The sequence below is a fragment of the Penicillium canescens genome (genome assembly GCF_028828765.1).
Source record: "Penicillium canescens strain IBT 15451 chromosome Unknown utg000006l_segment0_segment0, whole genome shotgun sequence".
In the NCBI taxonomy this organism is placed as follows: domain Eukaryota; kingdom Fungi; phylum Ascomycota; class Eurotiomycetes; order Eurotiales; family Aspergillaceae; genus Penicillium; species Penicillium canescens.
This window is the reverse complement of record NW_026703968.1, coordinates 3210362-3635422: the sequence shown is the minus strand read 5'-3', so window position 1 is coordinate 3635422 and position 425061 is coordinate 3210362. Positions and strand designations below refer to the sequence as shown.

At 48.4% G+C, this 425061-nt stretch overlaps 134 protein-coding genes across 134 annotated transcripts, besides 8 other annotated features; 76 read left to right on the top strand and 58 right to left on the bottom strand.

Annotated features, from left to right (window-relative positions):
- Nucleotides 1–355: 355 nt before the first annotated feature.
- On the top strand, nt 356–804 carry N7446_010202 (ABC-2 type transporter; the record flags this gene model as incomplete). Its single annotated transcript, XM_058518946.1, has 2 exons — nt 356–417; nt 543–804. The coding sequence occupies 2 exons, from the start codon at nt 356–358 to the stop codon at nt 802–804; spliced, it is 324 nt and encodes a 107-aa protein (XP_058369734.1).
- Nucleotides 805–1205: 401 nt separating this feature from the next.
- N7446_010201 (Zn(II)2Cys6 transcription factor) lies at nt 1206–3799 on the bottom strand (the record flags this gene model as incomplete). The annotated part of the gene is made up of 8 exons (XM_058518945.1): nt 1206–1355; nt 1430–1886; nt 1934–2658; nt 2721–3004; nt 3061–3270; nt 3340–3527; nt 3579–3682; nt 3737–3799. The coding sequence occupies 8 exons, from the start codon at nt 3797–3799 to the stop codon at nt 1206–1208; spliced, it is 2181 nt and encodes a 726-aa protein (XP_058369733.1).
- A 1731-nt stretch (nt 3800–5530) lies between these two features.
- Nucleotides 5531–7287, bottom strand: N7446_010200 (uncharacterized protein; the record flags this gene model as incomplete). Its single annotated transcript, XM_058518944.1, has 2 exons — nt 5531–5814; nt 6057–7287. The coding sequence occupies 2 exons, from the start codon at nt 7285–7287 to the stop codon at nt 5531–5533; spliced, it is 1515 nt and encodes a 504-aa protein (XP_058369732.1).
- A 1077-nt stretch (nt 7288–8364) lies between these two features.
- Nucleotides 8365–8954, bottom strand: N7446_010199 (uncharacterized protein; the record flags this gene model as incomplete). The annotated part of the gene is made up of 2 exons (XM_058518943.1): nt 8365–8646; nt 8682–8954. 2 exons carry the CDS (start codon nt 8952–8954, stop codon nt 8365–8367), a joined length of 555 nt encoding a protein of 184 aa, XP_058369731.1.
- A 2522-nt stretch (nt 8955–11476) lies between these two features.
- On the top strand, nt 11477–11825 carry N7446_010198 (uncharacterized protein; the record flags this gene model as incomplete). Its single annotated transcript, XM_058518942.1, has 3 exons — nt 11477–11510; nt 11552–11726; nt 11774–11825. The coding sequence occupies 3 exons, from the start codon at nt 11477–11479 to the stop codon at nt 11823–11825; spliced, it is 261 nt and encodes an 86-aa protein (XP_058369730.1).
- Nucleotides 11826–15318: 3493 nt separating this feature from the next.
- On the top strand, nt 15319–19609 carry N7446_010197 (uncharacterized protein; the record flags this gene model as incomplete). Its single annotated transcript, XM_058518941.1, has 3 exons — nt 15319–15627; nt 15679–18009; nt 18062–19609. The coding sequence occupies 3 exons, from the start codon at nt 15319–15321 to the stop codon at nt 19607–19609; spliced, it is 4188 nt and encodes a 1395-aa protein (XP_058369729.1).
- An 860-nt stretch (nt 19610–20469) lies between these two features.
- N7446_010196 (uncharacterized protein) lies at nt 20470–21942 on the top strand (the record flags this gene model as incomplete). Its single annotated transcript, XM_058518940.1, has 1 exon — nt 20470–21942. The coding sequence occupies one exon, from the start codon at nt 20470–20472 to the stop codon at nt 21940–21942; it is 1473 nt and encodes a 490-aa protein (XP_058369728.1).
- Nucleotides 21943–22251: 309 nt separating this feature from the next.
- Nucleotides 22252–22294: a sequence feature (Protein overlapping with rRNA (N7446_010195, KAJ6054183.1) was converted to a misc_feature.).
- Nucleotides 22295–22325: 31 nt separating this feature from the next.
- Nucleotides 22326–22606: a sequence feature (Protein overlapping with rRNA (N7446_010195, KAJ6054183.1) was converted to a misc_feature.).
- A 219-nt stretch (nt 22607–22825) lies between these two features.
- On the bottom strand, nt 22826–24741 carry N7446_010194 (cytochrome P450; the record flags this gene model as incomplete). Its single annotated transcript, XM_058518938.1, has 7 exons — nt 22826–23210; nt 23264–23535; nt 23581–23825; nt 23879–24030; nt 24090–24281; nt 24337–24469; nt 24546–24741. 7 exons carry the CDS (start codon nt 24739–24741, stop codon nt 22826–22828), a joined length of 1575 nt encoding a protein of 524 aa, XP_058369726.1.
- Nucleotides 24742–28593: 3852 nt separating this feature from the next.
- N7446_010193 (carboxylesterase/lipase family protein) lies at nt 28594–30540 on the top strand (the record flags this gene model as incomplete). Its single annotated transcript, XM_058518937.1, has 6 exons — nt 28594–28856; nt 28918–29209; nt 29273–29464; nt 29515–29719; nt 29782–30390; nt 30443–30540. The coding sequence occupies 6 exons, from the start codon at nt 28594–28596 to the stop codon at nt 30538–30540; spliced, it is 1659 nt and encodes a 552-aa protein (XP_058369725.1).
- Nucleotides 30541–33334: 2794 nt separating this feature from the next.
- N7446_010192 (uncharacterized protein) lies at nt 33335–34661 on the bottom strand (the record flags this gene model as incomplete). The annotated part of the gene is made up of 2 exons (XM_058518936.1): nt 33335–34314; nt 34367–34661. The coding sequence occupies 2 exons, from the start codon at nt 34659–34661 to the stop codon at nt 33335–33337; spliced, it is 1275 nt and encodes a 424-aa protein (XP_058369724.1).
- Nucleotides 34662–35821: 1160 nt separating this feature from the next.
- N7446_010191 (purple acid phosphatase family protein) lies at nt 35822–37380 on the top strand (the record flags this gene model as incomplete). Its single annotated transcript, XM_058518935.1, has 2 exons — nt 35822–35957; nt 36023–37380. 2 exons carry the CDS (start codon nt 35822–35824, stop codon nt 37378–37380), a joined length of 1494 nt encoding a protein of 497 aa, XP_058369723.1.
- A 193-nt stretch (nt 37381–37573) lies between these two features.
- On the bottom strand, nt 37574–38848 carry N7446_010190 (uncharacterized protein; the record flags this gene model as incomplete). Its single annotated transcript, XM_058518934.1, has 1 exon — nt 37574–38848. The coding sequence occupies one exon, from the start codon at nt 38846–38848 to the stop codon at nt 37574–37576; it is 1275 nt and encodes a 424-aa protein (XP_058369722.1).
- A 467-nt stretch (nt 38849–39315) lies between these two features.
- Nucleotides 39316–40916, bottom strand: N7446_010189 (dienelactone hydrolase; the record flags this gene model as incomplete). Its single annotated transcript, XM_058518933.1, has 3 exons — nt 39316–40124; nt 40174–40611; nt 40667–40916. The coding sequence occupies 3 exons, from the start codon at nt 40914–40916 to the stop codon at nt 39316–39318; spliced, it is 1497 nt and encodes a 498-aa protein (XP_058369721.1).
- A 2732-nt stretch (nt 40917–43648) lies between these two features.
- On the top strand, nt 43649–45559 carry N7446_010188 (putative MFS transporter; the record flags this gene model as incomplete). Its single annotated transcript, XM_058518932.1, has 4 exons — nt 43649–43841; nt 43890–44052; nt 44114–45175; nt 45241–45559. The coding sequence occupies 4 exons, from the start codon at nt 43649–43651 to the stop codon at nt 45557–45559; spliced, it is 1737 nt and encodes a 578-aa protein (XP_058369720.1).
- Nucleotides 45560–46964: 1405 nt separating this feature from the next.
- On the top strand, nt 46965–48765 carry N7446_010187 (putative phthalate transporter; the record flags this gene model as incomplete). Its single annotated transcript, XM_058518931.1, has 8 exons — nt 46965–47185; nt 47240–47279; nt 47329–47457; nt 47504–47621; nt 47669–47814; nt 47863–48080; nt 48127–48588; nt 48642–48765. 8 exons carry the CDS (start codon nt 46965–46967, stop codon nt 48763–48765), a joined length of 1458 nt encoding a protein of 485 aa, XP_058369719.1.
- Nucleotides 48766–49172: 407 nt separating this feature from the next.
- N7446_010186 (glycine decarboxylase subunit P) lies at nt 49173–52337 on the top strand (the record flags this gene model as incomplete). The annotated part of the gene is made up of 1 exon (XM_058518930.1): nt 49173–52337. One exon carries the CDS (start codon nt 49173–49175, stop codon nt 52335–52337), a length of 3165 nt encoding a protein of 1054 aa, XP_058369718.1.
- A 708-nt stretch (nt 52338–53045) lies between these two features.
- Nucleotides 53046–54961, top strand: N7446_010185 (uncharacterized protein). Its single transcript, XM_058518929.1, has 2 exons — nt 53046–53574; nt 53624–54961. The coding sequence occupies exons 1-2, from the start codon at nt 53250–53252 to the stop codon at nt 54949–54951; spliced, it is 1653 nt and encodes a 550-aa protein (XP_058369717.1). The 5' UTR covers nt 53046–53249; the 3' UTR covers nt 54952–54961.
- A 212-nt stretch (nt 54962–55173) lies between these two features.
- On the bottom strand, nt 55174–57334 carry rglA (putative rhamnogalacturonase B; the record flags this gene model as incomplete). Its single annotated transcript, XM_058518928.1, has 12 exons — nt 55174–55203; nt 55267–55323; nt 55375–55515; nt 55572–55818; nt 55875–56096; nt 56150–56361; nt 56411–56462; nt 56510–56585; nt 56636–56705; nt 56758–56879; nt 56930–57031; nt 57079–57334. 12 exons carry the CDS (start codon nt 57332–57334, stop codon nt 55174–55176), a joined length of 1587 nt encoding a protein of 528 aa, XP_058369716.1.
- A 1166-nt stretch (nt 57335–58500) lies between these two features.
- Nucleotides 58501–58926, bottom strand: N7446_010183 (ester cyclase; the record flags this gene model as incomplete). Its single annotated transcript, XM_058518927.1, has 1 exon — nt 58501–58926. One exon carries the CDS (start codon nt 58924–58926, stop codon nt 58501–58503), a length of 426 nt encoding a protein of 141 aa, XP_058369715.1.
- A 3190-nt stretch (nt 58927–62116) lies between these two features.
- N7446_010182 (alpha/beta hydrolase) lies at nt 62117–63125 on the top strand (the record flags this gene model as incomplete). The annotated part of the gene is made up of 2 exons (XM_058518926.1): nt 62117–62155; nt 62208–63125. 2 exons carry the CDS (start codon nt 62117–62119, stop codon nt 63123–63125), a joined length of 957 nt encoding a protein of 318 aa, XP_058369714.1.
- A 173-nt stretch (nt 63126–63298) lies between these two features.
- Nucleotides 63299–64272, bottom strand: N7446_010181 (SDR family NAD(P)-dependent oxidoreductase; the record flags this gene model as incomplete). The annotated part of the gene is made up of 4 exons (XM_058518925.1): nt 63299–63492; nt 63544–63645; nt 63705–63934; nt 63989–64272. 4 exons carry the CDS (start codon nt 64270–64272, stop codon nt 63299–63301), a joined length of 810 nt encoding a protein of 269 aa, XP_058369713.1.
- A 2022-nt stretch (nt 64273–66294) lies between these two features.
- Nucleotides 66295–68100, top strand: N7446_010180 (putative serine peptidase, family S28; the record flags this gene model as incomplete). Its single annotated transcript, XM_058518924.1, has 3 exons — nt 66295–66504; nt 66587–66801; nt 66852–68100. 3 exons carry the CDS (start codon nt 66295–66297, stop codon nt 68098–68100), a joined length of 1674 nt encoding a protein of 557 aa, XP_058369712.1.
- A 271-nt stretch (nt 68101–68371) lies between these two features.
- N7446_010179 (cytochrome P450) lies at nt 68372–70135 on the top strand (the record flags this gene model as incomplete). The annotated part of the gene is made up of 4 exons (XM_058518923.1): nt 68372–68821; nt 68889–69555; nt 69614–69880; nt 69963–70135. The coding sequence occupies 4 exons, from the start codon at nt 68372–68374 to the stop codon at nt 70133–70135; spliced, it is 1557 nt and encodes a 518-aa protein (XP_058369711.1).
- Nucleotides 70136–70325: 190 nt separating this feature from the next.
- Nucleotides 70326–71348, bottom strand: N7446_010178 (uncharacterized protein; the record flags this gene model as incomplete). The annotated part of the gene is made up of 1 exon (XM_058518922.1): nt 70326–71348. The coding sequence occupies one exon, from the start codon at nt 71346–71348 to the stop codon at nt 70326–70328; it is 1023 nt and encodes a 340-aa protein (XP_058369710.1).
- Nucleotides 71349–72128: 780 nt separating this feature from the next.
- N7446_010177 (oxidoreductase, short-chain dehydrogenase/reductase family) lies at nt 72129–73080 on the top strand (the record flags this gene model as incomplete). Its single annotated transcript, XM_058518921.1, has 4 exons — nt 72129–72346; nt 72400–72600; nt 72661–72812; nt 72869–73080. The coding sequence occupies 4 exons, from the start codon at nt 72129–72131 to the stop codon at nt 73078–73080; spliced, it is 783 nt and encodes a 260-aa protein (XP_058369709.1).
- Nucleotides 73081–74445: 1365 nt separating this feature from the next.
- Nucleotides 74446–74943, top strand: N7446_010176 (uncharacterized protein; the record flags this gene model as incomplete). Its single annotated transcript, XM_058518920.1, has 1 exon — nt 74446–74943. One exon carries the CDS (start codon nt 74446–74448, stop codon nt 74941–74943), a length of 498 nt encoding a protein of 165 aa, XP_058369708.1.
- Nucleotides 74944–75058: 115 nt separating this feature from the next.
- Nucleotides 75059–75842, top strand: N7446_010175 (uncharacterized protein; the record flags this gene model as incomplete). Its single annotated transcript, XM_058518919.1, has 3 exons — nt 75059–75445; nt 75496–75651; nt 75735–75842. The coding sequence occupies 3 exons, from the start codon at nt 75059–75061 to the stop codon at nt 75840–75842; spliced, it is 651 nt and encodes a 216-aa protein (XP_058369707.1).
- Nucleotides 75843–76305: 463 nt separating this feature from the next.
- N7446_010174 (uncharacterized protein) lies at nt 76306–77019 on the bottom strand (the record flags this gene model as incomplete). Its single annotated transcript, XM_058518918.1, has 1 exon — nt 76306–77019. One exon carries the CDS (start codon nt 77017–77019, stop codon nt 76306–76308), a length of 714 nt encoding a protein of 237 aa, XP_058369706.1.
- Nucleotides 77020–79050: 2031 nt separating this feature from the next.
- On the bottom strand, nt 79051–79889 carry N7446_010173 (glycoside hydrolase family 12 protein; the record flags this gene model as incomplete). Its single annotated transcript, XM_058518917.1, has 3 exons — nt 79051–79130; nt 79196–79416; nt 79474–79889. The coding sequence occupies 3 exons, from the start codon at nt 79887–79889 to the stop codon at nt 79051–79053; spliced, it is 717 nt and encodes a 238-aa protein (XP_058369705.1).
- Nucleotides 79890–82967: 3078 nt separating this feature from the next.
- On the bottom strand, nt 82968–84465 carry N7446_010172 (endo-1,4-beta-xylanase; the record flags this gene model as incomplete). The annotated part of the gene is made up of 9 exons (XM_058518916.1): nt 82968–83057; nt 83119–83184; nt 83247–83335; nt 83489–83577; nt 83631–83776; nt 83832–83953; nt 84015–84063; nt 84113–84153; nt 84210–84465. 9 exons carry the CDS (start codon nt 84463–84465, stop codon nt 82968–82970), a joined length of 948 nt encoding a protein of 315 aa, XP_058369704.1.
- A 1258-nt stretch (nt 84466–85723) lies between these two features.
- Nucleotides 85724–86707, top strand: N7446_010171 (uncharacterized protein; the record flags this gene model as incomplete). The annotated part of the gene is made up of 1 exon (XM_058518915.1): nt 85724–86707. One exon carries the CDS (start codon nt 85724–85726, stop codon nt 86705–86707), a length of 984 nt encoding a protein of 327 aa, XP_058369703.1.
- A 2767-nt stretch (nt 86708–89474) lies between these two features.
- On the top strand, nt 89475–92242 carry N7446_010170 (ankyrin repeat domain-containing protein; the record flags this gene model as incomplete). Its single annotated transcript, XM_058518914.1, has 5 exons — nt 89475–89809; nt 89902–90332; nt 90398–90463; nt 90527–91282; nt 91341–92242. The coding sequence occupies 5 exons, from the start codon at nt 89475–89477 to the stop codon at nt 92240–92242; spliced, it is 2490 nt and encodes an 829-aa protein (XP_058369702.1).
- A 1434-nt stretch (nt 92243–93676) lies between these two features.
- Nucleotides 93677–95590, top strand: N7446_010169 (glycoside hydrolase family 32 protein; the record flags this gene model as incomplete). The annotated part of the gene is made up of 2 exons (XM_058518913.1): nt 93677–95415; nt 95468–95590. Coding segments are annotated over 2 exons (1857 nt in total), but the record flags the coding sequence as incomplete, so codon positions are not given.
- A 361-nt stretch (nt 95591–95951) lies between these two features.
- N7446_010168 (uncharacterized protein) lies at nt 95952–97435 on the bottom strand (the record flags this gene model as incomplete). The annotated part of the gene is made up of 4 exons (XM_058518912.1): nt 95952–96105; nt 96156–96253; nt 96308–97084; nt 97148–97435. 4 exons carry the CDS (start codon nt 97433–97435, stop codon nt 95952–95954), a joined length of 1317 nt encoding a protein of 438 aa, XP_058369700.1.
- Nucleotides 97436–97802: 367 nt separating this feature from the next.
- Nucleotides 97803–99994, top strand: N7446_010167 (uncharacterized protein; the record flags this gene model as incomplete). Its single annotated transcript, XM_058518911.1, has 2 exons — nt 97803–98866; nt 98917–99994. 2 exons carry the CDS (start codon nt 97803–97805, stop codon nt 99992–99994), a joined length of 2142 nt encoding a protein of 713 aa, XP_058369699.1.
- Nucleotides 99995–100325: 331 nt separating this feature from the next.
- On the top strand, nt 100326–101357 carry N7446_010166 (uncharacterized protein; the record flags this gene model as incomplete). The annotated part of the gene is made up of 1 exon (XM_058518910.1): nt 100326–101357. One exon carries the CDS (start codon nt 100326–100328, stop codon nt 101355–101357), a length of 1032 nt encoding a protein of 343 aa, XP_058369698.1.
- A 693-nt stretch (nt 101358–102050) lies between these two features.
- Nucleotides 102051–104131, bottom strand: N7446_010165 (uncharacterized protein; the record flags this gene model as incomplete). The annotated part of the gene is given in 7 exon segments (XM_058518909.1): nt 102051–102734; nt 102753–102843; nt 102898–103017; nt 103057–103178; nt 103206–103479; nt 103545–103777; nt 103877–104131. 7 exon segments carry the CDS (start codon nt 104129–104131, stop codon nt 102051–102053), a joined length of 1779 nt encoding a protein of 592 aa, XP_058369697.1.
- Nucleotides 104132–105858: 1727 nt separating this feature from the next.
- N7446_010164 (uncharacterized protein) lies at nt 105859–107114 on the top strand (the record flags this gene model as incomplete). The annotated part of the gene is made up of 4 exons (XM_058518908.1): nt 105859–106010; nt 106089–106174; nt 106225–106562; nt 106743–107114. The coding sequence occupies 4 exons, from the start codon at nt 105859–105861 to the stop codon at nt 107112–107114; spliced, it is 948 nt and encodes a 315-aa protein (XP_058369696.1).
- A 1229-nt stretch (nt 107115–108343) lies between these two features.
- On the top strand, nt 108344–109864 carry N7446_010163 (MFS transporter; the record flags this gene model as incomplete). The annotated part of the gene is made up of 1 exon (XM_058518907.1): nt 108344–109864. The coding sequence occupies one exon, from the start codon at nt 108344–108346 to the stop codon at nt 109862–109864; it is 1521 nt and encodes a 506-aa protein (XP_058369695.1).
- Nucleotides 109865–112077: 2213 nt separating this feature from the next.
- Nucleotides 112078–112461, top strand: N7446_010162 (uncharacterized protein; the record flags this gene model as incomplete). Its single annotated transcript, XM_058518906.1, has 1 exon — nt 112078–112461. The coding sequence occupies one exon, from the start codon at nt 112078–112080 to the stop codon at nt 112459–112461; it is 384 nt and encodes a 127-aa protein (XP_058369694.1).
- Nucleotides 112462–112961: 500 nt separating this feature from the next.
- N7446_010161 (cupin domain-containing protein) lies at nt 112962–113507 on the top strand (the record flags this gene model as incomplete). Its single annotated transcript, XM_058518905.1, has 1 exon — nt 112962–113507. The coding sequence occupies one exon, from the start codon at nt 112962–112964 to the stop codon at nt 113505–113507; it is 546 nt and encodes a 181-aa protein (XP_058369693.1).
- A 154-nt stretch (nt 113508–113661) lies between these two features.
- Nucleotides 113662–113708: a sequence feature (Protein overlapping with rRNA (N7446_010160, KAJ6054148.1) was converted to a misc_feature.).
- Nucleotides 113709–113838: 130 nt separating this feature from the next.
- Nucleotides 113839–113977: a sequence feature (Protein overlapping with rRNA (N7446_010160, KAJ6054148.1) was converted to a misc_feature.).
- A 276-nt stretch (nt 113978–114253) lies between these two features.
- Nucleotides 114254–116413, top strand: N7446_010159 (Zn(II)2Cys6 transcription factor; the record flags this gene model as incomplete). Its single annotated transcript, XM_058518903.1, has 6 exons — nt 114254–114501; nt 114553–114999; nt 115076–115314; nt 115362–115496; nt 115541–115631; nt 115681–116413. The coding sequence occupies 6 exons, from the start codon at nt 114254–114256 to the stop codon at nt 116411–116413; spliced, it is 1893 nt and encodes a 630-aa protein (XP_058369691.1).
- A 90-nt stretch (nt 116414–116503) lies between these two features.
- N7446_010158 (cytochrome P450) lies at nt 116504–118240 on the bottom strand (the record flags this gene model as incomplete). The annotated part of the gene is made up of 2 exons (XM_058518902.1): nt 116504–118044; nt 118111–118240. 2 exons carry the CDS (start codon nt 118238–118240, stop codon nt 116504–116506), a joined length of 1671 nt encoding a protein of 556 aa, XP_058369690.1.
- A 327-nt stretch (nt 118241–118567) lies between these two features.
- Nucleotides 118568–120045, top strand: N7446_010157 (uncharacterized protein; the record flags this gene model as incomplete). Its single annotated transcript, XM_058518901.1, has 2 exons — nt 118568–118643; nt 118691–120045. 2 exons carry the CDS (start codon nt 118568–118570, stop codon nt 120043–120045), a joined length of 1431 nt encoding a protein of 476 aa, XP_058369689.1.
- A 750-nt stretch (nt 120046–120795) lies between these two features.
- Nucleotides 120796–122621, top strand: N7446_010156 (uncharacterized protein; the record flags this gene model as incomplete). The annotated part of the gene is made up of 3 exons (XM_058518900.1): nt 120796–121343; nt 121431–121705; nt 121744–122621. The coding sequence occupies 3 exons, from the start codon at nt 120796–120798 to the stop codon at nt 122619–122621; spliced, it is 1701 nt and encodes a 566-aa protein (XP_058369688.1).
- Nucleotides 122622–122971: 350 nt separating this feature from the next.
- Nucleotides 122972–123598, bottom strand: N7446_010155 (NmrA-like family protein; the record flags this gene model as incomplete). Its single annotated transcript, XM_058518899.1, is given in 3 exon segments — nt 122972–123241; nt 123259–123490; nt 123501–123598. The coding sequence occupies 3 exon segments, from the start codon at nt 123596–123598 to the stop codon at nt 122972–122974; spliced, it is 600 nt and encodes a 199-aa protein (XP_058369687.1).
- Nucleotides 123599–124580: 982 nt separating this feature from the next.
- Nucleotides 124581–124669: a sequence feature (Protein overlapping with rRNA (N7446_010154, KAJ6054142.1) was converted to a misc_feature.).
- A 77-nt stretch (nt 124670–124746) lies between these two features.
- Nucleotides 124747–124984: a sequence feature (Protein overlapping with rRNA (N7446_010154, KAJ6054142.1) was converted to a misc_feature.).
- Nucleotides 124985–125425: 441 nt separating this feature from the next.
- N7446_010153 (cupin domain-containing protein) lies at nt 125426–125977 on the top strand (the record flags this gene model as incomplete). Its single annotated transcript, XM_058518897.1, has 1 exon — nt 125426–125977. One exon carries the CDS (start codon nt 125426–125428, stop codon nt 125975–125977), a length of 552 nt encoding a protein of 183 aa, XP_058369685.1.
- Nucleotides 125978–126669: 692 nt separating this feature from the next.
- On the top strand, nt 126670–128332 carry N7446_010152 (putative aromatic-L-amino-acid decarboxylase; the record flags this gene model as incomplete). The annotated part of the gene is made up of 3 exons (XM_058518896.1): nt 126670–126718; nt 126776–127706; nt 127768–128332. The coding sequence occupies 3 exons, from the start codon at nt 126670–126672 to the stop codon at nt 128330–128332; spliced, it is 1545 nt and encodes a 514-aa protein (XP_058369684.1).
- Nucleotides 128333–128647: 315 nt separating this feature from the next.
- On the top strand, nt 128648–129788 carry N7446_010151 (SDR family oxidoreductase; the record flags this gene model as incomplete). The annotated part of the gene is made up of 3 exons (XM_058518895.1): nt 128648–128667; nt 128715–128952; nt 129024–129788. 3 exons carry the CDS (start codon nt 128648–128650, stop codon nt 129786–129788), a joined length of 1023 nt encoding a protein of 340 aa, XP_058369683.1.
- Nucleotides 129789–130608: 820 nt separating this feature from the next.
- On the top strand, nt 130609–131761 carry N7446_010150 (uncharacterized protein; the record flags this gene model as incomplete). Its single annotated transcript, XM_058518894.1, has 2 exons — nt 130609–131066; nt 131119–131761. The coding sequence occupies 2 exons, from the start codon at nt 130609–130611 to the stop codon at nt 131759–131761; spliced, it is 1101 nt and encodes a 366-aa protein (XP_058369682.1).
- A 440-nt stretch (nt 131762–132201) lies between these two features.
- Nucleotides 132202–132803, top strand: N7446_010149 (GNAT family N-acetyltransferase; the record flags this gene model as incomplete). The annotated part of the gene is made up of 2 exons (XM_058518893.1): nt 132202–132487; nt 132592–132803. 2 exons carry the CDS (start codon nt 132202–132204, stop codon nt 132801–132803), a joined length of 498 nt encoding a protein of 165 aa, XP_058369681.1.
- Nucleotides 132804–133613: 810 nt separating this feature from the next.
- Nucleotides 133614–136798, top strand: cat1 (catalase catB; the record flags this gene model as incomplete). Its single annotated transcript, XM_058518892.1, has 5 exons — nt 133614–134680; nt 134742–134967; nt 135022–135437; nt 135489–135653; nt 135704–136798. The coding sequence occupies exons 1-5, from the start codon at nt 134384–134386 to the stop codon at nt 136796–136798; spliced, it is 2199 nt and encodes a 732-aa protein (XP_058369680.1). The 5' UTR covers nt 133614–134383.
- Nucleotides 136799–137346: 548 nt separating this feature from the next.
- Nucleotides 137347–138372, bottom strand: N7446_010147 (uncharacterized protein; the record flags this gene model as incomplete). Its single annotated transcript, XM_058518891.1, has 1 exon — nt 137347–138372. One exon carries the CDS (start codon nt 138370–138372, stop codon nt 137347–137349), a length of 1026 nt encoding a protein of 341 aa, XP_058369679.1.
- Nucleotides 138373–140709: 2337 nt separating this feature from the next.
- On the bottom strand, nt 140710–144526 carry treA (alpha,alpha-trehalase treA; the record flags this gene model as incomplete). The annotated part of the gene is made up of 4 exons (XM_058518890.1): nt 144116–144526; nt 142334–144055; nt 141995–142282; nt 140710–141933 (listed from the first exon to the last, which is right to left on the bottom strand). Exons 1-4 carry the CDS (start codon nt 144125–144127, stop codon nt 140710–140712), a joined length of 3246 nt encoding a protein of 1081 aa, XP_058369678.1. The 5' UTR covers nt 144128–144526.
- Nucleotides 144527–145674: 1148 nt separating this feature from the next.
- N7446_010145 (non-structural maintenance of chromosomes element 1 family protein) lies at nt 145675–146791 on the bottom strand (the record flags this gene model as incomplete). The annotated part of the gene is made up of 3 exons (XM_058518889.1): nt 145675–145935; nt 145989–146608; nt 146677–146791. The coding sequence occupies 3 exons, from the start codon at nt 146789–146791 to the stop codon at nt 145675–145677; spliced, it is 996 nt and encodes a 331-aa protein (XP_058369677.1).
- Nucleotides 146792–147358: 567 nt separating this feature from the next.
- N7446_010144 (zinc finger CCCH domain-containing RNA-binding protein) lies at nt 147359–148058 on the bottom strand (the record flags this gene model as incomplete). The annotated part of the gene is made up of 2 exons (XM_058518888.1): nt 147359–147687; nt 147758–148058. The coding sequence occupies 2 exons, from the start codon at nt 148056–148058 to the stop codon at nt 147359–147361; spliced, it is 630 nt and encodes a 209-aa protein (XP_058369676.1).
- A 542-nt stretch (nt 148059–148600) lies between these two features.
- N7446_010143 (NAD(P)/FAD-dependent oxidoreductase) lies at nt 148601–150537 on the bottom strand. Its single transcript, XM_058518887.1, has 2 exons — nt 149627–150537; nt 148601–149572 (listed from the first exon to the last, which is right to left on the bottom strand). Exons 1-2 carry the CDS (start codon nt 150085–150087, stop codon nt 148723–148725), a joined length of 1311 nt encoding a protein of 436 aa, XP_058369675.1. The 5' UTR covers nt 150088–150537; the 3' UTR covers nt 148601–148722.
- A 67-nt stretch (nt 150538–150604) lies between these two features.
- N7446_010142 (SDR family oxidoreductase) lies at nt 150605–152131 on the top strand. Its single transcript, XM_058518886.1, has 5 exons — nt 150605–150661; nt 150892–150942; nt 150996–151309; nt 151368–151738; nt 151788–152131. Exons 2-5 carry the CDS (start codon nt 150903–150905, stop codon nt 151822–151824), a joined length of 762 nt encoding a protein of 253 aa, XP_058369674.1. The 5' UTR covers nt 150605–150661; nt 150892–150902; the 3' UTR covers nt 151825–152131.
- Nucleotides 152132–152585: 454 nt separating this feature from the next.
- On the top strand, nt 152586–153612 carry nctB (negative cofactor 2 transcription regulator complex subunit NCB2). Its single transcript, XM_058518885.1, has 4 exons — nt 152586–152721; nt 152783–152809; nt 152961–153220; nt 153294–153612. Exons 1-4 carry the CDS (start codon nt 152700–152702, stop codon nt 153411–153413), a joined length of 429 nt encoding a protein of 142 aa, XP_058369673.1. The 5' UTR covers nt 152586–152699; the 3' UTR covers nt 153414–153612.
- A 476-nt stretch (nt 153613–154088) lies between these two features.
- On the top strand, nt 154089–156269 carry N7446_010140 (uncharacterized protein; the record flags this gene model as incomplete). Its single annotated transcript, XM_058518884.1, has 4 exons — nt 154089–154211; nt 154272–155001; nt 155061–155645; nt 155704–156269. 4 exons carry the CDS (start codon nt 154089–154091, stop codon nt 156267–156269), a joined length of 2004 nt encoding a protein of 667 aa, XP_058369672.1.
- A 421-nt stretch (nt 156270–156690) lies between these two features.
- N7446_010139 (putative C2H2 finger domain protein (Kin17)) lies at nt 156691–158005 on the top strand. Its single transcript, XM_058518883.1, has 3 exons — nt 156691–156883; nt 156935–157149; nt 157209–158005. The coding sequence occupies exons 1-3, from the start codon at nt 156790–156792 to the stop codon at nt 157878–157880; spliced, it is 981 nt and encodes a 326-aa protein (XP_058369671.1). The 5' UTR covers nt 156691–156789; the 3' UTR covers nt 157881–158005.
- Nucleotides 158006–159548: 1543 nt separating this feature from the next.
- N7446_010138 (cytochrome P450) lies at nt 159549–161394 on the top strand (the record flags this gene model as incomplete). The annotated part of the gene is made up of 6 exons (XM_058518882.1): nt 159549–159711; nt 159774–159915; nt 159999–160360; nt 160427–161043; nt 161097–161173; nt 161219–161394. Exons 1-6 carry the CDS (start codon nt 159589–159591, stop codon nt 161392–161394), a joined length of 1497 nt encoding a protein of 498 aa, XP_058369670.1. The 5' UTR covers nt 159549–159588.
- Nucleotides 161395–161630: 236 nt separating this feature from the next.
- N7446_010137 (putative extracellular soluble lytic transglycosylase) lies at nt 161631–162431 on the bottom strand (the record flags this gene model as incomplete). The annotated part of the gene is made up of 2 exons (XM_058518881.1): nt 161631–162237; nt 162289–162431. The coding sequence occupies 2 exons, from the start codon at nt 162429–162431 to the stop codon at nt 161631–161633; spliced, it is 750 nt and encodes a 249-aa protein (XP_058369669.1).
- A 1703-nt stretch (nt 162432–164134) lies between these two features.
- Nucleotides 164135–164969, bottom strand: N7446_010136 (uncharacterized protein; the record flags this gene model as incomplete). Its single annotated transcript, XM_058518880.1, has 3 exons — nt 164135–164339; nt 164397–164582; nt 164644–164969. 3 exons carry the CDS (start codon nt 164967–164969, stop codon nt 164135–164137), a joined length of 717 nt encoding a protein of 238 aa, XP_058369668.1.
- A 713-nt stretch (nt 164970–165682) lies between these two features.
- On the top strand, nt 165683–167451 carry N7446_010135 (putative carboxylesterase; the record flags this gene model as incomplete). Its single annotated transcript, XM_058518879.1, has 3 exons — nt 165683–165943; nt 166017–166361; nt 166426–167451. 3 exons carry the CDS (start codon nt 165683–165685, stop codon nt 167449–167451), a joined length of 1632 nt encoding a protein of 543 aa, XP_058369667.1.
- Nucleotides 167452–168261: 810 nt separating this feature from the next.
- On the top strand, nt 168262–170063 carry N7446_010134 (MDR family MFS transporter; the record flags this gene model as incomplete). The annotated part of the gene is made up of 3 exons (XM_058518878.1): nt 168262–168932; nt 168986–169400; nt 169464–170063. The coding sequence occupies 3 exons, from the start codon at nt 168262–168264 to the stop codon at nt 170061–170063; spliced, it is 1686 nt and encodes a 561-aa protein (XP_058369666.1).
- A 1193-nt stretch (nt 170064–171256) lies between these two features.
- Nucleotides 171257–172952, top strand: N7446_010133 (uncharacterized protein; the record flags this gene model as incomplete). Its single annotated transcript, XM_058518877.1, has 2 exons — nt 171257–171492; nt 171587–172952. 2 exons carry the CDS (start codon nt 171257–171259, stop codon nt 172950–172952), a joined length of 1602 nt encoding a protein of 533 aa, XP_058369665.1.
- A 291-nt stretch (nt 172953–173243) lies between these two features.
- N7446_010132 (uncharacterized protein) lies at nt 173244–175223 on the top strand (the record flags this gene model as incomplete). The annotated part of the gene is made up of 6 exons (XM_058518876.1): nt 173244–173337; nt 173396–173582; nt 173657–173771; nt 173844–174092; nt 174150–174398; nt 174459–175223. The coding sequence occupies 6 exons, from the start codon at nt 173244–173246 to the stop codon at nt 175221–175223; spliced, it is 1659 nt and encodes a 552-aa protein (XP_058369664.1).
- A 419-nt stretch (nt 175224–175642) lies between these two features.
- Nucleotides 175643–178830, top strand: N7446_010131 (uncharacterized protein; the record flags this gene model as incomplete). The annotated part of the gene is made up of 3 exons (XM_058518875.1): nt 175643–176000; nt 176060–177241; nt 177305–178830. 3 exons carry the CDS (start codon nt 175643–175645, stop codon nt 178828–178830), a joined length of 3066 nt encoding a protein of 1021 aa, XP_058369663.1.
- A 1633-nt stretch (nt 178831–180463) lies between these two features.
- Nucleotides 180464–182279, top strand: N7446_010130 (DUF3176 domain-containing protein; the record flags this gene model as incomplete). Its single annotated transcript, XM_058518874.1, has 2 exons — nt 180464–180906; nt 180959–182279. 2 exons carry the CDS (start codon nt 180464–180466, stop codon nt 182277–182279), a joined length of 1764 nt encoding a protein of 587 aa, XP_058369662.1.
- An 872-nt stretch (nt 182280–183151) lies between these two features.
- Nucleotides 183152–184192, bottom strand: N7446_010129 (GFA family protein; the record flags this gene model as incomplete). Its single annotated transcript, XM_058518873.1, has 1 exon — nt 183152–184192. One exon carries the CDS (start codon nt 184190–184192, stop codon nt 183152–183154), a length of 1041 nt encoding a protein of 346 aa, XP_058369661.1.
- A 349-nt stretch (nt 184193–184541) lies between these two features.
- N7446_010128 (SEC14 family lipid-binding protein) lies at nt 184542–185774 on the top strand (the record flags this gene model as incomplete). Its single annotated transcript, XM_058518872.1, has 4 exons — nt 184542–184702; nt 184756–184897; nt 184955–185344; nt 185406–185774. The coding sequence occupies 4 exons, from the start codon at nt 184542–184544 to the stop codon at nt 185772–185774; spliced, it is 1062 nt and encodes a 353-aa protein (XP_058369660.1).
- Nucleotides 185775–188803: 3029 nt separating this feature from the next.
- On the top strand, nt 188804–189276 carry N7446_010127 (putative MBL2-like secreted peptide). Its single transcript, XM_058518871.1, has 3 exons — nt 188804–189077; nt 189125–189201; nt 189247–189276. Exons 1-3 carry the CDS (start codon nt 188815–188817, stop codon nt 189267–189269), a joined length of 363 nt encoding a protein of 120 aa, XP_058369659.1. The 5' UTR covers nt 188804–188814; the 3' UTR covers nt 189270–189276.
- Nucleotides 189277–190357: 1081 nt separating this feature from the next.
- On the bottom strand, nt 190358–194636 carry N7446_010126 (uncharacterized protein; the record flags this gene model as incomplete). The annotated part of the gene is made up of 5 exons (XM_058518870.1): nt 190358–192586; nt 192692–192790; nt 192841–192944; nt 193004–193458; nt 193513–194636. The coding sequence occupies 5 exons, from the start codon at nt 194634–194636 to the stop codon at nt 190358–190360; spliced, it is 4011 nt and encodes a 1336-aa protein (XP_058369658.1).
- Nucleotides 194637–194803: 167 nt separating this feature from the next.
- On the top strand, nt 194804–196498 carry N7446_010125 (uncharacterized protein; the record flags this gene model as incomplete). Its single annotated transcript, XM_058518869.1, has 1 exon — nt 194804–196498. The coding sequence occupies one exon, from the start codon at nt 194804–194806 to the stop codon at nt 196496–196498; it is 1695 nt and encodes a 564-aa protein (XP_058369657.1).
- A 723-nt stretch (nt 196499–197221) lies between these two features.
- On the top strand, nt 197222–197511 carry N7446_010124 (uncharacterized protein; the record flags this gene model as incomplete). The annotated part of the gene is made up of 2 exons (XM_058518868.1): nt 197222–197272; nt 197296–197511. 2 exons carry the CDS (start codon nt 197222–197224, stop codon nt 197509–197511), a joined length of 267 nt encoding a protein of 88 aa, XP_058369656.1.
- A 3848-nt stretch (nt 197512–201359) lies between these two features.
- Nucleotides 201360–201566, bottom strand: N7446_010123 (uncharacterized protein; the record flags this gene model as incomplete). The annotated part of the gene is made up of 1 exon (XM_058518867.1): nt 201360–201566. One exon carries the CDS (start codon nt 201564–201566, stop codon nt 201360–201362), a length of 207 nt encoding a protein of 68 aa, XP_058369655.1.
- Nucleotides 201567–202957: 1391 nt separating this feature from the next.
- On the top strand, nt 202958–204066 carry N7446_010122 (S1/P1 nuclease; the record flags this gene model as incomplete). Its single annotated transcript, XM_058518866.1, has 3 exons — nt 202958–203088; nt 203167–203313; nt 203340–204066. 3 exons carry the CDS (start codon nt 202958–202960, stop codon nt 204064–204066), a joined length of 1005 nt encoding a protein of 334 aa, XP_058369654.1.
- Nucleotides 204067–204308: 242 nt separating this feature from the next.
- N7446_010121 (uncharacterized protein) lies at nt 204309–204515 on the top strand (the record flags this gene model as incomplete). The annotated part of the gene is made up of 1 exon (XM_058518865.1): nt 204309–204515. The coding sequence occupies one exon, from the start codon at nt 204309–204311 to the stop codon at nt 204513–204515; it is 207 nt and encodes a 68-aa protein (XP_058369653.1).
- Nucleotides 204516–204944: 429 nt separating this feature from the next.
- N7446_010120 (uncharacterized protein) lies at nt 204945–205124 on the top strand (the record flags this gene model as incomplete). Its single annotated transcript, XM_058518864.1, has 1 exon — nt 204945–205124. One exon carries the CDS (start codon nt 204945–204947, stop codon nt 205122–205124), a length of 180 nt encoding a protein of 59 aa, XP_058369652.1.
- A 9-nt stretch (nt 205125–205133) lies between these two features.
- Nucleotides 205134–206879, bottom strand: N7446_010119 (fungal specific transcription factor domain-containing protein; the record flags this gene model as incomplete). The annotated part of the gene is made up of 2 exons (XM_058518863.1): nt 205134–205369; nt 205439–206879. 2 exons carry the CDS (start codon nt 206877–206879, stop codon nt 205134–205136), a joined length of 1677 nt encoding a protein of 558 aa, XP_058369651.1.
- Nucleotides 206880–208469: 1590 nt separating this feature from the next.
- On the bottom strand, nt 208470–209747 carry N7446_010118 (NAD(P)-dependent alcohol dehydrogenase; the record flags this gene model as incomplete). Its single annotated transcript, XM_058518862.1, has 2 exons — nt 208470–209651; nt 209724–209747. The coding sequence occupies 2 exons, from the start codon at nt 209745–209747 to the stop codon at nt 208470–208472; spliced, it is 1206 nt and encodes a 401-aa protein (XP_058369650.1).
- Nucleotides 209748–210676: 929 nt separating this feature from the next.
- On the top strand, nt 210677–212477 carry N7446_010117 (sugar porter family MFS transporter; the record flags this gene model as incomplete). Its single annotated transcript, XM_058518861.1, has 4 exons — nt 210677–210893; nt 210940–211637; nt 211708–211948; nt 212014–212477. 4 exons carry the CDS (start codon nt 210677–210679, stop codon nt 212475–212477), a joined length of 1620 nt encoding a protein of 539 aa, XP_058369649.1.
- A 1559-nt stretch (nt 212478–214036) lies between these two features.
- On the bottom strand, nt 214037–215934 carry N7446_010116 (uncharacterized protein; the record flags this gene model as incomplete). The annotated part of the gene is made up of 5 exons (XM_058518860.1): nt 214037–214883; nt 214936–215025; nt 215089–215214; nt 215269–215372; nt 215440–215934. The coding sequence occupies 5 exons, from the start codon at nt 215932–215934 to the stop codon at nt 214037–214039; spliced, it is 1662 nt and encodes a 553-aa protein (XP_058369648.1).
- A 976-nt stretch (nt 215935–216910) lies between these two features.
- On the bottom strand, nt 216911–218347 carry N7446_010115 (uncharacterized protein; the record flags this gene model as incomplete). Its single annotated transcript, XM_058518859.1, has 1 exon — nt 216911–218347. One exon carries the CDS (start codon nt 218345–218347, stop codon nt 216911–216913), a length of 1437 nt encoding a protein of 478 aa, XP_058369647.1.
- Nucleotides 218348–219529: 1182 nt separating this feature from the next.
- N7446_010114 (uncharacterized protein) lies at nt 219530–224082 on the bottom strand (the record flags this gene model as incomplete). Its single annotated transcript, XM_058518858.1, has 5 exons — nt 219530–220843; nt 220899–222110; nt 222181–222863; nt 222922–223997; nt 224054–224082. 5 exons carry the CDS (start codon nt 224080–224082, stop codon nt 219530–219532), a joined length of 4314 nt encoding a protein of 1437 aa, XP_058369646.1.
- A 3845-nt stretch (nt 224083–227927) lies between these two features.
- Nucleotides 227928–229468, top strand: N7446_010113 (uncharacterized protein). The gene is made up of 2 exons (XM_058518857.1): nt 227928–228073; nt 228127–229468. Exons 1-2 carry the CDS (start codon nt 227965–227967, stop codon nt 229386–229388), a joined length of 1371 nt encoding a protein of 456 aa, XP_058369645.1. The 5' UTR covers nt 227928–227964; the 3' UTR covers nt 229389–229468.
- A 440-nt stretch (nt 229469–229908) lies between these two features.
- On the bottom strand, nt 229909–230670 carry N7446_010112 (putative allergen; the record flags this gene model as incomplete). The annotated part of the gene is made up of 1 exon (XM_058518856.1): nt 229909–230670. One exon carries the CDS (start codon nt 230668–230670, stop codon nt 229909–229911), a length of 762 nt encoding a protein of 253 aa, XP_058369644.1.
- Nucleotides 230671–235281: 4611 nt separating this feature from the next.
- Nucleotides 235282–236665, bottom strand: N7446_010111 (uncharacterized protein; the record flags this gene model as incomplete). Its single annotated transcript, XM_058518855.1, has 5 exons — nt 235282–235719; nt 235784–235992; nt 236049–236188; nt 236249–236475; nt 236531–236665. The coding sequence occupies 5 exons, from the start codon at nt 236663–236665 to the stop codon at nt 235282–235284; spliced, it is 1149 nt and encodes a 382-aa protein (XP_058369643.1).
- A 619-nt stretch (nt 236666–237284) lies between these two features.
- On the top strand, nt 237285–239215 carry N7446_010110 (GMC family oxidoreductase; the record flags this gene model as incomplete). Its single annotated transcript, XM_058518854.1, has 3 exons — nt 237285–237315; nt 237474–238190; nt 238266–239215. 3 exons carry the CDS (start codon nt 237285–237287, stop codon nt 239213–239215), a joined length of 1698 nt encoding a protein of 565 aa, XP_058369642.1.
- Nucleotides 239216–239777: 562 nt separating this feature from the next.
- On the top strand, nt 239778–240629 carry N7446_010109 (uncharacterized protein; the record flags this gene model as incomplete). Its single annotated transcript, XM_079040920.1, has 3 exons — nt 239778–240176; nt 240258–240332; nt 240537–240629. The coding sequence occupies 3 exons, from the start codon at nt 239778–239780 to the stop codon at nt 240627–240629; spliced, it is 567 nt and encodes a 188-aa protein (XP_078897046.1).
- Nucleotides 240630–241224: 595 nt separating this feature from the next.
- N7446_010108 (uncharacterized protein) lies at nt 241225–241742 on the bottom strand (the record flags this gene model as incomplete). Its single annotated transcript, XM_058518853.1, has 3 exons — nt 241225–241351; nt 241427–241649; nt 241721–241742. 3 exons carry the CDS (start codon nt 241740–241742, stop codon nt 241225–241227), a joined length of 372 nt encoding a protein of 123 aa, XP_058369641.1.
- A 67-nt stretch (nt 241743–241809) lies between these two features.
- Nucleotides 241810–242724, bottom strand: N7446_010107 (uncharacterized protein; the record flags this gene model as incomplete). Its single annotated transcript, XM_058518852.1, has 4 exons — nt 241810–242036; nt 242093–242207; nt 242279–242372; nt 242612–242724. 4 exons carry the CDS (start codon nt 242722–242724, stop codon nt 241810–241812), a joined length of 549 nt encoding a protein of 182 aa, XP_058369640.1.
- A 2167-nt stretch (nt 242725–244891) lies between these two features.
- On the top strand, nt 244892–245623 carry N7446_010106 (uncharacterized protein; the record flags this gene model as incomplete). Its single annotated transcript, XM_058518851.1, has 1 exon — nt 244892–245623. One exon carries the CDS (start codon nt 244892–244894, stop codon nt 245621–245623), a length of 732 nt encoding a protein of 243 aa, XP_058369639.1.
- A 495-nt stretch (nt 245624–246118) lies between these two features.
- On the bottom strand, nt 246119–247564 carry N7446_010105 (uncharacterized protein; the record flags this gene model as incomplete). Its single annotated transcript, XM_058518850.1, has 1 exon — nt 246119–247564. The coding sequence occupies one exon, from the start codon at nt 247562–247564 to the stop codon at nt 246119–246121; it is 1446 nt and encodes a 481-aa protein (XP_058369638.1).
- Nucleotides 247565–248173: 609 nt separating this feature from the next.
- Nucleotides 248174–249645, bottom strand: N7446_010104 (putative cytochrome b5 reductase; the record flags this gene model as incomplete). Its single annotated transcript, XM_058518849.1, has 2 exons — nt 248174–249468; nt 249516–249645. The coding sequence occupies 2 exons, from the start codon at nt 249643–249645 to the stop codon at nt 248174–248176; spliced, it is 1425 nt and encodes a 474-aa protein (XP_058369637.1).
- Nucleotides 249646–250162: 517 nt separating this feature from the next.
- On the top strand, nt 250163–251920 carry N7446_010103 (cytochrome P450; the record flags this gene model as incomplete). Its single annotated transcript, XM_058518848.1, has 3 exons — nt 250163–250295; nt 250344–251180; nt 251232–251920. 3 exons carry the CDS (start codon nt 250163–250165, stop codon nt 251918–251920), a joined length of 1659 nt encoding a protein of 552 aa, XP_058369636.1.
- Nucleotides 251921–252272: 352 nt separating this feature from the next.
- On the top strand, nt 252273–253789 carry N7446_010102 (putative MFS transporter; the record flags this gene model as incomplete). The annotated part of the gene is made up of 4 exons (XM_058518847.1): nt 252273–252643; nt 252705–253166; nt 253213–253354; nt 253406–253789. 4 exons carry the CDS (start codon nt 252273–252275, stop codon nt 253787–253789), a joined length of 1359 nt encoding a protein of 452 aa, XP_058369635.1.
- A 381-nt stretch (nt 253790–254170) lies between these two features.
- Nucleotides 254171–255382, top strand: N7446_010101 (uncharacterized protein; the record flags this gene model as incomplete). Its single annotated transcript, XM_058518846.1, has 1 exon — nt 254171–255382. The coding sequence occupies one exon, from the start codon at nt 254171–254173 to the stop codon at nt 255380–255382; it is 1212 nt and encodes a 403-aa protein (XP_058369634.1).
- Nucleotides 255383–255543: 161 nt separating this feature from the next.
- Nucleotides 255544–257533, bottom strand: N7446_010100 (uncharacterized protein; the record flags this gene model as incomplete). The annotated part of the gene is made up of 9 exons (XM_058518845.1): nt 255544–255661; nt 255716–256233; nt 256285–256414; nt 256462–256592; nt 256648–256733; nt 256780–256873; nt 256929–257103; nt 257163–257318; nt 257367–257533. Coding segments are annotated over 9 exons (1575 nt in total), but the record flags the coding sequence as incomplete, so codon positions are not given.
- A 327-nt stretch (nt 257534–257860) lies between these two features.
- On the top strand, nt 257861–258802 carry N7446_010099 (uncharacterized protein; the record flags this gene model as incomplete). The annotated part of the gene is made up of 2 exons (XM_058518844.1): nt 257861–258058; nt 258113–258802. The coding sequence occupies 2 exons, from the start codon at nt 257861–257863 to the stop codon at nt 258800–258802; spliced, it is 888 nt and encodes a 295-aa protein (XP_058369632.1).
- Nucleotides 258803–258956: 154 nt separating this feature from the next.
- Nucleotides 258957–261035, bottom strand: N7446_010098 (3-oxoacid CoA-transferase; the record flags this gene model as incomplete). The annotated part of the gene is made up of 9 exons (XM_058518843.1): nt 258957–259091; nt 259141–259362; nt 259413–259530; nt 259582–259613; nt 259664–259743; nt 259793–260091; nt 260146–260332; nt 260398–260682; nt 260750–261035. 9 exons carry the CDS (start codon nt 261033–261035, stop codon nt 258957–258959), a joined length of 1644 nt encoding a protein of 547 aa, XP_058369631.1.
- A 330-nt stretch (nt 261036–261365) lies between these two features.
- On the bottom strand, nt 261366–261719 carry N7446_010097 (uncharacterized protein; the record flags this gene model as incomplete). Its single annotated transcript, XM_058518842.1, has 1 exon — nt 261366–261719. The coding sequence occupies one exon, from the start codon at nt 261717–261719 to the stop codon at nt 261366–261368; it is 354 nt and encodes a 117-aa protein (XP_058369630.1).
- Nucleotides 261720–262241: 522 nt separating this feature from the next.
- N7446_010096 (Zn(II)2Cys6 transcription factor) lies at nt 262242–264903 on the bottom strand (the record flags this gene model as incomplete). Its single annotated transcript, XM_058518841.1, has 7 exons — nt 262242–263027; nt 263076–263149; nt 263199–263275; nt 263327–263465; nt 263523–264047; nt 264120–264629; nt 264707–264903. 7 exons carry the CDS (start codon nt 264901–264903, stop codon nt 262282–262284), a joined length of 2268 nt encoding a protein of 755 aa, XP_058369629.1. The 3' UTR covers nt 262242–262281.
- A 528-nt stretch (nt 264904–265431) lies between these two features.
- N7446_010095 (uncharacterized protein) lies at nt 265432–266715 on the bottom strand (the record flags this gene model as incomplete). The annotated part of the gene is made up of 1 exon (XM_058518840.1): nt 265432–266715. One exon carries the CDS (start codon nt 266713–266715, stop codon nt 265432–265434), a length of 1284 nt encoding a protein of 427 aa, XP_058369628.1.
- A 1137-nt stretch (nt 266716–267852) lies between these two features.
- On the bottom strand, nt 267853–268755 carry N7446_010094 (thioesterase family protein; the record flags this gene model as incomplete). Its single annotated transcript, XM_058518839.1, has 1 exon — nt 267853–268755. One exon carries the CDS (start codon nt 268753–268755, stop codon nt 267853–267855), a length of 903 nt encoding a protein of 300 aa, XP_058369627.1.
- A 1293-nt stretch (nt 268756–270048) lies between these two features.
- On the bottom strand, nt 270049–270495 carry N7446_010093 (uncharacterized protein; the record flags this gene model as incomplete). The annotated part of the gene is made up of 1 exon (XM_058518838.1): nt 270049–270495. One exon carries the CDS (start codon nt 270493–270495, stop codon nt 270049–270051), a length of 447 nt encoding a protein of 148 aa, XP_058369626.1.
- A 1121-nt stretch (nt 270496–271616) lies between these two features.
- N7446_010092 (uncharacterized protein) lies at nt 271617–272974 on the bottom strand (the record flags this gene model as incomplete). Its single annotated transcript, XM_058518837.1, has 3 exons — nt 271617–272022; nt 272080–272663; nt 272723–272974. The coding sequence occupies 3 exons, from the start codon at nt 272972–272974 to the stop codon at nt 271617–271619; spliced, it is 1242 nt and encodes a 413-aa protein (XP_058369625.1).
- Nucleotides 272975–273265: 291 nt separating this feature from the next.
- N7446_010091 (acyl-CoA thioesterase) lies at nt 273266–274196 on the top strand (the record flags this gene model as incomplete). The annotated part of the gene is made up of 2 exons (XM_058518836.1): nt 273266–273310; nt 273387–274196. 2 exons carry the CDS (start codon nt 273266–273268, stop codon nt 274194–274196), a joined length of 855 nt encoding a protein of 284 aa, XP_058369624.1.
- Nucleotides 274197–275020: 824 nt separating this feature from the next.
- N7446_010090 (uncharacterized protein) lies at nt 275021–276572 on the top strand (the record flags this gene model as incomplete). Its single annotated transcript, XM_058518835.1, has 3 exons — nt 275021–275152; nt 275212–276196; nt 276250–276572. The coding sequence occupies 3 exons, from the start codon at nt 275021–275023 to the stop codon at nt 276354–276356; spliced, it is 1224 nt and encodes a 407-aa protein (XP_058369623.1). The 3' UTR covers nt 276357–276572.
- A 1539-nt stretch (nt 276573–278111) lies between these two features.
- Nucleotides 278112–278828, top strand: N7446_010089 (uncharacterized protein; the record flags this gene model as incomplete). The annotated part of the gene is made up of 1 exon (XM_058518834.1): nt 278112–278828. The coding sequence occupies one exon, from the start codon at nt 278112–278114 to the stop codon at nt 278826–278828; it is 717 nt and encodes a 238-aa protein (XP_058369622.1).
- A 1409-nt stretch (nt 278829–280237) lies between these two features.
- On the bottom strand, nt 280238–280911 carry N7446_010088 (uncharacterized protein; the record flags this gene model as incomplete). Its single annotated transcript, XM_058518833.1, has 2 exons — nt 280238–280244; nt 280307–280911. The coding sequence occupies 2 exons, from the start codon at nt 280909–280911 to the stop codon at nt 280238–280240; spliced, it is 612 nt and encodes a 203-aa protein (XP_058369621.1).
- A 1664-nt stretch (nt 280912–282575) lies between these two features.
- Nucleotides 282576–286341, top strand: N7446_010087 (DUF3659 domain-containing protein; the record flags this gene model as incomplete). The annotated part of the gene is made up of 3 exons (XM_058518832.1): nt 282576–283040; nt 283061–285622; nt 285673–286341. 3 exons carry the CDS (start codon nt 282576–282578, stop codon nt 286177–286179), a joined length of 3534 nt encoding a protein of 1177 aa, XP_058369620.1. The 3' UTR covers nt 286180–286341.
- A 2059-nt stretch (nt 286342–288400) lies between these two features.
- Nucleotides 288401–289823, top strand: N7446_010086 (uncharacterized protein; the record flags this gene model as incomplete). Its single annotated transcript, XM_058518831.1, has 4 exons — nt 288401–288454; nt 288567–288707; nt 288779–289680; nt 289790–289823. 4 exons carry the CDS (start codon nt 288401–288403, stop codon nt 289821–289823), a joined length of 1131 nt encoding a protein of 376 aa, XP_058369619.1.
- A 2155-nt stretch (nt 289824–291978) lies between these two features.
- On the top strand, nt 291979–293350 carry N7446_010085 (sterol desaturase family protein; the record flags this gene model as incomplete). The annotated part of the gene is made up of 5 exons (XM_058518830.1): nt 291979–292028; nt 292162–292206; nt 292304–292544; nt 292625–292710; nt 292792–293350. 5 exons carry the CDS (start codon nt 291979–291981, stop codon nt 293348–293350), a joined length of 981 nt encoding a protein of 326 aa, XP_058369618.1.
- Nucleotides 293351–295582: 2232 nt separating this feature from the next.
- N7446_010084 (uncharacterized protein) lies at nt 295583–297258 on the top strand (the record flags this gene model as incomplete). Its single annotated transcript, XM_058518829.1, has 2 exons — nt 295583–296171; nt 296228–297258. The coding sequence occupies 2 exons, from the start codon at nt 295583–295585 to the stop codon at nt 297256–297258; spliced, it is 1620 nt and encodes a 539-aa protein (XP_058369617.1).
- Nucleotides 297259–298308: 1050 nt separating this feature from the next.
- Nucleotides 298309–299722, top strand: N7446_010083 (uncharacterized protein; the record flags this gene model as incomplete). Its single annotated transcript, XM_058518828.1, has 8 exons — nt 298309–298335; nt 298408–298573; nt 298636–298703; nt 298748–298967; nt 299023–299073; nt 299123–299146; nt 299195–299302; nt 299355–299722. 8 exons carry the CDS (start codon nt 298309–298311, stop codon nt 299720–299722), a joined length of 1032 nt encoding a protein of 343 aa, XP_058369616.1.
- Nucleotides 299723–300674: 952 nt separating this feature from the next.
- N7446_010082 (uncharacterized protein) lies at nt 300675–301406 on the bottom strand (the record flags this gene model as incomplete). The annotated part of the gene is made up of 1 exon (XM_058518827.1): nt 300675–301406. The coding sequence occupies one exon, from the start codon at nt 301404–301406 to the stop codon at nt 300675–300677; it is 732 nt and encodes a 243-aa protein (XP_058369615.1).
- A 1817-nt stretch (nt 301407–303223) lies between these two features.
- N7446_010081 (uncharacterized protein) lies at nt 303224–303774 on the top strand (the record flags this gene model as incomplete). The annotated part of the gene is made up of 3 exons (XM_058518826.1): nt 303224–303280; nt 303578–303640; nt 303691–303774. Coding segments are annotated over 3 exons (204 nt in total), but the record flags the coding sequence as incomplete, so codon positions are not given.
- Nucleotides 303775–306025: 2251 nt separating this feature from the next.
- On the top strand, nt 306026–307808 carry N7446_010080 (DUF4246 domain-containing protein; the record flags this gene model as incomplete). Its single annotated transcript, XM_058518825.1, has 3 exons — nt 306026–306217; nt 306271–307176; nt 307227–307808. 3 exons carry the CDS (start codon nt 306026–306028, stop codon nt 307806–307808), a joined length of 1680 nt encoding a protein of 559 aa, XP_058369613.1.
- A 176-nt stretch (nt 307809–307984) lies between these two features.
- Nucleotides 307985–310448, bottom strand: N7446_010079 (LysM peptidoglycan-binding domain-containing protein; the record flags this gene model as incomplete). Its single annotated transcript, XM_058518824.1, has 8 exons — nt 307985–308118; nt 308186–308420; nt 308475–308539; nt 308601–309059; nt 309113–309229; nt 309285–309763; nt 309823–310026; nt 310081–310448. The coding sequence occupies 8 exons, from the start codon at nt 310446–310448 to the stop codon at nt 307985–307987; spliced, it is 2061 nt and encodes a 686-aa protein (XP_058369612.1).
- Nucleotides 310449–311867: 1419 nt separating this feature from the next.
- On the top strand, nt 311868–318130 carry N7446_010078 (uncharacterized protein; the record flags this gene model as incomplete). The annotated part of the gene is made up of 17 exons (XM_058518823.1): nt 311868–312217; nt 312411–313028; nt 313082–313280; nt 313332–313893; nt 313952–314131; nt 314182–314354; nt 314414–314476; nt 314527–315223; nt 315274–316095; nt 316162–316785; nt 316847–316872; nt 316937–317272; nt 317332–317373; nt 317432–317559; nt 317614–317679; nt 317741–317774; nt 317828–318130. Coding segments are annotated over 17 exons (5223 nt in total), but the record flags the coding sequence as incomplete, so codon positions are not given.
- A 1615-nt stretch (nt 318131–319745) lies between these two features.
- Nucleotides 319746–319834: a sequence feature (Protein overlapping with rRNA (N7446_010077, KAJ6054065.1) was converted to a misc_feature.).
- Nucleotides 319835–319846: 12 nt separating this feature from the next.
- Nucleotides 319847–319940: a sequence feature (Protein overlapping with rRNA (N7446_010077, KAJ6054065.1) was converted to a misc_feature.).
- Nucleotides 319941–320278: 338 nt separating this feature from the next.
- N7446_010076 (putative SNF7 family protein Fti1/Did2) lies at nt 320279–321058 on the bottom strand (the record flags this gene model as incomplete). The annotated part of the gene is made up of 2 exons (XM_058518821.1): nt 320279–320869; nt 321014–321058. 2 exons carry the CDS (start codon nt 321056–321058, stop codon nt 320279–320281), a joined length of 636 nt encoding a protein of 211 aa, XP_058369609.1.
- Nucleotides 321059–321411: 353 nt separating this feature from the next.
- Nucleotides 321412–322948, bottom strand: hacA (transcription factor HAC1; the record flags this gene model as incomplete). The annotated part of the gene is made up of 2 exons (XM_058518820.1): nt 322505–322948; nt 321412–322453 (listed from the first exon to the last, which is right to left on the bottom strand). Exons 1-2 carry the CDS (start codon nt 322705–322707, stop codon nt 321412–321414), a joined length of 1245 nt encoding a protein of 414 aa, XP_058369608.1. The 5' UTR covers nt 322708–322948.
- An 829-nt stretch (nt 322949–323777) lies between these two features.
- On the bottom strand, nt 323778–325831 carry N7446_010074 (snoRNA-binding rRNA-processing protein ENP1; the record flags this gene model as incomplete). Its single annotated transcript, XM_058518819.1, has 3 exons — nt 323778–325034; nt 325082–325332; nt 325385–325831. Coding segments are annotated over 3 exons (1566 nt in total), but the record flags the coding sequence as incomplete, so codon positions are not given.
- A 566-nt stretch (nt 325832–326397) lies between these two features.
- On the top strand, nt 326398–328247 carry N7446_010073 (SPRY domain-containing protein; the record flags this gene model as incomplete). Its single annotated transcript, XM_058518818.1, is given in 2 exon segments — nt 326398–328011; nt 328029–328247. 2 exon segments carry the CDS (start codon nt 326398–326400, stop codon nt 328245–328247), a joined length of 1833 nt encoding a protein of 610 aa, XP_058369606.1.
- A 316-nt stretch (nt 328248–328563) lies between these two features.
- On the bottom strand, nt 328564–330254 carry N7446_010072 (glutamyl-tRNA(Gln) amidotransferase subunit HER2; the record flags this gene model as incomplete). Its single annotated transcript, XM_058518817.1, has 4 exons — nt 328564–329450; nt 329508–329683; nt 329738–330062; nt 330119–330254. The coding sequence occupies 4 exons, from the start codon at nt 330252–330254 to the stop codon at nt 328564–328566; spliced, it is 1524 nt and encodes a 507-aa protein (XP_058369605.1).
- An 18834-nt stretch (nt 330255–349088) lies between these two features.
- N7446_010071 (uncharacterized protein) lies at nt 349089–350262 on the bottom strand (the record flags this gene model as incomplete). The annotated part of the gene is made up of 2 exons (XM_058518816.1): nt 349089–349639; nt 349701–350262. The coding sequence occupies 2 exons, from the start codon at nt 350260–350262 to the stop codon at nt 349089–349091; spliced, it is 1113 nt and encodes a 370-aa protein (XP_058369604.1).
- A 34127-nt stretch (nt 350263–384389) lies between these two features.
- Nucleotides 384390–384623, bottom strand: N7446_010070 (uncharacterized protein; the record flags this gene model as incomplete). Its single annotated transcript, XM_058518815.1, has 1 exon — nt 384390–384623. One exon carries the CDS (start codon nt 384621–384623, stop codon nt 384390–384392), a length of 234 nt encoding a protein of 77 aa, XP_058369603.1.
- A 1057-nt stretch (nt 384624–385680) lies between these two features.
- Nucleotides 385681–387078, top strand: N7446_010069 (uncharacterized protein; the record flags this gene model as incomplete). Its single annotated transcript, XM_058518814.1, has 2 exons — nt 385681–386353; nt 386408–387078. The coding sequence occupies 2 exons, from the start codon at nt 385681–385683 to the stop codon at nt 387076–387078; spliced, it is 1344 nt and encodes a 447-aa protein (XP_058369602.1).
- A 1990-nt stretch (nt 387079–389068) lies between these two features.
- N7446_010068 (ankyrin repeat domain-containing protein) lies at nt 389069–390142 on the bottom strand (the record flags this gene model as incomplete). The annotated part of the gene is made up of 1 exon (XM_058518813.1): nt 389069–390142. One exon carries the CDS (start codon nt 390140–390142, stop codon nt 389069–389071), a length of 1074 nt encoding a protein of 357 aa, XP_058369601.1.
- A 16147-nt stretch (nt 390143–406289) lies between these two features.
- Nucleotides 406290–407310, top strand: N7446_010067 (uncharacterized protein; the record flags this gene model as incomplete). Its single annotated transcript, XM_058518812.1, has 6 exons — nt 406290–406504; nt 406566–406782; nt 406841–406902; nt 406953–407061; nt 407119–407248; nt 407297–407310. 6 exons carry the CDS (start codon nt 406290–406292, stop codon nt 407308–407310), a joined length of 747 nt encoding a protein of 248 aa, XP_058369600.1.
- A 2339-nt stretch (nt 407311–409649) lies between these two features.
- Nucleotides 409650–409934, bottom strand: N7446_010066 (uncharacterized protein; the record flags this gene model as incomplete). The annotated part of the gene is made up of 2 exons (XM_058518811.1): nt 409650–409751; nt 409800–409934. The coding sequence occupies 2 exons, from the start codon at nt 409932–409934 to the stop codon at nt 409650–409652; spliced, it is 237 nt and encodes a 78-aa protein (XP_058369599.1).
- Nucleotides 409935–422547: 12613 nt separating this feature from the next.
- On the top strand, nt 422548–422884 carry N7446_010065 (uncharacterized protein; the record flags this gene model as incomplete). Its single annotated transcript, XM_058518810.1, is given in 2 exon segments — nt 422548–422571; nt 422588–422884. 2 exon segments carry the CDS (start codon nt 422548–422550, stop codon nt 422882–422884), a joined length of 321 nt encoding a protein of 106 aa, XP_058369598.1.
- Between the last annotated feature and the right edge of the window lie 2177 nt (nt 422885–425061).

Sequence of the window (425061 nt, the reverse complement as noted above, 5' to 3'; positions counted from 1 at the left end):
GCCCTTCCGTCCCCGAAGGTGGATTGTTCAATGTTCCCCCTCCTCTGAATAAGCCTATTCGTCGACGACAGGAACTGAAGGATCAGTAGGGGATGGCTGCAATGACTAGATTGTGTACTGACTGCCGGCCTATGGCCCCTGGGTGAATTATCTCCCTTGTTCCTCGTTCTAATTTCAAACGACTTATATCACACTCCGTCCATTTAATTTCCTTTCTCCTTTCCACACCCTATCCTTGTTACATTTCTACTCAGTTTTCTTTTGTTCTTTCCTTCCTCAAACCGGTGAAGCATAAGTAAAACCTCCTCACAGCCGATAACCTGCCACATCGAAGGTCTGTTGGACAACAACAACCATGAAACCGAATTACGAGGGCTCACTCCGATTCGAGGGTCTGAAACAGCGTATGGAGCCATGGTTGGTTATGATAATACTGATCACCGCTTGGTGAACCATCAGACAAAACGTATGTCTATATCGCGAGAGGACGAAGAGACACCCTTGTGAGATTGGCGAGTCAAATTTCTCAAAAGATTTCTAAGGGAGCAGTTTTTTGAGATTGGCAAAGACGATGCAGCTCTAAACCCCGCCAGCGAAGAGTTTGATCTCGAGAAGTGGCTCCGCCATACGATCATGGGCGCGAAGAGTGAAGGCATTCGCTTGAAAAGTTCTGGCGTCATCTTCAAAGACCTACATGTCACCGGTAGTGACTCAGCACTGATGTTGCAAGAGACTGTTGGCGATCTTTTGATGGCGCCACTCAGGATCGGCGAACTGTTTTTCATCAAACCGACCCTTGTCTGATCACTAGGTCGATAAATACTTTCCCACCTAACCGCCAGACGGACCTTAAAGTTCCCAGCAGCTGTGCGTAGGTCTTCTCGTCGACTTCAAAACATCTCACGCACGTGGCTTTCAGACGCAAGACTGCATAGGAGTCCACGTGTGATGAAGGCCATGCTGATGATATTGCATGCTAGGAGCCTGAAAAGACATGGTCAGTCTAATATTTCCAGCCTTGGAGTGGTCAATGAAATCCAACCGATAGATTACATTATATAGCAAAGCAGTGAGTAGATGACAGAAGTTACCAATGAGGGGAGGTGATTATGAATGGAATGATTAACAAATTTTGGTCAAACTCTCTAAAAGGATTTGCAAATAATATCTCGATCTATAAATAAGTACAACATAACAAAAGACTCCTAATCATACAAGACGTAGCTATCCCAAGCGGTATGCTGTTCATTTTCGACGGATCCTACTCCCTCAAGAGTCCCGACAATTTCCGGTGCATCTCGAGGAAAAGAAGAATCGGCATTGACAGCCGAGTTGAGAAATGGGGATGGAGATGGCTGGTAGGTCAGGTGTCAATACAAGTCTGGAATACATGAAGAATGATACTACTCCCTTCACAATGAGGACTTACATTCTGAGAAGGTAGGAAGAGATAGTCAAATATGCTCCCAGCTGCGTTGACGGTAGATGATACCCCGTGGTTGGGATCCTGCGGAATGGCTGATGATGGGCCTGCAGGCATAGTTTGGGGCGTTGGAGCCAATAATGGCTGCTCATTCTCTGCAGGTGCGTATGGAATGTGCTGACTGAAAGATTCAGGTAGTGCGCTGCTAGATAAATTTTGCTTTTGCTGTTGTTGATCTTCTTGTTTGTGGTGGACAATTGGCTCCGCAATGCTGAGCATCAATTCCGCAAGAGCCCGTAATGTGTCTCCATGAGGAAAGACCGCACCAGTAAATGACCTTTGGAGCGTGATTGCAAACAGCCGCAGGTACGAAATGTCGACCTCTACCTCAGGTTGTGTTGGATTCTTTACCACGTTGGCGAAAATCATCAATGAGGCCGCAAGGACATAATAGATGGTAGACCTGGATCGATGAGCGTGCGAAGGTAGAGCGTGAGGCATTACACTTACCAGGAGGGTGACGGTAGCATGTAAAATGAGCAATTTCCGTATCTTAGAAGGTGAACAGTTGTCCTTGAGGCCGAGAGACAAACCAAGGCGCTCAATTCTGCTTGATCAACACCGCCAGTAGAGTGCTCTTTCAGCTCTTGCTCGAGTTCGGGATCCAAGTCCAGAAACGCTGAAAAACGGTGAATTGTGGCAACGGTATAGTAGTAAGTCATGTGTAGCATCAAGACTGACTGAATATTGAAACGGTGAGAGGGGTTGTTCACATCCACTTGGGCTTCTGGTTGAAATTCCGACGGCAAAGATTCCTTCCATGCATCCAAGTAATCCTCCAATTCTCCAAAGAGAAGCAACCGCTGTCTAGCAGGTCTTGTTCGGAAACGAGCAGAATACAGCCACTTGCATACTTTGTTCTGAATCATAGCTAGGTCAACGAAGACCCGGAAGAATGCCAAATCCTGTACATCTGACTTGGCTGCATCGGATGACGGTGGATCGATTGAGATCTCGTCGTCATCTACCAATGACGGGTGGCCGAACCGAATACATATTCCTTTGTCCATTATGTAGAGAATCCAGAAGATATTTGCTCTCGACGCATTTTCTTCAGCGGAGAAATGTTTTCCTGTTAGCTTGCGATGGAAGCCCTTGTCCAAAGCGAGTCGGATGGCCATTGATAGGAGCATTGAAGAAGCTTGGAATGATAGATTTGAGTCCGCGATGATCATCTAAATGCTGGCAACGTTAATGAACTGAAGTGCGAGACCATCGTAGGGGAGGTTGCGCGAACCATTGCAATAAGAGCCTGGATGGACATTGCATCCGGATTTCTGAAGATCAAGTCCGGCAAAACGCTCATGGCATTCTGAAAATAGCCCCACGCCCGCGTACACTCCTCAGATATCGGTGAGTGTTCGTTGCTTCGACAGTTGAATCCAAGGCACAAAACCAAATTAAAACTTGCATACCATGAGGTAGTTGTTGGCGGAGTATTGGAGTACTGTCGTGCAAGAAATTGAAGAAATGTGGCCCTGTCATAAAGAGGTAATGCCCTGTTGAATATTCCAAAGTAATCTATACGCTTTTTATTTTAGCAAATGCTTCACATGTGCAGGGTTTGGTAGACGGACTATTCACATATATAGTAGCAATTTCCTTTGATGGGAGGTCTTGACGATTCTGGCTTTTCTCAACCAGGGCGAAGTCACTGAAGGAGAAATCGGAAGACGAGCGAAAGCGGCCGAAAAGAGTCATTATCCTCTCCATGTTGTATGCTCCTATCAACTCTGGGAGCCATTGAAGAGTTTCTGGTGTCATTATCGACAAGGCAGAAGACGAACCTGTGGATCAATTTGTCAGCCTATAGACGCGACAGTCTCCGAAACTCGAATCTAGTTAATAGAATGTACCTATGAAGTCAGTCTCGCCATCACTACTCACAATGTGGGTGGACCTTTCGTGGCTAAGACTCGCTTGCTCTTCAATCAGAGCGTTGAATGACCGTCCTGTAAGTGGCATCTCCTTCCCCAAGGGGAGGCACTTCAGCGCCTTTTCCATCTGTGCAATACGTTCCTCCATAGACTGCACATATTGGGATCTATTTAAAGTAAGCACAATGTAATTTCTGATCCTAAGAAGGTTGACTAACTTTGGTATGGCTTTACCCCTAGTCTTGATGACGGCAGGGACACATCTCAAGTTCCGCTTTTCGCAAGGGGTACACGGGGCGTCGCCTTTGCGATTGCACCGAGACTAATGAAGGTAAGTTCATCTTTGGAACATGGAATACACGAAGTGAATACGCACTTTCAGTTTCTTACATCTTTCATACGCACCGGGGTGACGCGTGATATAACTTGAAGGTTCCATTGCAAATGTGGACGCAGTTTACCAAACCGCCTTTCCTGGTGTGGTTCCATAAGATATCAAGAGATCATTTCTTGAATCTCCTGTTTTGTGGGCCAGATTTAAGACCTCGAAGAATAACATTAGTTATACGTTGTCATTACTGTGGACTCGGGTCTCCAGGAATTGATGACGTAATACATAAGCGGCGACCCGGTCAATCGGATATCTGAACATCCATAAGGCAACGTAGCCAGGTTTGGATATTTCCTTATAGGGATACAATTGCAGGACCACTTTTTAATCGGGTCTCTATGCTTGCAGATATATTGGGCACTATATGATCTATACTTTACCTATCCAGCCCTCACAAATGGCTACAATATTCCCCTAAACTCACCCAGGGATACCTACTCGACTACTAGCCGGCTCGCCGCGTATAAGCTACACGCCGGGGATATATGATACAAAGCCATCTGGATTGTATCCGTAAGCTACAAACTTAATCGATGTACAGGTAGCGCGAGAACGAGTTATCTAAGTTCCCTTTACGGTCAAACATAATGTGACAACCTCGGGAAGACATAAATCGGAGTTCATTTTGCCTGATATCACCATGCGCAAAAAGAAGTAAAGTAATGCCCTGCCAATCAACCTTATGGAATTTTTTCTTTAGGTTTCCTCCTCGCAGGATCCATCATACATAATTACGTTCTTTATACTATAGTAATGCCATTGTGTAATTCACTGTAATGAACAAGAGGGATCTTTAAACGAATCGCGCTCTGCCAACCATGGAACTCAGTATTTAACCTAACATCTCACGGTATTCATGAGATAGTTTTTGAAAGAATATCAAAGCTACGTACAAAATCATAAATTACGAAAGCCATGGGCTTTAGGTAGAGACACGATTGGAGACTAGCATTCATATACCTTTTACGGTGAGATAGATTTCCATATATATATATCGGTGGCAACATTAGATCGTTCAATTTTTTTGGCCTAAAGGGCGAAATATACTACTGTTGGGAATTGGCATCAGAACCATTCAGTTCTCATCACAACTTATCAGCAATGAACCGTGATGTATGCCAGGGCTGTGTGATGTGGGGTCATCATGGAAATAAGGAATTTAACTCATAGCCCTTAGGGGTAATAGCCTCTAGTTTTCGTTGGTGTTCCAGTCTGCTTTGCATAACAGATGCGGAGCCAGTGATCCCAGAGACAACGACTGGTTCCGAGGCATGACTGTTTGATTCTTGGTTAATTCTATAGATGCCAAATGCGGAGACATATATCAAGAGATCAGGGCAAGCCTGGTCGATCATGCGCGGATTATATGGATAAGAGTGTCCATGGGTTCTTGGCAGCCATTCCGGTTGCGCAAAGATGCTCACTGACTTTGCAATTTAGTCGGTCGAGGTCTACTATTTTATTGGTGTGGGTGGGTGTAAATTTTGCAAAGACCATGGTACTGGGTTGTTGGCAGACCAGCCTAGTAGCAACCCAAGCGATGCAAAACCATCGTCGGTTCGTATTGGTAGTCGTCAAGTATTTTCCAGAGCCGAGGAGAGAACAGGGCTAGAGCCCACACCGATTTGATGATATATTTGATAAGAGCAACGAGTACTCTCTCCTTTGAAGTGTAGCTTTGGGAACTGAGTGAGTTATTAAGTCCAAACCTATTGCACGCATTGTTTCACTAAGAGAAATATGGAAGATTTCCAGACAGCTGCCAACCACTCATGCTGTTCAATCCTTCTTATCCATATAAGGCAGACATGCTTCATAAATCTCCTTATAACCAGGGTACTTGGAAATCCTGTGGAACCCACTCTCATGAACCACCCTCGCAGATTGGAGTGACCCAGCAATAAAGAAGCCAGTGTAGGTCGGCTGGGCACCCAGCACAAATGGTCCGTCGGCCTTGTGTGACTGCATCAACTCGCCCACGGCGCGCATACCGTCGGCTAGCGCATTCCAGCTCTGCTCCTCCTCGGCAAGCCTCTGGTCCTCAAGCCTGTGCCCGAGGAGGGCTGAGCCCTGAGACAGCTATGCTGTGCCAATAACCATGAAATGAATAACCATGAAATGAAGAGGCGGTATCCTTATTCGTGCGAAGCCCTAATTGGTATTGACAAAACTTATTCCAAGAAGATTCGCCTATTGAACTTCGACCGAAAGCTAAAATCCATCGGTATATAGTCATTAAGCCAGCCCCACAGATAAGCTGCATAAACGGAAATGGCCCAATCTGGAATCTTCGCTGGCAATTGACCATGGCCTAAATGGATTGCCATGTTATCAACGAAGAGTTCTGACAGTTTATCACCCTCCAGAAGTTTTGATGCCGCAATGGCTGCCAGCTTGTTTCTCACGTCTGCGAGAGGGAGCCTATATGCATCGAAAACCATATTCATTGCCTTGAAATACTGGCGGCAGGGGCTGTTGGAGGCTGAAAAGAAGCTGGTCTTGATGTCTCCCATTTGAGAAAGTGCCATCGCCTGCTGCTCAATAGTATCCCAACCAGGGAGCGGTTTCAGTCTCATGTCACACATGCGCTCCTGGAGGACAGTCACGGTCTCTAGGCGTGAACCAACAAACGGAGCAATAAATGGCTTGAATGCCTCGGCGAAGTGAGTTGGCAAAACAGGGAGTAAACCCCATGGCTGCAAGGCGGCCAATGCATGAGCAACTAGCACTGTCTGATGAATCTTCTCCATGCCTAAAGAAAAGTCTGGATTGACTCTTTCCATTGTCTCCCGTTCGTATTCGATGTCTACCGTCGTTTCAATCGAGTACTCCAGTATGTCAGCACCTGAGATGGATAATAATTGCTCCAGAGTATATTTGATCTGATCGAGTTGAGCAGCAGAAGGCCAAGCCATCCAAGCGCAGAAGCCAGCGGGGCCATCACTTTCAGCTGATGTTGCCGCAGGGATGATGATGCGACGGCCCCCACGCTTTGGCGTTCGCAGTATACCCAATGAATAATCAATGCATCTTTGAACTGGCAGTTTGTTCACGTAGCGTTCAAGGTCCTCGGTAATATGTCTGCAGCCATCATGAGGATCAAAACGTCCAAGTTGTGAGAATGGTCCTCTTTCAACGAGATCCATAGTGCCAAGAAATCCAGTAGAGGAAGTCAAACCGGAGATAGAGAACTCGGATATCCGAAATCCACATATAATGAGCAGTGCCGTAAATTCATTCCTGGTGAAGCCGTAACTGACCCTCCCACCTTCAAATACCATGTCAGCAAGTCGAGGAGCTTCACCAGGGCCGAGGCTACCACTGACAGCAGGAAATATCCGTGCCTCAGGGCCGCCATAATCGATCATGTCTAGCGGGTTGATGCCGGCGTGTGCAAAGAGGTTGCTCCAACCACTGGTTCCGCCACCTTTCCTATAGTCCCAAGTCATTGAGATGGTCACGTCCTCTCGGTATGCTCTTTGAAGCCACCCTTGAAAACACGGAGCGACACCTTCCACCAAGCCATGCTGGGGCATGTTTCTCGTTGGAATGAGGATTGCCCAGTTCCCAGCAGATCTATCCATCAGAATCTTCCTCGACCTGACTAGGCTAATCGCGAGAGCTCGTAATTGAGAAACTATAGCGATTAAGCCGACTCCGGCGAATAAGGTTCCTAGCCATGTCCCAGCCACGGCTGCAATATTAATGTTATCGCTCAAGAGGAGAGGTGTCATGGCGATTTTCACGGCTGTTTCTACTTCCATACATCAGCCTTCTTGGTCCGACAAAGGAGTATGATAAGACCCATACGAGTAGAAAATCAACTGCGTCAGTGTCAAACGTGCGATGTTGGAGTTTGAGGTGCGAGAAAACATAATGCCGAGAGACTGGCAGGATAAGCCCAACGATAAATATAGTGTACATAGCCCCGCCCGCCGCACAGTAAGGTGATGGTACCCGCCTTTACGTCGACGTAAGAATGCAAGCCACCCATTTATTTGGTACACATGTTCCTGCATCTACCAGGTTGACTTCGTAAACACCGGTGTGGTTGACTGTTCAACATCCGCGTTAAGAGGCTGTGCACTTGTAAAGAACTGGGGAAGACCGAAATCAACACCTATTGGGGGGACATTACTGTAACATTTCGTCCACAAAACGTGCCTTTAAGCTTAGATGCTGATAAACGTTCATTTTACCCCTCGTTCGTATTGCGATAGTGGGGGCTGTGTAGAACACGGAGAACAGGTGAGTGGAAATGCTGAGTGATATGACCCTATCCGCATTTTAGACAATTCATGTTGGCAAATAAGAGAATTTTTAAAGTTTTGATGATCTCATTTTATGAATGGTCCATGTTGATGGTGTGGTGGTCTATCTAAATCTAAGTAAAAAGTCTGCGTGTGACCAGAAAGCGTGCGTTAGGTGATAGATAACGTTCGCCAGGTGATCGAGTACGGTAACATAAAAGTAGATAATCCTCTCCGGTACTACGCCTATTCCAACAGCTTCATTCCTTATATTGTTTTCTTCTCTCCTCTCCAAAGCACGAAATTGGGAATTCTCATCAAGCCGATCGAGTATCCTCCCTCCCTCGAGATCACCTGATCTTGTCAAGTATGATAGAGCCCCCAGTTAACATTGTCGTTTCCTGCATCTCCCTGGCATGCCATGTTGCCCGAAGCACCCACTAAGCCACCTGACGCAAACATCTGAATTGACGAAGTGATAAGATCCACAATATCCTGAGCGCCGACGTTGAAGTCAACATCACCAGTTCCAGTTGTTCCCGTCACCCCAAAGGCACAAGTTCCATACTGGACTAGTTGATGCTGGTCACCAACCGTGCATTCGACCTCCCACGAGCCCTGGGTGCCAGCAATATTTGTCACAATCTGCTGGCAATCAGTAACAAGTAGGGAAGCGTCACTAGTTGCGTGGTAAATGTCGAGGTTCCGCAGTCATTCGGGCTAGGCACTAAGATGCAGGGATAATTGGGCTCCGAGGTAGTGCTGCTATCGTCCGACGCAGTTTCGGCCATCTCTGGGGTACACACTGGGATATTGATAAAGCCAGGAGTAGTGTAGTCCCCATCAAACAACTCATCAACGGTTTGTTGGATGCTAGGGTCCGCTAAGCTGCCACCGTTGGCATTGTCATTGGCTTGATAGCTGCGAATAGCTCCATAAATTTCATTAGTCATGATTGTCAAAAGCGACAGTACAACTTACCCTTAAATAAGCGATTGTATAGTGGCACCTCCCATGCCGAACCCCCAGTTAACGCCGAAAGTCCAGGCGCGGTTATCAACACAAGAAATACCAGCGCAGTGAACCAGTTATCCTATAATAGTGTATAGAAGCCAGCTGAAAGTTGCTACCGCCCACACTGGTCCTCCCAATTGACCTTCTATGCTCCCTATACTCTTAGCTGGGCAGCTCACTCCCGGATAGGGTAAGCTACAAACTGAAGTCGTAAGAGCTAGTGAAATGCTTGACGCGCCTGTCGCATTTAACTGTGCCGCACAAGGGTTTGGACGAGACGTAGGCGACATGGGCACAACGACCGCGCAAGTAGTCACAGAATCCAACCCCTCCACAGTATCCGCACTCCCCATAGATACTTTTTCAATCCCTGTAACGTTAAAGGTGAAGCTCTCTGCACTAGCACAGACATCATCCGCCGTAGCAGAAACGAGATCAGTCGCTTGCGCGCCGTTCTCGGTTGTGAAGATAATATCGTTCGTTTGGTAGTACCCAAGTTTGGAGGAGTTGTTGATTGGGAACTGAGAGCAGTTGATGGAGGAGATGGCCTAGCGGAATAACCAGGTACCTTCTATGGTAGTAAGGTTGTAAAGACTGCCGTGCTGGTAAAATGAACCAGAAGTAGATGCCACGAAATATGACTCGGGTATGACTCCATTCTGGGTGACGTTGCCGCCTTTTAGTTGGTAGAGGAACCATTGCAGAGATAGACCGAGCGGTGTAGCGACTAAAGGGTTTGGGATAGCGAAAACCATGGGCATGAGGACTGTGGGTGCGTAGGTGTCGTTTCTGGGAAAAAGAAGGTCGACTTCTGCGACCAATGGAAAGGTTTGTGCAGAGGACCAGCCTATAGAAAGGATTAGGAGCCATACTGCAATGTTGTAGGGAAACATTTGACCAAGAGTGAAAAAGAGCGTTTCTGGCGTAGCAAGAATGGCAGGAGCAGTAGGTGAGCAAAAGTGACGATGATAAAGAGGCTTGTAATCGACCCGGCCTCCAAGTCCAGTGAATAATGCACATTCACTGTATTATGATGTACAGAGGAGAGGGAGATATTCTTGGTTGACTGGGCGAAGTTGAATCTCAGCGAGAGGGTTTAGGGGTAGTTGTGTTTACCTTGGCTAGTTACCTATAGCCGTGCCCACGTAAGCGCCTCATTGCACCTAGGAACCTTTGGGGAGTTGCCGATAACTATGCAGCGTAGTTATTCGCTGGGGCAAATAACATCGGCACAGTAAGAAGTAATACATTAGCGTGGTCCGCCTAGATGGGATTTACTAAGTTCCCCACCCTTATCGGCTCATAATTAAAATTCCGGCACGGGCCCACGCACCGTCAGTGCTTGTTTTCTTGAAAGCTTCCTCTGCATTGGGTAGTAGACAGACTGCGTGTCTCGTTCTACCCAGGGGTCTAACCGCAGCGACGGCGCACCCGTGTCCTTTTTTGGTTGAATTAGCCGGCGCGTCGGCTTGAAAGAATTGACACCTCACAGCTTTAGGGTTCGCAATTAGATCTGGTTGAAGGTTTTTCCGACGAGACCTACCTCATCTCCCTTAGCGCGAGTCCGTCCCAGGGAAATACATTAGTCAGAGTACAGTCACGTACTTTCATGTAACTCCCACTCTGCCATAAATGATGAAGTGAAGCAAGCATACAGTGCATGTCTCTACTTCTCGAGAATGCGGTTACTTATTCTAGAGTATATCAAGGCCCCCATTTACCAGTATTACGTTGAATTACCGACCGCTCAAAAAGCCCGACAAGATTCCAAACGAGCGAGGCACTAAGCTGTATCTTCATTCCTGTTAGACAAGAGGCCAGCAATTTAAAGTTTTCTGGCTTCTAGCAGCTACTATCTAGAGAGCTTGAAATCTGAAACATCCCCAGTTATTGATAGGTAAGTGGGGTATGGACGCGTATTATGTAGGATTAGCTAGTGTCTTGAAGAGCGGTCTGCACTAAAGTATTTAGTCAAAAGCTTGGTGTAACCCTATTCCTATATTTTAGATTGCGCACAGAGCAGGTGGGTGTTTTTCGACGATTTTTAAATTACCTTCCCCACTGTGCCCGGGAGAGTCTGAAGGTCAATAATCGTATGTTTCCAATCATAAAGAGGAACAGGACTGTGCGATTACTGCCGGGATTACTATTATAATTAAACTTCCAGAACCAGGGAAAGAGCCCGAAAGGGTGAGCCAGAGGGTCCGTTAGCACTGCAGCGGCGATCTGGTTGGTCGAAAAAAGTCCTTGAACTAATTAGGCAAAATCCAGCGAGCAAATACGGGGAAATAAGGGAATTGTCTCGATGCTAAAAGGACTAAAAGCTGCTAAGACTAGTCCAGTCAGTTTCCCTGCAGATGAGTATCAGTCGGGGAACGTGTAAATATTGGATGCTATACCTGATAACACCAACGAATCGACACGTGGATTGGATAATTCAAGCGATGATCCGCAACTACTTATGAACTTTGAGAAGTTGAATATAGATGATAGCCGTCATAAAAAAAAACAGAAAGCTATGAAAATCGTTAACCAGGCGGCATAGGAGGATCTCGATTCTTCATTTTTCGAGTTGGTCCCACCCGAGCCCCATTTTATGTCTTTCGAAGAACGAATGCGTATAGCACCCAGGGCTTCAAGAATCTGTCAAAGTACGAGAATCGGATTTCCAAACTTAAACACGACGCCCAAAATGGGGAACAACTTTGGCAGTATACAAAAAAAAAAAAAAAAAAAAAAAAAATATCGTCGGGATTAGAGGCATCGCCATTAAGGAAACGGAGAACAGTATCAACAGTCCACAGATATAGATTAAGGCCTAATGAAGAATATCCTAGAAGAGCACCAGGACTTGCTAGTTGAAGAGTATAAGTAGACCCCGAGGTCGGATGTGATTCGGTTAATAGGCCGGAAAGTGGTTAGCATTGTAATCCACGTAGCCTAGGATATATAGGAGACTCTACACCTTAAGGCGATCAAAAGTGAGGGTAAACAGGTTAGCCGCTCACCTTCGCCATTTCTATGGAGGAAGAGAAAATCAAGCGAGAAAGATCGCGCACACCGGATCGATACGAATCAACCTCGGCCCTATGGAAGCCTATTTCATCGATCCCAAAGAGCCGATCCAGTATCTCAGGAAGCAGCACGGCAAAATGTATCAAACAAGAGCAAGGGGAGGACCCCCATTCCTCCATTGAGAACGCTCCTGCATCCAACGTCACCGAAAATGAAAATAGCGGGGGCAGCCAAAACAGGAACCAGCCAGCTGAGAAACCAGACATCTGAAAAATGTTCTCGTTCAATAGACAGTGAAAGTAGCGGTAGAGCAAAGTGACTTGGATTCAGTTAATGTAAATGAACAGCGTGATGAAAGTGTATAGGTTATATAGCAACATGAACAAGTGCATTCGTCTAGTAATCATTAACTCGCGAACTAATCAATTTATCCAGGCGCCCAGCGTAGGAAACTTAACAAGCTTCTTTTCCTCGTACTTGCCCCTTTTGCATTTTTGTTGGCCTGCCTTCTCTCATACCTCGCATAATTAAATTTGCATCTGTGTCTCTCACACCACCTTTCCCCCATATCTCCACATGTCTACAGAGCAAAGACAGGGTTGGTGCAGTTTATTTCCACTCTGACAAAGGGTACGTGTACTCCCACGGAGCGGCCATAAATCAAATATTTGCCGAAGTCATTATAACGACAGAAATCCACATGTTGGCTGGTTGGCTGTAGCTTTTAAACAAAGCTTTATAGCTTTAGTCGACCGGGGTCCTCTTCGACTGGCATTCCTTCAGTGCGGCGGATGCTTCCTAGTCTTTCACCGCATTTCCGTTAAAGCTGTCGCGGACAACTTAAGACAATAATCTCAGGCTTCATTGCCAGACCCTACAAGAATTCTTCTAAGAGCCTAGTGGAGCCTTCATTAAGAAGCTGGACATTGTCTTAATCAGCAGCCAAGATTGAAATCCCAGTCTAGGGCGTCTTAAAGTCCCACCCCATATCGGTCAACATATACAATGCACCCATCTATACCCCTCTCAGGTCCTAAGGACTACATCCAAGGTGATCGCGATTGTCACCTAGGATGATTATAAGATTCGCACAAAGGCCGAATTCTTCCAAAACCAAAGCGGCGGGGCTTTCAAGGCCCACCTATCGCAGAGTTTTGGGGATCGGACAGCCCACATTGTCAAATTCAAGTCTAATAGAACACAATTCATGACACGTGTACACTTCCCAGTGCGAGAAGAATAACGCAGGACTTTCCCTAGCAGCTCTAATTGTAGGGTAGGTATCAATTTCAAATGGCTTGATGTCAGAGAAGTGGGTTTCTCGCAGGAGATATTCTCGATCATCAATCCCACAGCCCACAAGAAGTCCCAGCCACTCAGATATAAATCCTTCATATATGATTTGCATTGAGGAGCACGCCACAAGACTCTAAAGTAGTGTTTGCGGGCGCGAGTCTCTTCACGACGCATTCTATGCTGCTCACTGCTCACTGTAGTATTCCATCTTTTTACCAAGACCGATAGTGCTAACCCCAGGTAGAAGTCACATGGCAGGGTGGTAATTTGCGGGCCCGTGAATGCTAGCCAATTCAGAATGTCAAATATCTTGACATCAGGGAACACTCCGTGGATTTCAAAAAGTCCGTCGATATCCTCCTCTGCATATTCAACTCTAAAGCAGACCATCTTGAAAATTCGAAAAAAGAAGCTGTCAATTTGATGCTGCGAGATCCAGGGCATAATCAGCCGGCTGACGAATGAGCATTTTCCTATCAGGGAGGGTGTTGGCTCTCTATACACTTTATCATAGGACTCCTATAGTGACAGCCGAAAACAGATTCCCCTCTGGACACACCCAGCTTGTTTCTCGGCTCGTACCCGGAACAGCGTTATACCTAAATGAGCTAAGTGGTGAAAAAGTATGAACTATATGTACATTGCTACCACGATGCCGCTCCATGCCATTTTCTCGCAAAGTGGTGTCTATACCCTTTGACTTTAGAATTAAAATCATCCGCGGTAACTTACACAAATAACGAGCCACTTAATAGATCGAAGCAACAAACAGTACTTATATCGTGCTGTCACTGGCCATGATTGAAAATAGATTTGTGAACCAAAAAAGTATAGAAAAATGGCGCTACCTATACCGCATTCATATAGAAGCAAGCATAAAACCGGTATGTTCCCCCGAACGGCATCTTTCCTCGTATTCTAAAATATAGTAGCACTCCACTTCGAACTTGCTTCTTTATCCACGCGCACTCTCTCTAACATACACACTTCTTTAACGATATATTTATATCCTCTTTGATGATTTATCGGCCCTTCTGATACCCCCACGAACCAAAAAGCCCCTCGAAGACACGGCGCTCGCTTAACCTTTTCTACATTCACTGCGTACTGGACGCATCTTTCACTTCAGAGCGGCTCGCCTATAGATAGGCTCAAATCCACCTTTTTCCTTTCCTTCTCCTCCCTCGATCCCGTCAGGGCGAAGAGGAGATGTGGAGGACGAGGAGGAGGCCATCGGCGACCCGTAAGGAGTCCAACCAACGCTAAATTCACTTTACGCAACTTTAACTTATACCTGGATAAAAGTGCGGTACCCTCAATAAGAAGCGGTAGGTACCTACGGAGCTACCTATGTATCCGCACGGAGTATTCCGCACTCCATCGGAAGGAAAGCTTGACCTTTATTGACCCGGCATCGACCCAAATCTGAGTCGCCCTAATGTGGGTCGCAGTAGGTCCAAACAGTGGAGTAGCGGATCGAAACTAATGAAACTAACGAGTCCACGTCGGGTATGAACGGTGGATACTCTTCAGCTGAAATGTGGCACTTGGAGATTTGCTGGTGGGGTAATGACGTGAAGGGCAGATTCGCACGAGTTCGTCGACAACCGTTCATATCCAGAGATTGTGCCCCAGATCTGTCGCTTCAATAAGCGTAATCTCGGTGAGAATATCATGAATAGAAACAGTGACTTTATTCTGTTGTTCCGTTCTTCCACTCTTGTGTCGGAGGCTGGGAGGCCTCTGCGAACGAACACCGGGATAAGGCCCACTACGCTAGTATATGACAGATTGGATTGGATCCTGCCGTGCCGATCAACGGGCTGGTAAACAAACCAGTCGACAAAGCTAAATCGGCTCTGCTCGGTTGGACTTTTTTCTCCCCCTTTTCCACTCCTCTTCCCCACCCCTGGGATTTTACCAAGCGCTGTATGCTTGGATTCGCTGTCCTACAAGATGGCAACGGGAGTCACCACAATGCAAGTGGCTACAATGCAGGGAGCCATGGCGGAGCCATCACCCAATCAGGCTCCTGAAGGACCAGATGACATGTGGACTGAGAGGCTTGCCAGGGAGTGGAAGGATATGGAAAGGCGAGTGCAAACGCTGGCAGAATTGTCTCGTGGAACAAAATACGAGGAGAACCTACAGCCTGGCAATGTGATCCAGAATCTAGAAAGAGTGCAGGCGAAATCCAAGCAGAAAGCGAACTCGACCTGGGGCAAGATCAGAGAGAGCCTGAACGACACTCTCACTGTCATCGGCAAGGTTGGAGGGATGGCAGCTGATGCCGCGTCACAGGTAGGTTGCTGCATTGGGCCGAAAAAGAGTACGTGACTGAACCAAAAGCAGGTCTTTGGTCCTGCTGGGCAATGCTACAACGCCATCAACTTTGTCATCTCTGCGTGGAAGGGCTACATAGAGGCCTTCGAAGTACTGAATGGGCTCCTTGAGGATTGTGCCGAGTTCCTCAATCGTCTACCCTCGTACTCGCAAGGAGGCATGGATGCCAATTTATGCAGAGTGACTAGTAAAACGCTCGGGATCTTTGTAGATATCTGCGGTCGGGCCTTGAAGCTTAAAACCTCTCGCAGTTCGAAGATCGTGATGTTCGCGAAGATCGCCTTTCTTGACAAGGGTGATTTCTCCGATCTCAGGGCCGATATGGACAAAAACACCCAACGAGAAATGCTGAGTGGCATCGCCGGGGCATATAAACATTCTCGAATCGCGGCGGAGGGAATCACGGCAACAACGGCCTTCTTCGCTGATAGCAAAGCGGAAAGACTAGAGAAGGAACAAGAGCAACGCGACAGTCAAGCGCTCATGAATGCCCTGTCCTTCGAGAAGACCCCAGGGACCTGGAATTTCGTGACACAGGAACCGATCGAAACCTGGAAAACAATCAACAACAAGATCCATAATCGTCGTGTGGCAGGGACTGGCGACTGGCTGCTCAAGGATGACCTGTTCAAAGCCTGGGTCAAATCTGGAAAAGAGCCCCTTCTCGCGTTCGTGGGTGAAGAAGGCGCGGGAAAGAGCCATTTGATCTCCGCCGCCATCAGCCATCTCCGAACTCGCGGTGCCTTGCCAGTTTCCAGCAAGGACGGGAAATCCAGACGTCTGGTTGCCTTCCACTATATCGACAACGCAAAACCTAACGCCAGGTTCTACGATCTGGGAAAGTCGATTATCTGGCAGTTTACCGCAAGCGATGCCTCCTATAAACAATCTGTCGCTGCTACCTGTCGCAATTCTTACATCGAGCCAAAGGATGTATTGCACCAGCTACTACTGGACAATGACGAGGACTTGGAGAAGATCGATGCGGTATTTTTTATCGTGATCCACAACCTTGGTGATAAGCGCTCCATTGTCGACGAGACGTTTATGAAATTCCTAGGCGAGTTGCGTTCCAAGAGCTCGGCAGTCCGTGTCCTATTTAGCACCACGGAGAGCACCATGGAGAAGCTCAAGATGTACGGTATTTCTTGTCCCACAATCGTTATCAGCGAAAAGAATGAGTCCGACAGACGAAAGTACATCGCCCATCGCATGGACCGGATGCGCGTGCTCTCCAATACTAGAGAACAGAAAGTTACTGATGTCCGAAAAATGATTCAAGACAGTCTTTGCGAGAAGATCAAGGATAGCTACCACCGGATCAATATGGATCTCGACAGGCTCGACCCTCTAGAAACCGAGGAAGAAATCCGCGAGAGCCTGCATGGTGCGGGCAGAACCTTGGCACAGCATGTTCAGGATGAGATCAAAAACCTAAATATGACCCGGACATCCAAAGAATTGGCCGAGATCAACGAGATCATCCTTTGGCTTGACTTCGCCAAGGAGCGAATGTCACCAGAGATCATGACAGCTGTGCTGCATGTCAAGAACAAGGGTGCTTCCCTGCGTCCGCTCCAGGATCGGCTTAAGGACAAGTTCCGTCTGTTCGAAATCAACGATGATGGATTCGTCGACTTTCGAGCTACAGATATGTCGGTCAGGATCCAGGAGCGCCGCGATGTTGCCCAGGGTCAGCAAAAGAGTATTCAGGCCGTGAGCAAGAACGAGGTTGATATTGTCAATCACTTTCTCAGAACCGTGTGTCCATCGGATTTGCTTGATAAACTCGAATTGACCAAGCATTTCGAGAAGAAACTGGAAACCGGACAAGAACAGATCTGTCGGGAAGACAGACTCACAGGCAATTTCTTGATTGCTAAGGCATGTGTTGCTGTGTTGGCCCATGATGATCCCAGGCTGTCAGTATTGCGAGAATATGCAGCTGCTCATCTGGTGCATCATATGCTCGAAACGAGACGAGAATTGATCTCCCCGGACTCGCTTGCTACATTTGGATTCAATCTGGCAAAAATATTTCATGATCCAAAGGTCATTGACAATCTTTTATGGGTTAGCACGCCCTATCCAGCCCTGCCACCATTGCTTTGCAACGACAAATTTTTAGAGGAGATTTATAGCTGGACGAAGGAGCCCACCGTTGCTTCGAAGATTGACGCAGAGAGACCAACTCATTGGTGGAAGGTCGATGACAGCAACGATCCCAAAACACTAATTGAGCCTTCCATTCGCCAGATGGCGGTGCAATGTTTCCTGCGGGAATCACGAGCAGAAGTTTCGGTCACTGCATTCAACACTATCCAGGTCTTCTGTCAACAAGTAAGTTTTCTAACGGTTCCTTGCTACCTAAGCTAATCATTTTCCTCGTCAGATGGGAAAGTGTCCCGATGCCGTTGCAGAGTTGAGGCAAGCATCTTCAAGTGAAGTCGAAAAGTGGTGTCAGGTTGCACTTGGAAAACCACTGGATACGTTATGGCATACCCAGATGGCCATGATACTCAGAAACCACGGTGCAATTTCCGATGCGAGAGAAAGATGCCACCAGGCCCTCAAACTTTCTCCGAACAACTGGCGAGCCTCACTTCTCCTGGCCAAACTGGTCGAATCTCGAAAGGAAGCAATCCGTGTTTTGGAAAAGCTCACTAAGCGCTTTGAAGAAAACGAGAAGCTTCGAGAGAAGTATGTGGAGGCCTTCGCCGATATTGCCTACAACCTCGGACATCGATACTGGGATCAGAACATGTTTGACGAGGCAATCGAATCGTATACCAAATCGATTGAACGAGATCCTTCCGCCTACGAGCACACATTCTTGATCATATCGAGATACAGCGAGACAGAAAAATGGGATAAAATCTGGGAGCTCCTCGATAAAATGTCTGAACTTGACGATGCTCACCTCACACTCATGGTCTTAGCGATGTCGAAGAATCGGGAATTCCATACATTCCACACAATCCTTCTGCGGGCCATGCTCGAGACCGATAAACTCGAAATCTCGATCCTTGAGATGAGATATGGGAATGCGATACGCATTGCCAAGGATCAGGAGGACTACACGGCTTCGTTTTACCTTCAACACTTCTACGCAAACGCGCTTTCTGCACTTTGGCCCGCCCCCATGACAAAAGTGAGGGACGTGTTAGAAGATGCCGTGAAGGACCTTACACATACCAATTTGGATCTCCCTCGCGCTTTTTTCCTGGTAGGATATAGGCTGGGAGCAATTTACCTCCGCGAGGCCAAGAAGGCAAGGGCAGACAAAGGGCCAGACGCTGCAGAAAAGGCGCTAAAGAAGCTTGGGGACATTGTACCCGAGGCACTCATGGAAAGCCAAATGCGTCTCCCTCTGAGCCTCTTTGCTGCCAGGTACCACAAAATCAACCAAGATGACGAGTCCGCACGAGCTTCGGCTCACAATACGTTGAGAGTAGCCATTGAGCTTCTGTCTGACAAAGATTCCAGCAACGACCTATTGGCCTACCAAAAGATCCTCTATGCCGCCATTCCATTCCAGGATGAAAGGAATGTTAATGCCGCCCTGGCGATGATGAAACTGGAGACTCCCTTTATGATGACCTGCTCCTGCGGTTGCGGGCACACATGGGACACCCCTGAGAATATGTGGTTCTGCATGGACTGCATCCGAGTCGTCTTGAGATCTTGTTGCAAGGACAGAATCAAGGACAAGAAATTGCCCAATTCCGTTTGCCACGAGTCACACATACACTTCGAAGTTGGGCCGTGGAATGCGGAGAAGATGAGTCAGGTAAAGGAAGGTCACGTACCGTACAAAGGTACAGTCATCACCATGGAGGAGTGGAGGAAGAAAATCATTGCTAAGTATGAATTGGGCAAATCAATAATGGACAAGTATGAAGCTGGCAAATCCGGGGTGCGAAATGCTCTTCGCCACTAATTTTGGTGGAGCAACAGCGCCATGTAATGATGCCAAGTTGCACCCACTCTCGCTGAAGCTTGATGGTACATTTACTTGTGACGTTTTTGGACTTGTTTCGGTCATTTTATATTTTATTCCTATGTCTTGCTGTAGTATTGGAAACAGATTCCCCTATATATACTCACGAAGTGTTTTAATTCAATTATATAAAGAATAAGCTAATTTATACATATTACCACAAAATATAAGAAAGGATTATATTTACGGGAGAAAATAGATTACCGAATTATATATAGAAAGGATAGTATCAACATATATACATCACTCTATATATCTGTAGAGAATCATATAAAATAGCTATTTTGTTACGAAGTCTCCAAGAAGCATGTAGCATGTTCAAAATCCCTCGCAATCATGCATAGACCTCTCGCAATCACAGAGGATCGATCTTCTATGGTGTCGACACGTCAGCATTAGTTCACCGCAACGCTATCCTTCATGTTAAATAGCCGCTTCTAGGAGGACCCAGAAGTTCTCCAAGAATCAGTTTCTGTATTCCTCCACCGATGAATCCGGGGCTAATGGTAAGCTCGGGTAAGCTCTGTATGTATCCAGTTTACGTCGCTGCAGGTGCCTGTCACTAGCCCCTGTATGGCTCGACACCAGGTGCGTCAGCCGACTCGGCCCTCACGCTTGGTCTTCGCGGTCATCACACTATCCCAAAATGATAGTTAGTCGTTCTCTCGGAGACGACGCATCTCCATCCGCAAGCGATCGGGGCATTTTGGCCCCCAAAGGGCGAGATTAGACGCGGTGCTTAGAGCAATTAATTATTTGTCGCAAGCATCTTCGTTCCCGCGTTCCCTGTTTCAATCGCCATGACCAACGAGAGGTCCATCCTGCATCGATCACCCAGCAATTACCCTCGCCTCAACATGCCGTGGACAACAGCCGAGCACGCGCGGAACACCTTCACCCGGCCCCTTGGCCCCAACGAGGTGTTCATCAAGCTGGTCAGTGATCCCGGCCACCCGCTCGGTCGTGAACACTGGGCGATTAACTACACGGCCACCATCAGTCCTCGCGGGGCATTCGCGGCCTTGTCGGGTTCGCCCGACCTTCTATCAACCCTCATCCGCTACAGTTGGTTGCATCTGCGCTTCCAGCACCCCAGTCTGGCTGCGCATCCGGACTCCTCCAACTCTAACGTTATCTACACGGTTCCTGACTCTGCCGATGCTCTTAGCGAATGGGCCTCGCAGACCTTTACCGTGGAGGCCGATGCCCGGTTCGCCAACGAGGTGATTCCCACCATTGCACCAGCTGCCGACGCCCGGCTGTACTATGTCCCCCAATCGAGTGAGCTGCTCCTGCACACCGCACACTGGCGCATGGACGGGGTCGGCGGCCTGCTCCTCCTCGGCCAGCTGGTGGACCTGATAGTCTCGCACGCGGACACCCTCCTCTCGGGGAAGCTGCTAGACCCGTTCGATTCCTTTCATTGGGGATCGGAGGTCGCACGGCTGGCGCCGCCTGTCGAAGAGGCCGGTAACATGCCCCTCACCGCGACCGACGAGCAGAAGGCTGTCGCCCACTGGGCAGTCGGTACCTTTGCCCTGGCGGCGGGCGCCCTCGGAGTGCCCTATACTGGCGATGCCTCGACCGTGCCCTCCGGCACGCGGGCTGCCGAGCTCACGTTCTCGCCCGCTACCACGTCCGCCGCCGTGTCCGCCGCAAAAGCACGCGGCGTCGGGATCACGGCCGCCGTGCATGCTAGTCTGGCCGCGGTCAACTTCCGGCATGCGATCGCCGAGCACCAGGGCCGCCACTACACCAGCACCATCAAACAGTCGCTGCGGCCGTATCTGCCCGAACCGTACTCGACCCCCGCGGCGGCAGCCGGGCTATACACGTCTGGCTGGTTGGTGCGGGTCGACGCCTCCGGAACGTGGGTGCAGAATGCCCGCATGTATCAGGCGGAGTATCAGAAGGGCATCAGCAAGGAGTATCTCCAGGCGCACCGGGAGTATGCGTCCACTTTGGTCGAGGTAATTAAGAACCTGCCAACCCCGACAGAGCCGCCCAGCGATATCGATATCAGCAGCATGGGGATCATGGAGAAATATCTAGAGCGCGAATATGGAACCCCAGAGCGCGGGTTTGGCATCACGCATGCCGGGGTGGGCGTGGAAATGCTTTCGCGCCAAGGAGTGGTTTTTGTGTGGACGTTCCGTGATCAGTTGACACTGCGGCTGGTGTATAACGAGGCTTTCCACACTCCAAGACAGATGACGGAGTTTTTACGCGACATTCAGGCGGACCTGTTGAAGCAATTGCAGGTGGCGGAGTAGGGGACTGTTAGATTCAAATAGCCTTGAGAATATAAGTATAGGGCTTGCACTAGTCCTTTGCGTTAATCGGTAAACTGTCAAGCATTGCGCTTACGAATACTGCATGAAACCATGTCTATAGATGATCCGAAGGCTTCGGAAATACAGTAGGCCTGGAACCAGGAAATGTAATTAAAATTGCCTTATAAATAGCAGGAAATAAGTGTAATGGAACACAGAGTCATTGATATCTCGAGTTGGACGGATACATAAACTGACAGCCTCACCAATACAAAGCCACGATCGAGTCGGCCGAGTGCTGGGAAAGATCTAACGGGTATGTTTTTGTGCATATTGTTGAACTTCGGGGCATCTGGAGATATATAGCTAGGATGGTATCATACGAAATGCGCTGAAATGCATATCTGGCACCTGCCTCGGCTTTCCACCGCACATAAGCCCCACACTGTACAAAGTAGCGAGGTCTGATCAATAAGGCCTTCGTAGTTATAGTCCCCTTCAATGCAATTACAAGTACATACGACCATAGGGTGTGGAGAACAGGGCTTCCCGTCCGCTCAGCCGTACTTAAGCCACACGCCGGTAAGTTAGTAGTTAGGTGGGTGACCACTAGCGAATCCTTACTGTTGTATGTTTTTTTATTCTTTTGCTTAAATAGATACATAGAGTAGCCACAGTTTAATACAATCACACTATGCCTTCTCTCATAGTTAAGGCTTGCGTAGGGGTGGTAAATGTTGTCTCAGTTTAACATCACACTACAAAGCTTGGGATGCGGTCTTGTCACAGAGATGAAATCATGACACGCCATAATAGTATGCCTGCTTTGAAACAAAGACCCTTTCCCTCTACCAAGAAGATCGTTATAGCAGTAGCCTATTCATCAATACGCAACTTTCTGTAAATCAGCCGCACCACTCTCCTCCCAAGGATGATCCTGCTCAACAGAGAGAATGAGAGCCTCAAGTTCCGGGGTGCGAGGTTTAATCTCACACTGGAAAGGGGAAGGATGGCTGATAACGCCAGGATCGAAGTGCGGTGTTGTGACTTCCACACCACCCTGAATAGGCTTGCTAATATCGAATACTGCAAGAGATTGGGCCACGCTCAGGAAAACTGTTTTATCGGCCAAAAATCGACCAGGACAAACACGACGTCCGAACCCAAAGGCAATGACTTTGGGGTCTGGTGCGGGACATTCGCCGAGGAAGCGCTCGGGCTGGAATTCCGTGGGGTCCGGATAGACATTGGGATCGTGCATCATAGCCCTTTTTGTCATTAATTAGACTTCGGCACAAACTGGGGGTGGTGGGTATCTTACCAGATGTTGGGTAGAATGATAGACCCCTTCGGGATAAAGTAATTGTCGTAGTTGTCATCGACGGTCGACATATGCGGAAGGCCCATCGGGGCGACAGGGTGCCAGCGGAGAACTTCCTTTACCACAGCGTTAATATAAGGGAGGTTGATGCGATCTGCCATATTTGGAAGACGATTGGGTCCGACCACACGCTCAATTTCCTCTTGGGCTTTACGCTGGACATCCGGGAACAACGCCATGGCGAGGAAGAAGCAGTTGATAGAAGAAACGGTCTGAATCTGTTAACAATATTCAGTAAAGGACTGCAGATAACGTACTGTGTCTGCGCCACCAGTATAGAGCGAGGCTGATGTCCATTTCGCGACCAGTTCTTTCTCCGACCCTGGTTCAGGATAACCGGTTTTGAGCATGTCACCAAGGTAAGATGGCGTGTATTTTCCCTTTTCGATCTGTTGCTTCACAAATTCATAGGGTCTGTCGGCAATACCAACAAGATGCTCCCTCCAAAGCTTGGCGGTCCGCTTGAAACCAGCTCCCGGGAACCAGCTGGGAACATATTTCACTGCTTCAGTTAGCAACACGAGCTATGGGCAGTAATGATTGATGATGACATACATGCAGGAATTACATCCACAAGCCAGGCACCAGGCACCGTAGCTTGGCCAAACTCATCCATGGCCTCATTGGTGATATGGACTAAGTGGTCTCGGCCAAACGGCTCGACTCTGTAGCCATAGGCAATATTAAGAATCACGGCTCCTGCCTGACTGTCGATCGATGTTAGCTATGTCGCCGTATCAACAATTCGACCCCGAGGGGGACACACGTCTGTACATGCTGCAAAAGACCTCTAGGGTCTTTAAGCACGCGAAATAGAAACCGACGGGTTTCCACTTCCTGTAGAGGGATGTACTGCGCGACTGCCGACTCCGAGCCAAAGCTAGGCTGAATTGCTTTGCGATAGGCGCGGAATCGATCGGTGTACCCTTGAAATGCAAGTCCGTCTTCCCATCCCACCCTAACGAAGAATTGAATTAACATTGTTGCCTCATTTTCTGTGGTTCAAGTCTCACATTTCGGAGGCAAAGGCCATTCTAGGACGCGACGAATAAATCGAGGATCGTTTTGTCAGCAAGTCTAGTGCGATTTTCGAGTCGCTTACAATCACTATGGTTTGCCCCAATACTGTGATCGAGCTGATAGGGCCTACAAATATGTCATCAGTGATCTGCGGTCAGTGTGACCACGGCAATATCGTTGTTCTCTACATTGAGATTCATACCATACGTGAATTTGTGCTTCAGCCAGTGTACCCAGTCCTGTTTGCCACTGGGTGGGAGATCCTTTATGTTGCCCACGATGGGCGTCGGCGCGGGCCCAGGGGGCAGCTGCCGATGATGCTTCCTACGCCTTGAGTCAAGAGCTGCATAGATGGCAGCTAATCCGAGCGTTAAACTCAGCAACAAGATCAAGGCCATCATGAAAGGTGATGGAAATCAGTAAATCGCCTTCTGGGAGGAGCCGAATTTAAATATGTGGGAACAGTTTAGACCGTCTTTTCACTAGGGATTCCCAATTGCTAGTCACGTTATTTTAGTTTGCTTCAGACTATAGCATTTGTTTCGATTGGCAGATTTTTCCGAATTCGCACAGATGTCACGCTAACAAATTCTAGATGGAGCCCGACAGGCATAAATCTCGGCTCTGTTTTTGGCAGCGAATGGGGCTGGATTGCGGGCTAGCGGCCTACAACAGACCCGCTAGTGACACGGGATAGACATGGCACCCTATCAATACAGTCGGAACAGGGTGTCCTCCATCTACATCTCCACACACTTCAGGCTAGAGTATATGCATGCCTCAGAAGAGACCCTTGTAAGCCCCATTCTAGCCGCATTTTCATATTTGCTCTTATTCGAAATCTATCGCTCACAAGGTCTTTGACCCACTTCAGACTCTTGGGCCTTAATTACACTGCAACGCTACGCTCACGATAGGAATGATCGCCATTCCTTGAAGCTAGAACCTTAGCAAGGTAGAATGTCCGTTCCTATGGCAAGTGAGCGCTAGTGACGTGACTTGGAATTTTCTCTCCCTGATTACTACCTGGTCTATAGCACGTTCATCCGTCACAATCGGAGTCGCGCAGCCGTAAAGCAGCTCTTAGCTTAGATTTATCTGGGCGACATCAACCCAATCATTGGCCGACAAAGTGACACTCTTCTGAGTTGCTAGATGGGTGATAAATAAATCCTTCTGATATACAGATACTAGTCAAAAATATCTTCTCACTGCCCCACTACAATTTGACCCGGCAACTAACCCACCTTTCTATTTTTCTTCCTACACCTCTCCTACAATGGAAATAAGTTCAAAACGTCGTAAAACGGCTGAACTATCTACTGGGCAAAGGTTAGCTATTGTATTTGGCCATAAGAACGGCATTTCGTAGTCAAAGCTAGGTAATGATTTCGAATATAGCCGTCGGACGATCTACAATACGTTGAAACGCTTCGAGGAGTACCAATTATTTGAAAGCCTTCCCCGAACCGGCCTTCCTCCTATACTAAGCTCTCGAGCTTCTACTTACCTCTATTTATAAGCGCGCCGACACCCCTTTTAGACCTATAAATAGCTTAGTGCTACGACACCCGCTCATCCGTCGTTTTAAAGCAATACGGTCTCGGAAAACGGCGTTTAAAAAGGAAGATACTAATTAAGCCCTCTCTTGCAAGGAAACGGCTAAGATTTGCGCGAAAATAGCGGCGTGAAAGCTTCTAATCGTGGATCTTCTCGGACGAGTGTTTGGTGCAGCGAACTTCGAACTTTAGACTATAATAGTGCTTCCGTACGGACTCCGCGGGCCTTAGCCGCGATCTTATGAATGCGAAAGTACACGTTAAAGATATTTCGTAAATGGTTTAGGTCGGAGTCTAGCTAGGTGGTCGGATAGAATTAATTATCATAGAATAGGACGAAGACTCGCATTTAGGAAGGGGTTACACTTCAAAATCGTATATCGAAGCACTCGAAAAAGGTCTAATGTCAATCTACACCCCTGATTTAGTATTTTAGCAAGATAACGCAAAGATTTATCTAGCGGTGGCGACGTAAGAATGGTTTGAAAGGCACGGAGTATACGTCGAGGATTGGCCCGCGCACTTACCTGATTTAAACCTAATTGAACTGGTCTAGCGTTAGTTAAAATTGAAGCTTTTTGCAATATTTCTAGAGCTTATTGGTTAAGGAATAAAGGAGATAGACTAGCTTTATTTTAAAAAAATGCCTAGTAGAAGCTTAGAAGGCATTAGATCAAGCAAAGATAGATGCGCTGATATTAAGTATAGGAAGACGTTTGAAAGCAGTACGGAAGGCCAAGGGGTATTATACAAAATATTAAGCGAAATTTTTATTGTGCTATTATTAAGCAACCTCAATTTTTAATTATAACTTTATAGACAATAAAATAGTGGTGCGATATACAGTGTAAGTGATATACATATTTGGAGAGGGGACCCGAAAAAGTGGAGTGGGAAGATATTTTTGAACGGGTATGTATATTCTACGAAGAGTCGTTCTATGTGATTAGTTTTGATACAAAATTGTGTACATACGACCACAGGGTGTGGAGAACAGGGCTTCCCGTCCGCTCAGCCGTACTTAAGCTAGTGTGCATATATTAATTGAGGCTGCAGGCAACTTGAACTAATTCTTAATGAAGAGAAATAACATGGGCGGGAACCCCGCTTTTAACTTACGCATCACGTGCGTATCGGTGCCAAGTCGTGGGATGCACGTGATGAATATCAATCCGTTTCGTGATGCCAGAAGTGGAATAACCTCAAGTTCTGATGTGCCGTAACACAAGCTAAATGATCGTTAATTGATACTGACTCCTAATAATTTGCTTAGCTACTGTTAGCTAAAGAGATTAAAGGTACAACGAAGACGGTCTATCTAATAGTCTAATTCTAAACGAGGACTTAGTAGGATTTATATATCGACCTATTGCTTGAAAGCTTATGGCTATGCTATTTTCTAATGACTCCGCTCATCTCTCCGCCAAAGGCTATTCTTAACTGGCGACTACAGTCACCAGGTAGTAGCGTTAAATTTCCATCCGGGATACCCAACCCTAGCCTCCCATTGGTACTTAGTCCAAGCTTCGGTCGAACCCCCATTTTTCCATGGTGTTTTTGCTGGATCGGATGATGGTGTGATTGGTTTGGTTCCGGGCGATTAACTCCCATTCATCGTGGTATCCAAGACAGGTTATGTGGGCGCGAATGCATTGACCACATTGGGGAACCTGCTTATCGCACTATATGTTAGAGCAAATGTCGTCAGTATGGCAAGGAAAGACCCACATGTCGCTTCACGCCACGGCAATTCTCGCAACTTCTGGATGTTCTTGCGCGAGGTGCATTGAGTTTTGGCATATTGATGCATCCGTTGACAATGTGATCAAAGCTAAAGACGAGACCACAAAGAGCAATGGCCTGGTAATTGAAGGCAGTCGCTTCAGGAAGGGGCTGAGGCGAGCTGAAGACAGCTGGATTCACCTCGGGCCCTCGGAAGCAAGCTACTTGCTAATGCAGACGGCTTCTTTGAATGGGTTTTTCCACACGAAGTAGCGTCCACGCTCTTAGCGGCCCAGGGGCGGCCGCCATTGGGGCTGAAGTGAAGGAATTAATGGCCCCCAAACTGTCGCGCGCCGAAGCTGCGTGATGACGACGAAGAAGAGACTAAGAAGAGAAGATCTGCAGATCGGTACTAGAAAGGGTATCACCGAAGGAGGCTGAGCTGGTTGGCTCCAGCTCATTTAGGGCTGAAATTTTGAGGACGGTTATTGGCTGCTACATTCATCCATGCTAGTCTGCTTTGAGTATCTTAGATGCAGAACCAATCAGCACGCGTATTTGAACAAGTCAAAATTATCACAAAGCTTCATTGCGGTGAAGACGTGTTTGGGGCTAAGGTACAGTGTGCATTTTGAGATGTCGATCTATACCCGATTTGTTTTAGAGTCAGGGGCAAGCTACGGGGAAGGCTGTGAAGGCTAGTCCCTCTTTGGTAACTACGATGTACAGCCAATGAAAAGAGGGCCCTGATCTCAATAAAACAAGAAGAACAGTCGGGGCTAAAAAGTGTATATTGTCTAAATTTGTATAAGGCTCAATGCGATATGAGGAGCTGAGGCTTCGCAACACCGAAATCTTTCTTATAAAAGGGCAGAGTACGAGCTCGACAGATGCTCCTTTCTTCATCATGACTTGACTCTTCAAATATTAGCGAAGATGAAGTTGTTTCTTCCAACTTCTCTGTCGGCGATGGTAGCCACCGCTCTAGCTTCGCCTTCGGTCACCATTGACGCTGGCACTATCTCGGGTGGAAAGTGCAGTGGTGGACAAGGTTCGGTCTACTACAAGGGCATTCCGTTTGCCGAACCTCCCGTCAGGGACTTGCGATTCGAACCTCCCAAGGCTTACAGCAAGAAATACTCCAACGGGGTACTTAATGCAACTGTGCCGGCTCCATCCTGTATTCAATTTGGAACTGCAACTGTGCCATCCGGAGCCAGATCCGAAAACTGGTAAGTCGCACTTGTGACCTGACAAATGACTATTATTGTTAATGCATTTGCATTCCTTTAGCCTCTACTTGGACATTTGGGCTCCATCAAGCGCGACCAAAGACTCCAAGCTTCCTGTCAAGGTTTGGGTCTTTGGCGGATCCGACACAGAAGGCGGCATTGAATATCCTCTGTATGACGGCTGTAACTTGGCCGAGAAAGACACGATTGTGGTGTCACTGAACTACCGACTCGGGCCCCTCGGTTTCTTGGCACTGGATAGTGCCGGATACCACGGTAATCAAGGAATACAAGATCTTATTCTTGGATTCGAATGGATTCAGAAAAGCATCTCTGCCTTTGGCGGCGACCCTGTACGTGGTTTCGCTTCAACTTCCTTCCCGGAGTTCTGGACTAATGATGGTTTGGCAATGCAGAAAAAAGTCCTCGCTTTCGGACAATCAGCTGGTGCCACAGATGTGTACACCCTTGCGACTCTTGTTGAGGCACCAATTCTCTTCAAGAGCGCTATCATTGAATCGATCGCTCTACCTCAATTGACAAACAAATCGATTGCTCAAAAGCTCGGTGTGTCGTTTGCGAAGAAGCTTCAATGCGGTCCCAAGGACGTAAGTGGATAATTGTTCGTTGCATATATACTGGGCTAACCTTGCTTTAGAAATCATGTCTCCAGTCCAAATCCCCGGCCGACCTTCAGAAGGCATTTTATTCCGATTCATATATGAATTCAGGGATCGGGGGACTTGATGGAATTGGTAGTTCTAATAGCCAGACGCCTGAATTCTGGCCAATTGTGGATGGCACACTCGTCAAAGAGAATCCTCTGCATCGCGGTGCACAAGTCCCGACAGTCTTCGGATTCAGTATGTATACTCTTTCATTCTGTCGGATAATAGACTCAAGGCTAACACGTCAAATTTTAAAGACCAACAGGAGGGCACTTTGAGCACCATCGGGAAGTATTCGTCCGCAAAGCTCATTGCGAACCTCACGGCGGCTGATTACAAGGCTTTTCTCCGAGGAAACTGGGGCCCTGTAGCTCCAATGATCGAGAAATATTACCCTCTAACTGCGTTTGAATCTGCTGTCAAGAAACTCGGATTGACAGCTGGATCAGGTGTCTTTGAGGCTATTGCCCGGGTCCTCACAGACGCACATTTCAAATGTCCGACATATCAGAGTGCGCTGAGTACTGCGCGCAACGGTAATCCGGCATGGGCCTATGAGTTCACTCACAATTCCACCTGTGTGTGGCTGGATACGCTTGTTCCCATTGCAGACGATCTGTCCTTCCTTGGTGCTGCTCATACTGCCGAAATCCCATTTGTATTCAGCAACTTGAATTTCAGCTACCCTGAAGACAACTACACCTGCAGTAGCTCGCAAGGTGAGCGGCAATTGAGCAATGAGATAATCAGCTTGTGGACTGCGATGGCGGAGAGTGGCAAACCATCCACCGAGGCTATTCAATGGCCGCAATTCAAGATCACATCAACGGGGTCGAATACCCCAGGAATGATCTTTGGTAATTCAAGTACGCCTGGCCAAATTGACTTCTCCATCTGCAAGTTATGGGCTCAGGTCAGCGCCATACTGGATGGAGGAAACACCACGGCCACAGCAACTTCATCTCCCAGCAGCAGTGGAAAGCCTACAGCTTCGTCGACCACTACGGCTTCACTGACGAATTCTTTGTCGTTCAATGGTGGAGTCACAATTTCGCCTGCACTTGGAGGTTCGACCTTCCTGAGTGCTGTTTTGATAGGAGCTACTATCCTGTTTTGAAAAAAATTAGGTATTGTAGTGGTGGAACCCATGACAGTAGCGTATTAGTGGCCTGAGGTATCACAAATGCCTTAGGAACCATGCATGCAATCTTCTCCTTTGAGGGCAGCATCCTACCATCATCAATATGACTACAGTTTTTCCACCAGATTCTTCATTCATGATATAGCTTCAAGATCAGTACTTCAGTCGCTTCCTGAGACTACTCTCTATGCCTACGGTGGGCATGGGAGTGGTTGGTTGTCTTCTCTCTATTGATATCGACCCGTCTGCCATATCAGACTGCCATCGAGCCATCCCCATTTCAGTATGAACGAGTTGTTCATACCTAAGACGGATTGAGGATGGAAGGAATTTCAGTTCGTGATTAAACTCATGGTAGACGCTAGGCTTCTCAAATATTACATGATAGAGGGTTCCTAGAACTATATTTCAAAGGGTCAGGCTGGCGCCACCGACTAGAAAATCCTGCAGCACCCAAAAGGTATTCCGGCCCATCAGGGGGAGGGTGTTGGTTCGAACCCAACACCCCGTCCTATCTTAGGCATTGGTGGAGATAATCGATCGGACTTTTTGATATTTTAATCCGAAGCCTAGATGCTCACTTGAGGAGCAATTCGATTTGGATCATTTGCATTGGAACGAACCACTGGCGTTCGCACTCTCCTTCACTGCTTTACTGCGCCCTCTGGATATTGGTTAAGACCAAACTAAATCTATCCTCCGGATCCGAAGGGCCAGTTCAACCCTCTCTCAGAAAAACAAGGGGGGTCCAACCTTGGCCTTCTCGCCTTTCATTAGGTGATTGTATGTTGATGCCAAGGGACCGAGTGATTCAGATGCATTAGGAGACCCAATCATGTTTATTGTAGTTCAACTGAGAAGGTCAGTGCACCGGTCGGGTGACGGAGGGTGAGAATCACCCGCTCTCACCCAGCTTCTCACCCTGTCTATAGAGCACTCACCCTTCTCACCCCTGGTCGCGCGACTGTAAAGAGGCTCTCACCCTAAACTCACATAGGAAGCACCCACTCGATTATTCTCCGCACATAAGCCACACGCCGGTAAATTAGTAGTTAGGTGGGTGACCACTAGCGAATCCTTACTGTTGTATGTTTTTTTCGTTTAAATTTTTTTTTTTAATTTTTTTTTTTTGGCTGTCTCGTTGCCAGTTAGCTTGGTATTTATTTCTTGCTCAATTATCCAGCGCAACGACTTAGCGCAATTCATTGTACCTATTCCTCTACATACATTCAGGAGAACTTCCGATTAGTGATTGCCGCCGCATCCTTAGTTTATGTTTAAAGTAGATAGTATTCTTGGCATTAGAGGGCTTGCCTGGCTGTACACGCAGACATCCGGGGAACTTTATTGAAGTTTTCAGGCATAGTATACCAGGTTTGTCGGTGATGGAAGGAACTACGCTGGTCTCCCAGTGGGGCGGTATGAACTGTCTCAGTACATTAAACACTACAGTAGGGGCTGAAACGAACCACGCTGATCGTGTGCATTCTGGGGCGATGATTGTGATGATCCTCGGGGTGTGATTCAACGGTGCATTTTCTGTGACGACCCGAGAAACAACAATCGTCTCACCATTAGAACCTTGTACTATATCTTGTTAGGTTCAAGTATTTGTCCCATTGTCCAATTTTCTCCAAAAACAAAGTTTAGTTGCCAATGCCACTAGACTTGAAACCCTAACACAGGCAATGTCTAGGCTGAGAGAACTTGGTAGTCCACTTCACTAGCATATCTTTCTCCAGAAAGCTTCAATTGAGAATTCATACAAAAAGGGCTCTTAGCTCTTGTAGGTAAAACTCAAGTAGATCGTGAAGTGGCGATTGGCTAGCAAATTACTCAGAGTCCACCTTCTCCTTAATTATCCCCTGACAGCACCACCTAAAAATAAGCATCTCGCACAGAACTCAATTTATTCACGAACGGTTCGGCGTTCGGGATATTCGGCCACGGGCACTAAAGCACCCCGACCCCAATATGGGTCCACTACACGAAGTTTCTAGATAATTATGACAAAAGCCTCATTTTTGGGTTCATTCAATCAATCAATTTTCTCTTGTTCATCTAATCAAAACAGCCCTGGGTGTCAGTCTCCAGAACTTGGTATCTGGTGGGTTTGAACGAACAGTTCAGAGAGTTCATAGAGTGGCTGGAAGTTGTATAAGATGCAAAGTCGAACCTCACCTAACTTCTGTGACTTTGACACTAGTTACATTCAACCTTGATATCTGAATTGATGGTCGTCACTCACCATATTCTCGATGAGACTCGCAATAGAGCGAGCTCAATTATAAGGCATCTGAAACGATCCATTCCAGAAACCTTGAAAATGAGCTCGTTGACCCCAACTTGTGGTACTCTGAAACGGGAACCACAAGACACGGGCAGAGCTGTAGTTTCACCAACAATGCATGTCAATTACTTCTGCGATTTCAAGCATCGGTTTAGTCACGAGCACAACCGCATGTACCAAAATAGAATCAATGAACCGCCCGCTTCATGCCTCGAGAGAACTATAAGAGAGGGCATGTTCCAGCACCCATCAGTCCTAATCAACAACATACTTCTTCCTTTCTCTTCAGTTGACTGGATCAGCTTGGATTTCACTCACTCTTCTTTTTCATTCTTCCTCCAAAGTTGAACCCAACACTCTATATTTCTTTATCCTTCCTTCACTGTTCCGGCAACATGAAGAATACCGCGATTCTGTTCCTCGCGGGCACTGCTCTCGCAGCACCATTCAACAAGACCCTCGAAACCCGCGAGCCCTGCCTCTGGCTCGACTCTGCCTCTAGTGGTAACGGCGGTGGAAGTGGCTCTGCCAGCGGCTCGGGCAGCGGACTTGCCTCTTTCCTCCCCGGCTTCTTGGGTGGTGGCTCTGCTTCCGCTAGCGGCTCCTCTGATTCTTCTGCCGATTCTTCTGCCGATTCTTCTGCCGATTCTTCCGCTGAAGCCTCCGGTAATGCGTCGGGATCTGGCTCTGCTAGCCTAGGGGGTTCTGGCAGTGGCTCCGGTGGTGCTTCTGCAACCGGTGGTCTTGGGCTTGGGCTTGGCGGCTCTGGCTTCACTGGTCTCGGCGGTTCTGGTTCAGCTGACCTTGGCGCTTCTGGAAGTGGCTCCGGTGGTGCTTCTGCAACTGGTGGTTTTGGCACTAGCTCATCTGGTGGCGCTGGCCTTGGGGGCTCCGGTTCCGCTGATCTCGGTGGATCTGGTGGTTCCTCTGGTGCTGCTGGCCTCGGTGGCTCTGGTAGTGCTTCTGGTGAGGCCTCTGGCACTGGATCTCTTGGTGCCGGTGCTTCTGGCGCTGCTGGACTGGGCGGCTCTGATAGCGCTGATCTTGACGCATCTGGCACTACCTCGGGTGGTGCTTCCGGCACGGGATCTCTGGACGCTGGTGTTTCTGGCTCCGCTGGCCTTGGTGCCTCCGGCGATGCCTCTGGATCTGCATCTATCGGCGGTGATGCAACGGGTGAAGCTTCTGGGACCGGTTCCACCGGCGCGAGTCCCACTGGCACCGATTCTTCCGACTCGGGTTCTTCTGGGGCTGGTGTTTCTGGCAGCGGCTCCGCTGGTGCTAGCAGTTCCGGATCTGGTTCGTCTGGCACAGGCGTCTCTGGCGGCGTAGGCGCCGGCTCCGGCACCGGTACTTCTCCTCAGGAAACTAGCTGGAGCACCAGCGTCAGCTTCGCTCTCCCCGGCCCCACTGGTATCTCTGGCGGCGCAAGTGGCTCTCTTAGCGGCTCTGCGTCTGCCCAGGCTTCGGCTGAAGCTCAAGCATCTGCCAATGCTTCCGCCAATGCTTCTGCCAATGCCTCTGCCAACGCCGACGCCTCTGCTGATGCCTCCGGCAATGTCAGCGCGTCCGCCGATGCTTCCGCCGACGCCACTGCGTAAGGCAAAAATGATATGTCTGACATTGCCTGGTCCCTGAATTAGCCCTTCAATGGTAGCTGCTCTCTCGGGAATCTCTGGCATGTTTGAATTGTGGTGGAACAACATTTTTGTATGATGTTGACTGGGTGTGAATTGTTATTAGAATATTCCTGTGCGGCTTTTGCACACTTACGCTCCTTTATTATGCGAGAACAGTACTATCAGATTAGTTCTGGGTATATTAATCAATCATCTCCTTACCCTGACTTTTGGACCATTCTTTTTAGTCAATAATTTTCCTTCTAGCTTTTGGTAGAAATTCATATCAAATATCGTAGCAGAAGTTTTAAGGCAACCTTCTAGCTATTGCAAAGAAACGTCAGTCGTGGAAAATATAGTGATATCCCTCGGTCAAGAGGCAGCGGATAACTTACTTTTTAACGTGGCCACCATGTTTAGGATCGCGACTATTCAAGCATTACAAATTTTATATACGATTTGAAAAGAGACTAAATATGATGGAACTGATTTGTAGAAGTTATTGTAGCGTTCAAGGGCCTGTTTACGGGTATTGTTTGCCCTGGTTTCGGTCATGTGTATACGCCAAAGCCGCTCTTACCGGTGCTTAAGCGATAGTGAAGATTAGGAGCCAAAACTGTGTGATGGCTCTTGTATAGCAGCATGTTAGAACCAAAAGTATAATGGACGCGAAAGGCGCAGAAACATTAACCTCGGTTAGCACTCAAACGCCCCTCTATAGTTCAGCACTAGTGTCGCAAAATAGAAAAACCAGCAACGGTCTGATCCGTGCGGGAGAATCCGACGTTCATTTCGCGTGAACAATCTCAAGCGAACGAAACGAGCATTCCAAGACTGAAGAGCAATTAATAATTCCCATGGAAACCAACCGGTCCCTCCACGTGCGCACTAAACCACGGCCAGTAAATAACTTCCGATGTCTCACCCGGCCGAAAGCTTGACGATCTCCGGGTCTAGTTTATTATGTTCGGACATTAAATCTACATTGTGCTAAGCGGCCCTTGTGCCTGACGAATGTGGTGGGGCCAGGTGACTTAATTATGCAAAAGATCTGCATGTTCAGCTCCGTGGGTGGCATTCCGGGTGTGATTGGTTGTTAGTACTTCTCGACCCAGTTGTAGTATACTACAGTGCATAGTGCTTTTAATACTTGCAATGAAGAAGTAAAATATATATAGACGTGATCGTCCTGTCTAATGCGTAGAATGGCATTCAGGTCTTGTCGATCGTTCTAATTTTCGGTCGTCATGGTTGGTGTCGCGACACTCATCAAGTCTCTGCCCCTTGTGGCAGGCAGTGCCTTTGCTAGTGTCACTTATCCTGGTCTTCCAAAGGACTTGACTACTCCTCATCAGCAGCGCCTGGCCGTGTACGGACCTAACGGTACGACCCTGTCAATTTTTAATCTAGTGACTGGGCTTTACGACACATGTCTAACATATTGATAGCTGTATCCGTGGGCTGGAACACGTACAAGCAGTTGAACCAGACCTGCGTACAATATGGTCTGTCAGCAGACAACCTCAACACAAAAGCCTGCTCATCCTCATCAACAACCTATGCGACATCGCGAACATGGTCCAACGTCGCAATCATAACTGGCCTGACCCCAGCAACAACCTACTACTATAAAATCGAGTCCACAAACTCAACAGTAGGCCACTTCCTGAGCCCGCGCTCCCCAGGCGACAAAACACCCTTCAGCATGGATGTAGTAATCGACCTAGGTGTCTACGGCAAAGATGGCTTCACAACATCCAGCAAGAAAAAAGACACAATCCCAGTCATCGAACCAGAACTAAACCACACAACAATCGGCAGCCTCGCCAACACAGTCGATAAGTACGAACTAGTAATCCACCCAGGCGACTTCGCCTATGCCGACGACTGGTATCTGAAATTCGCGAACCTCTTCGACGGAAAAGAAGCCTACGAATCAATCCTCGAACAATTCTACGATCAACTCGCCCCAATCGCAGGCCGCAAACTGTACATGGCCAGTCCTGGAAACCACGAAGCAGACTGCAGCGAAATCCCCTACATCAACGGCCTCTGCCCAGAAGGTCAGAAGAACTTTACCGATTTCATGCACCGTTTCGATAGTACCATGCCGCAGTCTTTCATTTCGTCTTCTTCAGATACCACTGCCCAGGCACAGGCGAAGACCGCCCGGTCCCTGTCCAATCCGCCGTTCTGGTATTCGTTCGAATATGGCATGGCGCACGTCATTATGATCAACACCGAAACAGACTTCCCCAATGCCCCCGATGGCCAAGATGGCTCTGCAAAGCTAAATGGCGGGCCGTTCGGCAAAGAGCACCAACAAATCGAGTTCTTGACCGCTGATCTGGCGAGTGTTGACCGATCTGTCACACCATGGGTCATCGTCGCTGGTCATAGACCCTGGTACTCAACCGGGTCATCCAGCGGGTGTGATTCATGCCAAGAAGCGTTCGAGGGATTGTTCTACAAGTACGGTGTTGACCTCGGTGTTTTCGGGCATGTGCACAACTCGCAACGGTTTTTGCCTGTTGTTAATGGGACGGCTGATGCCAATGGGATGGATGATCCCAAGGCGCCGATGTACATTGTGGCTGGGGGTGCCGGTAATATTGAGGGTTTGAGTTCTGTTGGGAACAAGCCTAGTTATACGGCTTTTGCTTATGCTGATGATTATAGCTATGGGGCTATTAAGTTTGTCGATGAGCAGCATTTGGAGGTTGAGTTTATCAAGTCTTCCACTGGGGAGGTTTTGGATACTAGTACACTGTATAAGAAGCATGCCACGCGGTTTGTAAGGCAATAAGGGTGATTGTTTGAGACGGATGAGATAGTTCAATTTGTTCATATTGATCTGATGAAAGAAGTCGGTCGAGAGCAACATGCGCTCATTGATGATGAGTATATAAGGCACTGAATACACAAAAGTCGATTAACTGTTTTCTCCGAACAACCTCAGATGACTTGTAATGAATGCAAAGGTTGAGACAAGCTCATATTCACTTTTTCTCAACAGGATGCTTTTGCAAACTCTCATACCATTGGATCGTAGACCCAATCATAAAGGCCCACGAGCCCCAGAAAGTAGCAAGCGTTGCCTGGTATTCGACCTTAGAGTGCATACTCCCTGGCCCAAGTGCACCGCACAGAGTAAAGCCAATGCCACCAATGAAATTCCAAACACCGATATGCCACCCCAAAACATGCCATGCGGGTCTGTACCACTTGGATTGAGTCTCAAGAGTGAACAATAATCCACTCAGAACGAACCCTAAACCACCCACAATCTGAGGGACCCAGTATACACCATCAGCAAGGCCTTGACTCATGTGATCATAGATACCAGGAAGACCAGTAAACCCAGCAATCCAGAAGATAGTTGCAGCAAGGAATTGAACCAAAGATGCCAGAAATCCCAGTTCACGGAAGTAATGCGAGCGCAATTCTGAAACGGACGGCATCCATCGAAATGATCTCCCATCAGGCGATGAAGTAAAATAACCAGGACGATTCGACAAAGACTCATGATCACTGGCAGAAGGATGGGAACGATTCACGGAAAGCAGCGACTTCCGATTCGCATGGTGATGCCTACATTCCCGCATACTCGGCGTGACCTTGGTAGATGCAGGCGTGTGTAAATGAGTCCCATCCTCCTGAGATTTCGTCTTCGACAAAACAGACTCAAGCGCCCAACCAAAACATCCTGTCTGATTTGCATTGATAGCTTCCAACAATAGCAACACACTTCCAATCTCGAAAACAGTTGCACCGATAAATCCTGACACGCCACCCCCTGTTAGCGTTTCACCCGGGAAAGCAGCCTGTGGGACTTCGAGTGGTAGCCAGACGAAGAAGGCGTTGATAATCCAGATCATGGAGCCAATCGTGAATGCGATCGCTACCAGATACGACACGTCCCAGTAGGGTACGCATGTCAGCATGCGAAGAATGCCTTTTGCTATGGCGTGAGTGCTACGTGTTAGTGGGGGAACCGTGTACCCGGTTTCCTGGGGAGTTGCCTTGGTATCGACGCGCAACGCATGCCGGCCTTTTCTGTTATCGCGCGATCGCCAGAGATGCTCGATGGGTGGTTGAGGTTGGACTTCTCCAGGTGCTGCGTGTTTGGCATGAAGTTGCTGGGTTAGAGTGTAATGTGCCCAGGTGGGGTTCAAGAAATGCAATGGACCTGAGATGCGGGATCTTCTTAATTCTAGGCCACTTTGGTCTTGTAGTGGCTCTCGGCCTGTTTGGAAGTGGGAATGTCGGACCATTTGGTGGCCGAGGCCGTGATGGCACCGTGGATGTTACACGTTCTTGGATATATGAGGAGAGATGTTCGGATGCATAGGGGAGAATGTTCGAGGGATATCGCAATGTCGTGCTATCTTCTATGGGTAAGAACGGCTGGCGTTGCATGACGTCGTGAGATAGCGTGGGGTTTAAAGCGGCGGCACTTGCTTCCCAAAGTGGTAGTCTACTATCACGCATAACATCAACTCAATTGCTGCAACATCTGCTCAAACATATATGTCACATTCATCACCATGTCCATACTGGTGGAAATCAACAACGCTAAGAAGAAGAGTCCAACAGGTACAACATCACTCATGATTAGGACGCAATCGCCTAAAAACAAGAGCTTCCAACTGAAATTATCCATATGAATCACAGACTCCTCAGACAGAGGTACCTTCGCGACAATTTCATAATAAGGATCACGACAAAACGTCGTAAACCTTCATGTCTGCTTCGCACCATTTTCCTCATCCTCCCCGCCATCTTCAACAGTAGCAGCCCGATCCCGATCCCCGGCCTCGGACTTCGCCTTTGCACTCGACTCAGTCTCAGTTTCAGCACCATCATCCTCCTCGGGCATCTTAGTAGCAGGTTGCTGCACCGACTTGCCCTTGTTACCAGTTCGATCAGGCAAAGTTTGCTCAGCCTCGCTCTTCATCTCAGCTCCAGACTCCTCAGCAATCTGCGAAGCACGGGAACTGTGATGACGACGCGCCCGAGCATGAGCACGGCGAATCATCTTGTTATGATAGTCCTCCTGCTCAACTTCATTGTCTTCATGGAGAATGCGACGAGCAGCTTCACGGCCGACAACGGGAAGCCGGTCGACACCTTGAGCAGAGCTTGGTAGAAGCTTAGGGTCCAGAAGACCAACTTGAACGAGGACACTCGCTTGGTCCCAGTAGACATGCTCGGAATAGAGACGGCCAGCGCGGATGCTGACGATACTCACGAGGATGATCTCCACGCGCTTGTTTGTTGCCGGGACGCCGGGGAGCATCCATGGGACGTCCTGTGTGTGTTCGAAGCTCACGTACAGTTCGTCCACGATGCGGTCTGGGCCAGTCGTTCGGGAGAGTAGGCGGAGGCGCATTGATGGGGGTAGTTTGCCGATGAAGTAATGATCGTAGAAATGGCGGAGGGCTTTCTTGCCGATTCCACCTGTAATTGTTGGCGCGTAGGTTACAGCGGGGGTTTTGTGCTGCACATAGCCGTCCATTGTATTTTTGACGTTGGACGAGAAGAACTTGGCTGGATATTTGTTAGCATATCTATCCGACAGGTGAGGATCCCTTCTTACCCTCCACATGCTCCTCCCAGCGCCTTTCAAAATCAGGATCCCGCGAGTAGCCCTTTCGCAGCGTTTTCAACGTCCGCGTGAAAGCCAGATCCGCCGATAGATGGTCATATTCCTCGAGATCAGTCTCCGCAAAGCCCGGCTGTGCATTGTCGTACGTGAAACTGGGGTATCCCAGATCCAGTCGCTCTCCAGTTCCGATACCAGGGTTAAGAGGCCGTGTTTGACGGCGCTTCTTCCCCTGCAGACCAAGTGCGACGGGTTGAACAATCACATCTACAGTTTCGCCAGCCAAATGCACGAGAACCTGGAGCTGCGTACTGAATCGGGAACGTGTGTCGGGGATGACACTGGGATAGTATGCGACGAGGGCACAGAGCCGACTCGAGTTGGTAGGCTTGAGGTAGTAGTCGAGACAGTAGTTCGCGGCATCGCCGTATGCTATAAATCGGGTTAATTTGATTCTAAATTTCCATGTTTTGTAATTGTCGCATACCGACTACACCGTAGTTCTCGCCCACACCGAGTCCATCCTTCACAGACTGCAGTTTGGCACCGTATTCCTTTCCTCCGCCATTATATGGGATATAGAGCACGTCGAATCCTTCGTCTTGCCAGTTCTTGATGATCTCCATGTCGAAGTTTTCGGTTTCGGCTGTGATGCATAGTCGCGCATTGTTATTTCCGTTGTTATAAAGGAATCCTCCGCTTCCCAGTCCCGGGGCGCTGATTGAAACGGTGGCCATGCTTGTATATAGTGTCGGTGTCGCCTTCTAAGGTTGTTGTATGTTACGCAAGCGCTGTAAATATGGTAAAAGTGAGTCCGCGAAGACGATTTACAGAATGACAGGGCGGATTAAAGGAAGTGAAGAGGCAGGTCTCTCAACCATGGCAGTTGACACTTAACGGCTCTACGTCATTGGCGTCGCAACGTCATCGGCCCATGGTTATATTAATGTCACGTGAGCCAGGTACAGGGATATATTAGGCTATCTCACAATTTAAGAGCACACTTGAGGAAGAATATCATGAGTTATGACTGATTTTATACATAACTACTCTTTTTAGGCATTCATAGCCCCATCTATTCCTAGCTTCACTGTGTTGCGATAGACATCTATATGCAGATGTACTATGTACCTGTCGTGCCATGTTTTTTTTGTAACCGTACCACGGATCCACAGAGGCTAATTTCCCTACTGAAAAGACTCATATCAGAACGGACGGATTCAGTTACTGCCAATTTTAGAAGATATGAAGATAAAGTGCAGTGTGCAGAGTAACCCGTTTCCACTCGGCAATTTACGTGAAACTACATAGGACCAGCTCAACCTAGGTCCCGAACCTGGGCACTATCCCATTTGTGCCTAGAATCTTGAGGAATTACCGCTTGAATTACTCGGAGAGAGTTGAGAGTATACTCCTCGTTTCGAGGGCTAATTCATATATCCTGATACTCTATCCGTGATATCGGCAATTAACTGGGCTAAGACGGCCATTCCCTATATTCATTGACAGATTGTAGCTTCCACTTTGTCACGGAAACCCTATCGAATTTTGGTGCCAATGGCGCATTGGGAAAGTTACCACCCGCTCGTGTGAATGTCACTTCGAGAGATGCATGGTCGGGAAATGGGGAGCCATTAATCAAAGGATAGGTGAAGGGACCAGCGAGACTTTCCGTTGCAAAGGGGATAATAGAGAGAAACTTGGACCTAATGATGCTGGGAGTAAGTATGAAAATCTGGAAGCTCTGCATCGTCGAGTCTAGACTTGGGATGTTCTAGGTTGGGATTCAAGAATACGCTCTTGGTTCGGTGGAGGCGGAGACTTGCATGCTGGTCAAAGAGCAGAACAAACACAATTCTCAGAACTCTCCGACCAGTGGTGGGTGCGATTCGGAGCATTCTTTCCTTGTGCAGGGTTGATTATCTGTATGCATTTCTGGAGCAGAGGTTGAGATAGGCGGACTTTATAACGGATTTTGTGGCTTTCGTGGTCCTTAACTTCACCAGTGCTGGACCCCTTGTTCCTCGCCATCCAATTAAGATGTTCACCGAGACAGGTACAGTGACATTCGACATACTCGTACGGTCCCCCGGACATGAGTGGTCTGGCTTTCCTCAATTTGGTGATGGCACTCTATGCTCCGTGGTATTTTAACTCTGGGACCATCGACAATATGTTCGACTATTAGGGCGTCTAGGTCCGAAGCCTGCTGCCCCGAGTCCCATCTTCTGGGTGGTGGCTGGGTGGTGGCATTGGTAGCGTCTCCCTCGCCGTCGGACTATTCTGGTTTGCATGGGCCAGCAGACCAGATATTCATTGGGCGTGGAGCATCGCGGCTGGAGTTCTCTTTAGATTTGGAGTTGCGCTGATCACCATCGGATCAACAAACCATCTAGTTGACTCCTATAATGCTCCTATACTGCTTTTACTGCCACGGCTCTGACGGTGTGTATCTGTGCTCGGGCCGTTTGCGGTGCTCTGGCACTGTTGCTTGTGTGAAGAGCCTTTGAGAAGTTGGGCGTTCAATGGGCATTCATGATTCCCACAGGCTTGGTCCTTCTTTGTGCGCGTTTCCTTTAGGTTTCTACTGTCCTGGAAGACGTATTCGATCAACGTTCAAGCCGGCACAAGTTTTTGACACGATTAAGTCTCGGCTAGAGCATTCTCCGACAGAGACCACCCGGTTGTTAGACTAGAATGAGGTGCAACCTGAATTGCGAATAGTATAGAAGTCAATAGAGGTTCACATTTAACAGCACTACGTCATCAGCGCACTGACGTCATCGTATCCATGGTTACAATGTCACGTGCGTTAGGTACATAGTTGACATATTGTAACAGGCTATTACATTGTTTCAGCCAGACTATCATTGGTAAATAGTTTCATGTAGTATAGTCCTTTTTAGGCTCTCATAACTTTATCTGTTCCTATACTACCTGCACTGGATAACAATAGACACCTGTATATTGATATACAGCAGCCTATTGTACCATGCTTTTTTTCGTAGTCAAATATAAAACCACAGAGGTTAATTCCCTAAAAGGGGCAATTACTTGTGTAACCTTGTAAAACATAAAGGTAAAGTGGGATATTCAGAGAATTCTCGGGTCTCTGAAATTTAATAAAAACGGTCCTAGACGTGGCAACAAAGCTATGCTAGTCCACACCCTAGCGGGAGCTTCGGTTGGTTCCAAGGAAAAATTAGCAAGGTCACGTGTTATATAGCTCCGATCTGCAGAACATCCCAGAAATTGCGAAATCACGAATCCAGACACAATCAAATATATCTACCTTCACATGCACATGTATCGGGAATTGGATTTATATCGGGCATAAATCCAATTCCCGAGATAACACTGCATAAAACCCTGCCACAAGAAATACACTAGAGCGAAAGAGAGAAAAGGTCTCCACGATAAGACCGCTTCCCCTCCACAACCCACTCGAGCTCATCGTTCAACACGAACAATGTCGCTGGTGCAACACGTCTCCGTCATCGATGGTGTCGATCGCGAATTAGAACCAGACGTAGCAGAAGACTTTGCCCCCATCCGCCGAAAAATCAGCTACGATGTTCTGCAGCCACCAACAGAGGCCATCCCGGTCGCAGAGCTGCGCCCTGGAACACCAGCGTACAAGCATTCACCCGCGAAGAGAATAGGTACGAGTCAATTAATACACAGCGAATATACCTGCTAACAAACCCCAGCGCAGGTTGTGGTGACAGTGCTCGCGTGCTGGCTCGCGTCGGGTATCGTGTTTGGGTTCGCGGCTCTGAAACCAGTCCTCGTCGAGGAGGGCGTTTATCACGAGCGCTGTACACCAGCCGAAATAGACGAAGGTCTTGAACTGTGTTCTCAGCAAGATCTTAGGTAACGTCATCCTCATACCCGCCGTGACAAGGTTATTGTTGTTGTCGCTAACCAATACCAGACTAAACCTCTTTTTCACTATTGCTTCCATCACCGCCAATGTATCAGCCTTGCCAGTTGGAACAATCCTGGATCGCTGTGGCTCCCGGCTATGCTGGGTAGTTGGATCCATATTGCTCGCCGTCGGCGGCGCCATCATGGGCTTCGCGTTCCACATCCCCAGCTTTGATGGGTACATCCCGGGAAATTTCTTCCTCGCACTGGCTGGAACATTCATCTTCGTGCCATCCTTCCAAATCGCAAATGCATTCCCTAAATACGCGGGGACGATTGTCGCATTGGTGACGGGTGCATTTGACGCGTCGGCTGCCGTCTTCCTCTTTTACCGACTCAGCTACGAGGCTTCGGCGAGAAGATTCACTCCAGACAAATTCTTCCTAGGCTATCTCATCGTGCCGCTCTGCATTCTTATCGCGGTGGTGACAGTAATGCCCGCGAAGGATTACGTCTCAACATTGCAATTAGAAAACAGAATCGAAAAGGCGGAAGATGCCACACGTGACATCCACGACTCAGACGACGAGATCGAGAGTACAGCCGAGCTTACCAAGCTCCGACGAAAGCGCGCAGAACAGCGCAAGAAGAAGATCCGCCAGATTAACGCCATCCTGGGTGATAAAGACGAGCGTCAACTGCGCGCCGACCGGGAAGAAAATCGTCAACAGGTTTCTTCGGTCTGGGGTGTTCTGCACGGTCTGCCGGCGCACAAGCAGATGGCCACGCCGTGGTTCATTCTCATTACATTGATGACGGTTCTACAGATGATCCGCATGAATTACTTCATTGCGACTATCCGCTCGCAATATGAATATATGCTCGGGTCGATTGTTGAAGCGGATAGAATTGGAAGCTTCTTTGATATTGCATTGCCGGTTGGTGGTGTTCTTTTCACGCCTGCTATTGGCTTTTTGCTCGACCGTCTTAGCGTGCCAGCAATGCTGAGCCTCATTGTTCTTTTCACTACTGTCATTGGAGTGTTGAATTCCATTCCGGCTGTTTGGGCTGGGTACATGACAGTTATATTGTTTGTGTTACTACGACCACTTTATTACTCTGCTATGTCGTGCGTGTTCCCCGTCCTCCCTCCTCCTCCTTATACCATCCGAGTTATAACTAACAATGATCTAGCGATTATACAACCAAAGTCTTCGGCTTCGCCACATTCGGTCGTGTCTACGGTGCCATCATCTGTCTATCAGGACTATCGAATTTCTCCCAGTACGGCCTAGATGCGTTGACGCATCGCAACTTTGACGGAAATCCAATTCCAATCAATGCTTCCTTGGCAGTTGCGGGGTTTATCGTGGGCATGGCACTCGTAATATTTGTTCTCGTGGCTGCGAGGCAGCTAAGAGAGAAGGACCAGGCGGATGACGAGGAACGGGAGAGACTTCTCTTGTCCTTGGAAGAGGAGGATGAATACGAGAGTGATGAGGAGCATCGGTGATAGATGATAGATCGGGTTGGATCTAGGATTCTAAGATGGGAGACCGAGGTTCATTCGGCATTTAGCTTAAGTGCCGGCATGCCAATGTTGTTCTTTTAATCTACTGTGGCTTTAATATTTAATTGTACGTACTACCAAGACGAAAAGAGAGCGGAATAGTCACATGCCTGAGATAATCCATCGGAACTGGTGATTTTTTTAAGTTTACCCCGGATTTCGTGTATAGGGGTGGAACTATTGGTGCTCTAACAAAGAAAGCTTCCAACCTCGACAACAGCGCTTAAACGGATCGTAGCGTGGAATGGATGGGATGCAGGGATTATCGTGGATAAAGGGATACATGCATGATGAGCCCATGACCTGCATGCTGAGAATATATCCGACGGCCAAGACCAGGGTAGGTAGTGCCACGCTTTGTACGCTCTAAGGCTGCCAATGAAGAATCTGTAAGAGATAACGGATTATACTTTCGGTATTCCCGATCAGACTTCGAACCGGACGTATCAGAATGAAAAATGCCGATGCTAAAAGTTCCTGTTTTCGTATAGAAGTCATAGCTTGAGCTGAGTCTTGGCTTACTCTGGACCTCGTCACAGTCGATGAAAGAACAGAAAATCAACACAACTCAAGTCCACCATGTAGAGGCAAGAGTAAGATCTAGGAAACAAATACGACGCGAATATCCAGATCCATGTAATGCACAACGAATAACCTCTGCACTGCCAATATCCAAGTCCAAACAAACCCATTATAAGCCCTAACCCACGCAACCCTAGCCAGTGTCAGTGGCAAAACAAAAGCACCCAAATAGCAACACCCCTCCACCCCCTAACCAGCAGCCCAATAACAAAAACGAGGGGATGACCACCCGCCAAGATCCCGCCAAGTAACCCGTCCCCGCATCCCAACCCTCACACCCCCGGATTAACACCAAAGCAGCCATCAAACGTAGCACTAGCTCACATCTGACTCGTCGAGCTGGTAAGAAGCGGAGAATAAGCCCCCTCCTTTGTTTCGGGCAATATTGCTGCATTACGCGCAGACTTTACTGCTAACTTCCCCCTACTAGGCCCCTACTGCATTATATTGTCTTGTCCCGAGGCCCCGTGTCGGCTATTGCATTCTCCTTCCGGCTTTGGGAATTTGGGCGTTGGCTGGGCGGGAGAGATGGGGGTTGTTTGGCGAGTTGTCTTTGTGACTGGGTGGATTTAGGTTGGTCTTTTGTGGAGATCTGGGGTATGGTGAACTTTGTGGATTTCGTGGATTCTTGGGATGGGTTGTAGATAAGATGTGGGTTTGGCCTGCTTTGTTGTTGCTTTTTTCTTTACTACATTTTCATTATTACACATTACATCTGCAGCTCTGATCAGAAGGAATTGGATTAATTGACTTGAATCCTCTTATTATGGGAAACATGGCTCCCATCGACGAGAAACCTCCTACGGTCGATAACATTGAGGATATCGCGGGCAGGAGTCCGCCCAGTGAAGATGATGAGGAGTTCACGCCGGAGGAGCAGAAGAAGATTATTCGGCGGGTTGATTTGAGGCTGGTTACTATGACTGGGTTGGCGTATTGTATTTCGCTTATGGACCGGACTAACCTGAGCATGGCTGCTGTTGCCGGGTAGGACTTTTCATGACGAATGATGTTGCTGGTCAATGGTTGACACTTTAACAGATTGAAAGAGGAATTGAGTTTGCATATTGGACAGCGATATGTATGTTCATTCATATGGTTGCTCGTTTGGAAATGCTAATTGTTGCTAGTCCATTATCGTTTTGATGTTTTTCGTGCCTTATATTCTCTTCCAGCCACCTATGACTGTTATCATTCGCAAGTTGGGCCCGACGATGTTCTTGTCGTCGATTATTATTTGCTGGGCAGCGATTATGATAGTATGTCTTCTGTTCTCGATATATTTGTTCTTGCTGACTAGTATAGGGAATGGGATTCGTCAAGGACTGGGGCCAGTTAGTCGTCACACGTGTGCTCTTGGGTATATTAGAAGCAGGCTATTTCCCCGGCTGTGTCTACCTGCTGTCTTGCTGGTATACTCGATGTAAGACGCCCACGAAAGATTCCGGAACGATAGCTGACCACCTGAAGATGACGTCCAGAAGCGATTTTCCGTTTTCTATCTGATTGGATGTGTTGCCTCAGCGCTGGCAGGAATCCTCGCCTTCGGTCTGATGCAGTTGAACGGAACGCACGGTCTGACAGGCTGGCGTTGGATCTTCATTCTCGAAGGAGTGGTGCGTACTATGTTGTAGCGATTGAATGCACTATACTGACAGAACCAGATTACGGGCTTCATCGGCATCCTATGCTTCTTCTTCCTCGTCGACTTCCCGGACCGCGCACACAAGTCCTGGCGTTTCCTCAACGAGCGAGAATGCCAATTCATCATCCGCCGCATCAACAATGACCGAAACGACGGCAATCTCGAAGCCTTCTCCATGAAAAAGTTCCTGAAGCCCGCACTGGACATCAAGATCTGGGGTTTCGCAATGATCTTCTTGTGCGTACAATTCCACCCCCACATGAACCGCCTAACAATAAATTAGTTGCCTCACAACCGTGACATACGCAATCGCCTACTTCCTCCCGATCATCCTCCGCCTAGGAATGGGCTACGGGGTAGGCGAATCGCAATGCCTCGTCGCACCACCCTACGGCTTCGCAGGAATCGTCATGTACGGCACAGCTTGGGTCGGCGATAAATACCGCATGCGCGGACCGATCCTGATCTTCAACGCTCTACTCGCCATTATTGGATTGCCGATGATGGGATTCGCTAAGAGTGATGCCACTCGGTATGCGGGTGTTTTCCTCACTGTCGCCGGTGCCAATGCCAATATCCCCGCTTGTATGGCGTACCAGGCAAACAATGTGCGTGGACAATGGACTCGTGCTTTCTCCAGTGCTACCCTTGTTGGATTTGGTGGTCTCGGGGGTATCGTGAGTAGTTTGGTTTTCCGTGAACAGGATGCGCCCGGTTATCGGCCCGGAATGTATGCCGCTATCGCGTATGTCTCTCTTTCTTCCCGCCTGAGACTGGATACTGATGCTGTTTCTGCAGGTGTAACATTCTTATCATTATTCTGGTCATTGTGTTGAGTCTGTGGTTCAAACGCTGTAATAAGCAGGCCGACCGGGGAGAGCGGGAAATCGAAGGCGATGCTGAGTTCCGGTATACTATTTGAGTCATATAGTCGAGATAGCAATGTCAATCGGGTCATCCAGTATCCATTCAAATTCATGATAGTCGGAAGTTTGACCGGAGCTTCCCCTCGGTGGGTATATAGCCCACCTTTGATCAGTTTCCCGGCGGGAAACTCGGAGCTCACCTCCGCAAGTTGGTGGAGAAATGGTGGAGTCGAGGGGCGACGGGAGAAGTTGGCGGTTGTCATTGGTTAGATAAGCAGACGTTATCAGTGGGCTCCGTTTCCCGACAGTTGCCCGTCGGCAAGGGTAAGCCTCCGTGATAAGTATTAATTTTTGGTTCTTTACTTCTTTACTTCTTTGCTTCTTTTCTTCTTCTCTATCTCTCTATCCTCTCTCTATCCCTCTGCAATTGGATGTGTTGAGTGCCTACCCTACTATCACAAGTATGGCGGCATCACTCTTTGCCCTTCGCGGCGCCCGCCAGCTTGCGCTGCGATCGCGTGTTCGCGTCCCCTCCATTGCTAGAGCTTCAATCTCACCATTGAACCTGCAGAGACGGGGTGTGCATAGCTCGCAGCCTCGTGGCGTCTATAACAGCACCCTCGCCGATCATGGTGACCCCCATCCCCAAGATATCTTCCAGCCTCTCGATACCTTCCCCCGCCGACACATTGGTCCCTCCCCAGATGCCGCCGGGCAGATGCTGGCAGTGCTCGACCCCCCAGTGGCATCTTTGGATGAGTTCGTGAAGCAGGTCCTGCCCGAGGACATTCTCTCAAAGAAGAACCTCCACCTCACCGAGCCCAATGCCGATATCAATCTATACCGCTCCAGCGTGCAGGGTGGCCTCGGTGAAACCGACATGCTCAAGCTACTGAACAAGTACCGGGAACAGATCGATGTCTCCGGCAAGACCTACATTGGAACCGGCTACTACCCCACGATTGTGCCCCCCGTCATTCAGCGCAATGTACTCGAGAACCCCGCCTGGTACACCAGCTACACACCTTACCAGCCCGAGATCAGTCAGGGTCGCCTGGAGTCTTTGTTGAACTTCCAGACCCTCACCGCTGACTTGACCGGTCTGCCCTTCGCGAATGCCTCCGTTTTGGACGAGGCCACCGCCGCCGCCGAGGCCATGACCATGTCCTTCGCCACTATGCCCGCTTCCAAGCAGAAGAAGGCCGACAAGTCTTTCGTTGTCTCCCATCTCTGCCATCCCCAGACTATTGCCGTTATGCAGTCCCGCGCCGAGGGATTCGGAATCAACCTCGTGGTTGGTGATATCCTGGCCAACGACTTCCAACTCGTCAAGGACCAGAAGGACCACCTAATTGGTGTCCTTGCTCAGTACCCCGATACCGAGGGTGGTATCTACGACTTCCAGTCCCTGGGTGACTCTGTCCACGGCCAGGGTGGCACTTTCAGTGTGGCCACTGACCTGCTTGCTTTGACTGTGCTCAAGGCTCCTGGTGAGTTCGGTGCTGATATTGCCTTTGGTAGTGCCCAGCGTCTGGGTGTTCCCATGGGTTTCGGTGGCCCTCACGCTGCATTCTTTGCTTGTGCCGATAAGTATAAGCGTAAGGTTCCTGGTCGTGTTGTTGGTGTGTCCAAGGACCGTCTTGGTAACCGGGCTCTGCGTCTGGCTCTTCAGACTCGCGAGCAGCACATTCGTCGCGAGAAGGCTACTAGCAACATTTGCACTGCTCAAGCTTTGCTTGCTAACATGACTGCCATGTATGCTATCTACCACGGCCCTGTCGGTCTCAAGTCTATCGCCCAGCGTATCATGTCCATGACTACTCTTCTCCGCGAGAAGCTTGTCGGTCTCGGCTACAATGTTCCTCTCCGCACCAATAGCGATGGTGGTGCTGTCTTTGACACTCTCGCCATTGAATTGCCAAGTGCTGCTGAGGCTGATGCCATCATGGCTGAGGCTAAGGCTAGATCCGTGTTCCTCCGCCGCTTGGGTGGTAACAGGGTTGGTCTCTCGCTGGATGAGACTGTTGGCCGTGATGAGGTCAAGGGCATCTTAGATGTCTTTGCCGCTCACAAGTCTGTTGGTCCCGTCGAGGTTGATGGCCACCTTGGTGTCACTCCCATCCCTGCTAACCTGGAGCGTACCTCCGCCTACATGACCCACCCTGTTTTCAACACCCACCACTCTGAGACTGAGATGCTCCGATACATCCACCACCTCGAGTCCAAGGATCTCTCTCTGGCCCACTCCATGATTCCCCTTGGATCTTGCACCATGAAGCTCAACGCTACCACTGAAATGCTCCCCATCTCCTGGCCCGAGTTCTCGCAGATCCACCCCTTCATGCCCGCTGACAAGGCCAAGGGCTACACCAACATGATCGATGATCTCGAGCAGCAGCTCGCCGATATCACTGGCATGGCTGAGGTTACTGTGCAGCCCAACTCTGGTGCCCAGGGTGAGTTCGCCGGTCTCCGTGTGATCAAGAAGTACTTCGAGGGCAAGGGTGATGCCAAGCGCAACCTGTGCTTGATCCCTGTCTCTGCTCACGGTACCAACCCTGCCAGTGCCGCCATGGCTGGTATGCGCGTTGTCACTGTCAAATGTGACACCAAGACCGGTAACCTCGACCTCGAGGACTTGAAGGCCAAGTGCGAGAAGCACAAGGATGAGCTTGCCGCGTTCATGATCACCTATCCCAGCACCTTCGGTGTGTTCGAGCCTGGTGCCAAGGAGGCTTGCCGTCTGGTTCACCAGCACGGTGGTCAGGTCTACATGGACGGTGCCAACATGAACGCCCAGATCGGTCTCTGCTCTCCTGGTGAGATTGGTGCCGACGTGTGCCACTTGAACTTGCACAAGACCTTCTGTATCCCCCACGGTGGCGGTGGTCCGGGTGTCGGCCCTATCGGTGTGGCCAAGCACCTGGCTCCCTACCTGCCATCCCACCCTACTAGCGAGTACCTGCAGTCAAAGCGTGGCGACACCTCGTCTCCACCCATCAGTGCCGCCCCCTGGGGCAGCGCCAGCATCCTCCCTATCACCTTCAACTACATCAACATGATGGGCGACCGCGGCCTGACCCACGCAACCAAGATCACCCTGCTCAACGCAAACTACATCCTCTCCCGCCTCAAGCCCCACTACCCGATCCTGTACACCAACGATCACGGTCGCTGCGCCCACGAGTTCATCCTCGATGTGCGCGGCTTCAAGGAGACCTGTGGCATCGAAGCCATCGACATCGCCAAGCGTCTCCAGGACTACGGCTTCCATGCCCCAACCATGTCCTGGCCCGTCTCCAACACCCTGATGATCGAGCCCACCGAGTCCGAGAGCAAGGCCGAGCTCGACCGCTTCTGCGACGCCCTGATCTCCATCCGTCAGGAAATTGCCCAGGTCGAAGCTGGCGAGCAGCCCCGCGAGGGTAACGTGCTCAAGCTGTCCCCTCACACCCAGCGTGATCTCCTCACCACTGCGTGGGAGCGTCCCTACACCCGTGAGAAGGCCGCCTACCCGGTCCCGTACCTGCTCGAGAAGAAGTTCTGGCCCACCGTCACTCGTGTCGATGACGCCTTCGGTGACCAGAACCTGTTCTGCACTTGCGGTCCTGTCGAGGACAGCGAATAGACCAAGATCTAGAGGATGATCTATGATACCCATGTTGCATTGGTTGCTTTTGCTTTTTCGTTTTTATAGGGATCCGTCCCGCTCTTCTTGTGTATACATTCAACATTTCTTTTAGCTACGATGATGACGTTCAAAAAGACTACATTTCGGCTTGCATCGATTCAACATGATCGTCCAGCGGGCATAATACAATATATCCAATTCATTATAACCCGCCTCCTTACTCCGTAACATAATATCCTCTAGTTGTACCCTGTAAAGAGCCGAGGTCGGCACAACCCGGCAGAACCTGACTCCCCTTATCAGCTTATCAGCTTATCAGTGCCCCTCATACCATACCATACCATCCCTCCAAAGTTACACAACCATTCCAACTCCTATATTCCGATAATACAGTAATAGATCATACCCCATCGGAGAAAGCCGATCCCCGCCCCCCAATCGACCCAACATTCCCTTTTGACGCGGCTGAACCTGTCAACTCAGCCGCCTGTCTGAGAAGTCAACTACGGGAGATCCCTGCGGAGATAGAACATTCGCATCTAGAAGGAATAACCTTGATACATGCTCGCAGACTTGGCTTTTGGGGGCTGTCGGGTATTTGGACTACATCGGTAGGTTGTTGCGAGATGAGATATATTTGTGAAACGTATATTTATACTCGTTTACCTCTTGTTCTTGGGGGTTCGTGACTCTCTTCCTTGGTCTTTGGTTTTGACTTTGGACCTTGACTTGTGAGGCTTTGCATTGTGGAGACTGATCTGCGCTTTCCTTGAGTTAGACTACATTGTCTTCTGGTTCATACTGCTAGATTTGGATATACCGTTGTGCGGATATATTTGTCTTGTTTTGATTTTCATATACACTGCATCTGCATCTACATCTGCATCTGCATCGCATTTGTGTATCGACATGGGTTCCACGACAAATGCCTTTTTCGGTCTCACCGTCTACCGCGGCACGTTCATTCAATTGTCCCGTTTGCCTGATACCGGTGCTGTCAAGGCTAAGCCTGAACTTGTTCGCAACCAGGGTGCGTTATGGGTTTCTGTTGCGGATGGTCGCATCAAGGGTTGGGACTGGCAGGCCCATGACGATGCGCGGTTTGCGGAGTTGATGACTCGCAATGGATGGGTTGATATTGACGTCGACGTCGATGGCCAAGGGTCGAAGACGAAAGTGAAAATTGTCACTGCAAGCGAAGAGAATAATGAATTCTTCTTCCCCGGGTTCATTGGTATTTATATTCCAGTCTCCATCAAGGACAGCATAACTAACAAAACCAGACACACACATCCACGCCCCTCAATACCCAAATGCCGGCCTTTTCGGCTCCTCAACTCTACTGGGCTGGCTAGAAACATATACATTCCCAGTGGAGTCAGGTTTCGGCAACCAACCAGACCCAAAAACTGGCTGTCAACAGCAGACCAAAGCCGGAGAAACCCCACTGGCAGCCCAAACAATCTACGACCAAGTAATCTCCCGTACCCTCTCCCACGGGACAACCTGCGCCAGTTACTTCGCAACAATCCACATCCCAGCAACAAACGCCCTAGCAACCCTCTGCAAAAAGCACGGGCAGCGAGCCTTCATAGGCCGAGTCTGCATGGACAACCCAGATTTCTGCCCAAAATACTACCGCGACTTCTCAGCCGAGGACTCTCTGACCGCAACGAAAGCAACAATCGCCCACATCCAATCCATCGACCCAACAGGCTCCCTCATAAATCCAATCCTAACCCCCCGCTTCGCCCCTTCCTGCACACGGCCCGCCCTCGAATCCCTAGGTGCCCTCGCAGCTTCTTACTCCCCACCCCTCCATATCCAGACCCACATCGCGGAAAACACAAACGAAGTCACACTTGTCAACGACCTCTTCCCCGAAGCGGGGAGTTATGCTGCTGTTTATGATAGATACAATCTGCTCACGCCGCGCACGATCCTCGCGCATGCAGTGCATCTATCGAAAGACGAGAAGGCGTTAATTGCCAAACGTGATGCCAAGATCTCTCATTGTCCTTCTTCGAACTCAGCGCTTGGATCGGGGATTGCTCCTGTACGGTCTTTCCTCGATGTTGGTATTACAGTTGGTCTAGGCACGGATGTAAGTGGCGGGTACAGTCCCAGCATTCTTGAAGCTGCACGGCAAACATGTCTTGCGTCGAGGTTATTGGGGCATACGGCTGCTTTTGAGAGGGAGTTTGAGTGTGGGCATTCACATGTGAAGGGCGAGGATGAGAAACAGAAACAGAAGGAAAAGGAAGACGAAGCAGCACGTGTGAAACTCTCCGTTCCAGAAAGTTTATATCTCGCCACGCGGGGCGGTGCTGCTGTTGTTGATATGGCGGACGAGATTGGTGGGTTTGATTTTGGGATGTTGTGGGATGTGCAGTTGGTTCAGCTTGGTGCTGTGAAGGGGTTACCGGAGAGTCCGTTGGATGGTGGTGAAGATGGGAGGGTTGATCTTATGAGATCTGGGCCTGTGGGTAATGTTGATCTTTTCGGGACGGAGACTTGGGAGGAGAAGGTTGAAAAGTGGGTTTGGAATGGAGATGACCGTAATGTTAAGGCTGTTTGGGTTGCTGGGCGGTTGGTCCATTCAAGAGTGTGATTTATGTGCGGTAATTGTTAGGATATTCGGGTATATAGTTTTCTCGGTTGTCGTATCTATCTGTCCTTCTTACATGTTTCTAGGTCTTCACTACATATCTTTTACAAGTTCGAGAATCTCTGATCAAGTTATACATTGGCAACTTGTATGGGTGGCTACTTGAAGGTATCCATGTTGAACACGCTGCTAAGTCATAGGTAGTGAGTGACTGACGCTATACACTTATTGGAAGAGCTCAACACAGTCAAAGATCTAAACGATATATTAGCTTCTCGTGCATTCTAAGAAGAGAGAAAGAAGAAGCGAGGCACTCACGAAGTTAGGGCTGAGATAAGTATCTCCCGAGCTGCCCGAAACGACATTAATAGTAATCTAAGCCCATTAGCATACTGAAATCAACAGCCGACGATCGAATTGGCTTACAGTGTTGGTACCAGCAACGATAGTCCCTGACGGAATAGAAACATCATAAACTTCACCAAGACCTCGGTAAGCGCCACGAGTGACACCACGAGAGTTGAGGTTAGTCGGGGCGGAGGGGGTAGAGCCGGTGTAACTATTGATCTAGAAAAGGAAATCAGACAAACTCATGAACCGGTAAAATATTATGCCCCACTAACCGTCGCCTGGGGCCGACCACCCGCGAAGGAGAGGGTGGTTCCAATTCTCAGAGTCGCAGCACCAGTTTGGGAAGATGTCGCCGTGAACTTGATGGTCAATGGCGAGTTAACGGACTTGAAAAGAGCCATTGGGAACGAAGACACCGAGGAGCTGCCGACTGTATACGTGCCCGGGGTCCAGGAGGACATGCGCGAGTCGGAGGGGTGCATGCGGAGCTGGTTGGCTGCGTTGAGGAAGCCGGTCGGTCTGTTATAGCATTAGCGTATTTGAGTATTATTAAAATTGTTCAGACAGACACATACTGTCCATCCCAGTCTCCAATCCTGAAGATTGTCGTTCCGGTCTTGACAGACCCAGAAATACTCTTCGAGGTGGTGGATCCAGCAGTCACAGTCACCGATGAGGTAGCAACGGCATATTCACCCTGGTAGTAGACCATAGTGTAAGTGCCGGGCTTCATGGCCGGGGACGTGAAGCTTCCCGAGGAAGAAGCGTATGTCCAGTATTGGGCGGCGTCGTTGTACCTATATTCCTGTCAGATGTCTACCCCGTTTCAAAAATTATGAATGTGACTCACCAGTGAATGACCCATTTGAACGAGGAAGAAGCTCCAGAAGCAGTACCCTTAACATACCCTCTTCCAGAAGTAGCAACGTATCCTTTGATGTCGAGGTCCGCGAAGAATGAAGTGTCAAGGGTGGAGCTAGGGGTTCCGCTGCGACTGAAATACATCGAGTAGGGGCCGTGCAGACCCTGGCGGTAAGTTTCGGTTTGGACGTGTCCGGAGTTCTGAGAGAGTCAGTAGCTGTGATTCGTGCCCGATGGTCTGGTTACGTACCATGTACCAGTAAAGACCAGTGTATGAACCGACATTGTTGGTGTTGATGTCGCTAGGACCGATTAGCTTGGCTGGATCTATGATGGTCAACAAACTTACCGGTGGAAAGGACCGCCGGCGGAGGTCTCGTATTGGTTCAAGATCATGCACACGCGGTGTGCGCTTCCAGAGACACCTGAAAATGTAAGCATATATTATTATAGATAGGTTTCACTGCTATCTTACAGTGAATTTTGTCATCGATGAACCGCTCGCTGGAGTAGAACTTGCTTCGGGTTTGGCCATCAACCAGGTACTAAATTGCGTCAGCTTCATTTTGGACCGAGTATCACCCGAGAAACACGAACGACGTCAGATCCCTCAACAACAGTACCACCCGCAATGTTGGATACAACACCGAATGGCTCTTCGTTCGGAAGCAGATCCGCATTCAAACGGGCGATGTACCGCAGTTCACCGATAGCTGGCTCTAGAAGACCTTTAGTATAGTTTCCATAACTAAACGCGAAGAAGTCTAACCTGCGGTGGTGTATGTTGCCATGTGGATGATAGGATCACCACTGTGGACGACATAGTAGTGAATCAAGGTGTCGGTCGAACATGTCACCTTGATATAATCGCCTATCTAGTTCAGCCAATGTTCATCATGCGAAAGCTGGGGTATTCACCAATCGTAGTTGCGGTAACAGTTGCGGAGCCTAAACCCGATCCAATGTGAGATCCGGTCGATTGGTACTGAAGCTCAGAGCCATAGTAGTTGATCGAGGTAATGTCACAGCTTGTTCGGCTGACAGTAAACTTGAGAGGGTTGGACGAGCCGGCGTCGATAACGTAGGAGGCGGTGCTAGTGGTAATTCCAAAAGCTGCGGATGCCTGCTTAGCCAGGAGAGTTACCGAGGCAAAAGCCAAAGGTTTGAAAAGCATCTTGTATGATGCTGCGCGTCGCAGAGATTTGCCTGAAAACTCACAACACACGATTAGGGGAAGCTGGCGTATTATACCACCGGAGAATTCTTGTCCTTCACGCTAAATCCCAGCGTCCTGAAAGGTGGAGATTTGGCAGCTGGTTAGTACTCCCGTTTCTGCATAGTTCTCCCCGGACGCCCTGAATTCAGCCATAGTTCCACCAATCTGGGTTGCGCCTCTAACTTCATGTCGCATGATTCCCCATTGGGAACGGAAGACCTGAAGAACCAACGGAAAGGCCGCTCTTCCCTGGAATGAGCACTATGAGCACATCATCATCGAACTTCTGTAGGGTGGAATCCCGGAGCTGCACCTCGCATAGCCTTGCCAAGCCCCTTGCCATCCCGTGTGGGGTTGATGGTTGTTTCAACAGCACGGAGCACCTGTCAGCAGTCCGATAGGACAAACCTGAGACGTCTTCTTCGCTAGCTGGGCTGAGCTTTGGAACTAATTCCCCCCTTCTAATCCACTCACTGACTTCAAACACCTCATTTCTTTTTTGGTTGCACTCCCGAGGTCGCGGCCCTGCTGAGCCTTAGTTTCTCAATAAGATCAGAGTTGAAGATAAATAATACAAGAAGTTTCCTTGCAAATAGTATGAATTGAAATTAAAATTTGACAATCTGATAAAACCCCCGTTCTGTTTCACATGTCTTTGCCAGCATACAGTGTCTCATATGAGGGAGCCGTACATGCTGTGAAACTAAGATATTTAGACCATTGTTTATTGTTTCAGACACACACGTGGCTTATATTCACCATTACAGAATTTAATTTGTTGCGATCTCTTTCTAAATTTGACAGCTCGCTCCCACTGAAACGGCTTTCCAGTGTTTGGTTGTGATTACATCCACGGCCTCTCAATCACTAAATCCCTAGCAACAAGAAAGCGATTTGAATATACCTCCACAGCGATACCATTACGCCTCCAACGTGAGTTATGGTTAGAGTTTCGCTGTTCTATACTCCCGAGGATGGGTCTTACTCTAAGCTAGTGATGAACCGCTGTATATACCACTTCCACGCACTTACCATACCTTTTCATAGACATAGATTTTTGTAAGATGCTGAACATAATGGAGAATCGCGAGGTCAAATTCTAAACAACATATAAAATTATTTGCCTATTGAGCACTTGGGGGTTTCACAGCCCCGATTTGTAACATTATCCCGAAAATGTCAGGCATTCCGGTCTCCTCCACTATTTTCCCATCTTTAAAGCGATATATGTTCATCGCTCGTGCCTGGATTGTCTTTCCAGAAGCTGGGACGCCAAAGAATTCACCTTCGTGAGTTCCACGCAAAGTAAACTGCGCTACAACTCTATCGTCCTCGATGACTGTATCATCAAGTGTCCACTGGATATCTGGATAGGCGGAGCGCATCATGCCGAGAATCTGCATGTACCCAGGCAATCCTTTGAGAGGGGTATCTGAAAATGGAACGTGGAATACGGCTGATTCAGAAACCACGGCCTGTCCCAGGGTTTCATCGCCTGAATTGATGAATTCAACAAAGCGTTGCATTCTTTCTAGAAGAGGGCGAGACATTTTGCTTACTTGAATGCATGTCAGTCTTTCTTTCCATTACTGCAGTCTTAAATTTTACTCACTTGTAGTGATTTTTGTTCTGGTCAAATTCGGGGAAAAGGGCTTGTTTCACTCCGATAGGTTCCTGCACAAAATAATCAGTAAATGAACAGAGTTTGGGCTTCTTCCAACAATTTGAACTCGAATACATGGCTTCATTGGAATCAAAAGAATGTAAAAGTGCAAATCAGACTCATTTAAGCACGCTTTCCCGAAGTGACAAAGAAAGAGAGCGATGGGCATTTACCTTGTCCAAGGTATACTTGATATCCAAGAGAGAGAATTTGTTTTGGAGAATAGAATAATGGAGACGAGGCCAATTTATATGTGAATTATCTCCAGCTAAGATGCGTACACGATGCGATTTCGTGGTCGTACAGTTTGTACAGTTTGTACAGTTTGTATAGTTTGCACAGTATAGAAGACCTCACTGGTTCAACTAGGAATGGATATCGGGTTTTCCGACAGTCGCCGGATGGTTTGACATGTTTACATATTTTGCATCTCGCATCCGAGTGGGCCGACGGGATATATCCGTCAGAATGTCCTTGGCCTGCTTGCAACTGAAATTTACAGAAAGACCTCAATGGTTTGACCAGAAATGGATATCGGGTTTTCCGACAGACACCCGACCGTTTGACATGTTTATATAATTTGCATCTCGCATCCACGTGGGCCGACGGGATATATCCGTCGGAAGGTCCTTGGCCTGGTTGCCAAGATAATTAATTCCTTCAAGCTGGAGGATCATAAGTGTCTAGGTGGCAACTGTCAACCAAGCCTTAGAAACAAACTAGGCCATAACAATATATACCAGTATTTGACTGCCCAGCCCACTGCCGGTCCTTGGAGTGCCCAGGCGTGTACGTAGAGGATCCAGCTTTCATGCTCCCTGCTCTCGAAGGGAGATTATACAGCGTGCTTATAATGAAAATGGCACTACTATATGAGGAAGGTAGGAGACCAAAGTGGAAAGATCTGGTACTTCCGATAGAGAGCTATAAGCCATTGGCAAGTCATTGTTGTTGCTCTCAGTTTGTGTTCATTTTCTGGACAAGATAAATTGTCAGAGTTACGTGGTCATTTACGGTTCCAATACCTGCACTGATCAGTCGCTCTGGCTCTGGGAGAGTATTTTAATGCAGGTCAGATAGAGAGAGCAAGAACTTGAAAAGCACACGGGGCAATCGACAAACAGCTATGAGATCAGATGGTTAAACCGGATTAATTTGGCTGAAGTCTTTACAATTGCCAAAGTTGCTGACGGACGACCTTCTCCTGACTATGCAATAGCCTGGTATGTTGAGTGACTTACCCCCAACTAGTAGTTTCGTGCATGCATATGTGATCTTCACTCTTGTTAGTATATTTTGAGGGACGCAGATCTGAGTGAAAGGGAGAACTTGCGTAGTAATTTAGCAGATACATCCGTTGCTCCCAAGAAATGCATTGACGGATTGGTGTAGAACACTCAGTCATTCAACGTAAAATTCTGCTGGACAGGAGCGAGGTAATATTTCCCCTGGAATGTATCCAGATCATTCTACACGTTTGTGATGGATTAGGCAATAAACGCCACTTCATGGACCTTCAAAACGGTAGAACCACAGAATGACAAGAAAAGGGAGTTCTTTCAACAAAAGTCACACTGAAACCAAGAGGTTGAAGTATGATCAGAATGAAGGCTATGTTTTCCGTTAGCTTAGGGTATAAATAAACTTGGATTCAGGGCTTACATATTCAATTCCTGTAGATCACTTCCTGCCCCATTCGCCATTTTCACAAGTAGTGCCAGGCACGACCGGCTCCGTGCCGTAGGCACATCCATTGGGATTGTCTGGAGCAGCTAAGGCAATAGCACACAAAGCGAGAATGGCGCCGATTCGGAAGGTCCGTTGGAAAGACTTCATCGTGGGCGGAGGGGGATTTGGCGTGTAATTCTCTCCACAGCAGTAAGTCATCTCGTTACTTATATTCCAAAACGTCGGCAAAACTAGCGATATAGCTCAAGAGGAATTTAGGAGAGTTCTCGTTCATATGAGGAGAATTGTCTATTGAGATAAGTTTTCAGTTTCACGTTTCACGGTAGCAATTATATAAACTCCAATCAAATTCCGATCTTCGCAGGAGTATGTTCTGTTATTGGTAGAAACTTCACAGATGTTTCCGAGTGTTTCCTTAACAAAGAAAGTTGCCCCGTGGATGTCTCAAAATTCAGTGTTAATCCTTGAGAGATCTTTCCATGTCCTACGCCACTAGTACCGAAATGGGGCTCAATAACGGCCCACTAACTACAACCTTCCGGAAGACACAGCTACCTAAACAAAAATTTGCGTCAGGGCTCTCCAGTGTAATGTTATTTCGTTGATTTGGCAGGCTCGGTTACAACCGAGAGAAACTCCACGTCAGCGACATGTGTACAGAATGCCTGTTGGGGATGACACGCTTCAACCATCTGCCTTGTCACGGGGAAATACGGAGAATGTATCGATGAAAGATCGGAAAACCACATTGACATTTAATTGAGCAATGCTATGTTTCCTTCATCCATATATCAGAAATACTAACAAAGTCACCACTAAACCTCGAGTTAAAGTCATAATCGACTTGAATTTTAACTCCGGACTCAGGCGACTTCATTCCCCGACACCGAATTCGAAGCATGTGGAATAACCTATACTCCTGTTAATAGCAGCAGGGCTATATTGTATTTAATAGGAACTATGAAGAGTCATTGACGTAGTATTTTAATTTGGCATAGAAACCGAAAGAACGTGTCTGTACGTACCCCGCCTATGGGAAAATTACCATTTGTGCTGTCTCGCTTAACTTTTCTTATTACTACACAATGCTCTATTTCAAACAATAGATTAACTATCACTCATACCCGCGGAGATAAAAAAAGGCCAAAGTAGCTCATTATGAGTCACTATGAGTAGGCGCAGCACGCAATATTTCAACAGTATACCACCAAAGATCATAATGAGTCATTTTGAATCGTCAATACTTCCTCATGTTGGAATCAAAGTCATACAAACAATTCCTTCTCTTAGCAACGAGGACTTGAGTGCATAAGTATATATTTGGCCAGAGTGCACAACAATATGTAACAAACCAGCGAAGTTATCATAGCAGATCAATCAGTTTCAGCATGGACATTATCTCACCATACGCCCCCGCATGGGACGAGGTACTTCCCAGGCTATAATCTAAATGCCAAGCCCTCACTGACAAGCGGACAGTTTCTCAAAGAGGTCGGCGGTTCAATGCTCATGACCGGCACCACAGTAGAGCAACTTTTCAAAGACTCAGAAGTTAACGCGGAGAAGATAATCTCCAGATATGAAATCCCGCCTCCCGACACTTCAGTCACCACCGAGGACATAACCCTTCAAGATTGCTGGGTGCGGGTCTACACTCCACCGTCACCAAAGAGCACTGAGTCAGTCGCCATGTTCATCCACGGCGGCGGGTGGATCATGGGAAGTCCCGATATCGAAGATGCCGTCTGTCGACGGATCAGCAAGATAAGCGGTATGAAAGTGGTCAGTGTTGGGTATCGACTAGCACCCAAATATAAATTCCCCATTGGTCTCGACGACTGTGTACAAGCAACCCTGTGGACGCTTGGCCACTTCCCAATCTCCTCTGTGGTACTCACGGGAGGTTCAGCCGGTGCAAATCTTGCTTTCGGTGTTGCCCTGAGACTCATCGATGCAGGCCTTGGAGATAAAGTGAAGGGTATTCTAGCTTTGGTTCCCGCAACAGTTCACCCCGATGCAGTCCCCGACGACAAGAATGAGCACTACACTTCGTTAACTGAGAATGCGAACTATTCAGTGAATACCTTGGCTTCAATGAACTGCTTCTTGGAGAGTTATAGTGCCCCTCCCCGGGACAAGTATTTCTCTGTTCTCCTTCATCCCCGTCTCCATGATTTGAAGAAGGTCTACATTGTTGAATGTGGAACTGATACCCTGAGAGATGATGCGAGATTGATGAGGGAAGCATTGGAAAATGTTGGTGCGTCTGTTATGTATGATGCTTATCCCGGTTATCCTCATTATTTCTGGGCATATCCATCTCCAGTGCTGGCGGAGGCATCTGAATTCTTTCATGCAAACATGTTCCGAGCACTAGAGTGGCTTGATTCTGAATAAGGGCCTTGACTTAAACGACAGCCAACAGGCTTGTTTCCACTACAGTTACTGAAGTATTCCTGACTGTAAATATTCTCAATCTGCGTTTTCGTTGTGATATTTACGCAGAAAGCTGGACATATATATTACCCCTTGGATGCAGACCCGCTGTTTACATTTCGTATTTAACGTCTTCAACGAGCAGTGTACCCACCATCTACTGGGAGACAGATGCCAGTCACCCAGTTGGCATCATCACTTGCCAATACAACAGCCATCCTAGCAATATCCTCCGGCATGCCCGGCCCTTTGAGAGGATGCCGACGTCTGAGATCTTCCCATGGAGTCAAATTAGTAGTGGTCTCCTTGAAGATAGCAGTTTGTGTATCTGCATATATGTCAATATGAGCCAAAGGTAACTGTAGCCATGATAACTCACAGCCAGGACAAAGTGCATTGATATGGATGTTATCAGGCGCATAATCCAAAGCCATCTGTCTTGTTAAATTGCTAACTGCGCCCTTCGATGCGCAATAAGAGGCTACCAGGACTGTTAGTGATATTCGGTACACAACATAGCAATACTGAGGAAATGCTCACGGTTTTCCGGACCTCCAATCATGGCCATAATTGAAGAAATATTAACAATCCAGCCACGATCCCCCGACGAATGAGGCTCTTGCGCTAGCATTTGTGTAAGAGCATATTTACAACCCAGAAATACAGACTTGGTGTTAACTCGCATCGTCGTATCCCAGGTCTCTTCATCGGTGAGGTGCAAGACAGCTGGTTTGCGTGCCTCGATACTGATGCCGGCGTTGTTGACCAGACTGTTGACGATCATTAGACGAGATACTCAATACTTTGGTGAGTAGCACACATACATATCAAGTCGTCCGTATTCCCTTACAGATACTTGAATCAGATTCTCCATCTGTGCTGCATCCCCGACATCCGTCTGCACAAAAGTTGCTTTTCCTCCTTTTTTCACAATAAGATCATGTGTCGTGATGTCAGATTCTTCCTGTGATCGGGCAGTTGGTGTCAAATCGGCGCAGACCACCTTGGCCCCTTCCTGCGAGTACCGGATGGCAATCGCTCGTCCTAGACCGGATGAGGCGCCGGTGACGATGGCTACCTTGTCCTGCAAACGAGCCGAGCTAGACATGGTTCTCTCGATGTTTTATCTGACCAAGGACTGATGTTTGAAGATATGAATCCGTGAGATCCAGGATGAAAATGTATCATGTCTGTCAGACGGCGCCCGCATGTCCTTTATACGCTGGCAATCCATGTTGGAAACTGAGCCGACACGTGTGCTCCAGTCCATGAGGTATCACCGTGGGATATATGTGGGTATAATGTCTCCAGAATATCCCACCGATCGTCACTACTTGGTCTGAAGAGAATAATATGAAATCGGTCCATTTTCTACTTCTGCTCGAACAGTCAGTGTAGACAGAGTGGATGAGGGGTTTGACGTAAAAGGCAAGAGAGCCGAATCCAAGAGCTCGTTAAGATTTCCTGTTTGGACCATCGATCTTGGGGAAAATACAAAGTGCCAAAAAAAAAAAAGATATTGTGGATGAGCCGGATTCGAACCGGCCTCTTGCAATCTAGCCGCGACTGAGGTTCCGTGAGCGACTCAAGAAGAAGCCCAGCCATTTGGGGATATATAGGTGTACTAGAACTTAAGAATGCTCGACCAACAATGCGCCGTCCTGTTGTTGTGGGTCTTTCTACTAATTTCGGTTGAGTCCCACCCCACTATTTCCCATTTACGGTTAGCGTATGACTGGCAGTCATTTTGATCCAATGGTTTTGATCAGCCGTCCCATGGTAGAGTCCCCGAAGATCTATGTAGCCGGGCGTGCTTGGCCGCGATAAGTGCTCCAAAGAGCAAAGCTCGTTGATTGATTTTGTATTGAAGGGAGGTTTGAGTCCTTGTGCCACTCTAGGTAAGACTTGGGCACAAATTGAGGGAAACGTGGGATAGACATGGCCTGTTAAATTCCTCGAAAGATGAAAGAACAGTATAGAACAGTGTTTCTCATTTCTCGAGACCACGAGGCTTTCCTGGAGCGTAAAACTGATTCAATTTTCAGTCGTGTTTTAACAGCTTGTCTTGTGAGCGCAAATTGCTTTTCCGCGACTGCTCTGCCGGGTGCCCGACGGACATTCCACGATCGACTTCGCACATTCCGCGATCTGGGAACACCGCTTCCAGCCCACCACTCTGATCGCAAATCGTGGCGAAATACCAGGAATGTTATTATTCGCCAACAATCCAAGAGTCAGGGTCTACAGTGAGCTAGCAGAAGGCTAATTAGACATAATTAGTCAGGGGAAACGGACCACAATATTAATCCCCGCACATTGTCCGGAGTCCGGTGAATGCGTGAATGGCCTACCATTGTGACCCCCATCCAAACCCGCATGGCAAAATACGGCCCTGGTTTCGGGCGGGATCGACCCGGCTCGCGTGGTTCCCTTTTTAGGTGTCCCTAAAGCGGAGAAATGTGTTCGTGAAGTGAAGAAACACCAATGACAGCATCGCATATCCGCGCGAGATCTCCAAAGTGTGTGATGATATCGCTGAATCTGTCTGCATAGCCGATCGCAGTCCTTCCGAACTAGTGCATGATCGACGCCATAACTGACCCACCCATAACCCCCGAGCGGTACACTAATGCAATGCAAGTTGGACCAGAGATAAATGTGCATGTAGGTGTCTAGAACGAGTTTAGATAGTGCAGACTAGGCGAGGGGTACATGGGCAAACAACCAATACTCCTTTTTCTGCCAGGGGAGAGGTTACATCCGTGTCAAACAATCAATCTAGAACCTACAACACATACTATTCCTCAGGGTCACCCCAGAACAATTATTGGCCGAACGCGATGAATGTGTCTCGGGGGTCTCGCTGTATGGTGTCCACTTCTGCGCCGTTATCCAATGCCCGAATCCACATGCATAGCTGGTGCCTATCTGTGAACGCAACCATATTGTTCTCATCACATTGTTCTCGGGCCAATGTGCCATTTCCCTCCATATAGCTTCATTTCCGGATGTATATATACATACTCTCTAGTATCCCAGTCATGTCGATCAGTACCACTCCTTTTCAACTCGTGTCGCTGGCTTCGTTTTCGAGCTAGCCTTGACACTGTCGATTATGCATTTCTTCAGTATGGTGCGGGGTCCCTTGGTGGCCCTGGCTGCGCTGTCTGGTACAGCTGCGGGAATGGGATTGGGTCATAGCATGACTCCGTTCACGCGGGATATAAAACTTTCAGCTGAGCTGGGTATTCACCCGGATATTTTGCTCGGCCAGCGCACCTCTGTGCACGCTGTTGCTAGCGCTTCCCTTGAGGAGACAATCCAGGCGGAATATGCTTCGGTATGTTGTAATTGCCCAGGCTGAGGACGTTCAGTAGTGTTGCGTTTGTTGCGATGTCCAAATCAGTACTAACATGCCACAGCTTCCCATCGATCATGGCAATCACTCCGTGGGATTCTACCAGAATCGGTACTGGGCTTCAACAAAGCATTACAAAGAAGGAGGACCTGTCTTTGTGTATGATGTCGGGGAGGCAGCAGCGGAAACCTCAGCCCAAACCCATCTGGGCAATTCGTCTTCTTTCTTCTATCAAATACTTGAAGAATTCGGTGGTGTTGGTATTGTCTGGGAACACAGGTTTGTCTGCTTTTGTCAAAAGATCACAAGATTGCACTGACACGGCGTAGATACTATGGCGATTCACTGCCATTCCCCGTCAACAAGGATACGCCACCGGAACACTTTCTATACCTGAACAACCACCAGGCTTTGGCGGACATTCCATACTTTGCGCAGAACTTCACTCGTGATAGCCTCAAGGATATTGACTTGACCTCGTACGCACAGCCTTGGGTCATGGTGGGAGGATCCTATGCCGGCATGCGTTCTGCCTTTACTCGCAACCAGTACCCCGACAGTATCTTTGCCTCTTATGCATCGTCCGCCCCGGTTCAGGCGAAAATCGACATGAGCATTTATTTCGAACAGGTATATGCTGGACTCGTTGCGTACGGATACTACAACTGCACTAAAGATATCAAAGCGGCATTAGAATACATCGATGGGCAGCTGTCCAAGAACAGAACCACAGCGGCGGCTGTCAAAAAGCTATTCTTTGGTGAGGGCGCCGAAGTCAACAGCAATGGGGATTTCACTGCAGCGCTCTCCAGCATCTTTAACTATTTCCAGTCATACGGCTTGGGTGGTGGAATTGCTGGTCTGTCGTCGTTCTGCGAACACATGGAGACCGACGAGGTGACGGGACATCCGGCGCCACCTGGAGGATTCGCTCGCTTCCGGGGTAAGGAGTATGCCGCCAAGCGGTATGCCTCATGGCCGGTTTTCACAGAACTGGTCAACTTCAACTTCGAGACCAACTGCAAGAAACTGGATCCAAGCAAGGACCTCTCCTGCATCTTGGCCGCTCCGTCAGTTGACCCAGACACCATCAGTTGGACATGGCAATACTGCGACGAATGGGGATACTTCCAGACCATCAACAAAGGTCCTCACACCCTTCTTTCCAAGTACCAGTCACTCGAGTACGTGCAGTTCGCGTGCAACCGACAGTTCCCGGAAGCCGTCAAGAAGGGCCTGCTGCCTAAACACCCCCGAGTGAATGAGATCAACGAAGAGACCGGCGGGTGGACAATTCGTCCGTCCAACGTGTACTGGAGTGGTGGACAGTTCGACCCGTGGCGCACACTCTCACCTCTCGCAACAGGAGCCCTCGCTCCGCAACATGTGGCGTTCACCACGGACATCCCGAAATGCAACGTGGAGACCGAGGAAGACACGCTGTTCGGGTACATCATGGAGAATGCCGAGCACTGTTTCGACTTTCGCACTTCATTTGAGCCGGGTAAGGTGTCCCGAGGCCACTTTCACAAGGCGTTGAAAGAGTGGTTGCCATGCTTCAAGCCTCAGGAGCACTAAGGCGGACGAATAGCGGCGAGCCAAGAGCGATCGGCAGGCGCCATTTCTCCATGTGAGCATAGCGCGAAGTATCTCGAATTGCAACTTTTCCTCTTTTATTCTGATCTGCGCCGATTCCCGAGATTCTCACGTGTGGTCTAACCGAGGTGGTTCGTGGGGTGACTTCATATCTTGTAGATGCAAATGGGATCACCGCGATTTCACATATTTAATTCTTCACATACTTGAATCAAAATCCCTATTTTCGGAGAATTGTTACAACTGTTGCAGTATGCTCAGCCCAGCCATCGCCTGGATCGGCGCATTGTATGCAGGCTTTGTGATCCTGCGCTACTTCGCACAGGTATACCACCACCATAAACAATCCAAAGCCTTAAACTGTGAACTCCCTCCAAATGGGCACTCCGCTTTCTTCGGGATCCCCGCATTCTTGCGCCTGAGCAAAGCTGTGCGCGAAAAGCGCTGGATCGATTACCTTACCGATCAGTTCACCGTGCATGGCGCCTACACCTTCCGTCAGCAATTTCTGACTCGCACATTGACAACAACCATCGAGCCTGAGAATATCAAGGCTGTTCTGGCGACACAATTCAAGGATTTCTGTCTCGGCACTCGACACCAGCAATTTGACCCGTTGTTGGGCGATGGCATTTTCACGCTGGACGGGGCGGGGTGGTCGCATGCTCGGGGATTATTGCGCCCGCAATTTACCAGGGACCAGGTAAGGACAAGCCCGGGAAACCTTGTCGGGGAACTAAAGACACGTTCCACCACTAACGGCGAAAAAGGTGGCTGATCTGTCCATGCTGGACGATCATATCTCGCACTTGATCGATTTAATCCCCAAAGACAGGAGCAGCTTCGATATCCAGCGTCTTTTCTTCTTGCTAACCTTGGACTCGGCAACCCACTTCCTTTTCGGCGAATCAGTGGGATGTATGCTCCCACCGTCAGAGACGACAGGTGTCTTGGAAAGGTCCGCAGTGGGGAGCGCACAAGGTTTCGCCGAGGCTTTCGGAACAGCACAGGACTACCTAGCAGCGCGCTCGCGCGCACAGGGCTTATATTGGCTTATTAATCCGAAGGAATTCCGCGAAGCAAACCGTCGCGTGCATGAAGTCGTCGATCATTATGTCAATGTCGCTTTGGAGTCGAAGCGGAATCCAGAGAAGAAGAATACCGATGGTCGATACATTTTCTTGGAGGCTTTGGCTGCTGAGACCGATGACCCGAAGATGCTGCGCGATAACATGTTGAATATTCTTCTGGCTGGTCGTGATACCACAGCTTCTTTGCTAAGCTCTACTTTCTTCTATCTTTCGCGTCATCCTAATGTGTGGAACCGGCTGCGTCGTGAGGTTATCGAGCACTTTGGAGATGCGAAGAGCTCCAAGGTAGAGATGACTCAGACTAAGCTGAAAGATATTCCATATTTGCGCTATGTCCTCAACGAAGGTGGGTAACTGATTTAGGTGTCAACTGGAACTGTCCATGGTAACTAATATATGTCCAGTTCTTCGCCTTCAACCACCCGTCCCGGTCAATTTCCGTGTCGCGACAAAGGATACCTCCATCCCAGTTGGTGGTGGGCCGGACCGACGATCTCCAGTCTATATCAAGAAAGGCGGCATGGTTGCCTACAACGTCTTTGCCATGCACCGCCGGACAGACCTTTGGGGCAAAGATGCCAAATCCTTCAGACCCGAGCGCTGGGAAGAGAATGCCAAACATGGCTGGGAGTATCTTCCTTTCAATGGCGGACCGCGTATTTGTCTTGGTCGTAAGTTAACTGACCCTTCCTTTTCTCCGCGGGAAATGCGGGATATGAGCGATTACTGGCGGTGGCTAACGTGGTTATTTAGAACAATATGCTCTCACAGAAGCAAGCTATACCGTTGTCCGTCTCATGCAACACTTTGATACACTTGAAAATGCGGATCCTCATCCTCGGCAGGAGCCTATTAAGTTGTCGAATCTTACTATGATGCATGATTTGGGCGTGCCTATTCGGTTGTATTCGTCGGATCGGATTTGACATTGGTGTTTTACTTGTCATGATTTTTGAACAATAGGCAGAATGAAAATGTTTAGTTTAATCCTGATAGCAAATATTGTATGCTGTGCAACTATATACGGTACCAGAGATGGTGGATATACTATGTACAAAAAGCTCTTCTAATAGAGCGTGGAAGGTGGCAGCTAGCGTGGTGGCATCGGAACCGTTATCACGCAGCAAATCCATAGCCCCCAAGCATGGCATATACAGGCCATGGCTCTACTTCAGATGATTCTTCAATCAAGTGTGTCAACTCCAATGCTTTGGGGATACACTGGCTTTTACCGATGCGTTCCAGCTGCTCCATAGCCCAGGCCTTTCGATATGAACTTTTCCATTTGGATCTCCCGACCACATATAGTGGAAAGAGCAAAGAGTAACAATTCAACGTGTGGGATGAATCCATATTCTTTCCGGAATCTGTACTCTGTTGAGACAATGCAGCCAAACGGGAGTCACCGGTTTGAGATAATGCATCTGTGTATTGGAGAATTGTGGCGCATATGTCATCAGCCATTGCTGCAATAATATCGACACTCAGGCCATGTAGACCATCTTCCGCGATAATTTTGTGTTCATGATCACTTTTGTCGTGTTGCAATAGGAACTCGTGGAGTAAAATGCGAGCCAGCCGTATTGTGTTCCACGCCTGTGTAACATGCCGATCTGAATAAATCTCTCTTCGAGGGAAAACATCTGCCGCTCCCTGGATCTCAGGTAGCCATTCCTTAGTCATGCTCTGAGACCATTCCATCAGCTTCAGATCAAGCCCCCAGGCCATGATAATGCACTCATCCAATGATACCGAAGAATTTGCAATTCTGCTTCGGAGAAAAGCATACTCTCCCATCAAGGCAGTCAGTTTCCATTTTGGATCAGTCCCTATATCCGCATGTCTCTCAAGGTGTGAGCGTACTTCGAGCAGCGCACTCGGGATAGCAGTGGCACTCGCCACAGACGAAATAGTACAATTGGTCACCAGTCGTACCAGCAGACGTAAAGACATAGGGTCTTTGAGATTTTCCAACCCCAAGGCCTGAACAAGAGCAAATGAGCCCTTGATGTGCCCCAACCAAAATTCCTTTCCCCCGGGGCCAGTATTGGTAAGTTTTTCAAACAGATCCAGGCACATGGAACTGGTAAGCATATAATGTTTGGCGTTTACAGTAGAAGACGGAAGCGCCTTATTCATTGTTCGAAGGGCGGTGGAATATTCCGAGCGGGCGCGACTTAAAAGTGACGACGACATACGCCGATGAGCTAGAAAGGCCAAGCACACCGCATCGAGACTGGCCGTCAAATAGGAGGGTATTGACCTTGGCATCTGGATGAGAAAATCCCATCCCCTTGATCTTGGTGATACATAGTGTGCGAAGAAGACATCCCTAGCTTGAAGCTCAATTGCGTATTGCAAGCTTTTCACGCACGGCGCAAGGAACTTGCGATGTATGGATTCTGTCTCGTCCTGGATGCGAAGTTCGGGCACATTGCGATATCCGGAACAGGGCTCATTTGCTCGCAAGCACGCCCCGCATGAACCGGGTCGGAGATCGCACTGTTCGGGGTTAGCTTTTGACTACTTAGAGGGGTCAGTGGTCTTACTCTCAACCTCCGAGAACGACATCGAAAGCAGGCCTTGGATGGTCGCCCGCGAAACACCATTGTGGTATGGAAGAAATATCGGAAATAAGTGACGTCTGGAGTATGGATACTTTGGGTCTGAAATCCGCTAAGCCTTACTAGGTAATCATTTCGACACTAGTGGGGCTAGACTGTGGGTATTCTCACACTTAATTGGACAATATTTAAAGTTGACCTTTCCCGATCTGGAAGCCACCTCGTCTGGCTTCATGTTGAACATCTCGGAATTAGCGAGTTCGGTGCTAAAGTCCGGCTTTGCGATACATATAAATTGTCAGGAGCGCTGTTCTTAAGGCTGTATAGTTATACAATATATACGTGTTTCGCAACCATGACTTTTCCATACAAGCATGTTCTCCTCATCGGAGCGACTTCAGGTATTGGTCGCGCTATGGCCGACCGACTTGCTGAGAGTGGTCTTAAAGTCACCGCTGTCGGTCGTCGACAGGAACGCCTAGATAAATTCGTCCGCATGCACGGCGAGGACAAGGCCAGCAGCGTGGCATTTGATCTTGCAGACATCAAAGCAATTCCCGGCTTTGTCGAGAGGTATAGATTCATCAAGCCTTGAACTGAAAACCTTGGTGCTGATCCGAAAAAAGTGTTACCAAGACTTTCCCGGACATTGACTGTGTCTTTTTTAATGCGGGTGTTCAGCATATTTATGACATGAGCGATCCCACCAAATTCGACCTCGATCAATTCCAAAATGAAGTTAGTCTCAACTTCAACAGCTTCGTGGCTCTTACGCATGCCATCTTGCCCTTCTTGACCAGCAAAAATACTCCGACCAGTTTGATTTTGTAAGTAATCGTTGCCGAGCATGAGGCATCGGTGTAGAAGCGATGGCTAATGCGGAACAGTACGGGCTCCAACCTTGCCATTGTGCCTGCTGTACCCATGCCTGCCTATTGCGCATCCAAGGCAGCGCTAAATGTTTTCGTGCTTTGCTTGCGGGAGCAGCTGTCCAAGACGAATGTGAAGGTCATTGAAATCTCACCGCCTTTAGTGCAGAGTAAGTCTATTTCTTGTCGTAATCTGTTCCAAGGGTCAAACTAATTAGATAATCAGCCGAGCTTCATGACTACATGGGAGAGGAGAAAGGGCGGGGCATGGGTATGCCTTTAGGTCAGTTCATCCATGTGACACATGAAGGACTGTTGGCTGGGAAGGATCAGATCGTTGTTGGTTCTGTGGGATCCGCGGAGGTGTTCAATGATATTCTTGACAAGAGACGATCTGCTTTTGATGAATTGGCGAAGATGATGAGGTCTAATTTCTGAATCACAACTGCAAGGCTATCAAGTGTCGGTGGCACCTAGATGAGCATCACCAATCACTTTCTTCCTTTCGAGAACCCGATAGCCAATAACAGCCTCATCAATTACAAGAAATACCGCTTGCAGAATAGCGTCAGAGACAGGAAGAGAATAGACGGAAGCAGACCGAAGAGCAAGGGAAGCAGAGAAGGGACCGCAATCGACGAATGACATTTGCAGAACCGCTACGCCTCTGCCACATTTTACTCGCTGATGTCGATATAATCAATGGTACACTTCGTTCTGAATTTTGCAGAGAGTAAAAGGAGAAAATGTCTTTTAATATAGAGACTGATTCTTAGAGAACCGTTAGGTTCTCCGGGGCAGACTATTTAACATAGGGGATTAGCGTTACGAAGAGCCAACGCTGACGTGTCGACACCTATATAGTGTCGATCCTCTGTGAGTGCGAGAAATCTGTGCATGGCTTCTGAGGATTCCGTTACAGGAGACTAGAAACACGTTATAAAGGCGGGAATATTATTCTAGTAGGGCTAGGCGGTACGCTTATTTTCTAACTTTATCGAGGATTCGGGATAGTCTAATACAATTAGGAGTAAGCTTTCTTAATAGGGTTTAGGCTTGGTTGCTCGATGTAACCGCCTGTTGTGCTTGACTGGCATCGCTGGCTGAGGAGGGTCAGGGACGTCACACTGATTATCCCCCAGAGTCCAGGTCTGCACTTGGACTTTTTGACCACTGTCAGTGGGTTCACATCTATGGTTTGTGATACTATAATGTTAATCAGGTCGTCGTTCCCGGAACACTGCAGCCGCAGGATATTGATGTTCCGGCTTAATGTCGGGCCGATATTGTGGCGGAAAGGCGTCGTTCTCATACTCAAGAAACGTTATTCACAACCCCGTACACGCCAATTTATATCCTCACTTAAGTCTCACGCGCGTGAGGTGGGTGAAATCTACCAGCAATAGAAGATTGAGGAGAAATACATCATTACGTGTGGACTAAAACCCCTCTCCCAGGGTCGATAAATCTTAAGTGCATTGCGAATGAAGATCATGCCCCGATCTGCTACGACACGGGTCTATAACTAAACCTGATTATGATTGGCCCATCACAGCAGCTCCAACTGAGGCCTCCACACGTGTCAGCCCTGGAGTCTCGGAGGTTGAACCGCAATTTCATCCTATCCGTCCGACCGCAATTTGACAAGCCTGCCATTGTGCGTAAGAGTGAGGTGAATCCAAGAAAATGGCATTGCGAAGCCCATTATTTTCGTTGCTCCTCATATTGTGCGTACTGCTCTTCAATCAACCCAATGGAGTGTCTGCAACCGCCAGCACCACTGCACGCCCCTACTCGGCTCGAATGGCCGACAGCATCATCTCGCGTGGACAGGCCATTCTCGAAAACCAAACCGATTCATCATCGCTTTTGCAGGTTGGAATTTTCCAGACTGCCATCATGGAACTAATAAAGTCGCCTTCGGGTCGTTACATGGAGCAAAACTGGAAAATCTACGTCAGCGCAAGCGCTGACAGTGTTGTTGACGTGGTTGATAATGCAACCAAAGATGCCAGGCTTCCTCTCGACCGCCTCTCCGTGGGTAGAGGACTGTTGTACCTGTACGTTCTTGATGCAACCACCCCTTCGGCCCGCATGGGTTTCCTGATCAAGTCAAAACGGGACCTTAGATACGACGAAACTGGGACCAGCACATACAAGAAGACACTTGCTGCTCTGCGTGCCTCGATTGATCTGCAGCCGCGAAATATATTCGGTAATCGTTCTGTTACCATCCATGGCCCTGTCCCTTCGTTTACTTCACCTATCCGTCGACTTCGCCAAGTTCTTGTTCTTTGCTGATACTAAGACAGGTGGACTGTGGTATTATACCTATCCAAATTGGAGCTATTTGGATGGAATGTTCTCACTGTTGTCATTCTACCCCTTGTATACCGCGAATATGGATATTGCCAACATGACCGAGGTCAACAATGACCTCTTCCATCAGATCGAACTCTTGTGGGAGCATTGTTATGATAATACGACGGGCCTTCTTTTCCATGGATATGATGCAACCAAGACCGCCTCCTGGGCCAACCCCACGACTGGCGCCAGTCTCATCGTCTGGGATCGTGCGCTCGGCTGGTTCATGATGGGATTGGTTGACCTTCTAGAGCTCCCGCTCATGGACTCCCGGGTGGCGACATGGCGTGCACGATTCGTTGACCTCGCCAACGCTGTCGTCCAAGCAGTGGATCCGGCGTCTGGCTGCTGGTGGCAAGTGATGTCCTCCCCTGGACGAACAGGCAACTACATTGAAGCTAGTGGGTCTGCCATGTTCACCTATGCCCTCTACAAGGGGGTGCGACTTGGCCTTCTGCAAGACAAAAACCCTCAAGAGCCCCCTCTGAGAACCCCATTGCCCATTTCCGGGCAAATTATACCAGCGTCGCCACTCGGGCCTATCGCACACTTGTGGACAGATTCGTCGTGGAGAATCAAGACGGCACCCTAAGCTACAACGGAACTGTGGGTGTGTGCAGCTTGAACTCCACCGCTAACTACGAGGTACGAACGAAAACGGGAAAACTCATTTGTGGTGGTACTTGCGCACTTTTGAGATGAAGGAAACTGACCACATGTGATTTTAGTACTATACCGAGCAACCACTCGTATACAATAGCGTATTGGGATCCGCAGCCTTTGTTCGCGCCAGCATGGAGCATGAATTGGAGCACGGAGTCCTCTACGAGCAGTAGACGCCAGTTGAGGGCTTGCTTTGGCTGATAGCCTGCAGCAAATTATGCAGGTCAACATCGGCCATTGTTCGTGTCTGATGTCCCCGAATATGAGTTTGAACGGTCTCTGGAAATCAGAGAAAACAGGTCGTTGATTGGTCTGAAATCGACGGGCTAGAAGGTGCTCATAACCTCTAGAGAACAAAACAAAGAAACACAGAATTATTATGTAATTTCGGAATGAATTTGTGTGGACGGAGAAGAAAAGTGAAGAGAGAGAGAGAAAGAGAAAAACAAACTATCTATCTCTACGATCCCATCCTGATCCCTGAACAAGATTTTGGTTGGGAATGTGGGATGCAGCACCTCGAACGAAGACGACGTCTTATCGTACAATTGGTTCATACAAGATTCTAAAAGGGTACTCGGCCGAGAATTGAGCCTTACTTCATATCTCTAGTCCCAAAGAAGTGCAATCGTCCATTTACACCGTTGCAAGTCGACCAGCCCTGATGTCCGCGTCACGACACATAGAACGAACGGAATCACCGTCATTCTTCCCCCTCAAGGCCTTGAACTTGGCACTGATCCACTCTTCGCAACGAAGCTGCCCATCCGGCACCGCGTCATGTAGCAAAGAGCACATAGGAGCCGTATTAGTCGGTCTCATCAGTAGAGCAAAGCTGTAGCGCTCGTTCATTCCCTGTCCCGGCATGGATGCCACCCGGTGGAGAACACTCTGCAAAGCCCCTTCCGTCCACATGCTCATTGCATCGCCCAGATTGACTATCGCGCAGTTCTCCTTGGGTATGACGTATTCCCACTCGTTGCCGTCCCGCGCACGCGTCTGTAATCCGGGACTGTCCGTGAACAAGAATGTCAGGGAACCCAGGTCGGTATGGGCAGCTTGGGGCACGCGAAGTGCATCGGGGGACGTGTTTTTCTCATATCGCAAGAGGCGAATAATGTCGTGTGAAGCGGTGGGATTGTGCAAGGTCTCCAGCGCGACTTCCTGTGGGAGCTCGAGAGCCTTTGATAAGGTTCGAAAAATCGATTGTGCTATCTCATGGCACCAGGAGGTAAGATCCCACAAAGTGACTATGTGTGAGTCGACGATACTCGGCCGAGGGAATTTGTCCGGTTGTTCGGCGATGATACTGCTGCATGGAAGCTGTTGTGACCGGTCATTATGATCCATGACTGATAGAATAGAGGCATCGCTAGCTTACGGCGTAGCTTTCAAATCCATCACTTTGACCTGGAATCCCCCCGACGTTGCGACCGATAGGCTTGTACCTAGTCAAAACCGGGGGTACACCTAGTCCTAACTAATATAAGCCCAAGTCACTATGCGTCATGACATTTCTAGTGTCCTATTTCGAGCAATTACTTGGTATTTCGTACATATCAATGGACAAACTTTACAACGTCAATCTAATTATTGTCTGTTCTCATTACTTGCGTAATATTCCCTGCTCTTTGAGAGTGGATACGAATCCGCTGCAAAGCGTTGAAATATGGGATATAGTAGGTATATTGTGGGAACCCAATTTTTATCTCCACAGCACTGGTCCTTTTGCGTCAATGGCGCATCGACATAAATATCTAGAAGACACAGCTCACCTTTTGAAAAGAGGCGGTGACTAGTGAACTTTTACTCCACAATGCATGCACAATCTAGGAGATACAGCTCACATTTCGAAAGAGGCGGCCACTTGGAATTTCTACGCTACGGAGTAATATGCATGCATACGGAGTATATGTACCACCCGTCCCTAAAATTATTACGCTATCTATGGCGTGTCCATATGTGACCTCTAGTAGGTAGCAGTCAAACAACGCAGGCACCTCTACCTTGGTGTCCAGCGGCCAGGGTTTCTTTCGCAGATTTTCCTATAAATTGACACCTTAATGCCTGAATTTCAGACTGCCCTCAGAGATCATTTTACAGTGTATTGCCACCCATTCGGCGCAGAATAACAAGGTCCCTTTTGGCATGGTATATAACTCACTGTTCCCGAGGTCCAGATCCCTACTACCAAACACAGAAGCTATATTTCATCAGACCAAAATTGGATGGGGCTTTGAGACGGTCATCGCAGCCAAGGCCTTTGATACGGAAGTGTGTATATATCTCGTGAGAAGGAGGACATTGGAGAGGTGGAGGTGCATCCACGCGCTCATTTTTGTATTCGATGCATTGCTAGCATTGGATTTTTCATTTGTACTGCGGGTTTTATGGGTTTGTGGCTTACATGTAATAGGCTGGTGCTTCCACTCTTTGAGAACCAGCCTCAATTTTGTACTGGAGTAGAATCAGGCGTACGGACACGAGTTCTTGCTTCATCTGAAAAGAAGCGCCTGCATAGCCATTACGATACTAGTTAGGCTCCAACAGGTTAATAGAACTTTGATTGATTGATTGATTGATTCATGATATAGCTTCAATAGTAGTGCGATATCCACCTACAGAGACCGCTCTCTACGCCTGAGCTGAACATGGGAGTGGTTGGTTGTGCTTTCTCCATTGATATCGACCCGTCTGCTATGTCAGACTGCCATCGTGCCATCCCCGCTTCAATATATATGTTGATAACAAAGTCATATACATTCTCACAACTCCCTAAAAGGCCAGATATTACCTAAAACTGATTAGGCTAAAAGGAAAGCCCCTATACATCATGGTCGTTGAGATATGAAGCTGTAATTTATTGCTTTCGCTATGATGTCTTGGGTTGGCCAACTCGCCTGGGTGGCCAGCTCACTTGTCTAATACGTTATTACCACGTGGTGACGTGAGAACGGAGGAATCGTATGGACTTGAAAATTGAAGTCACGTACACTGAATGTTATCAAAAAATTAAACGTATTCAGCGAAAGAAGATCTATCGTCAGCTCACTGCCCTGGAGAAGACCCATTATAAACCCCTAACCGTTGTAACGTGGTACTCTATCGGTTACCCAGAGTTCGCGAGGTGAGGTTTATCAACACCTTTACCACCCCCAACCGTTGTAACGTGGTATTCTATCGGTTACCCAGAGTTTGCGAGGTGAGGTTTATCAACACCTTTACCATCTTGAATTTCAGCGCACCGTGATACTTCAACTCCATCTGATGATTCTGACCAACTAATCACACATGGATCCCACCCCTCACCCGCATCGCTCCGTCCTCACTTCCTCCCATGCCCCGTTACTAACCCTAACAATAAGCAAGAGCCACACTAGATCATTTCACACTGGCAGACCAATTCGATATCGTGAATGTAGACTTCCCGCCAGTGAATGGCTCTGTCCCAAATTGCATGGCTGGAGCAAATGTAACTCATTAGTATATTCCACGTTTTGGGACCTTTGTATTTGGAGCCACATACTGATGAGGTTTTGAGAGCTGGTTGGGAATTGTTCATGTACAGCCAAGTAGTCAAAAAACCCTTTGATATCCCCGCTCCAAGATGTAATAGGGCTCGAAGCGACAAAGCTGTACGTCTTCTGCGAGCCATTGGCGCCATACCACAGCTCCCAGGTCTTGCCCTGAACAGTGGCCGTCGCAATTTTGGAACCTATGGGTTGAACATTGCCGTATCTAGCCAGCCTAAATGTTTGTTTTGGTTAGCAAACAACGACGAAGAGCCGAGACGGCCGCACATACCAGATCATGAGTTCATAGTCACCACTAGAGGTATCGTGGTTAATATCGGCCGCTGTGAAAAGGTCATAGGAGACGTCGGCACGGATATTGGTGTTGTCATAGCTCCATTTTACAGAAGTTGGAATGCTGCTGATATCGCTGATGTGCTGCTTCTTCAGGCCAATATAACCCGAGTTGGCGTAGCTCTTCACATTGTTCTCACCACCAGACCAGGCCCAAGTGGTGTACCACGAGATGCCTGAATTCGAGGCGGAGTTGACGTAAGTGCACTGAGAGCCAGTCCCAGAATACTTCCCCCAAAGATTATTGTTGACACTGTAGCTGCCGCTGGCAAAGTAACCATATTGATCACAAAGTGTCCTTTGCTGAGCAAATGCAGCCGTAGCTAGTGCAATAAACAAAGAAATGGTCTTCATGATGCAAAGCGAGCAAACAAATTGTACAGTTGTGTAAAAGAATTTGGACAAGCCTTCACACCCTTAGTGCGATGTTTTCAAAGACTTTATAGCTGTAGCAGCGGCCCAGCCAAGGTCAGACCCAAGCCCTCCTTTCCCATTCTGTCCAAAGGGCCGATTACCAAGGGTAAAGAGCGAGAATATTGGCTATAGGATCGACACGTTTTACGTTGAGTGGTTCAGAGTTTAGGCAATAAGGCTGTTCGTGAGATCAACACGGCGGTAATGAAACTTGGAGAAGCGTCGCTATACAATGAAGCTGGGAAAATATGACCGAGCGCTGTATGCTCACTGGAATTACAAAAGTATGGAGCCAAATCATGGTGATGCTCTCGAACCTGGAAGTGTCTTTCTAAGATCTTTTGACTCGAAAGTCCGCCTGCCAGATTTACGCCGGGGCTTGAGGCACTGATCTCTTTATTCTGTGACACTTGGGGGTTCCGACATATTTCCGACAATCAATCTGGCAATCTAAATGGGAGTCGATTTGTTATTATTTCCCTGAAGCGGTGAAACACCTGGATTCAAGCATGTGCCAGATGGAAGTTCGCTCCGGCAAGTCACCAAAGGTTATGGTAATCGCTTAGGGGGCTGCGCATCCCCCATAATACTCAGCATATATCTGCGGATACATTACCACTTAACGCTGACATGGAATTAACTTTATACTAATCCAAATTCATACCTTTCGTCCATACCGACCAAGCAGCCAGCTGTTTTAGCAGAGCGGTGGGGCTCTCTGAGGGGTCAACTCGGTCAATTCCCTGGGCCCTACTGCAGCAGTAGTCTTCGCTGGTGTCTCTGGTGCTGGGGTCTCATCCCAGTTACCCTTCGTACAACCCTTCGCTCTTTGTGCATTTCTGCTTGGGTTTTACATCGATATTTTCGTCTGTTCCGAGCCTCGATAGCAAGCAACATCCTTTCTTCTTGGTTGTCCCCGTATGGCCAGGGACAGTGTGTTTCGTTGGCATGTCTACGTAATCGAATTGCTAGGGTAAATGGGAGCACCTCCAGCGTTCCAAGATTGATACGGACTAGGGCTAACTCACCAACTATCGCTCACGACTCCTTTGTCCAGACCAAGTTAAAAAAGCTGATCTTATGAGCCAAGGGTTCCGGATTAAATTTTAGGATTAGAGCTCTGATTAGGAGGGGGAGGATAAGAATTGGATAGGACGCAAATATCTGCAGAGAGAAGCATGGACGGCGCATCAACTAGACACAGGCAACGCCCTTGTCGAGTTGGTCCTTTAGGGTAGACGAAGGGGATATCAGATGACATTGGGTTTCCATACTATGTTGGGCAAGGGAAGCAAGCCGTAGAGTTAAAGACTCGGAATACCAACACCGGAGGGATAAATTACGACGAGCTTTTTCTGCACTAGTTTCTTATTTCTGGAAGTTAATGTTGAGTTAGCCCGCGGCCCACCCCAACGCTCCACGTAGCCGGACTTGAAACCGGGGCGGGCCGCCCGTACTGATGTCTACCAACAGATGATATAGCCTGTTTAGGCAGACATCTAGATCGAGAATAAATTTGGCTTTAGCATGAAACCTTCGCCGAGGGAAAAGGAGGAAAATGTGAGAGAAGCCGGATTGGAAAGTAGTGGCATTGAATTGTTGTATTTTCTCTACTTCTGCCAAAATACCGTCTTTATGTGTTCGATCGCAGTGGCTGCACTATAGAAATTGCTTTCAAATGCGCCTATTCACGTCTCATTTGCGATGGTGAAAGCCGTAAGTGGAAGACTCGGCGATCAAGCAAACCGTATATAGGCACTCATCAGACGGCTGTAGATGTTGCCAGGGATGCTTTGCATAACGACAGCTTGACCGCAACCTACAAACACCGAGAAAATGAGAGCGCATGTGCGGAGAATGCTTTCATGATCCCCGATCCGTGCCTAGAAATATTAGATGATGGTTTAGCCAGAAGAGATTGAGTCTAGTACTTGGGTGTGCTTCTTCAAGTACCTCTACATTTCTTGAACAGCAGACTGGAAGCCATCTTTAGGATAAATGACATGCTGCCGACGATCCTATCCCATTAAAGCCATTAACACTCATCAGCTTCTCCCGGCCAAGGGTGCTTCTCCCACGACGGAACCACTAGTCGAAGGAATTACCAAATTTACGCAGTCCATGACCCTGTACACCAGAGTTGACCGGCTGCATGAATTGAGCTCACCGGAGGAAGCTCTCTTTCGACCTGAAACGCAGGAGCCTGTTCTAACACGGGATTATAGCCTAGAAGCCGTTTGTTTAGGTTGGTGGGCCGATTCACTGAGGCAAAGGGAATTGAGTATGAAGCACCCAAGGAGTGGAGTAATATGAGCCCTGTTCGGGAGTTGTCAGTGTTTAGACTACCGATTGACTTACCCAATTAGGAAGTTCGTCCGGCCCACGTAGTAGTCTAATCGGGCCGTTTTGAAAAACAGGGTCCAGAACATGCGCAGGGTGTTTATGCTTCAGGGGATTCCAATCTGATATAGCTCAGGCTAGGCTTTCAATTTGGATGCAGATCTTAAATGCATATAATCTTATTTCTATCACCTAAAGGAATTGGCTAGCAATACCACCTCCTACCTTCCTGTCTAATCCGTTGCCGATCATGATCCCCCTGAGTAGTGTCTATTGAATATACGCTGCAGAAAAAAGAGTGGCCAGAGGTACACAGCGACGTTTTCCCCCCGCATGGGAACTATAACATTAGCCTGGAATCGGCCTTATCACTATAACTAGGGCTAAGGGCTGTAGACTAAGCCTCTAGCCATTTTATTCTTCTTGTTGGTGGAATTTACGGAACTACATTAATATCTTTATAATTAGGAAAGACGTTTCCAATAAGTCTAACGAAGTGGTATTGATTCCCTTGAAGACAACATTCTTCAACGAAAATAACAAGTGCTTCCCTAGAACCCTGGTTTATTCCTGCTCTTACAACTCGGATCTTCAATATCAACTGGACACTTCAATCTGAAGTGTAGCCTACTCAGTAGCAGACTTCGCATTCACAGATAGAGATCAAGAGTATCGCAATTAAAGTGCATTTGCGATAGCGTTGTATGCAGCCTTGGGATTATAGCCCCCGTCGAATAGCAACGGGCTGGAGCTAGAGCGCCACGAATCCTGACAAAGCATCTGGTATTAATATATAGTCCTTTTTGCCACGATGAAAATGGGCACTTACCGGATCAGCGACTCCCCAGACCGTGATTCCGACACACTTTGGCTGGTTCAGGCAAGCTTTGACAACCTATATTGATAGATGTTAAGTGGAAAACCAATTAAACTAGTCATGGCATCATGAAAACTCACATTTACATAGTCTGTAGAGCTGGCGCCAGCAATATCAAGCTCAGTGACAGCAATCTCCTTCGTTCCTGCACTGGCTAGGGCGTTCAGAGCTGTGAAAGGCTGTGAGCTAATCTTCGGTTGACAGAGAGCAAGGGAGTACTTATCCAGAAATCGCTGCACCGCCACCGGCGCCTAAGTGAGTCTGAGAGCCTTGAAGGGAATGAGTCATCATATACGGTGAAATGCAATAGCAAATGTCTTACCAATTCCGTCGATCGGGATACCGGCAGCAATCCATTTCTTGACATGGCTGACCATACCGTTCAATTTAGGATAGGAGGCCGAATCCAGGCTTGGTAAGATCAGAACATATGCAAAATTAAAAGAGGATGGGTAATAACTCACTTATAGTCGTTTATGTAGAGCTTTGCATTTGGGTCTGTAGCACGAGCTGTTTCGAAAGCGATTCGTACAAAGTCTTCACCGAGGACATTGTAGAAGACGCTGTTACGTAGCGAGCCATCTTCGTTGAAAATTTCGTTCACGACATCCTTAGATCGGTTAATAATGTGGCTTTGCAGGACTGAGGCTATAGATTTCACGTACCCAGGCGTAGATCTTACCCTTGTAACGATTCATCACCGTTGTAATGTGGTTCTTCATGACATTGATTAGAGTCGTTTTGTCTTTGATGGAAGAGACCCAAGATGGGAGCTGGGAATGCCACACTTCGCGAGTTTAGCCTCTTATATTGTAATATGCCTGAATCCTAGAGACTCGAGAACTTACCGAGAGTATGGCCACGAATCAGCTTCCCATTTGACTGAGCAAAGTTGACCTATAATCTATAAGAACCACGCAAAAGAGCAAAAGGGTTGGGTACGTACCAGATAGTCCGATCCCGTGAAAGAGAATTGCCCTCGGTTTGCTGTTTCACAAGTCAGCTTCTCATATTCTAGTGACCACGTAGATATTGATACTTACGCTCAGTAGCATCCCACTTCATACTGTTCTCCGGAGTGAGTTGACCAAAATCGGCCTTGATGATTGCCGGGGTTTTTGCGTTTTTGTTCAAAGAGTACTGATCCCCAATACTTCCGAGATATTTCTTCCCGTGGGCCTTGAACTTGGCATCGATGCTCACAGAGGCCTGTCGGGGTTCAACAGGTTCGCAAAGCACTTGGCCAGCGAAAAGGATAGCCAGAGCAGCTGCCTTGATTTGAACCATCTTGGGAAACATGTTATTTCTTCGAGTCGATGAATGGAAATGAGAATGACAGAAGAAAAGATTGTCTGGAAGGAATGGAGGCAATATTTATACAATGCAGGAGCCAACGTGTCTTGGAGGAAAATGTTCAGAGTTATCTGCTAGATGGCTAAATGAAGATGTTTCCCCGATAGAAACGATCTGCATCATCTATCTCTTTTACTAATGGGGAACGGATATTGCATGTTTTATTCAGGGTCCTAGTAATTGACTCAGAGGAAATAATATTAAATCATTTGTTTTTTTTTTTTTTTTTTTCTTTTTTCCCTTGTTTTTTGCCTAAATATTTGCGTAGAGGACTTTAGCCTAGATGCTGATCTTTGAATACTATCAAACCGCTAAGCTCTTTTTGGGCCGGCAGGCCCACTGCAAGTTCTAGCCCCGAAATATAAAAATAAATGGAAGGACCTTAAGCCTTGGCTTGTGTTGAAGGGGGGACATTGCGGTCAGTGGAAACGAAAAAAGGGTCCTCCCGTGTGGGGAAGACGAGGATCCTACGTTGAAGGTCGTCCTAACCAATTACCTTCAACTTCGCCAACTTAGACTTGCCTTAGTTTCAAAAATGTTCAATTAATTTCCAACCTCCTCCGCTAAAACCGCCGAGGAACCTCCGAGCGGGATCATTTCCGACATTCTTCAAGAAACTTTCCACAATGCACAACCCAACCCGAACAGAAAAGATAACAACAACCTAACAGAAAACGATTGAAGATTAGTGTGTCTTATACTGAAACAATCATATGATAATAATGTCTCAGTACAAGATAAATCTCTTCAGCGTTACCATCGACACCCACGTCATAATCCCCTTCATGCATTTATCCAGCCTCAGGAGGCAGTTCCACAACTGCACATTCTACAAGATTATATTATAGCCTGAAGACAGAATTTGAATGGTTAAGTTGGTGCGGATTGCTCCTTTTCGAGAAAGGCATTAGTCCGGTGGACGAAAGTTTCTGGCTAATGTAGCTCATCCTAGACCATATCTCTGAGGCAGCAAATAAAGAAAGCACCTACCACGCGTGATTTTTTTCTAACTGAAACATCGCGGGGCTGGCTTGCGAAAAAGACTGATTCAATTACTTTCTCCGACTAAACAATTCAACCTTTAAGCCGTACTTGGATCATTTAAATAAGGTCATCTCCTACCCAGGTGCTTTAGCTTTCTGCTTGAAGTCATTCAACCATCTTTCAACCATACAAACCATCGCTGACTAGAACCTTATCGACAATGAGGTTCTTCAAGGCGAAGTCCGGCCTGTCGTCATCCGTCATGTTTTTGCTTGCATCAGTGCCAGTTGCCATTGCTGATTGTGCGCTCCCGTCGAGTTATAGTTGGACCTCAACTGGCGCTCTCGCGAACCCTAAGTCTGGATGGACGGCAATCAAGGACTTTACAAACGTGGTCTTCAACAACAAGCATATCGTCTATGCATCAACTTCCGACGGAAGTGGAAAGTACGGTTCGATGAGTTTCGGCGCCTTTTCGGATTGGTCTGGTATGTCATCTGCCAGCCAAAATGGAATGAGCTTTACAGCCGTTGCGCCCACTTTGTTCTACTTCCAACCGAAGAATATCTGGGTCCTAGCCTATCAATGGGGCTCGAGCACCTTTACCTATCGAACATCAAGTGATCCTACTAGTGGTAGATGGTCATCGGAGCAAGCCCTTTTCTCTGGAAAGATCACCGGCTCAAGTACTGGCGCTATTGATCAGACCCTTATCGGTGACTCTACACATATGTACCTTTTCTTTGCGGGAGACAATGGCAAGATCTATCGCTCCAGTATGCCTATCGGCAATTTCCCAGGAAATTTCGGAACAAGTTCAGAGGTGGTGCTAAGTGACACTCAGAACAACCTATTTGAGGCAGTTCAAGTGTACACCGTTAAAGGCCAAAATAAGTACCTCATGATCGTCGAGGCAATTGGATCACAAGGGCGGTATTTCCGCTCATTCACCGCTAGTAGTCTCGGCGGCTCGTGGACACCGCAGGCAACAAGCGAGAGCAAGCCGTTCGCCGGAAAGGCTAACAGTGGTGCAAGCTGGACCAACGACATCAGTCATGGCGATTTAGTTCGCACCAACCCTGACCAAACAATGACCATCGATCCATGCAATCTGCAATTCCTCTATCAGGGGCGAAACCCGAACGCCGGTGGCCAGTACAATACCCTACCGTGGAGGCCGGGGATGCTCACTCTGAAGAAATAAAGGGTTTTGGTATCGGGGACAGAGCTGTGACGACGGACTTGTGAGAATTATGGGAGGATGACCATGTGGTGATGTACATGTGAGGAGGGAGAGGGCTCATGTCTGAGATTGGGGGTCGGATGAAGATGAAATACCCTGGACCGGTATTATTACTACTCGCTGGCACATTTGTATGTAGATAGACACTCTATCATTTGATAGTCGTCTACACAGGTCTTGTGGAACGATGGGAGGGCACAAATAGAGCCGCCTATTTACAAACAAAAGAAATCTCCGGCCGTCTGGATACTCATCGCACGTGAACATTATCCAGCTCTCTGTAATATAAGTTACAGAAGATCGAGGATCAGAACTATAGCGGGGAGTATCGAGATTGCTTCAATATGAGCTCTCATCGATAGACGGAATTCTCAAATTTCGAAGGACAAATGCCTTGTTGATAAAGTTACATGGTTTTTCAGTGCATCAATCTTGTTCCGGCTAAAAGGTTCTCTACTCAAGGCATAAGCGTGGATCTCTTCCATCAGACATAGAACTCGAGATAGTGTGAACTTTGTATGGCCCTCCATTGATTTGCCCCGAGCTGGTAATGGCCGAGTTCAGTCCGTGGTCGAAGTTGGACACGCATTGAACCGCGCAGACAAGTCTAAGGAAAGTGAAAACCAAGGCCGCTATTAAGAATAGCAATATCTTATCTATTCCAGTTTTTTTTCACTCGTATTCCATTCCCGCACGCAACAATGATTCGGCAAAGAAAATGAACGATACGTGCAGGATAGCAAGGCTATTACGAGAGAAAGAATTTTATCAGCAAGAGCAGATAACAATGATGAATGTGGTTATGAGCTACTCCCAATGATACCCGTCATCGCCCACTTTTCTCGGCTCGACCGAACCAAATACCGAGAAGAAGGACTAGTAAAATCGCTGGGATTAAAACCATTGTGCGAGAGTATACTACTGCCTCGAAGCGAACGTCGGCCAGGTTATACTGAACAATGAATCCAACAGAGAAAAGAAAATAAATGTGGTTTAAGCGAGGAGAATCTAAAATATATTAGCCAACGCCTCGCCTCGCAGTAAAACCTTGGAAGCGTTAGAGCGGATAACTTACCTCATACGCAGTCTCCATGAAGACGCCTATCCATAGCTCACTTATACTCTTTGTGTATTTGTAGGCGATGAATCATAGCACTGTGTGCATATTTATGACCCCTGGTTGTTACAAGCCTCATATTGCCGCCAATTTATGAGGCGGTGGGTAAGATGGTAACGCCATTGTCACGATGGTATGGCCTTGATATCTCAACTTCTCTGCTATTCTTCACATACGTACACTGTAGTAACACCTTGAGTGGTTGAGCATTTCCACTGGACGACTGCGCCTCGCAACACAGAAAAGCTGTGCATTAGTGCAGTACGCTCGCTTCAACCCTGACTCACACCGTGGTGCCACTAGCAGGTGCCATAGCAACGTATTGAGCCTCAACGCGTCCGCGCTAAGTATCTTCCTCAACCCAGCATTTATTTTATTTTATTTTAATTTTTTTTTTTTTCATCTAAGGGCATGTTTATTACGGCAGAGTGGAATGTGTCGTCTGGTTCTGAGTCCAGCCCAAAAGGTTCTGTTTTTGTCGCCGTTGAAGATGTTCGAGACTTCAATACAGGAAACTTCCTTCCGCTCTCAGTCGAGGAGGTCGCCAGAACCAGGGAATGGCTCCAGCTAACTCCGTATGGCCTGGAGAGGAGCGAATATTGCAGACACCGCGCTTCATATCTGGCCGGAACCGGACAGTGGCTCACGTCAACAACCGTCTATCGACAGTGGCACCAAGGTGCCGACAATGGCATTCTCTGTATCAAAGTTATCCCGGGGTCAGGGAAATCCGTTATGGCTGCTTCGATTGTCTGCTTTCCTACCCTTCTTAAAAGATATTCAAACTTGCCAACAAGCCCTTTACTGGGCAGCAGTAAGAGGACAAGTAGCAGTTGTGGATCTGGTCCTTCAGCATTCTGGAGTGGACGTTAATGCGAAATTTCGAGGAGACACCGCACCTTTCAAAGCCTGTGAAGCTGGCGACCAGAAAACAATCGACGTATTGTTGCGGGCTGGGGCTGATCCCAATTTATTTTGTGCGAAAGCCAAGGATGAGTTCACTGGAAAAGGAAGTCATCGTTCTACTCGCTGCTATGGAAGGCGCGAATCTGGAGACTTGGGAGGATTCACGGCTTTGCATTCCCTTTGTGGGACATTCCGTGAATCCCTTATCTGCAGCAACGGTCTACAGTCATTACTTGATGCGGGTGCGGACATTCATCTACAAGACCCGGAAGGCTCTACGCCCTTGCATTACGCCTGCAGAGCAAATCAAATCAATCTAGTCAAAACTTTGTTGGAGGCTGTGGCAGACCCCACTGGAGAGAGAACGATGCAGGCGAGACACCTCTCCATACCGACGGAGCTGAAGACAAGCAGCTGTTACCCGTGCTTTTGAAATCGGGCCGTGTGAATATTAACAAGCAGCTTCGCAAGACTAGAAAAACTCCATTGATGTGTCGCCTTGAGGGAAACAAGTCCCCGCTTGCCTTTCTAGAGTATAGGCCCGATGTCATTGCCATGAACGCAGAGGGTAGTACCGGGCTACATATCGCTTTGGAAAGACGCCGGCACCCCGTGAAAGACTACCGTGAAATAGTGGTAGCTTTATTGTCCTGCAGCACAAATCCGAACTTGAAAAATCTAATAGGAGACACTCCGTTACACACAATGTGCGAGGACGCCTACGAGTTACTACCCATGCTGTTGCAAGCGGGTGCAGATTTTGAAGCACGGGATCGAGCCGGTCGTACTGTGCTTTTTAGGCACATTGACTCCATTCAAATCTCTAGGTCAAACCCTACGCTCTTCCAGACCTTGATTGATCTGGGTGCCCGTCTTGACACACGCGACTTCAAAGGACGGACTCTCCTGCATCAATGCTGTCACCAAATTAATCGACTAGACCATATGATAAGTCTGGGGATTGACCCCACTCTCGCAGATTATGAGGGAAATACGCTTTTGATTGAGACTGCCGCCTCGAAAATTTCCAATTTCAACAAGTTCGCATTTCTGAAGCATCTTTGCGGCTTGGGTCTTGACATAGATCAAGCAAATCACGGCGGAGTACCGTGTTGCACACACTGTGTGCTAGGGTGAAAACCCCCAACGAGCACCTGCGCTCCCTTGATTATGTCCTTGAGATTTGCAATAATCCGAATCCCTGTGACATTGATGGTGTTCAACCGCAGCACCTGGCTGCGACAATCTCTGAGGTCTATGTTTACAAGCTCCTTAACTCTGGGGCTGACATATTTGGAGTAACGAATGAAGGAATGTCCGCCCTTCACACTGCAGCCCAGGTACGCCAGCCTAATATCGTCGGTCTTCTCTGCTCTAGGTTATTGGAACTAGGGGACGACATGCGAAGAACATTCATCAATCAGCAAAATACTGAAGGCCAAACAGCACTTCACCTTGCTTGTCGTTCGGGACGTCCTGAGACTGTTCAAGTCTTGCTCGAATCCGACGCAGAAATTCATTTGATGGATGAGACTGAACTAAATCGCTCCTTATTTAAGGAGTGTGCGCAGTTGAAGCCGAGCAAACACTGTGGGATCACATCCAAAACGCCTATTCCTACAATGCAGCCGGCGTTTTGCTCAATGACATGAGACGCCCATGCTCTGATCAGGATGGCGCTTGTAGCATGGGCGGTAGGTCACCTAGGCCACATAGGTCACATTGGTCACATACGGTCCATGATTCGATTCGACTAGATGCGATATTGGAGTTACTGGTGCTTCAGGATCCTATTCCACTTGCCAAAAGTCGCTCATTTAGTTTCGCATTCTACGAAGCTGTGTCAAACCATCACGAATATACTGTAGATTGCTTCTCACGGCTGTGGACACGCATGTGCCCAGATATCCCATTTAACCATTCAAACCGCATGGAGTACCTCACGTCAAAATACCGCCTCGAAGCGACCCGACAAGCGCTGAGAGGATACAGCAAGTTTGACGACGCTGACCACCCATCTAAGAGCCTTGAATTTATGGAAGGGCTGTTGTTCCGGAGACAATACGGAATACTTGAGGAATTTATCGCAAAGCAAGGCGATCCTTTTCGTATCAACCACGATGCTCATTCCCTGCTACATTCTCTTGTTAAATGGGGCTTTAAAGATATACTGGCCCGGGTCTGTCCCCGTGATGCAATCCTCGATCTGGATGACCACGAATGGTGCCAAATGGCAGAGGCAAAGGCAAGTTGCTCCCAGTCGAGCGTCATTAGGTCTCTATTAGTAGCTGCCTGTCTATCCGAGCTGCCTAATATGAGCGTCTTGGAATTTCTTGTTGAGGAGATTGGAGTCAACCTGGATATCAAATGCCGATCGCCATCACTGGGAATACAAGAACTTATTTTTGTTCCATCTGGTGGACCTCTCCATCAAGTTGCTGCTGGAGGGAACTGGTGGCATGTGGCAAAGGCGTTGCCATACTTGATCAAAATGGGCGCTAATGTGGAGCTACGTGACGACGATGGAGCGACTCCATTACAAGTCTGCATTGAGTGGATCACATTACTCAGGCCCGTTCCATAAAGATGCTGCAAAGCTGCTCATTGAGTACGGAGCAGATGTGAATGCCGTGGATGCCAGAGGGATGACATGTTTGGCAAAGGCCGGCGATGACTTGACGCTACTCAAGCTGCTCATGGCCAATGGCGCTACAGTTACTGCCTCGGATATCTTTTCCGCCATTGGGTTAGAGCAAGTTGAGAATCTGGAGGTTCTACTCGCCCAGGGCGATTATGCCAACTTGAGAATGCCTGGACTCGGTAAAATATGCAAAAGTGGCTCCAGGGGAGTCCGAATTGTTGAGTCTGAAGTATCGCCGCTGCTGCATGTACTTGGCTACGGAACACCAACAATGTGCAAACCAGAAGACGTCTCCCGGGGCACGCGCATGGTGAAAACACTCCTCAACCACGGTGCAGATCTATATGCCTACTTCAGTAAAGATGTGCGAGTGCTGAAAGAGGGATATGATGAGCATTCAAATATGGATGAATCAGAAGAGTTGGACGTGTGGGAACCACAAACAACAACAGTCATTCATGAGTTTCTGCGCACCGGGCTCCTGATCGAGCCATTGTTTCACTTGCCATTTTTGGATCTTGAGCTTCGCGACTCCAGCGGTGAAACCTTACTTCTCGCCGCATGCCGGAGTTATGAAACATTGAATACAGAGATCTATTGCGCTCAGGGGCAGGAAACAGTTACAAAAACAGTCCTCCAAGAGCTTATCGACCGTGGTGCAGATGTCACCGCGCGAGACAACTATGGTAAAAACATTTTCCATCATATAGGACTCTACTATCCTAGAAATGATTTTGCCGAGACTCGCATGACTATCATCGAAAAGAATCCCAACCTCATCCATCAACCCGACCTGGCTGGTGATACATTCTTCCACGAAATCCTGCGTTAGCATGCATTCCAATACATGGATGTATTTTGGTAACTGGGTGCAAATCCACTCCAATCAGACTCCTGTGGAAACACAGCCCTTCACTACTTGGCTGATGAGCTCTCGCCAGACCCAGAACGAAAGTCTCATTTCGATCTCTTTAGAAAATTCCTCGCTGCTGGTGTCGACATCAATGCCAAAAACCGTAAGGGTGAAACCCCGCTCTTCAGATATGTTCTACAGAGCAGCGACCACTGGGTTTTTCCATCCGATGAAGAAGAACCAAGTCGCCCCTGCTTCGATTTCTTTGCTTGAAACCATGCTGGCTCGACCTTACTTCATTTGGTCGCATCAGTACGTAGTCGCAGCAAATTTAACGAAAAGGAGGCCGTCGAATATGAGGTACAAAGTTTCAAAATTCTGATGAGTATGGGACTAGATCCTATGGCCGAGGATATACAGCAGCGAACTAGCTTGGATGTGGCTGCTGCTTGTGGCAGTGAACACATCCTGAAACTTTTCGAAAGGAAGCCGATGGAGTAGAGGTTCGTTTTTCTAACCCCTCCACGTGATTGTTTTTAACGCTCACTGGAAATGGCAACTGTATATCTCGTGTTATTTGAAGGAAGCTGTTTTGTTTTGGGGCACTATATACATCCTAGACAAAATGAGTTTAAAGCTCAGTCATGAAACGGCTTAAAAAATGGCAATACTTTGATAGTGCAGTTCTCTTGGGGAATTGTAATTAGGCTATGTAGTATCCAATACTTCCCTCAAGACGAGAAACCCGGTTACCATGCGTTCCTGTTTCATTTAGTCGGTCTCTATTCAAATTCCAACGCAACATATTTATTCCACTTACGATCAGTACATTATGTTATAGATGTCCAACCTGCTACCATTGGTAGCACTTGTGATTATGTTATTGGACCGTTTCTTCTAGTTAAAATAGCCACGGGTCTTGACAAACTAAACTAGCTTTTTCCTTATTATTAGGATCAATCAGCCCGTAGAAGATCAATGTACCATATATTTTGCTGAACGTGTGTGAGGTTCATTTTGAGTGGGTGTGAACCAGGATTTACGAGGGGACCAGTGTCCATTATGTTCACTCAACCGCAATCAATGTGCTCAACATCATTTTGGCGTCAATTACATACATGAAACAAGGAATGAAATGCATCGGAAGTCTGTTTGCGTGCGTCGGGGAATTGCCACCCGGAGATTCGCCGCGGTTTTGCCGTTGGTTCATGGAAACTTCCGAATGCGTCGAAAGAGGCAATGAACGTCACAAGGCAATCCAGATCCGCGCAGATGTCCTATTTAATTGGTTCTGGGCATCATTAAATCTCGGGAAAATACCTTTAGCTCTAACTAGAGATATAAAAGTAGTTATACCCCGCGAAAATAAAAAGGACAACTATACCATGAGATCTCCACTATGAAGTTGTCCAGTGCGGTTTTTGTCTTTTGGTCGACCGAGCAGCATGTGCTGTCTTCAGTCGTGAAATTTCCTCAGTTGATTACAACTCGGCGCCTCCAAACCTATCGACGTTAGCCAATGCCACTCTATTTAACACATGGAGACCGAGAGCTCATATACTCCCTCCATCGGGAAAGATAGGCGATCCGTGCATGCATTACACTGATCCTAAGACAGGACTCTTCCATGTTGGCTTCCTCCACGACGGAATTGCAGGTGCCATCACAGATGATCTCGCTACTTACACGGATTTGATGTCCGACGGACGTCCTTCAATTGTTGCAGGAGGAAAAAATGATCCACTGGCAGTCTTCGATGGCTCAGTGATCCCCAATGGCATTGATGGTCTGCCAACATTGCTATATACTTCGGTGTCTTATCTCCCGATTCACTGGTCTATTCCCTACACCAGGGGAAGCGAAACCCAGTCCTTGGCGGTTAGCTATGATGGTGGTCGCAACTTCACCAAGCTCAGCCAAGGCCCGGTCATCCCTTCGCCGCCATTTGCCCTCAATGTGACGGCATTCCGAGACCCATATGCCTTCCAAAACCCGGCATTGGATTCAGCCCTCAACAGTACCCAAGGAACTTGGTATACCGCCATCTCTGGCGGTGTTCACAATGTCGGACCTTGCCAGTTCCTCTATCGTCAGCATGATGCAGGCTTCCAGTACTGGGAATATCTCGGGCAATGGTGGCAGGAGCCTGTAAACACAACCTGGGGTAATGGTGACTGGGCTGGCGGATGGGGCTTCAACTTTGAGGTTGGCAACATCTTCAGCTTGAATGAAGACGGGTACAGCGCGGATGGAGAATTATTCATGACACTCGGCACTGAAGGATCAGAGGCACCTGTCACTCCAAGAGTTACTTCCATCCATGACATGTTGTGGGTAACAGGAAATATCACCAAGGGAGAATCTGTCGCTTTCACGCCCACCATGGCAGGTTTCCTTGACTGGGGCTTGTCATCATATGCAGCTGCAGGAACGATCCTACCAGCAACTTCTAAGACCTCTGCTAAGAGCGGCGCCCCCGATCGCTTCATCTCATACGTCTGGCTCACTGGAGATCAGTTCGAGTTGGCAACTGGCTTCCCTAACGCTCAGCAAAACTGGACCGGAACACTTCTTCTCCCACGCGAGTTGAAGGTTGAAACTCTTCCCAATGTTGTAGACAATGAGCTTGCACGGGAGCCACTGTCTTCCTGGCGCGTGTCTCGCGAGGAATCTGGTCAAGTTGATCTCCAGACTATGGGAATCTCAATTGCCAGGGAGACCTACAATGCTCTGACATCTGGGTCCTCCTCTGTCGAGGCCGGTCGGACATTGTCCGAAGCTGGAGACGTGGCGTTTGAGACCTCACCATCAACCAAGTTCTTCGTTCTGACCGCAAATATTTCTTTTCCAAGCTCAGCCCGTGGCTCTGATCTTCAATCCGGGTTCAAGATTCTTTCGTCAGAGCTTGAGTCAACGTCCATCTTTTACCAATTCTCAAACGAGTCCGTCATTATCGACCGCAGCAACACAAGTGCTGCAGCAAAGACTACTGATGGAATCAGCAGCGACAACGAGGCAGGTCGCCTGCGTCTTTTCGATATCGCGCAGAATGGAGCTGAAAATATCGAGACCTTGGAGCTCACTATCGTGGTGGATAGTGGCGTTCTGGAGATTTATGCTAATGGACGCTTCGCGTTGAGTACCTGGGCACGGTAAGTACATCTAGTGTCGTCACATCACACAGCTCACTAACTTGATATTTAGGTCCTGGTATGCAAAGTCGACCGATATTAGCTTTTACCACAACGGTGTGGGAGAAGTAACCTTTGGAAATGTGACAATCTTTGAAGGACTGTACAATGCTTGGCCCGAGAGAGGATAAACGGGGATGTATTATATATACAAAGCATCCAGCGCTGTATACACCAAAATCATTTATGTATGTGAGTATATCTTGGCCACAAATTAAGCTTTAGCTGTATGTATTTGGAAATAACACATACTCATGTAGGGCTTTACAGCCACATATTCAGCAGGTTAGAATATATCTCATAAAACAGGTGATAAACTTTTGTTTTCTGTTTATTACTGGGCTGCAGAGTTACAGTAAACCTTCTCCTGAGACCCCCATAGGCCAAGAGTCATGTCCGAGCCAGCTCCGAAGATACCCCCGGACACGCATCATGGAGCCCACAACATTTTGTCTAGTTCCGGCCCCACATACCATTCCGAGTCAACTGGACAAATTTCAGACGATCGCTCGAAGCTGTTTGCTCTGTACCATACGAGCAGCAATTAAAAGAATGCCCCCGAGAAGCAATGATACGCCAGAAAATAGTGACAATGAGAGATATCCGTATTTCTCAGCAAGAGCACCGCTGATGGGTATATTGGCCATGGCACTGTAATTTTGTCAGAGTATACCACACTATGTCGAAAAGGGGGGCCATACGTTAGAGCTGTAGATCCTGAAACGCTTCCAATTGCAAGGCCAAGAGTATTACGGCTAGCAACTTGTGCAGCACAGGCTTGCTGAAGAGATAGGATACCCTAGATCACCACTGATTAGTATTTGCATTCTCGGTAATAAGAAAGACGACTCACACCAGACGCAAAGCCATACGCAGCAGACCAGATCACAAGGCCAGTGACAGATGCTACCTTGGTCCAGCACAACGCGACAACTCCTGCACTTATAGTCGCCAGAATGCAGCAGTTGAACTTCCCGTATTTATCAGCGATGATACCTGGGAGAATCCGACCAAAGAATGAAGTGCCGTTCACAATGGAGACGGTATAGAAGGCTAGGGTTGTAGAGAAACCTTTTTCCACAGCAAAAGATGTTGTGTAGAAGAATGGTGAGAACATCCCAAAATATACGATGAACATGGCAAGACACAGTAGCTGCAGCGAACGCTGTTTGAAAAGACTCAAGACTTCTTCCCTGTGATTCTTCGGCTTGACGCTTTGTTCCGGGGTCTTCTCATCATTCAACTCCTCGCATCTCTCACTATCTGCGCTGATTGAGGGTGCGACTGGGGATTTGGCAACGGAACAAGAGAAGATGAAGCAAGGTATCATAATAAAGCCCACAATTCGCATGGTCCACGGAAACCCAATGCTGGGATTGTTGAGTAGTCCGTCAATTGCGATCGGCCAAATAACACCACCCAGGGACGAGCCTGCAAGTACGATACCCATCGCAGCTGCACGTTTAATTTTGATGTATTGTCCGACCAGCGCGAGCATAGGCCATGATACCAGGGCCATGGAGACGCCCAGCAAAACTCCTTGTGCAAGTAGAAATTGGTAGAACTCCTGGCAAAGTGAAACCATCATAACTGAAAAGACAGTACCGATAGAGCCTATGTAAACCATGATCTGTACATACAATATGAGGTAAGCTTCATCTCATCATAGCTCGATGTAATGATTTCATTTCACCTTTGGTCCAAATATGTCAAGCATTGCACCCGATCCCATGGAAATGGAGAAGAGGAAGAATATTGAAATAGCCCCTAGCCATGCAATGGTAGATGATGAACTTGAGGAAAGCTGGTTCCTGCCATAGTATTCTTCAAATATGCCGAATGAGTTCATGAACCCGACGGTGCAGAAGAGACAAGCAAAGGCCCCAAATATGACGAGCCATGCCCGAGGTCTGGAAAAGTCAGCTTTCCGAATTGACAGTTGAGATGAGGATCTGACGCACGTGTATTCAGTTGATGCCATTTCTCCGTCTCAAAACGTTGACGGCTCTTGTGACTCTGTCGGCGACCAGGAAATCTTATAAAGGTGGAGATTGAACACATTGCAGAAATCGTCAATATTTATATTCAGCCGGACTGTTTGCATCTGTGAGGTAAAAATGCTTCACCGGAGTCCCCGAGGCTGTGATGACGCTTGGAGTTGTTTGTTGGCTTGAGGATTTGGCTATGTACGATCGACGAATCGGGTTTAGTGTCTACCGGAGACTCCGCGGACCCTCCGATCATCCTGACTCTACATTCCCAATATTTGCCGCAGGAGATATTCTCATGCTGCTTTGTTTCTCTGCTTCGTCGATGTCCTCTGGCTCTTCTAATGTTTACTCAACATCATGAAGCGAAGGCCGACTTCTGAGACTGAATCTGGGGGTGCTGGATCGCCTCCAAAAAAGCAGCCCCGACAGGACCCGGTGTCGTGTGAGTCCTGTCGGAAGAAGAAGTCGAAGTGCGATAGGGGTTACCCTTGCGGTAACTGTTCTATGCGCAAGCTGGAATGCATTTACAGGACCGGCGGTTCAGGGGTGGTGAAAGCCGGTAGCCAAACAGAGGAGAGGCATGTGTTGGACAACATCATGCTTGAACCACCTCGAACCTTGCAACGGAGCACCAGAGTCGACACAGAAACGCAACGACGAAATCGGAACGAGCCTCTTTTAACGGCAGATTGGCTTGAGACTATAGTCATGGGGCATCGTGTGCCGAGCGCGATTCCTGCCCCTTTGAGAGCCGAGCTCTCCCAAAATCCACAAAGTGAGCGCTCATATATACGGCAATACGCGGTTCCCGGTGTCCAACCTGCTATGATTCGACGCGATCCCATTGCCTTGCGTGAAAATCCTGCCACGGTTCATCTGCCGTCGTATCTGCCCCCAAAAGCCGAAGCATTGAGCCTGTTCCGATATTATTGCGCCTATCTCGATTTCCAATATCATATTATCATACAAATTCAGGTCGAACGGCAGATTGAAAGTATTTATGAGCGAGTTGCCTGTAACGAGAGTATGAATTTCGGTCATGCTGCCCTGCTGTTCAGCATAATTGCCTCGGCCATCTACTACAAACTTCTGATGGAATCGTCGGAATGCGCAGATATCTGTAGCCAGGAGACCACATTTCTAGCAGGAGCTGCGTTGATTCAAGGTAACTACATTGCATACCCGACCATCGAAGGACTGCAGGCGACTATGATCATTGGCCATCACCTTTCCAACATGAATTTACCACCTTCTGTCAGTTCATTCTGTGTACACAGGTCATTTATGAGTCAAGCCATCAGCATGCGGCTTCATCTCGTGGACTCACGTCAATCTGTGGATGAGCGTGCGGCAAATGGATTTGACAAAACCAATGTTGAACTCAAACGTCGGTTATGGTGGGATTTGGCGACATATGACTGGTAGGCTTCTGTCATCAAGATGCAGTTGGACTTCGCTAATGATACTCAAGGCTATTAGGTTTCCTCAGTGGTCCCCAGGAGTGGACATACACGGTCCAATCGCAACAAATGAAAGTACGAGAGCCGTTAAATGTTGATGACAAGGATATCGAACACACAGAAACTGGCCTGCCTCTATCTTCCCCGACCGATATGTCATACAGCCTGTGTCGAAGGAGATTGGCTGTCGTATGCCGTCACATAGTGGACGAAACAGCAGAACACCATCTTAATGGACAAGAAGTACCATATGAAACGATACTTGAGCTGGATCGCGAACTTCACAAAGCCTGCGCTGAGATCCCGGGCTTCTTCCGTTTTGATCAAGCCTCTCGACGCAAATATGCAGCGCTCTACCGCGGGCGCCCAAATTTAGCATGGCAACGCTCTATCGTACAACAAGGCTACCACTCCCGACTCTGTCGCTTGCATCGCCACTACTTTGTGCGTGGAGCAAAAGATCCCCGGTACTCCTATTCTCATGTAGTATCACTTCAATCCGCGCGCAAGGTCCTGGAGGTGAAGCGTATGATGGATGAGCAAGAACCCGTGTTTACTCCGCATAGTTCGATGATATGGGCAGTCATGCACCACGTTTTCATGGCAGCTGTCATTCTACTTATCGATGTCTGCTTCAACTGGGATGATATCTTGGCAGAGAAAAGGAAAGAGGAAGTCCTTGACGCGTGTCGCATGTTGAGCCGGGCACAGCAATCCTCACCCATTGCTCGCGAGGGAATACGTGCCATGATGGACATCCTGCGAAAATATTGCAAGCAAGAAAAGAGACCCGTTTCTCCTGGATCACAGGCAGACCCCCCTGCATCCTCTATACAGAACCTCGCAGCCGCTAGTGTCCCACAAGCGGATTTTGCTGCGACTACTTCTTTGGGCCCCAAAAAGGTCAGCTTTGCTCCACAAATTTCCGACAGTCAACCGACACTGCTGTCAGAACCCTTGTCGGATCCGTTGCTTCTTGAGGACATTTGGACAGAGATGCTTGATGGCAGCGCCTACGCGGAGCTAGATACACCGGACTGGACGGATTTATTGACCGAATTGACGAACGCCACTATGCCGTGTGAATAATAAGCATATACCCATTTCCTTTTGTTTCCCGGCTCAATATCTTCAGTTTCCTTCTTTGTCAATTAATTTGAAAAATAGCCGTGTTACACGTCACAAATCCTGCAGCCTGTCAATCTGTTCAGTCTAGACGTGTACTGCGGGGAACTCACGGTGAATACTTGCCTGATTGGGCCATGACTTGGCCGATGAGGCTCTGGACAAAGGTAAACAAACAATCTGACATCACATGATGTTATTGTCTTGTGGCCTAAGTTCCGCTCTTTGCTTTATACTATTTCCGAAAGAATTCATTTCTTCAACAAAAGAGCTTCCTACCTAACTCCAGAACACCATGTCAGACAAGAACACTGTACACCAAATTACGAATACTCCTACGAAGCCGGACATCCAATCAATCGTCGACCGCATCAAGAATGGCCAAGCCACACGAATAGTCGCCTTAACTGGCGCCGGTATCAGTACCGGCGCAGGAATCCCAGACTTCAGATCTCCGACCACAGGCCTCTATGACAAGCTTGCACCATTGGGTCTTCCATACCCGGAGGCGATCTTTCACATCAACTACTTCTCGCACACGCCTGAGCCATTCTATGCGATCGCACGGGCAAGACATCCGGGCAATCTTAAGCCAACGGTGACGCATGCTTTTCTAGCATTGCTAGCCAAGAAGAATTTGCTGCATTTTCTCTTCACTCAGAATATCGACGGGCTTGAACAGGATGCCGGGGTCCCCGCGGATAAAGTTCTGTGGGCGCATGGTAACTGGAAGAGTCAGCACTGCTATAAATGCAAGGCGCATTATCCTGACGATCTGATGAGGAAGGCTATCGGAGCGGGCGAGGTGCCTTATTGTCTACAGGATGGATGTGGTGGTGCAGTGAAGCCTGACGTTGTATTCTTCGGGCAGTCCTTGCCAGTCGAGTTCGAGAAAAGACAAAAGGAGGTTCTCGAGGCGGACTTGATGCTTGTAATGGGGACGAGCTTGAAAGTGGCACCTTGCTCACGTTTGCCGCGCTTGGTTAGAGAGAGCGTTCCACGCATTTTGATCAACAATGAGAAAGCGGGCGATCTTGGAAATCGTGGTGAGGATGTTTGCATCCTTGGGACGTGTGACGATGGTGTTCGTCAGTTGGCCGATGCGCTAGGTTGGAGGGAAGAATTGGAGACTCTTTGGGCTGATGCAGTCTCTGCTAAGAAGAATGAGGACATGTTTGAGAGCGGTCCCAGTCTGGAGGAATGCATTGAACGATATGCAAGTACTTTGGACAAAATGAAGGTATCGGATGGGCACAAACGAATGTTGGAAAAGCATCTTAACAGCAAATTAACCCAGATAATGGCTAAGAAGCCTGTTTCAAATTAATCGCATTGTCATATGTGAGTTTCAGTCCAGTTGAGTCGTGTTGACTTCCTAGCCAAACTCCTGTCTGTTGTTGATGGTGTAATTCTTGTAAACGCGCGGACCTGTGAATTACGCGATGCGGTTAGTGTTGCTCTAGGTTTAGCGTCCCAATACACTGTCCTGTAACCTCTCCTTCCCCGACATAAAAGACCTGACCTCGCTCTTGCGACCTCTTTTTCTCCTTTCCCTCCCTTCAGCTCCTCAATCTTGCACTCATCGCCGCAAGGGTGGGGAAAGGGTAGGTTCCTGGCCCTCAAAATAGTGCCGCAGGGGGTTTGCAAAGGCTCGTTCAGGTCTTTTTACCGAGGTACTACCGGTCCCCTTACCCGCTTCGTTAATGACTATCTGCAACATTATACTAGGAAAAGACGATCACGGATAGTGTTTTCCGGATCCGCATATTCAAGTATACTCTGGACTTCGTATAGAGCTCTAACGAAAATAATCACAAACCCAGTCTTCTGCTGGGGATCCATGGTGTAACCAATGACACGCATAATTACCTACGCATGCCATTCTAGGAGAGTGGTATTATTCGGCGGCGCTATTTTTTCTGTTGATGCCATGTAAAGAGAACTTCGGACAAAATAATAGTTACAGCTACCACTACTGACTGCCACTAATAGTGCCTAACTACCACGTCCATCGATCCACCTATTCACTCACACCAACACAGTAGTATGTATCTTTCTGGAACATAGTCCCACACTCCTTGCCACCATCACCCAAAACTGTGTTCCACTGGTACAACTGCTTGGGAGTAATGTCGTGATCCTTAGCGAAGTCAATGCAGTTATCGCCATCCTTGGCCTTGGCATAGTCACTGCAGTTGTCCGCAATGCTATTCGACTGGGTGGGGGACGGGACGGCTCCGTTTGTCGATGTGGGAGTTGCGGTCGTACTGGTAGGCTTGCTACTAGTGCTTGTGTCTTTATCAGTGGTTGAGGTCCGAGAGGTCGATGTGCTCGTGGGGGCTGGGCTAGATGTCGACGAAGAGGTCGAAGTCGTAAGCGGCGTCGAAGGCGCCGGCGTACTAGGCACAGCCCCCGAAGACGATGCACTCGCCCCAGGTCCGTCCATACAATACCTGTATTTCTTGCTGAAATCGCAACTGGTAGAATTCGATTTCAGCTTCTTCAGCGACGGATTCCACCTGAGCAAGTCTGCTTGCGAGATTTTCCAGAAGGTACCGGCCGCTTGGTAGTTACTGACGCCCGTGTAGTTGTATTGAAGATCGTGACCATCGATGAGGCTTCCGTAATCCTTCAACGTGCCTGGGGCGATAGGGAGCGGGTTAGGGTTATTTACGGGCGTGTAGGTTGCGTTAGGGAGATCACCCTAGGGGATCTTAGAGACAGAAGGCATGTAGCCTAGGGCACCGGGGTAATTGTCTATGTCCTTGACGGGCTTGACGCAGTAGCTGCGGCTAGCTATGAAGTTTGTGCAGCTAGGCATATCAGTTATGGTTCTATAGAAGGGGAGTGGAAGAGTTCAAACTTACTTCTGGTTTAGGCCGGGGTTTAAGATAAGGAAATTGACACGGCTGATAGGGAAATTCTGGACGATTGTGTCATAGGTCTTATTGCTCTTAGGCGTGTAATACTCGCCACAGTTCTTAGTGCTGTTTTAGGCGAGGTTAGTCGGGACAGAGACGGCTAACGAAGCCGTGGGCAAGCCTGTGGCAGAAATAACAGAGGATAGAGCGTGGTATTTCTCCCTAGGCTTATCTATACAGATTTCTGTGCCGATAGTGCGGTTGAAGTTATAGCAACCGCCGTCGATCTAGGGGTCGTAGGAGCGCAACTAGACTCTCGTGATATTGTGTTCCTTCGCAACACTCTTATAGGTGTCTCCCTTCTGGACTATATAAGTAGTGCAATGGTTCTTAATACAGAGGTTACCAGATTTAGGGAAGTTAGCGCAGTAGGCTTGGAGTTGGTTGTCTATGAGGAGTTGGTAGGTGGCGACGCTCTGCGACTTGGAGACCGACTCGCAGGTGTCTCCGTCCTTGATGGTGTACTTCTTGCCGCTGTAGGTACTGGCCGTTGGGGTAGCTGCTACGGATAAAGTGAGTGTGCTCGATCTACGGAGCATTAGTATTTTTTTAAGCGGTTCATCGATAAGCTAACATATAGACGAGGAAGAGACACTGTCGAATTAGGAGACACCGTCGGCTTGGCAGTCACTAGGTACCCTGTGAATCCGTAAGAAGAGGTATAACTAGGGTACGCGCTCGAGTACATATTAGGTCCGCTGCTGTAAGGATACCGGGCCTTATTGCGAAGCTTTAGCAAAAGGCACTTGTTGTAGTCGTCTCTACTATTCTTAGTGAGGTTACCTAGAACGATGTTGTAGTAATTGCCTTGGTTCTTCAAGCAGGTCTGTTAGAAGTTAAAGAGAAGAGTGTCGGCGACCTTAGAGATAGGATACACTATGCCCTATTCGTTGCTATAAGTGGCGCCGGAGCATCCGGCAGCCACAGCTTTTCTATACTCTAGCAGCTCGTCGCGACAGTCGCTGGTGTAAATCTTGTCAAGACCATGCTTCGAGTAAAAATTGTTAGAACTAAGACTATGCACAGCCACGATGTAGGAAGTTAAATTGGTAGTGAGTGCGTCTGCACATTGATCATTATAGTCACCGACAGAATTGTTAGGAACGGGTTGAAAACAGGTAATAAGTGTGAAAAGAGAGAGAAAAAGAGTGTACCGCGCAAGCGAATTAACGAAAGACATGGTCGGAAGTATGGGCGGATAGTTAGGGGACTAGCCGAGGCAGACGTCTTCATGTACAAAGCATTATATGTGTATGGATAGTGCCAATTGATAAGCATTGGCCCTATCGCTCTGCTGCGGCTTTAAATTGCGATAGGCCGGACAACCTCCCCTTGGGGCAAAATGCAGCGTTTCATAGGGTCTTTTTCCACCTCGCACTCCACATCTCGTGTCTACCTTGAGTCTGAGTCGCGGAATCTGTCGAGGTGCGTTTGGCCCTTGGGTTTCCTCGCACATCTGGTCCCTTTACGTACATTTGGCCCCCTGGTGGCACGCCTAAATTATGCAGAAATTCGGCAGAGACTCTGCGCGGCTGAATCCTCCTCGTTCTTGGCACAAGGTGGGATTGGAGGGAATACAAGCTAAAACAAACTAAAGTCGCAGCCTCGTGCGTGGTTTATGTTTTTGGCCCCCGGGTGATCGGCAATCAGGCACGGTTAGGGCTTGATTGGCTGACTGTCCATAGTTCGCTAAGACTCTTCCCGCTGTCTGCCCCGTCGAGAGAGGAGTTGTGGTTGTTGTCCGAAGTAATTTTGGGAGATCGGCTGTCACTCGCTTGAGATGCTTCTCGCGGGTTTGATAGTATTTAGTCCTCTACGGCCGCCCTCCCTCACGGCGGTTTAACCCGTTCATTCCTTCTTTCCTTTATTTATTTATTCATTCGTTAGTTCGTTTATTTGTGATTCTATCATTTTTTTCCTCCCTCACCATAGCTCGAGGGTTGCTAAGCCTATTCTTTCTTTTATCTTTTCTTTCAATTGCTATAGGCGATCTTGCCGGAGACCTAGGTATCGAGTTAAGCTCACTGAAACTTCTCGGGGATGATAAGTACAGCTGTAGAAAAGATAAGCTATGCTCGAATAGAGCCTGCTACGGTAAAAACGGTGTCTGTGGCTTCGGTAAAACCTACTGCGGTACCACCGGCGAGTCACCTAACGATGCCTACTAGAGTAATTGCGATGCACATGCAGAGTGCGGCAAAGACGCAAAAGAGCCTAGCAAAGCCTGTCCTCTTAACGTCTACTATAGTGAATTTGGTTTCTGTGGTACCACCGCGGAGTTCTGCGGTGACGGATGCCAGAGCAAAGACAAATATGAACAGCCTGACTCTAGTGCCTCTTCCGGCAATATCTAGGAGCGTATCATCAGATACTACGAGGCATTCAAGTATGATTCGGACTACTAGGGCATGAAAATCAAATAGATTCCCGTAGAGAGCTTAACTTACGTTAACTGTACGTCTCCCTCCTTATTATTATCTGGCCTCGATTACTGATTTTTAAAAGATGCTTTCGCCTATATCGACCTTAATAGTTACGATATTGGTCCTATGCCCGAGGTCGAGGAGAAAACCTTAAAAGACTTCACTGCTCTTAAGGAGCGTAACCTACATGTTGTTCTTGGTGTCTCGTTCGGTGGCTAGACCTTTAACGACAATAAAACAGAGACGTAAAAAGTCTTTGCCGAGCTTAGCTCCACGGAAGACAACCGGTCTAAGTTTATCGATAAGCTTCTCTCCTTTATGCGCCACTATACCTTCGACGCCGTAGATATCGACTAGGAGTATCTAGGTGCTCCTGATAGACGGCCTAAAAACTAGGACTCGACGGACGATGGCAAGAACTACGTGAAGCTCTTATAGGACATCCGGAAGCTTAGACAAGCGTGATAGCTCGCCCTAGGAGTTGATGGATTGCCCCGACACCGATAGCGAAGAGGAGCATACCATCCGCATGGTCTGTACCGAGTCTAGCGAGGACAGTAAGTGTGACCACATTCACCGTGGACAGGGCGCTCCTAGCACTATTCTGCAAATGCCTAATCGCTGTGGCCTTAGTCGGTACGCCGTCGCGAAGGAGCTCAAGGAGTCCTAGAACCAGACCCTCCCTAGACATCTAAACAAGCGTGACCTTGCTAGGAGATCTGTCTACGACCTGACATTCGACTATGACTTCAAGCGCGTCCCTCGTGACTTCGGTGACGCTATGATGCGCATTGACTATGGTAACCAGCCTGGATACTGGGACTCTGTTGTTGACAGACCCTGGTGGTAGTGATACCGAGCGAAAGAGCAAACGCGCAAAGCGAGATGAATCTGGCTTCCACAAGAACCGCAAGCGCTGGCTCGAAGAGGAATGGCGCGATGCCAGATTCTCATGATCGATATCTTCAGCGGCGTCGGTCCCCTCCGGAGCGATACGCGTTGGATGTAGACGAGGATGAGACACCCAGCTCGGATCTACCGTCAGAAGAGCAGATTCGCGACCAGCTTAGCCTGGAAACTTCGGTTGGCAGCTTCTCTCTTCATCCGGAATTCCAGGTTTCTCAGGATGCCAACATTGTAACAGTCACCAATACTCCTGAGGGCAAAACCCCCGATATTCAATACATTGTCCATGCGCTTTTTCTCAGCTCCATTCGCGATACAGCAGGGCCCTCCCTCTTGGAAAGCACAGCGCGCCTGTTCACAGCGTCAATGTTCTCCCACCTCCCGGCCAATAAAACCCTCACTCTCAGGTTCTTCATCCCAAATTCCCCTTCTTTGTCAGCCATTCGCCCCGCCTAAGACGAGGTCCTCGAAATTTTATCCCGGCAAACTCAAGAAGAGGACCGAGAGAATTCATTCCCCATCGGCGCCCTGCACAACATCTCCACGGGCGACGATCAACCCCCAACATCAAAACGCATTACTCCTCAAATACCCGAGAAACACATCATCACAGGACAAGGGAGGTTCTGCGAGCTCTTTCGCCTGTTCACAGTTGTGCTCGATCGCGCCAAGTTTGTCTCCGAGGCCGGAGTTTACTTCTACATGGCGTACCTGGATGGGTCCGAGAATCCGGATCCTTCCATGCAAGACGCTCCCGATGATACGCAGGTTGTGCGGGGCGTTGACATGAGTACGGTTGCTAGGCGGTTGGGGGTGGTTGTTCTTGACGGGTAATTTGGTTTGGTTGGGTGGTTTACAACATATTTTGTGGACACCCACCCCTCTCCACAGCCAAAATGCAATTAACAGCCATAATGCAAATTTCCTACTTTTTCAACTTTACGCGTATTTCTGCCTGCTGAAAAGTGCTAAAAAATGCTTATGATGAAGGGGCTCTGCTAGCTGAGGCATTATATGCTTATGAATCGCAAAATTTGCGTCCCTACGCAAGGCTGCGGACCATTATCGCGTGTCTTATTCGAAGCTTCGTGGTCGTAAAAATAGACGGATATCTCTCTCAGGTCGCCCTACCACTAATAATGCATTGGATTCGAATCAGGAAAATGCCTTAATTAGCTGGATCGAATTGATAAATTCTTGCTATACACCTCTAACTGCAAAGGACATTGAATTTGCCGCAAATCGCCTATTGAAAATAGTATGGGAGCCGCCGCATCCTGGGACAATATATGATTGGTCAATTGCCACGCCATTCTCCACTTTGGAGCGACAACCTCAAAACCAACAGAATCATAGAAATTCAAAGTTCTCTATTTAAAAATAAAATACAGTATACGCATTGTCACTTTAGCTCTGGCAACCTTCAAACTATTATGCTTCTCCAAGGTGGAGCAAGGAGTAGTCAGGAACCAATCACACTTGATTCGTACTTTGTTTTTTAAGCTGTCCTTCGTATTTCCCAGCTCGCTGTCAGACGCTCCTTCGGGTAAAAGACATTTATTTGGGCTGCAGCGGCAAAACTGTTGGGAACTTAAATTACAAAGGGGTCGATAGCTGGGGAAAGCTTCATCAGGAAACCTATATAGTTAGAGAGCTAGAGACGGTTGGGGCCTGAGGAATATAGCAATCATAAAATCGGGTTTCAAACCATGCCCTGAAACGAAGGAACGAAGTGAAAGGGGTTACAAAGTGTGGGTCTGCGTGAGGCTGACTTGAAGGCTGAGTTGACGCTGTGTAACGCCAAGCTCGGTATAAATGGCAGCTCTATGATATGAAATAAAAAAACATCGTTTTAGAATATTTTGAGAAGGCAGACCTGCAGGGCTGACAGGAGAATTAGGGGTGGGGTTAGTTAAGTTACATAACCTCGATTATCTAACTTGGAGCTATCCTTGTGAGCGCCATGTCAGATTAGAATCACCTCATTTGCTTTAATTTTTCCCCCACCTGAGATCCGCGTCCGCTATTTGATCAGCAGTATCTCAAGGTTAGCATTTACAGACATGGTCGCTTTGCCGACAGACAGCCAAGCGGGCAAAGGGCCCTCCCGACCAAAACCCACCCCCGGACTTGGCGAGGAAAACGGCCATGTAGATGAGACCACGGCTCTCTTGAAACCTGGCACAGCTATACGTGCTAGCGATGAAAGCGACGACGATGATGAAAAACCTCTGCCCAGGTTCCAGATCCTGCTGCTTTGCTATGCCCGGACAATCGAACCTTTGGCCTTCTTCTCCGTCTTTCCCTACGTAAGCCAGATGGTCCAGGAGAATGGTAATGTTGCGGACTCGGATATCGGCTTTTACAGCGGGCTTATCGAGTCGTTATTCTCTCTAACGCAGGCTATTGTCATGATATTCTGGGGTCGCGCTGCCGACCGTCTCGGGCGGAAGCCCGTCCTTGTCTTCTCTTTGGTCGGCGTGACAATAGCGACGGGCCTCTTCGGGGTGGCAAGAACCATACCGCAAATGATCCTGTTCAGATCTATTGCTGGTATATTCGCCGGGACAATCATTACAATTCGCACCATGGTGGCCGAGCACAGCACGCCTAAGACCCAGGCCCGTGCGTTTAGCTGGTTCGCTTTCACTGGAAACTTGGGCATCTTCCTAGGACCTCTGATAGGCGGTGCCCTTGCTAACCCGGCAATTCAATACCCGGGCGCTTTTGGGGGGATTCGTTTCTTCGAAAACTACCCCTACGCTCTCTCCAGCCTGGTGGTTGCCCTGGTCGGTGCCACCGCTGTGGTGTCTACTGCTTTGTTTGTTGAGGAGACTCTAAAGAAGAGCCTGACTTTTGACAGTGATGAGGAAGAGGCGGGCTCTAATGCTTCGACCCAGACCGATCTTTCGACATGGGAGCTTCTGAAATCGCCAGGTGTGAGTATAGTCATCTATACGTTTGGGCACATCGCGGTCCTCGCCTTTGCATTCACTGCTATTGTGCCTGTCTTTTGGTTTACTCCTATACACCTCGGTGGATACGACTTCACGCCTCTACAAATTTCGCTAATGATGGGTCTGAACGGTGCTGCTCAAGCCGCATGGCTCCTCCTAGTGTTCCCTCCATTACAGCGGAGAATCGGTTCGAACGGTGTGATACGCCTCTGTGCCTCTGCTTGGCCGGCGTTCTTCATAGTATTCCCTATTGGCAATGTCCTCCTGCGTCAGGGCACCGATGCTTCTGTTAATGCTTTCTGGATCTTTGCGCCGGTAACACTGGTTATAGGCTGTGGAGTCAGCATGAGCTTCACGGCAATCCAGCTCGCTCTCAATGATATTGCGCCGTCGCCGAGGTTTCTGGGCACACTAAACGCGCTAGCCCTGACCGGTAGCAGCGGGTTGAGAGCCTTCTGTCCGGCCCTCTTCACCAGCCTCTTCGCACTTGGTGCGAGGACACAGCTGGCTGGAGGCTATGCTATCTGGATATTACTGGTTTTGATTGCTTCTGGGTTGTCGCTTGCAGCGAAATACCTGCCTGAGCCGAAGAAGGCCTGTAAACGCCAGAACAGTCACGAGAGGTGATATGTTTCGTTTTACAGAAATCATACAACGATCAACTCTGGCTCAGTGGCCCTTGTGCTTTGGGAGGATGAAGAGAAACCGCATCAGCACCAAAACTTTATCCTGGTGCTTCAGTTACATATTTCATTGCATTATCCTAAAATCTTCTGTGTCAGGGAATTTATTCTAGCGCCATATCATTGCTAATTCAAAAGAATCAAAGCTGAATCATGGAGATTTATGCGAAGACCAGAATGAGTCTTTATGTTCTATTCAAATATCAACAAAGATCATTTACAACATATTGTAGTCTCTATGACAACTAATTGTGTGTACATTATGTATCCTAGTAAGATCTAATGATGCCATTAAAAAAAAGAGAGACAATGGACTTCTGTACAAGCCAATGCTCTAATAACCGAAAGTGAAAGACAGATGGTCAAAATAAACTCCCCCATGCAGGCAAAGCGGACATCAACGGAGTTCAATACTCCTGTGGAAAGAGATCTGAGGTTTCGTCGAAAAGGTCGATAGCAAGTCATGACCTGCAGCAATCTGTGAGCGTAAACGTCTAAAGTAAATGCGTGTTGAAAAGTCGAGACCCTGTACTTCATCAGATGTGGTTACGAGCAAGAAGCGAGGAGCAATGCTGATAGAATTCGTGGAGGTATGTTGGAACATATGTTCAAGAGGTCATCTTCGGGCGCTCGCCCTAGTCTTGCAAAAAGGCACCGGCGAACAAGTCTTGCATGGCGTGATAATGGAAAAAGATGATCCGAGCGGAATTGCCCGAATCCCAAGAATGGATCATCACTATACAATAGTGTCTGGTGACGGACGATGGGCTACTAGGGCATGGGGGGAAATATTGTATTCGGGTGACGTGGCATGCAGGATAGGAACCCGGGCGGCTAACGGGGGAAAGAGACTCGTTCGGGTTAATGCTATAATAGGGGTTAGGGGTGGCTGAAAGAAGGCACTATCAGAGGAGTGGAGAGCCAAGTTCAAGCGGCGCGGTCAGACCCCATGTCAACCGGTCGACAATAGATCTTATTTCTGCTCATTACATTCTCTTAGAGAGAGATCGATGGCTTTAGATATACAGCCCAAGCCTTGCCTGGGTGTGGCAGTCGACCACCGGATCAGACGTCTTTTCAAGCCTGTCTGCAATGACCTGACAGAGCCTTCTAATCACGTCTCCTGCATCGAGACTCGAGGACTGTCACTGAAGCGACCGCATAGCGAGATTCAAGTTACTGTGCAGCTGGCAGGCCCAGCGTTTAAGGGTGGCATAGCTGTCGCCCTGCAGCAGCCCCGGCACAGTCACCCAAAGAGGGTCTCGATGTTGTCATCCGGGATTGCGAAACTCTTTATGCTCTTGACGACGTATTTTCCGCTGTATCCTGCGGGTCACTCGATATTCGGACCGACATTACTATCGTCGACTTACTGCCCTACGTGTCTGAATCAATAGCAAGTATTGACGGTGCGATATTGGAGGAGTCATTCCGTGCGTCGAAGCATATTATGCTTGATAAGGAACCCTCTGTCTTGCTCTGCGCGGCAAAGGTAAGGCTGTCGGAGCAATTCTATAATTTGAAGGAGGATGCATACAAGCTCGGGAGCATCAATCTTGGGGAGAAATTTGGTCGCACTCCCAAACGCCCCGTCAAAGCAAAGATCCACCGTGAGGGAAACAGGGGGTTTGTCACCATCTGTAGAGTCAATGGTTTCCACCCGAGCTATGCGATGAACTATCATCCGCATGTCAGTTGTTTAAGGCAACTTCAGGTTTTGATAGGCGCTGAAACTTGTGGGACATTGAGAGACGATTGGGAAGAGAAAGATTGGATGGGGGAAATAAGGCGTCGTTGCCAAGATGTTTCCGAAGCACAGTCAGGTAAAAGAAAATCCACTATTCCATAGTATCTCTTATCTCCATTCGAAAATTCTCGTATTGACCTTTTTCTCAATTAGAGTCGCCGCCGCAATCTCCTCGATCGCAGAGCTCTGGTCAAAGCTCCACCGGACGCAATAGTACCAAGTACTTGCCAGATTACCAAGAGCTCTACTCTGACAAACTGCTCAGCATACATAGATGCATTCAGTCTCTTATTTCAGAACCAATACCGGCAGTGAATTCATCCACAGCACTCTACAAGCCCTTACTCACCTGTGGTCTAAGCGAACTTTGCAACGATGTGACCCTCATCTTGCGCCAAATGTCTCGCCAAATGTCTCGTCTCCGGAGCAAACGTTGGCCTAAGTATGTGGCCTCAATGAACAACGCCGCACTAAGGCAAGCCGCGAGTGATACGCGCAGATTCTCCAATGATCTTAAAGCCGCTGAGCCTAGCAAAAACGCGCAGTTCGCGGAAATCATCCAAAAAGGAGCAAGAGTTCTCTCTGAGATTGTAAAGAGAGGGGATGGCAGGCGACTTGAGGATAAGCTGGATTTCAATGAAACTTCGGGGGCATTTCTCAATATCGCTACGAATATTGAAACTTTACTCATGGATCTTCTACTGGAAGCGGAGAAGGACCTCCATGCTTTAGGGCAGGAAGATACATTATCGAGTAAGATGGGGAGAATGACATTGGTACCAGTGCTCAATTGAGCTGCGTTGCCCTTGTCATGCGTAACCCGTGCCTGATTGCGACAGGTTAGGAGATTTATCGGTGCTTGGGTAGGGTTAACAACCTGGCCGGGGCTTGGTGATTTTTGGATCGGTAACAATACTGCACAATACAGATTACTTCCGTTTAACGTTCGTCTGTTTGAGATTGTTAACAGCGCTAGGCGGGTGCAGAATAGTGAGGTGCAGGGCAGTAGCGGCGGCTCGACATCCAAAGTTACGGGTGGAAAGGCGGCCGTTTCTGGCGTCGAAATCGGTCATTTTCGGCATCAATTCCACAGATACTCAGATTCCACTTGTAAACTTTCCTCAAACTTGGAACCAAAGTGCATAAAATCTCTATTTCAACGAATGATGCCACCATGATGTGATAAAAACCCTGCTTGAGATTTACCCGCAGAACCCAACTTATGCAAATCTTGTCCATTCGACTCTTTTTTCAAACGCACTTTTCCTTTCAATGCCATCTGTAGTGGCTCGCAATGTCCCCATACAAGAAGAACGACCTCCCGTACATCCACCGCTATATCACGACCCACAACAACGAAGGCGAAGCTGTGTTTCTTTCCCATGCTCAGGTACCCGACTACCTCCCCTCAAAGCCGGCCGGGGAAGATGGCGAGATTGCCTTGCTATACGCTACAACTAGCATGCCAGCGTCAGTTGATGACGAAGCCGATGTGGCTATGTATGACGAGTTTCTTCATCAACCACCCGGGATCACAACCGATGAAGGGACAATTTTCCGGATGATCGACCTCCGTCCTGGAAAGACCACGCCGATGCATCGTACTGTCAGTGTCGACTATGGTGTGATACTCGAAGGAGAGGTTGATCTCATACTGGATTCGGGCGCGAAGAGGCACATGCATCGTGGTGATGTATGTGTGCAGAGGGGTACAGCGCATTCATTTCGCAATAGGAGTGATAAGGAGTGGTGTCGTATGTTGTTTGTATTCTTGCCAATGAACAAGTTGACTATTCAGGGGAAAGAGCTGGGAGAGGAGGTGTATGAAGACGACTATTAAAAGTCGGATAATAAAGATAGTGACTAGAAATATATCAAACATTGCCATTGAAGCATCACCCTCTCACAGTCGTAGGCTTTTCAATACCTTTCGGTTTAAACTCACTTTCTTCATACTGTAATATCCTGAGTTGAAGTTTTATTTGGGTTCTAAGATGGCGCCAACTCATCTCTCATTCCACTCTATTCAACCTGGACCGTGGTATTTTTATTTTTACCCATCAGAGAACTTCCGAATCTAATAATAACTTATCCTCCTAGAATACAATCTCCCTCCTACATTAAAAAAAAGGGATATTAAACCAGTGCCACGAGGCAAAAACATACAACAGTAAGGATTCGCTAGTGGTCACCCACCTAACTACTAACTTACCGGCGTGTGGCTTAAGTACGGCTGAGCGGACGGGAAGCCCTGTTCTCCACACCCTATGGTCGTATGTACTTATTCTTGCATTGAAGAGGATTATATAGTAAGTAGACTTACAAAGGACGTAGATCAGACCTCACTGCTCTGTATGGTGTGTGGCTTATGTGCGTCTAGTAGTCGGGTGGGTGTCACCCAGGTAAGCTTAGGGTGAGTGCGCTATAGGCGGGTAGGCAATCTCGGCCCGAATTCGGCCGAGAACCGGGTTCCTTTCGGCTTCTTCGGATCAATTCCAAGACGTCAAGATTCAAGACTTATTCCCATTCACATGCATGATTAGCGCCTTTTCACAGTTCACATATTGAAACGATTCCTTGGCGAATATGGCTGAGAACCCTTATCCCTACGATACAGCTCTTATCCGTGAAGAACTCAAGCACAGGCACAAGCGGCGCGTGATCCGGTCTTGCTTCCCCTGTCGACATCGGAAAGTGCGATGCGATGGCAATGTTCCCTGTGCTAGCTGTGTTGCTCGCAATCATCCTGATCTATGTCAGGTGCCGATGACTACCGCGGAGGAGCGGCGACATGAGCCTCAGCAGGTTACTGTGCCGTTGAGTCGGAATGTGTCGTATGTATTTCGTTCGTGGATTCCCAAAGCCGCATACTGATTATTGTACAGGGAAGCTTTGGTAGAAGAGCCTGTTACTTCTACACTCTCTCCAGATCCAGCGAGCATGATTTCCCGACTGGAGCGAATCGAAGCGCAGATCTCTTCTCTCAAGGCGGACCTCCGGGCGATGAGTGCTGATGCTTCTGCGTCACTTTCGAGCACCGCTACCAAAAACCGCTTAAGGCATCATGATACTCACCCCGGTCTGCACAGCAGGCTCCCTGGACGCCATGTCATTGAAGATGCGACCGGTGCCACGATCTTCTTGGGTAGTCAATCAGATACCCCGTTGACATTGGGCTGTCGAGAGGGGACGACATCGGGAGATACAATGCTCCATAATGCTTTGATGGACCAATTTGTGCCGCGCGCGTACCCATTTACCAGCCTGTGGGGGCCGGAGGCGTCAGTTAGGGAGGTCTGTGAGACATTGCCGGATGAGTCTGATATTATTCGGTAGGCTGACCTCAATCGCTTTCTCCATTCTGTTTTGGATCGGGAAATGAAGCGATGTGTATGCTGACCTTAGCAGATACTGGCAAGCCTACCAGTCAACGGCTTACCCATTTTACCCTGTGCTCGTCGACATCGACCAGCTCGGCGGGTCAATATTCGCGTTTCTGAACAAGCGCGCCTCTGCGCAGGAGGGTAGTGGGCAGATCATTGGGCCAGAACCGTCGTGGCTGGCTTTGTTGTTCGCTGTACTGGCGTGTGGTGTACAATTTACACATGACCCAGTTAAAGAGCGAGATTTGCGCTCCAAAGTCTTCAGTATGTATTTGTCCCCATGCCGCCAGTCAGCTGGACTAACTATGTAGTCTGCTCGTCCTTTCATTGTCTCCGCATGTCGAACTTCTTCAATCACACGGATATCGATCAGATCCAGGCTATGGCGCTGCTTGGACATTGCTTGCGAAACAACCTGGACACGAATAGTGCTTGGATTCTGATGGGTATTTCGTGCCACATTTTTCTAGGTTCAGGCTGACTCTTGTAGGGGCAACAATCAGACTCGCCCAGAGTATAGGCCTACACGAAACGTCTCCCTCATTGCCAGTTCCAGAACAACTCCAGCAGAGCCGGTTATGGTACGTTTCATGATCCAGATTTGAAATGAACGAAACAGTGACAACAAAGGTGGACACTCATATGGCAAGACACATTCCTCTCATTCACCTACGACCGCCCTCCAAGCTGCTTCACAACAAGCTGCCCAATTCCTTACAAGCCGACACCAGGTCTCTCATTCCAAGAATGCATCTTCAAAATCTGCCAGATTCTCCTAGAACACACACAGCTCAAAGCCACGTCAAACAGGACCAGAGACGATCCCAGTATCCCCGATTCCAAATCCCAACTCGAAGCCGTCTGGAGCACCGCAGCAAAATCCCTAACTAGCAAGGTCCATTGCACATCCCTGCAAGACCACCTCGAACGATTAGCGTTGGGGATCCATCTCAATTACGCGATCTGCCGCGTCAGCCAAGGATCCCTAGATTCACACACCACTGGCCGTCCATCAACCGTGGCTAAAGACTGCCGCCGTCGCGCTATCCAGGTCGTCGAATGTTTCCTCGAACTACATCGGTTCTCCGCCATTGTGTGTCGATCCTGGGCATTCGTGCATAATGCTGTTAGCTGTGCGATTACCCTTCATAAACTGGATCATATTCCAGTAGAAGGTACTGTAGACACGAAACCGTTAGCACGCCGGCTTATTGCAGTTCTAGAAACGGAGGCAAGGGAGTCAGAATGGTACGATGCAGATACGAATGTTCGGTATTTCGGGCCGTACTCCAGGGCAATTAAAGCATTGAAGGAGATCTATGGTGATTGCATAGATATAGAGGCAGATAGATCACCTGGTTAAGTAACGACATTCAATTGACAACTATCTCCATATCCATATCTATATAATATACAATACTGAGCTGAAATATCAGTTTGATAGTTCGATAACTCAAACCCTCTTCTTCGCCCTAACATACAAGTTCAACGGCCTCACAAGCTGAAATTCCGGATCATACTCCACACTCTCCATCCCCTCCCTGACAAACTCATACCTACTCACCAACTCCGCAAGAAGAATCTTCACCTCCAACAAAGCAAAATTAAACCCGATGCACCCTCTCGGCCCCGTCGCAAACGGCACATATGCGCACCGATGCAACTTTTTAGTCATCTCTTCATCGTCCCATCGATCCGGGTTAAACCTGAAGGGGTCATTCCATATCTTTGGATTCGTGTGGATTGCGTGGATGGCCGGGACAATTACACTGTTCTCAGGAAGCCGATAGCCGCCTGGGAGGACTGTGGTTGTTTTTGTGGTTCGGCCTGGTTGGAAGGAGGGGTTGTGGAGGCGTTGGGTCTCTTTTATGAAGTTGTTCAGGTAGGGGAGGGAGTGGGCGAGGTCGGGGGTCCAGGTTGTTTTGTTTGGATTGGAGCCGTTACGGCCCACGATTCCGTATTCGACGAGTTCGGCGTAGAGACGGTCTTGGGTTCCTTCGTATGCCACCAGGCAGTAGATTAGCCAGGAGAGGAGAGAAGATGTTGTTGTGAAGCCGGCGCCCGTGACGATTAGCATGTTGGCTAGGATCAGATCGTTGGGGAAATGCTCGCCCTTGTCGTCGACTGCATGTAGGAGGTAATCGACTACACAGGAAGCGGAAAGTGCAGCTTCGGCCATGGGGGCGTCTTTACTTGTTGATCGGGCGGCGACTTCGTCAACGGATTCCTGGAGCATGGTGTAGATTGTGTGTTGGACGTGGCGGAGACGCGCTGGGTCGCCGAAGGGGAGGTGGCGGTACCATTCGCCGCGCGCGGTGATTTTCTTGTTCAATGAAAGTAAAGTTGCGATATTCGTGACGACAGGGTGAAGATCTGAATCGATGGACTTGAAGTGTCCGAATTCCTTTCCTAGGGAGAACGATCCGATGGTTTCGCTGGCAAGTTTCACCATGTACTGGTATACATTCCAAGATTCGTCGCGGGAGTCTAGTTCATCGAAGATGGGAAGTGATTTCCGTACACAGTTCTGCATGAGACTCGTGTAGTGTCGAACAGCCTTGGGTCCCATAGCTGGTGGAAGATACTTATGCGCGAGGCGCCAGTTCTCTGTTTCGGTGTCGCCGATGAAGATTGCCGTGTTATCTTTTACACCCCAGAGGGGATGGTTCTCGTTGATTTTCTTGGTCATGTAGATAGACTCGGAGAAACAGGTTGCGGCGACTTGGGGGCTCTCTGTGAGGTATGTTGTCTTGCCCATGTTGGTTGTTTTGATTACAGGGCCGTATTTGCGGAAGAGACGGTAGTGATTGCCTAGGTGGTCGGGGAAGATCTCGTAGAAGCTGCCGACTAGAGGGAGGCCCGCGGGACCTTGAGGGGTTTGCACAGCATTGCCGTCAACTCGGAGGCCGATGGGGTTGGTTGCAGAGCTGTTTGCTGCGATGATGTCCTCGACAGACGAGAGGGTTTCAGATTGTGCATTGTGAAAGGAGATTCCTGGTGAGGTCAGTATGCTTGCTCTGTTGTAGTAGCAGGGATAAGTATGGCATAATATTCCCTTACCTAACGGCTGTGCAACATGAAAGGTGAGCCCTACAGCACGCTGTAGATCATCAAATTTCCAGCTAGACTGGACGTCGACTGCTTGTGCTGAGGACGGTTCGTCACCGACGAGGAAGAAGTGACACTGCATGGGAGGCTGCTGTATCGTAAAAAGTCTTTGTGCTATGAGCAGATACAGAAACAACACCATTCTGTCAACCGCGTTTTATATCTTTCGGTATGGCGACTGAAAGTTGCGTCCGAGCATGGGCCGGCTATCCATTCGGCGTCCCAAGAGACTCGTCTATACTTCGGGTTGGCCGAACCTCGTACGAAGTTCGGCCGAAATGATCCGCAGACAGTGGCGATCAGGGTATATCGGCAAGGGAAAAAGAGGGTAGCCACTGAAGACTGGGAAATAAATAAGCGCGAGGATAATGCCTTGTTGCATTCAGCGGATCATTGACAAGCAACCAATATGTCTTCATATACAATTGAGCAAGTCAAAGCGCACTGCAAGCCAGACGATGTCTGGATTATTCTCCATAACAAGGGTATGTAGCCCTTCCTTTCTGTTGCAACCATGTCTGACATAATGTAGTCTACGATGTGACCAAGTATCTTGAAGATCACCCTGGTGGCAGTGCAGTCCTCATTGAAGTTGCTGGTGCCGATGCCACTGAGGCCTTTGAGGAAATTGGACATTCCGACGAAGCTCGTGAACAGCTTGAGTCATTCTATATCGGTGACCTACCCAACGAGGAGCATGCCGACTCTGTTGAGGTTTACCGCCCTACCTTCGAACAAGTCTCCCAAGCCGCCGTCATCAACACCAAGAGAAGCTCAACATGGTCATCTCTTCTCCGCGCTGCAATCAAACTCGGCCTTGGTGGAATCGTCACAAAAGCAGCAGTAGGAGCCTACCGTCAAGGCTGGACTCCGTCTCAGCTACTACACGCTCTCCCATCTTTGCTACGCTCTCTCTCCCCGGCCAGTACCCAGAGCCAAAGCAGCTCCACTCCCTTCTGGTTCGGCGTCGGTATCGCCAGCATCACACAGTTCTCACTCACCCTCGGTCTGGGAGTCTATATCTCAACTAAGCTCGACGTCCAGCAAGAATTCACCCACTACACTCCCCACCGACCATCGTCGAAATCTCGTCTTCTACGCCTCCGACCAACTACCCTCCCACCCAAACCACCTACCCCAGTTCTCTCTCCCCGAGAATGGCGCCCCTTCACTTTAACAACGAAGACCTGCATCGCGCCAAATGTCTACCGACTTATTTTCGCCCTCCCAAACGCATCAGATATTCTCGGCCTCCCAACAGGCCAGCATGTCGCCCTCCGCGCAACCATGAACGGAGCAACAGTCCAACGCTCCTACACACCCATCTCAAATAACACAGACCTCGGCCGCATCGAATTCCTCATTAAATTCTACCCGAACGGCGCCCTCACACAGTACCTCGAAAAGATGCAAGTCGGCGAATCCATCGACATCCGCGGCCCCAAAGGCGCAATGAAATACTCCTCCTCCTACGCAAAAACCATCGGGATGATCGCCGGCGGAACAGGGATAACCCCTATGTACCAAGTCATCCGAGCAATTTGCGAAGATCCATCCGATACAACTAAGATTTCTCTCTTGTATGCGAACAACACAGAAGAGGACATCTTGCTCCGCGACGAACTTGAAACCTTTGCAAGCAAATTCTCGCAGAAGTTCCAGGTGCAGTATGTTCTTAGTCATCCTGATGAGAAGTGGAGGGGGTATAAGGGGTTCGTGAGCGGGGAGATGATTGAGAAGCATATTGGAGATGTGAGTAAGGATGGAAAGGTGTTGCTTTGTGGACCGCCGCCGATGGTGAATGCGATGAAGAAGACGTTGGGCGGGATGGGGTGGGAGATTCCGGGCGCTGTTGCGAAGAGTGCGGATCAGGTTTTTTGTTTTTAGATTGTGTATGTAGAGATAGAATGGATTTGTTTATAATTTTTAGTGTCTTTCTCTTTTCTTTTCATGATACTGTTCGGTAAAACTACACTGACGTGCAATAGCCTCGCCTCAAGGAATATCGCTCCAAAGCACTGTAGATACACCAAATCCTGTAAATTCAATATCACTATAGACTAACCCGAAACATGATGTAAGCCCCCAAAGCAGAGAAACCATGATCGATACAGCAAGGTCAGGAGAGAGCCGGCATGTCGATTGCCATTACCTACTCTAATCCTCAAGGGCGAGAACGCAGCATATTACTGCGATTACGGAACGTTCGGCAGGCCCACGGCGTTGGCACGAGCCTCGCACGAGATTCGGAGATGTCAAGGTCTTTGTGAGAAACGAGAGTCTGCAACAACGAGTGGAGGACCGCCGGCATTATGAGGCCTGCCAGGGTTCATCGGCAGGGTCAATGCGGACTGGCTCCGAACCGAGTCCGAAACCGATCCGTGAGATCTCCGAAGTATAACTTGACCATCCGGAGTCCGGCAGAGGCGGCACAGACGGAAGTGTTCATGACGTACGTTGATTAGATCTTCGTTTACGAATAAGGTAGCTAGAAATATATATATAAGGCCTAGCCAGCATAGCACAACGTATATGCCCATCTTGTTCTCCAGCACTTATAGTCATCTCTTCCCTTGGTCTATCTACTCATCATAGACGCATTATATACTCACATTTATCACAAGAAACATACCACCAATGACCCGCCCAATCGTCATCCTAGGCGCCGGCGTTCTAGGCCGCCGCATTGCCTCAGTCTTCATCGCAGGCGGATACACAGTCCACATCCGCGATCCCTCCCCTCAAGCCCTCAAAGACGCAGCAACCTTCATCGACGCTCACCACGGAGAGTTCACAGCAATCACACCTAAACATCCCGCTAGCGGTACCTACGCCACATTCACCGAGATCCCGCCCGCTGTCCAAAATGCCTGGCTCGTTATCGAAGCCGTCCCTGAGAAACTCGATCTCAAGATCTCGACTTTTGCCGAGGTGGATAAAAATGCACCGGCTGATTGTATTATTGCTAGTAACAGCAGTAGCTTCAAGTCGAGGCTTATGCTCGATGGCGTGAGAAAAGAAAGGAGAGAACGAGTAATGAATATGCATTTCACGATGCCTCCGGGGATTCACACGGTGGAGTTGATGACTTGTGGGGAGACGAAAACTGAACTATTTGGGGAGTTGAGTGAGGTGCTGAATAAGTGCGGGATGGTTCCAGTTACGGCGAGGAGGGAGTCAACTGGGTATGTCTTTTTCTCTTTTAGCCCTTTCTCCAGTTTCACTTATAGGTTAGAACAAGCCATGGCTAATATACTTCGACGGGTGAACAGCTTCATCTTCAACCGCCTCTGGGCCTCCATAAAACGTGAAATCCTCTTTATCCTCGCCGAAGACGTCAGCACCGCGGAAGAAATCGATCTCCTTTGGAAGAATATGTTCCAGCTACCACAGAGTCTTCCACCTTGTCAGCTGATGGATAAGATTGGACTGGATACAGTTGCCTTTATCGAGGATAATTATATCCAGGAGAGACGGCTTGATGGCGCTATGACTGTGGATTGGTTACGAGAAAACTACATCAAGGAGGGGAGGTTGGGGCTTAAGAGTGAGAAGGGGGATTGTATGGTCCGGCTGCAGCTGCAGTTCCGGATGGTGTGAGTGAGGTACAGCAGCAGCCGCTATATCTGTTGGATGTTGGACTGGGTTCGAATAACTCAGATATCAAGCAGATACCCACTGCTGGGCGGATTCTACGGTTTGATCCAGCTACAAAGATTGTTACGACGCTGGTTAGCGGGCAATCACTTCCAGATGGGATTGATATCTCTCGCTCCGCTGGCTGGATGTTTTGGACGAACATGGGCCGTGCAACATCGACGCATGATGGCTCTGTACACTCTGCGAAACTCGATGGTACGGGTATCCAGACTTTGCTTCCATCTGGGACAGTGCATACGCCCAAGCAGTTAGTCGTGGATGATGTATCTCACAAAATCTATTTCTGTGATCGGGAAGGGATGGGCGTGCATCGATGCAACTTCGATGGGTCTCAGCACGAAATCCTCATCAAGTCTGGGAATCTGGACTGCGCTGAACATCGGGCAGATATGACAAGATGGTGTGTCGGAATCACAATTGACACATCACACGGGTATGTGTACTGGACGCAGAAGGGACCCAGCAAGGCTGGTAAAGGCCGGATCTTCCGTGCTGGGCTTGAAATTCCTGCTGGGGAGACAGCTGAGAATCGAACTGATATCGAGTTACTCCTTGACGGACTGCCGGAACCGATTGACCTGGAGCTTGATGAGAAGTCACAGCAGCTTTATTGGACGGATCGGGGTGAGCATCCGACGGGATGTTCATTGAATAGTGTGAATTTAGGTGGCCCGGTGAAGTCGAAGGATCTTAAGAATCAGAAGGAGATATTGGCGCGTCATTTCAATGAACCGATTGGGTTGAAGCTTGGTGTTGGTGGGGAGGTTTATGTTGGGGATCTTGGGGGAGTGTGCATTGTGTGAAGGATGGGAAGAAGACGGTTTTACATCGGGATGATGGATGCTACACGGGGATTTCTCTCTAGTGCACTTTAGATCAATTAGATATATTGCGGTTTTTCCAAGATATCTGTGTACGACTGCTAACAGCTTTACAACACTCTCAAATCAGGAAATGCACTATCATGGCGCAAAGTAGGCATTAAAGTCTAAGGTAACCAAGACTTCCCCTTCCAAATCTCCTCTAAGAACTCCTGAGCCTGCGTAAACTTATAATCAGGCAGGAGCTTATTCCACTCATCGGAAACATCAAACACCCCAGCGGAGAATCCCAGTGAGAGCCCCTGAACCCCAACCCGGCTGAAAATCTCGACCTATTCCTTGCGGATAGAAGGACGATCCACCTCCGGCAACCAGCTCGTCTGCCACTCTCCGCTCTCAAAGTCCTCCGCCTTGACCTGGTCAATCGTGAACGGCATTCCCCCAAGAAACTTACCACCAAGCTCAATAAGCTCTCCAATGGACAATCTCGTGCTTCGGATTCCACTAGTGACTGGCCATTCGCCTTCATACTCGATTGCCTTTGCAACAACGGCAGCGAGATCTTGCGCTGCTGTTAGGGTTATAGGGGTGTCGTCGCGGCTCTCGACGAGGATTGCACGTTTAGTTTCAAAGTCGACAGGGTTTCGAGTTGATAGATGTGCTCGGAGGACTTGTAAGGGCGGGTGAAGTAGTTTGTGAACAGGCCGGGTTGGAAAAAGGTGTACTCGGGGACCTTCTTGTCCTTGTTCAGGTCCGCAAGGTACTGGCGGATATCGGCTGTGTAGGCGTACCACGGGAGGTGGTCGAAGCGGGAGCTGGATTTGTTTCTATCCACCACGGTCTGATCGCATCTGCAAATACCCTGATGAAGGACGCTGTCGTCCGGGATAAGTTGGCGGTAGAACGGGATGTCCTCTGTTTCGAGATGGAGGCCGCAGACTTGATGAATCACTTCCCATGTTTGGTGATCCGCGGTATATGCGACTATTCTGACACGCACAGGAATAAAGACTGGCAAGGGTTCGTGGCAATGATGGCGGCGGCATACACGAAAGACCTCCTAGGTCAGATTCCACCTAGAAAGGGTCGAGGATGCGACCAGGGTTGAGGAAGTTCTAGGTTCTAGCTAATCTTGCTTTCTACAACTCCGTTTGGCAAGAGCCCCTCTGATAGAAAGACAGTCAAAGAGGATGTCGGATCTGTCAAGGAGAAGACTGGGAAACGTACACAAAATGCTCGCCCGTAAGTATATAACATCATTGCCCTTCCAGCTCTTGCCTTCCGTGGTTATCTATCATAACTTCCTTGGGGGATACCGTTGACCAGTAAGTTAACCGAAACGCAGAGAATCAACGCCGTGAGATCTACAATTGGCTCGAATGTACATACCCTTCCCCGATTAACATTCGGAAAGATATCAGTGCCTAGCCACAAGCGCACAATGAGCTGTGCCGAGTTCCGCTCTCGATCTTGCCGACATGATTCAGCCGAAGACACCGTCATCGTCTCTGGTAGGTCGCCTTTTCTGGCCTTACTATTCAGTGCCAGAGTGCTAATATTCGTTAGGAAGGAGGTTCCGTTCCCATAGATGCGCGGGAAATCAATTGGTCTTCTCGATATCGTCCAAGACGGCCATAAAATCTAAGTGATGTGCAACAAACGCCAGCTGCAATCTGTCTCTTCTAAGGACTTCAAGAATATCTATGGTCTTCAGCGTCGCGGCGGCGCTTTCCGTATGTCTCATCTAGCTAGACGGTTTTGGAGTCATCTGCTAATGATGCCCAGCAGTGACTAGTGGACCGCACCGCACTAAACGGGGTGAGCTCACTACCAACATGTGTGAACTGTCTCAGCTGCTCGCGCTATGTCTGCATGATGTCCCCGCTATTTCCTCGTGAAATTCACCATCTCTTGACAGGGCTATGCGCGACTATCGGGCCAATGGCTAAAGGCGGAGACAGCTCGGTTGCAATGAGCGTAACCGGCTACCTACTTTCCTTCATCCTTAGTAACTACCGCAGTATAATATTGTATCTATTTATACCTATTGATATATGCCTTAGATTAGTAATAGAGTTTATTAATATCAAGTATAGATCTACTACAGAAGCGATATTGTAAAAGAGTGTTTTATACAGAGTATACAAACAAGTAAACAACAAAAAAAGAAAACAAAAACATACAACAGTAAGGGTTCGCTAGTGGTCACCCACCTAACTACTAACTTACCGGCGTGTGGCTTAAGTACGGCTGAGCGGACGGGAAGCCCTGTTCTCCACACCCTATGGTCGTATGTACCTGTTCTTCCGTTGAAGGAAATTATAGGTCTTATGCATTCCAATTAACGAAAAGGTCCAAGTGTGCTACAAAAACAGCGATCGAGTCGGTGCCATCATCTGCCTTGTTATCCCTGGCAAGCGAGACGAAAAGGCAGGAATTTATAAGCACACTGCACCCTTTTTGAGAAGAGTTAGATTGGGATATTCAGTGGATCATCACAGAAGAGAAAGCAGCCCCTGCATTTCAATGCTCCAATCAACCGGCGTGATATATGGCATGTTGAGGTTTTTGGCCCCCATATTATAAATCTCGAGATTATCAATCAGAGCAACAACTCCAGCTACATACAGAAGCCATTGGAAAGAGAAGTAGAGAGATGTTAAGCAGGTATCTGAGACCTAAAAATCTATATAAGAAGGCAAAGTATCACGCAGCTGAATTGTAGAATAACGACAGCTCTTCAAATACCTCTACTTGACAAACCATCATTCCAAACCAATCTAAACATGGACACTCCAATTCGTCGCGTCATTGCAAGCCACAATTCTCAAGGAAAGGGTCATTTTACCTCGGACGACATCCTTACACCTTATGATCCTAAAACCGCACCCGTCTTCTCTACACCAGGACCAGACTCTGGTTTTGGCGTCATCCAAATCCACCGATCGCGCGGTTTTCCAGTGGACAACCTGAAGGCGGTCACTGATCCGCATAAAACCCTCGTCCCGCTTGCCGACACCAAGGGACCTTCTTGTCGTATCCTCGACCTCCCGCCTGCCGACGCAGGATGGTTCCGCCGCACGCTGAGCTTGGATTACGCGGTGGTGTTGTCTGGCACCGTTGGATTCATCACTGATGGTGGTGAAGAGAAGATATTGAACCAGCACGATGTCATCGTTTGTCGGGGAGTGAACCATGAGTGGGTGAACCGGGGCAAGGATGTTGCTAGAGTCTTTGCGGTGGTTGTGCCTAGCAAGGAGATTGTGTTAGAGGATGGAACTAGACTAGAGAAGACTCCTGCTGGAGATATCTATGATCCTAAGGAAGAGGAGGATTGAACTACATGTTGCAGAACCTAATTGGTCTGCTTTAGATTTATATATGAGCATCTTATATATACACTTTTGTATAACGTATTTCCCTACCGAGCTGGCCACCCCCCGAGCACCCTAGAACACCATAGTAAATGCGATAAATTACAACATAGTATCACAACAACGGCAGGTTATAGGGACTTTACCTTAAAAACTAATGCTTTTCAGATGGTATTTAGTCTCTAACAGAAGTTTAAAGAATTTGTATAACTTAATAATTGAGATATTTATATTTCTGCCTCCAAGCAACGTAGTTTTCGATACCGTAACAATGTAGGTTTCAGATTTCGTCTAAAATTAATATATAGTGTTGAAAAGCCTTATCAACAGCTATCGGCAAATAACAAAACAAAACAAATAACGTGGATGTTGAGATATCAGTGTAGAAATACGTCAGTTCTCGGAAAGACGGAATGTTCCGAGCCTCGGAAAGGAAATCCCAGTTCCGACGGAATTAATTCCTAACTCCCCACGCCTTGTGCTTGACAAGTCTTTCCTTTCTCCACGATCTTTTTGACAGATATTCATTCTTCTGTTTGTCTATATTCCCTGCAGACGTTTCTCCCAGCCACACTTTAGCTGTTATATCTGGCTGTTCCATTGACTATCATTTGCCCCACTTCCCCGCGGCGCAGACATTTAATTAGACGTGCAGCATGGATCGCGACCAATTCCGTGATGCGGCTCACTCGGCCATTGATGACAGTAAGCGCTATATACAAGTAGTCGAATAGATATACATTCTGACCTACGCTTTTCCAGTCCTCAACTACTTCGACACTGTCCCCGAGCGAAGAGTTCTCCCGGCCGTCGACCCCGGATATCTTCGTCCTCTTATTCCCGAGAACCCTCCCGATGAGCCAGAGGACTGGGCCCAGATCCAGGAGGATGTCGACACAAAGATCAAGCCCGGCTTGACCCATTGGCAGTCTCCCAACTTCATGGCATACTACCCAGCCAGCGTCACATACCCCAGCATCCTGGGCGAGATGTATTCCGCTACCTTCACCGCACCAGCATTCAACTGGCTATGTTCTCCAGCATGCACAGAAATGGAAACCATCGTGATGGACTGGGTTGCAAAGGCCCTAGCATTGCCAGAATGCTTCCTGAGCACATCCGAGACGCACGGTGGTGGTGTAATCCAGAACAGTGCCAGTGATGCTATCGCCACGATTATCGTCGCTGCACGGGAGAGGCGTGTGCGAGAGGTATTGCTTGCAGAGGGTCTAAAAGAAGGTACGCCGGAGTATGAAGACCGGAAATTTGATGTCCAAGGCAAGTTAGTCGCTATTGCTAGTGATCAAACACACAGCAGCGGAGCTAAGGGAGCTTTGATCGCTGGTACTCGCTTCCGTAGCGTGACCGCGAGGCTAGAGGACAATATGGAGATGACTGGACCGCGTCTCCGGGAGGTCCTTGAGAAGTGTGATAAGGACGGACTTATCCCTTACCACCTCACGATGACGTTTGGTACTACCAACACCTGCAGTGTGGATCGCTTTGCGGAGATCAAGGCCGTACTTCAGGAGAAGCCTGAGTGGCAGCGCATCTGGGTGCATATCGATGCCGCTTATGCTGGCGCGTCGCTTGTTGCGGATGAGTGGCAGTATATTGCCAAGGACTTTGCAGAGGGTGTTGACAGTTTCAACATGAACATGCATAAGTGGCTGCTGGTCAACTTTGACGCTAGGTAAGTTTCAATGGGTTCGACAATAACACTTGACATGCACTCTGATTCTGACCATTACTAGTGTTCTCTACGTTCGGAATCGCTTGGATCTCACTAATGCTCTCGATATCACACCAACCTACCTGCGTAACCCATACTCCGACATGGGTACCGTTATTGATTACCGAAACTGGTCAATTTCCCTCGGTCGCAGATTCCGTGCATTGAAGATCTGGTTCGTCATGCGCAGCTACGGTCTCAACGGCATGAAAGCGCACATCCGCAAGACTATCGGGTTCGGTGACATCTTTGCCGATTTGGTGCGCAGTCGCTCTGATTTGTTTGAAATTGTGACAAAGCCCGGTTTTGCTTTGACTGTGTTCCGTCTTAGGAATCCTCGATCTTCATCCAACGGGGCCAATGGATCCTCTGACCGCGCTGTCAAGGATGAAGGGGCTGACGCCCTAACTAAGAAGGTGTATGAGTTGATCAACTCGCGGGGTGAGATCTTCATCACATCTACTGTCATCGATGGCGTTTATGTGATCCGAGTCGTGAGTGCTAATCCTCTGGCCGAGGAGAAGAACGTCCGCAATGCCTTTGATATTGTGCTTCGCACCACGGAAGAGGTGCTGCAGCAAAAGTGAATGAACTCTTGCAAGACCTTATAGTGCTTGTGTATATACACGATCTGTAGATGCTGCCACTTGAGGGACGAGACATCTCAACACATAGATCCAGAGGGATTGCACAATGTCATAAATAGAACATTGAACATACTCTACTCTATACCATCTGATTATCTCCCTCCCCCACACTATATGCCACCGCGTGGGGAACCCCAAATATCCCACTCGCTCGCAGTAACTCCGAAGCCGAATCCCCCACGCGGGGTTGCCCCAACACTCTCAGTTGAAGACAGACACACTATCATGACATGATCTCACGTATATCGATTGAAAATGTCTACACAAAAGCCTTTGTATGTATAACTTTTGCTGTCAAGTACAACAAAGCTAACAATCGCAGATACGTCCTCGTCACTGGCGCAACAGGATTCATCGGTGCCCATGTCGTCGATAACCTCTTGGCTCGTGGATTCTCAGTCCGAGGATCAACAAGGTCCAAGGTGAAGGGGGATCAAATGAAGGCAGCGCGTCCTCAGTATGCCTCCAAGCTCGATTTCGTTGTGGTGGAAGACTTTACCAAGATCGGAGTATTCGATTCTGTGATGGACGGCATCGACGCAGTCATCCATATAGCAAGCGTATGCCACTTATTATCATTTCTTTCGGTACATAATAGACCAAACACAAGACAAGCTAATCCATATCCCAGCCATTCTTCTACGACACCGCCAACAATGAACAAGAACTCGTCCTGCCGGCAATCAACGGAGTAAAATCCATCCTCTCCGCCTCAGCCAAACAAGGGACTCAAATCAAGCGCGTTGTCATAACATCTTCCTTCGCCGCCGTAGTCGACGTGAACACCACCCCACCAAAGGGCTTCACCTATACAGCCGCACAATGGAACCCACTCACATACGAGACAACAATCGACCCCAAATCCGACGCCGTAGTCGCATATCGCGGCTCAAAGAAATTCGCCGAACTAGCAGCGTGGGAATTCGTCAAGGATCAAAAGACAGCCTTCGACCTGGTGACTCTGTGCCCACCAATGGTCTTTGGCCCTGTGGTCCATCCCGTGCCTACCGTGGAGCAACTGAACGAGTCGAACGCTGTCCTTTGGAGTGTGGCCGCCGGCGCGGATCCACTACCTGGTGCGCGGGTCCCTGCTTGGATTGATGCGCGTGACCTTGCAGAGGCGCATGTTCAGGCGTTACTTATCCCAGAGGCCGGTGGGAAGAGGTTCATTCCTGCTTCATTAGAGCCTTTCTCTTATGAGCTTGCTGCGGATATTATTCGTGGGGAGTTTGATTGGGGTAAGGAGACTGTTACCTCGAATTATAAGATGGATGAGAAGCCGACTGTTTCGTATGGGGTTGACGGAGAGACTGTGGCTCGAGAATTGGGGGTTAAATACCGGCCTTTCAAGGAGACTGTGGTTGATTTTGTGGGACAGATTAAGACTCTGGTTTAGATGGTCATTTACCTACAATGCGAATACATTCATGGATATCCTGATCGAACTTCGCTGCATGCTCCGTACTCGTATTAGTTCCGATATCCTTCGCTGAATAATCGGCTTTGCAGCCGTCGGTCTTTCGGAAATCTAAGCCGAAGCCACCCGGATCAAACTATTGGAGGCGTTGAGGCGCATATCGGGAAGTGGATAACCTGTGAAACTTATGTTTGACGTATTCAAGCATCTGCGTTCTCTGGGTTCACAGCGTCATTTAGTGTTGAACATGATTTCAAATCGCAACTACTATACTGCCAAGCCCTGAAACAGGATCCACGCGCGAAGAATTTTCCCTCGATGTACACCGTATGACCGCATGAGTCGAAAGTGAAGCGATGTCACCTTGTCCGCAGTCTTCATTTCGGGGACGGATGAATGTGGTCTACGCCCGAAGAATCCCTCCCTGCTATACAAGCCACAGCTGACCGGGAGAAGATTCGGCAATGAAACGACAATCGTCTCTAGTGGATCCTGTCTGCGCAAGCTCAGTCGAAGAAGTCATCGCCGGATCGCATGGATACCGGCCCTGACGAAGTGTCGATCCGGATTTGCCGAGCTCATTCTCAAGCAGATTTCTCCTTTTCCAAGATCTCGATGCCAAATTCGTCGTGTAGAGTGGGGGAAGAGAAGTTTGTGGATCCGCGCCATTCGTCTGTTCCTGAATAATCCTCTTTTAGTCTAATCCGCGGCGGTATTTCCGAGTTATCCTGTTATATAGCACGCTGCACGTCGCTGCAGGGGCCTGGACCTGGAATATGTGCAATAGCCGACCTTCAAGATGTTGAAATCCTCTCTTTTGCTGTTGGCTTCCTTTGGCGTTGGCCGTGCTCAATCGGCCACCCTTGAAGAGCTTTACCTTGATAATGCGCCCTCTTCTCCGCGCCCCTATGTCATTCCGCATTACGCCAACTCTCATGCCGTTACCGTTGGGGATCAGCTGTACCGGTTCACAGTGACTGGCCCATCTTCTAATAATGCCTTCACTTTGATGAGCACCAATGCGCCCTCCAGCAATGCGTTGGGTGTATTACCGCATATTCACCAGAAGCATTACGAGAACTTCTTCAACTTCAAGGGTCGTTTCCAGCTTTGGGCCCAGAAGGATTCGAATGAGCAACAGGCGCGTTTGCTCACTCAGGGCGATTACGGATCCGTTCCGAGGAATACCACTCACACTTTCCAGCTCTTGGATCCCGACAGCGAGATGGTCGGCGTTATTGTTCCTGGTGGCTTTGAGTAAGAATCAATATCTGTTAAGCCCCGTTCTAGATGTACTAACCTGTATTAGGGACCTCTTTTATGCCCTCGGAACAAACTACACCTCGGGCACCGACACGCCCTATGTTCCTGCTCATTCCAACAGCTCTTCCTCGCCTGACTCCAGCGTCATTTCTTCTTTGCAGAAGTACGATGTGTACGCCAAGCTCGGCTTTGAGCCGCGTCGCGATCTTGTGAACGGCACTGCTCCCATTGACAACTCCGAGTGGCACACCGGCGAAAATCCTCTCGGCAGCCCGGCTCAGCCTTATTTCATTGCTAATGGGTACGGCCCCAAGTACCTGAACTCCAAGTTCGGATACCAAGTCATCCAGCCTCTCGTCACTCCCACTCAGGCTCAGGATACCAACTACACTCTGTCGACCATCTCGCTCAGCCGCCAGACCAAGGACAACGCCCCAACTTACACCTTGCCTGGTGCTACTGCCTTCGAGGTCCTCGAAGGTGTGCTCATGATCAAGATCGGCGATTACCCAGTGGCTACCTTGTCCATGGGTGACGTTGCCTTCATTCCCGTTGGTGTCTCGTTTACCTACTACTCCCAAGTGGCATTTACCAAGGTGCTGCACGTCAGCAGCGGCAGCAACGGCGTTGATTCGCAGCTGATCAAGAGTGGAAAGAGCTGGAACTATCCTACTTTCCCTAAGTACTGATGCTAAGTACTGATGTATAAACATCAATATAGACATACATTGAAGGTCGGGTCTCAGAACCCTCGATTCATGCTTATTTTAGACTTTTGGTAGAACTCGCCGAGATCGGCACCCAGTCAGCGTAAAGAATTCCCTTCGGATCGATGCAGTTCTATGCAATGCAATGTGCCATCACAGTCACATTGCGAACGCGATCGAATTGACTTTCGAACTATTCCCGACCGCCAGTCGGCTAACATCCCCACCGAGTCTACTAGTAAATCGCTAGTATACCGAGCCTGCCCCTCAGCAACATCGATCATCACCACCGACAATAAGCAATAACCACCCAACATGTCCTTACAAGCCCCCTAGTCTTAGAGCTCGCCACGGTCGATGACATCCCAGCCATAACAGAACTCTGGTTCACAGTCTTCAACGACCCAGGCATGAGACACTTAATGCCAGACACGCCAGGCGTGCGCCAATGGATGACAGAAGCCAACCTCAACGACATGCAGCAAAAGCCCTACCAAAAGTACATCAAAATAGTCGACCCGACCACAAAGGATGCAACAGGCCAGCCCCGACTAGCAGCCTACGCCAAATGGGATCTCTCCATGCCCGACCAGCGCGGCCCTCGCTTCCCCCCTTGGCATGCCGACCAGCCGAGTCAGGATTGCAATGCGTTCTTTGGGAAGCTGGAGGATGATCGTAAGCGTGTGATGGGTGATCGGAAACATTACTGTATGACGCCCCGTGCCGCCTTGTTGGATCATGGATCCCACCTACAAGCCAATCACCCTGTTGTATAATGTATATTGTTTAGATGTTGACTGACAACCGTTCAGATCTTGATATGCTCGGTACACACCCCGACTACCGTGGTCGCGGAGCTGGCTCTGCGCTTGTGCAGTGGGGATGCGATATTGCCGATCGCGAGGGTGATGGTGCTTATGTTGATGCTAGTAAGGCTGGTGCGCCACTGTATGAGAGGCATGGGTTTGTCGATCTCAGTGACCCCGCAACACCGGGTGATACGGCTTCTATGGGACGACTTTAAATGGGTTTGGGTTGAATATGTACGTATGTATGGGGATTGGAATAGTGAAGAGGGGCACCAGATAGACAAGAATTAAAGTCGCCCTTACAGATCGTCCGAAAATATACTACTGTTCGTCGATCTTTTTCAGGAATGCCTGCAGTCAATGCGACACTTCTGCTTCACACGGCTTCTGGAGCTAAGTTTGTTTTGCGCGATTTATATCCAATTATAGATTTCCGGTCAACGCGCTCCAACTTCAATTGAGAGGGATATTTACCCCTCAGCTCCTTGATAGAGTGTTAGAATCTCCTGATCACATTCATATCACATTAAAAATAGCCATTTTGCCGACAGTTTAGTACTGCCAAGGCAATTTTGATCAATCGGAGGCTAAATCCTTTTCCACAAGCGTTTCCGCCTTTCCCAGCAATGAGCGACCGCAACACATGAGCCCTTGACCATGCGGGATGAATGCAGGATAAGACCGCCACTGTCTAATTTTAACAAACTCCCCTCCATACCCCGGACACTCGACATCTTGGCTACCAGACCGGGCAAATCAGCGGCCCCCGGGGTTGAATCTAGAAATAGTAAGAGATGTGCATTGCAGGGATAGCCTGCAGAAGTTCCTGGGCTTTGGGCCGCGCATGAATCCCTGTCGCATTTTCAGGTCCGAGTCAAGTTGCAAGCTGTCCGTTGTACAGACGCGATGTGTGGGGGATAAATGAACCCGATCAATATGAGACAGCAGTTGATGTTTCAAGGATCGCACAAAAGAGTCGATCCCCCTGGATCCAATCCCTACATTACATCACATTGTGAGAGACGCCAAGTCCAGACTATCCTTGACCTGAGTGGAGAAGACGTCCAGATGCTCCTATTACCAAGCACCTTGGGCTCGACCGCCTCATCTTCTAATCCGATCCTTGTTTACAGGTAATCACACTAGATGCCAAGCCCCAAATCCACATCCCTTGATGGTTTCGACTTCGGGAGTTTCTCCGAGTCAAAACCGAGCCAAGACGTGCAGCGTCACCAAAAACCATCGCTTATGTCTTGCCAATATCTACCTAATTGTCAAACAGCGCAACGATAGTCGGGCATTGGCTATGAGCTCTTTGTCAAAGCATCCCGGCGGACCAATAACCCTTGCTGCTTTTCATTTCGGCCGTGAGCTAACGGTCTTCCGGAGGGAAACATGCATAACGCCCCACTGCGCTCTCTCCTTGGCTCTCGGTGGAAAACATGACGATCAACCCCAAGTACTCTACTAGTACTGCGCCGGTGATTCGATCTTGTTACGCTGCTTGGCCTAGGCCGCCATGCTGAAATAATCTCTCGCCTGGTTGGAGAATGGCCAGCCCGTGCTACCCTATGTGGTGCCTGGATTATACATCATGCTGCTTCCAATAGAGCTTCCCATTGGCTCACTGCAGGATGCCCTCGGCAGATGTTTTTCATTGCTCTGGAGGCCGCATGCATATAAATTGTGCTTTGTGTCTCCGTTCCATGTTCCGCGTTTAGTTCTTCGGCAGGTCAATTAAAGCTGAGCTTCCCAGTTGTATTCCGGACAGTAATCTTTCTACCTTTCTGTCGTGATGCATGCGCTCGCCCTTTTCACGGGCCTGGTTGGTATTACCAATGCCGCTTGTCCTTATATGACAGGCGATGTCGCCGGCAGTCCTCACAGCATCGAACGTCGCAATGATGGGGATGCTGCCGCCACTGAAGAATTCCTCTCCCAATTCTACCTGGATGACCAGGATACCTACCTGACCTCTGACGTTGGTGGTCCCATTGAAGACCAGAACAGTCTCAAGGCAGGCGAACGTGGTCCGACTCTACTCGAGGATTTCATCTTCCGCCAGAAGATCCAGCGATTTGACCATGAGCGAGTACGTTCCCATAAATACCGACGTTTAAATAGGAATCATAGGCTCATACAATTTCCTCTAGGTACCTGAACGTGCGGTTCACGCTCGAGGCGCCGGAGCCCATGGCACATTCACATCCTACGGAGACTGGTCCAACCTAACAGCGGCCTCCTTCCTCTCCGCCAAGGGCAAGCAAACCCCGATGTTCACGCGTTTTTCCACTGTTGCTGGAAGCCGCGGAAGTGCCGATACGGCACGAGATGTACACGGTTTTGCAACCCGATTCTATACAGATGAAGGAAACTTCGGTTCGTATCGATTATTGATACACATATCTTAGGACGCAACTAACTTGAAACAAGACATTGTTGGAAACAACATCCCCGTTTTCTTCATCCAGGATGCCATCCTCTTCCCAGATCTGATCCACGCTGTCAAGCCCCGCGGCGACAATGAGATCCCTCAGGCGGCCACTGCGCATGACTCCGCTTGGGATTTCTTCAGTCAGCAGCCTAGTACGCTGCACACGCTCCTCTGGGCAATGGCTGGTCACGGTATTCCTCGGTCATTCCGTCATGTCGATGGCTTTGGTGTGCACACCTTCCGTATGGTTACCGACAAGGGTGCATCCAAGCTTGTTAAGTTCCATTGGAAGGGTTTGCAGGGTAAGGCCAGCTTTGTTTGGGAAGAGGCACAGCAGGCTGCTGGTAAGAATGCGGACTTTATGCGTCAGGATCTGTTTGAGGCTATTGAGGCCGGTCGATTCCCCGAATGGGAGGTAAGTCATCATTCAGCCTATAAGATGATCCATACAGCTAATTCTTGCTAGCTCGGTGTTCAAATCATGGACGAAGAGGACCAGCTTCGTTTCGGATTCGACCTTTTGGATCCTACCAAGATCGTCCCAGAGGAACTCGTGCCCGTCACAAAGCTGGGCAAGATGCAACTGAACCGCAACCCAATGAACTATTTCGCAGAGACCGAGCAAGCAATGGTATGTCCACCCTCCTCCACCAAACCACCCCATACTAACAAACACCACAGTTCCAACCAGGCCACATCGTCCGCGGCATCGACTTCACAGAAGATCCCCTCCTCCAAGGCCGAATCTTCTCCTACCTGGACACCCAACTAAACCGCCACGGCGGCCCCAACTTCGAACAACTCCCAATCAACCGTCCCAGAGTCCCAATCCACAACAACAACCGCGACGGCGCCGGCCAGATGTTCATCCCCCTAAACAAAGACGCCTACACCCCAAACACCCAGAACGCCGGCTCCCCAAAGCAAGCCAACCAAACCGTCGGAAACGGCTTCTTCACTGCGCCCGACCGCACAACAACCGGCCACCTCACGCGCTCCAAGAGCTCAACCTTCGAAGACGTCTGGTCGCAGCCCCGTCTCTTCTGGAACTCACTCGTACCAGCCGAGAAGCAATTCGTCGTTGACGCCATGCGCTTCGAGAACTCAAACGTGAAGAGCTCAGTCGTGCGTAATAACGTTATCATCCAGTTAAACCGGATTAGCAATGATCTCGCGAGGCGAGTAGCCAGCGCAATTGGCGTCGATGCCCCGGAACCAGATTCATCTTACTACCACGATAACACGACCGCACACATCGGAGCCTTCGGCGAGAAATTGTCCAAGCTGGATGGTCTGAAGGTTGGACTGCTTGCCTCTGTCGCCAATGCGTCGTCGATAAGCCAAGGCGCGAAGTTACAATCTGCGCTTAAATCCGCTGGAGTTGATGTTGTCGTTGTCGCGGAGAGAATGGCGGATAATGTTAACCAGACGTATTCCGCTTCTGATGCTGTGCAGTTTGATGCTGTTGTTATTGCCGATGGGGCGGAGGGTTTGTTCTCTTCGGGCTCTTTTACTGGTTCGCCTAAGAGTAAGGGTTCTGGGGCTACTTCCTTGTATCCTGCTGGTCGGCCTTTGGATATTCTCCTTGATGCTTTCCGCTTTGGAAAGCCTGTTGGGGCTGTTGGGAAGGCTTCTGCTGCGCTGCGTGCTGGGCAGATTTCGGCGGATCGCGAGGGTGTTTATGTTGGTAGTCAGGTTGGGGAGGACTTTGCTAAGGATGTTAAGGAGGGATTGCGGACTTTCAAGTTCTTGGATCGGTTTGCTTTGGATGAATAAAGGTTGTTAGTAGTCCCGAGGGCACAATGTGAATATATAGTCTTTTTTACATGAAATTATCTTCTTCTTTAACCTAGCCACCTACTGCCATATTCAAAAACAGATTCTCCCTCGATGTACTTCGATGAGTCATCATAAATTACGGTAATGATAATTCTTAAGAACTTAAGATATTGTATATCTAGTGAGAAAGGAGATCCGCCACCACGTTTTCTCAGGGTATTTCAAAATAAACCATTCACAAGTCCATTATGACCATCCACCACTGCCGGTTCCTCCACTAGGATTGGAGCAATCGTTAAGGATGTCAATCAAAAGCTAAACCCCAGTTAGCTTCACTTCACCAACGCAATGTTCGTGACTCACATTCTCGGTATCGCAGCATAGGGTTGAATTTGGACATGCTACCCATTATAGCGCAGTCAGCACCGCCAAAACCAGAGTTTGATGCAGGAACTTGACAACCCCGGGTACAACTAACACATACAACTCTAATATCAGCGGTCTTACCTAGTATTTCAACCTGAACTAGGAGCTGGCAGCACGGCCTATGCCCACTTTCCAAGCAACGCCATGAGCGCCGCACCGCTGGCAAGCAAAAGAAGTGCTGCCAGAACCGTTTGAATAGGAGCTCTCCGCATAGAAGAGGTGAACATGAACTCGTGCGCGATAAGCTCGACAAGACTGACGTAGATAAGGATTCCTCCAGATATCGAGTCGAAAACACCATTGACGATCAGCGTTGTTCGACCTTCTGGTGGATAAGTTTTACGCACACCTAAGCCAATGGCAATAGCAATAGGAGTGGAAACCCCATAAATGACCCCCAGAATATACGGTGTCAGGTGTTTTGACTGCGGCCAAGGAAGGGTAGCAAGGCGGGAACCCAAACCCAGTCCTTCAAAAGTCTGGTGGAAGACGATGACGATGTAGAGGACCGTGAACTCCTCTCCAGATACGGCGAGAGTCAAACCGATAAACACAGAGTGAAAGACGATACCGAATTCCAAGACGAAGATAGAAGTCAGCTGAGCCATGTACACATCCATTTTTTCGGACATTTCAGTATCATAGTTCGGCACCACTCGATTCCTGTCATCAGTAGCGGCATCCTCATCGTCAACAAAGTGTGAATGCCTGTGATTCTCAACGTCGAGCTGATCGTCTTGGCCAAACCGTACGTATCGCATGACCATCAGCTCCACAAAGAACATGACGATAATAGTCATAAGAATTATGCCTTCAACCCAGCCATATTCTGTGATCGGACCAGTCAAGCAGGGGTTTCTTAAAGCCTCCTCAGCTGGACCAAGGAGGTGAATAAAGGCGGTAGCAATAATAACACCAGATCCGAAGTATTTAGCGATAAAAAAAACCCAGGATGGTATTCTTGAACCTCCAAATTGTGCTGCAACAACGGGGAAGACCGCACCGAATATCGAACCAACCAATATCACAAATATAGACGAAATACGCAGCCCCATCCGGCCATCATATTCATTTCCTGTGGTACAGGGCGGAGCAGGTTCGGCTTCGTCTCGCGCAAGAAAATTATGGACTAATTCTGTATCCATCTCCGGAATAATGGTAGAGCGATATAGCGCTCGACCCCGGTTCCAGAGACCACTAAGAACGAAGGAGCTGAAGGAGCAGCCGAAACCAAGTATTAAGGTATAACAAGCCGACAAACTGACAATAGGATATGTATGAGACAGGAACAAATGTGGAGTGGGCTTCTCCGTATTATAAACTGTGTCTATGCCTTAGAAGATCCCCCTCCCTTTCATTCAAGAAATGGCGGGAAGGCAAATGGTTGGCGAATCTTGCGGAACATACATTCGCTTGGTCTTAAACCCAAACCATAATCAGTACGTACCATCCACTAGCAACCTTAATATTCCACCGATAGCTAATCCACCGATATAGCTGATTGACTCGACTTACGTTAAATTGGGTCAATCCCGTGGGTCTTGGGGATTGCCCCATTGGACATACTCTCATAACCTATTGCTTCGACCATAGGATAGGCACTCAGTCATATGGTGCTATCATTGTCTAGATGAGCCTACTAGTGTCTGAACATTTCTTAGTTCACAAGAAAGGAACGTACACGGTACGATTTCGCCTATGCCCCCGCAATTCTACGGAATAACCTGTGGCGTCATCACTTTCCGTGCGATAACGGTTTTCCTGCGACATGCAACATTTCTGGTCGACTTCAACATACAGTGCATCTTTCTAGATCATGTTTCACAGCTAGTAACCCCTTTCTCTGGTCATCTACAGGGATTCTCCAGTCTTCCTAGACTCTTTGTCCACAGACATGCGTCTTTACTGATGTTCTTCTCCACAGTCGAACCACGCTTCAGTACGAGGCGCCCCACTTCTTTGGGTGCCAGAAGCGTTGATTTTCGTCGCTGCACCTCTTAAAACCCTCACAGCCTGGAAAAGGTTCTACCACATACTGTCTGCGTGTCTAGACGCCCAGAGTCTATTCAAAATGTGGTCCGATTACGAGCGACCACTTGGGGCTATCAAGTCTTACCGTAATTTGAAGGCGTATCTTCAAAGCAGAGAAATCCCAGTTAACGCAGATGAAGCTAGCTTTGAGAGACCAGGTTTCAGAACAGGGGCGATACACAAGTATATCTATACTGACTTCTTTTTTATCGATCAGCTTATTTCCCCCAAATTTCTGTCGGCTGCTATACTTGATAACATCAACGGACAGTATACAGGTTGTCAGGAAAAAGATGCTCAAATTCATTGTTGAAGATGAAGTGATCGACATAGAGATCGAGGAGTTAGTTTTGGAGGTCTAAACCGAGCAGGACCGTGCCAATATAATGGCTGCGTCTCGTTAAAGATGTGCCGACGCTGAGGGAAAGACATAGGAGATTTTGTGGTTTGTATCTTGATGCATGTTTGATGCTTTTGACGTGGTACAATCAATGTACCCTGTCTATTATTCAAAGTTGAGTCTCAACCATCACATACAAAGCCTGCCTAGGAAGATCAAGGAACAATCGAAACGCTTCTCACTTTAGCTAAGCGCACCATGTAATTATTGCTCGCGCTGGCCTTAGCATGGAGGGCCAGTAATTAGTCTCTCAATATACCTGCACATACGTTACCGATAGACTCTACCCCCCGGATCTCACCCTGCTACCTAGGACCTCGCAGGGTCCTAACACATAGTAAGGGGAGGGGCTAGTTATAGGTATATTCTAGGTCGTAGGGGCTGCTAAAGCATCCGGGAGTTAGGGCATACTACGAGCTCTTCGGGCTAAGAGATGTAATCTATATAATACGGGCTTTAAATCATCTCTAATTCTAGTCTTGGCGCTTAAGAAGCTTATATCGGCTTATAAAGGACGCTAGCTTTCGACAGATACTAAGAATAAATGAAACTCTCAAACGGAAAGATAGTCTATAGGAGTAAAGAAGCACAATCTCTTACTAGTGTTAGTACCGTGTTCTAGTAACCAACACGGCCTTCAGAGTGTACATAAAATGAGCGTAGTGCGTATAAAACGAGTATGGACGAAGGCTGAGTACGTGGTAGAGGAGGATAGGTGGCAGCGATCTTGCTACATCGCTATACCTTTTTTATTTGGTCTGTTTGCAGAGAACACCCTATAGCACTCTATAAAGTCTTACTGTATTATATCAATGAGTTTTATTACTGCTCAAGTGGGACGATACAGCTTCACAGGGGTTTTAGGAAAAGTAACTGCTTCAGAACAGGGTTCGGGCAACGATCTGCGAGTGTATGTGGGGAATCTGTTTTCCAATATGGCAGAACACAATGTCTCAATGGTGTCATCATCTTTTGTACAGAGTTTAAAAAGGAAACCCCCAATCGGGCTCTTCACGACTCTCGCATAATTACAAAAAATCTCAATCAACCTCTAATTCAAAGAAAGAAGCTGCCGTCTCCGACGGATAAACGACTCAGCATCCGAGAGAGCAGATGCATCACGTAGATCCATCTTTCTCTTGGCAGGTTGAGGGCTCGAGGACGAGGTGTTGCTTTGCTTGTCCTGCCCAATAATCGCCCACTCAGCAACAGTTGCGCCGGTTCCATTCTTGGCTTCCACATCAGCGGGACCAAGGGCCTGGTTGCCCACGATGAGTAGAGATGCGTATCGTGCCGCAGGAACAGGGGATGATAGTGTTACATTTGTTGAGTTGCCAGTAGGAATGGCAATCGTGTCAAGGTCAGTGGTCGCTGCATCGTAAGGACCGGATTGGACGATGTTGGTCAAGGCGTGGACGATTGTGTAGTCTGAGCTATTGACTGAAGAAAGGGCCACTGTGGGATCTTGAAGGGTTTTGTTATGGAAGATGACTGTGGCGTTGACAGGGGGTGCTTTAGCCCAGTCAAAGTAGAAGCCTGAGACTGGAGTTCCGACTTCCGATTCGGGGAAGGAGATAGTCACGGCGCTCACATTATCTGCAAGGGAAGGCTGCCATTTTGTGGAGGCAGCGCCATCCGCTACAGAAATGGGGAACTGGCCGGGCTCGAATGCGGTCGTAGAAATGATGGGCTGGCATTGGACGAGGTTGCCGGCCACCGTGTTTTTAGAGCCAACTTGTCGGTTCGGGATGACAACTGAGCCCTTGATTGGGAGTTGATACACAGTGATATCCAAGTCTGGACCAGAATGGATGGTAATGGTCTTATTGGCGAATTTGTTATCCGCAGTGTCAAGGGCCGGGGTGTCAATGGCACGGCGGATGGTAGTGTGAGTATAGTTTGACCACGCGGAGATGGGCCATCCATGCCAATAGAAGTCGCGATACCTCAGGTAGGGAATCTGGGGTGGCAAGTTGGGGTCGACATGGAGGATGTCATCTGGCAGCTGTCGCAATCCAAGATAGCCAAAGAGGGAAACCTGATTGGCACCACCGTGTCCAGTCAAGAAGGGATACGCTGGGTGCGTACCGCCGTTGATGGTAGCATTGTCCACCATTTGTTCCGACAATTGGAAGAATGGTGCGCGTGTATAAGGCTTGTATGAGTACTGGGCATATGTATACGCCGAACAACCAAACTGAGACATCTTATTTGCGACAATTGAGAAGATAGCCCAGGTCATAGCGGGGCCATCGGGTGACTGTTTGGCGGCATACTAGATTTATCACGTTAATTTCGTCCTCTCACTCGGTGGAGGTTGATAGGTTAATACTCACGTAGTCCAGATCATCTAGTGCATCCTGGGAGGTATAGTTGGCAGTATAGTCCAGCGGATAGGTGACCATGACCACATCAGCTTGCTTAACAACGGCACTTCCATTCATGGTGGTGAATTCGAGAGTCACGTCATTATCGGTAAGGACCAAAACACTATCGGCCATTTCATCCCAGGTTGAATTCTCCTCGAGACCAAACTGTTGGCGGAATGCATTCGAGTACCGAAGTGTCTCAGCAATGAGCGGCATTGTGAAGCCACCCGCATCAATGTGGTTGGCGTACTCGTCCTAGATCTTGTAAGTTAATTGGATCACACTTGTGGGTAGATATTTACTCACAGGGTCAGTCATGTTTGTCAATGTCCAGTAAGAGCCATTCCGAACCAGTAAATCGGCATAGAGAGTGGCTACAGAGTCATATATCGGGAAATGCTCCTCTTTGAACAGCTGCGTGTTACCACTGGCAACCCACTGGTTAATCAAAGAAAGCCCAATATCTCCGTTTAGATGATACTGGTAGTCCCAGCAAGCGCCAGTAGCTGTACAGTTTCCAAAACGGCCACTGGTCCAAGGATATATAGCAGCCGAGGGGGAGAAAACTGTCTGGTTCTTTGATCCTGAGAACTTTGTTTGAATGTTCGCCTGTGCCTGCTCATACTTGGCTACACGGAAGTTTGTGAACCGCTGGGCGGCCTCTGGATGGGAGGCAACAAGGCCAGGTTGCATCCATACATCGGCATCCCAGAAGACTTGGCCAGCGTAAGACTCCGAGGTCAAGCCACCAACGGAAATGCTGTCCACATTCACTGGGGCTCCCGAGACTTTCTTGATCGCATTTTTACCAACAGTGTTTTGTAGTAAGTAGTAGGTGTTGGCCACAGCAATAACTGCATCATCAATGATGTTGGGGTCTGCAGGAAGTGTTCCGTTCGGCAATGCGTAGTGATCAACAGAATGCTCAGGCATGACACTAGCCCATTCCATAATATGCGAACGAACGGACTTGGCGTATCCGTTCTTCATTGCGGTAGAAGCGGCCTCCTTGGCTGTTTTCTTCGGATTACTAAAAGCATCGGTCGAAGCACCTCCAACAAACTTGGTGATACGAACAGCGTCACCAGGCTGGAACTTCACGTTCACACCTTGCGCAATAGAAGATTCGTTGGCGTGAATGTATGGCTTGTTAGAGACGACCTTGCGCGAAGACAAGTCCACATTCGGCGATCCAGTGATGTTGGTGTAGATATAGGCTGTGACATTGGCAATTCCGTTCGGTCTGACAGCCGAGAAAATAGCACCGTTGTCTTCTCCAGTTTCGACAAAGTCGGTACGCACAGCAGAAGCCCCGTCTATGACATTAACAATGGTGGCGTCCGATTCCGTAGATGGAATGATCTCCATATCCACCACGGCCTGGTTGACGTACAGCTTGTGGGCAAAGAGGCGGTAGGTAATCTGGTACGAGCCCTTGTCGCCCTCTGGCGTCCATGTGTAAGACCAAATCAAGATACCTGCTTTGAAATCGTATGTAGATCGGAAGTTAGAGATAGTCTTGTTGTCCACCTTGGCGTCCAGGTATGTATCATTGCCAAGATCCAAAATCAGTCCCGACCAGTGGGGTACACCACTGATCACACTGTCCCCGCCATACTGTGACAGCCAGGGGAAGTTGGTACCATTGGTATTAGGCTGCGAATCAAAGAACCCACTAACTGTTGCAAAGGACAGGCGGGTAGAGAAAAGTGGCCATCCGTTAATGTCTTCGGGACTATCGATCTCAAAGAACGGGCCTGCGCTGGCAACATTGATACCTAGGTATCCATTTGCTACAGATCCGCGTGATTGAAAGCGACCTTGCTCCAAGTTGGTCGTGCTAAGAAGCCAGTTGTCTTCGTCCCATGTCACGCCGTCAAAGCCTGTTTGATACACATTCTTGCTGAAGTTACCCGCAGAGCCTGAGCCGGCGTACTTTTGGACGCTTCTGATGACCCGTCCGTTGGGTGCTCCGCTAACAGGAACTCCAAGATATACAAGCAGCGGCAAGACCGCGTAGGTGATGGACTAGAGATAATAGGTCAGATGACAGTTCCTGTTGGTCACGGGGCTTTGTCGAAGACTCACTTTGAACTGCATAGTGCAGTCTCGCCACGTTCCTAACCAGTTCGATTCTTGGGTAGATAATATCCAAGAAGCTGGATCTCAAGTTAGATATACGACCGGCAGTCTTTACTGGGAGTCGAAGACGCGGGGGTGGTGACGAGTTGGAAGGAAGAAAAGTGGAAGAGGAAGGATAAAAGGTTTAAGTGCACTTTCCCACTGAAGAAGGCAAATGCCGATCCAGGTACATAATAAAATTAAAAGCCCTCATCTCATGGCAAAGTGTGGGGAACCGATGTCACACCTGACTGGCACAGGACCGTTCGCGGTGGATTATACGAAGTAGAGTCCGGGGGGTGGCGATGGCTAAGCCGCCCAGAGATGTCGTATGAGAGTTGGGCTTTACGGAACAGTCGGGATATGCGGGGGCAAAGCATTTGTAATTGTCTATGACATTGGCCAAGATGGCCGAAAACCCTGGCAGTCGGCATCCACGGACAAGACTTGCCTTGCCGGTTCCCCAGATCGTCGTCATCGAGTCCGAGAGAAGGTTTGGCGCGAGAATTATGTGGGGGGCGGGAGAACCGAGCCCGCATTCTGAGTAATTGCCCGATAAATGACCGTTGGAAGCCTAGAGTTAAAATTACTGGGGCAAATGCTTTCGGACTAAAGGGCTGTTGGGACTTGGTATACACTGTTGAGGTGTAGAAAGTATAGTGGTGCCTCAGGTGTCCGTTTGGTCATATACTTTCACTTTGTCCATGCATAAGTCGCCTTCTTTGAAAGAGTTTATAAGACGAGCGTTGATGTCTCAATTTTACTATTTCATCGACCTCACTGAATCCGAAGCATTGATCGCTGGAAATCCAGGGTAAATAGCCAACGGCGCAGAAACCGAGCCCCGGCCCGAGACCCGATAGGAGGTAATCTCCGACAACCTGAGTATATTGCGGGTCTTCTGGCTGGAGACACCAGGACTTACCTGTGCTCCTGTCGTTGGTAGTGTTGTATACCTTGACCTAGAGAAGGAAAAATCTGGGGATCTAGCGGCTTCGGGTGTCTGTTCAGACTACGTATAAATCTCACAAAACTAGCAGGCATATTGGATATTCGGCGGGGGAAGATGATTAACTCGGTTGAGCTTGTGTCTATGGATGAACATCGTAGTTTTTTTTAAAAAAAAAAAAATTACTTGATTCCACGCCAGTCTCTGGGGATTCAATGCCAGGTTTGTATATGGCCTTGCACTCGAGGGTATCGACAGTCCATAGTGATAGATTGGACAACAGGTTGAATTAGACACATCTGGTGGAATTTGAACATGAGTTCTCCGTTCGAAGAGATGGCGGGCGAGGTATCGCATGCGACGTTAAGTTGAGAGACCGAATGGATTTCGTCGAGGACAATTCTCACTGACCGAGTGCTCCAGTAAGCTCTTTGGGTTGTACTTCTTTTCGCCATTCCGATTCTCTGCAGTGGTGTTATATCCACTGCACTATGGAAGAAGAAACTGGCACTATCATCGGCGTATTTGGCCAGGATCAGTATGAGTGATAATCGATCATGCCACTGTATATCGAAGTTCATCCATCTTCATCACTATTCTCCTCTTCCGATTCTTGATCCTCGCCATTGGGCTCACTGGAAGAAGGAACCTGTGAGTTCGGATGAGCAATGCTTCTCGGTTGTGCTCTCGAAGCAAAGGCTCTCTCGCCTACAAAATGATCACCCGGCCACGCTTTTTTGCACACGGGGCAGTTCTCCCCCTGCTGCATACGGAAGAAATTACGCATGCAATGTTCATGAAGTCGGCCCCCGCACTCGAGGTCCTCGCAGCGTTGGCCCTAAATCTTAGTCAGATGCAGTTCCAGGCAAATGAAGTGCCAAGTATACTCACAACGGTAATAATATCGCTGCAAGCAGCACAGAACTTAATCCGATGCGCTCGGTGGCCACCATATTGCTCGTCATTATATGTCAACACCAACCATCCCCGCAACTCCATCAGGGCTCGTGGTGTCAGGCTGAGATATCCTTTCAAGCTCTTCTGTAGCCAACCCTCCTCAATCAAATTCTTGACCATCGTTTCTGCCTGTGTCATACGCAGCGACTGCGTCGCTCCAGCTTGGGTTTGTTGCGTATCAGCAGCCTGGGACTGTCGTCGATTGGCGTCGCCAACTCGGTGTAGTTGGACTGCTTGCATTTGGGTAGCGGCCATTCCTTCGCATCGTATTGTGTTGTTTGTGATGAACATGTAGTCAAGGAGGCGTTTCAAGAAGGCGATTTCATCTGCGGAGTAGGTTGTTGCGAGCTGGGTCAGAGGATCACTTGTTGTGTTGACGAGGGCGTACACTCGTTCTGGTAACGTAGGGGCGTCATCTGGATTTGTGGATTGAGGGTCTTGCGGTAATGAGCTTCTGATCTCAAGGTCGAAGGGTGAAATTGCGGTATTGGCTGCTGAGACGTAAGAGGAAAATTGGTCTTCGGTAACATCTTCGGGGTCAACTGTTTGGCCCTCTGTTCAATTTTTGCGGTTAGCAGACATCCCTACAGATGATAGCATGAAGCTCAGTTGGGAGAAGTACCAGAGACTGTCAATATCGCAGCCAAGACTGGTTGGGCCTCTTCGAAGGTCATGGAGGAGCGTGCCATGAACGCCTGGAGAAAGGCGCGATTGCTGTGGTCGTATGCCGCTGCCATGTTGTCGGAATTGACTCTCTTGTCAGCTGAGCTTGGCGCGACAGCAAAAATCGCAATATCAGCTGGGTTGGGGTGTACTGAGGCGATTGATCCGAGAATTAGAATCGACGCGCCGGCGCGCTCGCGTAACTATCAAAAAGGATGCCAAGATCGCGGAATCGGCGCATTGGACAAAGGACAACTTGGTAAAGAGTATTCATTCGATTTTAAAACTCGAGAATTTCAAAGGAAACTCTCGATACTACTGTAGCCTACTTTTGATAAATTAAATGTTTTCGTGTTTGGTCAAAATGCATTCTGGGTCCTACTAATACATGGAGAACAATGCGAAGGACATAGCAAGTTCTATGCTATCTAGCAGTAAATTTTCGTCTTGAAATTCTGATATCATGCCATGAAACACAAAATGCTGATCAGTAAAAAAAAGGACCGAAACCCCATACCCTAGACGCTCCGATGCGCAAAGGAAAGCGGAATCGAATCATCCACTGATATCGCCGAACGCCAGGAAAAGATCAAATCAAAAAGTCGATGAAGTCAAAGTCCAGAAAGCACTGCGAAACATCACTAGTACCGCCGGCGGGCAGGCTCTGGGCTAGGACTGCGGCTGACGCTGCGCGCATCTCTGCCGCGCTCCTTGAGCCACTTCTTGGTGCTCAGTCGCAGCTCGCGGTCAAGCTCGGCCGAGGGATCTTTGCGATGAATGAAATTGCAGAATCCTCCTCGCACACACCCTTCTCCGCTATTGAGACGACAACACGCTTCTCGGAAATCTGTAACGGGGGATAACTCGCAGTAAATGGGCCGCGCGGCGTACCAGCGAGAGTTCAGGGCGTCGCAGGCGGCTTGCGCATCTTCTTCGTATTTGAACCGGCCGTAAACGTTACCGATGAGGTCTATTGTGGCGAGTCAGATGTTAGCAGGCTGTCGGGAAATTCACCAACCTCGGAAGGAGGTCCAACTTACGGTCATTGTTGTTGTCGCAAATGACAAGCTCTTCAAGCTCACCATACTTGCACATCTCACACCAGACGTCCTCGTAGAAAGCGTCGAAATGGTTCTGGAGCTGGCTTGGGTTCATCTTGTTCTGAGGGTCGTAGGCCGGGTTCTGATACATGTTGGGCATCAGGATGGTCTGCGAGTAGGAAGGCTTGACATGCTTGCGAGAACACCTGTCGCCGTGGCGGCATGCGCCGATCTTGTAGTAGAAGGAGCAATTGACCTTGTCCTGCTCGGTACCGAAGATGGAGGCGAGATAGTTGGCCATGATTGCGGGTTGTCAGAATCGCGCAGATCGAGCGATGGTAATGGATGAGGTATGAGGGGAATAGGATCACCTCGCGGTCGAGGTGGCGGGCGTAGGCGAAAGTAAGAAGTTGATTTGAAAGCTTGCGGTGGTTATGCAATGCCTGAAGTTTCTGGAGAGCTGTCAGGCGGTCAGTTGGCGGGCGGTCAGTTCTCGGGGTCGAGTGGCGATGACTAAGCCCTGGATCACCATCGAACATTCTGCCATCATCTGGACTCAAGGTGAGACTCATTGGGGCAAGCGGTGTGGTTTGAACATGAGACTTGAAGGAGTAATATCGTTGTAAAGGGGTGTCGTCATGTAGTATCACACAAACGCGATGAATCAGAAGTATGAGAGAGGTGTATAGATCTAACAATTTCGGCGTAGGGATGAACTCGGCATAACGTATTCGTGAGACATTTGGGTTTTGCACCCTTATTATCCGTTAAATCGAGCCTTCGCTATATCAGGGCTCGATGTAACGGCGGACCACTCGGTTTGGTTAGAAGGCACTGCTTTATCTTCAATATCAAGGCTTTATTCTATTATCCATCACTAACTCATTTCATTCAATGAGGGACCACTATCTATGAGAAGCAAATCAGTCCCAAATCATGAGAGGTTTCAAGCAGTGCTGTATATATCACAACGGAGAAATTGAGCCTTTTCCCGTGACTGCGAGTCCTGTCACATCAACTGAGGTTTTCTGCTTCTTTATCATCTCAGATATAATCTTGCCCGTCCCAAGACTTAATGATATTCCCCACGGTCCATGGCCAGCGGCTATGAACACGCCTCCTCTGGGACTTGCCCTCGTTCCTCCTCCCAAGGAAAGATTTTCGATTTTGCCGATTGTGGGAACACCAGTACTGCCCACAGGTCTGAAGCAAAGCCCTTCTCGAAGTGTCTCTAGGTCGTCGAGGTTGGTCGTCTCGTCGGCTGCCTCTTCTGTATCTTTAGCAAGACCACCCAACAAACGGACGGCAACATCCTTGAGTTTCTGCATCTCGCGGGGATCAAAATGCCGGTTAATATCTTCTGCCCGAGAGGGAAGCTTGATGGTGGGGTTGAGACCGGCGATATAAATCTCACCACCTTCCCTGAGGAAGATCTCGGGGCTGAACCCATACGATGAAGGGAGTGTCGTAAAGACAGCATGGCTTTGTCCTCGGTGGACATTCCTCTGGTGTTCCAACGTATACCGAGGGGAGCGAACAACAAGTGAATAGCCAGCCAGAGGTGAGATATCTAATGATATAGTGGAGGATGGGAATAGATCTTTGAGAACCTGTGGCGTCCAAGGCCCCATACTCAGAACAAGGGTCGTACATGGGATTGTTGACTTTTTCTTCGAATCTCGCGACACAATACTAACGCCGGTGATTGTGCCATCCGCTTCTTTGACAAGTGCGGCTGCCTGGGCAGGGTGATGAAGCTTCGCCCCTCGAGATATTGCACCATCCATCAGATAGCGGCTCAATCTCAATGGATCACTGGTACAAAATCAGCAAATACTTTAAGAGCCAGTACTTCTCGAAGCCACCCACACTTGAGCCACAGTTCCCTCTTGGCTGATCCTCTCTATCATACCTTCTTTCCTCCTCGTCAACCACTCCGGCCACTCAACGGGGGCAGGATCATCAGAACCTGCCGCAGTCTCCGCTCGGCTCGTCTCTGTTTGTAGCCAGTCATCGCCAGGTGGCGCACCCTGTCTCTGGCGAGAAACAGCATCCAAATTGAAAGCCGTCCCGTTCATGAATCCCCAGTTCTTTTGTCCATCATTTCCAGCGGCAAGCTCCTTGTGCAGGTCAAATGATAAAGCACCGAGAGGTGCAAGAGATGGCACAAACCAGTCTCTGGCTAAGAAGCCTGCAGCATATCCCGAAGCTGCTGAGAAAAGCTCTGGGGATTGCTCGACGATGTGGATTTCGCCTTCAGGTTGATTGGCAGACAGGTAGTAAGCAATGGAGGTGCCAATGATGCCCCCTCCAAGAATAACGGTCGACATGACTGGTCTTTGGACGATGTCGTGTCCCTTCCAAGGTTCTCACTGCAACATGTGACAATACAATATCGTTTGAATAGTTACACTTCTGGCTGACGAATGATCTTAAGTCAACTATGTTATCCATTCGTCTCACTGGCCTATGGTTTTTTTTCCCCTCAGATGCACTGGGCCGGGACTTCAAGCAATGGTGGGGTAGGAAAGAGATAAGTTCGTCTGGGCGTGCTTTAGCGCATTAGATAATGATCGCTATGCTCTAGGCTTTATTCATGCCGTCTTGCTAGATAAATGCCCTATGAAGCACGGCAAACCAGCATAAACGGGCCTTTCTATCCCTCGGCTGTTTCCTGTTAGATAGGTATAAACCGCTTTCTACAAACCTTCACATAGGAATAGTTGACAATTCATGGGAATGTGATTTTGCATAGCCACTTCGGTATGGATGAGAATGCTTGAGTGATATGACGTTTTCAAAGCCGGCCAACCCCACGAGATTATTAAGCCCCGCACTGAACCGCCAGTTCATTCCTAGTCACAATCATTGAAGGCCCCAGCAAGTGCAATATCACATTGAAAGGTATGTTTGTCTGGAACCCTGCAGTCTGCATTTCTATCTCCATGAGCTTTCAAAGGGGGCTGTCGTTCGTGTTTCTTTGTCGTCTCTGGTCCAGCCTTGTCCCAAGATGCGCGATGTTTATACAATTGAAATGAGATATTCCTATTTGACAATCTCTTTTGCTGTCTTTGAATATCTCAATGCTTCATGCTTCATATCAAAGGCTCCATGTCACTAACCGGTCAGTGCAGAACTTCCAAAAATGGCTGCCAAAACCATCATCGTCACAGGTGCCTCGCGAGGTAACAGCTCCGAGCTTATCTATTCACAGCCATACGCTAACACTATCTGTCAGGAATCGGTCTTGCAGTGGCCAAGTACCTGCTCTCATCACCCCAATCCCACAATGTGGTGGTGGTAGCCCGCAGCGTTGAGCCCCTCCAAAAACTGAAGGAGCAATACAGCAAACAAGTCGAAGTCCTAAACGGCGACCTGGCAGACTTTTCCCTCGCCCAAAAGGCCGTGGACACAGCCATCAAGACCTTCGGCCAGCTGGACGGCATGGTCCTGAACCACGGCCTCCTAGGCCAAATCGGCAAAATTTCAGAAGCCGATCCACAACAGTGGAAGGAAGGCTTCGATGTCAACTTTATAAGCCTGGTTGCTTTTGTACGTGTCTCCCATAAATGCAGTTCTACTCTACGTTCAATGCTAACAACAAAACCAGGCCAAAGCAGCTCTCCCAGCTCTCCGCGAGTCCAAGGGAAAAATCATCTTCACGTCCTCCGGTGCAGCAGTCACCGGATACCGCGGCTGGGCTCTTTACGCCGCTACCAAGGCCGCTATGAACAACTTCGCTATGAGCCTGGGTGCCGAAGAACCGGATGTTACCTCCGTCTCTGTCCGACCTGGTATGGTCGACACCGAGATGCAGCGCGAGCTCCGGGAGGACCATGCCACAAATCTGGATGCCGAGATGCACTCCAAGTTTACCGGTGTCCACAAGGATGGCAAGCTTCTTAAGCCTGAGCAGCCTGGTCATGTCATGGCTAAACTGGTCCTTGATGCGCCCAAGGAGATCAGTGGTCATTTCTACTCGTATGTTGAACCCTAAAGTCACTACGTTGAAGATGCTAACCAATTACAGATGGAACGACAAGGAGCTTGAGGCTTTCCAGGCATAGAGTATTATATCATTGTTATCGTTATCAGCTAGAAGAATTTTCATGTTCATATCTGTGGTCTTATATAGCAAGTCAGCATGGATCGCTATAAAATATTGGAAGCAAGTGCAAGGCAATGATTGGGTTACAAGTCAGCCGAAAGATGAAAAGCATATACATTTTATAAGCATTAGGTGCAGCACACCTTCATGTTTAGCATGGAATGTAGGGTGTTCATCATGTAATTCAAATTCAAAATATAGTAAAGTTCAACGCGTACCTTTTGGATAATAAATACACAGAGATGTGAAGTGTTCCTGTCCTCCGGATGTTGTTCCGTTGGTGGGGAAAAAAAAAAGAAATGTGGAGATTGTCTCAAGCTACGAGTGTCGGTTCACTGTAAAATCTTCAACAAAGTTAGCAAGAACTTCATACTAATGAAGTGAGATGCAATATAGACAGTGTTGATGGTATCAGAAAGTCCGTTTGGCTAGGACAGGTATAGTCACCATAGAATGTATGATAGGGGCGACAACAAGGTTCATCATGGTAAAAAGAAAGTGAGGAATTCAAGTTTCAAGAACTTACCATTAGTGCAGGGCCTTAGAGAGAGTCAATCGCATTAGAAGGACTCAATCCAAGGTGGTTGAGTGATGAATGATGAGGAAGAAGGGAAGGAAAAAATTGAGCGCGCATTATATGTAGTCGAGAGCGGTGTGGTACTGCCGGCAAGAAATGTACTTAACTCCAGCGCGCCTGCGATGGTCTCCAAGAAACTTCGAGCCCCACGCAAAAGCTCGAGGAAATTACGATCGTATCTTTTTTTCGCTTTTCCGCTTCTCAGCTCGATTTTACCAAGCTCTTCATTTCCACAATATTCCTGTGTCGATTTCAGCATGTCCGACCGTGAATTTAGCTGTAGGTGGCCGAAATCCTAACAGCCTGCACGCGCTTTTGCTGACATCTCATGCTTAAATAGCAAACGACGACCTGTCGCTTCCCAAAGGTACTATCTAAAGGCCCTATTCGTGATCAATTTCAGTGTTTGGGGGTGCATGCAGCTCTCTGGTAGCTGTCTTTGTTCCTTCGCCTCTTTTGCACTTACGGCTATATATGCGCGTTCGACGAGCCTTTGCTAACCTAGATATTTGCGACAGCCACGGTCCAGAAAATTATCACCGAAATCTTGCCCCCCAGCTCCGGTCAAACCTTCTCCAAGGATGCGCGCGACTTGCTCATGGAATGCTGTGTTGAATTCATCACCCTGATCTCCTCCGAGGCAAACGATATCAGCGAGAAGGAAGCCAAGAAGACAATCGCATGTGAACACGTTGAGAAGGCTCTGCGGGATCTTGGTTTCAGTGATTATATTGCCGATGTTCTCGCCGTTGCTGAGGAGCACAAGCAGCAGCTCAAGGTATGTCTATGCCCGTGTGGTTCGATGCGCATTGTTCTCTCATAACAAGTCGCTGACCTTGCTTAAATTCCAGTCACGAGAGAAGAAACAAAGCAAGATGGAGCAGAGTGGTCTGACGGAGGAGGAGCTTCTACGACAACAGCAGGAGCTGTTTCGTTCAGCAACAGACAAGTACCATGCCGTGCCAGAATAGAATCTCTTAAGACTCGTGCTGGTCATAGAGCAAAAGGGTCACTGGGCGTTCTGCGAGTCCCACTGGATATGTGGGTCTGGAGTTTTGTTCGACTGTTCTTGGTCTTTCTTGTCATTGTTTGGGGGTGGGTTGGGGAATACTAATGGCGCATACACGTCAATGCATCATTGAATTATACATGATTTCAACGTTTAATGAAAACTCTCGGGTCTCCAGGAGACCTCAATGATTCAAGTTCGTAAATTGTATTGTAAAAATTTCAGGTGGTGGTTTGCCGAGAATAGGTCAATATATATATATATCTCGAGGGGAGCTGCAAATTCCATGCTGCAAAGTGATGCCTGGTATATTTCAAGTCTCTTTTCCCCATCTTTTTACAAATGAGCTCTACCTTGCTCTCGTCCTACGTAAAAAGACGTAAATCCAATCTGAAGTGAAGATATTGATATCTTAGTTGGATCAAAAGGATGTGGTACTAGGGTAGATTGTATTGACATAGTATGGTTTTCTGAAGACAAAAGATTTGAGCATTCCTTCTCCAAGTAATCCGAAATTCTTGAGTTGCGGTTTTTTTCGATATCAACTCCCAAGATTGATATCTCGACACCTTACAAAAGAGGCACAAATATTTCAGCCCACGTGACATTTCATTGGTCCTACTGACGCTAAGCCAAAATGGGAAGAAGGCGTACTCCCCATCGCAAATCGACACAGCGCGGAGCTCCCGTGGCTAGTTATCACCACTTGCGCTCAAAGCCCACCATCACCATGCCTCCCTTTAAGGATGAGCATATTTTGGTATGCACAATCTTTTCACCGGAGTCCTGTTACCAGAATTTTAATGACTGACTTGTTTAGCTAATTGCGCCGGGTTCGCAAATGACCCTGGCCCAGCTGGGTTTGCCCGAAACGTTCACGCCCGCGCGATTCCGATTCCCAACACGCATGTTCCCCGCCGAGAAGAAGGGAGAATTTGAACCTTACCGTGTCAATGAGAGGCGCCAGGAGATCAAGGTCAAGAATGGCACACAGGCGCCGAAGGAAGACGTGGAAATGAAGGACGCTCAACCCTCTGCGGCCGACGCTCCAAAGACCGAATCCACCGAGAAGCCCGAAGGCGAGGGCGACGGTGCCCAGAGTAATGGCGAAGCTACCAAGACTGTTGAAGAGGTCTTCTACGAAGAGGATGTGATGTCCGACAAAGACGCAATCTATCCCATTGAGAACGGGCGCATTGTCGACTGGCCTTGCTTCTTTGCTCTGCTCACTCACATTTACAACACCTTGAGCCCACCTTTCCACACTCCAATCATGCTCATCGCCGAGCCTGTCTGGTCTGCGCGCGACCGCGAAGCAATCACCCAATTCGTTTTTGAGAAGTTCAAGGCTCCAGCGTTCAGTCTTATGGACTCTGCGCTTGCGGCTTGCTACGGCTACGGTGTACCCACAGCTACCGTTGTCGATGTCGGCAAGGGCAAGGTTGATGTTACTGCTGTCACCGATTTCGCAGTCAACGAGCACGGCAGAGGTATTGCCCTGGAGGGCTGCGGTGGAGACTCCATGACTGATCGCCTTCTCGAATTGCTGGGTCCCAAGGGATTCACTAGAGAGATGTGCGAGCAGCTCAAGCGAAGCAACATTACTGAGATCCTTCCCCCGGAACTCCACTTCCTGGAGACGCTGCCACCGCGCGCCAGGGTGCGAACCCCGCCGCTGCTGCCTCGACTGGAGGAGCCGATAGCAACGATTCTGCCCCGCGTGGACCAGGAGACGGCACACAAACTGGTACAGAGGGTAGTAACGAAGAAGACGAAGGTGTCCTCGATGTCGCTGCAATTGTCAGCGGTAACACTACCGAATATCTCGCCAATATTGAGAAGGAAAAGACGACGACAAAGAAAGGAGCAGCCGATCCAAAGCAAGGTCGTCTTCCCAACTCGAAGAAAGAGAAAGCTTCGTTCCAGTTCGAAGAATTCGTGCAATTGGAAGGACACGATGCAGCACCCAACGATTCTCGACAGTACATTCGTCGGCAACGAGAGATTGAGGTCAGCATTGAGCGTTTCCTTCTGACTTCGCCTCGTTTAAAGAACGGAGACCGCCTCACCAGCGGCATTCTTGAGGACATTGCCACACAAATTCACCATACCATTATTGCTGTTCCCGATGCTACAAAACGAAGCGAGCTTTGGGACTCTTTAATCATTGTTGGATGTGGAAGCAAGGTCAAGGGTAAGTTTTATTGATGATTTGCCTCCGTCGCAAACTATCTTTACTAACGTTGAAACAGGCTTCACTCAGGCTTTGCTCAGTGTCATCCAACAAAAGTTCATTCTTTCTCCTTCTGGCACGATTTTCACCTCTGAAATCCCATCTACTTTCACCACTCCTGCTCCCACCGGCGCCAACACACCCTCTCATATGGGCCAATCTGGGATGATGTACCACCCGGCAGCTCCCGGCGTGAACCCTCTTCTCGTTGCTGCTACTCACAACAACCCCGGTATGCCTGGTATGCCCGGTATGCCCGGCACTCCTGGGATGGACCCCAACACGGTACATTACCGCTCAACCGGTCATTCCCAGACCCCCACTTCTGTCAAGACTCTGAAGCTTCCTGAGTATTTCCCCGACTTCAAGGACCACGGCAACAGCAACGCTCCCGGTGCCAGCGGAGCCAATTCCACACCCGGGTCATCCCAGGGTGGCCACGGCATGGAGGAAGCCATTTTCCTCGGTGCTCAGATGGCTGCCAAGGTCTTCTTTGTTCTTGATCAGGGTCTCAGCAAGGGCTACATGAGCCGAGTTGAGTACAACGAGAGCGGACCATCCGCCATTCACGAATACATCTTGTAATACGACTCGCACATCTAGCCTATTGACCATTTACCGTTGGTCCGGGCTTCGTCTATTTCTCAAATTATGCTCTTTATGAGACGTTGTCTGGCGAAGGTGGCTATTTTGAGTCTGACTTGTTTTCTTTTCTCTTTTTACATGTATGCTACGAGTCCTAGAAAAGGCCACCTCAGGCCGCAGGCGTAGGATTTGGGGAGTTCGGTCAAATATTTTTTTTCACCAGAATACTTCATTCTGTCTCAATTCCTAAACTGTCACTTTCACACTGTATCAAACGACTAGATAAAGCAGTTCACCAATCACGGGCCAGCTGGTCCCTTTATTTATCACCACGTGATCTGGAATATTTTCTTAGTAATGGGCCGGCTTATCGCCTCCGAGGGCCGATCTCCATCTCCATCTTTTACCTCGACATTGACACCTCCCTCTCTATAACAGCTTTCTCCCTTGACAGCCATCTTCTCTTTCCTCATTTCAGTGTCGATATATCACGTTTTTATCTTGCACATACTTGCCCAACATGCCGCGCGCCGAAGCCGGAAGCACGAAGGCGATCAGCAACAAGATGAAGTCGAAAGGCTTAGGCCGACTTCGCTGGTACTGTCAGGCCTGTGGTAAGTGTAATATCCACTCTGCCTTACATGTGTTATGCTAACATCTTCAAGAAAAGCAGTGCAACGATCAAAACGGATTCAAGTGCCATGTGAACAGTGAAAGCCACACGAGACAGATGCTCCTAATCGGCGAGAACTCCAAGAAGCACATCGAAGAGTTCAGCCGCGACTTTTTACGGAACTTCGTTGAACTTTTGAGAACAACACACGGCGAGAAGAAGATTCAAATCAACCACTTTTACCAGCAAGTTATCCAAGATAAAAGCGTGAGTCTTCAACCCGGGTGGTTATTTGAAAGATGGGAACATGTGCTAATTTTGAACAGCACATTCATATGAACTCCACGAAATGGTCGAGCCTGACACAGTTCGCCTCATATCTCGGACGGGAGGGTATCTGCCGCGTGGAGGAAGGCGAGAAGGGATTGTTCGTCTCTTGGATCGATAACAGCCCCGAAACCATGCGCAAGCGTGAAGCCGTCATGAAAAAGGAGCGACAGGACAAGGGTGACGAGGAGAGAGAACAGCAGCAAATTCAAGAACAGATCGAGCGGGCCCAGCGCAGTGCAGCCAACAAGACAGAAGAGGAACCTGAAGCGAAATTGTTACAGCGGAAGGAAGGCGAGAAGATGAAGCTAGATTTCGGATTTGGCTCGAAGCCAAAGACAGACGTAAAGCCACCCTCACCAACTACAGCCGAGTTCCCCGAGACAAAGGATTCGCCCACACATACCACTGATTCTCCCGCTCCACCCGCCGAAGCTGCACCACCGGCACCAGTCAAAGTTTCGATGTCGATGGGGGCACAGAAACCCAAGAACGTGTTTGCTGCTGCTAAGAAGAATCTCTTGGCTGGCAAGAAGGGCTCCGTGTTCGCTCCTCCTAAGAAGATGACTGAGCAGGAGAGGATCATGAAGGCTGAGATGGAGGCAATGGAACGCAAGCGGTCTCACCCAGGCTCTGGCTTCAATAACGCCAAGCGCCCCAAGGTCACTTGAAGCTTGAACTGGCATGTGTCTTCTATATTCCAAAACCGCGTCCTGCGACTCGCGCCAATCGAATGCCGATGCACGCGCAAGGGCATTTCGCGGATCTTTGCATGCAGATTTTATAGGGCAAGCTTCTCGCTTTGTTGTTTATCTCCCAATCAAACTTCCGGGAAATGTACAACCCTCAATTCCCGTGGTGACCGTGGATCCGAGTTCAACCCACCCACTGGTTCAATCTGTGCACTGATGATTACAGCGCCCATTTACTGCCCCTGCCTGCGGGATGTGATTGCATTAGCAAATCTGGCAATTTGGGGCGGGGCCTTCTTACTGCATCTTTTACCTTGAAACCGTGCGGTAGATGGTCTTAGGATAGTTAGCCTTGCTTTCAGTTTTTTTAAATCTTAGAACTTTGTAGCTAGCAATTGACAAATGTGACAACAACCATAATGACAATTGATCCTTTGCAACCCTCTCTCGATTTCGTGGTTTTGTTTTGACATGCAGAAACTACCATTATCTGTTAGTAAACATGGCAATCCACAAGGATTAAATTATCACAAGTATTGATAATAGGAATGACTGCACATGTAAGTTCCATCCACATACTCCAATGATAGCTTAAATGCCAGTAAAACTAACCATAGATTGATTGACCTCGTTCCAAAAAGCATATTGGTCGACCTGGGGTATAGTAGATGAAAGTTCTTTCCAAGCATTTTGCATAGCTGGCTATCGTACAGCAAAGTATTCCCCAGCGATCGACTATACCCAAACGCACCCCAGTCAATGATCTCAGTTATAACACTATCCTTCACTATAATATTGCTTGGGTCCGGATCATCATGCGTTAGAGCCTTTCTTTCGTCTTGGCTTCTGGAGGCGAGAATCCTCTCCATCAGAGGATCATGCTTCGTGAGTTGCATTTCAAAACGCTTTAAACAGGGACTGGGGACTTTTCCTGGCAAGAATGGGGGTTTCAGCTTCTGCCATCTGGACCATGGGTCCGTCCGACTTTTATATAGTTGACGAGTTGATCTCTAGAATGTTGCAGGTCCCCGGTCTATGAGGACATAAGTTTTCCGCATTCTCGATTTCTTCTAGTGTGACAAGCGGGGGTGGTGGATGTCTCACAGAGGGAACAAAGCGTATTTCATAGATGGAGTGTATACAGGAGAGGTAGTTTAGAAACGTGACAGGTGGAGGCTGCAGCTCAGTTATTGACGGGTCTCGTGAACCAGACGAAGTATGAATGCACTTACTAGGCTGCTGTTGGTACTCTCTGTACCCTTCCATTTTGGCGTAGATGTCACTTATGTATCAAGTCTTGCTCTCTGTCGAAGATGTTATTATAGTGCAAGTCGTGAGAGGCAAGATGACTGCGGGGGCAGAGAAACATCTTGGCAAAAGGTGACATCAAACATGCAGAGATCAGATAGCTAGTCAAGCGTTGAAGTTATAATGACCCTGAAGTCACATCTATATCCACATCGGTCAATGGGTGCGGCCGCTTAGGCCCGACGGCGGGCCTTGTCGATCATTCCCCTCTCCTCGCTCGTTCACGAATGACCGACCGATGATTTCGGGGCAAACAATGTTACGAGTAGCCAATATGTCGGAAACCGGAAAACAAGGCGCCCGACGTCGACAGCTGTCCAGATTTTTGGTTTGTGCGACGTCGCTTCAGACCTGCTAAGTATAAAGCAACCGTCAGGTAATGGATCTTTCGGCAATCTTAGAGCCAAATAGTTCTAAGGTCCGGAGCTACATAATGGAGTTGCCCAACGAAACATTTCTCATCAGCCACTGGCTAACAAGTCTTGTTGGGATTGTTTGTCTGGTAGGCTCATATGCTCATCCTCTCTCCCTATTCAAGAGTTATTGACCGGAGCGCCATCCTAGACGTTCATATATCGAAGGTTCACAAATAATACATCGCATATCCCCGGCCCTGAAATATCAAAGTGGACAGGAGTGATCTACACATACTACTGGATGAGCGGAAAAGCACCCTTATACATCCACAAGCTTCATGAGAAATATGGTAAGTGTTCCCAGTTTTGTACCTACACCCAGAAATGTACTGACATGGGTTTTCAATATGCCCCATTGTTCGAGTTCGCCCAGATCAGATAGACGTCTGTGATATAAATGCCGTGAAAGAGATTCACAAAGCAAACAGTCGCTTCCTCAAAACGGTGTTCTACCGCAACCTGGTTAGTGGCGCTGTGAACAATGTATTCTCGACTAGGGATACCAAGTTTCATTCCGTCCATCGGCGTCTTCTGGCATCTCCCATCTCCGACTCCTCTCTGTCTCGCTTCGAGCCGCTTATAGCTGATAGGATCAACCTCACTGTCAGCAAAATAACACAGGAGCTGGAATCGCGCGGCGTTGCTGAAGTGTTCAAATGGTGGTTGTTTATGGCAACAGACATAATCGGCGAACTAAGCTTTGGTGACTCGTTCAGAATGCTCGAAGCAGGAAAGGTTTGTAGACATATTCGGGAAACCAATATGGGAAGAGATCTGCGCTAATACAAGGTACGAATCCAGAAAAATCAATACACCATAGACATGGAACGACTGGCATCGTACCAGCCAATTCGGACGACGTTTCCAACTCTAATTAAAATCGCCAGCTATATTCCCTTGCCAATGCTCAGAGAAAGTGTACAGGCAGGTAAAAGAATTGGCATGTATGCTGCCCAGTCGATCGATCGTTATCGACATCTCATGGCTCAGAATCCATCGGACCCTAAGCCAACTCTGCTCACCAAATTGTTTGACACGGAGAAAAACGGGTTGTCATTCGAGGATATCCGACAAGAGGCGCAAGGATACATTGTCGCAGGAAGCGATACTACTGCTGTTACCATGACTTATCTGAGCTATGCTGTGTCTCACGACAGCCGTGTGCGGGAGAAACTTGTCGCTGAATTGACGGGTCTTGCCGAGCCCATTACAGACAAAAGCCTCAGAAACCTGCCTTATCTCAACCTAGTCATCACAGAGACTTTACGGTTGTATACGGCTGTCCCTCTTGGGTTGCCTCGATCAGTGCCACCAGAAGGAGCACACTTTTGTGGGTTCCAAATACCGGGAGGAATCACAATATCAACTCAGTCTTATAGTCTCCATCGAGATCCTTCCATTTTCCCAGACCCGAACAGGTGAGTTAAAGGAATTTCCAGGAGCTTTGGACAAAAAAAATTGATTGTAACAGTTTCAATCCCGAGAGATGGGAAAACCCTAGCAAGGAAATGAAAGATGCTTCCCTGCCATTTGGCGGTGGAGCTAGGAGTAAGTCTCAGAAATCTAGATTGCTGATAAAGCTAACATTTGCAGTCTGCTTGGGTATCCATTTAGCTCGGATGGAACTTCGTATGGCCACGGCACTTTTCTTCCGAGCCTTACCTGATGCCCGACCTTCAAAGAAAGAAGGAATGTCAGAGAGTGATATGATCATGGAGTCTTATTTCTTGATGGCTCCACAGGGCCATCGTTGTCTTATTGAGACATGATACCGTTTTGGGGGATCAGACTAATTATTGCATTCCTGAGCAGATTTTGTCGCTCTTGAAATTGCTTGAAGAGCGAAACCAGTTCAACAAAATGAAATTGAGTCCTTTTACTATACGATAAGATGAAAGCAATTTCGCGAAGTATTCCAATTCGTTATACTTCGAAAAAACAGGACCAGCCTCAGTCTCCATCTTGTAATAACCAGCAGCTAATTTAGCACAAATATCCGAAGAACCTAGCATAGACTGCCGTTATCACAAGACTGATCACACTTGTAAGTCCCAATCCAATTATCAGCACCATAAACGTCCAACCCCATCAACCACCCATTCATAACCTGATGCAGATAATCCAAGTTCTGTGGTACGCCGTTAGACTTACCCTCCGCTGAACAAGGATAATCCTGCGTAAGCCCCTTATTACCATTCAATCCACTACCCTTAGTAAACCATCCGTTATAGGATCCAAACGCCTTAATAGCGTTCCCACCCGACGCATCCAGCTGCGAAGCGAGATAGTGGGTCCCCGCATCAACATTGTCCTGGATGGAATCCGTACACTGGCCATTGGGATAGTTCTCGCAGGACACTTGCATCAATCCCGGCGTGGGACCGCCGGCGTTTGCGTTGCAGGATGACTCTTGCATTGCGATGACGGCTAGGATTACTGGGTCCACGCTGTATTTGGACCCGGCGCTTTGGAAGTACCCGTCGTATTGCTTGCATGCCGAGCCTATTCCATTGTAGAAATTGTCCAGGGAGACATGGTAGACGTCGTCTATGGAGAGGAAGGGTGGGTTCCAACCATCGCCGGTGATGCCTGTGTTGAGCCAATCTTCGGATCTGGTCTTTCGTTAGGGATGTGGACTAGGGTGGGAGGGTTATGGTGCGTACCCGTTTGGACCTGTGGTTGATGTGACATCTTCGGTTGCTCCGGTGGCTTTGGGGTTGGATCCTACGCCTGGATTTGTGGACTGGGCTGTTGAGTGGGCAGCCAGAGCCAAGGTAGCGAGAGCGATGGGTTTGAGAATGGCCATTGCTGATATTGAATCTTTGATATGGAGCTGATCAAAGCAATTGTTGAAGGGTTAAGCTAGGAAATCTGCTCAACTTTATAGTGTTGGGGTGTTAATTAGTATTCACTAAGTTGCCTCTCCTTTACTCGATGTAACCTGCCAGGGTTGTTTCAGCTTTGACAATCGTAACATAGCTCAAGAGGAGTTTCTCGGAGTAGACAGCTATATGTACCAGGGTAGGAGGGCTAGTAAGAAACTAAATGGACCAGTTTCTGAATTGGGTATAGTGGATGGCCTACTAAGGTAAATGTGAAGGCCTCAGCGTTGGGTTAATTTCGCCCCAGGGGTCCTATAGTATGCAGGGTGCTCCACTGAAGATTGCGGGCAAGTGGATTCCCGTTAATCGCGGAACAGCTAGGCCGAAAGTCAGGAGGAAGCCATAGTAAATTCTTGCCGTTCAGGTTTATCCACTGTCCTTAATGAAGATCGCCAGATCTCTATAGGATGAATCAAAGGCATGATTTATATGCCCGGACGGAACATCGAGGGTACTTAGGTTGGTAATTCGACATGGACCATCTTGACAAAATTCGAGTTTGTTGATAATCCTGTCGGTGTTCAAAGTCTCTTGCAAGCCGCCCGTCGCTGTGTCCCACAACCTCACGGTCTCATCATCGGAGCCGGACGCCAGTAGCTGGCCGTCGGGCGGGAAGGCCACCGAGCAAACCCAATTTGAATGGCCCTCGAGAGTCCGTAACTCTGCACTCCTTTTTTTGTTCACCTGTGGGAACTGGCATATCCAATGAGGAAGCTCCGACTCAAACTCTGTACGAATCATTGCGGTTCGAAGTGCAAATACACTTGTCCCGCGGAATAAATCTGAAGCGGTGCTTGATCGGCTATCAGGCGATTTTTCAGAACAAAGCGTGTTCCATCATGCAGAAAACCCGAAAATACAGAATTTTCGTCGCCCTATATCTATTAGTGTAAATTGCACATGGCTGCCTACTAGATTACTTAACAGTGTAAGCGTATGGAGGAGATCAAGCATACCCTCCACTTCCGATATAAGACCCAGCAGACTCATCACTTCCACCCAGTGTAAAAAATGCCTCTGGAGGAACAGTAGTATGTCTTGGAAGATGAAGCCTGACTTTGTTCGAGATGGTGTACTCAGTAGCAACACGAGCACTGTAATTCCGGTGGAAGATTGTACAAGGATCACTATTCATTTTTATTATCATTATTTCAAGAAAGCGACCACCTACTATAGTAACGCAAAGCCAAATTGACAAAAGCCCCAACGGAGACTAGGACAGTTCGCTCGAGATAACCCCCTAATACATCAAGGAAATAAGGTTAGAGAAGTTCCTCACTCGGTACCCGGGTTTAATATGGAAAGAATCAATCGATATGTAGCGATTGGAAAAGGCGGACGTTACGTCCAAAGTGGAGAACTCAGCAAGCAGCTAGGGACGTATGGACGAAGTTATAGTGCATTTTGTACAGGAAGCAGGTGAACGATGCAGAACACATGCCACCATACTTGACATACCATACTTGTTGACGAAGCGGAAGGGCAACAAACTAAATGTTGGAGTACAACGCAAAGTCGAATCCTTCGCGTACGCAATTACAATCGAAAGCTATTTGCTTAGAAGAGCACCTAGAATAAAAGCCTAGAAATAGAGCTCTTAGCTGCATCAACTCTCTGTTTTCTTAGATCAGAATCCAACCGCACCCCACGAAGAAGCCGTATAATCTCCTTTGCCAAATTCCCAACCTGCCATAACACTAGTCAAATAGTCATCCCCGCTATACCAGCCATTGCTAATGCCATGCTGGAAGAAAGGCGTTAAACTACCCGAGAACCAACCTGAGTTATCCGGGTCGACGTAAGTCATGGTAAGAGCACCGCCGGTTGGCCAACTGTAAATACAGGTCAAAAACGTCGGCGTTAGATATAGACGACTCAGTGTAACTTACTGATACAAGTAAACATCCCACTCTTTGCCTCCAATATTCACGTTCCGTGCCCAAGGCACCGCACCGTTTGAGTCATAGTGGTCGGAGAGAGGAGAATTTGGGGCGCGATAACCGACCCAAATCATCACCTCGTATTTCGAGTTGCGATCAGTGGGAGCGTAGCTTGGGTCAATGAAAATGTCGTAGCTAGCCAATTAATATGAATGAATTTCCGAACTCAGAATTATATTAAAGCGTTGAGTCTTACCAAGCATCATACCCTTGGCCATCCGCGGGATTAGCAGACTGACTAAACCAGGTATTATGCCCCGGGTTAACATCGTTGATCTTCTTAGGCAGAGTATGGATTGGCGACCAAGTGCCCCAGTCTTCGCCAGTGACCATCGCAACAAATCCAGTACCACCTGGTGCGGACACACCCCAAGAATTGTCGTTATTATACCATGCACCAATGCTGCCAGAAGTACTGAAATGCTTAAAGTAGTAAGTGTTTGAATCAGCACCGTTGACGGAGCGACCAAGCCCAGTCAAGAGGATAAAAGAGGTAGAAACAAAACGATAGAACCACTTCATGGTGATTGTAAGACCGTTCCCTTTGGCGAATTGCGAGACTTGCAGGCCATCTATTCAAGCTATGTATAGAAGATTCGGTATTTATGCTCTCCGGAACTAGCGAAAGCTAGCAGCGGTCCTGGATAAAATGGGGTCTGCAGGAATGACAGGATCTTCGTCCATCTCAATACCCCGGCGGGGTAATCAGCAGGCTGCATTTCCACTAACTCAAATGGCCACTCACTAGTCGCAATGCTACTCTACTGAGCGGGCTTTACCCACAGGTTTTGGTGTGAACTACATGTGTCGGAAGCCCTCTGGTGATCCGCCACATTCTAGCGAATATATCGCGGCACGCCTTGTCCGATGCGGCAGATTTAGAATAGATTGCCAACTTCACCTCAGCCGTGACATGGGGTTTTAGCCGGATACCAATAGACAATGTCTACGCTCTCCCAATTAAAGTTTACACCCGCTGCAAGGAGAAACAAAGGGATAGGTTATTGGCTCATGCGGGCGCTGAATATATCCTAAATGTACACCGACGGCAAATTGTTGTACCGTGGATTTAGACTGTAAAGATGCGCTGATTTTGCGGGGTCGTCTCATGTCTCTATAAATGCGTCGAGAAGTTTGGCGGCTACTTGGAACAAATGCACTAACTTTAATACGTGAAATACTCCACTACACGATCATCTTCGCAACTCTGTGCTCCACTCATCTGAGACGACGAAATGTCGCTACTCAAGCTCCTCACGAGGGCCCTTTATCTGGCTGCTCTCGCCACTGGAGTAGCTATGCCACTTTCCAGCATAGACATTGACACCAACTCTCCGAGAGTTGACCTTGGATACTCAATATACCGTGGTGTAAGACTCGAAGCGGGCGTGGATCAGTTCTTGGGCATGCGATATGCCCAGGCCCCACTCGGCGATCTCAGGTTTAGAGCGCCCCGGCAGCCCGAGGGTAAGGTTGAAGAACAAGATGCATCCCAAGTCGGTCACAGTCCAAGACCTATTGCCCTTGACAATATCGAAGCGTAGACTAACTCGACCTGACTACCTATAGTTTGGTCCTATTTGTGTCGGTACAGGGCAGCAACCAGGTCCAGGCATCGATGAGGACTGTCTATTTGTCAACGTCTTCAGACCCTCAAACGCTACGCCTGCCTCCAAGCTCCCCGTGCTGGTATATATCCAAGGCGGTGGATACGCAACTAATGCGAACTCCAACTACAATGGCACGGAGATCATTCGATCCTCGGGCGGCAACATTGTATTAGTCAACTTTAACTACCGCGTTGGTGTCCTTGGTTTTCTCGCCAGTGAAATGGTCAGGCAGGATGGAGACTTAAATGTTGGCCTCCTGGACCAACGGCTGTTACTGCTCTGGGTGCAGGAGCATATTAGCAAGGTGTGTTTGCGCATATTTACTTAACATGGTCCTTCTAGACAACTAACCATCTTCATTTTATCAGTTTGGTGGTGACCCAGGCCATGTTGTTATACAAGGCCCGTCAGCTGGTGGTGGCTCCGTATCCCATCACCTCGCGGCATACGGAGGCAATGCAAAAGATAAACTCTTCGTTGGAGCGGTTCTTGAGAGTCCCTTTTGGCCCACATTACGAACTGTCCCAGAGATGGAATTCCAATATCAGCGGCTGCTGGGCTTAACTGGCTGCTCGTCCGTAAGCTGTCTGCGAGAGATGAACACTTCTGCTCTCCAGGCAGCAAGCTACGGCTCCATCTTCCCCGAAGCTAAACCCAGCGACCCCACACCACTTTGGTACTGGTTACCGACCATCGACAACAAACTCATCCCTGACCAGCTATATACCGCTTTCGCAACTGGCCGGTTCGCCGCTGTACCCATGCTTGTGGGCCACACCACAAACGAGGGCTCGTACTTTGCATATAACGCGTCCAACGCCTCCCAAGTCTCTGCCTTTCTCCGCACCAACTACCCCCATCTCACAAACGCACAGTTAGAAGACATCAATCAGCACTACACGCCAATGGACCCCGTCCCCAATCACGCAGCATTCTTCCCCAGCGCTTCCGCCGCGTATGGTGACGCTACCTTTACCTGCCCTGCCAATGACATAGCAGGCGCCGTGGCGCGGTTCCTAAGCCGGGAGCGGGTGTGGAGTTACCGGTATAACGTGCTTGATCCGGAGACTGTAGCCGGTGGCTTAGGGGTCCCCCATACGTTTGAGACGAGCGCTATTTTTGGACCGGGACAAGCAGGCTCGGCCCCAGCGTCTTACTACACAACCAACGCACCTATTGTGCCCGTAACCATGGGGTACTGGGTGAGTTTTATGCGGAGCCTAAATCCGAACACTTATAAAGAACACGGTTCGCCGACATGGAAACCATGGGGGAATTTCCAGGGTCGTCAGCTTCGGCTACAGACTAATAACACAGCGATGGAAGAGGTTCCGGATTGGCAAGTCGGGAAGTGCTTACTATGGAAGCATCTTGCTCGGACAATGGAGATATAAGCCACTGACGATTATCACACCATGGCGGGACCGTACTTATTTGCTGAGGATATAGTAACAAAGTATACAAAACTCGTTCAGCCCATCAGCCAAAGGACAATGGTACACCTTCGAGTCGAGATATATTCCGAGATCTATTCTAAATCTCCCTGGGCATTCGGTGTTAACGGAGATCCAGCACGGTAGACTCATTGTGGGGATGCCGTCCAGGATCGTCTCCATCGCGGCGTTTCACCGACGTGTAGATGAAAGGAACACATAACTAGGCTACTCTCGATGATGTGATGATGCATCACGTATGGTCTACCTGCCTCGCCTTCCCCCAGACGCGTGATCTGATTAACTTCCTCTGTTCTTAGGAGACATAGCACGTCAATTTGCGCACGACAGAGCGGAAACTCTCCAACCAAAGTCGGACAAGATATATTTTCTCCGGGGTTAGCTGACTAGCTCGGATCAATGCCAATTCTGCCCCCCCCCCACCAACGGCAAATATAGGGGCTAAGCTGGATGCGCAGAGGGAGCACGAGCGATGGGAAAGGTTTAGGCGGGGGGCCATTTCAGCGCTTTAGGGGAGTTCAGGGTGTTGGTGAAGAACAAAGGAGCTGGAGAGTAAAGTAGCAAGGGTACTAGTCCTGCGAATCACAAAAAAAAGGGCGAAAACAAACATACAACTGCCAGGATTCGCATGTGTTCACCCACCACACCAGCTCGGCCGCGGAGCAGACACTCAGAGTTGGCCCCCACATCGTCTACGATAATACTGTCTTCTCTTTCTTCTCACATGCTCATTCCCGCGAGCCTCGTACAATGGCGACTACAACCACAATAGAGGCCCTTTCTCTCGAGCACGAAGCATTCACCGACTTGCCTGACCAGCGGAAACAGCAACAGCAACAGCAAAATCGACCACCACCTACGGCAGCCTCGGAACGAAAACTTGAGCCTCTCAACATCGAATCTGCCCCAGACACAGAGCCCAACTACCCAACAGGCTCTAAATTTTGGTTCACCATCATCGCACTGTGCGTGGTCCTTATCGTCGGAGGCCTAGACGCCAATATCGTCAGTACAGCCGTGCCGAGCATCACTAACCACTTCCACACTGTCGCCGATGTGGGATGGTACTCATCAGCATTTCGACTCTGCACCTGCGCATTCCAATTCGGGTTCGCGAAGCTGTATAAGCTCTTCTCAATCAAGGTAATCTTCTTGATAAGCAATGTTATCTTTCTCGTCGGCTCTTTACTCTGTGCCACGGCTGCTTCGTCGACTATGTTCATTGTCGGGAGGGCAGTGACGGGTCTAGGGTTCTCGGGTGAGTTGGCTGGGTGTTTTGCCGTCGTGGTACATATTCTGCCGCTTAACAAGCGACCGGTGTTTGCGGGTTTGATGGCGTGTGTGGAATCGCTTGCGATCATTGCGGCGCCTATAGTAGGTGGTGCATTGACACAGTCTTTAGGGTGGAGATGGTGTTTCTGGTATGCTCTTCTCATCACAGACATGATCAAGGTAGCTTAACACTGTCTGTTAGGATCAACCTTCCTATTGGCAGTGTATCGCTGGCGACTTTGTTTTTCCTCTTCTCAGACCCAAGAACCCGCCAAGAGGACGACCTGACGGTGACTCAGAAGATCAGAGAGCTCGACCTCGTTAGCAACTGCTTGTTCATCCCATCACTCACAACACTCTTCGTCGCACTATCTTGGGCGGGAACAAAGTATCCCTGGTCAGATCGGAAAGTGATTGCATTGTTCCTTGTATTTGCTGTGCTACTCGCCGCTTTCGTCTTCAATCAATACCGTCGTGGAGACTCAGCAGCCCTCCCTTTCCGCATTATCAAAAATCGAAGTGTCATCGCGGGCTTCATCTTCACGACGTGCACTAATTCGATGACGAACGTCTTAGAGTGGTACTTACCAACATACTATCAAGTCGTTCGATCCCGGGTAAGGCTTCGTGGCTAATTCGTGATTACAAGAAAATTTACTGACAAAGTTATATCCTGCCAGACCCCAAGCGAGAGCGGCTACCTTATGATCCCTATCCTCGTTGGAATGATGCTCGGGCTCTTTCTTCAGGGCATCGGCACCACCACATTCGGCTACTACGCTCCCTTTATGATCTTTGCCTCCGTATGCATGCCAATCGCCGGGGGCTTAATGACAACATACGGTCTCCACACATCGCTAACCAAGATCATCCTCTATTCCGGATTCGTAGGCTTCAGTGGAGGCATCGGCTTCCAAGCTCCCCAAGCGGCAGTCCAGACAACCTTAAGTGCTGCAGATGTCAACTTTGGGATTGGGGTTATCTTGTTTGGGCAGAGTATGGGTCCCGCGGTGTTTATCGCTATTGCGCAGGTTATATTCACGAATCAGTTGTCGTCAAGTTTGGAAGATGTTGTACCAGGTTTGACACCTGCGTATATTGAAGAGCACGGACTTGGTGATATTAAGAACGGGGTTCCTTTGCAGCGGTGGGATGAGGTTACGGGTGGTATCAACCGGAGCTTGACTCATACTTGGTACCTCACTGTCGCGTTGGCTTGCACAACGATGGTGGGAAGTCTTTTGATCGAATGGCGCTCGGTTAAGCAGAAGCAATCGTGAAGTACGGGCTGGCGGCACGAAAGGAGAGTTCAGGTAATACAGGTTGTAGATGACCTTGCCTTTCGCATGGAAGAATCATATTCGTCCGTACTAAAAGAGCGTTAGATCTTGAACTAATCTTGAACTATCGTACATACTCGTAATAGGGCATATTTATTTCCACATATTCCAGGAGAGACTTTCTGGCAACTTCACGGTGAGTGAACCAGTGATCCTTTTACCACCCCAGTCACTTCGAGGTCGATAGTTGCCGAAAGTGTCGCCCACGTAAAATAGTCCATTCTAATAGTGACTAGTGTAGGGGCATCGGTCTTAAAGGCCTCCACAATATTGACTTAGAACTTAGTGGGTAAGTTCTCGATAACCTTGCGGAACTTATTAGCCACAACCTAACAGTCCCTATCTGGCATTAGGTGTATTAGGACATATTTTTCTTTCTGATGAGAACAAACCACCCTTCGGCATTTTGAACCTAAGTGCAATCGGACTAGATCCGCCTAAATGCTTCAGTTATGGTACCAGGCAGTTTTAGGTCTTTCCGTTTGGAGCTCGGCGAAGATAGCCGTTATAGTGATAGTTAGAACACCGGGCTTTCGCAGTGCGCAAATTGCCTTACCGAAGAGTTGGGTAAATGTACGCTGCCTGCTCGTTATCGAGTTGTCTGGAATTTGTCCGACGCAGCTAGGACCTGGCAGGAATAAGGTTCTTTCAGAGGATATACTCAAACGACTTTGGCAACAATACATACGACCCTACAGTCACCATGCCACATGGGCAGACCTTATCAGACCGGCGAACCCGGCAGAGTTCGGCGAAACTCCAAGAACAATGAGTAACGTCAGTCGCATCCCGCGCCGTCAAATGTGGCGGTTCCAATCATTAACTCTGAATATATTCCCCGCAGTGAGAGCGATAGATTCCGGTTTTGTGCTAAAAGTGGAAACCCTTAGGATCCTTTATCGCGAAGAGCTTGAACAAGTCAAATTCCCAACAGAGTTTACGACCGCTTCACCATGTAAGAAATGCCACGCTTTCGTGGCACTTTTGCCAAGGGAGCTTTTTTAAATATGACCAAGATTCCCCCGAAGGCGAGATGACCCAGTCTTTAATTGAGGTTTATCGCTGGTCCCATATTTAGAGATCTGCCTTGAAGAAATTTTCCCCTTCATCTGCCTTCTCAGTGGGCTTGCAAAATGGCCCCCTTTATGCCAAATACCGAGTTGCCATATACAGTCGGTGCGATAGTGGGCGGACGCACTGGACGATCATGGGTCACCAACTCTGGTATCATCAAGCTCAACTTAATGCTTGCTATTTTCCAGATCTCAAGTTATGCCACTGGATATGATGGATCCATGATGAATGGCCTCCAGTCCCTTACTACCTGGCAGAAATCTTTCAACAACCCCGGAGCTTCTGAGCTTGGCCTGTAAGTGGAAATCACACTGGCTTGCGTGATTTGACCTGCATATATAGCGGACAGTAAGCGAAGAAACCTCCCATACTGACACATTTTTACACAGCTTAAACGCCATCCAGAATGTCGGCCAACTAATCACCATGCCAATCTGCGCCTTTAGCTGCGATAAGTTCGGACGCCGTCCGGTGCTTTTTGTTGGCGCCTTTATTCTCATAATAGGTGTCACCTTACAAGCCGCGGCACAAAATGTCGGCATGTTCATCGCAGCTCGTGGCATCATCGGTATGGGCCTTGTCCTAAATATCACTGCGGCACCACTGCTTCTCTTGGAGTTGGCGTTTCCTCGACAGCAAGGCCCACAGGTAGCCATATACAACAGCTTGTGGAACTTAGGTGCTCTTGTCGCCGCATGGGTTACTTACGGCACGTTCCGCATCGAAAACACCTGGGCGTGGCGCATCCCGTCCCTCCTCCAAGGCCTGTCCAGCGTGATCCAACTCGGACTTTGCTTTCTCATTGAGGAGTCGCCACGCTGGCTCATCAGCAAGGAACGCGACGAGGAAGCGAGGAAGTTGATTTGCAAATATCACGCCAACGGCGATGATTCTGATCCCCTCGTCACCCTGGAGATGGCGGAAATTCGCACTGCGCTTCAACTCGAGACTGAAGCCAGACGCAATACCTCGTATTTGACCTTCTTCCAGAGTAAAGGCAATATCAGGCGCTTTTTCATCATTCTGTCGGTGGGATTCTTCTCACAGTGGAGCGGGAACGGCCTCATTTCGTACTATCTGACACTGGTTCTTAACTCAATTGGCTATACAGCGGAGAGCACTCAGACTCTCATCAATGCTCTGCTCACACTATGGTCTATGATCTGGAGTCTTGTTTTCGCCGCCTTGATGAACAAATTCGGTCGGCGAACCCTCTTCCTCATCTCCACAGGAGGTTTACTGGCAGTCTATATTGTGTGGACGGCGCTCGAAGCCACTTACGAGAAGACGACGGCGCTTGATGGAATTGGAGGTGACGGCTACGCAAAAGGTGTTCTAGCAATGGTATTCCTGTACAACTTCTTTTTCTCCATTGGCTGGACACCTCTACAGGTAACATACTGCATCGAGATCCTACCCTTCGATCTACGTGCCCGAGGTCTCGTTCTTTATAACCTTTTTGTCGCACTTGCGGGAATCTTTAACCAGTATGTGAACCCCATCGGTGTCACGAATAGCAAGTGGAAGTTCTACATTACGTATGATGTTTGGCTGGCTTTTGAGCTTGTGGTGGTTTACTTCCTTTTTGTGGAGACCGGCAATCTCAGTCTGGAGGAGACGGCCGTGATCTTGGATGGAGAGGAATATGGAAACAAATTTGTTGGAGTTTCGGCATCGATAGCGGAGAAAAGGCTTGGCGAGAATACGAAGGCTCAGGCAATGGTCGATAGCAAAGTGGTCACCGAAGATCTGTGATGCCCAATGAGCAACATATTTTGAATTGCATTTCTTAGACTTTACCCTTTGTCTAATTACTCCACTAAACTAACGGAAAGCGACAAGCCTCTGGACATATCACCGGTGAAGTGCGGGGAATTAGCCGGAATTTCACCGAGTAGGCTTAATTCCTATCACTCGAAGCTTTAGCTCGTCCTCCGAGGACATTCAAAACGTAGTAGTCTTTATAAAAGAAAAGGCCCCGCCATGGTATGGGCTGATCGTGAATTGATTGCCCCGCAGCTCTTTTGACCTTTTGTTACAGCCAAAATGAAATTGAACAACATCGCTAGATATGCAATCAGTGGTACCATTGCCGTCAACAGTGCCTCAGCTGCCCAGATAACAAACAGCTTGACCCAAAGTTAGTGTCGTAAAGACATCCCACGATATAGGCACTTATTAACACACCTATGTTACAGGCGCACAGGAGCTGTTCGACTGGTCTATGTATGTCAACGATAAGCGCTGGGATGATTCATACAAGTACATCTGGTATTCGGACAAGGGCCCGTGGTCAACTCGATTCACAGCATGGTATACCGCCGGTCTACTTTACCGGAACAAGGGCCATGATCTGAATAACGCCAAGGCAGCAATTGAGAATATGTAAGACCATCTCCATCTCCAGTACCAATTGACTTGATTTTTCCGTGTCTTTAAACTGATTACAATGCCCCAAGCATTTCATGCCAAATGACTGAGAGTTATGAGTCGGCTTGGTATGGTACATTTAAGCTTTCACCTGACGAGCCCTATCCCACTCCTGATTCGGACCTGTATCCACCAAAGATATATGTAGGTTGCCCTCAATTCCCTGGAAAGGGCCAAGCCAGGATTAGAATCCAGCTAACAGGGGAACTTCAATAGACCACCTATGACCCAAATTGGAGAGAATTTATCGGGACACAGCTCGTGCAAATTGTGGAGGAGTTTTCCGATCTACTCGGGGAGAGTCTCGTATCGCGCATCGAGGACAGCTTGGAGATTGCAGCTGTTGGCTCTATGCGCCGTAATGGGTCTTACCCGGAAGGAGACAACCTAACGCCAGCGTACTCTAATCCAGCTATAATGCGCGCGTGGTATGTTTCTTGGATTGGCCAGCGCCGCAGAAACCAGGTATGTGACTCCGCAAGAGTCAAATTGCAGCTCTGAGTGATCTGACTAAATATTCAGACATTTATCGACTACGCCAATGAACAGGGCAAATCTATCCTGGAGCTATTTAAATCGACAGGTTCAAATGTACTGTCTGAATACAACGCACCAACCTACTACGGAATGGATACCTGGGCACTCGCGGGTGCCATCAAATACGGGCCCAAGGATGCCGCCATGACCAAGAATGCCAAAATCATTTTGACAGATCTATGGGCGGATATAGCCGCTCATTACAACCCTTATCTTGTCAATATGGTGGGACCGGTGTGTTTTTTTTCTCAGCGCATACTACTCGAGGCCTACTAACAGAATTATATCAAACAGTATGATCGGGCCTACACACGCGATATAGTCTCCAACTCAGCTGTTATCAACTACTTCTGGTGGGGTCTGTACGGCTATGGCGGGCCTCAGTCCAATAAATTAGAGTCGGACCTGTTGTACGATGTCACACAGGGTGCAGCATTGGCGCTTGTCATGGATGTAGTCGCGGAAAGCATCTCGAAAAAGGATTCTACGTGGCTCGCATCTCAGAATTACTGGGATGGGGAGCGGATGATCACTAAAAAGGTTCCCGATGCCCTCGGTGCCGACGCTGGGGTCCGAGTTGTCACTTCGTGGATTAGCGCCCCCCTCATGATCGGTGCTCAGCAAGTCTCTGAAACTGTTAATCGCGGTGAGCAATTCGTCCCGGCTATCGTGCAGTGGGCTGGTGACAAAGACCATACACCCCATCCGTATATGGCCTTGTTCTCTCTTTATCCGACAGCGTCGACTATTCATGCCGTTGCAGGGCCTAACAGCCTGGAGATCTCGTATCCGAACACCACTCAAGATGGAACTGATATATTCACGTTCGCGCTTGCGCAACTGCCGCCAAGTTGGACTCTTGTCAAGAAGAAGGTTGTCGGGGGTCTTGAAGACCTTCCTTGCCTCGATGTCACCGTCAGCGCAGAAGGCTTGGAGCAGCTACCAGTCGTTTATGGTGCCAACGTTGAGGATAATCGTGTTTACAACATCTCCTATGTTGTCCCTCCTACCTTCGCAGGTGTGCCCAAGATCTCATTGAAATTCAAGTACACTTGTTAACAATGTGATAACGCTACTTGTTGAAACCGACATCCTTGTTGCTCAAAGCGTGCCTGAACTTCCTAGAAGTATAGCTACATAATGTTCAAGTAGAGTACACCCAGATAGTTGAAAGACTTGTATGTCAACAAGTACATGTTTAGATATTTCTCGGCATTCTAACCGAGTCGAGTCAGAAAGTAACCCCGCCTAACATCTATTGTCTTTCTGCATCTGCGGGGTCTACCTTTGACTGCATAACGCTGCGTTGTCATCCGGAGAAATGGATTGGTTTCCCGGAATCCTGCCGGGGTATGAGCTGGGGTTCACCGTCTTGGCCCCGCCGGAGTTTGTCCTTATCTTATGGCCCTCGTCCCCTGCCAGCTTAACCTCGGTTGGCCATCTCTCAGAACTCACTCCTCAGGGCAAAGCTTTTGACCATGTCATTTCCCAAAGAACTGCCGGACTGGAACAATCTCAAGGTCATCCACAAGGGAACCCTTCCGCCACGAGTGCACTTCTATTCCTATACCTCAGAAGAAAGCGCCCGCACCTTGAACCGCGACAAGAGTGAGTACCTGTCACTAAACGGCACTTGGAAATTCAGACATGATGCGTCGCCTTTTGAGGCCCCCGAATGGTCCTCTGCGGACCCTGTGAGCTGGGATGACATTCAAGTACCGGGGATGTGGCAGCTGCAAGGATACTCGCATCCGACCTACACTAATGTCAATTATCCATTCCATGTCAACCCCCTGAAGTACCTCTTCTCAACGAGACAGGATCCTACTGGAGACAGTTCGTCACGCCCTCGAAATGGGACGGGCAACAGATTCGTATCCGCTTCGAGGGCGTAGACAGCGCCTTCCACCTCTGGGTCAACGGCGAGCTTGTCGGCTACTCCCAGGGCTCACGCAATCCTAGCGAGTTCGATATCACACCCATGCTTTTCGCGCCCGCTTCCGTCAACACTATTGCGGTCCGGGTGTACGAGTTTTGTGATGGCTCATATATTGAGCGCCAAGACCAGTGGCTTCTCAGTGGCATTTTTCGAGATGTCGGCTTGCTGCCCTTCCCATCAGACTCGGTGATTGACTTCAACGCCGTTGCCACCATCGAGAAAGATCCCGAATGGAATAGCACGCGGGGGAGGTTGATCACTAACATCAAAGTCCAAGGTAAAGATGGCGATGTTCGGGCTAAGTTGTATGATCCCAATGGCAGGTTACTTCATGAATCGGTATTTCCATCCACGGAACCTACTACCATTTATGTGCCCGACAGGGATCTGAAACTGTGGTCAGCCGAAACCCCTGTACTATACACCTTGCTTATCTCTTTCAACGGCCGGACGATTCCCCAACGCATTGGATTCCGATGCATTGAGGTCATTAACTCGAACTTCTTGGTGAATGGGAAGCCAATCATCTTGTATGGCGTGAACCGCCATGAGCATCACCATCTCCATGGCCGGGCCGTGCCATGGAGAAACATGCGTGCGGATCTCATCCTGATGAAGAAGCATAACATAAATGCCCTACGATGCTCTCACCAGCCAAATGACCCCAGGCTTTATGATCTCTGTGACGAGCTAGGTCTCTACGTTATGGCTGAAGCGGATCTCGAGTGCCATGGCTTTGATCCAGTGGAACGATTTAACATCCCGAACCAGCAACTCATGACTGAACATGAGATCCAAGAGGAATCATACAAAATGGCCAAGAAGTGGACTTCCGACAACCCTGAATGGAAAGATGCTTACCTTGATCGTGCGATACAACTGGTCCAGCGGTTTAAGAACTTCCCATGCATTATTATGTGGTCTCTCGGAAACGAGGCGTTCTACGGAAGAAATCATGCCAGTATGTACAATTGGATCAAGGACGCTGACCCAACGCGTCTGGTACACTACGAGGGAGATAGAGAAGCTATCAGCGCCGATCTGTACTCTACCATGTATTGGAGTATAGATGCGCTCAAAAAGCATGTCGCTGAGAAAGGCGACAAGCCATTGATCCAGTGCGAATATGGTCATGCCAGTAAGTTTATCAAACGGTTCAAAAAACACACATTCTAATCGCGTCTTCTGACATTTGTATTAGTGGGCAACGGACCCGGGGGCTTGAAGGAGTACATTGAAGCCTACCGCACCGAAAGGCTTCTTCAAGGAGGTTTCATCTGGGAGTGGTGTAACCATGGGCTTTTGAAGAGGGATGGGGACACGACTTATTACGCCTATGGCGGCGACTTTGGAGACGAACCCAATGATGCAGACTTTATTCTTGACGGGATGGTGTATTCTGACCACATGCCTACTCCCGGATTGATCGAGTACAAAAAGGCCATCGAGCCAGTCACAGTGACACTACATCAGAATGGGCAACATTTAGAAGTTATAAACCATTACGACTTCAACACGCTTGATCATCTTTCCGTGACATGGCATCTCGTCAAAGAAAGTGGGAGCACGGATCCAGTGCCGTGGAAACTGCCGGTTATTGAAGCCGGGACTGCTGATCTGGTTGAATTCCCAGAAGGAGTGAGCTTCACCTCTGAGCCAACCTGGCTCACGTTCAACTTCTGTTTGAAGGAGGCCACTGCTTGGGCACCGAGTGGGCACGAGGTTGCCTGGGCACAGGTTGCCCTACACGAAAAACAGAAATTGACAATTCCTGCAACATTGAGCTTGCCACAGTCCATACTCTCTGTACGCGAAGGCCCAGGCAGACTATATATCACCTCGAACAGCTTTTCTTCTCAGTTCACCTACGACCTCATCAGGGGCGACCTGTCGTGGTCAACTGACGCAGGCAAGATCTTCCACAGCGGACCACAATTAGGAATTTACCGTGCCATGACGCAGAATGATCTTGGTTCATCCGGTCCTTGTATTGAATGGGAACGCTTCCGTGTGAAGAGCACTAGCATGCTCATCCAGTCCGCCTGTTGGTATGTGAATGAAGACGGAAGCGTATCTATCAAGACAAAGGTTCGAGTGGCGCCCACGGTGCTGCAGTGGGCAATGGAAGCCATCCTCGAGTACACAATCACACAGTCATCTGTGACAATCCACGTCACCGGCGACTTCACCGGCTCTCACCCAAAATACATTCCTAGACTTGGACTTACGCTTCGACTGCCCCGTCGTTACGATTCAGCTACATGGTTTGGCAGGGGTCCCGGAGAATCCTATCGTGACAAAAAGAGCGCTTCTCGGTTTGGCACGTACACGGCTTCTCTTGATGACGGTCTACAGACGCCATACGAATGGCCTCAGGAGAACGGAAATCGCATCGATACGCACTGGGTGTGTGTCAATTCCTCGCCTCCGGATATTCCCCATTCTACCTCTGCTGGGGCCGATGCAGCTTTCCCGGTAATCAAGGCTATGATGGATGCGCCTTTCAATTTCTCGCTGCGGAAGTACAGCATTGCTGAATTGGACCGCGCGAAGCACCCGCATGAGCTATCCGAGCTTAGGGACGAGACTGAATTGAATATTGACTATGCGCATCATGGAATCGGGACAGCTAGTTGTGGTCCTGGTCCTCTTGAGGGTCACAGATTGGAAGCTGGACCTTTTGATTTTACGGCTAATTTTAGGCTCATTGGTCATCGTCAGAGTTGAACTTTTACTATCTAACTGGTTGAAAAGATACACTTTATTCAAGTCCGATAATGAGAGGTCGAGTTACACACCAAATATGATTTTTTGTTACTAGTGAGGAATTCTGTCTTTCGAGCACTCTATATGTCGAAAATGGCCTTAATTTACTCCGTCCAAGAGTTACTGAAGACAGGCAATTTTTGTAGTAATTTTGTTTTCAAGTCGTGGAAATCGTCGTTAAGTCAACTCCCAAGTAACCGTTTCATTTTATCGTTCATCAATATCATTCCTCTTCAAAAGGTGTCTTTACACGATATTTTTACCTAGTTAACCACCTCTTCTTTCTATTGCCCACACTTAATGCCCGCATTTCAATTTACATTCCTAATATTGATTACCCATTCTGGAGCCCACGTTTTATATCGCGAGACCCGTCACGTTCCTAGTATTCTATTCGACCCTGGGATCTATAGCATGGTTCCTAGGCCCACGCTATTGATTGCTTCTAGGAGTAAGAATCATAGTTCCCAGAGGGCCTACAGCTCCCGGGGGTGAACTGTATAGCTCCGGGGAACGAGAGGTAGTATCCTAGGAGCTTAGGTTACTACCTCTAGGAGCTCCTAGGATACTACCTCTAGGAACAATGTATAGCGTGCCTAGGAGAATAGAATCTAGGACCAGATATCATCTAGCACGGATCCAGACCTCACTGAATTTTATATTAAGAAGGCGAGCCAAACGCCACCGCTGTATAAGGCGCAGGGATATATGTACTTCGTTTTGAGTCTCGTCTAGAAATATAAAGTCCGACTTATGATCTTTGTAACATGAGCTATGTAGTTACAAGAGAAACGTCTCAGGACAGTTTAGCACCCGAGAGGCATCTCTTGATTCAGCATATGTAACGTAGAGAGAATTTTGTGTGTTCCACTATAAGAAGGCGATCACGACAATACTATCGAAAGAATCATGATAACTTGAAAAGAAGGAATTAAGGGCCCGAAATGATAAGAGATAGATTCGCTAGATCCACCTGCACGGCACCAGTGATCGTCAGATTCCCCTCGACACCAACAGTCGCGATCTCTCCAAGACATTTTGATGGAAATATGAAATTAGTGGTAAGTGGTACGACGGAAATCGTGGTTGTCATTTATTCTCATGAGACCATGCAAAATTCTGCAAATTGTGAGGGCTGTCAGAGGCGCACTATGAGGAACTCATCAGTTTTTTTTTTTTTTTTAAAAAAAAAAAAAAAAAAAATTAGAAATTCGAAGGAGGGCCCACCTTGGATTGGGGGCCGAGCCGCACAGCCTCAGACCCTTTCGTCATATAACTATACAATATCTTTTGGGAAAAAAAGGGTCAACGGCTAAAATGTATTGGGATTAGTGTGTTTCAAATTAGGGTCCAAACCTTCTCATCGCGCCGGCCTAAAGAATTATCACCTACTCACCCTGCTACTCACCGCGGGAGTAACTGCCCCCCGCTTTTTGTATCGTTCAGCCCCCAAACCCGCAGCCATTGACACGTGTCTGACAGTTCCTCAATCCAGACACTAATTATTGTATTCTCGCTCTACCTCGCTTTATTTTGGTAAAGTTAACTTGTGTTTACTTTCCGGAGGATCATTCTTGCTCCGTTCTTTGCAAAAATGGAGGGAACATCAGCCGATGCTACTGTGCCCCTAAAACATAATGGTGGCTTTATTGTGCCCTCTACTGAGGAGGACGTGGATCGTGTTACAAAGGAAACACCACTACAGCGTACATTCAACAACTACTGGGGCTGGGAAATTCTAGCATATGTCACCAGTTTAGTTGCTCTGATAATTCTCATTGTTGTGCTCCAAAAGTATAACGGAAAGGGTATTCCCGATTGGCCGTTCGGCATCACCATCAATTCTATACTCTCCTGGATCACTCAGATCTTGACTGCGTGCATGCTCGCAGTGGTTGGTGCTTGCGTCAGTCAATCAAAATTGTTATATTTCAATGAGAGTGATCGGCCATTGGCTGACGTGAATATCTATGACTCCGCCAGCAGAGGACCGCTAGGATCCTTCGTATTTCTCGCCGAGCGAAGACTCGGACTTAGGTGAGTCACGTCATGATTGCCTATCTTCGTTTAATACTGATCAAATGAACAGAAACTTGGCTGCAATAGGTGCAGTGGTTACTATTCTATCTATTGGCGTAGGGCCTTTGGTCCAGCAGATGGCTTCAGTCGATAATGTTCGTGTTAAGTCGGATATACCGGCCTCTGTTCCCCGCACCAAGGCCTTCACAGATGAAGATAATTCACAGGATTTGCCTACATCTGGTCTGTTATCTTCTATCTATACATCTTTATATGGCGCATCAAACTTCAGCACAAACTTGAACTCTGTCATGCCCGATTGTCCTACCGGGAATTGCGACTTCTCCCCCTTTCGATCCTTAGCCGTCTGCTCCCACTGCATTAATATTACCGATTTGCTATCCTTTTCCGTCTCAAACAGCACATGTCGCCTGCGCTACCCTCGGGTCAATCATACTCTACCAAATGGAGTACACGCGCAGGTTGGAGGCGGCTACAGTGATCACGCTCTAGGCCCTATCACTGCGGGTGAAGCCTACAATAACGAAGCACTTTCAGCACCGGAAGCACTCGGCTCAAGCTCCTTTGTCAACTTCACAGCCATTTCCATTGCCAATAATTCAGTGCTAAATCACGCTTCTGCCATTCAGTGTTCCTTGCTTTGGTGTGTCAATACCTATGAGATTCACATGGAGAACAATAAGGCACACGAGACCTTGGTTGAATCATATCATGATCCAAAAGCTTGGTTTAACAATTCAATGCTCGAATTACGTCCTCCCACTAAAGGGAACCTTACGGCTTCTCTTTTTGCCGTCAGTCAAACGACATCAAATTATATTTCATACTGGTTCTCAGATAAACTTTTGATGAATAACAGTTACAGTGCTAGTGACACATCTTTTTGTTCAGGCGAAAAGGGATCAACGGACCAATTTACTACCGAATTCTCTCAGCCGATGCAGGAGAGTGGTATCACTGCTGTTTTTAGCCAGATTGCGGCAGGGATGACTAGTTATATACGAAAGAAAAACCTGGCAGCATTGAAATTCGACAGGGACCTTAACATACTCAAGTCTTATTCAGGCGAGCATGTGCATGGTATATCTTGGATGATACAAACTCAAATCAGGGTTCGATGGGAGTGGATTATCTTTCCAGTCGTGTTGCTTACGTTGACGTCGATTTTCTTTGTGACAACGGTGTTAAAAAGTAAAACCCAGAAGCTAGGTGTCTGGAAGTCGTCAAGCATTCCCCTACTTTGTTCAGGGCTGGATCAAAATGTTCAGAGAAATTTGTTGGAAAGCGGCAGCCCGGATCTGGCTGACAAGCTTGCGAACAATGTGCAAGTGAGACTATTGGACTGGGATGCGACTGAATACCCGGAATAACTCACCCCACTGATACTTGAGCGACGTGTATTAATGAAGTTTTGGCAATAAGAAAATCCTACCAATAGTGCTCGATCCACTTTGCTGCCATATTCCCTAGGCCTCAAATCCCAGCCCTCCTCCATAGTTAGTTATAGAGAACTAGGCGTCTCTATCCCACGGGGGTGGGCGGAGTCTGGGCTGACTCCAGGTTAGGGCCTTCCTTCCCTTCACTATAGGACATAAAAAGTGGGGCCACCCTATCCCACGAGCGTAACTTTTTCCCTTAACTATTTCAGGCAAAGTGGGTCGTGTGCCTTACTGTAAGTGAACTTCTTCGCCAGACTGCCAAGGTCTAGAGGCCTCAGATCGGGCTAAAATTGTAGCACGTTATAATAGACCATGTGAAATATCTCCTATTTGCTTCGGAGCATGCACAGCCTAGTAATTATTAAGAAAATGGCGATTGAAAATCGGAGATGTTTTGTTGGGGTGTACCATTACGGTGTACGATTAGCACCTAAGACGCCACTACAGCACTCTAGACGAATAGAACAACCTCGATAATGCTAGTCCATAATGACCAGAAGGAATAGGATAATCAAGATACATCTAACTCGAATTGAAAACTAAGGCCTAATCAAAACTTTCACTTTAACGTCCACACCTAGGCTGATATAAAATAAACTATATGTTTTACGCAGCCTCTTCGTTTTTGAAGACTAAGTATCTTCCTAGATGAGCAAAGAGTCTTATATCCCCCATCTATGCATTTTTACTAAGGATGTACACTGTGAAATGCACATACTACGCCCTCCTTAATTAGGCTTAGACAGGTGGAGAGAGGGTGAATATCAACAAGACGGTGTCCTTTTAACATTGCCCTAGAAATATTATGCCAGCTTAAAATCCTGTGGATGCCCCCGTTCAGCCCCCCATTGCTTCATTCCCTCGATCAGCGCACGACTAAATCCAGCATGATATCGCATTCCGTTCTCCGGCCATGACGGTCGCCCAGCTCTCCACACGCTCCAGTTCTCAGCCATAGCGCCTTCAGGGGCGCGCAGTATGCCCATCGCCACATCTACAATATTCGGTCGGTCATCGCAATGGTAAAAGACAGTTGCGCCGCATGTGCCGCAGAATACTCGGAGAACATCTTTCGTGGAGCGATAGCCCTTCGCAGATCCGATCAATAAATCCTCCGGCAGACGCGGCGTGATATGATCAAGCGATACAAACATCCAACTGATGACATGCGTGCCATTAACCAATCGACAGTCGTCGCAGAGATCCATACTTGCAAGCCACTTGCTCTCGTCCAAGGGTGAAATCCATCCTTTGCTTGCAGGGCTTGCGATGAATTCCTCACTGGGTCGGGCAATGCTGAAAGACACTCCGCCGCAATGACATTGCGCGAGGAGCTCTTTGCTTTCGGGATTAGGTGGCTGAGAATCGCTGCCAGCTATAGCCTGCGGAGATAGACCTAGATTTTCGGTCTGCAATTTATGTCCGTCAATGTCCGAAAAAACAGCTGCTAGTCCTCCGTCCGGCGCAGAGTTCGGAAGCATATGGGCGTTGAACTTCCAGATTCCTTCATCTTCTCTATTGGCGTCGAAAATTGCGGTAGAGATTGTCCATTGGCTATCGAATCCTCCAATCTGGCAACCACAAGTACTGCAGAAGTAGCCTGTCGCTTTTGATGCTGGGTGTTGATAACTAGTTAGTTTCTCGAGGCTGGATGGCGCAATAAACTGAAGCTCCACGCCAGATGGCAGTGGTGCATGGAAGCTGCATGGTGTGCCGTGGGTGTAGCGACAGACGCTACAGTGGCACAAGTGTACATTCAAGGGAAGGCATTCGGTGGGTATGGTGACAGTAAACTGGACACTATTGCAGTGGCACGAAGCCGTCAAAGTCTTGGTCGCAGCCATTTTTGCTGCACAAAACGAGAAATTCTTACTGCAGCAGGAAGAGGGCTGGAGGGGAAGTGCCTCTTTGTAACGTTAAATGCACGGGCCACCATGCAAGGCTCGTATTCGGAGTCATCGGCGGTGTAGCTTACCTTTTTGAATGCAACCATTGTATATCAGTGGGTCTTGCTTCGGCCAAAGTAGACATCCCTTAGGGATCCCTTTTCCCACTCGTCAGCTTACATGTTTACATGACGCTGCAGATTACTACCACAAAGCCGCTTCGTACCCAACCTTATTTCATCTTCGCCTCGCCTTCAATCATCCCCTATTCCCCGATCTAATATCCAAATACCACTGGATGACCGGCATGTCTATCCATCAAATCCTAGGCTTGAAGATCCCTCCCGAACACGAGGATTCGTTTGCATCGTTGACTCGGCTATGCGACGACCACAACCTTTTGAATCAGAAAGATGGGCATGAAACCCGAGATTTGCGTGATGGATTATCGGATCCAAGTACTCTGCTGTGCGTCTTTACCAAGTGGATTCCGCCCCTGTCCCTCGGGCTGACATGAACAGACGATTCTTGACTGCCCGTCGATTTGATCCCGATGCCGCGCTCGAGCAATACAAAGAAGCATGTCAATTTCGCCAGGAGAAGGCTGTGCTGAAATTATACGACATAATCCCAATCACCGATTTTGAGCAGGCTCGGCAATTTGTGAGTGGTAGCTACTTCTACCCTAAGTTAGGCAAACCCACTTACATAAATATTCAGTATCCCCACTGGACCGGTCGCAGATGCAAGAATGGTGTGCCGATATGCATGTTTGATCTCGCCTATCTTGATAAAGATGGTTTGGCAAGCTGGGAGAAAAGTCGCCAATCCCCCGGCTGGAAATATTCACCATCCGAAGAACATCAGCCACCTACTCCGGATATGATTCAGTCAGCCTCTATCTTCCACGACAGTCTTACCCGTTTTGTGCTTCCCCTTTGCTCAATGATGAAAGACCGGCCGAATTCGTCGGTTCCGATCACAAACTTCGTTTATCTTGTGGACGCATCCAATTTGGGACTAAAGCAGGGATGGAGTGTTAGATTCTTTGCCCAGGAAATAAGTTGGCTACTATCAACTTGCTACCCTGAGACTATTCAGCGCATCTTTGTAAGAAGCAAGGTGCGATGTACAGGCTGCAGCTTATGTATACTGACATCACCTACCGCAGGTATGCAATGCCCCCTCATATTTCGCTACGATCTGGAAATACCTCAAAGGATGGGTCGATCCCTATACAGCAGAGAAGATCGTAATTCTCTCCGATGCTGAAGTTCTGCCCACTCTCAGGGAGCATATTGATGACGCAAATATCCCGAGCATATTTGGCGGTGGCTTTCCCTTCAAGCATGGAATGCTACCGGATCTTGACAATAACATCCGGCAGCGTTTGAACTGGGACTCGCCAGAGAAGTCTGTGCCTCCCGGTCCCATTAAATGGGCTCAGGAATCAGACGGCAAGATCGTAGCATCAGCTGTTGGTAGCCAGGTTGGCTCTGCTAGAAACGACAAGATTGCAGAAGTTGATTGCATGAAGTAGTAGCACTTCTAAGTATCGATCAGACTGTGCTGGAAAAGATTGACAAGCAAATGGGATCCGCCCTTAGAAAACACTTCTAATGTAGGTTTATTTGATTGTTGTCGAGAGATATCAGAAGCATTCAGTTGGTGGAATTCGGACTTAGCGCATTTACAGAGAGACATATTTCAACTCATCTTTTGAATAGCCCAGTGCTGTCCCGCTTTGTTCCAATGAACGCACCGTCGAGATTTTTTTTTTTTTTTTTTTTTTTTTTTTTTCATATTTACGCTCGCACCTTGGTTGAAATGCCGGTTATATTTCTCTAGGACGACTTGACTTGTACTATTTGGGAATCCGCTGGTTTCATCTCGCTCACATTTCTGACACGGAGTGGTAAGTGAAGCAGGCCTCCCCTCACCTAGGAGGTTTTGATGAGATAGTACTTCAGCAATAGAAAGAGGAAGAGAAGGTGTTTTAGACCACCACATCACATGACCAGACAATAACCCCTTAACAGCCCTGGTCATGTAAATCAAAAATTTCTTTATATAATTGTGTAATAGTGTTTGTAAATCAATTTATCAAAATTCATAACTTTCGAGTGTGGGTCTCATTGTGTTGGTGAATGGCCGCGGCTGTGGCCTGTCTACTTGACTCTATCTAGTCCAAAAACAGAAGATTATCAAATCACTTCTTCAGAGGAAAATTAATCTGACTTAGGGACTTTTTCAAATTTCCTGACTTTACAAAAGCTTTGTCACAGCGTCATTACCCGGTGAAGGGAAGCTCTAGAAAGTAGCCACCTATATAAAACCACGAGAGGCCTAGGGATATATGCCGGCATTGTACGTCGGCACCGACGAGCTTATAGAGAATAAAGACAAAGCGTAGGCCTTCCTAGACGCTTTCTTCCCGCAGATAGACGAGCCGCACGAGGATTTGCCAACCCAACCACCGCTAGAACTTCTGTGGCAATCTATCACTGAGCTTAAGGTATAACGATCTCTTAAAGCCGCAAAAGGATCTACCGTACCTAGTGAAGACGACCTACCGATGCTAGTGTGGAAATAGCTATAGATTCGCCTTAACGTCTATATCACGGGGATCTTTACCGCGTTAAATAATCTAGGATACTACCCGAAGCGATAGCGGAGCGCGAAGATTGTGGTGCTGCGAAAGCCTAAAAACCCGAATTAATCGATCCCTAGGGCCTATCGCCCGATCTTACTCCTTAACACACTAGGCAAACTCCTTAAAGCGGTGATAGCGCGGCGACTGTCGTATATCGGACACCCAGTTTAGAGGGCGACCAGGCAGAACCACTAAACAGGCCCTATTAGTCCTCTCTAATACAAACACAAAGTGATAACGCTGGTGGCATTCAACCTAAAAGGTGCCTTTAACGGAGTTAACAAAGTGAGCCTAGACGCTTACCTCTAGGCAAGGAGAATATCAACTATGGCGAGAAAATAGATCGCGAGCTTTATAAGCGACCGCCACGCCAGCATAGGATTTGATGACTTCCGCACTAAGGCCACACCACTAGCGAATGCAGGACTAGCATAGGGCTCGCCTCTCTCCCCTATCCTGTTCGCATTCTTTAACTCCGACCTAGTCGACTAACCTGTTAACTCTCACGGCAGTGCATCCGCCTTTATCGATGACTACTTTCGCTAGCGTGTGGGACTCACAGCCGAAGAGAACCTAGCCAAGATTCAATCGGAAGATATTCCCCGCATTAAGGCATAGGCCCGTCGAACTAGGTCTTGCTTTGCAGCCGAGAAACCCGAACTGATTCACATCACCAGGAAAAGACGCGAACAGCTCTAGGGTCAAGTAGTTATGAACGGGCAGATAATCGAACCGTCGCCCACGGCCAAGCTACTTAGGGTGGTGTTCGACTAGGAGCTTCGCTAGAAAGAACACGTCCACCAAGCGATCAAACGCGGAATCAAGGTTAGTATTGCTCTGGGCGGACAATTTTACGAGACAAAAGGTCTGATGCACGGTAGAAATGCTGCACCCACTCAGGCAGCTGTACTATTCATGATTTTTGCCATTGCACAGGAACATTCACAGCTCAGCCCCAGCAGAGGCCGAGATGAGGTCTGTCAACCACCCCTTCTCAGGCAGTAAGCCCAACTACCGACTTAAAAATTGCCAAGAGAACACTGCAGTGTCCGATACTTTCAAACAGCAAGCAAACAACTATATAAAGAGCAGGGCACTGTCCGACTTGCAAGTATCCAAGTTCGTCTTTGTCAATGCCTCTGGTACTTATCACAATCACGCATCAACCATTGCTGGAGCCTTTTCGGGACCATTGCTCGTCTCATTTTTGCTCTCGGGTTGCACAGGAATAGACATGCTTTCTCCAACTCTATGACTCAGGTGGAAATTGAGTGTCGTCGCCGCACGTTTTGGAGCGCTTATAGTCTCACAGCTCAGTCACCACGACCTAACCAGCAAATAGAGCCTAGAAATCACCAGCAAATTAAGATGGGCGAATGGCTTGTGTGTGGTGTCAGTATAAAAGAGAGGAAGGCAAAAAGGGTCAACAAGCTCACGAGGGAAGTCTGGTTGCAGAGAGTGTGGGATAGCGATATGTATCAAAGAGCAATGTTGGGATAAATTCCATAGTTCTAACTAATTACAATAATTCTGGTTACTGCGATATTATAGGGCCTAGCCAATAAGAACGCGTTGTTATAATACACTAGTAAACTGCGCTAAAAATCCTTCCCGGGACGGACGAGGGGATAGACTTGACTGAATAAAGGCCCATCAAGGATCAGCAAACAAGTGTTCTGCAGCTACTATTGGGCAACTCCTTGTTATTGATGTTAAACCTCGGATGTTAAAGATACTAAAAATGGCTGGATACGAGAATGCAACCTCGGATAAATCGCGCTAATTGCCTATGAATAGCAGCATTGGGCGAGAACACGAGGAAGTGGGCTGGGCAATACGAGGATATGAAAATTCCAATGTATAAGTACACCATTGTTCTGCAAGGGTCTCTCACGATAGAGCAAGCGTCAGTTAACAACGAAACAAGATGAAGTTCCTCGGTCTCGTAGTTGCCTTCCTCCCCCTCCTGGCCGCCGCTGCCCCCGTCGCGGACCCCGAAGCCGAAGCAGATGGAGAGCTGGACCTTGAAAAGCGCGCATCAGCGCAGACTTGCAAAATCGTTAATGTCGACCACACTGTCAACTGCCGGTACGATGCGAAGTTAGACGCAGGCGCAATCTTTGGGTTTCCTAAGGGAGATAGACTCACCTTTGCGTGCTGGAAGCATGGCGATTGCTTCAATGGGGTTTGGTAGGTTTAATACTGGGTTATGACGAGCCGGATGCTAATGGGAGTAGCTCCTGGGATCAAGTTACATATCTAGGGACGACGTGCTACGTCAATGGGTACTTTACGGATAGTAATTGCTCGAGCAGTATGTCACCTCTAGCTGGTATTTGGACATGACTGATGATGTTAGAAAAACTCCCCAAATGCAAGTAGGCTGCAGCGGTCCTCGATGTCGCTGTGATATACTGCTAGAGACATGATATAGCTTTTGAAGATGGATTAGAAGTCATCATGATCGTCGTATTACTATGCACGTCTTTTTGTGGTCCATGTTTTTACACTGTGATATGTATTTAACTTTCCAAAGCTTCTATCTTTAGGCCGGCATGTTGAAAATAACCTCTTGCGCTGTCTTCTTTCGCACCAACAACTTTAATACACCATTCGAGGAAGGAATCAAATCCTTGGCTGGGATCTTCTTCAAAGTAGCCCCAGTTACGTTTGATAAAGCCTTTGAGCTCAGCGAAGAACTCCTTAATCGGATTGAGGTCCGGCGAGTATGGTGGCAGATATACGAATATCACACCAGCATCAGCACAGATCTGCGTAATCTTCTCAGAATGATGGAACGATGCATTATCCATCATAATAACGGACTTAGGTTCCGGCCATCGTCCGCAGTGCTAAAGAAGTTCAGCAATGAAAACTACCTCAGCATGGCGCTGGGGAGGCCACGCACTTTCAACGACAAGGACATCGACCAGGAACTTCCTATATATAGATAGAATGGGAAGCCCAGCTTATGTGGATCCGTTCGCACCCTTAGAGTCGGTATATCTGCTGCTAGTTCGGCACCTAGTCGAGACTTGACCGCTGAAAAAAATAAGGGCGCCATGCTTACTGCCCGAATTCTATGAGTTGATACCTCATAGTAGCTTCTAAAATCGAATATTCCCTTAGAACCTCACGCTTCATTTCTCGGGGTGTAAACTCTCTTCTCTGGTTAACGTAGTTCTATCGGAAAACCAACAATGAATCAACGGGTAATCTGCTAACTGCGAAGGGCGCCCCCTTTACGTTTCCTCTAGACTAGCTAGTTCGACCTGGTGATTAGAAGGACCACTGCTAATAATCATCTGATAAGTACTTACCCGACTTGGATTCACTATTCGGGCCATCGCTGTCATCACATTTGCGAACACTAATTCATACTCAGACAGCCGACATGTCTATTCTATTGGTAATGCACTTGTGGGAGAGCATATTGCTGATATAGCACACTACCAGGCATCACAGTCTCCTCACCCGGTTCTCCTCGGCTCATCACATAGATAAGCATCCAAAATCCCCATATCACGCAGCAATGGAACGCCCTGGTTGCGTAAAAAGCGAACACTCTCAATGCCGTTCCACTGGATACGTTTCTGGATCTTATCGACACCGGACACGTCAAACCCTTGCATGAATTCACCTTCCTCCCCGGAGGCCACAGCACCAATGAACTGAGTCGTGATAGACGTCGGCACCGAGGGTGGAGACCGACGAGGCTGCAGCGAATAAGTTTCAACGTAGTCCATTACTTCTCTATGCTGTTGGGGAACTATCCATCGCTGCTCAGCTCGGAGGGTCACGCTACGCTTCGCAATTTGCGAGAAACGCCCCTCCGAGAATAATTTGATCAGCTGTTCTAGTGCTCGATCTCCCCTGTTGCGCGAGGCGGGTGAGAAGTCATTGAAGGAACCTCCCGCAAAGAGCTGGCCGAATAGCATGTCCTTCGGTGATGGCCCGACCGGATACCCTTCGAAGAGCGCCAAGCTGTTGATATCTGCGCCCGCATCAAGGAGTGCGCGCACGGCGACGAGATTGCGTACTGAAACAGCCATGTGGAGCGGTGTCCACCCTCGACTGTCCCTTGCCTCCAGATGATGCTTTTCTGGGAAAACATTCAGAAGGATGGGGTATGTCCGGGCAGCCTCATCGTGGTCTAGGGTCGAGATTTTGCCGGCAACAAGATGGAGGGCGGATGAACGCATTCCAGGTATTACGAGGTATTCTGGTTGTTGGTGGTGCTTCGTTGCTAGAGACAAAATGGAGTCGAGTTTTGCAGCTAGACTGTCCTGAGATGAGTTGTAGAGCACGGATCCGAACACAGTAAACGCGATATAAGATGTCTCTTGACTGTTGGTAAGCCCGTTAAGATCCGCACCATGCTCCATAAGGAGATCTGCAAATTCCCATTCGCACGTTTGGAAAGCCGCCTCTAGAGCCGTATTTCTATCATGTGGAGTAATGGAGTGCAATCCCAGCTCCAGTGTCCTCCTCAAGAAATAGTTATTCCCGGGGGCAAGTTCGACTGTGCTGACAAGGGTATGCTTAGCCACGGAATCATGATATATACTTCCACTAGCTCGCACGATAGCGTCGAAAACGGCGGGTCTACCGGTAGCGATAGCCAAGTCAAACACGGTTTTGCCGTTGACTTGCGCGCCTATGTTCCGCATAAACATATCGACAGTAGTAACATATTCTAGAATTTCCGGCATGTCACTGCGAACGGCTAGTTGAAGCACTGTCATACCATCCTTGTCCACTGTATCGGTTGCTCCGCGGCGAAGAAGTAATTGGATTGTTTTCTGTAGTTGGGAGCCATGACTAGACCCGTATCTGGCCATCCTGAGATGCGTGTTCTGGCATTGGATTGCGAAGTATAATAACCCAAGGCCAATGTCCGTGTCCGCATTGATTGGATAAAACGGTGAAGCGTCCAACAGAATCTCCAGGACCTCTGCGTCGTGCCATGTACAGGCGAGCTGCACTGCGTCTAAATTCCGATGGCGCTGTTTATGAAAGATCATCGGACCTGAAGCGTCTGGAACCGATGCGCCGTTCAGGATCAATTCGCGTACCGCCACTTTGTTTCCCTGTGAAACAGCTCGGAGCAATGCTGTACCGTGAACCAAGGGAAACTGGAAGTCGTCTGTGTATAAAAGGTTTTCTTTCGCAACTGCATTCGGATCGGCGCCGCTGTGAGTGAGTTGAGCGACGATCCTCGGCAACGAGGCATCGTCGAACATCCATACCCAGTGAATGGCCGTCTCTCCAAGTTTGTTTCTTAGGGCACAATCGGCCCCCTTCTCAATTAGAAGACAGGCGACGTCAATATTCCCTGCTCGGCATGCTGCTATCAATGGAAGGTCGCCATCACTGTTGCGCTGGTTGATTTGAGATACAGTCATGTTGATCACGTCATTCTTGTTTCCCATACCAGTAGAGACTTGCATCGCAGATTCAGACTCCGTGTATTCGGCCAGGGGCAGCCCGATAGCGGTATGAACTTGCGATAAGGGCTGTTGGGCGGGCTTGTATTCGATTTCACAGCACTCTTTCAATATGGCAAAATAGCGAGTTTGATCCTGTTCAATACCGAAGCCCATACTATAACAGATCGCCATTTCCACGAGCGCAGGCCCTCTTTTCGAACCGGCAGCCAAAGATCGTGCATGAGACGAGACATCAGCGAAGAGTCGCACCTGTAGTGGGAACGGCAGGCGACAAGTAGTCAGAAGGTGAAAGTCCAAACTGCGAGACTATTTCGTAATCAGCAACATATTATTTTGTGATAGTCTGTTACTTACGGGCTCAAAGGATTGTGATGTTGTTTTTGATATGGTCTCCTCGTTCATCATTGCCACCATGTCCGCGGCCGCTACTCCGCCATCGAAGTCATACAGGCCCTGATTGAACAGATTAGTAACGGCTGTACCTCCCAGTTGGTGTACGTTACCTGTAGGACACCAAACCGTTCCTTTCTGGGGGCTGGAGCTCGTTCGAGCATCGCATTCATCGATGCACCTATCTTAAGGCTTCTTGATGCTGCTTGTTTGAAGGCTGTAATACAATGCTATCATTAACACTCAATGTTATCCCATTAAATAAGAAAGTCTTACGTTTCATAACCGAAAATGATCGAAAGAATCCCACAGATCTCCCCACCATTGCACCAGCGTCCTTACTTATCAAGAATATGGTGCGCAGCATAGAATCCCAGACATCCCGCGGGTCCTTCTGCGGGTCGTCGGATGTTAACAGCGAAGGAGGCGCAATGACTGGCAGTGGCTGGCCACACGTTCGGTATAAGTCCTCGATCGCCACCAGGATATCCCTCAATGCTTCTGACATGGGCGATAGTCTGGACAGGCCGAAGCCCGTAAAGTTTGAGTCAAGCTTTCCATACTTGTAGATCACATGGTAGAATTGGTCTGCCTTCGGTGGTATGGACTTCCATTCGGCCAGCCCGCGACTTGCTTGTGCGTGCCCCCTGAATCGCGCTGTTTCGAACTTGGTGAACTCTCGCAACAGGTGTGCGTTTGGTGGGCTAAGGCCAAAGGCTCGTTTTTGAAAACTTCAGCTATTAAGATCAATGCTGACTTGACTTGTATCGAGGTCATTGACTCACGTCTGGGGATGACTCAGTATCTGAATTATGCGACCAAGGTCCCTTTCTGTGGCCTCAGAGCTGAGAGCGATACTGAGCACCTCACCAAAGGCATCTCTCGTGTCGGGGGATAGTGCACGGTCAGGGTCAAATACTCGATTCAGTGCCAGGCCGAGGGTGCTCCCATTTCGTTTATCCTCTCTAATGAGAGTATAGTTATAGCGTGCACCATCATCCGTCGTCGAAGATCGATACCGCCGGTCATTGAACGGATCAGCTCCATCGATAATCACCCTCCATACCAGAAGTCCAAATGAGTAGGTGTCTGTGAATGGAAGATGGCCGCTCTGTATTTCAGCGTCTGCCTCTGGGGCGTCGTATGGGATAGTCGCCCCCCTTAGTCTTGTGTACTGCCTAGGCTCAACCGCATCTACCGTCATCGAACAGCCAAAGTCCGTCAGCTTCGCTATGAACTTGCGCCCTTGAAGTTTATTTGTTGGGAACATAAGGACATTCTCGCATTTCACATCACCATGGATAAACCCTTGACTATGAAGAGCTTGCAGGCCCTGCGCAACATCCAGACAGCATTCCCAGTAGGGCCCGTCGACCATGCAAACAAGATCCTGGACGAAATCGAGCAGAGTGCCCATTGATGTCGCATCGAACATTAATGTTGGAAATAGATAACCATCGCTTCGATGCTCCTGTGTCTCGAACGAGATACCCTTCAGTTGGTTAATATTAGGATGGGAACGAACCCCCGGTGTTGCCAGCAATTTCAGCTCGTCGACAACCTGTGCCAGAGTGCCCTGGTCGTCAAATCTGCCATCCTGGTCGAAATGCGGGTTGATGCGCTTATAGGCCATGACACTGCGGTTCCTCCAGCGGCCCTTTGCGATCTTTCGATGGACGGATGAGAACCCGCCAGCTCCCAGAGAAATGTCCATGGTCCCTTTTTGACCCCAGTCGTCGATTGGGAACTCCAGGATGATGCCTCCATCACTCCTTAGTAGGTCTTGGATGAGGAGAAACAATTCATAATGGCCTCGACGTGTCTTCTGCGACTCGGTTACTTCATTTGTCGAAGTTGAGTATCGAGTCCCATACGCAGAGCGCGTGTCGATGCACGTGCTGGTCGCCATGTAGGGTAGAGCAAAGAAGTGACTGGGGTCGAGGTGAAGAATATGTAATCAAATCTCCCAGCACAGCCTCAATTTCAGCCGCAATGTGTGTTAGTGCGGGGTACAGCCGTTGTAAAAAAAGGGCCCGTGGGCTTTCTGGCCCTCATCGCACTCCACGTGAATACGAGATGGATCCTTTCGGCGTCGGGCTGGGAACCGTAGCCCTGGTTTCCACCGTACTTGATGTCCTTGGTCTGGTCATCTCTTTTCGTGCGTACTCCGAGACGTCAAGGATCCTGTTCCGCCAGCTCGAACTGGAGAGGGAGGTGCTACTGCGCTGGGCGATAGAGGTTGGGCTCTATCCTGCAAGCCATGGATCCTCTACGAATTGCACCATCCCGCCGGAATTACTGCCTTTGGTACATCAGACTGTTGCTACCATCGGCTCTCTTCTTGCGGCCGCTACTTCGCCCAAGGGCGCAAAGAAGAAATCCGAGGTCGAGGCTCAAGACCTGCCGGCAGTCCTTGGCAGGCTCCGGGAGGAGCTTAATAACAACGAAACCCAATCCCAGTCGCGGCTGTCAAGGTCCTTGACACGCCTTGGCTGGGCGATTAGCGAGGAGGACCGTCTCAAGGGGCTCATCACCACAATCCACGCTTACAACACCAGCCTGCATAATCTCATCCCAAAGCCTCTCCAGGTTTCTCTTGAAGGATCCATAATGCAGGCTCTACTTGCTGAACCCGATCCTCAAAGCCTCCTGGAAATTCAAAGAGCTAGTCTACACTGGCGAAAGGCCCTCTCCGTCGCGGCCAGTGTAACTTCCTTCCAGCATCAGAAATCTACACCGGGCCCCCCATCTACCAATCAGCTTCTACTGCCTCGCTCACGGTTTACTTCCATTGGAGTCGACATGGCGCGGTACCTGACGACGTACGAGCACAATGGCCAGATAGACCATGTCCTGATTGAATGGCGTGCGTACAGGATTCCCCAGAACTCCGAACACAAGACCGCGTATCTAAATACATGTCTTGATCTCGCTCGCCTTCTCCATGCAAGCCAGAACCTCGAGGCATATCGAACGCTCGACTCCCTTGGGATTATCGACGACATTGAATTCAAGCCAAGCTCCCGCGTCGGACTGGTATATCGCGTACCGCTGACCATCATACCGCTACCTGAGAGTTCGTCAATTAAAGTGTTCACATTGCACGACCTGATCAACCGCAAGGAGTTTACCAGACCACACCTCGATGAGCGCTTCGCACTTGCGCAGAAGCTCGCCACAGGCCTACACAGACTCTTCGTCTCGCGATGGTACCACAAGAACCTCAACTCCAAAAACATCCTCTTTTTCACACAAATCAATGATGGCACTGGTATTATCCAACCCTACCTCTCCGGTTTCGACTACGCTCGCCCTGACTCCCCAGAGGAAATGACCATCAAGCCCGAAGCAGACGAATTCTGCGATCGATATCGCCATCCGCAGTGTACACACCCGGACAGCCGGAACGTAATCCAGTTTAGTCGGCGATTTGACATTTATAGTCTTGGTGTTATTCTCACAGAGATCGGGAGGTGGGAAACGGTTGATCGAATGCACAAGGACTATAGTTCTCAGAGGACCAAGGCTAAAGGAGGATCGCCCACTGCGGCTCCATTAGATAGCTTTCAGCGGTATTTGAAGACGAGATGTTTGGAGTCCTTGGGCTTTCGGATGGGGCAAATTTATACTGATGCGGTGAGGTTTTGTTTGGGTGGCGACGATGCGTATGGAGCTGTAGAGGCGGCTGTACATGTGGAAGGGAATGAGGAGCTGCTGGTTTCAAGGCTCAATAAGGAGGTGGTGGCTGAGCTTGCGAAGTGCACTGCATAGACGCTGTAGGCTAAATATGGTCATATACCCAATAAACTTTGCTTTCTAGTGCTGTGAAAGCTCAGCCAAAACAGTATTTGGTCAAGGAGTAACTGACTGGTGAGAGTCTCCAGGGGATTATGTGGTCGAGTGTCGAAAAGATTGTAGTGTAAGAAGACAAATGAATGATAACAATTCAGGGAGGGCAAAAGGGGATAATATAGGCGAGGACACTCCGCAGGCAGTTTGTGCATAGTATAATACCACATCTGGGGTGTCAAATGTGGACTACATGGTAACGCAGCGTCGGGTCGGATGGGATAGATAATACAAGGCCCTGCCAGCCAAAAAGGCTTTATATAAAGCGTGGCCGCTATTGATGCCGTACGAGATCACAATCCGAAACCTCGGGTCCGAAGCGACTTCGAATTTTGCTCTTAGCTTGACCAGAAGTCTGGGTTTATGACCACCCAATGTGCAGATGAATCTGTGTCAATTGAATATATTCCACGAGTCAGAAGGAGAGATCGACCAGCCATTGTCATTTGTTCATTCATCCTTCCTTCCCATCATGCAGAAATTTGACCATCTCACCCTCACCTAGTGTAACGCGTGCTATCTCAAAAAGGTAGGATATTCTATATTTTATGTGCACTGCACAGCGACTCATGACTTAAATGTCTTGAGTTTCAATACAGATAAAATGTGACTGAAAAGACCCGTGCCAAATTGTACCAAGGCAAAATGAGTATGTCTGCGGACACGCGCGACAGATGCAGCGCGGTCAAAGAACCGGTAAGTTGGAAAACTCTTTGCAGGATGTGAATTCTCCTTTGAGGTTTCGAACTTCTAATTCAGATGGTAGACTCCCGAGCCATGAGGGCGTCGGGTCGCCACGACAATTGCCTGGACCACAAGACTCTACAGAGGGCAAGAGTCTAGGCGACATGAGCTACCCTCTGGAGGAGGCACATGAGACCAGAAAAATCCTACAACAAGAGCTTAGCGGTGCCAAGCGACTGTCAGCTCGCTGACGAGTCATTCTACAGTCAGTCGTCAAAAAACTCGACGAAGTATTGAAGTCCTTCCCAACTGCGTCGGTAGATATACCAGTAGATACGGGGACTGCTGCATTATCAGCAAGCTATCACGAGCCATCATTCGAGTTCTTCTATATGATGCTTGAAGATTGGTGCTCCTTTGTTTTGTTGCTTGCGTACCTAGCGCATAAACTCATGCCCGTCGCCGAAGGTAATATTCGGGGCTAGGTACCATCTTTTGCCTTAATGTAGGAATCGCAAGAGTCTGAAACAGTCATAGCTTTAGGTAGCAATAAGCCTAGTAGATACCAGAGAATAATGGCACGCTTTAGGAAATTGAATGGGAAAGAAGCTGGTTGGTATGACGAGAAGGACAGTTACCTAGGAGAAAAGCTGGAGTGTTGTAAACGACACAGGCGAGTTGGACTGTACAAAAGCTACGAGTTGACAGGGAGGGAGACTATTTAATATTGAGAACCTGTCTTGACGGCTCCGTAAGATAGTTGATTCCCTATTCTTGTCAGGAGCAGCTACAAAAACGGATTGAAGGATACTGACCCACGTCATCACTGAGCCTTTCCCCTCAGCATACTGAGGAGCACTGAGTGCTCACTGATCACCAAAGCGCTGCTCAGTGATCGAAAGGTAAATAATGCACACGTTTGTTAGGATGACTAAGATTTTGGTAAAAGCGAAGCTTAAATCGGCGTTCAAGGTAGACATTTTCGGCAGCCGATTCACTGTCAATTAGCGTTGTGGTGTATTAATGATTCTAGCTGTGTGTTTTCAATACTTATACCACATTTTTACGCTCCACAATATGCATAATTCTGACTAGCACCGGATCTCAAAACAAGTTTAAACAATGCCCCGTTAACTTGAAATCCTATATAGCAAAAATGATCTCGTAGACAAACATCTTCATAAATTATCACATCTGTATTTAACACACAACATTAATCTAATACCCGCCCCTAAGAAATGTCTCGATCCAAGTCCGAGCAGCGTGGATGAAGCTTTATGCAGAATTTTGTCCCCGTACGGTACGGGTATGTGTATGTTACCGGTAACCGCCTCAGGGTCCACAGGGTCTCGGATCCACTGTTGACATCACGTGCCAGAATCCCAACTAACTGAAAGCTGCAAGTTTAGTGACAATTCACATATTTTTGATCAATAGTTCGGTCAGATATATAGTTTCGGACCTTGATTAGATGACCTATTGAGTTGATAGGTCTAGCCGCCTTCCAGGCCCGGGTTTTCTTTTTGATTTGAAATGGGGTAGATTAGTCTGCCCACGAGGAAAGCCTAACGTTAGTTGTCTCTCTACCATAGACGATTACATCCACTCGCGGAAATTTTGAGAAATCTGATTGCTAGGTTACTAAAGCTACGAAACAGCTATTTCCACGTGTGAATGAGAACTGTCCTGGAACTGTCACATTTGTTGTCTATAATAGGGGTCCAATTGCTATCGCTATAAATTGGCGAGAGCTTCGCTCTGTATAGGTGCAAGCACGAGCGTGTCTTTTAACAGAGGAATTAACTTAATCTTTCTTTTAGTGAAAATCCAATCTACGTTATCGTCACTTTCCTCGATATCGATATCGGAAAGCCGTCGTCGGTAGTTCTTCGGACGGTTCCCTTAAACACCAAAAGACTTAGCGGTGTAACTAATCTCCGGGTGAATTGTGCTTTTGCCCCACTGGAGATTTTGTTACAGACTGGTTATGGTTACAAAACAAATTCAGTAACATGCTGGACCGAAGACACGAATCCCTGGAGCTAAGGTAATATTCGGTCCCGGTCACAACACCGTCATTTCCTAGTGGAGTATAGATCATCGCTCGTAAGAGCGGCTGGTCTCAATTGTTTGTTTTTATGTTTGGTTATATGACCTTCCTTCCACAAACATCTTCCCTTGCATTACTTCTGCGCCCAGACATATAAACCTGTGATACGACAGAATCGCGACGTGATACCAAGTTACATGGGAACATGCTGTACAATCCATGAGTCACCGAGAATAAAATCAGGCTTCCTGCTGGAGATTTTCGGCCCCCAACATGGCTTTACAACAAAAAATACACGCACAGCCCAAGCGAGAAAGACCGGAAACCGATTATGAGCAATGGATGAGAGAGCATGATGAGAGCTATGAACTCTCTGAAGAACCACAGTATGGTCCAAGTTTACAGCAGCCTCCAGCGATGCCCGATTCTTCGAGTGGAAGGGACAAGTCCGTTGAAGACCACTCGCACGGATCTCATTATGGTACTATTGTCACGTCACCAGCCATGCATACATCCTCACCATCCCTATCGCCTGCTCACTATACTGGCCATAAAGCTGCAACATTAGGCCAGGTAATGATTGGGATATTGGTGGTTTTCATGATTGTTAAATTATTACAACGAGTTGGAAAGCGACGTCATCGGAGGATAGTATTAGGAGCAGATATTTGATTTTGTACATGTATCCTTGGCCGAAGGCTGTGTAAGTAACTATCGCGACCGGTGAATTTGACAATTATAGAGATCGGCTGAACACTCCTTAGCCTTATTACGGCTTCGGTATAGAAGACTTAGATTGCGTTAACCGTCCTTCTAACCTTTGTTCAAATCTCAAATGTAACCGCTCACACCCGATGTAAGTACTTTTGACCGTCGTGACGCTGTTGATGTGCACGGAGTACAGTGAGACCCAACCCCTGTGTTTAGGGGGTTATTGAAGCAGTTCATAGTACCCAATGAAGAGAAATATGGTGGGACTCTCCACCCCACAATGCTCCACATAATCATGGAGTTCTTGCCTAATAGGCTGGCAAAGTGACAGAGAAAGGCAGGTACTGTACATGTTCCTCTTTTGTTAGATAGTTAACAGTCAGTGTGATATCCAACCTGTGGGAAAGCAAATCTGATATCTCTGTCCTCATCCGGAGAAACTAGTGTCTTCTCATGTTGGACTGGTATGTGGATCTTCGAAGCTTGTGAATCTTTGTAATGAATAGCTGACCTTTAGCCAGACACCATTGTACTTAAACTGGGAGGAAATTCTATCCACTCATGTCATCCCAAGTAATCCTGGAAGCTGAGTGGAAAGGGCCGAATGAGTCCCCGGCTCGCTCCAGACCGGTATAAGCTAGTAAAATGGCTGAGACCCTGGTAATTACATTACACATATTACCTGACTCGATGTCCAGTTATGTTTGCTGTACTGCTTTGCTTTTGGGGCTAAAGTCTCAAGACGTAAAGGTAAAATAAGCCCCAGCGCCCCTTTCAGCCCCATCGGACTTGAATTTCGAACTTTATCAGGGTGACCCTCCTCCATCTCGTGATATACGAGAGTCACTTGCCAGCTCTGACAAAGGTTCCTGAGACTCGCCTGGCTACTTGCGTCACGGTTTCTTCCTCCCCTGGAGCCGACTTCGCTTTCGCCTTCATGTCGGACATGCTAAGTAGCCCGTATGGGCTTTCAGTTCGCCGAAATGGATCCTGTCTCAGCACAGAAACGGATTGTGGACAAACATGGTCTCCGTGGCACGCGTGCTGCCCGGGCGGCACAAAGTGTCCAAGTGGCCAGGACAATGTCAAATGTTGTCCATCGGACGCAGATTGTTCTAGGTTGCTTGACAACAAGCATTGCGCGAATGAGACAGCAAATGTTTACAAAGCAGATGGATATTTTTGCTGTGCCAATGGAACGTCGGCTTTTCAGAAAGAGAATGGGTTTGTCGGCTGCGCCGACGACATTTCGGACTTGAACCAGAGTATGACTCTACTCGCTATCGAATATTCAGGTATGTATTTTTGCTAACGTATTCCTGCACCGTCGCACATGAATTAGACTAACCGCGTAACCTTATTCGATGAAGCTACCGTTAAACCGACTTCCACACCTACACCATCAACAATATCCACGACAGCGCCTACCACAACAAGCCAGTCTCCTACCAATACTGGAGGAGCCGATACTGGCGATTCATCCTCGTCGTCGAATACTGGGGCGATTGCAGGTGGAGTTGTTGGTGGCGTCGCAGGGCTAGCCATATTGATTGGGCTGATCTGGTTCTTTTTACGCCGCCGATCTCAGTCAAAAAAGAGCGCTGCAGGTCCCACGGACCCTAGTCCCCTGATGTCGAGTGTGCCTGCATTAAATTCCCCTGCGTCAAATGCGGCGGGTTCAACTCAACCTGGATCAAGCGTCTCTGGTTCAAGATCCCCAGATGCGAATAGTTCCGGATATTATAATACGGCTCCCGAGACTACCAGGTCACCGGTCGAGCTTGAGAGCCAAGCGGACAGTGGTTTGCATGAGTTGCCATCGCTACAGGCACATCGATGAAAGCGTGAAGCGAGTCTTTTGACTTCAATACCGGGAAGAGTTGCTTAGCTCACTGCCCGTTGCTTCCGCTTGTATCTATGCGGGTTATAACCTGACCATAATATATCCTAATTTGTCGGTCGACTTCTACAGCCACTTTATTTTCAACTCTTATCTGAAATCATACCCCATTACGTTGAGGACCACACCGAACATATGCAACTTTCTATTTTGTATACAATTTACTTTCTCAATCGTTGAATTTCCCACTCATTGTTCTTTCTATTCAACGAGGCAAACAACAGTATATTATCTATGAAGCAATCTCCGGCCTTTAATCCGAATGCAATTTTGGCCCTATGCAAGTCGGGAGCCTCCGATAGATTGACTGCCCCTTCAAGTGCAGATTTAACAGTTCCAAATTATGGCGTCGCATAAGCGAATTAGATGCTCTATATTTCCTGGAACAATCTACTACTCGCTATACTGATATACCACGTGGGCTAGACTATCTATTAAATCCAAATCTTTTAAGCAATCTAATTTTCGCAGTCTGCTGTGGTTTATTCACCATGAGCTCTCTCCTGCCCCGCCAAATTTGGTAAAGGCTGCCGAATGACCCCTCACATTAGTGTCTTGCCAAGGAGGACGCTAGCCCGCAGAAACCTATCAAGCTCAAAAGATAAGACATGCGCCGCGAGATGTCGAGAGACAATTCACTCTCGATGCCGCAAGCCGGTGGTCTCCGGTTGCCTGCATACAGATCCCACCAAGCGACCTTGCTGCGATAGGTGGAAGAGCGAAGCCAAACTCGTCCGCAAAAAAAAGTGACCACTCAGAGGCCGCCTTGACATTAAAATCACCCTCGTGGCATATTCACCTGCTGCAACGTCGGTCGGAATACTGCTCTAGTCTGATTTCAGGATTGTAGGGCAACCAAAACTCATGCAATGGCCTGAAACCGCGCTGAAGAAATGCGAGCGGGGGCAAGTATATAAAAGAGCTTCGCGACCCCGTAAGAGCCAGATAGACCTGCGTAGCTTCTCCTCAAAACCCCTTTTTCACTGCTGCTCATTCACACAGATACGCATAGCTCGTTTTCTGAAGCCTATCCTATATGGCTCGACTTACCAAGGTTGCTCTCGTCGCTCTTGGCTCCGTGACGGGGGTCAGTGCTTGGGGCTCACTAGGCCATGCTACAGTTGCATACGTTGCCCAAAATTATGTGACCTCCGAGACAGCATCATGGTAAGTGCAGTTCAGTACCCAAAGTGCCGCAGAACTACAATTATGCTGCTTCCACATTCAATGCTAATAGTTTTCAAGGGCGCAAGGTGTTCTAAATGATTCCTCTAGCTCATATTTGGCTAGCATTGCCTCTTGGGCCGATTCATATCGCGCAACCACTGCTGGAAAGTGGTCTTCTTCGTTCCACTACATTGATGCTGAAGATAACCCCCGACAACCTGCAATGTAGACTATGAGCGCGACTGCGGTAGTTCAGGGTGCTCAGTTTCTGCTATTGCCAACTACACCCAGCGTCTAGGTGACGGTCGACTTTCCAACGATCACAAGGCAGAAGCTCTCAAATTTCTTGTACACTTCCTCGGTGACATAACGCAGCCGCTGCATGATGAAGCTTACGAGACTGGCGGTAACGGCATTGCAGTCACCTACAACGGCTACAGCGACAACCTTCATTCGGACTGGGATACCTACATGCCGGAGTCATTGATTGGTGGTAGCTCGCTCGCAGATGCGCAGTCCTGGGCTAAGACTCTGATCAGCGAGATTGACTCGGGTAGTTACAAATCTCAGGCGGCGAGTTGGATCAAGGGAGATACTATCAGCGATCCAATCACCACATCTACCCGTTGGGCTTCGGATGCCAATGCCTTTGTATGCACTGTTGTCATGCCTGATGGAGCTGCTGCTTTGCAGACTGGCGACCTTTACCCGACTTACTACAATTCTGCCATTGATACAATCGAGCTGCAAATTGCAAAGGGTGGCTACCGGTTGGGCCATTGGCTTAACTTGATTTACACCTCTAAGATTGCCAAGCGCGATGTGGAAGCATTTGTTGAGACCCGAGATGCGGCTCTTCCAGACCTGTCCGGTCGCGATCTTCTTCCAAAGCCCCGTGTCTTGAGCCGTGCTAAACTGGCAAGAGCGGCCATGGAAGGATCATGCTGTAGCTCAGAGAAGCGCGATCATGAGCATTGATGTGGTGTTATAATTACCAATGATTACCAATGTTGATATAGGCATGGTGGAGTTGTTGAGCATAAAGTCTGTAGATAGAAGAAATTACTTGACAATGTGGAAAGTGTTACAGAAACCATGTGCAATCAGGTTGTAGGCACTTTCACTCGTTCCTTCCTAGTCATGACATGTTCCATTGTCGTGAGATGGTTCAGCTCATGTTTGTAATCGTAGTTTCAAAAGGTTGATCCTAGTTGGCCAATATGCCAGAAGCATGGAAATCCTATCGTATTTCTACCAAGCCAACACAGGCAATGGTGAAGGCCAGGATAGCGAATTGGAGCGACGCCCATCTAGAGAAGTCAATTCTGGCGGCGAAACTGGCGGGAGCTGATGTGGTAGAAGCCGCAGATGACACCGAAGCGCTCGACTCTGACTGGCTGGTACCGGCAAATCAGAACGGCCATTAATGCACGCCGCATCATGATCAATGAGATCACAGGTCTAGAATCCGATGAAGAAAATTTTATCTTCCGTGGTTGATATGGTGGCCGCTCAAACCCCAAATGCAAAACCTCCTAGAACTCCTAAATTTCTGTCCAGGAATGCTACGGCTGATTGCGGTCCCATCCATCTTCTGCTACTACCCGGGCATCTTTTCAAAACTCGGCGAATCGCCGGATTTCAAGGTCGACAAGTGCCTTAAACGGGGGCTGAGCAGAGCCACAATCCCGTATATCTCAAACTAATAGAGGACTATGTAGCTGAGAAAGGCCTCGACACTTCCGTGTGGTACTTTGTATTCAATGGCGACTGGGAGGCTCTGGAGGAAGATTTAGAGCCCTCTTTCATGCTGACTTAGTCGCCACTGAATGATGAATTTATGGAGAACAAAGACAATGAGTCTGGGACTTAACTTTGGCGAGTCTCCTGAATCGAGTCCTGTGGAGCGGTATGTCTGGATAGCGCCTGAGATTCTGCACAAGATCGAGGTTTTGTACGGTGGAGCATACATGGGTCCTGTTCACTACCTCGAGGAGGAGGAGCTGCCACGCCGCAGGGATCATCATCATTCATAAGCCATCTTACTACCTGTCAGACCCATTCCACGTCATATCCCATAACCAGCATAGTCCGCCGTCGATATTGTCCATGTGGCTATCTTGTGCAAGCTCCTGAGAGCCACCAAATATATTCCAATCATACTCTGCGGGAAATTGCCAATTCCCACGTGGCAGCATTTCTTGGTCAGAGTATACACGACGTGCAGGGCTCTCTGTGCCTGTCGGTATGCTCGATGGTCCGTCATTACCTGTACCTAGAACTGCGAAGAATCGTCACATTAGCAAGCTGATTCCGTAGCGTGCGTATCCCCACGAATCGAGATAATTACCATGTTGGACAGATGTTAAACTTTGGTTAAGACGATGAGCTCTGCTTAGACCTGGCCGAGTTTGGTCCCTGCCGAAAAGATGAGGAGAGTCCAGCGTGGCATCGAGTGGCAGCCGGAGCGTGTCTTCCACAGACATCAGAGGAATTTCTGCCGGAGTTTGTTGAGATTGGGCCTGTGTTCGTTGACTTGTACCGAACAGTGGAGCAAATATGGTTGTGGATTCACGGCGGAGAAGAAGAATGATGACGTTTTTGAGAATGGCTGTGCTTTGCTTCGATAGTGCAGAGCGCTTGCCAAGCAGGTCTTGCAGGCGAAGGATACGAGTAATTGTTCGCTTGATTTCCTGTGCGGTGTCGGAAAGAGGCTCTGAAAGAGCCATCACAGCAAGAACGACCGCAGCATTAAATAAATTGATAGCGAGAAAGGCGACAAGGTGGCTGTCTGTGGCGAGCTGGGCAAGAACTGGCAATTCCGTTACCTTTGATGTTCTCACTGCAGCATTCATCCACAATTCTGAACTGTAGGCCTGGGCGTTGGAGGGCAGAGCATCAAGGATTGACCGGTTGACGAAAGCAGTGCTGCTCGAATGATCTACAACATTGTCGCCCTCAGCGCCGAAAGCTGCTCGTTCGTTATTCATAGACAGAAAGTCAACCTGCCTGTTCAATAAAGGTCGATGAAGTACAATGAGCACATTGTCATAGGTCAGCTGTAATGACAAAGACTGTAACGCATATGCCCTCGATCTTAGTTTTCCATCGGCATGGAAGTCTTGCTCCAGATCCAAGGACAAGTGGCTGGGTAAACGTTCATACCAGCTTTGGAGGTTCTGTGTCGCATTCTTAGCCAATTCATAATACGTATCTCGCGCCGGTTGATCGGAAAACTCCAATGTGCGTGAGCCGAAAATAGCCTTGAGGGCTGGAGATGCAATCAAGTAGAGTCGGTTCAGCTCCCGCTGGTATGAAGAATATAGTACGTAGCTGCCCTGATCCGATGTGGGCGTGACAAAGGTCGGGTTTTCTAGCACGTCTGCCGGCATAGTAACATCGCAATCTTCGTCATTGATCCCCAATGGCCGGCCATAGGTAACTGATGCGAATCTGTCCCACGTATATATTGTCCACCAAATCCGTTTCCTTTCCTCAATATCTTCCAGGGTTCCTCGTGAGGGTTGCCGGTGCAGCCCTAAAGACTGGGACATTTTGATTGTCGCTCCCAATAATGAGAAAGAGAGGTTTGGACGACCGTGGTAGACATGATGCGATCCAAGTAGAATACAAGTTTGGATGGCTGTGATTGAAGGCTGATCCATAATTTCCACAACATTTGATTCGACCAGCTTCAACAAATCTGTACTCCAAGCCTTCCATTCGTCACGATGCTCTGGCAGATCAGATCCACTCCTTTGGAATCGATACCACGATGCCATTCCTAGCATGACTGCTAACAATAGGAGAAATGGCTTTTGTGAGCGATGTGCAGATCCATCAGCAACAGAATCAAGCATTTGGCGGAATTTTGGTTCGTAGATAGCCAGTGAGAACCAATGTATGGCATCGAAATACTCTTCCAGCAGATCGTGTAATATTGGGATTGGGGGGAATGGTCCTTCTAATATTGACGAGATCGAGCAGCGTTGGCCACTCCCCACACCTCTTGATACTGGAACATTAGATTGGTCATTGATTCCAGCCTGGTAACCAGGGATAGCGGAGGTCGTCTCCTCGTCGATACGTTGACTGGCAAGTTCAAAGATCCTCTGAGCAATCCCAAGCGCAGATTGGGCTTCGTCGCAGTGGTGCGGCGAAAAGGTCTTGACATTTGTGGCGTTGTCAGCTTCATTTCCCCTTGAAGGGGGATCTGCTGACCGGGGCTGAGCGGTAGAAGTGTTTGCTGTGTCACTTCTAACCCCCAGCTGCTCAGGGGAGTTATTTTGTGAGAAATGAGGCTGATCCCTGAACGCAGATGGACTCTGATTTGATGCTTTTCTCCTTTTCCTGATGGTAAGCTAGGATATTCTCTTAGGATATGGTTTCCACCTTACCGCTGGCGACTTATCTTCCGCGCCTGGCTTGTCAGAAGGGGCCGACAAGCAACATCGGCTCGAACACACAATGAGCAAGGCCTAAATTCATCACACTATGTCCACACTACTTATTCAGCATGCGTTCAAAGGGGAATTTTCGATGAAGTCATGGCAGGGTGACTCTACCCGAGATTTGTGATGCCGACATCGCTCACACGCACTCCTCACTCGAGTGGGCAACCGATGCCGGACAACCTCTACATCGATCCTTCCAGCATGACCCGAAGGCATATTACCAAATGAATCCACCGAGACAGTGTCACGTCGTTGGTGCGTTTGAGACTAAGAAGTTAGTTGCGAGTCGTGGCAATGGTTTTGGACGAGAAAATGGGTTTCTGCCAGGTACGGCCGCCCGGTTAGGATGATGTAAAAACTTGGCTAATATGGAAGCAGAAGTTCGAGATAAATGTATAGTTCCGGAACCCGTTAGGAGTCTATTCTAATGACTGGTATCGAGTTCTAGCTAATAGAATGAATCCATTCTCAATACCTGAAAGCGTCTGGGCTCTTGTCACTCCTTTTTATTCCCAATATTTGGACTCGTGATATGTTTGAATGTATCGAAACACTCATAAATCTTCTCTTTCGGTGACTCGAAGAAACAAGAAGTAAACGGATTAACAAGATTTCTATCGAGGAGTCGAGATCTTGGCCAACTTTCTACATATTTTGACGTAACATTCGACACATACCATTTGCGTCTTCCCTAATGTTTCCAAAGGGAAAAAACAAGAATAAAAGACAGTGAGAAAAAGAAGAGGGAACCAGAAGTCAAGACCTTAGGCAGCCTTCGAGGCATCTCTGCAATGAGTAGCTTATCTACAACAAGGAAAGAGCTAGTTCTGCGGAAATGCGACAGAAGCATAGAGCCGCACGAGGATCTTTGCCAGAGGCCGTCCCTTTTCAAGATTCAATGCCTATGACTCTAACAAAAGGCATGCGCTATATTAAAGTTGCTTTTGCCTCTTCCTCGTTGATATCCGGGCCGTAGATTACACTCTTAATTCCACCCCGTCCGGCGACATTTTCAAAAGCTCGCTCAGCCTGGCTGAAAGGAAATTCATGGGTGACGAGATCATGCAGCCTGATTCGGCGCGAATCCAGCAATCCTACGGCCAACTTGAAGTCTCCGGGCCCATACCGAAAGCTTCCTTTGAAGACAAGCTCTTTGTCGCAGATCTGGCTTACCGGAAGTGATAGGTTCGGCTTTCCCAAGCCCACTTGGACGAACGTGCCGCCCTTCGCGAGGGCTGCGATACCACAGTTCAGACAGGGCTCAGCCCCAGTCGCATCCAGGACAATATGAGCGCCAGAATCTAAGCTAGCAGTAGCCAACAAATCTGCCGCATTCTTGTCAGCACCCTCGGCGCTCATTTGGTATGTATTGGTAGCACCATATTTCACAGCGGAAGCGAGGCGAGCCGGAACGACGTCCACGGCGACAACTGTTGACGCGCCGAAGGCTCGCGCAACGGCGCAGCAGAGTAACCCGACAGGACCTGCTCCGAATATAACCACCGTTTTCTCCTGCATATCGCCTGCCAATCGGCAGCTATGCACGGCTACGCTGAGAGGCTCGATCAGGGTGCCGTCGCGTAGTGAGATGTGGGATGGAAGCTTGAAACAGCACTCTGCAGGCACGCGGTAGTAGGTAGCGAGCGTTCCGTCGTAAGGTGGTGTCGCGGCAAAGCGCATCGCCTGGCAGAGGTTATAGCGGCCGCCGCGACAATGATTGCAGGTATTGCAGGCGATGCCGGGCTCGAGGGCGACGCGGTCTCCAACGGCGAGGCCTTGAACATCGCTTCCGCTCTCTACCACGACCCCTGTGGATTCGTGGCCCAGTGTTATAGGTGCTTCGACGACGTATGGCCCTATTCGACCGTGTTGCCAGTAATGGACCTGTACGGCGAAGACTTTGTTAGCTTCTATTGCATCAAGGAAAATGAAATAGTGGAGGAACGGGGAAACGGGATAGTTCGAAGCCATTTCACTCACATCTGAACCACAGAGTCCTGTTGCTATGACTCGGACTATGACATCTCGGTTTGACTGGAGCGTGGGTTTAAGGCGTTCCTCAAAAGCAAATTTACCCCCGGGATGCAGTACAAAGGCCTGATTGGCAATCTAGAAAATTCTTAACGTTAACAGTTGCAATGAAGACCCATGCATTTGGGCCATGACTGGGGTCGGGACTACCTTAGCAGCTTTTGTGACGGTCATGTCTGCGGTTTTTTGTTGGATTGAGCAAAGACTCTGGGACTCTACCGATATTTAAATATTATGGATGTCCTAAAGATCCCACCATTCATTTACATCATGGGAAGCTTGAGCGTGGGGCGAACGGATCCTCTGTATTGAGACTCTGCCGGCGGACAGTCCAAGACTCAAGCCGATCTATTTTATACAGGGCACTAATATCTTAACTCAAATGTGAAAAGCAAAAACAATAAGTGAAATGAAATATAGCCATCCATAGCTCAATTGAATTCAAACATATTGAGACCTCAATGTACCATGTACTCTTGTCTTCTGACACATCCTCTGATAAACATCCCCGGCATATCCCGATTCCAATCCCGGAAGTTCAGGAACCGTGTGGTCTTCAGCCTTTTGATCCCGAACCGTTTGATATCCGCCGGAACCGAATATAGTGCTCCACATACTCCCGGAACCGTTTGATATTTGCCACCGGAACCGAGATACGGCTCCACTCATGGTCCCGGAACCTGCAGCTCCCACAGAAGAACGACCAATCATCATGACAAAAAATTGAACTAAAGCGTTCTCGAAAAGTTGACTCCATGCTCTGGCTCAATAGTTGGGTCACTTTTCACGACAGAGCCCGCGTTGGGAGGGGCGCCCAGAAACTCAAGGCTGTTAGGTGCATCGGTATGGTCCAATAGCATTCCCGTGCCGCGTGAAACATTTCGGCTCGGTAACCCACCAAGATAGTGAACCCATGGTGTACCTCAGGAATCATTTCCCCATATTCTGGAGAAAATGCCTCTTCCCCATGGGGCAGGGTTTGAGTAGAAATAAACCCCTTGCCCTCCGGTTCGCTGTCAACTTGTCCACAAAATATCTCTTGATCAAATTCACAAGTGGTTTTAATACTCGTTATCCTGGTTTGTCGAACCCTCTTCAGTACAATGAGTATCACGAAATCTTCCGAGTCGGTGCCCAGTGGGACCATCAGGGAGCGTTCCCTCGCTGTCGCCACGCAAGCTCGGGAAGAGCATAGTTGGCTGGAGAAGAAACTCAAGCCCAAGAAGATCTCAGCCAGGTATCCGTTCAAAGGCAAACCCTTACTGTATGCTACATGTGCCTTTGGCAGCTTGGGCGATGCCCTTTTCGGTTATAACTCTGGTATGGCATCCTCGCATATGTTGTCAAATCATTGCTGATTTCATAGGTATCATGTCCGGCCTGCTGGTCAACGAAGTTTTTATATCTCGCTTTTTCAAAAGCTATGGCGGAGCCGACGGGACGACAAGCGGCGTCGACCCCTCGATTACAGGCATCTCCGTTGCGTGTTTGCAAGCAGCAGCGGCGGTCGGAGCGCTCATAGCCGGTCGACTTGGGGACATGATCGGCCGAAAGAAATGTGTCCGCGTCGGCGCTTTCATCTACTTCTTCAGCTCGTTCATTCAAATGTTTGCTCCCGGTTTTGCAACGTTCATCGCAGGTCGCACCATCCAAGGAGTGGGTGTGGGATTCCTCTCGATGACCGTGCCTATCATTCAAACTGAGATTGCCGCCCCTCATCGCCGTGGTTTGATGGTGGGTATAGAATACACCTTTTTGATTGCTGGATATATGCTTTCTTGTTGGGTGGACTATGGTTTTAATTTCTTGCTGCCAAAACACCTTTCGTGGCAAGGGCCATTTATCATCCAGATTGTGCTCTCTTTTGTCTTGTGTGGGATGTCCTTCTTTCTACCAGAAACCCCTCGATGGTTGGCGATAAATGGTTTCGTGGACGAAAGCTTGCAAACAATTGCCGACTTACATTCTGATGGTAATACGGAAGCGGAGCATATTCAACAGACGTTCCTTGAAATTCAAGAAGCAGTTATCTACGAAAGCAATTTGGGGAAGTCCGGTTGGAAGGTAATGCTCCTCTACTACTTGTTTGACTTGTGAATCTCATGGATCACTAACCGTGGTTGCCACATCATAGGAAATGTTCACCCGGTATCGTAAACGGACCATTGTTGGAATAACGGTGCAGATGTTCGCGCAGATCAACGGAATTAACATCATCTCCTTTTACCTTCCGAGCACCCTGTCATCCGCTGGCTATGATAATCGCAAATCCCTGCTATTCACTGCTGCAAATGCTCTTCCCTACACCGCTGCAACAATTGTTACCTGGTGGTTAGCGGACCGATGGGGCCGGAAGCCTTTGCTCATTCTTGGAGGTCTGTCCCCATGTGGAAGAGGAAAATGGAGTTGGCTTGCAACTAAAAACTAACAATCTAACCAGGTCTCCTCATGGCCGTACTACTAGGGGTTGTCTGCGTCTTCACCGAAATCAATGTGGATGTCCAAGTCAAAGCGAACGGCCAGTATGCCTTCGTCATGCTTTACAATATCATCTACGGATTCACCTGGGGTCCGATGCCATGGCTCCTACCTGCAGAAATCTTCCCGCTCCGGGGCCGGAGTAAAGGCATGGCCCTAGCCACAACTAGCAATTGGATCTTCAACTTCATCATTGGAATGGTCTCTCCCGACGCTTTCTCTGGCATTCATGGTTATTTCTACCTGGTGATTGCAGGATTCTGTCTCAGTTCGGCCGTCCTAGTTCACTTTTACTACGTCGAAACAGCACACCATTCTCTTGAGGAGATTGCTGTTGCATTCGGTGACAATGCGTTTGCGGATGGTGATGCGGAGGTCATGGACATGGCTGGTGCGAAGAGTGAACAGGTGGAATACTCGGCGTGAAGGAGATCTGATGCGTTCAATTGTGGATTATCCCATGTATCGGCTTCTCCTTTGTGCTCTATTACGTTCTATAGGAAACTGAACAATCGAGAGATTACCTCTTATTGTACCATGTATGGTTGTGAAACTAATCCCTTCAACGAGTTTCACATGCGAGCTGCGCACCCCACCTAATCTACCACTGTGAAATGTATCTATCTCAAACAAAACGCCATTAAACTAGATAAACTAAAATCGTGATCTATCTAGACACATATTTCTCTTATGGCCCTTAATCCCATATACTCTACACTTCAGTAAGGCCCTCGTACGTGGCTGTAAAGGTACCGGAGGCAGTCTTGGCTAACGGAGTATTAGTGCTTTAATTGCCGGTTCTTCGACCCGAACGAGCTCGAGAGGCTCTAAATATATGGAGTACGAGGCGGGTCCGTTGTTTTTAATTCGGATGCGATACACCAGCTGCGAGCCTTTAACCATTATTGAGTACACAAGTCGATTTATTCAAACTTTTACTGGGAAAAGTGACCAGTGCCGTTTGGTTCACTTGGATCTAAGCAGCGGGCGAACCGTCTTCTGCGCCATATACATCGACATTGAGCATTATAATTCACGACGGGTGCTATTAACGACCTCATTGGGTTCGGGTAAACTGTTAATAGCAGTAATAATTCTTAATTGAGGGTGCCTACTAGAACAAGTATCTCTATCGAGTAGGCCAAATGACGTAGAGTAACCTATATAACCATAAATAACGTTAGACTATATTAAACAACGACGATCATAATCTATAACCTTAAATCTGGCTAGGAAGTGTATGCATGAATAATTGCTAGAATTGCAATTAAGGAAGAATGTATCTTTGAAAAGCCTAAGTAACGAAAGGTTATCTTAACTAGGATAAATGAAATTAAAAGCGTACTGCGTAGGTTTAAATAGGGTCAAATTAGAAGGACCCTCCAATGAAGCTGTTCGGAAACCTTCTCCATTTACCTAACCGGAATAGGTAAGGCATAGTAATTGTATTTATTTAAATATTAATTGTATCCACCGGAATATATATTAGCATATGAAATACCGAGGTCGTTTCTTAAGGGTAATCCGGAAAATATTAACTACGACATAAACGAAGCCTTCGAGGCGACTAGATGAAAATGCCAACTATTTGAGCTATTATGTGGCTCCTCTTCCAATATTTGTATAATTAAAGGTTGGCAAAGGCTCACGACAAACACGACAACGGTATTTTCGCTACGAACTTTAACAGCAGGGCTAAAATTGGGGGAACGATTAGCGCGACAAGGGCTTTAGACCAGGCAAGTAGTGATGACCTAGAGAGAATCCCCCAACTATACAGATTGCCACAGCCACAGGCCTAGCAAGAAATTGCGAAGTCAAGGGTGAAATCTAGCACACTTTCTTGAAGGCTGTTTGAGCAGTAGAGGTCATTTATGAACTTGAGAAGTGTGATAGACTGTAGGCAGTAGCCAGTCGATGGTAAAACGTTATATTAATATAGACTAAGAATCAAAAACTGTTACTTTGACAGACCTTGTGTACCCTTACTTAGAATGAATTGACAAATCGCTGGAAGAATCAATAAACTTGGGCCAGGTATTTGTGAACACCAGGTTCTTGATAGACCTCTCGGCCTGGTGGAAAGCACGGATGGTGAAGTTCGGAGGAACGATAACATGATCCGGAACACGGGACTCGATATGCATGATACTCTGGCCCTCGTGAGGATATGCATCCAGACACAGAGCGTGAGTGTCTTCCTCCACGTTTATCACAGTAGAAAACTTTTTTCTGTGTGACGGCACCATGTAAGACTCAGGGACATTTCTGTATGTGCGGGTTTCAGTTCCCCTTGACATAGATTGGCCGATAAATTGGGCAGCTTCACTAAACATTTCCGTTAGATCCGAGTAAATCTGGGACTCGATGTTGATGGGAAATTCCGCCGTTTTTAGATCGACACAGGCGGCATATATCTCGACCGCGATCTTGAAGAAATGAAGTCGGTGGTACTGAGAATCGCGGTTCCAATCGTAATCCGGCTTCGATTCACTGATTTTCGCCCAGGCAGCTTTCCAGTCACGCACGTAATTCAAGAAGATGATATTCTCGCCGCTGAATTCCTTGGCCGCGGCAAATCGGAGAAGCGCGCTTGAATCATCTGCTAAGCACCTCTCTAGGGCTTTTCGTGAATAGCCTTCAGGCATGCGGCTAACTTCACTTTGACTTCGGGAGGCTGCTGAATCCAATTCGTCCGCGCCAGCTGCCTTCTTGTCATTCCATGACTGGAGCTCCCCAAGGATACGATTCCTCAGTCTCCTAGAGACGACAAGCTCATAACACGGAAAGAAGATAGTAACAGCCTCCATTGTCATAATACCAGGAGCAAACCTGCGAGTGTTAGCAATTGTGGTATTTGCACCTCATGCTGGACTTTCATTACCAGAGAGCCGGCACCCAGTATCTATTGATATCTGCCCAGATTTCGGTTGACGAATACAGTGCGGCGAACCACATGGGCGAACCTGGTAAACTGCGGGTCAGTTAGTATCGATGTTTGCTGCGATGATGTCAAGGAATGTGGTCAAGTGCTCACGCGGCGATGACGCAGCAGGTGATCTGAAGCCGCCAGTGGTGTATGTCGTGGATGTTACGAATCTTCCAAAGAACGTATGGCGCAAATATCCAAGACCAGAACAATTGCCACAGAATCGAAGGAACCCTTGATTACTATTTGTCAGATGACGTCGCAGTACCACCCAAGCGGCAATCTTACCATTCAGGACCTCGCCGACATTCAGCAGAATTCACATGTTTGGAGAAGGTGCCAAAGGTTTGAAACTTCCGAGAGGTGAGGAAGATAGAGAGCGACAGAAACAGCTACAGGTGAGAGATGGAAGATGAGTAGGTGAATAGAAAAGGCAGCGGGAGCGGATGATGCACTGACTTGAACCAACATTCCAACAACAATGCCCAGTTCCGTTTTTTGGACGAGCGTCAACTGTTTCCATTGGAACAGGGATCGTCTAGAGGATTTTGCACGATCCATGAAGCGGGGTCTGTATGGTTGCTGCGCGGCTAAGAGCAACTTCTCCTGAATGCCAAAGACGCTCAGGAGCTGCATGCTGTTTGCTTGAAAAAGAGCGATCCCCAAAGGCAGATAGATGCTCATGATCCAGTATTCTGCGACACAGGGGTACTTGTCACCCATCGAATATGCGACCATGCACAGAATCCAGTAGACATGGAGAAACGAGACCGCGCTCAGCGCGAGAAACAGGTTGCGAATGCGAATGCATTGCTCTTGACGATTGGCAATGAGAAAGGCGGAGCCGATAAGGAGGGCAGTCGTCCAGATTATGGCCACAGATACATAGAATTTGGCCAAACTGTCGAAGATAGGCCCGCCCTCGCCGTCTCCTCCGGGGCTGGTGGAAGCCATTGAGGGATTTGGAGACTAAAAAAATGCCACCGACAAAAAGCTGGCGGCTGAACGTTCAGTAAAGGATTGACTGGATTGATGAGATGAGGTTCAACGCTTGGTCCAACGTGGAAAGTGCGGTGGGGTTAGTCATTTCGGGAAATCAGTCTGTCTCCCCGAAAGTTTACATAGTCTTCACCCAAGCGATCGGCAAAGAATATAACTATATTCTGTCTCACGCAATGCCCAGACTCCAACGAAGACTTTCTTCAAGCCTAGTGCGCTCCCAAAGTTTTAACGGATTTCGCGGGTGTAAACTTTACATTCTGGCCAAGTTCGCAGGAGCCAGTGGCTGCGCGGGGAAGGTTCGCTAGTCCTAAAACCGACAGAGCGGCCCCTGAGCCGTCCCCATCCGCGGCCCCAGGTCGTGTAAGTGTGTTTCACCCTCATTGCAGGACCCCAGGCTGAACCGGACCGGGCTTCGGGGAAGTTCCGAGGGACAAATTCTGGAATAGGGGAGTCCGCAACGAACTGCGGGCACAGTTGTGGCCCGTAACTCCCACTTACCTACGATTTGTGTGTAGAGAAAGTATGACAGCAAAGTCGGTTGCTCCGATTGGTCGAATTGGATAGTGGTTGCGGATCCACGCGGGCCGTCAACTTTCCATAAAAGAGAGAAAGGTGGAAGAAATGGGTCCATCCGGGTAAATTACCTGTAACATCGAAAGATAGAACGAACCCATATACATAAGTACATGCATTAGTCGTCCCGCGTTGTTGTTATTCCCTGTTTTACAGAGTTTTCATCAATCAGATAGTATGTTACCATCCAGTCCCGTACAGTATTGTATTCTATCTTCTGTTAGTGAAAGGCGGGTGAACGAGCTAAAATTGTTTCAGGATAGTGGGAAACGGGCTGGATCATGCTAGTTCGTAAGTGGCCTCACACAAGTGGGCTCTAGAGTGGCGATTTATTTTCAGTTCTCTAGCTCTAATTTTAAGAGTCGAAGATTGGTCCAAAAGCGGGCACTCCACTTGCCTTGAGCTCAAAGACGAGTTTTTGCGTGAGCCGCGGGTTGCTGATCACACACACAGCTTCCGCGTCAAATTCCCGAAAGGTTTCTTGGATAACCGGCAACATATCCACTCGCCCGCTGTTGCCGGTATCAATGAGAAGCGGGCTAGGGTCAAGCTGCCGCACGAGGTTGAGGACGTCACCACCGTACGTTCTGTTCGGATTCCGCGTCTGCCAGATGACCCGCAGAGGCGGGCGGTTCTTCTCGCTCAAAAAGGAGAGACATGGCCCTATCCCAGATCCCGTGGCAACCACAACCACCCTGCGAAAAACTCGCATCACATGGATAAAGCCGTACATGAGCACTCCGCGCTTCCACAGCTTGGTTGGTTGCTGATCGATACATCGGGTTGTCCAGTCGCCTGCCTTGGATACTATGCAAGAAAAGCTCCTGCCATTGGGATCAGGGAAAGTTGCAAAGCTGTGCCAATCCCGGAATGGGTGCTCGGAGAGTGCTATTACTTTGCCGAATGCAGTAGATGTGTGATCGAGGTGGAGTCGTATAGCATGTGGTGAGAGATACTCGGGCAAAACTTGCACCTGGCGTAGAAGGAGCCAGGGATGGACGATGGAGACGATGATGACCAGGACGAACCAAAACGCTGGGAGCTCGAGCAGGTATTGTCCGAGGGACAAGCCTTGCTCGTGTCGGGCTTGATCAGAGAAGACCAACAGGAGAGTCAGGAAAAGAGCTACTGCCAACCATCCGGAGAACCGGTGCGTGAGTTCGAAATAGTCATGTCTTTTCGTTCGGAACGTAGGATATGCAACCACAATGATAGTGATGAGAACGACGAGTAAAACATAAGATAGGACAATCACGGGGGTTGAAACCATCCCCGAGTCTTGATTAATCCAATATTCTCGTGACATCAGGGCCACGAGGCCGACAAACCATAAAAACGCTGCCACGCCGCATCCGCTGTGGACTCCACCATAGCAATATGCTTCTGCTGCCCTCTTGCGCAGCATGAGAGGGGCCGACTGTGGGATGCGGCAGATGCTCAGAAAGATGGCATTCACCACTAGCGGGTGTCGTGCAAGACCGCATACTAGCAAATTGATGCCCGCTGCGTTCACAAATGCAAGAGGATTCGGTCGGCCCTCCACCATAATGATAATAAATGCGACCGCATTAGCGCAGTAAACCAGAGAAAATAGGCGGCGGTAGATGTTGAGAATGAGATATCGTATTGAGGCAAACCTTCTTCGTGGGTTTTGTTGAGCTTCAATGTCCGCATTAGCAGAAAATCTCTTCCAATTCCAGGCGTTGTCACTGCTAAGAAATGTATCGACTGATGTTGCAAAACTCGGCTTGCTCGAATGTGTGGGAGGAGGTATTTGGGGCGAGCATGCCATCTTGTGTATTGTGCTGCAATTGAAGGCAGCACAGGTGAGGAAACTCGATTGTATATAAAGGAAGATGTGAATGTGTATGGACCAGCGAATTGAGATATTAAAAGGTTCAAACGAAGTCAATCAGCTTTATTGTGGGATATATGCCCAGGATGCTGACATGATTGTCCCCCAACAATCCTCTCTGATTCTTGGTGGTAAGATAACCACGTTATACCAGGTGGAGTCTTATGGGTCACCTAACCGCTTCTGTTTTGAAGCGCGCATAGCGTGGGACTACTGCAAGCCGTATTTGTAAACCCACCAGCCCTTTGTTAGGGAATGGCAGGGATTCGGTCACATACAGGCGTTTGGATGCGTTATCGGCATGAAGCCAGCATTATTTTATACAGGAACCCCTGGAGCTCCGTGTTATGTTACATCGGTCCCTGATTAGATGAGGCTCACTAGGCGCGCCATATCCTCCACCTCTTGGCAAACCCTAGCCTTGGCCTTGGCGCTTTGGATCAGGCTTTTGTCGATATTGTGGGCTTCGGGCCTCACAACGTGGCATCACAAGCTCCACTAACTAATACTATTTTGCGAATAAATCATGCTTAAGTCGTACTACTGCGATTAGAGTGGATATGATGCCGGGGCTGCTGGCCCTCTGTCGAGAACAACGAAGTGGGACCTTTCCCGACCTCCGATAGAGTTCACCACTGCTATTGACTGGATTGGGAAATACAAGCTCGATACCATCTTTGTTGGACTTCTTACTTATCTCAGAGTCCCGACCTTACGAATTGACCCCGTAGCTCTCCATCACCTAGCTTCACGCTTGCATAGAACGCTAACCGCTATATATTAAAGACCCTAATTATAACCAATAAACGAGAGTGTAGATACTTCGAGTGCTTATATAGGGACCATTACGAGACCCTCAGGTGTACAAGAAAAGGAATCCAGCACATGAAGATTAGGCCGTGAGGCTCCTTGAAAGGAAGACAGTTCTGTATTTTGAAATAAAAAGAGGGGCTAAAAATATCTAAATGACAGAGTCTATAAAAAGTCTATGTAAAAGTCTAATCTATGAATGAAGGAAAGACGACAATAAAGGAATACAAGGTAAAAACATTGGACATGTTTAAGTGGCGGTCCGCAAAGGGTGAGAGGTTTGACGAGTTCGAGTAATGAATGATGAACCTATTCGGCTTTCTTCGAAGCCTTGGTTCTCAACTTCATCAATGCAAACACCAAGGCGTATCCACTGATGGCGAAGATCACACAAATAGCTGCATCTCTCCATCCAACATAGTAATGATTGATGTTGAGAGTTGTCAGGAAGTCGCTTCCATTTTTATATTGGCAGACCTTGCATGCTGAGGTAGCATCAGGGTTGAGCAGGTTAATTTTCCAACCATCGCCCGCCATATAGTCTGACAGGTACTGTGCGCAGGTTCCGTTTGTCGGGTCGAAGTACGCAAACTCATCCTCGTTGCAAGTTACCTTCGCATCCCAGATGCCAAAGGTCAACATTCCGGAGACAACGTAGTTGAATGGATTGAGGTAGTACAACCAGTACCTCCAGAAGACGTTGAGCTGGTCGTACGGGACAAAGACGCCACAGAAGAGGACAAGGAAACTGATCACCAAAGGGTTCACCAGCGCAGCAAAGGTCGGGTTGGGGGAATAAGCTGCAACAAACTGGCCGATTCCAGTATAAATCAGCTCGTATATTAGCATAATGAAGAAGATAGCTCCAGATCGGTCTGAGTCGTGAGGCAGCCTCCAAACGGGGTAGTACCAGCACGCAAAATAAAGAACTGCACAAATGCAGAGATACGGAAACTCGGAAACAATGAGTCCTGTAACAAACGCGACCCATGAGTACATCTTGGACTTCTTTTCGCGAGCATCATATATGTCACGACGTTGGATGAATAGTGGCTGAAGCTGGTTGATGACACCGGGAGCAACGAAGACAAAATTAAAGATCGTGAACATCTTCAAATTCAAGGCCGCCACACTTGGACCGGGACGCCAGAAGGAGAAGCCGTTGAGTAAAGCTGAAATGATATGAAGGGAGAATTTGTTGTTGATGTAGTTGGTGTTCCGGAAAAGCGCAACGTTCATGCGGTGAGTGACAATTTTGGTCTGCTCCCAGAGAGGCATTGAGAATTCAAATCCATCATCAACTGTGCCTGGCGGCTTAGCAGCCGCCTCTTCAAGCATCCCGTCCAATTCCTGGATCATTCGTGATTGTTCGGGGGAATCGAGCCAGATCTGATGCCAGTCCTTGTCCTTGACGGCCTCGATACCACCCGTGACCACATCAATCATGAACTCAGCTGCGTTGGCCTCGGTAGGGCACTGAGCCCCGTACTGACCGAAGTATTGCTTAATAATAGCCGCGTTCTCGCCAATGTCTCCGAAGTAGACAGTCTTTCCACCCTTTGCGAGGAGGAGAAGGGTATCAAATTGAGCAAAGAGCTGCGCCGAGGGCTGATGGATTGTGACCTGAAAAATTTAATGTCAGCAACATAACCCCTGTTGTGCCAGAGTGAAGACTCACCAAAATGGCCTGACCCACGTCAGCTAACTTGCGAAGGAAACGCACTGTGTTATAGGCTGATTGTCCATCAAGACCGGATGTGGGCTCGTCCAAGAAGATCAAAATGCTAGGCTTGGATACTAGTTCCACGCCAATTGTGACACGCTTCCTTTGCTCGACGCTGAGTCCATTGCCTACAGAACCGACAAGGGTATCTGCTAGGTCATGGAGCTCTAGAAGATCAATGATGGTGTCAACATACTTAAGCTTTTCTGCCTTTGGGATGTTGCGAGATTGGCGTAGAAGAGCAGAGAACTCTAGGGCTTCTCTCACGGTCGCGTATGGCTCATGAACATCCAACTGTTCACAATATCCAGCCATTCTCTGGAAAGACACCGGAAGTGGTCGTCCATCAACCATGATAGATCCTTTAATGGTACCGTCTGTCTTTCTCTGGGCAAGAACGTCGAGAAGGGTCGTTTTTCCGGCACCGGAAGACCCCATGAGGGCACCGAGCATGCCGGGTTTAACCCAGCCGTGGATATTATCCAACAGCACTCGATCGCCGGAGGGAGTTTTGACGGTATACGTGAGATTTCTCCAGGTGAAGATAGACGTGTTTCGGGAAAGGTTTTCATCAACCTCAACGGGCTCATCGGTGGTCTCTCGCGCAGTGGTCTTTTCTCTGTTGTTTGCCTCTTCATCAGAGCTGGCGGCATGGTGCTTCTTCAGGTTCTCACGGGGAATGAGAAGGGAAGCACCAGATGCACCACCCGATTTCCAGTACGTTGTGCAAATGATGGTAAGAATGGCGAAGAATCCCCACCACCCCCAAACGACACCAAAGTTCCTCCACATCTGAGAGTACTTGTAATGAAGTGATCCAAGGTACTGATCACCAGTGACATAATCTGCACCTGGCGAAGCGCCACCAATACCCGCACAAGCTTTGTTGGCAGATCCAACATCCTCATAACCAGGACCGCTCGGTATCAAATTCATACCAACACAGGGGATATGCTGGTCGTGAAACTCGTTGGACATTGTAGCTTGAAATGCGTAGGCAAAGGGGTTTGTGTAGTACAACTCGAGGAACCAGTTCTTCATCTTAGGCTTTGGGATCATGTAACCAGCATACATGACAATCCCCTTGACGGCAGTTCCTGAGATCTTGGACGCGGCCTCAAATGTACTAAAGGCGGCTCCAATGAATCTGAACAAAGCGGTAATGCACTGTCAATGAATTAGTTAGTCTCAAACTAGATAGTGTGTCAGGGAATGATTCAAATCAGCGCGGACTTACCAATGTTGTGGTGAACAATATGATCCAAAATGTGAAGAATGCAGCCGCAGTGTGCTTGAGGCCAGACATCCAATATATCACAACCGAAAATATCGAGCACTGGAACAACAACACCGGAAAGTCGGCTGTGATTTGAGCCAAGCAAAACGCAGCCGGGTGATACATTGCAAATGACTTGTGCTTAACCAAAACTGGACGACCCTTGAAGGATTCGGTAACCTCAGACATAGCCACAATGCAGTTGTACAACAGGGAAAAGAAAACCGCTCCACCTTTGGTGAACAGACCTTCAGAGGTGTTTGGGGAATCATAAAAGCATGAACCAGCGATCAAGGCCATCACGCACGACAAAACCTGTTTGATCAAAAAGGTTGATTTCTCACCCCATAAGATCTGATACTGTCGACTGGTGCATGCGCTGACCTGAGCCCAGAAGCTAGTGGTCAAACTGCTCCCCTTGGGGAGATGCTTCGATTTTTCCCACGCAACGGATTCCTTGAACGCATCCGTGCGCTCACGGCTAAGCTCGCTGTCGGGATAGTCATATGCTGATACCATCTTTTTATAAGTCTCAGACTTTTGGTATTCCGCCAGAATGGCATCAGCATTTCTAGGGAATGTATGTTCGCAGCCTGGTCTGATTCTCCGCTCTGTCGGAACAGTCAAACCAGTCAGGAAATCGCCTTTCTTAGTGTTAGTCATTATGCGATTCGGCATGTTCTCAGATAAGCAATGACTGACCGATATTCGCTCCATCAGTGTAAACAAATCCAAGATCTTCCATGAAAGGCTTCGCTTCAGCTGCAGGGCCATAGTAAATTTGCTTGCCCTCGTCGAGGACCAAGACTTTGTCGAAGAGGTTATAAATTCCGTTTCCAGCTTGGTACAAGGTCACAATAGTGGACAGACCCAGGACATCAGTCATGGCACGAAGAGCTTTTGCCCACTCCAATGCAGTACTAGCATCCAAGCCACGAGTACTATTATCCCAAGAGTAGATAGAACCCCGAGTGGCAAGGCACTCGATAATGGATACTCGTTTCCGTTCACCACCAGATACACCACGGACAAATTCGTTTCCGACTTTTGTATCGGCTGTGTGTGCGATTCCCATGGATTCCAAAAGAAACTGCTTCGTCTCAGCGGTATGGTTTGCAGCACTTTGGGTTCCATCCGGTAGATGGAATGGGACTTTCATTCTTGTCGCAAAGTCCATGGTCTGACCGACAGTCAATCGGGGGTAGAACAGCTCTTCTTCTGTGTTCATCACGATCTGACCATTATATTTCTCGGCTTCTGAAGCATTCATGTTTCCAAAACGCACGTCACCCTTTATAGTATGGTAACCCTCATGGCGGTTTGAAAGCATCTTGAGAAGCGTGGTGCATCCTGAGCCAGGCCGGCCCAAAACAAGGAGCATTTCGCCAGGTTTAACGCAGCCATGGCTCTCTGACAATATAGATTTGAGTGGTGGTTTGCGGCGGAGATCCCTGATTAACTGAGGGATGTTGAATTGCGAGATCATGTTTTCGTTGACGGCCGCCTCGGCGGCAAGGACGTCGACAGTTAGGTCTTGCCATGTAACACCGAGCTCACGCCTTTTGAACCCGGCGGCTTGGTCTCTCTCTGCATTCCGGATGACTTGTGGTTTCATGCTCCAGCCCGAGTCCTTTTTGGGCAGTCGAGTGGGGTTGGCATTGGCGAAATTCAGGGTCTCAGCACTGCTTGCTTCGCGGATAATGGTTTGAGGTACATGGAGGGTCTCCACACTGGTCAAATCGTGGTTGTTGAGCTTTCGAACAGGCAGATCATCAGATCTACGGTGTTCCTTTTCGTTTTCAGAGTAATATTCTCCATGAGGCTCGGGGGTGACGTATCATAGGGGTCGTGATGTTGGTCCATTGTCGCGACGGGATTCGGTCAGAGAGTGGAGATTGGTCAAAGAAATTGGATTATTATGTTGGAATCACAGGTCGATTTAGTAGGAGAAGGACCAGGGTATTTATTTTAACCCTCTCCCGATTTTGCTAGGGGGTATTCAATGTGTGTTCCGATTCCAGATCCGAAGCAAAAGGGGATCGAACAGCCGTCATTGGGCAGAAGTCCATTTTTTGCTAGAAACAGCTTATACACACTTACCAGTTCATTAGCTTCTAATGCGGCGGCTATTGTTCCAGCCTCCGCTATGAATAGTTCCCGAGAAGGAAACAGTCCTGAAAACCGGCATGTAGGCCGAGCCCTTCCATGGGTGGTGGGGCTTACTTTGACAGATCTTGAGTTGGATAAACTGATTTTTCTTGCCGAAAAATGTTATTCAATCATTGGTCTACATATGCGAGCCTAACGCTGGAGAGATGTCCGATTTGTGAACCCGCTCTGGTTGTTTTTGGACTCATGCGAGACATTTATGGGGCGCACACGTAATATTAGTTGCCTGTGAGATATTTATTAGAAATCTACAATTCTTTTCCATTCTTGCTGTGGATTCAAAGAGGATAATATGCCGGCAATTGTTAGCAAGACCTCCTCGTAGATAGCCTTCGCCATATGTGGCGATTTGATGATAAGCGCAGTAACTTAATGGGTTTCGGCATATTTTATGCTTAGATGAACTATAGTTTCATATCAGCATAGCGCCTTATCAGAGATGACATATGCACCTATGATTTTTAATAAATGTAAAGAATTAGGATGAAATGGTTTGTTCGATGCCAGAAAAATAGCGGAGGCTTTCCGCTCCCGAATCCCGACTAAGTTGTCAGCCCGATAACGGGTGCGACGATCCCGATCTACCCGGCCAAATCTGCTCGACATGCCGAACTGCTAGGCCGGATGCTTGTGCCAGTCCAAATGTAGAAATATGTAACTAGCGTCTTCTCAATCCGGTAATATGCGAGAAGGTGCCTGGACTCACATTGCGGGTCTGCCATTATCTTCCAGGGGCTCGGCTGGATTTCTTCGTTATGACCACCGACTTATGCCCATGACGCAAGCCATGCTTTGAAATTCCAGGCAGCTTCCTGGCCTTAACAGTGTTATAACAAGATCCGATGGCCCAATCACGGTCTGGGTGTAATTAGTGGTTCGTGATTAAGATGAGGGATTGTCCTAGTTAGCACAGCTAACTTATGCTCGGACCGTTGTAGCCATCAAACAGTAGTATTCCTGGAAATGCCTCCCGTCTGATAATTTGGTGCCTTTTTCGCTCCTTTGCGATCTGATTTATTTATCCTCTGGTTTTCACATGTAGATCCTCCGGTCAATCATTGGCCCTGGGTTCTTGGCAACTTCACAAAGGCCATGCAACAGATCGTTTAAAGATGAGATTGACATTGATAAAGTTCTTCGGGACTTTTTCCCTGCAGTTTTGCGGCCTCATCTTAGTCGCTTTCTTCTATGACTCCAAATATTGCGTTCTCTGAAGAGTCAGCCACTCAGCAGTATCCTGTATCCTTCTCGAATTCGAAACTTTCTACGCCTGCGCCTGTAGCTTATTCAGACTCATCACCATTTAGCTGACCTGCATTCCATGTTAGCTGATGATGGAGCAGAACAGAAATGATAAAAAAGGTGAACCCAAGCTACGTGACAAACTTACTCTCTTTCGAAGCCAATAGGATCACCTCTCTCCTCCCACTCTCTTTGTGTCCACTTGTTAAAACCACATTTCTCCCGGGCTCTACCAGTCATATCTACTTCTCTCCAAAAGCCGCTCCACCCATAGTCGGAAAGCCCCTACCAATTCGTGTCCAATCAACGTCACAGGCGATATGGAACTGTTGCTGACCACAATGCGAGACCACGGACTGCAGATTGAAAGGTATTGACCTGTCAACCAATATGAATGATGGTTTCTGCTGGCAGTGAGCAGGCCCATTCGAGATCAACCACACATCTGATATTCTAATCGCTATCGACGAATATATTATGGGCAATTAGATCGGTTAGCGTGTAAAAGAAAGGTCCTCCTCGGTATTCTCTCCTAGAAAAATGCGGTATCAGAGCACTCATCATCATCAATCTTGCCGTCTGGCCTCGACCATCATTTGAATCATGCATAGAGTTTGGCTGATGTCGTATACAACCATCGTGACAAGACAGAAGATCACGATAGTTGTATACTGCTAATCATCCATCTAGTATCTAGGAGCGCCTAGAACCATCGAATTGATGCCCACGGCCTTTAGAGGTATTTTGATCAAACTCTGTACCTCAGTGCCCCGGATAGTGAAGATAGTTTGCCACAAACGCCAAAGTTTGACATGATTACTTCTTTCCAGCATCCAGAGAAATGACATTCAGTCTCTCAGCTTCAAAAATATTCAGGTCTTCTACCACGTAATGTTATAATTACCACCAACATATTCAAGATACATTCAGTTGCAGCATGGAAGAGATTTCAACATTTAGATACATCGGAATCGGTCAGCGGCTCCCCGTGAAGAATGGTTGAAGATCCGAACACGTTGCATGAATCAAATTCGCAGCCACGCGTGGCGTACTGACGCCGGATCGTATAATATAGTGGTAGAGGAACGGTATTGTGATGTGAGCTTTGCGATTTATATAACAACCTTTAGAGTCGACACAAGTTTTGTACGGTTTATCCTTTACCCTGGCTTTGGGACTTTCACGTGCCACGTTGATTGGGAACTTACTGGAGAATTGGCAGTCCGGCAAATACAAGGACGCTTATATAAGCTAGTAACTGACATAAGTTAAGAATTCTATATTACAGCTAGGAATGAGTTCAAATGCTTACACGATCCCTTAATATGAACGTGGAATCCATGCATTACAAAGTAATCTGTTTCAGCTTACATCTAACGTCAAAGGGGTATTCCGACATAAATTAATCTGATCAAGAGCCATCGCAAAATTAGGAAACTATGACATATTTAGCCCTAGGTCATTCTTATAGGAATGAGGTTCGAGATAGAGGTATGAGAGAGATCACGTGTAGTGAGACAACGCCCCACTTTTTATAGGTTGAGCACCCGCGTTGGACCAAGGGTCAACATTCTGGTTGTCACAAGGAGCCCCTTGAATAGTTGCCGCTTGATACTACCCGGATGCACATATGATCATGGGGTTTCCTATTGCAAAGCACCAGCCCTTGAAAGGGGAGGCTGGTCTCGATGATGTCAGTTTCCCCCTTGCCCCACCCGACGGCAGCCACACACAGTCATGTTATTCATGCTGACGATGAAATATGATCTATGATGTGCAGCCAGCTCCATTCACATCCAACATGAGAATCAAAAGCAGCCAGTCAAGCCGAGACGATCAAGCGGTCAAGATGCGTGGAGACAAATCCAGGGAGTGCAGCAGGGTGCAGCACAAAAATGCGCAGGAGCTTGCCGGCTGACAATTGTGACGAACCCCATTGCCCTCAGTGGTTGCACTACAGCCAGTAGTACGCTTTGCCTACTCCAGATGGCTGCAGATGGGCTCCAGATATTCTGATGGATTTCCTATCTTGGTGCGATCGGCGCCCGCCAATCTGCGCTATTACATTGCAACCGCGCCGATCTCTTCAGCTCGAACCTATGAACCTATGGAGTGCCCGAGCGCTAGATACCCCCGCCAGTGGACTGGGTCGAACTTGATCTGTCGATTGGAGATGCAGAGCTGAAGATCCGAAGCTGAAGGCTTTTTTTAAGTCTTGCTCCCCCCGCCCCGTGCGGGAGAACTCTTTTTTTTTTTTGTTTTCCCTCCAAACTTCACCTCTTGATCATCGTTTGTGTATTATAGTGATATCCCCTCCATTTTTTTCCTAGCGCTATGCCTACTCAGATCCCTGGACCCCGTGGAGTTCCGCTCCTGGGTAATATTTTCGATGTCAACCCCAATGAGACATGGAACTCACTGAACAGCTTGGCCAAGCAATTTGGTAAGCTTTTATGAAGGAAGTTGTCGAAATCACAGAAGCTAACTTTTGATTAGGCTCTATCTTCAAAATTAATGCCCTGGGACACGAAATTGTCTTCGTCGGTAGTGTTGCATTGCTTGAGGAGATCTGCGACCAGACCCGGTTCCGCAAGTGTGTGACAGGCCCAGTTGTTGAGATCCGATATGCCGTGCACGACAGTCTGTTCACGGCCTATGACAGCGAAAAGAGCTGGGGAATTGCACACCGCATTATGATGCCTCATCTCACTCAATCCGCGACCGACAACCTTTTCGGAGACATGGCAGAGGTCATCCCGGACCTCACAAACAAGTGGAGCTCAGGCACCAAGAAGCGCACTCTGATCACAAAGGACCTCGACCGTTTACTCCTCGCATCCTGCATGAAATGTTTCTTCAACCAGCGCGTTCACGTGCTTGAAGGTGCCGAGCCACCCATGCTCAACGCCATGGACGGCGCCACCATGGAGGCGATGAAGCGCCCCACCCGCCCAAAGCTGCTGAACTGGCTCGTGTACCAGCGCCGCTTTGAAAAGGACACCAAGATCATGCGCGGCTTCGCAGCCGAGGTGATCAAGACCCGGAGAGAAAACCCGGAGACCGCCCGCAAGGATATCCTGGATGCCATGCTCAACGGCAGCGATCCCGAGAGCGGCGAGAAGCTCACCGAGTCGCAAGTGATTGATGAAATCATCTCCTGCTTCATCGGCGCCGCTACAGCCCCCAACCTCGTCTCTTACGCTCTGTACTACCTCATGGAGAACCCGACCGAGATCACCAAGGCACAGGAGGAGATTGACCGCGTCGTCGGCGACGGCAAGATCGACCTGGAACACCTGAAGAGCCTGAACTACATTGAGGCCATCCTCCGCGAGTCGATTCGTCTTTCCGCCACCGCCCCTGGCTTCAACATTGAGCCCATTCCCTCTGACGACAAGAGCCCCGTCCTTCTCGCCGGCGGCGAATACCAAATCGCCCACAACCAGCCTATGATCGCCGTCCTCAGCCAGGTGAATCGCGACCCAGCTGTCTTTGAGGACCCCGAGGCTTTCAAGCCGGAGCGTGTCTACGGCGAGAAATGGGATCAGCTCCCTGCTGCCGCGAAGAAGGGCTTCGGTAACGGTAAGCGCGAGTGCATTGGCAAGATCTGGGCTTGGCGGTGGTCGTTCTTCACTCTGGCTAGCATTCTCAAGGAGAACCAATTCGAGTTGGCGGATCCCAACTACAAGCTTGAGTCCAACGGTGCTTTCAGTATTAAGCCGCTTGAGTTATACGGTCTGGTTAGCCCCCGGAAGTAAGCTGTTAGGGCTACTTGGGTAAATTGTGTTATTTGATCAGCGGATACGAAGTCAATAATGAATTTGTCGATATATCACTCATCGTTATGAATGGATCTCGGGATGAAACAATACTTAATTTTAGCTCTTCTAGTTTATTCCTTATTTAATCGTAAATTGTGAAACACGCTACCGTAGTTATTGTAGACGGCTTGTGGCGGTGCGGTGACATAGTGGGGGTTGCGTATGCAATTATGTGGTCATCTCCGCCACATTGGAACACTCCACAACACCTTAATTTAGACAATGGAGCATTCTAATAGTGGTTACTGTTGGAAAGAAATTCAGAGCGAACGTGGTATATTTGAAAACCAAAAAAAGGGGACCAGCCTAAGTCTCAATATTGACACAGAAGCGAAACCATTCCAGCTGGAGACCATCCCGTACAACAGAATGGCCTAGGAAGAAGAAATAAAAAAACACAAGTCTATCTTCAACATCATATCAAATGTAAATCAAAGAAAACAGAGTGCTCTTAGATTTAGCCGCTGTAGTCAATAGTAACAGCCAACCGAACAGCGCCGCCAGAGATGTTACCACCAATACCACCGACATCAGTCTCGGCAGAAGTATAAGCATTGTCAACGACAGCAGCATTGGGGGAAATAGACGAGCAGGTGCCACCGAGCACATCACAGATCTTCATGCCATCAACGGTGAGACCAGCGTTCTGAGCCGCTATAGCGGAGACATCGAAGCCAGACCAGTCGTTGTTGGCAGAAGAACCAAAGTCGAACTCACCCCAGGTGGAGGCGTAGCCACCGGCACCGTCGGTGGGGATAGTGGTACCAGATGCGGCAGCCCAGCCACCCTGCGAGTCGTCATCGAAGGCAACGTACTTGGTCTCACCGGGGGCGAGAGTGAAGGTCTGGCAGGCGTTGCCGTACCAGCCGGTCATCATGCCATCCGGGCCGTACTTGTTGAAGATGGCGACAGTCCAGTCTTCAGTGTTGGAGCCCTGGAATTGCGCCACGTACTTGTATTGGCTGGCGTCCGAGGATGAAACTTGGATGATGTTGCTGCCGTAGGGGTTGCCAACGTTTCCGGCGTAGGTCACGCCGCTGCCGGAGGAGGCGGTTGAGCTACCGAAGCCAGAGGTCGAGTAGCTGCCGCTGGAGGGGGTGGAAGTCCATTCGCCGCCGGAGGATGTTCCAGTTGCCTGACGGCGCTCGAGAGTGGTTGGGCGGGCGAGGGTGCCCGTGGTGAGGGCTGCAAGGAGCATGAAAGACTTGGAGAGCTGCATTGTGTTGTGGGAAGATGGAACTTCGAGTTGTTGGATAGTTAGACACGAAGGAAGAAGAGATATCAATGAAGATATTCGAATGAGTGTATGTGTCTTAGGAAAAGAATGACAGAAGTTGTGGGTTCCTCAAAAAGAATGTAGTTGTTTGGAGAGAGGAAAGAGACAGCAAATGTGCAAGACATGGCCAGGTATAAATACCTTTGGAGAGTTTAGACAAAATCTGCAGCCCCGCCACGCTCGCCTCCAAATCGAGGTCACTTCAGAACCAAACGGATGAAACCAAAGGCGCCTGGTACCTGACCCTCTCTTCGTAGTGGACACTTGGGGCACACGTACGTCAGGCAGTTCAGAGGAGGAAAGGCGTCGTATGCCCATGGAATTGAGAAAGGCCGAGACCATCTCTCTCCGGGGTGCGGTGGGTTAGGGCTTCGATGTAAAAGAAACCATTGGAGGTGGAAACGGGGACACTCCGGGCCATGGGTCAAGCGTTGGACATTAGATTGGTGGATAAGTATGATTGGGCGTCGTGTCAAACCACAGTCAATCTAGAATGAAAGAGTGTTCCGGACATTCGTCATTGGCGGGTCCCTTGTCTGTCGGACAGTGGGCCTGTGTATATGGTAGTGTCCAGGCATGGCAGTGGATGGGTCAGGGGCCGCATGGCTTACCGGAGGATGGCCGGAGCATCCACGATTCCAGCACGCGGAGACGCTTGTTCTCCATTGGACGCAAATCGAGCCTGAATCTAGTAACTAGAGGGAATAATCAATTGAAGATTGGACGCCAATGCTACCCGAAATGGGAGCACTGGATGGGCTTGAGAGGATTGTCCAGTCTGGAAGCGATAGTCAAATTTAGCGAACTGGATCGCCGGGCTAAATGGACAGAAGATGGCCTAATGTGGGCCTTGGTTACCAGGTTGTCTTGGCCCAGGACTCGTGGATTCTAGCCGGAACTGCGCGAAACTAAGGTCTGGAAGGATTGAGTGTGGCCGATGCATGTGTCTTGACCTACACGCCCGGAAGTATGGGAACATCAGACCCTTTTTTTTTTTACGCGAAATATTTCTTCAACTTTGCACCTAATAGTTCTTATTGAAATAGGATTTCTTCCCCTGACCCTTAGATGGATTGAATTTTGTGACTCGCAGCCCGAGAGCCACGGATGATTGTTTTGTGGTCCAGGAGAAAAGCAAGGCGATTGGCTGACCTATTAATAATAATAACCAATCATAATAGAGTTTGTGGTCTTGGCAGGGCAATAGTGCAAATAAACCAATCATAGTTTGAGGTGTTCAACTCTGGTACCAACCAACCATGGATTTACTCCAATTTCATTTACACATGAATGGGTCCGTGACGCAGCGGCTGGAAAAAGTCGCACAATGTTGGAGACATTTCAAAGGCGTCGCAACCACAGTCTCTTGTTTATTATGTGCCATAATTTAGGCTGAAATTCATCTCACACGTTGGGTACATGTGTGTCCCTTTTCTCCCAGGGTGTGGTGATGGAAATTTCTGCTTCACATGCGAGTCCTTCCTCGCCTAAAAGCAATTCTTTTATAAACTCCACTGTCAACGTCTAACGGCTGTGTTTTTGACTTTCCTCAGTGGGCCTTCTGGAATTCTCTTCCCTGACTCCGCAGTGTCCCACTGAGGGGTCAAGCCTAGGCTCGAGGAACACCTACTCGGCGCGAATGGATTTGAATGGTTTGAGGCAAGCAGACATAGAACGTACCATAAATCATTACCGTTCGTAAGAGCTACATTGAGGTTACGTTGGACCCTTTGCGCCAAGCTCAACAAAAGCCTAGTCAGATTGTCGGAGTTTCTTTGTTCGAGAATATTTACCAGGAAAATAAAGTTATACGCTACACAACGAACAAGCGTTCTCCATTCGCCTAGCGTAGCTTGTGGGTTCAATATGGAGTCGATGGTATTGTCTAGACAAGTCGATGTGTCTGGGCGAACACATGCCGAGAATGCTGACAGTCAACTTGTGTCAATGACTTCATGCTGGCCATTTTAATTAGTCGATTTTTCCATAGGGCAGTCTTTCTTTTTGGGGGGTTAATAACTCACCAAAGATAGGTTCTATTGCGTCGTTATGCGAATAGAGTCTATATCCAAGAGATGCCGCTGGGTAAAAAAATATCTGGTTAACCAATATTTATTGCCACCACAGAATTTTAGCAATATAATATAGATTTCATCGACTGTTGATTTGTTGATGCTATTGCCACCTTGTCCTGTTCCTGGCGCCTCCAAACATGACACCCACATGACGTTTGCCACTCAGATGACGACAGCCGCCGCGCCTTATGATAATTAATTCTGACCAGTGAACATTGTTTGGAAATTGACCACAAAATTCACGCTGTATTTCGTGAATGGTATTTGATCAACGGAATTTTTCTCATATATCTTTAAAGCAGGCGAGGGTGACGGGGGAGAAATTGGGTCATTGGGATTCGTAGGTATTAGTCAGCCGAGAGCAACTGTGACCTATCTACCCCTATTTGTCCGGGCCATAGTACAAAATTGATCCGAGAATGCCAAATGGTTTAGTAGTATTGTTAGGCTTCAAAGATTGTAATGTTAACCTTCAAATGTTAAGCAATATATTTATGTCTTACAAGCTAGTGTAATATGACTAAGCAATTCTTATTGTACCCTATATATGTTTCAGGTCGAACGCGTCTTTTTGGTCATTATCAACTATTGAGAATTTCCATACACGATTAGTAAATTAGTAGCTATACTAGTCAATATATTATGTCCGATTCTACTAATATTCCTAAGCTCTGTAATACTCTTATAATCGGGGACGCGGTGTAGAACGTGGAATCGGCAGAGTAGACACCGTACTAGGTAAGATATTTAATCTATTATATATACTTTTTTTTGTAGTTTAGCTTAAGGAACGTCCTATTTAGCTTACTTTTTGTTAGGCACCGTATTTAGCTAAGGCGTAAACAATCCTTGTGAATGGACCCCTTTCCGGAACTCTTGTAATATGAGCATGATAGTTGTACTGTTAGGGAGTTCTGTGAGTCATGACTCACTAGATACAGGTCTAATTCTAAGGCATAAGTAGTGAATATCAGGGTGACACGACAGTACCAACAGTACAGGGGTTCCAACAAGAACGACTGCATTTCGTATGATACCGTACCTGTTGTGCACCCTACCTCAGTGCCCCTCTAACATCCATGTTTCTCAGCACCGCTATTTGAGAACTGCTACAATCTCTGCGCAACATAGCACCGAGGCTCCATTCCTCGGGGCTACATATTTTTTGTAATATGTCTTCACATGAAAAGACAGTGCTTCATTATTCGTAAGCTGCACCCGGAGGCAGAACATGGGTACATGGCACATGCACCAATCTATGTCAGTTTCCGCAGGCCACCATAAAGGGTGGGGACGAAGCCCCAAGGAACAGTCGGCCTGAGACAGGTTCATGTACTGCGCTCGTCGTAGTTGGCAGGCTTCGTGCCTCCCTATCCTCACAACCTTGAACATCTCGTACTCCTGTTTTGTAGATGACGCCTCTATGCCACTCTTCTTTCAGATCATCATCACTGTCAAGGGTGAATCTTTGTCATAAAGGACATGGAACGCTCGGATGAACATGTGGTGATCAGGTACAGTAGCAGCAAAAATGTTCCCGTCAGTGTCAACGGACAGATTGTCAACTCCCGCAGATAATGGCACCTCGTCAACCTAAACGAGCGTTGTCTTACCAGCCGGTGGACGGTAGCGGTGCGCCAGGCAGGGTACGCGACATGAGTAAGGTCTGATGACACGTCACTTGTGATGCAATTTGGGAAGGAGGGGTTTTCGGTGGCGGCAAAATAACACTTGCTTGTATCAGTGCGACAATAGGAGATGCTTCTACTTATCTCCCTGTCGCAAGAAGGGTTGAACTTGGTGCTGCGGCCATTGCTGAACAGAAACCCTCCTTTGTCTCCATTGTCGTCAATGACGACGAGATTGTTTGGCGAGATGATCGTCTCGCTAACGATGGTTTTGACTTGACCAGCCTGGTATCATGACGTAGGTCGAGGTTGTACACACACATCAAGAGTCGAATTAGCCCCTACTTTGGTTGCGTCTAGCAGTGGTTTTCCGGTCGATGCTTCTTTTTCGGCTTGGGCTTGGGCTCACGAGTTTCAATGCAGACAGGTGCCTCCTGGACTCCATGCTACAAGTTCCCATCTAAAGCCATTTAATATAGATCATTATGCCGTGGCTTTGCTCTGCGGTGGCTTTTAGCACAGGAGTAATGCGCTATCATGATCCGATGCAGCTGTACTCCTAATAGAGCCGGGTTAATATAGAGATCATAACTTTAAATACATAAGACATACTTACCTATTTTGACCTAAACCGCAATGTGATGAAAGCACCCGCCTACATTCTACTAGAAAAGATCGATATCATGAAATTGGACACGTTAATTATAATATATTTCAGTCACTTTGTTCCTGAAGACGTATTAAAAATGGAGGCATTACTAGGCTATTAATAAAGGCTTTGAAGATAGATCTCAGACCTTCAGATACGTGATATACCGCACAATAAATCACCATATTCAACTTCTATGGCTTCACCGGTCTGCCAGTCGACTCCCCCATTCTTTCGGTGATGATGTCGACTGTTTCCCATTGGCTTCGTCCCAGCTCCATGGCTCACTCTGCACAACAGTCTCTGAGACTACAGTGATATCCTTTGAAGAAGGCTCAGGCTCAGTGAGAATGTGCTCATCACTTCCCCACGCAGAAATCTGCATATGCGACGGCGCTGCGGCATTGATTTTACTCTTCTTTGTGTCTCGATCACCGCGATTTGTCATAGTCTTCAAGCCTGAGAGTGGGTAAGACTGTCCAGATGGTTTGCCAGAGGAGCTAAAGAGTTGAGAAAGACCAATTTTTTTGAAGCCTTTGCGAAGAAGTGGTTGGATGATGGGCAGATTCGAGACCACGATTGAAACGAATGTCTCGCGACAAGCCCATTTAGAGCCGGCTTCGGCGCCATCGGGGCCCGACTGCATGTGGTTTGTCAGAAAAATGTACTCGTAGAGTAAAGGTTACCATTATTACGGGACTTACACTCATAATGGTAACGGCTCGAATAATTGACGCTGTGATGACGAATGCAGCACCGGAAAAGAGGGCCATCAGAGGAACTTTGCGTTTCAAGCTGATATTGACTTTCCATAGCAGAGGTAGTGGAATTGAAAGCAGGTAGATGTCAGTGATGATGTTGAGTATCACCACGACGAGAACGTATACTGGGGAGTTTGTTGGTTGGCAAAACTCTGGCGTATTAAGTTAGACATGAGACTCAAGCCTGTTAAAGACCGGGGTTACTCACTGCCGGGATTTGGGCTAATCTGCCAGAAAGCGTGGAAAGGCTGGCATGATAAAAGAAGAGACAACTGAGTTGCAATCCACGTCACGGCTAGGATACCATAGGCGATTCGGACACGGGTCGGAAGGCTTTGGAGGCCAGTTCTGCAAGCTCATCAGCATTTCAATTTTTTTGGAATAAATGAGGGGGTATGTGGAGCGCACGTTAATCGAGAATAAAAAACAGCCAGGCTGACCTTGACAAGCCAAAGAATTGCGACGTATAGTGACCATCCAATGACTTGGATTTTTGAACCCGCAACTCGATTAGACGCCTCCTTAGAGCTTAGGTCGACACTTTTCCGCTCCTCATCTGTCATATAGCTGTTGGTCAAGCCCTGATAATTGGCAACAACGAGATACGCTGCTACTGTCTCCAATACAAATACAATCTGTGCGAGATAATCTTAGCGCATACACAACACATAGAAAGACGTAAGAGCATACCCCGGCCAAAGGCATGAGATAGTCATCGAGCTGAAAATTGGCAGGTCCGACAAGCTTCCATCGTACAAAGATCCGCACGAGGATTGTGAACAGTGCTAAAGATAGCAATACCCATGCCTCGACATTACCCGCCATTTCCAAGAGTGTGCGATGGCTAGGAATCCAGATGACGGAGAATGTGAAAGATCAGGTCGGGATAAAATAAAAAAGAGCAATGAAAGGAACCAAGGCTCCAAATGACCCCAATGGGGTCTTCATGGCGGAATCCTTCCATCCCGTCTCTTTGAAGATCGTTCGCTCCCTAATTCCACTTTAATTTTATTGACAAGGCGCGCACGAAAATCTTTTCGCCGATCTCGTGTCATCCGGAACCTAGCCAGTCCATAACAAGCAAGATCGTCGACTTCTCAAGCACGTTACTCCGCCAAGTCCACTCTAATAGGAGAGGTGGAGCTCGTGTCGGCCCGCCAAGCACCACTATAGCGTTATCCAGAGGTGGGGATGTTTTAGCGGAACTGCCAACCTTACTCCACCGAGAGAACTGACCGGCAATTCTGATCCCAGAAGCCCCATTTCAGGGGTTAAAATCGACGACTAGAATTCCTAACGGCCAAACAAAGTCGGCTTCTTTCCGTTAGCCCGTCGGTTCGAGAAAGTTTCAAGTTATATATGCTTTTGTCCCTGGAGTTTGCTGCGAATCCCCCTCTCATTGTTTTTCTTTTCCTTACCCTTGACTCGCATCGCTCCGCTGAACATGTCTTCCTTTGAGTTTATTATTGTCGGAAGTGAGTAATAGCCTTTGGATAAGGTTTCGGTTTATTCCCGATGGTCCCAAATGGTCTACCATGGTATCCCTAAAGTTAGATCAGAGCTCTCGGGGACCAAACATCGAACTCCCTCCCAAATATTCTAACTCTGGTGTCCCCTAGCTGATATTTGGTAGGTGGCCCGGCTGGCAGTGCACTCGCCGCCAAACTTGCCAACTCGGCCGCAAAGCCACGAGTCCTGCTTCTGGAAGCAGGTGAGAACAAGGAGGATCGTAATCTTCGCGTGGACGGAGAGCGATGGATTACGTTCCAAAACCAGTCCATGAACTGGGGCTACAAGACCTCCCCGCAAAAGGATTGCAATAACCGCGAGATTGACTACAGTCGCGGCCGGTGCATGGGCGGATCGAGCGCCATCAACTTTGGTGTGTACAGTGTTGGCGCGCGTGACGATTATCAGGAGTGGGCGCGCATCGTCGGTGATGATGATTATGGGTGGCAGAATATCCGGAGGAGGTTGAAGGATCTGGAAACCTTTCACGGAGAGACCCCGGAGGGTATGGACAAGAAATACGCCAATCCAAAGCCAGAGGATCATGGTAGCAAAGGCCCTCTGCACGTAGGCTTTGCACGCGAGTGGGAAAGAGACTTGCCCGAGCTGTTGGATGTTTTCGAGCAGGCTGGATTTCCCTTGAACCCCGACCATAACTCGGGTAACCCCATCGGAATGTCGGTGTTGATTAACTCTGCTTATCAAGGGCTGCGCTCAACGGCAGGGGATCTGATTATTGGCGGAGAGAAGAATAATCTGACGATCGCTACGGATTCGCCGGTGCAGCGTGTTCTCCTGGAAGGAAACAAGGCTGTCGGCGTGGAAGCGAACGAAAAGAAATGTGAGTCCAACCCATTTGGCCCCACCCTCACACCTATGATCCTATCTAGATAGGCTAATATGACTGCGTCCATAGACTATGCTACAAAGGAGGTCATTCTATCCGCCGGTTCACTCAATGACCCTCGCATCTTGATGCATTCGGGAATCGGCCCCGCCGCCCAACTGAAACAATACAACATCGACGTCGTTCACGATGCCCCCGCCGTCGGCCAAGGACTTCGCGACCATTGCTTCGTCCCGATGGTGAACACTCGCACCGATAACAGTACGGACCGAAAGGCTTTCTATGGTTCCCAGGCCGCCATGGATGCCGCTAAAAAGGAATGGGAAGAACATGGAACCGGCCCCTGGGCAAAGTTTGCTTGTGAATTGGGTATTGGCTGGTTCAAGCTTACCGAACAGCTCACTTCCACGTCAGAATTTAAGGCTCTCCCGGAAGACGAACAGCGATATCTCCTTCAGGAGACCGTGCCACACTACGAGATTATCACCCATTTCCCTATTCACTGGTTCATCCCGGACTTCCCAGCCGAGGCCTTGAATTACTCTTGCTTGTTGGTTTTCTTGTTCAATGCACAGACCCGTGGAGAAGTCACTCTGCAATCGTCGGACCCCGATGCTCCGCTTCTTTTCAATCCCAAGTTCCTTGCCCACCCCTTCGATCGTCGGCTTGCAATTGAGGCTCTGCGAGACTCTTTCCGCGTTGCCAAACATGAATCTTATACAAAGGACAATGTGGCCGAGCTAGCTATGCCCAAAAGCGAATCGGATGAGGACCTGCTCGAATATTGGCGCCAGAATATCTTGTCAAGTTGGCATATGACAGGAACAGTCAAAATGGGCAAAAAGGGCGACGTTGACGCAGTCGTCGATCCTGATTTCAAGGTAATGGGCATTGAGAATCTGCGGATTGCTGATATGGGTGTTGTGCCGGTGTTGGTCAATGCCCATGTCCAGGCAGTGGCCTATGTCACTGGTGCAACTTGCGCTGAAAAGTTGATCAAGGAATACAACCTGGCTTAGATGCAAATATTTGCGCAGAATGTGGCCAAATTTATTGGCTACGACTGGCCGCAGCATATAATGATCAAGTCGTGCGCATTGTTAATAGGGGCAACTAGGATCTCGTTCATAAAGAGCCTTCCCTGTGTCATCTGCTCTATTTGTAAGCGTTTGTTGAGCCCACAATCTAACAAGGCCTTGTGGAGTTCATTTTAAGAAAAGATGCGCAGTAAGATAACAATGATATATATTTTAGCACATTGGACACCTGCGAATGCAAGACATCTTAACGACAGATAAGATGAAAATACGGACCCCACACACCACCATGCTTTGGGATAGAAGAGCTGTGGAAGTAAGCTTGTGACACGCTTTTGCCCATGACTAGTGTGCTACTAGGAGCGACATGTTCTCGTAGTACACTGAGTTTCCGTCTGCTGCCTTTTAGAGTTAATATTTTCCAAATGAAACGGGCACAGCAAGGCCGCCTGCGGGGAGCCCGGCACCCCAGAGGCCCTGAAAAGCCAGCTTGGCCGTGAGTATAACTATGTAGCTGGGTATTTTTTCTGTTTGACTTCAAGCCATGAGATTCCTAGGCAGTGACGGTATTCGAATTGAACCGCGGCAAATGAGCGCACGGACTACGGCGTCTAACCCACCTGGATATGACGGTACCCGGTTTCCGAACTATGTTCACGTCTACTGCGTGCAGGCCTCAACTCTATTCGCCAACGGACCCGTCTTTATTGAGTTCCAGGCAGACTTTATTCATAACCTGTTTGGGAAGAAGGAGTCAGGGGATCCGATCACTAAAGCCCCTCCAGGCAGCAGCACTGGACTGGAAGGCCGAGATACACGCAATTGGGGACATGACGCCATTCCCAAAGGCAAAGTCGTGGTAATGGGAGCCAACGTTCCCAATATATATGTGGAAATGCTCCACTATTTTGCTGGAATCCCGCTATCTCTAATCGTGCAGCGCGTAAGCCACGCGCCACCAAGTACTGTCATTATGTCCAACGTACATATAGACTTGAAGACCTATATATACCTCGTCGATTAGAAACAAGTACATACGACCACAGGGTGTGGAGAACAGGGCTTCCCGTCCGCTCAGCCGTACTTAAGCCACACGCCGGTAAGTTAGTAGTTAGGTGGGTGACCACTAGCGAATCCTTACTGTTGTATGTTTTTGTTTTTTTATTTATTTACTTAACGTGATAGACGCCCCTCCGTATATCTAGCCAAGACCTTAATCCTAGCTTTTATGTGGATTTTCCTATAGAAACTGTGCTTACGACATACGATCTTATATTAATCACATAAGTTTCTTTGGATTTAGGTTATCTCTATTGGTCCACTATTTTTCTCCCTAGAGGCTGCCAGTGCTAGTTTATTGGAGCCGCGGAACCGGGAAACAGCTAGCAAAGCGTAATAATAGCGGGATAACTTAGCGTGACCCCCACTGGCGGGTTCGACACGCAAAATGTTCGGAAATAGTGAAATACCTCCCAGTTAGTCTGTACGAAAAATGAAACTTATTAATGTGTCCGAGACAAAAGGCGGGTCTTCTGGATCTGCTAGTGTGTAGGGTAGGGTGTATGGGCCGGCCAAGCAAAGGCGATCATTCCAGCACCTGGAACGACCCTCGCATGACACTTTCTCTTGCATTTTTCTTGTAGCCCAACTTCGTTGAAACTAAGATTCGATAGTAACTACTATGTATAAATGGATGAAAGCCGTTACGGCCTATACCAGAGCCCGCCAGGAAAATCAAACAGCAAAAGCCACGCTACTGATAGTGACTCGGTTGTATTCCATGGAATAAACCTTGTCGGTCTAATCTAGCGCAGCTCAAACCTTCCTTCGAGGTACCAACCTTAGCTTTCGCTTAGAACATGGCTTTGCGTTTATACGGTCACTATCCGAAGTACACGCCTCGGAAAGTAGAATTAATATACTATATATGATAACGATCTCAGACAATTGCTTCCAATTTTGGAAATGGAAATAATGTCAATCTGGCAATACTACTCAAGGAACCTTGATTTAGGTTCGTTAGACGGCCAGTTTGGGAGTTTCAGAGTACAAATTACCGGGCTTTGATCATCGATAATCACATCATCCAGGTCAAATCCCCAAGCCTTCGCAACCCGACTATCTGGCCGAAATTCGTAATCATATTGTCATTCCAAGGTAATCTCGTCAGCGTTCTGGAATTCAAGATTAAACTAGTCGTCCTCCTCGACACCAAATTTCAGGCTTTTCAAACAGGGCATACGTTGCGCCGCATAGCCCAGGGAGATAAGAAGCCGCTGGAAGTGTCTTCTAATTCTCACCTCACATCCCCACCATTCTCGCTCCGTATCGCATATCTCAGCAAGCCAGTCATTCTGTTCGGTAATATCAACGATTTCGGCCTGGCGTTCCGCCGAGAACTCGTAATGGAATTCCTCTATTTGATTGCCTTTCTGCTAATTTCCATTGGGATTACTGAAGTCTTAATCTAGAAAAGAGATTCTTTACCTGAAGGGAGCCAGCCTGGCATATTCGTAACCTCCACTATCTTGAGATGAGGCCATTGAAAGGATCCCCCAATAGTAGGCTTGCCTTCTCTATCTAAAGGGCATAAGGGTATAAGAAGCCAAATGGGAGAGGGTGCATTTGAACTTCAATTCCCGAAGGTGAGTGCTAAATTCTCGTAAGTTGTCTGACAAGCTGTCGATCCCGGAAGGGATGAGATTCAGTGCAGACATGCACGGTTTCCACGGGCCGTCCCTCTCGCCCTCAAAATCTAGCACCCAAAGGCTACTTGGAAGAGAGCTGATAAGAGAAGCAAATGCTATACAACCGTTAGTAAAAAATGCTCGGCTCTATGGTTAAGAGGGTATGGCTTACCTGCACAGCGTTTTTGTAAATACTCTAAGTGGTCCGGACGGATCCATTCGTTGAGATTTAGCTCCAATTCGGTGACATTTGGACAGTGTTGCACTATAGTTTGCAGTGTCCCGGTCTAGATATTATGAGGCCGGCCCCAGTCTAGAAAAGCGAGCTTTTTAATATACGGAACATACGCTAGCATACCGGTAAGAATCGCGCCTGATATAGAGTGACCGACTTTCTGGCTTCTATGTTTGTAATCCTAACGATATTCACCAGTATCTTAATAGTATTCCGTCTATAGTTCTAGTATATGCTCTAGTGAGCTTCCTCGAAGCCCTAGACGCAATCTAAGACGGACTCCTTAGTCCTATGAGTGAAGGATTTAGAAAAGGTCTATCACGCTAGTCTAGAACGCTAGATCATTAGCCTTCCTAATAGGATTGTCTGTGTTGTAATTTTCGATGTTCTCCCACGATTTACGTGTGGTCTAGTCCGTCAGTTCGTAGGGGACTAAAATAATGTACTCCAGCTTACGGATCTAGGTTCGCTGTATAACACGATCGCCGGATATAAGTTTTTGAAAAAGCGTTAAAGAAATCCCGGGTTGCCGAAATCCCGGGTTGCCGAAATCCCGGGTTGCCCTTCATTGTGCTTATCATCGCTATATACAGCGAGGTTAGAGTAGATCAGAGGCTCAAAATCCGCCTACTAGGAGCGACACACAGAACAACGAGATTTCCTCACTTTACAATAGGGCTGCGATCTAGAGTAATAATTCCAATGGCAGTGTTACCGTCATTGTGGTGCGGTCTAGGGAGATATTTGAGCGGAAAGATCCAAAAGGTAGGTAATAAGATACGAAGTGAGAGCGAGAATGATAGAAAAGGAAGAAGAACCAAAGACAGAAGAGAAAGAAAGTCAACGGAAGATCATAAAAGGCTTGGCGTGGTCTCCACCAAAGGTATAGATCGTCTGGATTACTTACTGTCCTGTAGCATGTTATATGATGGCTGCATTCTCTAGGGTTCTGGGGGTCATGATACAGTATTAAAGATACAAGCATAACCCTAATGCATGAGCATACTAATTTTTCAAGGCACCTCAGTTTTTGCGCCGATCTTTAAGGCATCTCAATTTCGATGTAGACAACAATTCATTGCTTAAGCCTTACAGGATGGATTGAATCAGTTTCACCATTTCAACTCAGAAATTCCTTCTCGAACCCTTTTCCTAAACATGCTATATCTCTTACGGTTACTCTGCTCCTGAACCCCTCCATAGCGCATTCACCCTAAGCTTACCCGGGTGACACCCACCCGACTACTAGCCGCACATAAGCCACACACCATACAGAGCAGTGAGGTCTGATCTACGGCCTTTGTAAGTCTACTTACTATATAACCCTCTTCAATGCAAGAATAAGTACATACGACCATAGGGTGTGGAGAACAGGGCTTCCCGTCCGCTCAGCCGTACTTAAGCCACACGCCGGTAAGTTAGTAGTTAGGTGGGTGACCACTAGCGAATCCTTACTGTTGTATGTTTTTTCTTTGTTTTTTACATTTTTTCTTAAAAAATTAAGGTGGATTATACTCACTAACTGATCATAACTGATTGTCTTAAATATGTTTCATGGCTCGGCCAGACGTTTCCCCCGGCGTCGCAAGATTTTGATAGTTCTGTGTTATATCCTCCTCAACATCTTCAAATATATATATATTCTGGGTACTTCAGAAGTTATCCCTCATCAGGGTTGTCTGTAATGGAACCAGCTTTAATTCTCAATATAAGATCTGTGGATAATTGCAAAGAACCAACAAACCGAAAAGTTTATTAGATCTAGGACAGAGTGGTGGTTAGGTGATTCCTATATTCACGGTGATTCCTATATTCACAAATGTGTGTATGTTTTTGATTTATATATCATGATGATGCTCAAGGCATCAACCAATAAGCTCGCGTAGCTCAGTTGGTAGAGCGCGGCACTAGTAATGCCGAGGTCCATCGTTCAAGTCGGTGCGTGAGCAAATCTACCTTTTTTTTACATTTTGTGTATTTTCTTGTACTAGACCAAGTTTGAAAGCTCTTGATACCTAAATAAACAGATCATAACCAATCAGCTCGCGTAGCTCAGTTGGTAGAGCGCGGCACTAGTAATGCCGAGGTCCATCGTTCAAGTCGGTGCGTGAGCATATCAATCGGTTTCTTTTTGCCCATTTTACAGATTGACTTTGTATGAAGAAGCTCCTTTTTCCTGTTACCAATTGCGGAGAACCTTAAATAACATCACCCCGGGCTCGGAAATCACGACCAAAGAACCCGAGTGACCTCGAAGATCTGAATGATACCAGTTGTTGGGCAGAAGTCGCTGCAACCCAAGCTATACATGAGCAAAGCCTATGGTCGCCAAAGCCCCAATTACCCACCAATTGGCCCAAACCAAACTAATAGAACACCGTAATATGCACGAGCATGCAGAATAAGCTGCATGAACAACTCAGAAACCCCCAAAATCCCCAAAGTTGATTGACCATGATCAACCCACACGCATGCAACGAACCCGCTATAGACCACCAGCAGCAGGGCAAATGACGCGAACTAACAACAAAAGCGAACCCCGGCATTCAACTATCTTGCATGTATGGAGTACATGATGCACTAATCAGCACAATGCCCATAGTCCAAACCAAACCCCCGCTTATATGTACCTGCCACATTGACCTAGAATTAAACCCTCCTCCCTCCTCTTCTTTCTTCTTCGGAGAATCGAAGTTCGGAGAAGATGTCAATTCGGTTTGAATCGCAGGTAGGGCGATGGCGCCTGTGATACACCAGTCCACCCAGACAATCCCGCGACCAGATTCCACATCTTCAGCTTTGATACTGGGATCGTCTGGTCCCCGCACGACAGAAGTTCATACCCGCGAACTCGCTGTTAGCAGTAGCGGTAACTCAATAACATTTACTCCTCCCGCAAGCTATGCATTCACCGACGATACGGACAGCGACACCGGTAATAACAGCAGAAGTGGTAGCAGCAGCAAAGAAAGCGGCATATCAGGGCCCCTCAAAGGCGCAATAGCAGGCTCAATAGTCGGCGCAGCATTCCTACTGTTACTACTATACTGCTGCTACCGACGTTCGCCCAAGGCAGCAGAAGAACATCGTCGAAGCCGACGATCCTCCAATACCTCCAAAGACTCACCAGATGCAGCACCGCCTGAGCCCGCACCAGCAGAGCCAAAACCAGCCCCAGTAGCAGAGCCGGCAGAGCCACCACCAACAAAGAAAAAGAAAACAGTGCGGATAGCGCCTGGATCGACGCCGCCTCCGCATTTACATCTTCATCCGTATGTGCGGACGCCTGTTAAGGTGAAGGTGAAGCTTTATCCTGATTCGGAGGAGGCGAAGGGGACGTTTTCGTCCATTGAGCGGTATACTATGGATCTTGGGGCTGGGGCTCATGTTCGGATTAAGAGGGGCAAGACGGGTACGCCGATTGCTTTTGTTAGTCGGCCTAGGGAGGGAGGTGAGGTTGTTGGTTAATACTGGTGAGGATGGGGCGAAGGGGTGGTATTTGGAGTTGGAATTGAATTGAGTTGGGATTGAGTAGATATAGATGGGAGTTATGGGTTGACAAGACGGGTATTGATTGGATTGGATTTCATTAGCATATTTCTGGGCTGTTTGGTTTTGGTTTGTCTAATCTGGACATTGCATGTTCTATGTAGATACTTTTCTAGGGCATAATAGGGGAAATGGTATGAGTCTCGGTGCAAAACACTTACTCCGATCTTGGCTTTCCACGTCCACGACCTCCACCCCGTCCACCCCGTCCTCTACCGCCACCACCACCACCTCCACGTCTCTTCTCAATACCACCTCTGCGATCACCCTGACCAGCACCGGGGCTTAAAGCATCACGGTTCTTAGTCTTGGGCTCGCGGGTATTACTCTTAGAACGGGAACGACCGCGCTGACCACCACCGCGCTTAGCTGCCAGGTCGCTAGCACTCGCATAGTTGAAACCGGGCACGCCCTTTAATCCCATCTTGCCAATGACCTTCTTGTCCATTGGGGAGGCTCGGGGCAAGCCATAGCGTTCATGGCCATTTCATTTGCGAGTTGGACAAGGCCGGGCTTGTCAAGACGGAGCTGTCTCATCAGACCTGATCCAGCGAAGAAACCGATGAATGATGAGTAAGCGCGTTGCTTGGTCTCTTCGTCGATGTTGTACATGGCCTGGGTGACGGACTCGGCGCATGAGTCTGCGTCTGCATTGATGGCTTCGGTAGCGGGGTGAGGCTTGATGGGCAGGTGGCGGTTGTTGTTCATGAAGAAAGACTCGCCTTGGGTGAGGAGGATGATGGCGCGGCCGTCATTTCCGGCACGTGCGGTACGGCCGACTCGGTGGACGTATTGCTCGCCGTTGGATGGTAGGCCGACTTGGATGACTAGATCGACGTTGGGGAAATCCATACCGCGACCGATGACATCTGAGGCGAAGAGGATTCCAGCTTCGGCTTCCTTAAATTCGTCTGTGGTCCTTGTGCGTGCGCGCTGGTTGAGCCTGGAGTGGATCTCGAACACCTTCAGGGGAGTCAAGCCCTGGGAGAAGACAGCTGCGAAGAGAGCAACCATGTTGGCGGTGACACCGAAGACAATGATTTTGGAGCTGGTCTTGATTTCAAGGCTGAGAAGCGAGGCAAGGGTGGTGAAGGTTTGCGACACGGATGGCATCAGCACGTGGTACTGGGGAACTCTCTCGTGCGTTGGTGCTTCATTCTTTTCAATGGTGGAAAGACTGGTATAGCCTGGCTTCAAGACCACGCTGACCACATCCTTGACCTTCGGTGGGACGGTAGCCGAGAAACACATTCCCTGCCAGCCAGCACTCTTAGGGGGAATAAGTCTGAGTATCTGCTTCACGTCATGGATGAATCCGCTCTCAAGCATGGTATCGGCTTCATCCAGAACGAGAGTTTGGATGTTAGACAGCTTCTCCGCCGAGTCCTCATCGGAAAGATAATCCTTCAGACGTCCAGGAGTGGCCACAAGAACAGAGGGAGTCTGCTTCATGAATCGAGAAAAGGCAGGCGCCCTGTTTGTTCCACCAACGGCGATATCACATCTGACAGGAGTGGTGAGTTGCGATGTTAGTTGATCACATGACTTGGCAATTTGCTGGGCGAGTTCTCGCGTCGGGGTGATGATCAGGATGGCTACCTGGCCCTTTGGTGGTGTTGCCTGGCCTTGGAGGAGACAGTGCAGGGCAGGGAGTAGGAAAGCCAGGGTCTTGCCAGTGCCGGTCTTGGCCTGGACGAGGCAGTCACTGCGCCAGGTTGGGAGCTCAGTCAAAACACGGTGTTGGACTGGGGTCATGAACTCGAATTCCATCACCTTGAGGGCTTGGAGGAGTTTTGGGTCTAGCTTCCCGGCCATGCTTGTGTATGGCACAGCGTCATCATTGATTCCAGGGCCTGACATGGTCGAGGCTGGGTATTTCAAGGGACCTGGTGAGATGAAAATTTAAATGAATGGCGATTGAGCGATGAAATACAAATTTTAGAAAATGACCGTGAGAAATTAAGCAAAAACTCCAGATTTCATCTATTTTGTGAGGATTGTAAGTTGTAAGTGACTGGCATCAACAGTTTGCCTTTGTTAGAGATTTGCCGCCAAGCATTTTCGACTGGGAGGAGCTTGGTCAGCATCGAATGATTGGCTACAATGGATCCACTATATTTAGTCGCAGAGATTCTCTCTTCTTTCAAAGTTCACTTCGACTCTCGATTCAGGATATCGTCCAGTATTTTTGGAGACTCAACCTCCAAGATACCTCGGTTTAATCCTTGACTTAGCAAGATCCACCATTCATATCTTCGGAAAAACCCGTCTCTGACGCTCTGGATCGGCCCCCGAGACGGCAGACTTTTCTCTAGCTCGGACCCCAACGCGTTTAGGCGACGGGGCCGTACTGATATTCACATCAAATGCAATTGGCCAAATCAAAAATCCCAACAAAAACTTAAACGCACCTTAATTTGAACCTCGGCAATTACCACATCAGGGAAGAGTCTAGAACTAGAACTAGAACTAGAAACAAAAGATCTGATCGCTCATCTTAGCAACAACCCCTGGCTTCGCAAAACCCATCGCAACCAAATTTTTCTTAGTCGCATTAACCATGCCTGGGGGCCCACACAACATAATTTTCGTATCCTCCGCAGACCCAGGAAGCCGCGCCTTCAGCACCTCTTGATCCACATACCCAGAACCATAAGTCCACCCCTCAGGCGCAGAATCCACCAAATACCAAAGCTTAAAGTTCTTTGGGTAGAGACGAGCAAAGCGCTCCAGCTCAGCACGCAATAGGATATCTGACTCACTGCGGTTTGCATAGATCAGACTGACCTCCGTGGTATCGGTGTCGTTTTCACAGATCGCCCGGATCAGTTGGTACATAGGCGTGATACCAGTGCCACCGGCTACCATGCCGATTTTCTTGCAGAGGCCCTTTGAGTAGCGCATTGACCCCTTAGGGCCGCGGAACTCAACTTCGTCGCCGAGCTCAAGGTTGGCGAGGTATTGGCCGCTGAGTTGGCCATCCGGGTAGCATTTTATTACTAGTTCGATGCGGCCGCGGTCTGTGTTGTTGGAGGTTGGGGTGTAGGAGCGCGTTACGGTTGTGCCGTTGATGTTGGCGCGGATGGCGACGTGTTGGCCGATTGGGAGGCCAAGGACGCTTGTCTGGGTTGGGAGGGCGAAGACAAAGCGGTAGACATTGGTTGCTAGTTCAGTCTTTTCGACTAGCGGGAGGCGTTGGTAGGTTTGCGGTTCGAGGACTCCGCGGGTTAGATGGGGATCGACGCGGATTACTTTTTTGGCTTTCATATGTGGTGGGTAACGCATGAAGCCTGAGTCGATTTTGGTGAAGCGGTTGGCTTCTCGGGCGACTACTATTCCCACTGCTGTGGAGATGACGCTGGCGGCTAGGAAGCCGTTGATGAAGCCGCCATGAGGGAGGCGGATGGTCTTTAGTTGGTGTGGGATGAGTTTGGAGATGGCACCCAGGCTGTTGGTGAGGTAGTTTGTGCGGTTGAGGACGTAAAAGATTGGGATCAGACCACCCAGAGCGGCGATGGCTGGCATGGCACTCGTTGAAGAGGAGGCTGCCTCCTGTGTTTTTGGCGAGACCACGCGCACTGCCTTGGGTCGCACAAACTGCTGGGCATCTTTCAATGTGCCCACCAGGAAGGGCTGCATGATTTCGCGGGCATCCTCAGAGTGTCCGACATCTTCGTAGTCGGCGGTGGCATCTGTACCGGCTACCTCGACAAGGACCTCTGCGCCTCCGGGGTGATCTTGCAGATATTCAGTGAGATCAAAGACTGTGACATGTCAGTGAGTGCCTTCCAGATCTGTCAAACATGCATACCTTGCCCGTGGATGACCATCCAGGTATCACCCTTTGTGTTATGCGCAGCAACATCTTTCAATGTATACTCTGGAAGTACAACATCTGCCTTCCATTCAGCCTTGAGCTCTTTAGATTCTGGGAAAGACATTTTGAGGGATATGACACGAGAATAAAAAGGAATGAAGACCTTAAAAGCAAATCAAGACCAGGAAATTAACCAGCACCCACTCCGATATGTGCATAAAAGTGAGATATCAACCTCGGTTCCTGTCAAGAAACACCTCGGTGGGGCCGAGCCGTTCAACGGCATCTTGGTTCCGAAGCCACGGTGAGCCCGAAACCATATTTTCGCCGGTCATTGCGCAAACTCGAAGCAAATCCGACGAGAAAACAAGAGACGGGATCCCGATATCTGACTTTTGGCCAATAAGGGGGTTTGCGGTGGATCCCAAGTCTAAAACATCGAAAGTGCCGAGGCTGTTTGGAGATACGCCCCCTAACTACATACTTCACTGTACATTATGAATTATCAATGCAATTTGGTACATTGGACTCGGTGGAGTTATGTAATTTCTAATGATATTTTCTATGTTGCATGATTCCTATAAATATTAGCGGGCCCTGGATGATAACAAATTTGCATTCGCACTATTTCCATCCATACAATGCCTGCGAAACAGTTCTACTTGCTGGGCGAGGCTATCACCTCAGCCCGAGGCGTTGATATCGAGTCAAATATTGACATCGAAGGCCTTCAACTTCTCATCGCCGGTCAATTCGCAATTGTCGAGCCAAATGGTAAATAACCATCTCCCATCTCCCATCCAACCATTCTGACCAACCCAGGCATCGGCTTCCAAACCGAAGATGCGGCCCTCACAACCCCAACAGAGATCCTCACCAGCGAAACCCCAATCGCAATCTCAATAGACGGCAAAGCAGTCCGAGAAATCCCAGGACCCAAAGGCCTCCCTTTCGTAGGCAATTTCTTCGAAATCTACCCGGACCACCTGGGCAACCACCAACGCCTCTTCGACCAATACGGCCCGATAATCCGCACAACAAACATGGGCCGAACAGTCTACCAGACCAACGACCCGGAGCTCTCCTCAATCGTCTTCGCCGAGTCAGACTTCTTCACCAAGAAAATCCAAGAAGGCCACCCCCTCCACCCAATCAAGAACCAGCAAGCCGGCGTTTTCCTCGGCGACACCGATACACCCGAATGGCGCGCAGCACACAAGTTTCTGCCTCCCGCGCTGGGACCCAAGGCTGTGCGACACTATGCGCCAACCATGCAGGAGACGGTCGAGGATGCGTTTAGTGTTTTCGATGAGCTTGATGAGCGTGGTGAGGCGTGGAATGTCTACCAGTATATGCTTAAGCTGGGTTCGCAGGCTGTCGGCAAGTTGATGCTGGGTATGGACTTTAAGCAGTTCAATGCTGTTGATGCGCCACCCCATGAGCTTGTTTACCGTATTGCTGAGTCGCTGGAGCTTAATAAGAAGGTAACGGCTCGTGGCGATTGGTATGCTAAGATGCCGTTTGGGGACCCTAAGCGGTTGAGGGATGCGCGTGGGCGGATCGTTGAGATGGTCAATGAGTCTATTGCCAATGCTTCCCGGGGTGGTGTTGAGGATTTGCCGTTGCAGGATGCTGCGTTGAAAGCGAATAACATGATTGGTGAGAGACCAAGAGAAGAAGGGCAGAAGAATAAGCACTAACATATCCCAGACTACATCATCCGCGCCACAGACAATAAAGGCGAAAAACTCCCCAAAACCAGCCTCATGGAAGCTCTAGTCGTAGCCACCGGTGCCGGCTTCACAACAACCAGCTCCCTCCTCTCCTGGCTCCTCTACTCCCTAGTCAACTACGAAGGAATGCAAGAACGCCTCCTCCAAGAACTAATCGACAACGACATCAACGAAAATACATTGATGACAGCAGACCTAACAGACCGCCTCACCTTCCTGGACAAATTCATCAAAGAAACCCAACGCCGCCACAATCCCTCCTACCAACCCGCGCGCACAGCACGAGTCGACATGATCCTCCCAGGCGGCTACAAGCTCCCCCAAGACTCAATCGTCATCCCGGCCCTGCACCACATCCACAATAATCCAGCCGTGTGGAATAATCCCGCCCGCTTCGATCCTGATCGCTGGGATACGGATGATGTCAAGAACAGACATAAGGGTGCTTATGTGCCTTTCGCTGCGGGACCGCGCATGTGCATTGGCTTTAACTTTGCCTTGCAGGAGGTTAAGGTCTTCTTGCCGAAGTTGTTGTATAGGTATCGCTTTACGAGGGAGAATGATGGGCCTGTGGAATATGATCCTATGTTCCAGTTGATTCGGCCGACGAATTTGTATGTCCGCGCTGAGCGGAGGGTGAAGTGGCCCGTTAAGACGGAGAATTAGAGATGTGAGGAATATGAGGTTCTGTCTTTGTATATAACCGGTTGAATGATGCTTCCATTGCAATTGTGTGTTCTGTATATGGTCGGCACGAAGCCAGATCTCCGAGCAGGTATTTTTGCATGTCATAATATTCTAAAAACACCGAACCAATCAAGAAACAGAGAAAAGACCCTCTTCAGCCTTATAGGCTATCCATCGCGTGTTTAGGCAGCCGAAAAGCTTAGGTTAGCCCCGAGGGCGGCAGGAACCCCGAGCTTTTTCGGAGTTAACCCCTTCACGTTGAACCTCCCGCCCAGTTCTCCCTTCTCCTTCTCTTCCTCTTCTTCCCCCACCTTCTCAACTCACCGCCAAAATGCCACACTTAACCAACGCTTTAAACGAGCTGGGCCTCTTAACAATGTGGCACTCCACATTGGACGTCAAACTCCTCTGCGCTCAACGTTTCGTCCGACTCTTCGCATATGGCGGCTCAACACTCATCCTCGCGTCATACCTATCCGCCATTGGCATCTCGGATGATCGCATTGGATTATTTATGACGTTGACGCTGATCGGCGATGTGGTGATTAGCTTCTTCCTCACGCTATTTGCCGATGCGATGGGCCGCAAGGCGGTGTTGTCGCTTGGATCGGCGTTGATGGCTGGGAGTGGGCTGGTATTTGGGTTCTTTGGTAATTATTGGGCTCTTTTGGCTGCGGCGGTTTTTGGTGTTATTAGTCCGAGGTGAGTGGTTGGGTTCTTTTCTATCTGATCTGATTGATGGTGGAGTGCTAATTCTCGGCAGTGGGAATGAAATTGGCCCTTTCCGCGCTGTAGAGGAATCGACTTTGGCGCATCTTACGCCCCATGAGTTGCTTAGTGATGTTTTTGCTTGGTATTCGCTTATTGGGACTGCTGGTTCGGCGTTGGGTATGCTGGTCTGTGGCTGGATTATCAATTCTTTGGAGTCCATTCACGGGTGGGAGTTCATTCCTTCGTGTCGGATTATCTTCTTCGTCTATGCCGGTGTTGGTATCGTCAAGTTGATTCTTACTCTGGGTTTGAGTGGCAAGGTGGAGGTTCAGAAGGAGGAGGCTCCGGAGAATGGTGAAACTCGCGCACTGCTGGATCCAAACCCAGAACACGAACAGGAGGCACCCAAGAAGAAGGGCTTGTTTGCATCTATTGAAAAGGATTTGTGGTCGCTGGTTATTCGACTGTTCATCTTGTTCGGTTTGGACGCGTTCGCCTCTGGACTGGCTTCTCTGTGGGTATTCCGATTGCGATTCATTGACACAAGCTGACCCCTGCAGATCCTGGATGACATACTTCTTCAAGCGCAAGTTCTCCCTCCCCGAGGGTGAACTCGGGACGATCTTCTTCACCACGAACATCATCTCCGCAGCCTCCATGCTGGTCGCATCATCTCTCGCCAAGCGCATTGGAAATGTCAAGGTGAGCTATCCATACTAGCAGTCTTCGCGGATCAATTGCTAACTATTGCAGACCATGGTCTTCACTCACCTCCCCTCAGCCGTCTGCCTGGCCTTGATATCCGTCCCATCCAGCCTCCCATTGGCCCTAACTTTCCTCGTCCTACGAGCTAGCTCCCAGAGCATGGACGTAGCACCCCGCTCCGCATTCCTAGCGGCAGCCCTACCAGCAGACAAGCGCACAGCCATCATGGGAGCCGTCAACGTTGTCAAGACAACCAGTCAAAGCATGGGACCCCTGCTAACAGGTATCTTGGCACGCAACGGCTTCTTCGGCGTCTCCTTCATGATCGCCGGATGCTTGAAGGTCGTCTACGACCTGGGCATGTTGGCCAGTTTCGCCGGCAAGGAAGGGCCTCGCAAGCGGGCTGCGCAAGAAGCCGACGAAGAGAATTAAGCGTGAGTGTATGATTATAAGTGCAAGTATGAGTATCGAGTATTACAAGCGAGGAGCCTCTCTCCACCCTTAAAAGCAAAAGTCCCGGCGAGTACATAGAATGGAACAGTAACTAGACGTGCATCCTGTGCCACCCATCGTCGGATTAGGCAGACGCGTTTTGACGTTCCACTTAGACAGCGCGTACGTACATACATGTAAGCTAGAGTGTGTTCATATAGTCTCACGCTTCCCACCCGCAGCCAAGCTTTCTTACATCGTCTTGGCGCCTGCGATGGCCAACTCAACCCTAACACCCATCCTAGTCATTTCCAACAATGGCACACCAAAACACACCATGAAAATGAAGCCAAGACATTTTTCGATGTCCTCGATTTGGAAATGCTCGCATCCGCTTTGCATAGCGCATCCCCAATCCGCGCGGACTATCTTCTGCAGATGTGTCCAACGGCCGTTGTGGATCTTCATTGTGACCTTGTAGGCACCCTTCCCATCCTCATCTTACCTGCCCCCATTCTCCCTCCGTTACAAACAACGTGCATACAAAAACTAACTCACATCTACAGCGGCCTCCTTAACCTCCTCAGAGTAGCAACAACCCACCTACCAACCCTCCTCCCAGACCTAGAACTAATAACCTTCTCCCGCAAACCATCCCCCTTCTCAACATGGTCCACCCACGGCGTCATCCCAGTCCGCTGCCACTCTCACAACGACTACTGGCGCCACGTGCCTCTCCACTCGGCTCTATCAGCCGGGTGTATCAGCGTCGAGGCTGATGTGTGGCCATGGCGCGATCAGATCCTTGTCGGTCATTCACGGTTTACTGTGTTGAGGGGGACGTTGGAGAGACTTTATCTGGAGCCTTTGGTTGAGATGCTTGATTTGCATAATCGGGAGAAGGTGGAATGGGTTGCCATTGGGAGTGGGGGTGAGATTGGGGACGGTGACGGTGATGATATCGTGGGCGTCTTCGCAAATGATCCCAAACAAACCCTCGTCTTACTCATCGATTTCAAATCCGACGGCGAGTTACTCTGGTCTCTTCTTTCTGATGCGCTTACTCCACTTCGGGATCGGGGGTATCTGACTCATTTCAATGGGAGTGGCGTTGTCACGCGCCCTGTTACAATCGTTACGAATGGGGATATTTCTTTTTCGAGTCTTGTGCGGAATACAACGTATCGTGATATCTTCTATGATGCACCACTGGATAACCTCGCCCAATTCCCAGTCAATGATACCACGACGACAATCACAGATCAAGTCTCAAATGACTCAAATGGACAGCTCACGGAATCCCCATTCAACCCAAATAACAGTTACTACGCCTCCGTCGACTTCCGCAAGGCAATCGGCCCTCTCCAGCTCGGCCGATTATCAGAGACCCAACTCGAGACTCTCCGGGATCAAGTGCACGCTGCCCATGAACTGGGATTGAAAGTGCGGTATTGGGGAAATCCGAGTTGGCCGATTGGACTCCGGAATAGTGTTTGGAACGTGCTTGTGCATGAGGGTGTGGATGTGATTAATACGGATGATTTGAGGGGGGTGACTAGGCAGGTGTGGAGGGACAGTTCTTGGTGGTGGTAGAGTTGTTTTGTTTTGTGTTATTTGAATAGTGGTTTCGTTATCAAACCAAAGAGTGAGAGAAACCACAAGATATTTTATGATTTCTACGATTCAATTCTCAAGTGTGCAAATAACTGCATTCGTAATTTGTTTCATATATGTAGATGGACATCACTATAACTTCAAAGAATCATCACGAATTCTGGGTTGCGGTCGTCGTTGTAACCAATGTATTGGTCGTATTTGCCGTTCTTCTTGTCTCGGTTGATTTTTGCGCAGTAAAGAACGTTAAGCAGGATCCTATATAATATTAGTGACAGTTCCGGAATGTGAAATGGAATGGAAGGTACTCACATGAACCATGCAAATACCAGAAGACCAAGAATAATCGTGTGTCCACGATGGAAGAGAGGGCCATCCTTAGACGGATAATTGAAAGCTAGAACACCAACCGTCAATACCATAGAAGTAATGAATGGAGAAAATAGAACGCTGAGAAACTTACTCGCAACAAAACCCCCACAATTAGCAATAGCCAACTGCATCGCCGAAGTAGTAGCCCGCTTATAATGCCCAGCCGAGTTATTTGACAGCCACACCAAGATACAAGGTACACTGGCATATTGCCCGGTAGCCATAAGGAAAGTCATTCCATATTGGACGCGAGGAGAATCGATATTGGCAATGGCAGCGTAGCCAATTATAGCAATCGGAAGGGTGAATAGCATGACCACGCCTCGGAGGCGCAGACGATCGGAGATAAATGCCACGATTACGGTGACTACCGCTGCCACGGCGTAGGGGATCACAGACCATAGTTGGACCTCGTTGGCGTCTTTGGCGAAGCCGAGGTTTTTGATTATTGTTGGGAGCTGCATTATGTTAGTTGGGATTCTTGTGTGGTGGATGGATTGGGTGCATACGAATAGGCCGAAGGAGTATAGCCCTGATAGGATGGCGAAGTAGGCTGTGGCGGAGAACCATACTTGGAGGTCTAGGACGCCGCGGCGTACTTCGGACCATTTGAAGGATTCTGCTTCTGAGGCTAGGTTTCTGCTGTTGTTAGCGGGATTGTGAATGAGAGATGGTGGCCTGCTTACCCTTCTAGGGTCCTGGGATTATCGAGCATCAGCCTCTCCCGACCGAATTCCTTTTCCTCGGTAGTCAGGAAGGTTGCTGACTCTAGGGAGTTTGGGAGGGCGAAGAAGCTCAGTACTCCGCAGACAAAGGTCTGTCGCCAGTTAGAGAAGACCCTATTCCATTTTTGAACAGTGATATGAACATACCAATAGTCCTTCAATGATCAGAATCCAGCGCCAGCCTTCTAGGCCTCCGCGAGGTCCAATTTCAGCTAATCCACGGGCAAGAAGACCTAATCAATTAGCATCGAACTGACACTTAGTAGGAGAGATACATACCTCCAAAGGCACCAGACAGAGAAGCAGCCGTATAGAACAACCCAATCCGCAGAGCGAGGTCACCTCGTCTATAGAAGGTAGACAGGTATAGAACCTGCATTCTTCCAATTAGCCTCCACTTCTTCTCACATTCATTGTCAAGAACATACCATGCCCGGAAGCAGACCACCTTCCGCAATACCCAACAAAGCGCGAACAGCCACGAAACCAGCAAAATTCTGCACAAAACCAAGGCACATAGTGATGATACCCCAAAGAACCGTCAAAAAAGGCAACCAAAGTTTCGGCGATGCCTTCTTGAGCACAAGGTTACTCGGCAACTCGCTGTATACCCATTAGCTCTTTATTTCCGTGTTCAATTTCAATGGCTGGAACAAACGCACCTGCAGATATAGGTAAGATAGAATACAGCCAAACCGATGTCGTACTGATGATCAGTGATAGAGAGGTCCTTCTCCAAGCCGAGTATCTTCGCATTACCGACATTCGTCCGATCGAGAAAAGAGCATAGGAAAAGCAGGGCCAGTATAGGAAGAATTCTAGAAGCAATTAGCCTCTTTTCGCGGTTTCAGGGGCGCAAGACTAACCGCGTATCCAACTTCAGTAGTATCTTCCGCGATAATTTCTCCTGTTGTGCGTGATCGCCATATCGATTGAGGGGGCGGGCTTTGCCTCCTCGAGCTCCTCCGCCTTCAATTTGGTATCCATAGAGTGGGTAATTCAAAGCTTGGCGACGCAGGACAAGTCTTGGTTTTCTTGACCGTCTGTCAATCGTAAACTGGGGGTTAAAAGAATGGAAGAAGGGAGAGAAAAATGGGGGGAAATACGCACACAAATAGACTCAAGCCAAACGAGTCGGCTACCAAATCTGGGGCCGTAACCAAGGAGAAAGAGCTGACATCCTTTGTCCCCCGCAAAACAACCCCGGATTCTGGGAGCCGCGTGTAAAGTTACCGTAATATTATTTCCCGGTTACTGTTGTATTACTGCTGACTGCCGGTATCGCTCGGCGGCCACTTCTGGTCTCCGGGATCCTCTCCAAAACCTCGGTCCCGAGATTTGGTCTCCAGCCGCATTCTTAATGGCCAGACATCCCTCCTCCAGACGCTCATCAGTAGAGATGTCGAAACTCTCAGCAAGCCTCAAGGCGTTGATCAATGCCCCCGCCGCCCGACCGTCCACCGTCCCCGCCCCGGCCAACATAACCTCGGTCTACCAGAAGATCCAGCAGACCGCGCAGGCGAAGCAGATCTCGCAGCCATCATGGGTCGCACTATCCGTGAGTACATAAAACAGCATGGAATAAATGACACAGTAGACTAATACCCACCAGACCGCAGCGACAATGACAATGAACTCCCCCGAGTCCCTAACAGCCCTTTACAACCTAGCGAGCACAACAACACCAACCCAATCCCTCGAAACAGCCGAACTGATGCGCGAAGTCGGGCTGAAATGCATAAGTTTTAACGGCATCCCCCGAACAATCAACTGCCTGGGCTCCTTCCGCGCAAGCCTACCGGAAACAATCACCGCCCAACTATCCCGCACACCAACGCGCGCCCCGACCCCCGAAAATATCACGGGCATCAGTCAACGCGGCCACGCACTCTGGGATTCGATCTACCGGCCCTTTGAGACGAAGTTGTATGACAAGTTGTCCGAGTCGCATCCTGATTTGCCGGTGCATATCCTGCATGCGAATTATGGGGCTTTGCTTTCGGATCCGGTGCGTGAAAGGGCTAGTGGGACGTCTGCTGGACGAGTTTTGACTTCTATTGTTGCTGTTGCTTGTTTGAGGGCGCAGAGTGGGGTTGGGCCGCAGGTTACTTCGCATGTTTTTGGGTTGAGGAAGGCACTTGAGGATGGGTCTTGGGTTGGTGATGTTGAGGGGGAGGTTGGGGCTAAGTGGTTAGCTAGTGATGAGGGTAACTTGTGGATTTTGGAGAGCGTTGATGCTATTGTTGGGGCTATTGGTAATGGGCAGGGTTCGAATTTTGCTCCTGGGCGAGCGAAGTTGTAGATTTGAATAGATACTCGGTTGCATATAGTTTATTACTCTGTTTATATTCTGTTGTTCCGTACATATGTTTGAATTTGATTGTCTATATGGTAAATGTTCAATATACAATGACTGCAAGTAAATGTCCAAATCGTCAAATTTATGCAGTAAATATCTATTCCATGATCTCAAGCGTGTCAGCAATCGCAAATTTAGCATCCGTCTTGCTCTGCACCTCCTCCACCTCAACACCAGGAGCGAGCTCCGTCAGCGTGAGCTCTCCAGTAGCTCGGTCGACCTGGAACACACACTATCCAATGGTCAGTCGTTGTTATTCATGATCAATCATGTCCACTTACCAGGTCTGTGATAATAGTGCTAACAACATTAGCGCCGGTCAGAGGCAAGCTGCACTGCTGCACAATCTTGGGTGATCCATCCTTGGCAACATGGCTGGTGGCTACAACAATCTTGGTCTGGTCGGGGTTGGAGATCAAGTCCATGGCTCCGCCCATACCCTTGAATACCTTGCCGGGGATCATGTAGTTTGCCAAGTCGCCGTTAGCGCTCACTTGGAGAGCCTATTGGACCAGTTAGCGAAGATTCTCTTCCTTTATATGCGAGCACGAACCCCAAGAATAGAAACGTCAACATGACCTCCCCGGATCATGCCAAAGGACTCGGTGCTGTCAAAAGTGGAAGCGCCAGGGACAAGAGTGACGGTCTCTTTTCCGGCATTGATAATATCCCTGTATTCATGTTAGATCGCGAGGCATGATAAGGACAGCTGGAAAACTTACGCATCCAATTCTTGCTCAGTGGGATAATCGCCCTAAATCAAGCCAGTTAGAAAAGCCAACTCAAAAGCATAGATCAACCTACCATTCCCAAAATACCATTCTCCGACTGAATCCAAACTTTCACATCCTTTGGCAGGAAAGAGGGTGCCAAAGTAGGAATACCTAAAACTAAGTCAGCCACGAACAACCTCCACAAGCTGCATATACATACCAACACCAAGGTTAACATAGAACCCGGGCTTCAACTCCTTAGCAGCCCTACGACCGATAATCTCCCTCTGAATCTGCGCCGCATCCCTAGTCGGCCTAGTCGCACTGGCTTCGCCAGAACGCAACTTCTTAATCTCAATATGCTTCTCGTCTGTCGCAGGCACAATGCGATCCACAAAGATTCCGGGTAAATCGACATCATTCGGGTCGATAGAGCCAACAGGGACGATATTCTCGGCTTCGACAATGGTAAGAGTTGCGGCCTTGGCCATGATTGGGCCGAAAGCTTTAGTCGTGTATCTAGAGAAGGCGTGTGAGCTAGGATAAATTGAGAGAAATTGACGGAGAACACACCTGAACACGCAGTTACCAGCCTCGTCCGCCTTCCAAGCCCGAATAATGGCTACATCGCCCGTCAAAGCAGTCTCCATGAGATAATTCTTGCCATTGAATTCTCGTGTTTCGCGCGGCTTGCCCGATTCAAGGACTTTGCCTGATTCGTCCATGCGCACGGGGATCTTGCCCTCTTGGATGAATGTGTCTAAATTTTTAATGTTAATAAATTTCACTCTCATTAAATGAAGCAAACGAAAGATGTTTACGTACGGACACCAGTCGGTGTGAAAAACGCCGGAATACCAGCACCACCAGCACGAAGCCGCTCAGCCAAGGTGCCCTGCGGACAAAGCTCGATAGCAATCTTACCCGTCAGGTAATTCTTTTCCAGTATCTTATTGTTGCCCAAGTAGGAAAGGATCAAACGGTTCAGCTGGCCATTCTGCGATAGAGTCGAAAGACCACCCTTGCCCGCGGCGCCGGCGTTGTTCGATACGGCTGTTAGAGAGTGCAATTGATCGGCGCCTCGACGGTGCATAGCATTGATCAATGTTTCTATATAGAACCATATATCAGCATCACCATTCCCGACATTAAATTACTCTGTCTGCTCGATACGTACCAGCAACCCCGCAAAGCCCAAATCCAGAACTAAGAATCGTCGAACCACTCTTCAAATCTGCGACCGCGGCATCGGCATCCTTGAAGAGCTTTGACCCGCCGCGCTCGATCTTCGGTGCGAGTGATTGTAACGGCGCGGTCGTGGAGTATCGAGAGCTGATGCTTGTGGAGCTGGAGGTGGGTTGCAGAGGGCGCAAGCCAGCGCGGACTCCGAGGTAGAGTCGGGGCCGGCTGGCGGTGATTGCTTTACGCGACAATGTCGCTGTTGAAATGCGAAGCGCTGCCATGTTTGTGTTTGTGTTTTGGAGGGGAAATTGAGAAGAATTGGAGTTGTTTGAGCTATTAAAGTGTTGACAGGTTTCGGCGGTCGGAGCTACTTTTGGACGCCGATGGGCCGACTGTACCGAGTGACGTCGCTTGTTTTCGGGTCTTTTTTGTCGCCGTTATGTATGGTTTTCTAATTGGGTGGCGCATTTGGATATGTTCGTATGTGCTTTTGTGTTTTTGGAATTATATAAAGTACACCGAATATCTGGTATTAACCATAAACTCAACGCCGAAGTACGCAAGACACTTAACTCGAATCAAACATCAAAACATAACTCCGATCCATTTGATCAACCAGTCAAAGTCTTCTTAAGCCTCCCCAATTTCCCCTTCAAACCGCCAGATATCGTCTCGCCAGTCCTTCGCTGGGCCTCGGCCCTCATCTCCTCATCAGTCCGCCGATTAGATGTACATTCCGAAGAGAGACCATTCAATTGTCCCCCTGGAACCAAAGTAACATCTGAAGCCGGATCACTAGTAAATGCACCATCCCCTCTCCACTTATCCTTATTCTTAAGAGCCCGCTGCTCCTCCTCGCGTCGCAACCGCTCCCGTCCACGTCGGGCGGCGCCTTCGATTCCACTTTCGCCTAGCATGGCTGTTCCGGATGGACCAGGGGCGAGGGCGCTCCAATCTAGGACCATTTTGCTTGCGGGGTGTGCTTTGTGGTTTTAGATGGGTTGGAATGTGGGTGCGTGGGTGGCTGGCTGGATGGCTGGGTTGTATCTTGATGGGTATATAGTTTTATCACGGAAATGAGGGATGATTTTATATTCAAGCTTTTATTGTAAAAATATTTCTCTTTTTTCTCTTGGAGAAGTGCTGCTTGTATGTCTTGTTGGATAGCGGCCGATTACTATGACGTTAACCAAGATGGCCCCCATGCTGGAGACCTGGGATAGCGCTGCGTGGTTGCTGAGCCCTGCGATTCTCTGTGGTTACTTGGTTTGGGTGGCGAATTATATTTAGGCGTAGTGGACATGCTTGACTATCATTATTATTGAGGTAAATGGATGATTAGAGATCCTTTGTGCAATGGTTTGATCTGCGGACACCTGACTGAAGTCAGATAAACCTTCATGTGAGGTGTGTACTCAAGGCTACTATTACTTCCCAAAGAAACTGTGTCTGACAACCCAGAAACAAAAACCATTACAATTGTGGGTATCAATACAACAACACTAGCCTCTCCTCCATCTTCATTCATCAGAGACCCAAATCTGCATTGGCAAAATCAAGCCAATCCCAGTTTAGCATATCATCAAGTGGAACATCAGGAATAGACGCCCCGAACGCCGTCCCAGCCCGATTAACCGCATCGACAATCTGGTTATCCGACATAGCTGAAAAGTGCATTGGCTCGGACCATAGATCCTCAGGTGGGAGGGATGTTGGGGGTTGGGTGACTTGGATTGGGAGGCCGTGGGTGTCGAGAGATGAAGATGTATGGGGCAGAGTTGGTTCAGGTAAATCCATGCCAGATGGATTGACGCGTTGAGAAGTGGGTTGGAATTGGGATTGTGGATGGGATAGCGGAAGAGGGAAGGCAGGAGCTCTCCGGATCAACTCGCGCAGAAAGCGGCCATAGAGCACTGACGAACCATTCCGATGGCTAGGCGTTGCACCGACTCTTTCTAGAACGCCGGCTGTTTCTTCGATTAGGTTTCGCACGCTGGGTGCGAGACTTGATCTGCTGTCGCCGGGCGTTACGCTTAGACTTAGTGCTGAGCAGGCTGCAAAGGATATCATGATGACTGTGTTGTTGGGCATTGACTTTAGGCGGGATTCGCCTTGGATGGCGGCTCGGAGTACGTTTAGGGCGGATGAGAGACCCGCGGCGCGGAAGAAGCGTTTCACTTCGAGGGGCGCTGTTGGGTGGTTGATTACGCCGCCGTAGGTTGAGAGTTGGGTGTGCGTTACCAGAATCTCGACGTAAGGGGGAAGAGAGCGTGCTTTCTGGGTTAGTATAATGCTCTTTCGGTGAGGTAGTCCGTACTTACTGTCACCTTCGCCGATTGCTAGGGCCCATGTTGCGTACCATCGTTCGTAGAAGGTCTGGATGGTTTTCTTTATGCTGTTTCGCGGTTAGCAGGAGAACGTCCACCGATTGTAGTAACTCGTACGATTGAGCGGCTTCTGAGCCGGTATCGACGATTCGATAACTATCACAGCTTGATTTGACCTTTTTGAATAGTCCGTCCTAGATTTACCATTAGAGCCATAGGCGACTTTTGGGCATAATAACTTTTACCAAATCTCTGCGAAGAACTGCCATGGAATTCATAGGACCATCACGCAAATCTGCGATATTGGACAGATGCCAGCGGTCGCAATTTTCAATAAGCGTAGTTAGAGGAACCGTGTAGCTTCGTCCACGGGCAAGACAAACCCTGTCAGGCAGTCAGTACAATAACACCACATATCAAAGACAAAGAGCTCAAACTTACCCCCTCTCAACAACAAACAACGCAATCCAAGCTCTTTCACGTCGCCGTAGCAGACGCAGACCCCACTCAGAGCATGGATCAACATCATCAAATCCGTCCATGTGCAAAGCCCTCTTTGGATCGATACAGTCCGCCCGAGCTAAACGATTGAGAAGTTCCTGATCAAAGCTCGCAGATGGCGAGACAATCTTGTTCAATGATAAATCCAAAGCAACAGTCAAAGCCATGGCAATATAGGAACAGGTATCGTCATCTCCGAGACTATCACCAGGGGACATCCACGGAACATTAACCATGAAAGCCAGAACAATCTCGACAGACCTATGGCGGTGCGTAATTACCCTCTGCGCAAGCGACTTGCAATGTCGAGATAATCTTTTAGATAAAGCAGCTGCCGACGGCAGGAATAGAGCCGCACCAGCCATGATCGATGTAAACAGAAACGCGGATTGAGAACGCACAAATGATGGCGTATGTATCAATGGATCGAGGCCCCATCTTGTGTGAGCAAGGTTTTGATAAAAGCTGATGCAAATGTCAGTACCACGTTTCTTATATCATACCGGCCCAATCAGAGACGGAGATATATATACGCACAACGAAAACAAAGATTCCGACTCATCAAATGTAACCAAGCCCAAATCCACAGGATCAACCTCAGACCCAACATCCAGATTTGCCCTAGCTGGCACGAAAAACGACTTCGCGCTTGGCTCTCCAGGGATGGCATTCTCCTGCGACACGGCCAACGGAGCGCCCGGCAATGGCAGCGAAGGCCTAGGTGCCCGGCGCACGCCCGTCGGCGAAAGCTGTAGATCCGAAGCTCGTGCTAGCAGTTGCAGCGGATTTTCTGCATCGTCCAATGTGAGACTCTCATCGACCTTGGTATCGCGCAGCGAAGGCGGGTCGGAATCAGGATCATGACCCGGCCCCGGACCCTCGGAGAAAGCATCTTGATCACTCTGCATTAATTGACCCTGGACTTGGATGAGGAGGTCCTGCAGACCGGAGATGGCTCTTTGCGCATCACCGTCGCCGGAGTCAATCCTGGGTCTTTTGATGGCCTGTTCGATCTGATGGATCGCCTTCTCCAGACCCTTGCGTTTGCTGTGCACGCGTCAGCGCTGATCTCCCGCTGCCAAGGACAGGGATGTTTGGTTTCATTCTATCTCAACTTGACTCACTTCTTTACTCCCTTCTGTCTGCCTAGATGGTGGCTTGGCACGATGCACTCCGCATCACTCTGCTTACATTTCTCGCAGCGAGTTTCGCCCGCTGCGCGATTGCAGCGGATCTTGCTTCGTCGGCAGGTCAGACATGCGGCTTGTTTTGCATGGGGAGTTTGGCCCGACTGCTCCATTACGTTGTTGATTGGGACCATTCTGATGTCCGGGGGAACCATGAGGCTTCGGGACGGGAAGTGGATGAGAATATGTAAGGTATTTTGGTTTATATAGTCAGAAATGGAGACCCCATCAACAGCCCGGCCGGGCTAGCTCAATCGGTAGAGCGTAAGACTCTTAATCTTAAGGCTGCGGGTTCGACCCCCGCGTTCGGCTATTCCTAAACACCGTCCACGAGTGAGCGTTACTTTTTTTTTTTATTTTTTATTTTTTTATTTGATAAAATAATTTTATATCCCATGTAACTACAGAATTTGATTTCCAGCATTGAGTAAATTTGTCGTGTCCTTCTTTTATTTTATTATTTTTTTTTTGAACCGGTCTAAAATTCTGTCTGGAGTTGTTTGATCTTATGGGAACGAAAAGCACGTGGTATCAATTAAATATTAACATACATTGGACACATGAATGATTAGAAACGGTGGACGTTCCCACTAAAGAATATATATATCACCGTTTTGCAAAAAAATTCACACACACCTCCCCAATCAACCACTAAATTTCAATCAACGAGCGTGTCCAATCTCTTCATCCCTCGGCCCAGAAGTAGCCCCCGAAGCCTCGACATCAGGAACATGCGGCTGAGGAACAACATGACCCTGCTGACCCTGCACCTCCCCAACCTCAGGAACACCAGCAAGACCCCTCTCAGCCCCAGACCCAGCAGCAGAACCAGGCGGAGTAGCATCCAAAAGCCTAGGACCCGACTCCTTAGGCTTCTTACTACCCTGCACCCTAGCAGGTGCAGGACCCAGGATAGGCGGATACTTGAAGCGGAAGCCCCAAACAAAGTAAAGCTTCAACTTAGTCCCGAAAGGCATAGCATCCCACCTCTTCTTTAGAACCTCGGCATCCTCACGACTGCGCGCACGATACCCCTTCCGGAAACAAAAGAGGAAGAACAGCGTAACAGGGAAGATAAGGAAACACCAGAAAAGCGGAAGTCCGCGACGGGTTTGCCAGCCTGTCATGAGACGGCGGAATCGGACCCATGCTTCGATGAAGCCGAGGATCAGGAACAGGCCTATCCAGCCCAGGACACAGATGAGTGTTATTGCCAGGCCGGAGATTCCAACGCCTAGACCCCACTTGCTTGTGTACCAGTTATCCCAGTAGTCGTCGCCGTAATAGCTGTTGGTGTAATAGCCGCCGCCGTAATAGCCACCGGAGCTGGATGTATACTGGCAAGATGCGCCGCCGGCTACAGAGGTCGGGGTATTATAGTAACTTAGTGAAGAAAGGGTACGGCTTGGAATTTGAGTTGGGTTGACGTAGACGACGTCGAAGTAGTATGTTGTTGGTTGGAAAGGCCGAGTGTCGTCGACGGAAGTGGAGGCGGCTCCTGTTTCGCGGGGAAGAGCGTTGGCAATTGTGTATGGGGGCGTGACTTCCGCCGCGATTGTTGATGTCCATTTGGTTGAGCAGCCTGTTGGCGCGGTGAAGGTGAGGTTCACTTTGTAGACTGTGCTGTGGACGTTGCCGTCGCTGTCGAGGGAGTAGCCGTTCTCGTAAGCGGCGGCGGAGCCGTACCCTGTTGGGTAAAGTTTCTCAACTATGGTATAGCCATAGACTGTGTCGGTGGATGTTATAGTTGATAGCGCTTCTGCGGGGAGAGTTGCCGTTGGGGTGATTTGTTGGATGTAGGTGTTTACGCGCAAGGAGTTGTAACCGTAGGTTACGAGCTCCTGCTCATAATTTTCTGTTACTATCCATGGCGCGGCGGAAACGAGGGGACTGAGGTAAGATAAAGCGAGTGACAAGTATAGTTTGAACGAGTGTGAAGGCGCCATGTTGGGCCTGTGAATAGAGGTTGGGGTCTAGGAGAAAATATGGCGCCCACCATGGTTTTAATATTTTTACAGAAAGGATACTAATGAAAAAGCTAACAAACGCCTCATGACAGACCCTGATTTTTGGGGGCGGTTTCCCTTTTCCCTAGAGAGGTCGGTGGAAATTGCTGCATTAGAGTAGTCCGAGCTTGGGCTGTGATTGGCAGGGTTCCGGATAAGTGGGAAACGACTTAGGATGTAGCCGACGCACGCTAGTCATTTCGCCTCATGTTTTCCTTTGTTAGGTTCTTCCGAGTTTTACGAAGGAGGAAACAAGGAGAGGAATTAAATTCTAGAGAAGAGAACATAGAGTGTGCAAATAAATAGACACATGTATGCAAAGTTTGAGATACGGCCTAGAAGGAAGCGACAGGATCAGGCTGAGTTTACCAGCTTATCCTGAAGCAAACTCTCCGAAAATGAGGCTCAGCAATGCGACTGGCAGTACATGTCGAATTAGAGCACCCCTGAGTCATTCTCCGTGGTCCGGGACTACTGTAAGACCGTGGTATTTTCTTTTTACTTACCGGAGAACTTCCGGAACCAATAATATCCTCCTACAATCTCCCTTCTACAATTTTTAAGAAAAAAAGGAATATTAAAAAAGTTACCATGAGGCAAAAACATACAACAGTAAGGATTCGCTAGTGGTCACCCACCTAACTACTAACTTACCGGCGTGTGGCTTAAGTACGGCTGAGCGGACGGGAAGCCCTGTTCTCCACACCCTGTGGTCGTATGTACTAAAATTGTTGTCAAAGATAGTTATATAGGTCTTGTATAAGTAACCAAAAGGACCAAGTGTGCTACGAAAACAGCGATCGGACCTTAGAGGCAGTACCCGGAGGTGCCAGGCCTTTACAGAGATTTGCGGGAGCCCTTTGATGACTATCGAGGGAACCAGACGTATGCTAAAGAGGGACCGAAGGAGAGAGACATGGGGAACCACAGACTAGCGGGTAAACAGGGAGGAACGCCCAAGACACATAAAAACAAGCATGGTTTGAAACAAAAGGCGTATGCTCAACTAGGCTAAGCTAGGCGGATGCCTAATCGGACCAAAAGGATGAGGCGTGTATTTGCGAATAGAATTATCAATTAGATCCGCGGTATAAATCCAGATTTAGGACGCAGCATAGTTTGCTGGGTCATGCTGGCTATGAGAATACCATCGTCATCCCACACTTGCCCTTCACTAAAAGCCCTGGCATTGTTTGCAACAGCAGTTCGCTGTTCTGAGACATGCCAATTCTTTAGGGTGATTTGTGGCCTGAATATCCGTAGTGCAAAATCCAAAGTGGCACAAGCACTTGCGTCTAGCAACTCGTACCCACTATGATCCGCAGGTATGTACGCAAGACCGCGATCCATGTAGAAAGCAAGAGCGGACAGCTCTTCAGCCTGACTTTCCAGCGGACCTCGCACTCGAAATCTTTCGCTGGATATCACTGACGGAGCGGTCTCTGGAATTCGTTCTCTTTCACCTTCTTGAAGGAAGATTGGTTGAACATCCGTGAATTTCTCGATATACTTGTAAAGGCCATATCCATGGTGCGCAGGATGCTTCGTATTGACCGATGCCGGAGTTGCGGATGCGCTAAATTGCGGGAGAACGCTGTATGTGACCATAGATGTGGGCTCCTCTACATGGAAATCGGCCGATGCGACGAGGCACACTCTCATCGAACCATCATCTGCTTCCTGGTTGACTCTTATGACTCGCGTCTGGAAGCTCCTGGTATCCCGTACATTTTGCACCTCGCAAATCAACTTGCGGTCTGTTGTGGCGGGACGGAGGAAATGCCCGCAAATGGAATATAAGTGGTGAAAATGTGAAACAGTCTGGTATGCCGAATTCACCGCAATTGCCAACAAGTTCCCTCCGAATGCAGTCGATGAGAGCTTGCCCATTCGTGTCGGGTTGACAACAGAGCGATAGCAGCCAGGACGTATAGCATCAACGCCAATTTGGCGGTTGAGGGTAATGTCGGAGTCGTCCATTGGCTGTCAATTATATATTTGGGGGCGTGAAACAACAATAAACTGGGATACCATGCATATAAAACAAATATGATTCAATCAACATTTTGGAGCATTTATGGTATTTAAATGGGGAAGAATCAAGAATCATGAATATGCCGAGGTAGCAATGAACCTTGGAAGGCTTCATATTCTCACCCCTTGCTATTGTAATCATGAAATAATCTACAGAGTTATTGGAAACTAGCCAAGATAGACGTTAATTACTTAATGAGCGCTAGGTTCGCTAAAATGACCAAACTGGTAGAGTTTCGGCAAGTTCAATCCCTGCTCATTGCTGATTATATTTCTATGATTGTGCCGACGCTGCAATAAGAAAAACTAGGCCCATCTTCAGTACAGCCCACATGTTGCAAAGGCAGCTGGTCACTGAATGATCAAATTCACCGAGGCCCTTCTTGATTAGAATAACCAGCCGTCACCCTCGGGAGACAAAAGATATTCTAATACCTTGGTTTCTCCCAATTGTGAGATAGAAGAGCATATTACTTGGAGTGAATTTTGAAATATTATTTATTGGTTTGAACGAAATTTCATATTCTCTGTCACCCGATCGCAAGCTTTGTTGGCTTTTGCATCCTCAGTACGCTTATCCTTCGTCTCGCTTGAAACAGATGTTAATCCCTCACAAACAACTTGGACCTACAACCCAAAATAAGGACCCGATAACCATGTCTCGGGATACCCTTACACCTCCATCTTCTGCAGAACTGCCTCGCCTGCGAGTGCTCCTTTTCTGTTTGATGCTTACAACCACCATCCACTACGCGCACAATTACACTCGAGCCGCAGACTATCCCCCTGTTCCTTTCATCTACGAAAGCCCCAAAGCATATCGCATTGGAATACTCATTTCCTATCCATTTCACACGTTTTGCGGATTTCACGGATACAGACTGTACACGTCTGGTAAATATCGAAAATCGCTTCTGTATCTTGGCAGCTACGCAACCCTGGGCATCCGCACACCGGCTCACTTTTTTGGTGGAGTTCCTCAAATTCCATGGTTCTGGTTTTTGACGATTTTCACGGATTTTTTTGCTGGAGTGGCTTTGGGCGTCTTCTGTTATGAGACATACGCGTCACAAGCTCTTTCTTCTGCCACGATGGGAGTCTGAATTATGCTTATGTTACTTTGGACCAAATGTACTTATGGCCGAAGGTTACCGGGAGTCAATTTTAGTAGACCCCTATTAATTGATTTGTTTAGTTACTCTATCGTCGCAATGAGTGGCATCAAAGAGTAGCATTGACCTACCAATCCCGCTTCAACCGAGCCTTGATATTCTTCACATGCCGAACTCCGCCGTTACCAACAATCCACATCTCATGCTCCCTAAATGCCAGACTCACTGCCACTTTTGATCCCCTTCCAACCCGAACACTCCCCAGCACAAACCCAGTCTCCGGATCAATCACATCCACTCCATCACCGGAACTTGCAAATAGCCAGCCTACCCTTGATGCGCGGATCCCATCATAGTAATACGTCAATAGAATCCCCAACATGTGCTGGTTGGTGAGTAATGTTCCTGATCCGGACATGTCGAATGCCCAAAACATTCGTTTGCCGTAGGGGTTCTTGTTCGAAGGTCGGAACTTGGAGATACCTGCATCCGGAATGTACAGCGATTTTCCATCTGGAGAGATAGCTACTCCATTTGTATTACCATCTGTTATCCAGGTGACTTTCGACTGCATTGTCGTGTTGTTGACGAAGTAGATCGACGAGTTGGTTGGAGGGGCGAAGTTGACGATTTCACGGGCCTATGAGAAGATAGCAAGTCAGTATAAATTTCTTCTTTGCGGTTAAATAAGAAAAATCCGAGTACAATTTAATACTTCATCACATACTCATCCTGATTTAGTGTCTGTCAGGTAGAAGTTCAATTCTCGATTCATCTCTAGATCATTAAACCTAGCAAACGGCTGCCCGAAGAAGTTATTTAGAAGAACCTTTTTCTTCAAGACAGCAGTTCAATTTACACCAGACTGGCGCTCTCGCTGCTTCCAGCTCCATCGGCGCAATATAAAGATAACCCTGGTATGACATACAGCCGTGGGCGTTGAAGGTTGGCGGGTCAGTTACGATATTTTTGAGGCTATTGGTATCCATATCCAGCAGATATTGTCATTTGTGAATACCATCAACGCCATCGGGTGGTCCCCATTCAACAACGAACAGCTATCTGTTATTTTGGATGTAACAGGGCGCCTCGTAGGATTGGTAAGCGAGCTTCTGGACGCTCTCTATCGTGGCTTCAGCGCCTATTATACAGAAGAATTTGGAATCATAGACCACGACGTCGGTTGTGTTGACGTTTTGCAACCGGGGGAAGTGAGCGGAATTATTCCTATTGCTTCATAGCTATTCAAGGATTTAGCGACGGCACTACCGTACTTACGTTTGCGCTAACGAGGAATCGCTCACTTGGCCTGCCCAAGGTGCATTAAAGATTGTTCGATTGAAGTGTCCTTGGAGTGTAGCAAAGGCAGAAGTGGAGATCCAGGCACATTTTGCGGCTGGTTGAACGAACCAAGAGGGTAGGGATTTGAGATACATTGAACTATTCGACATGATCACAACTTGACATCAATCCTTTTGAATATGTCTCTCGTCACTCAATAGTTGAAAATCAGTTGAGCTTATAGGTTTTCTATAAAGTCATTGGGCTCAAGGCAGGTGTTCCTGCACAAATAACAACACACGGAGCTATCCTAAGCTTGATGGGATCTCTTGTATTTTGGAGACTGTGCTTTCCACAAATCTCCTTTGTTGACAAATGTAGTATGTGGAAGGACAGAGATATAAGACCTGGCATTTAGGAATGAAACGGGCATCCACCAGCATATCCTTGCTTCTTCAAGTCTGCAAATATGTCTTCCATTTCATCCGCTCCGCGTCTTTCCTGGGCAGTCGGACCAATAGTTCTCAGGTCATACCCGTCCGCTCGCCATGGGCCCCCGTCCGTTAGAGAAGGCCCGCCGGTTATCCACGCCAAAATCGCTTTGAAGCTCCACCGATTAGAAAAGGTTGGCTTCACATACCAAGGATGGGCAATCCAGAAGTTGGCTGTGTACAGACCGGTGACCGGGTCTGGAGAGCTACTAAGCATTTGTACTTTCTTGCTCTCTGGGCGGGGGAAACTTAGATATCGTAAAACAAATTTTCGGAAGTTGAAAATTCCTCCCATCAGAGTGTAATGAACGGTTGTTGGCTTCCGAAATCTGTCACTACCGTCAGAGTCTACTCTGAAGTCGCTTCCAACGATTGTTGACACATACCCCATACTCTCCTGCATATAACTCTCAACCCTAGAAGCAATCATTCGCTCCCCAAATGGTTTCAACACAGACGGAAGATGGAATGTGGCCAGATTCATGAGCTGCCGTCCGATCTCGTGGGTAGAGTTGGTCGGCTCAGCAACTCGCCTTTCGTATTGCAATGTCCAGCTCATAATCTCCTCAGCAAAATGGATCCCATCTCTCCAACCGTCCTTCTGTGACGGGAGATTGGTAAACGGAATTTCCATGGCGTCACCAAGAGCTTTATGGAAAACACCAATCGCGCACTTTTCGACGTCTGAGAGATCTCGCCATTCGATTGAGCCAATGGTTTGGAAAATATCGAGCACAGCGGAGCCCAGAGTATGTAGCATATCATCATCCAGAATCTTGCCGGCTTTCCGGAATCGGGCGTGCAGATAGTTCATACGGGAAATTCCAAGTAGATGAGAATCGGACCCTGGTTCTCTGTCGTGAACCTCGTTCAGAATGATTTCTGTGTCTGCTGCACGTTTTGACGCATTTTTGTCGTTTAGTTGTCTGGTTGCGACAAACAACTTGGCCATCGTAGGAATTGAACCTGTCTGATATAAGATATTAATTAGCAAATGGACTGGATGCGGAGGCATTTAGAAAGCAAGACCTTCAGCAAAGATAGTTTCATAGAGAGATGCATTGAGAATGGAAATTCCAATTCCCGTAGATTGCGCACCACCTCATGGGCTTCTTTGACAGTCATCTCCGATAATGGACGTCCATTTCGGTAATATTTTATTTCAATGGAACGGGCTCGTTGGTATCGATATTTTCTCACTGCCAGAATATAGATTACAGAAAAACCCACGGCTAGATATGCGAGTTGAGAGGCGTAAAAAATCGGGATCGTCTTAACCATGATGGCTGTGAGACCGGACATCACAATGAAGACAGAAGTATAAGTAATCATAAGTATAAGGCTGGTTGCTCGCGAATTGAATACTATTTATACCCAGAAGCGCCCTTGTAGGGCATAAATCGGAATGCCGAGATATTCTAATCAACGACATCAAGTCCCGTACGTTGGGGATACTCTCAACAAAGTGAACCTGGGATTATAATTCTTATTACAAAAGCTAGGATCTATTTCCTGGATTTTTTGTGTTCCCGTCTCTAGTCATCTCCATTCACTGGTATCTCGGAAAATAAAATGGCCAACTTCGTGCTTGATACACCAACGGTTATCGCAGTCCTGGTGATTTTTATTACTTGCATACAAGAATCTGCCGTGGGTATGGCATGTGAGTATTTTGCTATAACCGAACCCATAGGAAGTAACGTCATTAACAAATTATGCACAGTTTCGATTTATCCGGACGCTTTTGACTCGACTCTTCATCACCCGTATCACTATCGACCAGCTGAGCCCAGAATGTCTCTTCCTCCCCGCCATTCACCGTACAAGATCGCCCGTGAGCGAGTGCGATTACAATATCCACAAATCCAATTCGACATACTTCACCGACATGGATATCTCGCGGGGCAATCTTAGTCTTCTCCTATTCAGCCAGCGCCTGTCGTTCCGTCCGACACACAATACTGCAGTCATGATCTTAAGTGGTGTACAGTGTGTTTTCCACAGAGAGATCAAACCATATCAACCATTTGAAGTTTGGTCGCGTGTTCTGAGTTGGGATGAGAAATGGATCTATATCGTGACGCATTTTGTCGTCCGAGGCGCCTATCGACCAAAACAATTCTGTCTCCAAAAAAATAGTGTCGAGACACCATCTCGTTCGAGGGAGCATGGAGACGCGGTGACGCAAGAGAAGAAGCGCCGAAGCGTATTCGCGTCTGCGGTGTCGCGATACGTGTTCAAGCAAGGGAGGAAGACGTTCCCCCCAGAAAATATGCTAAAGGAATGTGGCCTGCTTCCATCTACAGATGCCGTGATGGGATCTAACCCCATTGCACCTGACCAAACAAAAGCTTCTCATTTAATCAAGCGAGAAATTGAGGCACGACGCAAAAGGGATTTGGAAGTTGCTCAGTTGAAAATGGGGTGGGACGGCGTCAACAACTGCTTCGAGGGCGAGATTCATACGGCGCTTGGAAGATACACCGATCTGTTATGGAGATAACAGAGAGCCGTTTCTTCGATATATCTCATCTTGCTGGCCTAATTAGGTATCCGCCTAGGCATGCCTGGCTGGGCTAGGCCTTGCGTTTCAGGCCATGCTTGTTTCCCTGTAACTTACCTCAGGTCTTCGGCCATCTGTATTTTGTTTTTTTATCTGAAAGTTTCAACTAGTTTTTCTGTATTTATTTCTCATTCAGTGCCTCTTTCGTGAATGTAGCAGGCTTTCCATAGTAATTGAAAATCACCTTCTCCTGCTTTCCCTCTAGTTTTATGCCGTCGATAAATGCGCCCGTTGCATTATGACGCGTTTTACGAAAATTTTAGTATATATATCAGTCCTAGGCATATCTGAATAAGGGGCCAGATATAGTGGTCTTTTGGCCCAGTAGGAGGATGCGTGCCCAGGCTATATTTTACCACTACTATCAATCTCGAACAAAATTATTTCCTCGGAAGTCGAAAAAGAACTGAACGATCTGAAGAAGTTTGCCACTGTTAGGGAACCCAATCAAAGTTCGATTACTTTGCTATTCAAGATTTGGTGTGACCCACACGGTTGACCCCAACGCTATGAGAGCCGAGGCCGTCGAGTGATTAGAATATCACGAAAATATCAGCACACTACCCATAGCATTCAACTATACGGCTCTGATTCTCTTGTGGGAAGAGTAGAACCATGTAATCGTGAGAAAGACGTTTCCATGCGACTTTTCGCTCCATTCTAGTTCTCCAGCCCAATCCATTGATACACTTTTGCTCTCAAACGCACCACCTTGCATCCTTGCCATGAAGAAACATACAAAGAATTTAACCCACGACACCGAAATGCTTGACGAGAACTCGGTGGCTAGTCCGGAGGAAGGCGCTTCAGTGGATAGACGGAAAAATCCACCACGCCGTTCTAAACGCCCAGGTAGACCGCGGCTAGATGCACCAGGTGCTTCTGTTTTATCCCAGGTCAGAATTGTTTATGTTAATGTAATATTTTTGGACGGGCTATAGCTAACAGTCAGTAGGAGCGGAGAGACCAACTCCGACAGGCTCAAAAAGTACACAGGTTGAAGCAGAAGGCGATTTTTCAGAATGCAACCGTGCGAGTATCTGAGCTAGAAGATCAGATTGGGAAGATCCGAGATGCATTTGCCAACCTCGAGAATGACGCTTCTGTCAGTCATCCAGCAATCTATCAACGACTTAATAAGCTGCGTGCAGCAATCTTTCAACCGCAGTCAGAAAGTCCAGAAAAGAGCCCAGCTGCATCTGAAAAGGCAAATCACAGCCCACCACCTGATATTTTTGAATATGTGGCTTCTCGGAGATTACTACTACAACCGGACTCTACAAATCGGCTTGGAGAAGGTGTTTCCTTTTCGACATCTTCCAGTTTTAATCTGGATGACGATCATTCAGCGATCCAGAGCCGAAGTTGGGTAGAACGCCCACTTTCAGACAGCGAGCATCTGTCTTACTACTTTCAAGAGACGAGTTTTACTCGCGGCTTGCACCGTTATTGTTTAGAGCACGCATTTCGCTTGTTCATCGACCCCCGCTCGTCTCCAACTGCCAATTATCGGATATTTAGATTGGTATCCTGCATACGAGACAGGGAGAAGACATATCCATACTTCAAAAGATTGGTGACAGGGGGAATCGAAGATAAACTCGAGCTACCGGGCCTCCCATTCTATTGTATCGGAGGCGCTGGGACACACTACCCGCCCAAAGACGAATTTGGAAATGCAATTTACCCTCCGAATCGCCGGATGCCAAAGCGTATTCTTGGAAGCATGGCGATAGCTGAGAGATCCTTGGATGGGGATACAGGCTTTAACCAACTAAAAGTGCTCGAGACATTTGGGCTTGGGGGTCAATGGTTCGACTGTCGAGATGTCGAAGGATATCTTAGCGAGCGCGGAGTATCCTTGAAACAATACTGTGCACTTCCTAAGGTACCAGATAGGAAAGCAGATCGCATCCTTGATATTGACTTATTCTGTCGCAGTAAGTTCGAAGACGTTGTGATGGGTTGCCAAGATATACTTACAAAGCGACAGAACTACTACACAGTACTGTCATTCTAGGTCGAGTACCGGGGTTCCGCAAGACTGATGTTGAGCATGCTTTCACTTCCTCGCTTCGTCGCGATATCTCATCGTCATGATATGAAGAGCTAATTCAATGCTGGGAAGCACAGAAATTGCAGGTCAGATTCTTGCGTGATATCAGCACAACGCGACATACAATGGCCGTCAATTGGAACCAACGGAAGCCTTGATCTAGAATTTCGGCCGCACAAATTTGCGATTGAAATAGGTGGCCATAAAAAGGCTCTGCAGTAAAGAGGGAGGCATGTGTCATGGGTCATGACCTGATTGTGGACTTTTGTTCGATAAAATAGACCGGTTCTCCATTCTTTCACATGACTCTCGTTCGAGTGCTGTTTCTAGGAAATGACAAGTTGAAAGACCGGAACTATTAGCATACTTTCAATGTTTCATAATCCAGTCCCATGTTCTCGATGATATTGGGGGGTGTCATATTGGCAATCGATGTTAAGTCTGGATCATGGTCTGCTATATTACGCGTTGAGACTATGAAACTAAATACATCAGATCTTTCTCAAACTCTCCGACTCGACATACTCTTGAGTTCACTGCTTGTTGCTTTCTCCTCGTCCATATTGATATCCAAATGGCGGTTTGCTCACCAACAGCAGGAACTTTAACAGATCTGATCTTGTAACAAGGCAAAGAGAGCAATGCTTCTGCACTCACCATACTCCGACCCTTGTAGCACTTAGGGAAAGCTAGAAACAGCCATACAGTGGCACATCATGTAAACGCAATGAGAAGTGCAAAAGGACTATTATTATTAAGATCTTTAACAAAAAGGTAGTACACTAATATTCGAGATTAGCTTCACCTTAGTATACAAATATCTTATCTAGAATCCTAGATAGAACAACGTTTGGCCTTATTTAGATTATAGTTAGTGTCATATTCGAAAACAGATTCCTCCCTATACACTCATGAATTACTTCCAGAACCCTAGCTTGAATCACGCTAGTCTAAACCTAGTTATTCTTACAAAAGCCCCTGCTCGATTGTATCGTCTAAGGAATGCGTCATTGTCATAATACAATAAGTCTTTATGGAACCTCGTAGTATATTCCATGCAAAGCAACTCAAACGTAGGGGAAGCTCCAGCGATAAGGAAAGATCGCCGCCAACTTATCCTCCTTTCACACGCACACAGCCTTTGTCCACGCTCGTTTCATAGACAATAGAAGGCCAAGATGGTGTTTAGAACCCAGTATTAACCCTGGTAGGAGACTACACCTTTTTTGAGTTGTTCTTGTCGTTGGTCGCATATATCGTACTTGACAGCCACTCACGGCTAGACAATCACACCACTTCCTTCCCGTACGGACTCTCTGACTCTCTAGTCCAGACTACTGGTCTACTGGTCTACCTAGGTGCCCCAGCCAATTTGTAGCTCTGACTAGTCTCCCAACTATACATTTTCGATCTGAATACAAAGCCCCATAGGCCCTGCTTGTCAGGACCACTGCCCGACATTGGACTTGGGCAACTGCACCAGATGGGTTAGGGCAGTTGGGGACACGTCAGATATGACTTCATATTATGCCGATCACCTAGCAGGGGCAGTCCTATATAGAGAGTTCCCGCTGGTCCAGGGAACGATCAGCGTTAGGTCTTCTACAATACTATCATATTGTTTCACACGCATTATACTAGGCTTCTACTTTGCCTATCCATTCCAACATAGAGACCCATCTATCAGCAATCCAGCTCGACAGGATTGGCCCCTCTTTTTCTCCGCATTTTCCTTGCCCACATCCATATCACAACCACAACTATACCCCACAACTTAACCAAAACATTAAAACTACAATATGTGTATCTCAGGCTGGAGCACTCCACTCAGCTACATCGGCCTTGCAGCCCTGGCTTACATAACCCTCCACTTCACCCGCCAAGCGACAATATTCCTCCTTCGCAGCACACTAACAGCCCGCTACAACCGGCCCGGCACCAACTGGGCCCTCGTAACAGGCGCAACTGATGGAATCGGTTTCGGCTTCTGCGAAGAGATCTGTGCCCGCGGCTTCAACGTCATCCTGCACGGGCGTAACCGCACTAAGCTCCAGCGACGCGCTAGCGAGCTAAACGAGCGCTTCCCAACCTGCAAGACAGGCATTATCGTACTAGACGTTGTCGATCTCACATCCTCCGTGGACGGGGTTGCTGACGAGGTTTCCGCTATTCTAGCCGCCTATGGGGGCCAGTTAACCGTCCTGGTGAACAATGTAGGAGGTGACGGCAGGCCCTCTGGGATGCTAGACAGTTATAGCTTCAAGGATGTGCAGGAGACGATCGCGAAGAACGCGAACTTCGTCGCGCAAATTACGCGCATATTGCTACCGCTTCTAGCGGCGGGAGACCCAGGCGTTGTATTGAATATTTCGTCCGTCGCGGCGTGGGGGCTACCCTATGTGACTATTTATGCTGCAACGAAGGGGTTCGTCGATACCTTTACGTACGCACTGCAGGCCGAGTGTAACGCCGAGGGACGGGGGTCGAGGTGCTGGGTCTACGCGTGGGCCAGGTGAGCACACCCGGGTTCCCGGTTGCTCTGGGCTGGTTTGTGCCGACGCCACGGGTGATGGCGCAGGCTGGGTTGAATCGTGTTGGCTGTGGGCAGACTATTGTATACGGGTATTTCTGGCACTGGGTGCAGGGGTTGGCGTTTGAGATGATGCCTCGATGGGCGCTAAATATGGTGACGACGGCGATGCTGAAAGCGATGAAATTCGAGGAGGAAGATAAGGCGAAGAGGTGGTAAAACGGACTTGATAGTTTATTAATTTTGCAATAATTACAACCTTACCTATATCTTATTTATCTGCATGGATCAAAATTACGGGTCAAATAAGGGAGAGCTGATTTGCGCAAGGCATCAACTTGTATCATAAAATAAAAGACCACGTTAATGAGGTATAGCCAGGGGCCTTTGAAGTAGTAATTACATATTCTTTCCAACAGCGGGGGTTTTTGACGCTTCGTTGCAGGTCCATAAAAAGTTGGGAACTTCCTAACCCTTCCAAATTGACGAAGCTTGCTTGAAATCGTATTAGCTCTTCGAATGATTTACAGGATTGGCGAGCAGGTGGTATTGATGGAAAATGCATTTCGATACTTAAAAACTTTTTATCGACGGATCAGCGTGTTTTGAAACAAAGTTTGGGACATAATCTATGAGAGTAAGGTGGTGAAAATGATTTCGAACCATCCTGTATAAGTCCATATAAATGACGGTGATAGACTGAAAGAGCCTAGCCTCTAGAAAATGCTAGGATCTCTTTCTTTATATAGCTACTGTGGATTTGGACCGAAGTCCGTTTTACTGGTCGATAATACGATGTAAGCGCCCCCACCCATGCCGAGCATTTGGGGTCGGCGACTAACTAGCTAACTGTCGCTTTTTAAGGACAATTGAAGCAAACCTGACAGGTACATACCCTATGGCCATATATACTAGAATGAGTATTAATGCAGGTTATATAGGCTTTCGCTTTTTAACGGAAAAAGACTAATGTCAAGAGCGGTTAGGAGTAATTTCGGAGTCATCCATTGGCTGTCAATGAAAAGTTTGAGGGCTTAGACAGGAATAAACTAGCAGAGCGATCATGTATATAAGCCAAACTTGAGATAATTTGACATTTTCGAACATACTCGACATTGAAATAGTATAAAATCATGGCGATGCAGACGGCAGCGAACGGCTCATAGGTCCGGATTTACTGACAGCTCTCCCTTTCCTATGTGCCTGAGAATGGCAATGATACCGCAAGCCAACCACGGCCATATACTCTCACACCAGAATACCTCTGCCAGTTCTTTGATTCACCTTTCCGTTCTAGTACAATTGGAGCACAAATTAACGTTCTAGTCATTCATATAAACCTGGGAAACCTGGATGTCCCCGAAGAACAGCGAATTTGGGGAGACAAAAGGTTTATTATTGTCTGCCACACAAGTTAGTAATCCAGGAACTAAAGCCAGTCGACAGAAGGAAATTGTCACATACAGTAGTTGCAGCGTTAGGTCCCCTCTAATCTTTGCTTTCAATTCAACTTCCACATCCAGATTCAAGTCCAACCTCAACTTTAATTGATCGTTTTTTGCCGACTGAGGCTTTACTTCCGTAGACTCTGTCACTTGCTCGACAGGTCCAGTCGCTGCTTTTGGAACAAGTTCACTGGCCCGCTCTATCTGGCCCTGGGTTTCCGGAGGGTTAAGCATGTGGCTCACGCGCCTTTCCTGTACCGTCCGTTGTTCGGAACTTCCTTGATACGGATCTTGTGACTCTGCCGAAATTCGACGGGCTCTCCGGTGGTGTCGAGTACGATGGTTCTGTTTTTCAACCTGCGGTGCAGCCTGAGGTGAAGGTGTTCGTCGGTCATTCTGTCTCGGATCTGTGGAATTGCTACCCAAGTTTGCGGAAGGGGAATTTGACTTGATAGAGCCTGAGACACCATTCACTCTTTGCTCATTAGAGCCGTTTGTTCCTGGATCTGAAGTTGAACCCTTTCGCAGCTTCGGAGGTCGGAGTTTTGGGGGCTTCCTGTTCGGCGCGGGAGCACTTGCGCTACCATTCGCGTTTTGAATATCATGATTAGACTGCGCTTGCATTATGATAACAAAATACAGTCAAGCGTTGTATTAGATAGAGATATGAAAGTGTGAATTGCTATGAAATAGAATTTCCTTGCCCATGTTGCAATTGCATTCAGTCCGCCCCGCTGACGTCAGGATAGGCTTGATCAGGACATAAAAGAACAACAAGAATCTTGCCGAGTCTGGATTCTCGCAGATGATGAAGAGCTCCCTCCATTAAGTCAGCCACAGACATAGAAGCGATGTTAAAACTTGTTTCGAGCTAATAAAAAGTCCGATTCAACGTACAATGCTCGGAGCTTCCGGTTGAGAACCAATGAAATTGATCATACCCGAGGATCTGCAACGTCATGAACTATGGGAACCGTGGATGCGAGCTGTGACTTGATTATGTGATTAATTTTCATTTACCTGATTATATGCCTGCGAGATTCGTTTCTCATTTATCCAGATCACTGAATATGGATACCTTCACCACACAGAAAAAGCCAACACTTCCAAAAGACGCAGTTCATTCGAGCGAAGAGGATGAATCTGATTTCTACACCGACCAGGAAGGTTCTTTCCGAGACAAGCACACAAGCGAGGCCAGTCAACTGGAAGGATCAAATTACGATTCTATAACGACATCTGAAACCGAGTCTATCGAAAGAGAAGTCTCAGCCCAAGATGATAGACATGCACCCACAACAGAAGTGATTCGAAGAAAAATGAGTGCAGCGTTACCGGCAAACAGAGGAATAGCTCCAATACAACCGATATCTGAGCAGAACGGACCGGGAAAAGTGATAGTAAAAAGTGATGGAACTGCGTTGAGCCCAGCATTACCGGCAAACAGAGGAATAGCTCCAATACAACCGATATCTGAGCAGAACGGACCGGGGCAAGCGCTAGTAAAAAGTGCTGGAACTGCGTTGAGCTTGAGACTTGATCTAAACCTTGACGTTGAGGTCGAGTTAAAAGCTAAGATTCATGGAGATCTGACGTTAAGTCTTCTGTTAGTCCCTCATTATCATTACCATACTTTGGGAAGCATGAAGCTCATATAATGCAGGGCCTAATTAACTAGTAAATTGACCAATGCTTACTGGCGTTGGGGGTGTGGTATTTCGCATTGCCTTGTTTCAAGACCTAGGTGTCAATTTGACTTAATTGAACAGGAAAGTCTAGGAGCTACTAGTTCTCAGTGCCACAAGTGTCCCAAGGCACATTTGGTGTGGCAACATGCTAGACTGGACGGATAGATATAGTCCAATAAAGCTCATGGCATGGAATGACGAGGTAGGATCCTTCTATATGACCAGGAGGCTTTGTGGTACCACGGTATATCTGTGTCATTGAGGCCCTCTTGCGAACCCCATATATCAACATAGTCTCGCTTGAGGGTCATTATTCCATGGTAAACTTAGTAGTTCGGTTACAACTGGTAGTCAGTGGCCATTTTATCTGTAGCCCCAGATGTGGCGAGTCGGCCGGTTCCTGGTCCCGAAGGGTATCACAGTGATGATATCATGAAGCATATAAATTGCATGCTCGAATATCTCCTGTGCTCGAACATCTCCTGTGCTGTAATAATTTACATTTAATGAAAACCTACTAGTCTTCAATCTATACCTGCAAAACGAGATATTAGTTCCAAAAAAAGTGGTTGCCGAAAGCTGCAAAAGCGCAAGAACGAAATGGCATCACCGGCGACAAAGCGAGTTCCATCAGCGAAAAAGCCTTTAGTACCGCCTAAGAAGCCCATGGGAGACTCAATTTCCCAAAGCCCTTTAACTGGTCAGGCAGCATCAGAGATCAAACCTGTAGACCAGGCGAAACCCATCAATAAGCCCTCGACACCAACCGCACCCAAGAAGAATATTCGAAAGTTGCCAAAAGGAGCGGGAACCAGAGAATTGCCTCCAGTCTCCCAAGAGAAAAAGGTATCGCAAATCAAGACTCCGAATGTCGACAAAACTGGAACACCAGATGAAGGGAGTGCAGTCAACTTGGAATATGAGGAGCCACTACCAATAAGAGAGTCCATCGAAGAGCATGAAGAGGCGGTTGAAACCCCAGAAGATGCGCAACAGGTGGCAGAAATTCCCTCTAAAGAGCAGAGAGAATCTGAAACGAAAAAAGTGATTCCGCCTCTGGGTCGGGTGGGGTCTCATTTTTGCAGCGAGGGAAGAATGCAGCCTCGCGTATTTCGGATCTAACGGGCACCGTCAGAGATCTCAGCAATCGGGCTACCGCTGCGGAATCACAGGGCGCTTTGGACGACATTCAAGATAACATTCGAGGTGTCGCCAAAAAGTTCAAGCCTGACGAAGGGGGTGTTGCCAGCAAACTCACGGAGAAAATTCCCAGTCTCCCCACAGATTTGTCTGAGTTGAAGGGGCTTGAGGTTAGCGAAGAGGGAAAGATCTTTGACAATGATGGCAATGCAGTCGGAACACTCGTCGAGGGCGACCCCAGCGACCTTGCTGGCCAGGTGGTTGGGGAAGGTGGTGAGATTTTAGATGAGGATGGCGATCTGATTGGCCGAGTTGAGCTTGTCAGCGACGAGACTGCAAAGCAGGCCGGTGCAGTCGAAGAAACGGTTGACACAGATAATGTCCCCAGCTTGCAGGACCTCGCAAACCTGCCAGTCGCAGAGGACGGCGCAGTCAAAGACGACGACGGTCGAGTATTGGGGCGACTAGTTGAAGGTGACCCGGATGATTTGGTGGGCCGAACTGTTGATGAGAATGGCGAAGTTTTCGATGAAGATGGAGACTTGATCGGGCGAGTCGAGCCTATCTCCTCAAAGCAAGTTGAAGAGTCGGCCGGTGAAGCCGAGCCCACTGGTGGGGTGTTGCTTCCAGACGTTGCCATCCTTCGGGGCAGAGAAATCAACAGCAACGGCAAGATTTTGAATGATAAGGGCGAGGATTTAGGCCAAGTTGTCGAAGGTCAAGATCCTAGGCATCTGTCAGGAAAGGTCCCAAACGAACTGGGTCAAGTGATGGACATCACCGGAGAGGTGATTGGACAAGTTGAACCAGTGCCAGGCCAGGCTGCAAATACTGCGATGCAAGAACTCGAAGACAAAAAGGCGGCTTTCAAAGAGCAAGAAGCCAACAAATCACCGGAAACCTCCCAGGAATTACCTGACATCTCCACGCTAGAAGGCCTGAAATGCAACAAGTTCGGATACATTGTCGGCGAGGATGGTGTGCCAGTTGGTGAACTTATTGAGGGCAACCCCAAAGAGTTATCTAAGGGAGAATTCCAGCTCGATGATCGTGGTCAATTCTGGGACAACAGAGGAAATATCTTGGGCTTAGCGCAAACAATCCCAATTGAAGAGGAGGATCAGCGCCCATTCGCAGGGTTCGAAGATCTTGTCGTGGTCACTGATGGCTGGGTCGAAGACGCAACTGGCGCTCGAGTAGGCCAGGTTGTTGATGGAGAGATAAAGAAGCTTCTTGGTCGGGCTGTCGATGAAGATGGAGATATTTTGGATAAGCGAGGCAACCTCATTGGACACGCTGAGCCCTGGGAAGAGCCGGAACCAGAGCCAGAAGAGGTCGATTTCTCTTCCTTGGAAGGTCTCTCGCCTAACAAGCTAGGCTTTGTTATTGGGCCAGACGGCGTGTTGATAGGCCGTGTAACGGAGGGGGACTTGAAAAAAGTTGCTGGTAGGACCATCGATCACGAAGGTCAGCTGTGGAGCGACGATGGCCAGGTTATTGGACGGGTTGAGCTGGTGGCGGAAGAGGAGCGTGAGGAGTTGGGGCCTTTTAGCGGTCTAGGTGATCTGGTAGTGAGACAAGACGGGCTTGTTGAAACTGAGGAAGGCACTGTTGTTGGCAGGATCATTGACGGAGATCCTAAAGAATTACGAGGTAAAGCTGTGGATGATGATGGAGACATCATGGATAAGGTGGGCAATGTGATAGGACGCGCTGAGCCCTATACTCCATCCGAAGTCTCTGAAGAGCCAGAAGAAGACCTGTCCGAACTTGAAGGGATGACAGTCAACAAGTTTGGAAATGTCGTCGACGAAAACGGGGCAGTCTTTGGACGGCTTGTCTCAGGAAATCCCAAGAAGCTGAATGGAAAGAAAGTGGACGGAGAAGGTCAGGTTTGGGGTGACGATGGGAAAATCCTGGGCAATGTTGAACTTATTCCTGCCGCCGAGCGAGAGCAACCCGAAGGGGTGTTTTATGGGCTCGAAGGCCTGACTGCGACAATGGATGGATATGTGATCACTCCAGGAAGGGAAGTGGTCGGCAGGCTAATCGACGGGGAACCGACAAGACTTGTTGGTCGTGCCGTTGATGAAGATGGCGAAATTGTGGACAAAGTGGGCAATGTCATCGGCCGTGCAGAGCGATGGGCCCCCGAGGAAAAGGAACGCGATATTAACCCGATGAGTGGCCGAAAAGTCAACCGAGATGGCGAGGTCCGCGACGAAGATGGTAATTTGATAGGCAGGGTTACTATGGGTAACCCCAAAGCCTTGATAGGGAAGACGGTGAATGATAGTGGCTATATCGTTGACAACGATGGAAATCAAATTGGCGAGTGCACGCTGGAGGAGAACCTACCAGACGCCGAACCCGAGCCCGAACTATCACCCGAGGAAGCTGAGCAGCAGGCCAAAGAGGAACATGACCGAGATTTGGCGAAGAAGATATCATCCGTTATACAGCAAACACTTGAATCAGTGGAGCCGCTCTGCAAACAGATCACACAGGTAGCCTTTCTGCGGATACCTCACATGTTGATATAACTAACCTGATATAGCATCTTGAAAGAGCCGATCGTACGCCACGAGAGGAGTTGGATGAAGAGAAACTAGTCCAGACCGTGAAGCCTCTTATTGAAGATGCCGGAAACATGCTGCAGGAGTGTAAGAGCACCATTAGGGCACTCGACCCCGATGGGTCCATCGCTGCATCCGCAAAAGCTCACAGTGCTTCTCACGAGGCAACACCGGAAGAATATCAGCTAGCAGATCTTTTGAAACAACTGACTCAGACCGTGACGACTACCATTGACAATGGCCGTCAGAGAATCGCAGATATGCCCCATGCGAAGAAGAAACTCAATCCGCTGTGGACATTGCTATCTGAACCACTTTTCCAAATTATTGCGGCAGTCGGTTTGCTTCTAAGTGGTGTTCTCGGTCTTGTCAACAATCTTCTGAGCGGACTTGGCCTTGGTGGTCTTGTTCGTGGTCTTCTCGGTGGTCTTGGAATCGATAACCTGATGAACAGTCTCGGTTTGGACAAGTTGGGCATTGGAAATTGAGGAAGTCTTTATTTAACATTAAAATTTCTGCTATTACATCTCCCTCAGCCTTATTAAATTTGTACGTCTGTGTAAGGCGGTCGACTTGACCAGTCACCCCTGGACTAGCAAAATCAAGACACCCCGTTTGTACTATGCCTCTGGTCAACTTGCCGCTCCCAGTAGATGAAATATTCATTTAAACTGAGAAATAGCTGTCACGCAACTTCCTATATTGCCCCAGTCTTTGTCGCAACAATTCATACTCGTGATAAGACAGAATCTGAGAATTGCGATAATATGATGTTACTGGTTTGAAACAACATGCGCCGATAGTTGCTCTAGCCTCTAGCCAGAGCTTGAACCGTTAAATGAGCCTACCCTAGTAGATAAATGGTAGTACTAGGTAACCTGTTTATCGTTCGAAAAAGGGCGGTGTTCAAATGACACTCGCCCCTACTATGAGCTAACCCTAATAGGAAAGGCAAAGTAATTGTATTTCACAAAGTGTTACTTGGCCTTAGCACTGCCTATACTCCGAGTACCTAAAGAAGACTTCTTTAAGCTTAGCTGATTGATAGTCAGGTTTAAGCGATTTTCCAAATTCCACAGGTCCGGTAGGAAACATATATTGTCTAAGAGGGCTGCAGATCAGAGGAGACCTGGAGCTCTATCTTTTCAGCCCCCACTCAGCGAAATCCCCCCCCCCCTCTCCAAATAAGACAATGTGCATGTTATTTGCACAATTGGATGTATATAGCAAAATGAGTGAAGAGGCTAGGGGCTAGGGAAGGCTGTCCTAGCCCATACAAGTCGGAAACAGGAGGAGTTCAAACCCCCCACCTGTTTCAGCTTAGTTCGAATGTTTTCGGGGAGAAAGTGCAGGCTGACTTTCGTCCGTCAATACTTGAAATGGGACTCGACATTCGAGCTTTTTTGGCAGATACGAGGAAATCCCGCCGATGTATAAAAAGCCTGGGGACGAACAAGATTCTGAGTAGTGTTTTAACCCGATCAGTACGCATGCTTGCCTTTCCAAATGCGCTCGAGCACCAATTGCAGCCATTCAAACGAGAAGACCCGCCAAGACCCGGTCATAGAAAGATTCCAGCCATGTTTCTGATCGACCCTAGGATTTAGATCTTGTCCACGGCCAATATCACACAAAGGAAGCATTGATGCGCCGATGAAGTAGCCAAACTCCGTGATTTCGGGTATGCTAAGCTATCTACCGTAGATCCTCCTAACTACGCTCGCTAAACTATAAGTAAACTATATCACAGGCTAGAGAAGATTTATAGATTTCCTAGCCGAGATTAAACGCAAAGCACCTTAACAATCCTCTAATTTGACCCGCCTAACTTAGAAGGATCATTTATATCTTACCGATTGCAATTATATCGATATTAGCTCTAAGAATTATGATGTCTATTGTAAAGAGTAAGGTTCTAGTGTTTACAGGATAGAGCCTGTCAACTAGGTAAGATGAAGATGCCTAGAAGCGAACAATATATTGGAGGAATATAGAGACTGATTCTTAGAGAACCGATAGGTTCTCCGGAGCAGACTATTTAATATAGGGGATTAGCGTTACGGTAAGCTAACGCTGACGTGTCGACACCTATATGGTGTCGATCCTCTGTAAGTGCGAGAGATCTGTATATATCTTCTAAGGATTCCGTTATAATTATCCCCCCGTCTAGTACGGGTGTCCGCACCTATAGTGAAGACTATAGAACGTAGCCTATTAAAAACCTAGTAGGAAAAGGTAGCTAGTATTAATAGGGACTATAGTAATTACGTATAGATAGCGAGGCCATAGGGAAACGATAGCGTTATTTTTTGGGTTGGGCGGGGAGGGGGGGGGTGTCTTTCGTGAGGGTGACCCGCGCGGGTGACAGCCAAGTCTAATCGCGGCGTCACCGTTGTTCTTCCGCTTAGTCAACTTCCGTAGACTAACTGGAAGTGGTTAGTGGAAGCGATTTACGTAGACCTTAAAAATTAACTATTAAGCCCATAAACTATCTTAAGCTTATTCTCCTCGGGTTTTCAGTTGCCGCCTAACGTCAATGTCAGCCACTAGATGTCGGGGGATTCGGGTCCACGGAACTCCGATAACTCCTTTTCCAGCGGGCGAGCTTGCTCCCGGAACCTCCGCAGTTGTACCTTTGTGGTTGTGGGGCGTTTTGCTCTAGGTTGCATAATATCATCTCTGTAGTCCTGACTGCGAGTTCTATGTCGGATGAAACCGGCATCAAGGGCACAACAAGTCGTCGCCGGCACTTCGGCGAATAATGTAAGCCGAGAGGCCCCCGTCGGTCCTGTTCTGGCCGATGGGAAATTGTCTATAAATACGGCTTAACCTGTTGAAAATTGGATATTAAATTCTGCATTTCTAACAAGAACAGCGCAGTATCAGCACCCGTCCTCGACCTCCGAGCAGCTCAGGCACCATGATAACTTCCGCAGTCTATCTACTGTCCATATGGGCTGGTATGGTTTCTGCAGTTTATATCTTTCAGCCTGATAACCACACAACTTGGAAGAATGTCAGTCACACTCCAGATCATGCTCTAAAAGCTAAGCGCATCTGAGGAATAAACACTAATATCACTTGAAGACTCGGATCCCTACTATTATCGACCCCTCCGAGGACCAAAACTCTGGGTCTTATTGGACTAGTGCATTTCTTACCACCACTACAGGGAGACAATTTCTCCTCATCCAACACCAATTTGCCGCCTATTGCAAGTCCTCCGTCCTTGATCTGGGTTCACTGGAATACTGGAAACATGTGGATCATTGCGAGCCCAATAACGACACGAAGACCGTAACGTCGGATTCCCTTAGCCTCCGATTTCCCAACTTTTCGGTTGTCACGACCACACCCGACAAGGTATCCGGTTTGGAACTCTATGCTAAATCGCGGGATTATTCCTTCACTCTGAATGTAGAGTGTAGAACGTCCAAAATGCTGATGAATGGAGGCAACGGTGTTATCGCTTGGGGAGCTGACCGTGCGCATTCTAATACCACTCACTGGTCCATACCCGCCGCCCGAACATCCGGATTGCTCACACTCGGCAAAAGCAAACCTTTGGCCCTTGACCCGGCCAAGTCGTTTGCATATTATGACCATCAGAATATATTCGGTGGTGCCCCGAATAACTTCACTTGGTTTGAAGCTCACTTCCCCAACCCGAATATACGAGTTAGCATTTGGGCGTATGACTGGGCAGACTCCTCTGACGAATGGAGGTACGCAACTGTACGTGTTGGTGACGAGACTATGATGGTGCTGCCGTACACATGGCAGGTGGATTGGGACGATACCTGGGTGTCCGGTACATCGAACCGTACGTACCCTCAAAGATGGACATTGACGTTTGAAAATGGGGATTATTTGACTTTTAAGTCGGTAAAGAAAGATCAGGAGATGCTGGAGGGAACTTGGACAGGATTTGCCACGATCGAAAGCAGATTTATGGGTCAGACCTCCGGTTTTGGGATTGTCGACCAAGTGTACGTATGATATAGTCAAGTATGAAATGTATTTCGTCGAGGTATTGCTTCCGTCAGTAATGCTCGACTATATTGTTAGGGCTCGATATGTGTAACACACAACTAATAGGCATGTGTCTCGTGCGAGGGCTAACCTCTCATAAATTAATTGAATACCTGACATTCATAATTTGTTGTTGCTCGCTTAATCTCTTCGGTATCTAGTCTGGGTGCAAGTGTTACGGACCTACCAGGCACCAATCGATTATGGGGCCCCAACTTACTGATGGGCCACCGAGAGCCAACCGATCTATCTGTTATCAGATCACGTGCAGTACCTTATACTCTGGGCACCCTAGGTAATCAAGGAAAAGAGAAACGTGATCATGCTTACAGTAGTTTTCGAAATCAGCTATACCTCGACAAACACACAAGTCCTCTCCCGGATAATATATACGCAAAAGAAGAAATTTGATTGGATGGTGCTAAAATTAGCCCATTAAGTAGACCGCTTTCTATATTCATACCTCTCCTTACGTTACATTCACGTGGCCTCGAGACTCGTATTTTACATGTAACTCGTATACACAAGCGATCTGTCCCTGCTTCTTGTTCTTCGGCACAAATCTCCCTCCCTCAACCATTCAAGGAAATTTGAAACTTAACGCAAAAATTGACATGGCTCTAAGGCTCTCTGCTTCAAAGCTCAATTTCATTCGTGACATGATAGACAGCTATTTATTTTCTACATCTCAAATGGCCGAAGAAGCTGAATGCAGCAAGCTAACATTCATTAACATCCGCAGAAACCTGTGGCAATTTGGAAGTATCTACGCCCCCTAAACGCGAATAGGCCGGAAGCGAACTGTGACGCCGCAGATGACAGAAGCCTTGTGCCACCACCTCCTAGAAAAGCCAGGGCTCTACCTTGACGAGATGGCTGTGTTTGTGGGATGAGTTCTAGACATTGGTCACTGTTTCCAGCATTAGACGAGCCCTTGTTGCGAAAGGTTGGTCCAAAAAGACTGCTCGACAACGCGTAAGAGAGCAGAATGCCGATTTGCGTGACTATTACTTGCACAACCTATCCGACTTTCAATCGTATCACCTTGTATATGTTGATGAATCCGGATGTGATAAACGAGTCGGTTTTAGACGCACGGGTTAGGCACCGCTTGGCAGGACACCTTTGCAAGTAACGTAGTTTCACCGAGACCAGCGATATCAAATATTGCCTGCATATGCTCAGGATGGCATTGTCCTGTCCCGTATTTTCCGTGGCTCCATAGGTGCTGCCGTATTTGAGGCATTTATTGCCTAGCTTCTCTAGCATTGTGGACGATGGCCGGAGCCTAAATCCGTACTGGTCATGGATAATGCATTATTTCATCACTCAGAGTCAATTGCGCAAATGTGCGCGGAAGCTGGTGTGGAGTTGGTCTATCTGCCGCCTTATTCACCTGATTTAAATCCGATTGAAGACTTTTTTGCTGAGCTCAAAAGTTTCATCAAACGTAATTGGACCTATTACGAAAAGGATACCGATCAAGGTTTCGATGTTTTCCTCGGATGGTGTGTTAATATGGTCGGCGCAAGGGAAGAAAGTGCTTAGGGCCATTTTCGTTATGTAGGTTTGAAGATAGACGTTTTGGAAGGGTCAAGCTATGAATAATGATGTGAGGAAAGAGAGCGTATTATGAGGTACTGCATGGGACAAATATTCGCGCTATATATATGAAGTCGAGCAGAAGAGAACTAACAATCGACTAGATCAAAACTTATGGCCTTATATCTAGAGTTCGCCCCTATTCGCTGAGTTGCCGTTTATGGGTCGCAGCGCTGTATTATGACCAAAATGTTATTAGTATAACACCCCTCGTTTATTGAAAATTTTGACAGAAGCAACAGCCTATAGCACGCTGATAGACAATCGACCGTGGGTTCTCTACGTCTACTCTAGATATAGTCGAAAACGGATTACCCCTTTAACACACGCCTTCTTTCCTAGCGCTCTACCTAAGCCGCGCTAATTCTAATTCACTAGGAAAGTCTCCACTCTCTTTGCTTGGTGTATCTCTGGTAGATCAAGAAAATTACCGTAATTATAGGTTGCGGTACCGGGTGAACGACACCTGCGGAAACTGTTCGTGGCCCTACCAGATTTTGTAAATACTGTAAGAACTAGTACTGCTTTCGATAACTCAGAGCAGGCCATTCCCGAAGTGGTGAGACCGGGAGCCGGAATATAAAAGTCATTAGCGCCGCAAAGGTCAGGCCACAGACGGGCCGATAGCCATCCGAGCCCTACCAAACCGGATAATGCGCATTTGCCCGTCTGTGTTTGGCTGCCTGGAACCTTCCTGCATGTGGTATGTTCAATTTAGCAGGAATAGGATTTAATAGTAGGGAATATACTGTACACTACATAGCACATAGTACTCTCGCCCAGATCCTTTCTCTTTTTACTCCCCTCTTCACGAAATAGTCTTCTCCTTCTCTCAGCCTTTGCTTCTTCTCTCTTATTCAAGACCTGCTAGGAACCACAATGTCTGTGTCTCCCCCGCTTTTTTGCGCCCCCCCCCCCCGGGTGGTTGAATTATACTCTTTCGTGGAATTTGTCGCATATTGACCCTTTTTCTCCTAGGAATTCTACCGTGCTGCCCCCCGGCACCTATTGGGGCCAATATCAGGATATCACCAAATCCAATACCCACCTAAGCGTGGCAGAGAGATTGTGGGTCGCATGGTATGCGTGGGTGCAGAATGATGTCCTGGCCACCGGCATCATGTCCTTCGTCATCCACGAGTTGGTCTACTTCGGCCGCTCTCTTCCGTGGATCTTCATCGATAGCTTGGGTTTCTTCAAGAGATACAAGATTCAAAGTGTAAGTGGCAAGCCTAACACCTGGCACTAGCCGAAATCAACCCAATTCCAGCCGCCATCGAAACTAACATTCTGCTTCAGAGCAAAGTACCTTCATTACGCGAGCAATGGGATTGCGCCAAGTTTGTGCTTCTGAGCCACTTCACCGTCGAACTTCCTCAAATCTGGTATGTTCCTGCCCTCGACGGAGTGGTATTCTACCTGACGTTTGCCTCTCGGGCCCGATTGAGTAGTAACGGCTCTTCTAGGCTTTTCCACCCAATGGCCCAGTTCTGCGGTCTATCAACATCGATTCCTTTTCCGTCTCCCTGGACTATGACATATCAGATTGCAATATTTTTCGTGATGGAGGACACTTGGCACTATTTTATCCACCGAGCTCTTCATTGGGGTCCACTCTACAAGGCTATTCACAAAATTCACCACCAGTATTCCGCACCATTTGGTTTGGCCGCCGAATATGCTTCTCCTATTGAAGTGATGATTCTCGGCTTCGGGACCGTCAGCTGCCCGATCCTCTGGTGTGCTTTCACCGGTAACCTGCATATTCTCACTATGTATATCTGGATTGTGTTGCGCCTGTTCCAGGCTATCGATGCCCACAGTGGCTACGAATTTCCTTGCAGTCTTCACCATTTCTTGCCTTTCTGGGCTGGTGCTGATCATCACGACCTCCACCATGAGAAATTCATTGGGAACTACTCAAGCAGCTTCCGCTGGTGGGACTACCTCCTTGACACCGAATACACTCCGGATGCCCTGAAGCGCCGAAGAGGGAAAAAGGTGAAGGCAAAGAAGACACAATGATCTGAACATAAGCAGTGACGGTCTGCCTATTTTCTCTTCAATTTGGGCGTTGGCTCTGTCTGGAGCTATTTACCTGATAGATGATAGCCTTTCTTATGGTACTGTTCAAGGGTTGATTTACCATGACTAGACTTAGCTATTCTTGAAATTAATTGGTCTTCTAAACATCGCTAAACTCATGCCGTAGCCGAGAGATTCATGGCAAAAGATGAAGCGGCCTGTCTCGATTAATATACGATTTGTGGCTCTGTGATGAGAACTGACTCTTCGAACAATTTTAGAAGAACTTCCATGGCGCGTTTATGAGTGCTAGGACATGATTAGTCCTCAGCTACTCCTTGCTCCACTTTGGAGAAGCATATCCCCTATAGTAGCATTGTGCTATATACTGGCCATTTCAACACAATTCCGAGCCGGTATGAATCAGCATCGTAATAGCTTTATCGATGTCGGCGCTTTTTACGTTCGGCACAGGGAAAATGGACATCAACAACGATGACAGCAACTCCATCAATTTGAGACTCATCCAAGCTCTGCCGCTGCCGGCCGCCCCCGCCGAATATGAACCACGCAAAAATAGACATATAAATGACAACTATAACCTCTTGTGATCACGACCAAGAATGAGAGGATTCAGAGAGTTCGGCATCTTGAGTATTTGTGTGCACCCAAAGATCTGTGCGTGGAGCAGCATAATCACGCTGCTGGGTATACCGCGATACATTTCTTTTACACAGGGGGCTACGAGACGGTAGCTCGCCTCTTTGACGGAGGCACATCAGATCTCGTTATAGAGTACAAGAGGAGCGGTTTCGTCTACCATGCATCAAGGGCTTGGGGTCTTACTGATGAGGACCATTGACCATGGTTGCAGCGAATTGGAGGCTATAAAGGAACATGAGTGTGCCTCGGCGGTGATAGTCAAAATGCCTGTCAAGTCGATAGCTTCGGGCTCTTGTATAAACGACATTCGCTCAAGTTTAATTCTGAAGAAAAGACCAAAACCACAAGAGCAGCACCATCAAGCGGCACTAATTTAATTAGGAATGATTGAAAGAATTCTCTGTAGAACAGAGTAAAACATACAATTGATATAAAAACACCATCTCCAGGATAATCTTTGCGTGAAGGACCTTCAATGATGGAGCCAATTGCGCTGGCTAAAGCCCATAACATCCCGAGAATGCCAAAGTATTGAGCGCGTTCTCTATTTCGTACCAGCTCCGACCCCTTATGTCGCTAAGCTTGCCCCAAAGCAAGCTTGATGCTGCATTAGCGAGAACAAATGATGAGCTGATCCAAGTATAGCCATCCCCAGAGTCATGCGATTGTTCGGAAGTTGTCGGCAATGCCGTTGTAATGACTGTCTGTCAACCAGTAAGCGGGGTCTTGGTTTATCACATGAAACAACTTACCACGTCCAGAGCAGCAAGAAGAAGAACCAGCTTTAGGAACAGTTAGCTGAATTTTCTGTTTTAATTAAAAAAACAGGGCAGAAACGATAACCGCTCGACTACCTCTGCCGACACTGCGGTGTTGCGGTTGACACGAGGTTGCAGTGGATGTTGATACGGTCTATGATTGGGCCCCACAGCTACAGCAGAGCTTCAGATGAACGCCCCCAGCCTCGCGTCAAAGGCTTACGGGGGAAAGTTGATATATCAATTTCTTCAAACGTCCATTCACGGTACCTTCCTGATAACGTCAAGAAACGAGTATGTCTATCATTCCTTAAAACTCGGAGACGACCAACACAGCATCTCATACTTGCTCTGGTCTTTGTGACTGGTGTTTTGAAGCAATGGTCGCTAAGAGATTCTCATTACCTACTATAACTCCTAGGTCTTTAGATAACCTCGAAAGAAATTAATAGTGGACGGGTCTAGTGCGCCACATGGTGGACATGTGGCTGCATTCCACAGGGGTTGGAATGATTGGCTAAGACAGACAAGCTAGCTCGAGGATGTAAACCAGAAACAATCTCGGCATGGCCCCATCTTTCAGTACGCCGGCTTCGTTTCGCCGACGGAAATCACTAGTCAACGGGTTTGGCACTCCACGTGGGGGCCATGTGGTTGCACCTAGGAATTGACATGATTGGGCGAAACATGCAAGACATCGAGTTTAGCGCAATATCGGCACGGTCCCGCAAACGCTACCGCTGCCCACTGCTTAAAATGGGCTTTTCCCCCGTCATCACCAACGACCATCTTTCTCCCCCTCGTCACGATTATGGGTTTTTTCCTCCGCACCTTGAGCCTGACGGCTACGGCTGTGACTCTGGTGGCTGCACAACCCCATGCATGTCCTCGATCCCTATCTACTTCTCCCAGCGTCACCGTCGAGCAGGGGGTCGTCAAGGGCTTCTCACAAAATGACACCAACGTCTTTCTAGGCATTCCCTTTGCCGAGACCACTGCTGGTGAGAACCGCTGGAAGGCACCTAAGCCCATCGGCTCGTTCCCCAACGGTGGCTTCGAGGCCACTGCCTATGGGCCATCCTGTGCCCAGGTAATGTCGGGCACGGCAATCACCGACCAGAGCGAAGATTGTCTCAGCCTCAACATTTGGACCCCGCAAAAGGGTGCCAAACTTCCTGTATTTGTCTATATTTATGGTGGTGCCATGGTCACCGGCGGCAGCAGCAACGCCCAATGGCAAGGGTCCAACTTCGCTCGCAAGGATGTTATCTACGTCAACTTCAATTACCGCGAGAGCATCTATGCCTCGCCCAATGCGCCCGAGCTGCAGGGACAGTCCCAGAATTTTGGAATCATGGACGTGGAGTTGGCCATGGAGTGGATTCACAACAATATTGAGGGTAAGTTCTTCTTTCTCTTAAACAACCTTACCACCTTTGCCTAACCTCGTCGCCAGCTTTCGGAGGTGACAAGTCACGCATCGTGCTGGGTGGTCATTCATCCGGTGGAGTGCACGTTGATCACTATCTCTGGAACCACCCGGATACCTTCCTGGCCGGTGCGATCGAGATGTCTGCCAACGCCCAATCGGGTCCTGGCTACGCGGCCGCAGGAGTCGCGATGAAGCAGGTGGTCCAGACAATGTTGGATGCTGGCGTGACTCTGGGCTGCACGGCTGATGACTACACTTTGGACTGCCTGCGCGCAGCAGATATTTACGCCTTCCAGACGAGCGACTTCAACTCAACCTTGAACACCTGGTTCGCACCAGTGGTGGACGAGATCACCCGCTTCTCCAACTACACCGACCGCTTCGCCAAGGGTTATTACCCTAAATCACTGCCGCTGATCGTCGGCAACTCCGACCAGGAGGGCCAAATTTTCGGCTACGTCTACAGCAGCGAGAACACTAACTTTTCGTCCTGGATCCGCACTTTTGACGCCGACCTTACCTTCGTGCCCGCAGACGAGCTCCTGGCTGCCTACAACGAGGCCGACTACTCCTCTATTTCCCAGATGAGTGGTGCCTCTTACGGCGACGCGCGCTTCCTTTGTGCAACCGACTACCTGCTGGACTTGCGTGCTGCCGAGCAACCAACTTGGATCTACCGCTGGTTCGGCGATTACTCGAACGTGCTGCCGATCCCCAATCTCGGACCTTCGCATGGCAGCGAGGTGCCCTTTTTCCACGGCGGCAATGAATGTTTCTCCCTGCTGGACGGTGTGACCGACGCGGAGCAACAGCTGGCGGACTACATAAACTCTGGGTTTGTCGCGTGGATCAAGAACCCCAGCGCTGGGCCTGGCTGGAAGCAAGCCAAGCCTGTTGATGGTCCCCTGGGGCGCGTGGGTGTGCCCGGACACGAGGAGGAGATCGTGACGAGCACGACTGGCGCGTACAACGGTCGCTGCCAGAAGGTCTACAAGCCCAACTATCCCAACTACCCTGTGGTGTGGAACACTGCTTTGCTGGCCGAGAGTGCCTGAGACATATTCCGTTCTTTTTCTGTTTAATAGAAAATTAGAATTAAAATTATTTATAATATAAATCATTTCACCGATCACAGAATGACCCTAATGCAGGTACCGCGGTTCGAGAACATCTTGGCAGTAGTAGATAGCAACTGCATGGGCCCAGTGGGGAGCACTAATGAGCCCTACAGCAGTAGCAACAGCCATTTTCCCTATCTCACTGCCCGTCCTACTGCCTTGTTTCCTTCTGTTAGTTGAGTACTTAATATACAAGTCATATATTAGCTCATGCCTACAGAGTGAGCTTAAGGCCGCATTAGGACGCAGCCACAAATTAGACTCTCCGAGGTTTACCCAGTCAGTTTGTCCGAACGCAGCTAGACCGGAGGGCTAACTGTCTTCGCCATCATTGGTCATTTGTGCTTAAGGTTCCATCACCCCTGATCCACCCGCCCCCATTCGGCCTAGTGGCGAGGCTGGAATTGCTCTATCTGGATCAGTCGTGGGCCACTGGCTTCGAATACATCAAGCCAATCACTGCCGAGGAATCATGACATGCCAGGATTTCCAGGACTCGAGACTAAAAAGAGACAAATAGCCGACGGTCTCCATCTCTATCCGAACAAAGCCGATGGAAGGCAATTTTCCCAAGTTTAGAATTAATATAGAGTTCCTTTCGTATCACATATTACTAAGTGGGGGACTAAATTGGGGCCGAAGTGAAATTCTGCTCTAATACAGTAATCATCGGCATTTACCCTGTGGACCAACCCGGTCTAGCCTCACCACGAAAGATTTTATCAATGTTATAGGTGAATCGCACAGTACCTCAATCTAAATGTGATCTGTTTGGCAAAAGACTGTAAAAGAAGATCTATGGTAGGGTCTTGGCAGTGGGCCTAGCAAAAAGTGTCTCAGTGTATTCTCTCAAATTCGTGAGAGGGTTGTAGAATTAAAATAATCATTACTATCTGTGTCGACAGGTGGCGCATTTCTCGATGCTCCGCGTCTCACCTTGCCATTTCCTCTCTCTGCCGTTCGTGACCGAAGCATAGGCAACCCAACATGGCACGCCTAGATCAGGGACAAGTGGTATGATGCCTTTCCTTCAATCCTCCCACTACACCCTCGTCCTACTAGCTTGCTAACAGGGTCTCTGTGTAGGTTGCCTGGTATGTCTGCACAGTGGCTGCATGTATCTTCCTGGTCTGTCGCCTTGTGATCCGAGTGAGGCTCTTGAAACGGCTTTACCTCGACGACTTGTTCGTTTCTCTGGCTGCCTTGTGTCTAATCGGAGACCTGGTGATCCAGCATTATATGTTTAATCAGGGTAAGTGTTTCCTTAAACGAACTGGTGGAGCAAGCTTCTAGGATTCCACTGACGATGCACAGGCATGTCTGAAATGGCGAAGACAACTGTGGATGAACAGATTAATATGATGAAGGTGAAACAGCCTGGGGTTGGAAGAATATGCAATCACATCGTTTATACCTTATCTAACAGATGATCATCCCGGGATCCACATTATACGTTACTTCGCTGTGGCTGATCAAGTCGAGCATGGTGATCTTCTACAAGCGCCTGGCGGATCGCACTCGGTATCAGGTTGTGTATAACATCACACTTGGTTTCCTGGCTGCGACCTGGCTAGTGTTGTTTTTTGATATTGTTTTCAAGTGCTATCCGGTCCAGCGGCAGTGGGAGGCGATCACAAATCCTGAGTGTGGGGATGCTTCTATTATCAACTTCATCAGACAAACGGACTGACGATCTTGCAGTGACATGTCCCCCAGGACCGTCCACAGTCAATTATTGGCTCACGATTCTCTGTAGGGCCCTCTGTCCTGAACTACTTGGAGTATCAACTAATTCTTACAGTCAACATCTTCAGTGATGTCTTCAGTAAGGCGTCAAGTTCAATTAGTCTCAATTGCTCCTAACCTAAACTAGTTATCTGCCTCCCAATTACGCAAGTTGCGAGACTCAAGATGCCCAAGAAACAAAAGTGGGGTGTCATCTCTGTCTTCCTCCTGGGTATTCTTGTAGTCATCACCAGTAGTATGTCTCCCCTCCCTCCTCTCATATCATCTCCACTAAACCATGTACCCAGTCATCCGGGCAATCTACTCCTACCGCAACGAACAAATGATCACCTGCACCGTCTCCATGATCGAAACCGCCATCGCCATCATCGCGTCTTGTCTCCCTGTTCTCCGCACCCTAGTATTCGGCTCGCAATCTCGCACGGGAACCTACAGCGGCCATCGCGGCTACGAGCTCTCGCACTCAGGCGTGCATACCGGCGGCGTCAGCAAGCAGCGCACCACCGTCTCCACCTCACAGAGTCAAGTTGACCGCGGCGTAGATGACATCTCGTTTAATGACTCCGAGGACGGATTAGTGAAGGATACGGCACCGACTTCTGGACCAGGGATCGCCGTCAGACATGAGTATTTCGTGCATCAGGGTTCTGCATAAGGCACGGCTTCTGTATGGCTTGCGAAGCGCTCAACCGTCAAGTGTGCATACCCGCCACACGATTATCTCTATTAAAACTTGAAATATCATAGCCCTGTCTTTAAGAATTTAATGTTTTCAACACAGGGCTGTACGAGATTAGGAAAATGGCCGCATGATCAGAAACAATCTCTGCACGATCTATACAAAGATCAACGTGGTTTGTAAGTCATGTTAGAGCTTATGTCGCGGAAGGTTACCGAACCCCCATACTTCACTGGATTAAATATTAGAAAACAAACTCAATGAAATTAATAATATAGAATCTCGGTCGGCTGATGTTGCCGTAGAGCAGCCAAGCAGATTTAGTTGAACAGCAAGGTTTCTGGGTCATATCTCTGTAGTTCAGCCTCTTGAAAGGAAGAGAGAAGTCCACAGGTGGATTAATAGAACAAATCCGGTTATCTCGCCGCTCCTTGTGGCAAACCCCCACAGTACATGATCGTATCCAGGTAATGAGGTATCAAATACCAGGTCCGACTGTCTGGTTCAACTTGTTGCAAGAATGCGTGCTGCGAGTTGTGGGTGTGGGCATAAAGGAACATTGCAAAGGGGCCCAACCTCGAACAAGTAAGAATACGATGCTGAGCTAATATGCTCTAAAAAGTGAATGGCATATTTCGACAGGTTACATCCGGGATTCTGGACTCCAGATTCTTGCTCAGGTCTATTCAGAGACTTTTGCGATCCACCAAGTCGAAGCAATAGTAATCCGGCTTTTCACGATCTAACTCCATGGACGTAGGAGCGTTCTCAATCATGCTGTCGCCGATGTTTACTAATCAAATTAGACTTTTATATGTGATTTAGAGAATTATGATACTGAACTATTTTGATGCTTCCATTGGAACATAAAAGAATATTGTCACAGTCGACACACCTATGGGCTATCAGGAGCTGCTCGTGGATGTACTCAGGACCGACTTGCAATTTGAGCACGCATTTCATCTAGGTTTTCGAAACTCAACCCGGTGTTCATGATGGGTGGCCGTGAATAATTCGGTTCCCAATCCGCCGGTTCTTCCATAGCATCATACCACCACACGTAAGAATGCACGGGGATATACATCCAGCCGACCATTTCGAATTCGTCATCTGTTTCTCCATCATGCCAGTCAGGATGAATCTGGTAGTTTTTCTCCTGGGGAGTCAAGTCGCCGCAGAACCCGGATAGAATCTTGACAACAGGATCAAAGCTCGATTTATTGACATATTTCAACGACTCTAGGCAGAAATCGTCCACAAAGAGGCAAAAGTTGTACCTTGCACCAAGGCCATACTGCGGGCCAAACTCAGAGGTAGCACTCTCAGATCGGAGACTTTCGAGCAGCTCGGGGCTAGCGACGATCTGGGGTAGTTGTTCTTGAACCCATGCGTTGAAGTGGTCACGAATCTCATGGGATGTAGCTCCCTTGAATTTCGAAATATCGTCATTGATGACCAGCTGATGATATGGTAGAAGATGCTTTATCTCGCTGACTTCAAGACTGCTTTTGATCTCTTCCTCGATGTGTTGGAGTAGACGATTCCAGGCACTCTCGTCCTTATAAGAACAGCGGTAGATCGCGAATCCCCAGGGGATATCTTGCTTTTTGGTGCGCTGGTTGGAGCGTGAGGCAGCGAGTTGCATATAAGAGTCTAACATGTTGCGCGTCTGCTGATATGGAGTTCTGGTGATTCGCCGAAGGCTCGCTGGAGAGCTCCGTGGTAGACAGCGCTGAGGCAATACAGTGATACGACCGAGGAAAGGTCTAAGAAGTGACATGGAGCCTGGTCAAGATCCAAAGGGTTGAAAAGTTATGGTTCAATCAGTCACTCTCGAGCGTTGTAAAAAAAAAAAAAAGGACACTTAAAATCGGCCACTGAAAAGGATTTCCTGTCCTAATGTCACATGACCTAATAGGGGCTGCTTTTGAGACTTCCCTTATTTGAGGAAATTAAATTTTATTGCGATTTGACTTTTAATGGTCTTGAAACGACAAGAGGTGCAGCCCTCGAGGCAGTTTTATAGCTTCGGGGCATGAAAAGTACGGTTACAGCAAGAAAATCTACACTTCCAATTTTTTAATTCCGAGACCTCACAATTTGAATGCGATCTGGTCGACAGCTTTTTTCAGCTGTTCTGCTTCATAGACCACCTTTGAGACGATATCACCGGAGGTGCCACCCAAAGGAAACTTCTGGTGAATCAAGCCGATTCTGGTCGTAAGGAAATTCTGTGAATGCTTCACGATTTGGTCATAGAAAGCAGGCTCAAACTCCTTCCAAATGGCGAGGATACCCTTTAGCTCCGGTATATATTTGTCGGCATATTCAAATTCATTTTGCAAGGCAGCCCGTGCTGCATCAAAATGAGGACGAAGCTCGGGATAGTTCAAATAATTAAAAACACCAACGGTCTGTTTGCGCCAATTCACGCGCCCTTGGACCAGTAGCAATTTCCGAGCACGAGGTCATATGACCCCATCTCACAACAGAAATTGGTTGCCCGCCAGCCCTGGCCATATGGTCTTTTGGGTAGGTTTCTTTCGAAGTTATCTGTCGTTACCTCGTGTTCTAATTGTAAACAGAAACCCTTTCTTGGACGCAGATCAAGTGGACGAACTTTGTGTGGCAGACTGCCAGGCCTCTTTAAAAACCGCGCGAGCTGCTATCACTGCGGCTTGTACTGCTGACACAGACGTGATTGTGTATGAAAATGTCGCTTATCCAGGTAAGAGGTCCTTGGATTTGCAACTACATTGCACCGGAAATAACCTTTTGCAAAGCAACCTTCATCGCAGATAATTACTTATTAAAGAGGGGAGCCCGTAAGGGAAACCCGACCATTCCCTGTCTGCGAACCAGGTCCTGGCCACGAGGGGTAGTAGGAGATATAAGAGAGGAGAACACGTAGAGGTGGCAGAAGAAGAGAAGTGTGTCTGAATTGCTATCTTGCGAACAGGGAAGTCTTATATGTCACATAGTCCTGATACACCGCTACTTCACGTGGCTTCATGCAGTCAGCAATTCCCCCACTACAGTAGTTATATTGATGATGCTAGGATGCTCTCTCTCGAAGGAGAAGACTGCAAGAAAGCTTCCTGAAGCATTTGTGATACCTCAGGCCACGAATACGCTACTGTCACGGGTTCCACCACTACAATAGCTAATATTATAGATTTTAGGGAGTATAGTAACAATAAAATCTAGCGTGTAGTGCTACCACGAATAGAATCTAGTTATAGGGATAAGTTACTAATTTTCGATAAGTAAGTCTTAGCCTTAGGAGTAGAGAAGCAAATCGCTTAATTGTGTCTATATCCTATATTTATTAAATTATATCTATAGGCCGTCGTTCCACTAGATATTAGAATATATAGGGCTTTTCTCGAGTGGGTTATAAGAGCAATATATAGTCGGATCGAAGAACGGCCTATAGTCGAGACAATTTAGGGATTTTTTAGGTAATTCGCCACTAGTATAAAGAGAGAAAGAATCTTCGAATTCCTACTAGTCACTAGGACTATAATTAATAAGGTCTATACTAGCGTTCTTTTTAAATAAATCAGAGCTAATACTAGGTAGTATATCGTGGGAGAACTAAAGGTCATAATCCCTCTCTTAACTAAGGAAATAAATAAAGACGGCGGTATATCCCTAAATAATTTGACTATCTTAATAACTTAATTATAGTGTCGAGATCACTATAAGTATCGTGGAAACCCTACTAATTAGGCTAGAGTTTAGCTAAGTGCCGTAATACTCCTATATTGCTTTACCTCTATATATATAGGGGAGGTTCACGAATTAACCGCTTAGAGATATAGAGCCTAGAAGATCGGGGAGGATAGCGAGGATACTAACTTAGAAGCCCGTGTGATAGCTGCCTATTATAAGGTGTGTTTAGAAAAGGAAAAATAAGTAGTATTTAAAGCTAACTATATTAGTATTTCGAACTCACTATCGAGACTATAGATAGTATAATAATGCTTATACTCACCTATAAGCGCGAATTTGTTAAAGGATATTAGCGAAAGAAAAAATAGGCGATTCCTAAGCACGCATTTTATAAAGTATACGCTAAGGATATACCTATATTTCTAAACCTTTTAATATTCTTTTTACTAATAGCCACCGTAGATAAGGCTTTTATAGCTTACGGTTTAGTGAACGAAATTCTAGATACTATCGAAATATATAAGTAAGTCGGTCCTTTAGAGGATAAGATCCTTAAGGTAATTTATATACGGTAAGTGATAAGAGATCTACCGGTTTTTCGCCAATATCTTAAGCATAATATAGACAATTTCAAAGGCCACGCTAGGGGGAGCGGATTCCTTCGGAAAGGCCTTAGTTAGTCTAGGTCACAGAAGTGGCTACACGCTAAATATTACTATTCGGGCGTGTCGAAGATAGGCTCTATAGCAAGTAGGTACGAATTCATTTTAAGTATAAGCTTATAGGCTAGCTAATAATAAAATAGATAAGACGTATTCCGAATCTATAAGAATAAAGTTCGCTAGGCAAACTAACCGGGATATATACGGAAAGTTATACGCGTATCCTTGTCAGGACCTCTACCTGACTGAGGCTGTTGACACGGCCCGAGGCAGTGATAGATGCCTTAGGACCTAGAATGTATTGGAAATGATGCCCTAGGCGAGGGTCTCACCGCCCTCGACTGGGTTAGTTTGTATATAAGCATTTCTCGCTAGGCCGTGGAACGGGCTAGCGTTTAGTTTCTTTATACAATACACCTATATTGTACTAGACACGTAACTAGGCTATCTACCTCGCTTACCTATATAAACCTAGAGACTACGTGGTCTCACAATTCTGAACGCTCTACTAACTAGGGCTTGCCCGGTAGAACCCACCTATTTGATAATGGCATCGCGTCGCTCTTAGCGCTTCACCTAAGGGCATTTAGCTAGATAGTCTAGCGAAGACCCTCTAAATAGGCTAGTTAGGAACGTAACTAGAACCGTCTGTAAAGAAGTAGGGTTCTAGTGTTTACAGGATAGAGCCTGTCAACTAGGTAAGATGAAGATGCCTGGAAGCGAACAATATATTGGAGGAATACAGAGACTGATTCTTGGAGAACCGCTGGGTTCTCCGGGGCAGACTATTTAACATGGGGGATCAGCGTTACGGTGAGCCAACGCTGACGTGTCGACACCTATATGGTGTCGATCCTCTGGGAGTGCGAGAGATCTGTGCATGGCTTCTGAGGATTCCGTTACAATTATATTGTAATGGAGTGCACCCAGGTCAATACACGTCTCACCAACTAGGCCAAAAGACCACTATGTCAGCCGTCAGGCTGACATGCCTGGGACCGATACATATACTACTCAGTACGCACAATTGAACCCGTGGATCAGCCACGCCGTTACACCGTCGAACCCCTAACCATGGAATCGATCTAGGAACCGACTAGGCCATTCCCGCCGACCGAGCCGACCGCCCCTAAACCTATGGCTTAAGGTGCTATCACCAAATAAGAGATAAGAGAGCTCGAACAATTAGAAAGAGAAGCGTATAATCTAAGGAGAGCTAGAGTTATAGAATAACTCCGACGGGAATAGGGTTAGTTTAACCAGCCTATTAAGATACGACCTCCGATATATATACCTAGCAATGCCTTATTCGTGGCACCTAGCAATATATCTATAAGGGCGTCGACGCCAATAAGTACGTCTTAGTTAGAGGTGACCTAGCCGTCGGTTGCCTTCGGCGAAGAAGCCACTACGTAGACAAATTACCCCGATACGCTATTTAAGCTTCATGATTTCCGACCGCCATAACCGACGGATTAGGAGTCTAACCAATAGGCCCTATTCACACTACGCCGTCGCGGTATCAAGAAGCCGCGAGCCACACCTTATCCGTTAATCTACAAGGTAAGAGACAACGACAAATATCGGAAATAGGTCTTCTCCCTTAAAAAGTTCTTCGAAGCCGACTATATATACTTAGATTGGTTTAAGTACCAACCCCACCGAACTAGGTGGGCACTAGCCTATTGCTCTAACTAAGTCAAAGAGCTTTATAAGATTAAATTTCCTCACGATACCCCTTACTTCAAAGAAATAAAGGAATAGTAATCCTTTATAGGGGGAGGTAATATGGATTCGAATAACTATGTCGTACAATGTCCGATGTTAGGAACATTGACATCATTATAGTCCGGTTAGTTATGTGGGGCTGAATCACCTGGTTTTCAGACATTTTCCCCTCCTTATTTCAGCTACGTGGTGCGAGTCTCAGCCCAACCTTGGAATGGCTTCGCAAAAAGCCCCCGGACTTCCGGGGTTTTCGTTGCCCCTGAACTTTGCTCCACGGCGGGTGTTTCCTTCCGCACTTCAGTGCGAGGACTTGGGCATGGATGTCGGTCGCCTCAATGTACATCGGGATATCGTGATGATGCGAATCATCAATGCATTCACGGAAAGACCAGACTGGCACTCCAAGGTATGCCAGGGTGTTTCAATGACTACGGAGAAACTTGAGCTCACTCTCGGTAGATATTTGACGATGGGGCTCTGAAGGAACTGCTGCAACAAACCGCGGGCGGTGAAGATGTCACCCCAAAAATGACAAGCTGGATCATCAAGGAACTCCAGTGGAAAGCTGAAAATCTGCTGAAGACCGGGTACACCTTCGCCCTGGATCCAGGCGTGTTCAAGTCGGATTCTGCGATACCAGCCTCCACCACAAAGGCCTTGAAAGAGGCGTCTCGCTCGCTGGAGCCAGCCGGAGGGAACAAGAACTGCCCACCCGAAAGCAAGAAAAAGATCGTCAACCCTGTGGATCCCTCAATATGTCCTGTTATCTACGGGCGTACGCGCATTCTTCCAGACCAGACAATCGGCGTTGACGATTGCCTGGATAAGGGGCAAGGAGTCCTTCTTCCAATCCCACCAGAGGAACAGGCATATGACCAAGCATTTGATACATCCTGGCCAGAACGTTGGAAAAAGGGGAAACCATACAGTCGACTATTTCAATGGCTGCCATCCGACGTGGCGTTTGGTGCAGACGAAAGATGCCACATCACTTCTTACATCAACAATCTTCCCCCTTGGGAGAACCGGGGACTGTATGAAACCATCGAGGATGTTCTGACTCGGACGTTACCACTTTGGAACTCAACGTTGACATATGTACAAAACAAGTGGGCGAGAATCCAGTGCAATGAAGTTCAATTTCTCGAGGGGGATTATGAGGTGGTTGGCCAGCATGAGGACGCTTGCACCGTCATACTTCCGGAGCCTGGGGAATTCACACCCCCTGAAGTGGATGAGGATCGTGTCGATCTGTGCCAGGAATTCTCACAGGGATTGCAAGTGATTGTCAAAATGACCAACATTGAGTTGACTCCTGAAATCCCTTCTTATAAGGGTGAGCCGTGGTGCCTAGATGGGCAATTGGTGAGTTCTATTCTCCAGGTCGGGTTGACCTCTGAAGCTAATTTCCCCAGAATGAACATATCTGTGCGACAGCTTTGTACTGCTATGACAGTGAAAATGTGACAGAGCATAAAATCGCATTCCGCCAACGCTCGCTTCCAAATGAAATCCGATTGACAGACTATCCCCAATATCACCATGAATGGCTTGAGCCTATCTACGGATTCACCAATGCGTGGGACGTAACCTCCCTCACTCAAGAACTGGGAGAAATCTCGACCCACGAAGGCCGTCTGATCACTTTCCCTCACACACTACAACGCAGCATGTCTCCATTTTCCCTGGTTGACCCATCCAAGCCAGGTCACCGCAAATTGCTGGTCTTCTACTTGGTAGATCCGCACATACGCATCATCTCTTCTGCAAACGTGCCCCCACAGAGAGACACTTGGTGGAAGGAGAGACAAAAGGTGATGGAGCGAGCATTGGCAAAACTCCCTGTTGAACTACGCGACATGGTGAGAGAACAAGCAGATGATACCATTGATTTGGAAGAGGCGAAGCGGCAAAGAGTGAGGCTTCTGAAAGAACGAAGGATGATGGCCAAACAGAAGGATGCTTTGTTCGAGGATGCATCCATTGGTCTCGCGTGATGAGCACAGAACCCATTTGGCTGAAAAATGTAACATAACCAATACCCAGATATCCAAATATCCAAACATCTAAACATCCAAACCTAACGATGTATACTAACCTGCGTCAGATGACATTGAGTCGAAAGTAGGAAGAGCACAATGCTCCAAATTGTCGGACATGATTCTGGTGAAACCTAGGTGCTGACACCAACACAGTAGTAATAGTCCGGCCAGAGGTTGCTACAGCTGTCTCCCACAGCTGGGTTCCACTTGAGGAACTGCTTGAGGGTGATATCGTTTGCATCCGCCATGTCCTCACAGTACTTGCCTTGAAGGAATGTCAGCCAGCGCCAATAAAATAAGAGGTGTCACGATCTGCGACAAAGATGACTTACCCTTCTGGGATTTTACATATTTGTTGCATTTACATGGAATACCACTCTGTGTTTGCCCTGGCGCAGTAACACTCCCAGCGGGGCAGGTGCTAGTAGGTGTCGGAGAGGCAGTAGAAATATGCGTCGGACTGACACTCGCACTCGCACTCGCATATTCGGTGTCATCAAACCCGTCACCAGAGACGCAGTATGACACAGAGACTTGGAGGCCAGTGCAGTTCTGACGAATGCTGGGCTAGCAGGAAGTCAGTGGGAAGCGAGCAACTGAGAAGAGCAAAAGGGAACATACGTTCCAACCAAAGAATGCATCCATGCCAATATCGGCGTCTTCTCGTATGGTCTGGCAAGTTTCACCTGAGACATCTATGTCAGCTCTTCAACTCAACCGTCCGTTGTTTCCGAACAAAAAGTTTACCTTTTGTAACATTGTGCCATTTCCAACAGTCATCGGTCGAGTTGAAATCTGCGTTTTCGGGTCTTTGGGCATGTTGATGATAGTGAGCATCCTCGTCGTACTTGAAGCCATCACCAAGCATTGTGCAGTAACGCGTAGCGTTGCTAAGGGTGCAATTCCACCAAAAGAGGGAGGGGTTCCACGTCACGAAATCCGTCATACGGGCTTGCAAATCAAGGGCCCAGCAACCGACCTCTCCATACGTGTTTTCCTTATATTCCTCGCAGTCCTTCCTTGTGCCATTTGCAAGGGGAGCCTGTGTTTCCTCTGGGGGAAAATCCTTCCTCATGCTTGTCACAATTGGAAGCTGATCCCACGGCGTCCATGCAGCAGTCATCTTTGGTGGCGGCGTCGTGGTAGAGGCCCCAGATGTGGTTGTATAGTCAGGATACTTCGAGATAACACCGACAGGCTGGACGCCTATAGTAATGATTGTTAGGAAAATAGAATTCATCATGAAATTGTGAACTCACAGTAACTCGAGCCGGGTATCAAATTGGTACAATTTGCGTTCAGGTCAGAATTTAGAAACATGAAGTCTTTCAATGCTATCTCGTTCCCCAGAGCAATCTTGGCGCACTCATCGCCACCTAGAGCATGTCAGCATCCCAAACTGAAGCTGAAAATGAGACATTGGGATATTACTCTGAACTTCATAATACTTTCCACAGTCGACATTCGTTCCAGGGGCGACATCCGAGGGTACCGCAGCGGCAGTCGTGGCCGTTGTTGCAGAGCCTCCTTTGGTATCGCGGTGAGGCGTTGTGAAAAGGCCTGGATTGGTAACGCAGATATAGTGGCCTTCGAGGACATCAATGTTGCTGCAACGTCCGTTCAAGGTCGGGTTCCATGTACGGAGCTGAGTGATTGAGATGCCGTATCGTTGAGAAAGGCTGACACAGGTATCATTCGCAGTCATCAAATGAGTCTGACATGTGCCCGTGATGCAAAGCTTTGCATCCGAACTGAACGCCTTGTTGCCTCCAGGTATTCCATTGTGGCTCAGCAGCTGCCATGTGCTAATATTTTGAGCTCTTGCCACAGAATCAGTGCGGTCTCCAGATTCGACAGGAACCACACGACCTGTGCAGGTAGGAACTGCAGACGAAGCCGCCGCGGAAGTACTATTTTGTTAGCATGGTCTCGTATGAAAGTTCCATGTTAACAGAGTAGTGTATCATACCTGCTGACGACTACCGGAGAGGCAGTTGTAATGGGGAGAGAAGTCACGCTGCAGCTAGAGGTGCGAGACGCGTACCTAGATGCCTCTCCGCGGTTGTAGAAGAAAGGGTTGCTGAGTTTGACCTGAGGCAACTTCAAGATGCAGTCACTGCAGGGTCCGCCAGTTGACTCGGACATGATCTTCTGATAGCAATACTTCCCATCACTATTTTTGGTAAATTAGTGGAAGGGAAATTCCGTTGGAATGAGGGTAACCCACGTATCCTTCAAGCACCGTTGCTCACGATTGGTGAAATAGTAGTCGGCGATTGCAATCGGTCTATACATGGTAGTTTGACTACCAAATTCCATTGAATCGTTGGAGCAATGTTGGAGCACACTCTGACGGTAGTCATCAATGGAAGAATCGCAACCTTCAGCACACATTGAATCCAGCAATGCGGTGGACATGTTATTTTGGAATTGGTACATAGTGTCACCAGTCTCAAGCGCGCTGCAAGAGAGGTTTCCCGTGAACGCAGTCTTGCATTCCGGCGAAACAGACAAGTTCTCCTGCGTGAACAGCTGGATACTTTGGGAGACTACCAAGCTAGGCAGAATCCCAGCGACTGCGAGGAGCCTTGTCATTCCCAGAACTATCCTGAATGGATTTGCACAAGGATTTAGAAGTGATTACAGAAAGCACAGGGGTGCTAATCATCCAAACCTGGGAGTGAACTGGATCACTCTGGCATAGCTTCACTCAGGGTGCCTAAACAGGCGGGCCCGCATTGAAACGCTAGGAGTAGAATTTTTTAGTATACGGTCACTAGTCTTCGTCCAGCTGGCTGTGGGGCTTGACTATCTCAATTTCAATCCAGATACTCTCGTACGCCTTTACTAGCCTCACTCGTATTGACGTATATGTCAAGGTCACAACGTACAGTGTATATTGGTATAGAGTTGAATCCACCAACATAGATTTCGGTCTCCCGAAACATCTAAAAATGCCTCATTTCAGGGGCTATGTAGACCACAGATCGTTTAGTACAATTGCAGACGATGCCGAGTGCAAAAGTGGAGAGAGAGGCTCCGCGTGTTGGCCCCCTGGTGGAGAATCCGGATCCTAGTGGGGCCAGGGTTTCCCCGAACCGATGAACCCGTTCAATGATCTGCTGTCGGGTTCATCCCCTCCGGTAGTACTCAAGTTGAATCTGAAATTCTTTTGCGAGACCCCGATGGTGCCGAGTTTTAAACTTACTCAGTCGGTCTACTCCTATGTTGTGTGTACTCGGCTTACAGTAGATACCAGCGGTAAATGTGAAATAGCTGTGGATAAGCCCTCTTCGTGTTCAATCTGCGATTGTGGGGGTCTATCTGAATCTAGCGTATTCAACCCCAGGACGTTGACCGTCTCGATGCCGAAGTCCGTTCTTCGATGCATTTTCTCAAAGGTCTAGCAGATTGCAGATTTGGACCCCAACATGCAGACCCCGCTGTGGGTGACTTCTGTTACATCCTACGTAAAAGCACAATATCCACTTCAAACTCTGCTATTAGAATGTACTGAATAGTCTAACATGAAAAATAAGTGAAAACCCGAGCCTCGGCCTGCTAAGTTCACAAACCACATGTTTTGTGTTCCCAGACGACTACTTTGTACTTGGAATATCCAAGATTTATCTGGATTTTTTGAATATTAGCTGGATATCTGCGGCTGAAAATAACCTGTGGATATCCTGAAAGGGAAACATCCACTTTGAACCCACTTCCGAAACAGCCGATACTGCTAGCCTCGGAACAAATGTAACTTCTGCTGATCTATAAGCTTTGGTAGCCCAAAGTGGAGACAAGTCTTGTAAATGCTAAACCAGCATACGGAGTAGACCACCATGTAATGCTAAGTTACAGAGTCCATGTAAACATGACCCGCCTTCTAAGCGAGTTGTCTCGGGATACGGAGTACATAGTCTCATTTCCCCTGTGCACAAAAGAGGAGTCCTTTGGTATACCGACCACGGGGCCTGCGATTTCTCATTTTCTCTCATCAAGGATAGGAGGATCAGAATGCGCTATTTTCCCGTAACAGCGTTTCTGCTGTTGTCGTCCTTCGGGGCTTCCGTCTCGGGGCTACACGGGCATCATAGACATGAGGCTCTGCATCATCGGTCCGAAAATGCACCAGTATCCAAAGCAAAGCCTATTCACCTTCGCCGTGATGATTCCTCTGATCAAGAACATACATGTTCTTCACATAGAGAATGTGATAACGGAGCCTGCTGCGGCCAAAACAACGTCTGCGGCTTTGGCCCGGTATATTGCGGCGATGGCTGTCGGTCTAACTGTGATGCCAAAGCAGAGTGTGGTCAATATGCGAAGGTCAACGGTACTACTTGTCCATTGAACGTTTGCTGCAGGTATGAAAACTACATCCGCTGTCTTTTGTCTCATACTCACTTCTTGTGCCAGTGAATTTGGGTTTTGTGGTACGAATTATCTAATAAACGTTTTATTACTGTTTATCACAGCCCACTAATGTGACCAAAATAGGAACCACCGCGGAGTTTTGCGGCGAAGGTAGACTAGCTATTCCTTGATGGATCGGATGAGATCTCTAACTTTTCAAGGTTGTCAATCCAATTGTGGGAAGGTCGATCGACCTGCCTCTGGGGTCAAAGACGTGCGTCAGAATGTGATTGGATATTATGAAATGTGGAAGGCAGACAGTGGAGGAGGTTGTGGTGATTCCGGAATCATGCTTCCAGAGATGATTCCCGTCGAAAACCTCAACCAGTTGAACATCGCCTTTCTCTACATAGACCCAAAGGACTTCACTATTGCAGACATGGAGCACGTTCCTGACTTATTATATACCCGTCTCGCCGACACAAAGACCAGGAATCCCGATCTCAAGGTTTGGATCAGCTTGGGAGGCTGGGCCTTCAACGACCCCGATCAGTATCCCCATCTGTTTTCCGATATCGCTGCTTCCACGGCGAAGACAAAGATGCTTGCCAAGGGGCTACTTGAGTTCATGAACAATTATGGCTTCGACGGTGTTGATTTCGACTGGGAGTACCCCAGTGCGGACGATCGCGGTGGCGATCCGAAGGACAAAAGTAACTACCCTTTGATGCTCCAGAGAATCAAGAGATTCTTCTCGGTCCATGGCGGTGGTAAGAACTTTGGAATCTCCATTACGGTCCCCACATCCTATTGGTATCTGCGGTGAGTGTCTCATATCCACCATATATTGCTCACAGGAGCTAACGCATCATCAGATGGTTTGACCTCAAAGCCCTAGAGGAACACCTTGATTCATTCAACTTGATGTCTTATGATCTTCACGGAACTTGGGATGGCGACAATCCTATTGGCAGCCATGTTTACTCTCACACAAACCTCACCGAGATCAACCTGTCCTTGGATCTCTTTTGGCGCAACGATGTCACACCGAGCAAGATTAATCTTGGTCTTGCTGTGAGTTTACCAATTCAAATCTTCAAAAGGTGGATCCGGCTGATTGAATAGTTCTATGGTCGAACATTTGAGTTGGAGAGTTCAATCTGCAATAAACCAGGATGCGACTTTAAGGGCCCGGGCCCGAAGGGAGAGTGCACTCATACTGAAGGCATCCTGTCCTACACGGAAATTCTGATGGAAATGGACAATGCAGGCTTGTCTGTTGGATCCGGAGTCACTTACGACGAAAAAGCTGCAGTCTACTATTTCAACTATGGTGATAAAGGTAATAACTGGCTATCCTTTGATGACTCTGTGACATTCCAGAGAAAGATCGATCTCGCAAATGACCGCGGCCTTGGTGGTATCTTTGTTTGGGCTTTGGATCAAGACGATGACAACATGCACGCTCTCAAGGCAGTGCTGGGCAAAAATATTGTTTCTACGCCCTTGACACAAGATGGATATGGTGCATTTGATCTTAACAAGTGCTATGTGACTGATTGTGGCAAGAAATGCAAGTCCGGGGACACGACGATGACCCATCTTAATCAGAAGAATAACAAGGGATGTGCCGAGGACAGCGACGACGAACACACATGGGCTGGCAAAAGTCATACTCAGCGTTCCTGTTTGTTCTACCGATTCCTAAATATGCCGAAGGACTTGCTGACAGAAGTATCACGCAGTCTGTTGTCCTGCTCCTACAGCACCTGACTCGTCTACGTGCCACTGGAGAGGAGAAATTGACAACGGCGGCATTTGCACCTCAAGCTGCGAGCCCGGAGAGGTTACAATGGTTCTCGATGACAGTGGAGACGGTGACTTCCAAAAAGGATTCTTCTGTGACTGTGGAGGCAAGAAAGCTTGTGGGTTCCCTTCCAAGATGAAGCTATATTTTGATCCTGACGCTTCTCAGATTGTTGCCCCGCAACAAATGGACAAAAAGCGATACAAAACTGCAAGCTCGCGGATGAAGGAAAAGATTGTCCAAGTAATAGACCCCAAGAGCTCACGTGGGTTGCGAGTACCCTCCAGTATGGTACTTCTCTCTCAGGTACAGAACAGAAGCTGTGTTGCCCTGACAAACCCGTGAGTTGTGAAACCGCAGTGGATGTGATATGAATAATTTTTTTCTGACACCGCTCTAGAAATATAGCAACTGTGGATGGCATGGAGAGGCCCTGACCTGCCACAACAATGCGTGTCCAACGGTAAGCTGATATCATTCTGCTAAGTCGCTGATTTCCTAACATGTCTTTAGGGCCAAATTGAGCTGACTAGATGGGCCGGACTTCACGCAAAGGATGGAGCAGACAAGGACAAAACTCCCTTCATAGGATGTGCAAACGGAGATAAAGCATCCTTCTGTTGTGATCCTCCTGTCCATGGTGGCTCACCGTTCATTCCCGTGCCATTGGAAAATCTGTTCCCTGGTGGCAAGGACTTTAGTAGTGACCTAGACGTCGATTTCAGTGAAGTCATTCAAAACAGTCCGGATGAAGTCGGTGCAGACGAAGAAGGGGAGGGGACTGATCCTAACAAGAGCAGCTTCTCTTGGATGGTCATGGTTGGTGAACCGGAAGATGTTCAGAGTTTCTCCAAGAGAGACGGGTCGCATCTCCAGCTGTTTGATTGCCCGAACACCCATGTAGACGACTTCACTACACAGCATGCAAAGGCTGTCTGCCTTGATGATTCCTCGGACAGCAACTGTGAGCATATCCTCAAAGGAGGCGTGGAAGGAACTGTCGTTCGTCTTCCTAGTCACTGCGGGCCCGATGAATGGGTGCGTGCTGTGAGCTTTGAAAGGTCGCACAGCGGCTCTATACCCGAGCACCTTTCCAAGCGCGCTGGTGCTGGAGCAGCAATTTACGACTTCCACTACGACTACAATTTTGACTTGCTTCGGCGGGATGGAGAAGAAATTCACTTCCGAGCGGATATGTCCACGCATCCAGGTAGCTTCCTATTGCTCAAGCTTCTCGTTCAATCTGCTAACTGTATGAAGGATACTGGAAGAGTCTGGTAGCCGATCCTCATGACTCACCCTCGAAACGTGACGCCAGCAATTGGAGGCATTACGATCGCCGCTGGTGGGCCGAAAAGGACCCGCACTCCTGGTTGAAAAAGTTCCAGAATCTGCTCAAGACAGACAAGGATGGCAAGGAAAAGGTTGGCTTGAAAAAGCACTATGAGTACAACGAGTGTCTGCTTGGTGCATCTGCCAGCTGTGGAAACGCCAATGCCACCGTTAAAGCGAACGTGTTCGGAACACTTGACACGACCATGGACATGGGCATGTCTCTCATCGGCACATTGAAGAACTTTGGATTCACGGAGGCATTTACATTCTTCAATCAAGAGGATTTCAATGCCACGATGGGAGTCGACTTTGAAGCTTGGGCGAAGATGCATTTCTCAAGCGGCTACGTGCCACTTGGCAGCTTTGACAGCTTTGGTGCAAACTATTTCATCAAAGGTATCTTCAAGGTCAATCCTTACTTCGAACTCGAGGCTCGGGTTCAGGCTGATGTAGGGATCTCTGCCGATGCCCAGGTCGGTATCAGTCTCTATCACCCAAGATACTGGTACTTCCTGCCAGACACGTTGGCCGATATGCCCGTTGAATCCGGTAGTTTTGACACAGATTCCAAGATGGGGCCCGTCGGTACCGTTGGCGAGATCAAGGCTAACGCCGGTGGAAATATTGCGTTCTCCGTCAAACCAAGCATTGGAGTCGACATTGGTCTTTACATCCCAAAGAAGGGAGACCTGGCAAGTACCAACATCAAGTTGTCAACAACGGCCGATTTCGACTTTGGTGTTGCCGGTAAGTTGCTTTTTTCTTCCCAATTTGTTTTTTTGGAAGAATTCGATTACCTAACATCATGTCCAGCAACTGCCGGTACATCTTGCGCAGGCATAGATCTGACATTGAAGGCAGAGGTTGAAGCCGAGCTGAGTGTTAAGAGTGGCATTGAAGCGTGGGGCAAGAATGAGTATACCTTCAACTCCCCTACGATGAGACAGGTCTATCATGATTGTATCCCATTCTCCTCGCTGGCGGGACGATCGGAGCATGCTGGCTTTATGACATTGCCCAATTCCACCAAGTTGGAGAGCCGCGCATTGGATGCACCGAAGGAATCCAAACGCCAGTGCGCATGGTCAACCTCACACATTTCATGCCCAGGGCGCGATGATTCGTCTGATGACCCGGATCCTGACTGTGATATGTCGTCTTTGCAAACCAAAATGCTGTACAAACGGAGTGAAAAAGAACCAATGGACTATTGCAAGCAGGACACCAGGAAAGATGCCACACAATACGAGGGCTTCACAACCAATGGGTTACAAATCAACTTTCCAACTTTCCCATCCTCCGGGGACTTGGTTAGAAAATTCGGCGCGTCCAATGTCGTGTCATATGATGGGATCAAACCTGATGACTGCAACAACTTCGACTTTGGAATCGTCACCACTCCCAAAGAGCCAGGGAAAAGCAAGCCACGATACGATGGTAAGTCCTGCCAATCTGTTAATTATGTTTTGGAATAGCCAGATTCTCACCCATCTCTCAGCCGAGCACGTTCTTGAAGCCCAGGTGGTATGTATTGCTTGATCTTGCCTCCGACATTCACGCCGTTTCCATCCAAACTAACCCATCATAGCTTCCTCAATTCTTCAGATATATGACGATCAAGCGATCCAATGTTCTTTCTGATGATAGTGACTCTGATGACGACGGTGATACCGAAATGGGCGAGGCCGACGACGACGGTGATGTCGAGATGGGTGATGCCGATAGCGACTCTAACTCCAATCCATATGCACTCGAGTTTAATGACCCCCGCCAGGGATATTCGGGAGTCATCAATATGTGTGATTACATGAAGGTTTGGTGGGCGAAGAACGATGATGATAAGAAGGCCTGGAGTGCCCACAAATTTGTTGCCTCGGCTTATCCTGGGAAAGATGGAAGGAAGTGGATAAATTCTGAAGAGTTTGTAGGTTTCTCAACCTTGGATTGCTTGAGAATCCTGGCTGACATGCGAAATCTACCCAGGTGCTTCTTCCTGCATACATCAACTCTGCAGTGAAAGCAAATGTAAGTTTCTAACACATTCCATTGTTCCCATTGGCAGCATTCAACTGACGAGTTGAAGTACTTTGGAGGAAACGAGGAAACCCACAAAGCAAGTTTGAATAGGATCATTAAGAAGGCTGAAGACAAAAAGCAGCCTGACTGGGGTTCAGCATTGAAATATGTCAAGGCCCATATTTACTTCTACAAGTAGGTGCTGATCCTGATCCCAGGAGTTATATCAAGAGGATACTGATAAAGCAGATACCTTGGAACTCCCGAAGTCCAAAAGATTCTGGTAAAGCAAGTCAATCGGGTTGCCCATAACATGTACGAGTTCCATCCACACGACACCGGTCACACAAGGCCGAATACTAACTTCAGCTGGCAGGGAGCAAGCGGAGGACACTCTCTTACAACAGAACGTGAGACTTCAACTTCGGAAAGAGTACGAAGACAAACCGCTAATTATCTTCAGATCGGTGGGATCCAGGGATATGTGGATCCAAAAGCCCCTTACCGAGGACAGGACTTTGCAGATGAATGGCGCGCCTATATCAAGGATCGACACGCGGTCGTGGAGCAAAAGAGTCGAAAGTTCGTTAAGGAGTGGGCTTCAACACTGCGTAGTTGGAATTCGGCATCAGGCACTCAAAACGCAAAGGGCATCCAGTCGAACAAAGATATTGTGGAGATGTTTGAGAACATGGAAAAAGCAGTCAACAGCCTTCCGCCATGGAGCATCAACTGGGATTTGAAAGACTCGAAGGGAGTCCCATCATGTAAATTATATACAGAGAGAATTGCGTGGCTGCCGGCGTCCGGAGTGCGCTGTATTCTTTGAATAACAGTTGATTTTATACATACATCCATTCTTCCAAGGTTGTTGAATATCAGCAGTGGTATCTAGGTATACTTGCTAGGTATTGCTCTCCTAGGTGATTGGGGTCCAGTGGTGAAAAGGGTAGGAAGGCAGTGGTGAAGTAAAGAACGTCGACCATACTCAGGCGACATAGAGGATTTTATAGAAACGCACGGTAGAAGGACGGGTAACGAATCGCTTTGGGTCATGTAGCAAAACCATGCTATCCCGCTCATCTAAAATCTGATATGGTGTAAATGGAGATGGCAATGGAATCACCACTGTTTGGCATGATGTCAAACAGAAACACTCGTGTACTTTCCGCCTAGCGTTTCTAGCTAGCTAGATGTTGGGCTAGTGTCAACGCTGCGCCTAGCTAGCCTTAGTGGGCAATGGTGAACTAACTGACTACTCATCTTATGGAGATTGCATGGGACCGTATCTATATATGGTCCGATTGCATGGCTTATGCCGCTACAATGGACCCGTAAATCGGAATAGTGAGCATAAGGGCAATACAATACCCGTGTCGATATCTCAAGTGGTCACATACATCGAGATCTTGACACTTTTTCTGTTGAACATAGGTTTATTGTTTCTGCTTCTCCTCATAGTATTCTACCACAATTCGAACCTCCCTTATTAAGAGTGGTCTACGCATACTTTTACTTCAGCACTCGACGAATAGTTCACGCTAATGCGGACAGCGTGGCACTGCCAGGTGCCTGAGGCCGCCTGAGGGTATACAGGTTATGTCTTAAGACAGTACCGTTTCTAGGATCGTTAGTGTCTTACGATACGTTCGATAGTATTGATAGAGTCGTGGCTTCTTGTAGGATATCTGTAAGCTTAGGACGGCGCGGTCCGCAGGGCGACCCCGTCGCGTAGGTGCGTGCTAAGCCGTGGTCTTTCTTAGGACAGGGACTGCCCTATGCAGTTAGAATCCCTAAGACGTCTAGATGTGACTGCGTCTCTATCTATTCTCGCATTTACACTATAGCGTTCGCACACGATGGAATGGTCATGATTAATCGTGGTATGTGCACGTGACTTTGCTGACACGGTTTGTTGGTTGGCTCTCGATGGCCCATTTGTAGGTTGCGGCTGCAGGGGCCGTAACACCTCGGAAGACCTTAGTGTCTCACTATTGAACCCGATCTAGTTTCAGATCCTTATATAAAGAAATTAGCGCCTTTTTAAATAGAACTTAGCGGGGGCACTATAGGCAATTCGTGATATTATAGCCGATTATTCCTATTAGATCTCCACTTTCGTTGAACTAGTCCGCCGCCGTCTCCTGTACAAGCTAAGACGGACTGGAATTCAAAAGATCCGTTTGTAGACAAACAAAATCTAGGCCTCTAGTTTACTTGCTTAAGTAGGAATCTAGGTTGCCATAATAGATATAGTTTGATGCCCTTTATCCAGGTCAATCAAAAACATCAATAACGCTGGACTTTGATAAAGGGCTTGCTTGGCCTCTATAGACTTCAAAATGTGGTCCTCGTCGGTGTGCTATAAAACAAAACCAATGCTACGGTAGATTGTACGATAGATATGTAAAAGGCAAACAAAAGCAAAAAACATACAACAGTAAGGATTCGCTAGTGGTCACCCACCTAACTACTAACTTACCGGCGTGTGGCTTAAGTACGGCTGAGCGGACGGGAAGCCCTGTTCTCCACACCCTATGGTCGTATGTACTTGTTCTTACTTTGTAGAGGATCATATAGGGCACTATTTTCCCCCTACCACCCAACCAGCAAAGGTCCAACCTTTGCGATCAATGTCTGGGGGTAATGGTTGATAGATAGGTGCTAAGCAAGGGAGGTAGCATCCTTGACACTTCGCATTCACTTGGATATCAACTTTGGAATATCATACGGAGGCACCGGTTCATGTATACATATATTCAACGCTTAGAAGTATGAAACAGCGGGACTGAACAGAACAAAATCGAGAACAAGACGAGAGAAAAAGAGCACTCAGCCCAAGTGCAAAAGCAAGACGTAACTTCGTCGTAGCACCAGCCACACAAGACAAAAGACAAGGAAATGAAACCAAGGATTAATTAGCAGCTCTCAAAGCCCTCAATCTCGCCCCAAGCCCATCCTCCGCCTCAGCATCAACCCCCTGCCTCTCGGGAACCTTCACCTCCTCCTTAGGAACCTGACTCTCCTCAAGATTCCGCCTCATATCAACGCCAGCATCATCAGCAAGCTGCTCCATAAGCCGATCAACCTCCGTCTCCCCCTCAGCTCCATACTCCTGCATACTAACACCTTGCGCAACATCCTCAATAGCAGAACTAGCAATCTTGAAATCCTCACTGCGCGCCAGGAAATTATTCGCATGCCCGACCAGCTGTTCAAGGTTAACACTGCGCGACGCAGCGTCCAGACCACGCGATGCAAGCGCCAACGTGCGTGATGTGTCGCGCGTGCTTTGGGCGGCTTTTAGTTCGTTGATTATTACGTCTGCGCGGGCCGCTTCGGATTTTAGTGTTACTTGACGGCGTTTTTCGCGGATTGCTGATGCGGCGTGGATTCGGGCGATTTGGAATTCATGGTTTTTCATCGCTTTGTCTGCTTTTGCTTTTTCGGATTTGTAGGTTGATTCGGCGCGGATGGCTTCTTTTTTTAAGCGGTTTGAGTGGAGCTATTTTAGTGTTAGTATTTGATTTGAGGTTGATGAGGCTGTTTGCGGTGTTTCGGGGTGGTTGTGTATGTTCGTTGTTGGGTGGAGGGAGTGCGGGGAGTGGGAGTGGGATCGGAGTGCCCAGGTGGGACGGAGGTTGCTTACCTTGACATTTGTGCGGGCTTCGAAGATGGGGTCTTTGCGAACCATGATGGCGGTTGGATTGGATGTATGAGAGAGAGAGAGAGAAGGATGGAGTTGGAGATATGAAAGAGGGTTGGAGATAGCGCGTGGCAAACGTCACTGACCGCATTCAGTGCATTTTTAGCGTCGGTTTATTTTGGTCGCAGACCAGTCTACATCGGTCGAATTGCCGGTTTACTCGATTGAGATGTAGAGTCCATTCAGTGTAGAATAAGTTGTTTATAGGTTAGGCAGCAGGTTGCTTCGGCCATCACGGCTATACCTTGTCAGCACCAGATCAGTCTACAAGATTTAAGTAAAAAAAGTAGGCAAAGTGAGCCAGTCAAATTTGCTAAAAACTAGTATACAGCCAAAAACCCTCAGCGTTTGCTCAGCAGAGATAATCTGCGAGAACTCCTGGAACTCCGTGAAACTCGATGCTTTCCGTTAATACGTCGCCGACCGGATTTCAAAGTACTACCCTGTTGCGACAGACCGAGACTATCGATTGCCCAGGCCATGGTCAACAACAACTCCCAACTCGGTCGAGCCTCCGGGGCGCCAGCCGACCAGGTCGGGGAGAAATGCTCACTAACCGCTAGCTGCAATGCTCTGCCCGTCGCATCGCGAAGTGGACGCGCCAAGGCTGGGCTGCAAGCAAGTAGTCTGGTGAGCAGTCTCATCCGAAACACCGGACGACTGGACGCCTTCGAGGACGACAGACTCGGGGTCGAAATCAACCATAGAATCAAAGGGAAATGCTGATAGATCTCCGCCGTCGAGAACATCAAAGGCAAACCCGTCTTCAGGGAAAGAAGAATTTGGCTCAGCGGGTGAATCACCGTTGAACAGGCGGCGGAAGTCATCGTCAGAAAGAGGAGCTGCAACGTCATTTGCAGTTGAAGGTTCTTCGGAAAGGTCGAAGAGAGGGAGGGCGCTTCCAGCTCCTTCGAGACCTCCGACGGACACTGCAGGTCACACAACACCGCTGCAGGATGTTGTGTCGCGTCGGAGGCTTCAGCCAGAGTGGAAGGCTTGAGGGTGGGGGAGTAGTCGGTCACAGAGGGGGTGGGGAAGGGGATTCGTTCCATGGGGAGTTCGTCGCCTTCCTGCTTGAAGAGGGTGGGCGTGAGGGTGGGAGATTCGATGGCGGGAGAGCTGGCTTTGGGAGTGGCGCTACGAGATCCGCGGACCTCAGCGGAGAGTTGAGCCACCTGTTGACTGAGGCGGTTGTTCTCGGTCTCCATCTGTGATAGCCGCTGAATAAGGAACTGATTCTGTTGTTCCATGCGGATCTTCTCGGTCTCGAGCTTCTCCATCTCCAGTCTCTTGCGTTCGCGTGATGTTTGAGCGGCCGCGCGGTTCCGGAGGACCCGTTCTATCCGACGCTGCTCTTTCTCATCATCTGTCTTAGCGCGTTTGCTGGTTCTGTTAGTGATGATTCGCGAGTGGGCGAATGGAGGGCACACATACCGAGGAGGGAGATTTGTCTTTGGGGTTGGGAGTTCTTGTCCCCAAGACTTTCTCTTCTTTGCTGGCTTCTTCTCGTCCTCTTCCTCCTTGATGTCATCCTCTGGCTCTGGCGAGTCCAGTGATGTATCTGCGGGGGAGATTGTGTACATTTCGGGATCAGGAGATGTTGGCAAAGTGTCCAACGGGTTGATAGTGTCGGCCATGATATTGGATACCGGTGCCGGATGCGAGGTTGTGTTCAGATGAAGACACTTGAGGGGTAAGATGAGATTAACCTAGTCAAGGCCACGCTGTCATCACGGCACCGGAGATCCAGACTCCGGGGAAATTGAGTCAGAGGTGAGTCAGCAAGAAGAGAGAGAATGGAAAGGACAACTGTCTGTTTGCAGAAGGTGGAAGAGTGGCAGAGTGGCAGACTTAAGTAGAGGCCAGCGTGGTCTGAAGGGGGGGACAAAGGGGACTGCAGGTACAAGGTGGCGCATACATTACACTATGATAGGGGAAGTACCCATTTGGTGTAAATTACGCATCATTTCCCCCTGCGCCCCTGCATTCCATGGTTCCGGCTGAATTCCAGCCAATCACATTGTCACACCCGAAACATTCGCCTTCTCCTTACTACATGGCATACGTACCCGTACGGCCATACTCAGCCCCTGTTACTATCTATAGAGGCCAGGCCCCCCAATATACGAGTGCCCCCAAGGTGTTGGCTCTATGGCCCCTATGTAGTAGCCCCCATATGCATTACATTGGGGTCCAATACTTTGTACAACTGTAAAATCAATGACTCGGCAAATAAACACATCCAATCGACTCATCAGAGCCCCCCTCTATAGTACAATAGTAACTTTATACATCAACGTCCCACAGACGAAAATGCAACGATACCCCCGATATCACATCAGCCCCCTCTAACTTACATGTGCAGCACACTACGGACTCCGTCCTCCGTACCCGCAGTCTCACAGTCTCGAACAGCCCCTAAGTGGGCCCAATCCAGCTGAAGCGAGGCGATCACGGAGAATGTCCCATGCCAAAACCAATCAGTAGCCTGAGCACGCCAATCTAATTCTCCGCCCCTGAGTTGGAATGTCCATTGTTCATTGAAAATTGCAACGGTACTGTACACGGACTATGCAGGGGCTGATCGGATTGGTGGAAATGGAGTGGGCGCCCTATATCTCTGGGATTACATCGAATTGTCTGGAACGTTGCGGAAGGTGTGGAGGGGAGGGGAAGGGGAAGGGGCTGAAACGACCTGGAGGTTATTGTGGTATTGCGCCCCTCTGCTCGTCTCAGATTGGAATAGGAGTCACTCCTATTCTATTGAATGTGTATGTGCATGTGTGTGCATGTGTATAGACATTGAACTAGTGGGTTAACGTTATTTCTTTTGATGATACATGTATACTTGAAGCAGTAGTCTATTTCGTAGTGCTACTAGTATATTCAGAGAATCGAGTCCTTCATAGTTCGGCTTATATTCATCCCATTTTTTGGAAACCTGACACCAGGGGAATTATATGCAGACCATCCGTGGCAAAAAGAGAAAAGAAAACAGTAAAAGATGAAACGCCATCCCATAGAAACAGTGCTCATGGCCAAATCGTAAGCGAATACATGCAGGGCTTGGTGAAAAATCCGTCGATCGATCTACATCTACATGGTAACATCCATCGTATCGTCGCCGGCATCGAGAGCATTCTGCATCTCAGGATCAGGAACGACAACACCACGTCCTCGGCCAGCAAGCAATTCACGCCTGACCTCGGGTCCGATGTCCTTGTGCCCACGGACGAGCAGCAGATCGAGAAGAGCCTCACGCTGATCCTCGGTGATGTCGTTACGGTAACGCTGGGCGAAGACCAGCAGAGACTGGTGCCACAGCACGGGTAGCTTGTAGCCCTTGGAGTTAAGGCCGTTGGGTCCGTCATTCATGGCTTCGGAAGGGTCGACTGCGCGGAAACGCATGAAGTGGAAGACCACCGCGTCGATGACCTTGTATGGCAGTGCGTACTTCTTCTCCAGGAAGACTCGGATGAACATGTTGACGGCGCCGGTGCTTTCGAGCGATGTCATTGACTGCTCCGCAGCGAGGTCGCACATGCGCAGCAGAGCCGCTGCGGAGTGTAGCACTGGGACGGAGACGCGGGCAATCACTGATGAGACAATGTGGGCTTCGCGCAGGGTGCAGGTGCCGCTTGCGACGAGGGGGAAGAGGAGTCCTTTGAAGAAGCAGGCGGGCTTGTACAGCGCCTTGCGCAGAGCGTTGTAGGTGTGGACGTTCAACTTGCGGGTTTCGTGGATCTCGGAGCGGGTGCGCTCCAGGAGGACCATGTTGATGAACTCTTGGGCTACGTGCGGCTTGGAGGAGATGAAGATTCTGGTTCCGGCGTAGACGGCATTGCCGGTCCAATCTGCGGGTTCGGTGATCTCCAGGAGGGTTTGCCAGTTGGGTACTGAGGGGAGGATCTTGAAGGGCTTGGGGAGAGGGCCAGACTTGTAGCGACGAAGAATCATGGCGACCCTAAACAGTATTAGCTTGAATTATTTGATGGGACCTGGAATACATACTTCTCGTATACTTCGATGGCCTTGGCGGGGATCTGGACCGCATCCTCGGGCAATCCACCACCTTGAATGAACGGTCCACCAGTGTGCTCACCAGCTTGCTTGGCCTCGTGCTCGGCGATCTTCTCTAGAATCAAATCGGCAAGGTTTGTGGTCTGGCCACTGGCGTTGGGGTCTCTGGGGTGGAATATAGGGTCTTCCTCGTGGCCAGGCATGAACTTGTTGAACATATCTAGATCATTGGGATCGACCTCCTATGGAGATATTAGTATAAACGATATCAACTGGAAGATTGAAAGCTCTTACAACTTCCTCAACTTCGTCATCAACCCAGTCATCGGCTTCAAACTTGCCCTCGTCGTCCGAGAAAGGCTCCTCCTCTTCGAACCGAGTATCGAATTCAAATGCGCCGTTCGACTTGGCTGAGCCCTGGGCGAGCTTTTGTTCCGCAGCGTCTTCGTCGGCCAATTCCTGGCCCATCTGTAGAATGTTCCGCGACATCTTCGCATCGATGTATCCCTGTCCATTTTCGCCATCCTCGTCGTTTCCGGCCTTGCCCTTGCCCTTCTTGCTGCTCTGTGTCCGAAGGTGCCCCGCGGAACTAATATCTTCGGCGAGAGGGTTGTGTCTGCGAGCCGCAGCAGCGGCTCGGGAAGTTCCTGCCTTGGGCATGGTGAATGTGTTTTCTAGTGACTGATATGTCCCAAAAGATAGAGTGAAAGCAGCGCCTAGAAACCTCGCATCAAAGCCCACATCGGAAATTGTGTGGTCATATTTTTTTTTTTGCCAGGCGGTGCCCCCCAATCAATTCACCGCCTGTGTCCACACCGCCCCGAACCTCCGACACTTTTCTGCCCGGTTGTCTTTGACCGCCCTTCCACTCAAGGAGATCGGATCATCGCGCATGATTGAGATCAGCTGAAGGTACACTGCTGTCTCTGTTTGCTGCGTACCAAGCAGACTCGTTTGGTTCCGGGATAGCTTGTGATTTCAATTGAGAAGCTCTGAGGGCGCAGGTCTCCTATATATTTCCGCGTGTACGCGCCTCGCGAACAGTTTGTTGGCGACAGCATATTGATACCATCTCGATTTATCAGATTGGGTAAGATCACATGAGGATTCTACTTCTTAAAATGTGCTTGAAACTGTATTCAAGGCTCTGAATCCCCTCGAATTGGTCTTTATCCCATTCACTAACTCTATTCTGACCCCAGATGCCAACGTCCTACTTTGAATTACCGTTTGCCAGAAGCAATATATCAGCAGGACCCCACAGTCTTTATCCTTCTCCAAACTAGGTATAGATACCTCTCTTCACCATGGCATCCGGCCAAGCTCCTGGGTCTTCTGCTCCCTCGTCAAACATCAACTCCCCCAATCTACCTCCCAATGGCGGACCATTGCTCAACGCGCAATTCTCGGACTTAAACCCAAGATCATCTCCAGCCCCCGGCAGTGTCGCATCTGTCCAAGGTGACGGCCGAGCAAAGCGCAACAAACGGGACAGTCGCAAGAAACGTGAAGCCAAGGGCCTGGACACTGAGAATGCTCCTCCTACCAAGAAACGCGCCACGGCTGCACAAAGCACTGCCCTCCCCAGTTCAAAACTGCGTATCCTCCGACCTTTGCTTCTCGCCGAGCCAAATGCCACAGACAGGTACCCGCCACAGCCTCGCCAGCTCAACCACGTGAGCAAGAAGACCTCCGACGTACTGGGCCAGAGCTGGGATTTCTACGAAGTCGTGGACAAACTCACCAACAAGAATGGTTTCCGCTACAGCTACGCCATTGCCGACCCTGGCTTCCCCCACATCAAATATCGACAGACAGATGTCCGCCCATACCATGCCCGCTTCAGTTTCGAGGATTCACCAGCCGCCATCTCATTCTCCGAGACCGCTACTGCGGTAACCACCAGTGATGCATGGCATACAGCTCGCGCGAATGTGTGTGCCCGAGAAGGTACATACTACTACGAAGCCCGGGTAATTAGCGGGATAGTCAACGACCCCCAAAACCCACCTCAAAACGGCAGATCAACAACCTCACCGCGCGGCCACGTCCGCATCGGATTCGCACGCCGCGAAGCCGACCTAGACGTCAACGTCGGAGTCGACTGCTACGGCTACGGCATCCGCGACGTAAACGGCGAAGTAGTCAACCGCATGCGCTGCGAATTCTTCTTCCCAAAAGGCGAAGCCATCAACGAAGGCGACGTAATCGGCATGCTAATCACGCTACCACCTCTATCCCTACACAAGAAAATAGTCGAAGGAACATACGACCCAGCGACGGACAACCAACGCTCACACCCACCCACAGCAACGAACATCATCCGCGACCGAATCCCCTTCCACTACAAATCCGACTTCTGCTGGCAACAATCAAACGTCTTCTCGACAAAACACCTCCGCGACTATGCCTTCAACCTAAAAGAAACACCCACCTTCGGCCGTCCATCCCCCACAAACGCCGAAGACCCAACCCTCCGCACGCTCCCAGGATCCAGCATCACAATCTTCAAAAACGGCAAGGAAATGGGGACCCCCTTCAAAGAACTCTACGCCTTCCTCCCACCAGCTAGCCGCCTCGCAAATGGCACAAACAACCTCGGCATCGGCGAGCGCGAGAACGCCGACGATGGCATGATAGGCTACTACCCGGCCGTGAGCTGCTACGGCGGCGGCGCAGTGGAATGTCGATTCGAGGGGCCGTGGTGGGTAGGTCCACCATCAACCACAGAATCCGGAGCCCCCGTCCGGCCCATGGGCGAACGCTTCAATGATCAAATCGTCGAAGACGTCCTGGCTGATATCGTCGACGAGGTCGAAGCTATGTTTACCTGGGGTGGGATTGATGGCGATGTTATTGGGAATAATAATCCCGCTGGAGATGGGGGCTTGAAGAAGGCTCGGCTTCTGGAGCTGTGGGTGGTGCGGAGGTTTTGAAGGGTGGTGTTGGTGCTGCCATTGATTCTGTTTCTGCTAATACCCCTGGTACAGCTGGTGCGTCGGACTCCGCGGCTAATAGTAACCGCGAGACGCCGATTGCTGCGGATGGTGTTGGTGGTGTTGGTGAGGATGGCGTTAGTGTTGGGACGGCTGGGACGCCTTTGGCGGTGGAGATTACGGGCGATGGGGACGGGGATGGGGATGTTGATATGACTTGATGGTTTGAAGAGGAGAGGAGAAGTGACGAGTATTGTATGGCATAATTCGCGTCGAAGCGGGCTTGGTATGAGCTTCCTAGCTCGGACCCTCTGTGCGACAGCCATTGATTTGCTTATTAGGCATGTAGGATGATATACAGGCGTTTCGGAACTGCATGATAGCATTGATACCAAATTTCAATCAGAGTCCAAAGATTTAAGCCTTTGATGGGATATAATATACAGATCTGGGAGTAATCATACAAACATGTCCTAGACGACTGTCTAGACAAAGTAACGAAAAAAGGCCGATGATCCCTCAGCACTTGAGTTGATATCATGAAGCCTCATCCAAACTCTTCCCTTCCAACATCTCTCCCACATTCATAACCAATTCGTCATCTCCATACTGGCCCACGACTTGAATGCCAGCTAACTCTGCCTCATCTCCTTGCCCGGCTACAGTAACAGGCACCGAAACCGCAGGCAAACCGGCCAGACTGGCCGGGACGGTGAATACATCCGTGACATAGGCATCAAGGGAAGCTTTCTTCTTCGGGTCTGTCAAATCTGACAGTCGCGGTGGGGAAGAGGGTGCAGTAGGACAGATCAAGACGTCGACATCAGGGTGTGTCAATGAATCATCCTGCGCATGCTGAGAAGCAGTCACATGCAACGGATGTTTAGCTGCAAAGACGGAATCGAAGTCATGTTGAACTAGGCGACGAACCCGCTGTGCTTTGATGAAGTAGTTATCGATTTCGTCGGCGCTGAGAGAAAACGTGCCTAGGACAATTCGTCTCTTTACTTCTGCTCCAAAGCCCTCGCCGCGGGTGTTGGCGTACAGGTATCCATCTGGTTTTCCGTCGCCGTCTGGACCTTCGGCGCGAGTGCCGTATCGGACTCCGTCGTATTTGGCCAGGTTTGACGACGCTTCGCCTGGTGCTAGGATATAGTATGCTGAGAGGGCGTGTCTTGTGGCGGGTAGAGAGACTGGGTGGATTGTGTGTCCTTGTTTCTGGAGGTGTGCTAGAGATAGGGTCCACGCACGTCGGACTGAGGGTGTTAGTTCGGAGACATTATATTCGATTGGTACGCCGATCCGGAGGGGTGCTGATGTTAGCCGGGAGGCGAGGCGCGGGGTCTGGTGGTATGCATTAATGCGGGAACGGGATTGAGTGGACAGATTGGTTGGGTCACGCTGGTCATGCTTGTTGAGGAGACCTATAAGAGTCTTGTTAGGGGGCCGTGGCTTGGTGCTATGTAGGAACGGAACCATACCGAAGATATCCCGTACACTAGCAGTGGTCTTGCTCAAAATGCCAACTGTGTCTAGAGAATTGGCATACGCTACCACTCCCCATCGTGAGATCATGCCGTATGACGGCTTGAAGCCCACTGTTCCAGTGTATGCAGCCGGAAGTCTGACAGAGCCTCCGGTGTCTGTACCCAGCGAGCTACATATAGTTCCAGTCAGCCAAGGTAATTTCTCGTGGTGTGCTACTACTTACGCATAGCATTGGTCGCCAGCAACTGACGCAGCACTTCCTCCAGAGCTTCCACCAGCTGAGAGGTCCTCCCCGCTTCGACCTCGACGCGGGTTCTTGACAGCACCAAAATACGAGTTGATCGAATTGGATCCCATTCCAAACTCATCCAAATTTGTCTTTCCGGCAATAATAGCACCCGCGGTCTCCAATTCGTCAACGACGGTAGCATTGAATGGGCTCGTAAATTTATCCAGAATTCCCGATGCACATGTTGTTGGCATGCTGCGTGTGCAGATATTGTCTTTGATAGATATTAAGCGGCCATCGACGGCAGATTTGGGCTTTCCTACTCACATATATCTGTCAGTGATGGTCGAGAGCACGGAGTTCAATGGGAGCTACCTGATTCCTTGCGCGCATCTGCCTCCTTCACGCGGTCCAGCCATGGCCCCGCGCGCGATAGTGGGGTTATGAAGGCATTGATTCCGTGTGCGTATTGATTAGCGACGCATCTCTCAGCTTCGCGCAATAGGGACATTTAGGCCTTTGGAGGACAGTGGTGGTGTTGAGTGGAGGATCCGCGGGAATGCGAATCTCCCTGGTTGGTCCGTGCTCTCGACTACACAGGTTTCGAGTCAAATCATGTTTGGTCATAGAAGGTAATTATATTGGAATGTGTAGTTAGAATATATGGGAAGCATCTATCTATAGTTATCCATAAATGACTGGATTTATCAAGGACCTAAGAATCTGTGACTATATTATAAATCAGAGCCTAATTCGAAATATATACTACGCATAACAATGAGACGGTGAATAGCAGGCCAGAAAAGGCCGCTTCGGGGGCCGTTTTAAGCCTCCCATTCACCGGCGACGGTCTTGGCGTCACGTGTATCTAAGGACACAGCCAATGTGACCTACTGCCACTTTCACTCTCTTTTTGGCCGTTGCATGGCGCCTAGCCCTGCAGCGACCTCACTGGAGCGCCGGCCGTTCCTGGTCCCACTCGTGATACTGCCGCTGCGAGCCCGTTCCAACCAGGGTCCGGAAAGAAGGAGACATTCTGTCTCCCCTTTCAGCATCTTTTGAGCACCTTTATTCCCTAGATTCCATAAATACCGACTGCCATGACTCCCGAATTTTCATTCTTCCCGCTCGCCAGCGATCTTCTCATCATCCAATCTGTTTCTCCGGCAGAAACTTGGTGTTTCGAGTGGATTCTATACACTCTTGATCAGTTCCCTATTCCCTGCCGGACACTGCTCCCACATCATGACTTGCCTTTCACGTCCTGATTTGTCAGACGACGAGAGCGACGCGAGCTCAGAACTGCCTGAGATCTTCTCGAACGAAGCCTCAGAAACCGATTCGGTCACCACATATTGTGATGACGAGGATGAATCGGAGTCGGAGGATGAATTTCCCATGGAAGACGAAGAGAAGCAGCTTCCACCGGAGCACTATCTCCAGGAGGCAGAGTGTCTCGATGTCTCCCAGCTTCGGCAAAAACGCTACAGCCCAAGAACCCAAGACAAACTGGATGAGACGCGGGACTATTGGGACAGGTGAGAGCGTGCCACCCCCATGGTTTCTCCAATTGCATTTGGCTAATTATTCCAGGTTTTGTGAGGGCGGAAAGCGGGACCCGGTGGAATGTTTCTTCTGGCTCTCTGACACAGAGGAGACGATCCGTTTTTTGAAAGCTCTCTTTTCCTGGCGCTGTGATCAGCGGAGGGGGAAGAACGGGCGACACACGCCGGGACTGAAGTATAAAAGCTCGCTGGAGACATTCTGGAAATGGTGGCATCTGGTCTACAAGGCTGAAGTCGGACATGGACTTAGTAAAGATACGATCGTCAAAATCGAGGATGTGAGTCTGTTGGTCCGCTAATCTGTCAGACTGGTCTGTTTATGGCTGACAGCCCATAGGTGCTTGCGATAGTTGCTACTGAGAAAAATCTATGCTTCGATCGGCGACCGAAAGCGACCATGTATATTGAAGATGTGGCCGAGTTTGCTCGAGTGGTACTGTCTACGACGGAGATGACTTTCCCTTGTGGCTGGTACCGGGTGCAGCTCCTCCTGTACTGTCAACTGGCCGCCATCACTGGCAGCCGGCCTGGAGCGCTCTTGAACCTTCGTTACCGGGACCTCATGTTGACCCTGGTACGAGATCCAAATGGCCACCTTCCTCGGCTTTTTATTTATATGAGACCGGAGTTCACAAAATCATTTCTTGGCAAGAAGGAATCGTAAGAATATTCCCCTAGCCCTCAATCCCTCGTTTATATCCATGGTTCTATTCACCTTGCCCTGTCGTTGTCCTTCCATTCCTCTTTTACCCTCCTCACAGCGATACGAGCTCGAATCAGGTCAGCTTAGCTGATTGCAATAGGAATACCTTCCCTATCCCGGAGGTCATTTTTGATCCTACGCTGGTCCTTAGCCCGCACGTTTTCTTGTTGGGCTTGCTTTTTCGAATCGGGGCATTCAAGACGCTTTCTAAAGACGGTCGCGTGATGAACTGTCCAGAAAATTTGTATAGTCTTCGGGTTTTGAATGGACTTGGACAGCAGGAGTTGAAGTTGAGACCGGAAATTCTTGATCAATATGTTTTTTGTCACGCATTGAGAGAACCCAATGGGATCCGAATTGCCCTGGAACAGAATCTGACAGGCGGCTGGCTACGTTATCGTATGAAACGTGGGGGCGAAATTACGGGCTTTGAAGAGGTCACGAAGCCCTATGGCCTCCGGTACGGCGCGGCGAAAGCATTCAATGATAGTCGTGAGTGGCCCTTGTTTAGACTCTGCGCTTCTTGACTAATAAGTCCATACTATACAGCGGATGTGTCAAATGAACTACAAAATGTGATGCTCCAGCATGCCAGCATTAACACATTTGTTCGGCACTACAGTGTTGGTATCCACGTCGATGCTCAGGCAATTGTCCGAGGCATGCCCGCTCAGAAGCAGCTCATGCGTTTTGCCTGCTCGATGAGTCGGTCTATCGATCCGCGCAGGCCATATAGGCTAGAAGATTCGAGCTCTGTCAATCAAATCCCGCGTGTGATTGCCATGGAAGAGTTCAAGCAAGCACGAGAGCAGGCCCGGGACGTGAAAAAACGAACGTTTGAAAATGCTCAGTTCGCTCTCCAGCGCGAGTTTGGTGATGATCCTCCGCAGAAAGGGTCAGTTTCTCGTCGTCTGCGGAAACTCCACAGACGATGGGTACTGCAAAACACAAAAGTTGACAAGTTACGCAAGAAATTTGAACGTGCAGAGGAGCAGTATAATCTTGCTGTACGTGATTTGCGAAACGAAAAAGGACGACAACGCAATCGCTTGATTCGTGAGAACTTGGAGCGGTATAAGAACGAGCAACCGGTGATCGACAGCGAACGGCAACTATCCGGAAAGATGGTCGACGAAGAAGTAAAGGTCGCTTTAGAAAGCACCGGCTATATGACACCACAGCATATGACCCTTATCGACACTGTCCTGACGATGCCGGGTACGACGGTTGAGAAAGAGTATGAGCGTCGAATTGCTGCAATCAATGCAGTGATTGCGGTATGTGATGCAGAAGAGGGCGCACCCTCGCGGCCTCGTGTCACCCAAAAACGCTCCGCCGATGCGGCCAATATGCCACCGGCTGCCGCCTTGCCTAAAAGGCAGAATCCAATCCCTTCACATAAGAGCGACGATATGTTTTCCCAGGCTATCGCTTCGGTTTGCGTCAAATCTCCAACAGAGAGACCAACGATCTGCTTTATTTGCCTTGGTAGCCCTATGCTGCCACAAAGCGATCGCATGAGAACGTACAAGAATTCTGGATCTCTGAGCCGACACTTCGTCAACAAGCATATCAAGCCGTTTCCAAATGACATGCGTTTTGGGTGCTCTATCTGCGGAGAGAAGTTGGAGTCGAAGTCTGCGCTACTGAACCATGCAGAAAGGGTGCATGGAACCGTCTCCCGCTCTTCTAGAACAGCTCTTGGTATGGCATAAATACGAAATAGTCTCCGTTTTCTCACTTCATGAAGATGTTACCGGAGTTCAGGGTTATGGGTGCGATATTTGTTATTTCAGCTGGGATTTATAGACTTATTTGGGTTTTGGTAGAGCTGGTCTTTGCCGTGTGACAAGAATGTTTGATCTTCGCTTCCACGAATCTGGTCAATCCTGGGTAAAAGACACTTTGTAGTCACGGGGTATAACCACATGTACTGTATCAACTTTCTCGTGTTGTGGTCTTCATTTCTTTACTGGGTGTAGCCGTTCTAAGCATAAGAGTCGTCTCCTGGCAGGCCGCGTCTTCCCTTTATTTTCCCGAGCCACAGTCTCCTTGGAGCCTCAAACTAGAGATAGGCCATGTTATTGACGGACCGACGAGGCCACCAGTGCACCTGTCTGTGCTTTATTTCTAGGCCTTTGGTATGGGTTGCCTTCTATTTTTGAAGCCTATAAGCAGTCGCGAATTAGGAGTCCGAATCATGAAGCTGTAGTATGGTATCACAGCTAAGAACTCGATTGCAAGTGACAAGTAAAACGGGCATCGGTCTCCGGGCGTCTTCCAAATGGCGTTATACACCCCGTACCTTACGGACAATTTAACGTTGTTTGCCCGGATACTGGAAACTACTAACTTGTAGTATTGAGGACGACCAATTGATAATAAGATAATTGACCTGATGACCTATTGTAATGATCCACAGTCTATGTAATCGCGCCAGGCCCATCAACACCCTCCTGGTATTGAAAGCTGTGTGGGGCACGATTACTGTGTGTTACAACACAGTTATTCCGGTATGGTGAAGATTACCATACAAAACACACAGAGATATTCTCCGGTAATGAATAACCAAGTGTGACAATACGGTGCGGGGAAATCACAGAATTTCCCCCCATCGGAGTTGACACCCAATTTTGCCACCATTGAGCCAACCCTGAGCCAACCCTGAGCCTACCCTGAGCCTACCCTGAGCCTACCCTGAGCCAACCCTGAGCCTACCCTGAGCCTACCCTGAGCCATCCCTGAGCCAACCCTGAGCCAACCCTGAGCCTACCCTGAGCCTACCCTGAGCCTACCCTGAGTCCACCATGAGCCTATCCTGAGCTCACCCTGAGCCAACCCTGAGCCCACCCTGAGCCTCGGTGCTCAAGGAAGACATAACAAATACAAATTCTTATGTACTCACTGTTCAAGTTCAACATTTTAGATTCTGTTTTGTTTTGGGATTTTTTAGAACGTGTGGTTGTATTTTGTCTCTGTCAAGACTATAATGTTCTTTGATCTCAATCTGCTCAACTTGAATAATATGCGGCCTTACATAATGCTGTTTACCATAAGATCCAGCGAGCTACGGGAAATAGACGTGATCACGCTTGGGCAGAATGGGTTCGCTATGTCTAGATTTCTTAACACTTGTTCGATACGGGGCTATAAACGCAATTCACACTACAAGAGAGCAGAGCAGCTCTTGCGAGAATGACTAGATCATCCCTCGGGCGATGCTTGGCCGCCAACAGTGGTTGCTACTGGATTTTAGCAAAATACGATATGTTGTTAGCAATACTTACATTTCTTAGAAAATTAATCGATCCTGCCGTCTCGGTGGCGGATAAGAAATCCACCGCAGCGGAATCAATTGGCCAGCGCTCTAGATCATTCACGCCAACAACGCCTTCGTCTTTGTCATATTTCTGCATGAGCCGCATCGTGATTGACGGAAGCGCGGCAATATATGCAGCTTCGGATTGCTGTGACGTGCAATCTACACAAAATTCTAGAGACGCTGTCATTTGTTAGCCAGACAAAGCAAGAGAGGGTCACCAACAGACCTATTTTGATGGTCCCGTCAATCCCGAACAATATATCGTTACACGCAAGAGACTGATGTGCAAGGCCAAATAATGCTAAATACCAGGCACCATCGAGGATCTAAAATGTCAGGACAGCTCATCAAACAGGCTACGAAGGGCAAACCTGGCACATGATGGATCCCAATTCTGTTTCGCTGGGATAAAGTGTGGGAGAAATCACAACATGCGCGAGGGTTAACGGCAAGTCGTCAACCAAAAAGAACGCGAGCTCGTCGTGCATATAGCATTCATGCAAGGTGAGGACGTTCCTATGCTCAAGACGCCCGAATTTGTGGATTAATCTTTGAGCGTTCTGCCTCCGGTATGTCCGGATGGCAACTATGCGAGACGGACGGGTACGGCGTGTGGCAACCGTAACTTTCCCGGCAATCTCATATGCAATTACCTCCCGATAGGTATCCCATGGCGACTCTTGTCTTACAATCAAGACGGACGCAATATCTCCAACACCGCACAAGCGTGGTAGGCAAAGGCTCTTACGAGGCCCAGTGACAACCTTCGATTGACTATGGCGGCGCAGTCCGGCAGCTTTCGTGGCGGCAGCCGTCTGAGTCTCGCAGGTGGTAGGTCCCAACATTGAAGTGGGGAGCTGGGATTGGGCTTTGATAGTGTCAAGGTCACATATCATGTTCTCTGTGTATGGCTTGGTCATGATGTGAGAAGTGTGTTACTTCCAGTTTGATCAGCGCAAGCATTGAAAGGGAAGTGTGATCCTATTTATTTATACGCGCAGTGATACGAATTGGTTTTTACTGGACCCCAATATCTTTTTCGATAATTTGAACGTTTTCTTGTTTTCTCAGCTCAAAGATGATCGCAGTATGATCGACCGCCATAAGATGATGCTGCCGACCCACGGTCCCCACCTAACATTATCACCGGTACATATTGCGTGTTACGACAGATGATCAGCTGTTCAGCCCTCATTAACATGGCGCCTTGAGTCAACTGAGGTCTTGTTTCACTAGAATCGACACATGGCCTGACTGCTCAGTATATTGGGCTCTCAATTAACTACCTCAGGATTCTGTTGCCCACAGCAGTACTAAATGTTAAAGGGATGTTATCCTCGAACGACATCTAGATTTTGTATGACCGAAACATTGAGGGTGTGATGCTGCCTGCTTTCAAGTATCAAGGCTTCAGATATGTCAGACCATAGGATACGGCATTTTTCTGTTGCCTCTATCCTTATTGGGTATTATCAATCGAGTCTTGTAATTGCTCGGGCTTACTGAGAGGACTACATTGTCTACAATAAATTGTTCAACCCATCGTCGTACCTGGTGATCCCATATTCCATGGACTGATGGATCTGTGGCTTAGTAGATTCTCAATCAACAATTCTGAGTTACATGTCCAACCCATTGCAATGGCTAGTCATGCTGCCAAGGGTAGCTAAGAAGAATGAGGAGCTTCTCAATCATACAGCCGTTCCTCATCCGCAGCAGCACACCTCCGGCACTTGTCTTCTGGCTGTGTCTGTGCAGAACAAAAGCCGGACACAGCATGTATTTCCAATCCTTCCCTCACAATAATCTCTTCGTACCTGCTCAGTAGCAATTGTGTGGCGAGGTGCATCGTGGCCCACTCCCTGGATGAAATGGTGTCGGAAGCTGAGATATGATCAGATACCTCTTGTAGGTATTGAATCGTATCGTTTAACATGTTTGTACTAATAGCTGTAACGCTTAGACGTCTCTTTCGTTGCATCTCTTGCGTTGCCAGTTTTCGTGAGAGGGTTGAGGATTCGGCTGCTCTCTTTTTCCCTTCCAGAGGAGATAGGTCTTGAGTTTCAGCCTTCATGTCGCTATGAGGCGATGTAGAGTCCCTTGAGCTAGCAATAGAGGTAGCAACAGATGTAGCTACAGAGTCAAGCAGGGACTGGTCAACGGACGGTTGGAAAATCTGGCTTGCGTTGCCGCGATCCCCGTGGATGAATTGGCCGACGACCCGTCGGAAGTTTTCATCCGATTCATTGCCTCCATGAAACAGGTTTGTTAGCCAGCGGATTCCTCGAGAAAGGGGATCTAGAAAGATGATACCAGCTTGCCATGTATGTCCGTTTTGACCTTCTGTGTCTGGGGTAATGGGCCTGTTCGATACCCGTGACAATTTGTAATCCATAACTTTTTGGTTCCCCTAGTACGGGTATTGTAATGACAAGATCTTGTAGGGAACGAAAAACTTGAGAGAATTGACCATAAGGACAATCACGACCTTTAAATATTGTGGGCAGAAGCGGTCATGTCAACCTTGAAAAGTATATTCCCAGTTATCTTTTCGCGGGTTAGCCTTATCAGCACCGGGTCCTAGGAGCACTGTGAATGTCAATTTGTTGCCTCATCGCGGTACATACACCCACGCAACGATGGGACCCAGGATATCCGTATCCACATGGAGCCCGAGCCGCTAATTGATTTGAAGGAGATTCCCAGGAGCAACATGGCTGCCAGATCATAGTTGGTCATGAATAGGAACGTGTGGAAGGGAGTTGTATTTCCGACGCCTCGGGGTTTGTTATGCCTCATCATTCAGCCGCACCGAAAGCCACACACTACAGAATTGCTAAGACCGCTCAAGGATTGATTGACTGAATTTAATGCGTGTTCATCTTTTGATTTGACTAGCCAACCGATCATGGCCGATGTTACAGCAGTGTCGTCACGTTAACGCTCATCCTTGAGTTGCTTGGTGCAAAAGACATGTTGGCTGTCGATCACCTGTGTATAAATTTTCGTCAACCGTTGTATGTGTAGGGACTTTACAAAGCTGACTTCGGAAACATGTGAGGCATCCAGGAATTACATAGCCAGGAAATTGTACGAAGCTTGCAGGACGTTATTGATCCATTGATATTTTTGTTGGCGGCTGTATCGGCCCGTGGGAATCCACATATTAGTCCTGGGATCTCCCTTGCTCCTCGTGAGTGTCTCACGTATACATAGAGATGGATGGTGTTTCAAGATGAACAATCAATGTTAAGAACAAATATAGTTGACTCTAACTACAAGACGCAGCGCGAGAAAGCCGCTTCTGCTTCCTCGCATTCAAGGGATCCCAGATACACGTCCCGCATATCGTTTCTCCACGCATCGCGTCTGCTTCATATATAACCTTGAACAATGCGACTGGAGCTCCCAGGAACTAACACCGTCTTTCCAGGAATGAGACGAGAAATTTCGGTCGCCAAATAAGCCCAGACTTCATGCTCAGGCATGTAAGGGCCCAGCGAGAATAAAGTCCCACTACGTGCTTTCTCAAGCATCCATATATTGCACTCTTCCTACTTGATCACAGATACCACTCGAGAATAGAACTCTCCAAACGGAAGATTACACCCTAGATCTCACAATCACCCCGAGGCATTTACAGCTATTCCTCATCATGGCCTGGAATCCTACTCATCTCCAGCGGGTATTGGGCCAAGCATTGGGCGATCCCCTGCACCGTGAGCGGTGCATATGGGATCACTGTCAAAACACCGTGCCGATTGATTCCCGGATAAATGGAGTATTGTGCTTTCAGCTCTCCCAGAACTCTTCTTTCGCATATCCTTTAGCGCAAAGATTATCTTTGGCAGCAAAGCAACTTTTTTGTTTTGAGTGCAGACGCCATAGCTCTCGACGAAAGGCGTGGGCCGACCAAATTTTGCGTTTGTTAGATGCTCGCCTGGATCAAGCCAAAGATGTCATGGGTCAATTGGAAATTCATGATTCGCCTCTATTGGTACATGCGTGGCCAAGCAGCATGCTCTACAGCGTTGACATGGCCGTGTTCCCCAATGAGGCATTCTCAAAAACAAGGAAAGACTGCCCGAAGAGGCAAATCAGCGGTGCTTAGGTTGGCCGGAGCGGTGAAAGTCCGTCGTCCGGATCTTCTCAAGACGAGAAACCCCTTCAGTTGAGCTGTATCCGTTACATGCCTCCAGTGATAAGCACGGTGTTCTTCGATAAAGAAAGTTGATTGATGTTCTCTGGCAACTGTCACATGTTTCCCACAGAAGTGGCCACCCGAAAGCTTTTGCTTTTGCACAACCCACCTGCAGCCTGCTACTCTCGTCGCGGGATCTGAGTCAGATCATGAGTTGAGCTTGACTCTGTTTTGTGACGCTCTGTGGTGATGGACTGCAAGTCAATCGAGGTGTCTGTTGTATCTTTTCCATGGTTTTTTATGTTTGTTGGGGACACCTCTGGGGATGGGGCAGCTGATCGCCGCCTGTGTTCGGATTCAGAAACAGTAGCAGGGATATCTGGGAGATATTTTGCTCGACAGGGAGAAAAGATTTTGGATGAATTTTGAAGCTTTCGCTTAAGCTTTGGGAAACAAGAAGTTAACATTTTTTTTGATAAGTCCCAATTGTATTTGCGCTTGTAGTGTGTAGAAGACTGACAAAATGGTAGTTTGAGGAGATCTTTAGAGTTGGGAAGTGACTATTACATCCGAAGGATTATTGGGAACCGGATAGAAGACGATAACTCCGGTTAAACGATTTTGGCGCCGTTGCCAGGGAGACACATGGGCCGTGGACTGTAAGAGCGAGTGATATTTAATTTAGGTAACTCCCGTGATATGAAGCGCTATCTGAAATCGAAATCTGCATCACCGTCGTTCAGATGGTTCGCAGTCACAATAACGTTACAATTAACTTCAACGAACTCTACTCGATTTAGGATCCAATGCATCAGGAATACACTTGCAGGCCACCATTAGGGATATCATCTGCGATGTGTGTTGCAAGGCTTCACCTGTCGCCCAATTCTTCATATAACTGAGTATTTGGGTGAACAACAGGCGAGATCGAGCATCAACAGTTGAGTAACTGTTTACTGAACTATTCAACGCTGTTGGAAACCAGACCTGAGGGGATACGAGTGCAATCACAGCAGCCTTGGCGTCGCTTTGCCGGTCTATAAAAGGCTCTCGAGTAAACCTTTCCTCCGTTTCATTTCTACAGCCACGATGGACCATGCCACCTCGCCTTCTCCATTTGATCGGCCAGCGAAGAGACAGCGTCGGGTATCCCAAGATGGGGACGATGAGTCCAAATTGGAAAACCACCCGCAAGAATCTTCAAACGGCACAATCGTCGAGCCCAAGGTCGGTCATACCTCTTCGGCAGGAAACGAACAGAAACACTAATGCTCTGTAGATCCCAGTGACACCTGGTGCCCTGACGGCGGAGTTTATGAAAATTCTGCAATACAATGACACCCTCGCTACGCCAGCCCTGAAACTGCTTGACCTGTACTTTTGCCTATGGGAATGCTACGTGGTCAAATCTGCCGAGAAGATGCGACTTGAGGATGAGCAGCGACAGCTTCAAGAGTTGAATGAGTGGCTAGCAAGCGACAGTGACATCCTTCTGCAGCTTTGCGAGGAACAGAAACTGATATTGTGGGATCGAAAACGAGCAGTTCAGGCCCTTTGTAACGGCGTGGTTTCAGCCTTGCAAGCGAGCGATCCTCAAGCCTATCATGTTGATGGGAATTGATAAGGTCTCAGTATTGTTTGACGCGCTTGGGTAAGGACACGTTTGGATATTTCTGCTATGTATTGGTGCTCTCTACCAGTTATCTTCGCTGATTATAGAGAATGCGAATGCAATTGCGGATGAAATTAATCGGGTTCTGTGACGAAGTGTCAACGTTCCACAGCTGTTGATATTTCCAGCGCTTGGTTTTCGAGACCTTAGGATCTGGCCGTGAAGCCCTCCTAACGTGCCCTGGTCTTTTATAATTGAAGATAAATAAGATCTCTGCTCAGCTTGCGGCATCTTGTCCCTCTCAACCCGTTAATTGCTTCTTTATACACTTCTGTAATTTCCCACCAGCAGATCCTGAGTTGAAATGGACGAAATGAACAAGTATTGTCTGTACATGTTTCTTCAATGCGTGTTTTGCGCTAAAGTTAGTGATTGTGGTTTGGATCTCGACCTTCACGCTATCTGGCAGAAGTCTTCTAGTATATCGACAACGCCCTCATGTCTTGCCACGAATCTGGATCCGCGACATATTATCTAGGATGAAACCGAGCCTGCAGAATATGGGACCGGGGGTCTCCCTTGAATGAATGTTTTTTAACCCCAATAACGACAATCTCTCCGGCTTCAAGTGGACGGGTCCAGATTCTCCGTTCATTTCTACTCAGGCTAGCGATAATTCTACATGTCAGCGTTCGCTTGTTTTTCCCCGAAGAGGTGCAATAGATAGAGTGTCGACTAGCTCGGTCTGGTTGACATTTGGCGAGACTATAGGAGAGCATATGTTCTTTTTCCCCGGGTTGAAACGGCCCTGGGGAATCTGTGTCGAGTACGCAGGCAGTTGCTAGACAAAGTCCCCCGACATAGGATTGGTGCAATAGCCATTAGGCTCCGCATGACCCTATGGCCTAGTATGGAGCCTCTACCGCATTCCACGACGGCTATTCATGCCCTTCTTACTGTAAATACGTGCCAAATATAGAATGCTTCCATGCGGTAATTCTCTTTCAGTTGCGGCTCTGTCGTATTATCTCCAAGTTGTCAAAGTAAGACATAGGACAGATATAAACATGCAATGCTTCACTCTTCTCTTGCGTTGTCCAAAAGCCCTGGTAGATTGAGTCTGCAAGGGTGATCCCAGTCATTGAGGATCCTAGTCAGTCGACCCCGAGATGATTCCAGTGCCTGCTCAAAGAAGCGCAGCCGAGACAGCTGCTTGTCGTGGCGCAGCTGAAGTCCATCCCTCTCTTTAGTCAGGTGTCTGCTAGCCTCCTTCAAGATCTGATTGCTCTGCTCTAGCTTCTGGCCATCGATGTGTTTGGACACGCACGACTCCCATAGGCGTCGATAGAGTCCGATAATTCGACCTGCTGGAAAGGCAAACTTGGGATCGTCGCGTTCGAGGTCTGCTAGCACCTTCAAAATAGGTTGAAAGGGCTCGGTCGCCAAGGTATGTCTTGTTTCTGCTTCCTGTTGCGAGGGAGAGAGCTGCGACGGTCAGCAAGAGCATTGGAAGCTGAGCCGCCATACTTACCAGTGGAGGGACATGATCAGAAGCCTCCTGCGAATTCTCTTTTTCAGAAACGATTGGCAATGCACTGGGCTGTTGTTCTCCTTCTTTTTCCTGGTCTGGCGTGCTGTTAAGGGCATCCATCTTGATCGCAGGGGAAAGTCGAGTATCTGGGCAATAGTATGTCCACTAATTCTTGGAGGTTTTTATAGACTAGAAGACATCGGTGGCTAGGTACTCAGTCTCATTTCACCATGAAAGTTAATCAGCGTAGTCAGCTTTTCAATCGCTTTTCAATCTCAGTACTCTGTTAGCAGTCCGTTTAATGGTGGTGGTGGTGATCAATCTCGTGGTGTTGATGGTTCGTGAATGTACCTCATATTAGTGGCTTACTGGTGATGAACGGTCCAGGAGATATATATTCAATCACAACGCATTTTCCACATTCGTTGGAGAGCTCGGAAATCCAAACGTAAACAGAGTGAAATCTAGAGGACCGAAAAAGAAAATTGTAAAAACCAGGTATCTATCTCAACCATGATCACAAGTTCAAAAGTTGACTCTCGTCAACAAGGACGGCCAAGCTTCAACGGCTTGACGGGTCGAGTCCGTACCCGCGCCCGCGCACGACCGTGGGCCTGACGCTTTCCGCAGCCTAGCCAAACAGAACCACACACAGCTCAGACAATCAACACTCAAGCGAGGCCAGGAAATTTCCATGCTCCTTAGATAAGAATGTGAGCGCTCTTGGTAAGATCAAAGAATGAACAGCTTTCGTTGCCTCAATATTAAGACCGTAGATTCAACAGTGACCCAACGTTTCTTAACCGACTGACTCTCTTTGACTCATTTTCAACATGACTTTAGCATGTTTTCCCGATGAGCATCTAAGATCGCACCACGAATTTCGCTGCTAATAGTTGCGGTAGAATGAAGGCATGGGTTGCAACAGGCCTCACTTAGGATAGACATCGTGTTCAATGTTTGCTCTCTAGTAGAGCCCGCGTGCTACAGGAGCCGAGAACCTATAAATACGTCCTCTTCCCCCAGCAATTTGTTCTCCATTACCATCACTTGGCTATGCAGAGTCGAGCAGGTCTTCGATTCCTGATAAGTTCTTCCCTTCAACCCTACTGGATTTCCACTGTACTGACATCTATGGATACATCGTCGGCCGACAAGCTAGAAAGTGCTTGTGAGAAAGTGATTCCCACCAGATCCACTATGCCACCTATGCCAGCCTGCCAAAGAAGCAGATTTGGGTTAGCTGTTCAAAGTATGCGAACATCTGTCCACCATAGCAGCCGACCACTGTCCGCTCCTGAATATACCGATGCAGAAGAGCGGTCGAGGTAAGTCTGTCTCCGCGCGACCCTATCCGAGACTAGACTGAATTCAAAGACGGTGCGAAACAAAGATCCATGCATTCCATCCAATATACACCAGCCACGGTGCCCTTTCCCGTGTCGTCTTTCAGGACATGTGAGTCAAGCATTGCTTCGCCGATCGACAAGCTAACGATGGACAGGAAACCGTTGACAGCGCACCAGACTGAGTCCGAACCAGCTCTCCGTCAGTGCTCCGCGCAGGGTCATGGCTTACACGCCATTTCTGGCCCTATCACTTCAAACCATGCAACATTTCCTATGTGAAATACTGCAAACTAAGGCCGCGGGCAAACAGCAGGATGCATAAGCCCCAGACGTTCGTTGTGCACGACGAGGTGAGTGCAATATCACGCCTCCTGCTGCGCCGGGTCCGATGATTTGTGCCAACTCTGTGCCGGAAACACAAACACCACTGACATCTCTATGCCATTGCAGGAGCAGCCAGCACATCGCCAACCGCGCAAGGTCTCGTGGCGAGTTACCTATTCCCGCCGACTCAGATAAGACCAAGGAGCCGACGCGCCATCGCGTCTTCCCCTTCTCACCGCCTTTTCACACGACTTGAGTGCCTCAGCCTCTCGCCGCCTATGGGAAGCGGTCTCCGTTTACAACTGTACAATTTCTTGTCACACGTGAGTTTGTCATGCGCCTTTGCCGTGTTGTGAACTTGTCGGTTCATCCAGCGCGACTTCTCGAAGCGACAGCCGGAGAGTGTGACGAACCTGGATACAACATGGTATATTGGTGACTGCATCGCAGAACTGAGTTGGCAGTGATCTAGTTGGTAAGCAGGTATGATCACGAATCTTGTTGATTATCTGTCTCAAGCATACACTCGGATTCTTCATGAACGGCGTAAAGTACAACACCTTGTCCAACTGAATCAATACTTGCTGACTCGGGTCTCACCACAGGAAGACGCTGTCAGATTCCCATCACCCGAATGCAAAGCGAGCAAATCTCTTATCTGCTCGACGTCCCCTACACCAATACCATCTATGCTTTGTTTCTTCCACATGACTACTGGTGGCATCGACGAGTCGCTACCTCGACCTTCTCCCAGTCGATTTGGTTCATCAGATCATGCGTTGGTACTGTATGCCTACCTGATGCAGACCCAATGGAGCGCATAGCAGTGTCTGTCTCCCGGCATTTGAATCCTCTCATAGAATGGCCTACTTGCGGCTTGGATCCCTGGCGTCCAGTGGGTGACCATCGTTGTCCTCAGATGGCATCTAGCGTCTTTCGAGCCTGAAACCCCTAAGAAACCGGGAGAAGCCAATGCTTTGTCTAGCTAGAGCCATATTTTCGTACTGGCGAGGTTGTTAGTCGAGATTGCTTGCATGAAGAAGGTGAGGAGAAAAATCCCGTCATTTCTAGCCAAATCAACTAACAATAGCCATGTCAGCTTCGAATCGATGGACAAGACCGCGGATGGCCAAACGATTGAGAGGACCCATGACCCAAGAACTACGTCTGATAGAGTCATCTTGATTCCTCTTCCTCTCCGGGTTGCTGAGCTTTTGGACATGTACGGGCGAGCGGGAACCACTCGGACATACACGGAGCTGCATGCTATCAGGATTGTTTGCTTTTCCCTGTTAGACAGAAGCTTGGTGATTTCATTCCTAAGCCTGTGTTTTTCTATCCAAGCCCGAGCACTACATGCAAAGCCCATACACCTTGAATGTCAGAGCAGCTGGAGGTCAGTCAAGTTATCCAGTATCCTTCGTCCATTGAGACCGTCGTCTAACATATCGCAATTGGAGGCGCAAGCACGTCTCGCCAGCAAATCACCGATTCCTCTACGTCTCTGAGCTCACTGTCCTTTGAGCATCGATGATGTTTCCGCAAACCCATCTCGTCCGGACGGTATCTGGCATATCACTGTTCGAGCAACTTACCGTGAAGGTGGGTTTGATGTCTGCAACAGCACTACTAGAGCTATTGGGTTGTAGGACCTCCTGGACTCTCCCGTACAGCCTATACTTAATTTTCTACCCCCTAATAAGGCCTTATGCCATACATCGCTCTTAAACCGCTAAGCTGATCAACCATTCCCAGAATCATAGCTCCACTCCTGCCACGTCATGTCGCGTTCCACTCTAATCGTATTCAGCGGCACCTCATCCCCCGACGCATCGTCCGGCTGGCTGACCTCCAACTGCACACTCTGTTTGCCCATGACTTCGCCCGGTGGACGCAAGGCCGAATTACTCACGTCATAACTCTTCAGGCCGGAACCACGTACGCCAGTCGTTCGTGTGCGTGTGCCGATCGAGCTCGCGAATTTTGAGGATAGCATGACGAACAAGGGACGCAGGGTGGGCATGCAGGCCGAGATGATGCCGCTGGAGCACTCAACGAGACACCAGGTGCAAGCCTTGGCGAGGGTCCAGGGGGTGTCAATGCGTTGGAATTTGAAGAGTGTGGAGAAGCGGTAGGCGCTGGTGAAGACGACGCTGTGGAAGTGAGATGCTTGTTAGTAACGTGATTCACGGTCTCCCGGGCGACACTGCCGGTCGGGCGACCCCATAAAAAATCCCCCTCAATAATAAAACATGTTTTTTAACCACAACAAAAATGCCCCCCCAACGCTCTGATCGAAAAAAAAGTTGATAGAGCAGGAGGGCCGTCTTTTATTAGCTATAAAGGCTATAAAAGATGGTAAATATCCCTCTGCTGCAGCTGCTGCACGATCATTTGATTTACCTGTCTCAACTGTGAAGTATCGGATCAATGGGCGCGAATCTTTGGCTGAGAAGAGACCAACTGGCCATATTTTCACTGAAATTGAAGAGCAATCAATGGAAAATTGGTTACTTGATATGGATACCAGAGGTGCTGCTCTCACGATGCCTATGTTGCGCGATATGGCCAATCTCCTACGAAGTGCCCAGAAAAATACCCCTCCACTATCGGTGTCAATTGGGCCTACTCAATTTATCAAACGACGCCCCAATTTATCCAGTCGACTCTCTCGAAAATACGACTATCAGAGAGCACTTTCAGAGGACCCTCGAATTATTAAACCATGGTTTGATTTGGTCCAAAATACTATTGAAAAGTGGGGTATCACTTCAGATGATATTTTCAACTTTGATGAGTCTGGTTTTGCTATGGGGGTTGGCGCGACACAGAGGATTATTACCTCGGCTGAATACCATGGGAAAAGAGCTCTCTTACAAGCCGGAAATCGCGAGTGGGTGACTTCAATTGAGTGTATCAGAGCTGATGGAAGTGTTCATCCTCCACTCTTTGTTTTCAAGGGAAAACTTTTTCCAGCGCATCTACGCCAACCCCTCCTGAACAATCAAGAAGGAGCTGGTCTTACTACAAGTAAAAATGGCTGGAGTACCAATGAGATTGGTATTTGGTGGCTAAAATACTACTTTATCCCAAATATTGGGAGAAGGGTAGGAAAATATTGCCTCTTGGTCCTGGATGGTCATGGTAGTCATTTGACCCCTGAATTTGACCAACTTTGTGATGAAAATGATATCATTGCAATCCGCATGCCTTCCCATGCCTCTCATCTTTTACAACCTTTGGATGTGGGTTGTTTTTCGGTTTTGAAGAGGCTTTATGGAGGAGCGGTTTCAACCATGATGCGGAATGGAGTCAATTCTATTGATAAGGAAGATTTCCTTGATTTGATTGCAGATGCAAGAAAGGGTGCTTTTACGGCCTCTACTATCCAGAATAGCTTCTTGGCTACTGGATTAACACCATTTAATCCAGATAAAGTCTTGGAAAAACTGAATGTGCACCTGGATGAACTTCCTCCTCTTGAGATCCTTTCCCAGCGACCACTCTCTTCCGGCAGTGATAGTGATCCAAATACTCTCTGGACTCTCTCGAAATTCTCAAAATCGCAATCTCGTATCAAAAAAGGTCTAGAATCTTCTTCTTCAATCCTTTCTTCGCCTATTAAACGGGAGATTAAGAGGACCTACGAAATGACCATAAAAGTGGTCCACCGCCAAATTTTCCTCCAAGATCGCTGTATACAATTAGAGGCAACCAACAAAAAACAGACAAAAAAACGAGTGATCAAACATACATTTATTGATCAGAGAGGCATTTTAAGGGGTCAGGAGAGCAGTCAGAGTGATGTGGTTATTGAGAAGGATGTATGTAAAGATATATCTTTGCTAGAGATGCCTGTAGAACAACCTACAGAACCTGCTTTACCCTCTATGCCTACAGTTAGGCGGCAGGTCACCTGTTCTGGATGTGGTACTAAAGGTCATACGTATATTAAATGCCCTACACGTGTTAAATAGCAAAATTTAAGTTGTTTTTGTGGTATTATTCATGCTTAAAAATTGAAGGTTTTTTCATTTTTGGTGGGGCCGCCCGACTGGCAGTGTCGCCCGGGAGACCGTGAATCACGTTATAACTATCCCCTAGCTATCGCCCCGTTAGGCATTGAGCGCATACAAGCCGACCGTCTGTGACATATCGATCCTCTGTGCGAATGTTTTCGATGTAATTAAAAAACCGGCGGGCCCTATCTGCGATGTCTTCCATCGATCGAAGTAGGTCACCGGGTACCGTGGTTTTTGGTGTTCCTCTCCTGTCAGGGGGCAATCTCTGTGCCTTCGCACTCGTCGCAACTATCGCTGCCATCTCAGATATGTCGTAGGTATCAGACGGTAGCGTTTAAAGTTGCGATTACGATGAACTAATGCACGAGGCCGTTGGACCTCTAATTGGCGAGATAATTATGTCAAGGAATCTTTTTTGCCAAGAAAGAGTTGTTCCAACCTTGGCCTCCTCATTTGGACGGACTTTTGCCCTCTAAAACCGGCTTCACATATGGAAATCTACAACTTAAACTAGGCTTACCGACGTCAGGTAGCTGTTTCCTTGTAATGTTACAGAGCGAAATTTCGACACGCAGCTTGATAATCATACATGGTATACACTGACGGCTTTAGGGTAACGACTCTTCCCTGGTTTCGGATTTCCTTCACGATGCAAAGCGCTCTATTCTGAAAAATCGCTAGATAGTTTATCAGGGGGCCCCTTCAAGTTTATTGTGCAGGACTTGTATTTGCACCCTGAACGGGGATAGTCCGTAGAGAGTTCAAGCAGCCGTTTCCTACTTGGATAAGTCAGACCAACTCTCACCAACTCTCACTGCTCTCATATCACTCGGATCAAGATAGCTGGTGTCGATCCACCACTCATCTTTGAAATTCTCACCGAGAATGGACTGGATCGAAACGGGCGCAGTCAACTGTTCGCTGAAATCCGCTCGGGGCCTTTCTTCTAGAACAGATCCAGGACCGGAGTTGTTGTACTCGGCAAAAGTAACGTTGGCGATGTTGGGGGTGCTGGTCGACCATTGCTTCCAGCCTGCAGCGGCGACGACATTGCCCAGATAGGTCTCCTGGAAGACGACACGGGCAAAAGATCCCCAGGGACGACCGAGGTTGCTGGTACCCGCCGGAATCGTGTCGTTGATTCCAGAGACGTTCGAACGGCTGATCACGTACCATGACGGGTTGCTGGCGCTGCTACGGCCCGAAGCAGTGATGCATCCGGTAGCAATGGTGCGGATGTCAATGCCTTCGAACCACGCCAGGGCCGTCTCTCCAAAAATGAAGTCGACAGCCCCAACGATCAGGCTTTTGGCGTAGAGCTGGGAACCTGGATGAAGATTTAATAAGCATATACTCAATGGACAGGACTTCAAATGCGCTCAATTTACCAGTTTCGGCAAGCAAAGTATCCTGATACCCGATCAGCTGGCAACCGTAGTAACCCTGACCGGTGGTCTCTGCAGACACGGCCAGATTTTGACCATTCTTCAGAATATGGCCGAAGGTGTTGACAATATTCATGTTGTACACCTTCGTGTTGGGGTTCCATTGGCGCAAGGTCGCGGTCTTGTCATCACTGGTGGTGTTGATGAGGGCCAGATTATAGGTAATCGTGGCCGTATTTTGCTCATATCCCTTGGAGTTGCATGTATACCCCTGGACGGTCAAGTTGGACTTAAGACGTGGAATATAGACCTGTTCGACGTAGGTCCCGGGGAAGACAAAGAGAGTCTGCGGGATGGTAGTCGTCCTATTTAGAGCATCAACTCCAGCCTGCACGGTAGAGAGCGAGCCTGGGTACGGACTGGCACTGTTGTCCACCACCACCGCGCCTTTTGCGGGTGAGACTCTTGCCCATGGGTCCGAGCAGGTCTGAGTAGCGGGAGAGCCTTGGAGGGCTTGTGAGACGGCCAAAGATGCCGCGAGGACAAGATAAATGGAACCTAGCATCTTGAAGAACGGGATCCCTAATGATCTGAGCTATCAAGAGGGGTTCTCGAGTGAAAGGGAAAGCCACCTGAATTTATGCAATTCTCGCCTCATGGGGAAGCTCCATATCTTTTCGGACAGGGGCCGCCTGCTTTCGGAGGCTAAGTCCACTCGCATCGCGCCTGTCGCATCTAGCCTCAGCGGTAGAAAGGAGACCTGGCCATCTGATCCTCAGCTTACTCCCCCAGTGATCCTCTTGGAACCAGCACCCAGTTCCAATTGGTGTCTTTCCCCTATCGCCACTGATAATGTAATCTTTCTACTATCTACTTTGAAACAAACATAAAAATAATGAAATCGTAGATATACATAATCCATATATAAGTTAAGAGTTTCTTTGGTGCCAGATTTAAGGGGCAAAATGTCGTTCTTACTCTGTGGCATACATTAGTGTGTCTTAGTGTGCATTAGTACGACCCACGACCCACTCAACCTCAGTGGTGGATCCTCCTCATAGATTGTCCCTTTCATTGGCTTTATAGCCTCGCATCGCCCTTCCGCTATGACATACTGGGAATGTTTGAGGCACCCGTGGGACTAGTGGGCATGGTCTATGGGACTAAAAGAAAATCTAGTCCCGTGAAAATTGTCAAGCCCTGAGTATACGGGTCCCAAAAGCCGCAAGGAAGAGTGGATAGCCCTACTTATGGACCTACAATCCCGCTACATTTACGGATATGCCGCTTGTGGACTGAAGCATACTGAAGGAGCATCTGAAGGGTTTGGCACTCGGTCGAAACTCTGTAGGCAGTATCACAGCTATAAAGCTCAAAAATGGAGAAACCTGGAGCCAGTGGTATGGAGAGCCGCAAAGTGCGTGCAATGATATCGAACTGGAATGGGAAATCAGAACAAGATGTTGATTTTTCATATTGAAGTGAGTTCTTGAAAACTTCAATTTTTCTATATCTGACCCTGATAGATGTTGTCTCAGAGAATTTTAAATGTCGGTGCCAAATAACGTACCACACATCAACTAGGTTTGACTGAGTGGACGGCGACAACCAATTATCCTGAGGCTGCTCCAACCTTTCAATCCCGTGACTATTGATCACACTTCAATCATTGGCACACAGAGGAAGCATGGGGTCTATATTTCGGACCGCCAGGAGGCGAGAAAGGGAAGCCCACGACGAGGAGATGTGAAGGGAGTCTCCTAGGCATGTATCCAGGAATGCGGCTTGTTTGTTTGTATTTTCAAATGCAAAATCTCCAGAGCCAAATTCTCTCTGTCTGTTTTACAAGCCTAAAGCCTACCTAAACTCCTCTTCGGTCGAGTATAAACGCATGATTCCTCAGCGCTAATCAAGTAGTGGAAAGTGACTCTCAGTTCATGATAAAACTCAAAAGCTAGACGTTTTTAATCTCAACATCGCCGAATCTTTCACAGGATGACAATCCAGAATATTCCTCCCTGAGTATCACAGATCTGATATAACCTTACCAGGACATGTGCGGTCTCCCACGCGAAAGGTACATTGATTTCATATCGGAACTTTGAGGAAACAAAGACAGTCCACAGTAAAAGCTTCTTCGGAAAGGCCCAAGCATGTGCGGTCCCCGAAATATAGTTTCAGGCACCAAGCGCATTTTTACCATGATTAGCCGTAGATGTTATTTCTATTACGACTAAAGTCTTTGAAAATCCTCAATCTCAGAAGCCCTGCTGCAAGGGTCACGTTGATAGTACTTAAGCGCTATATCAGAGCTGGCTGATTGCGGTGACGCCAGTCACGATATGTAAAAACGGATCAAAGAACGTTTCGTTTCCGCCCAAGGGCCATCAGGAACCATGTCATGAGGAAACTTTCCATCATCTGCTATGGCGTATCGATCGGCCCCGGCATTTAACAACTCCCCCGCTGCTTCCCACGTCCCTTCTTTGGCGACAATCCTATGCAATGGCGTGAATCCAAGAATATCCTGAAAGTTCACATCAGCTCCGTATTGAATGAGAAGTTTGACAATCTTGTGGACATTCCTTGCTTCGGCAGCATAATGCAGAGGGGATTTGCCATATTTGTCTCTCGAATTAGCACAGCTTCCATGTTCGAGCAGAATCTTTGTTGACTCAATAGATCCCATGCGCACAGCAAGGGAAAGAGGCGTCAGCCCATTGTTGTTTTGAAATTGAACATCAGCTCCAAGCTACAGAAGCGTTCGAACACATTCCATGCCTTGTCGGTTAAAAGCGTTCCGGATAGCGTAGGAAATTGGGGTTTCACTATGTGTCCCCCCGACCCAATTTACATCAGCGCCGTTTTCAACAAGCCAGCCCACCATACTGGGACACCAGCTCGATGAGGAAGCAGCCACATGGAGGACCGTTTTTCCATTGGCGTCTGTAGCCATAATACTGGCACCACATTCGACAAGAGCTTGTGCCTGTTTTATGGCGCTCTTAGAGATTGCATGGAGTAGAGGCGTCTTCTGAGCGTGATTTCTAGCATCGAGCTCAGCCGCATGTAGAAATAATGCTCGAATGATGCTTTTTCCGCCATTCCCTGGAATGCTTGGATTTCTTGCAGCGTAGAAAAGTGCGCTCCACCCTTTCCAGTACTGATTATTGTTTTTGAAGTTTGGATTGGCGCCAAGGTTTAATAGCAGGCGCACAGCGCGGGTGCATGAATGGTCAACTGCTACTTGAAGTGGCGTTCTGCCCATGTTGTCTTGAGACTCCAATTGGACACCGGAGCCTATGAGGATGTTGATAATTCCGGGGGTAGCGTTCTTGGAAGCCGCGAGGTGCACGAGGCTCATCCCAGTTCGCGGTCCAAGATATGTGTATCAGCCCCATGCTTCAAAAGCAATGCCACTTTGGACTCCTGGTTTGAACAGACAGCCTCCCGTAATGGAGCATTTTTGTCAAACGCAACGGAACTGGCTATGGCGCCGTACTCTAGGAGCAACTTGGTGATCGCCACGTCGCTACGACCGTTTGTCGCCAAAACCAAGGGTCTTCTAGATCGGGCATCGGCCACGTCTGGCAAAGCCCCATTCTCTAGAGGGGCCTGTACAACACTGGTATGCTTCGTAGAAACTGCTTCCAGAAGAGCTGTCGACTGCGCGCGATTTGGCGATCGGAGGTTAACATTCGCACCCGCACGAAGCATATTCCGAACTCCAAGTTCGTCCCCACGACTTGCGTACCATAAAAGGGCCGATCCACCATCCAGACGTAGATTATGTTGGTAGAGCTCATTGATCAAGAGATGGTAGAACTTTTGGCTCGTTCGGAGGAAGCTGAGTAGGTCTTTTGGCGAGTTCAGATGGCTTGAAATGAGAAAAGTCATTTCCGGTGGAAGAGAGAGCAGAGACATTGGGAGATCCTTGGATAGATGGCTGACCTGTCACTCAATAGAATGAATGAAGGGATTTCTCCAATTTGCTTGAGCTAAACGGACCAAAAGCTGTTGGTCGTTATGTATCAGGCGATAGAAAACCTGAAGCAGAATAAAAGGCACTTGAGAATTTAGTCGACCATGTTATATATGTAATAAGGGTCGCAGCATCTGGTCCACTAGGTGGTGTTGAGCTGTTGAGGTGTTGAAAAGGTGGCCGTAATAATCATTATCCAAATTGAACGCTTCTAATAACCCTTTCCATCATAGTCAAGATTCGATGTTCTATGACACCTTAGTGTTATGAAGCCCGTTAGCATCTTGCTTTCTTATACAATACCGAAGTACTATCAAATTTTTCTGGATGTCTTTGAGTATTTGCAGGCAAAGTGATAGCGAGGCTACCCGAAGACAAAGAGTAATGGTTTTTTAACTGATATGATGACCTTTTATGTGAGTGCTGGGCGTATTAGGTGACGGCGTTAAGCTGTTAATAAGGTCAACGTTGATCAGAGGCAGATTTGGGCTGTTTTCGAACTTCTGACACATAGACAGTGAGCGAAGAAGTCAAACTGCTTCGGCTGCTTTAGATTCGGGCTTCTTCTTTCTGTTGGACTGGTCAGAGACTGTATTTAATTGCGGCAACAGAAAGCCCTACATTCTCGTTAATGAAGGTTGCAGTGCTTCAACGAAAGCTCAAGTACTGTGTGGGAGATTTTGAGACCGACAGTCACTTTCAATTGTACCCGTGATTAGCTTCTTTTCAGATCACCACTCGAATCAACTATTTCCATGCTATAGCACCGCACATTATGAGTGAAATTCCTTCCCTATGCTTGCTTGCAGCCAACGCATGTTGCCATCAACGGGATTTATGTTACCTGGCGGCACAGATACGATGAAAATAACCCAAAATCCCAGATTATGATTGTTTTTCTTAGGCAGAAAGTAGATTAAAGTTTGCACCTTGCTGCAAAGCCAGTGATAGGAACCCGGGCCCAGTTCTCAGGACAACCATGTGAACCAGTTGAGCTACCAAGGGCAAGGATCTGGTTCCTCGTCGATCGCCACCCACCTCGCGAGACTGCAACGCTACTACCACATTCTGCTGGTACCCTGGTCGCACGCAGACAATGATTCCATGGATCCCGTAATTAATAACCCTTAAATTCACTCAGGCACAGGGCAATTTGTTTGTAAAACTCAGTCCGATTAATATTCCAGTTGCTCTCCCACCAAGGAGACCAATCGTCTTCTCAATTTTTCCAGGATGGCACGCCCAAGGCGTCAAAGTCGGCACCAGCGACAAGGAACGTTCCATGTACAGGTGCCAAATCTGCCGGAAGACCAGGCTTTGACAGCCAAGGATCTTCCGCGCGGCGGCCAATCGTATGAAGTGCGATCGCATCCAAGTGCCTCTATGCAGTGGAATCAGAATGATACAGCGACCAACAAACAAGGCCAGTCCGAGACTAGCACTGTTTCTTTCACAGTAAGTCGGTATGTGGCCGGAGGCACTTCGACCAGATCTTCTTGGCTATCTCATCCTGTGAGTAAGCGGTAAGAACTCACGACAAGTCTTCCCAATTTGGAAGTTGTTACTAACGCACTGCTCTCAGATTGGTAAAACAATTGATTGAATGTTGCCGAGGGAAGATCGATACCATCTTCAGTAAGTTCAAGTTACAAATTTAGGAGCGCGCCAACTAATCTATGGGCTCGAACAACAGTCCTACAAGGTCTATACTCACTTCTTGGAGTTCCAATAACAAGCATCCCTTTCCGTGCACAAAATCTTATTCTCCAAGCCATACAGCGACATCCTGAATTCGATGCATTTCAATTCGTTCACAAATGGCTTTTAGAGGAGTCTCTCATGGTTGGGTGGACATGCCCAGAGGAACTGGAGATACACGGTCTTTTCAAATTCTTGGTCAAACATCGGGACAAGATACAGTGTAGCTCTTGCCGTCAAGCCGCTAACACCATACAAAAATGGCAAAGATTGGTTTCTGGCATCCGCCACGCTGCTGTCCACCGTCTTTCACAGGATCGCGAATCTCTCCTCCAAATGAACCGCGTCGCCATTGAATTCTCTCTCTGTATCGGCGGACTTCCAAGTGCGGAGAAGCTTCGCCGTCTCTTGAAGTTCCTGGAAGATAGACTCCCAAAGTCAGAGCGCCGTCGAGCGCAGCCAAGACGAAATTTCAAAAACCAAGCTTCTTCGTCAAGAATGCGCCTCGAAGGTCTCAAAGACCGATTTCTGTCGCTGCCGAAACACACACAGAGAGTTCTTCACCGGATTGAGGCTATGTACAATTTGGAAGTGGAACGGTTCCTGCAATGCGAATTCAGATGACATCTACTCACTGGTTCAAATTCTTGATGTTAAAATACGACGTTCTGTTGACGTGTATCTAGGGATAGACGGTGAAATGATTCGTTAAGTGGTCGAAAATACTGCGCTTGAATGCGGACCGACGATTGGAATCTCATCGTCGGTCCAAGGGACAGTATATCAAGGAGGTTAAATTTTTGGCCCAGAGGAGAAATCACAATCATCTGTTAGTGTCCCGCATAGACCGCTTGACGCCAGCACCGCTTCCGTACCGGTCTAAAAGTACACGATCGTCATCCTGGAGGTGGGACTATGTGCATCGTGTCTGTACCGCCAGAAAGCTGAGATACAGGCGAGCAGAACGTCCACTTTGGCAGCATTTCATCGGTTCGGGTGCTACATTGCGATGTCGAAGGAACAGCGGCCAACTATCTTGATAAACTAGTCCCGGTGCATGTTCCTACGTCAAAGGCGGTGATCAGCAATGAAGAGCATGAGGAATATAAGCGTAGTTATATATCTTTCCATGTATTCCGTAGAGGAAGTAGCAATCGCCCTTCTTAGGAATGACAACAATATAGAGGATGTCCCAAAGTCAAAGGACTTGAGCACGATGGTGGTGCCCTTGGAACAGGCCCGCCTACACATTTTCATCCTTGTCATGCAGAACCAGGAGGATTTCATCGGAGTGTTATGTGGCCCGGTAAATACTGCGGACAGCATATAAGGATTTACGATACTATGAGTGTTCCCGTAGGGAGACAGGACATGGTAGCAAGGGGGCTCTAGGAAAATGGAAATACGGCATTCTTGTTGGCTCAAGGTAATACGACTGCTTGGGTTTGATAGGGTCGATGGTCGAAAGCAGGGTAATCTTTGGGGTGAAGCGTACGATTTGTTTTGAACTACACCCAAGTCAGGAGGAAATTAGTTAGACAGAGACCGTGGAATCACGAGCGCAGCTGACGATCATCAGCGGAACCGCAAATCATGTCCACCACTTAGTCTGGACGACCCATGGAATCGCCTGCTCGGTGAGAGAATGCGGTGGTCATGAAGGATTCAGGCCCCGGCTACTGCCTCACTTGCTTTCTAGGTTGCTCGTGATTAAGCCCTACAGCCCAGAGAATTGGGGCAGAATCACGAGAGTTTCGACCTGTTCATGTATGGGGTATTGGAACAGACCAGCAGTGTACTAGAAAGATTCTCTCTCGCTACAGTCGTAATCAAGATGTGGAGGGTAATTGAGATAAAGTTTAGGGGCCGCCGGCCCACAACCTCAACCCATTTCCGGCAGCCAATCGGTTCCTCGGTTTTAGTGCAAAAACCGGAGATATTTTTACATAAGCTCATGAGATCTGTCCATGATCGGATAGTTTCCACAAGCTATCCGCTAGGGATATGGGACTGACGATTGAGGGGGTTGTGTCGGATTCAAAGAGAGTACAATCTCTACGGGGAAGCTTTACGCAGGACAGAAGACATAGCTTCTAGAACATTCGACAGACCTGATAGACAAGGAGCAATTTGCCACTTGACAGGAGAATTATTCTCCTGTGACAGGAACCAGGAAAACACAACCACGGATCGGGATTTAGCTTACCATTCCGTTGCCAGAATTCCGCGTGATATTCCAAATACCTCACCTGCCTTGGACCGTACCTCGGCCGTACCTCCTAAGCAACAGAGTCCTTTTCGATCGGACACTGACGGCCGTCAAGTTTGGGCTTGTGGATCGGTCTGGACCTTTGCAAATCCTTCACTTCTTCTCCGGGCCATAAATAGAACCTCCTTGATCTAGTGTCCCGTGGGTCGTCGCTGGGATCTGCATCGCAGAACCGTACCTGCGTCTGTCTAAATTCGCGCATTGTGTTTGATTGGTCCGTCGGGTGCTATTTGTATCCAGAGTCTGATCAATGTGATAGTAGCGTTGCAACCTTGCGAGGGGGTGGCGATCACGCGAACCTAGCTCGTGGGCCTGGTTGCACATTTCACATGGTTGTCCTAGGCTCGGTTTCCTATGGAAACTTTCCAATAAGCTCTGGACTTTGTTTATGCCCTCCAAAGAAGGACAATCCTCATCCTGAGCTTGAGAGTATGTCAATATCTGTGCGGTAAGGGAGTAGAGATTCTAGTAAAAGCAACATTAGCTGGCTGCGAGTAGACAGGGAAGAAACAACGTTCAGCGGCGCGGGGCCAAGGATGAGCAGGATTGATTCGAGCGAGACCAAAGGATCCTCCGGCCAACCGCAGGTACAGTCCAGCGTTTCTGTCAACCAGAAATTTTCCAACCTATTATTTTGGCATCTGTTGAAGCACATCAACCCTCATGAAAGAGACGGTGACCGTGGCTAAACGGGCAGATGTAGGGTGCCACCGCTTGAGCGATTTAATTGCAAACTCAACAATATGTAGGAATCACATTTTTGCGGCGTTGCTTTCTTTCAGCAGTTGATGAAAGTGGTTCACCATACTCAACGCAAGCCTTGAGAGAAATGATCCCATGTCGAAACATGAATCTGCAGGCCACAAGGTGTCCAGACACCGTTTCAACGTCGTTCGACTTGCTTCAGCGCCAACCAGGACAGTGATTCTCGCTACCCTCGGCGCAATGGTTCCATGGTAGAGACTTGACCGAAAAATTATAAAAGGGGTCGGATTCCCAGCACAAAATTCTCAGGACTTCCATCCTCACACTTTGGTCCTCACTCTTTGATGCATCGTAGTGTCCCTCTCTTGCCTGCGGGCTCGAGAGTTTCCGTGACCACGGCTGTCGCTGCCACGAGCCCAGCGATGTAAGACTGTGCTCCCTCGCTGCCATGAGCCCCGCGAGCGTAAAAAGGTGCTTCGCAGGATAGGTCTGCGTGAACAACAATCCTCGCAGGGAGGTGCTGCGTCAACAAGACTACCTCGCAGGATAGGTCTGCGTCAACAATAATCCTCGCAGGGAGGTGCTGCGAAAACAAGACTACCTCGCAGGATAGGTCTGCGTGAACAACAATCCTCGCAGGGGGGTGCTGCGAAAACAAGACTACCCCGCAGGATAGGTCTGCGTGAATAATAATCCTCGCAGGGAGGTGCTGCGTCAACAAGACTACCTCGCAGGGGGCGCTGTGATGACAAGTGAGACCCGCAGGAGACCGCTGCGTTAACAAGTTCTCTGCAGGAGACCGCTGCATTACCAAGTTCTCCGCAGCCTAGGTCCTGTGTCAACAAAGCGCCTCGCAGGGACATCTGCGACACCAAGAGTCTCCGCAGGATGGGCTCTGCGTCAACAAGTGTGCTTCGCAGGATGGGCTCTGCGTGATCAAGTGTGCCTCGCAGGATGGGCTCTGCGTCAACAAGTGTGCTTCGCAGGATGGGCTCTGCGTGATCAAGTGTGCCTCGCAGGATGGGCTCTGCGTTACCAAGTGTGCCTCGCAGGATGGGCTCTGCGTCAACAAGTGTGCCTCGCAGGATGGGCTCTGCGTTACCAAGTGTGCCTCGCAGGATGGGCTCTGCGTCAACAAGTGTGCCTCGCAGGATGGGCTCTGCGTCAACAAGTGTGCCTCGCAGGATGGGCTCTGCGTGATCAAGTGTGCTTCGCAGGATGGGCTCTGCGTGATCAAGTGTGCTTCGCAGGATGGGCTCTGCGTCAACAAGTGTGCCTCGCAGGATGGGCTCTGCGTCAACAAGTGTGCCTCGCAGGATGGGCTCTGCGTTACCAAGTGTGCCTCGCAGGATGGGCTCTGCGTCAACAAGTGTGCCTCGCAGGATGGGCTCTGCGTCAACAAGTGTGCTTCGCAGGATGGGCTCTGCGTGATCAAGTGTGCTTCGCAGGATGGGCTCTGCGTGATCAAGTGTGCCTCGCAGGATGGGCTCTGCGTCAACAAGTGTGCTTCGCAGGATGGGCTCTGCGTGATCAAGTGTGCTTCGCAGGATGGGCTCTGCGTGATCAAGTGTGCCTCGCAGGATGGGCTCTGCGTCAACAAGTGTGCCTCGCAGGATGGGCTCTGCGTCAACAAGTGTGCTTCGCAGGATGGGCTCTGCGTGATCAAGTGTGCTTCGCAGGATGGGCTCTGCGTCAACAAGTGTGCCTCGCAGGATGGGCTCTGCGTCAACAAGTGTGCTTCGCAGGATGGGCTCTGCGTGATCAAGTGTGCTTCGCAGGATGGGCTCTGCGTGATCAAGTGTGCTTCGCAGGATGGGCTCTGCGTGATCAAGTGTGCTTCGCAGGATGGGCTCTGCGTCAACAAGTGTGCTTCGCAGGATGGGCTCTGCGTGATCAAGTGTGCTTCGCAGGATGGGCTCTGCGTGATCAAGTGTGCTTCGCAGGATGGGCTCTGCGTGATCAAGTGTGCTTCGCAGGATGGGCTCTGCGTCAACAAGTGTGCCTCGCAGGATGGGCTCTGCGAAACCAAGAACTCCAGACCTTCCGTGACCACGGCTGTCGCTGCCACGAGCCCAGCGATGTAAGATTTGCGCTCCCTCACAGCCAATGAGCCCTGTGTATGTAAAAATGTGCTCCCTCACAGCCAATGAGCCCTGTGTATGTAAAAATGTGCTCCCTCACAGCCAATGAGCCCTGTGTATGTAAAAATGTGCTCCCTCACAGCCAATGAGCCCTGTGTATGTAAAAATGTGCTCCCTCACAGCCAATGAGCCCTGTGTATGTAAAAATGTGCTCCCTCACAGCCAATGAGCCCTGTGTATGTAAAAATGTGCTCCCTCACAGCCAATGAGCCCTGTGACTGTAAAAATGTGCTCCCTCGCTGCCCTGAGCCCCGCGAGTGTAAGAATGTGCTCCCTCGCTGCCCTGAGCCCCGCGAGTGTAAGAATGTGCTCCCTCGTTGCCCTGAGCCCCGCGAGTGTAAAAATATGCTCCCTCGCTGCCCTGAGCCCCGCGAGTGTAAAAATGTGCTCCCTCGCTGCCCTGAGCCCCGCGAGTGTAAGAGTGTGCTCCCTCGTTGCCCTGAGCCCCGCGAGTGTAAAAATGTGCTCCCTCGCTGCCCTGAGCCCCGCGAGTGTAAGAGTGTGCTCCCTCGTTGCCCTGAGCCCCGCGAGTGTAAGAGTGTGCTCCCTCGCTGCCCTGAGCCCCGCGAGTGTAAAAATGTGCTCCCTCGCTGCCCTGAGCCCCGCGAGTGTAAGAGTGTGCTCCCTCGCTGCCCTGAGCCCCGCGAGTGTAAAAATGTGCTCCCTCGCTGCCCTGAGCCCCGCGAGTGTAAGAGTGTGCTCCCTCGTTGCCCTGAGCCCCGCGAGTGTAAGAGTGTGCTCCCTCGCTGCCCTGAGCCCCGCGAGTGTAAAAATGTGCTTCGCAGGACGAGCTCTGCGTCAACAAACGTGCTTTGCAGGGGATTGCTGCGTTAACAAGCCCTCTAGCAATGTGCAGGCACCTCTTCGTGGTGTTAGAGACCAGTATTCGATATTCAACAGTATTCGAAGAAGCAAAGACCTGCCCAACCTCCTCATAGTCTGTTTCTTTTTCCGAAGGATCATCATTGGACAGATAGAATGAGCCCTAGATAGATCGTCCCAAATTCAATGGCCAACATTATATAACAACGAAAGTGTCATTTTTATCAAAGGGGAGGTTCCCAAATGTTCTGCACTGATGGTTTGCGATCCGATAGTCCTTTCGCGTAGTGAAATTGACACCCTTCATTCAGGCGTAGAGCAAACATGTTGGTGAGAATTGGTGAGAGTGTTGATGTGTTGGTGTTTTGATGTGTTGAGAGTTGAGAGTTGATGTGTTGATGCGCGTTGATGTACTGATGGGTTGATGTGTTGATGTGTTGATGTTTGATGTTGATGTTGATGTTTGATGTTTGATGTTGATGTTTGATGTTGGTGTTTGATGTTGATGTTTGATGTTGATGTTGATGTTTGATGTTGATGTTTGATGTTGATGTTTGATGTTGATGTTTGTGTTGATTATTAAGTGATGCTTCAGTGTTCATGTTATTGAGGGGAGTTGATGTTTGATGTTGGTGTTTGATGTTGATGTGGTGAATGGTCGGGCGGTGAAGGGAGTGCTGGTCACCGTCTCACAGAGGCAACGCGGTCTCTTGCCATGTCCCCCACATCATAGAAACTTCAATTGCCTTTTTTTCTGATCCTGCAAAGCAATTTTGATCCCTGTTGGTCACACCTTGACTATGGCCTCGAAATAATTGTGCAACTCTGATCACGCAATATACTGTACACTCATGATCAGAACTACGAAGTGTAGAGCCATGTGATGTATCTCGAAAATCCAAATCATGGATTCAATTCAAGATGATTATGCGATAGGCTCAGTTTCTTGCGTCGCCAAAGAAATTGCTTGAGATGACTGTTGCTAGTCGCTCGAACCTATTCTACACTAGAATGCCAACATCATAGAGCGATTGCGAGAGTGAGAGTTTCTTTGTCTCGAGGTTAACATGTCATTGGTAGCTTTGGCTCGGGAATATCTGACCCGCTCCTTCTACATGTAGGAGCCGTCGCAACTTTGTGAATAATATCCCGCCAGTAAATCCAACCAATCTCTCGTAGAAGTCCACTACAGCGACGAAGAAACGGTCGTTACCTTCTGTTACGCGTATTCCCCACTACATGCGATAAATCATGCTCCGCTGCTGATATAGCATGATTGATTTCTGATCGGGGCCCAACGAGCCATCTGAAATCAGAACTGGTAAAGACACTCTCCACGATCACCGCTCGGGACCTGGTAATTTGTACAGGGGTATTCTCACCCACGTGTGACCCTAGCAGGCATCCACTCAAATCCTCCCCAAGCAAATGTAACATGAGCGCTTATTGGGGTAGATAATTCGTATAGGCTGTACGGGACATTCAGAGGTCCTACAACCCGAGGGCTCTTGTGGTGCTGTTACAGACATCAAACCCACCTTCACGGTGAATTGCTCAACAGTGATATGCCAGATATCGTCTTGGGCGCGGAGAAATACATCATAGATGGTCAAAGCACAGTGAGCTCAGAGACGTAGAGGAATCGGTGATTTGCTGGCAAGACGTGCTTGCGCCTCCAATTGCGATATGTTAGACACGTACTCAGTGGACGAAGGATACTGGATGGCTTGACTGCAGCTGCAGTGACCTTCAATGTAAATGGGGTTTGCACATAGTGCTCGGGCCTGGATAGAAAAACACAGGCTTAGGAATCAAATCACCAAGCTTCTGTCTAACAGGGACGAGACAAACAATCCTGATAGCATGCAGCTCCGTGTATGTCCGAGTGGTTCCCGCTCGCTCGTACATGTCGACAAGCTCGGCAACGCGGAGAGTAAGAGGGATCAGGGGGACTCTATCAGACGTAGTTCTTGGGTCATGGGTCCTCTCAATCGTTTGGCCGTCCGCGGTCTTGTCCATCGATTCGAAGCTGACATGGCTATTGTTAGTTGATTTGGGTAGAAATGACGGGACTTTTGCCTCACCTTCTCCATGCAAGCAGTCCCGACTAACAACCTCGCCAGTACGAAAATATGGCTCTAGCTAGACAAAGCGTTGGCTTCTCCCGGTTTCTTAGGGGTTTCAGGCTCGAAAGACGCTAGATGCCATCTGAGGACAACGATGGTCACCCACTGGACGCCAGGGATCCAAGCCGCAAGTAGGCCATTCTATGAGAGGGTTTAAATGCCGGGAGACAGACACTGCTATGCGCTCCATTGGGTCTGCATCAGGTAGGCATACCAACGCATGATCTGATGAACCAAATCGACTGGGAGAAGGTCGAGGTAGCGACTCGTCGATGCCACCAGTAGTCATGAGGAAGAAACAAAGCATAGATGGAATTGGTGTAGGGGAGGTCGAGCAGATAAGAGATTTGCTCGCTTTGCATTCGGGTGATGGGAATCTGACGGCGTCTTCCTGTGGTGAGACCCGAGTCAGCAAGTGTTGATTCAGTTGGACAAGGTGCTGTACTTTACGCCGTTCATGAAAAATCCGAGTGTATGCTTGAGACAGATGATCAATTAGGATCGTCATCATACCAGCTTACCAACTAGTTCACTGCCAATTCTGTTCTGCAATGCAGTCACCAACACGCCATGTTGTATCCAGGCTCGTCGCACTCTCCGGCTGTCGCTTCGAGAAGTTGCGCTGGATGAACTGACAAGTTCACAACACGGCAAAGGCGCATGAGAACCCACCCATGACAAGAAATTGTACAGTCGTAAAGGGAGACCGCTTCCCATAGGCGGCGAGAGGCTGAGGCACTCAAGTCGTATGAAAAGGCGGTGAGAAGGGGGAAGACGCGATGGCGCGTCGGCTCCTTGGTCTTATCTGAGTCGGCGGGAATAGGTAACTCGCCACGAGACCTTGCGCGGTTGGCGATGGGCTGCTCCTGCAACGGCATGAAGATGTCAGTAGTGTTCGTGTCTGGGGCACAGACTTGGCACAAATCATCGGACCCGGCGCATCAAGAGCCGCGATATCCACTCACCTTACCATAGAGAACAAGGTTCTCGAGCTTATGCGTCCTGTTGTTGGCGCGCGCCTTTGATTTGCAGTATTTCACATAGGACATGCTGCATGGTTTGATGTGGCAGGGCTAGAAATGGTGTGTAAGCCATGACCTTGCCCGGAGCACTGACGGCGCCGCTGGGTCGGACTCACATTAGGGCGCTGTCAACGGTTTCCTGTCCATCATTAGCTTTTCGGTCGGCGAAACAATAAGTGACTTACATGTTCTGAAAGAAGACACCGGAAAGGGTTCCGTGGCTTTGCGCGTGCATTGGACGGATGGATCTTTCTTTCGCATTGTCTTTGAAGTCAGTCCAGTTTCGGAAAGGGTCGCGCTGAAATCTACATACCTGTATGGAAATTGCTCTTTTGCATCGATATTCAGGGGCGGAACAGTGGTCCGCTGCTATTGTGGACAGATGTTCGCATACTTTGAACAGCTAACCCAAATCTGCTTCTTTGATCGGCTGGCATAGGTGGCATAGTGGATCTGGTGGGAATCACTTTCTCACAAGCCCTTTCTAGCTTGTCGGTCCACGATGTAACTGTAGATGTCAGTACATTGGAAATCCAGTAGGTGAAAGGGAAGAACTTATCAGGTGCCTCGAACCGAAGGCCTGCTCGACTTTGCGCAGCAAGTGACAGTGTTGTAGAACAAATTGCTGGGGGGAGAGGGCGAATTTATAGGTTTCTCGGCTCCCGTCGCGGACGTGCTCTCTTATAGAGCAAACGTTCAAGGACACGACGCTATCCTAAGTGAGGTCTGTTGCAATTCATGCCTTCGTTCTACCGCAACTATTTGCAGCGAAATTTTGGTGTCATGTTAGATGCCCACCGAGAAAAAAAAATGCTATAGTCTTGTTGAGAATGAGTCAAAGTGAGTCGGTTAAGAAACGTTGGCTCACCGTTGAATCTACGGTCTTAATATTGAGGCAATGGAAGCTGTTCTTTGATTTCACCAACGGCACTCACATTTTCATCTAAGGAACATGGAAATCTTCTGGCCTCGCTTGAGTGTTGGTTGTCTGAGCTGTGTGTGGTTCTGTCCGTCTAGGCTGCAGAAAGCGTCAGGCCGCGGTCGCGCGGGCACGGGTACTCAACCCGTCAACCCGTTGAAGCTTGGCCGTCCTTGCTGACGGGAGTTAACTTTTGAACCTGTGATCTTGGTTGAGATAGATATCCTTTTTTCGATTTTCTTTTTCTGTCCTCTAGATTTTACTCTATTTACGTTTGGGGTTTCTGAGCTCTCAAACGATTGTGGAAAATGCGTTGTGATTGAATATATATCTTTTGGACCGTTCATCACCGGAAGCCACTAATATGAGGCACATTCACCAACCATCAACACCACGAGAGTGATCACCAGCACCATCATTAAACGGACTGCTAACAGAGTGCTGAGATTGAAAAGCGATTGAAAGCTGACTACGCTGATTAACTTTCATGGTGAAATGAGACTGAGTACCTAGCCACCGACGTCTTCTAGTCTATAAAAACCTCCAAGAATTAGTGGACGTACTATTGCCCAGATACTCGACTTTCCCCTGCGATCAAGATGGATGCCCTTAACAGCACGCCAGACCAGGAAAGAGAAGGAGAACAACAGCCCAGTGCATTGCCAATCGTTTCTGAAAAAGAGAATTCGCAGGAGGCTTCTGATCATGTCCCTCCACTGGTAAGTAAAGCGGCTCAGCTTCCAATGCTCTTGCTGACCATCGCAGCTCTCTCTTTCGCCACAGGAAGCAGAAACAAGACATACCTTGGCGACCGAGCCATTCCAACCTATTCTGAAGGTACTAGCAGACCTCGAACGCAACGATCCCAAGTCCGCCTTTCCCGCGGCTCGACTTGTCGGACTGTATCGACGCCTATGGGAGTCGTGCGTGTCCAAACACATCGATGGCCAGAAGCTAGAGCAGAGCAATCGGATCTTGAAGGAGGCTAGCAGTCACCTGACTAAAGAGAGGGACGGACTTCAGCTTCGCCACGACAAGCAGGTGTCTCGGCTGCGCTTCTTTGACCAGGCACTGGAATCATCTCGGGGTCGATTGACTAGGATCCTCGATGACTGGGATCACCCTTGCAGACTCAACCTGGCAGGGCTGCCAGGCATAGCAAGAGAAGGTTGAAGGATTCTATATTCTTGATTGTCCTATGTCCTTTACCATGTGGAAAATATCCAATGATGTACAGTATCCAACGATGTTGCAATGAAGAGTTACCGTAGGGAAAGAAGCTTATATCTTTTCGGGAACTCATATTACAGCTTTTGTGGAATGTGTCTGACGAACAATTCCGCATGTTCTAGTGTCGCTTTTATTACCATAATATATTATAAACAAAAAACTACGGATCCAGTGACAATGTGGCCAGTGTAGCTAGCGGAGAAAGTGTCGATTAACTCGGCCGTCCCGCATTGCATCACGACAGCTACCCGAAGTAGATGTTGCCAGCTCTTCCAGACCACCAAACCTTCTCCCCGGAGACCGCTTCAGCAATCTTTGCGGAGTGTTGGCATCTTCCATTCTGCTTCGAATGGCCCTCTGGATGCAATCGTTCCTTGTTAGATGCAGGGATTTTGCCAAACTGAAGTATGTCAGTCTCGGATTGACCACAAGTGCATTAACAATCGAGGAATGCCCGCCCCTGACCGCCAACATCAATGGATCCTCAGAACATTGATTCCTGAGGTTCACATCAATCCGATTATGGCTTAGTAGTGCCTGAACCATCTCCAATTCACCACAAGCGGCGGCAATGCAGAGAGCAGTGTCGTGAGTTGCGATCGTGCTTTCATTGATGTTAAGACGTGCGTCTTGCTGCACCAAGAGTCTTACCACATCGAGATGGCCATGTGCAACCGCTCGACAAATGGGCGGATCTATTACATCCATTCCATTAATCTCCACGCCCTGCACACTTAACAGACAAGCAACCGTGTTCACGCGTCCGTGATATGCGGCCAGGGAGATTGGAGAGTGGCCTCCAACACAGACATTCAGACTGATGCCTGGCACCGCAAGCAGCCGTCGTAGGAGCACAGTATCCAACCTCGCCGCGGCATGGTGGAGAGATGTAGACGGCATCTCGAATTTCCCGCGGCCTCCAACAAAATTGACGTTGATGTCTTTTTCGGCCAACAGCCTTTCGGCTATCCCGTCGCATGACGAGTAAGTAGAAAGCCAAAGTGGCGTATTGCCATTTTTGTCTTTGCAGTTTACGTTGGCACGGGGGTGACTTAGGAGCAAATTGACCATTTCCAGGCGCTTGTTTCGAATGGCGAGGTGGAGCGGCGTATAACCATTCCGGTTCTGGATGTCCAAACTCAGGCTCTTTTGTCCGAGAAGCCGTTTGACAACATCTACCGACCCATAGGCCACTGCTTGGTGAAGAGGTAGCTCAGCCTCTTGTGATGATTTGGTACCAAGAAACACCTTGGCCATCGGATCGTTTGAAAAAATAATTTCCATCACGGGTCTATTGAAGCGACATGCCCAGTCCCATGGCGAGTGGCCCGAATCGTCCTGTAGATCAGGGTCGCTGCCATTAGAAAGTAGCAGATGCACGAACCCTATTCGGCCTGCGAAGACTGCTAGGTGGAGCGCCATTCGGCCGTGTTTGTGCTTGATGTCCACCTGGACGTTGGGTTGATTTAAGACACTTTTGACGGCGGAAAGATTTCCGTAGTGGATAGCATACCACAGGGCGCTCTCCCGCGCTTGATTTTGAATGTTGATGTCTAGGTCTCCACGACTGAGCAAGAGGTCACGCACAGCAGCGGAAGAGAATTTCAGCGCCCTCATTAAAGGAGTTTTGCCTCGGTAAAATGCATTGATGTTGGCGTTGTGCTGGAGCAAAGCCTCCGCAAGACCAATGTTGTCGTATTTGACGGCCAAGTGCAACAGATTGCTGTTCTGAAATTTGATGTTGTATTTCCAGATGCTGGGCTGCAGTTTAAAATCAAAGTCTTTGCATGATTTTGCGAGGGCAAATAATGCACTACCGTCCAAATACGACACAATCCCCAGCAAAAGCTCGTTGGGCAGGTCCCTGATGTTTGGCTGTAATGTATTAGCTCATCGGTAACCTCCGTAAGAACGAATTGAACAGACCATGATGGGACAGCGGATTGAGCTAACGAAATGTAGATGGGGGTGAGGTGAGAGTTGTGAAAGTAGGATATGGGAGGCCTTTATATACTCACCTCAGCCAAATTCCATGGTCAGCTATGAGTGTAGTCTGTCACTTGGCTGAAAGGTGCGTAGCAATCACACGGCAGCATCATAGCCTTGACAACAATGTTCAGGCGGAGTTGGAGAATCTGTGGGGTCTAGCTCCTGGGAACGCCAAAACTGTTCCTGGTAGTGTGTCGATGGCCTGGGAACCGAATCTATCTCTACGTATCCACATCTTGCATCTAGCGCCATAAGAACAAATCACAACCTATCACGCACTTCGAAATTCATAAGCAACCCAGAACCTAACGTAGCATTTGTCGACTTTGCTGCTCACCGCAGTAGTCAGTCTGTTCGCTAATGCGTGGTCACCGAGATGGATAGTCAAAAGTGCAGCTGATTGCAGCAGTGGTCTGGAATGATATCCCTTCACGCAGGCCACTGATCGGCTGTATACGGCGCATACTGCGTGTGAATGCATTCTTCAACGTACCGACTGTTTCAAGGAAGTTTTCCATGCCAGCCACGCAGCCATGTAGGTAAGGAGCCCATGGCGATGGCATATAAAGCTGGCGAGGGAACGCCGCAGTGATTGCCGAACACCACCACAATCCGAAGCATTTTTGACGACTACCTCAATAACTACCATGCTGCCTTGGAATCCGTTTCTTGTTTGTGAGATAGAGGTCAGCCCCAATGGCGGTCCTGGCTCTTGTTGCGGGACGACGAAAAAAGGCGAGCCGTGCAAAAACTCGATCAAAGTTGAAGACACCAAGATCGGCCATCAAAAGTTGACCACTCTCGCCAGAGAGCCGTTTGACTTGTTATCGTTGCAGTCCAAGCTCTGTGATGTCGCCAGAGACTTCCTCTGCGCGAGATGGCACCGGCAACGGCAGGCCGACCAAGTTGGCCAGCAGTGGTATGAAGCCGCCGTCCGCAACCAGGCGCGAGTACCACATGGCTCCAGAATGGCCACCCCATCAGTCATTGTACATCGGGGCCAGCGTCAGACATCGTCAGCCTCCAGGCGACGCCCTGCATCAGACAACACCCGGTCATCACCGCCACCGGTGCCCCTGTCAACCAACCCCGAGCCAGTGCAGCCATTCAATCCATTTGTGACTTCTGCAACGCTGCGGACGAACAATGTTCCATGGCGCGTTTCGCCGACCCGACCAGCCATCCTCTCATCGGCAACTAATATCCGGGCTGGTTTCCAAGAATTGACGCTCCAGAGTCTCACCTCGAGTGAAGAGGTCGACAGCGTCCACGTCGACAGCATCTACTGTGTGTTCTGCCAGACCGAGGATGAAGACCATGCGGACGAGAGCGTGATCTTGCACTGCGGTCAGTGCACATCGCTCTGTCATCTGTCATGCGCCGAAGAATGGTTGGAAAAGCGAGATACAGGGTTTGGCACGTCATGCTGTGTGTGGTAAGTGTGGATGACCTTATTTCTGAGACGACCAAGATACTGATGACCGCAGCCGAAACGAAGGAGCCCTAGATGCCATCATTCGCCCCTTACGAATCCCTCCGTCGGATGCCGAGACACATTCCGTCCACACGGCAAGCGATCCATCTCCCACTGGTGGGCCCCGTCGCTCAGCTAGACTAGCAGGAACTCATCTACCGCGAGAACCTTCTACTTCTGCACCGCTTCGCCGGTCGGCACGACTGAATTTCACTCAGCGTAGGTGATCACAGGTTACAGCCGAGTTTGACGGAAAATGCGAAAAGCGAGTGAATCACACGTGAGTGCACGTGACCGACACTCGGCATCGTGATCAGCAACTGTGGTTGTAGCATTGATATAAATTTTTGGAGCAAGCTTAGCAAGAAATGAGATCCTGATTGTAAAAATCCAGAGTACAAGGCGACAGTTCATTTTTGCAAGTGCTGGGCACCACTTGACCTTAGCCAAAAGATACTGGCTGCTTCACTTAATTTGACAATGACATAGCGCTAAATGTGCTAGTAGATTCAGTTTCTTCTTTCATCATACCTAACGGCGTGACCAGAGAACACACCGATTCATCTCAGGGGAGCCGTGTCACAAAAGGCGGAGATTATTGGCAGAAAATCGCCACTAGCGTGCTGGCGTGAGACTGACAAAGTCGTGTGCTTGTTAACTTACTCTGGGAATCAGTATGTGAACCCTGGGAATCTCAGAAGCATTTCTCGGAGCCATTTTTACCCTAGGAAATGCTGTTTAGCTCCTGGAGTTATTTCTAATCTCTAGGAAAGCGAGGTCTACCCCCGGCATCGTCACTTTACGTTCCTGACTGAATACGAAACTCGCTCTGGGAATACATTGGCTTGACCTGGGAGCTGTGAAGCCCCTGGGAGCTTACTTTAGGGTCCTAGAGTCACTATCTTGCCTTCCGAGATCGCCGACAGCCCTCACAAAAAACCTTCACCGGACCTGCGCACAATTCTGCGTCATTCGGTCACTCCTAGAGGGCCAAATTATAGCCCCAGGAATCAAAAAAATCGTCAACAGGAACGCGGCTTTGATTCCCCGAGGTGGGGATACCAGACCCCAGAAGCTACATCGGGTTTCCTGGGGGCTACGTGGCTCCTAGAGGCTGTTTCTTTGCTCCCAAAAACGCTTCAGTGGGCCCCGGGAGTGTGAGGGTCTCACGTATACATAGAGGTGGATAGTGTTTCAAGATGAACAATCAATATTAAGAACAACTAACGTATTCGGCATGCGAGCTGGCCGGGTAAGCGAGCTGGCCACCCACCCAAAAACACCTCATGTAATTAGACCGTCTTTATTCAACCACCCACCATGCCACCAATTCGCTCTCAAAGCTCTCAAAAACGTACTGTGCAAGAGGGTAGGATCTTGTTAGCTATTGAAGCCATTCAGAAACAAGAAATTAGCTCTTTACGCAAGGCTGCAGAGCTTTTTGATGTCCCCCGCTCTACGCTCTCGGCGCGTCTTAGTGGTATCACCTACCGCGCCGAAACACGCGCTAACAGCCATAAATTGACTGTTTTCGAGGAGGAATCGCTATATAATTGGATCATCTCACTAGATGATCGTGGAGCTGCTCCTCGGCCGAGTACTGTACGAGAGGTAGCGAATTTACTACTGGAAGCGCGTGGATCTACTCCACCCATTACGGTCGGCGAAAAATGGGTCAAAAACTTCGTCAATCGATATCCTGAGCTCTCTACTCGATTCTCTAGGGCTTACGACTACCGGCGAGCTCAATGCGAAGACGAAAAGGCGATTTCAACGTGGTTTAACTTCGTGAGGTCTACGATCGAGAAGTACGGTATTCTAGACGATGATATCTACAATTTCGATGAAACCGGCTTCGCCCTCGGTCTTACAGCTACCGCAAAGGTTGTGACGAGAAGAACCTACGGTCGGAGAGCTGTTTTACAACCTGGAAACCGCGAATGGGTGACTGCAATTGAAGCTATAAGCGCGGCAGGGTGGGCGCTACCGCCATGCGTTATCTTTAAGGGCAAGGTCTTTATGGAGGCCTGGTTTAAGGATACCAACTTGCCGTGGGATTGGCGCTTCGAAGTCAGCAAGAATGGATGGACAACCGATGAAATAGGCCTCGCATGGCTTCAAAAGCACTTTATTCCATTGACTACTAGCCGGACGAAGGGAAGGTATCGTCTCCTAGTCCTCGACGGCCACGGCAGCCATCTTACGCCTAAGTTCGACGATATCTGCTCAAAAAATAGGATTATACCGATCTGTATGCCGGCGCATTCATCTCATATCTTACAGCCTCTCGATATCGGCTGTTTTGGGGTGTTAAAGCGGGCATACGGGAAGCTAGTTGAGTCGCAGGTAAAGCTTGGTGTCTGTCGAATCGATAAAAACGACTTTCTTACGGCTTATCCTGCTGCTCGAAATGAAGCATTTAAGCAAGACACTATTCTGAATAGCTTCGCAGCTGCTGGTATCGCCCCTTTTAACCCGGATCGCGTGGTTTCGAAGCTTTCTATACGCCTACATACCCCACCTCCTCCGAGCCGTGGAAGCGATTCGAGCCTCAATTTTACCCCGAAAACTCCGTATACAGCGAAGGATGTACGGCGACAAGCATCATCTATTAAGAAAATGCTACAAGACAACCCATCGCGGGTAGAGGCAGCCTTTGAGCAGATCGTAAAAGGCTGCCATTTAGCTATCCATGGCGCTACTATTATGCGTCAGGAAAATAGCGAATTACGGGCTGCCAATGCGAAGACTACCCGAAAGAAGCAGCGTACAAGGAAGCGAATAGCTCACGAAGGTGGCATGACTGTTTTGGAGGCTTTATCGATGGTTTCAGGACAAGAAATAGCTGATGAAGCAGGATCAGCTAGAGAAGGAGGGTCTTCGCCAACACCTACTCAGCCTCCTCAGAGAGCAAGGCAGCGGTGTAGCCTTTGTAAAAATGTAGGACATAAGAGAAATAGGTGCCCAGAGAGGTCTGAATAGCTTCAGTTTCAATTATAAGATGTTGTGGTGCTGAATTGTACAATTTAATGCTAGTAATAATTGGTGGGTGGCCAGCTCGCTTACCTGGCCAGCTCGCATGCCGAATACGTTATACCAGGGCAACAAAGAAAATATTCCCAAGGTCAGCTGCCAAAGCAGATGGTTTTCTGACGGCATTATTGCGAATCATATACTTAAAAAAAAAAAAAAAAAAAAAAAAAAAAAATCAAATCAAATTTTAGATACTCCAGTAGTTCCAACGATGCGAATCGTTTGCGATCGGCCATCTGAAATTTCAATTGCAGTTGTAGTGAAGAGTCTCGAGAGACAATCAAAAGTGTCGGAGGCGATCCACGGCTAATTGCTGTATTGAGAAAATAGTCGATCCCAAGAACGGAAGGATTTCATCCCCTCTATTGTTATCTTATTCCGTTAGAAATAATCGTGACTTTCGCCTCAGCTTCGCATTGCACGCAGACTTGGACCAGCAACCTGGCCGTCTGCGAAAGCACGGCTCGTCCGCTATGAAGCAGACAGAAACACCAGAATTTCTCGGCGTCTTTCAAAGTTTATGCTCGAAAGACACTAGACGGCATCTGAGGACAACGATGGTCATCCATTGGGCGCCAGGGATCCAAGCCGCAAGTAGGCTATCCCCTGTGGGTGTTCAATGCCTAGAGACAGACATGCTATGCGTTCATTGAAGTTTCGGTCTTGCATCAGGTAGGCATACCAACGCATGATCTTATGCACAGAAACGGATGGGAGAAAGAACCGAAATAGACGATACAGCCAGACACACGCTTCCTTTCCGAGTGCCCCACTCAGAATGCGCTAATCTAGATTTGGCTAGGTGAGGTACCTTGCTTGAGGTGTAACACCGTATTATTGGCTGCGGGGGAGTCTGAAACCCACCGATCCGGACTAGACGTCATTGTGGGTCTCTGGGAAAGGAAAACGGGTGTGTCTGGGGGTAAACTGCTTTCGAAATCCTCTGTATGAAGCGTACGGTGACTCATGGTCGATGCCAACTGTATTCATAGTGGGAAGAACAGAGCATTCGATCGCATTGGTATCGGGGAGCTCCAGCAGGCAAGACGATTACTTTCTCCGCATTCGAGTGTGAGAGTATGAGGGTGTCCCCTGTTGTGAGATCCGAGTCAGCAAAGAATCCCCTGAGTGTACGGTTGAGACAGATGGTCAACAAGATTCGTGATCATACCTGCTTACCAACTAGATCACCGCCAACTAAGTTCTGCGATGCAGTCACCAATATGCCATGTTGTATTCAGGTTCGTCGCACTCTCTGGCTGTCGCTTCGAGAAGCCGCGCTGGATGAACCGACAAGTTCACAACACGGCAAAGGCGCATGACGAACTCACGTGTGACAAAGAATTGTACAGTTGTATTAGGAGACAGCTTCGTGCAGACAGCGAGAGGTTGAGGCACTCCGCTGTTCATGGTGTGAAGGCGGTGAGGAGGGGAAGACGCGATGGCGCGTCTACCCCTTGGTTTTATCTGATTCGGCGGGAATAGGTTACTCGCCACAAGAGTTTTCACATTTGGCGATGGGCTGCTCCTACAACGGCATAAATATGTCAGTGGTGTTTGTGTCTGGGGCACAGACTGGCAGAAAATCCACGGCGGTGCAGCACGAGGCGCGATATTCCACTCACCTCATCGTGGATAACGAACGTTTGGAGCTGATGTATCCTGTTGTCCCGCGAACTTGGTTTGCGGTACAGTAGTTTTCGAAATCAGTTATACCGCCACACTCTTACGACTTGATTTCCGGAAACTAATTCCGACACTTACGAGTCCTGATTGGATATCATGTCGACATAGGCTTTCCAGACCGCTTTCCAAAATAGTGTCTGTAACTTACAGTACCATTGTGAGACATCAGGCTTTGGTCTCTTAATGCGATGACTCATCGAATGTAACGAAGCAAATACCGTCACAGTTCTGCCATCATTGCAGAGCGGTGCTCCAAAAGGGGCTTAGCGTCAACCGGGTATATTTTCCGGCAATCAAGTCGAGAGAGTGCAGAGGTATAACTGATTTCGAAAACTACTGTATTTTTTCCAGCCGAAGGGTACTGATCAATCGGAGGGGAAATTCAAGAGGATTGTGACCGATTCCTCGTTGTGGTTGATACTATTGCGATATAAAATTGTGGTTTGTGTACCGAGCGGGATATAACCCCGGACCGATGGCGGACCCACCCGCGGGGCCTCCCGAGGCCACGCCCACAAACACCCAGGAGACCATCAACCTCTCGGTCGAGGATTTCCAGCCTAGGGTGACCAATATCCCAACGCGAGTCACAAGAAAGAGAGGACGGCAGAATGAGAGCTATGCACCCGAGGAGAGCAGCGGAAGGGTCACCACCCGGGAGGTGTGGAAGCTCATCGACAAGCTGAAAGACATCGTCCACCGCCAAACCACGCTCATCGAATCAACCAAAGCCGAACTACAGGAGGTTAGACGCGGACAGACCATCCTCCAGGAACAGAACCAGAAGCTTCATGAAGAAGTCAAAGCTCTGCGGACACAACTCGACAGTCCGCCACTGGCGCCCCCGGCCCGGTCGTGGGCCGCCTTAGCAGCCAGTGCGGACAACGCGAACCCTCAGCCGAGCGGCCAACGCCCAGACAAAGACCAGAATTGTGTCCGAATCAGCACCCAACAGCCTCCCATCGACGCTCCCGAAACGGAAGGAACAGTGAACAGATTTGGCCGATATATGCCCATCCCCGCAGCGAATAACTATATCAGATCGGCGTTGTTAAACGCTCCTTCTACCCAAGACGTACAGGTCGCAGGTATCGGTACCACTAAGACTGGATACGTGATTAGATTCAAAGACTCTGCGTCGGCCGAGACGGCGCGTAAAAATAACGAATGGCTGCGCGAATTAGGCAACGAGACCAAGCTGGTTAAACCGCGATTCGGTGTAGTAGTACACCACGTTCCAACACAAGGACTGGACCTCGAGGGAGACAAAGAAAGAGCCATCCGAAAGATCATAGAAGAGAACGACCTCCAGGAACGCGGTTTCCAAATCGAAGATATCGCCTGGCTGAAGAAAAGGGACAAAGTGTTAGGGGCATTCGCCTCAATAGGCATCTGGTTCGACTCACCGGAGGCGGCTCAGTGGATGCTCGATAATGGCCTCCTGATTGACCAACGTTATATCGGAAGGGTGGAGAAATGCGAAATCAAAAAGAAACGGTGCTTCCGCTGCCAACGGTTCGGCCACCTAGCATGGTCGTGTAAGGAAGACCCCCGGTGCGGCCACTGCGGCGGCCAACATGAACGAGCCCGATGCCCACCGGGTATTAGAGCTCACTGTCTGGACTGCGGTGGTGAACACGCTACCGGAGACCCCCTATGCCAGAAGCCGGCCAGCGCAACCACCTCACAATGTTAGAAAACAACCTCCGAATCCTCCAGTTGAACATAATGAAATCGAGGGCGGGCATGGAAGCCCTCATCAACGATCACCAGAGCCAGAACCTGGACGTGCTTCTTATCCAGGAACCGTCTACTACCGTATACCGAACACACGTGAACCACAGTGCATGGCGACTATACCGGCCGACGGTAGAGAGTGACTCAGTCCGATTTCGAAGCCTCATCTACGTTAATCGAAAACTCTCCACGTCCTCTCACCGGCAGGTGCCGTGCAACCACCCAGATTTAACAGCCATCAAGATTTGGACCGCCGATACCCAAATCCTAATCTTCTCAATCTACATCCCACCGGTACCGATGCACACACCCGAGAAAGCGTCAGCGGCAACGGTACTATCAGCCATCCAAGACACGATACAAAACACCCTCCAAAACGACAGCAGGGACGCTTGTCTTATCCTGTCCGGAGATTTCAACCGTCACCACCCAGCGTGGGGCAGCAACCACATTCAGCCCCGATTCATCGAGGACGCCGGCGAGCTGATCGACTTCTTTCAAAGCAACGGCCTCCAAAGCTGTCTACCCCGGGGTACTGCGACTTTCTGGTCGCTAAGCCACCCGGGGAGAAACTCCACCATCGACCAGACCGTGACCGACAGACCCAATCTCCTTATCAAATGCCACCTTTACCACGATAACTATGGCTCTGACCACCGAGCAACTTACTCGGAATGGAACCTCCGAGCCCGGTGCAACCCCGCCGCCAAGGCAAGAAAAGCCTATGATCGAGCCGATTGGGAAAAGATTGGATGGGAGGTGTGGAAACTCATGAGACCCTGGGAGACCCCGACCACAATCGATGCTTTAGATGCTACGGTAGAAAATCTCACAGAAGAAACTGCAAGAGCGGTCGACCGTCATACTCCGGACCTGCGGCCATCTCCGTACGCAAAGCGGTGGTTCACTGCCGATTTGAAATCTCAACAAAAAGAGGTGAACCATACACGGCGCAAATGGCAAGAGAGCTGCGCGATGATGGGACGGGATGACCCTCACACTATGGCGCTCTTCGAAGACATGCGCCAGAAACGACGGACGTGGACGCGAACAATTGAGAAAGCCAAGACATCACATTGGAGACAGTTTCTTGACGAGGCGGGCGAAGGAAAGCTATGGAAAGCGGCAACATACATGAAACCACGAGAGTCCTGGGGTTGTATACCTGCCCTCAAAGTCGGCGACCGAGAGGTGACCGACAACCAGGAGAAGGCTCAGGCCTTCATGGACTCGTTCTTCCCGGCCATGGCGCCTGCCCGAGGGGAACCTCCTGCGGAGCCCACAGCCGAACTCCCATGGCAACCGATCTCCGTGACCGAAGTCTATCGCTCTCTGAAATCTGCAAAAGGCTCGACAGCGCCAGGTGAAGACGGTCTCCCGATGCTAATCTGGAAACGTCTGTGGAGGCACCTAGGACACCTTATCACCCAGATCTTCGCAGCGTCGATCGAACTAGGATACCACCCCCAAAGATGGAGGTGCGCCAGGATTGTGGTACTACGGAAACCTGGGAAACCGGATTACTCCCTCCCGGGAGCCTATCGCCCGATTTCACTTCTCAACACGCTCGGCAAACTACTAGAGGCAGTGATGGCCAAGCGGCTGTCCTATCTCGCGGAGCACTACGGACTTCTCCCAGACACTCAGTTCGGGGGACGCCCGGGACGTACCACCGAGCAGGCCCTGCTGATATTAGCCAATGCAATCGACCGAGCGTGGTGTGGACAAAGAGTGGTTACCTTAGTGGCCTTCGACCTAAAGGGAGCCTTCAACGGGGTAAACCAGATAAGCCTAGACGCTCGTCTCCAAGCTAAGGGAATCCCTGCTGTTGCTCGGAGATGGATTGCAAGCTTCATGAGCAGGCGGCAGGCCAATATCAAATTCGACGACTACAGCTCCGAGGTAACGCTACTTCGCAACGCTGGACTAGCCCAAGGCTCCCCCCTATCGCCTATCCTCTTTGCATTCTTCAACTGCGACCTGGTCGATCAACCCGTTGACTTCCACAGTGGAGCATCAGCCTTCATCGACGATTATTTCCGCTGGCGGGTCGGCTGGTCCGCCGAAGAGAACTTAGCCAAAATCCAGTCCGAGGATATACCACGGATCGAAACATGGGCTCGGAAGACGGGGTCCAGCTTCGCAGCGGAGAAGACCGAACTCATACACATCACCAGAAAGAGAAGCGAACAATGCCAAGGCCAGATCACCATGAACGGCAAAACCATCACACCGTCAACAACCGCTAAGCTCCTAGGCGTGATCTTCGACCACGAGCTACGATGGAAAGAACACGTACAGCAGGTAGTTAAGCGAGCCACCAAGGTCAACATTGCACTTGGGGGACTGCGACAGCTCCGCCCGGAGCAGATGCGCCAGCTGTATGAAGCGTGTGTCGCACCGGTCGTCGAATACGCGTCGACGGTCTGGCACGACCCACTTCGAGACAAGACGCACCTGCGACACCTACGCACGGTGCAACGAGCAGCGCTCACCCGGATTCTCTCTGCCTTCCGCACCGTGGCAACATCCACGCTCGAAGTCGAGGCACATGTACTGCCAACCCATCTTCGCCTGCGCTATCGCGCCCAAACCACCATCACTAAACTCCATACGCTACCACGGAAGCACCCGATATGGGACACCTTACTTCGCGCCCAGAGACGACGTAATAACATCGGGACGTACGCGCGGTTCCCGCTTGCAGAAGCCCTAAAAACAATGTCCTTAGAGAGATTACACGAACTTGAAATGATCGATCCAACCCCACTTACCCCGTGGGGAAACGAGGCCTTCTCGAAGATTGAGATCGAACCCGACAGGGAGATCGCGATAGAGCGGGCGGTGGCGGCACGATCTAAGTCGGACGTCGTCGTCTACTCAGACGCCTCGGGACGCCATGGTCACCTCGGCGCTGCAGCTATAGGATTCAACAATAGCTCGCCAGAAACAACCGAAAGCCTACAAATCCAGGTTGGCCAGATGGACCGATGGTCAGTACATGCCGCTGAACTGATCGGAGTCTTGTACGCAATCAACCTCATCAACAAGATCGCCCTCCAGCGTCGGAGATCAACGAGCAAGCAGGCTAAATCCGCGACCATCCTCAGCGATAGTATGTCAGCACTACAAGCAATCCAGAACCCAGGGAACAAGTCGGGACAACAGATTATCCATTCTATCTTACGAACAGCCACGAACACCAAGACCCACGGCATCGCGATTTGTCTACAGTGGGTGCCCGGGCATTGCGACGAACCCGGAAACGAGGCGGTAGATCGGTTAGCCAAAGAGGCCGCCATACCAGGCCAAACCCACCCGTTCCACCCCTTACTATCGCGCGAGAGGGCCCACATCAGGAAGGGCATCTACGCTCAATGGAATAGGGAATGGAAAGAATCCCGGAATGGCAACCACCTTCGCAAGGTTGACAACTCACTACCTGCTAAATATACGAGACGGCTCTATGGAAACTTACCTCGAAACCGAGCGTACCTCCTGACACAGTTGCGCACGGGACATTGCTGGTTATCAACATACGCTAAGATGTTCCGTTTTCGTGATGACTACCGGTGTGTCTGCGGCGGGCGGGAAAGTGTGACCCACGTCCTCCTGGACTGCCCCGAGCTAAGACATCTGCGCCGAGAACTCCGGGAGAAGGTCGGGGACGCATTCAATAACATATCAACCCTGCTGGGAAGACTTCGAGAGAGCGACACTGCTCCGCGAGCCAAGACGGTGGAGGCCGTCTTGGACTTTGCAGAAGCATCACAACGGTTCCAAAGCCGCGCGCCATGAGGGCAACAATCCAAAAACAACGGCTACGAGGCCACGGCAGGCCCCAACGAGGCTCCAAGTTCGTTTAAGAAGTGGTACACGACACATGTACGTACATTGATATATAGTTGTTGTATGCTGCATATCGTTCGCGAGGGGTCAGCGTAAATGAAATCATCCATCCATCCATACTGTATTTTTCGTAGGAAATATCGCATGGTTTGAAGTGACAGGGCCAGAAAGGTGTATAAGCCATGATCCTGTGCGGAGCACTGACGGAATGCTGGTTCGGACTCACTCTGGTGCGCTGTCAAGGGTTTCCTGTCCATCATTAGCTTGTTGGTCGGCGAGACAATGCATGACTTACAGTACATGTTTTAAAAAAGACACAGGAAAGGGCTCCCTGGCTGGAGTAAATTGGACGGAACGCATGGATCTTTCTTTCGCATCGTCTTAGAGGTCAGTCTAGTTTCGGATAGGGTCGCGCTGAAATCTACATACCTGTATGGAAATCGCTCTTTTGCATCGATATTCAGGGACCGGACAGTGGTCGGTTGCTATGGTGGACAGATGTTCGCATAGATACATCGACCATCTAACATAAATCTGCTTCTTTGATCGGCTGCCATGGGTGGCATAGTGGACCTGGTGGGAATCTCGTTCTCACAAGCACTTTCTAGCTTGTCGGTCCACAGTGTATTTACAGATGTCAATACACTAGAAATTCCAGTAGGGATGAATGGAAGAACTTATCAGGTGCCTCAAATCGAGGGCCTACTCGATTTTAAACAGCGAGTGACAGTATTGTGGGACGAATTGCTGAGGGTAGAGGACGTATTTATAGGCTTCTCAGCTCCTGTCGCGTACGTGCTCTGCTAGGTGGCAAACATTGAAGGACACGATGTCTATCCTAAGTAGACCTCCGCAAAGCCCATAAATGGGCCCGGACCCTAGGCCCACGGCCCAACCCACGGTGGGCTATGGGCTCAACCTTCAAAGCCCAACCCAACCCACAGCCCACAGTGGGTTGGGCCGTGGGCCCCCATAAAAACCCATGCAAGCGCTGACAAAGCGGACTCTGTAATCGTTGTATTACGACCTTCCACCAATCGTATGAAGTTCAATTTTAAATTTTAAAATAAAGGGAATACTATGAGTACGCATGCTGATTTTGAACAAAAATCCGATCGGTGGGGGTCGAGATATAACCCAAAAGGTGAATGTTGATGTTTTGATGTTAGATATATATCTAGGTTTTATAGGGAAGCACCACCACTTTCTGGTGAACCTCTGTAATTTTGAAAATTTTTTAATACCGCGTTTTCTCGTGTTCTTTTACGTGACATAGAGAGAATGCTAGTAATTGATTCTAAATCATTAAATCTAATAAAATATTACCTTAGGCATCAGGGTAAGAAACGGACGTAAAACAGAAGTAATTTAATTAATACCAAAAAGGGGGTTCAACTTATCTTGGCATCCAAATTCTCGGCATGTTTATATTGTTTGGGGCCCATTTGGGCCCCCATTAACGCACAGTGGGCTCGAGGTACAAGCCCATAGCCCATCGATGGGCCTAAGGACCGGGCCCAAAACCCAACCCATTTGCGGGTTGGGTTGGGCTGGGCTTTGGGCTTTATGGGCTCTGCGGAGGTCTAATCCTAAGTGAGGCCTGATGTAACATATACCTCAACTACTTGCAGCGGAATTCTGGTGTCATTTTAGCTGCCCAGTGAGAAAAATGTGCAGAGTCATGTTGAAAATGAGTCAGTGAGGCGGTTAAGAAACGTTGGGTCACTGTTGAATCTACGGTCCTAATATTGAGGCAATGGAAGCTGTTCTTTCTTTGATTCTACCAACGGCACTCACTTTTTCATCCAAGGAACATGGAAATTTTCTGGCCTCGCTCGAGTGTTGATTGTCTGAGCCGTGTGTGGTTCTGTCCGTCTAGGCTGCGAAAAGCGTCAGGCCGCGGTCGCGCGGGCACGGGTACTCAACCAGTCAACCCGTTGAAGCTTGGCCGCCCTTGACGGGAGTCAACTTTTGAACTTGTGATCATGGTTGAGATAGATATCCTTTTTCGATTTTCTTTTTCTGTCCTCTAGATTTTAGTTTTTTTACGTTTGGGATTTCTGAGCTCTCAAACGAATGTTGAAATGCGTTGTGATTGAATTATATCCGTTCATCACCAGAAGCCACTAATATGAGGGCACATTCACCAACCATCAACATCACGAGATTAATCATCAACACCACATTGAACAGACTGCAAACAGAGTGCTGAGATTGAAAAGCTGACTACGCTGATTAACTTCCATGGTGAAAATGAGACTGAGTACCTAGCCACCGATGTCTTCTAGTCTATAAAAACCTCCAAGAATTAGTGGACATACTATTGCCCAGATACTCGACTTTCCCCTGCGATCAAGATGGATGCCCTTAACAGCACGCCAGACCAGGAAAAAGAAGGAGAACAACAGCCCAGTGCATTGCCAATCGTTTCTGAAAAAGAGAATTCGCAGGAGGCTTCTGATCATGTCCCTCCACTGGTAAGTAAAGCGGCTCAGCTTTCAATGCTCTAGCTGACCGTCGCAGCTCTCTCCCTTGCAACAGGAAGCAGAAACAAGACATACCTTGGTGACCGAGCCCTTCAACCTATTTTGAAGGTGCTAGCAGACCTTGAACGCGACGATCCCAAGTCCGCCTTTCCAGCAGGTCGAATTGTCGGGCTTTATCGACGCCTATGGGAGTCGTGCGTGTCCAAACACATCGATGGCCAGAAGCTAGAGCAGAGCAAACAGATATTGAAAGAGGCTAGCACACACCTGCTTAAAGAGAGGGATGGTCTTCAGCTTCGCCACGACAAGCAGCTGTCTCGGCTGCGCTTCTTCGAGCAGGCACTGGAATCATCTCGGGGTCGACTGACTTGCGTACTCAACGACTGGAACGACCCTCCCAGACTCAATCTACCAGAGTTCTTGGACAACGCAAGAGAAGGGTGAAGGATTGTATATTCTTGATTGTCCTATGTCTTACTTTTACATGAACGAAATGGGTTTAGCAAGCGTAGGTAGAAGGCAGTCATTATGTCGACGATATTGGGCCTACATCCTAAACATCACAGCAAATCACAAGGACACAAAGAGTCCAAGAAACACTGAAATATTAAACGCGTGAAAGATCGCGATTGGAGATGTTACCCAAACTCGTCACTATAAGCGAAGATTGGTAAGCGGTAGCAGACGTGGATCTTTTGTGTACGTGGTACGGTATCAAGGGACCAAGAGAGTGAAGCTGGCTCCCTTCTTTCATGAGGTAATATTCGACGATATCGGGCGTACCGGGAATGTGACAGCTGTGGCTGGATAGGGTCATAGCATGGTTAAGGTTGCGGAAGACAACAAAACGAATCCGATAAGAGCGATTTGAATCACAGTAGCGCAAACACTATCCCAGCCGTAAGTAGCACCGAAAACACCCTGTTCTAACAGTGCTGTGAATGCTGTGAAGTATGGAACTCGTCGGGATTCCGGAACTAGTCCCACCCTCATACGACGTTCGTCTCAAGAATCGTTTACAAGTGAGAGTAGGCAGAAACTCGTGATAGCACATATGGACACAATGCAGGGTATTCTTTTAGCTTGAGTAATAGATTCATATTCTCCAAGACTCTCGGATCATAGCACGATTCTTCACGCAAATCCAAACATAGAAAACAATGAAAGCGCGGTGCTAAAGCCATAGCAGGCTATGTACATCGAGCCGACTGGGAGCTGACCGATGGCCAAGCATGCCATGCAAAAGAGAGACTATTCCCAAGGCTATATAGCAGGTAAGGAACCAATAGACAAGGTTGTGTCCCGGATTTTGGAGCCTTTTGGAACAACACTTTCTCCCACCACCCTCATGCTTTCGATTGGCACCGTCCGGGGCTAGTCACGTAAATATGGGCCTTGGTACCTCCTGGGTTGAGGGCAATTGAGCAATGGCATGGGTCTGGCGTTGTTTCACCAGTCGCTGTGTTGGTGGTTGAATCGTGAAACGAGCCCCTGCAAAATAATTAGGATACTCCATGAATGTGGTCAAAGCCCGGGATTGGATATCGTCTCATACAAGATGCGGACAGAGGTTTTCCCTATCCTTCGAGCACATGCGACAGCTACTTTCTCAGTGGCACTCTTCAATGCATTTAATTCCACCTTGTAGGCTTCAGCGTTTGTAGGTAGGTTGGCAATTGCGTTTGGGCCCCAAACGACACTGATACCATCAATGGTGCCCACATAGGACTCGGCGGGGATGGTGTTCAAAAGAGACATGATAGAGATCAGAATATTCACGAAATAAAATGCCTTGAGCCTTTTGGATGTAAAAATAGAGAATCAAGGTTGATGGTTCCGCTTGGAAGTCTCCAACGCCTATATATATATACAGGAAGTCCAGCCAGCAGGGGTTGTCGTAGCGCTTGAGGTCAGAAAAACCTCAGCTACTTCCCCTCTGGGAAATGCGTACGCAAGCTATGTAGTGATTGTTAATGGCCAATAGCTACGCGCCATACTCGAAGATCGTCATGTCAGAGCTATCAGGAAGCTCTTTCTGTCCGGTTTAGCCGCCTGGTTTTACTACATATGTTTCCTGTATCAAGGATCACAATTACCCCGATGGCAGAGGATTAGTCTTTCTTGAAACAGAGGACCTTGCCATTCGACCAAAAAGCAACGCTGCTTATAGATGTCAGGCTTATATCTCAACAGTCTTGTTGTGTATAGATTGTTTCGCTTGCCGCTTTGAAAGTGCAATTATGCTCGTAAGCGCCAGGACAGGAAGAAACATGCTTACTTGGTCCTGATCACCTCTGCCCCCACCCCAAGTTTGTTTTTCTCAGTATTGCTATTTATTTTCTAGTTTTAGTTTCTGTTTTTATCTTGTTTTAGCTTGATTTAATATAGTTTTCTTTTACTGGGTTCTCTAAAGGCCTAGAGGATGTGATGTGATCGGTTTTTCAAGTTCCGGAAAAAGGTCGAAGTGATTCAAAAGTGGGGTTCAAAGGAGGCGCTTGAGAAATCTCAACGAATACGGAGTCCCCTCGGAGGTAAGCTACGAAACCCGACCCCTTTGCCCACCCCCGATTTTGAATCTGAAAGATAAAACCGCACTATTGAACTGATTGCTCGCCGACCTCAGGAGCATTAAACCGTGTCACTGGTTGTCTAGACTGCCACGAGGATCATCATGTGTCAGCGAAGCGCCACGTTCTCACAAGTATGAACAAAAGCGGCAGGAATTAAATAGGCGGCGGCAAGAAAATTGGCCTTTAGTGGGCCCAATGAATCGAATGGTGAGTCCAGAAGGAGGGGATTTGGCATGAAGTTGATCATGGCACTCATCCATGACCCACCACCGGGCGGTGTGACGAATGACACTATATTGCTTGATCTCCCTCCGCCTCGGACTCACCAAATCTTCTCGTTATCCATCCACTCTGCCATCGACACACATTCATCTGAAATGGCGAACACTGAAGCATCCCCTGGAAATACGACAGATTTTGGTGACTTCGTGAAGGATGAAGAAGAGGAACTTGATCTCGAAGAGCTTGTTGAGCCATGGCATAGGTACGAAACAGAGGATAACCAAAATGTCCTCTATCCAATTCGCCTTGGGGAAGTGCTCAACGAGAGGTACCTGGTTGAACATAAACTTGGCTTTGGTGGTGGCTCAACTGTCTGGATGGCATTTGACCTGCAAGACAAGAGAGACGTGGCCCTCAAAGTCATGGCACTAGGGAAATGGGGCGACAACGAAACTCGAATCCAGGATGAGATTATCAAAACGGTACAGGATACTTCTCGCCTGGTTATATATACTGCGACTTTCTTTCTACCCCGAGACGACAAAAGTTACCATAGGGTCTTAGTGTTCCCTATGAAAGGGCCATCCATCTGTACCCTTACCTTAAAAAAGACTCCTATGGCCTCTCGTATGTCTGCTGCTCGACAATTACTGGAGACTGTGGCAAGTTTACATAAAGCTGGAATCATACATCGCGGTGAGTCGACATTCTCTCATTTCGTTTTCTTATATACTAAGAAAAATGCTATAGATTTGAATGCAAGGAACTGTATGTGGGGAATGGCTCCTATCGATGGTCTCAGCAGAAGCGCCAAGTACGAGTTACTCGGTCGGCCTTTGAAGCAGACAATACCATTTGTCGATCTCTGGAAAAAGGGCGAGCTTGTGAGCCCTGTCAAAGTTCCTACAGACCTTCGCACAGAAGAATTTTATCTCTGTGATTTTGGTTTAGCAAAGAAAATTGGCGACCTCACCACTCAACACGGCTACCCACCTATGCATTATTGCTCTCCAGATCGACTCCATAAGCAAGAGCCAAGTTTTGCTTGCGATATGTGGAGCTACATGGCTATTTTCTCTATGCTCTACCTTACATTTCCTCCGTTTCCCACATTTCTCGAGGGTGGAGTTGTGAGTGGTATGGTTGAATGCTTAGGCCCACTACCTGAGCAGTGGAAAGGTCTCTACTCACACCCCGGCGGACTTGATTCATGGTACGATCAGGCCCAATCTCCTGATCTAGACAATGACCTTGCTGCGAAAATTGCATATTTTCGTCCCGATGCTGATCTGGTCGAGCGGCAACATGTGCAGTCTATCATGTCGAAAGTCTTTATCTACCACCCAGAAAAACGGCCGACCGCAATGGAACTTTTGCGAGATCCTTCATTCAGGGCCATCATGGACCGGTACGGGTGCTGAGACTCGAAGTGAAGTGACATACGAGATGAATAGACTGTCAATTCCATTCAACAAAGCCAGAGTAAACCCAATATCTGTCAGCGTAGCTTTTTCATTGTGCCTTCTTTAAGAGATTAGTCTCGTTAAACCCAATGGAATTTCTTTCGAAGCACTCAAAGCTTCGGGAGAGCATTCGCCTTTTCCAGCCACGGACTCACGATCCGTCACAGCAAGTCAGCTTCTCTTTGCAATTTCCTAGTAAAACAAGGAGTGATCTTAGCCCCTAGTTGCTCCTGGGATCTCGATTTGTGTCAGGGATATACATGATGCATATGGAACGGAGGGAGATCTGATCTGCGCGGGACCCACATGGTGTATATGGGTTCACCTGAACGCGCGAGGAAGCTACCTTCCTTTTGCTTCCTCGCGCTACGTCTTGTATCTAGAGTCAACCATAGTTGTCCCTAATATAGATTACTCATCTTGAGACGCTATCCATCTCTATGTGTATGTGACCCTCACAGAGACCCTCTCAGATTCCAGGAGCTAGTTTACTCCCAAGACATCGGACACGTTTTGCGGGGCTGTCGACCAACGATCTGCTGTGTAAACACCCATCAAACTTGGTGTTTGTATAGACTTCAAAAACAACTGTCCCTGGAAATATGTGAGTCCTCCTGGAATTACATAGCCCCAGGACATCGTACGTAGCTTGTAAGACTATCCACCATCACTATCAAGAAACCGGTCACATTCCTGTTGACGGTGATATCAATGCTAGGAACTCATGTTTTGGCCCTGGGAGTTCCCTTGCTCCCGGGGCCCTTTGAAGGGTTTCTGGGAGCAAGAAGCAGCTTCACGTACCTATAGGTATAGTACATACAACATCAGCTTACTTCATGTCATCGGAAACTCAGGATCCGCGGCCGAACGTATGAGAATAAGCCAGAAAAGCCAAGACCCAAACCCTGGCCTGCTTGATGCCGTTCAATCCGACTTCTTTCGCGCCCCTGTCTCTGTGGTAAGCTTCAGTCGCTGGCAAGATTTCGCCTGTAGAGTCGCCGGCGTATATTAGCCATGCCAATGGTGCTCCGCCCTCATAATCCATTGCAACGACGTTTACTCCTTGCTCCAGTAGAATTCTCGAAACAGCTAATCAGCAGTACTCAGCAGCCCAGGAAAGAGGTGTCCGCACCTCACATATCACAAAATTCAATATTTAACCCACCCCACAGGAGAGGTCCAAATAGTGAGCTAGTTAAAGGGATAAACAATAAGCCCTCAAAAACAAGCCTTGCTCAACTTTAGAGTAGTCAGATAATTATCGCTCAAAGCAAATGCCTGGGGGTGGAAGTACACATGCACAGACACCCAGACTTGTCCTATCACTTACATGATTTTGTTGGTAGCAGAAGAGTAAAAACACGGGTGCCTATAGTTAGTACACTAATTGAGACCTGTTGAAGACCATGTCTTAGTTTTCACCAACTTTCTTTGGGCATTAAATGCGTTTAAGGGCAAGAGCCGTATTCATTGCTGGGCAATTGATAATTTCCTGAATTTGCCTCTTGACCAAGCCCTGTATAAGCCAAGCCTATCTCCCAAACCCTTTTAGTATCTATAAAAAACCTTCTTTTCGCCCTGCTTAGTTACTAAAAAGCTTTTTGAGAAATATTGTCTAATTACCTTCTTATTAGCGTATGTAATCGATTCTGGATGCTCTGATATGAAGAAAAGGACATCGCCTTCAGTATCTTGCTGTAAAGCAACCTCCAATAAACGCTTATCTGAAGGGATCATGCTAAAATCTAGTGGCACAACACCATGCCCAAAGTGTCTCGAATCGGGGGAACAATATGTCTCATGCTGATCCAGAGAGAAAGACCACGGATCTCCTGAGCAGAAATAATTTTGACCGCAGTCAAATGTATGCTGTGCGCTAAATACCTATCGCATCGTGAACGACCAAAAGACTCTGTCCACATTGGACAGACTCATTGGATGCGTTGAGTCATGCCCTCTGCTTCGCCATGATCCCCTCCTGTATAACACGCCTCATCTCGTCACTCCCAATAGCATCCACATAATCTGCCGCACTTCCCCAAGCGCCCCTGGCTTCCGGATCCGCCCCCTGCCCAAGCAACCACCTCACCCTCTCCACCGCACCCGCCATGACGGCATACATGATCGGATGGTGTGCGACGAGTCTAGACTTGCCACTCTGATTAACATCCGCACCCCTATCCACCAGCAGCGCCATAATCGGGATCCGACTCGCATCAAACTCCTTGTTCATGGGGCCCTCCGGTGCTCCGCCGGGCGACACCGCGCCCGCCGCATAATGGAGCGGTGTGCCGTACCTAATATCCGCACCGGCATTGAGGAGCATGCGCACGGCGTCGACCTCGCCGCGCGCCGCGGCCGCCTCGAGCGCAACGCACGAGTGCGGATCTGGCTCGCTCTCATCAAAGTTACTGTTCTGCTGCGCGCCGAGGTTGGGGTTTGTGCCGTGCGCGAGGAACCAGTGTAGCAGCGGGGGATTGGTTACCACCTTCGGTAGAAGGTCGGCACCATAGTTGCCTGGGATATTGGGGGTCCAGCCGTACTGGGCCAGGACCTCGAAGAGGGATATTTGGAGGTGCGCTGGCGCATAGAGGATTTGGGCAGGTGTGTGGCGGATGATGGGCGCGCCGCTTGAGAGCAGATAGTGGGCCATCTCGGCATGGCCGGATGCCAGGGCGAGGGTGAGGCCGTGATGTAGGAATGCTGGGGAGCGGGGTTCTGATGAGATAAAAGCTTGCACTATGGACAGATTGCCTGTTCGGCAAGCTGTCTCGTATGTGGTGAGGTAGGCGGGCGGGCTGCCGATGAAACCATTGTCTGTTGGGTGAGTGATTGCGAGGTCAGCGTCAGAGGATCGTTCAAATGCCGAGGTGAGGTTTATCTCTGCTGGTATTGGCACGTGACTGTTTTTTTGCGGACTTCTTTCTTGCTGTTGTCGCGCGAACATTGTCTTCATGCGCAGCATGCGCGCTTGGAGTTCCCGCTGTTGCTGAAGTTGAAGTTGTTGTTGCGGGGATAACATGGTAGTTGTGTCGGAAATACTGGCTCTGATTGTGATGCAGTCTCCTGGCCCATTGGTCCTGCTCCAATAGGACTCGCCAAAACCAGCCTAAAATCCAACCCGCTCACGAAAAGCTTGACGCAAGACCTTAACGGGTAAACGCGCGACCGTGATCTGGTGTTCGTGGGGGGGGTCCGCGCGTCGATCCAGAGACAAGTCCAGATGGACTCACAGCTCACTACCTCGAAAGAGAGACACAAAAACCTCCGGGATCGGGGGAAGAGGTGACCCGTGAGCGGAACCTACTACTATGTGTAATATGTGTTATCGCAATCTCGATGAATCGGGTCCGTACTTATCGGCGGATCCGGGCAGGTGGGCCCGATAAGCCATTGTAGGACTAGAAAAGGCCGAGTGCACTATTTCCCCTCTTCACTACTCAGGAGACCCTCAATCAGCCAACAAGAGAACGCAACACGGTTTTCCGGTGCAGGCGGTAGCATGAACAACGATGCACCTTACAGGCAGCGCAGCCTACATACGGGTACGGCGTGGGATTAGTATAAAAACCGTTGTAATTTCAGAGGAATTAATTGATTGTTCATTGAGAAGGAAACATGAGGCTATATATATGACAAGATGATCAAGTTGATTGAAAATCAACTTTGTTCTTTGTATAGACAACTCGGGATTAATCCGTTGGTGCGGCTTTGCTGCTGATCTTCACCAGCCTCATATCACAACAAGTACTAGTGCGACCAGAGCTTTTCTCCTTATATATATAGCAGATCTTTCATACTATGGAAGATCAGATTTAAACACCTCTCTGGAATAGACTGTTTATGCTTCGTTCATCCTCTACCATTAGACATTCTGTATTTTAACAAAGATTAAAGGGGCTACATAGTGGAAAACGTAGGATGGAGAGCTACGACAGAACAATAACCATTATTTTCAAATTAATTCGCCATCTTCCTTTTGCCCATTCACTATTTTGGTCGCCGATTCAATCCCGAACCCTACGAGTGTTCACCATACCGTAACTTTTTCCTTAAAAAACATAAAGGGAGTAGTTTTATTGGGGTTGCCTCACAATGCCCATAGCCTCACGTGATATCTACACCAACATTACTGAGGGCCTCTTCCTCCTTTACAACTGCCCCACAAGAGTCAGTTGCTTGCCTCTGCGGGTAGCTCGTCATCTCTCACGCAGTCAAGCCTTGGTTTTGTCCCTCCCGCCTTCCCTCTGTATATAGAATCCACTACAATACAGACATATTACCTCCCTACAAGGGAGCGCGAACGGGCCCTATCTGACACTACAGTCTACGACCGCAGCGACAGGTGACCCGTTATGGCCAAACTACACTCTTCTTGCTCCTCTTGACTGCGTGAGGTCATCAATAAATGTCAACTAGCACATGGAAAGCTTGAATAAGATAATGCAATCCTGGACATCCTTCCCGTATGAAAGAAGGCCCCGCATCTTCGTTTATTCTCCACGTTCCTGGGATCATATCTGACCCCACGTGAGGTCACGTTTACGTAAATGAGGTCAGCGTCTGCTGGATGGATAGTCAAAAAGAGAGAAACAAGCACGTCAATTCAAGCTCAGTGACAAGTCCATAGACCAAAGCTTATGATGTAAAGTCCACGGAATTTTAGTCAACTATAGAAGATGCTAACGTCCAAAGAAAAAGCAAGGTGACGAAGAAGCCGCCTACGGTCCATGCCGTATCCCAACCGAAAATGAAGTGAGCAGCTATGACCACCAATAAGGATGTGGCTGCTAAAAGCAAAAAGACCAGGCGCCTATCTAGTGTCCAACCCTCCTTGATGAAGATACCTCTGAATTGGAGTTCTATCAGGCTCGGACGGTGTGAAATGTACCAAGTGTTGAAACAACTCAATATCTCCCTGTGACAGATGGATCAGGGTATATTCCAACTCGTATTTCTTGATTTACTTGCTTACCGGTGGCTGTATACCAGGTGCTCGTTCTTGAGAAAGTCATTCGATGCGGCAAGGCTCGGGCTGGAGAAGACATGTCTCATGGTAGCAGGTGTTGACAATAATGAAAGCTTCCGTCTAGCATCATGTTGTATCTTAGCTGGGCAAGCGCCGGCCTCATCAAGGCCCGGAAAGCACTCATAACACATGCAAGTATAGTCTTCCGTGTCATAACACTCTGCTGTATCTGTGTAACAATCGTAAACACAGCCAAATGTGGCATCACAATTGTCTATAATATTTTCCAGTCTTCTCTTCTCCGAAGATATGTCAGTCTCGGAAAATGCTCCAACATATTCGCATTCCTCCGCTCTTCTCATGGTATCCTTTAGTCCCAGTATCGAGAGCTATTGTATAAATGAGTGAAGTTCTTTGGAAGAATTATATCGTCAATCTTACCTCGACACTGTCAACTTGTGCGACTCTCAATCCAGGTATGAATTTTCTCCAATTCCCTTTGCGATCGTACCATGCTTTTTGGATCTCGCTCCATGTAGTTACTTCATCTTCCGGACTGGAGACACGCACAGGCAAGATTGTGCAACAGGACGGCTTGCCCCAGCACATTAAAACCACAGCAGATCCATTTTCTGGAAAAATGTATCTAAGCTTTTCTTTCAGGTCTTCTATTCGGTGCTTGTGTTCATTCGTCCGGATATCAAAGGTAGAGGAAGTTGTTGTATTGAGGCTTTTCTTGTCCTTTTTGCCTTCTCCCTGGTCCCATTCACCCCGTTTGTCGACTATACTGTTCTCGTTATGATTTTCAGATGTATGGAGGGATTGAATACGGGGCTGGCCATCTTGTGCACCATTCGCATTCGATCGGTATCTGGCTGGGTTTGCATATGGGAGCAACAACGTATCGACGAGGGGCGGTGATTTGGGACTGTTAAGAAATATCGTGTTGGAGAAAGAAGATAAAAAGGCCCAGTCATCCAATTCGGCGCATATCTTGAGCGTTGTGAATGTTCGAGATCATTGGACAGGATATGTTGATCCACCTCGATTTGCGATTCGTCATCCACGGGGCCCCGTACTAGTATTCGAGCTGGAGGAAGAGGGCGAGGCTGGGACATGGTTTCTAAGAAGGAAGCTTGAGATTTCGTACACGAGTAGCGTAGCACTAATAGTTACCTTTTATGTTGGTGTTGTAATTTTTTTCGGCGGTATATGCTCTACGGTTCATGCCACCGACTCCAAAACCCAGCATTTATATATGTCCGTTCGGTTGAGGCTCTACAACCTGCCGCTCAACTGGCGCCTTGCTATATCCAGAGGGCCAATTAGCTCATGCCACGAGACTCCCGCATATGTTCCGCATCATGTCCGTGCGCAATCAATGAAGGGCAGGGGTTTACGCGTAGCACATTATCAAACACTTTCAAGTAGCCGCCCTAACCGTGCTAGCACTGCGTTTCAGAGGTGCCGGAGGCTTTACCTATTCAACCGTCATAGAGACCCAGATACAGTGACTGGCCATAAGTTTGGGCACCCTCCTTAGACCCACTTTTATACCGCTTTCCCTTATAGCCGACACCGCCTAGAGAGACACGCTAGCTACGCGTCGCTATTTCTCGCGATTTTAGCCATTCTAGCTATTTTATAATACTATTTCATGAAGCCTACCTTTCAAAACCTGCTATTTTTACTATGGCTCCACGCTCAGAACTTACACCTGCTTTACGCGAGAGGATCTGTGAGCTTCATACGGCTGCTCATTGGGGTTATAAACGTATCCATAAGAGATACCCCTGGATTTCACTATCGGGGATCCGGTATACGATTAAAAAAGAGCATGAGAGACGTGCCGGTGTCTCAAAGCCGCGTTCTGGCCGACCGAAGAAGCTTAATGAAGCCGATAAAGTACGCCTTTTAGACTCAATCCACGGGAACCCTCGCGTTACACACGAAGACCTTCTTACTGAGGTCTCTTATAAAGTGAAAATAAAGTCAATTCGACGGCTTTTGAATGCTGAAAACCTCCGGAAATGGCGATGTAGCTGGCGACCTTATTTGACTGAGGAACATGCCTTTAAACGGCGTCAATGGGCTTTTCGCTATCAACACTTTACTCCCGAAGATTGGGCTCGCGTCTTTTGGTCTGACGAATGTACGGTGGAGCGTGGAATTGGTGTCCGTCGAGAATGGACATTTACTCGGCCAAAAGACCAGCCAAAACTTGGACAAGTTCAAGGCCTTCCACAACGGGGAAAGCAAGTTAAGCAGATGTTTTGGGCTGCTTTCTCGGGCGCTACCCGTCGAACTGGTTTGATTCCGCTATTCGGGGATCCGGAATCAGAGCGTGGAGGTGTGAATAGCATCGTTATCCGGGATCTATACCTCCGTATCCTACCTACCCTAATATCGAATGAAGGGTCGATTTTTCAGCAGGATAATGCGCCAACACATACGGCCCACGTCGTCCGAGAAGCTCTACGGGACTTAGAGCTCGAGGTAATGGAATGGCCGCCACATTCGCCTGATTTAAATCCAATTGAGAACCTCTGGGCGTTGTTAAAGGCAGAGATCTATAAGCTTCGGCCTGATCTCATTGATATGAGGAATAATGAGCAGACAAAGGCTATTTTAATAGATACAGCACAGATTGCATGGGACCGATTGAACCTTGAGCACCTAAAACATCTCTCTGAGACTATGCCGCATCGGGTGCAAGCTATTATTGATAGTGAGGGATGGTATACGCAGTATTAATTAAATGGCATGAGGGTTTAAAACCGGCAGAAAATTATGTAATATCTGAGTGGGTCTAAGGAGGGTGTCCAAACTTATGGCCAGTCACTGTAACTATCGGTTTCCAGGAAGCTGACTAAACATATGCTGCATCCACACCATAACACCACAAAGCATGGCAAAAACTCACCCCTTCGTCGGCCTGGAAAGGGCGATTATTGGCACGGATTCTAGGCATCTTATTTTTGGTAGCTGAATATTACTTTTACCAATCCTCCCGGGGGTGCCTTAAAGCGCCCTGAAACTGCTAGTCCCTCAACTTGGAGCTCTTCCCTATCTGTATTTCAAGAAATTCCCGTCTGATAGCGAATTTGCCGCTAAAAAAGTGGGCCCCGCAGTAGCATCGATTCCTCTCCTCAGCTGCTAATCTGTCTTTTCAATTGAGAGAATTTATTTCGGGGTCCTCGCAATGGAATTTTCAGCAGGCCCGGGTGATGCGACATGGCCAGAACGACACATGCTAGCTTGACTATTCTATATCTGCATTCCATATGTCGCGTATGTACACCAAAGCCACAAACGAGAGAACACGTAGCAAGATTGCGCCCTGCAGTTGCATGCATGAACAGCATCATTGTTCCTTCCCCTCATTATGAGGCTCAGTTTGTTGGCTCAGAAATTGATGTTCACAGAACGAACGCCTTCACTGGGTAATCACGAATATCTACACCCTACCTTGTCTGACACAAATCTGAGGCCAATCAGTTTTTCAGACATCCCAGACCCCCTTAAACAATTTTGTCAAAGCTAATCTTTATTATGACTCCATCGATGCGTCATCCTTGAATTCAGGAAAACCTGACGCTCCGCCTATGGTCAATAGTGGCAGCCTAGAAGTGTTAATCAAATATATCGGTGTACTGGCGTTAAGCTCTGAACCTCAATTTGCATCTGCCGTGCTTGGCGAGATCACTCAATCCTAGGTTTAGTTCAATCATGAAACATAAGCTATGAGATTCAGACCATATTCTCGGCCGTCCATGAGGTAGAATTCGTCGTTCCCGCCAATAGCTAGTGTATACAGATTGGCTTACGATAGCTCAACCCTGAACGTTTATCCACGTAATCCTTGTGATCCGTCTGAAGATAGCATGAATTTTTTAAGCTGTCTGCTGGTGTTCATAGACTGGCGATTTGAGTTAAGGCATCTTATTCCTCTTCGGAGCCCTAAATTGTTGGCAGGGAAGAACGTAAATGTGGTGGGGTTCGAAGAGAGTACACTCATTAAGGGCAAGGCTGATGCAGGAGAGTATATGCTAGAACGTTCTGCAGAGCAGATATCTAGAACAGAGCCCCCAGTACGAGCTCACAGTCCTCGCCAATACAGCGATTGAGAAACAGCCATTATCTTCTGTGGGGCGTATTCCTGAGTCATGCGATACAGCATGCTCCGCTGCTGATATAGCACGGTTGAAGTCCGATCCGGGTTCAACTTAAGCCACCTGAAACCAGACCTGCCAAAGACATCTCTTCACGATTGCCGCTCCAGACCGGGTGATATTCGCACAGGGGTGCTCTAATCCACGTGCGGTCCTAGCAGGCATCCACTGAAATTCCTCCCCGAGCAAATATGGCACAAGGCCTTACTAGGAGTAGAAAATTAAGTATAGGCTGTACGGGAGAGCCCAAGAGGTACTGCAACCCAATGGCTCTGGTGGTGCTGTTACAGACATCAAACCCACCTTCACGGTGAATTGCTCGAACGGAGGTATGCCAGATATCGTCCTGGGCGCAATGACAAAAACATCATCGATGATCAAAGCACAGTGAGCTCAGAGATGTAGAGAAATCGATGATTTGCTGGCAAGACCTGCTTGCGCCGCCAATTTCGATATGTTAGACGACAGTCTCGATGGATGAAAGATACTGGGTAGCTTAACTGACCTCCAGCTGCTGTGGCATTCAAAGTGTATGGGCTTTGCACATAGTGAACGGGCTTGGATAGAAAAACACAGGCTTAGGAATGAAATCGCCAAGCTCCTGTCTAACAGGGAAAAGCAAACAATCCTGATAGCATGCAGCTCCGTGTATGTCCGAGTGGTTCCCGCTCGCCCGTACATGTCCAAAAGCTCAGCAACCCGGAGAGGAAGAGGAATCAAGATGACTCTATCAGACGTAGTTCTTGGGTTATGGGTCCTCTCAATCGTTTGGCCATCCGCGGTCTTGTCCATCGATTCGAAGCTGACATGGCTATTGTTAGTTGATTTGGCTAGAAATGACGGGATTTTTGCCTCACCTTCTCCATGCAAGCAGTCTCGACTAACAACCTCGCGAGTACGAAAATATGGCTCTAGCTAGACAAAGCATTGGCTGCGTTGGCTTCTCCCGGTTTCTTAGCAGTTTTAGGCTCAAAAGACGCTAGACGCCATCCAAGAACAACGATGGCCACCCACTGGACGCCGGGGATCCAAGCCGCAAGAGGCTATCCCATGTAGGTGTTCAAATGCCGAAAGACAGACACTGCTATGCGCTCTTGGGGTCTTGCATCAGGTAAGCATACCAACGCGTGATCTGATGAACCAAATCGACTAGAACGTCGAGGGAGAGACTCATCGATGCCACCGTTAGTCATGAGGAAGAAACAGAGCATGCGATGGTGTTGGTGCAGGAGAGGTTGAGCAGACAAGACAGTTGATCGCTTCGAATTCGAGTGTGGGAATATGAGGGAGCCTCCTGTTGTGAGACCCGAGTCAGCAAGTGTTGATCCAGTTGGACGAGGTGTTGTGCTTTACGTTGTTCATGGAGACTTCCCCGAGTGTATGGTTGAGACAGATGATCAATTAGGATCGTCATCATACCAGCTTACCAACTAGTTCACTGCCAATTCTGTTCTGCAATGCAGTCACCAACACGCCATGTTGTATCCAGGCTCGTCGCACTCTCCGGCTGTCGCTTCGAGAAGTTGCGCTGGATGAACTGACAAGTTCACAACACGGCAAAGGCGCATGAGAACCCACCCATGACAAGAAATTGTACAGTCGTAAAGGGAGACCGCTTCCCATAGGCGGCGAGAGGCTGAGGCACTCAAGTCGTATGAAAAGGCGGTGAGAAGGGGGAAGACGCGATGGCGCGTCGGCTCCTTGGTCTTATCTGAGTCGGCGGGAATAGGTAACTCGCCACGAGACCTTGCGCGGTTGGCGATGGGCTGCTCCTGCAACGGCATGAAGATGTCAGTAGTGTTCGTGTCTGGGGCACAGACTTGGCACAAATCATCGGACCCGGCGCATCAAGAGCCGCGATATCCACTCACCTTACCATAGAGAACAAGGTTCTCGAGCTTATGCGTCCTGTTGTTGGCGCGCGCCTTTGATTTGCAGTATTTCACATAGGACATGCTGCATGGTTTGATGTGGCAGGGCTAGAAATGGTGTGTAAGCCATGACCTTGCCCGGAGCACTGACGGCGCCGCTGGGTCGGACTCACATTAGGGCGCTGTCAACGGTTTCCTGTCCATCATTAGCTTTTCGGTCGGCGAAACAATAAGTGACTTACATGTTCTGAAAGAAGACACCGGAAAGGGTTCCGTGGCTTTGCGCGTGCATTGGACGGATGGATCTTTCTTTCGCATTGTCTTTGAAGTCAGTCCAGTTTCGGAAAGGGTCGCGCTGAAATCTACATACCTGTATGGAAATTGCTCTTTTGCATCGATATTCAGGGGCGGAACAGTGGTCCGCTGCTATTGTGGACAGATGTTCGCATACTTTGAACAGCTAACCCAAATCTGCTTCTTTGATCGGCTGGCATAGGTGGCATAGTGCATCTGGTGGGAATCTCGTTCTCACAAGTACTTTCTAGATTGTCGGCCCACGACGTATCCATAGGTGTCAGTATGGTGGAAATTCCAGTAGGGTTGAAGGGAAGAACTTATCAGGTGCCTCAAACCGAGGGCCTGCTCGACTTTGCGCAGCAAGTGGCAGTGTTGTAGAACAAATTGCTGGGGGAGAGGGCGAATTTATAGGTTTCTCGGCTCCCGTCGCGTACGTGCTCTATTATAGAGCAAACATTCAAGGACACGACGCTATCCTAAGTGAGGAATGATATAACATATACCGCAAGTATTTGCAGCGAATTTCTTGGTGTGGTTTTAGATGCTCACCGAGAAAACATGCTAAAATCAAGTAGAGAATGAGTCAAAGTGAGTCGGTTAAGAAACGTTGGCTCACCGTTGAATCTACGGTCCTAATATTGAGGCAATGGAAGCTGTTCTTTCTTTGATTTTACCAAGGCACTCACATTTTCATCCAAGGAACATGGAAATTTTCTGGCCTCGCTCGAGTGTTGATTGTCTGAGCTGTGTGTTTTCTGTCCGTCTAGGCTGCGGAAAGCGTCAGGCCGCGGTCGCACGGGCACGGGTACTCAACCCATCACCCGTTGAAGCTTGGCCGTCCCTGTTGACGGACGGGAAAAGTCAACTTTTGAACTTGTGATCATGGTTGAGATTCTTTTTCAGTCCTCTAGGTTTTACTCTATTTACTTTTGGAATTTCTGAGCTCTTAAACGAATGTGGAAAATGCGTTGTGATTGAATATATATCTCCCGGTCCGTTCATCACCGGAAGCCACTAATATGAAGCATATCCACCAACCATCAACACCGCGAGATTGATCATCAACGCCACCATTGGAATGGGCTGCTAACAGAGCACTGAAATTCAAAAGCCGACTGTGTGATTGATTTTCACTATGACAGTGAGACTGAGCATACTGTAATGGAATGAAGATGTGTCTCCCATGGAAAGGCCTTCTTTACTCGGGCCCTGCCACCGGTTTGAAGGCTTTCTATCCCGTCTACTTCGAAAAGCCTTCGCATTGTTGTACCTATATGTTGCCATAAATTACTCATTCCATAAATTTCTCTGTGACAACTTATTTTGTCGACATGGAAACCAGCTGTCGCTTTTCGAAACCCCGAAGCACCCTCGTGCACACCAACGGCTCTGTCAACCCGAGATTCCATTTATGTGGCAGTATCATCCTACTCTGCTTTATCTACCGTGTGTCTCAGTGCCCTTCATCCATAAGCAATACGGCCACAGCTTTGGTTTCTCTCTTAGTCAATCTCATTTGTTTTGGGACTTCTACCTTTTGTCACTACGTGCTGTATTCGAGAAAGCAGCTCCCTTCTTCCTACTTCCTGCTGGACCACCTTGGAATTATTCTTCACATATGGGGGACATCTGTATCAGTCTTGCTTTTAGAGGCTACTGATAGCGGGAACAACAATTCCATTTTCCTGGGAGTCACACTGGGCGGGGTGGTCTGTGCCACATATTTGATAACCTGGCCAAGAGAGAAGAGAGAACGAGTGCTGGTGATTGGAGGGTTTGGAGCCTTGGTTTTATGCAGCGTCTCGATCTACAACGCTGTCTTTTCTGATATATCTCGACTGACAGCCTCTTGTATCTTTATGGCTTTGGTTAACGGTATCGGAGGGCGGTTCTACTCTCATGGGTCTATTCAAGTCCTGAGTCAACGTTCACCCAAGCCCTATACTGTGTCGGGGCATACGTTGATGCACCTATGCTCCCTGATTGCATCCATATTTCACGCCTCAATCTTGGTTTCTTCTGTTTGTATCTCACACACTTGAGCCCTTGATCACATGCGGTTTCAATTTCGGCTATTTTTATGAGAATTCGGTCATGCTTGTTGATAATGTTCCATCAGCTCGGCGGCGTATACGGACCATTGGCCTATCGGCTAGACCTGAACATGTCATGATTCTGTAATCTCTAGGCTGTCATCCAGCGCTACGGCTGCAGTGCCGTTGCATCTCACTCCTGACATACACCTTTGTCAGTGTATGTTGGCACCAACGGAAGGCTAATTTGAGATTAAGTGGTCTGTGTAGTACCCAGAGAGACTTCACGAACCTGTGGCTTATTACGTGGCTATGCCCCTCTTTGAATGCTCAAGCAAACTGATCTTGCCATATCACCTATTCTCATGATACTAAATCCATTAAATGTCAGACTTCGAAAGGTTGAAGCCATCTCGCGGGTTGTCTGTGGACTAGTTCCCACTGTCAAGCTCCAAAGGAGAGGGCCAGCCCTGATCAGTATTCTACTTAGACGTAGAGAATGCTTGACGGATATTATCATATCAGCAAGGTATTAGTGGATTTTTTACCGACAAACCTAAACGCGCAAAGCTCCTGGAACCGCATAGCAGATTCTCGATTGGTCATACCTTCAATTGTGGCTTTCGGCGCTAAATAATGCCACAATCTGATCTGGCAGCCATGTTACTCCTGGAAATACACTTCAAATCAATTACTGGATCGGGCTTCATGTGGATACGGATATCCTTGATCCGATCGTTGCGTTAGTGTTCGATACAAAATATTACGAACGTTCAAAGGAGGAAAATGGATCGGATATACATGTCAGCGCACGGTTCACGTGGGGCAACGGATCAGATCGCGGTCGAGACGGTCAGTCGCAGTTGAACCGGTTATCATTGCGGTTCAACTTTGAACTGTAAAGGCAACCGATTGCACTAGTTTACCCAAAAGCCATTTCCTACAAAATATGTGACAGTAGTAGGTCAAGCAAGACTTGCGCTGACCCAGTCTAGACGTCCAACAACTAAGCATCAATGGGCATTCGGCCGTTTGCTTGGACAGGAATTAGAAGTGAAATTGATCTCTTGCGTTTACGGTACAATGCCCGTGTCGAGCCTTCACTGCGTTTGCACAAGTTTGCCAGCAGGAGTACAACCCAAGTTCGAAATCAGATTCGCCATCCTACATAATTTTTATTTCCGTACATGCTAATCTATTTTTGATTTGGCTAGTTTCGAAACATCGTAGAGGAGCTGATTGAGTAGATTATTGAAATACCCATACATTTAATACCACACATCAGCGCCTCTCATTGCTCATTTACTCCCTTGGACACTTTCCATTACCAGAACCCTACTGTGCGGATTGAATACATGAAGTTGCTGGATATGACGGCTCGGGACAGAGAAATTGCCGAGCGCCATTTCTTATGACGGGCACTTCCATCTTTCCTCGCCTCCTCTTTCCCGAATTTCGTCATCCCTGAACCAATTCCCCCATTGTTCCACCCATGCAGCGCAGGGTTGCGCTCCATATTAACAAAAATCAAGTGCGGACAACCAGATTTCGATTGGGAGCAATAACGGAATTGCCATGTGAATACCTCTCCCTGGGCCACTGGCCCTCCCACAGCTGCTCCTCACCGAGCTACTACGGCACCGTAACATTTACTTGCCCAGGAATACCAGATTAGCCACGTTCATGATTGACATGAAAAGCCAAATCAAGACGGCGAGGATCGCTGTGTACCGCGAGATGGTCATTTTGATACGTTCGCGTTCGAGCTCGGCTCCCTCTCCAATTACCTGGTCCACCTCACTCTCGTCGTCCCTGCCCGCCATGCGCCAGCGCGCTCTGCCGGGGTGGACCGTCATATATTTATCGCGACAGGTAAAGTAGTTGAGGCGTGCGGTAACAAACGGCAGTATGATGCTCGGCGCCACTTGCGACCCATTAAGTGCTGCATTGACCCCGAGCGACCCACGGCTCCGGCGATGCTGATGCTTGGTGTGATGCTGATGCTGCGTGTCACGAGGCGGCGCAGCCACGGCTTGATCTTCCAGTTCAGTGAGCACTCGCTAACCATCTGGCCGGCGATGGTACAGACGATTCCCGCCGAGACTCCCGATAGCAGCAACGCCAGAGCGAATATGATACCTGCCGCGGGCGAGATAGACTTGGAGAGCAGATCGTGAATACCAAAGATATCGGCGTCGAGGGCATCCGGGTTATTGTATAGCGAGGAACCGGCAACGACGAGAATGGCGGAGTTGACAAAGAGGGCGAATGTGAAGAGCGAAATGGCCAGCTCGAGAATCGAGACCGTGAGCGAGTGCTACATTGCGCCCCAGGACGGGACATAGTAGCCTTTGTCGATACCATCATCTAGAACCGAATACCCCGATGTAAGCTGACGAGGCAAGAGCCTACTTCGCTCATCATATTCGCGTAGGCGGGGTTGAACAATGCCCGACCCTAGGTAAAGACTGTGAGGCATGACTGTTGCCCCGAGAATTCCGCAGGCCTGATAAATACTGGGACAGCATTAGAGCGAGTACGAAGGCGATGGAGGGACTTAGAACTCGCGCTTCCGATTCAATAAGAGATTTTGACGGAAGATAACCCTTGAAGACTTCACCGGGGGTAGTGACACGGATCAGAGACATCTGGACGCAAAAGCAAACGACCACGACGAGAACCAAGGAAATGATAAACATTTCGAAGTACCGTAGGCCCTTCATGGACCCTTCTGGGCGGTAGGAGAGCAGGATTACCACTACGTCAATGATGGAAATGGCGCACCCGGCGACCAGCGGTACCTGGGGGATTAGAAGGTTTAATGCAATGGCAAATCCAATCACCTGGTCAGTCAGCACTTGCCGACGCATAAGATACGAATCGGGAGTGAATCAGGGGCCTACCTCTGCTACATCCGTGGCAATGATGGCAGCCTCGGCAAAGGCGTCTAGGATGTAGTTGAGCCATCGCGGGAGAAAGGCGCGACAGGCCTCGGCGAGGTTCAAGCCACTGATGGTGCCGAGCTTGATTGCCAGGCTCTGGAGAAAAATGGCAAATAGGTTGGAGAGGAGGACGATGAACAATAGGCGGAAGGAGTACGAGGCTCCTGCGGCGATGTTGGTCGAGTAATTGCCTGGACCAACTGGATGCACGCATGTAAGTTAGGTGAAGGGGAAGACTGCGGGATGAGAGCGTCCTGAACATACTGTAGGCAACCGAAATCCTAAAGCCCGGCCCGATGAAGGAGCCAAAGGTAGCGAGCATCTTCCTGACGCGCTGGGGCAGCGCGACGCGGGCGGCGTTAGCCACAACCGAAGCTCGCAGACAACCCAGGGGGTAGGCGGTTGCAGATATTTGCAAACCGCCCTTAGGGACTAGCCACGATCAATTGACCGCTGAGCCAGCCGGTAGGTGGCCTTGCCGTAACCGTCATTTTCGGTAGAAGCATCGCTGGGTAATTGCCTTGGGACGTTCGAGGCTGCGTTTGGAGTGTCTGCGAGTCGCTTTCTCGCTCGGCCCGACTGTTGACGAGGTTGTTGAAGTCCTCGTTGATGGTCAGGTCGTTGGAGTTTGGATTGGGGCTCTGGTTGTAGCCGTCACCCTCGAGGGGCTCGTCGGTGTGAGATGCCTTGTACATTCCGTTGGCAACTCCTGAGGACGATGACTTGTTGGCCTACGACTGAAGATACTTGAGACAGAAACCGATGTCTCGCACGAATGTTGTTGGCGACACGCAGAGATAAGAGTTATGGCTGCAGCCGTACAGACCACAGGAAACAGGCAGCCGAATGGAGAGGCACGGGGGTTGGTGTGTCCTCACACAGTGGCTGGGAGTGAAGCAAATTGACTTTTTGTCCTCGGCCGTTCTGTCCAATGCCTGCTGGCCCACCACCAGGCACGTGGCGTAACTCGGGCAGCGAGATTGTTCGATTCGTTGAGCCATGGACTTTCCACGAGGTTCAAGTCCTAAAAAGGCTTCGAGAAAGCTTGTCGACTTTGCACTAGGAAAAGGCAAGGTCCGCTGCTGACGTTTCACCTCCACTCTCGCTTTGCTTTGGAGGAGTCTGACAGGCTGACAAGTTCAACCAGAGCCCGCCCCTAAGTACGTTATCACCTCCAAGTTTCTCAGCCAGCCCCAAGCCCTAGAAATTCTGCGGCAATTGAGCCAAAAGAGGCAAAACTACTGTAGTTAACTTATGGCGAAAAATCACTTGCCGGAGCCCGTGCACCGGGCCGGTGCCTCTTGTATCAGCTAGCCTCATAAGGCGATACTCCCAGTCAGTCAGCGCGCGTGCGCCCTTCTTACCCGACTGCCTCATATGGATTAATGTCTAGAAAAGTGGTGAGCGAGACATTAGCTCTTCGAAAGATAAATTGTAAACATAACCCATCGCGCCGGCTATCCTGATTGTACATTAAAGCTAACAAGAAATTAATGATGTATATGTAGGGGTGATTTAGAACATATCTCTCTTCGTTTTTATTCGAGACCGAGCAGTTTGTCTCAGTGCATTGAACTAAATATGAAGTGATGAAGTAGTTCTGCACCTGCACCATCTTTTCCTACTTAGCTGTACGATCTTGGATAAATATCTCAAAAGGCAAAACAAACACAGAGATATCTTAAGTTTCTTCTTGCGCCAATTAGGCCATTTTCTTCTGTCTTGGTAATACTATACCTTTGGTAAGCCTTCTTTCTCTTGCTTGTTTAACCCTCTGATATAGTATAGTGGGACACCCCGTTGTGGTACCTAGAGCTAAAACCTATTTTTCTGTGAACTCTCCGCAACTTAAGATTTCCGTACTGAGCCTTATACTTATGATAACCTATGTCCAACGAAGCACCCCTATCAGTTCCATGGCAATATTTTTAGTCCTCATGGCAGCGCCACCGCCACTGTTGGTATAACCAGCTAGGTACTGTGTACACAGTTAAGTGGACAGTGGTTATGCTTCCAAAGCAAAAGTCAATTTGATTCGTGTAAAATAGATGTTCCTCCGTGGTTAAGACCCAATACCCCTGAATCCATATGGCGGGAGCCATTGCTTAGCAAGATTACGTACAACCTTTCTTTGCTTATTCTGACGGGAGTATATGTCCCGACAGCCACCAAGTATTAGATTATTTTGATGGCTACTTTTAGGAGCTACGCATTAGGCTTTACCTTCCGAGTTTTCACAGCAGTGAAACGAGCTGGGTGCTCCCTGGCTGTTTATTAAGTGCGTGCTAAACTGTACTTAAGAACATGGAGTGACTTACAAACCGAATGGAGTGGGAAGCCATATTTAACATGTGGATCTCGCAGCAAATATGGAAACCACCAAAAGGTCAAAGTCAAAATCCACCACGTGCTACTGTGCCTGGATGACAACTACTTGGAGCAATGCCGCCGGCAGATTGCAAAAGGCAAAACGTGGAGCCAATCGAAATTCTGATTCGCTTTTCCCTTCTCTAAGCCAACAACAATCTGCGCGAAGATACAAAGAGAAAGGATTCTAATTTGAGCATTACTGCTACACATTCTGATTCTAGCCTCCAAGCGCGTTTGTGAGCCTGTATATGATACTGGGCCTTGGTGAAAATGATTGTTACAAAGGTGAAGGCAAATTCGAAACCTATAGCTGAGACCCAACGGTATTTTTTGACGACATAAATACGGTGCCTGTGGCCGCCTTTCACACAACCACATACTTCAGTTGGTCGGAGTAGTCGTCTAATAAGATGCCATCTTCATGCCTGATCCCTGTCTTAGGATCCGTCTTTGCCTTATACGCACTTGGGGCACAAGCTGTACCACCCCCTCTCCCAACAAGTCTACCAAATAAAATGCTCTCTATCCTAGACTTGGTTGGCCAGGATCCAGATATCATTGAGTTTGGTAACATTACCTATCAATACTCCTTACCGGAACCAGACAAGTTGAGCTTTTACATTGAAGATGGGGTAAGATTCTACAACTACTCTGAAGGAATTAAGCCCCCTTCCGGGTTTTGGGAGGAGCGCGGAGCTGCTGAGAATACCCAAACTGAGAATAGCGATCGGTAAGCTTTCGCCACTTGACAGCGAGAAAAGCTGACTGACATGTTGGTGTAAATGCAATAGTTCTCGCCCTGATACTCGAAGCTTTGCATGGATCAATTGTCCCGACCTTTGTCAATGTGAACAGGAAACCTCTTATACCTGGGAAACTGTGAACTATCAGGTGGTCTCAGGCAACACACATCAAGTTTCAGATCCCCTCTGTCCTCCTGGAAGTATCGGGAAGTCATACGCCTATACTTACTCGTACTGTGTCTCAATCCAAGAAGGCCCAGACTTGGTTAGTCTATCCTCTGCTAGTATTATGGTGCAGAGCACAAGGACTTACAGCAGCATAGAAAATACCTGTTGATTATCTCGACAAACTTGGCATAAGGGCCGGCTTCTCCTATACGTGGGGGTACGTATATGGGCTCTGTCAGATAGTGTCTAACTAATCAGTCTAAACAGCCACGCTACGGCAACATCATACACGGTTACCTACAGCGATAGTAGCCAGCTACATCCTTTTATTGAGACTTTTCGCCCTAACATTTTTGTTGCAAACGGAATAGCTAGAGTAAGTTCCCGTTCCTTGATCTAATTCTGGAGTCCTCCAGCCTAATTTCTCTCAAAGGTGATTAAGAAAACGAAAGACGGACGTATTTGTAGCACAAGTGAGCCCAGTCACATGAACATCCATCTCCCGTTGGTTCAGGGAGAGAACAACAACTGTCAAGATGCAAGCTCATCATGTGGTGCCGCTGGTACGTTGTCTACCCTCTTTTACTTTGATCACGAATCATCTCTATCAGCCGAAAAACAATAAAACGTACGCTAAATACGAGCCCTTAGGTGTCTATGACTCTTGCTTTTACGTTGGGCATTACGCCGCCCTGCTGTGCCCTGGTCGACAGTTGGGCCCGACACCCAATGACCGTGAATGCCCAAGCTATCTTTATCCTAGCCCTTACAATAACTAGACCACGAACTGGGGCAGATCCAGGTCCAACTTTTACACCAGATCCTGAATGCAAGATGGTCAAGGCTATTGTCGGAATATATCCTTCGGTCAGAACAGGCTTGCGGTAACTCACCGCTAGCGACCGGAAAATAGCATCCCTTGCTTGGTATACGCATTCTTGCGTGAGCTGTGGCTCGGGTGTTGTGACCACCGAGTGTCGGCGCATGTGATAAGGGGTATCTTAGAACCTGATCCGAGAAGATATTATACATCTACCTACATGAATAAATCGACGTTGCTTAAGAGCATAAGCTGTTCAGTTGAAATGCCGTAGAATCTCAATCATAAAGATTATGTTTCTAATGGATCTGGTCTCTATAGAGCTGAACAAAATTCCAGAAGTCAAGGAGATGCTCCCAAGAATACGGAACTCCTCAGTGTTCAGACAGCGTTCCCAGGACCGCTAGCCCGTTGCTACGTCAGCAGGTAGGAGAAAGCGGATGCTTGGCTGGTGCCACCAGGGTTATTCAAGCTTCTCTACCTCGCCATATCGCCTTTGCCTGTATTCTTAACTCAAAACACTCAACAACTCATTGCCATCATCCCTCATATTCGAACCAACAAAAGCCTTCTAAGCAGCATGTTTTGTCCCCTTTCGCGAACTCAACTCGAGCGCCCAAAATCATGGTATGAATAGTAGGCACGAGAGGAGCCTTCCAAATGCTGACAAGGTCATGCAGATTACTATTCTTGACTGCCCAACAGAGATCCTTTGGATCATAGCCAGAACCTTGCAAGGAAGCGATATTTCTGCTCTTGCTTGTACACATTCAACACTCTATCCCAAGCTACTCCTAGCACTGATAAAATATAAGATTTGGCACCAAAAAAGTTCTGCGCTTCATTGAGCCGCCGAAACCAACAATCGCCCCTTTGCAAAGACCTTGTTTTCTTACCAAACAGACGTAGATGCAATGGTTGATAATTTCTCTCCTCTGATGACAGCTGCAAAATATGGTTCAGAGCTGGTCACCAGTCTCTTGCTGTGTAAGAGAGAGCCGTGCGTGAATACAAGAAACGCGAACGACCTGTGTGCATAGTGGTACGGCGTGGAGAAAGGGTCATTTGCGTTCGTGAACCGGCTCCTTCAACACCCTTGTGTAAAGATTGATTTTTCAAATTGTCAGGGCCAGACAGTGCTCTCGCTTGCTGTCTACCGAGGCAACAGAGAACTCGCAAGCGTACTACTCTCAAGAGGCGCCAACCCCGATATCAAGGACGTCAACGGATTCTCGCCATGGATCGAGGCATGCATCAGCAATAAGAACTCCATTAAAGATTTGGTCCTAGATTTCATTCCTATTCGCTGAATCCCCCCGAGATGGATTCAAAAGATAGCGTATCTGCTGGGAATGGATGCGAGGGTAGCTATCTTTACAGACACGGCCAAGCTTAGCTACCAACAAAGCAGGTGAGATTTGCCTCATGTCTGACAATGTTTTCCAACCAGAACATCTCACTGGCTGTATTTTATGTTATCTTACTCATTTTGAGAACGAGAACTAATAACACAAGACACAAGAGGGTACGCATATTGATTCGTAGATTGACTAATCATCACCTGTTGCCTTCACTCAATCGTACAATCTCAATAAGCTGCTTAGCTTCATACATGTGTATTTGAATTCAATCGAAGCGTACAGCGCACATTGAGAGCAGGGCGAAGGCAGTGATCGGGGCAAATCTATTGAGGTTAAGAGGGGCCGGAAGTATATGGCGATATCCGGCGGTAACAGTAATCGTAGTGAGTACTTTGCTAGTCAGTGAACGTGGATGATGTTTGGCTGTACCAAGAAAGATACCCCTAGCGATCTCCTCAGATGGAGCTGCAAATTGCCTCCAATTTCTGCACTCTGCACTATCTGCCGCAGAACGAAACATACCCGAATGTAATATCTCGCCAGCCGGCTGACAAGAGGAACTGATGTCGTCCGCAACCACGCATCACGACGTTCATATGCGCTTGAACTGTTGTAATATAAGGCTGGTGCAGACCAAGCCGCACCACCGGAATTAATCCCGAGTTGTCTATACAAAGAATCAAGTTGATTGAAAATCAGGATCAAGCTATCAGCTTGATCCTCTTGTCATGTATATAGCCTCATGTTTCCTTCTCAACGAACAATAAAATTAATTCCTCTGAATTAGATCATGGACGATTCTAGATTATGATAAGCAGTCTTGTTGGCCGCGTTAACCAGCATCTTCAATTCGCCCTCATCCCCCAATTGCTCGGACGGTTTGCTCTGATTGGTCAGCAGGTGACTCAAAAGGGCTTGGCGGTCAAGGCTTACGCGTAGTAGCATCTCCGGTGAATTGCATCTCTTCAACTCGTCAGGCAGACTCTTTACTTCGGCACTCCATGGGTATTGCGAAGGATTCTTCATGATCAGTCTCTCCACCACCTCCGCCACAGCAAACAGTTCCATTGTGGCTGCGTCCATCTCGGCTGCATCGATCTTGCAACTTTGTTCCACTCCCGCTGCCACATGGCTAATTGTCAGAATCTGTTTTTCCCGAGTTGTGGATGGGAATTGATAGGGACACTCCCACTTTTGTTCCGGACACTCCTAATTATGTAATATCCATGATTAGGTAGGGAATTGATAGGGACACTCCCACTTTTGTTCCGGACACTCCTAATTATGTAATATCCATGATTAGGTAATTGAAAACGTCATGTGATTGTATTGGAATTACCACAGCAACATCATTCTAAATGTCATACCATAGTATAGTATATTAAACGTATAAATCCCCAGCTCTCGCCTCCCTCTTTTCTTAGCTCCTCAAATCTCTGCCTCTCGGATTTTTCAGAAATGGAGCCCCCTACTGAGCAAATTTTTGATAGCAGAGATTTATTAATTGCCTCTGTCCGTCAGCATGCTCTCTCGCAAGGTTACGCTGTCACTACTATACGATCAATCACAGATAAGTACATCTATCTTGGTTGTGACCGTGGTGGCACGTATCGTGACCGAGTGAATGCTCCTGATGGAGCGAAACGAAGAACGACAACTACACGGCGGATTGGCTGTCCATTTAAGCTATACGGGAAAATGCTTTTTGATGATAAGTGGGAGCTACAGGTCCAAAACCGGAATCATAATCACACAGCTGATGATAATATGATCGGACATTCAGCTGCCCGTCGGCTCACAGAGGAGCAGCTTCAAAAGGTCCTACATCTATCGGAAATTGGATCTCCCCCTCGTGGCATCCTAGCTCTAATCAAACGAGAGCATCCTAATGTTTTAGTTACCCCTCGAGACATCTACAATGCGCGAAGTGCTTTACGAAGGCAAAAGCTCGGTAATAGTACTCCCCTTGAGTTTCTACTGAAGACTTTGAAGGAAAATCACTGGAAATATGCTATTAAGCAGGATAGCGAAGGACATGTCCTCTTTTTTATGTTTGCACACCCAGAGTCAATCAAGTATGCTAACCTATACAACAGGGTATTCGTCCTAGACTGCACCTATAAGACAAACCGATATCGTATGCCTCTATTGCATATTATTGGTGTCTCGCCATCAAATTCAACCTTTAGCGTTGCATTTTGCTTTATGCAGGATGAACAGGAAGAGAGCTATATTTGGGCTTTAAAGACTTTTTTCTCATTTCTCGACCCCCTCTCTTTCTATCCAGTTCTTTGTACAGATAGAGACCTTGCATTATTAGGTGCTGTCAAGGTCGTCTGTCCAGATTATCCCCATCTTCTTTGCATCTGGCATATTAACAAGAACGTAACGTCTAATACGAAGCAGCATTTTACGACGAACGCCGAATATCAAACATTTCAAAAATCATGGAATCAGCTAATTTATTCTACTACAGAGAACGACTACAATTCGAGGCTATCAGAGTTCGAGAAGCGATATCAGACCTCCCCTTCTCTTCGATATGTTAAGGAGACATGGCTAATTCATAAAGAAAAATTTATAGTTGCATGGACACAACAATGCCTACACCTCGGTAATTCTGCGACCTCTCGAGTTGAAGGCTCACATGCCTTTTTAAAAAGCACATCGGTGCTTCGACAGGGGATATGTTGATCGTATTTGAAAGGATTTCACAGGCTTTACAAACCCGGCATGCTACGCTTGAATATGATTTTAGACGAGATCAGATTGAGAGGCCAGTAGTAACCTTACATCAACTTTATACTAATATTGTGATCAGGACCTCCCGCTATTCGATACGACTAATTGGCGAGCAAGTTACAAAGGCTAGAAGAGCTACAAATCTTGCTCCTTTACCCCCTTGTACTAATACGTTCACAAGGACAATGGGTCTTCCTTGTGCCCATCGGATTACTAGTTTATTGGAGAGCAATAAAGCTATCCCATTGACAGATATCCACCCATTCTGGCGAACTGGGCTTTCTGAAATGGAATCAGAATACCTTCCTCTCTTAGAGCCTTTGATTCCTTTTCCAAAGCCTAAAAAGCGGAAGTGGGATCAATTGGAGCAGAAAGACAACAGCCAGACTATGAATAAACGGAAGAGGGCACCCTTTAAATGCACTGCATGTGGTAAAGTTGGGCATACACGAAGGTCATGTAAATAATACGGAGAATGAATACCAATACAATCACATGACGTTTTCAATTACCTAATCATGGATATTACATAATTAGGAGTGTCCGGAACAAAAGTGGGAGTGTCCCTATCAATTCCCTTGTGGATCTATGTAATTAGATAATACGGCTTTGTCATCCTGGATCTTAGTCAGCGCATCCCATTTTGTGTGTGCTGGGAAGATAGAAAATGAGAGAGACAGTGACACCGGAGGGAGGAGGCCATTGGTTGACCAAAGTACATCTGGTTACGTGATCAGAGAGAATCTCATGCTCACGTGATCCCGCCAGTTATGCTCAGATATCCACTCACCGACCCTGACACCACCGAACTCCGTGAGTAACAAAGTACCAGCACTCAAGACGGCGAATGCTCTCCCCTGGCCGCGCAGATATTGAATTCCTTCGAGGACCTATCGGGCATGAGCATCGTTTGGTTTTTCATGTCCACCCTTGAGAGTAGTACAGTGACTGGCCATAAGTTTGGACACCCTCCTTAGACCCACTTAGGTATTACATAATTTTCTGCCGGTTTTAACTTAAACCCTCATGCCATTTAATTAATACTGCGTATACCATCCCTCACTATCAATAATAGCTTGCACCCGATGCGGCATAGTCTCAGAGAGATGTTTTAGGTGCTCAAGGTTCAATCGGTCCCATGCAATCTGTGCTGTATCTATTAAAATAGCCTTTGTCTGCTCATTATTCCTCATATCAATGAGATCAGGCCGAAGCTTATAGATCTCTGCCTTTAACAACGCCCAGAGGTTCTCAATTAGATTTAAATCAGGCGAATGTGGCGGCCATTCCATTACCTCGAGCTCTAAGTCCCGTAGAGCTTCTCGGACGACGTGGGCCGTATGTGTTGGCGCATTATCCTGCTGAAAAATCGACCCTTCATTCGATATTAGGGTAGGTAGGATACGGAGGTATAGATCCCGGATAACGATGCTATTCACACCTCCACGCTCTGATTCCGGATCCCCGAATAGCGGAATCAAACCAGTTCGACGGGTAGCGCCCGAGAAAGCAGCCCAAAACATCTGCTTAACTTGCTTTCCCCGTTGTGGAAGGCCTTGAACTTGTCCAAGTTTTGGCTGGTCTTTTGGCCGAGTAAATGTCCATTCTCGACGGACACCAATTCCACGCTCCACCGTACATTCGTCAGACCAAAAGACGCGAGCCCAATCTTCGGGAGTAAAGTGTTGATAGCGAAAAGCCCATTGACGCCGTTTAAAGGCATGTTCCTCAGTCAAATAAGGTCGCCAGCTACATCGCCATTTCCGGAGGTTTTCAGCATTCAAAAGCCGTCGAATTGACTTTATTTTCACTTTATAAGAGACCTCAGTAAGAAGGTCTTCGTGTGTAACGCGAGGGTTCCCGTGGATTGAGTCTAAAAGGCGTACTTTATCGGCTTCATTAAGCTTCTTCGGTCGGCCAGAACGCGGCTTTGAGACACCGGCACGTCTTTCATGCTCTTTTTTAATCGTATACCGGATCCCCGATAGTGAAATCCAGGGGTATCTCTTATGGATACGTTTATAACCCCAACGAGCAGCCGTATGAAGCTCACAGATCCTCTCGCGTAAAGCAGGTGTAAGTTCTGAGCGTGGAGCCATAGTAAAAATAGCAGGTTTTGAAAGGTAGGCTTCATGAAATAGTATTATAAAATAGGTAGAATGGCTAAAATCGCGAGAAATAGCGACGCGTAGCTAGCGTGTCTCTCTAGGCGGTGTCGGCTATAAGGGAAAGCGGTATGAAAGTGGGTCTAAGGCGGGTGTCCAAACTTATGGCCAGTCACTGTACGTACCGGCCGAACAATTGCAGTAATCTCACCTCAGTGATAGTGCACCTTGATGCGAGGATGTGACTCACCGAGAGCTCTACTGGCTCCCAGACCAGAAATACCTGCTCCTCCCAACAATAGCACGCGCGTATTATCAATCCTTTTGACCCTGGAACCATGCTTATTTGGTCGAGCTTGGATCACCCGAAATTTGGGGGGCGACGGTGGGGGAGAGGAAGTGAGCGCGGGTGGCGCTGCCAAAAAAGGTGCTGGAGGAGGTTGTTCGTAGACGAAGTCGCAGTTTTCATAGGAGGTAGCAAGAAACCTATTCTCCACTACCGGAGGGTACCCTGAATAGCTAATGTTGTGAGGTGTATGAACTTGGGTAACGCATCTGACCAAATGAGAACTGATCTTGGGTGCCGATGTTGATCCGGAGTGGAGGCTTTGAATGGAGCCGCGACTTTCCCCAAGTATATTGGAAAGGACCTCACAGTGCTCCCCAACAATGAACTGTATATATGACGATGGCGATAATTGTCAGGACCCCGACCTGCCAGGTGCCTGATGGATGCCTGAGGGTATACGGCGAAGCCCTGGTCCTCGCATTGCGAGGGTAGCTGATCGCATGCATGGGCCAGGATGGCCGTGCATGTCGCTAAACACATTAGCTAATCGCACCATGTATTTATTGTGCTCGCTGGTCCTCGCATGGAGGACCAGCAATTAGTCTCTTAATACACCTGCACGTACATTCGCCGATAGACTCTACTTCCCGAACTCATACTGCTACCCTAGGACCTCGCAGGGCCCTAACAATAATGAAAATGATGGTTCGACCTTGCCGGGGAGTAGGATGGGCCTTTACTATTGAGGATTCGGGGGAGGGGAATGGGGCTTCTTTCTCGCTCTCAGAGCATTGTACGAGTGAGAGCCTCTAACTACACATGAGTTTAGGCCCTCATGCTCTCATTTCTATTGGAAGATAGCGTAGATGAACCAAACTTTGATCTTGCCTGAAACAGTTGGCCCGAGGTAGCCGCAACTGGCGTCAATGTGGACCTGAAGCATAAGCAGTTCCATGAAACAGGTCATATGGCTGATCCTTGTCTACAGGGGCCCGCAGAACCTAGCAGATCTGTTGTTTCCACGTCCAGCCGCATGGCCAACTTCTGTGTACATAAAATGCCAAGACATTCGTGGAAATTACTAGGGGTAATCTAACATTTAGGGCCATGATCGATCCATTCCCCTCATTTTTGACCTCTTTCATGATCTCATTCCCTCAGAGCTTTTTTATTAGACACCAAATGCATGATGATATACATGGACCCTGAACGGATTCCATTGCCCGTCTTCGCTGAACGTATCCAATAATCAGGTCGGAAGTTCTATAATCAAGTAGTAACTATCCGGCTTTCCGTGAAGAAATTCAACTTTCAAAACGACATTACATGGCTGAAAGCCAGAACTAAGGATTAAAATTCCAACGCAATCATGATTCAGACAATACCCGGCAGTGTTGAACGGGCATCTAACTACACAGGCATCAAAACGCTCAGGTACCACCCCAAGTGTTCGATTATGGATAAAATGACTCTGTATGTTTGCTCATCTTATGAGATCCAGTCAAAATCCCTCTAGGTTGCTTCCAGACGGCTAACGCCAAACTTCCGAGAAAAGAACAGTTGAGCCAACCGTATCCGTATTCACAGGGCCGTAGAGCTCAGTGGAGACCATTTGAAAGTTGAAATCGTGTTGCTAATGGTCATCTGTCTCCGCATGACCAGCACGCTACTCCAGCTCAGGACGCAGGAGTACGGTCCAGTTAACCTCTTCGATGTCATCAACAGAGCAGTACCACAGAGCAGAACCGCAGAACCGGTTCACCAGATGAGACACGAGTACAGCGGTTGCCAGCTACATGGAGCAAGCATGGCAGTCAGCTAAACTGACAGAGTGGTCATCTGTAATTCTGGAAATAAGCGAGTAGTCATCTTAGCCAGCGGTGATAGGGATAAAACACATGGTTCTTGAACAATATGTGAGAATTGAGGCTAGGTATGTGGAGCATTACATAAAGCATAACAATGTAGTTCTTACCAGTTCTGCTATCCAAATATTTTGCTGTTGTCCAATTCTTCCCTTGTCATTGTGACCTTCTTGTCTTGTTGGAATGTTCAATGCGCATATTGAGAGCCTGTTGTATTTTCGGGCAACACTTTATCTTGTCAGATGTTGCTCATTAAGGATCCAGACATGATGGGTACACACGTAGCTTTCTATCGTCCTTGAAGACTCTCCGAATACAGAAAATCCATGATAGGGTTTCTTTGTCTTCCTTGGTTATTTCGATTTTTCTCCAGGAAGTGCAAAAATCCCTAAAGCGAACATGACCGTGTTCGTAGAATATGTAAAAGAGAACTCCTTTTATCTCTTTGAGATGTTAGTGAGTGTAAACATCAGCTTCCACACGCACATACCAGGGCCATGCAACTTGCCAGCACTCGCGTATCTGACGCTTTCCGGCCACCAGCTTGGTCTCTCCTCATATGCTGACCATTTAGCGTTTCTCATGATAGCAGCCCACTTATAAAGAAGGTCTCGACACATTCTTGCCCTGAGGCTGTTGAAGCCAGCTTGGTAAAGTTCTTTCAGTGTTCGAGGGGGTGAGAGTGACGTTCGCGAGCGCACTCGGCGAAAGAGCGCCAGCATTGCCTGCTCTGCTATGATGGTATCCTTCCCCTTAGCGTTGCTGACTAGCTCTGAAGATATATTATCAGTATTGCTTTTGACAGATCCCGGGCTACATACCATTTCCACTGTTATTGATTTCCGTATGCTCCGCAGCATTTGCACCAGAAATTGCGAGGCCGTCGGTATGATTTACCACAGCCAAAGTAGTACGCAATATTGGATCGAACTTCGAAAGGATATCTGGAATGAATTGCGAGAACTTGATTTGATGTGTAACCGGCTTTTCATCAAGACCAGTTATTGCGCCTGTTATCGAGAATGCTCTTCGCCATGTTAATAGACGGAAAAAATCCATAGAATGCAGACTCACACGCAGTTATTGCTGGTACCGTTATTAGTTTGGAGTATCTCTGGCAACGGATTGAAAACATACTTATTCTGGAAAATTACCCTTAGCCACCCAACGGTCGGGTTTTCACTTAAGCACGTGGCCACGCATGACTGTTCCAGCAATTCATGAATCACTCCGGATTTCCGATAAAGCTTTTGCTTTGTCAGTTCCACAAGGGCACTGCATTCGGGATACCATCTGTTTATAAGCATGGTTTCACTCAGGGTAATCAAGATAATCAAGTCACCTACTTCCACATTCCTTCAACGAAGCTGAATCTTTGCCACTTCATATAGAAAGAAAATCCTTTCAGGTCTGCCCGAGGTCCATCATAGGCCGGGCTTGCATCGATAATCCGACAGAACATATTGTCATTAATATGAGACTTGTCCACGGGGCAGGTGGATCCCTCGTTCGTCGTGTTGGGGGTGCTAGAGGGTTGTTCGTGCGTTTGCTTAGTCGCTTCGATGGGGGCGGGGTCTTGCGGTTCTGGTGATTTGGTGTAATCTGTGGGTAGTGTCCTGGCGCTTCTGTGTTCTCCGCCATCAGAGACCGAGGGTGGAGCTGACGACTGGTATTCCGATGTCGAGGTAACAGGAACATATTCATTCTGGGGTCTTCAAGCAGGAATATGTTAGTGGGCTACTGAGGATCGCTGTAGTGGGTGATATTCCCCCAGTCTCTAATCCTGACCTGTCTCTTGGGTATAAGACATGCGGGCACTCGCTGTATGCCTGCGAATCTTCACGGCATTGTCTTTTATTGATCTCATTGGCATTCGTGGGGCTTGGCTCAGGCCTGACAAAGCTCGCTGCAATAGTTTCACTGTTATCCGATTCGAGGGATAGGCATGACTGGACATGCTGGTTTTGCAAATTGTTGCTAAAGCTGAGATTGCGAACCCCACTTTGATTGGTCCATGGGGTCGAGTGCCTGCAATTTGTACCTGCTCGAGAGCATCGCAGGCAAGGGTATTCTCCAGATATTCTAGAACTGAAGGAAGTACAGGCCCTCACAAGATTCCCTATGGTGGTCAGCACGGGCCCAGAGCATCTTGGTTGGTAGTTTCATACCAGTCTTTGTCGCCTTGTTGCATGGTGTGCGTTTCCGTCGAGATTTCAGCTTGGAACCCTGTAGGGTCACATCTTTTATATCATCGGTCGATTCGTTTCCGTGGTAGGGAGGATATAATCGCACCTGGGGATCGTAGTCTTGGTAATGCATGCTGATGGGAAAAGAAACGTTGATAATTCCGCGGTCACCGAAGTCCCGTAGGTCTAAGGGTGGATATGCTGAAGGCTTTGACTCGATAAAGATGGGAATTGTCCAATTCTCTAGCTTATTTGTGGAGGATCAGCATTGCATCGGTAACCTGAACGGAAGGCTCATCGTACACTGTTGGCCCTGACCAGCCAGGAGGTCTACTATATCGGGGAATTCGTAGCTTTTCAGAGGGAGATCGGTGAAGTTGGCTGATGATTGAGGGTATATCTGAGGTCTGGAAAATTGTGTGCTAGACACGGACTGAGAGCCAGCGTTTTCTGAGGCGGTTTAGTAAGGATGGTGAGGTGTAGGCATGGCGGAAGTTGATGGAAAAAGAAAGACTGGATGGTGGCTGCTTTTAATATGAGTGAGAGAGCAGCTGCAGGAAATTCACTAGCCGTGAACTAAGCAATGGTTGCATGCATGGTCAACATAAGACCGCTGGTGGTTTGGCGCACAAGCAGTGCTCCCGCGAGGATTCGGTGCCACAGAAGCAATAGTCATTTGAAGGGGCCTGTAGACCTGTCTTCTTTGGCTCGCTCTGCTTCACTTTCCAAGCCAATAAATATTGCTTTCCCCTGGCGTGAATCAAGGTTTGGTTAGGATCGAAAGCTTTGTTTATTCCCGGTGGTCTTTTTCTATTTCATTCTGCATCAAGAACCGGTGTTCTAGCTCTTACATTTCTCTCACTTTCTAGTTTCTCCAGATGAATTCACTCTGCGTCACGGAATCTAGGCTTCCACATAGGAAAGCTTAAGGTGCTCGCTGCTTTTCATCAGTTCAACACGATAAGGCCTATCAAGACATTGACATTAACCGCCGTATGACAGCAAACAGGACTGATGATTTTATTCCACCTGAGTTAAGTGACGACATTTTTCATTTTGATAAGCCTGAATTGGGTGAGCGAGAGGGTTTACATGCTCCGCTTGCGCACCACTAACTACTATCTCTAATCAGCTTGAGCATCCCGGAGTCTTATGCTCTTTGCGGAAACCGTAGGCGAGCTACGTTGACAACGAAGTAGTCCTCGGGAAATTACGAGTACGAGACGAGTGGGTCATAATATTAAGAAATGTTTCACTGGAGCTGAAGGAATCAACAAGATGTAACAGTGATGTTTCGTCTTTGAGACAGTTGTACCAGCTTTGTATTCATTGGAAACAGGAAGTTGCAGAAAAGCAAAACAATTGCGGGCGACGACTGGCGGTGGGTTTTAAAAGGCTACCAGCGCCAAAGTGTCCCATTACAAAAATGCCTCCAACAGCGGGGCAAGCCACCATTGCGCTGGGATTCATCCCCAATCTCGCTTGTTTGACCTGCTTTGGGACTAATGCCTGAACTCTAGTATCCCACCGAGTTCGCACGTCCAATTATGGATTGTGGTAAAGAATTCCAAATTCGCTCATGCTTCATATCGGGCGATTTTTCAAGTTGGACAAATGGAGGTGATCTAGCATTAATGGAATCGAAAATCCCTGAGCAGGTTTAACTGGAGACCTGAAATGGTTGGGCACCGAATGAAATCACTGGGCCTTTCCAGCCCGTTCCTTTCATGTACTTCCTCCCTAGCTCAACTGGTTACGGTCAGCGTTTATGCTTTGCGCTCCTCGTACCACGGAAATATTATGTATCGGGCCGATAACTTTATTTGTGGGGCGAATCGGACGGATGAGGGGCGAAGACACTAGAGACTATTCCCCGAACTCTATTATGACACATGCTAGTCTATTTTCGGTTTTAGCACCGTTCAGTGGGTGTAAGGGTGCAATACGATGGGCCACTGGCCCGCAACGCCGAAGTAACTGGATGGGTTTCACAAAGCACATAGTTGGATGTATGCGGCTCTAGAGTGAAGCAAATTGAACTTTTCGTCCTCGGCCATTCCGTCCAATGCCTGCCGGCCCACCACCAGGCACGCGGCGTAACTCAGGCAGCGAGATTGTTCGATTCGTTGAGTCACGGCTGATCTTTTCACGAAGTTCAAGCCCTAAAAAGGCTTCGACAAAGCTTGTCAACTTTGCACTAGGAAAAGGCAAGGTCCGCTGCTGACGTTTCACCTCCACTTTCGCTTTGCTTTGGAGGACTCTGACAGGCTGACAAGTTCAACCAGAGCCCGCCCCTAAGTACGTTATCACCTCCAAGTTTCTCCGTATTTATGATCCCGAGAAAGTGGAACGGAGGAGATATCCGGGATGAGCAGGAATAGAACAAAACGGAATGCCCGAACCTCTGCTAGCAACCACATTTTTCCGCAAACAGCGATCAAGACTAACGACGTCTCTAAGCGTGGCAAGAAGAAGACCAGACTGCTGTGGGTTTTTATTATCTTTTCGCATCTCTCACGCGCTAGATGATGAGAACGTCAAAAGATAGTGCTTATCTCCCGAGAGAGATCATTCTCCTCACGGCGGAGAATCTCAACCCTCGTGATCAATTATCACTCTTACGCGCCGTTCCTGACCTCGCCCGAGTCTTGACGTTCCGACACACTTCTGTTCAGGATGAAGAAGGAAATACAATCTTGCACCTTCTCGCAGAAGAAGCTGAGGGCAGACTGAAAGAGCTGCTATTAGCGAAAAGTAGTACTCAAGTGGACCTGAAGAACAAGAACGGTCAAACGCCACTCTCTCTCGCAGCTCTGTATGGACGTGAAGCGGTGGTAAAGCTGCTTCTGGAGCGAGACGATGTGGAGGCGGACTCGAAGAACAAGAATGGTCAGACGCCACTGTCTCTCGCAGCTCTGTGTGGACGTGAAGCGGTGGTGAAGCTGCTTCTGGAGCGAGACGATGTGGAGGCGGACTCGAAGAACAAGAATGGTCAAACGCCACTTTTTCACGCAGCTGAGTGTGGACATAAGGAAGTGGTGAAGCTGCTACTGGAGCGAGACGATGTGGAGGCGGACTCGAAGGATAAGTACGGTCGGACACCACTGTCGTGTGCTGCTTTGAATGGACGTGAAGCGGTGGTGAAGCTGCTTCTCGAGCGAGACGATGTGGAGACGGACTCGAAGGATAATGGTGGTTTGACACCGCTGTGGTACGCAGCTCTGTTTGGACATGAAGAATTGGTGAAGCTACTGGTTGAACGAGATGATGTGGAGGCGGACTCGAAGGATAATAATGGCCGGACACTACTATTACGGGCAGCTGAGTGCGGACGTGAAGCAGTGGTGAAGCAGCTTCTGGAGCGAGATGATATTGACGCGGACTCGAAGGACAATGAGGGTCGAACACCGCTATCGTACGCAGCTTGGGATGGACGTGAAGCGGTGGTGAAGCTGCTTCTGGAGCGAGACGATGTGGAGGCGGACTCGAAGGATAATGATGGCCGGACACCACTATCGTTTGCAGCTGGAGGTGGACATGAAGCGGTGGTGAAGCTACTGGTCGAGCGAGATGATGTGGAGGCAGACTTGAAGAATAATTACGGTCGGACACCACTGTCGTGTGCTGCTTTGAATGGATATGAAGCGGTGGTGAAACTGCTACTGGAGCGAGACGATGTGGAGGCGGACTCGAAGGATAATTATGGCCGGACACCACTATCATTTGCAGCTGGGGGTGGACATGAAGCGGTGGTAAAGCTACTGGTTGAGCGAGATGATGTGGACGCAGACTTGAAGAATAAGTACGGTCGGACACCACTGTCTTATGCGGCTGGGTCAATGTCTTTTGTAACTGAGTATGAACGTGAAGCGGTGGTGAAGCTACTGGTTGAGCGAGATGATGTGGAGGTGGACTCGATGGACAATAATCATCGGACACCACTATTATGGGCAGCTGAGTGTGGATATGAAGAAGTGGTGAAGCTACTGGTTGAGCGAGATGATGTGGAGGCGGACTCCAAGGATAAGTGCGGTCAGACACCTCTGTCGTGTGCTGCTTTGAATGGATATGAAGCGGTGGTGAAACTGCTACTGTGGCGAGATGATGTGGAGGCGGACTCAAAGGATAATGAGGGTCGTACACCGCTATCGTACGCAGCATGGGGTGGACATGAAGCGGTGGTGAAGCTACTGGTTGAGCGAGATGATGTGGAGGCAGACTCGAAGAATAAGTACGGTCGGACACCACTGTCTTATGCGGCTGGGTCACTGTCTTTTGCAACTGAGTATGACCGTGAAGCGGTGGTGAAGCTACTGGTTGAGCGAGATGATGTGGAGGTGGACTCGATGGACAATAATCATCGGACACCACTATTATGGGCAGCTCGGAATGGAAATGAGGCGATGGTGGAGCTTCTCAACTCCCTGTCATAAATACCCAGCAGAAATCCAAGCAAATATTTGAGAGGATGATCAGGCTCCAGAATAGCAGGAGATGATACCTGGCGTAACGTTCCAAGTGAGAAGCGATGTAGGCTCATGGCTTAGTGGAGAGACGCAACCACTCTGAGGATATTGCTGCCGCTGAGCCTGTTCCTGCCGATTGGCCTGATGCTACCGATTGGCCTGATGCTGCTATCGACGAGCCTGCTGCTGCTGAGGACTCCCCGGATAAATTCCGTCCGACCGAAGTTTCGCTTGAAGATGTAGCTCTATATCAGAACTGGAAGAGCATGTCCTCAAAGAAGAGGGCTAAACGAACACGAACTCTTGTAGCAAGGGGTCTTCCAATCCCAGGGAAGGATGGCACAATTTCCATCTTCGTGGTGTGACGTTTTCTGTTTCGAATATTTTCATTGTTCTTCATATTCGCTGAATTTTGCCGGAAATGACAGCTATTAGTTCGCTCGACAATGTCTGTTGGCCATTCTGCGAATGGCGCCCTTGTTTGCCACGATGCTTGCCTTGGTGTAGGCGACTGAGATACAATCACGCGTGGCGAATTTCAGTCAAAGACCATTGTCTTTCTTGCTAATGATGGGTTACAGTATGTGTCCTTCAGCAGATCGAGACACCTCAAATACAGATTCCATGTTCTGACCCAGTCTAAAACTTAGTGGTGTTGCTATTCTGGCAACAAAGAGAAATGTGCTTCAGTGGAAATCCGTACCCGACACTCACGCCTGTAGAGCAGGAAATAGGGAACTTTGAAAATGAAGGCACGGGTGCCTGTCCTAATTGAGGCCTGTTGAAGCCATGCATTCGTTTAGCCACCGTTGTTTGTCCCCCTTGGTTGATGACACCTAGGACCTGTGAAGTTCCAAAAGCTAGTCAAGGTGCAGAGCAAAGAATACCTCGCAATTCCAATTATAATGCGCTTAAGAGCCAGGGCCGCATTTTTTTGCTGGGTAAATTATCATTTCCTCAATTCGCCGCTCGACCAAGCCATATACATAATCCATGTCAGATTTAGGAGTGAAAAGTGATGTTGAAAGCATTCAATATACGATATAGTGCATAAACAGGGAGTTCCAGAACGGCGAGATTGCGTCTAGTCCAGCTGAGCCTGCGAGGTCCTCCTTGGCTGCTTTGTGGTCCTCGGAAGGTTTGAAGCTCGTAAGGTCGCAGATACTGTTATAACTCGCTCTTGTTCTAATATGAATGAGTAAGAGCATGATTCTCTTTTACCTTGAACTTAACTAGAGTAAGTATTTCTGCTTCGCCGTGCTCGGTAATCCTCTACAGATAGCAGGGCTTTTATCTCAGACGCCGTCTCATTACTGCCTCCAGAAATCAGGTGGAAACTAAATCCACTAGGCTTGATGCGTTTGATATCGATTTCCTTAGGCTTGATGTCTTTCACGGCTGAAGTCTAAGAAAAGGGAGATTTTCCTTGCTTATGCGCACTTTCCGTCTCTGTCCGTATAAACAGCGAACAGATATCCATAGCCGTATCCAGATACAAACATGGACATCTTCATCGTCATTATCAAGAATCGGTCACGCTCCTGTTGACGGTTGCATCAGTGCTAGGAATTCATCTCTTAACCCTAGGAGTTCTCTTACTCCCGGGGCCCCCTGAAGCGCTTTTGGGAGCAAAGAAACAGCCTCTAGGAGCCACGTAGCCCCCAGGAAACCCGATGTAGCTTCTGGGGTCTGGTATCCCTACCTCGGGGAATCAAAGCCGCGTTCCTGTTGACGACTTGTTGGTTCCTGGGGCGATGATTTGGCCTTCTGGGGGTCGTCCAATGACGCAAATTTGTGAGCAGGGTTGGTGAAAGTGTTTTGTGAGAGCCTCCGCGATCTCGGAAGCAGTATAGTGACTCTAGGGCCCTAAAGTAGGCTCCCAGGGGCTCCACAGCTCCCAGATCTTGTCAATGTATTCCCAGAGCCAGTTTCGTATTCAGTCAGGAACGTTTGTGACGGTTCATGGATGCTTGGGTTTTACCACTACGCCATCTGGCCAAAAAGGCACAATGTTTGGTCAGCGACCAAACACCCAAGCTACTATATATGCTCGATCTCTGACAACGTTGAGTGAAGATCCCAGGGGTAAACATCGCTTTCCTAGAATTAGAAATAGCCCGGGACCTAAAGAGGATTTCCTAGGGGATAGACACCTCCTAGAAAATGCTTTGAGGTTCCCAGAGTCAATATTTTGATTCCCAGGGTCAAGCTAACAAGCAGACAGATTTGTCAATTGCTCCAGCCCCACGAGTTGCGTTTTCTGCCAACAGTCTCCGCCTTTTGTGAGACGGCTCCACTGAGATGAACCCGTGTTTTTTTTGTCATCGCTGGTAAGGTAACTATGTCAGATTCGAATTGAGCGACGCAGCCAGTAAATTTTGACTAAGGTCTAGTGGTGTCCAGCACTTGCAAAGATGAACGGCCGCCTTGTAATCTGAAGTCTAAACAATTGGGATCTCATTTCTTGCTAGGCTTGCTTCAAAATCTATATCAATGCTATGGCCACAGCTGCTGATCACGATGCCGATGTCGGTCACGTGCA

What these genes read in the sequence shown, in the direction of transcription:
- N7446_010185 (XM_058518929.1), top strand. Translation starts at nt 53,250, where the DNA reads ATGGGTTCCACGACAAATGCCTTTTTCGGTCTCACCGTCTACCGCGGC. An exon ending in CTTCTTCCCCGGGTTCATTG is followed by an intron (nt 53,575 to 53,623) that starts GTATTTATATTC and finishes TAACAAAACCAG; the next exon opens with ACACACACATCCACGCCCCT.
- N7446_010143 (XM_058518887.1), bottom strand. Translation starts at nt 150,087, where the DNA reads ATGTCGACCGTTATTCTTGGAGGGGGCATCATTGGCACCTCCATTGCT. An exon ending in GAGGGAACTGTGGCTCAAGT is followed by an intron (nt 149,573 to 149,626) that starts GTGGGTGGCTTC and finishes ATTTTGTACCAG; the next exon opens with TGATCCATTGAGATTGAGCC.
- N7446_010142 (XM_058518886.1), top strand. Translation starts at nt 150,903, where the DNA reads ATGGCTGCCAAAACCATCATCGTCACAGGTGCCTCGCGAG. An exon ending in CGTCACAGGTGCCTCGCGAG is followed by an intron (nt 150,943 to 150,995) that starts GTAACAGCTCCG and finishes ACTATCTGTCAG; the next exon opens with GAATCGGTCTTGCAGTGGCC. An exon ending in ATCAGTGGTCATTTCTACTC is followed by an intron (nt 151,739 to 151,787) that starts GTATGTTGAACC and finishes AACCAATTACAG; the next exon opens with ATGGAACGACAAGGAGCTTG.
- nctB (XM_058518885.1), top strand. Translation starts at nt 152,700, where the DNA reads ATGTCCGACCGTGAATTTAGCT. An exon ending in GTCCGACCGTGAATTTAGCT is followed by an intron (nt 152,722 to 152,782) that starts GTAGGTGGCCGA and finishes ATGCTTAAATAG; the next exon opens with CAAACGACGACCTGTCGCTT. An exon ending in CGACCTGTCGCTTCCCAAAG is followed by an intron (nt 152,810 to 152,960) that starts GTACTATCTAAA and finishes TATTTGCGACAG; the next exon opens with CCACGGTCCAGAAAATTATC.
- N7446_010139 (XM_058518883.1), top strand. Translation starts at nt 156,790, where the DNA reads ATGCCGCGCGCCGAAGCCGGAAGCACGAAGGCGATCAGCAACAAGATG. An exon ending in CTGGTACTGTCAGGCCTGTG is followed by an intron (nt 156,884 to 156,934) that starts GTAAGTGTAATA and finishes AACATCTTCAAG; the next exon opens with AAAAGCAGTGCAACGATCAA. An exon ending in AAGTTATCCAAGATAAAAGC is followed by an intron (nt 157,150 to 157,208) that starts GTGAGTCTTCAA and finishes AATTTTGAACAG; the next exon opens with CACATTCATATGAACTCCAC.
- N7446_010127 (XM_058518871.1), top strand. Translation starts at nt 188,815, where the DNA reads ATGAAGTTCCTCGGTCTCGTAGTTGCCTTCCTCCCCCTCCTGGCCGCC. An exon ending in GATTGCTTCAATGGGGTTTG is followed by an intron (nt 189,078 to 189,124) that starts GTAGGTTTAATA and finishes TAATGGGAGTAG; the next exon opens with CTCCTGGGATCAAGTTACAT. An exon ending in GGATAGTAATTGCTCGAGCA is followed by an intron (nt 189,202 to 189,246) that starts GTATGTCACCTC and finishes TGATGATGTTAG; the next exon opens with AAAAACTCCCCAAATGCAAG.
- N7446_010113 (XM_058518857.1), top strand. Translation starts at nt 227,965, where the DNA reads ATGCCTACTCAGATCCCTGGACCCCGTGGAGTTCCGCTCCTGGGTAAT. An exon ending in CAGCTTGGCCAAGCAATTTG is followed by an intron (nt 228,074 to 228,126) that starts GTAAGCTTTTAT and finishes ACTTTTGATTAG; the next exon opens with GCTCTATCTTCAAAATTAAT.